This window comes from Bactrocera neohumeralis, chromosome 4 (assembly GCF_024586455.1).
Source record: "Bactrocera neohumeralis isolate Rockhampton chromosome 4, APGP_CSIRO_Bneo_wtdbg2-racon-allhic-juicebox.fasta_v2, whole genome shotgun sequence".
In the NCBI taxonomy this organism is placed as follows: domain Eukaryota; kingdom Metazoa; phylum Arthropoda; class Insecta; order Diptera; family Tephritidae; genus Bactrocera; species Bactrocera neohumeralis.
The window spans coordinates 18,390,554-18,967,269 of record NC_065921.1 but is presented as its reverse complement, the minus strand read 5'-3'; the positions used below and the strand labels follow the sequence as shown (position 1 = coordinate 18,967,269).

Below are 576,716 nucleotides of genomic sequence, written 5' to 3'. Positions count from 1 at the left end.
AAACTTGAAAATTAAAGGGGGAAAGTATGTAATACCGTTAGGGCAGAATAACCTTCATATTACTACAAGCATTTGTGAGTGTGTGTGTGTGTATGGTGGTCCCAATGCAGCGGCATACTTAATTGAAAACAAAAACTATAGAAAAGTTATAAAATTTGCGAAAATCAACGTCATAAAAAAGGCTGCAATGAATTTTAATTTAACTCATGGCAAAGCGAACAGAATGCAATGCAGCCAAAGCAAAAACAACTCAACTGTGTACTCGCCAGCTTACAACGGCGATAACAATGGCAAACAGCAAGAGCAACAGTGAGCGCAAATTGCACGCTGCCGCACAAAATCGATAGCAGCATGAAAATGAATGAAAGCAAAATGCAAAAAAAACACCAACAACAACAAAACAAGTAAAATTGTGAAAAATATTTAAGCTATAATACCCTTCAGAGGTGCATTTTTATAGCAAAGTTATAGCAGAAGATCTTTACTATGATTTTAAGCGTTTATGTTGTATGGCAGCTTTATGCTATATTGGTCCGATGTGTACAATTTATTGAGATATTATATAACAGTATTGGTGAATCATTCATGCTGAATTTTGTGAGGGTATCTCGACAAATAAAAAAGTTTTCCATACAAGGTGTTAATTTTGATAGATCCGTTGGTATGGCAGCTATGTGCTTTAGTGGTCCGAACTAAATAATTTACTAAAATGTGGTAGCACTATCTAGAATAATAATTCTTGTTAAATTTCATGAATATATTTTGATAAATAAAAAAGTTTTCCATACAAAGTGTTTATTTTGATACGTCCATTTGTATGGCAGCTATATGCTGTAGTGATCCGATTTCAACAATTTCTTGAGATATTGTAGTATTGTCTGCGTCAATAATTCATGTTGAATTTCGTGAGATTTTCTGGACAAATAAAAAAGTTTTCCATACAAGGAGTTCATTTCAATTGTTCAGTTTGTCTGGCAGCTATATGCTGTAGTGGTCCGATCTGAACAGTTTCTTCACAGATTGCACAAAAGTTGTAGGCAATAATCTCAACCTAATTTTGTGAAAATATCTCATCAAATGAAAAAGTTTTCTATACAAGCAACTGGTTCCAATCGTTCAGTTTATAGGTCAGCTATATGTTGCAGTGGTCCGATCTGAACAATTTCTTCGCGGATTGCACAAAAGTCATAAGCAATAATCTCTACCTAATTTTGTGAAGATATCTCATCAAATGAAAAAGTTTTCCATACAAAGACTTGATTTTGATAAGTCGGTTTATATGGCAACTATATGCTATAGTGATCCGATATCGGCGATTTCGACTAATTTGCAGCTTCTTGTGGAAAAAACGACGTGCACGAAATTTCAGCGCAATATCTCAAAAACTGAGGATCGCATATATACAGATGGACTGACAGACAGCCGCATATCGACTCAGTTTTGCATGCTGATAATTTATATATATACATATATAGTTACGATTCAAATGGAGATTTCCTGCTAGCCATCACAAACATCATGACAAACTTACATACCCTGTTCATGGTATAAAGATTAAAATCACGAAAATAAAAATAAAATTAAATTTCCAGCGCAAAGCAAAAGAAAAAAACGCTCAACAACAATACAAATGCGCAGAGAAATTGCTGTGCAGTCGAGCTAAAAAGCTTTATCCGCTTCGCATAACGGCACAACACAGAAAATTTACATAAAAAGCCAATAGATAAAATTTTCACAAGCAAACAAGCGCACGCACACTTACACACACACACACACGCACAGGAGATTTAGCATGCAAATATTTGTGCTTGCCTATTTGTTTGCGTGGCTGTGTGTTCGCATAAAAAGCATAAAAGTGCACTTAGTCAACATGCGACGCTGACGCGCGCTGAAATGTAACAACAAAACGCCAAAAGCCAACAACACCAACCACAATGTTAATGTGTCTCGCATGCTAAGGCGCCACATTTCAGCTGACCCGCTGTTGACCAACTTATCGAGCGTAAATACGAGCGTCCACATACAAACTAGCGGTGGAATATAAATATGCAAAGCAGCGAAAATCACAAAAACACACGCATTACAAGTAAATTAGTATTTTATTTTATACACATTTTGCGCTTTTTGGGGTTTCGCCCTAAAAAACACAAAAACACGGCAGAAATGGAAAAAAAGTAATGCAAAATAATTTCTATCAACGCCGAAAAGTGGAGCACGTGACAAGATTTCTAAATGCTGATAGTCTGCTGCGCGCTCGTTGTTTAAGTTTTTATCTGCATGCGACACGGCGTATGCGCAACTTTTTACGGGTGACTGCGTAGGCTCTTACAAAGTGAAATAAGTATGTATAAACACATGTACTTTTATATTTTACGTGAGTTTGTTTTACAAGTCGTGTCTAGTTTATATTTGAGCCTGTAGCTATGTTTTGTTGTTGTTGAGAAAATATTTGTAAATTTTCTAAAAAAAAAATGTTTGATAGATTTTGTGGCATGCTACATAAAAAATTGTGCAAATATACAGCAGTGGGAACTTGCATTAATTTTAATATAAATATTGCTCAAACGTACAGTCGTAGGATAATTTTATTATAAATATACCGGTTTCAGTGAAAATATTAAAAAAAAACATGTAGTCTCTTATATACGTATGTAGGTATATAGAACTTTTCATTCGACTGCCTCTCAGGGTACTCTCTTATTCTTCCTACTCATATATTCCATATAGTAGTATATAGTTGTTGGAATGAAGAGTTCAGGCAACAGCTTTCTATAAAAAGGCAAAAGGTACAATTTTTGAACAGAAATTTTTAAATTTAATTGTTTACTTTTAATTTAAAAAATACACACACTATGTATAATCAATAGTATATTTTGATATAAGACCTTGTTGAGCGAAACAATTTTATTCTAAACACGAAATCATATTGCTTTCAGAGTAGAACATTTTTCGTCGACTATCATATTGTTTCCCATTGGAAAGCAATCTTTGCTGTTTTATGGCTGTTGTACTTGGTTTTTTATAGCTACGCTGAAATGAAATAATGAATACCGTTGAAGTAAGGTGTATAGGTTGTGTCTCCAACATTTTGATTGAGAGACATGAGAAAAAGTTTTTTGGCAAAGGGTTAATTTTTTCATGATATAATCATTTATTCACAGAACTAATGAAACACTTACCAAATTTGAACTTTAAGCTGATGAAAAATTATTTCTTTCGGTTAATTTTTTTGATTATTTTTATTAAAGTGCGATGTCCCTTTTATCTTTTATGTAAAATCCAATATTAAAGATAAAAGTTATTTGTTTCGCCAATTGCAAAAAGGTTAATTCGAAAAATACGCGTTTCACATATACATACATAAGTATAGCTGAGTCAGAGAAGGGCTTACTATATGCGCTTAAAGCCGTTTGAAAAAATTCTTCTCTTCATTACAAATCTATTTAAAACTTGTTTTTATGACTATGAGGCATACTTTAGGAGGAAAAAAGTAAAAAAAAATATAAAAAAGCAAATTAAAAATTTTGTAATGGCCGTACCCCATAAGCTAATCATATTGAATTAGGATAAAAGTAGTTTCAGCATATTCTAATATAGAAAAATTTTTTTCCTAAAATTAACTCAAGTCAAAAAATCAAAAAAAAAAAAATATTATTACTAAAGAAGATTACAGACAATGATCGAAGAACACATTGAAATTGCAGAAAAGGACAACTTGCCAAAAAAAATCTTGTTCTGAAAAAAAATTGTCACGTTAGAGTGATACAAAAAATTTAAATTATTATCAAAAATCGTATTGCCTTTATCATTCCCTTATAAATATATTTAATAAGGTCGTTTCAAATTCTCGGAGAATATTCTTAAATATACATTACATTTAGTAAGGCTTTTTGAAAGTCACAAGTTGCTATAGACCCTTGAATTAATATTTGAAATAGCTAACCAAAGTTTAAAGACTGGTTTCCACCTTGAAAGTTACCTAAAAGAAAGCTCCAGTACATAGCTTCATTTTCGAAACCTAACTTTAAAGAACTGCTTTAATGAATTGGTCTGTGGTATCTTGATATATTTCAATTAAATTAATCCAACAAAAAATGGTTCCCAGTTATGACTTAGAATACCATGATATTGTTTTATCCTAACCTACTCAATACGTTAGGTTCAACTGATAGGCCAGTGAACCACGCATAGACCAGTTTTGGTACTTTGCGATAACAGATGGAATTCAGTTCCTAGGTCCCAGAAAAGTAGTCATCCCTAAGATTGTCTGCGCTTCCCGCGATGACTCTGCGGCCTCACTATCGATACCTCTTCCAGTGGATCATACCGTGGGGACCCCAGATGCTTCCAGCGTAGTCTTGCAAATGCGGGACAAGTGCACAAGAGATGCTTCATTGTTTCTCTGTCTGTTTCTGTATCCTGCACTAAACATTTCCTATATTATATACATATATATATTGCACTCAGATAGCTCGTTGCATCGGGTTTTGATTTTCTTTACCATGCTTCTGTCGAGACCGTCGTCCCAACGATGATCATATTTTCGGATGTTAGCCGTGCACCATTCTTAGCAATCTCGTCCACTATTTCTTTGCCCTCGATGCCTTTATGTTTTGGCACCCAGTAGATGTGAAGCAAGCTTACTTCTGGCAACACTTTCCCCTGCTCCTATTCAGTTCCTTTGCTATGAGTCTATAATTGACACTTTTTATATTCAAAATGTGTTAAGAGTATCCATAAGAGATGTTAAAATCCTCTGCGATCTTCTCGGATTGGGTGTGCAGTTTATATGTATCAATGCGGGTCAATTCAGATAGTGTAACCAAGATCCAAGTATACTATGCTCAAATATATTTCTATTGGTTTTCGGGGTAGGAGGCTCTCTTTTGGGAAAGAAAAATCGTATATGGGGTACTGTTACTCCAATAACTACATATATAATACCTTTTTTATATTTTTATTTTCGTAGACTTAATAATCTAAGTTGTTCAGATTTTGAATTTTGATGTGATCAAAAGTCTTCTCGAACGCATCGCAGTGTATGTGACTTGCTTGTATATATTTCTTACTGAAATTATAAACAAAGTAAAATATAGTATGTATTAGAGCAATATGTATAGTATTTATTTGTTTGAATAATCCGAAGAATACCTAAAAATTTCTACATTTTTGTTAACCACAACAAATTACTGAAAGCACTTTCGGCTCTTACACTTTTCACACCATAGCATACAAATTGCAAATGCAATTACCGATACAACATTGCACAATCTGGTTTTAAAATTTTTTTAAGGTAACAAACTAACGAACTAAACAAAACTTTCATTAGTAACAAGGAAATCCTTTCAAATGATTTTTGCTGAAAGTGAAAATGTGCAAAAATGCAATTACTTGCACAACACGAGAACACGAGCGCAAATTAGACTGCGACTAAAACATTTACTCACTCACTTAAGTAGCTGAGAGCAAGACCGCAACACAATAAGGCATGTTGCTCTGAACACTTCCCCGCTGACCCCTTAATTGCGCATTTGTGTGTGGTCAAAGCTTTGCGCTGCCTCAATGCACTTTAGATCTCGGACAAAAACAACGAGAAATCGAGAAAAATACGCAAAAACTTATGAAAGCAGGGAAAATGTAAAAGTATGTGTGTGCGTGTGTGTGTGTTGGTGTATGACTAAAGTGTGTAATGCCAAAGGGCAAATTCTAATTGATAGGCGAAGCGAGTAGCAGCGGGGAGGAAAGCGGCTGCGTAAAGCTTAAAACAAAATTGGTGTTAATGTGAACCAAAAATTACAACAACATCATCAACAAATATAAATTGCGCAAAAATTGCTGCCAGCAAAAACTTTGCCGAGCAAATAAAACAAATTCAGCCGTGAGCAATTTGCGGTAAAAGCGTGCGCTGCCAATTTGTCTGCGTGCATTGATTATATTTCGGACGCTGAAGCAATGGACCTTGAGTCCAGCGAGCATTCTGTTTCCTTTTAATGCCGCCTATTTTTCATTGTCATGCGGAACGCCCCCCTTGCCCCACCGCGCCTCTGCGCCGGTTCATTTACTCGCTGACGCTTTGGTGGCCGCCTTCTCGCTTTGCTGCCGCTTAATCAGCGCCAATTCACCTGCGGGAATAGCCGCAAATTAGAGCGTTGATAAGTTTGAGACAACTGCTGAGATTTCAACAGCCCGAAATGAGTACACTTAAGTGAGAAGAAGAAGAAGTAATAAGCTTATGCTTTACAAAGAACGTGCTGTGTGCTGCTGATTTGCTTAGGGAGGGATTTCTCGGGTTTATAAATTAATTCGTTGAAAATTTCGGTATTTTTAGTTATATTTAGGTCAGAATGATTTATTTTTAAGTTTAAAGTAAATGTTAAAGTTTTGTCAAAAATTTAGTGAATAATCAGTTTGGATTGAATTCTGTAAGTTTGGACATGAACAGAAGTTTTAGTGGGAAATTTAGAGAGCTAAATTATTACTCTGTAGTATTGTTACAGATATTTCAATACCAAAAACATATCACATTTCCTTCGTCTTCTTCTTCTTCTTCTTCTTTTTTCTTTATTCGCATAGAAACAAATCATTTACCACCCTTTAATCCCAATACTTTATCGCATGTGATTAATGTGAGTCAAAACCAATAATAGACATGGTTATAAAATATACAGTGGTGTACAAAACATTTGCTACCATAATGACTATTTTATTTAAAAACATTTTTTTTTAATTTTTGATAAACTATTACTTTATCTATATATACAAGTGTTTTTTGATTATACAAATAATCATAAAAACTGAAACATTAATTCTAGGTATTGAAGCAAGTAGACCCATGTAACTGTAAGGGATCGCTTTCTATTCTCTTTCCAATCTGGCGAAAAGTTAAACACCATTCCGGAATATTTCACTGCCTATTTTGTGTTTAACCATCATCCACATATTCTCAATCGGTGTGAGATCGGAAGACTGTGCCGGCCACATCTCCGTATTTATATGATTTTCTTCTAACCCCGATTTTGCGACCCTAGACGTGTTTTTAGAGTCGTTATGGTATTGCAGAATCCATACAAATGACATTTCCCAATCGGCAAACGGCAGCACAACATTAGTTAAAACTTACAGCTATCATCGTGCCAGATAAACGATTAATTGGACCCATAACATTACCACAGAAGCACCCCCATACCATAATATTACCCCCTACTCTGTTTTACTGTGGCAGTTGTGTACCTTGGGTTATATTTTTCGCCTCACGGACGCCGAACATAACCTTTGCTATCTCAGCCTCGGAGATTGAATTTTGGATCATCTGATTATAAAATTGAGTTCCAATTCTGTATAGTTCAATTTAAGTGTGATCGAGCAAATCTCAACCTCTAGTTTTTGTAGGCACAAATGGTTTTTTCGAACATCTGTAACCACGTAGATCAAACTTCAAGGCCCGTCTTTTGATAGTGGAAAGACTTATGTCGAGTTGAACATCAGTTTCAGTATCTCTTTGAATTGCTTTGGGATATTTTGTAAAGACATTTTTGCTCTCCGGTCTTCTCTTACGGTTGTAGCACGAGGCCTTTCTCCTTTGTGAACTGTGTGGATGTTTTCAGTCCGAATAATACGGCAAATCGGGGATTTCTGTATGAAGTATTTTAACGATATTTTTGAATCTCCTTTTATTGTTGCTTTAAAATCCGAATTCTATTTATTGAATCCCATTTTCATTCAAAAATATTACAAATGTCAGAAAACACGGAGAATTATATTAAATCTAGAACGCAAAAAACTAAATGCAAACTCTTCGTAAAATAAATACGCATAAAGTTCCGTTAATAATGTGGAATGTGATTACTGTAAATAAAAAAAAAATATAACAAATATCAGTTGAAAATGTTTTGAAAACTTGCATTTTATATTGATGTTTTAGCAGTTTTAACAGTACATATTTGACAAATCCGATAACTAAAGATCGTAAAGGAGAAAAACAGAGAACACAAAAATTACTTTAGCAACAAAAAAAAAATGGTAGAAACAAATATTTGATTTTGGTTGCAAATCTTTTGACCACCACTGTATGTTGACCAAAGCGCAATCTTCGGTAGCACCGAAGCTATAATATTCTTCACAAAAAGAAAAGATTCCAACAAGACCTTGATTCCGATGTTCAAATTATGAGGCATCTATAAGCCCTATGTATGTACTTGATCTGAACAATTTATTCGGATATTGCATTATTGCCTTAGATAATAATGCCACATTTTGTGAAGATATCTCCTCATATGAAAAGTTTTCCACGCAAGCGCTTGATTCCGGCCGTTCAGTTTGTATGACAGCTATATGCTGTAGTGGTCCGTTAAATAAGCAGCTTCTTCGGAAGAGAAGAACGTTTGCAAAATTTCAGATCAATATCTCAAAAACTGAGCATGCCTAAACCGACTCAGATCATCACGCTGATCATTTGAACAAATATTTTATAGGGTCTCCGTTTTAAAATGCTCAGACTTTCGTTCTCCTTCAAATTTTAATCTGAACATATCCAAAGGTTTTTTCGACGATCCGTCAAAATAGGTTAAACTGCTTTGAGTATGCATCTCTGTTGCATAAGCTTTCTGCACAATGCTTTGTAAATACAGATAAGCGTGTACAGCGTGTACCAATAGGGATGACTCAATTTTGACAGCAGGTGGCGGCAATGTTTTAGTAAAATGCTAGAAAATTGTCCAAAATTATTACGAAAATTCTCGTGCGCCGGCGGCTACTGTTTTACATTTTTTGAAAAAATATATTCTCAGATCAAGCCCATTTCTGGCTTAATGGCTTCGTTAACAAACAAAATTGTATATATTTTTATGAGTGAAATCCTCGTGTGGCTCTGGAAACGCAATTGCATTCTCAAAAATTGACCACATGGTGTGGATTCTGCTATGACGGCATGCATGCCATGGAAATACTGTTACCATCAATAGCGAGCGTTGTAACACAATGTTGACTGACTTTTTTTCTCAGAATCCAAAATAAAATCGATACGGATGATCTCTATTTCCTTCAAGACCGTACGCCGCCTCATGTTTCACATCTAAACATGGACAGATTGAGTGTAAGGTTTGACGACAAAATGACCCGGTCAAATAACCGTCAAAATGATGCGAATTAACGCATTTATATTATTTTTTCTAGGGGTTTGTTAAATCAAAGGTTTACGCCAGTCAACCAGTAACATTCGAGGCGCTCGAAGGCAATATTCAGCTCACTATAGCAGAAATGCGACACCGGCTGGTCGAAAATTGATGTAAACGGCTAGAGATATGTAAACTGAGCCGTGTTGGCCATTTGGTCGACTTTTTGTTTTAATCGTAAATGGTATAAAATTATCTGCGTAACAAAAAACCGAGCCCATTTTGACCAGATTTGAGTGTTTTATTTCATTTTAACATCACGTCGTGGTTGTTGGTAGACTCTATACACCGCAGAAGGAGACACAAACGCGCATTTAATATTACAGTGTATTAGTGAAAAATATATTTCATACACAATTTATAAGATTTATCAATTATCTGTAGTGACACAGTTTCTACAATCATTGTGCCAAAAATGGAACCAAAACTTAATTTTAAACTCAAGTTAAGACAGTTACTTAGCAAGCCGAGAGATTTTCTGTCATTTCTGAAGCATTAATCGAAGAATAATATTTTTGCTTATAATACAAACTTGATTTATACAAAATTTGCTGGTTCAAGTCGTTAATATAATTATGTAATTTTGTTTCCAAGCATCAAATTTACTCAGAGAGACAGGAATCGATATGAAAGTATACTACGTGTATTTTTCATGTATTCTAAATTTTCTTTGTACCTAATAAACCTGATTTTGGGAGTTTAAACAAATAAAACAGCTGCATATATTTTTTTTAAGTTTAAATATACATAACATCACTTAAAATGAAAAATAACATTACATCACTTTTCATAATGGAACAAAATTCGAGTTTTGGTTATAAAGTGGTTATATATTGGTTATCATACACTCATATTTTGGTTACAAAGTGGTTATATATTGGTTATCATACACTCATATTGAAACAAAATTTGAGTTTTGGGCTATAAAATATTAGTTATTATATCTGACAGCGATTTCCATGTTTTTATATGATCATCACTCTTCATAAGTTTACAGGCGAAGGAAAAACGTTATCGTAAGCAATAAAAAACAAAATTTTGATTTTTTGATGATACATTGTTTTGAATTCAGGGGACGATATGTAGATATTAAACAAAAAAACAAATTTTTTTGCTGGAAAATATTATCTGCACAATGACCTATCATCGACAAAAAGTAAAAATTTCACTAAATGGCGGCATTCTAAACAAAAAATAGAATTTTAGCCAATATTTTGGTAATTTTTATATCGATCACAACAAAAAGAATTAATCATATGGTATGATAAATTGTTTCGCTGTTGCCAAGTAACCGCCTCAACTTTCAACTCAAGAGAGAGAAAGATTCAAGTCCAATCTCAACAAAGGAAAAGGTAGACAATTTTCGTTCTTAGATACTTTATATGTAATACCGTTATACATACTTGATGCATACATACTTACATATTGTACAAACGTCATTTTGTTTCTATCTCTCTCTGTCTCGACAACTGTTAATTGAATTTAGAATTGCATTGTCACCATTATTTTAACGGCAATTTATACACCGAGCATGCATTTCATCTTCACCGCCAACTGTTGCCGCTGTCAAGTGCTCACGTTTATTGCTGGCAACGTGTTGCCAGTTGCGTTCTCATTGTGTCATTTGCAAAATAAAATTGCAACTTTATTGCATTTTATGCAATCATTGCTGTGGTGGCCCGCTGAGTGAATTATTAGCCTGACACTTTTATGAGTTTTCTCCCCTCTTTTTGCCACGAGCATGAACTATTATGCATAAGTCTTACATACATACATATACAAGTATATATAAACAAAATAACAATATTTTTGAGCAATATTTATGCGCTTTTCGTTTTAAGAAACTTGAAACTGGCAGCAGTTGTGGGTGATGACTTTGAGCGCAGTTGAGTGCAGCTGGTTCAGACACCATTTTGAATTTTGAGATATTTACTAGAAATTTTGAGAAATAAAAGCTTCAAAATTTTGCGAAAAAGTTACAGTACTAAAGTCAAGTATATCGCATAACTTCAATAATATTTTCGTAATAGGAACGAACCCGGTTCTATAGATGATCAAAAAACAAACAACACGCCAGAGTTTGTTAACAAGTTACATGGGTTTCCTCGTGTAAAAACAGCATTTTTTTAAAAAAAGATTTTCTCATATAAAAAATAAAATATATTTTATTTGAATTTTTTATTGTTACAATCACTATTAGCAAACAAAATGTAAAATTTTTGGAAAAGCAATATTTTCAACTAGGCCAGTGGGAAGCCATTTCCGGTGACCCCTCGGAAAAAACACTTGCCAGGAATATTACTATGTCCTGAAACCCATTGTAGGTTTACAGTGGAAAAGGCTGTTAGATATACTAAGAGATCAAGACATTCCTTCACTAACTTTGTTGAAACCCTGAATTGAGTGATTTCAAAGCCGCTTGGCTATCTGCATATATAAATACTACATTCTTTGTTGATAGCACATTCCCTGTCAGAACAAAAAGGCTTTCTTTAATTGTTGTGATCTCCGCTTGGAAGACCCTACCTGTCAGAACAAGAAGAATTTGTTTAATTAATGTGATCTCCACATGGAAAATACGGCGGTATTCTGGTAGACGGAAGGCGATTTTGGCATCTAATTTTACTGCAACGTCACCACTTTCCAATTGATTATTCACTTTGAACCCATACGTATAGCTGATATCCTGCGTTCCTGTCCATCTCTCTCCTTTCCCACTTTTCTCTGGAAAGTAAGGAAAATTTGGGAACCGAACAGAACTTCAATTTTATAAAAACATGAAAACGCTCACCATTTAATATTATTCTCTTTTCTTAATGTAAATTGTGAAATCAGGCGGTATTTTGAATATTATTAATAGAGTATAGATATATTGAAAAGTTTTTTCAATATCCAAAAATGTTAGAGCTATCGATAAGAAGAAAACCTCATGGATGCATATTTTTTATTCGAGAGTTTAGATTTCAGGTTATTAGAACGATCAAAAACTCGAGATTTCTTTAGTTGATTCAATAGCTACGAAAAGTCTTAAACATAAGATATAATAATAATATTTATATGATTGAAATAAGGTGATGAGTATAGGAGCCACGTATGACTACTCCTCCTGGACCTAGCAACTCAACTACATCTGGTATCGCAAAGGCCAAAACTGGTCTATGCGTGGCTTATTAGCCTACCAGATTATTCTAACCTAACCTAGTTCTTTACTGATTCACTACAAATTTGCGCGGCACTTTTGAAACAAAATTATATAGCAAAAGATGTATAATTCAATAATTGTATATGATTTTTTTGGAAAATCAAGATTAATCAGGAGACCTTTCCGGTTGCCGAGTCTGTTTTGAAACAAACAAAAAAATCCAAAATAGATGATTTTCGAATTGATAAGTTTTCGCTGAATTAATTTCCCATGTTAATATTGACTATAACTTATACTTTTCATTTCGTTTTAGCTATAAAATTTATGTTTGATATGCTAAACTAGAATTTCTGGAATGAGAACATAATAAATTCGCTGGAAAACCCACCTGTTAAAAATTTCTCAGTATTTTGCACTATAAGCTAACAAGCATATTGACAAGCGGTACATACAAGTATGTTATGTTAAGAACATTTTTTCATTTAGTTATACACCTTTATATACAGATTCGAGTATATATTCAGGTATATAATAAATATCATATAAGTATGCCCTCACTGGAAAGTGTGCAAATATATGCTCTCCCCATTTCGCCTGTGTGCCTTATTTAGCATTTGTTGCACGCTTGAGACATTCCTTGCTTCCTGCTAATGACGGCACATCAATCTTAATTACTTCAACTTGGAAGCTAATCGTTTTTAGAAGTTCATAAGCGCACACGCGCAAGCAGACACACATGCAATCACACACATACACTCGCATACATATAAAGTGTAGATTTATAGCTGCTTCTTTGCATGTCTGCGTCCGTTAAGGCATACTCACTTCCGTCTAACGGACTAATTTGGCAGAACTTTTTGAAACTCATATGATTTTGGGAGCTAGTTAGTTAGCGGCCAATTGGAAAATGCTCTGGTTAGAAGGCATGTGTGTTTCAATAAATGTATTTCTGATGTGAAAACAGTATATTTTCATTGCTTTATTCTTTCTTTATTTCCCAACGGGCTACTAAACATTATAATATATGTCACAGACAGTGTAATCGAGTGAGAGGCATTCGTTATTTTTATGATTCGTTCGATAATAATTTTTAAAATAAATTTGTATTCGTTTAATAATAATCTGGAAATAAACAATTTGGACATTCTTGACATATATATTAAAAAAAGTTAAATCGCACATTTAGTTTTATTTTTGTTATTTGTACATATGTACATATGTATATATGCGATATTTTGCTTTCAGTCCAATAATAATATTTCCATCAAACTCTAATAAAATTCCTACATGACCACTTACACCCAACTTATACTTAACCTCTTTGCTCATAATGCTTTATTTATAACCTCGGGCAGAACTATTAACTCCACATCTGAAACCAATTTGTTAGCGAGAATTTATGCGGCAATAAATATTAAAACTTTTTGTCGTGCCAAGTGTTTTAGCCCAACTCAGCTGAGCTTTACATAACTGATTGATTTCGTGTGATACACACATTCTTATTAGAATCAACAACACTTTAATAATAGTTTTAACAGACACTTTAATCTTGACAAGTTTTACTCAACATATTCTAAATTTTCTCAGAAAGATTTCTCTACAAAACTGTGCTCAAAAAGAGACCAAAGTAACATCGAGAGAAATTGAAAATTAATGTTTTGAATAAAAATAAAACAAAAAAGCTTTTATTGCAATAACACAGAAAATCTGATGGCTCAAAAAGTCTTAAGGCCTTGGAATCTTATGATTTTTTGAAACTTCTGATTACAAGACAATCTAATTTGTTTTCTTATTTTATCAACCAGTCAAGATAGTTGTTCGTATCAATGTTTCTATGTTCTGGGCTAAACTTTCTTGTGTTTGGCGCCAATTCGAAATAATAAGTGCAGCCAGGTCCTTCTCCACCTGACTCTCCAACGGAGTTTAGGTCTTTCTGTTCCTCTACTTGAAGAAATCGCACAAAAGGACTTCGCCTTGTGTGAAACGTACCGCGTTTGGTATCGAACGGCTCGGAAATGTCCTTCCCGATCCTGGCAGAGCCTTTGGTATTGCTCCACGTCAGTTAATACCGCTGTGTAGTATTAGTTTTTCAGGGATGCCAAACTCAAGCATAGTGGCATAGAGGCAGCTCCTTTTCGCGCTATCAAAAGTAGCTTTAAAAGCGACGAAGTGGTGGAGTTTGTCGATTCTCTTTTCACAGGTCTTTATCAAGATTTGACGCATGGTAAATATCTGGCTTAAAGTCACATTGGCAAGGTCCAATCATTTTCATGATGGTGAGCCTTAATCTTCCACACAGTACGCTTGATAGAACCTTACACGCGATGTTGAGGAGGCTTATCGCCTGCTTTCATTTCATTCCTAGGCGTTTTACAATATATTAAAATAAGCAGCTTTGTTCAAAAGAAGTCTTATTAGATACAAGGTGTGTTCCAAAGCAAACAGGACTTAAAAAAAAACAAAACAAATGGGTTTTTTCGGCAAAATCAATTTATTTTATTCAAAATAGTCCCCTTCTGCTTCAATACAGCTTTTTGCAGGGTCCAAAAGCCTGTAGAACGGGTGTTTTAGCTCTTTGGCCGGTATGGCTGCCAGTATGCCGTTGCAAGCCTTTTGAATGGCCTCTACGTCTGCATAACGCTTTCCTTTCAAGGGCAAATGCATTTTTCCGAAAAGGAAGAAGTTGCACGTTGCCATATCAGATGAATACGGGGAGTGGTTAATGGAAAAATTGTGATTTTTGGTCAAATAATCGTACTTCGAGTGTTGGATTCTGAGCAATTTTTGGTCGTTAGTCAATTTGTGCGGAACAAACCGTGCACACACCTTTCGTTACCCCAAAGGTTCGGTCAAAATGCGATAAATCGATGTTTTGGAGATGTCCAATTTCATCTTCATGAATTTCAAATGCTTAAAGCGCAATAACTTCACTTCCAATCAATGAAATATCTTGAAATTCTCACAGATTCTTACGCACCAGTCGACATATAGATGGCGCCACCAGGGGCGCTAGATTCAAAAAGTCCTCTTTACTTTGGAAAGCACCTTGTAGAAAACCAAGACAAACCAAAAACAGATTAAAAAAATGTAAAATCTACAATTTTTCGATTTTTTAGACGATTAGTTTGCACACAGTGTCGCATCTCTTTCATTTCTTGTATGAGGCAAATAACTATATTTACAGAGAATCACAATGTTGAAAATGTCGTGAGCTTTCCAACGATCTTGAAGCAGAGCCGTTAATTACATTTGGTTTTCGATATATTAATTTAAGCAAAATTTGGTTATATAAAAATTCCGTGTGTAGATGTTTTTTTTTTAACAATATACGTAAACAAAATATCCGATGATCGTCCTTGAGATTGTGTCGTTTAAAATTTTATGTTTTCACCATGAGCCCAACATATGAAGAGAAGCAGTTGAACTCAGAATAGTTGGTAAATAAGCTATCTAAAAGATAGCCAAGCGTTAGAGAGTAGCGAAACGAACACGCAACGCCAGCTGTTCCTACAGAGTGACAATAATTATGAATGCGTGCCTTGTCCGGATTGCTTTTACATGTATTTTTTTGACAAGTGAGAGTCGCCCCAAGAGAGCGAGCAGAGAAATGGCGAATCGATGACGGCTACTCAGTTTCTTTTATTCTAAGAACTTTTACTGTTCATAAGCCGCCTAATTTCTGGTATACAAGTAGTTTAAAAAATGTCGGGCTTATTACTGAAGACTGTTTAATCAGAATTCACTGCTCCACAATCGAGCTAATCCTTTCTGGCTTAAATATCTCCTCAAACCAATCCTTTTGACTTTGTCATTGATCCCTTCATTCACACTCTCATTCGCCTACCCCAACTCGTAATGTAACTCGTTGAAATACTGACGTGACGTGGCCGCAAAGTTTCCGCGTACAAACGCCAAACAGAATTTTTCCGCTTCAGCGCTTAATTGAGTTATTACATTAGCGCTGATGACCTGAGCCTTTGGCCGCTGCCACCAACCAACCGATACCAACGCCAACATGACGCCACGACGACACAAAGCACTTTACCTGCCGATCAAATTGAGGCGAAGCAGAGCAAAGCAAATTGCATAGAAAAAAGCGCAGCGCAATGCAGCTTTAAGCGACCGCACAAACCGCATTCACTGCACCCAAAGAGCCGCACAAATACACACACACATGTATTGTGGTATTTGCAGACTTCGATTAAGAGTGAAGGGTGCAGGGGCGTAGTGCAGGGCTTGCAATGACTGACACCCGACAACGGAGCTGTCAATATTATGGCCTGGTATTTTGAGTGGCGCAGCACCGGCGGTGGTGGAAATAGCTTTGATTGCTTTCGTGGGAGCCGCGCGGGGTTTCGCCTGGTTTGGCGCACACAATTGAACCGCCAATTAAATTGAATTAAATTAACTTGAAACTATAGTGGGCGGGGCGGCCGCTGCTAGTGCTGGTGTCGAGGTGTATTTGGTGGGCAGGAAATTGGTGTGGCTTTGTGGTGCCTTGATTACAACGAAAGCGGCGAAAGGGGTGAGTGCGCATTTGTAGACTCGTAGAATTATTCGCTGCCTTGCGGGCGGGCTTCACTGCCTAGTTTGGAATGTGTAGTTAAGCGGCTAAAGTGAACCACAAAAGCGAATCAACACCACCATGGGTAATCACGAATTAATGCAGAAGCGCAAGAGAATAGGTTGATGTACTCGGAAAAGTGATGAAATGCGAAACACTTTCATAATTACATTGCTGCTGGAGTTCAGTAATGAGCTTTTAAGCTGTAATAAAGCACTAGTCGGGATGGAAATTTATTTTGAGATTAATTTTTGTGCAGCAAAATTCTGTTTAGTGTTTCTAAATGCTAGGAAAATATGCACTAATTATTGTTTATTAGAAAACTAGCATACCCCGCCCTCTTCGCCGGGATTTCTTTGAGCATAAAAATATCTTTTTATACTCTTGCCACCAGTTGCTACAGAACATTATAGTTTTGTTCACCTAACGGTTATACGTATCACCTAAAACTAAACGAGATAGATATAGGGTTATATATAATATATATATATAATCAGAGTGACGAAAAAAGTTATAATCCGGTGGACTGTCTGTCTGTCCGTCCGTGCCAGCTGCAAGTAAAAATTGAGATGTTTTGATGAAACTTTGTGGCGCGGCCCCGCCTTCTAATGTGCATATCTCCTAAACCACTAAAGCTACAACAACCAAACTCGCTCAGCAGGAATATTACAAGAACTTCTAACTATATAACGGTACTATTAAAAACTACTAAAAGCGCGATAAATCGATAACTAAATGCGAAGGAAACTTAAAAATTTGTCGCTGGGATGGTATGACAAGGCTTTATAGGGACCATGGTAAAAATTGGACGATGAGCGTGGCACCGCCCACTTTTTCTTGAAATCCCATAACTCGGAACCGGACTAACCAATTTTGATAAAATTTGGAACGTGGCATTCCTTTCATATTCCCATGTGACTCTGTGAAAATGAAAGAAATCGGACAATAACCGCGCCTACTTCCCATATAGCACAATTTTAAATTCCACTTGATTCTTTTACTTTCCAGTACACAAATCAAGAAACAATTAATGTAATAGGATTCAACTTTGCTTAAATAATGCCTTTAATGTATGCCACCTTTTTCTTCAAATCCAACTAAAACTGTTCAAGACCCTAGGTACCGAATATGTTGACCCAAGTACTTATAGAACGACTTTTGTTCGAAAATATCGGTCATTATGTGAGATATGCAATAGAAATTCAGACAGAATCCTTTTCCTGCAGTAGTAATTCTGTGTATCCAAAATGGGTGGAATCGAGTCAATACTTCCCTGAGCCTTCATACATATACTTAATATAAAGACTTTCGAACTTTCTGGTGACTTTGTGCTGGATATATAGGCCAATATTTGAGTTATCTCAATGAAAATTTCAGTACGTATTTGACTCAAAATAGTTTATCATTGTGCCTAAAATGAATACAATTGGGCTAAAACTTCACCTAGCCCCCATATGATCATTGCCGGGGGATTTTTGCACATCCGGCTGATTTTGTATAATAACTATGTATAATGAGTTTGGTTTTTCTAAAAATCTAATGCTGAATATATATGTAGGTCAGTGCATAAGTTATATATCGTGTATGTATATATAAAATTGCTTAGATTCCGATCCTCTGGTAGACGTTTTACATCGTAAGGTATTTCCCTGGCTTTGCTTCCAGCAAGTTGCAAGTGTATAACCGAACTTAGCCCTTTCTTACTTGTTTTATCATGTAATTTCATAGATTTTCGATTTAGTCCATTTTATATAAATTCGACGCTATGAAAATACAGCCAATCGAAAAACCGTAGTACTTCAAAAGAGCATAAGTGCATTTTTAAAAATAAAGCACTTCAAAATGCACGAAAGTGTCAATATAGCCGACATTGTCGCGAGATAACGATTCATAGAAGTTTTGTCAACTTCAGGACGATGCGCACAATTCAGCACTAATATGCATGCGAGCTCGTACGGCTGTTGTTCGGCAAAGTTGTAATTTTTTTTTTTTTTCAATGTTTATTAGAACTAAATTTTTTATTCACAGTTAACATATTGACACAGCACTGACTCTTTTGTTTTGGATACTTGCCGAAAAATATGTAGACGGATGTTATAAGGTTAAAAGGTTGGATTAAGCTATGCTCACTGGGTACCACGCGATACATAGACCTAATGGTTACTAATAATGCCAGATGGAGGCGCAGTTTAATTCAAGCAGAAGTATTATCTAGTCTAGGAATACTACAGTATTCCGGAAGCTACTACCAAAAACTACGAAGCTCCAGGATATCTTAGTGCTATATAAGAGTAGCGTCTCTCTCACGCTTAATTCCCTACACTTTCTGCATATATCGTCTTAGTAACGATCCATCCAGCTCGCATGTGATATCAGTAAGTTGTAATCTGTCACTAGACTAAAAACCGTTTTGCAAACCGTGTACATGAAAAGCATATGTGTTTTTCTGCGGACTCTTACACATGATCTTGGCGAACCTGCTTGTACTTAATGTAATTCATCTCACCTTGATCTGTCTGTATCGCTTTTAGCGACTTCCATAATTCCTGAATTGGCTCAATAGCCAGACAGCTGACACTTTGGCAATCTTAACAGCTATTTAGTTTTCCGTAATTTCGTAGTGTCCTGAATCCGATCAAAGATACTGCAGTATTCCGGAAGCTTGTAGGGTCGCCAAAGATACACTTCCAGCAATAGATTTGAGCGCCTACTCCATTAGCCGTTTATGATCTGTGTGCTTGATGATATTGTAAATAAAATTGTTCTATTTTATACACCAACCCCAGCTTATTGAATTGAGCCCGAAGATCTTTGTGGAAAATTCACGTAACGCCGGCAATCTTACAGCTGATTTTGCTACGGATCGCTTCACTGCATACCCAATATTTTTCTCATTACCAAGTACGAGTTCTATAGAAAAAAGTAATATGGTACAGTTATAGATAATGAAAAATATATAACCTTTGTATTAACACCTTTTCACATAACCTCAAAATTTCTGTAAAACAATGACATATCCAACCTAAAAATTGTATTTTAAAAATTCAAACCTCCAAATTTTTGGGTTTCAAGTTTTGCCTTGCACAGAAAAAAAATTCTTTTACGTGATTTGAAATAAATTTACCTTCCTATGCCCTAAAAACACCGTATTTTCAATTTAAAATGTTAAAGATGAAGCCTTATTTCGAGTGAATATCCAAAAGCAACAAAATTTTCAAACAAAAATCCGTACCTCAAAGTATCAGACTTTTTTAAAGGTCGGTCGGTTTTATGTTTCTTACAATACTTAGGAAAATATTCTCGGAAAATGCTAATGGCACGGCTTCTGCGCTGGTCTTAAACATGACTTCCGACATGTGTGTATATATAAATAAATATTTTGTCTTTCAAAGTCACGTTATAGTGAAAAGTTTTGTGGAAATTTTGCCGCCGCGGCTGTCGAATTAACTTTTGATGGATGAGTCGCTGGTACACCAAAACAATAAAAAGTAAATAAAAGAATTAGCCAACAACAATAAACTCCGGTGCAAAACACATTGAAGTTTGGCCATAAAAATCAGGCAACATTGGCAAATTATTTAACAATTTGCGAGAAGCCTTGCTGCCACAGATTCATATTCGTACACACACACACACACGCGCATTTGTATGTATGTATGTATATATATAAGCTGAGTGAGGGAAATGTCGGAAATCAATTTACCACACATAATCGCTAAGCCAGCGCGCTGAAGGAGGCGGAAGCCAATAGAAAACTTAATTGGGCATGGCGAAAGTTTGACTTGTTTCACTTCACAGCTGGACTATGAGAAAGCCTAAAGCGTGTTGTGAATAAGTGTTACGCGCGTGGGAGGATACGCAGCGCGTTTTTTGTGTGTGTGTGTGTGTCTCTGTGTGGCACGTTCGCTTCAGCGGGGCATTTATTGGCAATTGCTGTGCACTTTGTGGGCTGCGTGAGTTGTGTGGGCTGTTTTAAGCTTTTTTGTTAAACTCAACATTTCACGCTGCGTAGTGTTGTTGTTGTTCAATTGACGAGCACGCTTAATCTACTTCGCTCGCTCTACTGTTGGTCTTCAATAATGTCTTTCGTCCGATTAGCCGCTTGTGGCTACATACATTTGGCTTCCGCGCCTAATGGTATGCTTATCAATAAATTATTACCCGACGGACGTTGTTGCTGCAAAACGTTGAAATCGGCTTATATCGCCTTTAGCGTGTTGAAATATTGAGAATAATTAACGCCATGGGAATTCGCGACACACTCACTGGCGTTCGAGTAATTTAAGAGGACATACACGCAAAATGTTGGAAAATTTTCATTGGCGTTTGCAAAATACAAGAAGACAATCTGTGTGGAATTGATTTTAGTATTAGTTCTATGAATACTTACAACTTTTTTTTTTTAATTAATAAAGGGTGATCCATTCTGAGGTTCCCTACTTTTTTACAGAAAAAAACAGAAACTTCAAATTTAATGGGAAATGTTTATTATCATTCCAAAGAATATATTTTGGCGTTTATTTTTTGAAAGTTATCTCTTTCAATGTTGGCCATGGCTAAGTCTCAAATAGTTAATCCGTTGAATCCAACTTTCGATGTTGATATTTATCCTCAAATGAAAAAGTCTTTCAATAAATCCATTGACTGATGCGATGTGTGGGAGGTGGCGCCGTCTTGTTGAAATCAATTGACGCCGAGGTCACGAGTTTTAATTTCAGGCATCAAATAGTCGGTTATCTTGACGCAATAACGGTCACCATTTACGGTTACGTTCTCATCCATAATTCCACCGGCCCACAAACCACACCAAACTGTTGTTTTCTCTGAATGAAACAGCATCTTCTGAATTTCTTCGGGTTGCTCTTCATCCCAATTGCGGCAATTTTGCTTGTTTTCATGCACATTGAGCCAGAAAAGGGCCTCAACGCAGAACAAAATTTGGCTCGAAAACATCGAATCTTCTTGGAACTTTTAAAGGACCCATAGAGCGGCTTCAGTTCTTGCACAAACTGTATTTTGTAAGCTTTCAATTTAAAATCTCGACATTAAATGCCCCATTACGACGTTCCCTCCGTCAGTCTGAGTTGCTGCGAACGCCAGTAAATCGATTCTGACCTTAAGTAAAACGGTCTTCGTGGGACACCATATTTTTTGAGATATCCACTGACATTTTTCAAACGTCTTATTCAATAACACTGGCTGGAAATTTTTGAACTGGATATCAGACGACAAAACCAAATAGCTGCGTTACAAACTGAACTACCAAAATCAAGATAAGCATCTTTTTATACCATTTTATGTTATAAGAAATGCACCTGTAAGGTGTTATAGTTACGATTGAAGTTAAGTTTTTCTTTTTCTCATTATGACCTTCTTTAATTTTGATTGTGCCAGCCAAGTTTTTTTTTCAAGTTTGGAAATAAAAAGTAACCACGTTTTCTAGTCGATGTGGATCACACATTTTGAATTTCAGCAAATATTCATCATCCTTTTCGGTCGAACAGAAGATCTTACACTCCTTCGAAATAGGTTTCAGGGTCAAAGTCCTTCGTAACAATTGCCGTAAAAAGATCACACGGAACCTTCAAGTAATTCCTTTCATAAAACTTTTATACAAAAGTTCGGTCAGTTGACTTTGGGTTGAAAAAATTACTTACTTGAGACAATAGATCAGGCAAGTATATATAAATAAATATATATATATATAAAAAGTATAATTAGAAATTGGCTAAGTATTTGACAAAGATGGGCAATATATTCATTTATCATTCATCTCTATACATAAAAATTACGTGTCACGTTGTTTGTCCGCGATGGACTCCTAAACTACTGAACCGATTTTAGCAAAATTTAGCACAATGTGTCCAGTTTGAAGCAACTTAGGAGATAGAATAGTCAAAACTATTCATAAATAAGATATACAGTGAAAGTTGCATTAAACTGACGCTCTATTAAATGGGCGCTCTATTGAGCGGACATCTCTATTAACATATTGGCCGGTTCGACAATTTATATTATATTTATTAAATACAATACATTATGCGGACAACTCTAATAACTGGACAGAAAGACTGGTTCGTCAGTGTCTTTTTATGGAAGATTTCACTGTATATATTTCGAAACATACGCCTATAATCGCAATCCCCAAAAATATATAATACATTGAACTACCATAACTCAAACTTCTATAACTCGAACTCTTGAATTAGCAATAGAAGTCAAATTGCTTACAAATTTCCTGCCATAACTCGAAGTTTTTTTGTGGGTTATAATGCTGAAAATGCTTCTCTGATCCACAAAATTTCATCACAAATATATACAGTAGGTCTCCTTCGTGAAAATACTATATGTCTAAAATATGAAATGAGAAACTAGTCTAGTGCTTAGTACCACATGTAAATTCCCAGCAGCAATACCCAGCTGCGTTATCATCTAACGATTTTCTCAACAAATTTTTCAATTCTCAAAAATAATTAATTGGTCTGTAACTTTCAACAATTGCACGCAAATCCCAAAGAATTCCGTATAGACACGCCTACATAACCAAATATTGTGAAAAGCAACGAAATGCCAACATCTGTGCGGCCAACGGCAACTGGTAAACCTTTTGTGGGCAGCGTACGGCGGCGTATGCAAAGGCCCTTTTGGGCTTTGTTTGATGAATTTTTACGTTTCAATTAACTTTTCGTGCTTTTGAATTTGTTAAGCGTACAAAAGCGGCGCACAGAATAAATTTCGAAATCTCGCAACAAAAAAATATTAAAATGATACAAAAAGGAAACGAAAAAGTAGGAGTGATTTTAGAGAAATAGCGCAAAATATATGTGAGTGGCCGATATTGAGAGAAAAATCAAATGTTTATTCTTATAAAATATATTTGTTTCCATATATATATGGTTAGATGATACATAAATACACATGTGTATATTTTTTGAAGTGAAAATCCTATGTTGTTTTTAGCGTCACTTCGACAATTTGAAGAGCTTAGTTTGCCGGCATGTGTGTGCTGGAAGTTTAGTTTGCTGTGCGTGATACCGTCATGTGTGCGAAGCAGCCTGTAAATATTGATTTTTTTTTGTTGTTTTTTGTTTTTTCGCCACGCTGATTTGAAATTGCGCCCACGTTTCGCGCTCTTGCTGGCTTTTTGCATACCAAATATATTGTTACGTATACGCACTGGCGTTGTTCATTTCGAATACATTGAAATGAAAACTTTCTTGTATTAATAGTAGAGAGAAACAAAGTTTTTCTATTATAGCATCAAAACTTGTAGGTGTTGTGCTTTCTTTCTAGAATATATTAGTAGCAAATATAAGTATTTTTTGGGATTAAAGAACACTTATTGTACTACTACCAAGGGAGAGCACAAAATGATATGAATTTTTGAGTTCTACTTGTTTACTATTGCACTAATTGTTACTAGCATATAGTCGAGAATTGACTGACAAATACTTAATTTTCACGTATTTTTGTGCCTTCAACAATTCACTTTCAAAAACATCAATGGACTCATGGCGAATTTCCCTTGTGAAAAATTAATGAATTTTCGAATGTCACGAATTAATTCATACAAATGCCTCTAACGATATATTTATTGATCACTTAATTCCCTTCTGACCATTTGACGCTGTGGAACGAGTTCGTGTTGAACCCCATCACGGCAATCAAAACAAACGATAACCAGCACCCTGATTTGAACCGTCTCTGACAAGGTTTATTTGTTTTTTTTTTTTTGATATCAGCTTATTTTTGATTGGAATTTAAACTTCACGCGACCATAAAAATGTTGCACCAATCTAAGAATTGCCAGCACAGTTATAATGGACCAGTCCGAGTTAAATTTGATACATACATTCTAGTCCATACAAACCTAATAGCAAAATTTCCGAATGAAAAATATGAAAAGGTACCTTTCCCAGCATCGTTTTATCATAACATAATTTTAGTTACCCTTTCCTCTTAATTTAGAAAAAGTCTCAGGCTTAACTTTTTTTATTATGAAAGGGCAGCTCAATGTAGGGTAATTCAAGTGTATCGTAAGTTTCATGTATGAAAAGGCATCTTACTTTCCAATTCTATTGCAAAGCAAGCCCCTGCCCTAAGAAGCTCTTTTGCGATCTCCTTGATGGTTATATGCATAGCGTTTATTCGAGTAATTGCTTGTTTCATTTAATGCTAGATATCCAATAACCACATTGGTATTCAACTCATTAAATTTTCTCTCCATTATCCTTCAGCGTCAATAGTTCAAAGAACAAACGTTCTATACCTTCATATACTTATACCGTTTAATACTTGCCTTAAACATGAATTACGTATTCCGATTACTTGATTCGGACAGTACAATATGTACGTTGCTCATTCAATGTAGTCCCTGAGACCCTCCATTTTTCATATAGGTTCTTTTAGTGTGCTTAAAAATATTCTTAATTTGTTCATCAATTGACTTCATTTGGTCCACGACTTATATCTTTTTAAGGCAAACTCATTAGACGGGTGAAAGCTGATATTGCAGTCTTTTCATCTTTCTTTTTAATCTCACCAAATATATTAAGCTCTCCTGGCAGCATTATCGTTTTCAAGCATCATCTATTGCTCTTTGTTTTTGGATGTTCTCTTGAAATGAATATTACATTTGGAAATTTCAAACAACATACTAACATACATATATCTAATGTACGTTTATTTGGGAATATTCTTCGAAAATTTGAAGTTAGATAAGATTAGGTTATACTGGCCAACTGACAAACTGTACATATACCTGCTGGTCCTTAGTAATGCCTGAGAGGTTTTCAGTTTAAGCTGAGCTCAAGTATTCATCCTATAGAACGACAACGCTTTTTGTGAATTTTAAGAGCAACTTCATATCTAGTTTTGATACTCCATCTAGCCACATGAATTGCAAAGCTCCTCCTATATATCTAAGACTAGTTCTAGGGCCTGAAAATAAGCATAAAATGTGTTTCAGTGTGTCTCTTATGGCTACTTCCTTTCTCATTCTTCATGTATCGTCGTTACTAATGTTCATCCAACCATCCTGCAGTTCGAGACGGTATGATTAAAAAGCATGCATTTTGGCGATCCTGTATGTCCTTAAGGCGTTCCATATCACCCTGATCCGTCTGTCAGCTTTTTTCAAAAATTGATTATAATTGTGTGTCGTCTTGAACGACTTACTAGTACTTATTTTCTGTAAGATTTCGTTTCCCGGTATTCCTTTGTGCCCTGAAATCAAGTCTATATGAACCCGCTTTCGCGCAGACACTCTTCTACTACCTGCCTTGGAACCTGCTGTGTCGTAATGGAAAGTCAAAGTGATCTTCTTTATATTGTTTTCTGCGTTGTTAGCTATATCAGGCGCTTTTCTGATCACACCATCTGGAAGATATTCCAGAATTCTCGAGGCTTGTAGGACCATCCACTCATTTGTGTGTGAAGTTGTGATCTACTTCATCCACCAACTCTCTGCTTATTGAAAGGGATCCCGAAGGTCTTTGTTTTCCACTGCAATGTCCATTGGCTGAGTAACCTTTCAAGTGCAACCGTTTAAGTGGTTCTTACCGCTCCTGTTATTTAGAGAACAGCGAACCGCTGTAAAAATTTGAAGTTGTTCCGCTAAATAGATTGGGAAATTTGAGCACATTTTTAAAAATTGTTTGAAGAGTTGTAATTGGCTGCCAAATATTCAAACGCTTTTTTCTCGAAACGCCGTTTTAAGAGCCTTCTAGAAAATATTGTTTTTGCAATGGGCTATGGTGAGAAAAATCAAAAATAGATAGACTAAAACGTACAAAAAATAGATTTGTACACAAAATTTTGATATTTTCGTCATTGAATGGAGAACTATGTAAAAGGTATCCTAAAATGAACGCAAGATTTAAATTTGCCGATATTTATATAGTAAAGTGTTGACAACCCTAAAGAAGAAGCAAGTTGGCACCTGACTATAAATTGTGCTTTCGGTAAGACAATGAGGAAATCAAGGAATATTTTTTTTAAGAAGTGGCCAAAAAACATGTATTTCAGAAAAATGACAACCTTAAAAAATAGTTTACATTATTAATTTTATTGAATAAAAAATATTGAATTGATGAGAACTCCCTCAAAAATGTTTGCGAACATATAATATAATAAGTCTCTTTTAAATCGGTAGTAGTAATTGAATAACATTTATACATAGACAAGTGGCAAGCCCTTAAAACAGTTGTACATTCATACTCATTCAAACAGTTTTTTATATAAATTTTTTGGTGCGATAGTTCAGTTTAATAATTTTATTAAATCCAAAAACTTAAACACGTGGCAATGCATCAAAAATGTTTGCAAACAAGCCTTCTGAAATTGGCCAGCAAAATTTTTTTTTTTACTTAAAGAATGTTATGAGTTTCTTGAATAAAATTTTTAAACAGGTGGCAACTCCTCTGAAAAATATTTTGTATTATAATAGAATTGAAATTTTTTAATACGATCGCTATTATTTTTTAAATTTAATGAAAAGAAAATTGCAACAGGTGGCAACCCTGTTCAAAAATGCTTGCAAACAAAAGCATTATTAAATCCTTTTAATCGGATACCTAAAATATGAGAAACTATTTATTTAAGTTAAATTAAAAAATTTAAACAGGTGGCAACACTGTTTATTTCATTATAATAATAATTTAGATCCTTTGGAGAACGGAAAATTGAAAACTTGCGTTAACTTTCCGACATGCTGTATATCCCGTTGTACGCTTAGAGTCCCATTTCCAAGTAAGCTAACTTTTAGTTTTTGGTAAAACTTTTTCGATATAATAATTCCAACAGCTTTACCTTTTCTGGACTTAAAAACTGATGTGTAAATTCACTTTGTAATCACACGAGGTTTCGAATACGTGAAAATTACTGTCATTTGGATGCTTGGAGTGCTTCGGAAAAATTAGGGGAAATTTTAAATTTTTACACTTAATAACTGTATTAAATATAAAAACTCTTGTAAACAAGTACTTAAACTATATTTATTGGACTACCTTTGTAATTTTAACGAAAAAAGGTGAATTACATTGCTTTATTATTCATTACTTTCGCCGTTCTTTGCAAATCTTCGGCTGTGAATAATGCCTGCTGAACTTAAGCGAACTCACGAGCGAAATTTCAGTGTGCCATAGCATCCAGCAAATATCCCTTCTGTTGCTTACGGAGCCAGGAGGGCGCACATTACACAAACACTCCCTTCTTCTCGCGCCGTTCGCAGCTAGCAATTCCATGGCAATAACTTTTTGTAATAACAGCAAATCAAGGTTGCCTGCCAGCAACAACATACATACATGCATGCAACTATGCTTTTTGTATGTGTATGTGAGTTCCTTTATTGGTTTGCGTGTGTATTTCCACATTACTGCTTTTCAATTGCATGGGCATGCTGCTGCTTTGCCTCAGCGCTTGCAGCTTGGCCGCTACGTTGCAATATTAAACGCCTCAAATATGCCAGTTGCGCCTTCAGTCCACTGCTGGTGGCACCACTCACTCACGACGCGCATGAATTTCCGATTTCGAGCCTCTTCCAACTCAAGTTGCCTTTAATTCCGCTGCTATTGCCATCGCTACTGCCACTTCGCATTGTTGCCACACACACACACACATTGCCGGGGCGCATAACAAACACGAGCGGCAGCTGGGCGAGCTTTCAATTGCAGACTTGCGCCGCCGAATGGTGCAAATTGATTTCCCAACAGACATTTCCATGTTGCAAAGCAAAAATCATATTCCATTCATCCACCTACTACATGCCGCCACCACGAAAACCTACTAACACCAACACACACATGCACGTCTTTGTGCGTCTTCCACTTGGGCCTATAATCCTGTTGCTTCGCATGGATTTTATTGGAATTTCATTTTTAATAAAGTTATGTATGCCGACGTTCCGCCGTTGCTTTTGCATGTTGTTGTTGTTGGCTGCGCATCCATTTTATTGTTATTTTCGTGCGCCTTCTTGTTTTAATGATGCGCAGCAGCAGTGTTTATTTGTTGATGCGAACTCCTGCCTGATTTGGACACTGCTCTGTTTTGGTCGGTTGGAAGGATGTGTGGCGCCAGAGGCAACAAACATCTGTAGTTGGTTTTAAAAATTTGTTGCCCATGCTACTTGTATATGTGTGTGCAATTGTGTGTTTGTGGTGCATTCGAAGATGCATGCATGAGTGAGTTCGAACAAGCAAATGAACTCTTCCATCAAGGCCAATTAATTCGCTGCTTATTCGCTGGAACTGCTATAGTTACCGTTATGTTGGGAATATATGTAGATGTATATATGTATGTACACACTTATATAGAAGTGTGTGTATATATTGTTATTAAATTGACCATAAATTGTGCTTTTGTACTCTCTGTAGGACAATGCAGGAGTCAAGGAATATTTTTTAAAGAAGTGGCCAAACAATTTTTTTATCAAAATTGAAATTAAAACTTACTCTCTGCGAGCGGACTGCGTAATAAATATATACGTAATTCAAAACATTTAAATAAATATATAATGGAAAAACTTTGCGATACAAAATTAATATAATAATTATATAATTATATGAAAAAATTAAAAATTTGGATTGGTGGCAACCCCCTCAAAACTGTTTGCCAACATACGTTATCAACTTGATTAAATAAAATGTGTAAACAAGTGGCAACCCGCATAACAGTATTTTGTACTTTAAGCCTCATTCAAAAAGTTTGCTTATATAAATTTTTTGGTACGATATTTCATATTATTAATTTTATTAAATCCAAAATTTAAACTGGTGGCAATGCCTCAAAAATTTTAAAAAGTTTAAATTGTTTTCTTTACTTAAATGACGTTTAATAGCGTTTTGCATAAAATTTTTAAACAGGTGGCAACCCTTCTCAAAAATGTTTTCCATAATTAAAAATTTTTGATACCATCGCTTTTATTTTTAAATTTAATAAGTAAAAAAAATTAACAGGTGGCAACCCTGTTCAAAAATGCTTGCAAAGAAAATTCTGAAATATTTTTAGCTGATACCCACAATCTAAGAATTGTTTTTTTTTATATTGAATTAAAATTGTGAACAGATGGCAACATTGTTAATTTCATTATAACAATATTTTACTTTTTTAACGATCGCTTATATTTTTAAATTTACTGAATCAAATTTTTTTAACTGGTTGCAACCCTCTAATATCAATTTAAGAATTCTTTTTATATTGAATTAAAAATTGTAAACAGATGGCAACACTGTTTATTTCATTATACCAATAACTTAAAATTTTTAATACGATCGTCAATATTTTTAAGTCTCATGAAACAAAAAATTTAAACAGGTGACAGATATTTACATATGTACATATGTACCAAAATGTTTGCAAGTAAAAGCCTTCTTAAATTGTTTAATCTGGACTATTATTTCAAGCCGACTTTGCTGCCACTCTCCTCGCGTATTCTACTACTGAATAACTGGTCTTCGCAGGAAATTGATCAGCGTTGGGCTACCATCGGTCCATGCACTGTCACAAGATCCTTTTTTTCGATCGTAAGAGATCCAGTGAGCACTTTGCCTTCAGTAAGGTTAACCTCTCCCTTGTTGTGTGGGTTCTAACAGCCCATTGCCATTTCGGCGACCATAATGTAAGGCTGATAATATTACCCGACGCAGGCTGCAGAAGCTGTATAGAAGAAGACGAGATGGAATCACCTCAGCACATCCTTCTTTGATTGTCCGCGCACAAAAACGCGTTAAAGTTCATATCAATGAAAAAAGTGCAGAAATGCAGAGATTTGTATTTACAAGACGAAATTACGATAATACATTTTCGCGGCGTGAAATGGAGGCAGAGTCGGGCATACTAATACCGAGAAGATTGGTAGATTGGTGTATAGAAGCACGAAGTCGAAGGCACTAAAGTACAGTAAAGTGCAATGCACTGGTATCACACTTGAATTTAAAATATTATGAGTTGGTGAATACAAATTGTTTAATGATTTAAATTATTATGCAAAAAATATTCTACCAAGAAAGACCTTCAAAATTAAGTAAGTTAAAAATTAATACAATTCTATATTCTAAGATTCCGAGAAGGAACTTCTAGAAAGAAAAAATAATTTATCGAAATGCTTACGTATTCTTAAATTTACTGGTATCTCACCTTTTATATCCATTTGAAAATTAATTGCCCTCTTTGATGGTGCAAAGATTACAAAAATTTTAAGTTTTGTTAGGATATCATCATATTCTCCGATTCTTTAAAATTATATTGTCGAAGAATACAACAAACTATGTTCTTTTCTTCCTCAAAAACAGAAGAAGCCACTACTGTCTTAGTCCTTGACTTACAAACAAGCTAAATTTTTAAATATAACTTTAACTTAAATAACACATTATCTACTATATATATTTATGTTGTCAACAAGGATTTAGTTAGTTCTTTAAGTGCTGTTATAAGACTTTTTGATAGCTGTAACGAGCTTTCACATTTTCTGTTAGTTACAACTACCCGATGTCAACTTTTTACTACTCTTTCAATGAAATAAAAGCTCATTTTAATAATTTTTAACTCAAAATGTACATAAAAGCTGTTCAGAGACACCAAAAGCTTTCAAGAAATGTTTAGAGCTTTCACGAGTTTTCACATTTTTACATTTATAAAATATACAAAAAAGATTTTCAGACTTTCCAAAAGCTTTCACGAACTTTAACGAGCTTTCACATGCTTTAAGTTATAACTTCCCAATGTCAACTTGTCACTACTGTTTCAATGCAATACAAGCTCATTTTTATAATTTTAACTTAAAATATACAGGAAAGGTTTGCTGAGATTCCAAAAGCTTTCAAGAGATTTTGAGAGTTTTCACGAGCTTTAACAGTTTTGTATTTATAAAATGTACAGGAAAGGTTTGCCGAGTTTCCAAAAGCTTCCACGAGATTTCACGAGTTTCCACAGGATTTTACAATATTTTAATTCATAAAGGCTTATGGCCAACTTTCAATTACCGTTTCACTGTCATACAAACTTTGTTTGTTAGCTTTTAACTTAAAATGTACTGAACATCTTTTTAGCGTTTCTTAAAACTTTCATAAACTTATTAGTTGTCACGAGCTCTCACATTTTATAATTCTAAAATTACACAGAAGAACTTCTCAGAATTTCCAAAAGCTTTCCGGAACTTTCAAGTCTTTTTAAGTCACAACAATGTCAACTTATTACTACTGTTCCAATGCAACACAAACTCATTTGAACAAATTTTAACTTAAAATATGCACAAAAGCTTCTCACAGTTTCCAAAAGCTTTCAGGGGATTTTCTTGAGTTTTCACGATCTCTCACATTTTGCATTTCTAAAATTGTACAGAAATGATTTTCAGAGTTTCCACAAACTTTGACGTATTTTCGCGAGCTTTCACAAAAGCTTTATAAAACTTTTTTGATAATCAGATCTGTTCGAAGTAAATGGTTAAAAGTGTTTTGGTAGAGTTTCAATTTTCTTACACTCGACTGTATGCATTCAACGTATTGTATACAAGTCCACTAATACTTACGCTTCACTGGCACAATCAAACAAGTTTTGAATGACGAGGTTACACAGCGCCATGTACCATAATGTATTGCATTATTCTCCGTAGTGACTTTCATGTTTCTGCACGAGTAGTTAAAATAAAATATTTAGCACTGCTCACACTACTACACACACAAATACACGACCATAGAGCGAAGAAAGCTACGGAGTCTGTAAATAGTGATTGCGTTACAGTCAAGTAAAGTCAGTGGCGCAATGCTTTAGAAAGAAGTACCGTAAGACAGCAAGCAAACAACAACAACAATCACAACTATAAGCCATCGCCAGCAGCAGCTGGGCAATAATGTCTTCCTCAACTGCAATTTCGCCACACGCAGCAGCGAATACATAATTTCGCCACGGAGCTTTGCTCCTTTAAGTAGACGCAGACAGCGGCGCCAACGGAAGTGTGCTGGTGAATATGAAATAAATGCAATGAAGAAAATAACCGAAAGCACTATGCTTACTGTGTTAACGTAAATATGTGTTTGTGTGTATGTGTGTGTGGGTAGTTGGTCTTGGCTCTTTGGTCTAATGAGAAATTAAAATACAGCAAGAGTAGCGGCAGCGGAAGTGATGGCAGTCGAGAGGACGCACAGATGCCATTTGGGTTAAGGACGACTCCAGCTGTACATAAAACGGAGTATTATGTATATAAATGCACAGTTATACACAAACACATACGGTTTATATTTCTACTCACTCATTTTGTTTATGCGGCGGAAATGGAAGTACAACATGCCACATAACAAATTCACTAGAGTTCACTGTGCAATATGGTAGTGGTGCTTCCAAGTGTGCTCACCTGGCTACATATAAACATATAAACATATACACATACTTACCTGTCTGGCGCCTAAAATGTTGCTTTATTGCCAGCGCAGGAACTCAAAACACATAGTTTTCATCATGAAATATTTTTATGTACTTTTCTTATTAAATTTCAGGTTATTCTATTAGCAAAATTCTGTTCGTAGAATAAAAAAATTAACGGTATCGCGTTATATAACACAAATTTACGATTTTTAACACCACTCGCTGAAATTAAAGTTAGAGCAATTCGACTTGAGATCAACCCATTATGATTTTCAAGTATTTTCAGTCGAATTTTGATTAAAATTAAAAATTTGATGCTTCCAAATTGCAGCTTGTCTCGTCCAGTTTCGAGATTTTACCACACGAGCGCAACAAATTTTTCACATTTCTATAGAATTATACACCGACTGAAATAGTTTTAAATTATAAATAAAATAGTTCCATTTTCTCTTAATATTTTTCCTAAATAAATTCATTTAATCGAAATTTTTTTAAGGGTTGAGTTGAAAACCATAATGCCATATTTCAAAACTTCAAATGGTTGGGTTGACAACAGTAATAGCGGCTTAAACCTTGCAGTTTTAGGCTTTCGTTTGTTTAGCAGTATTAACATCTTAGATTATCAAAACTGGTTCTTTCGTGCGCTAGAAGGTCAATGGGAGCATTACTAATGCTGCATACATGACACAGTTCGGTAAGCTACTGCAACTCTGAGGGCTGCGATGCGCTGCAGTCTAGCCAATACCTTACGCCGGTTTTCCATTTTTAGCACATCTGCCCAAATCTCTGCTCCGTATATAGTAAGACGCTGGTGGTTGTTGACATTAAGAGTTTTCGCTTTTCTTATGTGAGTCCTCATATGTTGACCATTAGTCTGCTAAGGTAGGAGGTAATTTTCGCTGCCTTTCCTGCGGCATGCTTGATATGTACCCAGAAGGTACAATCTAACGTCTAGGTAATTCACAGCTTTTTGTGTGCTTGAATATTCTTAGTCGTTTGCATTTTGCTTTTTCGTCAGCAGTAGCAGCTCTGCTTTTTCAGTAGCGATCTGGCGGTTATGTGAGTCAAGCCATGTTTGCGTTCGAATCATGACCCGATTCAGGTTTCTTCGGGTTTTGTCTGTATTTCGGGTCATTGAGTAGTAGTAGTAAAGATTCATATTATTTTTTGAAGATATCTTCAGCTTTTAGCTATCATACTTGATCAAATTCGGCTTAGTAAACATTAAGTTTAATTTATTGTATGCGAAAAGCTCAGTACTTTTCAAGTTGCTTGAAATACAAACAATACTACTATTTATGGAATATACTATTTATATTCACTAAACGGGGTATTAACTTGAATTGGAAAAGATTAATTATTGGAGTTCAAATTATTGCATCCAGGTAGACGCGAAACTATTTTCACGTAGGTTGTCTTTCATATTTCGACATTTCTCAACCTTCATTGTATACAAAATGTGTTTATCCTTCTAACTGCAATGTGAGCCGCTAAGAATTCTCGAAAGCTCCTTCACATATACTTTCGGTAATTGAACATACTCTTCACTAGTCGGCTAACAAATTATTTTTCCAGCGACTGACAGTGCTTTTTAAGTTAAAGTTGAAAACACATTTTTATATGTGCAGTGAGCGACCAAAGTCTACGTACCACCAATACCTGTGTTAAAAATGTTTCTTTGGCCATACATTTTATATGGGATTTTTGGAACTTCCACCATATATTTTTTATCCTGAAAGCAAATACACAAAAAATTTTGAAAGCAAGATACTCTGATGCAAAATTTAGCGTTCTACAAAAAATGTCTGATTGCTTTTTCCATAAAAATGTTCCATTAATAATTATAGGCAGTTAAAATTATACATCAAATGTGCCGTATAAACGCGGTACACCATGTCGTATCAGCAACATTGAATTTACATATAGCGCAAAATATTTCTACGAATTTACATTTTTGGTCACAAAAAAAAATAAAAGAAATATACTCGTATACATATATAAATATATAAATTTATATTATCTTTAATATAATATAATAAATCATCGAAGCAACACCTTTAGTTATAATAAAAAGCATTTTTTCGTGGAATATCAAAAAATCACCAAATATATGTTTGTAAATATAACCTATATAACTCAATTCCATTATTTATGTGCTATATATGTGTTTCATTACACATACATATGTACTCTATGCAAGTGTATACACTCTGACAATTATTATTGAAATTTCATGCTCGTTTACATTGTAATTTCCTTTTTCTATGCTCTCATCTGTCATAATTTTGTGTCCCTCGCTGACATTTCGCTATTTACAATTTTCCATATGACTTTCCTTTTTTGTCGCTCTAGCGATATAAAAGTGTATCGCAGTATTTGTTGCAGACGCACACACACATACATACCTGTTTTTGTTTGCTGTGTAGCTATGCTCCATGCGGCATGAAACCTTGACATGTGTAACGGTAAAAATGAGCGAAATGTTAAATTGCATTTGCACGCGATTCCACAAGTGTATATACTAGTGCACATACATATACATACGTGTATATGTAATATTATATATTAAAGTAGGTAGAAATGTAATTTAACAAAAATGTTTTTTTAAATCTTATATGCGTATGTTCATATGTTGATGTGCATATGCCTTATGTGTGGATATGTTGATTCAATTTTGTAGTATTTTAAATTTTAATGAAATTATTTTGCTCCAACTACAGACAGTTATCAGTTTTAAAACTTAGTTAACACTTTATTAAAATTGTTTTCAGTTTTTATTGAAATTAGATTATTTTTTAGGATTACTATTTTTTTTAATGCTCTATATGAAAGTGAAATCAGAATTCGCACGTTGAAGCATATCTAAAGAGACCTGTTTACGTTATTCTTTATGAAAAAAATTCAGCTTTAACGGGACGAGTCGAGCAAAAACACGTTTCATACACAAAATATCCACCAAAATCATTGAAACGGACTCTTTTGCCATCTCTCTAACATTTTCCCGACGATTTTCAAGCACCATATTTCATCAGTTGAAGAGGTTACAGGTCGTCCAGAACGAGGCATGTCTTCAAAGATCTCACGACCGTCTTTAAAGGCTTTGTACCAATCGTAGGCTTGTGTTTTTGATAAACCAAACTGAACCACGGTACGCCTTTTCCAACATTCGGATCGATTCCGATTTGGTTAGAAATACAAAACTTGAAACAAATTCTTTGTTCGATATTTTTGTCGGCTGTAAAAATGGCAACGCACTACTTAAGCGGGTACTCTCATGTGAACGCATACATTTTACCACTTTTTAGGAAAATTTTTTTTATGCGACAACAAAATTCAATCATTTTAATTTTTTAATATGTTTTTATTTGTATTTTGAAATATACAAAAAAAATATTTTTTTTCGTTTTTTAAATTTTTAATATATTTTTTTTAAATCAAAGTAGTCTCCAACAAAAAAAAGTAGTTCACTGGTCATGGTGATAGCGGCTGTTCATGTTGTCTGAAATAAAAAAATCGAATGGATTATTATTCAGTAGTTCTGCGGCTATCGTCCCTACCAAATATAATCAATTTCATTAAAAAAAAAAATGTCGAACTTCAAAAAAAGTCACGAAAATCTTGTTTTTTTTTTCGTCAAAAATATTTTCGAAAATAAACAATTCTGGTAGGGACGATAACTATAAATGAGTAGAAGAACATATGTAAATTTTAAAGCAATCGGTTGAATACTTTTTTTAGGACCATGACAGTTTCAGAAAATGATGATTCGAGAAAAATGTGTTTAGAAACGTAGCAGCTGCAGACTTGTCATGGCGCCTGGTAGACAGTCGCTTACGACACGTCGGCGACTATGAGCTGTAACTTATTAAATACTATGAATTTCGGTCTGAATTTTTCACAGCATGTTTTCAATAGGTTTTACTGTCAAAATATAAAAAAAATCGATTTTTCGAAGTGGTTACATGAGAATACCCCCTTAAGCTGCTGCCTTTGACAGATCGCCGTCATATTTGGCTTAATAATTGAGGACAGTACAACTTAGCAATATGCCTTTTTTTAATTAGTTTCTACCTGGGAAATTTTCTTACAATATCCGAGCACAATGTCTCGATGTACTAAGGTTTCCAAAACATCACTAATATATTCAATACTTGAGCTAACATCAAAGTTATTCAGTGAATTTATGTTTCTTCTTCTTCTTTATTGGCGTAGTAGTTAGTATACATAAATCAATCATTTATAAAATTGTATTTAACATAGTTAGAATTCTCCGATTTAAGGGAAATATGTATGCTTTTGTTCGATTTTGGTAGTAATTTTATATTATTGCTCAAGTAGAAACCGTCGTTCGTATTGGCAAAAAACTGGTACAGTCGATTTCCACAAGTTTCTATTGAGACGACTTTTTGCCCGGTAAAATCATTCCATAGACAAAGATAGATAGTAATCATTTGATGCCAGGACCGGACTCTAAGGTGGATGCAAAAGAACCTAACAATCAAGTACCTGGCCCTTCTGACGAATCACTATCGATGTTGATAACCCGGGTTGATCTGATAAAAGACACAAATTCTTTGCTATTAATCCAAGCTGATCGCTTCTGCGTAATTTCTATCTTCAAATTGTTGGTAGTACAGCTCCGAGTTAAGAGTTTCGCCGAAAGGTAGCAGTTTATGGTAGCAATTAGCAATCTCAAAAAAACAAAGCACACCAAAACCTTCATGACCGTAAATCTTGCGTTGGTCACCGTCGGCGTAGATGGATTGCACTTCAACCATAAGGGTAACGCTTGCTGTTAACGTAAGTGACCAATTTTCTATCAATTCTATCATCTACTTCAGAATTTAATTGATTTAGTGCCTATTCTGCAGTGAGTCGCAAATGGAAATTTGGTTTCTGAGTTTTTGGCTTTCGTTAACTCATGTGACACTCATTATCCAGGTTTTTTTTGGTATCCCTCATATTTAAATGGTCCCAAATGGTTTTTTGAGGAATGTGGGTTTCGAAACATGGTCGGAGGCGACGATTTCCATTATTTTTATCGATCTTTTTGGCATTGGTCTTTCAGACCGTGATGCATCTTTCTCATCAAAATTATCGGATTAGAGTAAACAAAACCAAAATTGTGTGTGCTGACTGCAACAAGTCCATAAAGATTATTCACATTTTCACCCACTTATCTTTCGTTTTCGTCTTTATCGAAGACAAAACTTCAAAATCCGGCGCATTTTCTCATAACTCGTGTCTATCCACGACGCGAGCTCAAACAATTCTAAGACAAGGGATCATATAACTGTTTAAGAAGTTTTTTAGTATAAAATTATGTATTTCTAACGTTATGCAGGGCAACCCAACGCGAAATACAGACCACACAAGCCATCTATTGGAAAATTAATGGATTTTTTTACTAAACCTTTTAAAGGGTAAAACATTTGGAGACTCTTTACTTTTTTAATGAAAAACGTTCATATCATATGAAAGATCATTATTTGGCATTTATTTTTTGAAGATTGCTTCTTTCAAATGTTAGCCGCGACTACGACTCAGATGATCCATCCGTTGACTCCAAATTTCGATGACTCATTCGAGCATTTCGAGTGGTAACTGTCTAATGACATAAGTGATGCTTTGCTCCAAAGCCTGAATCGAAGCAGGATTGTCCGCATAGACTTCAGACTTTACATATCCCCACAGGAAAATCTACCAGTATGATATCACACGATTTTGGTGGCCAATCGACAGCCCCAAAACGTGAAATTATCTGCTCACCGAAGTGTTCTCTCAATAAATCCATTGATTGATGCGACCACCGGTCCACAAACCACACCAAACCGGCGTTTTTTTCTGGACAAAATGGCAGCTCTTGAATCTCTCCGGGTTGTTCTTCGTCCCAAATACAGAACTGGGCCTCAGCTGAACAAAATTTGGCTGAAACACGTCGGATCTTCTTGGAACTTTTCAAGAGCGAAGCGATGTTGCTTAGGAAGGTAGAGCGGCTTCAGTTCTTGCACAAGCTATATTTTGTACGCTTTCAATTTAAGTTATCGGCGTAAAATGCGCCAAGTCATTCTATACGTCAGTCTGAGTGGCTGCGAACGGCGCCGAATCGATTCTCTAGGGTCACCGTGTACACTCTCAGCTACCACTGCTATATTTTCTTTACTGCCTACGGGCCGCGATCTATTAAGTCGAATTTTATCCAATAATGAATGCTGGGTCTCAAAATGCGTGGTGGTCTTGCGAATAGCACGCTCAGTAAGTCGATTATGTTGACCATAGGTCGAACAAAGCGCGCAAAACACATTCTTCACAGAATGTCAATTTTCATAATAAAGTTAAATGATTTGTAAATGTTATTCTGACGCCAGTTTTTTCTTGATGAAATGCCAAACAATACGCGTGAATTGTCAAAAAAGGGCTTGTGAAAAAAAGTACCTCTGCTTGAATCACCTATTACATTCGCATTAAAGCCCCCTTTTGGGAGTCCCCTTGTATTATATATGAAAATTGGAACGCCATAGTTTATAAAAGCCCGGGATAGTAGTTTTCCAAAAGTCTTTAAATCAACAATATGTTTCCAAAACAAATACATACTTCAAAACCATAAAATCGAGAAAAGGGTACCGTTAAAAAAACGTTCACACAACTCTTCAACCTACGCTCCACCGAGCCAACAATTGACATTGAAATTCGGTTGTTGAAAATATGCTGTTGATTCTTCAGCTACGAGTTGTCAACACAACAAAAACTGAAATGGTCGGAAGTGTGGTTGACTATGAGCTATACAGTTTTTCAATGCCAAACACGCCCGCAGTGAGGTCCCTACGCGTTGGTATGAATTTTCGAGCAAATTTGTATGTATGCTCATACACATACACATACACACACATACACATACACATATGCATGCTGTGAGTATTTACATACTCTAAATATGACAGCAGCGCAGCTATATTAATAAAATACCATTTTTTCATTACAACAACACATGTGTATTTATGTGTGTGTATTGAAATAAAAAATGCGCGAGTATATTGCATTGCCATTTGCTGACATGCACACGAGTTTCCCGCAAGCAATTGAATCTGATATGCACTTAAACAGAGTACCAGAAAAAAGCAAGAAGAAGATGAGAACCACTATAAAAATATAAAAGAAATATTAATGCACAACAATAAAAAATATAGGAAAAAACGGCAAAAAAAACGAACATGCGAACTGAGAAGATTGCTTGCATATGTAAGCCACTTCCGTTTCCGTTTGGCATTTTAAATGTTTCGTCGCTGCATTGGGACGCGCTGACAGTGCGCTTCCGACGCACATGTGAATGTCAGCGATATTGAAGATAGCGTGTGCGCGCTGCTAACAGCAAAACAGACAGCGTGGCATACATGCACAGATGCGTGTAAGCAGTGGCAGCGAAAGGGGTTTTTTATTATAGTATGTTTGAAAACCAACTTTTTGTTGAGGGCTATGATATGTTTATGATTTTGAATAATTATCTTCCATAGAAAAAGATTTCGAAAGCTACAGAATTTTCTTAAGGGATAGCTGTCAAGCCAGCTGCCAAAGTAAACACATGTCTCTGACAGTTTCAAACTCTCCAAAACTAACATTTTCAGCCAAGTTAGTAGTAATTGGTGGGCGATAAAGCTCAATGATTTGCCATGTTTGGCTAACCAGCATCAATAGCAATTGTCTAAGTGCCTAAGGATGCCAACAGATAACCATTACTTTATGTAAACCAACTTTGGGTGACCGAATTGTATGAAAATAAGCCTATAAACTAGCCATTATGTCCATAATTTTTTTTGAAAGAAATGTCGAGCCCATCGTTCATGCTTATATAATTGATTTATGGCTCGACGTTGCATCAAATAATCAGTGAGCATCAGTTCTCCGGTTGATCACTTGGAGATTAACATTTTTTGATTTAAGGGGGTATTCTGGTCTAGACGCATGAATTTCAGGCATTTTTTAAACTAAGATAAAAAAAAATGAAAAACATTTTTACTATCCATTTTTTTATATGTTTTTTATTGACATTTTAATAATATAAAAAAAATTGCAAAAAAAAAAACCAAAATTCGTCGAGATACAGGCCGGTGGAGTGGGGTCTTCAAAAAAAAAGGTTCGTCCTGATTGACGTGATTTCAACCCTTGTAGAGGTCTAAAACACAAAAAACAAGAGATTCTTCAATAGTAAGGATGTCGTTATCGGGTTGACCATTTTCAAAAAAAAAAAATAACAAAATGGCGTCGACTTGAAAAAAAAAATTTGTTTTGACCCGATTTTTTCGACTTTTCGAATTTTTTAAAAATACTTCAAATCAAAATCTTTGGAAATCCAAGGTAGACACGATAGAGCATTGTATAAAGAAGATATGTACCAAATTTCAAAGGAATCGGTTCAGTAGAACTTGAGATATCATTTCAACCACCTCAAAAAAGTAGTTTCGAGAAAAACGCGTTTAAAGTTTAGGAGACAATTCTAGTGAACACGTACGCCACGTCACAAAATCGGCTGTATCTCCGATAATAAGTCGAATTTTAAAAAATCCTTCCAAGGTCATATTTTTGAAAGTCTAAACTAAATATGTAAAAAAAATCTATTTTTTCAAAATCCTAGACCAGAATACCACCTTAAAAGTGGTTATCGTGGAAAAATCTTTACAAAATTTTACCCAGAGGGAAGGGGAGCTCTGTTCTTACACTGAATACCACAAAATTCGCGATTTCTACTATTTTTTCTGCTTTGATTTGGAATGAAAATACTATATCTGTAAATAAAACACCAGAAACTATACCAGAAAATATATCAGAAAATATACCAGAAACTACATATATTAGAAAGTATACCAGAAAAATGCTAAAATTATTTTCCCGCTTTACATTGTTACTTTTTGCTTCAGCGAGTTTATACAAATCAATAAAAAGAGGCATTTAGATTTTTCGAAGTATAGTTAAATTAGGGTTTAAGTCTTCTCTGAAGATTAAAAGTTTTTTTTTTGTAAAATTCCTTCCTTCTTCTGTGTTTAAAAACTAAGTTCAACTTTTAAAATAATTATTTAGAAAAAATTTTGAAATAATTATTTCATGAGTTTATGTAAATATTTATTTTATCACACAATTTGCTACCCTGAACTCAACTTTAAAATTTTATATTGAAAAAATATAAACCCGGAAAGTAAGCAATGCCTTTGAATTAACGCTTAAATATTTTTCAATAGCCCCTCCTTTCCTAAATTTGGGCTACGCCACTCAATGCGTACGTATATATGATTTGTAAGACATATATATGCCGCCCATATTGCAATATTATGAGTGCATGAAACGCAAATTTTAAATATATGCATATAATATATATAAGCCAATATTCGTCCCGTGTGCCTTATGCGCTTACATGCAACATATGAGTAGGAATCAATTTTGAAATCTGCATATTAATAATATGCTTTCCTTTGAAGGTTATATCCCTTTATACGGCCACACACCCACCACCCCTACTTGACTATAGTTATGCAAATTTTTACTACTAGCTGGAGTATTTCATGTGTACTTTTGATTTCGCTGGCTCTAGTAAGTAGATATGTAGCTTAAGATGAATATAATTGTTGCCTGTATATTTTTTAATTGTTGAAAAGCCTTTTCTATAAAAAACTAGAGAAAATTTCTTGACGGTTTGATATTTATTTATTGTTTTTATGGCATCAAGTTAGCTTTTGAAGAGGTTTTGAAACCAGAATGTATAAGTCAACTCAACTCAATTGGCTACAGCGGTAGCTATAAAGTATAACTAGTCTTATTTTGTTGTTGTAACTGATGCTTTGACTATGAACCGTCTAATATTTAGGTTGTCAAAAAAGTCTTGCGGTATTTAGCTAGTTGGCGCAGAAAGCGCGTAGTTCTAGTTTTATTAGTCGCATCGGGTCATGCTATACCTCTTTGGAAAGCTCATTTCACGCGCTAACACGTGTTTGATTGATTGTCGTTTCTTTTAAGTCGTTCTTGTCCCAGACACATAACCAAAATGCATCTCAAGCCGCCAAAAATGTGTTTTATGGATTGGCAAATAGATTTCACTTCTTGTTTCTTTGACAAAATCATACAAGTTTTAAGTCATCAAAAATTCATTTCACATCAAAAAATACCGCAAGACTTTTGACGAAGATCAACTAATATTGGCAAATAGATTTCACTTCTTGTTTCTTTGACAAAGCCATACAAGTTTTAAGCCACATCCGAAGATCAACTAATACTGTGGTTAAATTCGAACAAATGTATTCTGTACGCTAAAACTTCAATCAGTCGGTATTTAAAACAAAGACAAAGAGATCACTTGGTAGGCCGGTCTAACTTAGTCCTTGTTTCATTGAAAAACTGTGTACTGGTATTCACAAACACGCCAAAAGATGTAACGGACGTTTAACAATCTTCTACTTCCTATAAAAAGCTGAGCTTGAGCCTTCCCTAACGAGACCAAAACAGCAAATAAATTACTTTAAATTATTATATATTATAAAAAATACTTTTTTCAAAGAGGAACAGACATGAAGAAAGTGTTGAGATCATTATTACGAGTAAACCTCGTCTTTGTGTGATTAAGCCTGCAACATCTTAGATTAGCTTAATAAATGAGGATTGCAGCGTGACCTATTGTGGCCTCCTCTAAGTCAAAATGACTTACTTATCCCCAGCATATTGATACATTTCAATATACTGCTAGGTGCTATTGAGGCGATATGATCCCTGTTTGGAAACATGGATCCAAGAGCCTTTATATTGCGTCTATAGACTGCTGTGCAGTCAATTAGCAGGTGTTCAGGAGTTTTAGACTATCCAAAGCTTATCAGTAGAACCCCATCCAACGTCCAAATTTAATTAATTATAACTTACCTTTTTTGATACGAAATCTTTGATATTCTGCCTTTGGGAAGCAATTGTCCGATGCATCTCGCATGTGCATTTGTCGGACGGCGATTAACCTGGTTTGAGGATATTAAGCTATTAACGACATTTTATTGACTTCAAATATTATTAATAAAGAGAATAGTGGTGCCCTAGAAATTTTACAAACACCTTCCGTTTACCCGTCAACCCCTAAACCACTATAACCAAAACTTTTTGTACACAATTTACTTTACTATCAATTACAAATTACCAATCTATCAGTTCTTCTGGGTATTCCTAACCTTCCATGCTTTTTGCTATAATTTTTCCTCTTTTTGTAACGTATTGGCCGCTCCAACCTCCTGTGCACATTAAATGCAGATAAATCATGTTCATCAAGCTGACGAACATCGTGACGAAGGCACACTGCTGGCCACACACAAATAAACCGAGCCAAATTGTCAAAGAATGCGAACGCAAACTGAAAACTAACTGTATTCGCATTATTTGCATTCCCACTTTGCATTCCGTTCGAAATCCTTCGGCCACTTTATTTATTTGCTGCCGCATGTATTATTCGTACTATTCTCTTGTTTTTGTTGCTTGTGCTGCATTTAAAAATGTTTTCGGAGTTTTTGTTCGATTGCCAAATCTGGCGTCAACAATTGAATTCGATTCGTGTTTTTGTTCGCATCGATGTCGGAGTAACATTATTCTTTCCAAAGTGAAAAAGAATTTGTCATTTTGTCCGATTTTCTTTCGTAGCAATTTTTGTTTTTCCTGCACTTTGCTGTCCTTTTCACGTTGCGGCGCCAACAATAGCGCCATCAAGTTCAAGTACAAATTCAAGTGCTTGCTGGACGGTAAGCTGGAGAAGTGACAGTTGAAAAGAAACACATTCTGGTGGCACAAGGTCTAAATGTTAAGTTCTTGAGAAAACCTAAAAATAAGGAAAACGTTTTGCCAGTTATTTGCAGCCTACTTTCTTGCTTGATATACACAACCGTCAAGTCGAGTTAAAGTTACTTAATAAGTAAAAAGATCTCTTTGGAAGATTACTATCTTGATTAGCTATTATGTCGACCCAGCAGACAACGCCCGATGCGTCTTGCAAACCGAACCATTATTTTGATAATAAAATTGCGGGATTTGCTGAAGTTGTTCCGGAGTATGTTTCTGCATTATGAAATGGCAAATCGAACTGAGCAAAAAGCGCGTTACTGCTGGCAAAAAGACCAACTTCGAAAAAATTATTAGATCATTGAAAACCACATGTTTAAAAAACACGTCAAAAGATGGTTCATTTAACAACTTGGGGTTAAAGAATGTCTCATGCATATTTTCGATGAAAATGGGTTAAAGCGTTGAGCTTTTTTGGAATTCCAGCCAAGAGACCCAATTCCGGACCTACTTAGATCGATATGTCGTCTACCTATAATTCCAAATAAGGCTTCGAATTGAGGATATCCAGAAAAAACTGTCCAAGATTTGAAACGGTGAAAACCTACTGCCAATATATAATACGTTACATTGGTTCGATGCCAAGGGTTTCAATCGTTTGCACAGCCGACTCGATTAGTCCTTTTACTTTGTTAAGGAGCTCAACTTGTGATGTAAATTTTTAAGTATTAAGGTGTGTATCTTCTTTTCTTCGTCTTCTTCTTCTTCATTGGCGTAGACACCAGTCGTTTTTTCTTTTCGCTGCATGGCGCCAATTGGAGATTCCAAGTGTAGCCAAGTTCTTCTCCACCTGGTCTTTCCAACGGAGTGGAGATATTTCTTAACCTAACTCCCTCTGCTACCCACGGCGGGTACTGCGTCGAATACTCTCAGAGCTGGAGAATTTTCATCCATACGGACCAATGTTGTCGTATCTCTTGTCTCAGCTCATCGAGAGCAGTATTCGTCGTTGTCAATGCGCAAGGACCATTCATCTTTCGCAGAACCTTTCTCTCGAAAACTTGTAATGTATCGTCCATGTCTTTGTAGCATATAGCAGGACGGTGATGATGAATGACTTGTAGAGTTTGGTCTTTGTTTGCCGAGAGGACTTTACTTCTCAATTGCCTACTCAGTTCGAAGTAGCGCTTGTTAGCAAGAGTTATTCTACGTTGGATTTCGAGGCTGACATTGTAGTAGGTGTTAATGTTCGTTTCAAGATAGAGGAACTATCTACGTCTTAGAAGTTATGACTGTCAACAGTGACGTGGGAGTCAAGCCGCGAATGCGATGACTATTTGTTTGATGACAGGAGATATTTTGTCTTGCCCTCGCTCTCTACTATAACCATTTTCTTCGCTTCTTTGTCCAACTTGGAGAAAGAATAACTAACAGCGCGGTTGTTATGGCCAATGATATCGATGTCATCGGCGTACGGCAACAGCTGTACACTCTTATAAAAGATTGTACCTTCACTATTCAGCTCTGCAGCATGATAGGGAAGTTCGTGAGGTTCATACATTCTTTCCTATATAATTCATAATGTCGATCATCAATTAAACATGAATACTGTCGTTGAGGCAAAATATTTGGAAGGTATTTCGCCGAGAGGACTAGAGCACGAGAACCGAGAATTTTCAAATGATGAATGCTTTTTAGTATAATATGACAGTACCGTACCACAAATCTAAAATCAAAAACAGGCGTTGGTTCAACATGTTAACCGTTGAACATTTTTAGCAATTTTGCAACAAAATCTAAAAAACCCTTTCATAGATTCACCCGTCATGTACTATTGACTTTAATTTCCCAGAAGTCAGCCGTAACAACTCTCTCCACTCATGCAACATTTCTGCAGTGGAGGCTCAATTAAGCATCCTTCAGTTAAGAGCTGATAATCGCTAAGTACTTCCCACTTAAGTGCGCCCAAACACAAAGCCAAGGCGAAACAAGGACAAGCAATGCGTGAGAGGAAATGCTCAAATGAAATTGAGGACGTCCGAAGTGCGATATGAATACAAGGATGAAAAACCTACACAAATCAACAAAAATAGTACAGAGTAAAAATATTGCTCCTTACTTAAGAAGATGAATACTCAGGAAGCATTGGTGCGACCGAGCAAGTAAAGAGTTGGGTAGCAGGGCAGTCAATCATCTCTGTTTTGCCATTGACATCTTATAAAACCCATTAAGTTGGCAACGAACCTGAGCTGTCAATAAACGGCAACCAATGCAACTGTTGCTACTACAACAATAGCAAAAGTGATGAACGCAGAACATAAAAGCGCCCAGCTTAAGCATGGAGAAAAAGAGTGAGTCCTCAACACACCCAGCGAGGACAATAACTCAATGGCTCAGCATTCAACAAGCAACGCCGCTGTCATCACTCAAAATATCTCCATGCAAATATCGAACGACACCGAAACAGATGAAGAAACTGCCAGAGATGTATCGAACGGTATCTACCAAGGGAGGTTGGAGGGGTGTTTAAATGCATAAATCTCCGAGTGGAAGAAGAGCAAATTTATGAATAACTCAATAAATACGAATGGGCAAACTGTCGAAATTCTGTGTCAATGTGTGCACAAGCGAAACGAAATTGCGTGAGCAGACACGCAGCGCCGGTGCGCGTCGTTGGAGCGGAGCGCCAGCATTTTGCAGTAGTAAGTAGGAGTTGCCAGGCGAAAATGTCCACTGCTCGTGTGGGCGAAAATCCATCAACTGTCAAAGAAAATTGTGTTTTGCATTTAAATGAATATGGAAAATGGCATTCGCGTGTTGGTGAAAATAAATTCGCTATATACAAGCATACGAAGATATATTATTTTCACGATGAAAATGAAATGCATTAGCAGAGCTGTAGATATTTATGCCAAGAATATGATTTTTTTACATTTATTATTTTTATTTTTATACTTACATTTTAGCAATATAATTTCACCACAGAAAATATAGAATATGCTTTCGAATAAATTTATGACTTAATTTATTAATTTATTTATTTTTTGTTTCTTTTCAGATTATTTTTATTTAAATTACTTTTTCTTTCAGTAATTTTCTGTCTGGAATATGCACGCTTAAATGTAGGCAACAATAATTTTGATTGCTCTCTTGCCACATAACCACAACTGACTACGAGGATATCGTTCTATCTTTCGGTCATACTATACAAAATATGTTGCCTACATTTAGGCACATTTTTTAATTACATAGTGCCAAATTCATTACAACAGCAAACGATTCGATGCAAAATTTACGAATTCATGAATTCTGGTGGGCTATTTCAAACCTATGATTGAAGTACTGGCGCAAAAAAAGCTTTTCAAGAAAGATATCTACTAAAAGGTGGCAGCTTAAAGTTTTTAAGACCAAATACTTAAGAAAGTATATAAAACTAATCAGCAGGTCTTGGATTTCGGACACAATTTCCCATTCAAACAGCTCAATATCTAAGTTTTTTTATATTTATTATATCAAATTATGTATATAAATTAAATTTTTAGAAAAAAGGTAGTAAAAAAACTTCGATAAGATAGTTAAATTTCAAATTTTATTATTTTTATTTTATATTTTTTTGTTTCTTATAATAAAATATGAAAACACGAGGAACTTCAAACCAAACGAAATTTAACTGATTCATAACTTAAATATTATTAATTTATTTAATGACTGTAAATATTAATAAATAAAATATTATATATAATTCCATGTGCACAGTATTTTCAATCCTTAAGATCTCGCCTTCAATTTCGAAATATTAAATGTATTTCCACGGGTGAGCATAGCAATATTCACACAGTAAGTAGTTATAAGGATTCCCATCAATTATTTTTCTACATACAATCTGGCAAAACTGTAGAGAACGATCAGCCTATGAGTAACTCGAACATTACACGACAAGAAATTGCTTTTGCAATAATACACTCACCTTTTGCTATTACATCACTCTCACCGTGAACTTGAGTCTCTCAGAGTCTTGATATTAATTTTTACACTCAATTCGTTCAAGTTGACGATCAAGTCAGAGCAGCTGATGACATAGTTTAGGAAAAAGATCCTAATGAAATATAAGTATATCAAACTCATTATATTATTAGCTCGTGTGATCAACTAGGAATTAAGTTCGTGTACACGCAAACACCATATGGGACCGCCGCATATGTTTTTTCGCTTGGCGATCATTGTGCTAGTTATGAGCAGAATAAGTAAGTATCAGGCACTCATAACGTAGCTGTAAGCAACTGTCTTCAGCCATCCACATTTCATTATTGTTGTCCCTCTTTATAATAAAGAAAAACAAATGCTGGTTCCAATTATCCTCTACGTTCCTCTACCACTTAATGAATTACACAGCTCAATCCCATTAAGGAAATAGCTTCCAAACAACAATAATTTTATTGCGTTCCAAATTCTCAAGTTTTTTCACTCAAATATGCAAGTCTTCCTGGTTTTGATGTTAGAGACTCCAGTTTAAGGGACAACAACATTTCGACAACGATCTTGCTGTATGTATGTATGTACTTATAAAAAAATTAAATGATCGATCACTAAGAAAGTAAGGCAAAGCCTCACTGAGCCACCCGGCACTCATAACGTGACAGTAGGTAGCGATTCCAAACAGTATAATAGATCAGCACTCAAGAAGAAACAAACAACAAAGACACGTTCCAAATATTCGACTTGGCACTGCTGACAACATAACAGCATGCTGCAACAACAATACGCTTGACTTTATTTTATTTGTTGCTCCTTCTGTAATCCTTTAGTTGAGCAATGATTTTGTTGTTACTAATATCCCAGTACTAGGAAACAGTCGAACTCGGAATAACAACACGAAAAACATCAGCGTGCTTTATGAATGCTGGGCGCCTGCTAGTGCACAAAATTGTGTGCCCAAGACTATTCGAAATATCAGTTTTTTCATGATCGCAGAGGAAGAACAAGACAGGAAGAAAATTTGTTTTCAACTCATTTTTACCACAGAACTACCAGGCGAGCATAAAAAAACACAGTCTCGCCTAACACAAAAACAAATATTGGTTTCATAAAACAGATTCCCTGCCGATGTACCGATGTACTTCAATGTACTATATATGACATTGCTTGTTGTTGTGACTCAAATAATTAGAGAACAACAAAAATTGCTATAACCAGTGTTTGTTTATATTTTCTGAGCTCCTGCTACACACAGTTTGGATTATCAAATAGATCAAACGATTCTCGGGAACACGGCAGACAATTTTTTGCTGTTGTGTTATGAAAACACCGAAAAATATTTAAGCTCATATACTATTGTATCACTCAGCTACTAAGCGAACATAGAAAAGTGGAAGGTGTCAATATTTTCAGCACCGCAAAAACAAATATTCGTTCTAAGCCGCAGTTTTCTATAGCCTTTCCCAATACACCCTATCATTGATTTGGTTGATCTATGCAAAACAGCTGCAATAACAACTGGCTGCGCTAAAATATTTGTTTCACTATTTCCAATCGTTTCATTGACCTTCTTGTTTGGTTGGTGTTGTAGGATTACACTTTTAAGGAACAACAAAGAATTCTTGTCCCTGTTTAGGCAAACTAAATCATATTTGGACAACCGCCTCGTTATTTATGTGCTTCTGGTAGGGAAGCCAAATTTTTGTTCAGCAACCAATTATTTCATCTTGATCTCTGGACTTACTTTCTCATCACTTATGACCGCCTAGTGCTTAAAACTCCTTTTTAGTTAAATATAAAATAACGAAAAATTTCTACACTGAGCCTATCAGTGCAGCTGCTCTACCAGGCAAACATAAACAACAAAAGTCCGTTTGCTTCGCGAATATTTACTGCGAGCGTCACAAAAACAACCATACGTTCCAATTCTAGGCAGATCGCTACTCCCGCAAAGCAATGCAGTGAAAGCAACAAAGTGCAATAACACATTTGTGCGAGTATTGTTGTTGTCGTAGTTTGTGCACTGGAAGGCAAAGCATATTTTGTTGATTTCCATCGCCATGTGCTCGTACTTTATGTTCACCTGTGCGTTTGCTGGCTAATTGTAGTGCGCATCTGTCGATGATGCGTGATGACGACGAGTAACCGGATATGTTGGTTTCATTAGGGCTGTAATAATTTGGATATGGTAGTAATTAAAAATATCTAATGCTATTTGAAGGATATTGGAAAGTGTGGTTCGTAATTTAAAATTTAGTAAATATTGTCTATTTAGACTATTATTATTATCTATTTAACAAAAAAAGTTACATTAAATTTTATAATAAAAATATAATAAAAAAAAAATTTAATGAAAAATAATAAAAAAAAATGTTATAATAAAAAAAAATTTATAATAAAAAAATAATAACAAAAAAAAATTTTAATAAAAAAATTTTTTAATAAAAAAATAAAATAAAAAACTTGTTTATAAAAAAAATAAAATTTAATATAAAAATAATAATAATAAAAACTGTTTAATAAAAAAATAATAAAAAATAAAAAAAAAATTAAAAATAAAAAACATTAAATGTGAATATTAAAGAAATAATAAAATATAGAAATTTAAAAATAAAAAAAATATTACATTTTAAAAGTACAGAAATTATAAAGAAAGAAATTTAAACAATTTAAAGAAACAATTAAAAGATTATGAAATTTTAATAATAAAGAAATAATAAAAAATAAGAAATTAAAACAAAAAATAATAATTAAATTTTCATAATAAAGAAATTATAAAAAAATAAAATTTAAAACTGTAGTAAAAAAAAAATAATGTTATTTAATACTTACATATGTATGTAAGCAAAACAAATTATAAAAATTTTATTTTTCGATTTTTTTAAACTGATTTGTGGTATCATAACTGTATTTTTTTATTTACTTGCAATTAAAATAATTAATTTCCGTCACATCCTGATTTGTGTAAAATATATATGAATTTTAAATAAGAATAAGCTCCGCTATACCAAACAATAATTAAGTCCAAAGATACTATAGTTTTTAATATTTAATTTTAAATAATCTTTTTATTATATATTTGTGTTATTTGTTTACTTCTTGTTTTATTTTACGTTTTAGTTATTTTATATATTTATATATATTTCATATATTTATGTGAAATATGATCTTTCAGCTTATTTTATGTTTAAATTCTTTTAATTTTGTTTACATTAATGTTGCCAAAATTGTATTTTATTTTGACATATTAAGTTGTGCTTTATATTTTTTATGTTTTTTATATTTTTTCTTTATTTTATTTTCTTAGTAGTAGTATCTACGTAATTTATAAAATTTAATATTCAATTTATGAATTTTCAACTTTTTTCTTTATTTTATTATTTTTATTATTATTATTGTTATATTATTATTATTATTATTATTATTATTATTATTATTATTATTATTATTATTATTGTTATTATTATTATTATTAATTTTGTTAGTAGTATTATGTTTATCTATAATTATATTTATATAGATTAATAATTGTTTTCTTTACGTATTTTTTAATAGTCTTGGAAGGTTTCTTTTTAATTAATTAATATTATTAGTTTAAGTTTTATAAAATTTTATATTAAATTTATAATTTTTAAACTTTTTTCTTTATTGTTAGTAAAATTTTGATTAATTTTATTTTTATACAGATTAATACTTTTTCTTAATCATTTTGAAAACTTTGCTTTTTAAATAATTAATATTATTTGCTTTCTTCTATTTATTATATTTTAATTTTTTTGCAACTTGATCTATAATATTTCGTTTTAATGTTGTTGTCTCTTTTAAACTATTTCCATTATATTTATGGAATTAAATTGCTTATAAATTCAATGTTTTTTGCATTACATGTCTTCTTTAAGCGAGTATTACAAAAAATATATTGTTTAAAAAAAAAAATAAACTAAAAATTATTTTTAAAAATATTAATATTTTTTTCTTGAATTCTAGTAATTTGTTAGGTTTTTTGTTATATTTTAATCATTCAAGTTCTTTTTTGTTAATTACGCTTGTTTTTGTAATAACAACATAATTTTAGTTTCAAAGAAAAAAAACATAAACACAAAAGCAATAAATTGAACATTATTAAAAACTAATTATTTAAAACAATATATAAACATACATATGTAAAAATATATGCATTTTGTTTTAAATCTAGTAATTTTTTGGCTGTCTTTAATCATTAAAGTTTGGTTTTTCTTATTAACGCTTTTATTTTAAATAAAATAATATTTTTTGTATTCAAAAAAATAAACTAAAGATTTAAAAAAAAATATATTAAAAAAAAAATATTAAAAAAAAAATAAAAAAAATATAAAAAAATATTTAAAAAATATAAAAAGAATTTTATTTAAAAAAAGCATAAAATTATATTTTTATTTTTCGAAGGCTATTAAAAAAAATATATTAAAAAAAATATAATTAAAAAAATATTAAAAAAAAAAAAAAAAAAAATATAAAAAAAAATATTTAAAAAAAAATATAAAAAAAACTATAAAAAAATATAAAAAAAACTATAAAAAAAATATAAAAAAAAAATAATATTTAAAAAAAATTAAAAAAAAAAATAAAGCATAAAAAAATAATAAAAATATATTTTTTTTATTTTTCAAAGAAAAAAAATATATTTACCTAAAATAAAAATAACAAAAAACTTAAAAAATTCCTGGACTTTAAGCAAAAAATAATATTAATATTTTTTGAAACATTTTTAATTATCTTTTTTTTCTAAAATTATAGTATTTTTTATTATTTCTATATCGATGCACTTTTACTTTTATTTTTTGTTTATATTTTATTATATCTACTTTTAGTATGACAGTATATTATTTATTTGAAAATAAGTTTTTATAACTTGCTTTGTCAATTTATTTATTTATTTTAATTTGAAGTTGTTTTGCTGACATTAGCTTGGTTTTGTATTAATTAATATTTAAGATATTAAACTTACTTGACATTTTTTGAGAATAATGCTATTCAATATTTTATCCTTTTCATGCCAAGACAATTAATTTTATAGATTTAAATTTGTTGTTTTTTAAACAAAATTTTTTTTCATTAAATATGTATTTTTTTAACCAGTACTTTGAATTTAATTCAGTTGTTCTTTTTGTTGTTTAAATAAATGTCCAAATAATTACCAAACAGTCAGCAAGCATTTATTGTGAAATCTTAGACAGATTAAATCGTCTTAAATATAATTCGCTTAATTACTTGTCTCCTTTAATAAATAAAATAATATACGAATTAAAAAAATATATTATTATAATTAACTATCGAAGCTTAAGCTGAGCAATGTGAGGATGAACTCGCATGCGAATGTAGGGAAATGCGTTGTAAGCACATTGAATTCTTCCACTTCTTACTCAAGATCTTTGATGATCATTTAGGAGATCCGATTGTTAAGCGTGTTAAATGGAGATGCATTGAGCATAAATTACAACAACTGCGATTGCGTTAAATACAGTTCAAGCAAAGTAATTTTCAGCTTACAAATATGTGCTAAACGACATATTGGTGGGCATCTTTTTGTCCGCGAAATCAAACTACATAATGCGAGTAGTACAAGTAATATTAGGAATATAGAAAGAGAAAGAGAGAGTGAGAAAGAGATAAGGGGTAAATAGTTAGTTTTAGCTTAATGTATGTCTACACAATTCAATTTAGTGCTTTCGAGTGTTTTCAAAACGATATCTCTAGAACTCTAGTATAAGTATTTTAGTATGCAAATAAGTAAGCGAGTAAGTAGTATTTACTATAAGCAGTGATATTTTTGTCTCTTAAACGCTATCACAATCTATATGCTACGCTCTTAGAGTATATAATGAGGTAAATATAAGTAAAGGTGCGCCCAGACAAAGCCCAGAAATGCACACCTCAGTCGAGCCGATACAATCCACGAGTTAAAAATGTTCACTTTTCGCGCCTTTTTTCGTCCTACAAAGCCTGCATGCCTGCCTTACGATTGGGCCGGTGGAGTGCGTCCCTCACCGAGGTGATAGTAATGGTAGAGTATCAATTTGCATCTGTCATAGATGGTGAAGTAGAAGGCGGTCATGAGACCGGATTTGATCAGCGTCGGATACATGCCCTTGTAGAAGCCGCGTACACCCTCATCTTTCATCGTCAATTCGATGCAATGGAAAACGCCTCTACAGCGTTGCGTGCGTCCGAATTTCGTGCGATGCTGTTCGAAGCCCTGCACCTGCAAGCGCTTCTTAACGAAGTCTAGCGGATAGACGACCGCCTTGGAGGCGACACCAGCCGCACCGCCCGTGCATAGCAACACCCAGGTGGGCAGCAATTCGTTGCGCGCCAACGGTGTGCGCACCAGCATTTCATTGAACTTCTTATAGAACATAAAGTTGAACCCCACCAATGGCACAATCTGCACCAGCGTCGGCTGTAGGCCGCGAAAGTAGCCGCGTATGCCTTCGGTGCGCCAAATCATCGGCACGGCGTGGAACATGCTGCGATAGCCCTGTCCGGGATCTTGTGCCACGATGCGTGTGCGTATCACATCGAAGGGAATGGAGAAAATGGTCGCCACGCAACCGGCAAAACCGCCAGCTAAAAAGTTCATCGTGTTCATGTGCGTCGACATGAAGGGTGAGTCACGCATTATGGCGCGTATCTGTTCGTACGACCAAAATTGTCCTACACTGTAGACGACGCTCATAAATTGCCCAGCATTGTGTCCTTTGAAGAGACCACGCAAACCCTCCTCGTGATAGATCAATTTGCTGGCCTGCCACAGTGAGGTGTACTTGCCTTGTTTGTGCTTGGAGAGCGGTTCGACCTGCAGCTGGAAGCGTATCTTCAAGACGTCGAATGGCTGCGTGATTGTACGTGTTAAAGCGCCCGAAATTGCGCCAGCATAAATTTGATTCAGTTGTGCTTGCGCTGAGGTGTAATCGTCGTGTGCGGAGGTGTGATGCACGCTGCCCTCAAAGTCGGATGGCTTTGGCAAGCGCAGTTCGGAGCTGGCTGGTGCCATTTTCGATTTGATGTCTGAAGTAGGCGGCAAATAAGTGTGGAATAGATCTGGTTTTAGGCAGCGCTGAGAAAAGCGTTTGAAGTGGAGTTCGTCTGAAAGGAAAACGAAGAAAATAATTAAAAATTTGATTAAAGGATCAATGTAAAGCGAAAACTTAAAGTATTAATGTGTCTAGAATATACTATATACAAGTATATTGAAGACCCACAACAGAGCAGTTAGTGCAGCCTTTTCCAGCATAGAAAAATATGCGAGATGGTTGGTCTTGTGGAGGTCACACAAAAAGATCTCCCGCTTCTTGGGATCTAGTTCACTGTTGACAGCTATAATGATATAAGCCTAGAAACCAAGCGCAGAATCACTGCTGACAACTGGTACTACTTTGGGATCGGTAGACAACTGAGAAGCAGATTTCTCTCTCGACGAACAATAGTTACGCTCTATAGGTCTCTCATTATTCCCGACTTTCTTTACGGCGCAGAAACATGGACAATGACGAACAGAAAGAAAGGGAGAGATAGGGACAGAGAGAGTGTGAGAGAGAGAAGGAGAGAGAGAACTGTTCTCCAAAAGGTCTTTGGAACCTTCCGCTTAAGCGATGAATATCGAAGAAGATGGAACCACGAACTGTGTGAGCTCTTCGGCGACATGTATACAGTTAGACGCATAAAAATCCAATAAATGAGCAGCCTCATGGAAGAGGATGCTCTAGAGAAAAGCTCCTTCGATTCGAGACCAATGGTTGGAAAACAGAAGTAAGGGCGCCCATACATCTGATGAAAGGACCAGGTGTAGAGCGATCTTCCTACACTTGAACGTAACTTCACAAGAGTTAGATACAACTTGCGAAATTTTAAGTTTTCGGTCCGGACCGCCACACGATAGTGGCAAAGAGAAAGTTGAAGTAGAAGTTAAGTTAGTTAACAGTCCTTTGGCCATGTTTCTGTGGCCACATATAATTGCCGAAAATGCAACCTCTCCCAACGCTCAACATGAGAGGAGCAGCGTTTTGGTGAATCAGTCAAGCATCCAAATATATGTAGTAACAGTCTGAACCAAAGAAGATTATTTTCCCAGAAATTGGAGGCACTACCTTAGTAATGCATGTAGTAATTGTCCTTAGTGTTCTCTGCAATACAAATGGAGGGCTTCAGATATAATTCGAAATATCGAAACGACATTTTTCACACAAAATTTCGGACATGATCTGTTAAATCAAACCAACCAATTTTAGCCTTTAGATAAAATTTGGAAATCAAAGCTTTTTCGAAGTTTTCTAAATGGATTTTGGAGCGTCAACGTCTTTGAAGTACTACGGAAATTTGAAAAATATGAAAATTGCCTTGAGGAATTCAGTATTCATAGAAACCCGCTCTAAGTTAAACAAAGATCTTATTAGCTTGGCGCTTAAGGGTAGGCAGCTCAGTGCTTTATGCTTAAAAACGTTGCCTACATTTAGGCTTACGACTTAAAGTGATGTTTATATAGAAAGCCATAAGCCAATAGGAAAATAATTGTTAACAATGCCAAAATAAATATAAAAAATTACTCAAAGTTGATCGCTTCCGAAATTCTACGAAGCAGCAGTCTTATATATGTAGGTAAGAGTGGGCTCAGCGTTAAACTCCATATGTAAGAATTGTACAAAAAAATTTTCCAAACATCCACACTCACAAAACATGCAATACACATATACAATCCTCACTTCAACTCCCAATAATTTCAGCTACGTTTATCAACTCAATTGCACTCGTAACAAATGCGACGTTAACACGTGGACCATCTTATAAATTTCTGGTCATTTAGCCATTATTTAAATCATAAGTGTAATGTGAACGTTTTCGTGATAACGTATCTCCTAAGGGCATACCAGTCAGGACAACAGTATTAAAGAAAAAACCAAAAGAGCGCTAAAAATGGAATGAAACCAATCAAGCATTCTATGATTCTTGCCACATAATATATGACCATAATTTCAGGCCGCAAGTTTCAAATGGTGCGTAAGTAATTGTGTTAACGCAGACGCGTTGTGTGCAATAAAAATGATAATAAAATTCATTTCAAGCGAAAGTATTGTGTTATACTATTTATTTTTATGCTTTCCTCTAACATCACAGCCCACATTTGGTTTATCTCCTGTCTGTGTCCTTTTGTGGTGAAAACGCTATGAAAGCGAAACACTCTTACAGAATGAAACCAGACCACAAAAGGCTGGAATATGATCCCAAAACGGGCAGATACACGTGTTTGCGCACAATACAAATAAATTGAAAGCAGCCGCAAAAATACGAAAAAAAAAAAAAAAAAGTATCAATTTGGTTTATCTCCTTTTTTGGCTGCTGGTTTGCTTGTGAGGATGAGCTATTTGAGTGAAAGGAACAGTGTTTACAAAAATAATGTGTGACATGAAGATATGTTATGAATATAACGGGTGATCCAAGGAGAGCTACTTTTTTCAATAGCCTTTTTTGACAGATCACGAGTGTGTCGTGTCAAGCTGTCATGTTATTTTCGGTCAGCAGACCGTGGGGAGTCCTATCGGCGCTGCAACTCGGACTGACGTACGGAACGATTTGGCGCATTTTACATCGAGATCTTAAATTGAAAGCATACAAGATAGAGATTGTATAAGAACTGAAACCGGTCTTGAAAAGTTCCAAGAAGATCCGACGTTTTGGAGCCAAATTTTGACCAGCGGTGAAGCCCATTTCTGGTTCAATCTGTATGTAAACAAACAAAATTGCCGCTTTTAAGACGAAGAGCAACCTGAAGAGATTCAAGGGCTGCCATTTCATTCCGAAAAAATAACGGTTTGGTGTGGTTTGTGGGCCGGTGGAATCATCGGTCTATATTTCTTCAAAAATTATGCCGATGAGAACAAAACCGCCAATCACAATCATTATCGCGCCATGAAACCAACTAGTTGATGCCTGAAATTGATGTTCGTAATCTCGGCGTCATTTGGTTCCAACAAGACGGCGCCACTTCCCACACATCGCATCAATCAATGGATTTATTTAGATAACACTTCGATGAGTAGATAACTTCACATTTTGGGCCGATCGATTGGCCAAGAAGATCGTGTTATATCACACCGTTAAACTTTTTCGTGTGGAAATATGTACAATCTAAAGTCTATGCGGACAGTTCCGCTTCGATTCAGGCCTTGGAGCAAAACATCACGCGTGTCATTCGCCAGTTACCTGTCGAAATGTTCGAACCAGTCATCTTAAATTGGACTCAACGGATGGACGGACTCAGACGTTGCTGTCGCCAACACTTGAAAGAGATATTCTTCAAAAAATAAATATCACAGAATGTTCTTTCGAGTGTTAATAAACATTCCGAATTAAATTTGAAGTTTCTGTGTTTTGTTTTTTGAAAAAGTAGGGGAACCTAGAAATAAATCAGCCTTTATAATGAACAAGTTACTACCCATCGGACCTTTGTTAATTGAAAGGACTTAATTTCAGTGCTACTTTAAAACATTCGCATAAATGTAACTTCAGTCTACTCGAAAAAATATATTTCACCAACCAGATTTAAAGACTGTTGCAGTCATTTTCTTGTCCAGCATTGTTTCACCGGAAAATAGTAATTGCGCCGAACGGAACCGAACCATTTAGATGACGATTTTCTCTTATTTCTCGCTTTATTACACTTTTTTCTTTCTTTCTATGCAACTCTATTCTACCATTTCACTTGCCCTTAGCGTCTTACGCTAGCGTTATACAACCCTTTAATCGCGCACCGTGTTAGTTGGACACAGCTGCCGATGGCCATTCCCAGGCCATAACATCATTTTCGGCGAACCATTTACTAGATTATTTATGGACCGAGTGAGCATTGGTGAAATTAGAACAACCACAAGCACTGTTACCAAGCCCATGAAGCGGCTACTGAAACCGATAAACCGCCAAGTAGATGAGAGAAATAGAATTGAAAACTTAAAAAAAAAAATATATATAAAAGCCTTTTTTGCAGTCGGATCAACGTCAACATGCAACTTTTTTTTTTTAAATCCCACACGCTTAGCAGCACGACCTCAATTCAGGAGAGTTTATTTCAATATCCGTTTGAGGCCGCCAACAAATAAACAAATCGCATTGCAGCACAAACAAAAATTCGAAAGTTTCCATTTCAAGCATTTGGGAATGTTTTTGCAACACTTTTTCTATATACACAAATGTACTTGTAGGTATTTTATAGCAGTCTCTCTCCTGCTCACTGTCTAAGCTTGAATTTATTTTCGTGTGTTATTTCATCATTTGTTTTTTGTTGTTTGTTTTGTATCTTGCAGTTGCCAAACATCAAGTCGTTGCCTACACACAAAAATCACAAATCAAACATGAGAATCGTCACATTCAATTGGTGCGTGAGTATGGCTTCCATCCGAGGACGAAGGCGACTGTCGAGGATGGCGACGTGTTGCCAAAGAAATTCGAACCGTTTCCGGAGAATATGTACGGCAAACCTCTGGAGGAAATTGATAATTTCATCTATGAAGAGGTAAGTGAATTTTATTAGCAGTATATTTGGTGCCATCCATCTGTTGAGAGCATGAAGAATGAGAGTGGCGCTGAAAGATGTGCTGCTTTTTAAAAAGCGACCCGTTTTGGGTCGATTTCAATTTGGGGATATTTTATATATTCGGCGAGTGGAGAAAGTGTGAGGAATTGTAAATAAGAAATATGTGATATTTGAAAAAGATAAAATTTTAAAAGAGACTGGTCCAATTATAACTAGTTTGTGACTGGTCTTAATGTTACTACTTGATTGGTGATTCGTAATTACAAAGGAATATATTCAGAAATTGATGAAACTGTTATTTTAATCTTACAACTGATTAAAATTTTTTGAAAATTGCATCTACTAATTAATATATGTATGAGGTTTATACTAGTTAATGACGGATTAAAAATTGAATGCTGACTTTTTGGTGAGATTAAAACGATTGTTTATTACGGTTTTGATGAAAAAATTTGAAAGAAACGTAAAACATCGTCCATATCAGGAATATGTACTTCAAACCTGTGGCACATTGGATTAGACAGATTTGTACTAGTTTGTAACTAGTTCAAAAAAGCTTGCATATTAAAATAAAAGTATTTTCTTCTTACACAATACACGAGAAAAATAAAATTATTTTTGTCAAGATGCAACTAGTCCATTGGGCACTAGTGTGTGACTTGTTAAAATAAAATCAGAATTTATAAGCTATGGAATAATTACAGTACAAATATATCAGGACTGAGTAATTCAAACTTATGTCATAAGGGACTAGTCAGATTTGTACTAGTTAAAATGTATGTATGTATGTACTTCCATAATAAAAAAAAATATTTACCTAGAATAGACACTACTAGAAAAAAATAAAATGCAAGTATTTTTTTTTTCTCAAGATGCAACTAGTCCACTGAGCACTAGTGTGTGACTAGTTAAAATAAAATCAAAATTTATATACCACGGAAAATACCATTTGCCATCTGCTCTTAAAAAAATTTTTGAATTTTAAATATGTAGATGAAATAGTACTTAATTTGGGAAAGAGAGTTCGAAAAAAATACAAAAAATTTTACACAACAAAGGTTGTTGTTCTAAATCGAATTGATTAGTAAAGCTTTGTTTTATTTTTTTGGTTGAATACATATGTACATACACCAATGGTATGCTATTCCATCAGTCAATCAATCAATCTAAATCAAGTGACCCATTTGTCATCCTAACTGATGTGGCAAGTTGCCGTTGCCGTCAAGAAGCGTTGACACTTCGAAAGCCTAAAATAACAACGATGTTTGCGCAAATGACCCATCAGTGTTTGTTTTCTTATTTTCCACCACTTTACTATACATATATTAAACGTATCCTGTATGCGGAGCGAACTCTTGCCTCAACCTACACCTGCTGTTATTTATCTAGTCAGTAAGTTGTTGGCTGATATTTGCTCGCCAGTTGACTGTCAAATGTTTTGCTTTTCGATTTCCTGTTTGATCGGAAATTTTAGTATTTGTCTTTGCACATACACATACACACTCGAGCAATCAGTTGAAATGGCAGAGTTGAGGGAGTACGTGCATGCAAGCATAGGTACACTTCATGGTCCTGCCAATTGTTTTCTTGTACGGCAAACTGTGCCAAAAACATGACATGACAAGCAATGAAGTTGCCAAACTGTCAACAAGCAGTGACGCATGTAGAATCTTGCTGCTGGATAGTGTCCGCAAGCCAACTGACAGGCACTGCGACAATTGGAAAGGTGATACATACAATTGACACATCATAGAATGGCAATACTGTGATAAGGAATTGTAAGTGGCCAACTTTAATCTCATGGGTATTTAATGAGTACAATTTTCTCAGATTTGAACTTATAGTGAATGGTAGATTTATTTTATAGAAAATGAGCGCATTAAACGCTTTCTTTTAAAAGGATTTACAACTCGCCTCAGTTGGGTTGAAATTCAGACAACTCAACTTGTAAAACAACTGAACTAGGTTAAGACATTTTCTCAGATTTTAACTGATAGTTATGGTAGATTTATTTTATAGAAAATGAGCTTTGTTTGAAAAGGGTTTACAACTCGACTCAGTTGAGTTGGAGTTGAGACAACTCAACTTGTAAAACCACTAAACTAGGTATAAAACTTATGGTTTGGAAGAATAATTTAAAAAAACAGTTCAGATTCAGAGCAAGATAAACTTTCAAAGTACGATAATTTTCAAAAAGGGATCAATTTCATTTACACTAAGAAAATTTTATACGTAACACTTAGGAGAAACGTCTTGAGATTAATCAAGTTCCTTAAGACATCAAATCTACCAGCCGGGCAACATTTCCGGACGACTTAGTGGTTTTAGTAGCGCATTTTGGCAGATTCATCCATTACTTTCTCTTATTTAAGCGAGCAATTTGCTTTTCGTTAGAAGAAAGACCCCACCAAGGAACTCACGGTTTATAAACAGTGCCGTTACAAACAAATTATGCGACAACCTAACTTAATTATTTGCCAGATTGAGCTGTTATACGATCAAATTGGAAAACTACAACTGAGGTTTAGTTGAGTAGTTAAACACAATAGGCTAGACGCCGGACGAAATGATGCTTCAAAATTAATATTAATTCAACAATTTTTCAAAATCAATTACAAATATACTCTGTTAACTGCTAATAATGAGTTTTCTCTTTGATGTGCTTTTGACAACCGTTATGATGTAGCTTAGGGTTGTAAACAGTGATAACATAAACAAGTTGTAAAACGTTGACAACTCTCCATAATTTTTTTTACGCATTGAGTTGGGATACGGATAAATTGTGAAATTTCAACTGCAGTGTAGTTGAGTTGTACGATGCAATAGGCATGGTAATTTTTGTAAGACGAAATGATGCTCAAATTGTAAAATTTCAACGGAAGTACAGTTGAGTTGTAAGTCACAGTGGGCATAGTAATTTTCGTTAGACGAAATGATGCTTAAGAATTGTAAAATTACAACTGAAGTGTAGTAGAGTTGTAAATCACAGTGGGCATGGGAATTTTCGATAAGCGAAATGATGATTAGGAATTATGAAATTTCAACTGAAATTTAGTTGAGTTGTAAAATACATCAGGCATGGTAATTTTCACTAGACGAAATGATGATTAAGAATTGTAAAATTTTAACTAAAGTGTAGTTGAGTTGTAAGCCGCAACAGGCATAGTGAGACCGGTTTTCGGGTTGTCCAACATTCGTGGTAAGACCTTTAAAGCCCATGCAGATAAAAGTGCTTCTAAATTAATCTTTATTTTTGGAAGGTATTTGGTATAGCAAGAGGCTAATCATTTTTCTATGAAGGACAATCAAACTAAGTGTTTCTCTTGGGGATATCTTATGGGTTACGCAAATATAGTTCAGTTCTCACACCAAAATGATCACTTATGCTTTTAAATATGGTCTGAGTGGTAAATTTTTATTGAAAATTTGAGTTTTATTTGGTAGCTCTTAGGTTGAATGTTAAGTAAAATATAAATTGAGCTTTCCAAACCTATTAGAATGATTTTATTGGTTACGTTCAAGCTATGTCATCTACTATGACTTTCAACACGAAATAAATGCTTGCAAAAATTAATCTGGTCCTAATCATATGAATATTTCTAAATTTGGATTACTCTCATGATTTCAAAGTGTTGAGACAAAACCGGTTACGACAACAAAAATGACGCTCTGAAGTGAGAAAATTGAAAGACAATTGTATATACTAGCATAGCTCAAAAATTTATGAATGGCTTGAAATTTAAGGCCGAAAAGGACAATATTAGAATCATTGCAGTTTCTATTTCAACTTTGTGTGAGATTAGCCAAATGAAAAACAGTGAAATGACAGAATGAAAACTCATTGTGTCTTCAGTTGATATGCGCTACCATAGATCACGTCACTGCAATGTCAATGGTTGCGGCATGACGCCTACATCAAATTCATAGATTACCACTTTTCTCCAAGAATTTTTCCAAATTTCAGCTTGCAAAGGCGGCGAGGGGAAAATTTCACTCTACAAATGCCAAACAATGGTGAATGCCTGCGGCGCAGCAGGCAAGTAAAGAAAGCACAGAGCACATAGACGGCGCTGAGGGGAGAATGGCATGACAGAAAGCAACGCGCAGCATATTTCAGAGCCAATGAATGCAATGCTCGTTGACGAGTGAACAGGAAAATTGCATTTTCTCCGAAGCCAAAAGGCAGCAGAAAGCTGCGGCAAGGCAAGAAAGCTGAAGGAAACCAAGCATACGCGTGCTTAGCTACTGGCGGTTGGGGCGTATAAAGAAATTCGCAATTATTATAAGACAAACTTGTGTATGTGTGTGTGTGTGTGTGTATAAGGCGGCATGGCACAGCTACAGTGCAGGATAAATGACATGTTCTGCGGCGGCTGACAGCTGCAAATAAATTTCACTACAACAGTTTTGCTTAGCTGCCACTGCAATGCGTCGAGATTTATGCGTTCCAACAGCACGCACACACACACACACACGTATAGAATAATATTACTTTCGCACATATATGCATAGATTTTTACATATATCTCCAGTTGTTTCCGGCAATCTTGCGGCGCATTTTTCATTTTTATGTCTGCTGCTTCACTTGTAAAAACTCCACACACACATATATGTACACATATGTATACACAGTATGTATGTGTGTCCTTTCAAAGACACTTAGTCAGCGCTTAAATGTGTTTAAAAAGAAATATGCTAACTCGTTGCCACACCATTGAAAGCCACAAAGGCAAGTGTCTACTTACAACTGCCAGTACACCAGTGCGTATGAGTAATGTTAATTATGTGTGCGACGCGGCGCATGTGAGTGTTTTACCTTTGACCAGTCGACAAAGCGCCTCACATAAGTAGCTTTAGAGCTCATATATTATTTGTAAGCGTAATAAGTTTAGGAATTTGTTAGCGGCTATGCATTAGTTATGAGTGGAGTTAGTAGAGCGCAAAGCACTACTTACACACATACAGAAACAGCAGTATATGGGTTGTGTTGCCGTTCTGCGTATTAACGCTTAATATGTGGGCAATTAATCATTCATCAAACTGTGTTATATACTTTATACATTTGTATACGTGTGTGTGTGTGCAATCGGACGACGCTTGTCCTCTGCTAAGCACGCAAAGCTCTCAACTCGCCACATATGTCACCTGTTATTAATTATTTACTTATGTATTTGTCATATATTCTGTTACATATGCGCATATTATATCTTATTATTATTGTATTTATTGGCTGCGTCTTCTTCTTGGACTCTCTTTTAAGCAAGAACTTATGCGTGCGGCTAATTTGTGGCGAGAGAGCATTGTGGCAAAGAAAGTTTAAGTAGCAAACAATTGATTTAAATAATACATTATATAATCATTAGCTAGCAGCAAAGTTCGTTCGCTTATTAAAAGGTATATAAAGTAGAAAAAAACATGTCAAAAATATAGTATACCTGAATGAAATGAAGGAAATGATTGTCATTTTTTACTTTTGCGGTAAAAATAAGTAGGTAAGTTTTTTTTATATAAATATGTGGTTAGGAATTAGTATAGAGCACTTTAACCTACTAAGAACATTTTCAACATTATGTAATTCAAAAACCAAAAAAAAAAAATGCTGACGCCAATTTAAGGGGCAGACGTAGTGTAATAGCCTATGGAAATGCGAATTTTGAGAATTAATAACAAAACTTTTGTATCAATTGTACTCAAATTTTAAAGGGTATATTTATAAATATTTTAAAAGTACACAGTAAAATTTTGTTAGACAAAAAATTAAAATTTTTTAAGAAAAAAATTTAATATTTTTCGAGTTACACGCGATCTCCAAGTTCGAAGCGCCTTCATTGCTCCAGTAATTCCAAACTTCTCAGTGGACGAAACGTAAAAAAAATTTTCTGCTAGAAAATATTGAATTTTACCAAAAACTTTGCTCGTTTTTTGCCATTTGATTACTTCAAAAAACTGTTAGGTTCTTATATGGCGAATTATATAAGGAAATTTCTGAAAAATTTGATAATGATCGGATCCTTAATCTCCGACTAATCCCTTAGGTAATTTTGAAAATTGTAGTGAGAAAAATGCCTTTAAAGATAAGCTGATGGAGCTGATTGAACTGAGTGTATAAAAAAAATGTAAAAAGTATTCATACACTGAGCAAATGAGAAGTAAAAGTTAAAAAAAAGCTTGGCTTTCGATACAACCGTGCAATCCAAGCAGCTACAGCCGATTTTTATACTAGTGGAACTAGTTCGTACTGTTCCTCCAAAAAAAATAGTGTTACTTACAACTGAGACACCTCAATATTACCCTCACCTCCAGAAAAGAGTGAGAAAGGTCGTGGTGGACAGAGACGCAGGGATTAGCATTTATACAGATGGTTCAAACTAGACAATCGAGTGAGAGGTGATGACTTCTCAGCAAAGTTAGACACCAAAATCGTCACCCGTCTAACAGATCAATGCAGTCCCTTCCGAAGAGCCCAGCAATTAAAGAAAGCCTTGCTTGTTAGAACAAAAGCAACAGCTGATATATTCATATATACAGATAGCTAACAGGCTTTAAAATCACAAAAGGCTTAAGGTCGAAGACAGTGTGTCTAGTGCGTCCTAACAATCTATTTCATTATAAACCTGCAATGGTTTTCAGGACATAGTAATATAAGCAGATGAACTAGACAGAACAGGCACCATCTTACAATTAGACACCGGAAAAGAGGAAACTTATATGCCTCTGAATACTTGTGGATATTTTCGAGAAGCATGTAATAGATATAGCTTAGCCTAGGTGGAGACAATCCCTAACTTGTTCAACCAGCTAGCAAACATGGCATATCATCAGAAACTCGGAGTGGTTCAGAGAAGTGACAATGGAGTGGGAGAATTTTAGTCGCAGTGATTTCACATTGGGCCACCTAATAGTATTTGACTTTCCTACAAACTGCCATAGAAATAGCGGTGGACAGCCGGGATTTACATTTAAGTGTTCCACTTGATATAAAGAATTATAGCCGTTCAAAAATAGCTTAAAAATTTAAAGGCCTATATGTCTGGGTTAACATCAAAACTGTTACCACAAATGCGAAGAAAATCCTTACCAGACACACCTCAGAAACATTAATTATATTGTAATGTCAATTGGTTATTAGAAATGCTTGTATAGAGGTGATTACGAATTATTTCGAACACAGAGAAGACGGACAGGCTTTATCGTTTTCTTTCTTTGATGACACAGATGCATAATCCATAATTGACAAACTTATTGTAGTGGAGGCATATAAATTTCTATAATTACTATATTTAAAGTTCGCAGAACATTACTTATACAAAATTTTATTCTTGAAGCTGCATATAAAACTTTGAGAAATTATGCTTGATTTGTTCATTGAAAAAGGCGGAATAAGAGCGCCTAACCCAAGCAGCCGCTATAAGCAGACAGCTATATGATAGTTCGATCTAAACAATTTGTTTGGAGATTGAGATTACCATTGCCTTGGACAATAATCTCTGCCAAATTTCGTGAAGATATTTTATCAAATAAAAAAGTTGACCATACAAAGGCTAGATTTTGATCGGTCAGTTTATATAACAGCTTGGTTTCGGCTCGTTTTTTTCCTTCCATTCCGATGATTGTTGACTTGGTTGCTCTTTTTGAAAACAATTCAGCTTTATCGAGACAAGTCGAGCAAGAACGCTTTTCCTACCCAAAATATCCACCAAAATCATTCGAACGACTCGCGAGAAAAGTCGAGCTCTCTTGCCATCTGTAACACTTGCCTGATGATTTTCAAGCAATATATCTTTCACCGTTTTAATTTTGATCAGTTGAAGAGGTCAAAGGTCGTCCAGGATGAGGCATGTCTTCAACGATCTCTCAACCGTCTTTGAAGGCTTTGTTTTATAAAACTGAATCACCGTAAGACAAAAGAGACAAATTCTTTCTCAAATATTTTTATCCATTGCAAAAAAACAGCACACTGCTGAGGTGTACCGACATGAGCAGCTGCTGTAAACAAACTGGTTGACAGATCGCGCTCATATTTGGCATAGTAATTAAGGACGGTTCTATCAACTTAGCAAAATACATTTGTTTGAAATATCATTTAGCCGCATAATTTCATTATATTTTCCGTGTACTTTTTTGTCTTGATGCATACGCTGCTCAGGCTATAAATACCCATATACATATATTCGGTTATAAATATTTCTAGTAAATAAAGATTAGTTTAGGCAATTATTATTTATTAAAAACGACAATTTTCGAAGTTGTTGACCCCCAAGAGTATACAAATTATTATAAGAGCTTAAGAATTGAATAATACAACGGTCTAAGATAGAAACATCAAGCGCCAATACATTATGGTACTAAAAATGGAATAGATTACTGCTTCCAAAACGGTAATTAGCTGATGAACCTCACACATAAGAAGAGCGCTAGAATAAACCAAGTGTAAACACAAAGTAAACAACAGTTATTGGCCAACAAAAGTAACTATAAGAACTGCAAATATTAAACAGTTACGCACTTTAATCGAATAGCTACTACATACACATTGAACACTGCAGTCACATTTTTATAAAGCACAAACACAAACAAACTAAGCAAATAAGCAGCTAAACGTTATTTTTTTTTGTTGTAGCTTTTATCATAGAAAATTCAGTACACAAGTTGAATGCCCTCCACTGTACAGTACAACATATACACTTATATATTTAAATATGTATGTATGTATGTGTGTTGTATGGTCAGCCAGCTCCAACCTCTAGGCTTTTTCAGAAACAGTAACACACAAACATGTAAATCTAGAGAGTAAATAAAAAGTACCGTATACAAAAATAAATAATGCGCCGTCAGGTGAGCTCCCTGTGCGTGTGGACATGAAGCAGGCACCCTTTATAGGTATGTGTGCATATTTTTTTTATAAACGTGCATGTGTGTGTGTTATGATTTGTGGCGAAGCATCAGCAGAAATGTCAGCTTTAACACCTGCTGCACAAATACAGAGACGCAGCCAAAGTACACAAACACACACATAGCCGCTTACTTCGGTAGATATTTGTTTATACTAACAACAATTTACTGTTGCGTTTGCGTTTGCGTTCTTTCAACCGTGACTTCCCTCATTTTGTATGCGCTTTGTGAGCAAACAGAGACTTCCTATATACCTTACCTGCGCGTATATATGCGTTGTATTTGTACATATGTGCACATGCGATGTCCACAAAGCCACACACATACACCCATACGAAAGTAGTTGAACAGAGGCACACACGGAAGACCTTAAAAGGAAATGACAGAGAAGAAAAGGTGTTGACAGAAGGTGCAAAGCGTCAGTGAGATAGTTATTGGCTTGAATGCGCCTCAAAGGCCGGCAAGCGATAAAGTGGAATTGTCAGCACATGTGGACGCATAAATGCTTTTATATACATATACATATGTAATTTGTACTGGAAAAACATAATCTTGGGTTAAGCGAAGTTGGCGGCGGTTGCATGTCACGGCTAACATTAAAGAGAAAATGCGAAAAAATTGATGCGATTTTTTTTTGATAGGGTTGAAAATTTAATTTTTATTACAAATATGTTTTTCTCATAACATTGCTCTAAAATCGAGGTAAACCTCAAACTGAAAGACAAAATTAACGGGTTACATGGGTTTACGGGTTTCAAAAAAATCGATTTTTTTATTGTCTTATTAAATTCTACAACACCTGTAGAATATTGTTCTAAATTTTCAAGTTGATCGGAGTAATAGCTTCGGAGATACAGCCTTTGAGAACTTGTGCGCTCGAGGTTAGCTAGGCTAAGTGCGCCGTCTTTAAACGTATTTTTCTCGAAACTATACACTGCGCATCATCAGGTTAGCACATACCCTCGTGTAAGTGCTTTAGGTTCGAAACATAAAGCAGTAATGTTTTTAAAATTAATAAAAATTATTTTTGTTTATGGCCCATTCAATTCCGAGTTAAATAAAACAAGAAATACTGGCTTTTAATTTTTGTAAAATATTTTTTTGTTTTTTTTTTCGAAAAATAACATAAAAATTAACAATTCAAATTTGGTCATCAGCTTAGCACACATCATTTTTTTTTCATTGTTGAAAAGTTTTTCAACCATGAAATATTTTATAAATTGTTACATATAGTAATTTTAACATTTCTATACAAAAATTAATAATGTGTCGATCCTTCCTTGTTGAGAATTACCTCATAGATTCGATTGGAAACGATTCATATAATTTTCCAATATAATTAAGTGAACCTTCAATTAGCTCCTCTTTGTTGGAATATTGTTTCCCAGACTCGTAAACTTTACGAACCAGCCATCCCTATACGTTTTCTATTATATTGCTGTCGGGTGAATAAGGCGGCCACTGCATTAGACGGACATTTTGGTCCTCAATCCATGACTTAACCACCCGGGCAGTGTGGATCGGGGCATTGTCGTGTTGGAAAGTCCACGGCAGATCTCCGAACACGTTTTGGAAATGGGGAAAAGTACGTTTTTGTAAGTGTTTGCATTCATATTTGTAGTTAAAAACTGTAACTCGCACGTACCGTAATAGGAGATGGCGCCCCACACCATCACACCCCCCACCCTACTATGAAGGCGATCCAACTGATGTTCCTCTTTGCGAAGATCATGGAAGTAGTAGTTGTATCCGTCCGGACCTTCCAAATTAAATTTTTTTTCATCCGAGAAGATAACGTAACGCGCACTTCCTTTCTAGCAACGTTTAGTGAGGGTTTTTTTCTTTAATTTCAGTCTTTTTAAATGTGGAGCACTACGTATCACTCTTTGAATTGTAGATAAGCTCGCTTTAACATTAACATTTGCCCTAATCTTTGCGGTCGAGGCGTGAGAGTTTGAGGCTTCTCTCAAAATTGCTCTCTTATCAGCAGCGGAAATCACTCTATTATTCCCTTCTTTGTTATTTTTGCCATAATTCAACTTATTGCTGAGGAATGCTGATATAACTTTACGACTTCTGCCCATTTTTTGGATATTGAACTTATTGACATCCCTGCTTCCTTGTAAGCTTCAATTTTGGATCTCTCCTCAACAGATAGCGATTTTCCTTTACCCGTATTAAAGCGAATAGTTTACTTTAGCAGTATAAAAAAATTGGTTGCAATACGCATTCAACTGTTGAAGATAAACTGAAAAGAATTTGCATGTGCTAACCTGATGACGCAAAAATACAACACACTTCTCCATCAAAAATAATAGAAAATAGCAAAAACCAAATAACGGGATCCTTCTTTCACATGTTCTCTTTGCCAGTGATGGTGTATACGAAGATCAGAAAAATAGAGTAAAATAATTTTGCTGCATCTTAACAAAAACAACTACAAGAGCAATTATATAAAGCTGATAGGGGGTGTGCTAACCTGATGATGCGCAGTGTATTTTTGAAGTCGCTTGGCAAGATTTTTCGAGAACTACTCAATTGATCTCAATGAAATTTTACACAGGTCTTTGAAAAAAAATTCCTAATTTTCGATTACAACTAATAGAAGAAAGTAATGATACGAAATTTTCACTGAAATTTTGACTTTTTTTTGTAAAAATGGCTGCCAAAAATCCAATCTTCAGTTTTTTTTATTCGTCCAAGTTCTAAGTTATACTTTTTTCACTTTAGACAATCCTGTAAGGAGTTATCCTGCCGATGCGGGTGCATCTTTTTCCGAGGGGTCACCGGAAATGGCGTCGCAATGGCCGAGTTTAAAATATTTTTTTTCAAAAATTTCAGAATTTTTTTGTTAATAGTGTATGTTTGTAACAATAAAAAATTGTAAAAAAAAATATTTAATGTTTTACATGAGAAAAAAATGGCTGGAAAAAACCTGTTTTATACCCGAGGAAACTCATGTAACCCAAAAACTAGAGCTAAACCGACTCAGTTTCTCATCCTGATCATTTATATTTGTATATGCATTATTGGGTATCCGACCGTTCCTTCTGAAAGTTACAAAAATCGTTGCAAACCGTCAGGGTATATCTAGGACTAATAAAGATTGTACATATCAAGTTTGTGATTAAGTTCGCTTATCTAAGACATAACTGGAGTAAAATTTGGGAAATCGGTATGACACTTGGCAGCCATTTTCTTTGATATTCTGAAAAGACCCGTCTCTTGCCATGCCTTTTAGAATTATTTTGAAATATATCAAGCATTATAACTCAATCACCGAATAAATTAAAAACAAACTCGAATTCGGCATGGATGGCAGTGGGCAGACTTAAAGTAGTTTTTGAGTTGTAACTGCCGCGATCTCTAATCAATATATTATGCATATCTTAGAAAGTATGGCTACTGACTCGTGGGCATTTGGCAAAACACATCAATTCTTTTCCCTAGGCTTATTGTTCAGCGAATATGAGGTTCTACGACCTGTTGGATGCCTTTCTCCCACATAATTGGTTAATAAAATTGTCGGAGCCATATGTGATTTGGTTTCCAAAATGAATATAATTCACCCTCGTTTTGCTCTGGTAGTCATACATTAGGACAAAAACGTATTTCAAAATTGTAATTTAAATTCCCTGGGTAAATGATGTTTCAAACAAATTTTCCGATTTTTACTATGGATATAAATATGAAATAAGAATTTGTCTTTGGTACAAGGCCTTCAAAGATGGTCGAGAGATCATTGAAGACATGCCTCGTTCTGGACGACCTTCGACCTCTTCAACTGATGAAAATATTAAAACAGTGAAGAATGAGGCGCCTGAAAATCGTCAGGCAGGTGTAAGGAAGATGGCAAGAAAGCTTGACATCTCTTGCGAGTCCGTTCGAATGATTTTGGTGGATATTTGGGACGCTTGGTAATCGTCAGGCAAGAGAGCTTGACATCTCTTGCCAGTCCGTTCGAATGATTTTGGTGGATATTTTGGGTATGAAACGTGTTCTTGCTCAACTCGTCCCGATAAATCGGAATTTTTTCAAAAAGAGCACCGTAAACAGATGTCTTTGAACATTTTGCGAACTCCGATCCCACAATCATGCAGAAAATTATAACTACGATGAGACATGAGTTGAAGAGTTTGAAATGCAATCATCGGAATGCATGGGAAACTCAAAAAACCACGCCAAAGCCGCTCAAAAATCAAGGTGATGCTCATTATTACTTCGATATTCTTGGTGGAAGGGACAGACGCTGAATAAGGAGTTCTATTGGGCCGTATTGAGGCGGTTGCGTGAGAACATCCGTCGAAAACGGTCAGAATTGTGGAAGAACAATTCATGCATAAACACGATGATAATGGTGCATTCGAGCTACGATTGTGACCGAATTTAAAACCAAAAACGCAATGAAAACCATCGATCGGCCACTTTATTCGCCAGATTTGGCTGCGTGTGGGGTTTTCTTGTTCTCCAAACTGAAATTGCCGCTCCGCGAAATCCGTTCGATCGAATTATTAAATCAAAATTCGCTGAAGGAACTATTTTAAACACTTTTCGTTCTAAAACAAATATTTTATAGACACTAGGTGACATAAAGTTGGTTTTAAGACTGCGATTTAAAAAAACATTAAAGAAAATATAATTTTTTTTACATTGATTAACTCAAGAAGATGGGACAATTATTGAAAAATTAGTGAGAAAAGATATCAAGCATGACAAAAAATTCAATTTCAAAAGCAAGCAACACTTTTTTAAAAAATAGCTAAAATGATTGAGGTAAACAATTAAATATCCAAATTTTCTGAAAAAGTTTCGCTGTTTTTATTTTATATATTTTTTTATTTATAAAGCTAATTTTAAAGAATTTTGTTAACTTTTTCTAGACGTACTTTAAGGTACAGTTGTGTTATATAAAAAAAGATATAAAAAATAAAAATAAAAAAAAGAACGGCAGGACATCACACCTCACAAAGTTTTCTTTTATTAATTCAATGTGACACTAGCTGCTATAATTAGCATATATGAGCAAAAACACACATTAAATATTTATAGCAATTCAGTTCAGTTTAGAGCATTGACATTAGGCTGTCAATAAACGAGCTGTCATAAAGTAACCGACAAAACCAACACAGAGCAAACACAACCACAACTGCCACAAATACTCTGCTTTCAACGTTTGTAAATAAAACAAAACAACCGCTATTTAGGTTTATAGGCGCAATGTGTGTGTGTAGGCTGAGGCGCATCCATTACCATTACCATTACCAACTGTCATTCAATTACATTTACGCTAATCAAATATGAATCGATATTCATTGGTTGGCAAAGCATAAAAGCACACACACATTCACGCACGCATTCAAATATACACACAAATCGAAATATATATATGCACACATATATACATGCGTTTGTATATATACAACCGCTTTGCTGTTTGCACAAACATTAGCGTTTGCGTACAAAGGCAAATATGTTACTCATACGCAGTGGTTCACCGGGTCAGCTGCGACGGCTTTATTTGCATTTGCGTGCGTTGTTATTACTAAAAGCAAGAAAATCATTTACAAATCAAATACGTATGGCGTAACTGACTTCTAACTGATTTCAGTGTACCATTTGTGCGTGTAAAACTGTTTAAATAAATAACTAACAAATAATGTTGGCTTCACTTTATCAATGCGACATGACCTCTGACCGCAATGTGGTTGCAAAAGTCCATATAAATTTAAAATATCTTAATTGTGGCGTTAATATGTGTAAATGACGTGTTGCTGTGTATTTGATGTAAATAATTTTCATTAATTTGTGGTGTATTTAACTGGGAGTTGATGAGCGAGTAAGTCGTATTTACGATTTTGAGGCAAAAATAAATAAATTTATTCAAACAAAATTTAATTTATTTTTAATTTTTTAAGAGAAAATATTTATGTGTGGGTGTTTTATGAGCACTTCAACTCTCGGCATTCGTAAATTAAACGTTTTTACAATGCAATAAAATTACAATAATAATATATTAATATAAAAAGAAAAACATTAATATAATTAAAAGTATATTTTTATACTCGGAGCAATCAATTAAGATTATTATTTTTTGATATGCTTAATACATAAAATAATACAATCAACAAGTTCCAATTATTTGACATAAATGGGAAAATGTGTTCACACATATCGTCATCTAAAATGCAAAATAACGTAACATCACTTTTCATAGTTTACAGCGAAGGAGAAACGTTGTTATAGAAACCACTCATATTGAAACAAAATTTGAGTTTTGGTTATAAAGTGGTTATATATTGGTTATCACACACTCATATTGAAACAAATAAAACGGTTATACATTGGTTATTATATCTGACTGCGATTTCCAATTTATTTTTTTGATGATCATCACTTTTGATGATCATCACTTTTTAATCTAACAGCAGAACCTGAAAATTGTAATCTACATAAAAATAATATGATGTAGTGAACCGTAAGCAATAAAAACCTCAATTACGATTTGATGATACGTTGTTTTGCTTTTTAGGTGACGATATGTTTAAGTGTGTGTATTCAATATTACCATTAAGTGCTTTAATTGAAAAATTTACATTCTCATTAAACACAATTTGAACAACAAAAATTAGCTTGCAAAAAATGTGAGCGACAACGGAGTGCAAGCAAGGTAACGGTGACAAAAACACAAAAGTATTAGGGTGTGTCAAAAAAAAAATTTTTTTCTGACCTTATGCACTAAAAAATTGGTTGGTAGACAGTTGAAAAAAATTCTCTCTAATAATAGGAAAGTAACGGTGACAAAACCTTTAAATTTATTAGGGTTTGCCAAAAAAAATTATATTTTTTCTACTTTATGGTATGAAAAATTGGTTGGCAGTCAATTCAAAAAACATATCTCTAGATATGAGCTCTTCGTTTTCAGGCTTCTCATTATGAAAGGAAAGCTGTATATCCTTCTATATCATACTAGCATAATAATTTTTTTTAGCGTGTTATAAAATTGAAGAAAAAAACTGTAATAACTTTGGAATGATGAGGTTTACGAAAAAAGTGTTGGCATGTATCGGGTGATTTTTTAAGAGCTTGATAACTTTTTTTAAAAAAAAAACGCATAAAATTTGCAAAATCTCATCGGTTCTTTATTTGAAACGTTAGATTGGTTCATGACATTTACTTTTTGAAGATAATTTCATTTAAATGTTGACCGCGGCTGCGTCTTAGGTGGTCCATTCGGAAAGTCCAATTTTGGGCAACTTTTTCGAGCATTTCGGCCGGAATAGCCCGAATTTCTTCGGAAATGTTGTCTTCCAAAGCTGGAATAGTTGCTGGCTTATTTCTGTAGACTTTAGACTTGACGTAGCCCCACAAAAAATAGTCTAAAGGCGTTAAATCGCATGATCTTGGTAACACAAACCCAATTGCTGCGAACGGCGACGAATCGACATTTCACGGTCTTCAGCCACACTCTCAGAAACAGACGCAATATTCTCTTCTGTACGCACTGTACGCATTCGTGTGGTTGGTTTAATGTCCAATAAAGTAAACTGAGTGCGAAACTTGGTCACAATCGCATTAATTGTTTGCTCACTTGGTCGATTATGTAGACCATAAATCGGACGTAAAGCGCGAAACACATTTCGAACCGAACACTGATTTTGGTAATAAAATTCAATGATTTGCAAGCGTTGCTCGTTAGTAAGTCTATTCATGATGAAATGTCAAAGCATACTGAGCATCTTTCTCTTTGACACCATGTCTGAAATCCCACGTGATCTGTCAAATACTAATGCATGAAAATCCTAACCTCAAAAAAATCACCCGATAGAATTCAATTTCAATATAAAATCAAATCAAAAAAGTTTTCCATTTGTTCAATAGCATTTTTCTATCCAATAATGAAGTAAAAAAGAAAGCTGAAAAGCGGAGGGCCTTCCTAATAATACATATTAGTTGCATTTTGAAAGTCTCTCGCAAGAAGAAGAAGAAAAAAATATATATCTGTATTTTTTGGACCCACCCTAATATGTACATAGGCATATATACAAAGGTTACATACATACATATAGTAAAATAATTTAATTTTCAATGCAAAATAATATACGCACAATTGCTACTGATACACATACACAAGCAAATAAGTGAAAATTCGCTTTGATTGCTTTAATTAGCACTTAAAATATTTGCGGAATCAATTTATTAAACAAAACGTTTTTTTTTTTTGCAGAAATTCTTGAAGTTCCTTAATTGCAAAATTAATGACAAATATTTATGAGAAGGTAGTGACGAATGAGCTCTGCGTGGTGAATAATTAATAAAGTCGATATTTGAATGCGTGTGAAATGCAGATGTTGCGTATACGCCACGTGACACCCACGCTATTTATGAGCACATTGAGTTGCTGTGGCGGCGTTTATGGCAGCTTAATGACCAAATGTGGGAAGTTTCAATTGCAGCTATAAATATGATAACTGACACTTATTTATATGTCAACATAGTATTTTTATATGTACATATGTATGTGTGTGTAGAGAATGGAGTGAAAATAATGAAATTTAATAGATTATAATATCTGAACTGATTTATTTCACAAGTTATTTTACATGAGCAGGGTATATTAAGTTTGCTACGATATTTGTAACAACCAAAAGGAATCGTCAGAGACCCCACAATATAAGGTATATATATAAATGATCAGTATAACGAGCTGACTCGATTTAGCCATATTAATCTGCGCTTCTGTCTGTATATACACGAACTAGTCTTTCAGTTTTTGAGACACCGACAAGAAATTTTGCACGCATTCTTTCCTCATCAAGCAACTACTCATTTGTTGGAACCGTTAATATTGGACCTTTATAGCACATAGCTGCCATATTAACTGAATAACCAAAATGGAGTTCTTTTATGGAAAACTCTTTTATTTGACGAGATTTCTACACGAAATTTGAACATTATCAAAACAACGATAAAATCTCTGAACAAATTTGCTAGATCAGCCCACTACAGCATATAGCTGCCATACAAAGTAACGATCGTAATTGAATTCTTATATGAACAAAATTTTTATTTCAGGAGGTATCTTTATGAAAATTGGCATGGGTTGTTTTTTAAATCAACGATACAATCTCACCAAAAATTTTTCAAATTGGGCGACTATAGCATATAGCTGTCATACAAACTGAATGATCAAACTCTAGTTCTTGTATGAAAAACTCTTTTATTTGTCAAGGCTTTTTCATAAAATTTGGTAAAAATCATTATCGAAGACAACGCTTCAATCTCCCAAGAAATCATTCAGATCGGAAGACTATAGCATATAGCTGCCGTACAAACTGAACTATCAAAATGAAGTTCTTGTAAATAAACCTTGAACCTGTGAAGGTTTTGTTTTTTTATTTCTGTTTTTGCAGAAGCGCTACAACAAATTATTCAACGTCTGCTAGTAAATAATCAAGTTGCGAAATATCAGACACCCTAGCATACAAATATATATGGAAATGTGTATATTTGCTGCAACCTATTACTTTTATTATACCCATAAAAGAGGACTTTAACTCGTGCTGTGCACATGCCAAGGTTATATAAATGATTATTTAATAAACATTTTTTACACATGTGATCGAGCATTTCCGCCTGCACTTGAGCATGAGCTTATTTAAATGCACATTTATTACTGCGCTGCAGGAGAAAGCGATTGCGTTAAAGATTGACTGCAATCAAAGGCAATTAATCATTGATTATTAAATACCTTTGCGTGCGTGTGCGCACAATGCAAACACTTGTGTGAAACAATGTACATTTCGCGAGCTCATGCTCTGGCATTGATTTTCTGCAATTGTATGTTTGCATACTTTCAAGCGTTTCCGCTGCTCATGGCAGCAGCGGCAGTAGCCTTCAAGCGATCGCTTGGGGCCGCCACCACGTTCAACGAAGGTTTCCGCTGCAAATATGCATCGCTTCCCACAAAACAATGCATACACAGGCATTTCGTGGGCAGCTGTTTATATAGGTGGATGTACTTACCATAAACAAATATAGTATATGGATGTGTTAGTGAAACTATGATTGCCAAGGGAGTAGTGATGCTCATATGCCTATACAAATGTTATTTAAATTTGTGTGCATATGTACTTTCTGTATTTGAGTTTTATAGTAGAATCGATTATAGCGTAAAATATGCAAATTTTCACTCAAGTTGTTATTGACGGTTAGATGATCGTACAGCTAGACGAACATAAAGAAATCATTTACGAAATAGAAGTATTCACCAAAACACTTATGAAAGAGTAATAAAGTTTAAACCGAAAAATTATACAAAAATCGTTAACCCTATTGTGTTAGGCGACTGCTTCATAGTTGCCCATTTTATAGTCCTGACGACCATATCAGTCCTTCGCATTGTGTAAGGCTACTGATCTCAGTACACATTGAAACGTAGACAACATTTCTATTTTTTGACAATAAATAATAGAAAATGTACATTTTTTTTTTGAAAGACATTTAATGACTTCAAACTTCAAAACTCACAAAGAAGAGGATGTGGTTTTAGATGTTAGGTTTTCAATGAGGCAATACTTTTTTCGGAGTTGGACATTTTGACAGCTGTAACTTGATTTACACTTCGCTAGAGAGCAATGATCAATGATTTTTTCATGCCTGAATTAGACGATATTGATGTGAACTACCTTTGATTCCAACACAATGGCGCTCCATCCCATACAACCAGCAGAACTATCAATTTTGGTTGGCGCATTATCTTGCGTCGTGAGGCTGTGGCGTGGCCTACAAGATCGTACGACTTAACATAGATGGACTCTTTTTTGTAGGGTTATGGAAGTCACTTGTCTACGCAGATAAGCTCGAGACAATTGACGCCTTGGAAAGGAAAAAAAGTGGTCGGCCCAAAGTTGGGCCTTCGAGGCAGCCATGCCGGTCAATTGCCCGAAATTATTTTTAAAACATAAAGGCCTTTTTCTATATAATAAAGCTAAATTCTTGGCCATAACATCAAATTACATGGATTTTATTTCTTCTTGAAAACCACATATCTAAAATGTAGCCCATTACTATAGGAAACTGATCTTGAGCATACAACAAAGGTTGGTAATACAATATATGTACATACACCAAAAACGGCAATAGTCTATTAGAAGTAGTTAGTTGCTATATGTAATACAAAATATTGTGTACAGCAGCATGGCGGTTACTATACTCGCTCTAATTGCCATACACAATAGGAATGAAAATATAAATGATCAATATTTTTGCTCTATTGGGTGCCAGGCCACAAGGGCATCGATGTCAATGAGGTAGTGGAAGAGGTTTGCCGAAAGTAGAATACGTCTGACATCCGATAACATGGTAAACTCATGCGTTATCTTTGGGCCGATCGGAATAAAATCATGAGAAGCACAGTCAAAGCTCGATGAAATGATCTATCAGGATGCAAAGCGGTAGTTCAGAAATGCGCAAAGTTTCTGCTCACTTTTTATTGAAGACACTGTAAGAATATGACTGAAATACCTACTGGTCACAGTTTGAAGACGGCACAAGCCTGCAAAATAGGACTGACAGATCGGGAAGACTACAGGAAATCTCCTGACCGATATCAGAGAAACAATGAAGTATCTTTTATTCATTTTTTTCATTAACAACACGTTCCATTGAAACTCACGTCAAGCGTTGGCATACAGAAGGACTACTTTTATTTCTTATGAACTACGTAACGGTACGTCATCTGGCATCGCTAAGAACCAAAACTATCAGACTAACATAAACTAACCTTTATATGTTTGTTGATTTTTGCATTGTATACTTTGGAAGCCAACGATTTGGTCATTAACTTAAACTCAACCTTCATGAGTTGGATTTCAGAGAAAATTATAAAGTTTAAAATTGAAATAGACATACTATACATACTATTCTACAGATACTTACAATATATGTATATTAGAGTGATTCAAAAAAAAAAAATTATTATGAATGATGAAACTCACAGTTTTGTAGGAAATTTACTGCTCTATAAAAATGGTCTGATATGATTTTTCGATTAAGTTAAGCGTTTACGAGATATTCATCGTCAAACATCAATGCATATTTGGGTGGATCAAAAAAAAATTTTTTTTTTTTCGTTTGGTACTCTGAAAAATAGGTTCCTAGACACCTCTAAGAAAGCCTTTCCAAAAATCTTTTCATAATAAATTTTTTTTCATTGAGTTATAAAATTCATAAGAAATAAAAAAATAATCAAACTTTAACTGTTAATATCTTTTAAACGTTTGGGTTTACGAAAAAATCATAATAGACCTTTTTTGTAGAGCATTCAATTTCCTACCAAATCTTAGGAACAAGATATTTTTTCAAGTAATTGGAAGCGAGATTCTATCTAATAATAAGAAAAAATAGAAAACTGTATGTAGGAGGACCTTCCCGTTACAATTAAAAACTCATATTTGGAGAGGCTTTCTTAGAGGTGTCTAGGAACCAATTTTTCCGAGTACCAAACGAAAAAAAAATTTTTTTTTTTTGAATCACTCTAATATATATGCACACAAACTATTGTATGTATAATATATTACTGCGTCATATACTATATGTGTTACAGACATACATATATACATATGTTAGACATTTTTTTGTTTCAGTTATGATTTTTTCGCCAGATATACATACATACATCTTTGATTTATGAGTGTATAGTATTTACATTTTCTACAACTAGTATTTGCCTGTTAACGTCTCTCATTTCCATTTCTCGGTCTGCAATTTTTCGGAAGCATCATCAAACCAAGCAAATAAATAGGAAGGAAACAAATGTGTGTGCATTTTTGTTGTTTTCTTTTTTGTTTTTTTTTTGTTTTATAAAACAAAGGCTATACACGTACCTCAAAAACGCAATCAAAATGGATGAAAATATGAAACGAGAGCGAAAAGCAAGCAAAATAAATAAAAATTGTTAAACGAAACATAAAAGAAGTGAAATTCAGGTCATGTAGATCGTGTAACCACACATCATAGAAAAAATGCAACACAAGCACATAACTGTATCCGTACATATACATACATGTATAAGCACATATGTGAGACCATAAATCATGGTATATACATGTACGTGAATATTTCAACAATAATAATTCAGCTGGTAAAGTTTTTTGCAGAAAAATTATGCGCCTGCAGGAGTTTATGTATTTGTATATTACATATATGTGTATCACATGTACAAGACTTTAAATATTTTATTTATGAATATAAAACACATCGATTAGATGTAGCATCTGCGCGGGTTTCAATCAAGAGCAACTAAACCCAGGTGTCAAAATTCGAATACATCACTACAGTAGTGTAATAAATCTAAGTAGACATTTTCACGCTTATTTACTTTGACTCAGTCACTTCTTGGTAAAGAAAGATATACATACATATTTACATGGCAAGTCGTCTGAGATTGATATGAACCAAATCGAGTTCAGCAGGCATATGAGATAAAGAGCAATATTTAAAATACCTTTAAAATTTAAGGCAAACATTTTAAGCACCCCTACTACCTATGGATGCTACCACCACCCGGCGGATACAGTGAAATATCTAGGGGTTTCCATGGAAGCAGAATATCGAAGAGGCAGCAAAAAAGACATCGATTGATTTGTACTAGTTACTGTAGAGAAGCCATTGGCAAAAAGTGGGGTATCTAACCGAAAGTGGTTCTCTGGCCCTACGACACCAAAGTCAAGCCCATTATGTTCTATGCAGTCGTTATGTGGTGGAGGGCTCTAGAAAAGACCACACTTGCAAAGAAATTCGAAAGCGTTCAATGAACGGCGCTCATCAGCATTCGTGGTGCTTTAAGGTCCACTCCAACTACGGCACTTAAGGCCATCTTGCCGTAGACATCGTCGGAAGGTTTATGGCTGCCAAAGTTGCTATCAAACATAGCTCATACATTGAAAAGAATTAGAGATATTGGTACATCTTGAAAAAAAAATGATATTTGTCTTATATCAGAAACCCATTTCACAAATGAGACTTCCGTTAAGTTCAAAAACTATAAGACGTATTGATCGAACCACTCAAATAACAATGCTAGAGGGGAGAGTGCCATAATTATCTGAGATAAAATAAGTATTACTGCAATATATAGCAAGAGTTACGACACCGAAGGGGAGAGAGCTCTTTAAAGCAGGTATTGTCACTGGATGCGACTTGATGTCTACTGGCAAACCGAATTACTGGCCTTCCGACGCAGGAAAATTACCGGACCGGAAAGAAATCGCCATACCGCCTTATCTTTATAACAAACATACGGATTGGTAGTATTTCAAAGTTATGCTCGACAAAAATATTGATTTTAAAGTAAATATATAATAACCACTCAAGAGATTTTAGAAGTTAAATTTCGTACATTTACGACAACTATTCAAGAATCGGCTCGGAAAAGTACTCCAATTCTGAAATAATTAAACTAGACTTAACTTTAGACTAAATATTTATCAGACATTTTAGAACTAATAAAGAAAAAGAGAAAATGATTATGAAGATGAAGAAACAGTGCTTGAAAATCGTCGCATTGGCATCGGAGGGATAACAGAGTATATCAACATGTCTTATGGATTGACTCAACAGATTTTGGTTATTGGTTTGGGTATGAAACTGGTCAATTTTAGACTCGTATCAAAAGACCTGAAGCTTTTCCAAAAAGGTCTAGGAGTAGAACTCAGAAGAGAGATCATTGACATTACAGCTGAGGATTCAACATTGATCAAACACATCGCTACTGCTGACGAGACGCTTTGTGAATCTTGCAAATAGTGCTACAAAAATAAGCCGAAACCGAGGAACCAAAATTCGCCGAAGCCATTGAAGGTCATCACAGCCCAGACTTATATGTACATATGTAACAAGTGTATATAGTGTTACCATGCTTTAATTGGCTCACAATTATACAAAAACACCGTTTCGAGAAAAACGCGCTTAAAGACGGCGCACTTAGTCTAGCTGGCCTCGAACGCGCAAACTCTCAAAGCTGTATTTCCGAAGCTATTACTCCGATCAACTTGAAAATTTTAGGCAATATCCTAGAGGTGTTTTAGAATTTAATATGACAATAAAAAAGTTCGATTTTTGAAACCCGTAAACCCATGTAACCCTTTAATAAATATTTGCATAAAGACTGGTTCATATTTGATCAGATGATATCATTCTGCTTGAATTTCCTGAAGACCAGTTAGCACAAGCAATTATCAGTGCTTTTGCATATGGTCAATAAAAGCTTATTAATAAAAGAAAAATGTTACCATATAAATTTCAAACCATTTTTTATGTTAAAAATACAACCTCAAATCATTTCCATACATTTTACTTTAATGACTATCGATTAAAGTGTTCATTTAAAATACATTAATAAACCGCTCGAGTAGAACACAAAGATAATTAGCTACATTCGTTTCAATTTGCGAAAATTTTACGCCAATTTACACTGGTCTACACACATGCAGATGCACAAAACCGAAGCTCATTTTCGCCAACCTAACCTCAACAAATTCCGGTTAATCGACTTTTGCCATGTCCAATCTCAACAAAGTGCAATTAAAAGTCAACAATTAGAATTTGAATAGCAAAATAAACAGCAAAAATAGAAAAATAGAAATAGAGTTGAACGGTGCTATAAAAAAACACATATACAAGTATACATTCACACATACATACATACACACAAATGACTTTTTAACAGCCGCGAAATGAGTGCAAACGCTGGTGAAAAACAAACAACAACAAAATAAAAATACTTTGAATTCGCCAAAAAATATGCTTATAATATTTACATACAAAAACACACGCATACATACACACACACATACAGGCATATTTATAAAGCATTTGAAAGGCTTTCAGGCGTGTGAAAAGCGTAAGTGAGAGGAGGTCAAACTAGCCGTGTAAGCAGTGTGCGCTGGTTGGCGTTGTGAGGAGCAGACAAAGAGTCGCTAAAATTCCGCTGCGGCCTTCAACTTTCCGCGGCAACAACAACAACACAAATAATAGCAACACACGCCACAAATAAACAAACAAGCAGGCAAATGTGCTGCAGCGAAAGCAAAAGCAACCATATGTATAACAACAACAACAGAATGTGAGTATGCAACAACAACAAAAAGAGAACCTACAACAAAAATAAAACGAGAATGTACAACAACGACAAAACGTAAATACACAACAACAACAACAAAACGCGAATATACAACAACAAAAACAAAACAGGAATATACAAAAACAACTATAGGTGAATATACAACAACAAGAAAACGTAACAAACAACAAAAACAAAACGAGAATACACAACAACAAAGCATGAACCTTCAACAACAACAAAAACGAAACTACAACAAAATTAACCTTTTTCGCGCTATTCCAACAGCAATTAAAAACGGAAGCGTTTGTTGCCGTTGAAACGGCGAAAGCCAAAAACTGTGCGCCGTTCGAAAAGGGGAGCAAGCAAAAAGCCAGCGGCGATTTTTTTAGCCAGCGAACAAATGGGGCGACGCAACGAAATGTCATCATGAATGCTTAAGTGAATTTCATGCCAAGCCATGCTATGCCATGTTATGCTGTGCTACGCTATGTTACCGACAACAGAAACAGTAACGAGTACATATTTATATATATATTACAACAACAACACGAAATTTAAAGTGAAGTGTATATATGTACATATGTATGTATATTCAAATATTGAATAAAATGTGCGGCAAGTGAGTGGCAGAAGTGGCAGACGCCACACTACGAGCAGCCACCCTCATGGCGAACTGCTGTAGCTTTGCTCCATATGGGTGGAAGGCACAAGGAGTGAAAGAAAAAGCAAAAAAGTAATAGTAAAACTGCATAAAAACTCCGCATGTCCACTGCAAAGCTCCGACTCGACAGAATTATTTTGAGTCAACAAAATAATCACGAAATATTCTGCAGCGAAAATAAGCAACAAAAACAACAAAGGATAAACGTAAAACCTATTTAACGCCGCAACTGCGAGAAGCTTTTTTTTTTATAAAAACAAAAAAAAAAGTAAAAAACCATCGGCGGCGGTAGGCATCCTACAATCAGTGCATCAGTGCAAGCAGCGCAGCAAAGCAGAGTGACTTTTGCAAATTCATGTTTATGTTACACACCCTACTCTATTTTATGCGAGCGTACAGTGAGTTTTATTGCTTTAGTTATTGTTACTTTTTTGAGTAAAATCGGTTGGGTTTTCAACATAAATTCACATCCTAGCAAATGCCAACACCAAATATATGTATGTACATACATACATACATATGTACAAAATTAAAAAAAAATATTTTTTTTATAATTACTTTTAAATAAAAATTCCTGATTCTTTTTTAATAAAATTTAAGTAAAATTTTTAGTAGTTTTTTTTAGTTTTAACAAAGTTTTTAATATTTTTTTTACACAAAATGTTTAATTATTTTTTTTTAATAATTCTTTTATAACAAAAATTTAAGTACAATTTTTAGTAAATTTTTTTAAGGTTTAATAGATTTTTTAGTACTTTTTTTAAATAAAGATTTTAATAATTCTTTTATAATAAAAATTTAAGTACAATTTTAAGTAATTTTTTTTCAAGGCTTTATTCAATTTGTAGTAGTTTTTTACAAATAAAATTTTTAATATTTTTTTTAAATAAAAAGTTTAATTTTTTTTATAATTATTTAAAAAAAAAAAATTAAGTACAATTTTTGGTAAACTTTTTTAAGTTTTAATAAAATTTTTATATATTTTATTTCAATAATTCTTTTTTAATAAAAATTTAAGCAAAATTTTTAGTAATTTTTTTTAAAGTTTAATACAATTTTTAGTAGTTTTTTACAAATAAAACTTATAATTATTTTTTTTAAATAATTCTTTTTTAATAAAAATTTAGGTACAATTTTTAGTACATATTTTTAAAGTTTTAATATTTTTTTTAAAGCAATTAAGTTAACCACAGATGAAATTTGCAAAAGAAAAAAATTTTATAGGGTTGCCAGCACAGGCTTTAAGTGTTACAGAAAACTAATAAAATATCAAAATTACATACATATGTACATATGTATATTGAGGACCAAAAGAAAAAATAATATTTACTGAGTTGCCAGCTTTGTGTTTTTTACCTACTTAGTATTAATTAATATGAAAAATTAATTTTGTAATATACCAGGATTGCCATTTCTCATTTACAAAATTATAATTTATGTGAAATCATTAAAAATGTGTACTATATTAACCAGTAAAATGCGGTACACAAATGATATTTAATTAAGAAGAAATTATATAGGGTTGCCAACATGTTTTTTTCATATTATTTATAAATTTCAAATTTTTACAAATTCATATTAAGTAATGTCTAACGCTATTAAAAAATTAAATCAGAGAGAAACAAATTAGAGTTGCCAGTTGTCACTTAAAAAATAAATTTTAATTCAATTATAATTTTAATAGCGAAATATTTAGCGGTAGGGTTGCCATTAAAAAATAAACTTTTTTTTTCAAAAATTAGCACTAAAATTTTTGGAGCTTAAAATTAACGGACTAGCTGTCAAAAACTGGTAAAGAGTTATAAAAATCTATAAAATTCACTGCACTTAAAATAAATTATAAAAAACATTAACACCACTTGGTAGCACAATATAACGCAACCACTGTGACAGTACGCCATTCAAGGCACAAACTCTTATTTTTCTTTGTTAAATGGTTTTCACTCTTTTTGCCTGGTTTTGGTTGCACCATTTGCCACTAATTTAGCTTAGCCTTGTTTATTGTTCATTTTCGCTGCGTTGGACAGCAAATGAATTGCTAAAATTGAAAGTGTACAACCGAAAATGCTGTGTTGATAAAAGGAAAATGAAAATTCTTAGAAACACTTGCCAGCAACACTACGAGCACTTTCTCTGCGTTTTTTTTAGGTTTTTTTTTTTGATTTTCCCATGACTTTTTGTTTCTTGACTTTGATTGCAACGCTCACAGGCGGTTGAGTCTACATTTCGTTGCATGTTTTATATATGTATGTGTGTGTGCGTGTGTCTAATATCGGCGGCAAATGTGCTGAACTCAATGCAGTTAGTGGTTTCATTCTAATTAACATTTTTAAGCGAAAACAAGAAATGAGACCAAAATCAAATAACCGCAGTGAAATTAAAAACTGTTTTAGTCTGCAAATTGCAAATTTCATGTCAAATGAATGTGAAAACACTTTTTTATTTGTGCAATTTCAAATTCGTAAACATGTTTTGAAAATTTTCATTTATTTTTTATTGCAAATTGGACAAGCAATGGCGTAAATTAAAATTCATTTGAAAAACAACTCGAGTAAATAAAAGAAAATGTGTGCGATAAAACTTGCTCGTGAGCACTGATTGATGTTAATGTTGTCATAGTGAATTTATCGAACGCATGGTCAATCCTATTTCAAAACTGAATTTAATAAAAAAAATCCTATTAATACTAAAAGCTATTTTTCATAAGAATTTTCTTGGTAAAATTTAAGTTTGTTGATGACGGGCCTGAGTGAAACAATGTTTGATAAAGGTTGGATGGCCGATCTAGAGAGATCGCACGAGGAGGACGTAGAAAATTATTCTATCTTAGCAAAGCGCTTAGTGAGCAATACAAATTTGCAAAGGCGTTCATTTTACATTCTAAGCAGTTTGATGGGATATCTGCAGGTGTGCGCTCTCAAGTGTTTAAGTAGTAGTCTGGTAACTTGGTTTAAAAAAATCTAAATTTTTTTGCTTAATTTGAAAGTACAATGTCTTGAGAATATACTGTGAAAATTTCAGACAGAAATTCGAAATATTTCGGGAGTTATAACGAGTTTCCTAGAGCGCCTCGGAGTCCTCTCTTTCGGAGTTGTTGAACTTCAAACGCGTTTTTCTCAAAACATTGTTTTTCTGGTCGGCCCGGGTCCTAACTTTTCTACTGAATCGATTGCTTTCAAATTTAAACAGGCTGTTCTACACACTTATAGTTCTCGCCGGTACTAACGAGAATTTTTTTCACCCCTAACTTATTATTTTACAACCCTTTCTTTGCTAAAATAAAAGGACTTTTTTTTGTTATTTACCCTTGAAATTTAACTACAGTAGTTCCGACCAGAATGACATGACTATAGTTTAAGAATAATCAAGAATATTTGATTTCAGATAACATCAAGAGCCAATATCACACGGACCACCCACGTGCATTTTTTTTTTTTTGAGGTGCCAACTTCGAGTGCCAATAATAATAGCAATAAAGTATTAAATTTTTTCAAATAAAATTTTTTTATATTTTCAATATGTAAATAAAAACACTCTAAATATTCAAGATAATTCATTTTTATTTTCCTATAAAAAACCACTCTCCAAAGAAGTCATGAAAATAGGTTACCAGACCACTACCTTAAGCCTATCTTCATTACCGGTTATTATCGTTGTAGATATAGACCTGTATATATAATTCACTTAACACTATCTTTACACAGTTTCTTAGCTATTGTGTGATTTGATCCTTTTGGAGGTAGAGGAGATCGCCTCTGACTTACATACGTACATTTTGTTCACTTCGGTTTCTGAGGTCATAGCTAACATATTTTTCTTGTATATATGTATGTATATTCTAAAAACAGAATATTATTATTATTAGCTACCAATAATTGTTATTTAATGGTTCCTACACTTTTTCTGTTCTACTGTTGTGTGTTTTCTGTCGTTTGACGTTTGGATGGAAGTCTTTTGATCTCCTCTTTTCAATGAAATCTTTTTCTATGAGAAAATTTTTGAGCCTGAAAAACAGCAAATATGGTTGGGGCCTGGCTGAAATCTGGGAGCGTTGAATCGATGAATAATATAGCCTACGCGTTTCTTTCAGATGCCAATGATGTTAACTAACACAATTTCATAGATTTTCGCTATGTTTTCTGGCATTTCTGTCTCTTGTCGGCTTTTTGTATCTGAGACAAGAATACAAATTTTTCGTTCAATGTTGTATATGCTAATTTAACATGAATATAAATACCAATCAAAGCATGTTTTTAGTATGCTAATTGAAGCATGTCTTGCTCAATGTCCTCGATATAGATTCATAGTAATAAATCAAGAATAAAGTTTTTCGATTGAAAGGTCATGCCCATTTAAGCCGTCCGACATACATAAATAATACAATTAAAACTTTGAAATATTTACTAGTTGTAAAAAGTGAATCAAAAACCAAAAAATGTTTATTTTCTTAAACAATATGTCTTTGCTAAAAACAAGCCATTCTATTTCTGATGATGCATTTTTATGGAGGGACAAATGGCAACCCTGAAAATTTATCAGTATTTATAATCGGACTAAACCATCCACTTTGCGATATATTATTCTCATCAAGGCCATCGGATATGGCATTAGCACTAGCTCAGGAGCTTGAATCAAATCATTTTCTGATAATAGGATTCCCGACTACAGTCTACAAGCACTGGTGAGAAACAGTGTACCATTTCCTAGGACAACAAAACGGACAACATCAGTCACGACCGACGCCTACGGATACAGATCCTAGTCTCTCCAGATTCCGAGTCTCTCGAAGAAATGATCGAGTTGAGGTATTTATGATAAGTGTTTTATGGCAGAAATGCCACGCAAAATGTGTCTTGAGTACAATTTCTAGAGATATTAGTATTTATATTAAAAGAAATAAAAATAATTCTTACCACATATGAGCTTATTTTGAGGGCAGAGTTTCAAGCGGCACACCTTATGTGACAGCTTTAAAAAAGGTTATTTTTCTGAATTGGAAACAAAATACTGTATCAATTGTTTACAATTTTTAAGAGATTATTTATACTAATTTAAGAACACAGTAAAATTTTGGAAGGAAATACTTAAATATTTTTTGCTACACGCGGTCTACGACAGCACCAAAAAGAAGCCCTCCACTGCAGTGAATTCAATCTTCACCGACGACGAAACCAAAAACATAAACTCACAGTAGAAGATAATGTGCATATCGTCAACTAAAATGCAAAACAACATATCATCACAAAAATCGAAAATGAATTTTTAATTGCTTACGATTCAGTATGTTATATTTTCAGCTTCCGCTAACAGTTATAACCAATAAATAACCAATACATAAACAATATATAACCTTTTTATAACCAAAACTCAAATTTAGTTTGAATATGAGTGGTTTCTTTTATATCGTTTTTCCTTAGCCTCTAAACTTATGATGTTACGTTATTTTGCATTTTACGTGACGATATGGCCAATGGCCTATGGTATAAAAAATCAAAAAGTTACAAAATGGCTGCGTTTTGGCCTACCATAATACGGTTATTGATAAGATCAAAATACTGTTCGGTCATTGTGTGTAGAATTAAAGATACATATAACATGTAGAAAACATTTTATTGTGATTGGATTATTTTTCTCCTAGCAATCACTCAAGCCAATTCGCAAAATGATGTTCCGAGGAAAGACCTATGTGAAACTAAAATGATTGAGAAGACTGACTGAGCGCCTACACTTTAGAGAGCTGTAACTCAAAAACTATTTGAGATATCGATTTAAATTTTTAGTATGTTATTTTTAAAGGTATAACCTATTAAATTCGATTTTTCATAAATTTCGCACTAGATGTGCTTCTAAACTGCGGAGAGAAATTTCAACTGCATATGTATACATTTTTTTGAATCTATAGCACATTAGGACTTGATGAATTACTTTATGTACAAGGTCTGTCGCAAAAGAAACAGAACTTTTTAAATATAACTGTTTCTGGTAGCGCCACCTATCTATAGTTTGATCTCTTGTTGACATTTCGTAAAAATTTTAAGACAATTGGATAACTACAATCGTTGTTATCGATCAAAAAGTGACAGCAGCTTTTGGTCAGCGGTCGTAAAATGCATTTTGAACAAAGAGCAAATATTAAATTTTGTTTTAAACTTGGGAAAACGTTTACTGAAACATTTCAAATGATGAAAAAAGTTTATGGTGATCAGTGCCTATCCCGTAGTAATGTGCATGAGTGGTTTAAGCGATTCCAAGAAGGTCGTGAGGACCTATGTGACGATCAGAAGTCGGTCGTCTTCAGAAGTCAAAAATAAAGACAATGCTGATTTGTTTTTACGATTCCGAGGGTATTGCACACCGAGAGTTCGTCCCACCTGGCCAAACGATTAATGCTGTGTGAAGCGTCTTTTGTCACGCATTCGTCGTGCTCGACCACAATACCGTGAGGCAGGGTCCTGGCGCCTGTTGCACGATAATGCGCCGTGTCATCGGTCGACGCTTGTCACTGATTTTTTGACAAAAAACTCCATATTAACCATTAATCACTCACCCTACTCACCTGATCTGGCACCCTGTGATTTTTACCTAATTTGGAAAATTTCATTTGCCCATGAAAGGACACTGGTTTCAGGACATTTCAGCTATCCAAAAGGCGACAACCGATATTCTCAAGAGCATTCCGAAAAATGACCTTAAACACTCATTTGAAATGCTAATTGACCGGGCTAAACGCTGTATCGAAGCACAAGGAAACTACTTTGAATAAAAAAATATAACTTTTGAAAAATATTAATTTTTTGTTGGTTTTTTAACAGTCATGTTTCTTTTGCGACTTGATCAATTACTTTACGTATATCAAATTTTTTTGAAATATTCTTGTTCTTCAAAATAGCTGAATTTTATTCAATAAAATATAAATAGGATTAGATAAATGTGTAAAAATATAAGCTACTATAATATAGGACATAACAAAAATTTAGATAAATTTAAATCAATACAAATTTTAAAGAAGATCATCAATAAAATATAAATTCCCTACAGGGTATTCAAAATGAAACCGCAAATGTGCCACACATGCTTGAGAGCGAACAAAAAACCAGCGATTTTGTGATGCAAATCACAGCTGCGTGATGCCGTATTTGCGTTGCCTGCTTTTAGGATGCGGCTGATATGCACACATGCACCCAAATAGAAATTTCAACCCATACATGCATATATGACTGTGTATACATGGTCGCATGCGAGAGTGTGTGCTCCTGTGTGCATGCACCGTTTGACTACCTTCAAAGTGGCACGAAAAAAACAATAACAAAACAAATAAACGCAACAGCAATGAATGCAAGAAAATAAGAGAATGCAAAAATGTGAAAAACATGCGGTTTAATTGAGGTCACGTGGTTTTATGGTTTATTGTTTCATTTTTACGGCATTTTCATTGTGGCATTACTTAACTTTCGGCTGCCATTGTTGTTGTTGTTGTTATGAATTGCTTTGCTGTTCCGCGATTGCAGAGCTGGTGTTTCTAATTGCTATTGTTATTGTTATTGTTGCAATTTGTATTTTTCGCATTGCTGCACTCGCTGCGTCTAATTTGGTGCTGCTCGCACGTGGCTCACAACTGTCGCCACCACAAATACACAGCGAAAAATTCATAAAGAACAGCAGTCACACGGGCACAACAACACACAGACACACCAGAGTTGCTAACTCACACACGCGCATGCATCACTTTAATAACGGTATACAAATTAGCTGAAGCGCGCTTCACACCCAACTGCATTTCTGGGATTTATGTGACAAAAGCGCCAACAATGAGAGTGTGTGTGTGTGTGTGTGTGAAATAATTGTGTATGTGTGATATAACTGTGTGTTGTGTGTGTTATAACTCTGTATGTGTGTTTGTGTGCGTGCTGTTGATAAATTTAATGGCAAGTGAGCGCAGCGCAACGCTTATGTCATAATTTATTTGAAGTTTGTGCATTAATATTGCTCCAAATAAAGTCATTGTATGCTTTTTTATTTAAGTGTGTGTGTATGTGTGTGATTTTATTGCTTTTTGCGAAGTTCACACTTTGCGATTGCATAAATTTTCCGTTTAAACTTGCGCCAGCGGATGGGTCCATTATAGTAAATTATGAGCACAATAGCAGATAATTTGTATTGTTTGGAATTCACGCTGACAAATTGCAAACCGAATAACGGTTTTATCGCTTTTATTGAGATTAATATGGCTTACTATGCGATTATGTGTGGGCGAAATAAAAAAAAAAAAACAAAAAAATTAAACAAAATACATTAAGGTGATTGTGTTGCTGAGTGGGTTATTTAAAAATTTAATCATTTTGATAACAGAAATTTTCTACAAGCTGATTGGGATAGAAAGCGGTAATAATATTTGGTAGTCGAAAAAGTCGTTTCGTATTTTGTCAATAGATGGCGTTGCAGTCGTATATCTCCAGTGCTACCAATCGCATTGTGTCACACCATATAGTGTTGGAAAGGTGAGATCTTAAGCTTCATTTAATCAAAAAAAAAATAAAAAAAAATAGAATAAAAAAAAAAAAAATAAAATAAAAAAAAAATTAAATAAAAAAAAAATAAATTAAAAAAAAAAATTAAATAAAAAAAAATAATAAAAAATAAAAATTCGGGAAAGTTGAAAAAAAAATTACAGCTGCTCAAAAATGAATGAAAATAATGAAGAAATTCTCCATATTTTGAAATTTTTGTATCAAAAAGAGAAGAATGGCGCGCAAGCCATCAATGAAATTTGTGAAGTTTACGGAGACAATGCTGTATCAGTTCGTGTAGCACAATAATGGTTCGCTCGCTTTCGTTCTGGAAATTTCGAAGCGAAAGATGTACCACGCTCTGGTCGACCTATCATTGAAAAAGTCGATAAAATTATGGAAAATATTGGCCAGGACCATCACATAAGCGGCTACGACATCGCCAAGGAACCTAACATTCATCATCAAACGGTTTTGAGGCATTTAAAAAAGGCTGGCTACAAAAAGAAGCTCGATGTTTGGGTAACAAACAAATTTGTCTATGAAAAATTTATTGGACCGAATAACGTCTGCGAATCTTTGCTGAAACGAAATGAAATCGAACCATTTCTGAAGCGAATGGTAACAGGAGATGAAAAGTGGATCAAATAGGACAATAATGTGCGAAAAAGATCATGGTCCAAGCGTGATGAAGCTCAACAAATGGTCGCAAAGCCAGGATTGACAACTCGAAAGCTTATGCTTGGTGTTTGGTGGGATTGAAAAGGAATTATCCACTATGAGCTACTCCAGCCTGGTCGAACGATTGATTCTACATTTTACTGTCAACAACTGATGAGATTGAAGTAAGCAATCGTGAACAAAACGGCCAGAACTGAGCAACAAAAAGGGCTTCGTCTTCCAAAAGGACAACGCTACACACACATCTTTGATGACTCGGCAAAAACTGGGAGAGCTTGGCTGGGAAGTTTTGATGCATCCACCATAAGTGCCAGTGAAAATTACTTGTCGCAGTTTTTCGCCGAGAAACCAGACAAGTTTTACACTTATGGAATAATGTCTGTAGCGGAAAAATGGCAAAATGTGGTCGACCAAAATGGTATATATTTGGTTCATCAGAGTTCATTATACATATAAAAAAATAAGGTGAAGTTTGATTAGAAATACGAAGAGGCTTTTTCGACTACCCAATAATAAAAGCAGTGCTGCGAAGGATGATGAAAAATGTGTTCCAACAATCCACCGTGACAACATTATCGGCGCGCCACTCGACCAAGACCAAGGATTACTAGCTGAACTGTTCAATGCTGTCGGCTATAACTACTGAGCATGCTTGTAGAGATACGTGTCAGAGGATTGGAATACATTTAAGTCTAATCTATTCCTATCCATTAGAAGCAAAATCTTGCAGTATGCGCTAATTATCGCGGAATCAGCCTTATTAACATTGCATATGAGGTTCTTTCGACAGTGTTGGGTGAAAGACTTAAGTCCATTGTTAATAAACTGATTGGACAGTATTAGTGGGGCTGTAGATCTGGCAAGTTCAGCATAATCCACATACAATACGTCAAATGCTGGAGGACATTCCCCACAAAGAGGTCGAAACTCATCGCCATTTTATCGTTTCCAAAGCCACTTTGGATAGCACTGACAGGAAGTGCCTTTGCGACGCCATGTCTAAATTTGGTATTCCTGCGTAACTCATGCAAAAACTCAGAAAGACGGTGAGCACAACTAACAGCTCCATCAAAATCGATTTTTCCGATCCCTTCGATATCTGACAAAGTTTTTGACAGGGTGATATTATTGCTGGAAAAACTGCTAATCTGAACCGCTGTGTCCACTCTTAAAGTACAATGCTACTACTGCTAAACAAGACCGTCAGCGCAGCCTTTTCCAGCCCAGAAAACTGGCTGAAAGAGGCCACACATGATATTTTTGGGAATTACGCTGTTGGGTGCAAGAAATGATTAGAAGTGCGGGACTTTGTCTATTTCGAAATTAACATAAATCCTACCAACAATCGAATCCTGGACATAAATCGTAGAAAAGCTTTTGCTGACAGGTGCTATATAGGGTTCATTAAGTAACTGGGAAACAGCCACATTTAAAACGATGCTCCAACGAAGAGCTTCTTCGAATCCGAGAGCCTTGTCCAAGGAGGCAAGGACGCCCACACATCCAGAGGTAGGTACCAAGTGCATGAGGAACTGTCTGGGATATGTAACTGGCGTGACCTCGCAAAGAATAGAGGCAATCGGCGAAGTTTTGTGTTCTCGTCCCAGACCGACCCTCAGTTAGTTGTAGAGCCAATAAAGAAGAAGATTGGGAAACTTATAGGATACTTATTATTAAAATAAAATAATTATTTACGGCTCGAAAAAAATCACTTAGTCCGAATTGGAAAACGCAGCCTGTCAAATATTCTACAGGAATTTAAGGAATCTCAAGACATATTTGGGTCGAGCAACGCCGTCAATATCAATAGAAACTGTGGGTGCTCGTTCATTTCTCTATATGCATTCTCTAATTAAAAAAAAAATCATTATTAAACGGCCTGAACACGGCTTCAATGGTCTGTAACAGAACTTTTGGCAGAACTAAGTATTATTTTACTAAACCTCAAACCGAAAAGTTCCAAAAAAAAAATAATAAATTTAGGCTGCCAGACAACTTAACGAGTTTTTAAGTAAGACTTTACTTTTCTTCTATGAAATTCGACTCAAAAGACGCTTCAAGCTGCTAAGCCTGTAGAGATAAGCTAAAATCTGTCGAAAAGCACAAACGAAGAAACAAAGCTTAAGAAAGAAGGGAAATAAGCGCTGAATTTCTTTTCGTTTGCTGAATTTCGAACGGTGTGGGCGACACTTTGCGTATGCTTAACGCGTATTATGCGCGTATTTATTTACATAATTCACTTGATATGACAATATTTGCAGCGCCGAAGATTTACAGGCAAATAGCCGGCCTGCGGCAGCACAACTGTGTAAACAAGTAAACATAAATCAACGTGTGTACTTAGGTAATATACACATGTATTGGTAGAACAAATATGAAAGCAGCGCAGACACGCGCGTTCACGCGGAAGTTACGCATACGCCACGGTGCGCCATTCACACGGATTGCCGAATGTGTGGACAGCATTTGATTTAGAACACCCACGCTTTATTTATAGCTGTGTATGGGGGTGTGTGTGTTTGAGGACCTGCCGGCGGGCATGTAGCACACACAAAAGCAACAAAAACAACATAAAAGCAACAACAGCAACACAAAAGAAGAATGAGCAGAAACTTTATAAGTTTTCTCGCTGAAACAAAAGCAGGCGAGAACAAAAGAAATGAAGAACGAAGTGATAACAATAGCTTAGGAACAGCAGCGGTGGCGGAGAGGCATGCGAAAGGCCATGGGAACGCGCACAGCAGGCAGCAAGTAGCAAGAAGATGCATGCGAGCGTATGTGTGTGTGTGTGTGTGAAGGCACGCTTGACACATTTACAATTCGGTAAAGCGTTGGACTGGCAGGCGAGCGCATTGGATAGTCGAGACTAGCTGACTGGCGCGCTGTTATAGTTGCCAAGATTAAAAGGCGTGAGTGAAGGCGTGAGCAAAATAGCAAGCGTGAAATATTGAAAAAAAATTAAACTGTGTAAAAGCAGAGATGCCGAAAAAATTGATATCTTAAAGCTGACTAAGCAGAAACTCATTTTCAACTTACTGCTTGCAGCAATTCGCTTTTATAATTTTAGAAGTGTTGCAAGCAGCCTTCAAAGTTGCACAAAAATACCAAAGAAAAACAAAAAAACACTCTATTTGTTGCAAATAGTATTATCCACTAACGATCAGCAGCGTTTAGCTGCCAATCAAAACGCACATACACACACACAAGCACATCCACATGTGTGTGTGTGGTGCCCGATAAGTCATCGATTTAAGTATTTCAACATTTCCACTAAATAAGCCGTGTCAGTGTCGATTGGTGAACGTCATTAAGCTGATGACTGGCACGATTATCCAGCTCCGCATTTTACACGCTACGCTTGCTCCGCATTTTCTCTGGGGTCATAGGCGGGTTGTGCGGCGCTGCAGTTAGTGGAAATCATTTATAGTGCTGGCGTTTCGTCATTTTTCAATGTTCAACTGCATTTGCACCTTCAATTCGACATGACACTTCATGTCACTCGTACTACATACGAGCGGCACGAAGCCTTAAGCGTTGTGTCATGCATATGCAACACGGCGCAAAGTGGAAATTGCGTTCGAACACGTAGGAGGGAGCACGGCATGGCATTAATAATAACTTCACATAATAATAAAATATGTGCGCTTATGAGGAAAGGAGTGCTCGGAAAATTTAATTTTAAGCATCGAGGTTTTAGGCTGCATTGAGAGAGGTTAACATACATATATAATTTATGAATGTTATAATAATTATAGAACTGGGTAGTATGATATAAGCACAAAAAAGTGTAAAAAAATAACAAAATAATTATAAAAATAATTTAAAAAAAAGCTTTGAACAAAAATCTATGCAAAATTTCTTGAAGATAAAAGAGCTTTCCATACAAGCACTTCAATCTGATCGCTCAGTTTGTATGGCAGCTATAAGTAAAAGTGTTCCGATCTGAATGATTTATTGATAGATTGAAGCGGCATTTTTGATAATAATCGATAACAAATTTCATGAAGATGCCTTAACAAATAAAAGAGTTTTTCATACAAGAACTTGAGTTTGATCGGTCAGCTTATATGGCAGCTATGTGCTATAGTAGTCCGATCAGCAAAATTTCTTCTGAAATTGTAGCGATGTTTCAAGTAATAATCTCTGCCAAATTTCATGAAGATGCTTTGACAAATAAAATAATTTTTCATACAATGACTTGATTTCGATGGTTCAATTTACAAGTATATGGCAGCTATTGATTATAGTCTGTCGATCTGAATGATTTGTTGGAAGATTTCAGCGATGTCTTTGATAATAATATATACCAAATTTCAAAAAGTTAACTCGACAAATAAAAGAGTTTTTCATACAAGGACTTGAGTGTGATCGGTCTTTTGTATGGCAGCTATATGCTATAGTAGTCCGATTTGCACAATTTCTGCTGATATTGTAGCGATGTCTTGAGTAATAATCTCTGCCGAATTTCGTGAAGATAACTCGTGAAATGAAGAAGTTTTCTATAGAACAATAAAAAATTATATCGGTGGGCAAAAAGTAGTAAGACTTTTTAATTTAAATTTCGCGCAAAAACCCATACGTCGAAATACTTTTTTTCTAGGTTGACTATCGGTGACGTCTGTGTCAAATGTCACATCAAAATACTCAATAGTGTTTAGTATACGCTTGCCTTTCTGAAGTACTTTTCACGATGAGTGAAATTATTCGACAAAGAAATTCCATTCAATTTTGTGTATGGAATCAAATTTCTGATGCCGAAACGTTTGGAATGCTGGTAAAAGCCTTCAGTGAGAATTGTTAGTCCCGACAAATATTTTTGATTGATACAAATTATTCGAAGAGGGTCGAGAACGTGTTGACGACGAACCACATCCATCAACATCAACTGAAGATAAAGACGTCAATAACATAAAGGAATTGGTGATGAAAAATCGACGAATAATAGTCAGGGATCTTACTGTCATCACTTGAATATCGGAAGGATCAGTGAAAACCAGTTTCAAAGATAATTTGGGTCTTAAGAAAAGTGAAAGCACGATTGGTTCAAAAGCCACAGCGTTGTGTTAACGTCTGTGAAACAATACTTTCCGACAACCAAAATGTAATGAAATGTATTACTACTGGCAATGAGTCAGGAATCGCCAACTCACGACCCGGAAACAGACGGTCAATCGGACGAATAGATCGACAAAGGTAAGCCGAGGTCGAAGAAACCACATCAAAGCAAGTCAAAAATCAAGTTTATGAGGAAAATAACCAAATAGGCAAGAGTTATTTGTAATCTCTTTTATTAAATTCTTAAGAAATGAAATACGAAATTTTAGTTACATTTTCTCTCCAAAATGTACAGCGTATAACATTCGTGTCGCTTTGACCCTATATAATGTTCGAAGGGTTAACAGAAACTAAACATATTCAGTAAAGTTTCAGTGGGACGAAAAAAGCGCCTAATCAATTGCTTAGCTATGGTTGTATTTTACAACTTTTAATGCTCATATCTCATATTGTTATCTCCAAAGAGTGGGAGAGAGTCTCCGAGAGTATGAGCTGGACTGGTTTTGAGCAGCAAATATATGTATAAATGAGTCACTAACCAAACCAAAATTGTCCATAAAAGTATTGTCGAAACAGAAAACATAACAATTATTCATTGATTAAGTGGTGTGATTTCAGCAAATTTTCTATGAATATTTTCCCCAATTTCGACTAGAATAACTGAATTTGTCATTTTACACTTTTTTCAATTAAAAAATTCGAAATTGTAGTTTTTTCAAAACTTTGTATCAACCCTAAATGGCAACACGCTTTGAACGACGACTCGAAAAGCAAACAGATTTTTTCAAGCGATTTCTCGCATACTGATTTTTTTTTTTAAGAATAAAAAATAATAATAAAAGAACTGTTGTGGACCAAGAGATCCTCTTCTTTCAAAGAAAAATAAGCCTTGGAAAACAGGAGTCTCTTTGTATTCATGTTGAGATTGAAATACTGATCATAAACGTATTTTACTAATAATATAAATATAAATTTACAATTTAGCTTACCAATGTAAGAGGCATCAAATTCAGATATTAATGGAATACGTACCTGTAAAGAAAAAGTATTATTATTGCATTGTAGAAATCAACAAATGTTTTTTAAGGAAATATTCGTTAATAAATAATATTTCAAAAAAACTATATTTTGCTAAGTTGTTAGGACTGTCCTTACTATAATATAATCACTATGCCAAATGTGCTTAAGTCGGTGCACCTCAGCAGTGCGTTGCGCTTTCCACAATTAATAAAAATATCCAACAAAGAATTTGTCTCAAATTTTGTATTTCTTACCAAATTTCGTGTGTGCGGAATCGTTGCGAATGTTGGAAAAGGTCAACGGTGATTCAGTTTTATAAAAAAACACAAGCCGAGGAGTGGTACAAAGCTTTCAACAACGATAGAAAGATTGAAAACATGCCTCGTTCTGTACGAACTTCGAGCTCTTCAACTGACGAAAGTATTAAAAAAGTGAAGGATATGATGCTTGGTAATCGCAAGGCAAGGTTAAGAGAGATGACAACAGTGCTCGACATCTCTCGCAAGTCCGTTCGAAAGATTTCGGGAGATATTTGGGGTATAAAACGCGTTCTTTCTCGACTCGTCCCGAAAAGGCTGATTTTATTTTCAAAAAGGGTACCATAAACATGTCTCTTTGGACATGCAAATTCCGACAACACATTCATGGAGAGCATTATAACTACCGAAGAGACATGGGCATATGAGTTTGACATGTAAACAAGTAAACAATCATCGGAATGTGTGAATTTACTCGTATATAACCAATTCGAGCGAATATTTTGTGATTGCCAAAATTATAATCAATTAGGTACAAAATACCTTGTTCTTCAGAAATAACCCTTCAGAGGGTTAAAACATACGTTTAAACGATCCGAGATTATGGAACACTCGAAGATATTGGAATAGTTATGAGGTTTCTGGAAAAAAATCTGAAGAAGTATGCTTCGCAGACTAACTAGAGGAATAAAAATTGGGTTAAAAATATAAAAGTGAATACCAAAGGATTTATAAGATGTTCAATAATTGAGCTTAAGTAAACCAAATGGACTTAATTAAGGGGTTACCTCGGGTAAAAAGAAGGATTTTTTCAAAAAAAAATGTTTCTCATATAAAAAATTAAAATTTTAGTGGAAATTTCGCGACATTTTTTTTTTGAAATAGTTTGTAATCGGAAAATTCGTCCAAGTCTTTAGGAATTGATCTCAAAGATTTGTGTAAAATTTCATGAAGATCGGTTAAATATTTCACCGTAAATCTTGCCAACCGACTTCAAAAATAGTTTCGAGAAAAAAGCGTTTAAAGACGGCGCACTTAGCCTAGAAAACCTCAAGCGCACAAGTTATAAAGGCTGTATCTCCGAAACTATTTCTCGGATCAACTTGAAAGAAGACAAGACTTGACAATAAAAAAGTTCGATTTTTTGAACCCCGTAAACCCATGTAGCCCCTTAATATTCTTATCTCTGACGAAATGATTTAGTCACTTTTGAACTCTGGTATTTAAAGACAAAAATATGTCATATTGCATATGAATATATGAAAAAATTCCTACAGGGTCCTTCTTCGACAGCAGCAATCTTTTAATCGCCTGACAGTTTTCATTTACACACATTTACGCTTTCTATTATCTTTACACTGCATTCGAGGAAGAATTCCTTTTTAGTTGCATTTCTATTGCAGCAGTCTTTATTACCGTAACTGCAGCCCAGTTTTTGCCGCAGGATACGTCACATTTTGGATGAAGGATTTTGTAATTTGCCTAGCCAGATTAGTGTCGAACAGGCGGCAGACATTTTTGCACTGGCAATACTGGCATTTACAAGACACGATGTCAAACAACGTAGCAATGCAATGTCGAATATGAATAACGGCTTGAAACCTAATTTTTCTTACTAGGCCATGCACATTCTTCTTATTTACCTCGAACCAGCAAGCAGCACTCTTAATCCGACATGTCTTTTGTTGAGTGCTTGAATGAAAAGTGAGATATTGAAGTGAATGCAGCGAGTCAGCAAATTGCCGACGGCAGAAATTTTAATTTCAGGCTAGTAAGCAGAAGCAGAAGCAAAATGCAAATATAAATATATGTATACGAGAATATTTGTTGTAGTGTAGAGAAGACAGAGCGTTGGGTTTCCAAGAGATCACAACAACATTTGTAGTTGGTGATTTTATAGAAACTGCCGAGTGGTAGAGGAAAAAGTCAAGGGCATTCTCAATAACGCTGCTTCAAGATATTCCTACCAATATCAATTACCATAAATCTTCAAAAATTGCTGACTGCTTGATTGTGCTGTCACATTCAACGCTTGAACCAACGAATGTCAGAAGCATGCGCTCACATAGGCCACATATATATTACATAAATGGAAATACATATCTCCATATGAATTTCATGACCTATTTGCCTCCTAATTATTAGCACGCCGAGTACTTTGTCTTACTTTTAATATATTCTCTTTCATTTTTTCTCACATTCGCTCGAGTCATTTTCACGTAGGCAATATTTAAATTGGAGCAGCATCATTTGTTATCCGCTTAAATGGTGAAAGCATTTTTCAGTTAAAACGTCTCACCTGACGGCGTGCGTGTCAATTATCGTTGTACATGTGGTAGGTGGTTGTTGTTTGTTGTCATTCTCGTGTATTTTTCACATGAGTTGCGCTTAACCTAATAAAAATGCTCATAAATATTAGCCGATTTGCACGCCTTCAAGCCTTAAGCCACTGAAATTACGAACAAAAGTGGCGCTCTGTGCACTGCCAGGCATGTGTGTGTGTGCGTGTGGGGTGTTACTGAGTATTAATTTGTTTATGTGTGAGAAAATTCAAATTTCACCGAAGCTAATAGAAAATCGAGCTAATGTGCTCGTGTTCGTTAGGATTTGCTACGCTTCGTTGGAAATCAAGAAGCAGCGATGAAAATAGAAATAAAGAAGGCAGCAGGCACGTGTATGTATTAGGGTGGCGCAGTTTGTAAAAGACACACTGACTGGGAGATATGAAAAGAAAAAGAGAGAAAATAATAAATTCGAACTGTGTTAATATGAATATTTATTTAAGGAAAGCTGATAAATTTTACTTTAATATTTTTCATTATAAAAGTTGCTTTTATAATTATTTGCAATATTATTTTAATTTTGTTTGTTTTTTTTAATTATTTTTTTTTTTTTTTTTTTTTTTTTTTTTATTTTATTTTTTTTTATTTTATTTTTTTTATTTTATTTTTTTTTATTTTATTTTTTTTATTTTATTTTTTTTATATTGTTATTTTTTTATTTAATTTTTTTTTTATTTCATACTTTTATTTTGGTTTCCTTTTTTTAAATTTTTTATTATATTTAATTTTTTTAAATTCATTTTATTTTTTTATCATTTTAATTAAATTTTTTTTTTATTTATATTTTGTTTTCTTTTATTTAATTATTTGGTTTTATTATATTTTTTTATTTATTTTTTCAATCTTTCATATCTTTATTTTAGATTCCTTCTTTACATTTTTTCATATTTTCACTATATTTAATTTTTTTTAATTCTTATCATTTTAATTTTATTTATATTTATTTTATTTTATTTTTTTTATTTTTCATGCTTTCTTATACATACATATGTTATAACGCTAAAAATACTTGTACATATTTATTTTTCATTGGAGATACACTTTTTCTCCGTCTTCTTTTTTCTGTGGTACCTTTTTTGTTTAGTTTCTTGGAATTGTTTTCAATAGAATTATATATGTATGTATATCGAAAAATATGATATGGTACGATTTGGTTCAACTATGATGAGATGAACATTCGGTACGAATATTTTCGAAAGATTTCAAAGCTTTCAAACCATTTTTTATACTTCAGTACTACAGAAAACCTTACAGATATTTGCATAAGAGATCATTAAATTTTGCAATTTATAATCAAAAGCTGCCGTAAACAGAGTATAAATACAGAAAAAGCCCAAGGATAAGTCGTTGTTTGGAATTCTTAATACTATTAAAATTAGTATGTAAATAAAGAAATGAAAAAGTTATCGAAACTCAAATCAAGGGACTAAAATTGTCAAAATCTTATCTAACACACCTACTACAAATACTTAATTTTATAGGAGAACAGACGAGTTTTTGAGTTTGAAAAGCGGTATGACAAAGTCAATACTGCATTATCCGATTATCGATAAATCACGACCACATTAATAAAAGCAACCTTTGCTAACACCGTATAGCAATCGTTAAATAAAGAGCAGCGAAGAAAGCATCCCAATAAATGTGCCAATCGGCTTATTTGAAAATCTGTCTCCAACTAATATCAAAATTAACAAATAATTAAATTCGAAAATTATATGACAACCAAGAAAGAATGAATGTTTACAAATTTCGAAGAAATAAACCCACAAAAGCGAGTAAGTGAGTTTACTATGTGTCTTATTTGATTACATAACGAATCGTTTCACCGAAAAACTATGTAAATGGCGTTTGTAAACGAATATATGTAAGTTAAATGTAATTGTTGTAGTGATACGTATATTAGACTTAGGGATATGGAATTAGGTTAGTAATATTCAGTATTGGTAACAGTCTTCTATAGGCCATTTCTACGTTCATTAACTCTCTTGTTTAAAATATTGCATGTGGCAAGCAAAACCAAAGTTATCCAATTGAGTTCAATGCGGGAGAGTTAAAAAATTGTAAAGCTGTTTTCGTCAGTGCTACCAAATTTTATGTATTCATTTTTTGCATCACTTTTACTACTGTTAATGGCTCAAATGCCGATATTACTATCAAAAAATTAAAATACAACAACTTTTTCAAACGATTTTCCAAACATGTGTTACCAGTGTATTTAAAAAATAGTTATGATTTGTTCGATTCGCTTCTCTCTACCCTCTAACACTAGGCAAAGGCAAATCGAATACAGCAATTACATATAAGCTTTCGAGTAACCTTAAATGAGGAAACAATACAAAATACTGTTTTATGATTAATTCCACTTTTATTTTAAGGATTGTCAGACCAATCATTTTTTATAGCTGTACATTTTTTTCGAAAGAAGGTTAATATTCGGACAATAGCTTCTAATCGAGATGTTTTTAGCTTTCGATTTTTTCGATTTGATTCGAAAAGTATTCAGTTTTGTTTCTTCAAAAAATGCCTTATTTATTTATTTTTTTTTTTATATTCTCTATGCATATGAAATCGGTACAACAATGACTTTTGTACGGTTCTCATAACCTAAATCCGATAAAAATTCCCGTTAAATTGATTTAAACTGTTAGCCACAGCGGAATTTGTCCAAAAATTAAATTATACGAAACGAAATTTTAAATTAATTACATTTCTTACACCATATTAAATTTATTTATTAATTATTAAGTATTTATGTATGTAGTTGTAAAGAGCTTCCGTGTTATTTAATAACTTTGTTGGGCCCATAATTATAATTCATTTAACTGCGCTCATTACTGCATAATATTTATTAATTTCAATTCACTTAAAATGCCCAGCAGCAACGCCCACGGAAATGTATCTGGCAGTAATTATGCGTTTAAAATGCACTATCAGCAAGATTATTTGCCAGTTGGCAAGGCCGGCAAGTGGTAATTGCTGAACGATTTAACATTACAAATATTTTCAACACTACTATTAACAACAACAGGCAGCAAGCACAGTTTCAAGCGTATCTGTATGTAAGCATACTGAGAGCTGGTAACGTTAGTTTTCAGTTATATATTATATAATTTTCAAGTGACAACGGGATTTGGCTTTCTAATGTTTTTTTAAGAATACAAAAATATTAAATTATTTTTTTTTTAAGAATAATTATGTCTTAAATTAATTTTTGTAATAATTATGAACTAAAAGATATCTGAAAAATCGACTATAAAATATGGAAGTACTTAAATAGCATATAAAATATATGTTTCTAATTCTGGTGTAGGAAATGCGTTTGTTTTCAGAGAATATTTCTTCCCCTCAAAATTTGCTATTGCTCACAACAAAAAAACACAAACTCGTATATAAAACTAAACGCTTCGTATTAATGACTAACAAATTTTAGCATACTTTAAGGGACATTAAACTTATAGAACTGATTAAGCAAAGTTGACTAAAATGCCATTGGCATTGGTTATTTGAGATGGCTTGACAGCAGTCAACCGCTATGGAACAGATTGATGTGACGCAAAGAAGGTGGCTTGGCAAAAATCTTTCTTAAGACTTTGCTGGTCGGTCATCAAAATATTTATCCAAATTATGCTGCGCATTAATTTGTCAGCCACTTAAAATGCATATACATAAATATGTAAACCACGTCGAATTTGAATATTTATGACTTGACCGTAAGCGTTTGGGTATTTTTAGCTTTTAGAATCTCCGCAACTTTCTGATTTGCATGTCCCAGGGGCTTACTCGGTGGGTTGGGTGCGTGTTATTTGTCACATAGTAAGCGTTTTCTGACACATTTTCAAGTTGATCGTTAATTAATGAAAGTTTTATTGTGGGGGAGAGGACCTTTGCACACACAGAGTGTTAAGTTTTGATTTGTTTACATACATTGGAGAAAATCGATACAAGAACTGTGTGAAAGATTATTAGAAGTGTTTTTGTAGAATTATTATGAAAAAATGTAAAAAACAAACTATGAATTGTTTATATTTGATTTGATTAGGTTTGCCTCCATAGTAGGAGTTCATTGGAGGTTATGTTTCCCTTTATGACAAATTTCGTTAGCTGCTCACATCCTCTTAGGATATAAAACATCCGTAAATAGTTTCTAAATTTTCCATATATATGTACATATATTCAAACCTCCTTCTTTGAAAACAAAATGGCGGTGTTTGCAAAAAAGTTTAATTTTACCGAATTTCGATCACAGAAAGATGAAAAAAGTGGTAGTATGGGGTTTTTCATAGGCACGCTACAAAAGTAACGATATTGGACAGCAAACGACGTCATATTTTTTCTCGCACTTTCGACATTTCTCTTCAGTAAGGTTTACCATTTCATCATAGAAAGATATACAATCCAACAACGAGTCGATATTATTAAAACTTAATACCGAAATTAGGAGTCAGTGGCCTTAGCTTTAAGAGCAATTTATTTACTTTAAGTCCAATTTGCGGTCATCATAATCGTCCTGTCAGATCAACAATTGGGCATGGAAAAAGTGGAAAAATCTAAATCCCCAGGCACAGTACAAAATGTTCCCGTGCCAGTGAGACAAAGAAGTGCCCGTAAGTTCGTGGTTTATAAGCCGGCGGCGCCATTGGGTCGTACTTCTTCCGTGATAATCAAGACCGGCACGTTACTGTGAACGGAAATCGCTACCGCTCAATGATAAGCGAATATTTTTGGCCCGAATCGGATGATATGGACTTGGACAATACGTGGTTCCAACAGGACGGCGCCACAAGCCACACAGCGAATGTCACAATCGATTTTTTGAAAAGCAATTTTGGTGAATGTGTTATCTCACGAAATGCCCAGTAAATTGGCCGCCTCGGCCGTGCAATTTGACGCCGTTAGACTATTTCCTGTGGGGCTACGTCAAGTCTATGGTCTATGCAAACAAGCTTCATACGAATATCAAAGATGAAATTGCAGTATCAGCCGGTTTATACTTGAAAAACGTCGCAAATTCGGTTCAGCGTCTGGTCTTCTGCAAGTGTGCCCGTGGTGACCATGCAAAAGAAATTGAGTTCCACACACAATGGCATCGAATGTACTTTCATAGATATAAAAAATTTCATTAATAACCCAAACCGTAGCGCTCTTATTGAAAAACCCGTTATATACTAGTTTACAAAACAAGTTGAATTTTACCGAATTTTGGAGAAAAAGAAATTTAAGCTCAGCCAAGCTACCACATATTAAATTCTCTACCAAAATGTCACAAAATAATTGCCTAATTCCGGCAACACCTTAAACATTTCATGCATATTCATACATTGGCACTGCTTAATATTCCTAAATATGTATGATCCAGCATAATGGCAACACCCAGCAGCAGCTCCATTAAATTAATTCTCGCTACAAGAGAAAAGTTGTAATAAAAAGTAAATCGCAATAAATCTGCTTAACGCCGTTAACATAAATAACATAAATTTTACGATCTCACCCGAGTTACGAGCATAGAATGGACTGTATGAGGCAGGTCTAAATACAAATGTGTGCACACACACGCACACAATGAAACAATGAAAATGATTATTTAATATAGCAGTAGAGAAGGTTATGCTCATTAACTATTTACAATGCAAAAGAGCAGACGAAAGCAGCAGATTGAAGCTGCTAATGTTTACGAAATGAGGCGATGAGCGACAGATGACTGGCAGCGGAGAAGCAAGCGGTGAGAGGATAGGATAATAAAACACAAAAGCAGGGCAGAAAAACAAAGGAAGCTGGAAAGCGGAGTTAGAGAGAGATGCTTGGGCTGCGTGGTTGAGCAGAGCGTAGTGAGAGCAAAGAGGGTGAGCGGATGAAATTGCCGGTTTAAGATGTTTTCTTTATGTAAATGGTAATGGTGGCGTAAGAAAATCACTGCATTATACATACGGTTTATGTGACTAACATATGCTATCATATAAACTGATGTACAGTTAAATATACAGGGTCTGTGTTTTAAGTGTAGACTTTCTAAGAGGTAAGGCTCCATTCGTCCATAAATATTTACTAACCGAAGTGGCTTACAAGTCGAAGCATTGTGGGTCCACAGTTTTGGTTACCATAAATAGTGAGTGATATAAGCCAATAATAAGCGACTTTTTGGTCCCCTTGGTCTCCAACTGATCTCTTCAACAGAGTGAAAGTCTTTTTCTTCCTCTGCTTCCCTCGCCGGGTACTGAATCGAAAATCTTCAACTCATCAAATGTTCACTCCATCTTCATGGAGTGTTCTCTTCCATCCAGACAACATGACCTAGCCAGCGCAACCGCAATGGAACATATGTACATCTTCCGCAAAACTTTCCTCTCGAGCACTCGTAACGCCGATGTTGTCATATATCGGGTGATTTTTTAAGAGCTTGCATAAAATTTGCAAAATCTCATCGGTTCTTTATTTGAAACGTTAGATTGGTTCATGACATTTACTTTTTGAAGATAATTTCATTTAAATGTTGACCGCGGCTGCGTCTTAGGTGGTCCATTCGGAAAGTCCAATTTTGGGCAACTTTTTCGAGCATTTCGGCCGGAATAGCCCGAATTTCTTCGGAAATGTTGTCTTCCAAAGCTGGAATAGTTGCTGGCTTATTTCTGTAGACTTTAGACTTGACGTAGCCCCACAAAAAATAGTCTAAAGGCGTTAAATCGCATGATCTTGGTGGCCAACTTACGGGATTTCTTGAGATGAATTGTTCTCCGAAGTTTTCCCTCAAAATGGCCATAGAATCGCGAGCTGTGTGGCATGTAGCGCCATCTTGTTGAAACCACATGTCAACCAAGTTCAGTTCTTCCATTTTTGGCAACAAACAGTTTGTTAGCATCGAACGATAGCGATCGCCATTCACCGTAACGTTGCGTCCAACAGCATCTTTGAAAAAATACGGTCCAATGATTCCACCAGCGTACAAACCACACCAAACAGTTTTCGGGATGCATGGGCAGTTGGCCACCAAGATCATGCGATTTAACGCCTTTAGACTATTTTTTGTGGGGCTACGTCAAGTCTAAAGTCTACAGAAATAAGCCAGCAACTATTCCAGCTTTGGAAGACAACATTTCCGAAGAAATTCGGGCTATTCCGGCCGAAATGCTCGAAAAAGTTGCCCAAAATTGGACTTTCCGAATGGACCACCTAAGACGCAGCCGCGGTCAACATTTAAATGAAATTATCTTCAAAAAGTAAATGTCATGAACCAATCTAACGTTTCAAATAAAGAACCGATGAGATTTTGCAAATTTTATGCGTTTTTTTTTTTTTTAAAAGTTATCAATAAAAAATCACCCGATACATGCCACTGCAGAACTTGTAGAGTTCAAACTTCGGTCTTCGGTTCGTCGGGAGAGGACTTTACTCTTACTTGTTGGTAAGAGTGATTCTAGGTTGGATTTCAAGGCTGTAATGGCGTATAGTTATGATTCTGGGTAAGCAGTTAAAGTTGTAGGACTACACCCAATTGCTACTCTTGCGTCCCCGCCGCGCACCCTGAATAACCCTTGTTTAAGATGAGGTACCCAACCCGTGAGGAACCTGGGGTCACGGCTAAAAGTAAAGAAACTTTAGCAGAGCAACTCCGACATATTCCGTATAATGGTTCGCTCAAGTCTAATTGCAGCGTCTGTTCACCAGAAGTGCGGCTGCGAGCGAACGTAGGCCTTAAAACAAGCGGCTCTCTATATAAATGTGTATAAAGCTTTATGCTACTCGCCTAGCGATGCTGTGCGGGTTTGAAACTTGCCACGTAGAAACCACTCCCAATGAACAGGAAGCAGCGTGCAGAATTAACTGTGGGAATAATGGCTCTCGTAGAAGTAATCTCTGTGAACACACTATGTGATTTTCCCCAGCCATTTCATTAATTCCGATATTTTTTTTTTGTTGGTGAAATTTCTATTCTCCCAAAAAAGCACCCTTTTCGTATGCATAGCCACAGAAATATTTGCCCAAAATTCAATTTCATACATTTATGTATAGAATACAGCGGAAGAAGAAGCAAATTATGTTGCATGATTCATTTAATATGCTTATGCCACAGAAACTACAATATTTACTCATGCATATAATACCCTGGATCATATATAATATGTTCGTATGCTTATGAATCCTGATGGTTTTGGTAACAGACTGGCATGAATAGGTATTGAAGGGGGTTCTTGTGGTATATCACTTCATGTAAACAGAATAATAGCAAATTTCAATGCCTTAAGGAAAAACTTTCATGTTTTGCAAATCATATACAGATTATTTATAGTTGGTAACAGTAATGTCGAAAAGTTATGTTAACCTTCACTGCCGATGTTAGGCTTGAATTTTATATTTTTGTACGTATTACTTATAGTGTACCTAAAGAGGCTAAGACTAATTGATAGTTTGAATTTGTTCACAATTAAAAAAACAACTGTTTCTGTCAGTACTATATTTTATAACCTTTATCGGGTTCATAAGAGATTAGAATAGTCAAATTCGAAAAAAAAACAATAATAAGACCATTCACAGATACATTTGTTATAATATAAAAAGATTTTTGTCTTCATTTCGATAGGTCTGTTAAATGGCAGCTATATGTTATAGTACGATCAGTTAATTCTTTTCGGGAGATTGCAATGACAATTGGGGCAATAATGCATTCCATGTTTTGTGAAGATATTTTCTCAAGTAAAAACGTATTCCATAAAACAACTGACCCAGCTCGTCACATCATTTATGTATTAGGTGCGCAAGCAAGTTCTCGCTATATATTTTTTTTTTAATAAAATGCTATATTATTGTAAGTAAATGTTAGAAATGAATCATTCGAAGTAGTGTCCATTGCTTGTCAGAACTTATTCCCCATCTTTCTGGCAAAGCTCGGATACCATTACGGTAAAACTGTTCATCTTGTGATGTCTTGTGAATGCAAATGCTTCTGAGCCAGTGACATCCAACGAAACCAATCATAATCCGACTGTGTGATATGTGAGGTATATAGCGAGTGAGGTCGGACTTCCCACTTAAGCAGGTACCAGGTAAGGAATTAACGTGTTTGGCAACATGAGATGTATTAAGATCATAAGGAACGCAAGCTTCTTGTTTCTGCACCATTCCCAGTGCATGTAGACTTTTTGAAATGGCTCCACGTGTCACTCACAATCTTGAAACAAGCTCTTCTTTTTTTATCGAGCAACGTCTCAAATTCACCGTCCTCGAAGGTTTCTGGTCTTCCTTCACACGGACGGTCGTTTATTACGAAATTAACGTTTTTGAAGCGACGAAACGAATCACCTCCGTATACTTTTTAAGGTTCCCGATGAGCTTCAGCCGCCGATTTCTTTGACTGAAAGACGAAAATCAACACTTTACGCAAATGACGATTATTATGCAAAAAATCTTGCAAAACCATAACGCAGCTTTTTTTAAATGTCTAGGTTAAGTTTTGAATGGTCTTTACGTCTGCACAACGCTTTCCTTTCATGGGCAAATGCATTTTCCGAAAAGGAAGAAGTCGCACGGTGCCATATCAGGTGAATATGGGGAGTGGTTAATGGTTAAAATATGATTTTTGGTCAAATAATCATCCTTCGAATGTAGGATTCTGCGCAATTTTTGGTCGTCAGTCAATTTGTGCGAAACAAACCGTGCATATACCTTTCGTAAGCCCAAATGCTCGGTCAAAATGCGATAAATCGATGTTTTGGAGATTTTTAATTCCATTTCCATGAATTTCTGCTGATTTTTTATGAATTCACGCACATTTTTGATGGAATTTCCGGTGATCACGGATTTTGATTGGCCCACATGTTGATCGTCATTTATGTCTCTTTCTGTTACGAGATAGGCAATCGTCGCCATAAACTTGTTTCATCACATGAAACGTTTCGGTAAGATTTCACCAATTTTAAAACAAAATTTAATGTTGGCTCTTTGTTCAAAGCTCATTTTCGCATCGATAACACAAACATACTGACACTTAAAACGCAATAACTTCACTTCCAATCGATGAAATGTCATGAAATTCTCACTGGACAATCGATAAAGATAGCAAATTCTAACGCACCAGTCGACATATAGATGGCGCCACCAGGAGGTGAGGAAGCTGTATTGAAGCATGAGGAGAATATTTTGAATAAAATAAATTGATTTTGACGAAAAAACCATTTGTTCTATTTTTTTAAGACCTTTTTACTTTGGAACGCACCTTGTATTTGTTTAATTAGTTTTAAATAAACTTATTTTATATTATACTTATTATTGAAATATTATATGAAATAGAGGATAGCAACTATTCAAAAGAATTAAAATCTGGAAAAATATTAAAAGAGCGCACTAACGCTTATGAGTTTCAGAAACCCATAAATAAAACTATATGGGATTGTTTTCACGGAAACATATTTTGTAATAGGGTTGCCCCTGCAAAAAAATGTAAAATTATTCAACTAAAGCATTTGATTTTGGTCTGACACATTTTACAGCCATTGCAAATAATTTTCTGCCTCTGTTTGTTGTTGTGCCGTTGCACCAAGAGGAAAATTCTGCAATTCGTGCATCGTTCAAGGGTTTTGCAAGAGCAAGAGAATATATAACATAATGTCATGCCCATCTTGCCAACACTATTCAATTTTTTCAACCAAGCGCATAAAAAGCGCTTTTCGCACTTTATTAGCTGTACTGCAAGCTTATGACACAGCTAATGGTGGTCACATAATTTGAAAGTGCATTGTAAAACAAATTAATGCTTACTTTTTACTATCCGCTAATTACTATGAGAGCACTATCTACGAGGGCGGTAAGTAATGGTTGGCACTAAAAAGTGACACGTGTTGAAAAGAGAATTGAAAAAAATATGACTGCGGTTTTGGATATATCCTTGTATGCAGTTTTAAATAAATTTTACTTTGGTCTGATCACGTATTAAGCCCCACATAAAGTTTTTAGGGAGTTTTTAAATATTTACTCACCTCCATAAGTGGACAAATGGAAAACATGTGCTTTGGGGAATAACGGAAAGGAAAAATAGTCATACAAAAAATTTTAAGCCAGATTTTTACGACGAAAATCAAAACATAAAATTAAAACAAAATAATATAAGTTCAACAGAAAAGGGTTGTCATATGTGAATTAGATGTCAGTTGGCAGTTGTCAAATGGCTTTTAGATGACAGCTGTCACACAGATGTCATATAGGAATGTCAAACTTATTTAAGTTTGGCAACTGTCAGAAGTACGTTGTATAGAAGTTGACATTCGGATGCCAGTTAACAGATGTCAAACAGTGTCATATGGGCATGTCAAATGGACTTAAAAGTGGTATACATAGCATTGATGTCAATCGACTACTTTTGGCTAATGTCAAATGGATGACAGTTGATAACTCTCTCATTAATATACAACTGTGATCAAAATTTAAAACTCTCAAGTTTCATTATACCCAAGTTACACGTGTTTTTGTAAACAAACAAAAGTGATATTTTCGAGTTTTCGAATGGTTGATTTTGTTGAGCAAAAATCTTGCACAAAATTCTATTTAAATAACGAGTATTCTTGTGTGGACACGTTAAAAGTGATTTGGAACGGCTTTGGTGATTAAACCATGAAAAAAATTATAAATGCTAAAATGAGTTAAAATCGGGACGAGAATGTGTAAATCAAAAAGCCCTCGGGACAACCGTAACACCATAACACAGTGAGGACTAAGTCCAAAAAATTAATGGTTTGGTGCTTGAAAATCGTCGATTGACAATTAGAGATGTTGCTGATAAAAATAGGTAAGATCATTTAGCTCGGCACAAGCCACTTTTAATATATTTTTTTGTCTCAAACGCATCAAGTCTGGATTGGTGCCAAAATCGCTCAATTGCGCCAGATCAAATTGCAGCAGTTCTTCACGATTTGTACCAAAAACTGGACTCATAACGTTTCACAGCCACCGTATTCGAATTATGTATATTGATTGAACTACTAGCGACTTCTGGCCTTTCAGAAAACTCAAAAGACCAATGCGGAAATGCCGTTTAGGCAGGATTGGAGAGATAAAAACAGAATCGAAGAAGGTTTTGAGGGCTATGGCAGAAAAGACTGTTCTGACTGTTTCAAAGACTGGGAAAAAGCGTTGACAAAAGTAAAATCGATTAGCGATTACTTTGGAGACGATGAAATTGATTTGAAAGCATAAATAAAGATTTTATATTTTATAAACAAAAGTTATCAAGTGGACGCCAAATGGCAGACCAAATGTGCAATTGGAAACAGAACTTTTATATTTATTGAGAAAACTACAAACTTTGCCCAATTCATGATGATTCAAATTAATCGAAAAAGTATCAAAATTTCAACACAGATAAACTAACTCGAAAAGTGCTGATTAAGAATCGAAGCAGTAACAAATCGAAGATATGAATCACTTGAACTTGAATTGGGGGAACAAAAATGTCGCAGCCCAACGATGTCCGACATATTTCAGAGCACAAACATACACTCTCAGCGACACACACACCGAAAACATATCAGCAGTTTTTCGAAGACAAACACTTAAAGCCAATGCAATAAAATGCATAACACACCCACACAGCCGCATATTGTTATATAAGTGTGCATGTGCACACATATTCCCGCTCTTAAGTGTTGCATGAGTGGTGGTTGCACTTCACACGCAAGTGTTCAAACGCTTGTTCAGCAAAAAAAAAAGATTGTTAACTAACAAGTGCAAGTACAACGAAGTACACGTACTTTAGTGAGTGCACACATGCATACACACATTCAGGCGTATGGTACGCGTTTATATACACTAACACACACGCATGCTGCCTTCAATGCAACTATGATATTGTTCGTTGGTAGTTTTACTGTTAGTTCGAATGAATTATGTCGGGCACTCGCGCTGCTTCGACACCCTGCTGTTTCCGCTACCCACTACCACCCCCCTTGTCGGTGTAATTTGCTTCTTTATACGAATTTGGAACTTGTCCGATGTCAAGTCAACACTTGACGGTGAAAACATGTGTGCGGAAATTTTCAAAAGTGTTGCAAACAAACATACAAACACACAAACATAGGAATTCTGAATATACTCGTGTTTATATGAAATATTTTAGTGTTTCCTGGTGCGTAATTTTTGCAAAGCTGCAATAAATTCGAACAAAAAGCTCACTAAAAAAATATTGTTTTATAAAATTTATCAATTCAAATTAAGAATTTGTAAGTTTGATTAGGCTTGCTAGAATGATACTATAATCTGATATGAACGGCTTCTTTCCACCACCAACTCCCTCCCCGGATTATGGGTAGCGAAGAAGGCGCCAGAGTTCGGTTTGGCGACTCCATGATCCAAAGAACCGTGTTCTTCAGAACCGTGTTCTTTTAGGATCCCACACTCTCTGAGCCTGATGGCAACTTTTGCAGCAACACATTATCCCGCAAGGTCCACGGTCAATATGTTGCAGATGGTGTTAATGCAGGTTGAACAGTGCACACACACTGATGAGCGCCGTTGAACTCTCTCGAGTTTAGCAAGTGATCTTTTCTAGAACTCACCACCACATAAATACTCTATAGAACATAATAGGATTGCCTATGATGTCGTAGAGCCAAAGGGCCACACGCGATAATTTGGGCAAAAATTTAGATACTTTAAGGGTGTTGGAATTGCAGATAGTTGAAGTTGGATTATTGCCACTTCCATAAAATGTCGTTAATCAGAAATACAGATATCGCTAGGACTAAGTCACATATAGATCCACATGGTATGGTGCATAATATTGCCTTGACATCTTTAAATTACATTTGACAAGTTTTAATCTACACCAGATTCTTTCACTATACAATATATAAACCAAACTTCACTAAAGTTGTGATACTAAGTCTTAGAACCAAATTATTACGAGTACATTTGGACAATAATTTTGAAGCTCCCATATGAGAAATATCCATGACATCGCTAAGGAACTTGACATTCAATGTCAAACGGTTTTGAACCATTTAAAAATGTTTGGGTACCACATGAATGGTTTATGAATACACTAACACATTCTTCACTGAAAGGAAATGAAGTGCGAATGGTAACAGGAGACGAAAAGTGAATCAAATACGATATTGCGTGAAGCTCAACGTATTGGTCGAAAGCTTATGTTGGGATTGGAAAGAAATCATCCACTATGAGCTGCTCCAGTCTGGTCGAACGATTGATTCTACACTTTGCTGTCAAAAACTGATGAGATTGAAGCAAGCAATCAAAAAAACAAGCAGAACTGATCAACAGAAAGGGTTTCGTCTTAAAAGAGAACAACGCTAAACCACACACATATTTAATGACTCGGCAAAAACTGGGAGAGCTTGGAAGATTTGTTGTATCCACCATATAGCCCTGACCTCGCACCAACAGACTACCATTTGTTTCGGTCAATGCAGAACTCCCTGAATGGAGTAAAGTTGGCTTCAAGAGAAACCTATGAAAATTACTTGTCGCAGTTTCTCGCCGAGAAACCAGAGTTTTATATTGATGAAATAATGTCTCTGTCGGAAGAATGGTAAAAAGTGGTGGACAAAATAGTAAATATTTGGTTAATTAAAGTCACAAGTACGAGGTCTGTCGCAAAAGAAACAGAACTTTTTAAATATGGGTAACTATATGAAATAAAAAGTTTGCTCTCTTGTTGGCATTTCGTAAAAATTTTAAGACATTTGGATAACTAGAACACACAAACATAGGCAAATATAAAATTTTGTTTTAAACTTGAGGAATATGAAACATTTCAAATGATGAAAAAAGTTTATGGTGATCAACATGAGTGGTTTAAGCGATTCCAAGAAGGTCGTGAGGACCTCTGTGACGATCAGAAGTCGGTCATCTTCAGAAGTCAAAAATGAAGACAATGCTGATTTGTTTTTACGATTCCGAGGGTAATGTACACCGAGAGTTCGTCCCACCTGGCCAAAATGCAATTAATGCTGTGTTTTACCTTGGTGTTATGAAGCGTCTTTGTCACGCATTCGTCGTGCTCGACCACAATACCGTGAGGCAGGATCCTGGCGCCTGCCTGTTGCAAAAAACTCCATATTAACCATTAATCACACCCTACCCACCTGATCTGCCACCTGTGATTTTTACCTATTTGGAAAACTTCATTTGCCCATGAAAGGACACTGGTTTCAGGACATTTCAGCTATCCAAAAGGCGACGACCGATATTCTCAAGAGCATTCAGAAAAATTACCTTAAACACTCATTTGAAATGCTAATTGACCGGGCGAAACGCTGTATCGAAGCACAAGGAAACTACTTTGAATAAAAAAAATATAACTTTTGAAAAATATTAATTTTTTGTTTTTTTTTTTAACAGTCCTGTTCCTTGTGCTACAGACCTTGTATATATAAAAAAAATAAGTTGAAATTTGATTAGAAATACGAAAAGACTTTTTCGACTATCCAATATAATGTTTTCCTTCCTTCCGGCTGATTGAAATCGTTGCACAATTTCGTTAAGTCAGAAAATAGGAAGTAGATTTTATTTTTATATTGACATATTTTATATTAGTGGCAACATTGGTGAAACATATTTTTGAAACTAAAGAAAATCACAAATTGAGGTCAGAGTGGAGCTAGGATTCTCCTTGAATACACTATTCGAATATATGAAAGGTACTTTAATCTTTAACATAAATACTTTATGCTTGTATTTTGGCCTTCATTTCAGAAAATGTGTAATTAATTTTAATAAAAATACATGCCTACTTACAAAGAACATAAAAAGTTCAGCTACTAAAATAGATCAATCAGTCAAAGTCAATAAATGTTCATTAATTATGCCATATCGCTGACACGCTACTATCAATACATAATTATCGAGATTTAATTACTTTCACGCATACCTACACACATATACACACAAAAGTGAGTGTGTATAAGCAAAAGAGAAAATGAATTTTTACCTCCCTCCAAAACGATAAACAGTCATTTGTTGTAATGGCATTCTGCAATAACGGTGACAAGCAAGTCAGTTGCTGCTGCATAAAAGCTATTGCCCCACTTAAGTACACGAGCACATAATGACAAAAGGCATCCGATACCTGCGCATAAGCACATAAGTGTCGCTCTTCATTTTGCCAATGCCTGCGCCCAGCAATTTTTGATTATGCCACAGCCAATAGCACAACGCATGTGTGTGTGTGTGAGTATATGTAAAAGTGTTGGTAGACAGCCACACACATATGCATGTGGGTATAAAAGGCAACTCAAAGTGGCATAATGTGTAAATGGAAATAAGGACAGCACGCAACTGATATGCCGTGCTACCATACTTGCAACAGGGCAGCAACCTATGTGAGCACACAAGTGCAGCCGTCAAATGTATTTACAATGGCCGCCGCCTGCTGACACTGCACTTTGTGACACAAATATTTCAAAAACGAAATCGCATTAAAAAGCAAAAGCAACAACAACTATAGCGCGTAGAGACAAATGTAATGGAGTTGGCTGGGCGTTGCAAGTGCGACAGGCAAGCGTTTGTGGCAGCACGCAGTTGCACTTCAGGTGCAGCAGTTCTACCAATATATATGCGACTGGCAGCAAGACCCGTAAGCACATTAGCAGCAGCACATATATGCATACATATATAAAATAAAGCAAGCTGATGTCTGTCACTGCGTATACGCAACCAGCTGCTGCTTCACAGGCAACCACAGCAAATTGAGAGGTCGCATGCGAAATGCTCGACTGCGAGTGTGCGTAACTGTGTTAGTAACTGTCAAATTGCATTTTAATAAGCAGTACTGACACACACACACACACACACACACAACAATGTGCGTCGAACACTAGCATATCTGCGCAGTGGCAGCAGCAAAATGTAGGCAAGCACTCATATATTCCATTTTACGTGTGTCTGTATGTACACACACATACATATGTATGTATATGCTGCTACTTTCAACTTTTGCAATCAATTGAATTTTGTGGTTTTTGCGGTGTTGCCACATTGCTGTGCGCACTCTGCTGCGGCAACTTCGGCAATGCTATTTTATGGAGAAAATTGCGCAAATGACAAAATGTGTAATAAAAACAAGTAAGAGCGAAAGAAAAGTCAAATTGCAACTCGCTTGTGTCTTCATGCAATAATAGCAAGTAGTTTGATTGATTGTTTATTCAATCGCGCTTATTTTGATTACTTTTTTAAGTGAGTTTTCTATTAGTTAAATGATTGATTTGTATTTTGTCTTTCTCTTTTGGGTTTTGTGTTTGAAATTAATTGAAAACATGGAGACGAGCTAACTTCCGCACCATCAAAGCAGTAATACCCTTCACAGTTGCATTTTTAAAGCATACAAGGGTACAATAAAATCTTTGTCTTCTTTTTGATTGGTCAGTTTGTATGGCAGCTACATGCTATAGTGCTCCGATCTGAACAATTTCTTCGTGGATTGTACTATTGCTTTTGACAATAATCTGTGCCGAGAGTCGAGAAAATATTTCGTCAAATGAAAGAGTTTTCCATACAAGCACTTAATTTCAATCAGTCAGTTTGTATGACAGCTACATGTTATAGTGCTCCGATCTGAATAATTTCTTCGTGGATTGTACTATTGCTTTTGACAATAATCTGTGCCGAGAGTCGAGAAAATATCTCGTCAAATGAAAAAGTTTTCCATACAAGCACTTGGTTGTGATGGTTCAGTTTGTATGGCAGCTATATGCTATAGTGGTCCGATTTGAACAATTTCTTCGTGAGTTGTGCTATTACTTCTGACAATAATTTGTGCCGAAATTCGAGAAAATATATCTTCAAATGAAAGAGTTTACCATACAAGCACTTAATTTCAATCAGTCAGTTTGTATGGCAGCTACATGCTATTGTGCTCCGATCTGAACAATTTCTTCGTGGATTGTACTATTGCTTTTGACAATAATCTGTGCCGAGAGTCGAGAAAATATCTCGTCAAATGAAAAAGTTTTCCATACAAGCACTTGGTTGTGATGGTTCAGTTTGTATGGCAGCTATATGCTATAGTGGTCCGATTTGAACAATTTCTTCGTGGGTTGTACTATTACTTCTGACAATAAGTCTGTGCTGAAATACGAGAAAATATCTCGTCAAATGAAAAGATTTTCCATACAAGCCAAGGGGGTTTCTTGAGCGGTTATTTCAGTTATATACAGATAATCGACTCAGCTTGTCATGCTGTTAGTTTATATGTATATGGGATCTCTGATGTTTTCTTCTATATAAATTTCGTGGTAAATCAAAGTTACAGACTTTTTTTCAGAAAGCTCCCTGAATATTATTTTTCTCTCTATAATTTTTTTTTTTATTTTTCTCTCCATACCCTTTTATTACTTTTCTGAGTATATTTCCTCGCACCAAAATCTGATTCACTACTATGAGCCACAATTAGCAATGATTTCCATGGTCGTTACGTTGAGGTGTGTGAATGTGACTATGAAATTCGGTGTGAAAGGACCACAAAATGCCAATTTGCACCAACTTAAAAGAAATTACAACAATAAAATTAAAACTGTGAAGCGAACTGTGAAGCTAATATCCATATGAAAATCTACATATGAGCACACACACATGCATATGTCTATTCTACACTTTTATGCTTCCAAAAAGCACAACCTTAACAAAATTAACAGTAGATTGAGAGTCGACAGTTATCTCTGTCGGAAAAAGGTAGCAGCTGCATTCCGAGCAATAAAATTCAATTACAGCACGAAATTCAAAATACCTGAGAGAACTGCCGCAAGCAAAAAAAAAGGGGTTCTCGAGTAAGACTTGTCGGGCAAAAAGCGGAAACGCACTGGCACACAGACATTCGTGCGTATATATCAAGATATAGCGTTAAACCCAAGAACAAGCGTGGTTGAGCAATTTTTCGTGCAACAAAAGCAACAACCACATAGCAATGAAATGCTGAATGGCGCAAAAACAAAACCAAAAGTGGTACAATAAAAAAAAGTACCGAATATTGAAAATGTCAAAGCGTTATTGCACTGAGTGTACATGCAAATACAACAACAACGCATTGACAATAACACACGCATAAATGTTGACACAGTCGCCGACACAAAAGGCAAACAAGCAGTTGAGGCTCTAGAGTTGTAGCAGCCAGCCAATTGATGCGTGGACCTTGCATACCTCGGCATACACTGCTGGGCGATTTTAATTGAAGTTTTCATTTCATTTAATTTTGCACTGACAACGAGAACTCCTGGTATGGTATTCTGCGTTGTCTCTTTCTGCTTTCCATTTAGGTTTATATACCTTTTGTGAATTTGTGAAGACAAAGCCGATAAATTTTACGAATTAAAAGAGGTTTGCGTGCTGCAGGGTTGCGCAATAAGTATTAATGGAACGTTGCAGGCATTTTGCGACCTTCTTGGAGTTAATATTGGTTAAATAAAACATAAATTTATCACAGCTGTTATATATTGATTTTTTTAAGCACTTTTCTATTAAAATATGCAATATTCAAAACAACTTTAACAAAATGTTGCCTACATTTAGGCGCTAAAAAAATTGCATATACCAGCAATTTAGACAAGAAAAATACGTGAACTTTCGTTGCACTGAAGCTTACGCCTTCCAAGCTATATTACCCTTCACAAATACAAATTATTCTTTAAGAGAACTTGCTTTTGGTTGGTTAGTTTGTATGGCAGCTATATGCTATACTAACTCGATCTGAACAATTTCTTCGGAGATTGTACCATTGCTTTAAAGAATAATACAAGCCAAATTTCTAGGCGATATCTCCACAAATTAACAAGCTTTCCATTCAGGAACTTCATTCCGATCGTTCAGTTTGCATGGCAGCTATATGCTATAGTGGTTTAATATCGGCGATTCTTACAAATAAACGGCTGCTTGGGGAAAAAAGGACGTGTGCAAATTTTCAGATCGATATCTCCAAAACTGAGTTATGGACTAGCAAACATACTATATACCAACGGACATGGCTAAATCGACTCAGCTCGTCATGCTGATTATTTATATACAAAATATAAAAAAATTTCACTCAGTAATACAGCTACATTCAGCGCTTTCTTTACATTTTGTTTGGTCTTAGCAGCATCTGCTTTTTTTCACAGATTAGAGAAGCTCAGTTCCTAATTTAACTTAATGCAACAGAAGGTGAATTGTGATAATAAAGGTTTATGTTTCACCAAGGAGAAAGTTCAAAACTTAAAATATGCATTTAATATGACTACAGTCTACTATATCAACATTTATTTGGCGAAGCTTTGTTTGTGTAGACACTTTAGAGTTCCATTCATCAGAATCATTTCAAAAAAGTGAAGTTTCGTGAGCTATCAGCAGAGTAGAAATAAACAATAATTCATATCTCAGAATCTGCCTCAAGCTCACTTGCTAAGTTTGAAAGCTAACTGATCCGAGCGCAAAATCGCTACCATTAATACTTCCCAAGATATTCGGCTTTTTAAGTAAGGCTGTATGAAATTTTCATGGATTTTTTATTACATACCATCTATGAAAATTCCATATAGCCTTACTTAAAAAGCTGAATATCTCGAGAAGTTTTAATGATAGCGATTTTGACCTCGAACCTTTTTTGTAGCAAATAAAATTTCCTACAAGTTTGTCATGAACATTTTTTCTGTAGCTCTTGTCATTTACGAGATAAATACAAAAAATGCGAATTTCATGGGAAAAATCAGATTTAGAGCCCCGTACTACATCGCCGGTGTGAGTGACGACTTTGTTGCACTGGGCACTTTTGTAGAGTGAACAATTCTGAGAAATATGCGTCTAAAGTCAAAGCGATGCCATAAAACACCTCTGATCTGTAGGAATTTAAAGATAAAAAATCACGATTGTAGTGTATATTCTATGGAAAATTTTTACATGCCTTGGTCCAGTTCTTAATTTTAATATTAAGGGCTAAAATTTTCAGTGAATTCTTTTTGGGGTATTTCCAAGGAAATTTCGTGACGAGATTGAAAAAAATGAATAGTTAAAAAACAACACCCTATTATACATACATATATACTTCTATTATATTTCAATTAGTTCTAATGGATTTTGTATTAAGATTTTGTGGTTGTGAAGCTGATGAAAAGTAAATAAGCCTAAGTAGCTGCTTCCACAGTCACACATAATTATTTTATAGGAAAATCTTGAATAATTGAATCAATCAATCAGAAATTTATTTTTCGGGCTTAAATTTTACTTTTCAGTTCCTATTAAAATATTAATTAACTAATTATCAAAAAGCCCTTTATCAGTACTAACTGCAATAAAATGAAGCTGCAGTGTTTCTAGGGAAAAAAATTCTAAACACTATTGTTTAATATGAACATAATAAGGATTTTATTTTATTATTATTTATTTTATAATTAATAATTATAATAAATTTATCAACAATAAGATTAGAGAGAACAGTGTGCATGAAAAACCAATCGAAAAAAACACATTTAAAAATATTTGTTAAACATTTTTAGTAGAGCACTTTGATAAAAAATGTTCGCTCAGCATTAAAGTGCACAAAAACAATATTAACCCATTAAGGGATCGGCTCAGTGTGACCCTCTGAAAAATCACTGATTTTAGCGTTTTTTTTATGTTGTAATTAACTGATCGTTCCGGCTTTTTTTTATAAATAAATACATTCATATAGAATACAAAATGATTTTTTTTTTCATGTTTATTTTTAAAAAGGCCTAGGTGCAGCTTCCTTCTGCCATTTCTTAAGCAAAATTTAGCGTTTCTGACGTTTTTTGTTAGTCGGTTAACGCACTTTTATTGATTTTCAACATAACCTTTGTATGGGAGGTGGGCGTTTTTATTATCCGATTTCTTCCATTTTTGAACTGTATATGGAAATGCCTGAAGGAAACGACTCTGTAGAGTTTGGTTGACATAGCTATAGTAGTTTCCGAGATATGTACAAAAAACTTAGTAGGGGGCGGGGCCACGCCCACTTTTCCAAAAAAAATTGCGTCCAAATATGCCCCTCCCTAATGCGATCCTTTGTGCCAAATTTCACTTTAATATCTTTATTTATGGCTTAGTTATGACACTAGGTTTTCGGTTTTCGCCATTTTGTGGGCGTGGCAGTGGGCCGATTTTTTCCATCTTCGAACTTAACCTTCTTATGAAGCCAAGAAATACGTGTACCAAGTTTCATCATGATATCTCAATTTTTACTCAAGTTACAGCTTGCACGGACGGACAGACGGATGGGCAGACGGACGGACGGACAGACAGACATCCGGATTTCAACTCTACTCGTCACCCTGGTATATATAACCTTATATCTGACTCTTTTAGTTTTAGGACTTACAAACAACCGTTATGTGAACAAAACTATAATACTCTCCTTAGCAACTTTGTTGCGAGAGTATAAAAATTTTCTTCAACGCTTATATTTTCCTAAAGAACAATAAAAAAAGAATATTTTCCTAGATGCTCTAGTATTTCTGAAAATTATTTAAATATGAAATTATAATAAAAATTTCTCTGAAAATCTGTAGAAGGATTATATAGAAGCACACCTTCATATGCAAATGCAAATAAAACAAAACAATTTGCGAAATTTATTTACAGTTGCATAATTACCATACAAAACTTTCAATTTTCTAAATATTTTTCATATATTTCCACACAAGTTTTATTTACTACAATTAAGAAATTGAGAAAATTGCTGTCTACATTTGCGAAATCAGATTTGTCATTCATAGACTACGTGCATAGTATAAGAACGAACATGTAAATGCCAGGCATTTGCAACGGTACGGCTTGCATATTTTAATAAATATTACAATAATCCTGCCAACTTGACTCCTCGACACACCGAAATATAATCATGCACTCAACCACGCAGCTGCCCTCATTTTGCTTACAGCTCACAGTTCAACAAATTACCGTTGAAGAATGCAAAACATGCACAATGAACAAATACAAATAAAATTGCAAACAAAAATGTTTAAATTTACACCGCAAATGCAGTTGCATAGTTGCAGGCGCCCACAGCAGTCAATCGCAGCAAAACTGCATGTTTGCATGTGTATGTGTGCGTAAGTGTAATTTTACTTAAACATGTGCGTATAAATATACAATTACTGCCAGGCTGTGGTGTCGAAGGGCGCACAAGTTGCCAACACAAGCACAGCAACAACAAAGGCAATGCATAATTTGAGCGCCGGTTGCATGCTATGAGCGTCTATACATACATACATATAGCAATGCTTGTAGGAATATTTTTGTGCAGCCACAGCACTGTACCCACGCCCCACTACAGCACACTCACGTGGCTGCGTATGTGTGTGTGTGTGTGTTTATGGCGCGTGTGTACTCATAAACGAATTTGTATGTGTTTTGCGCAACCTACCGACATCCGGCCATAATGCAGTGATTGTTGACTGTATAAATAAAATTCGTATGCATGAAAGTAAATACTCTGGCGTGGCGGCGCTACATGTTGCATGCATAAATATTGGAATTTCCATTTTATGATAAAAGACTGAATGCCCGCCGTAAGACAATGCTTTTGCGGATGGAAATGTGTAGGAAAATGTTTTGGAAGTTAACACCAGCAGCATTTGTAAATAATTTGATGCTGGTAAAAGTAAATAAAAGATAAATAAAATATGTAAAAATGCGTGTACATTGTTTAATTAAATTGCTTGTGCAATAAATTTGCAGGCACGTGTAGTTCTGAATTTATTTGGCTTAAAAGAAAACTCTGAATTTTATTTTAAAATATTTTTGGCCCAAAAAAGTTGGTTAAAACATTCACCACAATTTGTAAAGAAAAGACTTTGCACCTAAATGTAGGCAACAATTTTCGCAAAACAGTGATGGAATTGAAATTCTGAAATTATTTCAAGATATTTTTGACCACAAACATTCGCCACAATTTGGAAGAAAAATAATTTGCCCCTAAATGTAGGCAACAATTTTTAGAAAACGATGTTGGAATTGAAATTCTGAAAAAAATTCAAAATATGTTTGGCTCAAAAGAAGTTGCATAAAACAATTACCAAAATTTGTAACAAAATTAGATTTGCCCTAAATGTAGGCAACAATTTCCTCCTAAATGTGATGGAATCCTAAATCAGTGATGGAATTGAAATTCTGAAATTATTTCAAGATATTTTTGACCCAAAAACATTCACCACAATTTGCAAGAAAAATAATTTGCACCTAAATGTACGTAACAATATTCGGAAAACGGTGTTGGAATTGTAATTCCGAAATTATTTCAAAATATTTTTGGCTCAAAAGAAGTTGGATAAAACAATTACCAAAATTTGTAACAAAAATAATTTTACCCTAAATGTAGGCAACAATTTCCTCCTAAATGTAGGCAACAATTTTCGCAAAACGGTGCTGGAATTGAAATTGTGAAATTCACAAATTAAGCTGTAACCGAAATTTGTATCAGAGGACATGAACTAATTTCGAATACATTCGAATATCTTTCTCAATGTACATCGAATTACTCTTGCGTGGACGACTCGCTCAATGAACTAGTTATATTATGTTCCATGGCAAGTCCCTGGATAATTTTTCGTCGCACACAATTTGGAAATCACTGAACTGAATTTCAAACACCTTAATACCTTAAAGTATTCAGCCAAGGGATATTTTCGAAACAAGGTTCCCTAGCTTTTCTGGCAGTTTTAAACGGCTCAGAGAGTGCATATTTGGTGTATGAGCGGCTCTCATCGGCCTCATTGGCATATCCTGGGCATTATAGACAAAAGAAACAAAAGCACTTATTGCCATTTTGCTTCGAAGGTCCCTCAAGGCTCCGAGAACCTAGTTTTGAGACGTTGGCCAAACATGGAGACGCTGAAATTATCTTCTGTATCAACTTCAACTGAAAACGCAGTGTCGCAGAGACCACTTCTGACGGCTTTTTCTCTGCTCACATGCCGATGAGAGATATGTGGACGAGGAGAGTCACGCAAAAAGCTATGAGGGAAGTTGGAGTGGAAGTTTTCTGCCAGCAGCTCCAACAAGCTTAATTGTAGGCTACCGGACCACTGTAAAGGATTTCAGGCAGAACTTGTGGCTATTAAGATAGCAGTAGAAGTTATACTCCGAAGTGCAGCCTCTTCAATGGAGTTCACTTCAATGTCTTCAATGTGTTCACTACAACAGCAGAGAATACTAGCATTGAGCTCCCTAATTGTCTCAAAGTGTGGGCGCCTGGCTATAGCGGTATCGCTGGTTACTGCTAAGGCTATGAGCTAGCAAGAGGGGCAGCGCTTTGCCCCGCCCACAAAGGAAGAGATACAAATTGGATCTTCGTTGTCATCTTGTGAACTAACACTAGACCTGACGGACGACGACCAGCCTCCGGGTGATTGCGAGATTATTTTGCCGTCAGCAGTCTTACCTTCGGCGAACTAGCAGACATAGCATTAACACATTTTTTGATAGGCTGAAAGCACTTTGGCGATTTATGAGGATTCACAACGGATCGACGTTCTAAGCTGTTCAAGTGGGATCCCTGCTAGCATCGACATGTTAACCTAATCTACTAAAGTTTAATCTAAAGAATCGGTTGTTGTTAAGAGCCACTTCAATCTGAAGTTTTAATAAAATTTAAGTTTAAAAGACTTGCTGTGCAAAATCACCATAAAAGATTGTGTGATTTTCCATTTATTGAATACGTGTCGAACCTCTATTTTTTACTTTGAACCTCTTTCACAACTAAAACAAACTTATGTGTGTTTAAATAAAAACAAAAAGCTCGGAATGCATTTCAATAAATACTCAGCCAACTATGTTGACGCGCGCTAAAGTGATGTCTACAAAATAGCTTATTCAATATAGTGTTGTAAAAAATGAATAATATTTCGACAGCATAAACATATTTTATATTTAATAAATTGTACAAACAAAAATACTTAAAATCCTTAAACTCAAAATCAAAAAACAGTTTACTATGGTTTATATTCCTAACAGAATTTACCATAAAGTAAACAACAATTTTTTAATTAAATTCATAGCCGCTATAGCTGCCGATATAAATTGAAAAAAAAAAAACAAAAATAAATAAATACTAAGCACCAACACTCAACGTCGGTCAAGTATTTATGAGTATTTGCGAAATTAAATGGACAATAGCGACCGCCACATATAAAATATTCAATACCTCAACCGACAATGGATAAATTGCCAAAAATAACACAACAGAATAGACCAAAGTGGTATTTGTATTTGATTAAACAATGCAAGTGGGGATTTATGGAAACAACTTAAAAATAAAAAATTCAAATTTGTTATAAAAAATGAATCGCCATCAATAACCACTAATAGTTAAACGCAAAAACGTTTACAGTACGAAGAGTAAGCATGTGGGCTTATATCGCACTTGTTAAGTTAAAGTGTAACAACTCAAAATTTGAACATTTTCAGTAGAGACGAAAAACTGTTTCCGTAAATATTAATAATATATTACAAAGAAAAAAAATGTAATTGCACATCATTAAAAATAATATAACCGTTGTTTCACGAAAATAACAAATTTTTGAGTTATTAGAAATTTTTTTATATATTAACGCAAAAATTCAAAATTTACTTTATGTGATACACTAACGAACCAATTTAATAAAACAGAGACAACTAAAAATGTAACTCTTTATGAGTCGAAAGAAGTCATTTATACGGTTTTTTTAACGAAAGATACAAATCACTGTACGATTTTTTAGGTAGAGATATATGCACATTATTTTCTTGCAAAAAAACACTTTAACTTAACAATGCGATATATAGTATGTAGTCTTATGCATTTACATATGTATAAACATATATGTATGTATGGTAAGTAGCCTTGTATGTCCACACATGCAAGCAAACATATCGGCGCGCCTTCNTTTGGTATGCAACGATATTTATTTGTTTCCCATATTCAAATATGCAGTTTCAGTATATACATATGTAGATATTTATATGGCATAAATATACATATGTGCTGCAGTATCGCATGCGCTTATGTACACGTTTTTCGGTGTGTAAATATGTCAAATACAAAAATGTGCAAGAAAAAATGCGAGCTATTTATTGAGAGGCAATCGCGCGTTAATACTGCGCAAAACTATACGTTTTTATTTTATTTATAGGCAATAGCAATGTGCAGCTTTAGAGGGTTTACTATTAAAAAAATGTGGTAAATGGAATTATGCGGTGAGGGCCTAAAAAAATTTTGTGGTTAAAACAATTGCTTAAATAAATAATAGAATTTATCAGAAAAGTGAAAAATTACAAATTTTTCACTTAAGGAAGAATAAAAAAAGAAATAAGGGGTTTGACTATTTTCAATACAATCACTTATATACAAACAAATATATATATCATCGAGAGGCTTTATATGTTTTATAATGATCCAGAGTGAGTGATTTTATAATATAAAATTTATTACTATGAAATGAGATGACAGCAAATTAGTTATGAGACCAACAACAACTCGCAGATTTCATGTTCAATGTAATGAACCCAAGCACAGCGTTTGAAAGCGGTGTAAAATTTTGGATAAACAATACAGGTTGTACCATAACTTATGTATGTCAATATCTTACTGAAGTTTTTCGCAACAATGTTGCTAAGGAGAATATTATAGTTTTGTTCACATAACGGTTGTTTGTAAGTCCTAAAAATAAAAGAGTCAGATATAGAGTTATGATGAGGCTGAGTCCGTCCGTGTTTTTGAGTAAAATTGAGATATCATGATGAAACTTTATTATATAATATTTATGGGCAAAATCGAAATGCCACGCCCACAAAATGGAGGATGACATTTATGGCCCCGCCTCCTATTAAGTTTTTTGTACATATCTCGGAAACTACTATAGCTATGTCAACAAAACTCTACAGAGTCGTTTCCTTCAGGCATTTCCATAAACAGTTCAAAAATGGAAGAAATCGGATAATAACGACGCCCACCTCCCATGCAAAGGTTATGTTGAAAATCACTAAAAGTACGTTAACCGACTAACAAAAAACGTCAGAAACACTAAATTTTACAGAATAAATGGCAGAAGGAAGCTGCAACCAGGCTTTTTTTAAAAATTGAAAATGGGCGTGGCCTCGCCACTTATGGACCAAAAACCATATCTCAGGAACTACTAGACCGATGTCAATGAAATTCGGTATATAACATTTTCTTAACACCCTGATGACATGTACGAAATATGGGTGAAATCGCTTCACAACCACGCCTTCTTTCAATATAACGCTATTTTGAATTCCATCTGATGCCTTCTCTGTATAATATGTAGTACATTAGGAACCAACAATGATAGCGGAATAAAAGTTTACACAAATACGGTATTTGAAACATATGTATGTAAATGACGGATAATGAAATCTCGATAATCACTTTATCATGCGAGAGTATAAAAGGTTCGGTGACACCCGAACTTAGCCCTTCCTTACTTGTTCAGATATTGAACTGAAATTTTGCACACGTTTTTTTCTCCCCAAGCAGCTCGTCATTTGTCGGAATCGCCGTTATCAGGCAACTAAATAATATAGCTACCATACAAATTTATAGATCCAAATAAAGTTCTTGTATGAAAAACTTTTTTTGTTGAGAAGTTAACTTCAACAGACTTGGTAAAAATCATTAATCAAGGCAATAGTGTAAGCTGCCGACAAACTGTGCAAATCGGTCCACTTTAGCATATAGCTGCCATACAAACTGATCGATCAAAATCTAGTGCCTGCATGGAAAACTTTTTGTTTGAGACGATATCTTTACGAAATTTGGCATAAACATTTTTAAAATTTTTTCACAATTTTTATGATATAAGAAATGTATTTTCTCACTTTCGAATAAAGTACTATTTCCAAACTAATGTCTTTACTCTTTATTTAAGCTCCAAATGTCATCAAAAAAATGTGTACTATAGTTTAATTTCTTAATTTAATCATAATAAAGCCACCACTTACCTTAACTAACTATCGTTCAGCAGCATTCATGTAGGTAGTTATACAGTGAGGGTGTGCTTGATCACAACATCTATTTTTTGCATAAATCTTTAACACCTTGATAGCCTGCAAAAAAACAATTATAATAATAATAAATTATAAATTTGCCATAAAAAATTAAGCACACCGATACATATAAAACGTGCATATAATTTGTATAGAAAGCTGCAAAAATATTTCGCTGAGTGCACTCGCCCAAGCAGTGTACTTAAAAAGTCACTCATACGCCACCGCCAATAATATTTATGCTCTTGTTATTGTGTGTGCGCAAGTATGCGCTTATGCTATTATCTGACTATGCCGAGCATGCCCGAGCACTTGTTATGCCTGTAACCTCCATAAACATAACGCCTTCTCATCGAAGTACTTAACTTTAAGTAGCCACAAGCATCAACATGTGCACAAACACACATACACATGCATAAGTGGCGCAATGGAGAAGTGCTTCAGAAGGAGAAACGAAATTCCATTTTACTTTGACATGCAGTTCCGAGTCTATGTGTGTGCCAAAATGCATGCAGATGCACCAGCAGCGTTGGTGGACGTTCCCGTTATGCACTAAATGTGCTTACTTATTTGGAAAATGAGCATTTAGTGTGATTACAAGCACAAAAAGTCTGTTCGCCGCACCGAAATTGCAAGTCAAAGGTTTACGATGCAAATTTTCCACATGAGCGAAGGGAAATTATTTTAAGAAAGTCGCTTAAAAATGCAGTGGAGAAAAATAATTTGGTTGGTATGTATATAGAAATCATCATTTTTATAGTTTTACTAATTTAAGCATAATATGTATATTAAATTTTAGTACAAAAAATTATTGAAAGTATATAAAAGGGTATTCGATTCGCCATATGGTATCTGCTCGCTGTCTTTCAACGCTGTTCTATCGTCAAAAAATGTATATGAGAAAACAGTAGCAAAATCAACGAGTTGAATTCGTTACTCACTAAATGGTTATAACCGATCTCTTCATTGTCATAAATTTTTGTTAGCAGCATGTGCTGCCATTATGTTTGCACATTTGGTAGGGTTTGTTCGATTCACAACTCTCTAACCCTTGGCAAGGTCGTTTAAGTCATCTATTTTATTTAGAATGTATATGCGTTTTCTGCAAACTCCTAAGACAGTATGGAACTCCTTGTAACGTTACCAAAGCACACATTTTTATTCAAATCTCATTTGGAACTTGGCAAATGACCGTCAGCAGTGACGGAAAAAAGTTTAACCTGTCACTCCCAACTGAGCCAAAATTATGCAGAAATTATGTCCGATGCTATAACCGCACATAGTACCTTCGATAATCTCCTAAATATAAAAGATAAATGTTTTTTAAATCTTAACATTAATGCATCGCTAAAGATATCCAAAATATAGGTAACTCATGCTAAATAAGTTTTGTACTAATAAAGTCGTAGTAACGTCACTTTCTGGTGGCGACACATACCCGCAGAATAAGGCTGACAAATCGAGAACGCTGCAGGAAATGTCTAGAGCAAGGCACCATGGACACAATGGCAAGACTACGTTCTAAACAACTGGGGTCCCCACTGAAGGAGTTATCGATAGTGAGGCCGCAAAGTCTGTTGAAATTCGCGTCAAGCACAGACATTCTAAAGGATGACAACTCCTAATGGACCTAGCAACTAAACTCCATCTGGTATCGGGTTATTGGCCTACCAGATTACCTTAACCTAACCTAACCTAAAGTTATATTGTCAACTGAGAATTCTTAAAGGTATATTTGAAAGAAGCACATGTTTAAACACCATAAACTCAAAACAATGCCCGTCGAATAAGAATCAAAGAATTGAACAATTTTTAGTATTTTCTTACTTCGCTGATCTGCTAATTGAAGTCAACAGCCCCACTTCCTCAAAATGGTAGATTCGAATCAGAAGGAGCTCATTATAACTGTATACACCCGTTCATTGTGAAACATTTTGAAAGAAGAACCCAACTCCCAAATCCAAGTCCATTGAAGCTCAAATATAACAAGCTATGTATTATTTATTGTTGTTTTACTATGCTGACTTAATGCAGAAGTCTTTTGACATGCCTGAGCTGCACTGAAATGTTTACAGAAGGCTTTGTAGTGACACGAAACTTCCTTCTATGATGCTCCTGTAAAGAATATGTTTCACGTGCTTCGCTCAACTTATGGTCTATAAAATTCGCCTACTGAGCGTACTATTCGCAAAACCATCACCCACCTTGAGACCCAGAATTCATTATCGAATAATATACGACTGAATAGACCACGTCCAGCATCCAGTGAAGAAAATGTAGCAGTCGTAGCTGAGAGTGTACAGAAGACCGTGGAGAGTCGATTTGGCGCCTCACGCAGCAACTCGGACTGACTTTTGGAACGACTTAAATTGAAACGTACCAAATACAGCTTGAACTGAAGCCGCTCCACCTTCGTAAGCGTCATCGCTTCGTTCTATGGGCTCTTGAGAAGTTCCAAGAAGATCCGACGTTTTCGAGACAAATTTTATTTAGCGATGGGGCCCATTTCTAGATCAATGGGTATGTAAACAAGCAAAATTGGGACGAAAAGCAACCTGAAGTGATTCAAGAGCAGAAAAAGCAGCGTTTGGTGTGGTTTGTGAGCCGGTAGAATCATGACCATGAAGCCATGATAACCGACTATTTGATGCCTGAAATTGAAGCTCGTGAACTCGGCGACATTTGGCTTCAACAAGACAGATGTGTGGACAATCCTACTTCGATTGAGGTCTGAGAGCAAAACATCATGCGTGTCATTCCCCAATTATCAATGGAAATGCTCAAACGAGTCATCGGAAATTGGACTCAACGGAATTTGAAGAGATAATCTTCAAAAAATAAATGCCAAAGAATGTTCTTTCGAATGATAACGGGTTTTCTTCTTCGATAGCACTTAGTACCACATAAAATCCCTTCTTTTTCTAATTTTAGAAAGGTGGACTTTAACTTTAATGTTGCCTCATTTTATAACACTCGTTAGTAAAACATTTTAGGGAGCCAACACTCTAACCTTTACACACTGCAAGTTAATGAGTATCTAGCGCTCTATTGACGACATGCCGTTATTACTCAACAGCAAGCATATTTATGATCTCTATTTATTTGCACCCTAACTTTTTAACACTTTTTACGAACTCGCAACATGCAAACACGAAAAAAGGAAGAAACCAAAAAATTGGATTTTTATGAGTTTTACGGTATTGCCACATAAATGCTTCCTTAGCGCGTTCACGCTAACAACACATAACATAGCGCCGCATCACAGCACATCACAGCACATCACGGCACTTCACCTTATGCTCCTTGTTGGCGCTTGGCTGCACATACATTCGCGGGCGGAAGTTCAAATTGTGTAGCGTCGGTTTTATATGCGAACGCATCGTTGCTGCCACGAAAGCCATAAAAAATGTAATCGCCCACTAAAAAGGCGATGGCGGAGCAAAAGTGCATAAGCGGCAATGCAAACGATTTATGTGAGTGTTGCTGCAATAAAGGTAGGCATTATAGCGGCTTGCGCACTTAGTCTGGCGATTTTGTGTTTTTGTAGCACGTGCACAACAAACAACAAGAACATGCGCTGGCATAAAATTTTTACGCTTTCTAAATTTCTGATTTACAACTGACGGTGGCGTGTTTGGCTGCATTTGGTGGCAGTGAAGTCGAATTTTTGGTGACCACTACATAAGTGTGTAGTTGTTGTAAAAGAAATAACGGCTATTTCATGGCATGCAACAAATTAAAAATGAAGTGGTATGAGGAATTAATTACAGTTTTACAGTAGTTTTTGTTTTTGTTGGCGTTGATTATTTGTTGTTTTTACAAAAATTTGTTGGAGCTGAATGTTTTCCACCAAAAAAAAACAAATTAACTTAAATTTACTACACATGACCGCTCTTCAAAAAAAAGAATTCCCAGGAAAGGAATTGAGGTATGTAACCGGTCAATAGGTCAAATGAAAAGTCCCCGGCCTGATATCCATATGATTTTTAGTTAGCCTTAACCTTAAAAAGGCGCGGTGGACACCCAGAAATGGTTGTTAGCGACGAAAACTACAAAATTATCCACAAAATATTTTGAATGACCAGTCCTCAACGTACCAGCTATTCTTTCGACCTTTCCGAAAACCAATGGTTTTGCTTGCAGCTTTCCGTAAGCAGTCTGAAATGGCGTCCTACAGTTCCCTTATATCCTGTTGCGGATGAGTGTTCTCAGAAAGCTGGAGTGCAAGTCGATTCGAAAACCGTTTCGCTGTCAGTTGAGATAGTAACTTTTCGACGTCGTACCTTCCCTGTATTTGTTGACGGGCGTGCTTTGCAGTACAATGACGAACGCATATCTTTGCTAGAACAAAATAGTGGTCCGAATCGATGTTACATCCTCGGAGCGTGCGTACGTCAAGAACACTAGAGACATGTCATCCATCTATGACAAGATGAGATGAGTAGATGAATTTTCTTATGCTGGAATCTCATACTACAGATAACCATATTTCCGGCCCGGCGACATCGATCTGCCTCAACCCATTTGAGGATATTTCATCATGGAGTCTGAATTTACCGACCGTTGTGCCAAAGATACCCTCTTAGCCCACACTGGCGTTTAACCCGCCAAACACGATTTTGACATCGTGGCGGGGACAACTCTCAAGCCATCTAAGCGCTCCAAGCGCACTTAGAAGGCATCATTGGTCACATCTTCCTTCTCCTCCGTCGAGCGGGGCGCAAATCAGTATTATCATATTATTGTTCAAGATAACAGGCACTCTAAAAATATCAACTGAACTTTTGATCATATCATTCACGAAAATTGGATATCAGAAAGCTTTGTACAAAGTGGATGCTACGCGAGCTCCCTTTTGACGAATAACAACAACGAGTTGATGCTACGCAGCAGTGTTATGAGATGTTCAAGCATAATATAACTAAGTATTTGCGTCGATATGTGACAATGGATGAAACATGGCCCCAACACTTCACTTCAAAGTCCAATCGACTGACATGCGAGTGGACCGCACACGATGAACCCGAAAGCGTGGAAAATCTCAACAGTCGGTGGACAAGGTTACGCCGTCTGTATTTTGGGATGCGCATGGAATAATTTTTATTGACTACCTTGAAAAGGCAACGACCATCACCAACATAGCGTTACTGTACAGTTTGAGGTAGGAAATAGCCGAAAAACTGCCGCATTTATAGAAAAGAAAAGTGCACTATCATCAAACCAGTGCACCGTGTATCTGATCAATGAAAACAATGGCAAAATGAATGGGCTGCGAATTGCTGCCGCATCCACCATATTCTCCAGATTTGGCCCCCAGCGACTATTTCCGGTTCTCAGATGTCGAAAGAATGTTCGCTGGGAAGAAATTTTCATCGAATGAAGAAGAGACCGTCGAAACTGTGGCCTATTTTGAAGCAGAGAACAAATCATAATACAAAAATGGTATCAAAAAATTGAAGGATCTACTGATTATAGGTGTATAACCCTTGAAGGGAACTATGTTGAATAACGAATAAACGAAAATTGCCAAAAATAAAAAATTGTTTCATTATGGTAGGCCGGGAACTTTTTCACATTTTCTAAGAGGGTTGGTAAAAAGATCTAGGATTTCCCAAAGAAAAACAAAAAAATAGTGGCTTTTGGCTTAAAGTACACTTGGGACTCCTCAAAAACATTATTCATAGGGAAGCATAGCGAAAAAAATCATTCCCTGTCTAATCCGCTGTAGCATTGCAGCATTCATATAAGTTGGCTTTATTACGCGCACTTTAATGCACAATTCTAGCCTCGTTCTAAAGAGAAAAAACTCAACATTTCTTCACGTTCAGTAAGCTTCTAAAACCGCTCAAAATACCAAAACACCAAAACGAAAAACTAAAAACTCCCTTGCCACCCCACTCTAACTTCGCAACCCCAGCTAAAATCCCCTTTGTTGAAACTTTAAGCCAAAAGTTAATCAAAGCAATCAGCTGTACAAACTGACAAATTCATATTTCTGCACGCCATAACACTAAACTCCGCTCACACTCACCATAGTAATCATGTAAAAGTCTCTGTCCCGCAGCTGCTGCATCTAAGGCATTAAGTAATTTCGATACGACGTGTCAACAACTCCAACGCACCCAGATGGGGTTGCATGAAGACGATAAGACTAATGTTTTTCGACACTGAACTCAGAAGGGTTCGCAAGATGCAAGACGCAACATTCTTATGCAATTTTCCCTTAGCTTTCATAAGTGAAATGCACTGCATATTTCATACCCGTACTCGTTAGACAAATTGTTGTAGCTTCAGTTTATGCTCCCTAATTTTACCCATGTAAAGTAAATTGAAAACCTCAGACACCAAAATGTGATCAACTTCTCCTTTACTGTGATCAACCAGTGTCTCTAAAACGACGGTGAGGATCAAATACTTGGGATATCATCGGCGCTTGAGTGAACTATGTAAGACTGCTTTATAGAACATGTTGAACGTATGAACCAAAAGATTGATCACAGGAGATGTAGTAATCTCTTTGTCCTCAGTAAGGCTAAGCTCTCTTTAGTTGTGGGGCTTTTAATAAACCATTACCCTTTTGGCGTCCTCAGCCACACTCGGATATCCTCACACACTTTGATTTCATATCGGATCACTTAGATCTTGGAATCGCCAACCGAACTCTGGCGGCTGCTTCTCTGACAATCACGGAGCTATGGTGGGCAAAGCTATTGAAGGAGAGGGCAGTTAGAATGAGTCTGCTTGGAGTGGTTTACTGTCAGGAGCTCCAGCTTCAGATTTCCTGACTATTGCAGTGTCTTCCAAGCCGAACTAATGCGCCGCAGTGCATACTCCTTCAGAGAAGTGACCATTCACTCAGATAGCAGAGCGGCGTTACTAGCCTTGAACTCATTTACAGTGCGTTCAGGGTTGGTCAAGGAGTGCCTAACCTCGCTATCAATAGTATAGAGTGTATTTGTGATAAGACTCGTAGGGGTGCCGGACCATAACGGAATCGCAGAAAATTGTAAAGCTGATGAGCTAGCAAGGAAAGGCACCTTAGAACCGCTATCGGTTGAATGGGAGCAGGTCGGTGCTCTCGCATCCTCGTTCTACTACTACTAGACAGCTGGGCTTCGCGGAAGCAAAAATTGCCAAAAGAGTGAGGTTCAAAAGTAAAAGTCGAACTATCGAAATGATATTTTTATTTTAGTAAACATAATTTTTAAGATTTTTTCCTTTTTTGGCTAGTCCATACGAAATAACTGTCCAAAAAACTCAGGAACATAAAAAAAATTTATAAAAGGATACGAAAATCTCAAGAAAATTGTTCATCACTTTTGTGCTGACTATGAAATACTTTAATCCATAAACCATATTTTTTGTTTAATTTCGAAACTTTTTTCACCACTCATTATCCCTACATCCAAAAATTATTGCTTAAATATTTCAATAAATTAAATTAAATTCACGAAAACCAAACAAAGCGCTTTCAATCAAACTTAAAGTGTGCAACACCGCACACAGCTGCCGTTAACAGCCACACCACAACATGTTGCGGTGAATTTCATGGAAATCACCACAATCACTTTTTGGCATATGCTCACAACAAAAAGGCAATAACATTTAAGATATTTTTCACGCTCGCCCGCTTAAACGGTATTATTATACATGCCTTGTGGCAAAGCACACACACACCCACCCACCTACACCAAACAACAACAACACAGCGTTTGATGTAAGCACAAGTTAGTTGAGGTCAATTTATTTGCCACAGTTCGGCAAAACTTGGCGCGTCGCCAGCTGATGGACTCGTGCAGAATTTTGACTTTGTTTGGTGACAGCGGACTCCACGGCGTGTCAGCAACAACAATAATTCGACAACTTTTTATAACAATTTTCTCAAAATTTATGTTCATGTTATTTACCGTTATGTACTTGTTGCCCGCATGCCCTTGACAATGAAATTCAATTTCGTACATAATAAATAACTGTAGTAAATATAAATGTGTGTGTATATGTAACTAACCTTTGCCATTTCTTCTTCTTTTCCTTGCAGGTATGTATTGGTGAATTTCCGGTGAGCCATTCTTTACATTTATTACAGGAGTTTGGGTAAATATTTTATATGGAGTGAATAGTGGCACATAAATTTTCGATATTTTCTCGGTGATTTGACATTTTTAACACAGTGAGATGACAAGTGGTTTGGAAATTTACGGGGAGGTTGTATTGAAAAATGTATATCAAGGTTTTCAAATAAAAATCACACATAATTATATTTATTTATATCCAAAATATTAATATAACGTTAATACCAGTCACCAATGCGATTTATATTGTAATTATATTCAAATTAATGCTTTCACACCAAATGGTGATACATACATACATTAGGGTGGGATAATTTACATGGAACCAAAAAAAAACGGAAAAATCGTGTATTCAGGATCATTCTGAACAACTTTGTCTAAAAGACTATGGATCTACAACCGGTTTCGAGACAGCGATTGTTAAAGCGAAGCCTTTTAGGGACCATAAAAATTTGTGTCAGTTTTTGAGATATTCGAATGAAATTTAATACGTAGGTGCAATTTGATTTTCTATTCATCATATGTCGAAATCGGTCAGATCGGACAACTATATCACGTATCTCCCATACAACTGATTACTCAGATTTTTTAGATTTTTTGAATTTCGCCTTAAAAATCGCTCGAAACCAGTTTAAGACCCACAGTCTCTTAGGCAAAATTGTTCAGAATGTTACTTAGTACATATCCCACAAACACGATTTTATGGAAAAAAATCGACCCGCACTAATCTACATATAATATCAATATTCATATGCATTTGTGACAATTAATGCTTCAAATTAATGAGACAATGAAATATATAGCTTTTAAAACAATTTATCACACACTTTGCTCAATAATTACAAGCATCAATAAATATTAAATACCCATTATTTATCAATCTGTATAGTATATAGCACACGCATGTCCACAAAGTATTTGAAGAACTATTTTTATTGCATTTACGTATGTGGTGCTCACGTTTTGGCTTAACGCCAAATTAGCTGTCTAAAAAGTACATATGCACACACACATACGCACACGTACATATACTGCTTACTGTTGCTAAGCGAAAGTAAAAACAAAAGAGCTTAAGGTTGGCATTTTTGTATTGTTTTTATAGAACTTCAAGCAGACAGCGACGAAAGCAAATTTTTGCGTGTTTTTAAACGCACGTACTTTTGAAAAAATTTACGAAATTAAATGCGAAAGTAAAGTTTATTTTAGACTGCAGTGCAGCAATTTCGGATGAACTTGAACAAATCGTATTGTGATTGTGAGAAGCATTGACTTAAATTGTGGTCAAAACCCCTTAATTTCACACAAAAGTGCATATCGTCACCGAAAATGCGAAACAACGTATGTCAAAAAGATCGAAATTGTGTTTTTTATTGCTTACAATTCACTACATCATATTACCTATATGTATGTACATATGTGGCATACAATTTTCAACTTCTGCTGTCAGGTAACCAATATATAACCGTTTGATAACCAAACCTCAAACGTTTTATAACCGCTTTATAGCAAAAACTCAAATTTTGTTTTATGAGTGGTCCCTACTATAAAGCCTTTTCTTCGCCGTTATCATGAAAAAAAGCGAAATTGACATTGTTTGCTTAGGATTATATGCAGCATAAAATTAACAGCCTCTGTTGTCAGTTATAACCAATATGTAACCAGTAAATAACTGTTTTATAACCACATTATAACCAAAACTTAAATTTTTTTTCAAAATGAGTGCTTTCTCTATCCTATGAAAAGTGATCTTACGTTATTTTGCATTTTAGGTGAGGATAGGTTAATAAAAATAAGAAACGTAGCAATTAAAATAATTTATTATGTTTTTCAAGTGCACAGCGGGCCATCAAGTGGTCGGAACGTTTATTTTGGTAATTAAGCAGCAATACGATTTTTTGGATTTTTTCTATTTTAAATAACTATACAATCTTTCAAATCTACATATATATAGTTGATGGTAAATATTTGTTTACAGATTACAATGCAGATAATCTCTCTTTGCCAATAACTATTATTACAGTTATTATTATTTTTTCGATAAAAACAACGGTCGCCTCGAGCAAAATACGGATTTTTTCCAATAATTTCCTTTCGATATAAAATTTAAATTTTAATTAAGAAAAATCTATTTTTGGTTCAAATTTTTACAAAAAAAAAATAAAAATTTTGCTGAAATTTGACGAAGCTTTTAATAGTTGTAATTGCAAAAAAATGCATTCGCACATGTAAATTATGTCTCGATGAAGTGTGTAAAATATCGTTAAGATTGATGGGATAGTTCGCGAGGAATCTTGACAACCGACTTTAACACCACAGTTTCGAGAAAAATACGTTTAAAGTTTTAATTGAGTACAGATATATAGAAGACCTCGAGTGCGTAACTTTTCAAGACTGTATCTCTAAAACTATTACTCGGATCAATTTGAAATAGTAAGAAAATATTCTAAAGATTTTATAGAAGTAAATATGACAACAAAAATAACGATAACCCATGTTACCCCATAGACAGCTGATCTTATTTTAGCTTGGTCATAAACCAATTTCAAAGTTCTGAACAGTCTGATCTTTGAATAGTTTTATCTTCCCAAAACCTTTTTCCGTTTGAAAAATATTAACTTTAATCATCATAATTCTTCGCAAACTGCTTGTTTTAAGACACATCTGAGGCGTGAAATGATGAAAAATATAATTTTAACTTTTGCCGATCCGATAGTCCATACCTTTAAGAATGCCATACTTCAGCTCCATCAGTTAATTTTTGAGAGCGCTTTTCTCAAAATAAAAATTTAAAATTAGCTTAAAAACAAATGATGTTTATCACTATCAAATTTTCTCCTGCAATTTGTGAACATGTTTTTTAAACAGTTTGATCTTCCCAAAACCTTTTCCGTTTGAAAAATATTAATTCCAAACAACATTATTTTTCGCAAACTTCTTTATTTAAGGGGCATCTGAAGCGTGAAATACTGAAAAATCTATTTTTTTTTTTGTTTTTGCATATTCAATTGCCAATACCTTTAAGAATAATAAGGCCAGTGGAATATGTAGCTTCTCATCCGACTGAAGGCTAGGTATTCGCATAGATAATGTTTCAGCAACTCATCATCCTCCGCGTACGCCGATTCCGACGAATCCATTATTTCCATATTCTGAAGGTGGGATCTTAATAGTAAATGCCCTGTGATGAACTCTTCCATGTTGCTAAGCTCTCTATTGCCCAAAAATAGAAGCGTTTTAGTCTCCCCACCATCAACACAACCTCAAAGTAACTTTGTGGTGCGACCTTGGTTTTTGTGTCCCAAGATCTGAGGTGTTCCTCTAGGGTTCACTCCTTCAAACAAGCCTTAAAGAAGCTGAATGAACTGAATAGCCTCGGGGAGCTTAGAGGGATTGTGTCTCCGAGCGGCCCAACAGGTCTGCCTTTCTATTTCTTTCTATTCCTATATGACCAGGTACCAAAATAATATTAACTGTGTTTCCTGCTAAAATTATATTAATTGCCTTCTTGCATAACCTAACGCAATGAGACTTTGTATTGGCAATACGGAGGGCCTTAATTACCGCTTGGTAATCCACCAGAATGTTTATGAATTTGCTGCTTAGAGCAGAAGCCCAATTGGCACCTCTTGTTATGCCCAAAATACCGGCCTGAAAGACCGAATTGTAGTCATTTAGTTAGAAGCTACATTCCATGTATGGATTACTACAGAAAAAGTCTGCTCCTGTTCCTATTTCACCCTTTGATCCGCCAGTGAATATGTAGTTTTCGCCGTAGGAACTGTCAATCACAGAACTTTTGGCGCAATCTGCTCTACTGGGGAATCAAAATGATGTGTTTAGTCCCACGTGGGTATCTTTTACTCGGTCACATTGCCAGCTTAACCCGAGTTCATTAACAAAGCCGAGTACGATGCCAGGTCTGTGTTGTCGCCGAGTCGGACTCCAATGACCTAAAATCATAAACTGTCTCAAACATCACTTGAATGTGTCAATGATAACCTCCAGAGACTTTGTTAAAGAAGATTTCATTGCGTCCTTAATCCCCAGGACAAACCCGTTGTACTTGTACTTTAATACAGCACTTTTTGATCAATAATATAATGTTAGTATGAGGCGGATGACGCTTGTATAAAGCCAATAGACTATGGGGGTCGTAAACCCCTTTTTGGCTCTTCTACAATTAATATTGCAACTTTTTTAATTGCCAAAAGTCGCATTTTTTAGGATGCCACTCTAGATGTTCTCCTTAACAATTGTTTCTAATAATTTTTATGAAGTCTTCCAATATTTATAATTTCCCTGTGAAAATTTTTTTTAGTAAATCAACATCAACATTAATGACCGGAAATATTAAACAAACTTAACCTCAAAAGACATCTCCTTTAAAGATGAAAGCCCTCCACCTTCATTAATACAAAAGTGCTTAATTTAAATAATATCCGGTGACATGAAATGCCGTATTTACGATAAGTAATTGCTGGCATTTTCATCTTTCTCATCTTGCTAAAAATTGTCTAAGAGCCATTATGAGATTACAATTTAAGGTCAACAACAGCACTTTTCTGCCATAAACAAAACAGAAAACGAAAAAAACGTGAAGCGAAAGAAACTGGAAAAAGCGCATGCCGGCACAAAGCAACAAGAAATATTTCGCAAAAATGCCAAAATCTTGTAAATGTTAATTCAATTTGCCTGTCTTATGCAGAAAGAAGAAGAAAAAAAATTCGAGGGACTTCTTAGAAAAGCGAATAATTTCGATGGAAAAAATTAAAGCAAATGGAATGTGGAGCAGACCGGAAATTATCTGAGTGTTGTAAAATAGCATATTACATTATGCATAGTACATTTTTTTGTGTGATTTTATTTTTTGCAACTTTTTGTGGCAACTTATTCAAAGTGCCGCTCAAATGGCAACTCAACATGGCAATGCCACTCAGCGGTTAGTTGCGCATCCGCTGGGAAATCAAGAGCACGGCATAGAATGCAATAAATAAGTGGCTTAAATAAAATACAGATGGCTTTTAGAAACAACAACAACAATAAATAAAGTGTGGGAAATGCTAAAATGGCAAAGTAAATGACTAAAAGCACACAAAAGACGGAAGTACGGGTAAAATAGAGATGATTACTGAAACATCATTGCAAAACGTAAACACTTAACTTCGGCTGCACCGAAGTTGTTATATCTTTCACAGTTGCATTTTATGTAGTATAAAAGGTTATAAAAAAGTACTTTTTTTGATTTTGATCAGTCACTTTGTATGGCAGCTACATGCTATAGTGGTCCATTCTAAACTATTTCTTGGGAGATTGTAGTGCTGTCTTAGACAATAATCTGTGGAAAATTTCATGACGAAATCTTATCAAATAAAAAACTTTTTCATACAGAGGACTTGATTTTGCGCGATCAGTTTGCATGACAGCTATATGTTATAGTGGTCCGATCTTAACAATTTCTTTAGAGATTGTAGCGTTGGACAATAATCTGTGGCGAATTCCGTGAAGAAATCTTATCAAATAAAGGAGTTTTTCATACAAGGACTTGATTTTGCGCGATCAGTTTGCATGACAGCTATATGTTACAGTGGTGCGATATTAACCATTTCTTCGGAGATTGTAGCGTTGTCTTGGATAATAATCTGTGCTAAATTTCATGAAGAAAAGTTGTAAAATAAAAAACTTTTTCATAAAGTACTTTACTTTGATCGGTCGCTTAGTATGGCAGCTATATGCTACAGTGGTCCGATCTAACCTATTTCTTCGGAGATTGTAGCGTTGCCTTTGACAATAATCTATGGCGAATACTGTGGAGAAATCTTATCAAATGAAAAACTTTTTCATACAAGTACTTGATTTTGATTGATCAGTTTGTATGACAGCTATATGCTATAGTTGTCCAATATCGGCGATTCCGACATATGAGTTGCTTCTTTTGGGGAAAAGTGCTAGACCAAAATTTCACATATATTTCTCTACTGTAATACACCTTATTCAAAGCTTGTAAAAGCCTCATTTGCGGCTACTTCCGTTGTGTGGCGCGATATTACAGCACTGCTTGCATTTCCAGCTGGCTAAGCAGACACGGCCGCAACAGCAGCACGCCAGCGGCAATTACGGTGAAGGTGAGCGACGAAATGTGTGTTATCTGTGTAATATGCTCATCTCAGCGCCAGCACAAGCATCATAATCACCGCCAACACATCATTCTTTTTCATCATTAATATCAGCGTCGCAACGCAATACATGATCATCATTATTATCATCATCATCATCACCACCACCATCATTATCATCACAATCTTCATTACCATCATCATTATCCCATATCCACTATGACCCTTCACACACCAGTAATCTTATGGCTGGCTAGCTCTCGGTCTCTTTGTCTGTCTGGCTAGTTGGCTCTGGCTACCACTCGCTACCTTTGCTGACATCGTCATTAATTAAAAAGTCCACATTGTAAATTAAAATTTACAATCGCACCACTTTGCGCTGTTTTACTTCCTTCCTGTCAGCTGCGGCGCGCTTTTGCCTGTTGCGGCTTTGCGATTTTTTTTCACATTTTATATTTTATTTCACTGCTTTTCCCTACTCAGCTATTAAATATGAGCGCGCTTAATGATTTTTTTTCCTCTACCTTTGGTTAATGCACGGCTTATTGTAGTTTTCCCTCGTTTACACTATTGTTTTTGGTCTTATTTTGCTTTCGCTTTTCCCGTGTGAAAGAGTAATTTATGCGTACATGCCAAAAAAAAAAAATTAACAGAAGTGCATATTTTTTCGCTCTTCATTTGTTTGCACTTCTTTCTCTGGTCTGCCCAAAGCAATTTCTGCATTCTGAGTTACTTAAATGCAGTTGGCAGAGGCTGGAACAACAGCGTTCAGTATATAGTGGATGTTATACCTAGATAGATAGTCGACGATTGCATCGTGACCTTATCTCTTGTCTCTTGTGCCCTATATCATAAAGTAGTTTTGCAGAGTTGCATTTTAATGCGGAGAACTGACTGCCATTTTTGGTGCTCAAGGCGCGAGTTTTTACTAACATATTAAGTCTTTAATTAGGTTATCCTTGGTTTTGGATAGTTCAGAGGTAATGCTCGAAAATTCCACGAACAAATGCGGCGATTAACAGAAGGTTTCAAGACCGGAGCATGCTTCCTAAAGCGTGAAGGAGAACAATTCGATAACATTTTCCTTACCCCCAGATGAAATTGTCTATATTAGATGTGTTTTTAGGGCTCTATACCGATCTGACCTCTTAAAATAATTAATTTCTTTTCAATATTGTTGCGATGGTATGACTTCCTTGAATGCTGACTTACTGAAAGATTTGAGAGATTTCCCACCACAGATGTACATAGAATACAGTCACTGTTATTATTACGAGTTTAGAAGCGCGGAAAACCACATTTAAAGTTTTTCTTTTTCAAAAAACTGTAACTTCAGCATAAAGCAAAAATAATTAAAGTTTACATTTACAAAAAATTCTCAAAATATATTAACTTTAAATCATAAATCAAAAATGATTAAAGTTTGCATTAAACAAAAAGAATTACGCATCGCGTAAAAGAAAAATCCACGCTACCTCCCTTGAAGACTTACAACAAGTCGAGTAATCAAATTCCAAGCACACAAATGTAAATCTATTTCTAAAGCCATTTACGCGTAGAGTTACTCACTTCTCACTTGATTTAATGATTTTTTTATTTGTTTACGAGCAGTAGTGTAGCAAAGTGTAACAAAGGAGCAGATGAAAATAATGCAATAAGTTACGTATACGCCACGTGGCACGCACAGTGAATGAACGAAGCTAGCATGTATGCTGGTAAGTGCATTGTGTATGTGAGTTGCGCGCATTTTCTATATGTATGTGTTTAAGTGGAGGTATTTTTCAGGAATACTTGCAGATTTTCAGTTGCAAGCAACACTTGAACACATTTTCAAGCGGTATTAACCTATGCACCTATAGGCAATGTATGAACTATATGTGTGAACTATTTAAGCTCCTACATATATATAATATATATAAAAATTTGTAAATATGAGCAAGCAGAAAGCTAAAGTTGTAAGAACAATTTAACAGGATAAAACACTAGATAAAGCTTCTGGCTCAAATATATCGAATTATTTTAATTAATAATATTCAGCGGAATACTTTTTTAGCTTGGATTGCTTTTTGCTTTTATCTATATTTTCGTTATTTAACTTCGGCTGCACCGAAGCTATAATACCCTTAACAGGCGTATTTTTTATAGCATAAAATGGTATAAAAAGATTTTTATCTTGATTTTGAGCGATCAATTTGTATGGCAGCTAAATGCTATAATGATCCGATCTAAATCATTTCTTCGGAAGTTGTAGCGAAATCATGGACAATAACCTGTACCCAGTTCCATGAAGAAATCTTATCAAATACAAATTTTTTTCATACAAAGACCTGATTTGATTGATCAGTTTATATGACAGCTATATGCTATAGCGGTCCGATCTTAACAATTTCTTTGGAGATTGCAGCGCTGTCTTGGAGAATAATCTGTAGAAAATTCCGTGAAGAACTCTTATCAAATAAAGAACTTTATCATACAAGAACTTGATTTTGGGCAATCAGTTTGTATGGCAGTTATATGTTATAATAGTCCGAACTGAATAACTTCTGCGGAATTTGTAGCTTTGCCTTGGTTAATCATTTATACCGAATTTTGCAATGATATCTTGTCAAATAAAAAAGTTTTCCATACAAGAACTCGCTTTTGAACGTCTAGTTTGTATGGTAGACATAAGTATTCCTTCAGCATAAATTATATGCAAGCAACTTCGAATGGATTTGTAAATAAATACAATTTTCGCGTCAACAGCAAAAACAACCTCCAAATGTTCTTTACACACACACATATTCATATATGCCAAGCAACACAACAGACATCATGGCAGCATACGAGTGACATCAAAAATAGAGATCAAGCTGCTGCAGGAGTAACAGCAATGCCAGCAAACAACTCAATGCGCTTGCAATGTTACACAATTGTATGTATGTGTATTGTATATGAGGATTTGTGCGCGCTGCACAGCGCTCACATTAGCTATCAAGCACACTTAGCCACTGGGAACCGGATATAACTTAGGATATAAAATGGAGCTTAAAATGTATAGCATTTGTTGTGTGTCTTTGTTATTTGTTGTTATTGCTGGAACTACGGTTACAACTGATGGTGGAGCAAGTAGCTTTAGAAACGCAATAATGTCATGAAATGAGTTACATGAAAAGTAGCTTAGCCAAATGGCAACAGAGTGTTGCTTGTACACATATGTATCTACAGTTTAGATCTGTATTTGGGCTTGTGTGCATATTGAGATACATTATTTTCAAGCATACAGGTGATAAGGTGTTTCAAGTTAGTATTTGGGAGTTTTAGTTAGACAATAACCAATCAATAACCATTTTGTAACCAAAACTCAAAGGCTTTATAACCGTTGTATAACCAAAACTCAAATTTTGTTTCAATATGAATGGTTTCTATTTTATCGTTTTTCTTTTGCCGGTAAACTTATGAAAAGTGATGTTTCGTTTTTTTGCATTTTAGGTGACGGTATACTTAAATCTAATTTATTCCTTTTTCTTCTAAAGGATAATATTATTTTTTAGTACATCCAATAAAAATTTAGTGGCAACCTTAGCAACTCATGATATGAACTTTTTACCAAAGACTATTTGGGTAAATGTAGCTAGAAGACACCAAAAAGGGGCAACAAATTTTTTATTGAACTACTTTTACTGTTAATTTTACGCCTCTCTGAGATATAATTTTTTTATTTCAAAACTAACAGCCTCGCTCCGGCCACTAGGAACTATGTATACTCAGAAAAAAAAATCAGATTTTATTCACTCTCAGCACAGATTCGTAATAAGTTCCTTGTAAAAACAGCGCTTACGCAGCGCACTTGATGCATATCGGCAGCCACGTGGCCAGCGGCTGCAGTGGAAGCAATTAAAATGACAGGAAGCGCTTTAACGCGGGCGAAAGGAAATAAAGACGAAGCCACAAGTGGCTGAAATGGTTAATCGGCTTTAGAGTAATGAAATTTTCAAGTGGCATTCGCACTCGTAATTCTCTGCTAACTATTTTTTATGCTTTGACGCCTTTGGCGTCTTTTGTAGCGCTGAACGTTAAACGCTGTAATAACATTAACGCCTGCTTACAAGCACTCTTAATGGTGTAACTGCGCAGTTTACATATAAATCGCATACACAGATGGTTTTTTTATATGGGAGTATGTAGGCACTATAAACTTCTAGGTGAAACGAGTTTATTAACACCAAGTATATCTCATCAACAATGCACTTCAAAGTCGAAAGTAAACTCGAGTTTAACACCCTGTGCTTAGGCACAGCTGACATAAGTGCTCATCAACAACATATGCATTTCCAGCTGAAGTCAATATATTTACAGTACGCTTTTATTAAGATTTAAACAAGGATTTAAGATTTTGTGTTCATGAACAGCTGTCGTGAATGCAGTCATGTGTAGAAGTTCACGTGAGGAAAATTCTCCGATTGCCATTCACTTGGGAGTGGCCGAAACAGGAAGCGAGATGCATTTGCGAACAGAAAAAGAGACAGGCCGAAATTTGTGAGTATGAAGAGTTTAACAATCTGGCCGACAGGGGTAATGCTCGAAAATTCTACGACAAGATGCGGCGACTAACAGAAGGTTTGAAGACCGAAGCATAATCTTGTCGAACCGCCAGAGGAGATCTAGTAACTGAAGCCCAGAGTATTCTAAAATTATGAAGTGAACACTTCTCAAGCCTGCTGAAAGGCAATGAAAATATAATATCAGGAGACGGCGAACCAGATTCCCCAATCTATTATACAAGGTGCGTTCCAAAGTAAACAGGACTTATTCAAAATAGTCTCCTTCTGCTTCAATACAGCTTTTTGCACGGTCAAAAAGCATGTCGAATGAATGTTTTAGCTCGTTGGCCGGTATGGCCACTAGTATGTCGATGCAAGCATCTTGAATGGCCTCTACGTCGGCATAACGCTTTCTTTTCATGGGCAAATGCATTTTTCCGAAAAGGAAGAAGTCACACGGTGCCATATCAGGTGAATACGGTGAGTGGTTAATGGTTAAAATGTGATTTTTAGTCAAATAATCGTCCTTCGAATGTTGGATTCTGCGCAATTTTTGGTCGTCAGTCAATTTGTGCGGAACAAACCGTACACACACCTTTCGTAAGCCCAAATGTTCGGTCAAAATGCGATAAATCGATGTTTTGGAGACGTTCAATTCCATTTCCATAAATTTCAATGATGATTTCGGCTGATTTTTGATGAATTCACGCACAGTTTCGATGGTATTTCCGGTGATCCCGGATTTTGATGGGCCCACCTGTTGATCGTCATTTATGTCCTCACGAACACTTTAAAAACGGTGAAACCATCGCCATAAACTTGTTTCATCAATTGAAACGTTTCGGTAAAAGTTTTACCAATTTTAAAACAAAATTTAATGTTGGCTCTTTGTTCGAAGCTCATTTTCGCACCGATAACACAAACATTACTGACACTTTGAAATTCACTTCCAATCAATGAAATGTCATGAAATTCTCACTGGATAAAGATAGCAGATTCTAACACACCCGTCGACATATAGATGGCGCTAGATTCAAAAAGTCCTGTTTACTTTGGAAACCACCTTGTATTGCCCAACCAATTAGCCCTCTAAAGTACAACAAAGGGGCGGGAGCCGATGGATTGCTGCCCGAGCTTTACAAATACGGCGGCGATGAACTGATAAGAGCATGCATTAGCTTTTTTGTGAAATATGGTCGGATTTGAATTTCCGATGATTGGAATTTAAATGTGCTCAGCCCAATCCGCAAAAATACAGACCCCACAATCTGTCCCAACTATCTTTAAGCCTGGAAAATCTTGGAAAAGACCCGTGAAAAGGATCGACACACATCACCTCTTCGTTGATTTTAAAGCTGCTTTTGACAGCACGAAAAGGAGCTAATTTATGTCACTATGACTAAATTTGGTATCCTAAAAGCTTTGTCAGGATCAGGAATGACCTCTCCGAGCCATTCGATACCAAACGAGGCTTCAGACAAGGCAACTCCCTTTCGTGCGACTTCTTCAAATCTACTCTTGGAGAAAATAATTCGAGCTGCGGAACTAAATAGAGAAGGTACCATCTTCTATAAAAGTGTACAGCTGCTGGTGTACGCCGATAATATTGATATCATTGGCCATAACAACCGCGCCATTAGTTCTGCTTTCTCCAGACTGAATAGGTCAAATAGTGAACGAGGGCAAGGCGAAATATCTCCTGTCATCAAACAAACAGTCGTCGCACTCGCGACTTGGCTCCCACGTCACTGTTGACAGTCATAACTTCGAAGTTGTAGATAATTTAGAACCAGTATTAACACCAACAACAATGTCAGCCTCGAATTCCAAAGCAGAATAACTCTTGCCAACAGGTGCTACTTTGGACTGAGTAGGCAGTCCATGAACAAAAACCAAACTCTATAAGTCACTCATTATTCACGTCCTGCTATATGGCACAGAGGCTTGGAAAATGACAACAACTGAGGAGTCGACGGTACGAGTTTTCAAGAAAAAGGTTCTGCGGAAGATTTATGGTCCTTTGCGCTCCCTCACAGCGATATACGGCGACATTGACAGAGTTCAAGTTCAATCAAGAGACAACGACAGCGCTGACTAGGTCATGTTGTCCGAATTTACGAAAACGCTCCAGCTCTGAAAGTATTCGACGCAGTACCCACCGGAGGAAGAGGAAGACCTCCACTCCGTGGGAAAGATCAGATGGAGAAAGACCTGGATCGCTTGGAATCTCCAATTGGGGCCACATTGCAAAATATATAGCACTAAGAGCAAAAAATAGTAAGTCTTTGTTCATAACTTTAAAATACTTAATTTATTCTTTAAAATCAAAAGATTGTTGGCAAACCCAAGAAACGCTTTCAGAACCTTCAGGAGTCACCAATGGTAGAAAGCCATTTTGAAAAGCTCCCGGATACATTTAAAAAAAACATTTTGCATGTCAGAAATGCTGCTTGAACGCTATAAAAATAAGTCGTTTTGCGACAATATTCTAGAGGCGTTATAAAATTTAATAAGACAATAAAAAATCGATATTTTGAAACCCGTAAACCCATGTAACCCCTTAAGAAGTTAACCTTCCAACAGAAAGTTTTTGTTGTTTGTTGCTGTGGAATTATTTAGGGTAGTGATATGTACAATAGTAAGAGTTAACTCAGCTCGCTCTACATGTATCTGCATAGAAGAAGAGAGCACAGTGAAATACCTCAATTTTTGCTTGCACTTATCTTCTAGAACTCTGTTCCTCCCAACTTTATTAAATTAATAAAAACGAAGTGGCCACAGAGATAAAGCAATAAAAATTTTATGAATAGCCAGAATATTATTTTGACAAAAGAAAAATCGCATAAAACTCAATGTCTCTTTTAACAGCGAAAATCAAATAAATTGTACTTTTTTTTTGCTGATAAAACCGCTACTAAAGCCACTCTCAATTTGACGCCCTCTCTCAACCGTCAACATAATAATATTATTGCTGTTGGCAAATGATGACAGAAGAACCAAGTGAATTTGTCGCCGAAATGTCACAAAATGTGTTAGTGCTGCAATTGCAACAACAACAATGCCATTCAATTGTTCACAATGCTGTTGCAAGCGGACAGACAGACAGATACTAGGACTTAACGTTGAGTGTTTGCTTGTCGTTAGTTAGCGCATTGTGCTAATAACAAGCAACAACAACAACAATGCAGGCGCAAATGAGTGAAGCCAAAAGGTTATGACGGTGTGACTAACGGTCGCTGAATTTTTGCACTTTAAGCTGGCAACTTTGTGATTTCGACATTTTCCAGCTGGCCATTTGGCCATTTGCTTTGTGGATGCTTAAGCGCTTAGCATGTTTGCTGCTGCTGCTGTTGCTCATTCCGTTTTATTTTACGACTTTCACAGCAAAGGTTGTGCATCACGGTGAAGTGACAAGGAAAATAAACAAAGGCAGGCAAGTGTGGCGTAACATTTTTTACGACAACTGCAGGAATGACTGCATTCAGCACACCTCGCTGGTGGTGTAAAAGAGAGAAAAACGAGGAAAACAGATGTAAAATTTAGAAAAAGCTGCAAAAAAAAACACAAACTGTGCTAATGCATTCCGCTGCAGTGTATTTTGTCTTGCTGCACCTCGAACAACCTGCCACTACTTGCTTTGCAGACTCCCCGTCAGCCAGTCGCCCAGTTTCCTTCTCACTCTCCGACTCGCCCAGCCGCTTGCAGCTTTCAAGTGCCGCCATTATTCTTTTATCTCTTCAGCTCGTTTCGTTTTCGTCATTTACCTGCTGCAGGCACACTCGAGTGCAACTTCCTACAACACACACATCCATACCCCGGCACATGTACATATACATATGTATATGGATGTGTGTGCGGTTGCCGCTGATTGCCTGCGTAGCATTACGCTAATGTTTTGCCTGTGGCTTTCACTCGCTGCAGTTATTGCAGCTGCTGCTACTGTTGTTGTTGCTGTTGTTAATGTTTTTAAAATGATAGCAGTCGCATTACAGTCTATTTCGCTACACTCATGCGCGTGATGGCACTCAAGCGCACACATACGTATCCAAGGCAATGATGCTTTTGAGCGGAAATCGCTGTGATCACCGTGTATTGCGGAAGCATAGGTTTCTATTGCGATTTTTGCTTTTTGCTAAGTTTCAATGTTTTTCGCGTTTGCTTTTGGCAACTGATTGCTTGCGTTGCGTGATCATTTCTACTGATTTACTGCCGTTTGCCTTGTTGCATTATGATATTTGCATGCCGCGAGCTCAATTGCTCGAAGATTATACTACTTATGATTTACAGTTACGTATGTCTGTGTGTTTTTCCTTACTTATGGTGACATACATTTTTTATTTAAGTATTAGGTAATATACACATTTACTGTATTTATTTGTGTGCATATTTGAGAGAGTTTAGGCGCAATAGACCATAGGGTTGGTAATTTTCGCGCATAAATCATAGTGGGATCGAAAACGAAAGATAAAAAGATATCAAAATAATCATTAGTGTTTAGTATACAATTGTCTTTCTGAACTGCATAAAGTACACTCGGCGATTTTTACGATGTGTGAAATTATTCAACAAAGAAGTTCTATTAAATTTTGTATGCGGAATCAAATTTCTGGGAGAAAAAATATTTTGATCATTCTTCGTTCAAACTTATGGAACAGATGCCAGAAGTGGTCAAAGTCGGATCTTCGAAGAGACATAAAAAAAATTGTATATGAAACACAACTGACACTATTTTGTTAAATTGGTAGGGTCTGAAAAATAGTCGATTTTGGCTTCTCGTGTAATCTCATTTCGTAAAACATAATATTTCTAAGCATAGAGCCATGTTTACATACAGCTGTGTTCATTGAAATAATAATGTAATAATAAATAGTAATTTTTAGCTATTTCAACGTATACAAAGTTTATTTTTCAATATTTTTGTATTTTTTACTAACAAGATTCGCGGGAAGGTGTATAGCTGCGAAAGCGGCCATTAGACTCAGAGAGTCTGGGCTCTTAAAAGAACATGGGTCTGAACACTCGGAAATCCTCACTTACTTTGACTTCATAACGGATCCCCTGGATCATGGAGTCGCCAAACCGAACTCTGACGCCTTCTTCCCTACCTATAATCCGGGGAGGGAGTTGTGGGTGGAAAGAAGCCGTTGGAGGAGAGGTGCAGTGAGCTTCTTCACGGATGAGTCAAAGCTTAGGTGGAAGTTGTCTTTCAGGCCGAAGTTGCAGCCATTAAGGTAGAAGTGGATTTGCTGCTACGGAGTGCAGCCTCCTTCAGAGAAATGACCACCCATTCAAATAGCAGAGCGGCGATATTAGCCTTGAACTCAGTTATGCATTTGTGATAAGACTGGTATGGATGCCAAGCCACATCGGAATCGCAGGAAACTGTAAAGCTTATGAGCTAGCAAAGATCGGTGCTCCTTTATGCTCTTGTGGTCTACTATTCAATAGCTAGACTTCACGGAAGCTTGCATGCGCTGTCGCAAAAGCCTTTTGGCCCAAGATCGATGACAAAAGGTCAGGTGATCTCTTTAAGGTTTGCCTCTCCTTAGTAGTGGGGCTTTTAACGGGCCATTGCCTTATTGGCGTCCACGCAGTAAGGATGGAAATCCTACCGGAAGCTGCATGGAGGAGGTGGAAACAACTTAACACTTCCTTCTTGACTGTCCCGCGTTTGGCCGGTCAAGATTTAAGCACTTAGGTGCGCATACCTTCGGACATCCCACCGAGCTTACAGAAATGGAAATTAAACGCCTGTGCAAGTTTGCATTGGCCACTAACCGTTCTACAAATTTATAGTTCGAACACAGGTGTTCTTTCTTTCTGTGGCATTACAAAGGACTACACATAGCAGTCCACGTGCGATCTTTTTTTTTTTGATCAGCCATCTAACCTTACGTCAATCCTTTCTGAAGGAAACCACCCCTCAGCTAGTTTGATGATATGTGGCCAAATGAAATGTTCCTTTGCGAACTTTACTCTTGTAGCCACATCTTTCTTCATCGAAAGAGTTACTTTTGGGAAAATTTTTAACTTCAAATTGTTTTCAAATACCCTCCTATGATTTGTAACTGTAGTAAGCGACAATTTTTATAACTTTTGTGGATGTTCGGACTTGATTTTAAATATCGTATAATCTGTCTGTCCTATAATATTGAAAAGTACAAAAATTCCACCACGATTCTCTGCTTTATCATTGTAATTTACAGCATTGTAAATCAATGTTGAGCTGTATCCTACTATTGCTTCGATTTATTGTAGATTCGGTTTTCTTAGCTTTATTAACAATTATCTCTCTCAGTAGAACAATTTCCTCCTTTACCCACTGATCTTTCATCACTGGGATTTCAAAAAAAAAAATTTCATCAGAAAATTTGTAAACCACTTAAATACATTTATTTATCACAATTTTTATTTATTTTTTTCATTTATCGACACCTAACGACAATAACTACCATTTTGTTGAACGGTTTGTTTTTTCAGAAATAATAAAAATGCGTCATAGAAAAGTCAGTGCAAGCAAACATAACGGATTTTTTTCGTTTTTATACTGAATTTGAACTATCTATTCTTCTAAAATAATCACGCTTGTTGACTTGGCAAGTCAGATCTTGTTAAGAAAGATCCTTATATATAGAAGGCAATTGCTCTACGCTTTTCAAGAACCCAGCTTTATGTACATACATAGTACTGGTGCTTGAGGTTTCTTGCCACAGCAGCTAGAGAAATAAAAATGTAAATGAGCACAGAGTATTTAATATACAAAATAGCACATAGTGTAGGTAAGCACAAGCTCAACACGCAAAGTATCTAACTAATTAACATTTTCTCATTGAAAGTAGCGACGGTGTAGCTAACTGGACACGGCAAACACCAGACCTTTTAGTTTGGTAGAGCATACGGCCAACACTGCTCAGATTCGGCAAGGTGGCCAAAACAAAGTACTGGTGGAAATTATAGAAATTGCTAAATGTAGCAAAGTATTTAAGATAGAATGAGATTACGAAAGGATTTTTTATGTTTGCTTTATAATTTAATCAATATAAACTAAGAAATTGAACCAGACTTTTTTTTACATTTTGGATTAGTATGAGACTAGTGTATTTTTAATCCAAATCTGATAATTAAAGTCTCGTATAGCAACATTATTTAAAAAATTTAATTAAATATAATATAATGAAAAAAATCTGTCCAAGACCGGTCTGCTTCACTACCTTTTTGTTAGTTTGCAACTAATAAATTTCACTGCTGGGTTGCAACAGTAAACAGTTACCCAAACGCAGTGTGGCATAAATTTGCGCACGCGATTTTTCGAGATCTGGAACTCGTGTTTCTAATTGTGTGAACAAAGTGAATGGCATAAGTGGCACAGAAAGAAAATGCCAAAAATGTAAATATTTTAAGCACCACTTTTTTGGTGGTGGCACTGTGTTGCCACATTGGTACAATTTGCAAGGGCTTGTCAACTAACAGCTTAGTAAGCAGTTTTGCTTGTTTAGTAGAATTATTAAAATTATTATTTTCTTACTCATTTTTGAACAAAATCCGCCCAGCTCGTTATCGAAATTCACCAAAAACTCACGCCTAGACATAAATCATCTAATAAATCACAATAAAATGGTGTAAGGCAATCGATAAGAATATGATGATGAATAGCTCGTCGAAAAATCCGTACAAGATCTATATCCTAGATTAGATTTACAGCTAGATATATGTATGTATTAAAATATATACCATTAAAGCCATATTGTCAACTAGTGCTTTGTTAAGTTAGGTTGTCCTGACTGCCTGTCACATCATACATAGATTTGCTGGTCCTTTGTAAAGCCGAATGCCGTTGCAGTTAGGTTAGGATAAGTTAAGTTAGGTTGAGTTGGGTTAGATTAGGTTAATCTGGTAGGCCAATGAGCCACGCATAGACCAGTTGTGGTCCTTTGCGATACCAGATGGGGTGCAGTTACTAGGTCCATGAAAAATAGTCATCCTTTAGAACGCACGGGCTTGACGCGAATTTTAACAGACTATGTGCGGCCAATGTGAGACAAGTGCACAAGAGATGCTTCATTGTTTCCCTGGTGCCTTGCTCTAGACATTTCGTGCAGTCTTCTCGTACTGTCAGCTCCATTCTGCGGACGTATGTCGCCACCAGACAGTGACCAGTTAGTTCTGATCAGGTTCGTAGAGTATTTTCTATCGAGTGTCAATAAGAATTTTGTGTACTTCCGATCTACCGTTTTGCTCATAACTTTTGCAGTTTTACATCCAGCTAGCTCGTTCCATCGGGTTTTGATTTTCTTTACCAAGCTTCTATCCAGATCCTCGTATAGACAATACATGGATTTCTCAATGTTGATTACGTTTTCGGGCGTTAGCCGTACACCATTCTTAGCAATCTCGTTCACGATGCCTTCGTGGGCTGGCACCCAGTAGAAGTGAAGTTGCCGTTTAATTCGCAGAAATATTCGTCGTACTCGACATCTACTTACGCTTTTTGCGAAGTTTAAGAAAGACTTGATATCTACTTTTGACACTTCGTCTAGCCTTTTGAACTGCAAAGCTACTAGATATCTAAGACGAGTTCTAGAAAAGACCGACCAGCAGCAGAGGAGGTGTTCCAGTGTCTCTCTCATGCTTTCTTCCGTGCAGTTCCAGCGTGTTTCATGGTTACTTATACTCAACCGGTTCAATTTTTTGAGGTTAGTATGAGCTTTTTGATAAAGTATAAGATAAATCGAAATCCAACGCAGAATAACTCTTGCCAACAGGTGTTATTTCGGACTAAGTAGGCAACAGAGAAGTCAAGTCCTCTCTCGACGAACACAAACCAAACTCTATAAGTCACTCATTATTCCCGTCCTGCTATATGGTGCAGAGGCATGGACGATGACAACATCTGATGAGTCGACGTTACGAGTTTTCGAGAGAAAGTTTCTGCGAAAGATTTATGGTCTTTTGCGCATAGGTCACTGCGAATATCGCAGTTGTCGGGATATATGACAACATTGACAAATTAAGAGACAGCGGCTGTGTAGATCATATCGTACGTATGGAACAAACACTCCCGCTTTGAAAGTATTATACGCAGTACCCGCCGGGGGAAGCAAAGGAAAAGGAAGACCTCCACTCCATTGGAAAGACCAGGTGGAGAAGAACCTGGCTTTTACTTGGAATTTCCAATTGGCGCCACGTTGCGAAAAGAAGAAACGACTGGCGCGCTATTGTTAACTTGGCTATAATGGGGTAAGCGGTGTCTATGCCAGTAAAGAAGAAGAAAAAATAAATCTACCTTTGAAATAGAATTTATTTTTTGCTGCCAAAATCACCTTTTTGACTTTGTCAATAAAAATTCGACAAAAAAATAATATTAAGTGGCAACGCTGTCACTTTTCGCCCTTCAGCTGTCTTAACGTGTGCGAAACGATTGAATGGGGTTAGTTACCTTGCGCCAAATACACAATTCTAGACAATTTAAACACTCATTTTTAAGTACCGTTTTATGTTTAATGTTTTGCGCAGAAAACGTAAAAGGAAAAAGTAACGGTAAAGAAAAGAAAATGCAAAGCGACCGCGTCCCCAACTGCCTGACTGGCAATTAAAAATTATATACATATTAACGAGCGCTGAATAAGATGCCGACTACCAAACGCAGCGCACCGCACACTCCCCCCCTCGCCGCCTTTGCCTCCTTTGCCATGAAGCAAATATGCGAGTCACAAATATGCAGTGAATTTATATGCAAATTATATAATTAATTATGCTAATTACTTTGCATGCGCGTCCACATGCCAGCTGAAGTTGTAAGAGTGGCAAAAGTAACAGTAGTAACAGTGGCAGCAGCAACAGCAACAACAACAGCGGCGGCAGTAGCGGGCAACATGTTGCTAATAGCAACGCTGCGTTGCACCCAATCAACGTGGCGTGTGACGGTGGCACTTTGCGGCAGTAGCACCAGACACGCCAAAAACAAAAGCCACTCGTTAGGCGTACAACAACAGCAACAGCAACAACACAATCGAAAATTATTTGCCGTCAGGTGGCAAAAGCGGGATTTTCCCGGCACCCATTTACAAGTATAACGCGAGGCGGTGTAGGGGAGGGGTAAACTGCTCGTGAAGCAGGGAGGCGGTGGGTAGTGCTGTTGATAGAGGGTTACGGTAAATTTGCTGCACTGCATTGCACACTACTTTGCTGGGATTCCAAATAGAACTCATTTATTTTAGTGCAATGCATTTGTGACCAACTTGTTGGCTCCTTGGCGCACATGCCACGCAGCACACTTGCATACACATATACAAAAATCTTATGGAAATGTGTGCGTGTGTGTGTATGCATTTGCATATGATCATCAAGGGCGTTAATAAATCATATTTAAGTAGCAGTTGTGGCAGAAGTGGGTTAATGCAAACAATTTACTGGCGAAACTTTGTAGAAAAATAACGGTACCCGCGCATACAAACATGCACACATGCATGCAAGTTGCATATGTATGTATTCTAAAGGTCCCTGGATTCTTAGTAGCACATATTATATAATGTATGTATATGGTTAGTTGAGTGCATAAATTAGTTGCTTATTTGGCAAATGGACTGCGCGCACATTGCTTAATTTTCTAAAAATGCAATGCGCCCAAAAGTATGCTACTCATAAGGGCATTAATTTGGATGATGTTTAGGAATTATGACTTATTACAGGTTTTGTTCTTAACAGCTTTTCCACACAAGCTTTTCAAAATCGAGGCATGTATTATCTTGAATATTAACAGTTTTAGATTTAATTACTAAAAGATTTACATCTACTTGTGAATTTCACAACAATTTTATTGCTAGTAACGGGTGATCCAAGTAGAGCAAGTTTTTTCAATCAACTTTTTTGACATATCAAGCCAGAGTCGTGACAAGCTGTCATGTATTTTTGTTCAATATTGTTTGGCATTTTTTCATGGAGAGACTTACGCCTGAACAAAATTTACAAATCGTTCAACTTTTTTATAAACTTCATGTTCTGTAAAAAATGTGTTTCGCGTGCTTCGCTCAAGTTATGGTCTACAAAATTGGCCTACTGAGCGTACTATTCACAACACCATCACCCATCTTGAGATGAATGAATGTCATTATGGGATAATAGTCGACCGAATAGACCACATCCAGCACATAGTGAAGAAAATATAGCAGCTGTAGCTGACAGTGTAAACGAAGACCGTGGAGAGTCGATTCGGCGCCGTTCGCAGACCTACGAACTCACCTACGGACCGACTTGACGCATTTTACGTCGAGATCTTGAATTGAAAGCGTACAAAATACAGCGGGTGTAAAAACTGAAGCTTCTCGACCTTCCCCAGCGACATCGCTTAGCTCTATGGTCGCTTGAAAAGTTACAAGAAGATCTACCATTTTCCAGGCAAATTTTGTTTAGCGATGAGGCCAATTTCTGGCTCAATTGGTATGTAAACAAGCAAGAGCAACCTGAAGAGATTCAAGGGCTACCATTCCCTTCCGAAAAAATAACGTTATGGTGTGGTTTGTGAGCCGGTGGAATCATCGGTCCATATTTCTTCAAAAATGAATGAATTCATTGGATTTATTGAGAGAACACTTTGGTGAGCAGATAATTTCCCGTTTTGGGCCGGTCGATTGGCCACCAATGGTGATATCGTGTGATATCGTACCGTTAGACTTTTGCTTGTGAGGATATGTAAAGTCTAAAGTCTATGCGGACAATCCCGCTTTGATTCAGGCTTTTGGGCAAAACAGCACGCGCGTCATTGCCAGTTATCCGTCGAAATCCTCGATCAAGTCATCGAAAATTGAACTCAACGGACGGACCATCCGAGACTTAGCCAAGATTTGAAAGAGATAATCTTCAAAAATAAATGCCAAAAGCAGCTCTTTCGTATGATAAAAAACATTCCCCATTGAATTTGAAGTTTCTGTGTTTTTTCTTAAAAAAAAAAGTAGGGAACTTCGAAATCGATCAATCTTTATATCTAATGTACATATACCATGTTTCAGAATATTCTACAAAAATTTGAAGATGATCCGGTAAATAGTTTCAGAGATATGATCGTGTTTGTAAATTTTGTTATTTCACTGTAATCGGCTCCCAAACTTTAAACGCGTTTTTCTCGAAGCGCTGTTTTCAGAGTCGACGAGGAATATTTCTCCAAAATGGCTGGACCGATGGACAAATAACGTCAGGCATGCAGTGACTGCCATTCACAGTGGAAATATAAACACCTTCACCGACTCCCTCTCAGTGAATGGCGCACTCGGAGTCAAACAACCCCCCATTGCAGACAAAGAGCTCGAGTTGCTGCGAGAATCAAGAGTGACCCTAGCGCAGTTTCGTTCTGGATACTGTATCAGGCTACGCTCCTACTTATCCAGAATCGACACCGACATATCAAACATACGATCATCATCATCTTACACGCCTCTCTCTATGGTCCGACCTCTTCGAAATAGAACGTTTTCTGGGCCTACAGTTGGATGACCTCGATGAGAGCTTATTTGAACCTTACCACCCTAATGGCGACTAGGTAACCATTAAAACAACAACAACAGAAGCTTTTCATTATGCTATAAGCTGGAATTTTTGGACATTTAAATAGATTGTTTTAGATGTGGAACATGGTTATCGCTTAGACGGAATAATTGGCTGTAACTGATCTACCCTTATTCAAACATTTTTAGGGCTTTTTACGGCCATTTAAGCAGTGGATGAGGCCTCCCTAAACAAAAAAAACTTGACTATTGGCATTTCACTCAGGAACAGGTCGGTTACCACCAAAAGCCTTTTCCAACATTCTGAACGTTTCGGCACCAGAAATTTGATTCCGCACACAAAATTTAATGGATCGTCTTTGTTGAATAATTTCACTCATCGTAAAAATCACCGAATGCACTTTATATACTTCAGAAAGACAATCGTATACTAAAACATAATGATTCTTTTGATGTGACATTTGGCACAGATGTCACTGACAATCTTATCAACCTGGAAAAAAATTATTTGGACGAATGGGTTTTCGCGCAAATTTTAAATACAAAGTCTTACTATTTTTTGCCCACAGTAATATATTGGTATCTGTTATTCTTGCAAGGAGTACACAGCCACAAATATGCCTATAGACTTACATAGTTTAGAAATGGGCAAAAGCATGACTTTTACATCTCAGCAGTCTTACCTTCCCCCGAGTCAGGAGACATAGCCGAAGCTGACATTAGTCATCTCAACAAATTTGTGATAGGTTCAAAGCCCTTTGTCGACTTTAGGATCTATGAGGTCCTAACTAACCTAAAACATTTACGAGTGACTTACTTTTTTATGCGTTAAAAGAGAGTTTCGAGAACGCTGATTTTGAATGGAAAGAATATGACTTTGCATTACAATTCTAACGGGGAAGGAGGAAGCATATAAATATGGGAGCTAATACTTTTTTGGGCTTACCATATATAGAGGTATATGGTATTAATATATATTTCTTTAGACAATGTTTCGCTGATTAAATCACTATTTGTTCCAACACCCGCTGAAATAAGTTCAAAAGAGTAGAAATTGTAACGCCTTAGAGTTGTATTTTACCTCTAAAACAGGTTACCAAGCGGTCTAACCATCTTTTAATTACCATGAACAATTTGATTAGTTTTGGGGTACCACAGTATTTAACATTTCAATTAAATGAAAACTGTGACACATCAACAAAATCATAACGGATATTTGCAACTTCCCCGTGGCACGCCAAAGCAGCAGCGAGTGCCCTAGAATTTTCCAACGGGAGCGCATACGCTTTTAATTTCCGTTAAAACGGTCCTCACGTTTCGGTCATTACCAGCTGGGCAACAGCATTTTGGCGCATAAGCATGCGCGGAAGGTCATAATTCATGTGACTGTTGTCAAAAATCATATTTTTTTTCCAGCTGTCACCCACGCAAACTTCACTGTTGAACTGACGAGAACAGCACAGGCCACGGTGATGGAATTATAGAAATATGTGCGTTTTTTTTTTTGGTTTTTGGACAGGTTAAATCCAGCTTACACATTGTTGCACACACAAGCACCTACCAGGGAGGGTGAGTGGTTGAAAAAGTTGCATGCCACAATGTCGTTGTGAATGCATGCCACGCCAAACGGTTTCCTGTGGTCAATTTAGACGCTCGTAGGCGGAAAGTTGGTTGGGGTCGAGGAAGGTTGGGGGGTTAAGGCGGAAGCTGGTGAGTGTGCGGGCATTTTTCTGGTGGCCACGTGGTGGTGTGCCTGCTGTTGCATGCTACATGATATTAACGGCATGGTGCAGCATACAATAACAGCAACAGTAATATAAACAACAACAACAGTAACAAAAACAACAACACCAACGATTTGGGTGGCATTAGCAACAAAGAAAATTCGAAATAAATACATCAACAGCTAAAATGCCAAAAGCCACGGCATGTTCATTATGATTTGTGGTTGCGGCGACACGCCAACCAGCGAAATGCCAAAATATTTCACATTTGGCGCGCAAAGAAATGGATTTAGCAGCTGAAATGGCAGGAAATGCCAGTGTTAGTTGGCATAAGCGTCATGCCAAAATTTATGCGCCGCCACTCGCTCTCAACACACAACGAGACCGATGAAGTGGCAACAACAACAACAGCAGCAGCATTTGTAGTAGCCACCAGTGCCGCTGCCACAAACCAATCACACGCACTGACCACAAATACAAAGCACCAAACGTAACGGTAATCGACATGTGCGTCGCTGAATGTATGTATGTGCGTGTGTGTATATGTGTGTAATATTAATATTTGTTTTGTTGTTTTAGGCTTTTGCTGAAATATACATATGTCCGAATATTATCCATTCACCACTTTGGCATGTAAATTTGTATGTATGTATGAGGAGCTGAGCCTGGCAATGCCATGGAAATTATTGATATCTACTTGGGCACGCAATTCGACGCATTTCAACGCTACAATTGTTGTTATTCGACACATTATTTGCTGTTGTTGTCATTCGTTGTTGTTTTGTTGTTGCTTTTGCTACAGCTTAAGCGTCAACCGCAATTATTCTCATTATCAGCGAATTGCTGAAATTGTGTAATTGCGCTGTGGCAACGCCGAAGTGTGTCTAAATACAAAATGCTGTTGCACAGTGTAGGCGAAATTGCTTGGCAATCGCGCTTTGTGGTGGCAAAAATGCTAATTTCATTCGAATTCATTGCTTTGAAAATTGAAATTTAAATTTTATGTTAAATTTTTTGATCAATTGGTGATTGATTAGTGGTGGATAGAAGGTAAGCATAAGCAAATATACAAGGTCTGTCGCAAAAGAAACAGGACTTTTTAAATATAACTATTTCTGGTGGCGCCACCTATTGGTGGGTATATGAAATAAAAAGTTTGATCTCTTGTTGACATTTCGCAAAAATTTTAAGACAATTGGATAACTACAATCGATGTTATCGATCAAAAAGTGACAGCAGCTTTTGGTCATCGGTCGTAAAATGCATTTTGAACAAAGAGCAAATATTAAATTTTGTTTTAAACTTGGGAAAACGTTTACTGAAACATTTCAAATGATGAAAAAGTTTATGGTGATCAGTGCCTATCCCGTAGTAATGTGCATGAGTGGTTTAAGCGATTCCAAGAAGGTCGTGAGGACCTCTGTGACGATCAGAAGTCGGTCGTCTTCAGAAGTCAAAAATAAAGACAATGCTGATTTGTTTTTACGATTCCGAGGGTATTGTACACCGAGCGTTCGTCCCACCTGGCCAAACGATTAATGCTGTGTTTTACCTTGGTGTTATGAAGCGTCTTTTGTCACGCATTCGTCGTGCTCGACCACAATACCGTGAGGCAGGGTCCTGGCGCCTGTTGCACGATAATGCGCCGTGTCATCGGTCGACGCTTGTCACTGATTTTTTGACAAAAAACTCCATATTAACCATTAATCACTCACCCTACTCACCTGATCTGGCACCCTGTGATTTTTACCTATTTGGAAAACTTCATTTGCCCATGAAAGGTCACTGGTTTCAGGACATTTCAGCTATCCAAAAGGCGACGACCGATATTCTCAAGAGCATTCAGAAAAATGACCTTAAACACTCATTTGAAATGCTAATTGACCGGGCTAAACGCTGTATCGAATCACAAGGAAACTACTTTGAATAAAAAAATATAACTTTTGAAAAATATTAATTTTTTGTTGTTTTTTTTAACAGTCCTGAAGTAACTGAAGAATATTAATTGTAACAATGAAGGAAGCGCTAAATTCGGGTAAAACCGGAAATTTAATCGAAAATCTTTATATTAGGTATATGGGGGCTAAGGTAAGTATTCTCCCGATTCAACCCATTTTTGACATATAGATATGCCTTTGTCAAAGCAGGATTATCCCTGAATTTCAATTATACTTATGTATATCTCACACATTGACCGATATTTTCGGTCAAAAGTCAACTATAGTTACCGAGATCCAAATATTCAGTACCTAGGGTCTTGAACAGTTTTTGTTGGATTTGAACAATTTTTGGTCATAAGGTGGCATATATTAAAGGCATTCTTCATGCAAAGTTTTATCTCATTATCTTAATATTTTCTTGATTTATATCCTGGAAAATGAAAGTTTAAAATTGAACCTAAAATTGTGCTATATGGGAAGTAGGCGTGGTTGTCAACCGATTTCGCCCATTTTCACACCGTTACAAAGGAATATGCGAAGAATTCTCGAAATCGGTCGAGCGGGTCTGTCGATATATATTTTCACTTGGCGGTGCCATGCCAATTGTCCAATTTTGACCCCGACTCCCATAAAGTCCGCTCATACCATCTCGGAGGTAAAACTTATTGTGTCTGGTGTATTTAGTTATTGATTTATTGCGCTTTCAGTGATTTTAACAGTACAGTTATATGGGAAGTGATCGCCGTTATGATCCAATTTCATACATTTTCACACTGTCGGTAGAAGTTGTTATAATATCTCCGCTAGATTAATTTGGTTTTTGTGTTTTAAGAGATACAAGTATACACATACATTAAACTTATTAGGAGGAGAGCCATGCCAACTTTTTCAAAATTTTTTGCCCACAGGTACCAACTCGTACCAAATTTCGTTAAGATATCTAAATTTTTACTCAAGTTATAGTTTGCACGGACGGACGGACAGACAAACAGTCAGCCGGATCTCAACACGTCTTGTCATCCTGATCATTTATGTATGCATAACCGTACATATATCTATCTCTATCGAAAAGGATAGTAGATTCCAACGCACTATTCGACATATAGACGAAGCCACCAGGAGACGCTAGATTCAAAAAGTCCTGTTTACTTTGGAACACACTTTGTACAATTCGGCTACGGATTAGCCCGACATTTTGACATCGTTGTAAATTTCAGTAAATAGTGATTATCCCCTTTCTGGCTGTTAGACCAGTCTTCGCCTTCTTTGCAACAAGTTCGACAGGTGAAGTCCATTGTTTCGACTATTCGTACTATATTTTGTCAACGGTCACAATACGACACAGAAACTCCATCGAATTGCGCTTAAGCAGCATGAAATACTGTTTTAAAGTGATCTCACGGTTGCATTAGTGGTCCGAAGTGAGCATACACGATCCGTTCCCACGACAGTCGCGTCTGGGTAACCGGTAGGAACCCGGATTTTTTATCCGGCCAAGGATTGACAACTCAGCAGAATTCTGCCGCAATAACAACAGCATCCACGGTACCCATCGCGTCACGACCTCTCAACATGTCCAATATTTCATCTGCCTAACCGATATAGGGTTCATTCAGTCGGCCTTCTGTCTATATGAGTACGTGGATTTTTGTCAGGTTATCCTCTGGGGTTGCGCCTTTTTGTGAGCAATTGTAAGTCGGACTTACGGACGGTGAGGTTAAGTCATTTTCGGTCCGTCCTCATACGTAGAAGCAGAAAATAGGCATTTACAGTGACCGAGTTTTTTTGTGAGCTATTTTTAGAAGATTGCTCCTAGTTGGTTAAAATTTCTCCATTACACACATGTATCGGATATACTAAAAAGTTCCCATACTTTTATAGGATAGAATTATTGAAGATAAACTCTCCGGTTATAGAGATTTCTCAACTTGTCGATACCATTCTTAAAGTATAGCTTAACCTTTGCTTCAAATAAGGCATTAGTCTATGCAATTACTTCTGCACTTCGACAAATTGTCTTCCCAATGAGCATTCTCTTGAGAAAAATTTAAGGGAATCACATTCGGAATATGTATGATCTTCATCAAGAAACTTTTTGGTATCAGCAATTTTTTTTTTTTTTCAAAAATGCCGATTCAGTAACACACAAAACTCCTTTTATTCCTAAATTTTCTCAAAAACCCAAAACTTGCGTGACTCAAAATGTTTTACCTCATAAATTAATTGTTCGACAGCAGTTTATATTGTCTTTAAAATGAAAGGTCTAACTAAAGCACATGTGAACTCAAATCTACTGGCGTCCTCTCATTAAAACGGTACAAACTTTTCTTTCTACCTGGCACATGAAAACACATAACTTAATTTCGCTCATTTTCAAATGAATTGCAAATAAAAAGTTTCGAAAGCGCCAAAGTTGTTCAACAACATCCAGCTGCAATTCGTTAGCAATGCCACTTTCAGTTAGTCTTTCATACATGCAGTATATAATGGTATGTTGTGGATGCTGGGCATGTCTGGGCCACCTTGAACATTTTGTGCGCCAAAGCTATTTGTTGTGTCGCCAGCATTGCGATAATTATGCGAGTAATTTAACACATTTGCGCAGATTGTGTGAGCAGCGGCACGCATTAATTGCAAACGCGCCGATGCCACAGGAGCCTGAGCGTTGCTATGGCTCGGCTATGTAAATGGTGCTCAACGCAACTCTGGTTGATTATCTCTGCGCTTTTCGAATGCAATGAAAGTTGTTGGCGCCCACGTGCTTTAATTCGCATATTTATATTAGCAATTAACACACACACACAAGTACAACACATTCACATAACTATGGGAAAACGAGTGCACACGAAGTCTGTTAATGCGACTGCATAATTCGCCATTTAATTTTCGTAATTTGTTATTCGTTTGGCGACTTTTTTTTCTCATTTACTTTTTTCTCACTTTCTTTCTCCGCGCACATTTTCGCCGCTCTCTCGCTTTGGTCCGCTTTACAACGGCATTTGTCGCGGAGCCATGTGGCGGCGTTAAAAGCCGGAAGCTGTCAGGCAAAAGCTTCCATTTCCGTTGCGCCGCTGTTGCATGCGCTACAATGTGCAACATAACGCCACCCATGTGTTGCGTAATCCTTTTCCACTCTCTCTCCCGCCTGTCGCCACTTTTGTGCTCTGATTTCGATAAAAGTTTTATGCAGCTTGAATGTGAGTTGTTTTAATGCGGATACGCAGTTTTTAAAAGTAATTAAATTGTAGTTAACGCCCGACACCGTTTTTAATGCTCGCCTTGAGTCGGCGTGTTTATGCATACGAAGTGCTGCAACGCGCGTGCTCAGCCAAAAGCTGTGTGCTGATTGCTGTGTTAAAAGCGAAAGTTTTCCGATTTGCATAAATACGAGCTCGTATAAATAAAAGTGGGACAATTTTAAAATGGCGAACACTTTTGGAATAAAAGAAAAATGTGTTGATTGCCTTAAAAATTTTGCTCAGAAAGCAATTAGTTGATTTTTTTTTATCTTTTATTGGGTTAAACTCTGCGTCATGCCAAAGGAATTTTAAAAAGACTTTTTTACTTATATGTTAAACTAGCAGTAATATCAAAGCTTCTCATTTCTGATATAAAATCGTTTTCAAAGTACCACTTAAAAGACCTTTAAAAACAGGCTAAAGTTCGAGGGCAGTGCTAGTAAAACACTTGGAGTTTTTATTGTCTTCTTAAAACTCCAATTATTGAATGGCATAAAATACAATAAGAAAAACAAACTGCGAAAATATTTCGCAGATGTTTAAGTACCGACCTCAATTAATGGTTTCTCTTATCTGAGAAATGGAACTAGATATTGCTTCAAGTTACTATCGCGTGAACATTTCAATCCCTATTTAAGCATTCAACTCATTACCAGTGACTTCAGGGTAAGTCAAACAGTGCCTAGCCTTGCTATCAACAACATCAAGCGTATTTGTGGTAAGACCGGTATGAGTGCCTGTGGCCTGGCAGGCTGGCGGAATCGCAGGAAATTTTTTCAGGAAAAAGTTGATGAGCTAGCAAGGTAAGGCAGCATAGAACCGCTATCAGTACAATGGAAGTCAGTGCTCCCGTATCTTCTTGTGTTCTATTAAATTATTAAATAGCTGGACTTTGCGAGAGCTTGGTCAGCGTTGGGCCAACATCGGTTCATGCGATGTCCCAAAAGTCTTTTGGACTAAGAGTGATCTCTTTGCCTCTACCTAGTTGTGGGACTTTTAACATAATATTGCCCTATTGGCGTACATGCTGTAAGGCTATGGAAAAAGACAAGGTGGAAACAACTCAACACTTTCTTCTTGACTCCCGCGAGAAGTCAAGACTTAAACACTTGGGAGCGCATACGTTCAGACATCTCACCGAACTAGCGGGAATGGAAACTAAACTCCTATGCAAATTTTTATTGGCTACTAAGCATTTTGCTAATTTATAAGTTCGAACACAGGAATTCTTCTTTTCTATAGCTACACAAAGGACTAAATATAGCAGGCCACGTGCAATCTCTCTAGATCAGCCATCTAACCTACCCGAACAAAGGTCTGTTAAAAATATATATTTTTGCATGGTAACCATTGAGGTAAATCTCTCTCAGCAAAATAAGTGACGACAGCCAATAATCTAGGATCCATGTCCGGCCTATAAGGTGTACGCATATGCATGTATGCATGTATGGTTTCTTAAAGGTCTTATCATATCACTATCGTTGTATGTGACCTGACATTGTATTGATGAAACACAAACTCTCTTTTATTGGCCAAAACTGGCCGCTTCTGGATTATTAAGAGTTTGGCCAGCGAGACCATCCCACCGAAAACGTATCAAAACTTTCCTGATTGTCAATCTTGACTTAGCCACCATTTATGGTATAATACCAAAAATATTTGGAGTAGCCTTTTCCTAAATGATCATCTAGTTAGATCAAATCTCTTCATTTCTGATATAAAGTGCTTTTCAAACTAAAATTCAAAAGACATTTAATTATAGGGTGTAGCCCGAGGTAGTAAAACTGTCAGTATATTTCAATACTCTATACAGAAACGGCAAAAAATTAACTAGATGATTCAGTGCTCATGCGATAGCGACAGAACATTGTGTGAAAGAGAATAAGAGCGAAATATTTTTGAAACGTTGAAGTATGAACGTAAATCGCTTAAACTTCAGAGAACTAACCTATCCAACGCTCCAGCTTATATTGCCTGAGAAAAGGAGCTGGATTTTAGGTCAAGTTGTTATTGAGTGAACATTTCGTTAAGAAACCTGAAATTCTTGAGCAGTTTTTAAAGCCAAAACCAAAGCTTAAGCAGACTTTCAGTGACAATTTCATTCCCTTTCTTAATAGTAGATATTGTTTATAATGAAGTTTGAGCGATGCAAAAGGATTATTTTATAAGTGAAGGACATCAATACTGACGTTTGTGTTTGCTTTTGTTTCAAAAGAAGAGCAGATATAAGGATTACTCATTCAGTTCGTAATAGTCAATGGAATTCTCATCATCATGGTCTCCAACTACGAACTTTTAATAATCTCTTTAAAGAAATTTAGACAAAAGCAATATATCAGGGGTGTTGTGGAATCGAAGACAGATTTGAATAGTTATGGGAATTGCAAACCAATCTGATTTTCGATGGTGTTACTGAATATGATTGGATTTTCGTCTTTTCGAGCATACGCAAAAACCGAAAGCTGTTTACTAATGTGACCAAACTTGCAAATATATTTGGGCAATTCAATTAAAGTTTTTAATGAGTTCTAATTTAAAGACAGATTTTAAGAGATAACATTTATAAAATGAATAAAGACGCATTTGGGTGTTAAATAGATGGATTCTTTTTCAAAAACTCAATAGTTAAGACATTTCGTGTTTTATTCTTATGTTTTCCCCTATAGAAGTAATAATAAATTAATCTGATAGAAAAACCGAAACACCTACTATTTTTTTATCGGTTTCAATTCTGATTCTGACAACTATCAGATTCCACAACACCCCTGCATATTTTCATTTCGGAACTAAAAATATACATGAAGATGTTTTTAGAAAAGATCTAGTCTAGTTAAAAGAAATCCGTGTTATTTTTGCATTTAATTAGTGGATTTATTTATAGATAGAGTAATCCAATTTAGGTCAAACATACACCGTTTTGTCGCTTTGACTGTATTTTCATAATTCCACTCTCATAGCTTACTGGCAAAAAATCTAGGACAGTTCAAACTATAAGGTGGATGCATAAGAGTTTCTGGCAGACGCCAACAAATACATAGCAAAATTTCCCCAAACGTTAATCACGGGTTGGCAACAGCTTGCCTCGACTCACCGCGATTCATACCAGTAACCAACCGCTTCAAAAATATATCAATTTTGTTGCATTTCAGCAGCGATGCGCAGAAAGAAACCCGGTGCAGGAGGTTTTTTTTGCCTTCATGCATCATACATCGAGCTCCCTTTTGTATTCTGCCTTATTTAAATAGTTCCAAACGGATTTTTGAGCAATATTTAGCTTCTGGGTAGTCGAAACGGTGCTTATATAACAGTCGGAGTCGACGATTTTATTATTTTACTAATTTTTTTGCCAATTGGCCTTCCAGAGTCATCGACGCACAAAACAAACACACAAAATTATGCGTCGTTTTTTGTCACAGTATCAGGCTCCAGATCTCAATGGCTATCTACTTCGTATCCTTATTCAACAATCCTTTAAAATGAGAAGTACAATATCTTAAGGCTTCAAATAATTAAAAAAAAAAAACTATTTATTGAATTTCTACGAATAGTTACGTAAGCTTCCATTGCTTTCTAATAATTCAAACAAATAATAAACAAAAAACATGAATTTTGAACAAAATACATATAGCTCTTCATTTGTTGCATAGTGTAACAGCACTGAAAACAATATTCAAATATTTCCTGGTCTTTCTACTATTTGAACTTTCTTAAACAACACTTTTAAGATGCCTGCACAGCCAAAGTCTTTTCAGAACCTACTTTTCTCTTCAACTAAATCCAAACAAAAAATCACAAAGACCGAATTTCGAAAGTTTACTAAGTCAATACGGTAATTACCAAAGCAACACTGTCAAAAACTAAACGACCTAAGATCCACACGTAACAAAGCACACACGGCACAACAACAATCAACTGCCAATTTAGTTTCGAAAAGCTTGGCAGCCACGGAGAAACTACGGAACGGCTACAAATTCAATTTCCCTCAGTCACTAGCGCCAACAGCTAGACGTTGCCAGCATGTTGTTAGTGTTTTCGGTGTCAAGTGAAAGGAGGAAGTTGCTTAACGGTTGTTGTTTCCGTAAGAACAACAACAGAAATGGCGGTGTCCACAAAGAGCCTACTTTACAACGGTACAATGTGGCACTTTGGGTGCGCGGGTATTTGCGATGTTGCTACCGACGTTGTTGTAGCTGTTGTTGTTGTATGTTGGTTGTTGACTGCCACATTGTGTTGATGTTGCCACAGGAACGAACGAACAGCAGCGCTGCTGCCACATCATCTGTGCCGTTGTTTACAATTCAAGCTATCGCTCGTCGTGTTGCCCTGCATTTCTGACACACGCACGCAAACATACGCGGGGAGACATATGTGTGTATGTGTGAATGCTGGCGTCCCCAGCAGCCGCCTTTGGCAATCTCAGGCTTTTATGTACTCTTAATTATGTTGTCATGCTTATCGAGATTGTTTTGTCATATAATTGAATCAATAATTACTAAAAATTAAGCAACTCATTTCGGTAGAAAGCAAGCTGCCCTTATTATTGAAATCGATATGGATCAGAATTATGAAATCTAGATTATATAAATATGTTTTCGCATTGGTTGTTGTTATGCAAGTTTCGCCTTGCAAGGAACAATTTAAATGGCTTTTGTGGTTGATGCTTACGGCAATTATAACGAACAAACATAAGCACATAACCGTCGAAGTCGTAATTGGTGCGCCTAATTAGTCTTTGTCATTAATTCGAAGGAAACTTTAGAAAATCATCGAATTTGAAATATTTTCAATTAATTTTTGAAAGAATTAGCGAGCAAATAAATAAAAGATTTAGTTTTATACCGAGAACAAGTTTCATAATAAGAAAATGAGTGAGCATCGGACATTGCAAATATGTGGAAAGTAGAATTATACCACGTACAAATGGGTCAACTAACTGTAAATACCAGTATTATGATATAAATTAACTCATCGTGTTTGGTGTGCAAAGGAAGCGAGTTCCGAAAAAGTTTGGTCAATTGATACGAAAAATATAGAATGATCCAAGTAGAGGTACTTTTTTCACTACCCGTTTTCGTCAGATCTCGCGTGAGCCGTGTCAAGATTTCATTTTATTTTTTTCATTATTGTTTAGCATTTCATCCTGGAATGACTTACGCCCTAACAACGTTTACAAATCGTTCAATGAATGTTTTTCGCGCGTTTCGCTCAACATATGGTCCCTTCTGAACAAAATGTTCGAAGATTGTAGCTATGCGCTATAGTAACGCGATATCGGTGATTCCAACTAATATACTGATTATATTACAAATCGGCCAACTGAGCGTACTATTCGCAACACCATCACCCATCTTGAAACCTAGCATTCGTTATTGGGTAATATTCGACCGAATTCGAATGGCAGCCATAGCTGAGACTGTACACGAAGACCGTGGACAGACGATTCGGCGCCGTTCACAGCAATTCGAACTGACGTGTGGAACGACTTGTCGCATTTTACGTCTAGATTTTAGTGACGCTCAACCTTTCCAAGCAAGATCGCTTCGCTCTATGGGCTGTTGAAAAATTTAAAAAATATCCGAAATTTTCGAGCCAATTTGGGTTGGTTTTGAGCCGGTGGAATCATCGGAGGAGGATGGAGTCATGTGTAGAAGTTGACGCAAGTGAGAAAAGTTCTCTGATTGCCATTCACTTGGGAGTGGCCAGAAACCATTCATTTACATATGGCAGCTCACGACTTTTGTGGGCAGAAAACATCCGTTTTACTAAAGTGAGAAGGCCACTCCACAAGATTGTGCGCTGTGTTTGGGACCCGTCACGTAAAAAACACTACGAATGAAAAAGCGTAAACAGACTCGGATAAGAGACCACCCTTTTGATGAAGACCATGGCAAACGCACTATGGCAACGATTTAAGGGCATGCACCTGGAATGTCCGGTCTCTTAATTGGGAAGGTGCCGCTGCCCAGCTGGTTGATGTCTTCGTGAGAGTAAAGGCTGACATCACCGCCGTCCAAGAAGTGCAATGGACGGCACAAGGACTGAGGCGAGTAGGTCCTTGTGGCATTTACTACAATGGTCATATAAAGGTGCGCAAATTCGGTGTGTGAGAGAGACTCCCTCGCCGAATCCTGGCATTCACACCGGTGAACAAACGTCTAGCCACAATCCGCATCAAAGCGAAGTTCTTCAACATATCGCTTATTTGCGCCCACTCCCCGACGAAAGAAAAGGACGATGTGAAATCATCGGAGGAGGATGGATGATGATGATAAGATGTCTTTTGTGAGCGCTTGGAGCGCACCTATGAAAGCTGCTCCGGCAACGATGTTAAAATCGTGATTGGTGAATGTATTTTTGGCACCACGGTAAATTCAGCCTTCATGATGAAACATTCCCAAATGGGTTGAGGCTGATCAACTTCGCTATGGCACGAAATATGGCCATCTGTAGTACTAGATTCCAGCATAAGAATATACATGAAGCAACCTGGCTATCTTCGGATCGAAAAGCCATCAACCAGATCGCTCATGTTGTGATGGACGAAAGACACGTCTCCAGTGTTTTAGATGTGCGTGCGCTCCGAGCTCCTAACATCGACTCAGACCACTATCTTATTGCAGCCAAAACATGCACCCGCCTCTGTGCAGCAAAAATCGCACGTCAGTAAACACAAGGAATGTTCAACTTCTAGAAGCTACAATCAAAACAGACAGCCGAACGATTTTCGACTCGACTTGCACACCTGCTCTCTGAAAACACTAGTCAGCAACTCGGTATGAGGGAACTTTGGGACGGCATTTCAAACTCCTTACGTACAGCTGCAAACGAAACCATTGGTTTGCGAAAAATGCAAAAGAACAGTTGGTACGATTCGAAGTGCCGTGTCGCAGTAGAGAGAAAACAGACTGCCGACCTCGCAACGTTACGATCGACCACAACACGTGGGGGATAAGATAGATACCGAGAGTTGAAGAGAGAAGCGAAACGCATTTGCAGACAGAAAAAGAAAGAGGCCGAAATGCGTGAGTACGAAGAACTTGATAAGCTGGCCGACAAGGGTAATGCGTGAAAATTCTACGAAAAGATGCGGCGACTAACAGAAGGTTTCAAGACCGGAGCATACTCTTGTAGAACCCAAGGAGGTGATCTAGTAACCGATGCTCAGAGCATTCTAAAATTATAAAGGGAACACTTCTCCAACCTCCTGAATGGTAGTGAAAGCATAACACCAGGAGATGGTGAACCCGATTCCCCAGTCGATGACGAAGGAGCAGACATTCCATTGCCCGACCATGCTGAAGTGTGAAAAGCAAGTTCGCGCCTGAAGCACAACAAAGCTACGGGGCCGATGGATTACCGGCTGAGCTATTTAAACACGGCGACAATGAGCTGACAAAGAGCATGCATCAGCTTCATTGTGGAGTATAGTCGACGTTTGGAATTTAAGTGTGCTCTGCCCAATCCACACAAAGCGAGACCCCACAATCCGCGCCAACTACCGTGGAATAACTATCGTCGACATGGCATATACTAAGATCATATCGAGCGTATTGTGTAAACGATTAAAGCTCCCCGTCAACAAACTGATTGGACCTAATCAGTGTGGCTTTAGACTTGGCAAATCAACAACCGACCAGATATTCACCATGCGCCAAATCTTGGAAAAAAACCTCGAAAAGAGGACCGACACACACCACCTATTCCTCAATTTCATCATCGTCATCCTGATCAGTAATATATAACCATATCTATCTAGCTTGGTTTTAGGTGATACGTACAACCGTTAGCTGAACAAATCTATTATACTCTATAGCGACAGGTTGCAAGAGTATAAAAAAATGCAGTGCTTTGCCACAATTTTAGTATCAGTTTTGAAAAAAAAAAAACATTTTAATCTAACCATATTAATTTATAACGCATAATTATATTCAATCTAGTAAGCACACCAAAGTTTTGGCAAGCTCGTGGGAAAATTAGCCTCAAATATTATTTATCAGCACGCAGGCAAATGGGATGAGGCTGACCAAACAGTTTAAATCACGAAATTGCAATTGAGCGTGAATAAACGGCTCAGGCACACACACACAGCAACTACACTTACACAGATATATTTTTCACGCCTAAAATTTGCATCGAAAATCACAACTGCTAATATTTGACACAGACAGCGCTGAACAATGTACGGTTATGTGGACAACTGACCTACAAAGGCGAGACTAGGAGCTATTGCTATTGAATACCGCAGCCACAACTAAAGCCAACAACATGCTGCACGGAGATAACAAAGCGAGCAAGCGAATAGCGTCAAAAGAGCACACGAAGCAAAATGGCAGCCAATTTACGGTTACGTCTGACTCCGGTTGTGCCCCCAAAAATACGCTAAAAGTGGACACATATAATTAAAATGAAAATTTCAACTATATCGTTTGAATGGCCGAAAAATATGCTACCACGTGCAACGATAATGAGTTGCCACGCATTAACGCCTAAAAGCACACAACGCGAGGTATATGTGCCGCTAAGAGTGCAATGTTTGCAGTTGACATTTAAAATCAAAGCAGCCAACTGAAATGTGCATTTAAATGCAAAGCGCATATGCACAAAAACAAAAACAAAAACAAAAACAAATAAACTAAGCGTATTCGTTTTAGCGTTGGCGTAGCGGATAATTGCCCTTGCATGTGGTTGCGTAACACACACTTCTTTATTTAAATCTAAATTAGCTTAACAATGCTGCACACACGCACAGACGCAGCCGCAAACACACCCATACACATTTATATATGCATATATACAAGTGCATGTACAAGTGTGTGCATTTCCGAACCGCAGTGGCTGCTGTTGCTGCAAAAACCCTCATTGTAGTGGCATACATTCAGGCGCATCGCCTTGCGTTGACTCATTTTGCATGCAAATTGCTTTCATAGTTACGAGTACAGCGTCCACTCGCCAGTTTTTGTTGCTACTGTTGCACTTGTCGTCGACACTGTCGCTCCGCGCTGGTGTTGCATGGCGAATCTGCATGCATTAACATCTATTAGGTATTGCGGCAGGTCAAGAGTGTCAGAGCGTCAAGCGTGCCTAAAAATATGCAACACCACAAAATCGCTTCAATTATGCAAAGTGTTTAGCAAAGATTTAAATGCATATTATTTCTAGCCCGACTGCATTTTTTCCACCATAAACTCTGTATATCAGCTTCCAGTATTTAAAGACAATTTCAGAGCAGATTTAATACAATTATTTTATCAAAAACAAAGTAAGGGTATTGATTATTTCTGGTGCTGAAATCTTCAGAATGTTGGAAAAGGCTTTCGGTGATAATTGTCCGATAAATGTCTCGAGCAAGTGATGATGAATCAAGTCCAGGACGGCGGTCAAGATCAACTTATGTGATCATCACGTCAATAAAATAAAGGATTTGGTGCTTGAGAATCGACCATTAAGTCAGAAATCTTACTGGCATCGTTGGAATATCTGAAGGATCAGTGAAACCTTTTTTGAAAGATCATTTGGGCCTATAAAAGTTGAAAGCACGATTGGTTCAAAAATCACTCAATTTTTTCGAAAAACAGGGGTGCGTTAACGTCTGTGAAATAATGCTTTTTGACTACCAGGATGCCATGAAACGTATTATTACTGGTGATGAGTCTTGGATCTATGCTTACGACCCGGAAACAGACGATCAGTCGGCCGAATATCGCAGCAAAGGTGAGCTGAAGCCGAAAAAATCACGTCAAAGCAGGTCAAAAATCCAAGTTATGTTGACTGTTTTCATCGATAATCGAGATGTCCCACGGATCAAACTGTCATCAAAGAATACTATTTGAGTATTATGCGTGGTTGGTGCGAAGCTATTCGTAAAAAGAGGCCGAAATTATCGCCCGACAACTCTTGGTTTTTGCACCACGATGCCGCAACCTCCGTTTTCGCCTGATTTAGCTCCATGTGACTTCTGTCTATTCAGCAAACTCAAACGACCGCTCCGGAGAAACCGTTTTGAGTCAATTGAAGACACTAAACGAGAATCGCTACGCGCATTGAAGGCTATTCAGGACTTTATTGACTTTGACAACTGTTTCGTGGATTGGAAAAAACCTTGGCACAAGAGTATTGGAGCCAAGGAGATTATTTTGAGGGGGACGACATAGATTTTAAAGAAAAAATTATGTGTTTTAAAATTATGAACAAAGTCTTACTATTTATTGCTCATAGTAAGCCTATTAACTCTGGTTGCATTTGAGAATCAGAGAAATCTGCTACAATGACGTCACTTTATCAAAAATACATGCCGGCAAATTCTTTCTTCAATTCGGAATCTGCTTAAAGAAATAAGAAAATTCAGTCGTTCAAAATGGAAATGGAGCTTGGCGGAAACTGCCGTCATTCACAGTTTTCAACCGGCATGGTTTCCCTTTTCGAAGTTGCAATCATATTTTTGCTATAGCAAAGAAGCCTGAGATATCACAAATATGAGTCTAAGTCGGTAAAGCATATTGGAAAGTCTAAACCAACTACGACAGAACCAGATTAAGCGGAAACTACAGCAAATAACGTAGTTATTTCGAAAACTCAGAGATTTCGAAGAGATTTTAAAGTGGTATTTCATAATAGACCTTCTAGTACCGCAACATTCCTTCACAAGCTTGTAGGAGTAATTTTACATAGCAGAATATGAGGAATCTCTTGAAAAGGTAAGATTCTAAACTAACTCTAAAAATTCTCGGCAATCGCAAATATATTATATAAACAGACGGACATGGATGTTACAAATTCCTGGCAAACTTTGTATATCAACAATTAGAGATTAAAAGATAAATCAGTTAAACGGAAAACCCAAAAAAAAGTCTACGAAACCTGTCTATAACCTTAAGTTCAAGTTTAAAGTTTTCTGCCTACGATTCAGCTCATAGGTATGTTTTAAATGATAGAATAGTCCCAACGTATCTTCCACCGAAATATTCACCGACTCTATGATTTAAGTGCTTTGAAACCCACTTCAAAGTTAAAATTTTTAATAACACTGTGCTTGGAATCTTCAGTTTAAGGCCACATGTGGCTCAAAGTCTTCAACTTTACCTAACCTCAAAATCAGTACTTCAATGGCTTTCGTTTTACGCCTAAAAAGAAGCTAACAACTTTACTAAAATACAATATAATAATTGTGAAGTACAACGAGTTTAATCCGCTCTATGCATTTCTACAACTAATCCGCTGAGAAATTCCCTCAAAATTTATGTCCACACTCGAAACACACAGCATATACTATCGCGGGCTTTGTCAACTGCTGGCTCCACTTTTGCGCCAGCCGTTTTCCGCATTACCATTTGCCACATTTCCAAATACATTTCAAGTCGGTTAACCGTCAATGATGGCAGCAACAAACCGCATTGTGGGCAAATGCGCTTGCATTCGGCTAATCTGGCTGAGGCGATGAACTAGTAAAGCTGGCAGCGCGACTCCCAAATGGGCGCCTTAAATATGTGCATTGCATATGTACACTGTTATGTGGTTGCTTATGGACGCTATATATATGTATATACTATGTATGACTTTTAAACATTTTTCAAACGGCAGTTGAGTTGCAGTCACGAGTAAGCGAATGCGGTTGGGTGCATGAATATTCCATTTAATAGCAGTGACAGTATTCTCTTCCTTCCATATGAAAAATACAAAGGAATTATGATACTTTTTCTGGTTGAAAAGCTAGTTGAAATATTTTTTATTTATATTTTTCTAAAGCAATACTGAGAAAAAGTTGATAAGATTTGGAAATATAGAGTAAAATAGAAGTACAAAAAATCAAAAGAAGAAGGACTACTATATTATTTACGAAGAAGAAGAAAGAGAATGTTGGAAAAGGCTGCTGATGATTCAGTTTTATCAATATTCGACCTCTGCAATTGATAAAAATATTAAAAAAGTGAAGAATATGGTGCTTGAAAATTGTCAGGCAAGTGTTAGAGAGATGGCAAGAGAGCAGAGAGATCTCTCGCGAGTCCGTTCGAATGATCTTGGTGGATATTTGCGGTATGAATCGGGTTCTTCCTTGACTCATTCGGATAAAGCTGAATTTTTTTAAAAGGAGTACCGTAAAAAGCATTATTTTCGGTACTTATAGATATTTGGTTTGGTCTTATCTTAATCTGCTTCAAGCTATCCGGAGATTTCTCACAAATTTACTGGAATTTTCACTATATCGATAGCAATAGAATCGAAGAACCCGCCATAAACGGGATCTGTGCGCTTTACAGGACCGATTTTAAGAATTTTTACATGAGAAGTAACCCTCGATTAATACCAGGTACTACAAAGGACGATTATACTCTGTGCAACATGTTGCAAGAGTATAAAGAAATGGAAAGAAATAAAAACATTTCAAAAAAATGACAGAGATTTAAAAAAAAGTGCATTATACAGATGCTAACAACCAAAAGGGACATGACAATTTGTTGCGCTTTGTTGCACATCGCTGCCAACATCCTTAGTCCTTACCGCCAGCTGCGACTGCTTCGCTGCTTTGCTACTCCAAGTCTGTCTGCAGTGCGGTTGTGTGCATCCGAAATATATTTTGCATGCTGTGCATTTGAAGTTGTTGTTGTTGCACTCTTTCATTTTTGTCATATTTACTCTAGATTCTTTCCTAAAGCTTACACAAGTGCCCAAATAAAATAAATTATAAAACCACAAAAAAGGAGGGAAAAATGTAGCCACAACAAAATGCTGTCACTTGAGTAATGAGCAGCAGGCAAGGAAAGGCAAGGCAAGGCGCCCTCGTAGCCAAGCAGCAATCAAGCAGAGTTAACTGTAAACAGCAGATTATCGTTGTGGCCCACTCTCGCTATTTATGTGCATAAAATCAAAGTTATTTACTTTGCTTATTTCACTAACAAGCAGCCAAATAAATTCGAGCTCCTCGCTGCACTCTGCTTGGTGGTACTCAGTGCTTTTTCGCTCTCGTTCTCTTCATTTTTAATATGAATTTAAGCGAATTTTAAGTGCTACTTAAGTGTTATAAATATTTTCCATTGCTCGCTATTGCTATTGTTATTGTTTTCGGCATGCCGAGGCATGTGCATAGTTCGTGTTTTCTTATACACTGGTAACATGTTGCAGAAGTGGTAAACTAGCTTAGCGAAAATCTATACATAGGAGTTTTCAACATTGAGCTATAAAAGTAGACCGATAGGGGCAACAAACGACGCCATATTTTTCCCGCTTTTTGGACATTTCTCTTTAGTAAGGTTTGCCATTTCATAATGGAAAAATATACGATTCAACGAGTCGAAATTATTAAAATTTACTACCAAAATTGGGAGTCAGTGGCCTCAACTTCAAGAGCGCTACGTCCAGTTTATGGTCGTCATAATCGTCCTGTCAGATCAAAATTGAGCGTAGAGTGGAAAAAGTTGAATCCACAGGCACAGTATAAAATGTTTCCGTGCCAGTGTGAGAAAGAAGTGCCCGTAGTGTCGAGAATATTGTTGCCGCTCGCGCATCAATTGAGGCAGAGCCAAATCAGTCTCTCACACGTCGTTATCAAGCGTTGGGGCATCTCTATGACGTATTTGTGGTGAATTTTGCGAAATGCTCTAGGCCTACATACTTATAAGATCAAATTGACGCAAAAACTGAAGCCCCTTGACCACCAGAATCGTCGTACGTTCGTGAGTTGGGCTGAGCAACAACTTGATGCTGATCCGGATTTTTATCGAAAAATCATCTTCAGCGTTGAGGCTCATTTTTGACTGAATGGCTTCGTCAATAAGCAAAATATGCATTATTGGTTAGGCAGCAATCCACACGTATTACATGAGCCACCATTGCAACCGAAAAAATTACGATTTGGTACGGTTTATGGGCCGGCGGCGTCATTGGGCCGTACTTCTCCAGTGATGATCAAGATCGGCGCGTCACTGTGAATGGGAATCGCTACCGCTCAATGATAACGGAGTATTTTTGACCCGAATTGGATGATATGGACTTGGACAATATGTGGTTCCAACAGGTTGGCGCCACAAGCCACACAGCGAATGTCACAATCGATTTTTTGATAACCAATTTTGCTGAATGCGTTATCTCACGAAATGCCAAGTCAATTGGCCGCCTCGGCCGTGCAATTTGACGCCGTTAGACTATTTCCTGTGGGGCTACGTCAAGGCTATGGTCTATGCCAACAAGCCAGCGACGATTAATGAGCTTCGTACGAATATCGAGCGTGAAATTGAGGCAGTTTCGGTCGATTTACGTTTGAAACCCGTCGAAAATTGGGTTCAGCGTCTGGACTTCTGTAAGCGTGCCCATGGTGATCATGTAAGAGAAATCGAGTTCCATGCATAATGACACGGAATGTATTTTCACAGGAGTTAAGAATTTCTTTGATATCCCAAACCCTTTGTAGCGCTCTTATTGAAAAACTCGTTATGTCAGTCATTATGTCAGATTATTTAATAAAATTAGTTTAACCAATTAGAACCAACTGTTCTCTTCCTACCTTCTCCTGACCTTCCTACGCCAGACATTATGATCTCCGTCCTTATGGTTAAATCGGTTAACCTTTTCTTCTAATCCCTATATATCTAATTAGTTCGGTCACTCTGGCAGACTTTAAAATACATATCTCCGTTACTGCTGCCCGAACCTAATTTTATTATATAACAGATTCTTACAAAGAAACTTTGGTATATTTCACGCCTTTTACATTTCTTCAATTTTTGGTAGTTTTTAATTTTCGGTTCCAGCCAAACGCGGGCATTCCGTACATGCCATTTTTTATTGGAGCATTCGCACGAGTGCAGTTTGATAGTTCCATGACTTTTAAAAACAATCTATTTTTGCCAAAAAACAGTGCGTTTCAGTTCAAAATACTGAGGGCCAATAAGAGGAAAACCATTAAACACACAATTGAATTAATAGGCGGGGATATATGCAATTCCGTTTTCTTAACATTTTAGTGAATCCTAAAGCTCTCAAAATCAACGCAGAGAGAAATGGCGCCGATCAGCTGTTATTTGATTAAGAACAGACGATAGTAGATATAAACGATACTGGCCGTTAAAACTTTTGGTCATTTTAGAATAATATATAAAAGTTGGTAATAATCTAAGGAGGCTAGCCTTTAGAAAATACAGATCTACCCTCGAATACCAAAAGTTTTTGGCATGCATTATCTGGCTATCGGACATCTTAACACAGCTGTAAGGCCGTGGACTGGTCTATGGGCCGTAGACTAGTCTATCATGAATATCTTCGCAGATGTTTTTAAAATCATATTACGATTCAGAGTTCCATTTTATTCCAACTAGATGGCTTTAGTAATCTGTATCTCGTGTTTTAAAAGCGCGATAGGGTTAAGCTATATGGCATTAGAAAGATAAGATTTCGTACCTAAAAATCTCTAAAGCAGTTTTATGAGACCAATTGTCGAAAATAACGATAAAATAATGGAAATCATCGAGTCCGACCGTCATGTAAGCACTATTTCGATTACCCAGGGGCTGAAGCGGATGAAAACTTTTGCTAACGTGAAGTAATAACGGATGTGGTCACATCGTTGTGAGCCCGCGCAAACGAAGATCAAGCCGGGATTTCTTTTGTTATGTGTTTTGTAGGATTGCCAGGGAATGATCTACTGTCACCTGCTCTCCTACGATCACACTCTTAATTCGGACAGCTATTTGTAACAGTTGGACTGTCTAATGAAAGCAATTGCAACAAATTAGATATTAGAGCATTTTCGCACCATCAGGCCACCTGCAGACCCGAGCGAAGCTTCAGGAACTTGGTTGAGATGCCTCAAGCGAAGCTTGTAAAAATCAGCTGTTCTAGATTTTTTGCCAATAGGGAGCCGGATTTCTATGAAAGTGGCATTATTATCGAACAAAACAGTGATGATTTCCTTTTGGATCACTAAAAATAATGGTACGAAAAACCTACATTGATATCTTTCAAGCCTCTTTTAGTCAAAAAACGGTAAGAATATCAAATATTCATACAAAATTTTCGTAGTAGTCAGAAGCAGATACAAATTAGCGCACTCACTGACTTATCAAACCACCCTCGCATGTGGTGGACAACAAGTGTTGTGCTTTGTTGCGTTACTTTCTTTTTTTCATCTTGTTCTCCCTATTCTTGTGCTAGTATTTTTAACGCTGCTCCTAGCATTCTTGTTTTATTTATACAAACCGGTTGCAAATTAACATGACACTCGTTTAGCGCTGTTACAGCCACTCGGGCGTGTGAGAAACATTTCCTTGTAGCGATGCTTAAGCAGTGTTACTAAATATCCACTACATGCGCTAGACACTTTTTTTGGCTATACATAATTTTGTAAGTGTGTGAGTGTTGGGTGAACGAAACAAGTTGTCAGCAGTTTTGCTTTGAGCAGCGCAGATTTAATTTAAGCAATTGCTGCTCGGAGCTCATGCACTTTTTATGAGGCAACGTGACATACTATACACGTGCATACAATGTAAATAAAGCTGGGTCGTTTTGAACGCTGGACAAGGGTAATGTTTTATGTTAACAACGACAGCCGGATAAGAAGATCATCTTTCCAAAAGCGTGACAACATTACACACTCATAAAAATAGTGTGGCATAAACAGCTGCAGGCATAATGCTAGTAAGAAAATCTCTAGTAGGTAAAAATATAATAGAATGAATACAAAAGATTCGAATAATTTAGATGACAATTTTGTAGTTGTAATTTATAATAATTTTTTGTAAAAATCTAGAGTGGTTTAGTTAATTATATAAACTTCATGAGATGTTGGAAACATAGTACTCTCTTGCATCCAAATAGTTAATTTGGTTCATCAAATTTTGGAGAGTGCCTAATCGAACAAATTGGTATAAATGAAACTGGTATAAACGAAACTGGTATAAAAGAAAATGATATAAATAAAAATGGTGTAAACGAAACTGGTGTAAACGAAAATGGTATAAATAAAAATGGTATAAATGAAACTGGTATAAATGTAACTGGTATAAATGAAACTGGTATAAATGTAACGGATATAAATGAAACTGGTATGAGTGAAATTGGTCTACATGAAACTAGTATAAATGAAACTGGTATAAATGAAACTGGCATAAACGAAAATAGTATAAATGAAAATGGTATAAATAAAACTGGTATAAGTTAAACCGGTATAAATGAAAATGGTATCAATGATACTGGTATAATAAAATATATAGCATGCTGGATAACGTTGAGCCCTCTTGTAAAAAGATAGCAAGCTGACATCGATAGAAAAAAGAGTATAAAAACCTTATAAAAAACCTTATAAAAGTGGTATAACCGCCGTATAACCAAACAAAAATCCTTGCAAGAATACTAACCCTATTAGGAACACTGTCGAAGTTTCATGACACTCTTTCCAATCTTTTTCAGTTATTTCTCTCAAACTAATGCCAACTCTGCTCTTTTTAACCTAAAAAAAATCATATTTTGATTTCTCTTTCACCAAAACATTGAGATGCGATTTCAAAAATGAAGAATTTACTCTGTGAACTAGTGCCCTGCCTCTCGTATTCACCAGATATTTACACAGCGACTATTCCCTTCTTTCCAGATTCAAAAAGCAGTCTGATTAAAAAGATCTTACTCAAATGAAGAGATCAAGAGGTGAAAAAATTGTTGAAGGCCTGAAAGCTTTGCACTATTCAACCAGTTTTGAAATGTTGGATGATCATTACAATAAATACATTAATCAAGATGGAAATTATGTCGAAGGATACTAATATACTTTCTTTTCTGGTCGCTATGGTCCTTGAAACTAAGTTTTTACTTTAAAAATTCCTGTCAAAAATCTTACTGGACAGAAAAACATCAGATTATACCAATTTTCGAACGACATTACAATGAGAAGCTAATTTCTATTATATCAGTGGGTCTGTTCCATAATTTGATTTGATTTATATTATATTTTCTGAGCCGATTTGAGTGACTGACTAACTGACCAAAGTCCGACAATTGACATTTAGACAAGAATTATGTCAAAGAAAAATTAATATCGAGCTGATCAATGTCAAGACTTATTCAAGATGATCTCCACATGAAAGCCTACTTTCGGTCAACTGGTCATCTTTTGGAAGCAACATGCTATACTAAGGGTCCTACTTTGTCACCATCCAGCTAATGTAATGGTGAGTCTCCTCCAAGGGCATTACACTTAAGACACTTCTGTGAAAAAGAGGTTAAAACTAAGGAGAAAGTGTACCAGCAGGATGTTTTAGACGGCGTGGTAGAGTAGTTATGCAATTTTCTCTGCGATGGAAAGCATTAGATCTTCCATCAAAATGCTGCTCCAACACACAAGGCAAAAATCATACAGCAGTGACTTAAAAGCAATATTCCTGGTTTCTGACTGCAGATGATTGGCCGTCTGGAAGTATAAATTTGAATCCATTGGACTACGGTTTGCGGTCGAAGTTGGAGAACTTTTAGTTTAGGATTACCTCTCGAAGAACAGATCTATATTAACCCTGCATAACGTTCAATTTCCAATTAACAAATTCCGACAGATTCCAATAGATTCCAAAGACAAAAACCGACTAATACTTAAGAATCAGTTCGACATGGTAAAGAAAGTTTCGCCAATTGGTTTTACGCCTTTTAAATAAGCAAATTATACTCGTAATTTCAAATATTGCCTCTTCTCAACGAAAAAGCTTTCAGTTTAATATGAAAATAATAATACCAACGAGAATGCATTCCACCCTAATTCCATGCGCAGCTATTTAGAAATAATCATTTCGGCAATAATAACCGACTTTGGTTTCTACAAAGTAGAGGCGTAAAATTTAATAAAAACGGTTAAACAATTTCACGCAACAAACACCCGTGCAATGCTTGCTTTAACGCTTCCCCTTCCACTTTGCCGACAAACAAAAAATTCAAATTACCGCATTTGTTTTGAGAACAAAGATGCAAAATAAATATATAAATGCATAATAAAAACCGGTGAAATAAATAAAACTCAGAACGTGACGCGACAAAGGCGAAAACAAAGCAGACGTTTTGACCAGCGATTGCCTGCAATCATACAACAATAGCAATAAACGCAACCGAAACCGAAACAAAAGCAGTTGTTGCAGCGAGAAAATTGAATGAAAGCAAAAGGCAAGAGCCGCAATAAATCTTTTTTTATCATAAGTACATGAATATATGTAATATGTATGTATGTGTACGTAACATTTTATTTTTGCTGCCTTCTGTACTACTATATATGAAGACACTACGTGAATAATACTAATACTAAAGTTCTAAATAATCATAAGTAAATTAATATAGAAAATAATTACACTTAAGTGAAAATATTTCAAGTACATTGTTAGAAAATTAGAACACATTAGGCACTATTTGTTTTGCGTAGTGAAGTGCTAATTTGCGAACTCACAATTATAACGGGTGGTCCAAGTAGAGATACTTTTTTCAATAGCCTTTTTTGACAGATCACGTGACAAGCTGTCATGTTATTTTTGTTCAATTTGGCATTTTATCATGGAAAGACTACCGCCCGAACATCCAAAATCGTTCCAACTTTATTACGAAAATTCACGATCTGCAAAGAATGTGTTTCGGCCGCTTCGCTGAACTTATGTTCAACATAATCGGCGTACTGAGCACACTATTCGTAAAACCACCCGTCGCCGTTCGCAGCAACTCGGACTGATGTATGGAACGATTTGGCGCATTTAACGTCGAGATCTTAAATTGAATGCATACAAAATACAGCTTGTGCAAGAATTGAAGCCGTTTGACCTTCTCAAGCGACATCGCTTCGCTCTATGGGCTCTTGAAAAGTTCCGAGAAGATCCGACGTTTTCGATACAAATTTTATTCAGGGATGAGGCCGTTTTCTGTCTCAATGGGTATGTATGCAAGCAAAATTGCCGCATTTGTGACGAAATGAAAATTTTCTTAAAAATTATCCCGATGAGAACGTAACCGTCAATGGCGATCATTATCGCGCTATCATAACCGACAACAAGACGGCGCCACTTCCCACACATCGCATTAAACAATGTAGAGAACACTTCGGTGAGCAGATAATTTGACGTTTTGGGACGGTCGATTGTCCACCAAGATCGTATGATAATACACCGTTATTCTTTTTCCTGTGGGGATATGTAAAGTCTATGCTGACAATCCCGCTTTGATCAAAATGCTCGAACGAGTCATCGAAAATTGGACTCAACGGATGGACTATCTGAGACGTAGCCGCGGCCAAAATTTGAAAGAGACAATCTTCAAGGAATAACAGCCAATATCGGACCTCTATAGCATAACGAATCGATCGAGTTCAAGTGCTTGTATTGAAAACTTTATAATTTGACGAGGTACTTGACGATATTTAACATGGCTTACAGCCAAACAATGAGGAAATTTTCGAAGAAATTGTTTAGATCGGTTTGCTATAGCTTATGAATGACAGCTACAAATTGAACAATTTTCATTACACGAGATATCTTCATCAAATTCAACATTGATTATTGTCTAAGGCAATGATAAAATTTCCGAAGATACTATGCAGAACGAGTCACTATAGCATATAGCAGATATGTTTTCTAAGAAGACTGTACGATAAATAATAAATTCTACGCTCTATATCTTAAAGGCAAACTTTCTAATTTATGTCCAAATAGCTGTTACTTTCGACAAATATTTAGTATAGATACTTTCTTTGGACACTTTTCTAAACTAAATTAAATTCCATAACAAATGCGTCTTATGTACATTCGTTATTCTTCAAACTAATCTCCATCTAAAAAGTGATTGTTTTGTTTAACAACATTCCAACATTTCGATATCGGGGCTCATAATAGGCTTGTTTTTTGAGTGAAATCTTTTTTTGAGTTTGAGAAAGAGGAAATGGTCGTTGAGGACCAAATCTGGCGAATATGGTAAATTGAAGATGTCTTCACAGCATAATTCCTCCAATGTGCCGATCGAATCACAAACTGAATAATTCTGGACCAACGGGCTTGTTAACGTTGCTTTTGCTTTTGCGCTTAACTTTAATCTTCACTATCTCACAATAATATTGCTTATTAATTGCTTTACCATGTTCGATGTAGTCCATGAAATTAATTAAAAAAATTATTGGCTCCAACCTTGCCAGCCATAAGTTAGCTTCACTTTGAGACCAATTACAAGAGAACGAGTGGATGAAATGTCATGAAATTTTGACAATATTCTAGTTAAAGTTAATAATCTAAGACACGGGTGGGGATTTTGCGTTTCGGCACAGTCCTGGATTCGAATTCTAAGGTCACCACTATACCTTTACTAGACTTGGTTCATAATTTTAAAATTCTTAATTTACACTTCAAAATCTTAGTCTTGCCCTTAAATGTAAGCCCCCTTGGCCCTAATGCACTTGTGCCAACATTTTTTCCAATCTTCGAAACAGTTGTTAACGACAATTTCCGGTCTCGGTCTCGATAATCGAAGAAAACTTTAAGATGACAGTCTTGATTTTTGACCTGCTTAGATGTGGTTTTTTCGAGTTGGGCTCACCTTTGCCACAACACTCGGCCGATTTATGGTCTGTTTCCGAGTTGTACGCATGGATCCAAGACTCAACGCCAGTAATAACACGTTTCATGACATCCTGGTTGTCGGAAAACATTGTTTCACAAACGTTAACGCGACGCTGATTTTCGAAAAAATTTTGTGATTTCGGAACAAATTTTCTTAGGTCCAAATGATCTTTCAAAATGGTTTTCACTGAACCATACGGTATTCCAACGATGCCAGTAAGATCTCTGACTGTTAATCGTCGATTCTCAAGCACCAATTTCTTTATTTTATTGACGTGTTGATCATCAGTTGATGGCTGTCCTAGACGTGGTTCGTCGTCAACGCGTTCCTGACCCTCTTTGAATAATTTTTACGACAAACAATTATCACCAAGGTCAACATTACAACATTACGAACGTTTCGGCACCAGAAATTTGATTCCGCACACAAAATTTAACGGAATTTCTTTGTTGAATAATTTCACTCATCGTAAAAATGGCCGAATGCACTTTATGTACTTCAGAAAGACAAGCGTATACTAAACACTAATCATTATTTTGATGTGACTGATGTCAGTGATAGTCTTACCTACCTAGAAAACAAATATTTCGCCGTATGGGTTTTCGCGCGAAATTTTAATTAAAAAGTCTTACTATTTTTTGCCCACAGCAATAAATATTTAAAATAATTAATATGCGCTTAGAGACCATTAACTAAGCCGGAGAAAATGAAAAATCTCAAACCACTAGACTTTACTGGACTTTAATGTCATTATGTAATTGACACACTAAGTTGTCCTAGTAAAACTTTCGCTTTCCTTTCCAACCATTTTTACGTTTACTTCAAACAATGAATTTGTACTAATTAGTACTCACTTTTACTTAGCACTTTAGCCCTAACAAATAAAGCGGTTATCTTTGCTCAGAGTAAAGTTTAAATTTCCATTGTTGTTATAGAAACAATAGTTGATGTTGTTGCTGTAAACGTTATTGTTGCTGTTGTACACCGGTCGTGTGAAAAGCTAGTGTCAAGTGACAACAACAAATTTGCACAGCTTGAGGTGTCACAACTAAACCGAGGAGCAAATAAATAAATTCGCAAATACACATACACATACATACATAAATAGAAACACACATACACTCATATAGGTATACATAGGTATATATACTATATTCATATACATACATGTATATTTATATATGTGCGTGTATTAATTTCCCGGCTAGTTTGTGTGTGTGCGTGTGTGTTAAAGTTACTTAACGCCGTTTGTCGACTAACAACCAACAACAACAACAACCACTTACGCGCTATTGTTTTTGCTCGCTTAAATTTCGCTTGACTGCAGCAATAAGAGTAAAGTTTTCTTCGCATTTTATTTTTTTTTTTTTTTTTTTTTTAATTTTCTGCTTTGTTTCTCGAGAGCATGCGCTGCAACAACAACTTTGTATGAAAATCAACAAAGCAGTAAGAATAAGTAAATACAAAGCCAATGTTATTTCTGCAGATTCTTGCTGGCACTTAGTAGTGTGTGTGTGTGTGTGTGTGCGAGCGCACAAACACAGATAAAAACTATAAAAGTTGCTGGCAACTAACTATTTGTTTCATTCAATCTTTCTCTCGTTGCCACTCGCGCTTGATTACTCGCCATGTTGCCAAGCTGTTAAAAGTGCTGAGAATGAAAAAGTTGTTTTCCGTTTTGTTCCACGCTTTTTCTTCAACCAGCTCGTACTTGAGCAATTTTACTTTGGTCAGAAGTGCATACAAACACACGCACACACATACACAGGCATAAAAAGTGTGTTCAAAGTTGAAATGAAGAGGATAATCACAGAGCATCCTCGCACACACACACACACACCTGCAGTTTTCATAGACACAAATATACATAAATAGACACCCGCTCATCTATAAAGGATGCACATATTCCAACCAAATGAAAACACTCACTAAACTAAACTTGTATGGCATAATAACGGTACAAAGTTTCTATCTCTGTTCTTCATACATTTCCAGTAACTTTTGCTACAGTTATGGTCAAAACAAGAGGTACATATTTTCAGATTTCGCAAATATCCTAAAAACTACTGAAAGGGATTAATTGGAATGATCTAATTCCTCTCAACTAAACGAGTTCTCCATACAAGAGCTTCATTATAATCGATTAGTTTGTATGACAGATGTACAGATAGGACCAGCACACTGATAAATACTGCTGGGAGCCATTTTTGCGATGTGATCCCTATTCAGATACATGGACCCAAGGACCTTAATCCTGCGTCTACAGATTGTTGTGTAGTCTGACATCAGGTGCTTGGGAGTTCCATGCTCCATGTCGCAGAACCGACAGTTCGCACTAGAAGCTAGACCCATATTAAATAGGAGGCTACACCCATATTAAATAGGGAACTAGACCCATATTAAATAGGAGGCTAGATAAAAGGTTCTTCGTCTACTTAGAATCTTCATTCTTTGGGAGGAGATTAACTTCCCACAGCCAAACTCTTCTGTTGCCATTTGAAGCTTTGTATGTTTATCTGTTGGACCGATTACTAAGTTGAGTGCTGTGAGTTCCAGCATAATATCTTATGTATCTGTGGGTCACGCATTGCACCCTATACGCAGGCGCAGACAAGACTTTGCAGTTTCAATAGTTCAAGTTCAAGTCCTACCGAAGTCTGATGAAGCACAAGCCACCGCTCCATACGTAACAATCGGTCTTACTTGATCATGACAAACATCCACCGAGTAATCCTTGGTTGCAGCCCCAGAATTTCCCAGCAAGTCTATTACACGCTATGAGAACTTTTGTGCAGGAACCTTTTTCTGGTTAACGGGACAATGATCGTTTTCGACGGATTGATATTCAAACAAAGACTGATGCACAATCACTTGGACCGGCGTAATCCACTTTACACGATCTGTGATCAGACAGTGTTCCGGAACTTCCCTCTCGCTAATACAACAATGTCATCCGCGTACCCTTGACAACGGACCACATTGTTAGTTAGCAGATCAAGAAGCGACTAGACTCCATAAAAGCGGTATGAGACTACACCCTGTGCGCAACCGGACCCTATTGTTTGTCAGCAGATCAAGAAACGACTAGACTCCATAATAGATTCTAATAGATTCTAACCTGTGGGCAACCTCTTATCCTGTCGAGAGGAAATCTTATTAGCCCCTAGTGTGGCCTCAGCTATCTTAGTGGACGTCAAAAACATCTTCGATGTCTAGGATGGCGCATAGCATCAGCTCTCCAGCAACCAAAGAACATGCTGATTCGCATGTAGTGGTACGATCTTCAACGCCTTCGACCTTATTTCGTGATCTATAATATATGTATTTCGTAGGATGTGAGACTAATTGGCCCAAAGGATTTCGCCAATGAATAGTCTCCTTCCGTCTTACTTTCGGTGTGAAGATTACCTTTAGTCCGCCATGGATATACGTCAACGCTAGGATATATCTCATCAGGCTATCTCTCATCAAAAAAACTTTCCAGAAGTATTGAAAAAATGACGTGACTGCTGTATGCTATTGTGACCCAATGTTGGCGCGTTTCGACAAATGAGCAGCTTCTTCGGGAGAAGGGGACGTGTGCAAAATTTTAGATCGATATCTCAAAAATTGAGGGACTAGTTCGGGTATATACTATATATTAATTGACCCACTGACCTCATCTTTTTCCATTCACTACAGCAAGTAGCTTGATTTTTAGCGTTTATTTTTTTTACCGATGCCAAAATAATTTCCACAAAGCACGCAATAGTTCCTGTACAAGGATTCAAGGAGAATTTAACCAAATATATACTTCATTAAAACGATCCTATTATTTTGACCATAACTGCATATAGTTCTTTCTAGTTTTTCTTACTTGAATAACCTTGTTCATACTTCTGTTATTTTTTCCTATTTATTTTATCTTGATTATTTCCGTTTTTTTCTTATTTACGCGCTTATTCTATTATTTTCTTATATATCCTATTTTTGTATTCTCAACTTTTTCCTTTTATTTTGTTTTTATTTCATGTTTTTCTAATTCATTCTTATTTTTCTTACTATGTGCTTGTTTTTGTTTCACATAATTCCCATACAACTTGTTCCGTCTGCTTTTTTCCGCTACCCTTCTTTCTTTTATCCTTTTTACGGTCCAGCACACGCTCCGCGGCAGCAGATAGTGGAAGATTTATGTGCGCATTGTGAAATTAAAATGCATGAAATTAATTGTTTTGTTGTTTCCACTCGCCATTATTAAATTCCTGCTGTTTCGACATTTGTTTTCTCATTTCTTTTGGTTGTTTTTTTGCTGCGTAACTGTAATTTAGTTATCCTTTTACGCATTTTTTGCGTGTAATTTTTTGAGTAGTGCTCACAGATATTAAATTTCTGTCCAGTGGTTGCCACTTGTTTACAAAGCGCTCAGCGAGACTCTAAATATTTGCGTATATATCCACTAACGGTTTTTTCGTGAAGTGTTAGTGACTTTGTGGTCGTTGAATTGGAAATGAGTATTTTTGTTAGCAAATTTGTTGGAGGTTAAGTTAGGTATGCCAAAATTAAAAGTGGAAAGTTTAATAAACTTTTTAGTGAGATAAAGGGTGATGCATTTTTGGTTCCTCTCTTGAAAGGAAATAGGTTTATGAATGATGTTCAAAAATAGAACTAAACGCAACCTTAGTCTCATATAACGGATGATCTAAATAGAGATTCTTTTTTTGACAGATCACGCGTGAGTCGTGTCAAACTGTCGTGTTATTTTTGTTCAGTATTGTTTGGGATTTCATCATGGAAAGTCTTACGCCTGAAGTGGAGAGTCGATTCGTCGCCGTTCGTAACAACTCGGACTAACGTATGGAAACCGCTCAACCTTCCCAAGCAACGTCCCTTCGCTCTATGGGCTCTTGAAAACTTTCAAAAAGATCCGCCGCAAATTTTGTTCAGCGATGAAGCTCATTTCCGGCTCAATGGGTATGTACACAAGCGAAATTGTCGCATTTGGGACGAAGAGCAACCTGAAGAGATTCAAGTGCTGCTATTTCATCCAAAAAAAAAAAAACAACGGTTTGGTGTGGTTTGTGGGCCTGTGGAATCACCGCTACATATTTCTTCAAAAATGATGCCAGTGTAAACGTAACCGTCAATAGCGTTCATTATCGCGTCATGGTAACCGACTATTTGATCGTGATTTTGGTGACATTTGGTTTCAATAAGACGGCGTCACTTCCCACACATTGCATCAATCAATGGATTTATTGAGAGAACATTTCGATGAGCAGATAATTGCACGATTTGGGCCGGTCGTTTTGGCCACCAAGATATCACCGTTAGACTTTTTCCTGTGCCTTGGAACAAAACATTACGCGTATTATTCATCATGTTTCGAAATGCTCGAACGAGTTATCGAAAATTGGACTCATCGGATGGACCATTTGAAACGTAGCCGCGATCTATGTTTTTTTTTTTTAAAAGTAGGGAGCCTCGATGAATTAAGTTGGTGACCGAAAGAAACTGTTACAGACAGCATAAAAACAACATACTAATTTATCACGAACGAAGTATTTGAGTGGAACAAAATATTCAGTGAATGTGAAGTGAACGAAAACCCGACTCATGCGAGGCGTCCATCCAACTCTGTTAATGACAATATCGAAATCATCGAAAATGTAAAAAAAAATAGTGCTTGCAAATCGTCGTGTTGGCAACAGAGGGTTGGCAGGGGATCCCAGCATCTCTTAAGGATCGACTCCACACATTTTGGTTAATGTTTTGGGTACGGAGCGTGATAATGCAAGATACGACGTCGAGTAGAAGTCGCAAAAGAGATGACTCTGCATTCATCTAAAACATTATTACTGGTGACGAGACGTGGGTCTATGAATATAAGGTCGAAACTGTCCAACAATTCAACGAATGGCGTTCCAAAAATTAGCCGAAATTTGAAACACTGTAGACCATCCCAGTCGAGGCTTATAACAAACATGTTCCAAGATCAAATTTTATGAAGGACTCACACGGGACCAGATCGATGTTAGTTTTCTAAAGAAATCCGTTTAAAATCTTCAAGGTACCCTTAAATTATCTGTTACCGAAATATAAAATAAAATTCGCCGTCAAATTTGTCAATATTAGCATTAATATTTTTTAAGCAAATAATTAATGTAATTATGACACCAAACAAAGTAAATGAGAAACCCAAAGAAACAAGGCCGCAAATGCAAAGCAGCATAAAAGGGGCGAATCGAAAAAGAGACAACTGAAAAAAGGGGGCACCGAAAATGCTTAGAAACAGTTAAAAGCAAAAGCAGAACTTAATGAAGACCTCGAAAACCATTTAGCCGTCGGAAAAGGGAAGGAACAGACATAAAAATAATGAGGCCTAATAAAAATGAAAACATGAACGAAAATGAATAAATAAATTTACTTTGTTTATACTCGTTGTAGGGGCACACTGAGCAGAAAACGAGCAGAGAATCATATAATAACGGTAGTATAACGCGCTGACGCGATGCCATGATGCAGATAATGATGGCAATGATAAGAGTTGATGGCGGAACGCTGTTACAGACTTTGTTGTTGGGGGAAGCCGTTGCTATTTACAGTTAGATGACGTTTGACTAGTAAAAATGTCAAAAACTCCGAAAGCTGATAAGAAGCAATGGTTATGTTTAGCGATTAATATGTCGCATGATAAGCTTACAGCTTTGAACATTGTTTATACGTGGGAAAATATTTGAAACCCCGCGCATCACGGGCGCATGGGTATTTATGAACACAGGTTTTGGTGTTTTAGACTGTGCCTCATACAGTTTTTGGTGGGATAGAGCTAAAGGCCGTAAAAATTGTAAAACAGCGGTTTTTATTAGAAGGCTATTCGAAGAATTTATGTGACTTAAAATTATTACTGAAAGAACAATTTAAGATATTTTGGAATGTCCACCAACTGTACATCGTTAGAGAAGTCTACAAAAGTCTCAATGACATTAAACAAGAAATTTAGTTTAGGTTGGGTTAGGTTAGGCCGTAGATTTCACCTTATTGACGGATATCACACGGACAGCTGTTGGTTCTTTGCGTTACCCATAAAGTTCTTAAAGTCGATCTCTAGAACCTCATAAAGCGACGAAGCACTTTGACTTTACCAGAAAAGTGCGATTAATATCAATCCCATCCGCTTCGCTAGGTTGCCGAACGTGTGTCTACCAAAATTTTACAATCTCAGTCTGACAAAGGCCGGATAATAGAGTAGAAAGTGACAAGATGATGCCAACTCGCCTTCCAACATACAGCTTTGGCAAAGGCGGCCGACAGTGTCCAGTCAGAACACCATCCATTGCGGTGAAATGAGATGAGATTCTAGGTCAGGAGAATCTCACAGTTGCACAAGTTCTGGTTGTTGACCAGCGTTTGCTGAGCTCATTTTCGATCATTGCTGTTATGGGTAATTATACCTTGTTTAGTGAAAGGAGGTTGTAAACTTGGACCGACGCCAGGTAACGGTAGGTCCCGAAAAGGGACGACGGGTTAGGAAAGCAGTGTCAGAAAGGTATGTTGGAATTGGTTTAGGAATTCAAGTCTAGATATTTGGAATGGTCAGTCAAATTGCCTGAGAACCAGCTCTCCGCTACAGAAACTATCGGGTTATGCGTGTAATGTTTTTGATGAATTGGTGAATGCTGCCTTGGCTGAATAAAATCCGGGTAGGTTTCAGTTCCGGTTACGTAGACCCGACTGTCGTAGGAACGGATCCTTCAAACTCATTAGTGAAAGACTAAAGATTAAAAATATGATCAACGTCCCACGACACAGATTCCGCCTTCTTGTCGTGCTCGCGCCACGCTCAAGAAACACTTGTCCAACATGGACCTAATCTCTAGCGCAAACTGCCGGTTTTGCGACATCGAACGGGAAAGTCCAGGACACCTCATTATAGATAGCCCAGCAATTTGTAGAAGCAGGCTCAAGGCTTTGGGATCCATTTTGTGACCATATGTAACATAGGAGAGGGCACAATAGACCATAGGTCGCAGTGCAAAACCGCAATTATCAATTGCTATCTCTCAATCTTAGGAAGTTTTATTTAAAAAAATATTGGTAACTTTTGGTACGTACTGACAGAGTTAAGGCATTGGGTATAAAAATGGAACGCGAACGAAGCCAATGTTTTCTAATTTCGTTTCGATTAATGAAATTGTGTCTAAAAAAAGTGTCTCAGAATAAAAAATACACCCTGCTGAGACACCTAACACACAAATGAATGAGTAAATTTGTGCAATGTCAAAAGGTGCCTAGATAATATGAAGCTGGAAGGTAAGAAGCCTCAAAGTATGCAAATAACTTTTTATCACGCCGCCATTAAAAGTAAATCAGGCAAAATGCCAGTGGAAATGGGTTGTGCTTTTGACTGACAAAGCGCGGGAACGCCGCAACAAACAACAACGCGAGTGGCAAATATAAATAGGCAGCCGCGACTTCGGAAAGATGTGAAGGACACGCCGGCATAGGCGGCAAAATGGCAGCTGCGAAACGGAAATGAACCGCTTTTGCTAGCATTTATGGCATTAAGATAACTTAACATAAATTTACAACAACAAATAGAAACAAAGAGCGACGCGCTAACGAACTGCCAAAGGAGCGCGAGGAAATTTCGAAAGGATAACAGGCAACGCAACGGTAAAAGCAACAATGGAAAAAAATCTTTTTGATTTATAAAATAAAGTGAAAGTTGAAAAGGTTAAGTGGAAAATAGACAAATCGTGGAGAGAGAGAGGGAGAGAGAGAGAGAGAAGCGGTGTAAAGGTAAATGGTACGCGCCAATGGGTTTGTAAAAGCCTGGCTGGCAGTTAGACGACGGAATTTGCTGCGTCATAAACGCTTTAATTTCCGCCCAACATGACAAGCGGTTTGTGTACACTCTGACACACACACACACAAACACTGGCAAAATAGTGGCTTTCACTTTCATTCGCTGGTTTGTTGTAATGCTTTGAAAATCCCGCAATAAACATTTTCGCGTCCATTTGTTGGTAAACGCCCTTTTGCGCCCTCAAGTATGCAATGCTAATAAGAAATAGGCATACAGTTTACAAAATATAAAGTTGAAATGAAAATAAAAATTAAAATTAAAAAAGGAATGCATTATAATACGGCAAGTAGAATAGCACGCTCAAGGACGCGCAATGTTTTCGCCGACAAAAAGTTAACTAGACAAAAGCGTGGAACCAAAATGAAGAGTGGATAGTGGATGATACGAAAGATCAGCGATTGTTAATAATATACGTACAGACATTTATTTGTGTGTTAGAAATATATATGTACATATGTATATGTATATACAATTATACCTTGAACCGTGAATGTTAAGTTTGTAGCACAAAGAAAAAAGTCCCTTAATTCTTGAGTTATCGATATGAAATTTTGTGCATGTTTTTTTTCTCCCCAAGTAACTGCTTATTTGTCAAAACAGTCAATATCGGACCACTATATGATATAGCTGCCATACAAACTGATTGATCAAAATGAAGCCCGTGTATGGAAAACTTTTTTATTTGACAGGATATCTTCACGAAATTTGGCATAGATTATTGTTTAAGGAAACGATTCAATCTTCGAGCATATTGCTTATATCGGAATACGGTAGCATATAGCTGCCTTACAAACTGATCGATCAAAATACGGTCCTTGCATTGACAACTTCTGTTGTTGACGCGATAACTTTAGGAAATTTAGCGTTGTATTATCCCAGGCACATGTACAATCTCCAATCTATCAAAATTGACAGATCGAACAACTATAGCATAAGTACATATAAACGTATATACATAGCTGCCATAGAAAGTGACCGAACAAATTTTTTTTTATATTTTTATTTATTTTATTTCTATACCCTTTTATGCCTTAAGAAAAGCTCTTCTAAATGGTATTACAGCTTCGGTTAACCCTTTTATTTATTCCTTTTTTCATAGTTGACGAAACAATTGCTTTTGTTGTCTAACAAACAATAGTCACAGCCACTGCGCGCGCCTTTAATGTGCTGCTGAACTCAATTTTCACACTTTGGATAAAATTTTTTTTCAACACACACACACACTGTTACACAAACTAGTATCTTGTACCTACTTAAGTAGGTACTTAAGCGACAAAATATATATATATGTATGTACATGCTTACAAGATGTGTCCAAGTTTAATGTCAACAAAGGCAAACTGCCTAGTGTTATGCGCTATTTTCCTTAGAAAAGATATAGTTATACAAAATTATATGCTATCTTCGCAATTCTATTATACACTTGACGCCTATTTGCTGCTACACAGCTGCTTGAGACTAGCAGTGGCAGATTTAATGAGCGTACCAACCGACTATGCTGATATTATCAACGCTTTGCCACACCTCTACCCTACCACAATATAACCACATAGTTAATAATTTCTTCCATGTAGACAATTTCTACTCTTGCTTATTGTCTCAAGACATTAATTGCAGTTGCTTTTTGGCGCTTCTTTTATTGTTATAATTTTATTGCTATGAAAGCTTGTATTGCCGCAACGTGGCTTTAATTAAGCATCTTAGGAAAGTTTCTTTCCTCTTTTATATATATATTTTAATATAATTTGAGATAGTTGATATTGTATGTAAGTTTCCTAATAAGTAGAGAAACACAGTCGTTTTATCGTATTTTTGCATACTTTTCGCTTTCATAACAGAATTTTCGTTGCTTAATTATACACGTTTATTTATTATTATTTTTTTTTTTTTTGCTGCTGATCATTTGCGTTTTGGTCTAAGTAAACCTTTTTAACCAGTTTTTAAACAAAAAAATCTAATCGATTATATTTAAAAACGTGTTTAATAAATTTATTGTCTTTGAAAAGCACACTCAAGTTTGAAATATGTTTGATAAAACTTTTAAATTATGTATTTTTAAATATTTGTGCATACAAATGTTCTAAACAATTTAAACAAACGGCACTCGAGCGATATTTTATAAACATATATTTTTTTGAGCGTTCTCTCTTTATACACACACACATTTTATCGAATTTTAGTCTTGCCGAAATATTACTATTAACAATTAATAAATAAAAAATTAATGTTTTCTATAACTTTTCATTTAAAGTTTAGGTTTTTTTCCACATTAAAGCAAATTCTGTTTCATTATAATAAAAATTGTAGATAGCGTCTCATGCATTTAATGGCAATATTTCACCTAATATATAAAAAGTAGATTGTATATATGTATGTACATAAATAAAATTGTTATCAAAAGTGATTGAAAGTAAATCTGAAAACGGCACAAAAGAGCATTATTGATTGTCGTTATCAATTAAAACTTTTTCTACTAAGAGCACCAGCCCAATAGCAATAATTTCAAACAGCTGTTTTGGCAGCCGTATACACCACGTACTACATATGTATGTACATATATATACATATGTATGTATGTATGTGCAAAAACCAAAAATTGGGCCAGCTTGGCAACTGTGGACAATGGAATAATTTCATTGAATTAAATACTAACATGTTTCATAAAACAATTGTGAAATCTCTATTTAAGCCAGACGCTGCCAAATTAGGAAACTAAACCATAAGCTACATACGTACATACACTTAATGCGTGCTACTTTGAGTTCATTCCTCAAATATGTAAATGTTTGGTAGCACTAGAATTAGGTTTAAATTATGTTATATCAACAAGTATAGATAAAAATTTATATAATATTTGTGCATACATTAGATAGAAAAACTTACAAAATTTCCACAAGAACTAACTAACTTCCGCTACGGGAGGCCTTCTGATTTGTATAAGAGTAGTGTCACGTAGTCAAATTATTATTTTTTACCTATTTGTTGATGTTTAGCACGTAAATACAATTGTTATTTTTGTAATGTATCAGTTCCATGCGACTTACTTTGTAATCAGTTAAAGATAATTGCTAACGCATCTACCTAATCTTGACAGTGAACCAATATAAACAATTTTGAAGTATGCAAGGAAGCTCCACAAAAAATTGTAATCAATTCTCAACCACTCTTGGCAAACATGAGAAATATTACACGCCGTCTAGATATGTACTACATAATAAACAACACAAAGACAACAGCCGGTATTTGTAGTAGGTAAACAAGTTATGTATTTGGTAGGCTAACTTGACCGGCGGAGCGAATTGGAACGCCGTATCAAAAAGCTAAAAGCAAGAATATTTCGAAGTCACATCAGCAAAAGCAGAGAACTTCGAAAGAATGCGCAACAAAAAAATGTACAGCTGTGGTCATTTCAATAAAATTAGAGCGCATTTATTTTGTGTATTAACATTATTTGATACGACCTTGATTATTGAAATCCTCATATCACCAGACAAACCATAGAACTTTTTCATTTTAACTAATAACTTCGAATTCTTATTAGAACACCAACTGAAAGTGCTGGAAAAGCACCATTTTGCAAAATTATTTGTAGAATTTCATTAAATTGCAGGCTTTTCAAACAGTTTATTATACACATGCATAAATGTATAATAAGTGGACATCTTCGTTTAAAATTAGCACATTCACGCACAATTTGCTATGCACAAAATACACGCTTTAACCGCAAAAGCATCATTTGGCGCAACAACAAGAATAAGCACTCGCACTCCGATAACCGTAAGCTCATCCCAATAAGAATATTAGACATTTAACAAAATGACAATTATGCCGCATTTTTGCGGATATTTTAATTATGATTTCACTCACCAAATTATTATTTATTATAAAAACACAAATTTTGTCTCAAAATTGCATAATTCGCAACTTTTTCTGTTACACAATTACCGCAAAATGTACAAATATTCTTGTTGACCACGCTATAAGCTACTTTTTCCATACGATAGCAAACGACGCGGCGAAACGAATGTAAACAATAGAAGGGGTGTTCGAAACTCGAAGCCAGATGTTGCCGACACTGAAAGCTTTGCCAGATGTAAAGACTAAAATTTTATGTCAATTGTTACAATTTGTCAAAGTGCTTTCAAGTTCAAATTATCTTTAAGTTTAATTTGTATATTTAAATTGTTTGAACGAAAGCTTATTCCAAATCTGTTATTATTTAAAACTAAGATATGTAGTAAACACAGAAATATTTGATATCTGACACGACACTGGATCGACGAAATTCAAACAGCATCACATGGCTGTCATTCGTTTTTAGTAAAGTATAAAGCTATATCAGCAAAAAATATTTAACTACGAATTCGCCGTTGAAATGAAGCGCACATAAAATTTTGTATGTTCATTTCTGCTATGTGATACTCACAACCTTTATACTAATAGTTTAGGAAGTTTTTATTAATGAATACAAAAAACTATGTTAATTGTTAATTTTACGATAATTGAGCTTATACAACCGGAAATCATTCTTATTAATATCATCCCTGAAGTACGTTCCAAACATTCAAACATGGCAACATGTTGAACCAGAGAACATAAAACAATTGAACAATAAAATTGTTTATTTATTTATTTAAATATGACCTGTAAAATAATACAAACAGAATATGAAACTAAAGGAACTGGCTGCTTCGGCCTTCGTTGTTTTTTTACCTATTCCTCATTTAGTTGAATAAATCTGGACCCTGTATTTCGATGTTTGGAAATGATCTTATAACAATTATCATTTATGTTCTCTGGTTGAATCCTCAAGTAGAAAAGAAAATTGAAGCGATTCATTTGTTTAAATTACAAATTGTCTATTGTTCCAAGATCTTTTTCAAATTTTGAAATAGATACATGTGCCGGGACTTATTCAACTAAACCTAACCTACTTGAGGAATGTGTAGTGCCGCTGCAAACTGCATACAAAGCTAATTTAAAGGAATTTCAATGTTTCCCATTATTTATACATTAATTATATTTTAAGCAAAACTCATCCACTTTATTTTGTTTCCTGCAAAATTTAATAATTTTCTCATTGCAGTTACTATATTTGCAAGTTCTGTACGCATATTTAAATAATTGGTTTATTACTAACTTCCAAACGCAAGTGCCAAGATTTACTCAACGAATCCTAACCAATTTGAGGAACGTGTAATGCTGCTGTAAAGTGCATACTTAGCTAATTTAAAGGAACTTCAATGTTTCCAAATATTTGCACATTAATTAGATTTGAAGCGAAACTCCTTAACCTGTTTCCTGCAAAATTGAATGTTTCCTATCGCATATTGTAAATAACTACAGCAATATGAAGGATTTTTTGATGGTAGTTTCTATATTTGCAGGATTCTGTCACTCATATTCAAATATTTTTGTCATTACTAGCATTAACTATTGGAAGAATTCAAATACTTAGAACATTCTTAAACTTATGGTTAAACAAGCAATGACTCGGCCCATAAATTACAAATCTTTAAAACGATCCCAAACTACAAGCTAAAGTGACTACATTTCAAACCCAATTATCTAACAACACATTACCTAAAAACTTTTTTGACTATTTTGTTCAATCTAAGGGCCTTCGGGCATGGACCGTTACATTATTTTAATATATAGCCTGAGTAGAAGAATACAATAACTAAACAAGTTGTCTTAAACTTATTACTAAACAATATGACATCAAAACTTCAACTGGCTAACATGTTTTCCTATGCCGACTTTGGTAACAGGCAAATTTTAAAACACAACTTTGCTTAATTACTTCCAATACTATTGGGACAGATGTCCCATATATTAGAATAAATTTCTCTCCAAGAATGCAAAAATTCAGTTACTATTGCAAACACCAGTTAATGCCTCTATTTCCAAGTACAGAAGACCGTCGTTTCGTTCAATAAACATAAAAACTGCATATCCAATTTTCGAACACATGCTTTTCATCTGTGAACGCCTTGCAAACCATCAACTACTATTTGACTTGTCACACTGTGTTATATGTTTGAGGTTATGCTTAAAACGTGGTATACTATTTGAACAAATGTTTTAACTGAGTAATTCTAAAATCTACAATTATATGTAGCATATCACGAAGTCCACCTTCCATTGCAAATAATAAAAATCACTTTTTATAATTTTTCACCTCCAGCAAAAATTTAAAGAAATTCTTTATTTCAAACAATTTACACTTAATGCAAACTTTTCGAAACGCGCCCAAAAATTTGGGAGCGAAATTTTTACTCGAAGCTTTTTAATGGGATGTCAGGTTGAAGCGTGTAAAAAACCTGCAACAAAATATGAAATGAGAATTAGTTACAATTCATTTGGAGCGCTAGCGCTTCACGCTGTAATGACGAATACTTACATTCTCCAATGCCGTCAACGAGTTTATTTGGACCTTGCGCGCATCTTCCTGCGTTTACGCTTCAACCTCCGCATACGCTTCTTACGCCACTATAATAAAATTAAAATACACAAAAAATTAGAAAAATTCACAAATTGCAAGAAATTTTCAGCAAAATTGTCAATTCAACCACGTGTGTATACCGAAATCTACAGCAATGGCGGCCGGCCGCACGAAAATGTTTTTAAAACAATGTAAAATGTATTTTAAAGTTACTTGATTTTAAATAAGCATTTTGAACACTTTGCAAACATCAAATTCCAATTGTTGGTTTAATTATTTTACATATATTTTTAACACTTTGTACACTTTTATGGCAAAATTACCTTAGCTCTCATTTTTCTTTCTTCACACGAAGACGGTTAAAGAACGAAAGAAAGATGAACGGAACTTCATTCGCAAGACAACTTTTTGTGAGCAGCGCTACCAACATTTGGCTGATAAAACGCATGCGCTGAATTGTTCAGGGTTGTATTTTTGGTAACGCCACTAGATGTCGCAGAGCGGTGCATTTGCTGATAGGAAATTAGTTACATTAAACGCCCGTCAGGCTTTTCTAATTTGAGCGCACGAATAAGCGTCCAATTATTAAATGTTCTTTTCAAGTGTTTTAAAAAATTTAATTTTTAAGAATTTACAACGTATTTATACAATTGTTTAATATAATTATTTATTTCATTGTAGACATTCTGTGTAGTCTCCAAACGATTTCGGAAAAACTACATACACCGCTTCACCGGTACGAAAAGTCTCTTCCTTTTCCACCCATGGAGTACAGCACGTCGGGTCTGCGTCTACATAGCAACGAATCAATTCTTCGACTACTGCGTCATGGCTACAATTCTATTCAACTGCATTTTTTTAGCTATGACCGAGACGGTGGAAGAGGCCGAGTAAGTTTCGTAAAGCAAAACATAACCTCCACAGCATATAATATTTATATGCACATCCTCTTCCTGTTTGCAGATATATCTTCCTAGCAATTTACTCCATTGAAATGGTAATCAAAATCGTTGCCAAAGGCTTCCTACTCAACAAGTACACCTATCTGCGCAATCCATGGAATTGGCTGGACTTTGTTGTAATAACGAGTGGTTATGCCACTATCGGCATGGAGGTGGGCAATCTGGCCGGTTTACGTACATTTCGCGTGTTGCGCGCCCTAAAGACTGTTTCAATAATGCCAGGACTAAAGACTATCATCAATGCACTTTTGCACTCATTCCGCCAATTGGCCGAGGTCATGACATTAACCATTTTTTGCTTAATGGTCTTTGCACTGTTCGCACTACAGGTGTGTACAAAGTAACGGTATTACTTTTAGAGTGAAATATTAAATAGTATTTCTTCGCAATAGGTTTATATGGGTGAACTGAGAAATAAGTGTGTGAGAAATCTTCCAGACGATTGGGTTAATACCACAGACTTGGAGTGGCGCAGGTGCGTAATGAATTATTTCACAAATATTTTTAGGGTTAGGTGTACGCATAGACACGGAAAAACAAGAATTTTTAAGAACTCTTTGCTAATTATAGAATAAAATGAGTAAGATTTACTTAAAATTTTTTAGAGAATATGTCCAAGATATTAAACTTAGGAAAATGCAAAAATAAAAAGCAAGTTTTTTTGAAAAGTCTGACTATCCCTAACCCCATGTGCATTTTCCTGTGTTCTCAACAGCTGGATCAACGACACCGACAACTGGCTGTACGACGACGAGGAAATGCCAATGCTTTGTGGCAATTTAACAGGCGCTCGCCACTGCCCTACGGACTACACTTGCCTTTGCGTGGGTGAGAACCCGAATCATGGTTATACGAATTTCGATAACTTTATGTGGTCCATGTTAACGACTTTCCAATTGATTACATTGGACTATTGGGAGAATGTCTACAATATGGTGAGCATTATTGTGGATATTTAAAATAATTATTTTTTTATATTTTATGAAAATTATTATTACAGGTATTGGCCACATCTGGTCCCATGAGTGTGTCATTTTTTACCGTGGTTGTGTTTTTTGGCTCATTTTATTTAATTAATCTAATGTTAGCCGTAGTTGCACTAAGTTACGAGGAAGAAGCCGAAATCACAAACGAAGTGAGTTGCCATAACCCAACTTACGGACATTTATTTAAAAATGTATTTTTTCAATATATCCTTTAGGAACGCAAGAAAGACTTATTGGATCATCGCGATGATTCAACATTTAGCTTCGACCCGTCCGTTTTAAATGTAAAAAAATTAAATAAGAACAATAAAAAGAAGATCGATTCGCGCAAGGGTGTGCTGCTAGCGTCGTATAGCAAAAAGAAGACACGCCGAAAAAAGGTTAAAGGTGGAAAAGACGGTGCCAACAACAATAACGATAGCAACGGAAATGGCCAAGTAAATTGCGAAAACTTTCCTAAACCAATTTTTTATATTTACACAAATTTTACACAATTTCACAGAATAAAAGTAGATCCGTTACGCCCAGCCCAGGTCCCAGTCCACGCCACAGCAATGCTGAACGTCCCAAACAGCTGCAATTGCAGCTCACCACAACCCCACAGCAGCAGCAGCAACAACAACTGCTGCCAACACCCATTGCACAACAACAACAACTAAAGGAACAACAACAATCACAACAAACACCACAAGCGCTAACACCGAAAGAGGCGCAGACTGCTCGCACACGTATTTGCTTCCAAGAAGATGGCAATAAAAATCCCAATATGTTATATCCATCCGATTATAAAGGACAATTGCTGCCTGGCAGCCGTCAGGCCAGCTCCAATTCGAGTGGCGTGAATCGCGAGTCATCGCAAGACGATTCCGGTGTGGTGGATGATCATGAGGAACAGGAGACCGGCACCGAAATGGTCAATGTATCCACAGTGGAGCTGCCAAATGAGTTGACCTCGGTGACGTTGGCTCTGTCGCCGCGCGAGGTGCGGCTCATCAAGTGCAATGGCAACATTGCGCGCATTAAGAAGCATAACATTTATGCGCTGCATCAGGAATTCTCTTCGGAAATTGTGGTGATCGGTGAGTGAATGAATGATTGCATACTAAATTTAAAAAAAAAAAAATACGTTATGTAAAAATATTATATAATATTTTTGGATCTTCTGATCAAATTTGCGTCGAACTGGCTTCTTTCATGCGAGTCGACCATTCAGCTCTGTTAATAACAGTAACATTTTTCACGAAACAGAGGATGAAAACCTGCGTGGTGGCATCAGAGAGACAGTAGATCTCAACATCTCTTATGGATTGATTCAACATATTTTGGTTGATGTTTTGGATAGATAGTTTGATTGAAGTATGAGGAATGTGCTGCGAGCCGTGGTCTATTGTGTTCTCTCCTGTTATTACCACACTTCGTTTCACCCAGTCAAATCAAAAAGGTTTAGTAAGCAGTTTGAGCTCTGGTGTCTCGGCTCTTTGGTCGCAGAAGCAACACTGATGCAGTGAACAGTATTCTAACTTGAGCAGATGACATCGCAGCCTGCAGTGACCTGCATGAAATCCTTCATTTGTTTCTGGAAGAGTATTTACTTTCTTGAACCGTTTTGTATCGAACTCTCCAGAAACAGCCTCGTCTTTCGAAGCCTAGGGACTTGTTGTCGGTAGCGTTTTCTGCTGTCCCTTTCCTTTTTCCGTTACTCCTCTCGTTCCGGTCGTATGTTGTTGTTTCAACGGTCATCTAGTTCCCGTTGTGTTCGACGGGTCGAACTATAGAGAGAGGGGGGTGTCAGATCGGAGATCTAACCTTGTTCGGATCGGTAAGTTTTAGATTAAGTATAGACCTCAGCTGGAAAAATGCTATCTGCTGTTTTCCAGCCGTCTGTATACCATTACATTGCGCTTCTACGAAAGTACTCCTCAAGGATGGAGTACTTCCATTAATTTTTTCAGAATCGTGAGACTTAAAATCCCTTTTCAAATTTAATTTTCTTGATGATGTCATCTCTAGGTAAGGGTGCCAATTGTAGACTCTCTCCAAGCCACCCTGTTTCTGAGCGCTTACTACCGTGTTTTTTCCTTGAACTTTTTTGCTGTCATCCCCATAACAGAGTATGGTTTCAGATTCACCTCTTGTGTAGCGGCTAGGGGTTTTGGATACAAGCGCGTTAAAGCTCTTCTTCTTTTTCTTTATTGTTCGGGTCGACCAAAATATGCTTGGCAACCTGTCGAAGACTCTAGATTCATCAAATCCATTGGCTACTGGTGACAAGACCTGAGTTCATGAATACGACGTTGAAACTGTCCAATATTCCCCAAAATATAGTCGAGAGCGAATTTGGGTTTTTTCGCTCTCACTTTCCATGTATATGGAAAATTGCATTTTTGGTATGTTTTTATTGGCTCAAAAGAAGTCTACTTTGAAGGTTAAAGATTTGTATAAAAATGTGTGAAAAATTTTTTTGGTCAATCCGGCTCAAATTTGATCAGATGGCACTGAGCATGTATTTTTTTATTACTATACTATATATTTATATCAATATTTTCTTTTCTCAGATGATCTTCCCGATCGTAATTGTGATAGATGCATACAATGCTGCGTCAACTATGAAGGTTGGCTGCAGTTCCAGAACTGTCTCTACAAGGTAAATAACTCAATTTAATCAAGTCTATTTAATTTTTAATCGTTGTTGTTGTTTTTATATTGCATATATTGCAGGTGGTGCGTGATCCACTTTTCGAATTAGCCATAACGCTCTGCATAGTACTAAATACGGCATTTCTAGCCATGGAGCATCACGGCATGAGTGAGAACTTTCGCAATGCATTAGACGTAGGCAATAAAGTGCGTAATTCAAATATTACTTTCACTTGCAGTTATATTTTATAAAGCATACACGTTTTACTCCAACAGGTTTTTACATCGATTTTCACATTCGAATGCATCATTAAGTTAATGGCATTGTCGAAGGATTTTTTTCTATGCGGCTGGAACATTTTCGATCTGATCATTGTGACAGCCAGTTTATTAGACATTATATTTGAGTTGGTGGATGGTCTTAGTGTGCTGCGGGGCTTGCGTTTGGTGCGTAGCGCTTGATTTTCATATATTTATATGTATAAAGATTACTCATTAATTTACTTACGAACAGCTCCGCGTGCTCAAGCTAGCGCAATCGTGGACCACAATGAAGGTCCTGCTCAGCATTATCATATCGACAATAGGTGCTTTGGGTAATCTTACCCTGATTTTAGTTATAGTCATATATATTTTCGCTGTGATCGGTATGCAATTGTTTTCGAAAGATTACACACCCGAGAAATTCGATCCAGACCCAGTGCCAAGGCATGTCAATGAAATATAAATTATTTACAAATTTCCGAATTAATTTTTGTGAATTTATGAAAATCTGCTTGCAGGTGGAATTTTAACGATTTTTTCCATTCGTTCATGATGATATTTCGCATATTGTGTGGTGAGTGGATTGAGCCGTTGTGGGATTGTATGCGTGCGGAGGAGGAGCAGGGCGCCTCATCGTGCTTTGCCATATTCTTGCCAACGCTAGTGATGGGCAATTTCATGGTGCTAAACTTGTTCTTGGCGTTGTTGCTCAACAGTTTCAATTCGGAGGAATTGAAGTCGAAAAAAGAGGTAAAGTATGCAAAATTTTCACGCACTTCCCTATAAATAAGCGTCTTAACTGTGCCGAATAAACGGTGTGCGCGTTTATTATGTGTTTTTCTTACTAAATATATATGTGTATGTTTGTGGTTCTTGTCAAAAAAAAAAATAATAATAATATTAATAAATGTAAGCAAAACCCGAAATTTTAAAACTCACTTAAATCGTTTGCCATAAAATACAAACCAAAATCTCCGTTATGCGCTAAAAATAATCACCTAACAAACCTAATTTTAAATGCAAAGAGAAAAGCAGAAAAAAATGTTTGTTAGTTTTCGATTTTTATTGGTGTTAGTGTGCAAACAATGCAAATTATTTGTATTAAATAATGTTTTTGAGTTTTTTTAAATTAAATTCCATGAATTTAAAATGTGTAAACGCTTTGCATTGATCGAATATTATTTGCTATTTGCATATATTTTTAATATAGCTGTGTGCGTGTGTGTATTTCTCTATTTTCGAACTTTGCACTTTGATGTTTTTTGTGTTCAGCTGCACAAATCATCAGTTTGAAAATTACTTTTAAATGTATTATATAGAATTTTTGTCTTTATTTATTTATATTTTTTTTTTTTGCAAAATTCGTTTATTTCCTTTGTTATACGAGTACTTATTTTTTATAATAGTTTATATTAATTTATTTTTTAAATTTAAAATTTTCACAGATGTAAATAGTTTACAACTGAGTTTTTTAATATTTAATTATGTATATTGTTTTATTTAATTTATTCATATTTTTGTTGCTCAATTTAATAGTCTTATATCATTATAACTACATTAAATTTGTTTTACTTTTTCTTATTAATATGGGAAGTACCCGTATGGGTGAAAAATAGTACCTATTCGCGATTTTTCATACGTTAAGCGTGATCCGTTTCGAAGTTCCCTACATTTTCAAAGAAAAACCACAGAAAATTCAAATTTACTGGGGAAATAAACCTTCGAGCATGTGTAGGGAACTTCGAAATGGATCAGGCTTCATCATTCAAAAGAACATACTTTGACATTTATTTTTTGAAGATTATATCTTTCACATGTTGGCCGCGGCTACGTCTCAGATGGTCCAACCGTTGAGTCCAATTTCGATGACTCGTTCGAGCATGTGCTCCAAGGTCGTTCGATGTTGTGCTCCAAGGTCTGAATAGAAGCGGGATTGTCCGCATAGACTTTAGACTTTGCATATCCACACAAGTAAAAGTCTAGCGGTGTGATATTACACGATCTTGGTGACCAATCGACCGGCCCAAAACGTGAAATTATATGCTCACCGAAGTGTTCTCTCAATAAATCCATTGAGTGATGCGATGTGTGGGAAGTGGCACCGTCTTGTTGAAACCAAAAGTCGACGAATCGCGAGCTTCAATTTGAGGCATCAAATAGTCGATTATCGTGCCGCGATAACGGTTGCCATTGAAGGTTACATTTTTGAAGAAATATAGACCAATGATTCCAGCGGCCTACAAACCACACTAAACCGTTGTTTTTCTGGATGAAATGGCAGCTTTGGAGTCTCTTCAGGTTGCTCTTTGTCCGAAATGCGGCAATTTTGCCAGAAAAGGGCCTCATCGCTGGAAAAATTTGGCTTCAAAACGTCGGATCTTCTTGGAACTTTTCTTATTAAACTATTTTTTAATTGAAATCTTGAAATAAAATCCTAAGATTGCAAAAAAAAAATATTTTATAATGAACTATTCACTATAATAATCTATAAAAACGTGCATATATTTGTCAAAATAAAATATATATATTTTTTTTAATATAAATTATTATATTTTAAATATTTTTCTTATTTTTTTCATATTACAATTTTTTTATATTTTTTTAAAGCACTTATAAACTTTTACATCTAAAAATATATATTTTTTATTCTCTTTATTTAATTGAATTTCTGTGCGAATGCCGAAGACCTAAAATATATATTTTAACATTATTATAAAAACAATAAAAAACAGCTTAAGCATACAATTGCGAACATATTATCTAATATACATACATATCTACATACTAATATATATGAATACTGTTATATACTCAAGCATTGTGCCAAATAAATACACACACACACTTTACAAAAACTTTTCAATGACAAAACAAGAATACACATGTTTACTGCCTTCTAATATTTGAGCAGTTGTTTCAATATTTTGAGTAGCAAAAAGTACAGAACTTAAAATTGGGTTTACTGATTGAAAAAGACTGTAACACAGACTATGAGTCAACATACATATGTATGTATAAAAAAATATTATTGTACTCAATTACATATTTTTTTCATTATAAGCGCTGAAATTAAATATAATGAATTGAAATATAATACTTGAATTTTGAGGTTAGAATTATTTGAAAGTATTTGTAATTGACAGCGTATGCAGGGTTGCAAATAATGCACTAAAAACAATTGTATTCTGAATTAATATGAATTAGTTTTTCTTAATTTGTAATGTCGTAGATTTTAGCTAAAAATAACTTTTTAATTTTTTTGAAATTTTTAACCCCAAAAATTTAATTAATAATAAATCAATAGAATTGGGTTTAAAAAATATTCATCCCAACCTAATAATTAAAAATTAAAAAATTAAATTATTTTGGAATTAAAACAAAAAATTTAATCCCAAATACCGAAATAAAAAAAAAAACAAATTTTATTTAAAAATTGTATTAAAAATTAAAAATAAATGGTAAATTGTATTTGATTGGAAAAAAATCGTAAGGTCGGTACGATTAATTATTAAAAATTAAAATTTTTTGTTAGAATTTAAAATTTATTACTTTTACATAATTTTTTTCTACCATTTCACCTTATTGTCTTATTTGCATTTTGTTAATTTTAATTATAGTTTTTTCCGTTAGAAAAATGTATGTAAATCAATAATTTTTTTTACTTTTTCATTCCAGCTTTTGATTTGAAGTTTTGTACTTGTTACTCCAAATAATGAATTAATTTTTTTAATTTCAAATTTTTATCATAAATTCAACAAAAAAAATCAATTTTGAACCCCAAAATCGGTATTAAAAATTTATTTTTTAATAGCAAAAAAAATATATTTTTTGATTGTTTCTATTTTTAATTTAAAAATTATTTTCTCAGTTTTTAATCAGAGATATTTGGAATCAAAAATATTATTTTAAATTTTTCATTTTCATTTAAATTTTTTTATATTAAAAATTTAAATTTTTTATATTAAATAAAATTTTTTTAGATTAAAAAAAATTAAATTAGTAAATAAAAAAATTAAAAACATTAAATTTTAAATTATTTTTTAATATGTTTTTAATTTTAAAAACATTAAATTTTAAATTATTTTTTCATATTTTTTTAATTTTTAATTTTATATAAAAATAAATTTGAAAGTCTTTCTTTTGTATTTTTTTTTTCATCTCAGCTATGAATTTGAAAAATATATTTTTTGGTTACTTCTATTTTTAATTTAAAAAATATTTTCTTATATCTGAAAAAAAAATTTTATTTTCAATTTTAAATTTTCATTTAAAATTTTTAATTTTTTAATGTTAGAAATATTTAAATTTAATTTAATTATTTTATTATAATTTAAATTTTGATTAAAATGAAAATCTTTCTTTTATAATTTTTTTCGTCCAAGCTTTTAACTTATAAAAAATGTATTTTCGGTTTCATTTATTTGTAATTTAAAAAATATCTCAGTTTTTAATCAGAAATATTTGGAATGAAAAATTGTGTTTTCAGTTTTACATTTTCATTTCAAATATTTCAGTTTTTAATTTAATTTTTTAATTATTAATTTAGTTTTGAATTAAAATTTTTAGTTTTTAAATAGCATTATAGTTTCTAATCCTATATTCGGAATTAAAAATTTAATTTTTTTAATCCCAAAATCTCCCAAAATAATAAACTAAATTTAGAAACTTAAAAAAATTAAATTTTGAAAATTTATTTTTTAATCTCAAAATCCCAAAATAAAAAAATTGTCAATTTTTAATTAAAATTTTTTTTTTTTAATCTTAAATATCTTAAAAAAAATTTAATTTAATTTTTATTCCAAAATTTTTTGATTTACATACATATTTCGCAAAACTGCATAGAATCATTTTTAATAATTATTAGACTTCCTTAATTTTTTTTTAATTAAATTTTATTTTTTTTTTAATTTAATTAAAATAGTAATATATCAAATACAACAAATTATAATATTATAAATTTGCCAAAAAATTTTATTCAAATGTTATTTTTAGTTTTAAGAAAACTTAATGAAGTCGTTATTTTTACTATTAAAATATTTTTTTATAATACAAAATTACTAACACCCATACAATTTTTTTGCTAAAAATATTTCAATAAAATTGCCTTTAAATCAAATCATTTTGTAAATGGAAATCTTCAAAATATTGAAACACCGCCAAATCACCGCTTAACAATATATACTCAATTGAAAACTAATTATTTAACATAACCTATAAATAAATATATGTATGTATTTCTATCTATTGTCTTCCTCTCTTCGACTCGTCTGTGTTTCCCCGCTCAACTGTTGATAACTTGCGAACGATCCTTCATATCTTTGTGCCTTAAAAATCTAAAAAAAAACTTAAAAAACAAACTTTCCCAAAACTGTGTTTGATCTTGATTTCTGTGTGTGTTTGCGTGCCTTAAACTGACTACTTTAAAATACAATACAATTAATTAAAATATATATTTATATATATACTTATTATAAAATACAAAACAAAAAACAATTAATTTAAAACATTCTAAAATTAAAAACTGAAAACTGCTTTTGCAAATGTAAAATATTTGCACAAAAAAAAATTTAAAAAACAAAATTAATTGTTTTTCCACTCAAATACTGTTATTAATTTCTTTGATTTTCTAATGTCATAAACGTTTTAAATAAAACTCCAAACTATGTATTTATATATAATACTACAACAACTAAAAATATGCACCACAATGTGTTCGACTAAATAATATATATGTATACATATGTGTATGTGTATGTAAAACTATGTACTGCCCGCCGCTCCGTTTGTGTTGAAATGCAACTCTGAGAAAAATTTGTACACCTTTAAACCGCAAATGTTGAAAATGATATTGCAAAACAATATTCACTTAAAAATTAAAAAAAAAAAACAATAACAATAAAATGTATATGTATGTCACAAAATAAACAGATTTTCAAAAAGAAGGTAATTTCCAGCAATATAAATTATTTAAAAAACCCACTAACCAAAAAATCAACCACTTTATATTTTTGTATAATTAATGCGCCCATAAAATAAATTAAAACTTATATATTTACTAAAAATTGCTTGCATTTTGTTGTTGCTCTTTGATTTGGTCGTACAATTTTCGAAAATTCTAAATGTTAACTGTAGTTTTCCAAACAATCAAAAGCATTTATTGTTGTTGCATGCCTAAAACCTTAAGTAGCAGTTGCAAAAATAATAAAAAAATTAACGGTAATTACCCAATTGGCGCGTTTGGTAGCTTAGCAACCCTGAAAAATTTCTAAAAAAAAAAAACCGTTAACACCCATTAGCTGTCAGTAGTAACTAGCGAAATCGCTGTCTGGAATTGGCGCCAATGCAAGCATAAAATTTAATAACTAAATTTTCAAATTTTCATGAACTTCCTAAGCTTCTCTTTCATAACCTCAAAGAAACTATAAAAAATGTTGTTTCACGCCAAAAACCTTCCTTCTCTCACTCATTCCACACTATAGGAAGTCGGCGAAGAGTCGAAATTGGCGCGCAGCATCGAGCGTGTACGCGATCTGATACGCAAGAAGCGGCAGGAGCGTAAAGAGCGCAAGGAGCGCAAATATGCGACCAAGTTTCAGCAGATTGTCATGGAGGCGCAGCAGGCGGCGGCGCAGGTGATCGAGAAGCCGAGCTTACTAACCGAGACGAAGCTGCATAGATTAAGTTATCAGGTGGGTGTTGCAACTGTTTATTTATAACACTCTTTCTAACCCTCTCTCTTCCGCTTTTTCTCACTTAAATGCGCAGGAGTCCATGAATCGTCCGGTGTCCGGCTCGGATTTCGGCTTTCAAATACCCTTGAAGGATGCATTGCACACGATCATTGATGGCGTAGAGAGTGAGCATGAGCTGTCCGAGCAACAGCAATACCAACAACAACAACAACACTTGCAATCGCCAACACAATTGCAGCAACAGCAACAACTTATGCTACTGCAACAACAGCAGCAGCAGCAGCAACAACAATTGCATCATATGCAATTACAGCAGCAAGCGCCCTCCTTCGATGGCATTACAACAACCACCAGCTCCTGCCAATTAGACAATAATAGTCGCAACGATTACAATACGCTTTATCCGCAAGCGGAACGTCGCCTGCTGCATCAAGTGTCTTCCGGTTTCGGCACCCAACACAACGATTCGCGTGATGAGCCCACATACACCGAGTCCATTGAGCTGCGTCTCATGGGCCAGTATAATTCGACTGACACCGATCCATATGCGAATGATCAGCGTAGCGGTTCGTTTATGCGTGGCGATTCACTGCAGGACACGTCGTCACGCCGCTACTGCAGCGATGAGCATGACGAGGCTTATCTGCAGTATCAGAAGTCATTGCTGACGCGTTCGCCTAGCTATCGCAAGTCATTAGATCGACTGTCGCAATCGAGCGATCAGTCGCAACGTTCACTGATACCGTCACGTAGTCTGAAATCCGATGACGACTTGCATATGGGTGTGCGACGACACTCGAGCGGTCATTCACTGAATACAATCTCGATGGAACACGAGGAGCTGCTCTCACATCAGGGTAACTTGCGTGACGAATTGCTGAACTGTGAGCATAAGGAGCTCTTTCAATTTCTGCAAGATGATGCGGACAATAGTAACAATTATTTCAGCGAAACCGTCGGTTATGGTTCGGCATATGTTGACGCCGACACCGATTCGTTGATTGTCGATGCGCGTAAAGAGGAACGCAAACCGTCGACCAGCAGCATCAAATCGAATTTAAGCTATATATCCAACTCGATAATGCAACAGATCGAGCAGCGCCGTAATGGTAGCCACCCGTCTAGCAATGGCAATGGACAGGACGAGGTCTTGCCACTGGTTGAGCATTCTGAGTTCGATAATATCATACAGAGTTTTGAGAAAGAGTTGGAGGAGATTAAACGCTCCACCACGTCGTTGGAGCGTCGGTTATCCACACTGTCAGAACCCTCGCCGGCGGCCGACGAAGCCAATAAAGCCATACTCGATCATATTGCGGTGATAACAGGCGCCTCAGAGCGTGCAGCCGCCGATGAGGTGGTACATCCATTAAATCCCTATGATAGTTATGACCTATCGACAGTGCCGCGTCGCCAGCATCCGCTGCTCACCAGCACTGATCGCAATTCGGTGAAGATCAAGCGACGCAGCCTTGAGAAGCAACGGAAGATCGACGAAGACTTTAGCATATCAAATGAAATACGCAAAATCTGTGATCAAATACATGCGCCATTTGTGACCATCGAATCGATGGCCGTGGCAGCTACGGTGACAGCGGCAGCCAAATCGCCGTTCGCACGCCATAAGAGCGATCAGTTTGCGGCACAATTTGACCGCTTCAAGCGATTATCGCTGATCGAACGTGTCGATGAAGTACCTGAAGAAGAGAAACCCATATCAACGCTGCGCATGGAGTCGGAGAAATTGCCACGCAAGTGCCTCACAACAGACGCCATCCGACTTGATAGCTTATCGCTGAAAAGCACCAATTCATATGAGAATTTGCTAATACAAAAGCAACAGCTGAGCCGTCAACAGAGTAATCAACGTGACGGCGGCTCATTGGCATCGTCCGGTGTGGCTGTACCAGCAACGCCACCAACATCGCTCAAGTCGCAGCTCGAACCGCCAACACTAGCACAAATATCCTCAATCAAGACCACGCCGCCGCTAGCGGCACTCACTGAGCACCAACAACATTACCACGCCTCGAAAATACATGACCCACCACCACCACCACTACTACCATCACAACAACCACTAATTCCGTCAGCAACAAGAACCACCATTTCCACAACTTGCACCACCACCACCACGACCATCCGCCCAAGGGCTGCCGGCGATGTGGGCGATATGCGCGCCAAACGCTTCGCCGAGCATCCTCAATCGACTCTAGACAAAGCCGCTTCCTTTCAATCCACACGCACTGAATCGCATAGTTCATGCGGTGGCGGCATTGCCGATACCAGTTCGGTACTGGCACTGGGTTATAGCGTGCCGGGTGCACGCTCATCTGCGAGCGGTGCTATGGTAACGGAGACCGCCGAACCAACACAGAAGTCGGCGTTCTCGCGGCTGACCGAAAAACCATGGCATTGTCTGGTCTCCTACGTAGACGATCTCACAGTAGGTGGGAGACGTAACTCGCAGGGAGCATACAATGATCCCATGACTTTTCCAAGTTTCGGACAATCGAAAACACCGAAAGTGCCAGACGATTGCTTCCCGCAGAAGTGTTACGATCAGTAAGTATGAGTAGATTATTTAGATTTTATTAGCTTTACTTGTACGTCTAATAAATTCATAACAAACATATTTCAAAATTTAAAATTTTCGTAGCATAAAACACGGTAAATAAAAAATTAAAAAAGGTTGCCACCTGTTGAAAAATTTTAGGTAAAAGAAATTTATTAGCTATAAAATAGAACAAATCACAGAGATTTTAAAAAGGTTGTGAACAAAATTTAGAGCGTAGTTGCCACCTGTTTATATAAATAACATAAAAAATATATATAATAATTAGTATAAATAATCGCTTAATTATAACGTGAGTACTGAACTAAGCAGCTTTAAGAAGAAGGTTTCAGCTGAAAAGGGTTGCCGTTTGTAGTGTTACCATATTTTTAAACAATTTTTTTAAATTAAATTAGTAAAATAAAATTAATTGTACAATATGTATGTAGGTATCAAATTAAATAGGTTTAAAAAAGTTTTCAGTTAAAAATAGTTGCCACCTTTTTACAAATTTGGAGCCAAAGAAATTGTTGATATAAAGAAACACTCCACAACGGGTATCATACAAAAGTGTTTAAAAGACCTTATGGTTAAAAATAAGTTTAGTAAGTTGCCACCTGTTTGAATTTGTTTTTAAAAATATTCGATTAGACAAAAAACAACAGAAATATCGGAAAGCTTTTGGATGAAAAATTAGATGGTAGTTGCTAACTACTTACATATATAACTAAAACAAAAATAATAATCATTTCAGTATGGCTATGGAACTTAGCAGATTAAAAAGGAAATAATTTTAAGAGTTGCCATACTTTTAACTAATTTTATTAAATTAAATTAGTGAAATAAAATAAACTGTTCAATATGGGTACCAAACGAAACCCATAAACTAGGTTCAAAAAAGATTTCAGTTGAACATGGTTGCCATCTGTTTATAAATTTGGTGTCAAAGAAATTGATGATATAAAGAAACACTCCAAAATGGGTATCATATAAACGAACTTGAGGAAGCTTATACTCATATTTAAAATTTTTTTTGGTAGGGTTGCCACCTTTCTAAATTTTTATTTATTAAATTTGAATTGATGATATAAGCAACACTCTAAAACGATTATAAAACAAAAGAATTTGAGAAAACTTAGGTTTAAAATTGTTATGGTAGGGTTGCCACCTGTGTAAATTTTTTATTTATTATACATATTTGAAAAGATATAATTTTAATATTTTTATGGCACTTCCCAAAACACGAAAATTGCAAACCTGCAGTAAAAATTTGTTTATATTCAAAATGTTTTAAAAAATAAAAAAATGAAATTTAAAATTATGTATATTTCTTTAAAATTATATTCTTCCTTCCTCTTCTCTCTCTCTCCACAACTTACTTTTCTCTTTTTCCGGCTCATCTACTCTTCTCTTTTCATTTCTCCACAATCTATCACCCCTGTCATATATGAAAAACAACAAAAAATCTCATTACAGCTTCTACTTTCGCTGTCCATGGTTCATGTCGTGCATGGACACGAAGAGCGCCAAACATTGGACACGCATAAGGACGGCTGTCTTGGCGGTTGTCGATACTCCAGCCTTTGAGTGGTTTGTGCTAGTGCTCATATTCGCGTCGAGCATCACACTCTGTTTCGAGGACATCTACTTGGACAGCAATAAAACGCTGAAACGTATACTCTACTGGACGAACTTCTCATTTTGTCTGATCTTTGTCGTTGAAATGGTTTTGAAATGGCTAGCGTTGGGGTTTTCCAAATATTTCACCAGTTTTTGGACGATATTGGATTTCATTATAGTCTTCGTAAGTAGAGAATTGAAGATAGTAAGAATTTATGCTGGTATTTAATGCTTTTGCTCTTTCGTTATACACAGGTATCTGTGTTCTCATTGCTCATTGAGGAGAATGAGAATCTCAAGGTTCTGCGTTCGCTACGCACATTGAGAGCTTTACGTCCATTACGTGCCATATCACGGTAAGTTAATCGGTGTGCAAACGAAGTAACCGTAAGCTTGTGTCTACAATTTTGCTTAGCAAATTAATGATGGTACATTTGTAAAGAAAGTGAAGTTCGAAATACTATATTTACATACTTTTATTGAAAATCTAATATTTTCGCTCTTAAATGTGTATTCTCTTATGCTATTAATACTATATACATACGTGCTATATACTATAGACTACTGAATTTGGCATGCTCCATGCTAATGTTGCTCAAATAAATCTATCGATGTATTTTGGTAATTGTGTAATTTTCTTTAAATCCTTAAATATTAAATTATGCATCAACTTTCTACTTTCAGATTTCAGTCTGCCTTTTTAACTTTTTACGCTAAAACATTTAACTATTACTAACATACATAACATACTATATAGTATATACTTATAAACGACACTGATTTCTTACAACGTTGTCTTTGACCAAGCTTGTATGCACATTTTTGTACCGTTATTAATTTTCAATATTCTTACATACATATGTTTGTATGTGTTTGTATTTAAAAAATTATGCTTTCCAACTTGCTTACTGTATTTTAATTGAAAAAAAAAAAAATATTATTATAAAATACAATTTGGAAGTGTTTAATACAATCTCGTCTTCTTTATGAATTTCGAATAGAAATAATAAAAAAGTAAATAATGCCACACTGAAAGTACCGTATAGCGCTCTTTTAAAACGAAAAATTCACACAAATTTATTGGCAGTAGCAGTAATGAATATATCCCGTTATTGAGTAATTGTGTAATTGAGTAATTGAAGCATACCGTTAATATGTACCGTTTACCGTACAACCTGTACCACCTACTAGGCCGCCAGTAACTAACAGTAATGTGTATTTTTGTCGAAATTCAGAAGTTGGAAATTGTGCCCAATCAGCTTGTATGTGACATGTGATTTTTTTTTTTTGAATTTGCGTACAGTTGTATTTGCACACAGAAAGTTTGAAAATTACAAAAAAAAAATATAAATAAAAAAAAAAATGGAAATAAAAAAAATTATAAAGAAATGAAGAAAAAAAAAAAAAAAAAAAAAATAAAAAAATAATTAAAAAAATAATATTAAATCAAAAAATTAAAATGCAAAAAAATTCTAATTTCTGTAAACTTTTTGTGCTGCAAACACAGAGCAATTCGTGTTACACTTTGCCTTCCGCATCGGTGTCTCGCCTAGCCAAAATTCATGTGCCCAGTTGTTGTAGTCAGTTGTTATCCTACAATATTTAATCGTTGTTATTGGCTTCAAGTCCGCACCTTGCACTTCACCTCCCGGTATATGTGTATGTCTTATTTGTACTCACTACTGCTATACGGCACAAGTCTTACATAAACATAAAACTTTTCCTCTCACCAAACACCACTTTCCCTGTCTCTTTGCTATCCTTTGATGAATTTCATAATTTTTTTGATTAGAACCAAATAATTACTAACCGATTTGTTTGCATGCTTTATTAAGTTATTGTAAAAACAGTAAATTATATTTTTTTATTTTTGGAAATCAGTTTTGAAGTGTTAAAGAAGAAAAAAGATGTACCAATAAGCAAGTTTGCTGGTTTAAGATTTCTTATCCTTTGAGTCTCGTGATCTTTTTATAGACTAGACTTTTTTATGGTATGACTATAACTGTCGGTCATCATTGAGTTATTTGTCATTGTTATTGTTTTGATCACTGATCTTATGCCAACAAATTTTCAGTCCTCGAAACACTTTTCATAAGCACGTTTCGGGATGGTCTTCAGCACCTTCTGCGAATTTTGTTTTATCTTTTCGATCGACTGAAAACAGGTTCCATGAAGCGGCACTTTCAGTTTGGGAAACAAGAAAAAATTACACGGAGCCAAATTTGGTTAATACGTTGGTTGGTCTATGGTATTCATTGCGTTTTTGGCTTTAAATTTGGTCATAATCGTACTCTTTTTGAAAAGAATCGCTACGATTCCGCTTGAGTTTGCTGTATAGCCAGAAGTCACATGGGGCTAAGGCGAATACGGTGGTATATATATATGATATTGGTTAAAAATTTGGCGAAAAACTCATAAAGAATCAATGCATTTGCTAAAGTGCATTATCGTGGTGCAAAAATCAAGAGTTGTCGGCCCATAATTCCGACCTGTTTTTACGAATAGCTTCGCGCAGATGACGCATAACACTCAAAGTACATCTTGTTGACAGTTTGGCCAGTCGGGAGGAATTCGAAGTGCGCCACACCTTGACAATCGAAAAAATCTGTAAATATAATCTTGATTTTTGACCTGATTGATCGTCTGTTAAAACGACGCTGTTTTTTGAAAAAATTTAGTGATTATGGAACCAATCGTGCTTTCACTTTCCTTAATCCCAAATATTCCAATGATGCCTGTTAGAACTCTGACTGTTAGTCATTGATTCTCAAGAACCAATTCCTTTATTTTATTAGCGAGTTGATCATCAGTTGCTGTTGATGGCCGTCCTGGTTCTGATTAGACGTAAACGCCTTCTCGACCCTCTTTGAATAATTTGAAGCAATCAAAACCACTTGCTCGCGACAATACGAAACGATTATCACCGAAGGTCTTTCTCAACATTCTGTTCCAGTTATTTATAAAACTGTGAATCAAGGTGGACTCCAAAGCAGAAATAAAAATAATATTGTTTATAGTTTACAAATACATAAAGTGTTCCAATTGTTAAAAAAGACGTGAGTCTTCAAAGTGTTCCAGTTGTTCATAAAGATATGAGTTTCCTAAATAACTATTGATTTCCAGCAATAAAATGAAAACAGGCTTGACTTTGACACAAAAAAAATTTTATTATTTTATTTTTTCGAAATTATTTCTTTAAATTTTAGTTTAAGTTAAAATTAAAGTTCTCGTTAACTGTGTGTATGTGTAAATTTCCATATTACTTGCTGTTTCTGTTCTCCAAAAGTAGCCCAATATATGTGTGTATGTATTTGAACGCCTTCCTATCCTCAGTACCAAAACAAAAAAAATAATTAAAAAAAACAAAACAACTTTCGAAAACATAAAGAGATTTACAGTTAAAAAGAAAAAAATATGTAAATATGTTAAACATGTCCCCCCATAAATCTATGAATCTGTTTCGTTTTATTTCTATTCCAGGTGGCAAGGAATGCGAATTGTAGTAAATGCTCTCATGTATGCAATACCGTCAATTTTTAATGTACTTTTAGTTTGTTTAGTCTTTTGGTTGATATTTTCCATAATGGGTGTACAATTTTTCGGTGGTAAATTTTTCAAATGCCTTGACGATGATGGTGAATTGCTGCCAGTGACGGTTAGTAAATAAATCGGACATAACCTACAAATTTAAATATGCAAACACTACACTTAGAAAAACAAAATGGCACACAGAGATACTTGAACAATGTTTAATTTTGAATTTTCGTTGCGAAAGGAGCGGAAGCGCAATGATATTTTTTGCTTTTAGTGATATAAAATATTTAATTAATATTATTGGAACTAAAAATATTTTTTTTTTATAAAATAAATATTATTATTTTTTAATTGTTTAGTTTTTATTTAAAAGTTCTGTCATAAAATATTTATTTAAAACTATTTGAAATAAAAATATTTTTTTTTAATAAATATTATTTTTATTAAAATTTTAATTTAAATTGAATTTCAAATAAATGTTATATACAAATTTTGTCATAAAATATTTAACTACAATTATTTGTAATAAAAACATTTTTTAATAAATATTATTTTTATTAAAAATTTTTATTTAAAATTATTTTAAATTTAAATGTTTCTTTTTATATATTTTTTTCAAATGTCTAGTTTTTATTTATTTAACTATAATATATAATTTTATTTAATTTAATTTCGATTTTTAAACTAAAAAATTTTATATCTCTTACTAATATTTTCCACTCTTTTCGTCTACGCCGTCGTACAGGAAGTGAACGACAGAGCCGATTGCATTAAACAAAATTACACATGGATCAATTCGAAGATCACCTTTGATCATGTCGGCATGGGCTATCTGGCGCTGCTGCAAGTGGCCACCTTCGAAGGTTGGATGGAGGTTATGGCCGATGCGGTCGATGCACGCGGCGTCGATCTGCAGCCGCAACGCGAGGCCAATCTCTACGCCTATATTTACTTTGTGATCTTCATTGTTTGCGGCTCATTCTTCACGCTCAATCTATTCATTGGAGTTATTATCGATAATTTCAATATGCTCAAGAAGAAGGTAAGTGTGACGGGTCCCTGGCGCATGACAAACAGGTTTGACATAAGCAAATTTCTAAAATTAAATATTTTCTAGTACAGATATAAGCGCAAGCATATTTATGCATATGTGTATGTACAATAAGCTATTTATATATTTACTAAATATTCTTTTTATACACTGTGAGAAATTTTTGTTTGGAAAAATTATTTGAAAATACATGAAAAATTGTTGTAAAAATTATTATTATACAGAAAGTTTATGTAACACAGAAAAGATTAAAAAAAATTATAATAATAAGAAAAAAATATATGTATATAAATAAAAAATATTACATATACAAAGAAAAAATCAAAAGAAAAATAATAATAAAAAAAAAAAAATATATAAATATAAAAATAAAAAATATATAGAAATACAAATAAAAAAATATAAAATCAAAAATATGAAAAAAAATATATAAAATTAAAACAAAAAATATAAAATTCAACAATATAAAAGATATAAAGATCAAAAATATATCAAAACTTAAAAAAACAAAATATATAAGAAAACTAAAATACCAGAAAGTACTTTTCGGCAAGTGTGGCAACTTTTACCGAAAAGTACTTTCGCTTTCACTTTTATTTTCGGTGTATAAATGTTCATACTATTAACGTGTTCTGATATGGCAAACACACTTGACTATTTATGTACACAAATACATACATATGTATGTATACACACACGCAGCCACATTTTTTTACCGTATGTGTACTTAGTATAAGTGAAAAATATGTATTGTGTTTATATGTAAATATTAAAAAAACAATTACTTTCATCGTTCCATAGTATGAAGGAGGAGTGTTGGAAATGTTTCTCACCGAATCTCAAAAACACTATTACACCGCCATGAAAAAGTTGGGACGAAAAAAACCACAGAAAGTCATTAAGCGACCAATAAATCATTTTTTAGCAATGTTTTATGATTTATCGAATTCGAGAAGGTAATGATCAAATGCTAAAAGTATGATTTATACCAAATAGTAACTACGTTCAGTTTCAGTTTTCAATGTTCAGTTCGATTTTACTTTATATTCAACTACTTAACTACATATAATACATACATTTATAAAAAAATAATTATACAACTTTTTTTATTAACTTTTTTTATTAAACAATTTCAATTTTTTAGTTTAAAATTTTACATATTTTTTCAATACGCTTTTGCATTCACAACATTTAGTTCAGAAAAGCTGCCGCTATTTGCCATAGTAATGCTCAAGTACAGTAACACCTCATTAACTACATTAACTAGCAGTGCATAATTTTCGCTTACTCGAATTTTAACAGTCTCGCTCTCTGCTAACTCGCTCTGTTAACATATTTTACTAAATACTTTGGGAACTCTGCTACAATTTAGTCTATTAAGAATTTGGAATGTTGAAATTCTGCTCAAAATTTGCTTACAAACTACTCGTAACTCAAATACTTGTTGCTCTTACGCGCGCTATCTCTGTCTCACTCTCTCTCTCTCTCTTGCTCTGTTTATTCCAATACTTAACTCTGCCACCAGCATTAAACTGATTACGTCATTAACATACTTACATACATAAATATATATATTTTTTTGATTTTTGCGAAGAAGCGTTAATGATTGCATCGAAACCGCTTATAATCTTTCAAAGTGGTTTTCTTCAATTTTTTGGTAAAAGTGTTACAATTTCGTTCATACACACATACCTACATACTACATACAAAAAGTATAAGGTTAGGCACATTCATAACTGTAAATAAACTCGTCAATTGCGATACTGCCATGTCGGCAGTGTTGCGCTCTCGCTCCAAGCATACACACGTCCACAAAACAACTTTAGCTGTCTTAATAGCTGAATGATCGTATGATTTGGTGATAAAATTATTTAAACACTTGCTTTCTTCCGCGGATCTCCGCGCGTGATGCTATTACTTGTGTTGCCATTGTTGCGGTGTATTCTACAGTTTGTAGTCTCCCCAAGCAGGGAGTGCTGTAAGCCTAGTGGAAGACCCCAAAACTAACTAGCTACTGCTATGTACTTCTTAGTACCACTATATACCTATGTATATCTAACGAATGTAGTATAAAATTTCAATATTAGTGTCGTTTGTATGTAAATTAAAGAAATTGTGCTTGTACCAACTGACTCACCCTGTAAATGTATTGCATCGATCTGGTCCTGCGTATGTAAATTTATCCTTGATGCGTTTGGTCCAATTTAAATCGAATTAAATTTTTATTTGTAGTCTCACAACTCCCTCAGTATGTTTGTATGTAACACCTTCTACGTATTCCCGGTTCAATATGGACGGTCTTAACCTTTGAACGTGTTAAGTTTGCGCACAAATCATTGTGAAAATCTCATCATCATCATTGTCTCCTTGCACTGTTGCTTGCTGTTGCCTACATCATTTTGCAATGACATCTCTTTGCTTGATAGATGTATTGTATATATGTTTATTTTATTTAATCCAGTTAAATACTTTTTTATTTCATTAATTTAATTATATTACTATTATAATACATATATTTTGCTAAAATACTAAATTTCGACCAGTTAAAATGTATAGGTTAGATTAAGTTAGTCTGGTAGGCCAATGAGCCTCGCATAAATCAGTTTTGGTCCTTTGCGATACCAGATGGAATTCAGTTATTCGGTCCGTGACGAGTAGTAATCCTTTAAGAATGTCTGCTTTGTATAGCCGAGTTTACAATTGGAGATTTCAAGTGTAGCCAGGTCCTCCTCCATTCCTCTGCTTCCCACGGTGCGTACTGCGTAGAATACTCTCAGAGCTAGAGTGTTTTCAGTGTGTTTCAGAGTTTGGTCTTTATTTCTCGAGAGAGGACTTTACATAAATCTCAATTGCCTACTCAGTCCGAAGTAGCACCTGTTGGAAAGAATCATTCTACATTGGATTTCGAGATTTGTTGGTGTAAATGCTGGTTCCAAAATAAACGAAATTAACTACGACTTCGAAGTTATGGCTGTCAACAGTGACGTGGAAGCCAAGCCACAAGTGTGAAGCTGTTTTTTTTTATGACAGGAAATATTTCCTTTTTCCCTTTTCTATTTGCTTCGCTATCTTATCCAGTTTAGAGAAAGGAGAAATAACGGCGCGGTTGTTGAGGCCAATGATAGCAACATCGTCGGCGTACTGACCCTGACGAACCTTTTGGTATTGCTAAACGTCAGTTTACACAGCAGGATTAGTTTTGCGGAGATATTAAATTCAGACATAGCGGCATATAGCTCCTGTTCGTGCTGTCAAAAGTAGCTTTGAAATCAACGAAGAGGTGTTGTGTGTTGATCCTCTTTTCACGGATCTTTTTCAAGATTTGGCGCATGGTGAATATTTATATCGATATATTTGACTAAGTGGTGCTCTAATTTTCTTAACCCGAATGAAAAATAAATTTTCATAAAATATGTAAAGTACGCTGCGATAACCTTCTCATTCGCCCAAAATATTTGAACGGCGAGTGACCTTTTATATTTAAAAAAAATTCTCACAGAGCCGAATCTGGAGAATACAGTGAATGGCGCAGCTGTTCGCAGCCTAATTCGATCGTGGCGATGGCGGAGGTGTAGGCCGGTGCCTTGTAAAGGTGGAAGAACTTCTTTTCCCCCTAAAATTGTCTTGTTTACTGAAATTCGGTATCGAATCAATCCACCAATAAGCATATGTAGTAGATCTCTGCATTATACAGATGGTCGAATGCCAAACACTGTCCTCATCAACATCCTTCCGGCCGATGGAATAGTCTTATAGACAATTCTAACCCTGTTTGGATTGGTGTTCGATAACCACTAAAAAATAACAATAACAATAATCGTCTTCGCCGAGTGAAATGCAATGTTCAAGTTACGCGACGGCCTCGAAATTACACTGCTGAATGGAATAAGTAAACTTTTTCACGCTGACAGTATACCTAGGCTCAATATTTCATGCAACATATGACCCACAAGGACTGTTGTGGCTTACTCTACTGTTGTTTCTGTTTTGAAAACACCTACGCGTGACTTGTCAAAAATCCGATTATATAATCGCCAACAGTCGAGTCACCAACCGATATTGATTTTTTTTTTTTTAAATTGGAATGCGAGTCCGGCTGAAATTTTGACAGTAGCCGTCTTGCAGAATGAACTACAAGGTATATTCCAAAGTAAACAGGACTTTTTGAATATAGCGCCGCCTGGTGGCGCCATCTATATGTCGACAGGTACGTTAGGATCTGCTATCGATTGTTCGGTGAGAATTTCATGACATGTCATCGATTGAAAGTGAGGTTATTGCGTTTTAAGTGTCAGTATATTTGTGTTATCTCGAGCTTCGAACAAAGAGCCAATATTAAATTTTATTTTGAAATTGGTAAAACTTTTACGGAAACGTTTCAATTAATGAAACAAGTTTATGGCGATGATTGCCTATCCCGTACTAGAGTGCACGAGTGGTTTCAACGTTTTCAAAGTGGTCGCGAGGACATAATTGACGATCAACATGTGGGCCAAACAAAATCCGTGATCACCGGAAATTCCATCGAAACTGTGCATGAATTCATCAAAAATCAGCGGAAATCATCATTGAAATTCATGGAAATTTGGGCATACGAAAGGGTGTGTTTCGCACAAATTGACTGACGATCAAAAATTGCGCAGAATCCTACACTCAAAGGACGATTATTTAACCAAAAATCACATTTTAGCCATTAACCACTCCCAGTATTCACCTGATATGGCACCGTGCGACTTCTTTCTTTTCGGAAAAATGCATTTGCCCATGAAAGGAAAGCGTTATGCAGACGTAGATGCCATTCAAAAGGCTTGCACCAGCATATTGGCGGCCATACCGGCCAACGAGCTAAAACACTCGTTCGACATGCTTTTGGACCGTGCAAAAAGCTGTATTGAAGCAGAAGGAGACTATTTTGAATAAAATAAATTGATTTTGTCGAAAAAACCATTTGTTCTGTCCTGTCCTGTTTACTTTGGAACGCACCTTGTAGGATATGTTTTTAATTATTTTTATGTTTTCGGTTTGAGGGCGCAGTTTATTTAAATAGCTCAGTCCTGCTCAAATTTGATCAGATAGTTGTAGTATTACTGTAGGCAACTATCATTTTTGGAACAACTTTATTCAAATGGTTTTTGCATGATTTTATTAGTATTTAAAATATGATATATTATATAAATTTAAAATATTACTTTTTACGTTTAAATAAGCAGCAAGATCTCCTTCAATCAAAATTTTTACCGCAAATAGAGTAGAACTATTCAGTTGCAATATGTAGTAATTGCTGAAATAATTATAGCAAACTGCCTCACTTTCGTAATACTTGCGTAGTGCTAGACACATGACATATCAAGCTTTTTCAATATCATATGAAAGCCTTTTTAACTCGCACAATTTTTAAGAATAATTTTGAAATAATTTTTCTGTTATGCTCATTTAGTTTGAATCAAATTAATTTCTTATATAAAAATGGAAAATATTTTGGGTTATGTAAATAAGTTTTTTTATGACAGTTAACATGTATATTTCCTCCAAATGAGTATGACTAAAATGTGTACTTTTTTCAATAACTCTTCTCCCCCCTTCTCCCTACGGCTAACGTTACATGTAAACGTCACAACTTGAAACAACAACAAAAACACTGCAAATATTGTAATAACTGGCAACGTGTGCAAACAACAACAACAACAACACTGAACAAAAAAACACAAAAAACAACAACAACTACAACTGTAATAATAATAATAATAAATAATATTAACAACAACAATAACAACAAAACAGATTCGAAATAGCCATATTTGTATTGATTTTTTTAAATATGTTAACCATGGGTATCGAGCACTACAACCAACCGCATTCTGTGTTTTTCATACTCGAAGTAAGCAATGCATTTTTTACCACCGTCTTTGGTCTGGGTAAGTAGCGTCAACAATTATCTAGAACTAGTGTACCTAGTACTACTAACCACTTGCATGTTTCTATAATGTGCGTGTTTTGCTTTCTTCTACTATTTCTTGTGTATTTTTGTTTTTTGTTTTTTTTTGTACCCACTGTGTTGCACTAAAATCCCGTTTTTCGTTTCGCCTCCCCCAACAGAGGCGATCGTCAAGATCATCGGTTTGCGTTATCACTACTTTACTGTGCCATGGAACGTTTTCGATTTCCTACTTGTACTCGCCTCAATTTTCGGCATCCTCATGGAGGATATCATGATCGATTTGCCCATCAGCCCAACCCTATTGCGTGTGGTACGCGTCTTTCGCATCGGTCGTATACTGCGTCTTATTAAAGCGGCCAAGGGTATACGTAAACTATTGTTCGCTTTAGTTGTCTCACTGCCGGCGCTATTTAATATTGGCGCACTATTGGGATTGATCACCTTCATCTATGCTATATTGGGCATGTCACTGTTCGGCCATGTTAAGCTGCAGGGCGCCTTAGATGATATGGTGAACTTTCAGACATTCGGACGCAGCATGCAGCTGTTGTTTCGGCTAATGACCTCCGCTGGTTGGAATGATGTGCTGGAATCACTGATGATTCAACCACCCGATTGCGATCCCTTCTTCAATAAGCAAACAAACGGAGACTGCGGCCATCCCCTATTGGCCATCACCTATTTTACTAGTTTCATTATAATCAGTTATATGATTGTGATTAACATGTACATTGCAATTATTTTGGAGAATTTCAATCAGGCACATCAGGAGGAAGAGATCGGTATTGTCGAAGACGATTTGGAAATGTTCTATATCAGATGGTCCAAGTTAGTATTACCCACTTACTTACATAAAACAACTTAACTTTATCATCACTCCAATTGAAATCCACACACAATAATATACTGTTATGTATATTAAACGCTATTTACAGATACGACCCACACGCTACACAATTCATACACTTTGGTCAACTTTCGGATTTCATTGCCTCGCTCGATCCACCGCTTGGCATTTCGAAGCCCAACACTGTAGCGTTGGTCTCATTCAATTTGCCGATATCGAGGGGTAATAAAATTCATTGCCTTGATATATTACACGCACTAGTCAAACATGTGTTGGGTCATGTTGAGGAGACGGACAACTTCAAGCAGTTGCAGGAACAAATGGATGTGAAATTCAAGAAACAATTCCCCACACGCAAAGAGTTGGAAATTGTTTCGTCGACACGCATATGGAAGCGTCAGGAGAAGGCGGCCAAAACCATACAAAATGCCTGGCGCGAATATCAGCGGTAAGTTAAGCGGTTGTTAGGGTTTTTTATGCGGTTAGGTCGTTTGGAAACTCCCATTCAGTTCGGGATGACTTTAAAGCTCGAGAAAAAAGATATTCGTCGTGGAAAGGATTGAAAATCGAAAATTATATCCTTTTAAATAATGAGTCGCTGTTATAACAGCATCTGAACTGTCTCTTTCTTCTGAGTATTCTCCCGGAACACTTGTACCGGTTCCAAAGATCTGAATCCAAGATCCTGAACACACCAGGCTGACAATATTTAAAATACTACAGGGTTTGTCCGGAAAGTAATAAGACTGATTTTCTTCCGCCGCGACTGTACTTCGGAGTGTGCGCGCACCTACTGATTCGGTAGAGGGCGTTTCTAGCTAACGAACGAAGCGGCTGGTCAGTTGTCTCCGAGCACCTGGAGAGTCAGGACAAACATTTTCGCGCGACGTGTTTCTGTGAGTGGTGCAAGCCGAAAATGCAGTGTTCGTTAGAGCAGAGGTAGGCGATTAAATTCTGTACGAAACTCGGTAAATCTGCGACAGAGACGTTCGATATGATCAAGCAGGCTTACCCAGATGTTGCTTTATCACGAAGTGGTGTGTTTCGGTGGTACTAAGCCTTTTTGGAGGGCCGGGAAGGGGTCGCTGATGAATGAGCAAATCCAAAGTGAAAACGATGCTCATGGCCTTTTTTGACATGAAATGCATTGTCCACTACGAATTTGTTCCTCCCGGACCAAAACCGTTAATGTCAAGTTTTACGTGGAAGTCCTCAAGAGACGAAGGGTCAATTGGGTCCGATAAGCTATCGCAGCCGATTGGAAGTCGCACCACAACAACGCCCCAGCTCACACCGTCAGACACCCTACACACCAGATGTGGTCCCCCCGGGCTTTTTTTGTTTCTTTGCCTGAAAAGACCGATGAAAGGCAAGTATTTTGAGACGACAGAGGGGATACAAGCAGCATGCACCTCGGCTCTCAAGGCTATTTCGGAGGATGCCTTCCGTAACGATTACAATGCTTGGAAATCGCGCTGGCAGCGCTGCTTCGACGCAGAAGGAGCCTATTTTCAAATTTTTTAAGGAATTGTAACGATTGGTTCAATAAATTTTTTTAAATCGACTCAGTCCTATAACTTTCCGGGACAAATCCTGCAAAATTCTTTAGCTTGAATTTCCGAAATTCAATCTCGTTGCGAGTTTAAGATAACGGTATTACGTAAAGTGAGCTCGTTTGGTCGCTTTAATAACGTGACATCAGCAGCGAAGATTTAATCATAGTTCGTATCCACTGCCAGTGCATTCTAAAAATTTCTGTCTTCTTTACAGCATGAAGAAGGAGAAGGAGCGCTCAAACTCGGGTGACAGCATGACGCAGACATCGAGCCCCGGCGGTTGGCAGTCCAAACTGTCAGCGCTCAATTTCTTTCATCTACAAGTAAGTCAAAACTATTTATTAACAACAAAAAAATGCACAAACATACTAATTTTTATTTGAAATGGCAGGTCAGTCGTCGAGGCACTCAGTGCTCCAGCCGCGCCTCGTCGCGCAAGTCTTCACGCGCTTCCGATGCCTCCGATCTGAGCGAATTGGCCGGTCCATGGTTAAATCTGCCGCTAATGCTGGTCTCTGGCGCCGATGATGTGGTGAAGGACATCAAGCAACAAAGCGAGGAACTCGGCAAGCGGTACTTATTACATTACCTACACATAAACACATAAAAAATAAATTAGCTAAATGAATTTTTCAACAATTGGTGCCGATAAAACGAAAAATTTCCAATTAATGCGCAATGCATTGCAATTTTTGACGAAACCAATACCATAACATATACTAAATACAATTCTAAAATAATCTATATTACTTACAATTACTTAGCCACCCAATTTATGCCACAGCATTTTGTTTGTTTTATAAAAAAAAATTGTAAATTTGTGTCTTAAGTCCTATTTCTAGAATGTCCTCTTGTCTCTCCCTAACATATGAGTCATTGCTCGCAGATATGGTCTCAAACGTTTTACAAAGTGGCTCACAGTCAAGTGATTTAAATTTATTAGCAAATCACAATGATTGTGAAAGAGGTAATTGCAGGCGGTAGTCTAACAACAACATACCACATACATATCTACTATATAGTCTAGTGTAGCCCAATATCAATAATAATCAACTAAACCATGCATATTATGTAACTATCTCAGTATACAATACTCAACTCAGTTATTTAGCTCATATGAAATGCAAATCAAGTAAACTACTTTGTAGGCGCATATTGCATACTAATTGAAATGAAATTTATATAAAATTGGTCTCACTTTATTTTCGATACATACTTATCTACATAATTGATTGCATACTTTCATAGCATCATAGCGGTCTCTACAACAACTGTACATGCTCCTCATATGTACTATTTGCCTAAGAAAATGTTCACGCTCGCTCTATATTCTCACTCACTCATCCAAACATACATGCATATGTACATTTGTATATCAAAATGATTGTAAAATGAAATATTCACCATCGAACTTCCATCGAATGATTGATTCTACTATTTTATGCCGTTGAAAATATTTGACAATAATTTAACAACATTTTGCAATTATTACAGTTATGTAAAACAACAAATATAGTACATAATTATACAGAAAAGTAAACAAATTCGATGAGTACAATTTGTAAGTAGTGGCCTAAACTATTTTTATTCTTATTTGATTGTATTAATTTTCTATAGAAATAGAAAACTCTTTAGAGCTGTAATATAAGTGAAGTAAAATACTTAATTATGCTTGTAGTGACGAACAAAAAATTGCATAAAAATTTCAAAACACACTCAGACTACCTATAAAAATAAAAATTTCACACTTGACTATCTATAAAAATAACTCTTACCCACATAGTTCAATGAAAGCGATATCTTAAATACCCTCAAAACTTCCAAAACAGTCCATACTATAAATCTACAATACTTACTTACATAAAACAACTGTCTAAATAGAACACTTTTCTGCTCTCCAAAAACACTCTCATCCATTGCAATACGCACGCTGCCACGCTCAGCGCTTGAGCTTCATTCAAATACGACACTTTCCAGTGCTGAATGAGTTATGTTTGATAAAGAAAACACGTCGGTTGAAGTGCAGTTATTAATTTTTTGTGCTTAACGATCTTCAAAATGAATTTTCGTCACTTTTAAAATTTTGAAAATTCATTTTGAATATTGTTAGGCGCAGAAAACAAGCAACGTTCGAAGCAACACTGCGCGAAATAAAATATCAATTAACGTTTGGGAATTTATCTATAGAAAAATTTCGTTTTACTGACGAAATGGCGTACAAAAAAAGTTAAATAATAATAATAAAGAAGTAAGGCTGATGTTTAAGTTAGTTTAATTTTAAGTTAAGTTATTGTACATACATCTATAAAATTATTGCTATCAAGAAAGAAATTAATCTTTATTCATTATCTTCAAAATAATTTTACCATATAAGTTTTCTATTTATAGCAAATCAGCTGTTTTGTCTTAAACTTTAAAGTATTTGAGGTTAGTTGTAGAGTTACCTTAACCCATAGTTGACCAATCTCAGATAACATTAGTATTTCTAATTTTTTTTTCAATATTATCATTCATATATGTACATATATACGTATTTTACTAGCAAAAAAAAGGTAAATTTCAAGGATACCGCAGTGTACAAAATAACCCATAGTTGACCAATCTCAGATAACATTAGTATTTCTAATTTTTTTTTCAATATTATCATTCATATATGTACATATATACGTATTTTACTAGCAAAAAAAAGGTAAATTTCAAGGATACCGCAGTGTACAAAAAGAATATGGTACTTAAATTTTTCTTTTACTAATGCCATGATATTCGGCGAAACAGTTATTTTTTTCATTGCAGCATGAAAATGTATCGCAATGTTGGCATTTCGAATGCGGTTTGTACTGAATATTTTTTATGCTGCACATCTCACATGTTTCTCGTCTTTCAACAAATATTGGCCAATGTACTTCCAAGATACCTAATCGCGCATCAGTTGCAACCGACGCACCGTTACTATGACGTTTTTTGCTTGACTGTGTTGGCTTCTGACTCAAGCTTCGTATGTTGGCAGCAATATCCTTTTGTGTCATTAGGTCTTGAGCAACGGACTGTCTATATCGCACAGAGTTAACATTTCATGTGTTTGATAGTATACGACGTAAGAATTAACGAACTTTATTTCCAAAAGCTCCCAAAACAATCTATGCCAACATTTTTTAGATCGCCTGCCTATGCCGTAGGTACTTCGCAGTTAATCTGCATGGTATACCCCACACATTAATGAGTTGTAAACTTTAACGGCTGCTGGACATTGAACATGTATTTTCTGGCCTCTTCGCTCCCTTCTCTTGACTGTAGTTTGCTTAGTTCTTTTCGTTCGCCTCTAATTGCAACGGAGGTAAATCAATTATCAAAGTATATTATCATATACTTGTACTTGTTCTTACTCCACTCATTTTCTGTGAGGGACAAAACCACTCTTGCTTTTCCACTTTGCTTTTCCACTTTGCTTTTTCTGAGGAAATGCAAGGAACTCACTTTTTTGCGATTAAGTGGTTTGTTGGTTTGTACCACATACAAATTTGAATTAAATATGGAATTATGAATTCAAATATAGTTTAAATGTACGACCAGAAAAATTTGGTCGGCGTGTTCATATCTTCAAAGAAACCAACAATGGCCCCACTAATAAGTCAAACTGTGAAATCTAGGTTGTTTTCTCAGTTTTTTTTTCGATTTCCGCAATGGTTCTTCAAGAACCGCGTTTTGAGGATTTTCCAGCTCTGCTGTTTCTTCAGCAATGATTTCATTTAAAACGTCACTCAAAAACTGATCTTCATTGCCTTCTGAAATTATAACTTGGTCTTCTTAATCATTAGACTCTATATTCGTATTTGATTCATTATCTATTGGAATTTGTTCTAAAATTAAAGAAAGTTCATCTTTCTTTTGCCGTAAAAACGATCCATAATGTAGTAAAAAATTTATATATGAAAATGTACATAAGCATATTGCATGGACCTAGAGAGCTAGAATGTACTCACAAGTCTCCAAGAGAAAGCCGATTGTTACTGTCAGACAAACAAGAGATAGATAGATAAAACTGATAAAACTTTGCTGGAAATAATTTCAAGAAAACGACGAAAAGTGAAGTGATATGCAAAAAAGTTTATACTTTTTAGTATGAACCCCTAAAGTACCGTTAGTCAGCGAGTTATAAAAAAATCTTCCATTCCGTTTAACAGAGCAAAACGATTGATTGTACTTTAAAGTATCGTCGGACGCCAAGGAGTTAACATATTTTTGTATGACTCTTTATACAAGTATTATTTGGGAATTTAAAGCAGCTGGTTTGCCATTAGTGTTTTAGTATTTGATTTTACGTTACAAAGTTACAATATTACTTGACTTTTGTTTTACTTGTGTAACAATGTTAAGTAATTTAAGCATATCAAATATGTATTTCGCCACTATTTATCCGGGAAAAGCAAAATATTTTGAATACAGTGAGTATTTTCATACTTCAAATTTTTCAAATAAAATCGATTTTGAAATTCTTTCAACTTTTACTTTTTCACTAACCGATCACTAATCTCTTTTTATAAATTTCAAACTACCTTCACCTTCGGAAGTGACCATAAAACCATTAATTAAGATAGATTTATTGTTTTTTTATTAGATATTTGTATCATAACCTAGAAATGTTTTAAACAAATATAATACTATTGAAACTGTTATTAAATAATTAACTGTGACTTTTTAAGCCTCTAAATATGTTATCAAAAATATTTTACCTCGATGTCGTAAACAATTAGTCCCCATTTTTACTTTCAAATACTATATTTAATCAAATTAAGCATAAACGGAATGCATAATTCACGCATGTTTGTATGTCTTTGGTCAACTTTTTTACGCTAATCAAAGATAGGAACCTTAAAAATTTAGTGTACCGAGCAAAGAAATTTCTCCTACATCTCTAAATTGAATAATTCGAAAACCAAAACCCATTTTGGACTAAATATTTAATAGTTTCATTAGTGAGCCATAAGACTATCGACATTCAGAGACTTAGGTTATGTAATAACTTAAATGACATGAATATAAATGATAAAAATTTTCAGCTTTTAAGCTTACTTAAGAGTTTAGGCTTCAAAACGCGCCTAACTTTGAAAGATTATTCTCGGAGTAAGAAATAAATAATCGACTTTCTCTCTTTGGGTTTTATTAAACATGGATTTATTCGATACAAAATGATGGCTACAGAGCTTATTTTCGAAATCACCCTTTTCAGGTGGGTCTCTACATCTGAGAAAGCAAATTAAAATAATAAATAAACAATTTATTTCGGCTGAATACCCTGCAGGTGCATTTTAATATTATAAGAGTAACCCCTCTAGTTTTATTCAGATTTTGATGGATCAGTTGTATAGTAGTAGTACAGTAGTCCGATCTGAACAAATTCTTCTCAGATTATAGCAATGCTTTAGATATTAATATATACTAAGTTTCATGATTATAACTTCATAAATAAAAGAGTTTTCCATACAATTTGAGTTTGATCACTCAGTTGCATGACAGCTATGTGTTTTAGTAGTCCAATCTGAATAATATGTTCGCAAATTGTAGTGATATTTTGGATAATAATTATTGTCAAATTTCTTGTAAAATAAAAAGGGTTTTCCTTACAAGCACTTCTTCCAGATCGTTCAGTTTGTATAGCAGCTTTATGCTACAGTTATCCGATAATGGCGGTTCTGACAAATGAGCAGCTTCTTAATGCGAAATAAAACGTATGCAAAATCTCAAAACGAGACAAAAAACTGAGGAACTAATGCGTATTTATACAGGCGGCCAAACAGACAGACATGGCTAAATCGACTCAGCAGCGTAACAAGTTGAGTCGTTCATAGCTAACTAAATTATGTTAGTGTGAAGAGTTGAAATTTTAATTGCGTACGTGCAGTAGTCGGTAGCCAGTAATCGGCTTTAGCCGCCGGTGTCTACGCCAATAAAGCATAAGAAGACGTGCAGTAGTATCTTAATGGCATCGTCGCCTAATTTAAAAAAAAGTACAGTTTCGAGAAATATGGGTTTGAAGTATTACCCGCGGAAGCTGACTGATTTCAACAGTCCAACTATACAACATATTGCACAGTGGAAGCTTTTTCAGTATTATACAAATTTAAAAATAATTTTAGCGCCCTAAAGTATACTAGCAGAGTTTTTATAAACACAAGACTCGTCTGATCCCTTAAACATACTCGAATTTGAAAAAATATTAATTTGATATTTTTTGTATAGTAAATACGGTGAATAATACAATTTCTTGAGCGGTTTATGAAACATTCTTAATGGAAACGTTTATAGGAATTCATGTTTATGCAAAAAATAAAAATAAAATTAAGAAAGAAAAAAATTAAATAAAGAAAGAAAAAAATAAAATAGTGGAAAAAGAAAAGTTTTAATATAAAAGTAAATACCTTAGATAGTAAATACATGTGCTGCGTTTAGCTAGAAATAAGAAAAAATAATCAAAAAAATCATTTTTTAATGAATATTTTTCCAACTGAAAACCCCTAACCTCAAAATTTCGAATAAAAATCATAAGTCCATTGTTAATGCATATAAATAATAAGTGTTTTCCATTGTTAGTGCATATATTAGCTTAGCAATATATAAATCTTATAATATTTATATCTTTTATTTATATCTTAAGCGTATGCATATTAATCTATTAACTCCCAGTGTGCCCTGTGTTGTAGCAACTGAAAGATTTCGTCAAAAATTTGCAAATTTACAACATTTTCGATAACAGTGAAACGTACATTTCTATGTATGGGATAAAAAAAAAAAAAATAATAAATGAAATTAAGCAAATATTTAAGGAATTACTAAAGTCTCACTTACATTTATATATTTTTTCATAATTCTGTATTATGCTTCATAAATTGCCACACATGAAATCGTAAAAATAAATTTACCTCACAACAACAACAAATAACAACAACATCAACAATACAATGTGTCACAAAAGCGGTAGCATATTCGTGGAAGCGCCTCGATCGAATCGCCGTCGAAGCTTTTATAATTTCTTTTTGCGCCATCAGGATGCTGTCGATGATAGCTTAACATCACCATCAGTGCATAGAAAAAGTAATTATCTAAAAATTGTAAAATCAACAACAAAATTAACACACACACACACCCACACATGCTAACGCACTAACACATGCAAGCACATAAGCGCACAACTAAAAAAAAAAAAACAATTCAAAATCACCACAAACCACTGCAGAACACGAATAAACGCTGGTATTTACATGAAACGTAAGACACATACCATCTGATTACATTTGACTCAGACCAGCCCAAAAGTTACATTTCAAGTATTTTAGTACAAATCTTTATTATCGTCTTTGAATTCGGTTCCTGAGCAAATACAAACATGTTAATGTTCTGCGCAATTTTCCATACATTTGTTAAAAGCCTGGAATGGGATAGCCTTTGGACTCATAGCGCGTACCTCGAAGGGAAGTTTTTTAGTTTCAAAAACAGAAAAAATTCTTAGGGATTTGAAACTGGTAAATACCGTGAGCGATGACTCGCTTTGAGCCTGTCACAAATTTGTTGAGACGGCTAATATCAGTTTCGGCTATTCGCCGAAGGTAAGACTACCGACATGTTTCAGCCTCAGTCTTGCAAAGGTTGGACAATGAAGGAGAAAGCATCTTACCGTCCTCTATACAACTTTGATAACTAGCGTCCGACACGATATTAAGCCTTACGTACGAATGTCTATTGAATAGCGTCCAGTAAGAACTCCTACAATTGCGGTAACTTTGCTCAATAGATATCTTGGTGTCTACTCTCGGTCAGAAGGACATCGCAGTCACACAGGAACTGGTCGTCAACCAGCACTTTTGCTAAGCGCATCTGATGCCCATTGGTCAAGTGTTAGAATAAAAGATAACAAAGGAGATACAACGCGATCCCATTCCGATGTGAGCGAGGCAAGGGTGCCTCTCTGGCTAGCTCATTGGCCTTGCAGTTGAATGTTCACCTCCCTGAAAGAGGCTGCGTTTCGTAGTAGTACTTCTACCGCCGCCTTAATAGCAGGCACTTTTGCCTGAAAGACACTACAATGATCCTGTAATCTAAAGCTAAGATTGACAGAGAGCTCCTTACAGAAAACCTCCCTCTGACCATCCGTGAAAAACCTAACAGCGCTTCTTCTCCAGCAGCTTTTTTCCATCCACATCTCCCTCATCGATATGTGAGCATAGAAAAAGTCACCCCGACTGGTCTCTGCGGGTCAGTGAACCAAGTTTTCAGGAATGCAATTAAAGTTGGAAAGAATATCGGCGTGTCCTTGTTCGGAATCCTTTATCTATCCAGCTTTACTGAGCCTTAGATAACACATCGCAGCAATGTCCCTACCAGCAATGTCCAGGGCTGCTATGTTTAAAATGACAATAAGTGATACTGTCGATGAAAGCCGCTCTTTGGGCTTTCAAGCTTTTAAGCAAGTGTAGTCTTTTCGAGCGCCCTCCACCAGACGAATACACTATAGGACATAATTGGCTTGACTGCGGTTTCGTAGAGCCGAAACATTGCTTTTGGTATGAGTCCCCACATTTTCCTTCTAGGTCCACTGTAGCTATATAAGGTAACCTTCCTTACTCTCTTCTCAATATTTGGCTCCATGAAAGCTTTCTGTTAAGGATAAGCTGTAAGTATTTCACGTTATCAACAGGTTGAAGACCTGAACACCCGAAAGAGTGGAGAATCTTATTAGGGATCTTGTACCTCTTAGTAAATAGAACCATTTTTGTTTTACTGGGGTCGTCGACTAAGCCGCTTCTACTCGCCCAGTTGGATACCATGTTTAGGAACCCTTCGGTTGGTTCGTAGATGGTATTGATGACCTATTTTCCTATTAATTTTCCATTTTGCTTTGGGAAAGTACGCCACCCAGCGGGATGTCCCCATTAACCTTTCGGGATGCATTAGCACTAGCCCACTCCTCTACGACAGTAGAGAAGACTATATACATATAAGAAACTTGAGGTTCGATTCCACCTCAAACTTTTCAAGCGCCTTAATCAGTATCTGCGGAAGCACATTGTTGAAGGCTCCCTCGATATCGAGAAAGGTGTCTACTGCAAATTCCTTGCGCATAAAGGCTCTATGTAGCATCGTGCAAAGCAGTTTCGACCGACCTGACTTTATTGTATACATGCTGAGCCCTTAGTAGTTTACCGCTTGTCATTTTGCTTCTAATGTACAACTCCATGAGCATATCCAACATAGACGAGGATAGGCTAATGGGTTTGAAATCCCATTAATCTCTTACTGGTCTTCGATATTAACGTCACTTTAACCAGTCTCCAGGTCTACAGAATATGGAATCAAAGCAAACTTGTTGTTCAATTTTTTGAGTTTCATGGAAAAAATCATCGGACAAATCTTTCGTGTCATAAAGGAATAGCTTCCAAACACACAATAATTGACACTCTTTTACTAACTTTGATCACAAAGTGAGCGAGCGCAAAGTGAACGAGCTCAAAGCTAATGTTGCCTAAAAGACATTGCAGTGATCTGGCAGCCAAAAACAATCTTTCCTCCGAGTTTCAACTCTTCAGGGAAAAAACTAACTTTTCTCCAGCGCCATCGCTCCGTCCACATGTTCCTTGTCGGCATGTGAGCCGAAAAAAAGCCATCGGGTGTGGACTCTTTGACACGGAGACTTAAGTATTTAGGTATGATGTTTGGACTCTTTTATATGCTCAGCCTCCCGGATCTTAGTGTGACTTTCGCTGGCTATATCCACTTCGTGGTACTATGTATCGGTCTTAATTTAAGACAATCTAAAATCCGATCTGATATGGAAATCAAACTTCACACGAAGATAAAATCGTAGCAGTTTTGATAAATTTTTTATTGGTTCGTTTTGCCCCCGCAGTTTATATGGATTAGTCCGGATAAAATTTGATCAGATGGTATATAAAACGTAATACACACACACACACCTTTTTAACATTCTTTGTACTGTAAATACTTATGTAATTCTTTGAAATTTCAACATTAGTTGTACTCTGTCGTATTTAACCTTGGAAGTATGTCAAAGCACACTCCACCTTCACCGCCATTTCCCATTCCCATTGTAAATTCTAGAAGACACATAAAATGTATTTTAGTTTGTTTTTTGAAAATTCAAAAACATATTCAAGTTCGATATGATTTTAAGCCATTCCCCACACTGTAAAAATGAATCCATTCACCTCACACACATTTCGTAAATAATTTTATGCAAACATATAGTATATGTATGTATTCTCCATATATATGTATATACATACAAACAATATATGTATATATGTATAAATTTAAGTCGCTGTGTGTGTGTACTTTGTATGTATGTGTGTGTATAGATGTATATTTCTTGTAAATATGTATGTGTATATTTTATTGCTGCTTGTTCGCGTGTGTGTGCGTGCATAAGCTCAATTTAAGTCGTATTCGTATATGTGTAAGTTTGTATGTATTTGTATGTGTATATTTGTGTATGCATACATTTCTTAATGTTTCGCCTTCGCCCTTCTATGCAAATTCAAATGTTTTTCTCACACACCTCCCCTCCACACCAATGCAGGCATCTCACCAATAACAACAGCAATTTCCTCCACAACCATAGCCACCGATAGACAAACCCAACAACAACAGCAACAACAACAACAACCATTACCAACGCAAATAGCGCCAACGCCCACGCGCAAGCGTGCCACCAGTTTTATACGTAAAAAGCCACCGCTTGAAAGAGGTTTGTCAGCACAAAGCGCTTTAAGAGTTAACAAAAATGCTTTTGTCTGTATGTGTGTCGATGGTATTATACAAACACTGGAGCACATTTCACTTAAAACCGTTTCAAATTGATTTATTTCAGCCGATGGTTCAGCACCGGAAGTGATCGTAACGAAACCATCACCCGACCAGCAATCGGGTCCGATGGGCTTGAGACCGGAAAATTCAACATTGGTCCACGTATTGGTGCATAGGGAGAGTGAGGAGTATAAAGAGGAGGAGGATGAGGAGAATGCCGGTGCGGGTGGTATGTCCCCAGCAGGCGGAATTGGTGAGTTGAAATAAGTTCGCGGTTGAATATTTTTTGTTTAACTGTTGTAACTGTGTTGTTGTTAAATGTTGTTCCAAATTAGAAGAATCAATGTATATAGTATATGTATGTCTATTCTTAAATATTTTTTAACACTTTTATATTACTCCGAATTGTTACAGTAACAGTAAAAATATTAGCGAAATAAATTTTCCAGAATTTGAGTTTCTTCAGAATATTTACAGTTACAAAAATCTATCAGTCTTAATTTTATTTAGATTAGGTTAAAAGCCGATCCTATTGCAATCTCACTTGGACAACATATAACGCCTATTCATGGACGTACCTAAAACTCTCATATTTATCATAAGGACCATAGTAACTCGGGAAAGTGCTTTGAGCTTATCGCTGATTTCTTGAGGCGGCTAATATCAGTTTCGTCTTTCCATCCTGGTTCGCCGAATGTATGGCAGCCCATATGTCTCAATCTAAATCTAACAAAAGCTGGAGAAGACCCCATTTTCGGCCATACAGACCTAAGATATTTATAGAATGCTTACATGTCCAACAAGAGCTCCTACGATTATGGCAAGATGAACTTTGCTGAGAGCAAATAGTTCAATGGATCTCCCGAGCTCTATTTTAAGTCAGAAGGATATCGCAGTCCCACAGAAGCTGGTCATTGTTCAACAGCTGCTAACTTAGTTCGACGTCTGCTAGATAGCGGACAACAGGGATCCAGCTAGTTCCCACACCAAGTGAGTGCAAGTGGGACGAAGGCGCTACAAATTGCTAGCTCATCAGCTTCACAGTTTCCAGTTCCAAAGTGAGCGAGTTCGAAGCTAGTATTGCCGCATTGCTGTGGGTGTGAATGCGCACTTCCCTGAAATAGGGTGCATTTCGGAGTAATACATCTATAGCTGTTTTAATAACAGCCAATTCTAACTTAAATACACTGCAGTGTTCCGGTAGTCTAAAACTAAGTTGGACGGTGAGCTCCTTGCAGTAGATTCCCCTACAACCTTTCCTCCGAGCTTCGACCCTTCAGTGAAAAAGCTGACTGCGCTTCTTCTCCTGCGACTGCTACGTCCATATATCCTTTATCGGTATGTAGACAAAAAAAGACATTGGGTGTAAACTCTGTGACACAGTGGGTCAAGTTTTGAGATATGAAGTTGAATAAAAAGCGAATTTTAGCTATGTTTGAACTCTTTTACATACCCTGCTTTCTGGAGTTTTAGAGCGACCTTCGCTGCATATATCCATAGGTGCTAAGTGTCGGTCTTAAAGTAAGATTTAAAAACTCGCTTCCGCTCTTACAAGCAACGTTGATAGTGTGTTCGATCGTTAACCCAACCACCAAGAACTGTTTTTGAATTTGGAAAACATTTTCATTTTTCTTCGGATAGTATTAGATTAGGAAGTCTCTTCGCACCTTCAGCAATGTACCGTTTTTACGAAAAATATTTCTCTTAAGCCTCCTTTATTTTTTCTTTTTGTGTATTCGGTGTAAAACAAACAACGCTATGTTATAGATCTTTCTTCTTACTATACTTTTCAATAATTTTCAATAGGGAATCATTGATTTTCTCAGTCAAGTAGTTTTAGTATAAAAAATAATTTTTCTGAAGAGCTTGAGAATAAGGACTATGCAAAGTTTCTTTGTAAAACCCACTGAGATTACGTAATCATAGAATGTAGGAGAAAGAACTGCTTATAATATTAAAACATATTGATCTTCGAAACTAAATGTCGAAACTAAAAAAAAATAGTCGCTGAGATCTAAGAGATTTTTGATTAAAAAGGTTTATCTCGCTTATTCAGCTATAACTCTCAAGTCTTACTTTTTAACCCTCGATTAGGGCACCACGTTTCAAAAACTTCTGTAGCCAGCTATAGCGATCAATAATCTAAAGGTTGTGTTGAATAAGACTCCTGTCTAGAAAAGTATATTCCAATACTTTGCAAAATCTGTTCTACCGCGCGCTATGATCTTATGAAACGGCCTTCTGAGAAAGCTCTCAAACTCGGCATAACTCCATCAAAAAGGATTTCAAGAACAACACACTGAATTAAATTTTGATATTTTTACTTTCTTTTCTCACAGACAAATTCAAACCACCGCAAATACATATTAGCCCGGGTTCTGAAGACATACGCTTCGATGAATTGCTACCAATGCAACAGCCGGTCGTACAAATAATGGTGGATAGTCCCAAAGAACCACCACGTGGTGATTTCTCTGACGAATATCCCGAAACGTCAGCACACGTTTACGACTATTATCCACCAACCAATGATGAACTAATTGCCGCTGAGACTTCAATGGGACCAACGGTAGAGATTTCACCCCCCACACCGATCGATTTGAATGCACCAATCGATGTTAATATACAGGGTGACACATCGAAAGTATTCTACGATTATAATCCAGAGGATGCCAATGAAATCATTGTGCTGGAGACATTAACCGAAGAGTCACCCAAATCCGAGGAACTACCACTACCACAAGCTGTACTGCCTGCGCTTCCTATTGCGACAACGCCATCATACGTAACTGCAGCAACACCAACATCACCAACAACAAGAGGCACACCCACAGGCATGCGCGAGAGCAGCAGCAACAGCAGCGAGAGTGACACACCTGATGAAGGTGCACAAGCGGTAAGATGACCCTCACTACAAACAGCACCGGTGACCGAGAGCTCTGGCTCGTCGAGCACCAGTTGCTGTAGCTCACGACCCATGTCGACATACAGTTCGACGTCGGCGGCCGATGCCTGTGCGGTGCCGGATATGCCAAAAGATAATGAAACGCCGCCATCATCAATAGCAACAACAATGTCACCTACTGCTTCCACATCAGCTGCGGCCACAGCCACGGCACCACCCAGCCGTGAGCAGCGTGGCCACGAACAGCAAGCGCATGACGCTCCGGCCAATGCTGCAACGAAATCCGAACACACACACGGCAGTTGACAATCTCGGGCATGAGGATTATTGCCCGCCATCTGCCGTTGCGCCAAATTATCTGTCAAATATGCGTTAAGTACAAGCTGTTGATACGAATCCCACTACGTACTCCCACACACACACAAACACACACACTCATATAAACACACGCGTGTTTCCATATTCGTTAATGCTTCAAGGTATTACAATTAAGTACTCAATGTCCTTTGCAATCACACATACAAACATACATTTACTATATATATACGAAATATAAATTATTCGTATTCGTGTGTGTGTCAGGCATTACAAAAACAAAAATAAAATGAATTTAACATAATTAGCATAATATTTATGTAGTTGTTACGTGAGCGAATATTCATATGAAAGCAGAATATTAAGAAAAAATAAAAATAAGTACCAGAAAACAGCAACAAAAACCAATTAACATACAAGGAAATCAAATGTTAACAATTACAAACAATAGTGAGAAAGCAGTAAATAGCAGCTAAGTTCAAGTAGTCTAAGTTGCGTCAAACTTGCAAATAGCGAATGTTAAACTTACCGTTAATTTAGCGTTATAAATTTATATATAGGCTTAATATACACACATACATATAATATGCATATATAGATATGGATTTGTACATACATATGTATACTAAATATTTGAGGTTAAATATGCAGATGTTGTTATTAGAGGTTGTTGCATTTTTGCATGTAAATAAATTTAAGTACATAGTCATATAAATGTATATACATATGTATGTAAGTAGCAAAATCAATAAAGGTGTGCATAATTTTAGCTAGCTCTTAGGTATACATACACACATTTGACATTTTGAAAATTCGTTAAAAATATAGTGTGAAGAATTTTGGTGCAATATTTGAATTAAAAGCACTAAAAGAAGATTACAACAAATTATTTTGTAAATATGAACATAAATTCATTATTACACAGCTAATATGTGGTAATAAAAAATTAAAAATTATTTAAAGTTATTTTAACCATACAAAATTATTGTGCCACAATAAATAATATGTTTTTATTATATTTTATTATTATTAATATATAATTTTTTAAAATATAACACTACATTTTTGTTGAATTTTTTCTTTTTGTAACCTATTCCATTTATTTATTTCAAGTCATTTATTTTTTTTTTTTAATTATTTACATTTTAAATGTAATACATAAAAAATATTTGAATTACAAAAATATGAATTAACCCTTGGTGATGCATCTAATGCTCGAACATTTATGAATCAGCACCAGGGCTGCAATGCTTAAAATTGTTTTATTTTTTAATCCCGAAGTTTTTAAGAAAAAAAAATAAAGTGTGATCCATTTCGAAAATTCCAACTTTTTTAAAGAAAAAGCACAGAAGCTTCAAATTTAATGGGGAATGTTTCTTATCATTCGAAAGAATATTCTCTGGCATTTATTTTTTGAAGATTATCTCTTTCAAATGTTGGTTGCGGCTACGTCTCAGTTGGTCCATCCGTTCGCTCCGAAAGCGACAATTTCGCTTGTTTACATAACCATTGAGTCAGAAATGAACCTCAACGCTGAATAAAATTTGTCTCGAAACGTCGGATATTCTTGGAACTTTTCAAGAGCCAATAGAGCGAAGCGAAAAAGTATGGGAACCAAATGTCGTCCAAATCAAGGTGCTTCAATCCTTTTTTTTTTTTCTCAAATTCTTTATTTACAATCTGTCTGTATTCAAGACAATAAGCAAATGTTCTAAAATATACATAACTTTATACTGTTGGACCCCAGTGGGCGCAAAAGTAATATTTTATTCTATACTTAGCTTAAGCTAATGATTATTTATTTCCTGTACGGGAGGTCTAGAATATGAAATCGTTTCAGTCGATAGCTAAAGGGTTGGAATGATTGCTCAGCCTTTCAAGATATCTAGAACTAAATTTTCCAATTTCGTCTTTGACACTTGGTATATTTAGGTCGTTGTTAATTGTGATATTTGAAACAAACCAAGGAGCATCCAGAATCTTCCTGAGGGTTAAGTTCTGATAACGCTGTAATATTTCAATATTTGAGTTGCTGCAAGAGCCCCAAAGCTGGATTCCATACGTCCAGACCGGCTTTAGTATGGCTTTATAAAGTAAAATTTTGTTTTCAAAATAATTCAGATTTGAGCCCAATAAGCCAGTACATTTTATTAGTCTTTACTTTAAGCTCTTTTCGTTTTGCCTTAACGTGATTTTTCCACGTTAATCTTCTATCAAGATGGAGGCCTAAGTACTTCACTGTATTGCTGTTAGGAATCTCTTCATTGTTCAAAATAATATTTGGACAGGAGTCTTTTTTCATTGTAAATGTGATATGTATAGATTTATCTGTATTAATGGCCATATTCCATTTTTTAAACCATGCCTCAGTAATTCGTACCTGATCCTGAATCATTTTCGACGCTTCGATCCGAGAACTGCTTGCCGCAAGCATTGCAGTGTCATTGCTTCAATCCAAGCATGAAAAAGTTATTGATCATGGCTCTTAAGCCTTCCCCATCAACATCATGGCCGGCTTCATTTGGAAGAATAATGCATCTGTTCCGATGTAGTTTACCAAACAGTGACTTTTTGAGGATGTAATAGTGGCGCCTGAACAATGGCTTTTGGATTGTCATCACTCCAAATGGGACAATTTTGTTAATTAATGTACCCACCCATTCAACAAAAAGGGAGCTTCACCGCTGTACAAACTTTTTTTGTGAAAATCGAGATCCACGGCCGGCCAATCGACGGACCTGGGAAAGTCTCTTCATTATAAAATTCATAACCAAACTGAGTATAAATCAAGTCAAAAAGACCAAGTCTGCGAAAAGTGATGTTAGTAGTAGTCGTTGAAAGCCACACCTCCAAAAACACACCCGTTGGATAACACATGTTTCACAATTTTTTTTTTGTTGTATACTAACTTTAGTTCCTCTTTGTTTGAACATCATGTATAGTTTGTTCAACTCGCTAATTTCCAGCGCTTGGCGAATCTAGAGGAAGATAGAAATTAATTGAGATTTTGCACTGCGACTTATGGTCTATTGTCCCCTCTCCGATATCACATATAGTCACAAAGGTCCATAACTCCTGAACAATTTCAGCAGCTTGCTGGGCGCTGCTATGGTAATGTGATCCCTGCCCACGTAGATGGAACCTAGGGCCTTGAGCCTACTTTTACAAATTCTTGGGAGTTTGAAGGTATTTTACATTTTTTTCGAGTCAAGATGCTCGGACAATGAATCAAGTTTGTATCTACATACTGAAGTGTGGCGAATTTGACTTGTGATAGAAAAGAAGGTATATGCTAACTGTATCTCAACTTGCTTGTGATTAAACTGGAACTATCAATTATAAGATTTCAGATATACTGCCTAATAAAATTGTAATTTATTTATATAAATAAATATTTCTTTTTAATTTTGATTATTGTTTCAATGATTTATTATATATATATTTTTAATTATATTAATTATTGTTTCAATAACAACACTTTGCAAGTTTTTCCTTATACAAATTTAGGACATTAGTCAATCACCATTTCAATAAAAAAAATATAAAAAATAATAATAATTGAATGCTCTGTACATTCGTTGCTTACTGTAAGTAAATTTTAAAAATTAAATAAATTAACTTTTTTCAAAGAATATATTTTTATTCGTGTAAATACTTAACTTTCGTTTAGTACAATTCAAAACAGTTGGCTGCCATTGCTGGCACCAACAACACAACTGCAAAGATAACGCCAAAGTGTTAGTGAACAACAAAAACAAATGTGAAAACTAAAATTTTTCTGAGGCTATTATTAAATAATTAGTTAATCTTAATAATTATGTAGAAGCGTAGGTAGTTGTTACAAAAAATTCCATTACATAAATAATAATTCATAATTATTTAATAATAAATAAGAAGTATTATTATTATAAGTGTATATATTTATTGATAAAAACAGAAATATATATTTTATGCCGTTATTTTTCATTAAATTTAACAATTTAACTACGAGTTATATTTGACAAAAGAAATAAAAATTTTCAAATAGTAATTTTTGAATATACATATGATATATTTTTTTAAAATCGTTTTCGAGGGCTTATTGATATTGTAAGATTCAGATTTAACTGTTGCAAATATAATTAAATTATTTATTTTATGTTTTCTTAATGTGTTCTAATATATGTATATTAAAAAAAAATTATAATTTTTGAACATATGAGAACTTTTTTTAAATTTATTGCGAGTGCCAAGAGTAAGCTTCATCTTCAACTCTTAATTAAATTATTTATTTCATGTTTTTAATTATGAAATATTTTATACAAAAATATTTTTGTTGGTTTTTAAGTATATATTTTATAAGACTTAGAATTTGTTGTTAAAACTTTGTGTAAAAAGTTATATTTTAATATATTTCGAGCTCATTTTTGATTATATTTTTATTATGTTAATTTACTAATTTTTATATTTTGCCAAAATTTTAATAAAAATTAATATCAGCATTTTTTTATAATTTTTTTTTTTTTGTTTTATTATATTTATATATATATTTTATATATTTTTATATATTTATACAATTTGCTTCAAACAATGGAACATTTTCTGTTCTTAAAAGTGTAACATCTTGTTGTAAATAGCTTGTGTAATGTGTTATATTTTTGATATATTTGGATTTTTTATTTGATTTTATTTTTATTTTGTTACTTTTTTGCTATTTTCATTTTATCAATTTTTTTTATAATTTTACTTTTATTATTAATATATTTGTATAATTTTTTTTAATTTAATTATGTTTTTTATATTTTGGATATTAAGTGGTTTAATCAATGGCACATTTTCTGTTATTAAAGTTTCAAAAATTTTGTTTTAGTCAATTTTTTTAATTAATGAGTTACGTTATAAATATTTTTTTTTTATTTTTAATTTTGTTTCTATTTTTTATTATTTTTATTTTTTTTAATTTTAGAAGTTTTTATTTGTTTACAATTATTTTTAATTTCTTTATTTTGTTTTTATTTTTTCATAATTTTTAGATATTTTATTTTTTTTTAAGAAATTTTGTTAAAAACACTTTTTTAAATTACTTTTAAATTTTTTGTTATATAGTTGTTTCTTCTTTGAAGCACAATGGAATATTATAATATATTTCGTTTTTAATTTTGATTTTGTTATTTACATATATTTGACTATTTTTATATTTTCAAAATTTTTTTTAAGAAAATTTTACAATTATTTTTAATTTCTTATGCATATAATTTTTAATTTAAAGCACAATGGAATAAAATAATATATTTTGTTCATATATTTTTACTTTATTTGTTCAAAATTTTGATTACTTTTAAATTATTTTTTATTTAAGAAAATTTTTACAATTATTTTAATTTTTTTATTTGTTATATAATTTTTTTTGTTGTTGTAGTACAATAGAACATGAACATAAATATATATTTCGTTTATATTTTTTTATAATTTTTTAAGTTTTTTTTTTAAATTATGTTTTTTAACAAAACTTTTTTAGAAGCATATTTTTTCCAATTAATATAATTTTTAATTTAAATGCTTAAAAATTAAAAAAAAAAATTAAAAATTCTAATTTCGCCAATAATTTGCTTTATAATCTAATCCTTAAATATTAATAATTTTAGAATTTTCGAAAACTAATTTTTTTAATTTTATTACTTCTAAAAAACAAATTTGAAAAATTCTATTTTCACTAATACTTGGCTTTTTAAATTAGTCTATGAAAAATTAAAATATTTTTATGTTTACTTAAACAACTTAATAATTTTGCAAAATATTAAATTTTCGAAAAAACTGTTTTCATCATTTTTGTTTAAATTTGCTTTATTTTATTATTTCTAAAAATTATAATAAATGTGATCATTTTCATATTATTTATTTGCTTTACAGAATATTTTTGTATTTTTATTTTGTTATTAAAATATAATATTTTATTTGTAATTTATTTTGAAGTGTAAAATTTTAGTTCTTTATATTTTTTTATAATTTTCTTTATTTTTAATATTTTCCTTGCAATTTTTCTAAATAAAATTTCTATTATTAAACCCATACATCTAGTATTTAAGATAAGTATAAAATAATTTTAATATATTGTATATATTTTACAGAATAATTTTGCATTTTTATTTTGATATTGAAACGTAATATTTAATTTGTTTATGATTGGAAGTATAAAACAACAGTTATTTATATTTTTTCCTAAAATTTTCCCCATTTTTTATAATTTTCTTTATTTTTAATATTTTTCTTGTCATTTTCCTATGTAAAATTTCTTAATTTCTATTATTGAACCCACACATCTAGTACTATATCAGTATAACGAATCTCTTCCCTACAGAAATTTTGCCAAACATGAGTAGTTAAAAGCTGAACATTTTGCTTATGTAATTATATATGTATTGTAGATATTTACAAACAAAGAAAGTAATTGAAACGAGTAACTTAATTGAATTGATTCTCTCCCACTTTCTCTGTATCTGGACAATCACTATTGAGAGTAGTAATTTTTGCAGCAACTACAAATATACATTTTCTATTAAAAACAAAACTGAAATGGCAAAAACAAAAATAAATAAGTTATAAATACCAAACATAACCGAAAAAATTGCAAACCAAAGCTCCCAAAAATAAATTCCAAGCCACGTTTGTTACATACATATGGTACATACTGTATAAATGTGTATGCAAAGCAGATAACCAAAATAACCGGTACAATAACTACAAATTCAAATAATAATAATAGATATAATAGCGAACTAAGGAACAAACCATACACTCGTCAATTAAGTGATATTATTAAATAAACCGAATAATCAATGATGATTATTTGTAAAATATTTGTCGTTTACATTTCGCCATGTGTTTAATGCGATTAACGGAACAGTGCTAAAAAATTGTACATACAAATAAACTGAGCCAATTTATAATTAATTGATTTGTGTAAATAAACGTACTAGTTCATACAGTAAGTAGATGTGCGAGTAACGAGTAACTAGTTAGTAAAATCTTGAAATTAATAAAAGATTAAACAAATTAGTGGAATATTTGCAATAAAAAAAAAAAACAGAAAACTTAGAAAAATTGAGTGCATTAAATTTTAAAATTTACTTTAAATTAATAATTTTTATTTATTAATTTTTTTTATCTAATTTTCATATTTAATTTCAAAAATGCTTATATACTGAAAGTACTTCCGCCAAAAAGCGCTTAAAAAATTATTTGCATTTAGTTGATTTATTAAAATTTAATAATTAATTTCATAATTAATATTAAACAAAAATTATAAAAAATAATAACAATTAAGCACTTAAAAATAAAAATGAAATGAAAAAAAAAAATAAAATAAAAAACCGCCAATTTCATATAACTTAAATACAGCCTGTGAGTACATAAATATCGTGTGCTTTGTAGTAGTCAATAATTAATTTATATATAACATATGTAGTTATATAGAAAATAAAGCAAACGAAGCAAATGTTTAATTAATTGTAAAGGACAAAACATGGTTATAAAAAATATTCATAAATATAACGACAATAAGTACACTTTTTATGAATTGCAAAGGGAAGCTTGTTTTTATATGTAAATTCTTTTTATATTTGTATGTGTATTGCTGAGAATTATGCATAAAATTAATGTAGAATTAGCAAAAATGTACATAGATTAGTGTTAAAACTATTTTTTAAGGCTTTTTCAACATTTCGGTTTGTTTAAATTTACATTTTTTTATTTCTGCTAACGAATAATTTTTTCATAAAAAAGTGGGCACAAATTTAGTCTTCAAATTTTAACTTGTCTTGTGGGTTGCCGAAAACTATTCAACCGAAGTCTCTCTCACCGTGTCGTCTATCAACACAGGTCGGTACATTCCTAATTAGTCTATGTGTCCATCTTCTTTTACCTGCCGCATCCCATTGCTTTTGCCAATCATCGAGACTTGTCTTTCTCTCCTTTTTGCGCTTGTCGGCGTTTATTCATGGCCGTTGTTTTACCATAAGCTCTACTTAACTCAGAGGCCACTATATCCGGTGGCATAAGATGAGAATGATAGCAATTGCTTCATGAGACACAGTTCAAAACGCGCAGGCAACTCTAGGGCTGTCCCCCATATCGGAGCTGCTAACTTAAGCTAGCAGAGTTCTAATACTTTGGCTTGAGCCACTAATGTTAGCCATGATTCTCGACAGGACCGCAGTCATTGTAGCTGCTTTACCACAGGGCTTTTCAATGTGTATGATCGTATTGATCATAATGCCGAGGTCCCTCAATGAATTTTGTGTTACAACGTTATTGCTATCAATGTTCAGGTTAAACCGGTCTGATAGATTTTGGTTGGTTGGTTAAAAAAGGAGACGCGAGGGCATTAAACCGCTAGCGTCCATACATATGCCATCCTTGAGTCCATTGTGCTCCTGGGTGATAGCCAAATTAAGGTTTATCTAGCAACTCCGTGGCTGGGCAATCGCATAGATAATGTTCTGGCCTCTCACCATATTCGACGCATGCTCTATAGGGCACAGAATGCACATTTCCCATTTTCTGCGGTAGGGTCTTAAGTGTAGGTGAACTCTGATGAACTCTCCAATGTTACTAAGCTTCCTTTTGCCTGAAAATAGGAGCTTTCTGATCTGTCCACCTTTAACACTTTACCAAATTAATTAATGTCCTGTGTTGCTTGTGTTGAAGACCTGAAGTGTTCACCTGGGGTACATTGCTTCAAAAATCCATGTGGAGTCGCAAACCCCTCTTAGGGGAAATTGCTCTTCCGCAGGAATTCTAGATTAAAAGGGCTTTGAAAGCCCTAGGCTAATGTGTTCTCTTCTTCGTCCAATTGGCGGAGATCTAAAGACCCCTTTCTATAAGTCGAGATAAACAATTAATGTGCATTCCTGAACTGAGGACAGTGAGGTCATCCGCATAACAGACAAAAAGTTTTCCCTGTCGCGTAGAAGTGTTAATTAATTAATCAAGGGGACCCAAAGCAAGGGGAATAGGATGCTTTCTATCACAAAGCTAAGGAATAGCAAGGTAACTAGGCCAAAATGTTCTGATCAACGTCAAAATAAAGCTATCATTACAGCCGTACAAGCGTTACTGAATGTACCTTCCACGTCAATGATTTTATAGCAGAAAATTTTAAACGATTTTGTTGCTCTCTAGATTTTGCGGTTTAAAACTTCTCAGCAGATGTCCAATCTATTATCGATGATATTATTATACGTTTTGTTGAAAAATTTCAGAAAATATATATCACAGACTTAAATAGATACCACTCACAACAGTTGTATCGACCATCCATAGAGGCGATCAACTATATTTGGTAGAGATTTTCCTTCAACCTTTATTTAAAGGTTTCAATTTTTAAACGACTTAACCTCGAGCTGTTTTTTCAACCTTTTTCCCTCACTAGGTATACGAATTTTTTAACAAAAGAAGAACTTTTTCTATTATACATACATTTTCCTCAAAGGCCCACTTTTTAAATTTTGCTAATATATTTTAGATACGAGCCATAATTGGGAAGTTCACATGTATTATTCGTGTTTGTTATTATTCAATTAATAAATGCGTTAAATATTCACCTCAGCAGCATTTATGATAAATGTAAACAAAAACAGCTGACCGATTAGCACAAGCGAATATAACATAAAATAAAACCTGCAGTATGGTTTTGGAAATTTCAATTGCACAACAAAAATAAACGAATTTTAAAGCTAATTTTGTGATTTTTATTTAAAATATGAAAAATAACGCGACTTGTGAACTTCTTTCATACATTTCCCATCTTTTAACTTTCGTTGCCAGGCTTGAAATTAAAATTTTGATAAAAGAAACAATTTTAGTAAATAAAGAAAATCTCTACACTAGCTGATCTAAAAAATATTTGACACGAAATGTTAAAAATAAAACTTACACACAACCAAATGGGAATTTTACAACTTTGATAGTCTGTCTTTTAAATCACTAAACTAAAAAATAACAATAATAACTAGTGAACTAAAACTAACCAAAAACTGCAAGATTTTCTCAACTATCTATTCCAAAAAAAAACAAAATTCATGAACTAACAACTGTTTATACACAAAAAAAAATTACAAAAAAGAGACAATTAGGATTAATAGAAATTTTCTACATACTCAAAATACAACAAATAATAGTAAATAGTAAAAAAAAATTAATTTCATTCCTTAACAAAATATTTATAATATTAATAAGATGTATGTCTGTGCATGTGTGTTAAAATAGAAAATATTAAAAAAAATTTAGATATGTAAGTTTAAAACAAAAAAAATTAAAAATAAAAATGTTTATTATTTCCAAATAGTTGTATTGAAACGAAAATACAAAAAATAAAACAAAAAAATAGTGAAACATTACAAATAAAATACTGTTATACTCATTCCGAAACGAAGTCATATCAAAAACCAAAGTTTATATTTAAAAATAAAAGGCAAATTAAAGCATGGAAGCATAACCTAAAAAAAATTTAAATATAAAAGTACAAAAAACAAGCGTAAAGTAGTTAAAGCTGGGATGAATAAAATGTTAAAAATAATTTTAAAAAATTTAAAATTTAAAAAATATTAAAAATTAAAAAAAAAAACACTGAAAGTAACACAAGAAAATCATTTGAGCAATGCATGTGCGAAAAAGTATTACAAGTTAATAGCAAATATTACCAATAAAATAGAAAAAAAAAATAAAGTGAATTCAAATTCTTGTTAAAATTATAAATAAAAAAATATTAATAAATAGCGTATTGCATAAATTTTTGAAATTAATAAATTTAATGTAAATATAAAAAAATGTTAGTTTGTAAGTAGTAAAGTTGATTGACTAATGTTTAATTATAAAAAAAAATCAGAAATGATAAATAGCAAGAAAATCCCTTAAAACAATTGCATGTTGAACATTGAAAAATAATGTTTAAATGTTTAAGACTTTAAACACAAAAAACCAAAAACAAGAAATCGAAAGAAAAGTAAACAAAAAAGTATGTGAAAATAATACTCATAAAGCCGTGAAAGTGAGCAGAAGCAAAATTTTATTGCAAATCAAAATGAAGCATAAACAAAGAAATACGAAATACCGTATAGAAACATATTAAACATACATATACACTAAAAAAAATATAAAATTAATTACAGACAAAAATAGTTATTCATTCGTGTTGCATATTACTAAAAGCAAGATATAAAAGAAACCCATAAAAATGGTAGTTAATTCAAATAAATAGGAGAAACTAAATCGTGAAATTAAATCCAAATAAATTAATCAACATAACATACATACATACATACATACAGACAAACACATTGTAAAGTGTGTCATTACAGATGCCCAACAGCAGTGGTTAGACGAGATTTCAATTTGAAAATAAAAAATAATAATAAACAACAACAAACAAGCATATATAAATACATATATTTGAGAATTATTAAATATACTTAAACATTTAAGTTTTTGCGATAATCATTGAGAAGAAAAGAGAATAAAAGTGAATTAAACCAACAAGTGTGAAATTATTTTTTTAGTAAGCAAATGCAGAATATAGAAGATAGACCTGGTGGCCACTGAGGTGGCGTCACAGCTCGGGATTGAATCGATCAAGCCCTCAGAAATCAGTATTGCCCCTTTCAACAGGCATAGATGCCTGACCGGCCTCAGGAAGTTATCACATGTCGGCGAAGACATACTAGATGGGGTACATATAATGTGACCAAAAAATTACCCGGAAATTGTAAATAAATAGCAAAACATTTATATATTTATCAATATTTATTTTGTCGCCTTCAAAGTAATCCCCACCAGATGTAATACACGTATGACAATGATTTTTCCAGTCCTCAAAATACTTTTTATAAGAAGTTTTTAGGATGGACTGCAGCTCCTTCAGCGAATTTGGCTTTATCTGTTCGATCGTCTGAAAACGGGTCCCATTACGATGATTTGTTGACTTGTTTGCCTGTCAAACTCATAAACCCATGTCACATCGGCAGCTATAATAATGCCCATGAATATGGGATCGAAATTCGCACGATCAAGTATGTCCAAAGAGACCTATTTACGGTACTCCTTTGGAAAAAATCAGTTTTAATGGGACGAGTCGAACGGACTAACGAGAGATGTCGAGCTCTCTTGGCCTGACGATTTTCAAGCACCATATTCTTCACTTTTTTAATACTTTCATCAGTTGAAGAGGTCGATTTCCCGGGGAATCTTGGAATTGCAAGCTAAGGATTATCGGGTGGATGTACAACTGCAGCGACTTGTCTGCATCTGCGTATCGGGTGCAATGCGTACGTGCTCAACGACAGCACTGGATGTCATGCTGGAACTCACGTCACTTCTCCTAGTAATCAATCAAGCATTCAAACACACATTGTTTCGAATGGCATAAGAAGGGTTTGGCAGAGCAAAAGTAGTCTCGTCCCAACAAACGAAGGCCCTAAGCGATGAAATATGACTACCAATTATCCCAAGGGACATTATTACCAAACGGTAAACTTCAAAAAGAAGGGTCAGAAAGGTTGAATGGACGATTCTAGGCTCGTCCTACTGTAAAACAATAGTATGTACAATCAAGTGATATAACGACGGCGCGAAAACGTCAAAGCTTATTGGTGCAGGAGCCGCAGACCATACGAACAGAAGCAGAACAACTATCGTAACCTTGCCTAGCACTTAAAGCGATTTCTGTGCTTAATTCGGTCCTGTACGTCAACAATTGGACCATTTGATGTAAGCAATAACGACCTGCTTTGGCTTTGGTCAGGCCACATACATACATATGTACAATCGCGAGTGAATTGTAGAAGCTTTATAATTTGGACACTGAATATAACGAATGATTTTACTTGTGAAAATTCGCTTCAAGAAAAGCTTATGAATAATCGCTTCATGACAATCCACTGTTCCAGTTTTTTAGCAATAGAAGGAGAGTTTGTTGTTGTTGTTGTAACGTTTGTCTATTCCCGCTTGAAATAGGGTAAGGTTCTGGTTGAGTGTCATCGAAGTTATATAATGGTAGATCCAAGAAACGTGCTGCTTTGAAAGGGTCGGACCATAGGGAGAGGAGTGTTAGATGAGTAAGGTTCGCTGAAAATGGAAAGAGTTGGATAAACAGTACCCAGAACGAAGTTGCGCAAGAGCCACTCCAGATTATCGGGGCAACTCGAGGTCTTCGTTTCCAAGTACGCCATTCACTAAGAGGGAGAAGGTGAAGATGCTGGTGGCTCCACTTTAATCTTTCTGTGAAAGCATCCCAGCAGAAATTGCTTGAAGAGGAACTCATTAAGTACCTTAGCCGGAAGCATGCGGGCCTCGTTGTGCAAATGTTCAACTGGAGACATCAAAAGGCATCCTGTAATCGTCCGGAGTGCATTCTTTTGACACGTTTAAACCTTCATCGTCTAAGTTTCACTACGTCCCGGCGAATATATCGGTGCGGTATGCGTGAGGTGTATAAGAAGTGTCGAATGTAACACCTAAAATCTAAGTGAAAGTTAACAGTCGGAATTTTAATGTCATCTATTGTGTTGCTAAGATCCAGTCTGTGCTTCTTTGTCTAGTTCGTGAATATCGTCGCTGTGGATTGAGAGGGGTAGAGTGTCAAATTCCTTGCAGAGAAGAGCGAGAAGGGTCGGATAGGTAGCCCTTTACTTTAGAACAGACGCCATCGATTCCATTGCCGCCGTCAATATCTGCGTACGAGATGATGAACATTCCTTGGTGGTTGAAAAACTGCCTTGAAAGGAGCGTGGATTGTTCGATGTCCTTAAGTAGCGTTGTATGATTGACTTTTGACAAATTCAACGCTATGAGGATCGTCCCCTCTCATGGAGATTTTTACGGAAGCTATGTTGAGGGAGAAGAGAATTATTGGACGATAAGATTCCCGTTTGGTTAGGAGGGTTTCTATGAAAGAGTCATTATGAAATTATCTACCAATCAGGGCTGTTGTGGAATCCACGACAGATTTGCATAGTTGTCAGAATTCCAATTCTGATTTTCAGTGGTGTTACAGAATCTGTTTGGATTCTTGTCTTTTCGAAAATACGCAAAACCAATATTCAAATTAGCTGTCTACTAAAGGGACCAAATTTAAATTGCCAAAGTATATACTTTCGTTTAGTTTGCTCTGTTAATATGTTCATATGTATATGCCAACAATTTTGTTTAAAACGGGCTTATCAGATTTCAAAATAACAGCTATCGAATGGTACAACTACGTTCTAAATTTCATAACAATAATAAATTCTTTTTATACACATAGTACATACATACATATGTATGTATGTTCTGATTTATCACAAACAATTTTTCATTACGCCAAGTGCAAATGTCTACAAAATACCTATGTAATTACTTAGCAAAATTAACATAAAAAGTTGCTTGCAATGTTCGCTTCACTGTTGACATACATACATTCGTTAACCTATATATGTATACTGGTAATTATCATAGTGCAAATTGAGTTTTGTAGCACGGCTGTCTCTTTAGAAAAAGCTTAAAGAATATAAAGACATAGATACTTGAGAAAATATGTGTGCTAGTTCAAGTGTGGACAATAATAAGCGGCAAGAAATGACACCAAAGTGAAATGAAGCGCAAAACCGGTTACCATTGCGCCCTTCAAAAGACAGGTTAAGCTGGTATTGAAGTCACGAGACGCCGCTTTACCTTTGTACTTTGCAGCTTCAGAAGCGTTAAAGTCAATCTTGAGCAGAAAGAGCGAACATGTGGGTGCATTGACCGGTTCGCCAGTTGAAGTGCCAAAATTGGACTTTCAAATGACTGTGTCTGTCTGAATGTATTGAATTCATATTATTGATTAGCAGCTTTATGCGATTTGAAATGAACTGAAGACCAACTTTCTATTTCCCCCCTCTACAAAAAAAAAACGTGTTTGTGTGTTTTAAAATTTAATTATGCTGATGAATCATAAAATGTTAGTACAATGTAATAAATGCAATTTTTCGTTTCTGCAATAAGGAATTATCGACTATTGCGAAATTTCTTTCGTGAATTTTAAAGTGTTTGGAAACATTCAAAAGTTTATTGTATTTTAATTATTTAAACTTTTAACTTTGCTTTTGTTTTCATTTCTTTATAACACTAATAAAATTGCTTTTCATCTCTTAATAGTATATATATGTATATATTCAACTTTCGCAATATGCAAATGTTAACATTAATCTCGCCAACTACTTTCACGCGCCTTCAGCTAACTCAGTACTTGTCATCTCCTCGTTGTACCACATGCAAGTTTGTGTTTGTGTGTGTATTTGTTGTATTTGTTTTGGCTGCGCTAACTTATTTAATCAGTAGCATCAGTCTTTGCCACGGAGAATGGCTCATCTACGGGTATGGAACCGCTGTTGGCGATCACAACATCCTTAACTGGGCGATCACGTCCATCAGTTTCGTAACTCTCAATTTTGCGTACAACGCTCATGCCGGATAAAACTTTGCCGAAAACGACGTGACGTCCATCCAACCAGGAAGTTGGTTTGGTGGTAATGAAGAACTGTGAACCATTGGTGTCCTTGCCAGCATTGGCCATGCTCAACCAACCAGCACCATAATGCTTCAGCTTGAAGTTCTCATCGGGGAAACGTTCACCGTAGATGGAGCGACCGCCAGTGCCATCACCTTTGGTGAAATCACCACCTTGGATCATGAAGTCCTTAATGACGCGATGGAATTTGCTGCCCTTGTAGCTGCAAAGTGAATAAAAGAGATAAATGAGATACTTTAGTTTATGATTTTCATTAAAAGTAGACATATTTATATGTAAAGCATACATACATATGTATGCAGGTATCTCATAAACAAAGTAATATCATCAGCTACTATGTGTTTACACACACACAAAATAGGCATGTTTATATGTACAGTTCTCATATGCAGTTGCCGTAGTTTCGATTATGTTGCCCTCTTTATTCTTACTTACACTATTTACTACAATAATAGAGCAATAAAAATGTAGAATTTTTATGCTTGTAGTTTGTATTACCATAGCTGCTAGTGCCCGGCTGACCCAATGGCCGGGTAATATTGCTTGGCGCTTTTTTATATTTTTAGTACAATAGTTTTTATTGTGCATAGCGTATTCACATTAATTCAATTCAGCGCTCAATTATTGTTTGCAAACATCAATTGCCTCCCATCTGCATGTGTATATTGAGTATATGCCTTTGATCACATCATATTCGCATTGCTAAGCCAATTAGCTGAGTGGCCGGCAACAACGCACAAGTTCTACACACTACTACTAACTTTAAATTGTTTAAAGTGAGTAAATTTATTTTCTTATTTACTTTTAGTGGGAGTAATAGTTGTTTGACCCCATTACAAGAAAATGCTCTGGCACGACGCGATTGAAATGCTGATAAACTGCATCATCACAGGCTTGTATTTGCTGATAGTAGGCATTACGCTGGGTTTACTTAGCAGACAAGAAAAAAAGGTTAACTTCAGTTGCAAGGAATACCAAATATCCAAATAAAAAAATTTTCATACAATAATTTTATTTTGATCGTTCAGTTGATACGTAAGTATAGCTGTACATGTACATATGTTAGAGTGGTTCGATCAAAAAAGTTTATTCGGATATTGTAGCTTTGCTTTGGGTAAAAATCTGTGCTAAATATTGTTATATTGTCAAATAAAGAAGCTTTCCATGCAAGGACCTGTTTTTGACCGTTCAGTTTGTATGAATATACCTATTTCCTATGTCATACGATAGATGTTTTCTACAAATTAGCAACTTCTTTTTTTGTAAGCTCTCCGACGCTTCCTTCTAGGTGTTACGAACTTAGCGAACTTAATATGCCTTGTTCCGGGTATAAATATAAAATTTTTAATTGTACATATAAAACAACCAAACACTGACATTAGTTAATGGCACAGTGGTGTTCTTTTAGTAGGTTACTGATAAGCAACTATTATGTTCTCAATAAAGAATAAAAAAAAAAACTATTTTATTTTTATTTTTGTACAAATTAAACGTGAACAGACCAAACCTAATTAGACTTTTAACAAAAGCTTCTATGCATATGGTATATACTCATATCATACATACATATGTATGTACAAGAAGGTTTGGCAGATAATTCTAAATGACAGGATAAAATATCAAAACTCACTAAGAACTATACCATGCTACACTAACAAAATTTTTGATTGTCACAATAATTTTCCAGATTTCAACATACTTATATTCATACATGTACGTATGTATATATGGTCACATTACTTGGAATATTTGTTGTAAGTAAAATTTGATGCACCAAAACGTTGTCATTTGCAAAGTCAGCAGAACTTACAACAATTTTATACTTTTTTATCTCTATATTAAATAAGCGGTTGGAAACATAACCTCACTAAAAGCAATAAGACCATGAAATGGACTGCAATCATCCCCTTATGAGGAAAATGCTTGTAGGTTTAAGCAAAATAATATGCATATGCAATAGAGGGCTAAAATTGTTTATGCACTGCTCTAGCTTATATGTATGTGTACATTTGCTTCAAAGCACACTTACCCTTCGCCTTCTGGCTTTTCAGCTAATTCTTTGAAATTGCGGGCGGTTTTCTCCACTGTTTTGCCGAAAAGACCGATCTCAATGCGTCCAGCAGGTTCACCACCAATGGTGATGTCAAAGAAAACCTAAACAATCAAATTGAATATATATGTAAGTAAGTATGCATGTATATATGTTTAACCATGTATAATAATATTTGCACAGCAAAGAACCCGGTTAACCAAACGGAACAATGGAAATACGGTAGGAAGTAAACTAAAAAATGACGTGAAGATGAAAGAAACTTGAATGTATGCCAAGTTAGGCAAAAAATTATACTCAAACAATATTAAATAAAAAATAGTATGCACATACATACATATATGTATATATTATGTATATTAGATGCACAAAGAACGCATCGTTTTGCAACACGGGCGCGTTTATTATTCAGGAATAAATTAAATACTTACCTTATCGGTTACTTTGGGTCCTTTGCTTTCATCAGCCACCACAATGCCGGCCGCAAGCGCCACCAGACATAATCCCAAATAAAGCCTCATCTTACGGTTTCCGGTAAGCAAAACACAGTTTATAGATTTTCACAGATTTGATTTTCTTTTACTTGTATCCAAAAACACCTCCGATGTCGTCAGCAGTTGGCGATTAAATGAACAGGCAGCTGATGTCAATAGCCACCACTACCGCTACGATACGCTTTGTTGCTGCTGCCCTTGCTACTTGAATGTGGAATCTTTGGGAGAAGATATGCACAAACACACAAATTTGTGTTATAAAGCGTAATAAAACAATTGGTCTCAGAGATTCTTCTTTCTTCGTGCTCGTGGAATAGGGAAACGACACGTCGCCAGTGTTAAGAAAATGGTTCAAAACGGAAAAGAATTGATAAACAATAATTTTGATGTTCTTGCTAGCATATTCTTCGCAGTGTAGTTGTTGTTTATTTTTAGCGATGTGCTTCCAATTGTATGTTTGTTTGTTTTTTTTTTACTGTGCAATGATATATTAGAATTGTTGTAAATCAAAGGCCTTAATCTTATATTAGGCACCAGAAATAGTTATATCTAAAATAAATGTGGCTAGAACCTAAAATAAACAAATTATGTCCCAGCAAGTTCGTTCAAAACAATCAACGTGAAAGCACTAGATAATGTTTTCTTTTCGTCATATAACGATTAATCGATAATCGTATGTTACATATCTAAGTGACAGTTAACCGCGCTAAATTTTGATATGTTCTCATGTATTTTAACTTCCCGTGGACTTTCGAATTGTCATAATTTAATTGTTTTTTCTTTTGTATAAAAGTGAATATTAATTTACCAAAAGTTGGAAAATGTTTGCGAAAACTGTTTTGTGGTTGCATTCGTGGAGCTAGTGATAGTTATTCGCTCCAAATTATAAGGCTTCTGTGTATTTAGTTTCCTGTGTTATTTTAACTTCCCGTGTTATTTTAAAAATAAATTTTTAAAAAATTAGTGCCTATTTTGATATAGAAAGTGAATAAGTTTAGAAAATATGTGAGAAATGTGTTAAGTGACCGTATTGTTGAAAATGCTGATGTGTGTTAAAAACCGTAGTGTTGTGAATTAAGCTTAACGGATTACATAGAAAGCCGTTGTAACTGATTATTGGAATATGAAGGAAAATCAAACGAATAGATGACATTGGGTATGTATTGAATATATATGATTAGTAACATAAATAGCCTTTCCTGATAACATGATATAGAAATTAATAATGGCATAGATGTTTAATTTTAAATAAAAAGGAGCTAGGAAAATAGTAAATTGTATCCTTTTCTTCGAGAAAAAGGAAATCCCATATTATATTCACGATTTTAGCATAAAATTCCATCCGTTGACACTTTCTCCACTTTCACTTAAGTACCCTTATCCGGTTATTGTAAGATCTTTCAATAGCTCTTTCTTGAAGGACAAATTCGAATTAGGAAAAGTTGATATAAATAGTTTCCTTTAAATATATGGTAGTTGAATGCGTTAACCTTCACCCTTTCATCGGAACGGACGCGTTTTCTTATCCGGCCAAAGACTGTCAACTCAGCACCATATCTCCAAATAATTGCAGAAATGTTTTCTGCAGCTCCCACAACAACAACCCTCTCGCATAAAACACTCAGTTGTTTTATTACTTAACTTTTGTATTTATTATTTGTTTTAGTACTTAGCCGAAAGGTTATATATATGTATATTTATTATTGTGTTATTGTTAAATATACTATACATGTAAACTTTTGTAAATTTTTACATACGTTAACAAGCTACAGCTATACACAGTATAAATACAGTTAAAAATTGTATACTTATTATATCTACACAATGAGATTACTAAGGATGAACTTATTAGAATTTCATTTAACTATGTTTTACATGTTGAAAACGTATAAAACAAAATAAAATGCAAAATTTATTAATAAAAAATATATATATTTGTATTTAAAAAATACTTGAGTATAGCGAATTTGCAACTGTTACGTTTTCGGTAATATCACAATTAGTAATAAAGGTTTATTTACAGAACGGAAGCAAATTCTTTGCATGTACATATTATTTGAACGCAAAAGAATATTAAATAACTAGCAGTTCACATTTTAGTCACTACATTATAGGGGAATGCATTTTTTGTGCGATTCATTTTCAATTTTTCCCCTTTTAATAAAAATTCAGATCAAACTCGAAAATACAGCCATAGTTTTGATGAATTTCATAGTGAGCTATTTAGAATTAAAAGCGTTTTCAGAAAACGTCTTTTTCTGCTTCAGAAAAGTAACAGCTTCTCTCTATATTATTCATATACATATTTACTTATTTGTAATCTGAGCATAATTACTGGAAGATAGTTCAGTCATTGCTGCCAATTAGCGATTCCTGCTGTTCCTCATCGTTAATCCTATACGAAAAATGTTTAATAATGTTTTATATATACATAACAATAAAAATTCAACTACCAACCTGACTATATTTGGCTTACGACAACGACACAATTTCCTATAAATCGCTTTGAATAGCCTCATTAAGGGATCAGAGTCGTCATTGCGCATTAACAATGCCACCAACATTAGCGCCAAAAATATTGGTATTGAACCCATATAAAACATAGGAGAGTATGGTTTTCGCTTCAAAACGACATCAAATACTATGGAGAGTGGTATTTGAAGCGACATGGCAATGGTGCCAATTAATGAAGAAGTAAGGAAGCAGCCCCTGTGATACAAAAAAAAAACAAGTTTTCAGCATATTCCAAAAATCGTTAGAGTGTAAAAAACAGCACGTACCATAACCAAAGCGCTTCTGAGATCACAGTACCAACTAAACCATTTAAAAATAGTATAGCAAATTGATTTTGATTTGGCAGCTCAAATTGCTCAATTTTAAGAAAATGCAATATAAAGAATATTGGCCACATGAGCAGAAGATTCCAAAGACCAACGAAACCTGTTAATTTAAAATATAATTTAGTTTGTTTGTAGTATGTATGTATGCATGTATTTATATTGTCTTTAAATTTACCAAAGAATAGTGGAATGTCAACTTTTTCCTCAGTATCGCTTTTTCGCTTCACGAAAACTAAATAAGCGGCATAGAAGAATGCACTAAAAAGCGCTAAGAGTGCACCGCGCGAAAATTTTGCATCATGTATATCGGAAATGGTGACGGTGACCTATAAAAAGACATTTTGCTTAAAACAGCCTTAGTCATTTGCATACTATATACTTACAATTCCACCCATATTCATTGCGACTGCAATAATTTTGGTTATTGTAAACTTGTCACCCACAGCAGAAGGGAAAAACGCCGCTAGCACAAGTGTAAATAAAGAGGATGACGAGCTCAACAAAGTGACCATGGCGGTTTCGCCCAACTCTAACGATAGTTGGAAAAAATAGTTTGCAACAAACCACTGTAAGGGATATAAGGTTGAAAAAGTTTAAAACGATGTTTGGAAAATATTTCAAATACAATTTACCAGCACACAGAAGAGTAATGCCGTTTTGGCGGTCTTGTGATGTGATTTTTGTCTGTGTATGCGTATGCTAGCTGCATAGGAGAGTCGTGCCATTAACGCCTCCGTTGCCTCGTGTGCGGACATTTCACGCACCTCAGCCAATTTGCTAAAACGTACACTGCGAATGCTGGAATCATCGCTCTCGGTGCCGGAGATGGCACCACTAGAACGAATGGGAATAAATGTGGGGTCACTCTGCAAGAGAAAAACAAAATTTTATTACAAGTGAACAGTTTTATGATAACTGTTTGCGCTGCATACCAGTGATGGATTGGTTGAGTAATAATTTTCGTCATCAGCCACTTGATCCATAACCTATGATGACATTTTTTTTATTAGTGAAATTCTGATTGTAATGTTTTGTAAATATTTTTCTTTAAGTATTTGTGATATTTAAATTTAAAATTGTGAAATAATTGCGAAGTATGCTGTCCCGGTGGTAGTCCTTGATATAAAGAGTTTTTTTTAAATAAATTAAATTCTATTTGCAATTTTTTTTTTTTTTTTGATTTTGCAAATCAAATTGTAGTTTTCGTTTCGCGCGTTGAGCCCCTTCAGTGTTTTATAAAAGTATATATATATGTATATAAACTCACCGAGTAGCTACCATTTTGTCGTTCACAAGATTCACGCCAGGGTGTCACCAGTCCGATTACAACCAAGTAGATTGCAAACATTGAAGTTTTAAAATATGTGCAAAAGAATGGCTTATCGAATTTTTCATTTTCGTACAGAAACTGAAAGCAGTTAACAAAATATTGTTAAACAATACGGTTATAATTTCAATTACGCATTTTAGTATATATTTACCTTTGTAAGTTCGCTAGAGGATACCCAAATCACATCGACCAGCAACAATATTACGATGCCAAGTATGAGCTTTTGTGTTTTGCTTAACATTTTCCTGTTTACACGGCAGACGTCGGTGACGGTGCGGCGTCGTTTAGCCGGCGCGTAACGAGTGACGACACGCTCGTTCAACTTTTGACCCAAATTTGTCACTCTCGGTCTCCTGTGTGTGCCGTCTACGCTGTGGATGATGGCAGCAGATGGCAGAATGTACGTACACTTTTGTTTATTTTGGATTGTATTTTTATAGTTTTAGCGCGCACTTTATTTTGTCTATTTCAAGTTTTTGTTATTCTATGTTTCGAGTAGTTGTGTTTCTTTCGATTTCGTGCCTTAATTGAGTTCTTTGTTTATTTTTTTTCTTTCTGTTAACCAATTGTATTTAGACGCCAGTGTTTTAGCTTCATTTTTGAATTTGGCTCGTGGCGTTTCTTTTTCATTGCATGCAGCTTTTATTTTAACACTGAATCGTTTGCTTTAATTCATTGACATAATTAAAGGGCTCTGTTTGCGCCAAATGCTGCGCAGCAACATATTGTAAATTAAGTGCAATTTGTTGTTAGCGGGCAACTGCAAAAACGAAGTGGACTAAAAATAGAGGGAAGAAAAGGACATTCGAGTAAATTGGATTTTTAAATATAAAAATTAAGTGCTAATATTTATAACCGTTGCTCTTGGGTAGTTTACGTTTTAATTTTATTGTAATTCTTTTCATAATATGTAATATTGCCTGCACCATACCCTTTTGCGTATATAATATATACCATTTGACCTGTGCTTTCAACTGCCAAAGGCAGTAAATATTTAATATGAATTTGATATACAAATGACGTGTTCATCAGCAAACAATCTTATGTTTACACATATGTAGCTACAATGTGTGTATGTATCTTTGTACCAAGTATCCATTGATACTTAAATTAGCATGTTCGAGTGCATTTTATATTGATTTTCGCTCAATTTTTTACACACCTACAAATAAACTGGTTCGTACGTATTAAATGTGAGACACAATGATGACGGGTGGTGATGATTATGCCTAATATGTGTTTTTTTGTTGTAGTTTGGATGGACATTTGGAAGCATACCATATATTTAGCATACTACAATAGCTGCTAAAATTATAGTTTTTTAAAAATTTCAAACAAATAATCATTTTTATTTTACTTTGTCTTTTAAGTATTTTTTAAGGAGGTACTTGGCATTGCGTTATCTCTTTGATTATTAATATTAATTGTGTACTTGATATGAGTGGTACTACTACTATATTTCAAAAAAGAATATCAAATATTTTGTGATTGGCACCTGCGGTTTATCTCTACTAATGGAAAATTCATATTTCTGATTAAATATTCATTTAAAAATTAGTTTTGTTATTACAATTGCAAGGTATTATTTCTTCTACAACTTAAAAATTTTCAAGCACACTGGAAAAAGGGTTATATTCAAAGTGTTTGTTTGTAGCTGAGTTAATTTAACCATGTCTGTCTGTCTGTCTGTTTTAAGATATTGTTCTGAAATTTTGCGCACGTCATTATCTCTCAAAAAAGATGCGCATTCGTCGAAACCGCCAATATCGAACCACTAGACACACACAGCTGCCATACAAAATCAAATTCTTGTATGGAACACTTTTTTTCGGAAGATATCTTCACGGGCCTTATCATGTATTATTGCCTAGAACCACGTTTTAATCTCTGAACAAATTGTTAAGTTCAGATCACTACAGCATTTATTAAATTCTGTATGGAAAACTTTTTCATTTGTGAAGGGTATCGGCACGATTACGATTCTTTCTGCGCCGCGATTTGATGGTACGGATGGATAGAAGAGGTCCTCTGGATTAAAAAATGTATATGCATATACCGTCCTCAGACTCATAGTTTTCGAGATATGTATTTCATTTTAAAGTTCCACAATTTTATATGCAATTCACCCTTTTTTTTTTTTTGTGTTTCTTTACATGTCATGACAAATACCGCCGAAAGAATCGTAATATTGCCAGGGTATCATAGCTTGGGCGCAAATGAAGTTAACGTTTTTTCGTTATTAATTTGATAAGACATTGTTTCGCTGACGATATGTATCTGTATTCATTCACTAGTCATTTTACCACCCCGCACGTACTGGCCATAATTGCCCATAAACAAAAGAAAAGTGATTCAAATAAACAAAGTATAGGCAATAAAAATCACATAGTCGCAAAACTATTGTTTATTTGATAACTTCCTTTTGTGTTCGTAAGATAAAATTGCTACCGTTGTTTATTTATTTAATTTATCGCAAGTCTACTATACGGTAGTTGCATTCCAGAGTAAGTTATAAAAATCGCAAAAAGATTAGCTTGACATTTAAAAGAAATATTTGCTTAAAGTTTATTAGGCTAATATGGAAATTTTAATACATTTTTAAGAAGCAAGACACATCGGCTAACAATGTATATTGGTTAACGTTTTGTATTGGGAAAATCGGATTTGTTTTTTAGTATCAAATAATATCATTATTCTTTCCTTTTTGAAACATACATACATAAAAAGAACTGCGATTATTCATATTTCCGTAGTACGAGGTTGACGGTAGAGGGCATACCCTTGTCAACAACGGTCTATAATTCTAGACTTCGGGGTTACTACCAATTTAATCTTACAAAATCTCTTGGTGAGTCGTATGAAAACTGAGTGTATTAAATTTGCGATTTATATTGATTGGCACGTACACTCCCAGTTTCGTCGTTTCTTTTGCGATATCTCAGTTATGTTTTTCTGACATTTTTATGGTAGCTAAAAGTATATTTAAGGTGTTATAAATCAAATTAAACAATTGGGGTACTCACAACTTGTCATAAAGCATCGTAAAATCATAAGATTAAAATTTTTTACATTTGTTTAAAAACATTGTTGTTGGATTATATACAAAAATGAGTTTACACAATTACAATTTTCAATGCTATGTTTTCGGATAGTTAGAACTTATAAGATAACAGTTTGCATAAGTTTAATTTTTTTAGAAGATAATTTCCCATTCATACTAATCTTAGAGTGCTGTGCTTCGTTGAAAATTGAAGCAATACACTTGTAAAATTGTTGCTCTTTTTCAAATTTTTTGCAAATTTTATATTTTAGTACAATTAACTTACTTTTTTGTTAAAAAATACTACATGGATATATTTCTGGTAACTTTGGCAGCCTTCCAATATATATTCCGAACCACATAGTTTTCATTGGAGTACTAGTGAATATTTACATATTTTTATACTGATAACAAGTAATCACAAAATAATTATTAGTATATAAACATCTATCAATATAATTACTCTAACATTACACTTCTCCATATGTTAGTACTCACTCCATTAATAAAGGCAAATATTTACCATACAGAAAGTTACAGATTTATAGAAATCTTGTTAAATCAAAATAGATTACCGCTATCAATGCAACAAAAGTGACAGCGCTTGAAGCAGCTGGCTAATAGCTATTTCAATGTAAAAATGAAATTAGGATTAATTGGCTTAGCAATACACTTTTTTTCAGGGTGCATATTTCATCATTTGTGCTCTGTAAATATAATACATAAATATTTAAATATGTACACACTTCGTTGTTCGTTTCGTTGGATGTTTGAGTTTTCCAACGATTCATGATATTTATGGTTCTAACTCCAAAAAAAATTTGCAATTTTTGTGTATATATTTATATATTGATAAATAGCAAAGATAGCTGTAGGTTACTGACCTTTAATAGCTACACTTGTATAAACTTCATTATTATATATGTATGTATGTATATGTTGATAAATATTTTAAAATTTAAGCCTTTTAATGGTTCAAGCCAATTTTCGTGTATATATTCGGCGGTTCCGACAATTCTTGGTGTGTTAAATTTCAGAGCGATTTCTTAAAAATTTACATGGTTAATTCTACTCATTGATCATTTGTACATACATATATATAAACAAATTATCCTTCTGGGGGTTACAAAATTTAAAAACCCTGTTAAGGGTATGAAAAACATATTTAGTACCACCCAACTATGTTTTATAACATTTAAACCAAGTGTGTAAAAAGCTTCCAAGTAATACTATAGCACATATATGTATATTTTTAAAAACATTGATTAAATAAACCAAGTGTGTCACTGGAAAACGTTCTCCAGATCACGAAAATATATGTATAATGCTGACTTATAGTTTTAAAGATATTTGCATTTATTGAAAATGATAACTTTTACATTGGTAATTTGTATAATGATTACCAGATCTTTATTGATTAAATATAATTTTATATCGAAACTTATAACGAAATTTGCATTAATTAAATCATCAGTAAACCGAGGCAGAACACATTGCTTATTTATTGATGTCTACTTTTGACTATAGAAGAACAGATTTTGAATTTCTATGCCATTTTATCTCTTATTAATCTATCTTGGTATTATTTCTCACACATTGAGTAGCAAAAAGTTAAACAAACATTTCCCCATTGCTAACAACATTTTTGATATCGAAGCGGCATATTATACTTTCGCAATAGTATGTTTGAATGTTTACTTTCATATGCATTCAACTTTTTGATCAAAGATAGCAATTTATTAGAACATTGGAGGCTTTTTTTTACTATTTACTTAAGCGATATGATATGCATGTTTATTTACAAAACTTTATACACATATGCATTTAATGTTCACATCAATAACTTGTTTTGCTAATAAAAAATGAATTATAGTACACTTTTCTACCGAATAAACACAGCAGACGAAAATATATTGCAGTTGCAGAGCTACGCCTCCATTTCTATTCACATAAGCTTAACATTTTACTTTCATGGCATAAATAAAGTAAACAAATGTGACAAGTACTCACATTTTATAACAATTATTACAGTTAAATAGTTGTACAAATCCACATAAAATCTTCTATTTACATAAAATTGTCTATCAAACTGTTTTGCTTTTTCGACACTGACTTTTCTCTCCAGAAACTTTCAACCAATGTTGTTGCCAGACAGTTAAATATATAAAATTATAAATGTCCCGGGCAATGGTTAATTTGAAAATAATACATTACAATCATTTTAATAAAAATTAGTATAATTCAAATTAGTCGTAATTTTTGTAAATAACTTATATTATTAAATAAAGTGTTATCAAGCATCTGATGGAGACGGTTTATCCTCTATGTACAATCTGGTAGCTTGAAAAAGAAATCAGCTGCTCGCCGCAGTGTTGCTTTTTTATGCTGTAGGAATTGTAATATTCGCCAGTGATGACTTCTTGAATTTTAAACTAATTAAAATATATGTATGTTACATATTATTATTTCTTTTATAACTTACTAACTTTAGTGTTTGTTCATAAAAACAAGTTGTTAAACATGATGAGGTAAAAAAAAGGTTGAATGAAAAAGGTTGACGCATAAGCTAACCGCTTATTCATCTTACTGTGTTCGTGTCTTTGCTAACAGCGTTTAAGTAGCCATTCACAATAGCAAATGTTTATTGCTTCGAAAGGTAAACATACAAACCAACTATAATTTTTATACCCTGAGCAGGGTATATTGTGTTTGCCACGAATTTTGTACACGTAAAATGAAACATCGGAGACCTTTTAAACTATAATTATAAATGCACAGTGTGACGAGCTGAGTCGATTTAGCCATGTCCATCTCTCTGTCTGTATATATGTATGCCAAATAGTCACTCAGTTTGTTTTGATATTTATATGAAATTTTGCAAATCTTTTCTCCCCAAAAAGCTGCTGATATCGCACCACTAAAGCATATAAACTGATCGATCCAAATTCAGTCTTTTTATGGAGAACTTTTTTATTAAGCTAGACATTTTCATCAAATTCGGCGCGGATTATTATGAAATGCGATTAAAATTGTATTAAAAGCTTACAGCTCCAAATTCGAGGTTCAGTGGCGTTATGCTCTTAACACAATTCCATTTTCGTACAACTGGACGTATGAGTAACATTTATGCTTCCACGAATCGTATAAAATATGCGAAATGCATTTGGATCACGATCAGTATCAGTTAGCATACATTCATACATACATATATAGACTTTAGCCTTGAGTAGGCGTTTCTGTGAATTAAGAGATTACAAAAACACTAGTTTGTAAGCAGTTGTGCGGAAAATAACGCTTTACGCTTAATATGCCCATTTTGGGCTTGTTTACAAAATTGTTGGCACTTTGGAATTTACCGCTCCATTGCAAATAACATGGCTGTACACGTACAAACATGCATTCACACATTTTCTGACATTTCTCAACAGATTTTTATTTACTTGCGTTTTAACGTCGAAATTCAATTAAAGTAGCCGGTATGTTTGCATTTATATTGCTTTTAAACGAATTATGCTCTTTTGGCAAATCTGTTTAAGTATTCAATGCTGTGAAAATGCGTTCAGATAGTTGAGAAGAAGAAAAAAAAAACAATTATGGTTAAAATGAATTTTGCAAATGGTTAAATAGTTATCTGCCAAGCCTGGAAATTTCCATTGATAATGTTTAAGGAGTTTAGCCACTTAACTGTAGTGGGAAAAAATAGAAAAAACAAATTTTGTTGGTATGCACATAAACTACTTATTTGTTTTTTTTTTTTTCTATAAAATATTTATGTTGATATTTGCCTTTCTATTGTGTGTAATTGAGAGGCAACTTTTTTTTGGAAAATTAAAGAACACTACTGCACCGATGCATTTTTTAGCATAAAATATCTTGTCTTTTGATTTTGATCGATCATTTTGAATGGCAAAATTATGATATGATGGTCTTTGGAAAAATATTTTTTTGCGAAATTTTGTGGAAATACCTTGTCAAATAAAAAAGTGTTCCATACAAGGTCTTACTATTGATCGATCAGTTCATATGGTAGCTAAATCTTATAGTGATTCAATATTGGCGATTCCGACAGATGAGTTGCTCCTTATGAAGAAAAGGATGTGTGGAAAATTTCAGATCAATATCTCGAAAACTGAGTGATTAGCTTGCGTCTTTACAGAGAGATAGACGGACAGACATGCGTTAAATGGGCACGTCTCCTCTTGCTGGTCCTTTATATGTAAATATACTTTACAGGGTCTCCGACTTTTCCTTCTGGGTGTTAAAAACTTTGTGGAAACTTCGTAATGTACCCCTGTTAAGGGTATAAAAATACTATTTCTTTCATAATTTATTATATAACATAAATGTAAACACACATAATAAATGAGTTTAACGCAAGAAAATCTCATTTTGAACAACTCCACGTTCAGGAATACGAATTCCCGTTAATTTCCAAATTTTTACTCTTTACATCTCTATCCTATCCGTATGTTTAAGCAAAACATTTCCGTGAAAAGCACAAAAGTTCGCTGAAACGAATTTCTAATTACTATGGGCATTCCTAGCGAGGTTGCCATGGTTGCGAGCATTTGTTTTGGCTAGCCGTTAAATGTTGTGTTATACATGTTTTCAGAAGGAAACTACGAAACCCAACATAGTCCAGACAATTACAACGACAAATTGTAGAAAAAATAAGCAAAAACGAAAAATCGTGGCTTTCTCACATACACACACCCACGCAACAAACACACAACAGCTTAATTACGGAAATTGTTTTAATAAAAAAACAAAGAAACAAAGAATCATAAAAAAGTGAAAACTGTTCCTGAGTCATACGTTTTATTGACTAACATCAATCGCATGGCTAGTGCGGACGAGATTGTGTGTAATGGGCACGTAATAACGTTGCCCACGCTCGAGGTAGTCAAAGCAGGTACGTTTATGGCTCGACCAATTTTTGTCTCTCACAAATTTATTTTAAAATTTCGTTACCTTCAATTAGTTCCCATCATGGCGGCTGGCACAAACATCGATTGGTTGCTCCATCTCTACTACGCGCGGCGTGATTTTATACGCTGTCGCCTAATAATCGAACGCGAGCTGCACAGGAGCCTCAATCCGGAATACATGTATTTTGTGAAGGTATGTACATATATGCAATATGTAAAAATTACTAAAGTGGGTATACAAATATGCATGTATGTGTATGAGTAGGCATGAAAAAATATTTACAGGCATATGCTGCTATATTTGTGAAGGAAAATTATTAAAAGCATATCTTTAGGAGCCAAAGATTATTTTCAAATTGTAAAGAGTCTTGACGAGGTTAATAATGGTTTCTTTAATTTAATTATACCCTGAATAGGGTATATTAAGTTTGTCACGAATTTTGTAACACTCAGAAAAAAGCGTCGGAGACCCTATTAAGTATATATGTATATAAATGATCAGTATGTTGAGCTGAGTCGATTTAGCGATGTCCGTCTGTCTGTCTGTCCCTCAGTTTTTAAGATATCGTTTTGAAATTTTGTAAACGTCATTTTATCTTCAAGAAGCTGCTCATTTGTCGGAACTGCCGATATCGGACTACTATAACATATAGCTGCTATACAAACTGAACGATTGGAATCAAGTTCTTGTATGAAAAACTTTCACATTTGACAAGATATATTCACGAAATTTGGTATAGATTATTTTCTAAGGCAACAATGTAATCTCCGAAAAAATTGTTCAGATCGGATTACTATAGCATATAGCTTTCATACAAACGGAACACATAGTTACTAAAAGAACTGTACCTGTGAAGGGTATATTAGCTTCGAAGCAGCCGAAGTTAACGTTTTTTCTTGTTTTTTTTTTTTAATATGTTAATCTATGTTATTAAAAATATCTAATCAAGTGGTATGGCCAGAGTAGAATTTTCAAACAATTGTTTTTGTTTTTTTGTTTTGCTTATGGTAAACTTACTTCATTGTCATAAAAACGAGTTTCGAGTTGATTTGTAGTAAGGAAATTTTTTTCAAGCTTTTTACACGTATGTATATTGTAAGCCCACATCTTCCTTTTTCTCTTCGAAAATACTAAATTAACTATTATTTTAAGCTTTTATAAACCATTTTTTAATGTTAAACACTTTTATTCAAATGGAAAATTTTAAGTTTCTCTAAAATCATCTGGCAATTCAATTCTTAAAGCAACCGTTGTATGCAAAGAGACAATAAAGGTTTCCATTTGCCACCCATGCATGCATATACACATATGTATATGTACATATATATTTAAGTAGCCATGGCTAATAAACTCGTACTTAACTCTGTCTGCATATTTCTTATCGCACCAATTTCCTGCTGACCATCATCTGAATGGCAACATACTTAGGGCTTAATTGACCGTGAAGAGGGTAACAACATCGAAGCATTGCGAAATTTACAAAAGGCGCTCGACTTAAATTCCAAGAATATTGAGACCTACAAGGAGATCGGCAAAACACTGTGAGTAGAAATGTATTTATCTTTTGTGTGCTTAAACATAGGTACATACTTGTATGAGTGGATTTCAGTATAAATGTGTACATACATATGTATGTGTGTCTATTTATGTAAATACGTAGCCATTGACACATGTATGTATAAAATACTTAATCTTATACATATGTACATACATACGTGTGTAGTTATATGTGGGTTAATAGTGTCATTGTGGTTTGTAGAAATAACAATTATGTGCTCATATATCTCTTTTCCAAGGAAATGTCACATAAAAATGCTGAGAGCTACTTCATTTGTTCACCTTTTATTATGTCTCTGTATGTATGTATGTATGTATGTATATGTTAATGGCTTAAATCAATATATGTACATACATACGTACTGAAAGCTTAACGATTTAAATTGTAACAAAATACTAGCGGTTTTCTATTCGCCAGACTGCTGAGAGTGGTGAATTGCACAAATAACTGGTATGAGATAAATATACATGATTTTTCAATAAAGGTGATATATTTCTTTTCAAAAAAAAAACACAAATGTTAAGTAAATTCAAATATAAAATTATTCAAATGACCTCCACAATTTCTTTTGCAGATGAAGCAAGTTTTCGAGTCCTTTTTCCACTAATTCAAGTCGTATGTCATGAAAAGCACGTTCAATATTGCTTATTTAAAATTTAAAAAAAGTCTGGTTTATCGCTAAAGACCAGTAACTTCAAATAACCCTACAAGAAGTAGTCTAATGGTGTTAAATCACAACTATTGGGAGCAATTCAATGTCACAATTTCTTGAAATAGTCGAATCTCCAAACTTTTCGCACAATAATTCGGTTGTTGAACGTGTTGTGTGACATGTAGCTCCCTCTTGTTGGAACCAAATGTTGTCATGATCAACTTCTATCAACTACGTCCATAAAAAGTTGGTTTTTATCGATTCTATACCGCTCTGCATTGACAGTAACAGTGTAACCAGCTTTTATTTCGTAAGAAGTACGGACTGATGATTCCACCAAGCCAAAAACCACACCAAACTGTCCATTTAGGCTAAAATAATGGTTGTTTATGAACAATTTGTGCATTTTCTTCGCACCAGAATCGACAGTTTTGGTTATTTAGCGCACCACTTAGATGAAAGTGAGTCTCACCGGAGGAGACGACTTTCTTAAAAAAAAAAATCGCTATTGTTTTAAATTTTTTCCAAGGCAAAGACAGCAAATTCACGATGTTTACGATGGTTTAATGGCTTCAGAGTTTGGGTGAGTAAACTCGGCTATAACCGCTTAAGCGGTATGTACGCCAATAAAGAAGAATAAAGGACAGTAATACCAACTTACTGTCTCATTACCCGGGAATTCAATTACAATTTCCGGGTGCTTTTTTGTCACAATTTATATCGTACATAAGATATGATACAATAGATTTTTCTTTAAAAGCTATTGGCCGTTCAATGACCTAAGTATAGTAAAAAAAAATAGTGGTGTATGTAAAAAAAAGTTGATTTTTAACCAAAATTTTGTACGTTTTTTGGTCTGTCGAAGTTAATCCGATCAAAAAACCAAATTTGCATTTCATTCATGGAGAACTATGTGTATACAGAAAAATGTGATATCTACTGATTGGATCTGAGCGTCCACACTTTAGAACCCTGCAACCTAAAAAATACTTGAAATTATTTTATTCTGTCAGTATATTATTTTTAAAGGTAAACCTATTGAAATATGAAAAACAAGACTTTTTTTTAATTTTATACTGTGTGTACCCTTAAGCTCTATCATTTTGCTGTACATCATGAACAAAAAAAAAAACTGAAACACTTTACTCGCAAGTAAATGTTAATAGCATTTTCTTTGTCATTTTTGACGCCATCATTCATTACAGCTTCATTATGGGTCGTTTCAATCAGGCGTTGGATATTTTTCGCGAAGCTGAAGAGCTCGCCCCACGTCAGGACCATGAAATTTGTCATTTCATCGGTGAATTGTTGCATCGCTCAGCGGCGGCTGCCAATCAATTGGCAATAGCACGTCAGGAGGAGGCCGAGGCGAAAATGTACTTTGAAAAGGCCGTGCAGGCCGGCAAAAAGCTGGAGAGTTTCCAACGGCTCGCCGAAATACTGCGCAAAGAAAAGGACTATGCCAGGGCCATTGAGGTGCTCGAGAACTGTTTGCTGTAAGTGTGTGTAGTATACTTAATATGTATGGTATGTACTCGTATGGTTGAGGTTGTGGTGAAATTGAGAATTAAGTAACCACCTCCGAAAGCGTGTTGACTGACTTTACAACTATCTTTTCTGGCAACTTTTATTTTCACACACTTCAGAATGCATTATTGAATTACTTTTGTTGAGGTCTGCTGTTGCTGAGTGTTTAATTAAATTGTTGCTATTTTAAATTAATTAAATTAAGTATGTCAAAATAATTTCGGTGTTGATAGCTTTGTTATACTTTTTAAAGAAAAAACTTCGGCATATTTTTAGCTTATCACCCGAAAATATTGAAGTGCTCACCGAGATCGGTGTGCTTTATTTGAAAATCAACGACAGCCAAAAAGCTTTCGCTCGCCTATCTGAAGTTATCGCTTTGGACAGGAAGTGTCCGAAAGGATTGTTGGCTTATGGCGCCATTTTGCAGGTGATTGATATGTTTGTACATATATATTTTTTGTGTAATATATTTTATTTATTTTTTTAAAGCATATCTACTTTTGTTTTAAATTAAAATGATAATGATATTAATTGCATTTTATTTTATTAGATTTTCTTTCCTTAATTTTATTTAATTTTTTTTTTAAGAAATCTTTACATTGTTTCCATTTTCCATTTATTTTTATACCTTGAGCAGGGTATATTAAGTTTTACGATAAGTTTCTAACACCCAGAAGGGAATGTCGAAACCCCTATAAAGCGTATATGAATGTTCGCGGGGAGCTGAGTCGATTTAATCATGAGATATCGATCTGAAATTTCGCAAACTTTCTTTTCTCAATAATAAGTTGCTGGTTTGTGGAAACCGTCGCGATTTGACTACTGAAGGATACAGCTGCCCTACAAACTGACCGATCAAATCCAGTTCTTGTATAGAAAACTTTTTTATTTGACAAGATATCTTCACGAAATTTAGCACAGATTATTATCCAAAGCAACGGTATAATCTGCGAAAAAATTGTGCAGATCGGACGTCTATAGCATATAGCTGCCATACAAACTAATCGATCAAAATCAGATCCTTGTATGTAAAACTTTTTTGTTTGTTGAAATATCTCCTAGGAATTCGACGTGAAATATTTTTGAAGGCAACAGCTCAAACTCCGAAGAAATTGTTCAGATCGGACTACCACAGCATATAGTAGCTGCCATTCAAACTGATCGATCAATATCAAGTCCTTGTGTTGAAACTTTTGTAGCAAAACGTTTTTCGGTGGTTGAAACCGTTGGCTATTCTTGTTATTAATTATTTTAATAGAAATCTCCATACATATTTTAAAGCGAATTGCGTTTTCTTATAATATATTCTTCGGCGAAAAAGGCGTGAAAGCTAGTGCTACTTTTGCATTCAAAATATTATTTACGCCGTTACTTTTACTCGTATGTAAATACATATATATATATGCATAATATTTTCCTTTAAGTACTTATATAAAGTATTGTTGTTGTCAAATTCTGCAAATTTAACTCAAAACATTTCCCGGAATGCTTTACTACCTGCAGAAAATGTAATGCGTTGTAAGACACATTTTACTCAGTATATGTTTATTAAGGATAATGCGATGCATGCAGTAAGTTTACTTGATATTATGTGTGGTTCGGTGTTATTATCAACACGCAAGATAAGTGTAAATCCTCAAATAAATGAAAAGGGAGTTTAAAATTCAATGTAAATTAAAAATTTCTCTCTCTCTCTCTCTCTCTCCCTATCTAAATTGTGTACATAGGAATACTTTGCTAATGCATATTGCCTACATTTGGGCGCACGTCGCATTAAGCTTTTACATACATAGGTTGTACTGGAATTCGGTTTAATGAATGTCAGAAGTGAACAAGAGAGAATAAGCATATTTTTATACGCTTGCAATCTGTTGCTACGTAGTAAATAGTTTTGCTCACCTAACTGTTGTATGTATCTCCTTAAATTAAGCGAGTTATATATAGTGTAATATATTTATCTATATAAAAGAGCAGCATAATGCGAAGAGTTAAAATCCACGTTATTGTATGTCTGTCCGTCCATGCAAGTTGTAACTTGAATAAGTAAGATATCCCACACTAAAATCCATCATTATCACTTTCTTACGTTACAGTGAGAAAATGGGCGAAATCGGAATACAACCATGCCTACTTTCCCATATAGCAAATCAAGAGGAAATTAAATTAGTTAATAAAATTTTTGCACTAATAACACAGTACAACAGCTAATCTGGGGGGTGAGAAATTCCAAGTCAGGGTGATGGTACTAGGTCAGTATAGTAAAACCTTCAAAGGGTTTGGCGTTCGTGTGTGTTAGTTTTTTTTTATGACCTTTTAAATTTTTTCCTTATCATAAAAAAAAACTAACACACACGAACGCCAAACCCTTTGAAGGTTTTGCCACCTTATCACCAAAAATTGTCCAAATCCAAAAATGTTCCAAAACTAGTGTGTCTATGAGCAAAAATTGGTTTTGACCGAAAAATTTATAGTTGACTTTTGACCGAAAAAATCGGTCGGTGTATACAGATCAGTGTGTATACAGTTGAGATTCAGAGAAATTTTTTTCCTTGAAAATGGTATTTCTGTGTATGTATGTAAAATGGCTTGAATCGGGTCAGTACTGCCCTGAGCTCCTATATATCCAATATAAAAATTTTCGAACTTCCAGGTGACTTTATACCGCATATGTCGGTCAATATGTGAGTTATCTCCGTGAAAATGAGAGAGCGCATTTTACTCATAACAGTGAATATCTGTGCCTAAAATGGAAAAAATTGGGCGAAAACTTGACCTATTCAATATATAACCAATATCAAGATTTCGATCATCTGACTTTACTCCATATGATTGGTGATTGTTTGTAAGGTACCTTGATGAAACCCAGGGAATATTTTTTTAGTGTGTGGCTGTTAATAGTATGTGGTAACTCCCATATACTACAAATCATGATTTTTGCTTTTCTAACAAACTTTTTAGTTTCTTCACAATGAGACCCTTCCAGTAAATGAGCGATATATTGAGTATATTAAGATTAAACAGCCCTAACGGCATTTCAAGATTGAGCATTTTTTAGAGTTAAACAGCTCTAACTTAAATAATTGCTGAAAGGCATTACAACTTGTAAATTTCAAATTTAATATACATATGTACATTTCCACTTTTTCTTGCTTACAAGTTTGTTTGCTTCAATTTTGCAATTTTCTTTTTTATTTATTCTCACAAGTTTTCTCTTAAATATGGGTTGAGCGCACAGTTTTTTGGTTTCGTGAATTATTTTTTCGCATTTTCACAATTTTCTGCTTTCTTCTATTTCGCTGTCACATTGGCTCAATGTCCACAGTCTCGAAACGATGTCGACGGCGCCTTGGAAAAATATCAAGAAATCGCTTTGACAGAACCGGACATACCAGAATTGTGGAATAACATTGGATTGTGTTTTTTCAAAATGAAGAAACAAAAAGTGATTGCGGTATGTAGTATGAAAGAAAACGAAGTATAAAATATGAATAGAAATGAGCTATTATTATATAATATTCATGTGGTGCGAATGAAGTAAATATCTGCCAAGAAAAACGTTGATATCCTGCAGAGTAGAATTGAAGGCACTGCTGTGACATGGACAAGAAATTCATATTCGCATTTATTTGAATAAATGTCAAATAAAAACTTTATTAACAACATTTCAATTGAGATGCTTAGTTGAAAGTAAAGCAATAAAAATTCGCTGAGTAAACTTTTTTTAAACTCTCGCAATAGTTTTGTTCACTTAGATTTTACTTGTAACACCTAAAACCACTCGAGATGGGTATAGGGATTACCCTGATGAGATGAATTGATTTCCAGTTGCACTTTGTATAAAGAGTGCTTTTAAGCTGTGTCATTTGAAGTCTAAAAATGGTCAAAATAGTGCCTCAGTGCCTGTGGTTGACACTTAACCGAAAATATTGATGAATCTGTGAAATATATTATTGAAATTCGGAGAAAATCTTTATCTCATAATAATGTACTCTTGTGACAAAAATGAATTAGATCGAGTCAATATTTTCTTTAGCCTCAATACCTATACCTAATAAAAAGATTTGAGATTTCCGGTTGACTTGATACCATATACTCAATCCTCAATATGTGAGTTATCAGAGAGCGTATCTTTCGAATACCATCCTTGGGCCTCAAAAAGCTTAATTCCGGAGACAACTTCCACTTACATACATACCAAATGTAGTATTTTCAGACTTCCGCTTGACTTTATACCATTTACATTGGTAAGGTGAGATTTCTTAATAAAACTCATAGAAAATCTTTATCTGACAACAACTAGTTCTGAATCGATTGAAACTCTAATATTGAAATCAAATGAGTCTATGACCCATAACATAAATAATTATGGAACCAAATCTGATTGTAATCCATTCAAGATTTCGTCGAAATACAAATATTGAGATCTTCCGTCTTTGACCCTTGCACATTGCAAAAGTATGAACTGTTTACTTACATCTGAAGTTAGACTTTCCTTACTTGTTAAAAATAATTTTTTCATATCAGTATAGCATCTCGAGGCCTTTATTGTCAATATTTTAATTTTATGATTATATTACTGTGGCTTTTTAACTTTTTTCTTCTGTTCTTATTTACAGGCGATTTCTTCACTGCGCAAGTCCATCTGGCTTTCACCGCTTAATTACAATGCTCTTTATAATTTGAGTTTAGTTTACATAACTGGTGAGTGTGATATGGAATTAATTATTATATTACAGCAAAGAGGAAGGACGGAATTCGGGTGTAACCGAGCATTTTACATATACTCTTGCAACTTGCAAGGATCAAGGCAGATGAAAAAATTTAAATTTGCATTTTATTAGCTGATCATGCCTGCATTTAGCCAACATCACAACCTTAGTTTAAATTTAGCCAAGTCAATAACCTTTGTTTTCATTTGGGGTCATTGACTCTTTTGTTTACATTTTATGGGGTCAATGACCCTTTTTTTTACATTTTATGTGGCCAATGCCCCTTTTTGTTTACATTTAACGAAGTTCGCAACCTTTGTTTAAATTAGCGGTCAGTAACCACTTTACTTACATTATGAAGTCAATGACCTTATTGTTTTCGAGGTCGGGTCATTGACATTTTATGATTTCAATTACCTTTTTGTTTACATTTAGCTAAGTCCACAACCTTTTGTTTACATTTATCCAAGTCAACACCCTTTGTTTAAATTTGAAGTCATTGATCCTTTTGTTTACATTTTATGGGGCAATAACACCTTTGTTTACATTATAGGGTCAATTACTCATTACATTTAGCCAAGTCAACAACTTTTGTTTACATTTGGGGTCAGTGATCTTTTTGTTTACATTTTATGGGGCTAGTTTAAAATTTTGCTGTATCGGAAGTAGGCGTATTTGTGGTTCGATTGCGCTTATTTTCATAACGTGGCATAGTAAAGTCAGGAATATGTTATAAACCGATTTTGGTTGAAATCGGTAGAGTGGTTCCGGAGATATGTGATTTCACTTAAATGTGGCCTGTTTCACGCCCATCGTCCTATTTTGACACCGTGTCTTATAAAGCAATATTGTACCATTTTGGGTGTAAAACTATATGCCACATTTTAGGTATGGTATGTTTTGTGATTTTAAATATTTTCATAAAATATTTTACAATTAATCAAAAATATATGATATAAAAATGTGCTCAATGCACGAAGCGTACAATGTCGAAATAAGTAAATTCAGATAAAAACTATACTTTCATTCCAAATTGTTCAGTAACGAGTAACTTTAAATATACATACTATTGACATGTCACATACTAAAATAAGTTCCCTGAGCACAAAGTAACCTTAATTCAACATAAATGTGGTATCTGTCAAACAACGCGGTTAGTAAGAACTAGACAAACGTTTTTTGTTAGAGCAAACCGTTGGTCAGTTACGTTTATATATTGTAATAAATTATATATTAAATAAAAGAAAGTTGTGTTAGTTACACCATTTATAACTCAAGAACAGCTGAACCGATTTGGTTGAAAATTGGTGGAGAGGTAGCCTAGAACCGGCGTAAGGACATAGGATACCTTTTACCTCTTTATACCAAAATTTAATAAAACTCATAAATACAAAATTTATATTTCAAATCATAAGCATTTGTTCAAAGTTCATGTTTGTAGGAATCATTTGAATATATGCGTACGATTTTAAACAGATTCTTCCTCAAAAATAATACAATTGCTAAGTAGAGTAGCAAATAACTGCAACCAAATACGCAGTGAAAAAGATTATAACTGGCTCAGTAAGACTGCTGTCATAACCTTTCCAGCGGACTTTTTCGTCTTTCCACGCCTGAGAACCGGTTCATCATGTGCAGTCCACTAGAATAGCTGTCGTTAGACTTCAGTGGGAAATGATGGAGCTATGTTTCTATTGTCAAATACCGACGCAAAAATTCGGTTTTATTACGATAAAAGAGCACTCAAACACTTCTCAGAAACAGTTATTCGTTGTGTTTGTTGGATTATGAACTTGCGAGGCACCCACTTTGCCCAGAGCTTTCGCGTCTTTAAGCTTAGCAAATATCTTTTCATCGGTGGATTTCCATGAGCCAAAATACAACAGTATTTTCACAAAAAGCAATGCTTCATTGACACACGAAATGCTTTATGATCCCTTTTTTTGTAAACTAACACAAGCTACTTCACAAAAATTCAAAATCTGCTTACCTAATAGTTATAATCCAACTAATAGAAATCATATGGATGGTATTTTCAGCCACAGTGAAGCGTGGACGGACCCTCTAGTATATTATAAACCAGTGAAGGGTATTATAGAAGCTTCTGTGCAGTTGAAGTTTTTTCTTGTTTTTATATTTCCATACTTCAATATTTATGATTATTTACATGGAAACACATATTATGCTTATTGTTACTCAAATATTTTTGATAGAGTTAGAATTCTTTTTATAAGTAGCATTTTACAATTTTGTCAATGACACCGCCAACAACAAAGGTTGTGAATGTCAATAGCAATCATCCCCTTGAAGCTCTGCTGGGAATTTTCATATGGTTCTCATTAAAATATTGAAGTGCAAGTGAACCTACAAATTCATAAATACATACAAATTTTTGTATTTCCTGTTTATGTGGAATTATAGTCTCCTATGTATACTGAATATGTGTCCCTGCATAAGCTTCTAGCAAAATTACAGTGAAATTTTTAAAGTGAAAGAATACAGATAGTATGTATATATGTATATGCATACACATGTGTTAATGCAAATGCTTTTATATACAGAAACTATGTGCACAAACAAATTGTTAGATAAAATTGATTTTAAACACATTTGCCTACTCCACACTTTAATACATCCCTGGCGAGTTCATTTCCCATTTTTGCACTTTAACTCAATAAGGGATGACTCGCTGTGAATATGGACATAAGTGCATACATAATACTGTTATGGATTTTTTACCCAAACTTAACCTTTTGACACTATTAAGTGCATTGATTTGAAAACCTCAACACTTTCGCAAGTTAGCACACATTCCGTTTTGTTTTGTACACTTCTCCCCAAAACCGCCCATTTCATAGGTCACAGTAAAGTTTGTGAAGTATCTTCAAGACAATGCTAAGTGTCAATGACATTTCTGTGTTCAAATTGTGTTGGGTTCACATTTTTTTTTTTTTTTGGGTTATTCCAACATTCAAGCATACATATGTCAACATACTAAATACATATGTACATATATACGACTATATACATGACGTACATATGTGTTGGGACATCCATTCACGTGTTTATTCGTTTTGATTTGGAATTCCTGACAAACACAATTAGCAAACAATCCCACTACAGAATACTTGTAGCTGTCTTCGATTCGTCAAAAGCCGATGATGAATCGAACAATCATTGGCATGAATGTAATATCATCTCATAAAATTTGACCCCTACTTTACTTTTTCATTTTAATTTTTTATTTGAATACTTATACATTTTTATTATCGTCATTAAAATAGAACCCTGAGCCAATACAAACATGGGGTCGGCTTTAGAATACCATTCCAGGCTCTCCAGATCAAGAATATACATATATAGTTATAGCCGCATGAAACTTATATATTTTGCGTTTAAAGTTGAAAATGCGAAACTCTGGAGATCCTCCTCTATCCGACTGTACCCAATTTATTCTACCGACATCATGCCAAGGTGCCTTAGAATTTAAAGTTTTTTTCCCAAACATATCAAATTATCCAAGTTTTGACGTTACATTGATAAATCAGTAATGATGCGTTTAATGATTTTATGGTTCTCAAGGTAGCTAATCATTTCTTTTGCGATCTTTTTTCGACGTCGTTTTTTCAACAGATTCAGTCTAGCATTGACACGCTTCATACCTAAAACATTAACCAAAATATGCTGAGACGATCTATAATCTATAAGAGACGTTGCGGTTCTCAGATAACTTTCTGATGCGAACGTGATGATTTCCAATCATTGTTTCCTTAACTTTTTCGATGTTATCGCAATTCATATATGTGGATGGACAACTTGCATGAGGCACGGTTTCGATAACTTCATGACCTTCTCTGAATGCTTTGTGCCAATCAGATACTTGTGGTCGTGATGAAGTAGAGCTTCCCAAACATTTCGTCAATACTTTCAACGATTCTGTAGAGCTGATTTCATTGAGAACACATAATTTGAAGCAAATTCGTTCAGTTTTGTTTTCCATGGTGAAAATTCCCAGACAAATCTTTCGTGTGGCTAGCAAACCATTAATTAACATATGAGGAGCAAACTTCACGTGAGCATAAAAAGGGTTGTTTCAATCTAAAAAAAAAAAAACTGCTTATCGAATCGCTTTGCGAGCGCAAAAAAAAAATATACCAGTCCGAGTTAAATTTGATCAGATGGTATATATGGCATACAAAGCGATTATACGATTTTATGAGGAATTCTTATTAATTTAAGTTCAACTGTATTACCAGGAAAGATAGAATGCTAGATTGAGCCAGAGATGTTATAATCGTAAAATCCCTATAATGAAGGTGTGTTGGGATTTTTATTGAAAGCATACGTCGCTTAGAATGTTGAGCCCTTTTGTTTTATAAAAAGTTCGAGTTGGAGAAATCGCAACAATAGTGTCTTCTTACACTATTGAGAACATATACTAAAACTTCTTATTTTTTTCTTCTCTACTAAGAAGTAGGCAGCCAAAAATTGCTTTTTATATTACTCGCCTGGTAATCATTGGAGAGTTGCTTGGTTGATTCGTTTCAGCTGAGCACCACTCCATAAATATTTGATAAGATTCCGAAGTTTTCCTACGCTAGATTCCAAATTTATTTCAGAGTGGAACATTACGATCCAAAGAAGAGTAGAAAGGTGTTATATTATCACAGCGAATATTTAGCTTTCGCCCGGTGGAGACGAGATCAAGCCTTTTACGCTTCCTTGAGTCGGCATCAACCGGCCGAAGGCTGCATATATGCAGTTGTAATATAATGCCCTTTTACCATCTCATGGGTGGTGATCGAATAGAGCAAGCTGTATGTTTGAAGTTGCTTCGAACAGAAATGAAAGTCTGAGAGCGTAAAGAGATATGAGCACGTCTTTTCGACATGCATTATCTTTCTAGGGTTAAGTTTATGCACTAAAATTATTCTAACTTCGTAATAAAAGAGTATTGCATCCACTTTTGGAAATGGCGTTGGCAGTTTCCCGTTTAAGTTTGAGTTTAAGACTACCGAATAAAGTTGACACAAAGCGAACAACTGTCATGACAAATCTACAAGTATATTTATCGATTGCCACTTTCTTAAACTAATCGGATTTATGCAATCGGAAGGAAACGGCATTATATTTGAAAAAATATTTAACGAAACTCAGGAGCTTAACCCAATTAATTATGCCACAACAACAAAAATAAACCAATAATTTAAGCATCAAATGTTGCCAAGTCGCCTGGACATGCTAGTCATTGGTTGAGCAGACTTGTCAATGAGATTAGCCATCACTAAGTTAATTGTAAACAAACGCTTAAGCAGACGCCAATATCCACAAATCAACAGCAGCTTTATCCTTGCACACACAATACTTAAAGCTTTATTTTTATCATTGCAGCACAACAATACGCGAGTGCCTTTCACACACTCGCCGCGGCCATCAACTTGCGCAAGGACAGCGCTGAATGCTACATGCTACTCGGAAGTAAGTTGCCACTATTTCACATACTTTGACAAATCCATACAGACACTCATGCTCAAGCCGTTATTTGACTTTTAGAAAGTTCATAACTACACTTACGTGCGGTGGTTGGTGGCATACTCACATAATACATGTCAGAAAATGATTTAAGTTCAGTGGTCGCACTGCAGCAGCTGAGCGTACACTTCCATGGGAGGGGTTGTGGGGCCTGACCTTTTGTCGTTGCCGTAATTATCAGTTCGGCCAACAGCAGCCACAACGGCTTAAGCGCCTTTTCCATACACACATACCAACGCACACATATACTACTTAACTCACAAGTACTTATTATGACCGCCAGGCGGAAGTCCTTTAACCTCCGTTTATGTTATATAAGTGTTAATTGTGGCTGCGAGTTAACCCACCCACCGTCATCTTGCTTCCTTTCGCATTAAGTATGCACTTAGCAATGCACTTAGTGGTGGGAGAAAGCCGTCTGCGCCAAAATGGAAAGGAAAAATTCTGAGAAAAGTTCAACTTTTGCTACTCATCAGCGCTACATGCGAGTATACCCTTTAAGCAGCAAATTGTGGAAAATTTCAAGAGCTTTCGTGGAATTTTTGTTAAAATCTTTTCAATAGAATTTCAGTGGTTAATCCTTTAAGCGCCCTTTTTGACCTCAGTTAGCTGCTAGATGGCGTTGCGGTGGTGATTTTCAAAAATCACGTATCTGTGGTCTTAGCTCGATCATTCACTGTATATACATATATGTGTATATTTATGCAGGTCTAGTAGAAAGAAATCCATTATTTTTACAATAGTTGTTTTTGGTAATCTATCAACAACGCGAGATGTAACGGCTTTTTCAATAGGGATGCTAGAAAAGTAGACCGATAGAAATAGCATATTTTTCCCGCTCTTTCGACATTTCTCTTCAGTAACGACGTTTGTAACACCCAAAAGAAAGTATTGGAAACCCATTAAAGTATATACCATACACATAACGGGGTTTTCAATAGGGACGTTACAAAAGTATACCGATAGGGACAGCAAACGATGCCTTATTTTTCCTCACTCTTTTGACATTTCTCTTCAGTAAGATCTCCCATTCATCATTCATCATGGAAAGATATACGAGCCAACAACAAGTCAAAATTGTAAAAATTTACTACCGAAATTCGGTGTCAACTCAACTTCAAAAGCGCTACGTCCAAATTATGGTCGTCATAATCGTCATGTCAGATCAACAAATGAGCGTCTAGTGGAAATAATTAAATCGGCAGGCACAATACAAAATATGCCCGTGCCAGGCTGAATGGAATGATTCCACTCTCGAGCTACTGCTTAGAGACAGTCGATTAAGTGGTACACTGACGGCTCGAAAACGACGAAGGGAATCGGTGAAGGGCGCAAGACAACGCACCAAGCTCTCTATATCTATTTGAAGTTTCCGAGCATTTTTTTGGCAGAAGTCTTTGCCATAAGTCGGTGCATAGAGATAAACCTCCAACGCAATTATCGCAATGAACGTGTAACCATATCTAGCGATAGTCAAGCGACACTTAAAGCAGTCTCCTCCGAAACGAACTGGCTGATGAGCTCGTCTTCTTCGCAGCATCCACTAACATGATAGGACCTGAACCCTTCACTGGAGTCGGACCCCATACCATAAAGGAGCTGCTCCGCAAGGAAGAAGTAGTAGGCAGATAGAAGCATTATCAACAATTAGATGGCATGCGGTATCCCAAGTTGTTAATGGGGGGTAAAACCTCAGTAGGTTTAAATATGCAATCCACCTCCCTAGTGATAAACTTAGACTATTGGTCGCATTTTACACTGGTCACTGTAAACTAAAGAAGCATTTACACAACATGGGCCTAGCTTCTTGCGTAAATTGCCGTTCTGCGATAAGGAACCTGAAACACCAGAACAGGTTACAGACTCAGGTTTAAGGCCCTTAGATCCATGTTTCCAAATAGGGATCACATCGCTACGCTAGCACCCAGCAGAATATTGGACTTTATCAATATGCTGGGGCTAGGAGAGTCTTTTTGATTTAGAAGAGGGCACAATAGACCCAAGGTCGCGCTGCATTTCTCGTTTATCAATCAATCAACCTCACCATTCGTTCACAGCACCTTCTATGGAAGGTTGAAACTAAGATATTGAAATTTTTTATGTAAAAGTGGAAGAACACATACTTGAAAGCAGGGGTGGACCCTTACTCTAAATCGCCTGGAACCGCTAGCCTTATACCTCTCGAAATCTGCAAAGATTTAGATTATCTTTACATAAATATCCACCGACTCATGAACCTAGGTACTAATTTCCAAATTATTTCCACAAAACATCCCTTCATACATATATCCACAACTAAATGAATTCAGCATTGTGTCATGAAAGTTATACCGAACTAACTTTTCAAAAACAAGCTTTTGTGACATTTTGCACCCGACTTAACTTGAACGTACACACAATTGCACTCAAACTTTACCATCAACTGTCTTCCCGCATTTCTCTAATTACTGATTTTCTTTCCTACTTTCCATTGCACTTGCACTTATGTGCCTGATGGCAAAAACTCGCTCTTCAATGGCTCCAAACTATCGACAACCAAACGCTCGAAACTTGACTGTTGGCTACAAATCGATTCGGCGACCAATTATAGTCTGTTTACGTAAGTTGGAGGATACCGAGAATGCGTTCAAGGCATTTCAGCGGTCGAGTGAAATACAACAACAACAACCAGCGGATGCCGGACGTAATCCACTTGTGCATTTGAACTTTGCGCTCTTTTGTTACGAGACCGGACGCGTTGCGCTTGCCACGGAACAATTTACACGCTTCGTTAGCTCCTCGCAGGATCTCCTCCTACCGACCGAAGTAAGTTTGAAACAATTGCAAAAAGCACAATGGGCTTATGCGGTGCGGAATTGGCGTTGACGAAGTAATTTCTTGAGGCTGCTATTGCATTTGCAATGGTGCTAGAACTGATAGCGGTATTTTGCAGTTGTTAACTTTGTGCATTTGTCTCGCTGTTTGTAACCATGTACATACATACATATGTACAAATGTAGTGGTAAACTTGTGGAATTTTTGCTTTGGCTATATAGTTGTTGCTTTTTTGTTACGTACTTATAATCTCTTACGTAAGCTGTAAATGAAATTGACAGCTGCTAAATGCATAGTTTGTACATTCTTTAGTTGTAGTTGACGTTAATATAGCATTTGCCGTTATTAGAGTATGCTACTGCTATAATTACCCAGCTAGCAAAATTATTCTTTATTTGATTCCAGAATAATCACCCATAGTTCGCATTTATAGTTTATATGTATTTACTACGTGGGCAAAAAATAGTAAGACTTTTTAATTTAAATTTCGCGCGAAAACCCATTCCTTGAAAAAAATTTTGTTCTAGGTTTGGTATGACTGTCAGAGACATCTGTGCCAAATGGTAAACTAAAGTAGTCATTAGTGTGTAGTGTGCGCATAAAGTGCATTCGGCGATTTTTACGATGAGTGAAATTATTCAACATAAAAGTTTCATAAAATTGTATTTGTGGAACAAAATTTTTGATGCCGAAATGGAAAATGCCTTCGGTTATAATTGCTTGTCACGAACAAGTGTTTTTGATTGGTACAAATTATTCAAAGAAGATCGCAAACACGTTGACGATAACCTCAGCTGGTGATCAACACGTCAATAAAATAAAAGGATTGGTGCTTGAGAATCGAGTACTAACAGTCACAGGGCCTAAGAAAAGTAAAAGCACGATTTGTTCCAAAACCACTCATTTCCATAAACAGCGTCGCGTTAACCTCTATGAAACAATGCCTTCCGACTACCAGAATGTCATGGAACGTATTATTACTGGCAATGGGTCTTGGACACAGACGATCAATCGGCCGAATATCGTGGCAAAGGTGATCCGAAGCCGAAAAAGCTACGTCCAAGTAGGTCAAAATGTAGCTTATGTTGACAGTTTTCTTCGCTTTTGGAAGGAAGTGTGGTGCGAATTCCTTTCGACCGGCCAAACTGACAACATTGAATACAATTTGAGAGCTTTGTGTCGTTTGCGCGAAGCTATTCGTAAAAAGAGGCCGGAATTATTGGCCGACAACTCTTGGTTTTTGCACCACGCTAATGCACCGTTGCAAACTGCATTGATTCTCCGTGAGTTTTTCGTCAAAATTTCAACCAACATCGTGCCGCAACCACTGTATTCGCCTGAGCTCCGTGTGACTTCTGGTTATTCAGCGAGGTCAAACAAACACTCGGGGGAAACCGTTTTGAGTCAGTTGAAGGCATTAATCGCTACGCATATTGAAGGTTATTCCGGATATTGACTTTAACAACTGTTTCGGGTATTGGTAGAAGTGCATTGGGACCAAGGGTTATTAATTTGGCAGCGACGATATAGACGTTATAGAATTAAGAAATTTAAAATTATGAACAAAATTTTACGATTTTTTGATAGTATATATCACCCATCGTTATCGCTTTTATAAAATATTGAAATAAAATTATGGAAAATTCCAGCAATCACTATCTGTCATTATGTTGAGACTAATCAGTATTCCTTCCGAATATACTTATAGATAAAAGTTTTTTCTATATATTTTAAAGTTTTAGTACCTGCGTCATATTTAAGCGCTGGGAACTCGCAGACAAAATAAAGTACTCTTTCTCTATTATTTTCTCAGCAGAGTCCACGGCAAGAAGTGGTTCATTTTTATATCAACGGCATCAATTACTCACCGGAAACTGCAAATCAGTTGATTTTGCCAGAGAGGGTCACTTGCGTTCTAGCTATATCTATGAGCTATGTGTGAGTTTGGCAAGCGCTACTCAGCTGTTCTGCAGCTACAAGGTTTTTCGGGCCATCTGTGCATTTTCTCCTCTACTTTCTTGTCAGACTGAGATTTAAACATTTTTAACGTCTTAAGAAATTTGTGATTGGTTCAAATCATTTATGATTTATGAGGTTCTTTTATTGTCAATGTGGGATCCTTCACTCCCTTAGGTGTGGTAATCAGCTTTATTACCTAATCTAATCTTATTTCTTTAGAACACGCTTAAAACCACTCAATTTAGATAAATTTTAGATGAATTTAGATGACGAATAATAGATTCTTGCACATTAATCAACGTCTACTCTTCAAGTTTGAGCCAGAATCAAAATACGGGTTTTTTTTTTCTATTTTCTTTTTTCGCAAAGTTTTATTTTTGTTGTTGTAGTAACGGAGGGCCCCCGAAATAATAGTCCTTGGTCGTATAAAAACCGGGTAATCGATGCTTCCGGAAGCCCTTTGTTTCTTCATATGAATATACAGACCTTATAAGATTCCGTTTAAAAAAAAAAAATGATTTAAAAAAATTTCATTGGGCAAACATACCCACTGTTCAACTTCAAAATAAATATAGAAAAAGATGGCTGGCGTATAGGTATGTTAGCTATGCGCAACACTCTAAACATCAATACTGATGGCTCGATAATGGACGATGGAGTTGGTGCGGGAATATACTGTCCAGAATTAGGCTTAAGCCAACCGTTTAAGTTTTCGGACCACTGCAGTATATTTTACTAGGCCAGGGTCAAAGGCCAACATCGTATATCCGAAATAGTGGACAAAAGTAAGATTGCCAAGAACAGAATGTACGTCTTACATCCGAAAACGTGATCAACATTGGGAAACCCATGCATTGTCTATTCGACGATCTTGACAGAAGCATGGTGAAGAAAATCAAAACCCGATGGAACCAGCTACCAGGGGACAAAACTGCAAAAGTCATGTGCAAAACGGTAGATCGGAAGTACACAAATTTTAAATTTTTGACGAAATGACGGCTGCCAAAAAAACGTTAGGTTTTGTGAAAAAATGTACACTTTCGAAAAATTAAAATTTGACTAAAATTTTCGACAGAAATCTGTAATTTTAATATCATTAATTGCTGGCTGGGTACTAATACAAATGCGAAGTGCGTATGTATGCATAAAATACACTTACATATATATCAACAGTTGTGTTTTAAACAGTTTGTAGTTTGCAGCTTGTTTGAGTCAAGTTCTAATTGCCTGCCATTCCAGCTGGCAAACTGCAATTTGTAATGAAATGTTTTCTGGTTGATTTTACGTCTGTTGCGGCTACTTAAATTTGATTGTAGTAATGTGTGCGATGGTGAATGCTTATCGATTGGGTTAGTTCTAAAGTAATTTAATACACACAAATACATATACAAGTATTAAGTTATCTAGTGGCACTAATAGTTGTAGAAATCACGCAATTTGGCTGTGTATATGTACCATATGTTAGTATGATACACACACATACATACATAGAAGAGCATATTAGAAATGTTTGTACTTTTGTAATTTTACCTATTGAAATTTGAAATTATTGTACCTGTGCTTGTAATACTTGAAAATGTGCCAGATGTAAATTTTAGCACACACATGTATGTACAAATCTACAGTAGTGGTCAGATAATGGTTATGACCGCAACTTGGCTAAGATTGAAATAGTTCATGACACATAAGAAAGCAAATGTGTTAGTGTATAAACGGTAAATTGCGAAGCTTATGTATGTCGTTTATTTATATAATAATTATAATGCACTCATTGGGGTCAGGAAGAATTTTTAATTGTGCGGCATGGCGTATGAGTAACATATTTTGATTTTAAGGAACTCATCTAGTGTGACAGCCTAAATAAACAGATTTGAGGGTGAAGAAAAGTACTGTATCACTTATTTTAAAATTAAAAAAGAATATACATGAAAATTTGGAAGAAAAATTTTAAATATATTTTGAGTTACACGCGATCTCCAACGGATCTAAAAAAGAATATAGGAAATTTTATGAAGAAAAAAATAAGGCGATGTCCAACAGAGATAAAAAAGAATACACAGGAAATTTTTTGAACAAAAATATTAAATATTTTTTGAGTTACACGCGATCTCTAGCGGACCTGAAAAAGGTCCGTCACTGCTGTAGCAATTCTGGTCTTCTCCGTGGATAAAACCTAAAAAAAAGTCTCTCTAGAAGAAGTGTTTCGCTTAATTTGTGAAAAGAACTAATGCGCTTATTACAGATATTAAATTTTTAAAACACAAAAGCTTAGCAAACGATCGAAATGAACTCACTGTTCGTTGTAGCTTTAGAAAAAATAATTGAATTGGAATGAAAATGATTTGAGTGCAGTTGTTTTCAAGTTCGTCTTAGTGCCACAGAAGGCCAACCGATTTGTTTAGAAATAGCTATACTATACATTCAGCAAAATATTTTATTAAAGTTAAAAAAAATACTTTTAATTTTACCTTAAATCATTTCCCTTAAACAAAGTACGTAATATCATATGAAAAAAACTATTTTAAAGAAATCCTTAACTCACCACTGCTGTATCGAGTCTTTTACCATAAAGTATTACCATGAACTGTTGAAATTTACAAATGTTCTGCATGGCGCTTAGCATATACAGACCATACATAGAAATATTATATTTAAAATAGTGCAATAAAAACAATTATATTTTCACAATTTTGTTTTATTAAATTGGGAATCTTATACTTTGCAATTAGTGCTGAAAATTCAAATTGATTATTTTGGTAGAAAGTAGTCAATAAAATACTAGAGATGCAAAAAATATTTAGCTTATGTGCGCTCAATTAGACGAAGAGATATTATAGGTATTCACATTGTTGTCCTATTAGATCACTTTTTAATATACATATATGTGCTACAATTCATTACACTATTCGTGATTTTGTAAAATAAACGAGATTTTCAACTCTATTTTTCTTTTTACGTTGCGAGAATCAGAATATAGTATCAGTTTAGTTTTGGAAACTAAGAATGCATCGAAGTAAACAGAGAAATTATTATATCTCAATTAAATACCTTTTACGTGTTTTTCCTTTATAATTTTTCAGTTGACAGTCTTTTTTTAAGGATCAAAAATAGTCTGTGAATATATATTTATAGTCTTACTTGATACTCATATTTTCTTATTCTATCTTGAAATTTGTCAGCATATTTTGATTCATAATTTCTCCACAATTCCGCGCTTTATGCTTACCTAGGCAAATTTCGACTATCAATACTAAACTTTTCCAGGCTTCCTTTTCCGACATAGTCATAATTTTGGTAAAATCTGTATCTTTAAATAAGAGTTATTTTTATTGAGTAAACCAGTACATTTTAAGGACTGTAAGTCTGTAAGTCGAAATATCGCCAAGCTTGTTTTTTTTATGAACCTTCAAACTTTCCGCATAATTTTTTGTATATTTTCGGTAAAGAGCTTGAAGTTGCGGATCGTGTAAAGCTTGTATGCGCAGAAAAGAGGCGCAGAACCCTAAACATGACAGAAAAATACATTTTAACAAATTAATTAATTAATTATGACTAATAAGTTTTCAGTTGGCCAAAATCTATGAAATGCAAATGTCATAAAGGCAAAAGCACATTCAATACTTTCATGTATAAATTCGTAATTTGGACACTTGAAACGATCGACATTTGTTGTGATATCCAGTGCAACAAAACTTTATAATTCAAGAGTATAAATTATAAATATGTTTTGGTTAATTCTCAGTGAATTCTGCGAAATGTTTACTTGAGTAATTTGATAAGAAAAAAGATGCAGGGCTTTCGCATTAAAATATTTGCTCATATTTACATATATCCCTCCAACTACTATACACTTAATATACCTTCTAATCAAACTTGACTTGGACTGACAAAAACAAAAATCAAAAATTTTTATATTTTCTAAAAATTTTAATACTATAAAAATTCTTTGTATTAAAAATTTGTTATCAGCCGCAGATCGAGAATAGGATTATTTTTTAAGCCAATTTAACCATGCCGAAAAAACAATTTTCTATAAATTTTTATAGAAATAGATATTAAACTTGGCACGAATATGAAGTAAGCTTGTATTAAAAATTTGTTACACCAGTCCGCAGATGGGGACACACAGGAGATGGCAGTAGCACGTTTTTTGTTAGTCGGTTAAAGGATTTTCAACATAACCTTTGTGGGCAAAACAACTGTTTTTGAAGGAAACGACTCTATAGAATTTGGTTGAAAAGTCCGAGATAGTACAAAAAACTTATGGCGGGGCCACGCCCGCTCTCTCCAAAATAAGTTATATATATCTTAAACTACTAAAACTTTACATAAACAAATTTGCTTAGCGAAAATATTTTAAGAACTCCTACCGACAATGCGAACATGGATGAAATCAGAAGATAACCCCGCTCACTCCCCATATAACGGTAAAACTACTAAAAGCGATATATGTAAATCAATAAATAAATACTACAGAGACATTAACGGCTTATGAGAGGCGTTGTGAAAATTAGATGATGGCCGTGGCACCACCCACTTTTTGTTAAAATCCTATATCTCAGGACCCGCTCCACCGATTTTGACTAAATTTAGTACGTGGCATTCTTCTTAGATCCCTATGTCACAGCGCTAAAATAGGCGCTACAACTACGCTTTCATACTTCCCAAAAATTAAGAAGAAATTAATATTACATGATAAAACGTAGCATGAATAATGCTTTTAGAGTACGCCACCTTATGACCAAAAATTGTCCAAATCCTACAAAAACTGTTCAAGCCCATAGATATTGAATATGTGGACTCCAGTATCTATAGTTGACGTTTGACCGAAAATATCGGTCAATGTATGGAATATAAAATTGAAATTCAAAGAGAATCTTTTCTTGATAATAATAATGTATCCCAAAAGGGTTGAAACGGGTCTGCCCTGAGCCCCCATACAAAGTACCTAATATGAAGATTTTCGAACTTCCGGGTGACTTTGTACCGCATACAAGATGGGTTCCAAAGTAAACAGGACTTTTGAATCCAGCGCCCCCTGGTGGCTTTGGGCTTACGAAAGTTGTGTGCACGGTTTGTTCCGCACAAATTGACTGACGACCAAAAATTGCTCAGAATCCAACATTCGAAAAACGATTATTTGACCAAAAATCGCATTTTAACCATTAACCACTACTCCCAGTATTCACCTGATATGGCACTGTGCGATTTCTTTTGTTTCGGAAAAATGCATTTGCCCATGAAAGGAAAGCGTTATGCAGACGTAGAGGCCATTCGAAAGACTTGCACCGGCGTACTGGCGGCCATACCGGCCAACGAGCTAAAACACTCGTTCGACATGCTTTTGGACCGTGCAAAAAGCTGTACTGAAGCAGAAGGAGACTATTTTGAATAAAATAAATTGGTTTTGCCGAAAAAACCATTTGTTCTGTTTTTTTAAAGTCCTGTTTACTTTAGAACGCGCCTTGTATTATCTTATTTTCATTCGTGGTCGTTTTTCTTTCTGGATTTCTATTTTTGTCGCCATCTTTATCACTTACTTTATCTCAACTCGCTTTGAGCAGTTCTGCTATTGAAAATATAACTAATGAATTGTAGTCCATCTCACTTAAACAAAGAAAGATGTCTCTGAAGATTTTACTGTAACTGACTTGCTACTTCCTATCAGCAGATAAATCGACGATGTGTTAAAATTGAAAGTGACTTTAAAATTGCCGCAAGTTCTTAAGTTTGAGCACTGTTTGAAACACTTCAAAACTTTGCGCACTTAGCATGCATGGGTGTGTGTGTGTAAGTGTTGAATACAAACATTTATTAAGTGTTTTGCGCTTTCAGCCTGACTTGGCCTTTTTTATTTCTGCTCATTGTGTGTGGGTGTGTGTGTGGCTTTGTATTGCAGCGCTTACAACTAAAATTAAAAAGCGCCTTGCTGCCACAAAAGCACTTCTTATTATATTAGCAATTTTTCACTTAAAGTGCTAGACATTTTGCGCAGATGTTCCAGGCTGTTGTTGTTTCATTTTCAATGTAGATAGTTGTTGTTTTATGTACCAGTATTTCACACTGTCACTCACGCTGCGACGGCTAGTCTCTAGTGTAAGGGTATGCAAGCAACACGTGCACACAGCTATTTCTGTATGTATGGATGTGTGAGTGTCTATGCTTGAGTGTTTGCCTGTTTCAGTGTGCTTGCAGACACCAACTTTAAGTAGAGTCATCACTATCATGCTCATATTTCCCATTTAGCTTCTTCTACAATTTTGCCCTTCTTGTTTCTTCTTTCTTCTCTCTGCGTGCTTTTGCGATTTTCTTTCATGCCGCCACACTTCAGTATAAATTCCAAGCGACCAAACTGAAATCGCTTCTGAAAATTCCAACAAGTAACATTTTGACATCAACACCAACGGGAGCTGCGAGTGATGCCATTGATGCAACCGACGGCCAACATATTGACACCGGCAACAACAGCAGCGGTGGCGACGGTATGAGCAACAATAGCACAGATGACATCTATGGAATTTATGGTGTGAAACGTCAAGCAGCCGGCAATAAGCAGGAATTGCGCAACACCAAGGCCAGAGCACTGGCAACTGCTGCTCACGCGGCTGCGCCCACTACGTCATCCGCAGAAATGCCGCTTGAGGTGAACGCTGTGGTCAATGCCTGACACGAGCATGAGTGACGCGTTGGCCGCAGCGAACATTTACCACAACAATCCCCAAACAAAGTATATCCTAGCACTAGTAACCTCATTCATAGCAACAGCAATAGCACGAACGTCGGCGACAGTGAGCAGCTTGAGGGGAATACTCGAAGCAATTGTACTGAGGATGATGGACGGACAGACAATGCGGTGGCACGTTGTGACGAAAATAAAACGACCAGTGGAAGCAAAATTTTGTCTCATAGCAATAGCGATGACAGTGTGGAAAGCTGGTACCGGCATTGTGGCTGTTTGCCGCGCACAACTTGGTCAACATGAGTTGGACGACTTCGGTGGATATGCGATACTTCTAGAAATGCGGCAAAATACATAAAATAAAGATTAGACAAAAAGTAGAAATGTCATAAATATTGTACGTACACAAGTGGTCAGATAAAAGTTGGCAACTCTACAAACATCGTAGCTATTGTAAAGGTGACTGTACACATAAATTTTAAGGTGTTACATTGGTTTTCTTGGGTAAAAAACAGTCTTTTTCATCAATTTCCAAAAAAAATGAATTATTTTTATGAAAAGTTTCAGATCGATATCTTGAAAACTGAGGGTTTGCGTGTATACAGACGGACAGACGGATAAGTCGGCTCAGGTCGTCACGCTGATTATTTACAAATATATTAATTTTAGAGCGTCAACGACGTTTCTTGGTGTTAAAAACTTCGTGGCTAAGTTAATATATCCTTTTCAGGGTATAAATATGAGATTAAGGGTGTTATACATTTTTTGACATCAGGATTTGTCCGGTAATTTTAGGACTGATTTTCTTCCGGCGGGACTGTGCTTCGGAGTATGCGCGCATCGACTGAATTCGGTGGAGGGAGAGTCAGGACAAACATTTTCGCGCGACGCTGTGAGTGGTGCAAGCCAAGCGTTCGTTAGAGCAAAGGTACGCGATTAAATACTGTTTATGAATGTTTTTTGACATCATCCAGCATTGTTCACCAGATGAATTTGTACCTCCTGGACAAACCGTCAACGCCAAGTTTTACGTGGAAGTCGTCAAGAGACTCAAACGAAGGGTCAATCGGGTCTGACAAGATATCGCAACCGATTGGAAGTTGCACCACGACAACGCCCCGGCTCACACCGCATTTCTTGTGAAGAGCTATCTAACCAAGGCCGGCATCCCAACGCTTCTGCAGCCGCCCTACAGTCCAGATGTGGCCCCCGGACTTTTTTTTGTTTCCTTGCCTGAAAAGGTTGATGAAAGGCAAGCATTTTGAGACGACAGAGGCGTCCCAATCAGCATGCACCTCGGCTCTCAAGGCTATTCCGAAGAATGCCTTCCGTGACGCCTTCAGTGCTTGGAAACCACGCGGCCAGCGCTGCATCGACTCAAAAAGACCTTATTTAGACAAGTTTTAAAGAATTGTAACGATTGGTTTAATAATTTTTTTAAATCGACTCAGTCATATTACTTTCCGGACAAACCCTGTACAAACCCTTGTGGTGACCGAAAACTATCACAAAGTTGACACTTTTGACAGGTCTCTTTTAAGAATCAAAGTTACGTCTAAGAATAAACCCCCGAAAAGAATTTCGGAAAGAATAAATATTGCGTATACCTTAAGGGGCTATACCAGTGTGACACTTGCAAAAAAAATTAATTTTTTTATTTGCTTTTTTCGATTGTTTATATTTCCAAAGATATCCTGTGAAATCGGCAAGGTCGTATCTTGAATAGTTTATGGATGGCAGGTTTTAAAGAGCGACCGCTCGGAGGTCCAAGCATATATAAGTGAAACTTTAAACGCGTTTTTCTCGAAGCGACATTTTTCAAAGTTGCTGACATCATAACTCAACGACAGATTAACCGATCGACTTCAAATTAAAACTGAGTTGAAGTTGAGTTGAGTTGTTGAATACATTTACTATACAATGACCGACGATCATTTTGATTGGTTGAAAATTGTCAATTTGGCATTAAAAAAACGACCAATTTTTACATAAAAAAACGATTTTTTTTTTCAAAATTACGTCATTTTGGTAATTTTTGATATTTTTCAAAGATCGCACTTTTTGAATTTTTTTGTTTCAGCTACTCATTTGGCCGGAATCATGTCAGCAGTTGCGGCACTTTTTTTTTGGCACCTCCGAAGACAGCCCATAACTCGGTTATTTTCCAACATTTTTGTAAAAAAAAATCTCAAAATATAGCTGAAAATATACCTTATTATTTTCAGAAAAGTTCGAAATATTCAATCGCGTACTTTCTCTTAAAAAAATTCACGAAAATCGCCTAATTTTTCATGCGGCACACTGGTATAGCTCCTTAAAGGTTTATTACCGATTTCCAACCTTTTTCATTTATGAAATCAGCTGTATTTAAATACTTTATGAATATTCCGAATTTATTGTATGAAAAAATGGAAATTTCCTATGAAAAAAGAAATATCACACTTCACTATTTTTATTCAGCTTTAATATATTCTTATAATTTTCTTTTAAAATTATTTTAAAAAAATCATGAGGCAACTTTTATCTGACCAACACTGTACATAACTAGCGCGCATCCTTAATTATTAACCAGCAGCATTGTGGGTTACTGTGATGTTCCTGGAAGTGCTTGGCAAATTAGAAAATAAATCGATTTTCAGCAATATTAACCAAAGAGTGTAGTGTGTTTTGTGCCAATTTTTAAGATATCTTGTTTATTTTGTTTGGTTTACAATATTGCTTAACTCTTGCTTGCTTTAATGTTGCTGACTTTTCTCTTACAACTTAATATCAGTGTGGAAATAAATGAACAGCTTTAAAAATAAATATTTGGTTGTTTGTGTTGTTACAAGACATACAGTCAAGAGAGAATTGTACATATATTGATACTAAAAGTTTGTCCAATAATATAATATGAGTCGGAAACACATGGATAAGCAGCTCTGTATTTTACAAGGCATCTTAGTTGAATCGTCTAATATTTATCTGTATTTTCAGTCAACAAAAAACTCTGTTTAAATTGTATTTTCTATGCCATTTGGAGAATGGAAAGTTAGGAACAGGCATCTTTGGTATTACTATTAAGAGTTAAAAAAAGTTCAGTGGCATGTTTTTCAGCTATTGAAAATTGAAGAAAAATGTGTTGGAAACTAGTAGGCTGAAGTGTGAACAGTCCTAATCCCTAGAGCTCATGTAAGAGACCTCAAAAAAATTTAACTTATTTCGCAAATGTTTACTCTCATATTCTGTACATAAGGCATAGAGAAAGATATACAGTATGTCAATTATTTTATCTCATCTGAGTACCTGAAAAGGATTTTTATCTGTAAATTTTTTATTTGTAATGTCAATCTAATTTTATTTCATTTACAAAATAGTTAAAGGTTGTAAAATAAAATTAACACATTTTTTGTTCCAAACAATTTGATAGAATTGTTACAAATATCACTGCTGCACATGTGATCAATTGGTTAACACAAACGATTTTTTTTCCTGATAATATTAAATATCATTTCATTTTGTTTTGGCTACTGCCTCTATTCTTTTGGACATGGACTCGACCACCTTCCTGCATGAATCGTTAAGATTTTGACTCCTATCAGTGAGGTCTGGCGATTGGGAGGCCCAGTACTTCAAATTCGTTGTTTCGAAGCCAAACTATGGCTGCACTAGAAGTGTGTTCCAGACCTTTTTGGAGGATTACATCCGACACATCCTTGTTTTACTCTTCTAGTCTCCTACACAAACAGTTTTAAAGGATATCAACATATGGGTTGGCATCTATTGGTCAACCTTTACGCACTCTCCTGCCCTCTCCATCCTCACACATTCCCATATCACTACATTACCCCCATCAAACTTCGCCGTTGGTTGAACAATACAGTTAGTCAAAGGTCTAAGAAGTTGTCTCCAAATCCTTTGCCGAATGTTTTATATTTTTGTGGCAAATTCGGGTCTTAATTTACCGTGTCGTTTTGTCAAAAGTGTTTTTTTTTTACTTCGACAAATCCGTGGAAATCCTTTTTTGCCGCAATTTCTGCCAGATAACTTCACTTGTCACATTTTTTTTTCTCTGTGGAAGCGCTGACACCTGATTTGGTCCGTATTTTCATTCACACCAAACTTTATCTGCCTTACAATGTGCCTTCCCAGTGTAACGTTCTAAATTTGCTTTCGTCCAGAAGTGTTTTTTTATGCATAAAGGGTACATTGGTTGACTTATTTTTGAAACAACGCCCTCAGAAACATCAACAAGTTTTGCCATTTCTCTTGTCTTGAGTTTGAATTAATAAGCTTTGCAATTTCTACAATCATAGAATGAAAAGAAAAACTTGAATAGCAGAGCAATATTACGGCGATCAATACTTTTTTACTTCAAAAAATCAACTAATTGACCACATGCCTTTTCTACATTTATAAATATTTTCTGAAAATTAACGAGATATCTCCGGTTAATGCGCTATTTCGAATTGGCATTTAATAGGCCTACTTAGTGAACTTATATTTTTATGGAAAAGTATATTTTAACAAAGAAAGAACAAAATATAATATTTAGTTGACATACTGTAAGTAATCCGATTTCATTTGATTTTACCTACTTATTATTCATAGCTTAGATAGTTTAAAAGTGGTTTTTAAGCAAATAATTATTATTTTAGGAAATTTCTGAGACTAATAAGAAATAATTCGTCCCATTCTAGAGTTATTCAATGAATTATTCTCTACATCACTCTTCCGCGAAACCAAACACGCGTTGTAGCTTTTAGTGAGGTATACGTACTTCACTTAAAGCAATCTAAAATAATGTTGAAAATTACTTACTTTTATTTTACAAGTGATACAATGGTTGATTCTTCGAAAGATTAAAAATAAATCAGCTTAGTTACCCTTCACTTTAGCTCGAAGTCAACAAAACACAGAAAAGTCATTTCATATACCGTTTCCAAGTAAACGGTTGCCAAATGGAAGCAAATAATTCTTCGAATCAGGAGCAGAAATAAATCCATTGTTTTTACAAAAAATTCATGTGCAATTGACAGCAATGATAGTGGTTAGGATTAGGGATTCTGCGAAAAATGTAAACATGTACGCTCAGTTTCAAATTTAGAATAATATTTACTATATCAATAACCGAAATTTTCTTGTGGTTCTTTACGAACGGCGGTATCATTGCTTGACTCTTGGTTGACCTTTGCTGTAAGCTGGGTAATATTACCAGCTGTCTATAGAGTATTCCTCTAATTTTAGATTTTTGCATTTATTAAGATTTAAAATAATTCAGTGAAAAATACTTTTTACAAGGAATTTCCTTTCCTTCATTTGTTTTTTCTCGGTTGCCTCAATGGCGAAGTTTCTCAAAAACCAGTTAAGGGAAAACTATTTAGTTTTTAAAGGCTAGGCTCTATTACTTAATTTGCCACAAAAGAAAAACACTCCTTTGTATATATACATATACTGTACATAGTCGTAATTCATTTTTATTTTCAAACATTAATTTTTTCAAAATATTAATCACGATTATTAATTTTTATCATACAAAATGCACACAAATGCATTATGTGGGTGCTTTATACTTTTTACACTTTTCTTTTTTACTTATGCCTACAAACTTTAATGTACAAATTAATAGTTATTTAGGAGCTGTTAAATTTAAATTTCGATTGGTAATTAAAAGCAATTACTTGACTTCCATAATTAATTATTATTAGAAATAATTTAAGAAATAATTAATATTGAAATAATATATAAACAATAAGAAAATAATTAAATTAGTTTTCCATTACTTTTAGAGTACTCTTAATTACTATCACTTAGAAATGCAAACTTTATGTTAGGATAAACAATCCTAATTTTTTAAATTCGACAAACATAATTATTATTTATATATAAATAGTAATCAATTGTGATTGAAAGTAATTAAAAAGTAATCATAATTTTTGATTATCGGAATTTTTTTACAGAATCATAATAATATATTTTATATAAATATAAATAATAATCAATTGTAATTGAAAGTAATTAAAAAATACTCATAATTTTGGATTACCGGACTTTTTTTCGACAATCACAATATTATGTTTTAAATTAATTTTGATAGTAATCAATTCTAATTGAAAGTATTTAAAAAGTAATCATAATTTTTGATTATCGGATTGTTTTTTCGAGAATCATTATAATATATTTTATGTTAATATAGATAGTAATCAATTCTAATTGAAAGTAATTAAAAATTAATCGTAATTTTTGATTACCGGACTTTTTTTGCGACAATCATAGTAATATATTTTTATTACTATTGATAGTAATCAATTGTAATTTAAAGTAATTAAAAAGTGATCAAAATTTTGGATTATCGGAATTTTTTTAGAGAATCATATTAATATATTTTATATTAATTTTGATTTTAATCAATTGTAATTGAAAGTAGTTAAAAAATACTCATAATTTTGGATTACCGGACTTTTTTTCGACAATCACAATATTATGTTTTAAATTAATTTTGATAGTAATCAATTCTAATTGAAAGTAATTAAAAAGTAATCATAATTTTTGATTACAGGACCTTTTATTCGACAATCATAATAATATATTTTAAATTAATACAAATAGTAATCAATGGTAATTGAAGGTAATTGAAAAAAATAATCATTTTTGATTAACGTGAATTTTTCCTATACGAGTAATACTTAATTTTATACTGTTCTTTGATCGGAAAAGTTCGTTAATGATGAAAAATTGAAAGCATTATCATTAATGATCATATTTTAATAGCTCCTCATTATTTACATATAACATGTTTTAAATTTTTAATAAATTTTAATTAGAAAAATATGTCTGCCAATGTGCAATATAAATATTATTATACGATTACTTTAATACCAATGAAATTTTTTACTTTTTTAACAAATTCATATAAACAAATTGTTTTGAAACCGAAATATTCACTAATAGGCGCTAATTACCAATTGAACAGTGTATTGTATTTAAAAGTAAAAATTCTCCCACAACCATTAACAATTATTATTATGTACTTACAAATACAACAAGAACAGCTATTATATTTTTTATCTTTTTGTTGTATCTAATAAATTGGAAGTGACTGCCTGGCATACACCCATATGTACACCTGCCTGCAGTCAAATTTTCGTTAATTGGTCCTAATGTGTACATACTATATATATAAATAAATATATGTTTAGTCTCATTTTAAGATTTATTGTAGGTACTTAAGTGTAATTCAAGTGTTTACTGAATATCCAACTGCAAAATACACTTCTATGGGGCTCACTAAGAAGGCGTATGCTGCGCTGGATGGGTTTTTGTGTATGCCTTAAGATGCCTAAAACTCCTAATTAGACTTTTTAAGTGTTATTTCATTACAAACATTCAGAGGCTGACAACTATGTATTCGTAATTATATGCCTTATATATATTTACATATATACATACATACATTACTTATTATCGCGCTTAAAATGATCGTTGTCTGCTTAGATACTGCTGTAGTGAACCGTGAAACACTACTTCAAGCAAAAAATGCAATTAGTTTCGTTTACTTTTTAATTAAAATACATTTTCGTAATTCAAGTGAATATTTTCGTAATTTTATTTGAAGTATTTGTGTAAAAAATCAAAAGACTCCATATTGTTGGCTCAAGTTTTGTCACATGCAGGGGCGGTTTAAGCTAATTGCAGGTTAGAGCCTGGAAAGCATTCACATAATACTATCGTAGATTCAAAAGAAAAATCTTGAATGAATTTACTGAATTTTTTTTAGATTTTTGATAGTTAGAAAAAATTTACTGAAGGTAATGTTGTAAAATTTTAAGGATACACCACGTGGGCAGAAAATAGTAAGACTTTTTAATACAAAATTCGCGCGAAAACCCATTCGGCGAAATATTTGTTTTCGTGGTTGATACGATTGTCAGTGACATCTGTGTTAGTGTTTGATATACGTTTATCTTTCTGAGGTACATAAAGTGCATCTGGCGATTTGTACGATGAGTAAAATTGTTCAACAAAGAAATTCCACTAAATTCTATGTGCGGAATCAAAATTCTGGAGCAGAAACATTCAGAATGTTGAAAACGGTATTCGGTGATAATTCTTTGTCGTCAGCAAGTGTTTTTGATTGGAGCAAATTATTCAAAAAGGGTCGAGAACGAGCTGACGGCGAAGCACGTAGAAAACGGCCAACAACAGCAACTGATGACTAACAGTTAGTTCAATAAAATAAACCAATTGGTAACTCGATTTTTTCAAAAAACAACGTCGCGTTAACGTCTTTGCGCTACCAGAATGTCATTAAGCGTATTATTACTGGCGCTGGCCTTTGATCTATAGTTACGACCCGAAAACAGATGACCAATCGGCCGAATACCGTGACAAAGGTGATCCGAAGCTGAGAAAACCACGTCAAAAACCAAGGTTGGGTTGTCAGTTTATTCGATTATCGTGGTGTGGTGCACTGCGAATTCCTTTCGACCGGCCAAACTGTCAACAAGGATTACTATTTGTGTCTTATGCCTCGTTTGCGCGAAGCTATTCGTAAAAAGAAGCAGGAAGTATGGTCCGAAAAATTTTTGTTTTTGCACTACGGTAATGCACCGACGCAAACTGCATTGATTCTTCGTGAGTTTTTCACCAATTGTGCAACCAATATCCAGCCGCAACCACTGTATTCGCCTGACAGCTCCGTTTGACTTCTGGTTATTCTGCAAACTCAAACGACCGCTCCGGGAAAACCATTTTGAGTTAATAAACGCATTGAAGGGTATTCCGGAAATTTAACAACTATTTCGAAGATTGGAAAATACTTTGGCACAAGTGTATTGGGTCAAATGAGATTACTTTGTGGGGGATGACAAAGATTTTGAAGAATAAATTAAGAATTTTAAAATTCTGAACAAAGTCTTACTATTTTATTAAGTGTGGAAATTTAATATCTCTTTGGCTCTCAAGAGATATAGTTTTTTTATCAATAGGAAATAGTGAAATAGCTCAAATGTTTATTTGAAAATAATAAGGGAGAGTTATCAGCCCTTTTAGTGTTAGTGGCCATTGGTTTTAGTATAGGAGTTGAACCGCCTCTGCATTGTTGATACGTTTTCACAACGTATTTGCGTATTAAAAAGTATTTGCGTATTAAAAAGCGTATTTCGAAAAATAACTGTACTTTTAATAATTTCGGCTTTTAAATGCAAAAAAAATTTTTACACAATAAAAAGTACTTAAAAATTTTATTTCCTTTAAGTTTTGAATAAATTTTTTGCTTAAGCTGCTGGTTTGTTCAGATATTATTTTTCAGTTTTTATACCAATTTATTATTAATTATTTTTATTTTTTTTATGTATGAAAATATTTACTCATTTATATAAACTTTTCGTATTTATGTAATGTTATTTAATAAAGGTTTTTATAATTTTTGAAATTCAAATATAGATTATCTATAAGCTACATAGCACAGAACTGCATATACAGGTTTAGTATTCGCGGCTTTTATTACAAAACCGATTTTTTTAGTTATTATTGTGTTTATTTTACAAGCTTAAAAGCTACCTATTAACATTTTATAAATGAATAAAGATTCTTTGCTTTTGTATACCACTATCTTTCAATTATTTTATATAACTACATATTAATTAATTATTATATATATATATATGACTTAAATATTATAATTACTTACACATATCAATATTTTTATCGTTAATCTTTTTTCGTAAAATTATTTGAGCTTATCATTTTTTGTTTAATAAACTAATATATACATATATAATATATATTATTTAGTATATAGTTACAAATACTTTTTATGTATACAAATATGATTTTTGTTTTCTCATTTTTAAATGAATGGCACTTCGTATTGATGAATTTCACTAGCTCAAAAGCTTATATTAATATGTATGTATATTACGGTGTCCATTATTGCCCAAGTTGATTTGTTTATCCAGACGCCCACTGAAATTTCAGTTTTTGCTGTAAAATGAAGAAGCAACCAACGCAAACAAGATCTTTATTTGAAATTTAAACTGTATCAAAATCATATTCTTTTTTCCAGGTATATAACGTGGGATTTTTCATATTTCGCATTAAAAAAATAAATCTTCAACTTTTAAATAATGATATTCTAATTTTAAATTTTCCGCTATATAAAAGAGGTTTGATTATTTTTTCAAAAAAGCATTTCTTCAAAAATAAAACGCAGTTAAAGTTGCACATCAAATGTATTGAGCATTCATACAAATGAGTTATGCTTTCTGTGTTGCTCATACGACCTGGTGTACTGCATTAAGGGGGAGCCTGCTTTAGAAGCTACAAAAAATCGATTATGTTTTTTTTGCTTAAATCTCTTTGAAAAAAGTCTAAGAACATGTCCCCAAAGTTTTAGATGGGAATTCGAAACATTTTCGAAGCTAGAAGGGAAATAGTGACCGAGCGTCTAGCAGACATATGAGCGATTGGGCAGAAAGCGAAAACTTTGACGCGCGATTTCTCGGTTTTTCATTTTTACGATTTTTCTTAATTGGCGGGCAGGATAGAAAAAAACTAAACGTCGTATGGAGTTGGGGCAAAGTTTATTATCCTTTGGCATTAAATTATCTTCTATTTAAACTAAAAAAAAACTAAGAAAAGTCAAGTTTGAAAATATTTTTAAACAACATAAAGTAATACTTTTTGGTCAAAAACCACTTTTTTTTAATTTTGAAAAAATTTATAAAATTTTACGCTTTTTCGGAATTTTTTTAGTGTAACTAAGAGATAAATTATTAGAAAATATGAATCTCTTTGAATTTTTTGTTTTCGATATATATATTATATATTATTGGATATATATTTCATATATTTCTTGGATTTAGTTTTTGTAGTAATGAAGCACAGCGACAGCTTATAATTGCATGTAAAGTCATCACATAGCATTGCGCCTCTTTCTTTGGCCATGTTTTTTGTCGAAATCCTGCCAGGAGAAGCTCAAACCATCAGCACCATCAAGGTTGAATTTCTTTTCGTTCGAAAATATGGCGTATTCCCACTTTTCTTCATATTTTTTTTTAGCAACGCCGACCTCTTTTCTTTGTGCTTTATCTTCGACAAGCTTGATCCACCGAACGTTTTCTTCCATTTTATTCCTCTGGTTTAAGAGAAACCACGCAATATGTCGTTACTCCAACGCAAGACATAATTTTTTCTTTTATTTGCGCACTAGTTAGCCTGCATGTTTTTGGTGGCTTCGTTACGAATTCGGGCTTTGACACGAAAGCTCAGCTTTTTATCACGTTTTTTTTTTTAACTTCAAACAACTATCTCAGATCCGCCAATTTTGAGTGCAATATGCCGATTCAACATGTTTTATTCATTAAAAAAGTTAGTTCTTTCAATTTCCAAAGCAATTAGCGCTTTTCCTTGGCTCATGTATAGAAATTTTAAGTTGAAAAAATTTCCAAAAACTTATTATTTTTATACCCAAAGCATCAAATCTCTCTACGTACTTCTTCTTCCTTATTGGCGTAGACACCGCTTTCGCGGTTACAGCCGAAAATACAGGAGGAGATCGAGCCATGTGTAGAAGTACACGCAAGTGAAGAAGGTTCTCCGCCATTCACTTGAAGGCGGGAGACGATTCTTTTAGATATGGCTCAAGTAGCTCACAAATTCCAGACTTAGAGCAAGTATCCTGAATGTCTGTTTGAAGGCGAGCTAAGAGTTGTGCGCTGGGTTGGCACCCGCCACTTAAAAATCACTCCCAAAGAAAAGAAGAAAATAGCTTAGGTTGAGAAACCCGCTTTACATACTGACTTTTCACAGTTATAAAGGCTTCACTAAGACGAGACGATGATCAACAAGTGTACCGTTGGAAGTACAAAAAAATGTGTTTATTTAGAATATCGTTCTTCTTCTTAGCTACACTTTGTGTTTAATAGGAAAAATTTCAAAATTTGTATTAAATTTTTTTGTTTTGCGTTTAATCAAATATCCCTGGCTGCATGAGTTAGGCATGTTTCTACATTGAAAATAAAGAGCTTGTTTGCGTTGGATGCGGTTTTTAGGGCGAAAATTGAAACTTCAGCGGCCGTTTGTAAAAAAAAATTAATTTTGGTAATAATAGCCACACCAATATAAATATAGGTATAACTATTTAGTTCACAAATTTATTAATTAACGGTTATTTTGCATGTTTCAAATGCTGTGCTTGGCAAAATTTTTAATTTCAATCAATTTATTTATTTATTTTCATAATACTTCATATTTTTTAATGAAGAATTTCTCGTATAAAGCAGTACATTAACACTTACGTCATCTTAATTATTAACATTAAATTAGTGAATCTATAAAAAATCTAGCTTAATTCACTATAAAACTTAACAAGCTAAAATATAAAAACACATTTAACTTGCATCAACCATTAACAGACAGTCTCAATTAAGGAGCGAATAAAACACCCCATAAACCAACACTCACACACATTTAAATTGTATTTACATATGCACTTAGCTAACTAACTGTTGAATTAACATTTTCTTCCAACAGGAGGAACACCTTGACTCTAGCGGTTTGCTGTAAAAAATACATAAATACAAAAGTGCTGAGCACTGCGCTAACAATACAAACTGCTACTGTTCTACAATACATATATGCAGCTACTTATGTACATAAATACATATGCATATTATATTGCACATAACTGTAAATTCGTTGCGAACTAAAATTACGAATTGTTAGGTAACCGCTAATGCGCACTAAGTATATATACTTGATTTTGCTGACATATACATATATACAAATAAGCACACGCACACACGTATACAAATGCCACGTACGCATGCTTATACCGTACACGCATTAGAGTCCGTCGTCGACAAAGCCGCCCAGTTTTTAATCCCAACATACATATGTTTGTCTGTATGTATGTTGTAAGCCGCTTAACAATCGACACAGTCCTTGCAGCGTTTGCAGCATTTAAAGCAGTTAAGGTGACCCTCCACACCGGAGTCAAACACACGTCGTGGTGACCCGCGTCAATCGTGTCATCTCCATGCTGCCGAAATTCTTTTTGAAAAACAACGATTTGAATGTTGTACGGAATTGTTTTGACATCAGTCCGTAGAGCACGAAGCCGACGGCGGCATTGATGAGCGCCAGCAGATCCATCATTTCACCGAATGGTGGATAGCAAACGAAGAAGAAACATTTCTCCAACACACCCGACAGCAGACCCAGTATGCCTTGCGGGAATTCGGTGACCAGGAAGAGTATGAGTACGGCAACCAGCAGCATGGTGGTGCGATCAGTGCGACGATCACATTTCGGGGGACTGTGGAGTGTACGAAAGTAAGTTAAAGTAATTTGTGAAATATCGTTTCTTTAACTTATTCCAATATATTAGTTATAACATAATTTAGTATTTCAATTGAGAACATCATTTTTTAATATGAATACATACAGCTGTTGACAGCTAATTAGAAACGCGACTTATTTTGAAGTAAGTGAAATTATTTTCGAATAAATCACTTATTGTTACCGTTTTTTCACTCATTTTATTGAAACTTACGTTAAACTTTGACTCTAATAGTAAAAATTTTAATTAAAACTCTTCTTTTTTTAAGATTTTAACAAAAATGTGTGGCATCAACGATTTGAGTGCGACAAGTAATTAGAAACGAAAATTTTTTATAAGCAAAAAATATTGCTATTAAAAAATATTGCTTAGTTTCAGTTAGTATTTTGTTGCTTAACCTTTTTACTTTAATACTGCTTCATATCCACTGCGAATTGACGTTATAAGACTCTGTTGACAGCGCACCACTAGTGTTGCTTGCCATGCCGTCCTAATTTCATCAAAAAGAACATCCATTTTTGTGATATTTTTGATATACAGCTTTTTTGATATCAACACAGATGTGTTCCCTTCAGACCACTCCAAAGCATTCATGGAATTTTCAACAAAAAACTTTTGTGTTGACCTTGCCGTGTGCTTTGGATTGTTATTTTGTTGAAATTTCCATATAACAGGCAAATTGTCCTTAGTCCATGGGCGAATGACATTTTTTAGGATGTCGACGTATTTCTCTTTATTTAAAACTCCATCAATCATATGGAGCGAACCTACACCATTCCAGGAAAAAAATTCCCACGCCATGATTGATCCTCCACCATGCTTCATTACGTGTGAAGAATAGCAAGGATCAAATTCTTGATAGAGTGGTCGCTAAACATACCTTCGACCATCAGGATCTATGCGATTTATTTTGGTTACATCGTTCCAAACAACATACTTGAATTTATTTGTTGTCCAAGATCAATAAACGTTGGAAAAGTCTACGCGTTGTTTACTATGAATTTTAGTCAGAAGTGGTTTCCTGCATGCTGCCCTACGGTGAAGTCCATATTCTATTAAATGCCGGGTAATTGTTTTCTTGGATATTTGGGCATAATATTCGTCTTGAATTTTATGTAGAATGTCAGTGGAACTCTTTTTTTGGGTCCCTTCGGGAGATGGTAGTAATTCTGCGGTCTATTTCTGTTGAAGTTTTTCAGGTTTTTTCTTTGCGTGCAATATTGAAAATAGTTTTAGAATTCTGTATATGTTTAAGGGCATTGAAAACAATTTCTTTTGAGCATTTGACCTGATTCGAAATTTGTTTGTATGTCTTTGCTGACTGACAAAGGTCAAAAATGTAACTACGTAGGGGCGGGTGTACAGCTGCAGCTTTTACTCATTAAAAAACTTGAATAATACATTTTAATATATTTTAAACCACAACTTTGAAACACACTCTTACCAGAAATCAATAATATTATTAATAAAAATTAACACCTTGAGGAATTTTAATTCTTTAAACAACTGTTTCTAATTAGCTGTCGCACTTAATTCACCTTCTACATCGTAACGCATTTAATATTTGGGAAAAAATTAACAGAACTTCAACTGCACAACTACAAAACAAAGTGAATTTAGTAGTAAATAGAGTAGCAAGACTTTTAGGAATATAAATAACGGTATATTAAAATTTTTTATCATTATACTCATCAGCCACCTACAAAAAAGGGAGCGTTTCTAATTAGCTGTCAACAGCTGTACGTGTATGTATTTCGTAAAATGTCGAGCAGTTCCCCGGTATATTCATATAACTATTCAATACTAACAGATCCAACGGCAAAGATACAGTCTTCAATCTTACGAAGATTCGTCTCGTCGCTGGCAACAGAAAAAAATCGGTCCTTAGTCCAAGGGGTGTTAGATTCGCTGCATCTCGCACGTCGTAGGATAAGTTAATTGGGGTCTGGGGGTTTGTAAAGGTAGGAATGTTGCAGGAAACGAGTAATCTCGATTAATGTGGTCAATAGTTCGAGGGCTGTCAGATTCGTTGCGTACGGTACTTCGTGGGCTAGGTCTAGGAGAGATTTGTAAAGGTAAAAAAGGTGCAGAAAACGAAAAATTTCGATAAATTCGGTCAATAGTCCGAAGGGTGTTAGATTCGTTGTACTCTTGTTGTTACTTCATTGGATACGTCTGGGACAAGTCTAGATAAGTGGGAATTTAAAGGGCTTCAGAACCAAGCCGAAATTGTGTTTCTCTCAAAAGGGCAACTCGTCATCGTCCTCGGTTTGATATTGTTTGACCAAAAGAACGTCAATTAAGATATCAGAGCTTCTGAATGTTAAATCTCGTTCTCACATCTTTCGAATAGAAACTTCTTCCTTGTTTTGTTGGGACTAAGTTTGCTTAAAGCAAGTGCCTATAGAAGTTTTCTTTTCTCAACCTGGTCTTTTCAGTGGAGTGGAGATCTTCTTCTTTCCCCGGCGGCCAATGCGTCGAATACTCTTAGAGCTGAAATGTTTTCATCCATTCGGACGACATGACCAAGCCAGCTTAAGCCTCATAATTCGTTGGACGGGAGTGATGAATGGCTCGAGCCCGTTTAAAAGTTTTAAGTGATTTTCTAATGTATTTTTGGGGTTTTGATAAGCACTTGATTCGGCTATAGCAGTGACTTCCAAAAATATCTTGCTCTAGGATTAAAAAGGTTCGAAATCGGTTTGAATTTGAATACCTTCTTATTGAAATTTAACTGGGATGGCTCCTTTAAAGCCAGCGCGAACCCAATTAATACTATTTTTTTCCTAGATTGGTGTCACCTTTTTATTTTGGTGTGAAGTTTGATCTCCCTATGTCAGTTCTTGTTTGTTTGACAGCTGTTGACTCGAACATTTCTGTGCCGAGTTTTGTCATGAAAAGCGAGGTTGCTTGAAATTTAGTGTTTCTATAATGGTAAAATTACGGCTACGGAACCGTTGAGTAGTTGTGTGTTTAAAGAGTATGCTTTATCACGAACACAGCTAGAGATTCAAGCGTGTGGGCTCGTATTAAAAGTCCTGAATCCTTTCCATAAATTGACGTCGAGTAATGGGTGCAAAAGAGTTGCTTGACAATGTGGCTGAGAAGTCTACATTCATCAAGCGCATCATTAGTGGTGACGATAAGCGGGTTTATGAATATGGTGTTTAAACTGTCCCTCTATCTAGGGAATTGCGCTCCAAAACTTCAAAAATAAGCGTTGGCATTCTTCTCTCATATGATCCACATATTTTATAAGTAGCTATTTCAAATCAACAGCGGATTAGGAGCTTTGTTGCATTTCAAAATACTGTTTTGCATTTTAGGTGACGATATGTACATACATACTTTCGAACTTTCGGTGCTGGTGCACTTAGGCTTCAGTAATTTGCCACACATGCAGCAAGTTTTGCAAAATTAACTTATTTTATACTATGTAAACTCGGTTTTAGTTTTTGAACAAAAAAATTGCACGGTTGCCAGCAGAATTCTTATTAAATAATTTCATATTCTCAAGTGCACCTCCATTGAATGTAACAAAACGCACTTTCATAGAAATTGGAAAGAAATTTCAAGGCTTGCAAACAGCAAAATATTTCCACCGAAAAACAGGCGAGCTGCAGTCGTATCCGATTGCTTGATTTTGATTTTCTTGGAAACTAGTTTTTTTTTATGAAAATTTCACGGCACGTTTTGTGATTAGCTTGTATTCACTGAACGAGGTTACTACTTCTGAATTATGAATTGCGGGAATTTCAAAATGGCGTTAACGGTTCAAGCGAAACTGGCTGATAATTGTTGAATTTCGTATAAGATTAATTGAAAACGGCGAGCTTTAGTAGATCGCAATCAGATTAAAATTATTACTTTTTTTTAACTTTCTGCATAGTTTTGGTTAGTGTGGTTTAATTATAAATTATTAATATAAATTAGTAAATTAAAATTTAATTATAAAATAATCATATAAATTAATAAATTAAAATTAAAAAATAATAATAACAAATTAAAAAAAAAATGGAAATACCGACTGTATAATGTTTTTGCTTTTTTTGCTACCTTTTGATTATAACTGCTATTTTTCTTTTAATATAATTATTTCATGAAGATCGGTTCTTTTTTAAATTTTAGAAATTTCTGTTTTTGGCAGATCATTGTATGTATGATGATAATTAAAATTTTTCTAAAATTTAAAAAAGAATGTTACTCATACGCACCGTTGTGTGTGCCGCTGCTCCGTTAAAGGAACTTCCCCGGCACAGCTGCTGCCACCGTTGGCGTTGCCAGTTTTATTGGGATTATTGTAGTCCTTCAGCTTTTGCTTTCGCTTAGACGCCTCACATAGCACTCGTACTAATATGAAGCTGATAACGGTTAATATGCAGCAGGGCAACAATTTAATTATCACCGAGTGAATCCAAAAGTTGATCCTATGGGGAAAAATAAAATTGAAATTTACTATTTATAAATTTTTCTTTTTTTTTTTTAATAAAATTAAAATATTTTATTTTATTCAATAATAATAGTGTAAAAATCTCTTATTAAATAGCTGTCTTCCATTCGCCAAGGCCTGGCTAAGAAAGAGAATCGAACAAACAATATTAATAGCTACTAGTTAAGTGGCGTTATCATGTCCTCTGACGCATTCTCAATAGTGTTCGGCTTCTTTCTTTGAGGGGTTACATGGGTTTATGAGTTTCAAAGCATCGATTTTTTTATATTTTATTAATTTAATATTTATCTTATTAAATTCTACAACACCTCTAGAATATTGTTCTAAATTTTCAAGTTGATCCGAGTAATAGTTTCGTAGATACAGCCGTGAGAACTTGCGCACTAGAGGCTAGTTAGGCTAATTGCGCCGTCTTTGAAGGCGTTTTTCTCGAAACTGCACTTTTGAAGTCGGTTGGCGAGGTTTCTCGAGAACTACTCAACCGATCTTCAAGAAATTTTACACAGGTCTTTGAGATACAATTCTTAAAGACTTGGACGAAGGATTTTTTTCGATTACAACTATTTAAAAAAAAATGTCGCGAAATTTTAGTTTTTTTTTTGTAAAAATGTCTGCCAAAAATATAATTCAGTTTTTCCTTCGTCCAAGTGCTAAGTTAAGGTTTTAACTAAAAGACGAATTTTTTCACTTTAGATGATCCTGTAAGGAGTTATTCTACCAACGCAGCCGCGTAGTTTTCTTAGTTTTCTTAGGGGTCACCGGAAATGGCCTTGCAATGGCAGGGTTTAAATATTTTTTCCCAAAAATTTCAGAATTTCTTTGTTAATGTATTTTTTGTGGCAATAAAAAATTCTAATAAAATAATTAATTTTTTATAAGAGAAAAAAATTGTTGAAAAAGTCTGTTTTTTACCCCAGGAAACCCATGTAACCCCTTGATAGATCAAATGATTACATGGCAGATCAATGTGACGAAATGAGTCCAATTAGGCATGTCCTAGTCCCTCAGATTTTTAGATATTACTCGTATACTATATCATATATCTGGCCCATAAACCGCACCAAACTGTAATTTTTTCGGGATGCAATGGTGACTTATGGAGTATGTGTGGATTGCTGCCTGACCAATAACGCATATTTTGCTTATTGACGAAACCATTCAGCCAGAAATGAGCTTCATCGCTGCAGATGATTTTTCGATTAAAATCCGGATCATTTTCAAGTAGTTGCTCAGTCCAATTCACGAACATACGACGATTCTAGTGGTCAAGTGGCTTTAGTTCTTGCGTCAATTTGATCTTGTAAAGATGTAGTCCAAGATCTTTTCGTAAAATTTGCCATAACAACCTCACAGAGATGCCCAACGCTTGACAACGACGTGTGAGAGACTGATTTGGGTCTTTTTCAATACATGCGCTAGCAGCAATTCTCGACACTACGGGCACTTCTTTGTCTCACAGGCACGGGAACCTTTTCTACTGTACCTGCCGATTCAAATTTTTCCACTATACAAAACCCTCAATTGTTGCTCTGACAGGACGATAATGACGACCATAAATTGGACGTAGCCCTCTTAAAGTTGAGGTCACTGACTCTGAATTTCGGTAGGAAATTTAATAATTTCGACTCGTTATTAGATCGTATATCTTTCCATGATAAAATGGTAAATCTTACTGAAGACAAAAGTCAAAAGAGTGGGAAAAAAATATATGACTTCGTTTGTTGTCCCTTTCGGCCTATTTTTGATACCATACAAACTGATCGGCCTTTTACGAAAACCTTTTTTTGTGGAGGACATTTCAGTTTTAGTACAACCAGATTTACAGTTTTTTCTTGTTTTGACAAAAAAGATATTGCTATTGGAGGACATCTGTTATTTGTAATATATCTATTATCTTGTTATTTTATGTGAAATATTTGTAAATAATTAAATACTGCGCAATTTAGTATTACCTAATTAACATAACTATTTATATACAACTTTATTTTTTTAGTCATCCGAAGCGCATTACGGTAATCGATTTCAGTGGTAACACGGATAAGTTTTAGTGGTTGTCAAATTCAATTTGAAAACTGGCTTAAAATTCCAACTTTCGGTTAAAAAATCGTTTAAAACATTAATTGGCTTAATCTTCTCAAACAGCAGTATTAACTGCTCGGATCAACAGCTAATTGTTATAAATATATATTTTCAACCGATTGGATCATATTTTGGTAAACATCTATACAAATTTCTTTGTTAATCCACGATTCATATGATGAGGTTAATAAAGATATGTATAAACACCACATAATATCTAGCAATTTTATTTCATCTTATGGTAAACCAGTAAGTAACATTAAGGATCTGGAGTAATAAATTCTATATATTTAATCCAGAACGCTGGCAGTCAAATTACACAGTCTGTATTGTCTGCCATAGTTCATAGAACATACGACCAGACAATGTTAAATATTGTAGGCTGTGGCCGTACCCAAACAGCAAAAACCGTGGCATTCGCTGACTCAACCCACTCACAACGTCTACGCCAGGTACTAGCCACAGCGAGAGCAGCGACGGTAGCGTATTGTTGTAGGTGAAATGTAAGCATAGATCTGAAGAAGACTCGGACAAGATTAAAATTTTACATACAGCAGAATTCAAGGTCGTTTTTTACCTAAAACACCTCTAATTGAGCATCACCTGCTACCAAGCGCGCATAACAGCGCAGTCGGTGTCTCACTCACTTCTTTTCTTCTATCATTTCCACAACTTGCATTTGTTTCAGTTCTCACTCACTTATTCCTCAGTAAATTCATTTGTTTCAGTTCTCATGTCATTCCTTAAACAACAATAAATGTAAAAGTTCGAATTTCGATATCGATTTTGCACGTTCTCTCTCTCTGTTATGATTGCCTGGTGCATTGTGGTGATATTCGAGGCAAATTCAAGTGACTGACCTAGTGTATGAAACGACTATCTAATGTGTATGTGTAGTTTATTACTCTGAAAAAGCGAATTAATTTCCTTTTTTCTAACAGGTGCGCATAAGGCGCAGTCGTCGATTTTTCAATAATATGATCTAGCAACAAAAATTCGTTCCTCATCTTTCATGTCACTAGACACTAGAAGGTGCTATTGTTTTGTTATTGTAAAATGAAAATCTCTGATAAATGACCCCGTGTCCGTGTAATTCCGATAATTCGAGTATCAAAAGTATCGCTTTCTCCTAGGCGCACAAAACAGCGCAGTAGGTGTTTTGAAGGCATTGTAATTCTCAGCTGTCCTTTTGCCGAACAGATCGCTCTAACAACAAAAATTCGTTCCAATATCTCATTATCGCTCTTAAAACAACACTAAATGTAGCATATTTTTTGTTACTATAAAGCAACGGCGCTCATTTATGATCGCCTGGTATAACTGCACGATTTTTACATACAAAATGTAGGACAAAGCAAGAATTAAAAAACAACGCTGTAGAGGCGATGGTAAGTCTCGAATTCGAACTCCCTTTTATGATTGCATAAGGATATAACAACAAACATTATCTTCAATTGCCAAAGTGTTCATAAGCCCAGGACAGGCCACCAATGATATGCTGGATAATTTTCAGAGTACCATATTTCTTTATTGTAATTTGTATTTTTTTTATAATGAGGTACGTTGCGTTTGATGCTCATGTGAAATAAAAGAAAATTTTGTGAATTTCGGTCGATCGACCTATTAAAAGCACCATTTTATTATATGAATCTTATGTAACATTACAAATATTTGACGTTATGTACATACATACATATTTTATATTATATAGTACATTATTATTTTCCTATAATTAATTTCGCTAATATTGATTATTTTACTATCCCAGGTACATACAATATTAGGACTGACTTCTCATAAAAAACAAACTGAAAATAAATAAATTCAAGAGGCACTGCATTGCTTTGCCTTGAAACCCCAACAACAAATCAACTAGCAGCATCACTCCATCAGACACACATGAGCATGTTTCAATTATACTTTTGCATGATTGTCTTCCAATTCACTCATTATTATCTTATTGGTAGTCATAATCCGTTCCAATTGTCAAATTGCTCCCAAAAGACTTTACAAAGCGCGGCAGAATCGAAGTAGAAACGCAGAGAAAAATGTGTGTGCCATCACATGCTTCAGTCATCAACTCCTTGAAGCAACACATATTAGTTCCGATTTTTCACGCCGTTCCTGAAATAACAAATACTCAATACTGTGTTACTGTATTACCTGCTTCACAATTATTGTTATTGCACTATTCGAACTTCGCGATATTTGTGCATTGAAAGGGAGAGAGAAATATCTTCTTACCACCCCTTTATGATTGCCTAGAACATTTGATCAACAATTAGCAAACAATACGTTTGCAGAAGAAGAAGCAGTTTTCATTTCATGCGTTGTTGCTGTTTTATCGTTTATGTGCCATTTTTTCCGCAGCTCACGGTGCAGTGTTTCCAATCATTATTGATATTTATTTACTTTCTATATATAATTTCAATACGATGTACTAAATCAAATTGAATTAACTCAAGTATTGGAAGAGTTCATACTTTATGTTGCCCTTTTCGGAAACTAAGCCTTGAACCTTGAAAATGGTAAAAAGCGAAAACATTCATAGTTGGTGGAAGTCCACTGGAAAGGAATATTTTAAATCAAAGAAATTACAGCATGTTTGGGACATAAAAGGGTTGGTTCAACACAAATGTCGTAAGAAAAATATTTCTGAAGAAGATAAAAATAAAATTATATAAGGGATTAGTAGGGTAATGTGGCTTGTTTTTTTGACATTTTTTTATAGAAATTTTTATTCTACAATAGAACTTTTTTCGCATATCATGAGGTATATTGTGGAGTGTATAAAGAAATGTTTTCGGATTTTTTTGATGACATCTGTCGGAGAAATGGCTGGGTGAATGAGATGCGTTTTTTCACCGGCGGACACGATTTCTCATGTTTGGATCATCTGAAACAATTTATTCTGAGCGTTCCGAACGTCGAGCGGTATTATTATTTTTGGGCCTTTTTCGAAACCTTCCAATAATGTAATGGGTTTCTACATGAATTCTAAGGGTATAAGGGAACAGAAAATGCAAAAAAAAAAAAAATTGAAAAAGATGACCCTCTGGCCTATTAATGTTTTTGATTTTCACATACAAATTGAGGTTAAATAAAAAAGGTTGTAAATGCAAAAATTGTAGATAAATACTTATACAAACCATATGTGGTACATGGTGACAAAAAAGTTCCCGGAAATTGTAAATAAAACGAAAAAAAATTTAATTATGCATCCATATTTATTTTGTCGTCTTCAAAGTTAACTGAACCAGAATAATACTCTTATGCCAAATATTTTTCCAGTCCAGGAAACACTTTTCGTAAGCACTTTTTCGGGTAGCCTTCAGCTTCTGCAGCGAATTTTGTTTTATTTTTTCGATCGACTGAAAACGGGTTCCACAGAGCGACAATTTCAATTTGGGCAACAAGAAAAAATCACACAGAATTCTGGTGAATACGGTTGTTGATCGATGGTATTAATTGCGTTTTTGGCTTTAAATTCAGACACAATCGTGGCTCGATGCGGGATACATTATCATCGTCTAAAATTCATGAATTCTTCTTCCATAATTCTGGTCGTTTTCGATGGATGTTGTCACGCAAACGCCTCAATACGGCCAAATAAAAGTCCTTATTGACCGTCTGTCCCGCCGAAACAAAGTCATGATCCACTAATTCACGAATATCGCAAAAGCTAACGAGCATCATCTTGTTTTTTATGTGTTTTCTTTTTTGGTTTCGGCTCGTTTTTTTCAATCCGATGATTGCTAACTTATTTGCATGTCAAACTCATAAACCCATGCCTCATCGAAGTTATTCTCCATGAATGTGGGGTCGGAATTTGCATGATCAAGAATGACCGAAAAATCCTGTTTACGCTACACTTTTTGACAAACATTCAGCTTTATCGGAACGAGGCGAGCAAGAACGCGTTTCATACCCAAAATATCCACCACAAACATTCGAACGGACTCGCAAGAGATGTCGAGCTCTCTTGTTATCTCTCTAACATTTGCCTGACGATTTTCAAGTAACATATCCTTCACTATTTTAATATTTTCATTAGAGATAGAGGCATGTCTTCTTACTTAAGAACAGTCCTACCTACTTAGCAAAATACATACATATATTTGACTAGTTTTTTCTATTTGTTTTGACTTTGACACCATTATTTATTTATTTATTTTTTGTAATAAATAAAAATCGATGTATAATGTCAAAAGTATTTCAGAAATATTTTATTTTAAACATTGTAGTGTAATATTTGAACCGTGATATGATCAAAATTCTATTCGTACTCGTGGCTTTCATAAGCCCTCACTTTGTAAGTATTATTTACTGGACAATTTCAAGAGAATATCACAAACAAAAGCTTTGCAGATTTGTAGCGGCGAGCAAAGCGGACTCGTAAACTTTTGGTATACTTGTGATTTCCAAATGGAATCCGATATGAATGACATGAGTGAGGAATGCCGTAAAATATATAGCCAAAAAGCGGGCCAGAGCGATGTCTACGAGCTGTATAAAACCGAAGCTGAAATGTTTTACAAATTCCGAAATAAATTGGTGGAATGCGAAAGCAATGGCAAAACATGTGCTTTGAGTGATGGTCAAAGTGAAATGGAAATGCCGCTGGTGAGTTCAAATACACTAACAAAGACATGTTAAAAGAGATAAAAAAAAGATGGGCGCATAAAAGTATGCTAGGAAAACATATATAACCGCGCTTAGTAAAATTGTTTAAACAATTTGGGTATCAAAACAAGCATCTTGTTTTGCTTTTATTAAAATACTAAATATTTTTCTTATATCACAGCTAATCGGCTATAATATCAACAAACGTATGCGTTTATACAAAGAAGCCGAAATAAATCAGTGTTATGTAGAGACCACCAATAATATTGACTTCATAAAATGTATTATCGAAGCTCGCAAGAAACTATTGGCCGCCTTAAATCAAAATTGTTCGAGCATGTGAGTGATATTATTTGTATATTTATGTAAAATATGACTGATAATAAATAATTTAAATAATTCTGATTTAGCTTTTGACAATGTAGTAATTAGATTCAGTGTGTCAGCGAAAAGAAAATATGTCAAATCCTAAAATTTGACTTAGCTGGACCTTTCTTAGGCTCTTATTATGTATGGCAACTGACACGTGTATAGTAGGCGTACACCACAATTGATATTATGCATAGCAACAGGCTACTGAAGAAAGCAGCTGTGTGCTAGAGGTTACAGAAAATCAAGAATTTGCTTTGAAACGGGTGATCCAAGTAGAAGTACTTTTCCAAAGCCCTTTTTTTGCAGATCACCTGTGTGTCGTGGCAAGCTGTGATCTTATTTTTGTTCAGTATTGTTTTGGATTTCATAATGGAAAGACTTACGTCTGAACAACGTTTACAAATCGTTCAACTTTATTGCGAAAATTCACATTCTGTGAAGAATGTGTTACGCGTGGTCAGCATAATCGGCCTACTGAGCGTACTATTCGCAACACCATCACCCATCTTGAGACCCAGCATTCATTATTGGATAATATTCGACCAAATAGACCACGTCCAGCACGCAGTGAAAAAAACAAAGCAGCCGTAGCTGAGAGTGTACACGAAGACCGTGGAGAGTCGAGCTTGCGCCGTTCGCAGCAACTCGGACTGTCGATGGGACGACTTGGCGCATTTTACGTCGAGATCTTAAATTGAAAGCGTACAAAATACAGCTTATGCAAAAGAACTGATATCGGTTTGCACTATGAGCTTTTGAAAATTTCCAGGAAGATCCGACGTTTTTGAATCAAATTTCTTTTCAGCGAAAAAGTTCAATCCTGGCTCAACAAGCAAAATTGCCGCACTTGGGACAAAGAGCAACCTGAAGAGATTCAAGAGCTCTCATTTCATTCAGAAAAAAACGGTTTGGTGTGGTTTGTGGCACAGTGGAATTTTCGGTCCATATTCCTTCAAAAATGATGTCGCTGGGAACCTAACCACCAATGGCGATCGTTATCGCGCCATGATAACCGACTATTTGGTGCCTGATATTGAAGCTCGTGATCTCGGCTTTAGTTTTAACAAGACGGCGCCACTTCCCACACATCGCATCAATCAATGGATTTCTTGGGAGAACATTTCGGTGAGCAGATAACTTCACGTGTTGGGCTGATCGATTGCCCACCAAGATTGTGTGATATCACACAGTTTATGTGGAGAACCCCGCTTCGATTCAGGCCTTGGAGCAAAACTTCTCGCTTGCCATTCCGCCAGTTACCAGTCGAAATGCTCGAACGGGACATTAAAAATTGAACTCAACGGATGGACCATCTTGGAAGCGGCCACGCGGCAAACATTTGAAAGCGATAAACTTCAAAAAATAAATTTCAAAGAATCTTCTTTCGAATGATAATAAACATTTCGCATTATATTTGACGTTTCTGTGCTTTTTCTTTAAAAAAGTAGGGAACGTGGATCACACTTTATAAATTTTCAATTGATATTCAGTTGTAAATTGAATACTTAGAAAGGATTAGACTAGTGTCTGAAATTGTTATGAAGTAAAAAGGGAGCAAATATTTTTTAGTTAAAAAATGCTTAAGTAGTGAATTTATATACTCAGTTACTAGTGAATAAATATAAAGTATAAAAATATTTACAATGTCACAACTCGCTTTAGCTTCGAAAAGTGGCTCTTAACTACTGAATTGAAAAAATGCATAATAATAAAAAAAATAATACTAATTATTATTATTATTATAGTAAAAGTAGCAATAAAATTAACATAACAATAATAATAACAACAACAACAACAATCTTACATCAATCGAAATTCGATCACGTCATTGCGTTACTATATTTGTCAATTTATTGCAATGTACTACACAAGAAAAGAGTATCACCTTAACTTCTCTTAAGTCTCTCTCACAATTTGAACGAACTTCGAATTATGCAGCCACAAATTTCCTAGGTAAACGAAACTATGGTATGTTGTTATTTTTCCACGGGTAAGAAATTGCAAATGCATAACACAATAACAATTTTATGTAGGAACTTTGAGGCAATTGGAACACGAGTTATTTGTGCGCCAAGGTCGAACATCGCATAAACTGATTTATTAGTGTTTGCTTTGAGAACCTTTTTCGTTAGTGTTCCCTTATTGAAATAACAAATACTACCCACTTCTGATTTTTATGATTACCTGTTCGATTGATTGTTCAGTTCTACTGACTTTTATGTTGCTTGTTGCCCGAAGGGTCGAGTGGAAGTGGTAATGAATGCTTTGTATGCGAACAAGGTGGCGCTTTGAGGATTTTGATATTGATAATTTTTTATAATATTTATGATACTTGCAATTTTTTATAATAAAATAAGTATATTGATTGCTGATGAGAAATCATATGTTGTTGTTATCGGATGAGTCTCAATAATGGGAGCAGTTAAATAAAAATATTGCCAGCCTACTTGCATTTTGAAATTATTTTGGTTTAATTTAGGTTTTCAGTTACGATACAAATAATTTTTTTTCGATACGAACCATTCAATTAAAAAAAAAATATTTTATTTTTGGCATTGCTATTTCAGATCTCAGACTTGCCATGATTCTAATAAAAAGTTATATAACTACTGCGATTATATCTTAGTATGGCTATCCAGAAGTTCCAGTTCTACAACAGTTTCCAACAAAAATGGTCTCTCTAACTAATTATTTCCCGAATGTTGGTTTCACTACTGACTTTACATACTCTCATAAAAGTAATCTAATTGATAGTACAATTTTTATATCCAGCACAGTGTATATTAAGTTCGTCGCGACGTTATTAATACCCAGACCGACGTTTTCGTTTTGACCTGAATCGATGTACTAGCCATGTTCGGCTCTTTGGGCTGGTATCGATCTGAAATTTTGCACACATCCTCCAAATCCTTTCAAGAAGCTATTAATTTCTCGAAACCTCCGCTATTGGACTATTAAAGAATATACCTGTCATAAAAAAAATCAATCAAAATCGAGATACAGATCTTCATAAGTAAACTTTATTCGGCTTGAAGGTTGTTTATATAGAAAAACGTGGCTAGAAAAAACTAGCAAAACGTTTTCTGATGGATACAAACTGTTGGTCGGTTATATTTTCAGATTTAGTTATGGATGTAGTTCCTATAAGGCAGGGTATAATAGCTTCGGTGGAGCCGAAGTTAACATTTTGTCTCGGTTGATATATTTCCAGTTCATCCGATTAGAATGTGGCAAGACTTAATGGCAAAATGTAAACCTCTAAGAAAAAACATTCAACAAGATAGCCTTAGAACAAATTCGTTCTAACGTAGAAGATTTCGAAATTTCGAAAATAGTCTAAAGTGGTTAAAGCACCACTACACATAACTTGTGTAAACGACATTAGGAATGCAAAATTGAAATGTGGCGGCAGGATACAATACTAGTCGTTTCAGTGTATATTTGCTTTGCAGCTTGAGCTAACGTTTGCAATGCCAAGATAAAGGAAAAGCTAACGTCTTTGATACAATTTACTTTGCGTTAGTGTTTCTTCTCCTCCGTCATCTTTCTCATCATGAATGTCGTTTATGTGTAAATGGCATTGACTAAGTGTGCACAGCTTTAATCAAGTTGGCATCAGCGAAAACTTGGCCACTACACAAGAGTTGATGATATTGATGAGTCAGACACTGAGTTCAGCTCCGCTAAGACAGCTTGGCCATTCAGCTTAACACATTTGCATAGTGTCACTTTCATTTAATTATGGTTTCTTGGTACGGCAAGTTCAACTGCACTCACTTAAAAGAGGGCAAATATACATAAGTATAAATGTATATGTATGTATATATGAATTACAGCTTTGAGAAATTGCTGTAGTGACAACTTGACTTAACCTACATCAAATGATTTCTTTTTTAGAATTTTAGTTTGTATTTATTAAGCTCAAGATGACAGCTTCAACTCAAGAGAGAGCAGTGAAAAGGGCTTCTTTAAATCATTTGTAGTAGCAGCACTACGAGGAAAAATAACTTATTTGGAATGTGTGACGCCACGATGTTTGTAACACCCAAAAGAAAGCATTGGAAACCCATTAAAGTATATACCATACACATAACGGGATTTTCAATGGGGACGTTACAAAAGTATACAGCAAATGACGCCATATTTTTCCTCGCTATTTTGACACATCTCTTCAATAAAGTTTGCCATTTCATTAAGGAAAGATATACGATCCAACAACGAGTCGAAATTATTAAAATTTACTGCCGAAATTCGCAGTCAGTGGCCCCAACTTTAAGAGCACTACGTCCAATTTATGGTCGTCATAACCAGCCTGTCAGATCAACAATTGAGTGTCTTGTGGAAAAATTTGAATCCACAGACACAGTACAAAAAGTTCTCGAGAATATTGCTGCCGCTAGCGTACGAATTGAGGAAGACCCAAATCTCTCATACGTCGTTCTCAAGGGTTGGGCATTATTATGACGTCGTTGTGGCGAATTTTGTGAAAAGATCTTGGCCTACATCCCTATAGGGTCAAATTGATGCTAGAACTGAAGCCGCTTGACCACAAGAATCGTCGTATATTCGTAAATTGGGCTGATCAACAATTTTCTTTAGCGATGAGGCTCATTTCTGGTTGAATGGCTTCGTCAATAAGCAAAATATGCGTTATTTGTCAGGCGAAATTGCTGACGTACTCCATTAGTCAGCATTGCATTCCGAAAAAATTACGGTTTGTGCGGTTTATGGGCCGGCGATGTCATTGAACTGTACTTCTTCCGTGATGATCAAGATCGGCACGTTACTGTGAAAGGAAATCGTTACCGCTCAATGATAACCGACCATTTTTGGCCCGAATTGGATGATATGGACTTGGACAATATGTGGTTCTAACAAGACGGCGCCACGGCCACACTGTGAATTTTACAATCGATTTATTGAAAACCAAATTTGGTGAACGTGTTATCTCTTCTCCTCGGTCATGCGATTTGACGCCGTTAGACTATTGAGGCTACGTCAAATCTATGCTCTATGCCAACAACTCAGCGATGACTGATGAACTTCGTACGAATACCGAACGTGAAATTGCAGAAGTATCGACCGATTTATGCTTGAAAACCGTCGAATATTGGGTTCAGTGTTTGAACTTCTGCAAGTATGCCAGTGGTGGCCATACAAAAGAAGAATGTACTTTCACAGGAATAAAGAGCTTCATTGATATCCCCAACCGTTTTTGTTTTATTCAAATATTTTTATTTTTAATTCTATTTTGAATGGTCTTATTAAAAAAAAACCGTTATAAATGATCAGCGTAACAAGTAGAGTCGATTTGGTCATGTCCTTCTATCCGTCCGTCTCTATATAAGCGAACTAGTTTCTCAGTTTTGAAATATCGGTTTGAACTTTTGCACACGTTTTTTACTCATCGAGAAGCTACTCATTTATCGGAACCGCCGATATCGGACAACTATAGCATATAGCTGTCAGAAACACCTAAGATCAAAATCAAGTACTTGTATGCAAAACTTTTTTATTTGACAATGTATCTTCCTGAAATTTGGCATATCTTATTACTTAAGATTTCGCTACATATCCTGAACATATTTCTAAGTTAGGACCTTTATAGCCTATAGCTCTCACTCAAACTGACTAATCCAAATCAGAATAAATATCCTAAATCTCTTTGATCTCATTAAGCGAGGGTTGTGGACCTCGCTAAAGTTAAACAAAAGGGTTATTGACTTCACCAACGGTAAGTCGCATCAGGAAGGGTTGACTTCAACAAAGGCCTCGAGAATCTCGATAAAGAGAAACAAAAGCGTATGTGATCTCACTAAACGGAAAATAAGGAAGAGTCGTTGAGCTCTTCAAAAATCCTTGAACTTACTTGTCAACTTTTATTTAAAAATATTCGAAATCGGAATACATTTATTCAAGACTCTAGCTCACGTATATAAAGCTTTAGTGCTGTGAATGACTTGGGATTGGTTTAATTACGCGAATAATCGATCCAAGAGCAACTCAAGCAAGCATTTATTGCAATGGTACTGATTTCTAAGGCAGTCGAAGCAATCGGTTTGTCTGAAAACCGTTATGCCGGAACATTTCTAGGTTCTTACATGAGTGGGGTATCATCATATATCACTCTACATACTATAGCATAAAAAGTATGAACAAATATCTGTATTAACAGAAAGGTAAACCATGAAAGCGTTATGCAGCAACGCTTGAAAAGGTCATTAAATTCGTTCTGATTTATACGTAATATGTCAGAAATTTTGTTAAAATTGCCCATTTTTCACGCGCCACATTTTTCAGTTAAAAATGTATCTTTAGTGTGCCAACTTTTGTTTCCCATTGATGCCAAAAATATAATTTTATTTTTTTAGTGGTGAATTTTTACTTGATTTTTGTGCTACTACCGGTCCCCAAGCACAACCGCGCATATTTATTAGTATGTATATCAAGTGTTACCTATTTTCATTCCCTCGAATTGAAGTATCGTACATATGTGCACTCACCTGTACAATTGCGTGTCCTCGTCCGCGTAGACGTGATACAACGGCACCTGGCTGTCCTCCACATAACTCTCGCGCACCTTGAACACAAAGAGTGTTGGAAAGCAGACAATCGGTGACACAATGAAGGAGAATATTATCGCCTCGGTGCAATGTGACAGCAGAAAGGCCGCAAAACGTCCATGTGGATGTCTGAAAAAGAGAGTAGGAAAAAGTTTGCTACAAAAATAAAAAGAACAGCGAAAGGAAGGCCGGAAGCGAGATAAAAGCAGTTTTCAAATAAAAACCATAAAACCAATTTGTAGATCGAATTTAAAGAAAAAATAATTGTATTTTTCGGAACAAAAATAGTAAGAATAACCGTAAATCGAATGAAAAGGGAGAGAATTTCAAAATTTTGTTAAAAAATTGTTTTTTATTTTGCCAGCATTGTCAAAAAGTAGGTTTTTAGGCGAACACATTTTAGTTACAACTACTTATTACTTCTATGTTGGACATACTACACAACTGATGAGTGCCTTAGCCATTAAGAATGAAAAGAATATCTAGATTTTTTTCAATATTAAAACAGTTTGTTCGAGGATAATAAAATATGTTTGAAAGAACGTCTTTACCATTTCTGAAACTATTATAATGCGACATTGTATGATGAATGAATACGAAAATATTTTTACTCCTTCCTTTGAACTTTTACCATTTTGGGTTTATGAGTTATTTAGGATGTAAATGTATGTATGTCTGCTAGATTGTTATCTTAACACGATTATCTCAAATAGTTTTGAAATATAATTGTGTATGCATGCAGGATTAAACTAATTATTCTATGGTATATGGAACAGTACGGTTAAAATTTGATCTTGAGTATCTGTCAATATTAGTTTTCGAAAAGTGGAATGCCGCAACGTCAAAAAGCATAAGAATGAATAACATTATGATATATAAGGTTGTCAAACATCTCCCTTCCGCTTTTTTGCTTTTTATTCAATGATTTTTAAAAAGTGTTACAGTGATCGGATTTAGTTCCAACATGCACTGTCTCGTTCGATAATCTGTTTCCATCTAGACGGCAACTTCATAATACCCCCTCGTGGTAGCCCCCTCCTTATTTGCGAAGAACTCGGACAGCCACTTTTCACAAGCCTCTTTTGGGTTCAACTTTACACCAATAAGGGCGTTCGCCATGGACAGGAACAGGTGGTAATCACTTGGCGCTATGTCCGAGCTCCCATAGCTTCTGACAAGTCATCAACGAATTGTCGACGAAATATGGGTTTATGAGTTAGGCATGCAAACAAGACAACAATCATCGGAATTGAAGGGAAAAAACGAGCCGAAACCAAAAAAACCACGCCAAAGCCGCTCAAAAATCTAGGCGAGTTCAATGTTTGTTTTTTTTTTTTGTTTTTGATATTCGCTTTTTCGTGTATCATGAATTTGTTCCGGAGGGACAGACAGTCAATAAGGAGTTTAATTTAGCCGTATTGATCCATTTGCGTTTGAAAATCCGTTGAAAACAGACGGAATTGTGGAAGAACAATTCATAGAATTTACTCCATGATAAAGCGCCATCGAGCCACGTGGAATGCGTTTCAGTCGATCGAAGAGATAAAACAAAAGTCGCTGAAGGAGCTGAAGGCCATTTCGAAAAGTGCTTATGAAAAGTATTTCGAGTACTGCAAAAATTGGCAAAATAAATACTGATGAATAATTAAATATTTTGCGTTCTATTTACAATTTCCGTGGACTTTTTGTCACGATATTAGTAAGTTTGCCACAAAGTTTGTAACACTCCGCCAAAGACTCTAAGTCAAGTTGGCCATGTCTGTCTGTCCTTCTGTCTGTATATACGCGAACTAGTCCCTCAGTTTTTAAGATACAAAGGAGCCAATCAAAATCAAATCCTTGCAACAAAAAATTTATCTTGAATAATATATATATGTATATACATATGTACATATATGTTTTGTCATTTCATTTCTGTATTATCCTCACGTGGCACAACAGTATTATTGGCTCATATTTCCAAGCAATTCGTACCAAGAAATCACTTACAAATATCATTATTATTGAGCGCAAATATACGTACCATTGACCTTGTAATTACGATTTTCCAGAAAATGAGAGAATGGCAATGACTACTGATATCAGATTAAATTATAATTGAACCAATCTGCATAGATTTCAGTGCTGAAAATGCAGCATGCACATTTTCGCATATTAATAGAAGGATTTTCTTTGTGGTTAATGATGGATAAATATGGACATATGCATACAAACATATGTGTTTATGTATGTAAGTGAATGTGATGTGAACAGCAATCAGAGGATCAGCGGGCGATGTCTTCAATGGAATCCTTTATGCTCAGTTTATGAGAAACGCCCACACATTACCAGCATCTGGATTACAGGCAAAATGAAGCTTACATATAGACATGTGTATATCCCATACATATATAATTTATTCATTCTATTTTGTGGGTGCTTTCATTTATTTAAGTAATTGTGTCTGGACCAGGATAATCATAAGCATACACATGCACCGGCTTTTGAATATGAAATGTGGTTTAAATAAATGTTGAACGCTTGCCAAATAAAATAAAAATTAATTGAAGTACTATAGAATGAAATTATACTTATTTAACTTTCGCTATGAAGAGGGACTGAAAATAATTAAATTTCCAAACAAATAGCCTTCGCTAGCTTGTGTGAAACTAAGAAAATTGATGTTTTTGTATATTTCGATCGGATATAGCTTAAAAAAAAACATACTAAAATTTTACATCGATATTTCAAACTAATTGAGTGTTTATTCGGAGAAACTATCAAATTATTATCAGTTGTGGGCAAAAAATAGTAAGACTTTTTAATTTAAATTTTGAACAAAAACGTATTCGTCGAAATATTTTTCCTAGGTTGGTATGACTGACAGTGTCATCTGTGTCAAATGTTTCATCAAAATAATCATTAGTGCTTAGTATACGCTTGTCTTTCTGTAGTACATAAAGTACATTCGTCGATTTGTACGATGAGTGAAATTATTCAGCAAAGATGTTCCATTAAATTTTGTGCGCGGAATAAAATTTCTGGTGCGGAACGTTCAGAATGTTGGAAAAGAACTTCGGTCATAATTTTTGTCCCGATCAAGTGTAATTTATTGGTACAAAGTGTTCAAAGACGGCTGAGAAAGTGTTGACGACGAACCACGTACAGGACGTCCATCGAAATCATCTGATGATCAACACGCCAATAAAAAAATGCAATTGGTGCTTGAGAATCGACGATAACGGAAGGATAAGAGAAAACAAATTTCGAAAGATCATTTGGGCCAAAGAAAAGTGAAAGCACGATTGGTTTCAAAATAATTAGATTTTTTTAAAAAACAGCGTCGCGCTTACGTCCGTGAAACAATGTTATCCGACTACTAGGATGTCGTGAAACTTATTATTACTGGCGATGAGTCTTGAATCTATGCTTATGACCGGAAAACACATTGACATTGAAGACGAATTTGATTTTGAAGAATTAATTAAGAATTTTAAAATTATGAACAAAGCCTTACTATGTTTTGCTCGTAATAGTATACTTATTTATATTACTTCATACAATAATTTAGCAGTTTTTCGATCTGATCAAAAATCGAATTTTCGCGACGACCAAAATTATGTCAAAAATTTAACTTTTGTCAAATTTTTATTTAATCGACCGATAGGTAATTTATAGGAGAATATCTTCTAAATAGTCAATAAATTTTTTTGTTTTCATACAGAAAAGGTAAGAATCTTTGCAAGAGTGGACGACCTTTTCCAAGCGTCGTTCTATGCCGGTTTCTGTGCGCTTCTATTGTCTCTTTAGTCAGTTTCGATGGAATTTCCGGTGATTACGGATTTTGATTGACCCATATGTTGATCGTCATTTATGTTCTCACGACCACTTTGGAAACGTTGAAACGACTCGTGCACTCTGCCACCGAATAGGCCATCATCGCCATATACTTTCATCAATTGAAACGTTTCGGTAAAAGTTTTACCAAATGTAAAACAAAATTTAATGTTGGCTCTTTGTTCGAAGCTCATTTTCGCACCGATAACACAAACATACTGACACTTAAAACGCAATAACTTCACTTCCAATCAATGAAATGTCATGAAATTCTTACTGGACAATCGATAAAGATAGCAGATTCTAACGCACTGGTCGACATGTAGATGGCACTACTAGGGGGCGCTAGATTCAGTTTTTACTTTGGAACGCACTTTGTATTATACCCGATGTAAAGTCAACCGGAAGATCGAAAATGATGGCATATTGGTTCTAAGGGCACAATAGACTCTAGGTGCGGTGAAGTTCTCATCTTTTTATCTTATAAGTAAAATTATTTGTCCATTTTATAGCATCAGAAAAAGGTGTCAATATATTATTTCAAATTGATACTTTTGATACAAAGTCTGAAATCTTCACGGAAGTTCTCAAATTCTTGAATTCAATACCTTGAAAGGCATTTTTGCCATTTCTAGATATGAAGCGCCTTGAAGATGCTAGCTATGCATTGAACCTATTAGAGAACGGAGATATGCCAATTTTTCAAAATCTCTTAAACCAAATTGAATTTCCGTAAATTTTTGACTTAGCTATTATATAGCTATTTAGGACTTTTCATCAACGACATTTTGTGTGTGTGAAAATCATTCAGAACATCTCACATTCCTCAGGGTTCCCAGGAACAAAAGTGTAGGTTTTTGTTTAAGATATATTAATATGTACTCAAGTTATAGCTTGTGCGCTCCAATATATTGGACGGACAGACCAGGAAACCAATTTGTCTCATTCTGGTTTACGTATATAACATTACTATGGAGGATATATTTTTCTGAATTAGTTTTAGGTGTTATAACATTTAGATAAAAAAACATTTTACCCTCCACACAATTAACGAAACAGAAGCAATTAACTAAATAGAATATAATGAAAAAATCAGATATTTCTCAAAGAACCTGCTCATGTGTCGGAACCGCCGATAACCAATTTAGAAATAGCTGCCAGGCCAAGTGATCGACCAAAATCAAATCCTTATGCGGAAAACTTTGCTATTTGACAAGATATCTTTACGAAATTAGGCATGGATTTCTGTCAAAGGCAATGATACAAACTCCGAAGAAATTGTTAAGATCGAACTACTATAGTATATAGCTGATATGCAAAACGACCGATTGTATAGCAATCTATCTCATATGTGAAGAGCATTATAGTCTCGGTGCATCCGAAGTTAACGTTTTTTTTATATTGCTCTTTCTAAAGTACTTTAAATTTATTCGTATATGTGTTGATTTAACTACTTGTTATGGGAGGTTAACATTTGCTCGAACTCTAAAGTCAAACGGACATACCGATTATTAGAAAGTTAATGTTTTCTTTGTTATTTGTTTGGGATCATAGTGATGCCTCGTTATGACATGGTTCAATGTTCTCTTTTTGCTGAAATGCTAAATGTAAAGTGCGTGCTCTGAGTAGAAGCTAAACGTTATGCGTGCCCATAAATGATAAGTACCGCAATATTTTGGCAAAGTGTATGCTCTCTGTCGTATGAAAGCGGATATGACAAAGTAATTACAACAATGTACACAGAAATGTTCGAAAGCAAAGTTTTAAATGCATGGAAAACCTCAAGCAATTTTGCTGGTGCTGCTAGTAACTATAAACTAGATTAGAACAAAGCAAATTATGCATAGAACCCAGTTTTAACACGAACAAATGCCACAGGGGCACATGCATGACTTTGCAAAACGTCAAACACTAACTCATACACACCTGATTTAAAAAAATGTCTACAAGAACAACATCAACATGACCACACATAACGGTAAAGGTGCAAAACGGAAACAAAAACTATTTACATGGTAAGCACATGTGTGCACAAGGCAATTAATTGCCAACACACACAACACGCATGCGCACATACCTTATCGCCACGTAACGCCATATTGCCAAAGTCACCGTCAGTCCGATGGATATCGTGTGCAGGATTTGTGTGAAGTGCATGTGAAAAAGCACGAAAACCGCCCAGGCATAGCTGAAATCCTCCTCACCTGAAACCGAATACATACAAACACAAACACACGTGTGTGTACAGTTAATTATTTTGTAACAAACAAGTGATAAATGCAAATTCATAACAGTAATTATGTAGCATCAACTAAGTGCCTACAGGTAGTTATAATGAAATTGGAGACAGGTGGTCATGAGCATGAAAATGCAATAGCCACAAGGCACCCGTAAATTACCGCTTGTAAATACAAATTATTTACTTACATAGCCATATTTGTATACGGTAAATATTTAATAAAGCGTAGTTAACTGTAATTACGCATACCTGGTTTCATGTAGATGTACTGATAAGAAACGAACGGTATGTACTCGATCATCACGAACATGTCCGCTATCGCCAGCCATTTGAGGATTTTATTAATCGGTGCTTTGGCCATATCCTTTTTGGTTAGCACGATTATGTTCAGGATGTTCGCAATTGTGCCGAATATGCAGATCTGTGGATAAACAAGAAAAACATAATGTGAAATATAATATGTGCAGAACGAAAAGTTTTGAAATGACAAGTAAGGGCTGGGTTCATGGCAACCAAAATTTGTATAATAATAAATGACACTTTGACTTTCGGTATTCCAGGTGATGTTCGGTATCAGCACTTATTCTTGTCTGGAAATTAAAAAAATCAAAATTTCGAGACTTCGATTTATAATTCGATAGCTAAGATACTCCGAAATATCTTCCTAAAAGGATTTATCAAAATTGAATTATATTCAAAATTATAGCAATTTTAGCGTTGTGGTCATCAGCTGGTTTAGTGTTAACTTAAAATTTTAAACGCACTCATTTCGAAACTACTTTCCTCATTTTTGTCATTGTTTTATTTTTGAAACGACCAAGTAGAAATCTTGACGGCATAGGTCCGCTTTTTTCGGTCCAACACACGCTTCTATTATTTTGAAATTTATTTTTTTGAACTTTTGAAATATGAATAAAAAAGTCATATGTGAATTAATAGTCTGTTTTTCTATGATTCGATCCCAGTTTTCTATCTAGATCAAAAACAAACATTCTTTTCTAAAAGCGATCGCTACTAGGACAGTAGACATAAGAGCGCCTTTCTTTTCGGAGGCATCTTAAAACTTGTAAGTACACTCCGGCATATGAGAAGTGCGAGAGTTCTACAAGCTGTCTTTGTGTTATATAAAGACACTAAAGCAATCTTTCTTTACTAGCTGCTTTTCAAAAATTTCAGCACGTGAAAGCAAGAACAATGTTAGTGAGTTGAATTTCATACATGATAGTATGAGGATACTACTTTACAGTGCTATTTACAAGGTGCGTTTCAAAGTAAATAGGACTTTAAAAAAAAATAGAAAAAATGTTTTTTTCACCAAAATCAATTTATTTTATTCAAAGTAATCTTCTTTTGCTTCAATACAGCTTTTTGCACGGTCAAAAAGCATGCCGAACGAGTGTTTTAGCTCGTTGGCCGGTATGCCCGGTATGGCTGCCAGTATGCCTTTCGAGCCTTTTGAATGGCCTCTACGTCTGCATAACGCTTTCCTTTCAAATGCATTTTTCCGAAAAGGAAGAAGTCGCACAGTGCCATATCAGGTGAATACGGGAAGTATAAAGGAAGTTTTTGTCCTTTTTGACCTCAATTTAATGATATCCTTCGAATGTTGGATTCTGAGCAATTTTTCGTCGTCAGTCAATTTGTGCGGAGCAAACCGTGCACATACCTTTCGTAAGCCCAAATGTTCGGTCAAAATGCCATAAATCGATGTTTTGGAGATGTTCAATTCCATTTCCATGAATTTTAATGATGATTTCGGCTGATTTTTGATCAATTCACGCACAGTTTCGATGGAATTTCCGGTGATTACGGATTTTGATTGGCCCACATGTTGATCGTCAATTACATATGTCCTCACGACCACGTTGGAAACGTTGAAACCACTCGTGCACTCTGCTACGAGGTAGGCAATCATCGCTTGTTTCATCAATTGAAACGTTTCGGTAAGAGTTTTACCAATTTTAAAACAAAATTTAATGTCGTCTCCTTGTTCGAGGCTCATTTTCGCACCGATAACAGAAACATTCTGGCACTTAAAACGCGCTAACTTCACTTCCAATCAATGAAATGTCATGAAATTCACTCACTGGACAATCGATAAAGATGGCAGATTCCAACGCACCAGTCAGCATATAGATGACGCTACCAGGGGGCGCTAGATTCAAAAAGTCCAGTTTTCTTTGGAACGCACCTTGTAGTTTTATATCCAGAAGAAAAATAGACTATATGTGCTCCTTTGTTACAAAATACAGTTGGATCTTCCTTACTCGAATCACCATATTTCACAAAAAGCTTCGAGTTAGAGAAACTTCGAGTTATGGAAGGAAATTTGTATGAATTTTGACTTCTATTGCCAACTCAAAAATTCGAGTTACGGAGAACTTCGAGTTATAGAAGTTTGAGTTATGTACCAGACAATTCAAAGTTGATTACTATTTTTAGAAGACTGACAAATCGCGGTATAATATAAACAGTATAGTTTGCCGATGTCTAATCAAATTTGTATCGAACTAGTTCATTTAAACTGCAGGCGCAAACCAAATCGATCACAACTTTTTTCTAAGTTAGCGGAAAATTAAAGAAACAGTGCTTGAAAATCATCGTTTTGACAGAAGGAAATTAGCAGAAGATCTCAAAATCTCTTATGAATGATTATAGACTTATGTCTTGTATATGAAGCGTGTGCTAGACTCGCTCCAAAATATTTGAAAAACGATGTCGAATAAAGGTTGTAAATTAATAAATGCTCAGCTACTTTGAGAAGGCTACATTCATCACACGCATCAATACTGGTATCGAGAGGTTGGGTTTACGAGTATGACGTCGAAACTAAGCAGAATGGCACTACAAAAATAAGCCGAGACCGCAAAACTCTATCATAAATTCGCTGAAGACACCCACTTGAGTCTATACAATTGAAAAAGTGGAAAATTAGCTTTTATTGACTGAAGATGAGCCCATTTTTAAGGCGATAATTTAGATATATTATAATATAAGAAAATGTAGTTTTTTTTAGTCCGGGTCAATTTTGATCAAATAGCTAAAAATTTAATATTTGAATCAGATGATACTATACTCACATCGGAGTTAATTACAGTTTAATTTTAAGATTTTAGTAATAAATGCTAAAACAAAGGTGCTATACATACATATATTTTGTTCAAAAGGGTTTTTTATAAAAAATAACACACTATTTAATAACTTACTTCATTATATAATTAATAAAGTAGAGAGCAGAAAAACTGTGTTTACATTCATAGAAATAACCTCCAAGCGTACTTTTGGTGGTTCTTCGCCCGCTTCACCGAAAAATAAATAAATGCTGTTGATGACGTTTTCTTCCACGCCATTTATTCTCATATCTGCAGGCCAACACGAGCTCCTCATAGCAGTCATATACAAACAAACACACACATACATATGTATATGTAAGTAGTGCGTTAAATAAATAATACTCTCGTGTTTTTGCACTAGCCGGCCATTTGCTGTAATTAGCATCATTAGTGCCACTTTCCGCACTTTCCGGTGGTATTAACCTTTTTGTGGACCCACTCTTTTTATTATCACACAAAAGCGCTCACCCACCTACATGTTTATGCTTCTATATACTATACATACTTTTATATGGAAAAGTGTAATTTAACTTGAATGGCCTGCAACATCAGTGCGGCTCTTTAAATCTTCGCATTGAAATAAATATCTGCGGTGTAATTAAATAGTGTGTGCGTATGTGTTTGATATTTATGGTGCCATTAAATTAGATAAACAATATGTATACACAAAAGTTATTTGTTCATTTCGGTCATTGTGGTCGGCTTTTGTGCACTTCTCTTGCTTCATTGAACTCAATTAAAATGAAAGTAAATCTCTGAACGCCAATGACTTTTCGTCGAACATATGTATGTGCATTGTATATGGTACGAACCTCGGTGTATACTGATATATGTGAACATGTGCAGATAAGTTTCGAGTGGAACTTCTATCATCATTAAGTTTTGTGGTAAGATAACACGGATATTGGTGACATACAATGGGACTTTTTCTATTATCTTACATAATTTATTATTTTTCCATATTATTTTGAGTTCACTTTTTTGGACTTTGTTAATAATCATCCCTATAAATAGGTAAAGTACTATGCAACTCCTTACGACCTCATTGAACTAATAAAATACTTTCAGAAATAAAAAAGCTTCCACACAAGAACTTGATTTGGATCGGTCAGTTTGATTGACAGCTATATAGTGGTCTGCGTATGGGCGGTGTGCAGGTTCTTAGTGAGAAAGGACTTGTTCGAAATTTCACAACGATATCCCTAGAACTGTGTCAATAGTTCCCGTATATGCAGACACACTGACAGACATGGCTAGATTGATAAGATTTTCTTAAGAGCTTCTTCAAAATCAAATCTAGTTTTTCCTCTCTTCTTTTTTACTGGCTTAGACAACGCTTACGAGGTTATAGTCGAGTTAACAACAGCGCGCCAATCGTTTCTTATTTCGCGCCAATTCGAGATACCAAGTGCAACCAGGTCTTTCTCCACCTGATATCTCCAACGGAGTGGAGGTCTTCCTCTGCTTCCACCGGCGGGTACTGAATCCAAAACCTTCACATCTGGAGTATTCTCTTGATTCGTTGAATTATGTCAATGCCGCCGTACATCTCGTTCAGCTCATCGTTCCATCCACTGCGGTACTCGCCTTTGCTAATGCCAAAGGACCATAATTTTTCTGCAAAACTTATCTCTTGGAAATTCTTAAGGCCGACTCATCAGATATTGTTATTGTTCATGCCTGGTCGTTCCCAATCCTGACGGAGATTTTGGTATTGCTCAACGTTAGTTTACACAGCTGTATTAGTTTTCCGGAGATATCGAAATTAGACATCGCGGCATGAAGGCAACTCCTTTTCATGCTATCAAATGCAGCTTTAAAATCGACGAAGAGGTGGTGCGTTGAATGTAGATTTTCCAGGCCTAAAACCACACTGAAAATATCCAATCAGTTTGTTGATCGAAGGCTTCAGTCTTTTCCACACTAAGCTCAATAAGACCTTTTGTGCGATATTAAAAAGGTTTATCCCACGGTATTTGGCGCGGATTGGGGGTGCACTTTTGTGGATTGGGCAGAGCACACTTAGGTTCCAGTCATCGGGCATGCTTTCTTTGACGCTGTATTTGAATAGCTCGGCCGGTAATCTATCGGCTCCTGTCCTTTGGTTGTTCTTCAAGCGGGTAATTTCTATTCGAACCTCATCATAGTCGGGTAATGGAACATCTATTCCATCCTCATCGATTGGGAAACCGGACTTCTCATCTCCAGATGTTACCTAGAAGAGTATGCTCCGATCTTGAAATCGTCCATTAATAGCTGCATTCTTTTGTAAAATTTTCGATTTTTCGTAGAAATTTCGAACATTGCCAGGTAGGCTGTCTGCTTTCTCTCCTATTCTTTCGACCTTTACAAAAACCAACGGTTTTGCTTGCAGTTGTAAGTAAGGAGCTTGAAGTGAAATCCCACAGTTTCCTTATACCGAGTTGCTGATGAGTAGAAAAGCATTTCACTGTCGATTGTGATAGTAGCTTCTCAACCTGAACCTTTTACAAAGAACAAACGATCACGTACCTGGAGATCCAAATTCATCAAAGACATCATTACAGATGATGAAATGTGGGTTTATGAATAAGACGTCGAAACTGCGCAACAATCTAGCGCATAGTGCTACAAAAATGAAGCGAACCAAAATTCGTTGAAGGCACTGAAGGTCAGCCTAGTTCAGGCTTATACACTTATACACATGTTGTATAAAAAATTGGATTAAGCATTGGCATGCTTGTATTGACTCCGGTGCCTATTTTTTAAAGAGGCAATAAAAATTTATATTAAAATGAGTGAAAATATCAGTCCGGGTCAAATTTGTTCAGATGATGAACTCAGATATCGCCTCCATTTCTTGAAAATCCAATGCATTTCCTATCAAACGCTCTTAAAAAAATATATTGTAGGCTATTTTTCTTCATTTCGATACATATACATACATACATATGTACATACATACATACATACATATCAAAGTTTAATATTAGAATTTATTTATTTTAAATTTATAAAATTACACTTTTTTAATTGCCGCTGACTCTCGGCATACAAGTAATAAGCCCCCGAACATACATAACTACTCTTGTCTATTTGATTATTTTTGTCGAAAATCTTGTCCATTAAATTGGTATATTTAAAGCTGGATGCAGTTGCATTACACCTTAAATTTCCTGTATGCCTCATTTCACTAATTAAATTTCAGCCAGCAATGTAATTTTTAACAATTTCCTCGCCTAAAAATGAACATTTCGGAAGGGAAAAAACATTTATGAAGCACGAAGACATGATAAACTGCCACCAACGCTCATTAAATGACAGCTACTAATCTCAACTTTTAAGGCAAGCGTATTAATGCTGCTCGCACAAACAGCCGTTAGCTGTGAGGCGGTAAGTCACAGCAGTGCATGCGTTGTAACAAAGTTTCAAGGATTTATGGCGAGTCCACACCACAACAAAGCAGTGAATTAAAGAAGACCGTTGGAGCAACAATGGCACGCACAATGCTGGACTTTCGCATGGCAGCAGCGACACTTACATATTCACATACATACAAACAAACACACATACATACATACTTATGTGTGAGCACACAGTGTCTACAGAACCGTCAGCAGTCATTTCATGGGCAATGCGGTCATTGTTATTGCAACATTAGTATTGCCAACATTTGCATACACAAACAAATGTAATGAAGACTCATCGTTGGCAAATGCTTTCGAGTGTCGGCTGGTGTGAGCGTTTAAATTGAGTGAGCGTATATTTTTCGCTTATTTGTTTGTTTATTATTTTTGCTGACGTGTGTACATATTACAGCCACCATCGCGGTCTGAAAGTTCAACATTTACTAACGCCCACACCTACACCAACAGCAACAACAACAACAATAATAAGTACAAGATTTTCGCCAATGCGAACATTTTATTTGCGCAATTATAGCGCTTTATGGCGCGTGTGTTTGTATTTTGGCTTTTACTACCAGCCATTGGCCTTTTGGTTTCGCACCATACCCCATCCCGTTGCCATTTGACGTTGTTTATTTTTGTACACTATTCATTCAGACGTTATTCATCTTCGTCTATGCGTGGTCGCTGCCCTTCGCATTGTGGCGCTTCTGTATGGAAGGTGCGCATTTCGGGTGTTAAGACACCCTAGCACCAGTAAGCTACCACGCACCTGCTAAGGACTTTATGCTGCCAAATGAGATGCAACGTGAACAGTAGCGGTACAACACAGCGTGTCGTGGGCATACAAGTATTTACAAACACTTCTCAGCGTCTGCGGCTAATGGAGATTTTACCGAGAAACATCGCATGACTTTGTAAGAAAGCCATTAGCATTTAAGACACTCATACCCATTATACCTTTGTAATACATGAGTGAGCGCTTCGAGTTTTGGCGTTCTTTGTTCATTTTTTAAGTCAAAATATGCATGACTCCTAAATTCATTAGCATTTAAAGCTTTGGCAGCATTTAAATTTTTTGCCTCGTGTCCTTCAACTAAATATGCAGAAATTTAATTGAATAAAATACTCGCAAGTTGTAATATATATGGTATACGTAAGTAAATATGTATGTATTTAAGTATTAGAGAGGTCTAAGGATCATAGCAAGTAGTAGTAGATGGATTTTAAAAATTATCTTTATATTAATTTAAAGACTTTCAGAAATTTCAGTGTATTTTTTAGAGAGTAGAAAAATATAAATATATATAAAAATATAAATATATCTAAAAAATATAGTAGACCTATAACTACAAGTATATTCGTAGGGTATGCCAGAAGATGGTGAACTTGAGTATTATTCCCTTCTGTGCGGAATTCTTCTATTTAATATGAAGAAAAATTCCTCCGAAAGTCAGCGTATTTTTCTGAAAGTTTATGGTGAACATGATATATGTAGTTGAGCGCATGTGCCAAAAGTTGTTTGCAGAATTTAAAAGTGGTGATTCTTGCTTGGAAGACGAGGAAGGCCTTGGGCAGTTTGAAGATGAGGAATTTGAAGCATAGCTTGATGATGATTTTTGTCAAATACAAGAAGAGCACGCAGCATCTTTGGGAGTCACTCAAATAGCCATTTCAAAATATTTTAAGCTACTGGATACATTCAAAAGCGAGGAAATTGTGGGGACGTATGAATTGAAGCCAAGATACGTTGAAAATCAAATTTTGCATTACAGAAATGTTGTTTGAACGCTTAAAGAAAAAATCGTTTCTGCATGGGATTGTGGCAGGTGATGTGAAATGGATCCAATACGACAACCCTGAACTCAAAAAATCATGTTAAAAAACTGCCCAACCAGCCAAATCAACGGCAAAGTCAAACATCCATGGCGCCAAGATAATATTTGGTGGGGTTTTCAATAAGAGTGCTACAAAAGTTTCAATTTCTTTTGCATGGCCACCACAAGCCGATCCGATTCTCAAGCATGCATCGGCCGATACTGCTGCAATTTCACGTTCGATATTCCTACGAAGTTCATCAATCGTCACTGGCTTGTTGGCATATAGTAAACCATAGACTTGACGTAGCCCCACAGGAAATAGTCTAATTCATGCATTAGCGGCAGCACTTCCTCGTCCCACTGGCATGGGAACATTTTGTACTGTGTTCAGACAGAACGATTATGAACGTAGCGCTCTTAAAGCTGAGGCTACTGGCTCCGAATTTCGGTAGTAAATTTTTATAATTTCGACTCGTTGTTGGATCGTATATCTTTCCATCATTAAATGGCAAACCTTACTGAAGAGATGTGTCAAAACAGCGGGAAAAAGTATCGCGTCGTTTGGTGTTTCTATCGAACCACACTTCTGTAATATGCGACTAGACACGAGGAAATTTTTTACTATTTTTATTATTGCAAGAAATGTAATTTCGTGTAACACATTAACGGTAAAATTTCAACCGAATCGGATTGGTTTGGTTTTGACCGCGCGTGGAATTCAGAAACAATCGAAAAAGAAGAATAACGGTGAACGGCCGTCAAAAATTGATTTAATGAATTTCAATGTGGTCACATTTGATTTTTAATAAACATCGCCCAGCTGCCATTAACGGAACTGCCACTGAGTATACGGAGCAAATGTCGATGATCTTGTATTGTTAGACCGTCAATGGAAGAATAATCATCTCAAATGACTGATGTAAGAATGCTTTTGGTGTCGCATTTTTTCACCTCTAACAACAAGTGCAACCGCGAGACCATTTTACAGTTTGGCACTCCTTTATCAAAAGGCGAAAGAGTGTCTGCATCATTTCGTGATTTATGACAAAACAGGAATCCAGTGTTAAACACTAGATACTAAGAAACCGTCGTAACAGTGGACTTCTTTTGATGAATCTACTCCAAACAAGCAAGGAAGGAATAAGTTCGGGTGCAACCGAGCATGTTATATTCTTGCAACTTTCAGGAATCAAAGCAAGGGAAATACCTTAAGATGTAAAACGTCAACCTGAGGATCGAAATCCAAGCAATTTTATATACATATAAATACTATATATAACTCATATGCTGACAGACACATAAGGTTTGATATAAACACGAAAACCATTATATGTATGTATATGGAAGTTGGGGCAGTATCGACCAAATTTTATCTATTTTTTCCAATACCACAAACTGTTAACATGTCACATACTAAATAACTAATCATATAGAGTAAAGTCAGTCGGATGTTCGAAAATCCTGATATTAGTTATATGGGGGGTAAGTCAAGTTTTCACTCAAATTTATTTATTTTTGGCACAAAGATACACAACTATGAGTAAAACACGCTTGCTAATTTTCATTGAGATAACTCACATATTGGTGATATATGCGGTACAAAGTCACACGGAAGTTCCATTATCTTTATATTAGATATATGGGGACTAAGGGAAGTATTGGTCCGATTCAACCCGTTTTTGACATACAGACATACCATTGCCAGAGAAGTGCTATCCCGGAATTTCAATTACATATCTCAGACATTGACCGATATTTTCTAACAAAAGTCAACTATAGGTACCGGGGTCTAAATATTCGTTAATATATTAATTGCTTCTCGATTTGCGTACTGGAAACTGAACGAATCAAATATGCCAAATATGAGTTTTATATCTTAATTAGGTGCTTAATTATGGCACTTTATAGGTTAATACGATTATACAGGTTAATGACGATTTGTGGGCGTGGCAGTGGTCCGATTACGCTCATCTACGAACTCGAACTTTTTTTTGTACTAAGAAACCTGCATACCATGAGGTATCATCGAGATATCTCGATTTTTACTCAAGTTACAGCTTGCACGGACGGACGGACAGACAGACAGTCAACCGGATTTCAACTTTTCTCGTCACCCTGATAATATAATCCTATATTATATATATATACTTATATATCTCTCGATTAGTTTTAGGCGATACGTACAACCGTTAGGTGAACAAAACTATAATACTCTGTAGCAACTGGTTGCAAGAGTATAAAAAGTTGTAGTTTGTTCTATCATCAGCCAGAAATATGATGACGAGCGATTTCTGGGATTCACATGGTGCTATCAACATCGACTTCTTGAATAAATAAAAGATATTACATGCCACTATTGTGTTGAATTAAAGGACCTTTTCGAGCTGAATTGCAGAAAAATGGTTCGGGTTGGCGAAGATAAAACTACTCTTCTATCATGACAACGCATCGGCTCACTGTTCAGCTATCGCCATGATCAAAATGCTAAAAGTAGGCTACAAAATGTTGTCCATTCATTCTCTTCTCCCTCTTTGGCCCCATAATCAAAAAAAAAAAATTTAAATTTTAGTCGAATGCAGAGTATATCGCCAACACGATGGGCTACTTTGCAGACCTCCAGTAAAGAGTTAAAAAAGTAGGGTATGTATTATCTAGCTGAAAGGGACTTGTTAAGACATAAATAGCTATTTTTCTAAAATTTTCGATTTTCCTTTGTAGACTAAGCCACTATAATCACATGTGCTTGAACTGCTTTTCCCCATGTTGTTTAAAGTTTTGGAAAAAAGTTAATTTAGTTGATTTTTCGGCGGTCAGAAGTGATGTTATTTTAAAAATTTTTCAATTATTACTAGTTTTTAAACTAGTTCGAATTATTCATGAACCTAATTTAAATTTAAAAAATTAAACTAGCAAATTGCCATTAAGCTAAATTAATCTGCTAAAATGTAGGGCACGGTCCTCAAGGCACATGTGTCTTATTTGACATTGCGAAGAGATATTGCAACACTTATTTACAAAGCTGCTTCACTTAGCTAAATGCTCGCCCTATATATCCACACACACAACCATATTAGATGCTCAGATTAAATATAGCCGAGAGTTAATTGAAGCTGTCACTTGTCAAGCTAAACAAAATTTAAAATTGTGATGGAATAAAAAAAGCAACTTTCATTAAAATGGTGACGCCAAAACAGTTTACAAAATGAGAAAAGACAAAAAAGTGACGTGAGCACCCTGCTGCCTCTGCCTTTCAAAATTGAGACACCCTAAAACTTTTGGCTTACATCACGTGTGTATAAGCGTGTATATAAAATGAAATCTGTAAGCTTGAACTATATGAGAAATACATTGTATATTACATATATACATATACACATACAGACATCAAGTTGTGGATTAGTATGTCGTAGGACTTACCATCAAAGCCACATATCCATGCACGCCATTGTAGGTGCGCAGCATCTGATATAATTCACCAGTGCAATAGTCATGGCATTTAGGTAGAGTCGTCTCCTGCGTGTGATTGGGATTCTTGTACTTCTCCACTAGTTTCATGAAATCTCGAAACTCATCGTCGGTTACCAGTTTCTCCCAATTAGAGAGATTCACATTGGGCAACAGGTCGGATGACAGCATCGCGTGTGCTGCCGCACTCAATAAAGCGGTATTCGATGTCATCTTGTTGCTTTCGTTTTGTTTTGCCGCCGGTTATATGAGTGGAAGAGCGGAGGCGTCCTTGTTGAATTAAGGAGGAGGAATTAACTTTTCCGTTGCGTGGGTGAAAAGTGCAAAAATGTGTTCGGCGAACTGGAAAAAGCGAAACAAATACTTCGGTTAGAATTTGTAATTTCTTGCGGCTTAGATTTGGGGTTAGATTTAAAATTTATGTGACATATACATACATATAACACAATAAGAGTAATTTGTAAGATAAGTGCATGACTTTTAAAAATATACCCTACGGAATTTTAAAATATTTTTTCTTATATTAATTTCAGCACTGATTTTATAAGTTTGATCGCAGTATTTGAGTTGTACTCAAGTGATTACTACTACATGGGCCAAGGTAGATGTAAAACCAGCAAAATCAGCATATCCAATCTTCTGTGATATTATAGGCATATTCGAAATCATCACATTATTGTATTTTTGGAAATTTTTTCCGGATTTCTTAAGTGATCTTCAACTGAACTCAATTTTCACTATACTAAAGATCTAGGAGTTCATATCTTTGGTTAATCGAATTTACAAAGCTGCGTGTAACTATGTCAGTCAACACTTATGCGAATGATATCACAAAGGATCGGTTCTGAAGTGGGATCCTCATCGCTGCGGAGTTCAACCCAGAAATCTAATTAAGTTAGTTGATCCTAAATCGATGAATCACACTTGGACAGTTATTCGTTCTTTGTGTTACGCATAAACTCCTTAAAGTGGATCACCAGATACTTATAGATCGACGAAGTGTTTTGTGTTTACCACAAATTTATTAAGACGGTTAATATCAATCGCAACAACTTCGCTAGGCGCGGCAATGGTGTGTCTACGGAGATACTATTTCAGTCTCAGTCTGACAAAAGCCGGGCAATATAAAAGAAAGTGAAAAGATGATTTCACCTAGCCTTCCTCTACACAGGTTTCATAAAAACCCTCCGATAGAATATTTTGCCGCACTGCGTGTGAACCTACTGAACAGTGTTCCGGCAGAACATCTATAATTGTGGCAATATTGACTTTGCTAAGAACCAATAGTTTGGAGGGCCCTTTACTTTTCGGATCAGAGAATCTTACCATCGCACAAGTTCTGGTTTTTGACCACTACTTGCTGAGCTCACTGGAGTTCCAAAGGTACAACGCTAGAACACAAGAAGACAACGTAAAACCTGCTCGCTTTCAAAAGGATGAAATTGAGGAAAGGGTATCCTCCTTAGCAAGCTCATCGGATTTGGAGTTTCCGGTGATTCGGCTGAGGCCGTGCTCGCACACAAGTCTAATATGGAAGTAGCTTGAAGTTATTACTAATGAGATCATTCACTCCTTAATTAACTTTGAGTGCAAAGTCAGCGAGCTTAAAGTTAGTATATCCGCTCGGCTATTGGAGTGAATGCACAGCTCGCTGAGGGAAGCTGCACTTCGGAGCAGTATATCTACTGCTGCCTTGATGTCAGCCACCTCTTCTTAAAAGACGGTACAGTATCTGAAGCCTGAATTGGAGCTGATGGAGGGCTCCCGGTAGAAGACACCACTCTGCCTTGCTCTTAACTTCGATTCATCCACGAAACAGGTCAATTCTGACTTCGCCCACTCCGCAAATAGATCGAAAATCGAAGTAGTGAAAAATTTTAGTGTGTCACTGCCCGAGACGCCTCACATATACAGGTTCTCTAAGTCTAATAGCAATAGTCCTCGCCTAAGGATATTGGTTGATGTTTTAACTGTTTTTAGGAAAAGTAGTTAAAGTTAAGAAGAAGGAGTGGTCGTAGTTTAACTTTGTCATTCTGATCAGTTTCATCAGGAACCCAACATATATTTCGATAATTTTTGGATATGGGCTAAAGTACAAGGTGCGTTCCAAAGTAAACAGGACTTTAAAAAAAAACATAAAAAAATGGTTTTTTTTTTGGCAAAATAAAAGTTTTTTATTCAAAATAGTCTCCTTCCGCTTCAATACAGTTCATTGCACGGTCCAAAAGCATGCCGAACGGGTGTTTTAGCTCGTATGCCAGTATGCCGGTGCAAGTCTTTTGAATGACCTCTACGTCATTTCCTTTCGTGGGCAAATGCATTTTTCCGAAAAGGAAGAAGTCGCACAGTGCCATATCAGGTGAATATGGGAAGTATAAAGGAAGTTTTTGTCCTTTTTGACCTCCTTAATGATATTCGAATGTTGGATTCTAGCAATTTTTGGTCGTCAGTCAATTTGTGCGGAACAAACCGTGCACACACCTTTCGTAAGCCAAAATGTTCGGTCAAAATGCCATAAATCGATGTTTTGGAGATGTTCAATTCCATTTCCATGAATTTCAATGATGATTTCGGCTGATTTTTGATGAATTCACGCACAGTTTCAATGGAATTTCCGGTGATTACGGATTTTGATTGGCTCACATGTTGATCGTCATTTATGTTCTCTCGCCCACTTTGAAAACATTGAAAGCACTCGTGCAATCTGCTACGGGATAGGCAATCATCGCCATAAACTTGTTTCATGAATTTAAACGTTTCGGTAAAAGTTTTACCAATTTTAAAACAAAATTTAATGTCGGCTCTTTGCACATTTTCACCGATAACACAAACATACTGACACTTAAAACGCAATAACTGCACTTCCAATCTATGAAATGTCATGAAATTCTCACTGAACAATCGATAAAAATAGCAAATTTTAACGCACTAGTCGACATATAGATGGCGCCACCAGGGGGCGCTACATTCCTGTTTACTTTGGAACACATCTTGTATTATACTGTTGGGATGGAAGTGCTCTCGTTTCCTTAGATATTTGGTCCGGTACCAGAAAAAAAAACAATTCATTCAATAAAATGGAAATCACTTTTGTCGCTATCTCGACAGATAAGTAATATTTATATTATCGTCTTTTCTAAATACTTTTGCCTCTTTAATTTGCTCAACTTTAAATGTGAGAATTTGCAAAAATTTCTTACGGTAACTAGTAGACTATATTCGCTTTATTAATTTTATTCATTTTAATTATACTGAAATATAAAACACACTGTTCTCATAATTTTTGTAATAATTCTTAAAAGACATTTCGATTAATTTTGCGTAAAAAAAAACATAAAAAATAGAAACAGAGCTAGCAGCGAATAAATATGTTTATACAATCATTTGTCGCTCGCCATTAAAATCTCAATTAATTTTCCGTCAACATTGCGTGCATTAATTGCGGCAATTAAAGTCGCAAGATTGGAAAATTTATGGTGCTAATTTAAGCGGCCGTCGGCTGGGCGTGAGCATAACCTGTTGACCTGGAATCAATACGATTGCAGCAGCACATAATTGCCAGACATAATTGCTGCATCTACTGGGAATGTTACATAGCACTTTTATAGTAAAAACTTTAACAATTATATTTAATTACATATCTTATATATTATTATTATATATAAATTAAAGTTAATTTGGTTATGTGCTGGCTGGTTTTGAATGTGCTGTTTTTCTATTTTTTGAGTGAAGGAATTTTTGTCAACGAATACTACTTATATTATTAGTTTATTATATGTTCGAGGTAAATATTAGTTTATTGCATTAGGGTCCAATTACTAACATAGCTATTATAACTCGGCGTATATTGAGTTTGAACTGGTCAGTCATTGCTGAGTTATCAGTAGAGTTTACTGGCTTGTTGAACCCAAACAAATAAATATTAAAGTTGAGACTGCTGACTCCGAATTTCGTTGTTGGATCGTTTATCTTTTCGAGATGAAATTGCAAGTCTTACTGAAGAGAAATGTCAAAAGAGCGGTAAAAATTATGGCGTCGTTCCCTGTCCCTATCGGTCCTTATTGAAAGCCCCGTTAGTAGCGTAAAGGAGTCAAATTATAGTATCTAAGTGGCAGACATGATTCGGATATCTTAGACTCAGAATCAAATTTAACCCGAACTGGTCTATATAAACTGCGCGCACAAACCGAATCGCTAAAAATGTTTTCTCTAGATTGGTATAACCTTTTTATGTTCGTATGAGGCTTCATCTTAATATGTCAATTAATGTGTGTGTTTGGCCGCTAAGAGAATTAGATTAAGGCACAAAGCCTACAGAGAAGGTGGTGAAATCATCGAAGACGTGCCTCATGCGAGTCGTCCATCCACCTCTTGAAAATCGTCGAGCTGGTATCATAGAGATAACAGACGATCTCGACATATCTTGTGGACCGACTCCAGACTTTTTGGTTAATATTTTAGGTATAAAGCAAAAGAACTGAATGTAATCGGCTCTCAAAACTTGAAACGCGTTTTTCTCAAAACGTTGTTTTCAGAGTCGGTGAAAAAAACTTACCAAAACGGTTAGACTGGTTGCCTTAAAATTTTCACACGACTTATATTCGGCGGGTGAGGATCATTAATAAGAGCTTTGATAAAATTTTCAATTTTTTATGTCCCTTCGAAGCGTAATTTTTTTGCACAAAACACGACTTTTTTAGAAATAAGCTATTTTGCTAAAAATCAAAATGTTTATTAGTCCTTCTATTATTTATGATTATGATAATACCTATTTTGTTGGTTTATGATTTCAAATAATTTGAAGCAGAAATATCTTCCTTTCCGGCAAATATATTTTTAGAAAGTTCTCCTGAAGATCGAACACAGGATCAAGGGAATTTAAATTTTTGAAAATGAATTGCCGATTAAAAAGTTAATTCAATTCTGTAAATGCACATTTTTATACGGCGAACAGAAGGGTGGCTAAAAAACGAATGTTGTATCGCTTCATGCTCCGAAAAATTGATTGGTAAACAGCTCTAAGCAAGGCTCTTAATTGTGATAGGAATGTCCTCCGCCTGCCGGTTTTCTATTTTTTTCTTATTATCAAATAGAAAAATTCAGATCTCGCCTCCAACTACTAGAAAACATATTTCGTTTTATGGATCGTGCATAAAATTTCTCTCTAACGGTTTTTTCGTAAACCTAAAGATATAGCGATAGAAGTTAGACTATTTTAAGGCTGACTGTCTCTCTGTCCGTTCGTGCAAGCTGTAACTTGATATCCCGATAAAACTTGGTACGCGCGTTCCTTGAAAGAAAAAATTGTGAATTCGTAGATGGGCCACTTTCACGCCCACAAAAGATCATTAAAGGAAAACATACAAAGTGTCTTCACTAAGCAATAAATTAAGATATAAAACTCGCAAATACTATAAGAAATACGGACAGTGTGAAAACGAATGAAATCGGATGGTAACACCGCTCACTCCCATATAATGGTACTGTCAAAAACTTCTAAAAGAGCAATAAATCAATAACCAAATATGCCAGAGATATTTTACCCCCGAAATGGTATGAGAGAGATTTAATGGAGTCGGTGTCAAAATTGGACGATAGACATGGCAGCGCCCACTTGTAGGCGAATCCGCATATCTCGTGATCTGTCGATCCAATCGATTTCGAGCAAAGTCGGTCATAACATCCTACTAACAGTCCTACATCACAGAGAATCTTTTCCTGATAATATTATCACTGTGCATCAAAAATGCTTTGAATCTGGTCAATACTTCCCTTAGCCGCCCATACCTATATACATATATGTTTATACCGCATATATCGGCCAATATGAGTTATATTAATAAAACTGAAAGAGCGTGTTTTTCTTGTAACGGTGCATATCTGCGCTTAGAATGATTAAAATCAGGTGAAAACTCTGCCTAGTCCCCACATAACCTACAAACCTTATATACCCGAAGGTACTTCTCTGGCTTTAATCCTGGCAAATTGCAAGAGTATGAAGTGTTCGGTTTTACCCGAACTTTGTCTTTTATTACTTGTTTTTGCTTGTATTTATTTAGTAGAGCCTTGAAATTAAATGTGAATGAATTTTATGAATTTAATAATTTCTGCATTTGTTGCCTTACTACGCAAAACCAAACTAATTTAAGTCGCCAGACATAAATAGTAGAAGCAAAGCATAAATTCAAGAAGAAAGCAGTAAACTTGAAGAAAAGCCAAATAATTCTTATAAGTGTATGTAACTAACTAGCCCTGAGCTCTAGACTCAGCCAGTCAGCTAAACGAATCTCAGGAGACACAATTAGTGCATGACGCCAAGATTGTTGTTATTATTGTTTGTGTTGTTAATTTTTTTTTATTTTATTTGTTATTGTTTTTGTTGCTGTTGGTTACTATTACCTGCCAGCTGTCAGATAGTAACTTTATTAATAAGCATTAACACATGACTTGGCTATTCTCAATGAATTGAAGTGTTATGGCGCCGATGGAGGCGTAATAGAGGGGTTCATGGGTGTTGTGTTGTTGGCAAAATCACGGCACGTGCTGGTGCTCACACCAGCAAATGCATAACATAGTATTATATATTTGTTGTATGTACGAATGTTTTGTATTTTTTTCTCTTCTTCTTTTTGTTGCTATATTCGTTTTCATAAGCAAATCTAGTCATTCGCTCTTTAATATATACATATATTATATATTTATGATATATGTATGAATATATCTTCTATTGGTGTACCAGACAGTCCTCGAGCGATGTTATCGCTATCAATTTTGTGTTGCGTGCACACGAATGAGTAAAATTGATTGCAACAACTTTTGCTGCACAAATGTGGCAAAAAAAATAAGTAAAAATATTTTCTCATGTTCAGTTTTTGTACTGAGATTACGGGCAACACAGTAGAACAACAAAAACAAGCAATTGCTGCATTCGATGTTGAAAGATGCCCCTCGTTGATGTTGAACTACATAATAGATATGAAAAAAAGTGTTTTTTTTTTGCAAAAATATTCAAATGGATGCAAATATTTTGGAAACAGACAGCCATGATCGATCAATGTCGAATTGCTGTGAATGGAGGTGTTGCTGCTGCCATAGCTTGTTTTTGGATAGTGTGTTTCTCTGTAAAAAAGCTTATTGCATTTAAATGGCTGTCAGTGCGCAGGTGTGTTGACAGCTGTGGGCTTGTGTGCTGAACAGACACGACAAGATGCAAAACTACATATCGTCACCGAAAATGCAAAACCACGTATCATCAAAAAAAAAAATTAAAATCGTTGTCAGATATAATAACCAATATATAACCAATTTTATAACATATATGTGAGTGTATGCTAACCAATATATAACCATATTATAACCAAAACTAAAATTTTGGTATGATAACCAATATATAACCATTTTATAACGTGTATGTGAGTATATGATAACCAATATATAACCAATTATAGCCAAAACTCAAATTTTAGTAGGATAACCAATATATAACCATTTTATAACGTGTATGTATGAGTGTATGCTAACCAATATATAACCAAAACTCAAATTTTGTTTCAGTATTAATTTTCTTCGCCTGTAAACTTATGAAAAGTGATGTTAGGTTATTTTGCAGTGTAAGTGACGATATATTGACTAAAATATTTTTTGTTTAATTTATTATATTTTTCTCTGTTTTTTCTGAATTAAATTTTTATTAAAATTTCCACTTAATTTTTCCAATTTCAAAGTCGCCTGCAGCGACTTTGCACCGAAATAAACACTTATCAGCCTTGTTAATCGAAAAAATATTACCGTTTTTATTAGCAGCAATTTGTTGCCACAAAGACATAAATGCAAACATGCACGCACCGTGACAGAAGTGTCAAAAATGTTTTGTTAATTGACTAGGTGGTGGCTTTTCAGCGTCGCTCGCTGGTGTGTCACTTTTGACGCGTTTTGCATATTTCTGCAACTTTTCATATTTCGCCCGCTCGGTTTCTCGGCTCTCATTAAGCGTACGAAACGCATGCAAATCCATTTGTGGCAAGCTTATGACAGCTATGTGTTCTCAATGTATCACAATTGGTCCAATTGTGTGATATCAGCGTTTTTGAATGGCAAATCGCGTAAGCATTGCATTCATATTTTAAGCATTTCGATTTGCCAATGTCACAATGCAGACAAGTAAAAATGTTAAAAATTTGAATACAAATGTGTCAACATTCACTCAACCCAATAAGTGGCAATTCATTTGCTTATGACTTGCGAGGGTCATTTGTGGACCGCACAGTGTCGTGTTGGTGACTAAAAGTGGTTCAATATTAAAGGTTACGAAACAAAATTTTCAGGAATAAATTTTTTTTTTTTCAATTATGTCAAATTTCAAAAAAAAACTTTATAAAAAAATTTTAAGAGCAGCGGAAGAATTGATATAAGTTTTAATCAATTGTGGACATTACCTAGCAGTATACTAAGCGTTGATCTGGAAAAATGTTTACTTTGAGGTGCATATCTAGTGTGTTAGCCTAAAATATGATCTATCAATTTTTTATTTTAAATAAAATTATATGAAATCTCAAATGGTCCTAGAACAGCCGTCCTCTACTGAAGTGGTGATGATCTTCGGGGATGAAAGCATGCATTCAATGACCTACCGCCGAATCAAATTTTTGGTGATAATTATTCAAAGAGGGTTCAGAATGCGTTGATGACGAACCACGTCCTGGTCGGCCATCAACATCAACTGATGATCAACACACGTCTATAAAATAAAGAAATTGGTGCTTGAGAATTATGATTCTCAAGGCAGAGATCTTACTGCCATCGTTAGAATATCGTAAGGTTCAGTGAAAACCATTTTGAAAGATCATTTGGGCCTAAGAAAACTGAAAGCATGATTGGTTCCAAAATAACTAGATTTTTTCGAAAAACAGCGTCGCGTTAACTCTGTGAAACAATGCTTTCCGACTAATATATGCTTACGACCCGGAAACAAATGATTAGTCGGCCGAATATCGTGGCAAAAGTGAACTCAAGCCGAAAAAAACATGTGAAAACAGGTGAAAAATCAAGGTTATGTTCACAGATTTCTTCGACAATCGAGATGTGGTGCACTCCGAATTCCTTTCGACCGGTCAAACTGTCAACAAGGAACTATTTGATTTTTTGCGTCGTTTGTGCGAAGCTATTTGTAAAAAGAGATCGGACTTATGGGTCGACAATTCTTGGTTTTTGCACCACGACAATGCATCTTCGCGTACTGCAAACTCAAACGACTGCTCCGGGGAAACCGTTTTAAGTCAATTGAAGGCATTAAACGTGAATCGCTACGCGCATTGAAGTCTATTCCGAAAATTGACTTCAACAACTGTGTCGTGGATTGGAATAGCGGGACTTCTTCCTCATCGATTTTGAAGAATAAATTAAGAATTTTAAAATTACGAACAAAGTCTTACTATTTTTGCTCTTAGTAGTATATACATGGTGAGTTCCAAAGTAAACAGGAATTTTTGAATCTAGCGCCCTCTGGTGGCGCCATCTACACGACGACTGGTGCGTTAGAATCTGCTATCCAGTGAGAATTTCATGACATTTCATCGATTGGAAGTGAAGTTATTGCGTTTTAAGTGTCAGTATGTTTGTGTTATCGGTGCAAAACGGTGCCAACATTAAATTTTGTTTTAAAATTCATCAAAAATCAGCCGAAATCCGAAATCATCATTGAAATTTATGGAAATGGAATTAAATATCTCCAAAACATCGATTTATCGCATTTTGACCAAACATTTGGGCTTACGGGAGGTGTGTGCACGGTTTGTTCCGCAAAACTTAAATGACGGCCAAAAATTGCTCAGAATCCAACATTCGAAGGACGATTTTTTGACCAAAAATCACATTTTAACCAATAACCACTCCCCGTATTCACCTGGTATGGCACCGTGCGACTTCTTCCTTTTCGGAAAAATGCATTTGCTCATGAAAGGGAAGCGTTATGCAGACGTAGTGGCCATTCAAAAGGTTTGCACCGGCGTACTGGCGGCCATACCGGCCAACGAGCTAAAACACTCGTTCGACACGCTTTTGGACCGTGCAAAAAGCTGTATTGAAGCAGAAGTAGACTATTTTGAATAAAATAAATTGGTTTTGCCGAAAAAACCATTTGTTTTTATATTTTTATGTGTGGCGAGATCGACCGCCTCTGCCAGGTTTTATTATTTACTGAATCTCATTGAAACCAGAAGCTATATTAATTTTTCAACCCGTTGAAAATTATTTCTGACTGCACAATATTTGAGAATGTCACGCTGTTATTCACTTATTAATTAGTTTATGACATAAATACTGGGGATATTTATTTATTACTTGCACTTTATTAGTAAAAACCAATAAATAAGTTGAATAATCAAATTAATTAAAAGCAATTTTCGAAATGAATTCAACAGATGACGATTGAAGAAAAGCCTTAAATAGCGTGTTACATGAAAACAACGTCAGTATATACAGACAGACAAACTGACGGACATAGCTAAATCGTCTCAGCACGTCACGCTGGCAAATTCTGTACCCTTTCCCTTACAAACTGTTGAGGAATTAAAAATTGCAAATACTATATATTATAGAATAGAAATATATTATCTTAAATAACCAAATTGCTAACAAAATGTCATTTATTGCTGAAAATATAAGCGTCTTTACAAATTTCTGATGAATGCTACTTAAACACGATTAAGTGTTGATAAGCTGCTAAAACTCATGTATAAAACTATACATATTATTGTTTAAATTTCTTGAAAAGTTTAAAACATGCTGCTGTATTTTTATTTAAACTGCTTTAAATCCCTTTTTACATTTATTAAATCAACTTCCATTAGCAGAAAGAAAGTAATCCTTTTCATATTAGACTTTGGAAATTTGATTTAAGCTTTAAGCGGCTATGCAAACATATACCTTAAAATCACTTTGATGAGATAAAATTTGAAATAACGCTCAAAGACAACCAAAGGAGTTGACTGAGTATTATTAAATAGTATAGAAAAAATAAAAACACACAATTTCAAAAAGAAAAAAATACTTTTTATGAATCGTTGTGCTGTTTTCCAGTTTTTCTAACTAATTGAAACAGTCTAAGTCGATTTAATGGACTTACTTTTAATATTTTGTTTAACTTTATTTTACAATTGAAAATGTATTGCAAAATATCTATATCGACCTTTCTCTAAGATGGGGGAAATTACACAAATTATCCCCATTAATTCGAGTTCACTTACACAATTCTGAAATAATTCCACAGTTTTGCTTTCAAATGATACGGTGGTATGATTCCGTGTTAAATGGCCAAAATATGAGAATCTTTTGACTTCTCGAACCACGACTTAGCCACAATCAACATTAAAATCTCACCCTGATTTTTAGTCGAATTTTCATTTATGCAAGTATATATAATATATTATAAGCTGTGGATATACACGGTCGTCTTTAGGCCAATTTTGACTTATGGAGCACTGGTTTTGTGGCCCACATTAAAACAACAATATTTTATGTGACATCCTTTAAACGGAAATAGGGATGAGGTTTAGTAAGAGACTAGGATACTACCTCTATTTTTGAAAGCGAAGTAGATGCGGAGGTACACTTCAATGATTTTGACATCTCTCTATACGTCTACAAAACTCATAAAAAAGATGTGTAGTGTTCTATTGAAAAATATGGGAGGATTCAGCAAGAAAAAGAGGATACAGAAGCTACAACTATTTTTGTAAATACAGATAGCCAGACGGCATTGCTAGCCTTGTCGTCGTCTAAAATCAATTCCAGCGAAATCTACAATTGCAGGAAGGGTGTAAGCTCATTGGCAGGTCAACTTCAATTGTCCATAATTTGTGCTCTTGGTCACAGGAAAATTTTCGGCAAGCAAAAGTCATAGAAGTTGAAAAGGCTTGGAGTCTCTTTAGACAAATTCGAGGCGAAGTTAACACCACACTCGCTGAGGACGATCAAAAGAGAGTTTTATATACATTTTTTACAAATTGCTCAGAACAGATAGAAATCAATAATAAGCTGCAAAATAGCGAAGAAGGTGTGGACCAAGTATTACAAAACTAGAACCAAGGATTTATTAAACAGTCCAAAGTCTAAGTCTTAAAAGGTAAAAAGTCTTTTGGAAAGCATGTGCCAAAAATTTGTCTGCTTTATAACAATATTTACTGCAGCTGCGACCTAGAAGGTAGCATGGAAACTGTAAAGAAACAGCACTCCTAACTACGATATTAATGGGTGATCCAACTAGATGTACTTTTTTCGACAGATCGTGAGTCGTGTCAAGCTATTTTTGTTTAGTATTGTACCATAGTATTATTAGTCAACATAATCGGCTTACTGAGCATACTATTCACAACACCCATCATATAGGATAATATTCGACCGAATAGACCAGGTCCAGCAGGCAGTGAAGAAAATATAGCAGCCGTAGCTGAGAGTGTACACGAAGACCTTGGAGAGTCGATTTGGCGCCGTTCGCAGCAACTTGGACTGACGTATGGAACCACTTGGCGCATTTTACGTCGAGATCTTAAATTGAAAGCGTACAAAATATAGCTTGTACAAGAACTAAAGCCGATCGACCTTCCCAAGCGATATCTATTGCGGTCAGTGGAACCATCGGTCCATATTTCTTCAAAAATGATGCCGGTAGGAACGTAACCGTCATGCCATGATAACCGATTATTTGATGCCTGAAATTGAAGCTTGTGATCTCGGCGACATTTGGTTTTAACAAGACGCCGCCACTTGCCAGACATCATAAATTATCTAGATTCTTCTTTGAATAGATTTTTGTTTGCTTATTTGTTTAATTTGTTTAAATTTAGTGTCATATGGATAATCGCTGTCAACAAGAACAAAATTAGTTTGGAACCATCTCTGCTTTGCTATGATGAATGTACTATACGGATCTGACATAGTGGTTGACACAACTACCACTAACAATATGAAATTATCGTTTTCGGTCAACATTTCTATTTAAAAGCTGTTTCGCTTTTGCCGACAATAGAAACGAGTGCGTTTCTGAGATGGAAAATCCAATATTGTAAGTCTTTCAATTTCCAAAATGCCTTGCATTTTGCTTTGTAAAATACTTATTGTTCTCTTCATGCTCTATTATGTCAAAATACTGGGAATCCCATCAATAACTGAACACATTTTACAACTGACTCGTGAACATAGTTGCATTCGACTTTTCACACTTAGCCGTAAACAGATAATTAATTAATTGCAATCACTATTGAATTACGTGTAATTGACCTGCCCACTATGTTGTCAGGTAAAACAAGTGAACAAATTAATAACTGGCTTCACTACCCAGCGACAAAATCGCGCGAATTACAAACTTTACAAACATACACACTCCATATAATATCCATATGCCATATAGAGTTTTAATTGCCGTCGGCAGTATTGAAAATGGTATATAAACATAATAATTTATGTGCATAAACACATCCGTTGGGTTGTGGCGCCCCAATCGTTCACACAAATTACATTCGGAGGCAATAAATTACAAGTCATGCCGACGGCCGGAATAACGTCGCACCGAGTGGGCCAATGTGCAGCAAGGAAGGCGACGCAATATTCCAGCCAAGAGCAACCCAAACAAAGTGGTTACAACTGGTCAGCCACAGGCGGGGATCAACAGCCGGTGGTGCGAAATAGAGGTGGTCTACCGTACGACATTATTGCGGCACTATGAACACACATTTGGCGTGATTGCAAAATCGATTAAAGTTATTTGCGCAATTAAGCAGCTCCGGTGAGCGTTTCCGATGAATTTATATACATAGAAATGCGCTACTGTTTAACGGTGACAGCCAAGTGCAGACAGGTCGGCATACAGCCTTTAGTTGATTGACTGCTTGCCACAGACAGACATTCGGTAGCTTCTCATACTTTTGCGCCGTTCGAACAATTGACGGCCCAAATTAAAACATCAATCTACTTAATTGTCATGCTAACTAGGTAAGTGATACTTTATCGAACGAGTTCGACAAATAACAAAATGTTGATAAACACGTTTATATGTTTGACATCGGCGGTTGAAGTGTGACGCTTTTTATTAAAGAGAAGTGACAATTAACAGCCAATGTCTCGCTCATGCAGCCAGCAAATATACATAAATAAATTTATGTCGATAATAAGAAGAGTAGGGGTTCCTTTGAACTTTTCGATTTATTTTTGGAAAATGAATAGTCAACAAAAATAATTTGCTCATTATATAAGGGAGTTGGGACTGGCCATTACCCCATTGGAATCCATTTGATGTGGTTAGAAGTTTTATTTTTATTTTTGTCCATTGTTGAATTTGACTCTCATTCTTTTAGTCGTGCAATTGAAAAATTTTCCATCAAAGTCCAATGCCGACATATTCCGCCAAGGTTTATTTCATCTTTAAAAACTTAAAATACTCCAAACGTAAAGCTTAACTAGCCGCTTGTTTCCTGCTTTATTTTAAAACGACTTAAGATTTTACCCGATAAGATTACTGTGAAATATTTACAAATAAATTTCAGAATAAAGCATAAGATAGTCTCACGCCCACAAACGCCATTAACCGAAAACCTATAAAGTGCCAGTAAAGAAGATCGCAGTGGCAAGGTACACCTGTGGGCAGAAAATTTCGAAAAAGTGGGTGTGGCTCCGCCCTCTAATAAGTTTAAGGGGTTACATACAGTTAGGATTTTCAAAAAATCGATTTTGTTTGCGTTTTCTTCATATATGTACATATGTATGTATATCTGAGTATACACACACAAAATTTCAAGTCGATCCGACGAATATTTTCGAAGTTATAGACACATTAGTGAAGGCGCGCCGACTACATGTAAAGTGCTTTCAAAACTTTAAACTCGTTTTTCTCGAAACGGTGTTTTCAAAGTCGGTGAGCAAGATTTCTCAGAAACGACTGAACCGATGATCGGTCTGAAATTTTTACAAAAGCTTCTTAACTATATTTTTTAGTAATTAATCGAAGGATTTCGCCATCCGATGAAAATTTCTTATTTTTATAAACAATTGAATACCCGAATTTTGGTTGAAAATCGAACCTTTGCGTTGAGTAGCCGCCATTTTGTCAAACCATTTTTTTTGCTAATTCCTGCGATCAATCACAGATTATTTATTATATTAATGAAATTTATTTGGTTTTTGCATTTCAGATGATCCAGTCCACAGATATCGTGCTCACCGCAAGAGGCTTTTTTTTGCGGACCTCTGCAAAATTGGCAATATCAACGTTCTCGATAATTATTTTTGGCAATAAAAAATATGTGAATATAGTTTAAGGTTGTCATAATATACCTGCCAAGTTTCAAATCAATAAACCAAATAGTTTGCTTAGAAAAAATTCTTGAAAAATGCCTTTTTTCGACCTTCAAACTATATATAACCCCTTAATGTACATATCTCCTAAACCACTAAAACAGCAACAAACAAATGAACATAGCACAAATATTATAAGAACTCCCAACGGCATGGAAAAATCTACAGGAACAATGTTTACAAAGAAATAAATTTTTTTATCTAAATAAGCGTTTTTCCAATTGCAACTTTTCTTGCGCTTTCGCCATTATATTTACTTAAATTGACAGTTTGGTGCGGTTTTTGCTCTGGTGGATTCGTGGGCCCGCATTTTTTTCGAAATGAAACTGGTGACTGTCAATGGAGAGCGGTATAAATCAATGATAACCAACTTTTTATGGGCACAATTGGAAGAATTTGATCCTGAGAACATCTAGTTTCAACAAGACGAAGCTACGTGGCAGACAGCACGTGCGGTTTGGAGATTCGATTATTTCAAGAAATTGTGACATTATATGGCCTCCAAGAAGTAGTGATTTAACACTATTAGACTACTTCTTGAGTGGTTATTTGAAGTCATTGGTCTTTAGCAATAAACCAGACTCTCTTCAAGCTTTAGAAGTCAATATTGAACGTGCTATTCATGACATACGACTTGATTTATTGGAAAAAGTGCTCGAAAATTGGGTTAATTAATTCATTCTTGCAAAAGAAGACGTGGTTGAATAATGTTATATTCAGAACTTAATTGTTTCGATTGTACTTCACATTAGTTAAAAAATATTTGAATTTCCTTAACAATTTGTGTATGTTATTTTTTGCAAAGAAATCATATTACTCTTTTTGGAAACCCTGTACCACTAATTTTGTGTGTTTAAGAAGGCAACTTTGAAGACTTTTCTTGTACTTTGCTCTTTAAAGTTAATTTCACGCTGAAGTTTAAATTTTCTTAAGCATTTCAGACTCTGGCTATATATCATCGAAATGAAAATAGATAGCGGAATATATGATACTGTATGAATGAAATAGATTTAAATAACAGATTTATCGTAATATGAGATCGAAGCAATAAATTGCTTTATAAACAAATATTTGATGGGGGTTTCACCGCTTTCAAAACTTTATAACGAATAAGATCTAAAAATAGGAAATCAATTATTTTTCTAATAGATGGCTTTAATAATCTGCATATCGCGTTGTACCTTTAAGTGCGTTCGGGTTACAGCATATGATATTAGAAGATAAGAAACAGTTTTGAGAATGTTTGGTTCGGTATTGTAAAGAGAAAATACATATAAGCCATATTTTGCAGTTTTCTTTCTATAAAGGCGAAATCGCAAGCCAGAGGGCTGAAAATCTGAATAAGTCTTATGGTTCTGATGTACTATAATATGTATGTATAAAGTATAAAATTACACGTAATTTTGGTTTCGTTGATTCCATTTTGGTAATTATGATGTCCAAGATAATAAAAAAGTGAGTTCCTTACGACAACCTCAAGGAAAACCGGTCGCGTTCGAATTGCGATGAGTCGGTGGCCAAGGGGGCAAGTTAATCTTATGAGAATCGACGATTTCCGGAATAACAACTGATTTTGAACAACCTTCATGAAATCCATCTTGAGCGATATTGAAAACATATTGCATGGACATTTGACTTTAAAAAAGAATTTCACGTTGGATCCTACGCAATTTGTCTATCGCACAAAAAAAGGTTCGTGTAGATTGGTCGAGTAAAACGTTTAAAAAGTACGATAGTGGTGCTTTGAAACACGTCTATTAGACGGTTGGTGACATTTGAAGAGAGCCAAATATGCTCGAGAATTGGTTCAGACACATGCAAAAGTAACATTATAACAATAAAAAGTAACAGGAAATTTGAAATAAAACGCAGAATATCAAATTAAGTATTATCCACTAGATATAATACACTTCTGCCAACTATTTATCCAGTTCTCGAAATATTTTTCATAAGATCTTTTTGGGATGACCTTCAGCTCCTTCAGCAAATTTTGTTTTATCTCTTCGATCGAATGATCCACAAGTTCCATTCCGGTGATTGTTGACTGGTTTGCATGTCAAACTCATAAACCAATGTCTCATCGGCAATGATAATGCTCTTCATGAATGTGGGATCGGAAATCGCACGATCGAGCATGCCTAAGGAGACCTATTTACGGTACTCTTTGTAAAAAAAATTCAGCTTTATCGAGGCGACTCCAGCATGAACGCGTTTCATATCCAAAATATTCACCAAAATCATTTGAACGCGCACGAGAGAGATGTCGCTTTCTTGTACCATACACTTCACTTTTTTAATATTTTCATCAGTTGAAAAGGTCGAAGGACGTTCGGAAAGAGGCATGTCTTCAACGATCTCTCGACCGCCTTTGAAGGCTTTGTACCACTCGTAGGCTTGTGTTTTGGATAAAACTGAATCACCGTAAGCCTTTTCCAACATTCGCAATGATTCCGCACACGAAATCTGGTTAGACAATTCGAGACAAATTCTTTCTTTGATATTTTAATCCATTGTAAAAATCGCAACGCACTACTGAGGTGTACCGACTTAAGCAGCTGCTGTAAACAAACTGGTTCACAGATTGCGCTCATTGGCATAGTAATTAAGGACGGTCCTACCAACTTGGCATAATTTTTTTTTAAATATCCTTTACCAGGGAATTTAATAACAATTTCCGGGTACTTTTTTGTCACAATGTATGTGCAAATCTTAATTGTAAAATAATAAAACGATTTTCAATAATCCCGAAACATAAAAGGCAGCCCACGTATATGTCGAACTTCAGTGATCACAAGCTAGCCATAATAATTCCAGAAATTGATAATTGAAATAATGAATGAAATATATTTTTAACGGCCAAGAGAATTTATTGCGAAATATGCCCAATTAATAATTCTCTGTCTTTGTTAAATTCAACGAGAATAATACTATAGCCAAAGAAAATGCACTTCTGTCGCGCATGCAATTATTTTACACAATTTCGTCGACCTCACCTATTTTCATTTATTTTACAAATTGCAATTTACAAAATGCAGATGCATAAAACATCATCAGAGATAATTGCCGGGTGACGCATGAATTGCCGCAGTCTATAATGGCAATCAAGTGGCCATCGTTATCCTTGCAACACAGAGCACGCAAGCATTAAAGAGCGATCTGGCGCGGATGCATTGCGAAATCCGACTGTAAAAGAGCTGCAGAATGTGCATATGAAAATAAATATTTACGCGTATGCAACTCTGCTCAACGTCGCTAAGTTGTGATTGCCAATAGCCGTGGCCAGAGGACGTAATGTGCGTGTGAGGCGAAGAGTGATGGAGCGGTATACTTTGCCACAGCATTACATATATTTGTCATATTCGAATGGATTACTTGTTTTCGATTTTTTTTTTCTTGCTTGTTTTCTTATCTCTGCACTAATCGTTTTATTTTGCTCACATTTTTCAAGATTTGCACAATTCGATTGCTTAAACTGCGAAAAATTTGTTTTGATCATTATCGGTGGCGTTGCAAAAATGTATGCGTATTTGCGCAATTTATTGGAAAAATGTTTTCAAGTTTGCTTGACCAATAGACAGGTGTACTGGTATAAAGGTGGGGTTCACTTCTGGAATTTTTAAAAATTGCCAGCAATAACATTGTCCACTAATAATTGGTATGTAGACTTTTGTGTCTGCAGCCAGCTTGAAGATTTTAATTGCTGGTTAAATATTTATAAAATATTATGGACTTGTTTTTAAAAAATTTAATTCGAATTAATTCAAAATTATAAGTTATAAGTAAGTATGTCTTCAGTAAGTAGATGGTATATAATAAAAAATCTATGGAAATTCCATACAGCATTACTTAAAAAGCCGAATATCTTGAGAAGTATTAATGGTAGCGATTTTGACCTTCGGACCTTATTTGTAGCAAATAAAGTTTCCTACAAATTTGTCATGCACATTTTTTCTATAGCTCCTGTCATTTACGAGATAAATACAAAAAAATGCGAAATTCTTGGAAAAATCGAGTTTAGAGCCCCGTACTACCTCGCCGGTGTGAGTTACGTCTTGGTTGCACTGGGCACTTTTGTAGAGTGAACAATTCTGAGAAATATGCGTCTAACGTCAAAGCGATGCCATAAAACACCTCTGATCTGTAGGAATTTAAAGATAAAAACTCACGATTTTAGTGTATTTTCTATGGAAAATTTTTACAGGCCTTGGTCCAGTTCTTAATGTTAATATTAAGGGCTAAAATTTTCAGGGAATTTTTTTTAGGGTATTTCCAAGGAAATTTCGTGACGGGATTGAAAAAATTAATAGTTCAAAAAAAAAACAAACACAATAGTATATATAGCTTCTTTCAGTGAGCGTTCCCCAGATAATCTAGAGCCGTTAAATCGCATGATCTTAGCGGCCATTTGACTGGGTTATTTCTCGAAATTAACGAGTCGGGGTCGATTTCCATCAAATTCCGGGGAAAAAAACGGCAACATCGTATCATAAAGCATCATTTCTTGCCTCTTTTCGAAATACATAAGACCCAGTAATACCGCCATACCACAATTAGCACCAAACGGTCAACTTTTGGGACTGCAATTGTGTTTCTTGAACGACACGAGGTTTTGACTCACCCCAATAGCGAAAATTTTTTTTGTTGACGAAGCTATTAAGCGAAAAATTGACCACCTTTAAGAAGATGATTTTACACAAATCTATTAAAAACACGCCGCCACGAGGTGTCAAAATTTCGTCATCCCCATTGGTAGATGTCGTACTTTCATAATATACTTGTATTTCTTTGGGCAACTGGTCACAGTTGAACAGGCGAAACTGTAAAGTCGATGAGTGCATTCTCATCTAGATGTGTGGACTTCGAGCGAGCTTAGCAAGCGTTGGTCAGCTAGAAGCACATAAGCGGGTGCGAAATACATCTGACCCAGCGTGGATCGTAAGTGATCTATTGAATTATTTGCCCTTAGCAAGGCTCATCTCGCCGCAAGGATAAGAATTGTAACTAGACACAGTCCTATTGGTACTCAAGTGGTGAGGTTAAATATTTTCGAGTATGCAAACTGACAAAGTTGTATGGCGGAAAGGCAGGTGGCAACACTTTTGCCTCCACTGTCCAGCTCTCACTAGACTAAGGTTGAATGATCTTGGTTGACATACCTTCTACAGAATGTGCAATTTGACTAGAATCGAGGCGACTATTGCCTCAATAAATTTGTGACAGGCTCAAAACCTACATTTCATCGATTAGTTTCACAAAATATGAATAAATTTCATAGTCCTATATCACCTTCTTAATAATCCATATTAATGTTATGAAGAGGCAAGATTTCATTGCTTGTTTGTTTGAATAGTTTTCTATAGCCTTTTTTTGACAGATCACAAGTGAGTCGTGTCATGCTGAGATCTTATTTTTGTTCAGTATTGTTTGGAATTTTATCATCGAAACTCAACTTTATAACGAAAATTCACGTTCTCTAAAGAATGTGTTTCGCGTGCTTAGCTCAACCTATGGTCAACATAATCGATACTATTGCGTACTATTTGCAACACCATCACCCATCTGGAGACCCAGAATTCATTATTGGATAATTTTCGACCAATTAGACCACATTCAGCGCACAGTGGAGAAAATATAGCAGCCGTAGTGTACACCAAGACTGTGGAGAGTCGATTCGGCGTCATTCGCAGTAACTGGGTTTCAACAAGACGGCGCCAGTTCCGACACATCGCCTCCATCAATGGATTTATTTAGAGAACACTTCGGTGAGCAGATAATTTCACGTTTTGACCTGGTCGATTGGCCATTAAGATCGTATCATATCATACTGTTAAGATCTTTCCTGTGGGAATCGAAAATTGGGCTCAACGGATGGCCCACCTGAGATGTAACCGCGGCCAACATTTGATTGAGATAATCTTCACAAAATAAATGCCAAAGAATGCTCTTTCGAACGATAATAAACATTCCCCATTAAATTTGAGGTTTTTTTCTTTAAGATTAGAAAGGGATAAAAAGTGAATAGCTTTATATAAAAAATACAAAAACTTCACAAAACAATTCATATTTCTACTTATAAATTTTATAGACCAATGAAAGTAGAGGAAAGGGTGCCCATATTTTTACTTCTTTTTTAGAAACTTGCATATGTATATATTGTAATTAAAAATAATGTTTTCAATAAGCTCATTTATTTTGTATCATTTACAAAAAAATAAAGCTTTATCTTTTTACTGCAATTTTAACGGAAAACGAAATAAATATAAATAAGTGAAATCATGTTTGTAGGTATTGGATGTAATCCATATACTTTTCAGCCACAAACTATAAAGCTGTAGTCAATTAAGCGAGACCAGCAAGCCAATATTCCCTGCGTGCTACTCTCACTGCGTTGGAGAACACTTCATACGCACTTTTCAATGAACGTGGGCTTATAGGCAGCCATCAGATTTCAGTGTGTAAATGCGTGCCTATTTTCCGGAGACCAAGTCTCTTTTCACACATGATTAATACGAGTTGCGGCAGACTTATTGAATGTAAAGCGTGCCACTTATTGACGTGGTCAGATAAAGTTTTTAATTGCGTTTTTTTTATATGTTTACACACTACTTAATTAATCAACTTGCACAGCCACTGGATCAATAGCTGCGCCGATGCCTGCAAGCACTTGAGTTATGGGTCTAGGTAATGAGCATTTTTAATGGCTTTATGCTTGTGGAAGTGGTGCTGCCAGTGGTGCAAGGAGAAAAATACATGCTTTTGTGTATTATATATATATATATATATATAATAAGTATTAAATTGCACATAAAGTAAGACAATTTCAGTGCAGACGTGAGGCATTTTTACAATCTATAAGCAATAAATGTGTGGCAGTCATTAAAAATGCCTGTATAATATCAATATATGTGTACGTGTGTGGTCGTCACTCAGTTCCTGCATTGTAATTTTGTTTATTGCTTCCGACATTGGTGATTTAATGCGCCGCGTGGCCCTAGGCGTATACGTGATATTATTAATTACGGAGCTTTTAACACCCACTTGCAAAATTCTTTATTGTTATTGTCTTTTCTAGCTATGTTGGATATATAGCATTATTTGAAAATTACAAAATATGTTTTAATAACACATTCATCAAAAGCGGTGGCCTCGTGTGCTCATTGTAGGAGCGGGCAAGGAAATCAGCTGTTTGCAGAGATTTATGCGAATTTTAACGCTGTTCCTCGGGCACATTACTCACCATTAGCTGGTGGTTAGCTCTATGTGTGATTGTAAGCGTATTTGTATGCGCCCAAAAGCGTCAGCTACGCACGTATTGGCAATAAAATCTCTGCAATAACTCTGGATTTGTAGCGAATGCTACGATGGTAATTACAGTGAGATCGCAGGCCCTGATAAGCCTACGTGTACTTTAAAATAAATGTTATATATCTACATAAATATGTATGCCATATAAGTGTCTGTGTGTATAAAGTCAACAGGCAATGTGAGGATACACCGATATTTATAGCAGTTTTGGCGCGTTTGCTGCAATTGGCGGCAGTTGGCAGTGACATAAATTGCATTTAATTTGTGCACGAGCAGATAATATCATAACATTTCGCTTCTGTATGTATGTATGTACATGTAAATGTGTGTACATATGTATTAATTTTGCAATTTCGAAAGGTTTCGCCACAAACGTGCTTAATTGGATGCCTCAATTTGCAATTATATGTTTGTTAACCTCTTGCCTATAGAAGAGTGAACGATGTGTAACAGGCCATATTGTTTTGAGTCGGTTCTTATTTTTTATAACCTTCTTCTTCTTCTTTACTAGCGTAATCAATGCTTAAGCGGTTATAGCCAAGTTAACAATGCGCCAGTCGTTTGTTGTTTTTGCTATTTAGCACCAGTTCAAAATACCAAGTGTAGTTAGATCCTTCTCCACCTGACAACGGAGTGGTGGTATTTCTCTTCCCTTGCTTCCACCGACAGGTACTGAATCGAGAAATTCAAAGCCTGAGTGTTCTTTCCATTTGGACAACATGATCTAGCCAGCGCAGGCACTGTCTCTTGATGCGCTGAACTATGTCAATGTCGCCGAATATCTCGTAAATCTCATCGTTCTATCGACTGCGGTATTCGCCGCTGCCAATTTGCAAAGGAGTCACCTTGTGTGGAACATCACTTGGTATCGAACGACTCGGAGAGGTCCTTCCCGATCCTGACGGAGGTTCTGATAATGCTCATCGTCAGTTTACATAGCCGTATTACTTGTAGTTTTGCGGGGATATCGAGTTCAGACATAGCGACATAGAGGCAGTTCCTTTTCGTTCTGTCAAAATAGCTTTGAAATCGAGGATGAAATGGAGTGTGTCGATCCGTGAATATCTGGCCAGTTGTTGATTTTCCAGGCCTAAAGCGACACTGATAAGGTCCAATCCGTTTGTTGACGGTGAGCTTCAGTCTTTTAAACACTATGCTCGATAAGACCTGACATGCGACTTTAAAGAGGCTTATAACTTGGTAGTTGGCTCAGAGTTTGTGGATTGGGCAGAGCACATTTAGATCGGGCATTCTTTCATCCGACCATATCTTTTATTTTATCAAAAGAGTTGCAAATTGTGCATTAAAATATGCTTCCTCAATTTAATTAAATTGTCTTTAAAATTTGCCGATATATGCGATATAAGTCAACTTTTCAAGTTCGAAATCTTTCTATTAGGTATATGGGGGCTAAAGAAATTATGGTTCCGATCCAACGCATTCTTCATAATATTTTTAGAGACGGATTCTCTACGAGTTCTGTAATACAAGTATATCTCACAGACTGATCGATATTTTCGATAAAAAGTTCGCAATTGGTACGATACATGCATTGGTATTTGATTTGTTTACTGGAATGCGAAAAAAACAGAAAGAATTTAAAATTGTGTTGTGTTATATAGGAAGTAGGCGTGATTATAGTACGATTTCGTTTATTTTCGTACTGGAACATAGGAATGTCAAGATAACATTATGTACCAATTTGGCTGATATCGGTCGAGTAGATTCTGAGATATTGATTTTCACTGAAATGTGGGCGGTGCCATGCCCATTGTCCATCTCTAACCCTTTTTATTTTTTTACTTTTTATTCATTCAAACCATGTATTCATCATACCATGTATTAAGGTTTGTTTTTGGTCAGCTGGAGATAAATTTCATCCGATGGTACTTGGAAATATTCTGATCCAGTTTTGTTAGAATATCTCAACTTTATACTGACGAACATTTCAGCAAATTTCTGCCATATAGATATAAATCGGATAGAGAATACCAGCGGAGGAAAAAGTCATTATTATAAGAGAGGATAGCTTTCTTAGGATAAAGAGGATAGTTATCTAAGCTTGATTCCATTTTCTTTCTACTGCTTTAGTCTTTTAGCTAAAAGAAAGTCATTTAAGTAAGACAATGCAGCATTATTACCAAATTTTCTTCAGATAGCTTAAGCAATTTTTGAGTTACGTATACAGCGTTGTGAAAACCGAGCTGAATAAATGCAGTTATAATCCACAAAATGATTTTAGATGCCCGCAGAATGAATTTGTTCTATAAAGCTGACGCTCTAAAGCTATTATGGAAACGTGTTCTCGAATATTTGGATATAATTGAGTACAATTGTCGAGGTCACAATCAACCAAAAATAACAAAGAAGTCGTGGTCCTGAGCTGTGTCTAGACCAGTTCAACAACCGTTATGCCGAACATTGTCTTCGATGTGAGTCAAAGAATAAAACGAGATCCGACCATACCATGTTGGAGTCCAATCTATAGTCATTCGAGTGTATTCCACTTGATTAGCCGCATATAAAGCGTAGAAATGCACAATGCACAAGTTATTCTGTATTTTGGGGTGAAATAATTTTCATTGACTATCTTGAAAAAGAAAAAATTGAAAAGGCGATTATTACGTAGCATTTTTGGAGTCTTTGAAATTCGTAATCGCACACAAATATTCTTATTTGAATGTGAAGCAGAGCTTCAGGTTTAATGTGAAAGAAAAAATGATAAGAATTAGGCATCCATTTTTTTCATTTGCAGAACTTACAAGAATACTCACTAGAAATAAAATTAGGCTGGGGCCTATTTAGTAGCAAAAGACAAAAGGTATTGAAAAGATTGTATCCCTGAGTTGGGAAAATAAACTTTTTTCTAAAAATTATTTTCTAAAATAGTGGAATGGATATGGACCATCTGTCTAAAACCCCATGAAATCCATGAAATTAGTTCATATTACGAATGCAGTCACTGACACAAAATACGAAAAACTTGAAAAAACCGAATGACAACTTATATTAATAACGAGTTGGGATTCTACAAAAATGTATACTACTAAAATACCTACAATTCTGTAAGTCACATTAAAAAATATAAAACTAAGCTGTACTCGTTCATTTTTACAAAAAATCCTTATCGCCCATTAGTGTTAATTTACATAGTTCATGTTCTGTTATCACCTAGACATCACTTAGACTTCACCTTGATTATGATTAGGTACCCTTGATTTAGTACTAGCCATGAGACTTTTATTTGTGTATCAAAATAAACTATAAATAAATTTGCATATTACAAAATGTACAGTTTATTGATAGGAAAATATTTTCTGAGCTAATTAGATGTTAATTGCCAAATTAACCACTTAAATTCTCGCTTTTTTAATTGACACACAATTTGTGGCGAAAAAGCATTCCAGTTTACCGCCAAGCGTTAAATTCAAAAAATTGCATAGCATAAATATATAAATAAATAAATGGATTTGTATGCCTGTGTGAATATGTGAATAAATTAAGAGAGTTAAGAGAATGACAAGACACTCGTTGATTGACAAAAGTAACAAGACTGGCGTTGAAATACTCAAATATGACACGCACAAAAATGAAACTATTAAACCAGTTTCAAGTTTTTGCAATAAAAGACTTGTGAGTTAAACTCACGTGATGCTGGCCATAACGAGTTAAATGGTAAACAAATGCATAAATGAATGAATGAATGAATGGTGAGTGGTTTAAGTGGCGCACTACTAGAATTATATATATAACGGGTGATCCAAATAGAGACACTTTTTCAATAGCCTTTTTTGGACAGCTCATGCGTGAGTCGTGTCAAGCTGTCATCTTATTTTTGTTCAGTATTATTTGGCATTTCATCATGGAAAGACTTATGAGGGAAACGTTTTCAAATCGTTTAACTTTATTACGAAAATTCACGTTCTGTAAAGAACTTGTTTAACCGTAGCTGAGAGTGCACACGAAGACCGTGGAGAGTCGATTCGTCGTCGAGTCGAGTCGTTAGCAGCAACTCGGATCGTATGGGACGACATGGCGCATTTTACGTCGAGGCCTTACATTGAAAATGTACGAAATGCAGTTTGCGTAAGAACTAAAGCCGCTCGACCTTTCCAAGTGACATTGCCTCGCTCTATGGGCTCCGGCGTTTTCGAGCCAAATTTTGTTCAGCGATGAGGTCCATTTCCTACTCAATGTGTATGTAGTCAAACAAAAATGCCGCATTTGGAATGAAGAGCAACCTGACGAGATTCAAGAGCTGCCTTTTCAGCCAGAAAAACAAGACTTAGGTATGGTTTGTGGGCTTGTGGAATCATCCGTCCACTTTTTCGAAAATTATGCCGGTAAGCACGTACAGGGTTTGTTCGAAAACCAACCGTTACAGTTCTTTAAAAACTTTCAAAATAAGTTCCTTGCGATGCAGCGCTGCCAGCGCGATTTCCAAGCATTGAAGGCGTAAGGGAAGTCATTCTCCGGAAGTGCCTTGAGAGCCGAGGTGCATGCTGCTTGGATCCCTTCTGTCGCCTCAAATGCTTCCCTTTCATCGGCCTTTTCAGGTAAGGAAACAAAATTTTGATAAATTTAACATATGGGTAATTAAACGAATGCTTGGTCGACGATCTGAGATCAAAACTTTGCGCACACAATCGCAGGTCTCCCAGCAAGGTCTTCATCAGCGACCTCTTCCCGGGACTCCAAAAAGGCCTGGTGCCACTGAAACACAGCACTTCTTGCTAAAGCAACATCTGGGTAAGCCTGCTTGATATCAAACGTGTCTGTGGCAGATTTACAGAGTTTCGTGGAGACAACTGACCAGCCGCTCGTTCGTTACCTAGGAACGTCCTCTTCCGAATCCAGTTGGTGCGCCCACGCTCCGAAGTACAGTCGGGCCGGAAGAAAATCAAACCTATTACTTAACGGACAAACCCTGTAACCGTCAATGGCGACCGTTATCGAGTCATGTTAACCATTACTGATGCCTGAAATTTAAGCTCGTGATCTCGGCGATATTTGGTGTGATCGGAGCACTTTCCACAGATCATATCAATCAATGTATTTATTGATAGAGCAGATAATTTCACTAAGATCGTGTGATATCACACCTGGTTTGTAAGATCAAAAGTCTATGCGGACAATCCCGCTTCGATTATGGCCTTTCATAAATGAATGGAGTAAAACATCACGCCTGTCATTCGCCAGTTGCCAGTCGAAATGCTCGAACTAGTCATCGAAAATTTTACTCAACGGATGGACCATCTGAGACGTAGCTGCGGCCAACATTTGAAAGGGATACTCTCCAAAAAAATAAATGCGAAGGAATGTTATTTCGAATGATAACAAACATTCCCGTTAAATTTGAAGTTTTTGTGTTTTTTCTTTAAAAAGGTAGGAAACCTCGAAATGGAACACCCTTTATATATATACTAGACTAGTCGGATCATATTTGGTGTGCGTAAAGCTTTTTTATACAAATCTATTTTCATCAGGTGCGTGGCAAGGAGAGCGGTCAGCATGACATACAGCGTGACTGCTCTATATTTGTTTGCAATATACGCCTAGTTAACTAATTGTCATTTGTCGAACTATCAGTCAGTTGCATAATACTACATAGATACATTCATATGTATACCCGCTATTCGGTCTCTGCCGCTTGCTTCGGTGAGCAGAAACATCCGCTTAAGCGCTACATTTGGTCGGTTTTGTACTTTTGATACATGTCTGTATGTAAATTTACTAGGGTGAGTCTAACGCGAATATTTTCGTTATTTTCTCATTTATTGGGTTTCGAAAATTGTGGCACGATTTTATTTACAAAAATTTGCAACTCGATGAATGTTTGAAATGTTTTTTTGTGTTATAGAGTCGGACCTCGATTATCCGTTATGGTCGGGACCAGAAGCGTTACGAATAATCGATTTTCACGGTTATTCAAATAACAATTTTGATTATAGTTTTTTTTTAAATATTTTTATTATTTAACAAGTGAACATTGGTGGACAAACATATTTGCATTAAAAAAAGAACCAATTGAAGAAGTTTATGTTATGTACATTTTTAAATTAAATAAGTACGTATACATTAAATTTTCAACTGAAAACATGGGGCTTCCTAGTCGCTTCTGTACTTAATAAAAACAAAAATTCTAAAAAAAAATTCTGCCATTACGGATAATAGAGGTAATCACGGTTAATCGAAGCAAACAATTTGGAAACACTGCAAACAAAAAAAAATAGACTGATCTTTGGCTATCACGGTTAATCGGGGTTACCAGTTAACCGGATCACGGATAATCGAGGCCCGACTGTATTTTACTTTGGCCTCGTGGCAAATAGGAAATTTTGACATCACTTGCAACTAGACATAGTGAGATGACACAGCTGAAACTCTTTGTATTATTATAAAAGGCTACTTTTATATATTTTTTTAAACCAATTAAGACTTCAATTTAGTCCCAACTAAAATAATTGCTTAATTATATATTCCAATTTATTAACTGGCATTATCTCAGCTATCACTAAATCCAGTTATGGGCTTAATTAAGTCAATTCAGTCTTTAATTGAATTCCATTTACTATGTATATTAAATAAATTTGTTAGATTAGTGTGTTTGTTAAGGGAACTTTAATAGTTCATAAATTGAGTTATAATTAACGCTAAATTTATTGGGTTTCATTCAGTATAATTAACAAATCGTACATTTTAATTTCTGAACTAACATAAGCTCAATAATGAGTCAAGTTTAAGCAATTCCTTATACTTAATTTCGTCAATTATTAAATTGTCAATACTAATGCATATGGAGAACAATTGTTAAGTCTAGATTTAGTGCTTAATTGACTCCATTAGAATGAGTACTTGATCAAGAGGCAGTTAAACTTAGTGTTTCGTTTTTTACGACTATGTTGGTTTACTAAAATTAGCTTACAGAAAATATTTTGCTCTTTTGTCATTTGCAGTTTAGAGAATATTGGTTGAAACCCTTTGGAAACGAAACATAAAATGACAGAAATGGATTAAATTTACAGGCGGCCTGTGTTCGGGAAGAGGCAGTAGAGGCGTGGTTGAATTTTTAAGGGTTAAAAATAGTTTATATCTATTTTCGGCAAAACTATTAGTCTTATAGAAAAATGTTATATGGCATAGTTAGAGAAAATAAGAAGATCTATAACTTTTGTGTTGACATCTTTTTCACATAACCTCAAAATTTATGTGGAAAATTCTAGTAAACAATTTTTGAATTTTGTTTTCTCTCAAATATGTCGAACTTTGTGCCTAGAAAAATGTTTTTGCGAGGACGTAGGCTTTATTACTTTAATATGAATAAAACCTCAGCCGAAGGTCATCGTATTTGGGTGGAATTTTATTTGTAAACAAGCTGTAGCTGAGAGTGGCACGAATCAAAAATGGTGATTTTGGCTTGGAATACGAAGAACGTACTGGGCAGCCAAAAAAGTTTGCTGATGAGGAATTGGAAGCATATTATTCCCAGACTCAAGAAGAGGTTACGTAATCTTGGGAGCCACTCAAGCAGTAATTTCAAAACATTTAAAAACCGCTGCATACAAACGAAAGCAAAGTAATTGAGTACCATATGAATTGAAGCCATTTAGACGTTGAGAACAGATTTTGCAAGTCAAAAATTTTGAACACTGCAAAAATAAGTCAAAAATAAGTCGGTTTTGCATCAGATTGTGACTGCGGATGAAAATGGATCCATTATGAAAACTCTAAATGCAAAAAATCAGAAGTGAAACCAGGTCAAATCAAAGGCAAAGCCGAATATGCATGATGCCTACGTAATGCTCTGTATTTGGTGGTATCAAAACTGCGTTCTTTATTATGAGATTCTAAAACAAGCTGAAAGCATTAATAGAAAACGCTGGCAACAACAGTTCACCAAACTGAGAAACTGTCGTAAAGCGGTCAGAATCTGTGACCAGACACGAGATAATAACTTTCCATTACGATAACGTTCGGTCTCATGTTGTAAGACCGGACAAAAACTATACGGAAAACACCGGCTGTATAGCCTTATCGTCCAGTCTTTGCCCTAAAGTTTACATCAGAATTGAATTAATTCATTTCGGCCAAGCTCGCGTGGTTCTTTCGAGATATAATCCGTAAATTGCTAGAAGTTAGTTATAGACCCAATAAGTTAATCTAGATGATTCGATAATCTGTCGGAATCGATGGTTATAATTGCGTTATTCGGGATTATAAAATTACAAAAACATAATTCAGCTAATTACAGTAACTTCAGAAGAATCTCTCACTGATTATCTAGTTTTATACTTTTCAAAAGCGTCTTATTTAACTAACCTGACACTGGTGGAATATACTATATAGTATTCTATGTTAATTTTATGTAATTTCTATGATAATTTCGTACAAATGTTTCTAGTTAGTAATGTGCAAAAGAACCCGAAAATCAATTTATTTATCTTTCATTATATTAGAAAATTCATTTTCATCACGGTAAACCCACCTAAGCATGAGTGGACGTAGTTACACATACATATATGAGAGTCTCGCAATGTGGCAGATATCAAATAATTTCTAAAAACATTTAATAAATTTTAGTCATTTATTGCAATCAATTATTTATATTAATTTAAATGTGTAACACTAGTGTTTTTTTATTTCTTATTTTTAATTCACCAATTTATTTTCTTACATTTCTTAGACAAATTTTTTTCTCACTTTTTTACCTTGCCACAAACGGCACACACGTTGACCACATGCTTTGCTGCGTCGATTTCAATAGTCGCAACTCAACGCAATTTACTATAAATATTGTAGTTCTGCGTCAAGCAGTCTATAGTATTAACTTTGTCACTAAACACAGCAGAAGTTTGAAGCTTCAATCACTTCGCCTTTCAATCGGAGATTTTTGCAACATGAAAATTGCTGTAAGTCTGTGCGCGTATTATCCTTTTGTGAAATTCGCTGTCAGAAAAAGGACTTTTTAATTAAAAACATTTGGTAAAAAACAAAAAAAGTTGACCGAATCAAATTCGTGTTCGTGTCAATTAAATTGAAGTGAAGTCGCAAAAAATTTTGAATTGAGCGCCCTTGAAATGCGAAAATTTGTTAACCAGCAGGTGTTGAAGCTTTTTACGCTTTTATAAATAAAAGTAATGTTAATGTTGGTAAAAAAAAATTAAATTGCAGTGTTTTTATTATAGCAAGAGAATTTAACAGGAATGTTTTCCAATACTTTTTTGCCAGAAATTTAATACTTTTTTTTAATTTTCTATTAACCTTTGGCGTAGTATCCAAAATTAATAAAAAAATCGCCTTTTTTCAAGGAGTTTTTGTTTTTAATCATATTAAAATATCTGGTACGATATTATTGGAATTTCGCCAATAATCGGCTTATGTTTATAAAAGGCAGCAAAAAAATTGTCAAATGGAGATTTCTTCTTCTTCTTTATTGGCGTAGACACCACTTACGCGGTTATAGCCTAATTACACAAGGACACAATAGCCTATTTAGATTTCTAGGCCTTTGAAAATCCGGTATGAATTTTTCTTAGTTAAAAAGAGTTCATATACATATGTAAGTTGAACTAAAAGGAGAAACCTCCGAAAAACGACTTAAGCAAAAAAAACATTTTCTAACATAAGAGATGTTTATTTTCCTGTACTTTATTTTGCAACCAAAATCAGTTTCCGTCTGAGAAATGGATTAAAAAGGCATAGAATTGCCACCCGCCCGAAAAAATTAAAACTAAGCAAAATATAAAAAACGTCAGTATCATCTTCACGTAATCTTTAAATTTTTTTTTGCTAGGATTGCCATCTTTTTAGGAACAGAAAACAGAAAATTTTCAAAATTTGCCAGTACAAAAGGTGTTTATGAAATAATTTCCGAATTCATACGTACAGTTCTTTTTATAGACATACTAAAAAATAGAAAATTTCAAAATTTATTAATTAAGTAATTTTAAATTTTTACATTAATTAATTAAAATTTTAATTGATATAAAAAATTTGAAAATTATTTAACTTTTGATTTCTGGTTTTGATTAATTAAATTAATTTTGGTTAATTAAATTAAATTTTTAGATTTAAATATTACCTATTATAATTAATTTAAAAAATTTAAGTAAAAAAATGTTTAACACCAAAAGGGGATTATTTTGTAAGATTTTTTTTATTTTTTTTTATAACAATTAATATTTAAATTCAAAAATTTCATTTAATTAATTAAATTAATTTTTATTTATTAAAATTTAAAATCAAAAATTAAATAATTTTAAATAAATTTTAACCCCAAAAATGGAATTAATTTTAAAATTTTTTAAATTAATTAATTAAATTTTTAATTATTATAATTAATTTAAAAAATTAAACTAAAAAAATTTTAACCCCAAAATTGGGATTATTTTTAAGATTTTTAAAATTATTTTTTATAATAATTAATATTTAAATTTAAAAATTTAATTAAAATAATTAAATTGATTTTAATTTATTAAAATTTAAAATCAAGAATTAAATAATTCTAAATAAATTTTAACCACAAAAATGGAATTAATTTTAAATTTTTTGAATTAATTAATTAAATTTTTAATTATTTTTATAATGAATATAAAAAATTTAGAAATTACTCAATTTTTGATTTTTAATTTAAGTTAATTAAATTAAATTGTTAAATTTAAATAAAAATTAATAAAATAATTAATTTAAAAAATCTGAAATTTAAACTCATTTTCGGGGTAAAAAAATTATTTTTAATTCAATTCAGTATTTTTGAAAAAATTTTAAAACAATTTTTAATTAAGATTTTTGGTATTACAAAAAGAATTAATTTGAATGTCTATTGAACTGATTTTTTTAAATATTATCTGCACCCTTGATCTTTGGTAACCTTAAAGATTTCTTAGAAATTTGAAATTAAACAAAAATTACTAATATTCTCTTTCTCTACCACGCAGCTCATCGTACTCTTCGCCGCCAGCGTGGTCATGGCTGCGCCCGCTGAGGAATCTTCGGCAAAGGAGAAGCGTGGTCTTGCCTTGGGTCTGGGCTATCATGCACCATTGCTGACGCATTCAACAACCCATCTGGTGGCACCAACTGTCCTCCAATCGGCACCACTATTGCATGCACCCATCGTGCATGCGCCAATTATTACGCAACATGCACCAATTTACACTTCGCATGCCATTTCGCATTCGATTCTGCCTTCCTACCACTTGCCAGCCTATTCTGCGCTGCATCTCAAGTAAACGCGCAAAGTTGTTGCAATTCAATTTGTAGCGGATGGCAAAGGTGTGAAAATAAATGGCAACAACAACAAGTTATAAGAAAATATTTTACTAAAATAGCGACAGCAAAAGGTGAAGCATCAGTTGAGAGGAGTGAGGCAAGCAACAACAGCCGAGAATACAAACAAAAATAATGACCAATTGAAAAATAAAGTTTATTTTTAAATAGATGGTAACGCTAACTAAAAACAAATTTTTTTTATATTTAAAATTTCCAGCAAACAAAAGCTTGTTGTTTATAAGTGTGCCACAAAATTTTTTCTCGAAGGCATTTTTGCACAGCAAAATAAACACTTTACAGTCTCAGCGCGGCGAAATAAAACCTCTTATGCGTCAATAATGGCTACAGCAACATCAACACTTTGTGGCTTCTTGTTTCTTTGGCTTTTGCTTCTCGGTTTACTTTATTTTACTTTCATTTGTTTACTTTTTGTTTTTCTTCTATTTTTTGACTTCTTTATGTTTTTTTATTCTTTCTCTCGCCATTCGTAGATTCTGCTGATTTTTAAAATCCCTTTGAGAATTGCGGTTTTGGCATAATGGATAATTTGTGGATTTTGTGATAAAGAAGTCGTTTGCTTGATACTTAAGATGTTTTTTTATGTTTCCCTTGTGGACTTAAGGAGATTGTAATAGCTGAAGATAGAGTATACTGGAACATTTTTTAAAGTTTCTTTGTAGAAATGTAAGGAAGAATTGCAAGGCTACTAAATTTTAAGAGAAGAGCGAGGTATCATAGGTATACGTTATCTTTATTGTGGCCCCTTAATAAAGATCTCACACAGACAGCTTAAAATGCCGATCTGTTGTGGTAATTAAAATCTTATATAATGGATCATAAAAACCCTTTTGGACAAAGCGCTTTGAGTATATCACAAATTTGTTGAGACGGTGTTGAGACGGTGTTGAGACGGCTATCGTCAATTTCGGTTATGTCTCTTGACTCGAAAGTAAGTCTGTCGAGATATTTCAACCTCAGTTAATGAAAAAGGAATGGATGTTTCCAGATTAATGAGATAACCTTAGCTGAGAAGCAGCTGAAATGGTGCCCACATCAATCAGGTCAACTTAATCGGAGCGGACTCGATTTATATCTGCTAAAAGACCGTCAACTCACACCACTGCAACAACAAAAATATTGAAATGAAGACCGTATTTAGAAGATTTAGACTAATGTTCGTCCGAAGTTCGATCTCCATATGTCAATTAGCGTTAATAGTGTTTTGGTGAGTCTACTTTATTATGATCACAAGTATTTGAGTGAACATTCGGTGAAGGTCGTGAAGTCATCTAAAACCCCACTTACGCGAGTCGTCCATCTGTAAATGCCGATAACATCGAAAAAGTTAAAGAAACAGTGCTTGGAAACCGTCTTGTTGACATCAAAGAGTTGGCAGGATCTTAATGACTCAAATGGTTAGACTCAACATATTTTGGTTATTGTTTTGGGTATAAAGTATGTCGATGCTATACTTATACCAAAAAAATAAAAATCATTGTCATGAAGAGGATTTATTAATATAGCGTCGAAACCGTCCAACAATCTACTGCAGGGTGCTCCAAAAGTGAAGGAAAACCGAAAAAAAAAACAAATTCGCTACAGGCACTGAAGGCTATCGCAGCCGAGGCTTATAAAATGTACGGAAAATTGGTATAAATATTGGCACGCTTGTATTGGCAGTTTTTATTTTTTGTCAATCCGGTCCAAATTTGATCAGACGGTAAAATTATATGAAGACCTATACTCGACCGTACCATACTAGAAAGCATTAAGGAAGGTGAGTATAACAAGTTTCAAAGAACTGATAGCGGAAACTCTGGCGAATTGTGATCGTTTGAGTTTGCTACAGTTTTTTGTTTTAGAAGAATACGAAGAGAAAAATTATTTTTTTGTAGTTTAGAGGGGCTTTTTAAAGATCATGTTATAATTGAAGACTTCTCCAAGACATTATTGTTCTAATTATTGAACTATGTATGTATATTTATCCCAAAATCTGCTTATCTGTCGTTCCTTTTCTTAAACTTTCTTAAGCACGAACCCAATTTGTATAATTAGGTTCGGTTTTAATTTCGTGGATCGGAGGAAACTCTATTTTAAAATATACATAAATAAAAGAGCTTGCAATTATTAGCTAATTTGAGTACGTTTTCAGTTTTTTAATGGATGGCAGCTCTATTCTAAAACATGATTGAACTAAGATTTTTTACTTTTCATTTTTGTAGAAGGGAAATAATTCGTCCGGTTGACACCTGTGTCGTCTAAAGCTGTCATATTATTTTTGTTCAGTATTTTTTGGCTTTTCATCATGGAAAGACTCACGCCTGAACAACGTTTACAAATCTTTCAACTTTATAACGAAAATTCACATTCTGTAAAGAATGTGTTTCGCCTGCTTCGCTCAACTTATGGTCTACTGAGCTTACTATTCGTAACAACATCACCCATCTTGAGACCCGGACTGACGTATGGAACGACTTGGCGCATTTTACGTCGAGATCTTAAATTTAAAACCTTTGTGCAAGAACTGAAGCCGTTCGACCTTCTCAAGTGATATCGCTTTGCTCTATGGACTCTTGAAAAGTTCCATGAAGATTGGACGTTTTAGAGACAAATTTTGTTCAGCGAAGAGCAACCTGAAAAGAGTCAAGAGTTGCCATTTCATTCAGAAAAAAAGGGTTGGTTGATGTCGGTGAGAACTTAACCGTCAATGGCTTATGGCTTATCCCTTTATGATAACCGACTATTTGATGTTTGAAACTGAAGGTCGTGATCTCAGCGTCATTTGGTTTCACCAATACGGCGCCACTTACCACATATCGCATCAATCAATTGATTTATTCAGAGAACACTTCGGCTAGCAGATAATTTCAAGTGGTAGGGAACCTCGAAATGGATCGTTTATGTTCCCACATAAGATAAAATCATTAACATTCCTCTGCCAAAACTACATTCAAAAAAAAACTTTGTAGTAATTTTGACTAAAGTCGTCTTAAATTTAGCAAAACGAGATTAAACGCTTTATAGAATATAAATATATAATTGCTGCTTACACCGCCGCTAGTTATTTGACATTGCCTGTATGTAAATAGCACTTACACCAACAATTAAAGTCAAAAGTAAGGCAACACTAAAAAATACGCTCTCAGTCATCAGCAGTGATGTTGTGTGGAAACATTTCGCAAAAGGTATCAACAATTTAAGAGGCATTAGCCCATACTGCCACTTCAACGCATGGCATTGCTTTGATGTTTGCAATCAACAATACAGTTACTAAAAATGAAAACAACAGCAATAACAACGGTACTTAAGGCAAACGAAGCAATACCAACGTGGCAACAGTAATTGTGAGAAAGGTGCCATTCAATACGGCGGTGATGATTGCGTGTGGCGGTTGCAAACAAAGCGCTTGAAAAGTATAGCGGATTGTTGGAAACGCATTCTACATAAGTACATAAACGAAAGCAGACAGCAGAGAGTAAAGCTTAAAGACGGACGTAGGGTTACATTCCTCGCAATAACGGTGCATGAAGGAATCGCAAAAATATATTGCCGGTAAACGTTGTCAAGTCAAGTCAAGTGCGGATGAAAGCACGTCTTTGCTTCGGTTTTTATGTAAGGGTGTAAATTGAAATCCAAACTGGCTTATCCGTTTGGGTTCACTTCCGTTTCCGCAATATACGTTTGTATATGACGGCGCGTTACAATCCAACTTTGATTCGCACCTTAAATCTCGAATCTTAAGCCGATATTGCGCATTGAGTGTAAGAGAAGTGACAAATTGGCGTATTGATTGTTGCCAATCTCACAGTGGGCTTGAACTCACCAAATGCATGAACAAAATGTTATTATATTGTTACGAAAATTTTTCTTATATAAATTCTAGTAAAAATAAGGCCATTATTTTATGCATTAAATTGGTTTAATTTAGCATACCTGGAATGATCCGATTTAGGTCAAATAAGCACCGTTTTTAAATAATTTGTTGCCATAATGAAGTTAATTTGAGGTTGCCACTCTCTTCTTGGCCAAAAACTGAGACAGTTGATTGTCATAAGCTTCTCTCGAGGAACGAAAAGTCATTCGTCATAGGCAGAAACTGATAGTAATCTCTGGGTGCTAGGTCCAGACTAAATGAGGCTGCACAACCAGGTGGTTGAGGTGGCGTCAGAAAACATTCCTGAAGTAATTTCGAGGAATGGTGTCGAGTTGACAGTCCTTGGCCGAATAAAAATCCGTGTCCGGGATGCACAACTATCGCTGCGTGTTGCCTGACGTTTTTCCGATGGAACACAATTCCTATCCTGTTGGCAAAAGCTAGGCGCTTCTGTGCGATTTTTTCCTTCAGATGGTTCAATCACAGCAGAAGTCCGTATTAAGAGTTCGACCGTAGAGGAGTATGTAACTAATAGCAGACTATGGTTTGCCAACCCCACTAAAGAAATAAAAAAAACACTTCCTAACCGTCAATACTCATCATGTGTGGGCCAGCTCATCGCCATTCCACATGACCGGTTTTCCCTTCCCGTTGTCGTAAGTGACCCACTTCACATTAACAGTAACCATTTAGAATGCATCGCCTTTTTGCGATTCGCAGTTGGAAATTTGTACCATACTTTTTTTCTTGCGGTAATCCGTGTGTCGCCCATACATAAGGCTTCCTTTGTTAAGGGGTTACATGGGTTTACGGGTTTCAAAAAATCGATTTTTTTTATTGTTTTATTAAATTCTATAACACCTCTAGAATTTTGGCCTAAACTTTCAAGTTGATCCGAGTATATGTTTCGGAGATACAGCCTTGAGAACTTCTGCGCTTGAGGCTAGCTAGGCTAAAAGTCGTCTTTAAATGAGTTTTTCTCGAAACTGTGTGTTTGAAGTCGGTTGGCAAGATTTCTCGAGAACTACTCAACCAATCGTAATGAAATTTTACGCAGGTCTTTCAGATACAATTCTTAAGGACCTGGAGGAAGGATTTTTTTCTATTATACTATTTTCTATTATATTCTATTATTTCCACTATATTCAACTATTTGAAAAAAAAATTCGCAAAATTTTAACTTTTTTGTATAAATGTCTGCCAAAAATCCAATTTTTGTGTAGTGTACTTATGTTTGTAACATTAAAATTCTAATAAAATATTTCATTTTCTATATGAGAAAAAATTTTTGAAAAAAAGCTGCTTTTTACCCGAGGAAACTCATGCAACCTCTTTACAGCCTTTTTTTAAATGATTCCAAACCGGTTTTTGTGCAATGTTTAGCTCCTGGGTAATAGGAATAATGCTTATATGACGGTCAGACTCGTTGTTTTCCATTATTTTAAGGATATTTTTGACAGGTGTGGTGCATCGTCTACGTCAAAATTATCCGAGCGGAATCGACGAAACCGAAAAGGCGCACGATTGGTTATTACAGTATCAGAACCACAAACAATATTCGTATTTTCAGTTTTTTTGTTTTTTATAACTCAAATGGTCCAACTATTTCACTGAATTATAAAGAAAATGGGACTCACCTCGATTTGGAGATTTGTTATAGGTTCTATTTGGAATATGTATTATAAAAGATTTGAACAACTAACCGAAATGTGCTTGAAAGTAAAGTATTCTATGAAAATTTGGTGGAAAGAAGTTCATTACTGAAAATCAATATGAATCATTGAAATGTTTTGAAGTCTCCAAGCGGTTTTATAGAAACGTGTTGTTACGAAATAATACGTATAATGGGATTATTACAGGAAATGTGTGTTTTGATAAATTAAAAATTTAAAAAATAAAAAGACAGAAATTTAAGACAATAGTTTTTATAAAATCTGTTTGCTCCGTTACAACCAAAGTATAAGATAAGGCTTCAAAATAGTTAAAAATGCCTAGAATACCAAAAATTTTATAAAACTTTATATTTAAAATTTTTGTGTCACGGCATCTGCCATTTTCTGGAGTAAAACACAGTGGCGAAACTATTTCCATTTCCTTCACGTAGATTCACATACTTTAAGTAACTAAGCAAACGAATACTATGTATACCCTTACAAATGCAAAGATTTTAGCGAAAACACTTCATGCGCAATTCCGGTTTTCTCTGTCTAATTGGCACTTCAAATGGTAACAAATTGTTACGTGCCTCGGTTTTTTGGTTTTAACATCATCAATGGCAGGTGCTTCTTCACTTTGAAGCTTTAAAGTATTTCACGGATTTTAATTAAGATTGGTATTAAGTTTGTAGAAACTTTGACACAAAAGTGTGAGCTTAATGAGTCAGAATTGAATTTTTCACACAGAGTAGATTATTTTTTTTTCAGCATTCGAAAATCTTGAGTGTAGTGTAAAGATGCGAAAGCAATAAATACAGATATGTCTTAAATGACAATTGTATATATGTAAAGTTTGAATACCTACTTTAATAACGGAATTTTCAATACGGACGCTACAAAAGTTGACCGATAGGGGCAGCAGATGACGCCATATTTCTTCCCAGTTTTTTGACATATCTCTTCAATAAGGTTTGCCATTTCATCATGGAAAGATATACGACCCAACCCAACGAGTCGAAATTATTAAATTTTACTATCGAAATTCGGAGTCAACTCAATTTCAAAAGCGCTACGTCCAAATTATGGTCGTCATAATCGTCATGTCAGATCAACAAATGAGCATCTAGTGGAAAAATTCGAGTCCACAGGCACAGTGCAAAATGTCCCCTTGCCAGTGAGACTAAGAACCAGATGGTAGGCCTTTATTGGAGCGGGAGAAGTCCAAGCAACTTTAAACTGAATAAAACCTTAAAGTTACCAATAATTTATTTCTTTTAGAAAATGTGTGAGAAAACAATGTTTTGGAATTAAAACTGGTTACGGCATGATAATAAAATTGAATACAATTAAACATGGGTGCTACTGATCCGATTTGAGTATTGAGCATTTTACAAGGAACTAGAGGAAATTATGAGTTTAAAGTCTTTCCGGACAATCTCAATCTCTTCGATTCAGTACTAGAACGAGTCGTCTAAAATTGGACTTAACGAATGGACCATATGAGACGCAGTCGGGTCAACATTTGAAGAGATAATCTTCAAAAAAGAAATGCAAAAGTATGTTCTTTCGAATGATAATAAAGATTTTCCATTAAATTTCAAGTTTCTGTGTTTTTTCTTTAAAAGAGTAGGGAACCTTCAAATGGATCACCTTTTATTAGTTTGTTTTTAAATGTAATTTCCTCAAATTAAAGCGTTTTTGCTTCAATGATTAATCGGTGACCAACGATCCGATTATTCTTAACACAAAAACCTCTCAGTTTGTTGATCTGACAGTCCAAAGACAACCAAAATTTTAAGAAATAACGACCGTTGATCTTTTCACCTGTAGGTTATGTACAAACAATATCTTCTAAAGAGAAATTTGTTTTTTTTTGTTTAAGGTTACATCCACAAAGAAGACAGGAATCAGCAGCAGTCGTAGATCGCTTGCAACTGGACGCTTACGTAGTATATGGGAGTTGGGATAGTATTTATTAACTATTGTCATGTCATATACTAAAAAAATATTCCCTGGATTTCATTAAGGTACTTTACATACAATTCGGGCTACGACAAGTCTTCGGTCAATTTTATTTATTTTAGGCACAAAGATAGGTACACACCATTATAAGTAAAACACGCTGTGTAATTTTCAATGAGACAACTCAAATATTGACCGAAATATGCAGCATAAAGTCCTTCGGAAGTTCGAAAATCTTTATATTAGATATATGGGTTCTAAGGGAAGTATTGGCTCGTTTCAACCTATTTTTGATACACAGAATTACTGTTGGCAGGAACGAATTCTGTCTGAATTTCAATTGTATATTTCACACACCGATATTTTCGGTCAAAAGCCGACTATAGATACTGGGGTCCTTATATTCGGTACCTAGGAGCTTGAACAGTTTTAGTTAGATTTGGACAATTTTTAGACATAAGCTGGAATAAAGAAATTATCAGTGCTAAATTTTAAATTTTTTATTTGTAAATTGGAAAGTAAAAGAATCAAATAGAATTTAAAATTGTGTTAAATGCAAGTAGGCGTGGATGTAGTCCGATTTCGCCTATTTTCAGACTCTGACATAGGAATATGAGAAGAATGCTACGTACTAGATGTAGTCGAAACCGGTCAGTCGGGTCGCAAAATATCTGATTTCACCAAAAAGTGGACGCCCATTGTCCAATTTTACCCCGGCTCCTTACAAATTACAGTTTTATATCTTAATTTAATGCTGAGATATGACACTTTGTAGATTTGTAATTTGTGGGAGTGGCAGTGGTGTGATTACGCCCATCTACGAGCGCGTAATTTTTAATTTGTACCAATAAACCTGCCCCCCAAGTTTCATCAATTTTTATACAAATTGCAGCTTGTACGGACGGACGGACAGTCAACCGGATTTCAACTTTTCTCGTCACCATCATTTATATATAGTATATATCTATCTCGATTAGTTTTAGGTGATACATACAACCATTAGGTGAACAAAACTATTATACTCTGTAGCAACATGTTGCAATAGTATAAAAATGATAGTTGCCACTTGTGAAAAAGTAATTCATTTAAAACCGTTGAACCGTTTCGCATCGTTGACGTTTCGATTTGTGATTTAATACGAAAAAGATATTACAGGGTTTCCACCTGTTTTCAATATACCGTTATTTTTTACGCCAAATAAACGTTTAAGTTTAAAAAAGAGTACAAAATTATTTTTTAGGAGGACTGCCACTTGATTCCAAAGGGATACCCACGTTATAGGTATACAGATAGCTATGGTTGATTTGGATATTTTTTTTTTTAATCTTTAATTTATTATTAGAATGACAAAAATATATAAAAAGGTTGCGCCCAGTTAAAAAATTGTACACCAATTTTTTATTAAAGAGGTTAAAGGAAGCTTAAAGTAGATTTGGAGATCTAAAAAATGCCTTCATTTCAGTAGCGCGCATAAAAGTATGCTTCTGTTTATGGAAATTACTTAGGTTTATTGTTTGAGTTAGAAATACCGCTGGTGTGTTGTACCAATTAAGGTGGATTATGGGAATTCATAAGTTCTCTACAGCGAAGCACTTTCTAATTTTCCTTTCATTTATCAACAACAACGAAAGTAGGGTAGTATTCCAAATACAATACTTCGTGCCTAAAAGCCCAAGGTCGTCTTCTCTAGCTAAAACTTTTATTCTTGCGTCACCCTATTTGTAAGCTTTACGTATTGTGTTAGTCATTTACATCCAACATATGCACATTTGTAAATATTTACTTAAAATATTTGAGTATTGAAAATTAAAAAAAAAAAATTGATTTTACTTATTCACTTTAGTAAAAAATATTTCCAATGCTCAAGGAGGCATCTGTTGGGGAAGTAAATATGCTTGAGGTTGCATTAAGTACTCAAAGTTTTAAGTAGCCGCAAGCTTTACTCGAATTCTGGAAATTCAGTTAAGGATTACATGAAAATTCTGTGAATATGTGTGTACTCGTATGCGAGTGCTTGAACTACTTGAATTTATATATGTATTTCAAAAGTAGCATTTAAAAAAGCAATAAAAAAAATTTAATGCTTTACTTACCATAAATCAGATAGTTTTCCTGTAATAAAAAGAAAAATGATACAGTAATTAAGGATTAGTTGTAATAGTTATTATATTTTTTGGAAAATTTGCTAGAAGAGAAGTATTAGGCAAAATATTTCAATTAACTATTTAATCGAATTTCTTTTAAGCTTTAAAGAACAAAATGCAAATTTCAAATACATATATAAAAGTGATACACTTTTAATACATAAAACAAAAAAAAAATAAACTTCGACTGCACCTAAGCTTTAGTTTCTTTCACAGGTCCATTTTTTTGAGCATAAAAACGTAAAAAAAATCTTTTCTTGATTTTGATCGGTCCGTTTGTATGACAGCTATAAGCTATAGTTGTTCGATCTGAACAATTTATTCGGAGATTATAGCGATAGCTTTGAAATAAACCCGTGCCAAATTTCGTGAAGATACTTTGTTTGTATGACAGCTGTATGCTATATTTGCCCAATATCGGCGATTCCCACAAATGAGCAACTTCTTGGTGAAATAAAAACGTGTGCAAAATTTCAGTTCGATTTATTTCAATCTTTCACTTTCATACCACAAGCATGTTACAAGTTGTACATACAGCGATGGCCACCAGTGCGTATGAGCAACCTCAAAAACGTTCGAGAAGACATACATATGTAGATAGCAAAGTCCATACAATGGAAACAAAATCTAATATTTTTTGTTTGAAACCATTAGTATAGTGATTAATCTCTATACAATGAAAACAACAACAACAATCAATATCAACTGAAACAAGCAACAACAGAGCAAAGGAATCTATGAAATGTATGCGCAGGTATAAATGCATCCCAAAATTTTAGTCGAATAAGCATGCTTTTAGTAAAATATTAGAATATTTGCTAAATATTTACTGTTATCATACCATCCATTATAGAGATTAGGTTTCAGAAAACTTTATATACATACATATGTATGTATATGTAAATGACTGATGTTGGGTAAGCTTTCAACGGCTGACAGAGGAATTATGAAATGCTATAAAGTATTTAAGTATAATATAATATAAAGTACTATACGAGATCCTCAGTTATTATGAGTTAATTAGTTTTTTGCCCCCTACACCGTCTAAAACCATCAAACGGGTACTTAAAAGCATAAACAAAGTTAAAATTCCATATTTCCTTTAATAAAGAAATAAAAAGAAGTATTAAAATTCACTTAAAATTACCCCCATCAACTGTTTGGAATTAGCAATTTAATCCTAGAGCCACCTAAGTGCGCGTGGCGTATGCGTAACATTTTACAAGGAACTAGAGGAAATTGTAAGGAAATAACCATAAATTGTAAACTGTAAATAAACTGAAGTTCAATTTTCTATTCTAACGGTGCTCGAGGAGCATTGGCTGTCACGCTTAGCTGCCTCACACTGCTGTCAACTGAAATTTTGATTAGGGTTTGCATTTACTTAGTTGTGGGAGGATGTGGGAAAATACATTACTGATGACTGAAGGCTGAAAAATTGCATTAACATTAACGCACATTAATGTCAAACTCATAATTTTTTTTGACGCACTGAAAAATGTTATTAATTTTGGGCGGAGTAAAGACCACACGCGTTTCGTATTTTTCACATCTGTTCTATTTTGTGCTTGATTACAATAGAAATTGTTTACAGAAGTGGAAAAAAAACAAAAACAATGCATATGTGAACAAATGTATGTATTGGCTGTGAAAAATAATTGTTTTCTTTTCTTCGATGAAATATTAGCCACTTTCCACTTTCGGTAGCGAGAAAATTGAAGTAATTTCCAGTTTGTCAACTTATCAATAATATCAGCTGAAGACATTGTGCAATGAAATGAGTGCAAAAATACAAAAAACATAATATTGCATGTGTTGGAAAATTATTTATTCCAGCGCAGTATGTTGGGTTAAGGAATTTTGCCTTTGTTTATTTGCTAGCTCTATTGGAATTGAGTTATATAATAAAATATAACGGAGGAAAAGAGTTCACTTTCGTCCTAAAAGTTGCCACTTGAAAAAAGAAAGAAATTTGGCGATTTATTGCATATTTGCAAAATATTACTCATACGCCATGCACACCTATGATACATGCTGTACGATTTCGTTGCAAATATAATATGGTGCTCATTAGTAATTGAATTGAAATATTATAATTCAAAAGGTAAAAATGTAAATTTAACCAGAAAAATCATTAACTTCGGTTGAACCGAAGCTATAATACACTTCACAAGTTTCCACATCTGAAATGGGTTAACTCGATTCAACTCGACACGCTGGTTATTTACTATATATAAATTAGGTTGTCAAACATTCCTTCCGCTTTTTGCTCTATATTCAATGCTAATAAAGTGTTACAGTGATCGGATTTAGTTCAACAATGCACTATTTCGTTCGATAATCTGTGTCCATTTAGACGGCAACTTCATAATACCCCCCTCGTAGAAGCTCCCTCCAAAAATCCAGCCTTCGGCAGATGGTTTAAAATGATTTGGTGACTAACTCCCATCTTCTGGGCGTTGTCATGAGATGCCACATGCTGGTCTAACTCGATGTTTTCCATCATTTGATCGGTACTCGTCGTCACAGGTCTTCCGCCGGCTGGCTTATCCATGGTGTCGTTTTCACCCGCTCTGAAACGTCGAAACCATTCCTCCGCAGTTCGAAGTGATAGAGTATCATCCTCAAAAGCACCATTAGTCTCACGGAACGTGCCTTTAACGAAGGAAAACTTTAAAATAGCGCGAATTTCGGCGTCCATGTTTACACGTCTATAACTGTTGAACGCAATAACCAAACTAATCATGACGTTTTGTAGGTTATGTCAAGACCTTTCAAAAATGTATAGTATTGCCAGATGCGAGCTCTGTAGCGCTTTCTACGTAGCCGCGAAATTCAAAAGACAAAAAGGAGGAAGGAAGATATATGTATGACAATCTAATATTTTGTTGGGTCCCCGAAGTTTTCTTCTGCGCATAACAAACTTCCATGCAAACTGAATAGCTGTTCAAGGTATAAAACATTTTATTCAAAATCTAAGGTTACATCTCTTCAAAATTTCGCTCCAAACGAGTATGACACACCCTTACACGTCCTATTTATTTTCATCTCTTTCCATTCCCATTTTGCTATTGTCTACAAAACGAGTGTAAAACAAAGGCAAACAAAGCCCCATTGCAGTTATTTCAATATAATTTTCGGTCGGGCTTTTGGTTTCATTTACACTGAACGCCGAAATGAGGTACACAGCGGAACTCGCACAAATGAGAAATTCAACGCATGGCTGCACTGCGCTGTAATTAATCATTTCATCGATAGACAGAAACATGTCATCACAACCAGTCAAAGTTAACCAACGACAAATCCCCGCCCACAATTTAGGCAATTTCATTAAATTGGCACGCAAACACTTTCATATACATATACACAAAAATATAAGAGCAGAAATGTGTAAAAATACGGTTACCCAGTGGTGGAGGAAGGTTGATTAGACGAAAATAATGTGCGAATGGCTTAAGGCAAGTTCCATACATTGGCTCAATGTGAAACTTTTGCTGCTAGCTCTATAAGAAGAAGGTAAGGTGGGCAAGAAGAACAAGTTCCAAATGTACGATTACTATGGTTTATGACAGAACTGAATATTTCCCTTCCTTTCCTCTTTCTGGATGCTGAACTCAACTAGCTTTTGCCAAGTGACTGGGGATGGGATTATAGAACTTGCGACCACATTTTTAGACTTCCGCGTTCTTTGGCTTCTATCTATGGGCTTAATTTTACCATAAGTACCTGTAAGTCGCACGGTTATCCAGAAGTGGAATTCGTGAAGAAATCCGGTTGGAAAATAAAGTGAACTCCCTCTCATCGACGAATACAGCCGCAGGAATATCAGTACAAAATGCACAAGAGGCGAATAGCAAACCAGTCTGGTAAAAAGAAACCTCGCTTCATGATAAAAACATCAGTATTTTTATATAGCTATAATTTCTGAAAAATCTGGAGAGGAATATTGAAGCAACGTCTTCACAAAACAGATGGAATTTAGTACATATTTGTAGTATAACGAAGAAAATATGTATCAGATTTATCAAAGCAAAGGGGAGGATCATAAAGGTCGGGAAGCAGAATATACATCTGGACAGTCACAGATCAATCCGTGATTTTACCGCACACATAACCCTTTCAAACCTAACTCTTCTCTTGCATATACTTCAAGTTTCACATAGCCTGCTGATCCTTAATTTTTCGAGATGTAAGTGGGGTGTCTTCTCTACATAATTAACATATTTATTGCAAACAGATCGATAACTAAATAATTCGTCCTAAAAAAGTTTTGGATCAATGTCATCATTCTATTATTTCATAGGTTGTCAAATGCTTTCGGAATTTTGAAAGAAACTCTTAGCTGAGAATTTTCGAAAACTATGCGTCGTATTGACGAACTAGTTTTGTTCTAGACAAATCTTTAAGGTTTTATAGATATACAGGGTGTCCCAAAAATGAATAAGATTTAAATTTGACAACATTACAACTAAACTTCACAGTTGATGAAGTTAAAACACTATTCCGACCATATTTTGTATGAAATTTTCGCACTGAGGTCACCAAGCTTTCATTACCTTTGAAATATGATATGATAATGAATACACGCTGTTCTATCGTGTAACACTCCAGTTTAACTAAGCCTAAACTGTCAGTTGTCGATTTTTGTTTTTTAGGGTTCTGAACACTTTACTACAAAATATATAAGATTTTCGCTTCCTTTGATCTTTCAAATTGCATGAAGAGGATAAGAAAAAAGAAGCGAAAATAGAAGAAGAGAATTTCAGGGAAAAGAAAACGAAGAGAAGAGGAAGAATGTCTCTCTTATTGTCATTTACACTCAAGATTAAACTTGAGTGGGACTGGTAAATAGTTAACCGGGCGATGAACCAACATTTTGGTTAAGGTTTTGGGTATGAAGCTTGTCAATGCTGACTTGTACTAAAATATCTAAAACTATGAAAAAAATTGGAATAAAATTTTGTGTTTCCGACTACAGAATCGGTCAAAATGTGGTAGAACTGTTTTGCGGCGTCTACTTTATCACTACCACAGGTATATGAGTGGCACAAAGCTTTCAGTGAAGGTCCTGACGTCATCCAAAACTTGCCTAATGACGACAATTTTGAAAAAGTTTAAGAAACAGTGCTTGAAAATCGTCTACGTGGCATCAGAAATATAGCAAAGGATCTCAACATCTCTTATGGACCGACATTTTGATTAATGTTTTGGGTATGAAACGTGTGAATGCTGACTCACTAAAAGACCTGAATGCGCCCAAGCAAGATTGAGATTAACTATTTGGCGAAACACGAAACGAGAGTCATCGCTCAGCCATTGTATGCACCAGTTTTGGCTCCTTGAGACCTATTTCTGAATTCAAAACTGAAAAATCCGCTTTGGTGATTGCGCCACGTGTCCATTGATTCAATATATAGAAATCGTCAGACAAATCTTTAATTTCATAAACAAACATCTGCCAAATATATACAAATTGACATATGAAGATCAAACTTCCCAAGAACAAAAGCATATTTTATCGATAATGTTACTAATCCGAGTTCAATTTAAACTTCTCCTACATTTATGTTTTCGAAAAATTGTATTTTCTTTCAAGGGTTAGGGGAAAGCGAAAAATAAAGTGTAATGCAATTGAAGAGCGGCTCCACATTCAAAAACTTCACTTCAGCTAAAGTCTAAAAATCATTAACGACGACTTTTCACCATGTCCTGTAAGCTATACAACAATTTACTGATGGGCTACGATGGTGCAATATTTATAATTGTGCGTGTCCCTAAACCGTTTGTGCAAATATCCGCTCATTTCATAATTATTGACGTAAATCACGTAATAGATTCCATTACATTTTGATGAGAATTTATCAGGCCATTAAAAAGTATGTAAGTATATGAATACTTTGGGAAAATTTTGATTTTGGTGTGGCTGTTGTATAGGAAAAATGAGTCAAAATTAGTTGCAAAACAAATTTATCGAAATCTCATTTAGCAAGTAGACAAAAGGCGTATAATGGAAAATTATACCCACGTACGCAAATACCATATAGTATATGTATGTATATGAATATGAAAATGAAAAATCGTGTTAATAAAATAACTTATTGTTCAATTCGAAGTTTGTGTAATCAATTAAAGGAAATTTTGTAGACAAAATTTATCGTGCGCACAAAAGAATGCAAAAATTATGAAAAGCTTTGGAAATTAGTTGTAAAACCAACCGATTATAAATAACAGTATTTCCAATACAGCCATGGGGCCATGTGTAGAAATTCACGCAAGTGAGGAAAGTTCTCTGAGTGTCATTCACTTGGGAGTGGCTAGAAACGATTATTTTACATATGGCACTTCTAGTCTAGATCAAGTATCCTCTGGGTAGCCAAAAAATATCCGCATGAAGGCAATCTAAAGTGAGAAGGTAAAGCACATAAAAAAGCATCCCCAATAAAAATATTAAAACAGCATCGAGTGAACGACCCTCTTTTCATAACGACCAGTACAAACATGTTAAGGATTACGGTTGCACCTGAATGGTTGATGTCCTCGTTAGAAGGCTGACATCATCGCCGTCCAAGAAGTGCGATGGACGGAACAAAGACTGAGACGATTAAGCTCTGATGGTAGCTACTACAGTGGCCTTATAAAGGAGCACAAATTTGGTTTAAGAGTCCTGGCATTAATTGCGGTGGATCTAGCCACAATTCGCATCAAAGCAAAGTTCTTCAACATACGTTGTGACGAAAGATGTCTTTTATGACCGGCTGGAGTGCGCTTTTGACGACTGCCTCCGCCACGGTGTAAAAATTGTGCTTGGTGATTTGGTACAGCAGTAGGAAAATTCAGTCTCCATGGCGAAATCTATCCAATTGGGTTGATACCGATCGAACGTCCAAGCCGACGACTCATATCCTTCTTCAAACTACTCCTGGAGAAAGTAGAATCTTCTATAAGAGTGTACAACTGCTGGCGTGCACCGATGATATTGATATCATTGACCTCAACAACCACGCTGCTCGAAGGATGATGAAAGGATTGTAAAAGCAAAGCAAATGGGACTGTCCTCGCATTTGCGACTTGGCTTCCACGTCACTGTTGTAAGTCAAAACTTCGAAGTCGTAAATAATTTCGTCTATCTTGGAACCAGCATTAACACCAACAACAATATTAGCCTGAAAATCCAACGCAGAATAACTCTTGCCCACAAGTGCTACTGCATTGGCAACAGTGAATACCGCACTCGATTGAACGATGAGCTGTACGAGATATACGACGCCATTGACATAGTTCACCGAGTTAAGAGTCAGCTGCTATGCTGGTTAGGTCATGACGTCTGAATGGACGAAAACACTCCAGCTCGGAAAGTATTCGACACTGTACACCCCGGGGGAAGCAGAGGAAGACCTCCACTCCGTTGGAAGGACCAGGTAGAGAAAGACCTGGCCACACTTGGTATCTCCAATCGGCGCCAAACAGCGAAAAGGAAGAACGATTGGCATGCTGTTGTAAACTCGGCTATAACCACGTCGGTGGTGTTCTCACCAATAAAGGCGAAGATTTCCAATAAAAACTTAGACGTCATATACACACACATTTAATGCGATTTGAGAAATTGCACGAGTTATTGAGAAAATATAATTCAAACAGACTAATAAAATACATTTTCGAGCTATTAAACGACAATAATAGGTTTAAATGGCTTTATTGCGTTAAATATTTGTGTTTTAACAAAGAAATGCCAAAACAGGTGCACGTGTGTGTGTGTGTTTTGTTAAAATCTTCACACGCTATTTATGCGGAGAAGCTAAGAAGTCTTTTATTCACTTGAATTACGGCTCAGGTCCGTCTGAACTGCCACATACAAAGCAAAGTGCTTCTGCTCAAAAGAAAATATTTATTTTTGTTTGAATTTATATATGTACATACATATATGTGACTGCAAGTATGTATGTAATTGTGTATATATGCAAGTATGTGTGACCATGTCAACTTTAAATAAAACATTTTCTGAAATGAAATTGTATAGATTCGTGTGGCAATTACCTTTAATGGCTAGACATAAGCGCATTTTCTATGATTTCGCATACAGTAAACAAGTTTGTTTGCGTGTGTGCAGTTGTTCTTATTAAGAATTGTGTTTTTAGAAGAAATTCATTTAAAACTTGACTGCATTTGGATTAAAAACACATTTCTTTTATATATGATTTTTGGTTGTGGTTGGTCACAAGGTCAATGCACATAATCAAAGGCACATGCGAATTGGCTGGTATTTTATACATAACCTCAAATGCATATATGTATGTAGCTTAATGGAAGACTGTATAGTTGCAGAGACATTTAGAAATAGAGTCGGGGATAAATATATACTACATATGTAAGCCATCTGAACACATTTGACACGGACTGACACAAAAACCAATGCCAACGCTTAATCCAATTTTTTTGGTTAATGATTTGATTAATGTTTTGGTTAAAGATTTGGTTAAAGGCTTGGTTAGTGATTTGGTTAATATATTGGTTAATTTTTTGGGTATAATGATCCATAGCCATCTCTCTGATACCAATACGACGATTCTCAAGTCTTCTGTAACATTTTCTACAATTCCGTAGCTGTTACAATCAAAATATCAAATTTCAACCAAGCTTGTTGTTAAATGATAAAACTTGTCAGACAAGCTTTTCGCTTCCTGAATAAGCAGGTACCAAACACACAAATCAGCAATGCAGAGAAGAATGGGAAAGGGGTCAGGTGGACAGGAACACAAGGATAATCATCTATACGTATGTATAGGTCCAAAGTAGATAATCAAGTGGTAGTAAGTGATATCTTTTTAGCAAAATTAGATACTAAAATCGCCTACCAGACCACTACAATGCCTTCCAAGCTGATATCACAGCAATTAAAGAAAGTCTGCTTGTTTGACAAAGAGTATGCTCACAACAAGGAATATATGTATTTATACAGATATCGAAGTGGCTTTGAAATCACTAAAGTCTCTTAGGATTACATCAAAAATAGTAAAATAATGTCTTGATCTCTTAGTGGATCTAACACTCTATTTCACGATAAACCTAGCCCCAGCATGCACCACCCTACAATTAATCTCCGGAAAAGAGGAAATATGCCTCATAGAAGATGTGAGGAGGCAGAAGAAGAGGAGACTATAAAACATTTAGACGATTGCAAAAGCTTTGTACAGAAAAAGAATCAACTATCGGTCGATGGTTTCTTGACGATGTTTTGAAGTTGAACAGATAAAACTCTTTGTACTGATGAACTTCATCAGAAGCTCAGGACGGTTCACAGAGGACGTAAGGAGTGAGTATCAATCTAGGTGATTGCACAATTGGCCTCCTAAAGGCCTAACACACACTCGATAAATATCATGAACCGTCGTTGGATAATCAGAAAACGAAAAGGCTAACTCGAAGCTCGAACTAATGAACGCAAATCTTCTTTTTTACCAGCGTAGACACCGCTTACACGGTTATAGCAGCGCGCCAGTCGTTCTTTCTTCTTCTTCGTTCTTCTTTCCAAAGTGTAGCCTGTCTTTCTAACCGAAGCTTTAGAACTATTGGTGGTCAAGTCTTCTTTTCCAGCGTAGACACCGTCTTACACGGTTATAGCTGGAATGTTTTTCATCCATTCTTCGTTCTTCTTTCCAAAGTGTAGCCTGGTCTTTCTCCACCTAGTCTTTCTAACGGATTGGTGGTCTTCCTCTTCCTCTGATTCCCACGGCGGATACTGCGTCGAATACTCTCATAGCTGGAGTGTTTTCATCCATTCAAAGAACCATATATCTTCAGCAGAAACTTTCTCTCGAAAATTCGTAACGTTGACTCATCAACTTGTAGAATTTAGTCTTTGTTCGTCAAGAGATGGCTTTACTTCTCAATTGCCTACTAAGTCCGAAGTAGCACCTGTTTGGCAAGAGCTATTTTGCTTTGGATTTCGAGACTGACGTTGTTGTTGATGTTAATGCTGGCTCCAAGAAAGATGAAATTATCTACGACTTCGAACGAAGGTGGAGCCATGTGCAGAAGTTCACGCAAGTGAGGAAAGTTCTGGTGCGTTGTTGTTAACTCGGCTATAGCCGCGTAAGCGGTGTCTGCGCCAGTAAAGAAGAAGATACTATCTCAGTTATTACCTTCAGTCCGTGAGCCGTTACGAGATTGAGAATTTCAGTCATTTTAACTTTCGTGATATCCATTTCCGAGGCACTTGGACGTGGCTCATCCAAAGGGTGTGACCGCATTGAAATTCATTGAATCAATATTTGATTGTCGCCATCGAAGGAAAGCAGTCAATGTAGGTATACAATGTCAGAGACCCTATAAAGTATGTAATCAAATGATCGGCGTAACGAGTTGAGTCGATTAATCCATGTCCATATGTCCGTCCGTCTGTGAGTATATATGCAAACTAGTCCCTCATTTTTGGAGATATCGATCGGAAATTTTGCATCCACCATTTTCTCACCACTTTCTGAGGTACTTATAGTAAATTTCTCTTATTAAAATGGAGCTATAGCTTATCTTTAATTTTTTCTATTCATTAATTCAAATTAATTCGGTTTGTAGTCATTATTTGTCGCTTAGAAACGAACAGTTCGCGTGTTGAACTATTCACTTGCGTGTTTGAGAATGGATGTCTGTATCCATTTCAGTCTGCTCTTGACATTAATGCTTAGCTACTCTTATCACTCAATGTCCTTGCTCACCTAATCCGGTTGAACATTATGTTCTCTTACCGTAAACGCCACTAATGTGCTTCAGCATCCATTTTTTGCGACGATTCCTCTGCGCTCCTTTGTCATTACGAACGACTGCTTTTGTTTAAACAACAAACACTTAATAACATCAAATAAGTAAGGTAGGGGTTAGTTTGGGCGCGGTCGAAATTTAAAAGTTCTTGTAATCTGCTTAGGAAATGCTTCGGAGTTGTCCCAAAAAGTATGTTATGAGAAGAAAAAAATTATATAATAATAAAATCTATGCAACATTTCATGAAGTTTTTTTCAAATTTAATAACAGAACTTGATTTTAATGGATCAGTATACCATAGTGGGTTCTTTTCTTGGGAAGAAAAGGATGGGTGCGAAACTTCGGATCGATACCTAAAAACTGGGGAACTAACTATTCGCTGATATACAGATGGACTGACAGTCGGACATGGCTACATATGTATATATATGTATTTTATAGGATCTCCGCCGTTTTCTTTTGGGTTGTACAAACTTTGTGGCAATCTTAATATATTTTATTCAGGATATAAAAATTAGAACTTCTTGATTCAGGAAAAATGTTCAGCAAGAAGATCGTCAAAAATTCAATCCACCCTTCGAGTTACAAACAAACGTTGGATGAACAAAACTATTATAATATGTAAAAGATGTTGCACCAGTGCATAAATGAAGCCATTCGCAGTCCTCTTCTATCTCTAATGCATTTTTAAGTGCATCTCAAGTGAACTGGTAATTTATACGCATGCCTCATTTCACGCATACAGAGAGAGTTTACATTAAAACGAATTAAGCTTAATGCCTATTCTCGGTAGTGAATTGTAAGAAAGGGCTTCAATAATGGAATTTACTGGAAATTAATTAACAGCCTTTGTAACGCGCGGAGTTGGATTCACATAATTCGATCTGAGTTCCGGAGAATTTAAATTGTAGGCTGAAATCAAATGCCAAAGATTTGCCTGCGCAAACTTGATCGAAAAAATCTATGAACTGCCAATTTACACGCCCACTTTTTCAGCTCCGTCAGCATCGGGAAGGACCTCTCCGAGCCGATCGATACCAAATGAGGTTTTAGACAAGGCGACTCCCTATCGTGTGAGTTCTTCAATCTACTTTTGGAGAAAATAATTCCAGCTGCAGAACTAAACAGAGGAGGTATCGTCTTCTATAAGAGTGTACATCTGCTGGCGTACGTCGATGATGTTAATATCATTGGCCAAAACAACCGCGCCGTTAGTTCTGCTTTCTTCAGATTGGATTAGGAAGCGAAGCTAATGGGTCTGGTAGTGAACGAGGACAAGACAAAATACAGGGAAACTCGGTAAATCTGCGACAGAGACGTTTGATATGATCAAACAGGCTTAACCAGATGTTGCTTTAGCAAGCAGTGGTGTGTTTCGGTGGCACCAGGACTTTTTTAGGGGCCGGGAAGAGTTCGACCGTGCTGGGTGACCTGCAACTTCGACAAACACCGACAATGTGACTCGTGTGCGCAAAGTTTTGATCTCAGATCGTCGACTAAGCATTCGTTTAATTGCCCAGATGTTAAATTTATCAAAAACTGTGGTTCATGACATTGTGACGGCTCTGAAGGCTATTCCGGAGAATGCCGTCCATGACGCTTTCAATGCTTGGAAATCGCGCTGGCAGCGCTGCATCGACGCAGAGTAGCCTATTTTGAATTTTTTTAAAGAATTCTAACGATTGCTTCAATAAATGTTTTTAAATCGACTCAGTCCTATCGCTTTCCGGACAAACCCTGTATCTCCTGTCATTAAACAAACAATCATAGCATTCGCGACTTGGCTCACACGTCACTGTTGACCGTCATAACCTTGAAGCATCTCTCTTGAAACCAGTATCGACACTAACAACAATATCAGCCCCGAAATTCAACGCAGAACTACTCTTGCAAACAGGTGCTATTTCGGATTGAGTAGGCAATTGAGAAGTAAAGTCCTCTCTCGACGAATAAAGACCATACTCTATAAGACACTCATCCGTCCTGCTCTACGGTGCAGAGGCATGAGCTGTATGGCGCAGAGGCATGAGCTGTATGGTGCAGAGGCATGAACGATGGCAACATCCGATGTGTCGACGTTAAGAGCTTTCGAGAGAAAGGTTCTGTGGAAGGTTTGTGGTTCTTTGTCCATTAGCGAATACCGAGTCGATGGAACGATGAGCCGTATGAGTTATACGGTGACATTGACATAGTTCAACGAATCAAGAGACAGTGGCTACGCTGGTTAGGTAATGTCATCCGTAAGAAACGATGAGCTGTATGGGATGTACGCCAATAAAGAAGAAGAATAATAAAATTTCGTGTACGGAATCGTTGCGAATGTTCGGAGAGGCTTACGGTGATTCAAAAACACAATCCGAAGAGTGATACATAGCCTTCAAAGACGGCCGAGAGATAGTCGGGATTTTTTCTTGTTCCCTAAACTGAAATTGCCACTCCGTGGAACACGTTTTCAGTCGATCGAAAATATAAAACAAAATTCGCTGCAGCAGCTGAAGGCCATCCCAAAAATTAATTACAAAAAGAGTTTCGAGAACTGGAAAAATTGTTAGAATAAGTGTTTTACAACTAGTGGGAGTTACTTTGAGAGGGCGACAAAATAAATATTGATGAATATACTATATATTGATTAATAATTACTTACAATTTCCAGATACTTTTTTATCACAATATCCATATATTTACTACCAGAAATGCAAAGGTGTAACCGTTATAGCTTCGATGCAGCCGAGGTTGATTTTTTTCATATTTAATATTCAATTGTTGCTTCTATGATTTGAATATTGGCCAATACTCCAGCATAAAATTTCAGAGAAAAAATATATATGTACATACATTCGTACATATGTACATACACATACATACATATATTTTATATATGCGGTTTTATCTTACGAAATTTAGAAAAAATTCAAAACAAATATTAATACAATGGAAGAAAGCACAGCTAATCCTCAATGTGCTGACTTGTTCAAACAATCAATACTGAAATCACTTCAAATTCTATCGAGTTACCGAAAATCATTTCTCTTCATCAGTAAACAAAATGACTGGCGGAAGTTGATGGCCGAACAATGACCAGAAGTGTAAGGCGCAACACGGTCCAGTACGCACAGATACGAGTTTATTGTAAAATTCGAGTCAGCAACGCATTTGCGGTCTACAACAAAAGGTAAAAACAACACAGTGATGAGCGCAATATCGGTTTTGGCAAGCCTCGAGACTTGACTTAGGCGCCCATCTTTGGAAATCAGCCATTCATCTAGTGGCGCAACATCTCTCACAGCACTGAAAGGGGGTGGTGGCTTGCCGGCAGTTTTTTTTATGCCATTTCATGTTCGCACGTTCAATGCTAAATGGATTAAAAATTGAAATCACGTTTTCCCTTATCATGCCGAGCGTGCATAAAATCATTTGCCATACTCTGCCTTGGACTGTGGCACTATGTGCTTGCCGTAACTGGCAGGTGCAGTTGTTGTTTGTTGGTGATGGAAAAATTTCATACTTCCCTTTTTCTTCAATCAATTACTTCTCAGCTTTCGATGGCAGTCCTGCAAGTCAAGTAATCTTTTGTGGTTTTTGTTTTTTTTTGTGCAACCTTCATTCACTTGCCTAATGGTTCGGTCAAAAATTTAATGGTGCATGAAAATCTAGGCATGTACATACATATGTATGTATGTATGTACCGTTAGAAGTGTGTATACACGAAAATATGAAAGTACATACATAACATACATACATACATAAATAATATACTGTTAGAATGTGCAGTGGATGTACGCATAAATAATACAAAATTTGGCTGGAAAAGGTGCTGTCAACAATTTGCCTTTTATATGCGGTCATTAAGGCAATTTCCACCTGTCATTTCATATTATTCTGCTGCCATTCTCAGCGTACACACGTACATACACAAACTTACATACATACATGTCTGTACGAGACTTCCGGACTGCTTTAATTCTGAAAAATGTCGGACCGTCTAAATGAATTAGTTTATTATACAGTTCTTGGCAATTTACCAACATACATGTGTATGTACATAACTGTATTTTTGTGCATTAGCTGTTTGCATTCATTCACTTCAATGGTTTTGGTTTGGTTTGGGATGAGCTTTAGATTCCGGAAATGGATGTACAAATAAAGCTCGGAACTTAATGCCTTGTTTATACTTGCAAATCTCAATGGATTGGTAAAGGAGAACGCAGAGGATGTACAATTCAAGTGCCATCCAACGCAACAGATTGAGAATTTAATAAATGAAACGTCTTGAATATCTTTGTTGTGCACTTTAAAATGTTAAATAAATCGATTTTGGTACATTATGGCTTTGAAAATAACGCAATAAAATTTTAAATCGATATCTGAAATAGTTTTTGAATTACAAGCTTCTAAGTTATAGCCGCTAAAATCAATCAGCTCCATCAGTTTATCCTTAAACGCGTTTTTTCCGATTCGTGTTTTTTTTTAATTCGTTTTTTAGATTATCACATTAGGTGCGCCTCCTAACGAAACTGTTGCACTATAGAATCTATAATTAAGGTGCGTTGCAGTGTAGTTTCTGCTAATAAAGTTTCAAAAGCACATATTTGCATAGATTTCTTTAAGCCATCATGGTTATCATGTTATCATCAATTTTTTCATTCTCAACCTCATCTTCATTATCATAACCAAGATTCCTCCACGAACATATCAATAAATTTGATCCTAGCAAACTACGAACCTTCATTTGATGTAATGAAATACCCGTCTTCTAATTGTTTAATATCAACCAGGTAATCTTAAATCCGAAAAAATACTGAAAACTCCAGTACGTTGATTAATTGAATTTTTTCAAACATTTTCATTTTTCCTTACTGTATGTATTTAAGCATATTCCACGGAAAATAAAATAATTTTACTTGTCTATCGAAGTGATTAAGGTTGACAATAAAATAATTTTTTAACTTTAATTATTAATGGTGCACGCCTTAAGTAACATTGGTTACAGATTTAAATACATACATAGATACAATACATACATACGTAGATATAGACGCGCAAAACAACACGTAGCATCGAAAGAACACTATTACGAATCTAAAACTGAATACTGTGAATAACTATCGGGTGATTTTTTAAGAGCTTGATAACTTTTTTTAAAAAAAAAACGCATAAAATTTGCAAAATCTCATCGGTTCTTTATTTGAAACGTTAGATTGGTTCATGACATTTACTTTTTGAAGATAATTTCATTTAAATGTTGACCGCGGCTGCGTCTTAGGTGGTCCATTCGGAAAGTCCAATTTTGGGCAACTTTTTCGAGCATTTCGGCCGGAATAGCCCGAATTTCTTCGGAAATGTTGTCTTCCAAAGCTGGAATAGTTGCTGGCTTATTTCTGTAGACTTTAGACTTGACGTAGCCCCACAAAAAATAGTCTAAAGGCGTTAAATCGCATGATCTTGGTGGCCAACTTACGGGTCCATTTCTTGAGATGAATTGTTCTCCGAAGTTTTCCCTCAAAATGGCCATAGAATCGCGAGCTGTGTGGCATGTAGCGCCATCTTGTTGAAACCACATGTCAACCAAGTTCAGTTCTTCCATTTTTGGCAACAAAAAGTTTGTTAGCATCGAACGATAGCGATCGCCATTCACCGTAACGTTGCGTCCAACAGCATTTTTGAAAAAATACGGTCCAATGATTCCACCAGCGTACAAACCACACCAAACAGTGCATTTTTCGGGATGCATGGGCAGTTGGCCACCAAGATCATGCGATTTAACGCCTTTAGACTATTTTTTGTGGGGCTACGTCAAGTCTAAAGTCTACAGAAATAAGCCAGCAACTATTCCAGCTTTGGAAGACAACATTTCCGAAGAAATTCGGGCTATTCCGGCCGAAATGCTCGAAAAAGTTGCCCAAAATTGGACTTTCCGAATGGACCACCTAAGACGCAGCCGCGGTCAACATTTAAATGAAATTATCTTCAAAAAGTAAATGTCATGAACCAATCTAACGTTTCAAATAAAGAACCGATGAGATTTTGCAAATTTTATGCGTTTTTTTTTTAAAAAAAAGTTATCAAGCTCTTAAAAAATCACCCGATATAACAGCTCGCCATCACAGCAATCAAGTATGCAAACTGAATTGAACCCTGATTTACGTAGTATTGTATATGTATATCCGGCCAAGGACAGACACCGTTATATGCTGCTACAACAACAGCATTGACAATTAATAAGACTATATTCTCATAACAAGATAATTTATCCCGCAAGCAACTACTTTCACCATGACCTTAAATAATATTTTGCAAGAATGCAACAGTTTTCTGCCAGTAAAAAACTTATTTACATTTTAGTATATTAAACCTATGTATTGTAGCATGTCAATTCTCCATTTTACTTACTTTAACAAATAACTTCATCAGCATTTACATAAATTGGGAAAAACTATTCACTTTTCACACTTCCAATAAGCACATTAAAAACAATAACACCTCTACACAAATATGATTTTTTACAAATTTTCGAAAAACTGCCTTTTATTGCTACTTATTTTGATTTATTAATATTTTTTTAAACACTTCACTTTCATTTTAATAATTTTTCGTTGTTTTCAATTCACCTTTCAAAGTTACATTGCAGCAGCACCGTTACATATTTGACGTGTTGTACACATTAAGGCAGAGCGTTCATGCTTGTTGGTGCTTAAACTTGCAAATTTTTAAGTAAAAATTTAAATGACAAAATTTGTGTATTTTGTGTTTACTCAACTTACTTTTAATATGAATATTAAATTCATAAATTGAAGTTCTGAAAAAAATGTGTATATCTAAAATTGAATAAGTAATAGACGACCATACTTGAAACTTATGCAATTTTTTTATTGAAAATGTTAAAATATTTAAACATACGGTCCATATAAGCACTTATTATATAAAAATACACACATTTTTATTTTTGTAACATACCTATGCACTTAAATCTGCCTTTGTTAATAATTATACAGCATGCATACAAACATAACTGTCTTACATATGTACGTACGTATTATTTTATGTAGTTAGCTTTTCTTTTTCTGCACACTATACGTGCATTTGTGACTGTTATAACGTCAACGTAACGTATGTATGTAGCACACGCTGCATATTTACGCCTATTTTAGTTGTTTGCACACATGTAAAGTATCTTTACTGAAAGTATGTAAATAGCAAAAAAAAAAAATTATAATATTATAATAGCTAGTTAATTTGAAACTTTCAGTTAGTTCCAACTAAATTATTTAATGAGCGTAAATTTAATTTTTTACTTTTCTTTTACTTATTCTACTTTAATTTTACGGAAAAGTAGCTTTTTCTTAACTTCATGATATACTAGAACTGTGCATTTTTACCACGCGCTACTTCGAAGTATATTTTTTTACAAAATTTTTATTCACGATAACCGTTAATGCTAGGATTTGTGTTGCAATAAAATGAATGTTTTCTAAAGAATATTTTTTTATTTTAATTTGAAAACGTGAAATATTTATTTAAAATATTAAAACATAACTGCAACTAAGAGTAAATTTTAAATATTCCAAATATAGTTATAACAAAACTTTATTTACTTAAAATATAATGGTGTGCTTGCTTAAAATTTTAGTCCCACATTTTGTCATTTGTATTGCCAAATTAACACTGAACTACGTATGCATGTATACGAGTACAAATGAAGTGAAATTGTCAAATGGCTTGAACGAATAGTCAACAATTTGTCATGGGCTAACACGTTAAACTGATAATTGCTGTTAAGCTACTACTTCTTGAGCACAATACCCGAAAAAGGAATTGGAATTAACTCACGGCAACGTTAATGCAACTAAAGTGATTACAGCTCATTACATTACACTTATCTAATAGAAATAGACAAGACCGCATGTTTTTAATCGGAAAAGCTATCACTCCAGTATGTGGTGGTAAGTGGCGCAACCGATTTGAATAAGTCCTTTCCCACGCTGTAACTTTCAACATCGTGTCGCATTTTCATCGGTCGTTCTTGACCCGGACAACGAATCTCTTTGTGTTTTTCCAAACGCACTTCGGACACAAATTTTCGCTTACACTTCTCACATTGATATAGGACACCCTGTTCGTCGTGCTCATCAACTAAGTGACGGCGTAGGTCGGCCTTACTGGTGGCGGTATATTCGCATTTGTGGCATTCAAATGTTGACGGCTCTTCGTTATGTTTTTGCACATGTTTACGGTAAGCACCCTGTATTTTGAACATTTGTCCACATACTTCACATTTAAGTGGCTCACGATGCAGATGCGCTTTCTTGTGTAGTATTAACGATAGTTTACGCGTAAATACTTGTTCACATTCATCGCATGGGTATTCTGTGGGCTTTTCTTCTTGCTCATCGGACGGCGGTGTACCCTTGATCTTACGTTTTTTCATTTGCGGCTTAGCGTACTCGTCTTCACTGCTTTCGTCCTTAATTAAAGTCGGCGATTGTGGTGGTGGGCGCTTTGTTGGTGGCCTACCCATACGTTTCTTCTCCTTGACTTTAGGACCTGGTGTTGCTGCCGCTGATTTGCGTCGACCTCGTCTACCTCCTGCACCGCGTGGAGAACGTTTCTTTTTAGTTGTGGTACCAAAATCAGAATCATCCGAGTCATCCTCAGCAGTTATACCACCATCGTCGGATACTTTAAATTCTACGTCGTCATTAGGTTCTTCATCTGAGGGATCAGAGTCCAGCGTTGCATCTATGACCACATAACCAGCCGGTCGTCGTACTTTGTTCTTGCTGCGTGAAAGTTTCTTTCTCAATTCACGCTCAGTATCTTCACACTGCGTTTTTAACTGTAAAGCGATGTTTACATTATCGAAGCAAGTATTGCAGATAAATTGTGGCATAAAATCTTTTGGAGCAATGGACACCGACGGACATATATTCATTAATTTATCGGCAATTGTTTGTTTATTGATGGTTTTGAAAAGGCTGATAAGATCGTCCTTGCTGGTACAGACGCGGCATTGATTTTCATCGACATGGTTTTCCATTTTAGCTGCTTCGCGTGCCGTACTCGTTGGTTGCTCGCCATCGTCCACATAATCTTCTTCTTCTTTTACAGCCAGATTTGGATTTTGCTTAACTACAACATCTTTGCGCTTTTTTGGCAACTGTGTAGGTTTGTGCAAAACCGGCTTTTGATCTACCTCCTTCTCCTCATCCTCGCCTTCTTCCTCCTCCTCTTCATCAGCTTCATCTTCGTCTTCTAGAATGTGTTCAATAACTTCACCATCGTCCTCATCTTCAAGCGCTTCTAAATTATCTTCTTCTTCTACTTCTGCTGGCCTGCGTGGTTTACGGCCGCGCTTATTTGGGCTTATTGACTTGTTGTCAGCTACCATTGGGTCGTGCTGTAAATGGGAGCAGTATTAATATTTTGCATTAAAAATTGTGTATACCATTCGTGAGCAACAGTATAACAATGGTAAAAGAATAGAAATATAAGGCAAAATGCGTTTGCAAATTTTAATTTGTGTAAAGACAAACATTTGTTTTACAATTGTTGTTTGGTGTATGATTTGGCGAGTAATGTGTGAAAGGTACACAAGATGCGTTCCAAAGTAAACAGGACTTAAAAAAAATAAAACAGAACAAATGGTTTTTCGGCAATTTTTGGTCGTCAGTCAATTTGTGCGGAACAAAGCGTGCACACACCTTTCGTAAGCCCAAATGTTCGTTCAAAATGCGATAAATCGATGTTTTGGACATGTTCAATTCCATTTCCATGAGTTTCAGTGAGGGTTTCGGCTGATTTTTGATGAATTCACGCACAGCTTCGATGGAATTTTTGGTGATCACAGTTTTTGATTGACCCACACGTTGATCGTCATTTATGCCCTCACGACCACATTGAAAACGTTGATACCACTCGTGCACTCTGCTACGGGATAGGCAATCATCGCCATAAACTTCTTTCAACAATTGAAACGTTTCGGTAAAAGTTTTACCAATTTCAAAACAAAATTTAATGTCGGCTCTTTGTTCGAGGCTCATTTTCGCACCGATAACACAAACATACTGACACTTGAAACGCAATAATTTCATGTGCTGAACACATAGAGCGCGACAGACTGCAAACGACATCTGTCAAATATTAAAATACAAACGTTCTTATGGACACAGTTATTGAGACAGCTGCACAACAACATAACTGTGTTCATAAGAACGTTTGTATTTTAATATTTGACAGATGTCGCTTGCAGTCTGTCGCGCTCTGTGTGTTCAGAGAGTCACTTCCAATCGATGAAATGTCATGAAATTCTCACTGGACCCCACAAGGGGGCGCTGTATTCAATAAGTACTGTTTACTTTGGAACGCTCCTTGTACATTTTTATTCATATTAGGTGGATTCTCTTGCTCTTACAAAACCCTTGCACGGTGCACGTATTGCAGAATTCGCAATATTTCGCCGTTAAATTGTTGAGGAAGGTACGTTTTAAAAAGATTTTATAATTTCTACTTAAATTATGAAGATTTGTTAGAGTTTTTTGTTAAGAACGAATGCAGAAGGTGCGCTTATTCACAATAGTCATGCACAATAGTCATTAATCGAATCAGCCGTTTATACATACATATATCACTAGGATTCTGCGATGGGTGCTCTCTTGGCCTTGCATATTTCGGTATAGGATTTTTGCATTGCCTGTCACCGTGCAATCTTGCAAGAGCAAGAGAATCCCTCTATTTTTTCGTTTTATTTGTTAATATACTAAATAGAAATACTTTGCAACCTTTACCTCTTCCAAGTACTCGGCAACTCCTTCGTCCGTTTCGTTTGCACCGTTCGTTAACAACACCTCATCGCTGCCGGTATCAATAACACCACCTTCTTCAATCAGTTCACTCATTTTCACCACTTTCTTTTTATTCGTTCTTTGCTTTTAGCCAAACAATTTCACTATTTAAGCCACACTTCTTTATGAATGTTTTTCGTTGTTTGTTTTTATTAGATATTTCTAAATTGTGTTGTTGTATAAAGTGGTTGTTGCTTTAATGTCAAAATTTTGCCGCCACATGAATATTTATGTGCATTTTAGGTTGCCAGGCTTACGCTTGCATGCAATCAGTCAAGTTTAATTAACTATTCATGCAATTTGCCAATATAGTTTATGTATTAATGGTTTGCTTATAGTCACTATTCAGCTTTGATAGCACAGTTCACAAAAAAAACGAATAGATAAGATTTTTATCAAAAATTTTTTTTACAGTATTACTAATTTTTTCTACAGTGCGCTATTCTGCCGCCACTGCACCACTTAAACAACAACAACGCTGTAATAGTGAAAAAAATTCTATCCACCACAGCGTTCACAATAATGTGGAATTCTTAAAAAATTTAATTTATTTGTATACTTTCCCACTAGAACTTTACGCACAAAGTATTTTTATGTATTTCTGTGTTGAATAACAACCAAAAATATTGCAAAATATTTCCTGGACTTTCTCGTGTCTACACTGAATGCGATACGGCCATCTTGAAAAATGTACAAGCAATAATCGAAATAGATTTTTGCATTGCCCCCATTGTGAATGATCAATAATTGCTCGTAAGGCACGCATGTGAAGTGAGTGCGAGTGAACGCAAACATGTTGTCGGCGCGCAAATGTCAGTTCGCCAGCGCTTGTATATGTGCGAAAGAGATGACGGGAGTTGTTTGTTAATTTTACTTTAGCTGCTGCTTCGTAAAATGCATCGACAGGCAGGGTTGTCGGGTTTCAAGGAATATATAAATGTGAATATGCAAGTTTAGTTGCTAGTATTCATATAAATAGATTTTAAGTTATGTCAAATAATTAAAAAGAGAGATGGGATAGATAAATTATAAAATAAAAAAATATATACATATATGTTTAGTATTATGTATATACATATGTACGTACTTAGGTATTTATCTACATATATAATTTCTATATACATACATACATACATACATACATATGTATGTATTTTGTGCAAAATTTGAAAATTTTAATGCAAAGGAACATAAGTATATTTATATTATCTTATATAACAAATAAACTTAGCGATTTTTTTAGTTATAGTTATTGGGTGTCAATATCTGTATGTAGTCAATTACTATATACTCGAAAATCACCATTTAGAAAAAGGACAATGTTTGGGCTTAATTTTAAAATTGCTGAAGTATACTCAAGAACATATTTTCAAGTAACTTTATGAATAAACCATCACAATGTCTCACACATTAAACAATTTACTCGGCATAAGGTTTTTTCGAATAACGAAAATCTGTATAAGAAGTACATAGTATGTATGTACTTACATATATGGAAGTTTGGTTAATTCGTAGTTCAATAGCTCAATGTTACTTATGTATATATATCGAATATTATATGTATGTTCAGTTAATTTTGATACGATATTTTACAAATATTCTACGCACGAAAAAAGAGTCAGCGAACCAGAATAAGCTACAAGAGTTTCGTAAATCTCCCAGTTCATCCACGAGGAACTCCAACTGGTTGCTGGCAGGCTCGAAACTAACAAATCGTCCAGCCCGGACGGGATCACATCAGAAATACTCAAAACGCCTGCCTCGAAACTGGAATATTTCTTGAAATTTGGTAGAAATAACCACTTGTTCTAATAAGCAAGGGAAAAGGGGATCCCAGCTTGCCGTCAGCATACCGCCCAAACAGCGGGCAAGTTCTATGAAATACGTAAACCTAGACAGGAAACGGCTATCAATAAGCTGGCGGACTCTCCCCTAGACAGCACTGTTTTAGACCAGGAAAGTCAACTCCAGGCGCTATCCGAATCGTCATTGAAAGTGTAGAAGTCGCACAGCGTAGATGTCCCAAATACAAGCGAATAGTTCTGTTGGCGACTTTAGACTTTCAAAACGCCTTCAATAGCGCGAGACGGGCGAGATTCATGATTCGGACGCAAACATGGCTTTACTCACATAGCCTTCAGCTCGCTATCGAAAAAAAAACAGAGCTGCTATTGCAGACGAACAAGCAAGTTCATCTTGTAATAAGCATGCAAACGACTTGGGATATTCTAAGAACATAAAAAGCTGGCGTAAAACTGGACAGCGAAAATCACCTGCTATCTTAGTAAACTAATGGCCAACATAGCAGGGCCTACACAAGAAATGAGGAAACTCTTAAAGTCAACAACCACCAGAGTCTTATTATACGGAGCTGAGATCTGGGCAGTTGTGCTTAAAAAGGAAAACCGGCGTAAGGTAGTGGTCAGAGCCCTCAGAGTTGCAATAATAAGAGCACAATTTACAGAATAAAGAAAGACACCATACTCGCATGTTAACGAAGATGGGTGAATCAAAGTTGCGGAGGATGGACGGGCAGACTTATCTCTTCATAGAATGGCATAATATGACGACGTGACAGAAGACGACGAAAACACACAACGGCAATACACCACCGTAGGAGACCTGGTTGACCCAATAAAAGTGCACAATTTATTGTTATCATGCTGAAAAGCGAAAAATACCGAGCGATTGTCCAGAAATATGCTGCATTTTTGCTACGCCGAAAAAACCGGGCAATAAGATAAATGGAACGCCACTGTGAAGTAATGCAAACGTGGTTCCTGGATGAGCGATGGTTCTTTAGGGAGAAAACCGCCACTGACCAGCAAGTGGCACATACTTGCAGTGACGACAGCTCTGATGATTCGGAAGGCATTTTCCACCCTTCACCCGCAGAAATAAAAAAAAGGACCTGAAGGGTTGAGGTCACGATTGCCTCAATTTCGGTCTGGCTATGTGTGAAGTTGCTCCATCTTGATGGAACCAAATGCTATTGAAAGGTATATGTCTCGGCGTAGTGACTCGTTCTGGGTGAAGTTTCGTCTCGTGGATTATTTATGGATTTGATTCACACCATTTTGCTTGTTTACAAATCCGTTTAGATAAAAATAGGATCATCAGGTATAACAGGCAATTCATCAAGTTATTATTTTCTTGGCTCACTTCAGTTATTTCTTGGAAAAGTTCCAGGCGAATAGGCAAATTAATGAAGGTTTAACCGGCTTGTTTTTTGAACTTTGTACCGAAACAGGTTCAAATCATCATGAATTATCCGTTGTAAAGACCGTCTGCTGATTCCAAGTTGCGCCGATAAGTTGCGATTCGAAACTCTTGGATTTGCCTGAATTGACGATCGCGCCATGATAACCGATTATTTGTACCTGAAACTAAAGCTCGCGATCTCGGTTTCTTTTGGGCTGGGCCACATCCAACACATCGCATCAATCAGTGGGTTATTTGAGAGATCACTTCGGCGAGCAGATCATTTCACGTTTTGGGGCGGTCGATGGGCCACCAAGATAGTCTGATATGACACCGTTAAACTCGATTCAGGCATTGGAGCAAAACATAATGCATGTCATTCGCCAGTTACCAGTCGAAATGCTCTAAAGAGTCATTGAAAATTGGACTCAATGAATGGACCTTCCGAGATGTAGCCGCGCCAACATTTGAAAGATATATATATATATAATATGGTTCTTGATTTATATACTGGAAATTTTAAAGAATTAGATGGCATTTAAAATTTTGTTATAGGGGAAGTAGGCGTGTTTTTTTCTGTTTTTCAGCCATTTTCGAGTTGTAATGAAAATTAGTATAATATAATATTACCTACCAAATTTGAATCGGTAAAGTAGATCCGGAGGTCTATTATTTTCACTTAAATGTGGGTGGTGTTATGCCCATCGTCCAGATTTGACATCGCCTCCAACAAAACGCTATCGTACTATCTCCGGTGTAAAATTTAATGTCTCTGGAGCATTTGCTTATAGAATCGGCGGACTTCTAGTGGTTTTTAACAAAACTGTTATACGGAGGTGGGGATTGAAAGTAGGAAGAGACCCGGACCTCGTAGGCCCTATTAGATATGCATTTAATTGGTCAGCATGATGAGCTGAATCGATCTTGTCTTATCCGTCTGTCTGTATATACGTGAACTAATTCCTGAGTTTTCGAGATATCGATCAGGGATGTTCGCTTTTCTCCTTAAGAATATCCTTATTTGTCGGAACCCTCAATATCGATGCACTATAGCAGACAGCGCCATACAAACTGAACCATCGGAAGAAAGCGTTTATAAAGAAAGCTCTTTTTGTCTGGAAATGATGCAATCTCCGAAGAAATTGTTCAGTTAGCCGTAGAAACTTACCGATGAAAGTTCGTTTAAGGAATCTTTTATATTTGTGAAAGGTATTATAGCTTTGGTGCAACCGAAATTCACGTGTATTCTTGTTTTTATTTCACTTAGTTAGGAAGAATTATTTTAATGAAATTTGGAAAAACTCAACGGACTTTTTTCTTGCACGATTAATGACTCATTAAAGATTTTAGTAAAAATATCAACAAATATCAATTAAGCTATTTTATGCCAAACAGTGCCATTCTATTGATGAAAAAAATAACCCAAAATTTTGTAGCAATTTTTACAAACTACGAAAACGGTGCAGCGCAGTGGAGGATTTTTGGCCGTAGCGCATGGCGTATACGCAACATTTCGTGGGTAATAACATGCCGAAAGAGTTGGTGAGTTGGCTTATTCAACAGTATGGTAATTCCGAGCTGTGCAGCCAATCAGGCTAATGACAAGCCATAATAAGTAGCCACACATACATATATGTATATGTATGCATATATAGGCCAGTACTAATTAATTTAATTGCTTCAACAAAAATAATCCTTAATCTTTATTATGCTTATTTCGATGTGCGAAGCGTGGGTGGGGGTGATGAGTAAATTTAACGAAAAGCATTAACACACAGGCAGGTGCGCAACTGTCTTCACGTCTGCAAGCGCACAACCACTTACCAGGCATACATACATATGTATATACGCACATCTGGCATGAATGAAATATTTATCGCCTTTATGTATACTTGTGTGTGTGTGTTAGTGTAGCTTATTGTACTGTTATTAAGCCACAAATGCGCACCGCAGACATTTACACCGGCTATAAGAAGCATAAAAGCTGCCGTGTGTTTGCATAACGGGACTTATGAGTGAATGCTGGAGAATACACATGTGTATGTATATGAGTATGTAAGTATGTGATCTGCTTAAAGTCTACGGTTTAGCTGGTTGGCCTCATTCGGTTTGTTTATATGCGCTGCACTGAGCTTTCGCACAACAAAACAATTGTGTGAGTGCAAAAAATAATAAAAAAAAGAAAAATGGAAGCAATAATAACAAACAAGAATATATAAAGGACAACACAGGGTCAAAGTTTCGAAACAATTAGCCAGGGGGTGGTCGAAAAAAAATTTAAAAATATATATTTGGCACCTTTATATTCAAAACTGCTGCGCACATGTGTGTCAGAGATAAACGCTTTTGGATAGGCTTGTACATTAGGGTGGTATCATTATAAATTTTTTAGTATTTATTTAAACGACCAGTTTGTATGGTTCGATATAAAAATTTTTTAGAAGATTGCAGCGTTGCTATGGAAAATTATTTATAATAAATTTCATTCAGATATCTCTTCAAATAAAAAAGTCTTTCATACAAGAACTTGATTTTGATGGGTCAGTCTGTATGACAGCTATATGCTATAGTGAACCGATCTGAATAATTTGTTTGGAGATTGTAGCCTTAGCTTAGGCAAAAGTCTATACCAAAATTCATGAAGATATCTCTTCAAACAAAAAAGTTTTCCATACAAGAATTTGCTTTTGATTGTTCAGTTTGTATGACAGCTATATGCTATAGTGAACCGATCTGAATAATTTGTTTGGAGATTGTAGCCTTAGCTTAGGCAAAAGTCGATACCAAAATTCATGAAAATATCTCTTCAAATAAAAAAGTTTTCCATACAAGAATTTGCTTTTGATTGTTCAGTTTGTATGACAGCTATATGCTATAGTGAACCGATCTAAACAATTTTTTGAGAAATTGTAGCCTTAGCTTAGGCAAAAGTCGATACCAAATTGCAGGAAGATATCTCCTCAAATAAAAAGTTTTTCATACAAGAATTTGCTTTATATCGTTCAGTTTGTATGACAGCTATATGCTACAGTGAACCAATCTGAATAATTTTTTGGGAGATTGTAGCCTTGCCTTGAAAAATAATTTATACCAAATTTCATGAAGATATCTCTTCAAATAAAAAAGTTTTCCATACAAGAATTTGCTTTTGATCGTTCAGTTTGTATGACAGCTATATGCTATAGTGAACCGATCTGAATAATTTGTTTGGAGATTGTAGCCTTAGCTTAGGTAAAAGTCTATACCAAAATTCATGAAGATATCTCTTCAAATAAAAAAGTTTTCCATACAAGAATTTGCTTTTGATCGTTCAGTTTGTATGACAGCTATATGCTACAGTGAACCAATCTGAATAATTTTTTGGGAGATTGTAGCCTTGCCTTGAAAAATAATTTATACCACATTTCATGAAGATATCTCTTCAAATAAAAAAGTTTTCCATACAAGAATTTGCTTTTGATCGTTCAGTTTGTATGACAGCTATATGCTACAGTGAACCGATCTGAATAATTTTTTGGGAGATTGTAGCCTTGCCTTGAAAAATAATTTATACCAAATTTCATGAAGATATCTCCTCAAATAAAAAGTTTTTTGAGAATTGCTTTTGATTGTTCAGTTTGTATGCAGCTTTATTTGAAAAATAATTATCGCCTTGCCTTGAAAAATAATTTCATTTCATGAAGATATCTCTTCAAATAAAAAGTTTTTCATACGAAATTTCTGCGCAAAATATTTTTTTCTAACAGTAAACGAACCACCCTAATGACTAGCCTACCCACACGTGACTCTAAAATTCATACACGAGCTTGTGTAAGCGGATGAGTACCTCGTACGTTTTTTATTTTTGTTTTTAATTTTTTTTTTTTTTGAAAAGTAACTAAACGCTGTGAGCGCTAACCTTTAAATATCGCTGGCGTTCGTAACGCGTGTCGGCGCTAAGCGTGCAACAAGCGCTGCCACATTCAATTTATCTTTGTTGCTGGGGTTTTTACCTTTTACCTTGTGCACACACTTAGTTTTTGACATTTCCCTGTCAAGCCAGACAGGCAGCAAGGTCATTCTTCCACCTATGCGATATTTCGAAGAAAAGCTGTCTTAATTTCGCTTATTTTCCGCTAATGAAATGCGCCCGTTATCGTTTGCCGTCGCATTATTCTGCATATAAGATATTCTCTGTGTGGCGGCGCGTCTTTATGGCAGGTTGACTGACTGTTATGACGTATTTAATTTGCTGCTAAATGCGAGAATTAGAATGAATGCGAAATGGGTTTTGAATTTGAAGAAAATAATTGAAAATTAAAATGAAAAAAAAAATGTCTTAAGAGAAAATTAAAATACGAAAAAGAATTTTTAATTTGAAACTAAAAGACGGAATTTGCATATTGAATTTTGCAGCTTCATTTAAGAAGTAAATTTCATATAAGTAAATTTTAAAACCGAAAATTCATGAAACTTTTTTCGATTTCGAAATTATTTTATAAAAATTCAAAACTAAATTCAAAAACATTAAATAACATTCGGAAAAAAAACTATTTAAAAATTTTAAACTCAAAATCAAACTCTTAAAGCAATCTCATACAGCTCTTCCATACCATTTCGGGGTTGCAACATGTTGCGAGTGTAAAACAAATGCCATAAAAATAACATATAAAATTTGAAATACTAACTCTCACTTATCCAGTCCACATTCTTTAACGCATATTTAAATACTCTGTCAAAAGAAATAAAACTCAAATGTTCAAAATTATTTTCCGCTCAAATAAATTTCATGAAATCGGTAAGTGTCTAAATGGTTTCAAAATCGAACTGTGTTGTTATATGCCACATATTTATAGGCATGAATATGTAAATATATATGCCGACACGTACACATACCCGTAGGTGTCTTCGTGTCGTCGTCTCACTTGAAAAGATTGCGTATAGCTGCAGGGACGCAACATTCTCGAAGTGTTTGTAGGCAAACACAAAGTGGTAGTAAATGCCACTTGCAGCACAAAAGGTACATAAATCAATTTGCAAATGATGCTCGAGCAGCTTTTGTCGGCTCTAACGGTTCACACCATATGGATAACTCCGTCGTGTATCAACAAATGCTTATGCACATATCCACTTTTGTATATACATACATATAAATTTGTAAGCTGAAGAGCATGTGGCACATTTCCATGCTTGTGTGTTGGTAACAGATGTGCTCCGTGTTTTATTTTGAAAGAGCAGGTGTCTTGGTTAACACGTGTTAACCTTTTGGGAAAATTGAAATTTCTAAATTATGTGGAGCGCTTCTTGGTTGTAATTTAATATTTAATAAATTATTATGTAATTTAAAAGAGTTCCTTTTGAGAGCTCAGGAAAACTCAATTAATATTTTTAATTTATAATAATTTATAAAAATTAGTATAACTAATAATAATTAAGTAATAAATTTAAGTCAATATAAATTAACTTATTTAAAGTTAACAATTTTTTATCTTTACTTTGGTTTTCGTTTACTTGATTTAATTTTCATTAACTCAATTCGATTCTATTTTATTTGAATTTATTTAAACTAATTAAATTTCACTGAATTCAATTTAATTGATTTAGTCTAACTTTATTTTAATTAATTTACCTCATTTTAATCTAATTTAATTGATTTAGTCTAATTCTACTTTAATTAATTTACCTCATTTTAATTTAATTTAATTGATTTAGTCTAATTCTATTTTAATTAATTTAGTTAAATTGTATGTAATTTGATTTAATTCATATTCAAATTATATATTATTAAATTTACAAAAAGTTTGTATTTTTAATTAAATTAAGTAAAATTAAATTAGAGTGATATAGTTAACTTATTTTTAAATTATTTTGTTAAAATTCGCTTAATTAAATATTTAAATAACATTTAATTAATTTAATTTAATTTGAAGAAAATTAATTTAATCGCGTTTTTTTCTTAATTTAAAGTAATTCTAATTAAATAAATATCTAAAATAATTTCCATTTAATTTAATAAAATTTAATTGAATTTGATGACAATTAATCTGCTTAACAAAAATTTAATTCTGATCAATTTTGTTTATTTCATATTTAATTTAAAGTAATTCGAAATAAATAATTTAAATAATTTCCTTTTAATTTAATCTAATTATATTTTTATTAATTTACTTTAATTTAATTCATTATTTAATTTCATAATATTAAATTCAATTTAATAAAATTGTATACTTTAAGCTTAATTAAGCAACATTTAATTCAAAAATTGCAATTTAATTAGTTTAACTTAAATTTTATGAAGTTCATCTATGTAATTTAATAGCGTAATAACATTTAACTAACTTAATATAATTTGAAGAAAATTAATTTAATTAATTATAATTTAACTGTGTTTGTTTCACTTTTAATTATCTAACATAGCTTCTATTTAATTTAAAATAATTTTACTTTGAATAATTTACTTTTGGTTTAATTTAATTAATTCATTATTAAACTTCATTATATTTAACTCAATTTAGTAGAAAAAATTTCAAATTAAAAAAAATTGATTTAATTAATTACATTTTAATTTAAAAATAAAGTCTAATTTAGTTAAATTTAATTTTAATAAAATTCATCCAATTTAATACTTTAATGACCTTTAATTTAATTTGGTGAGCTTAATTTTGTTTCATTCACATTTAATGTAAAGTAATTCAAAATAGTAAAAATATTTTTAATAATTTCTTTTTAATGTATTACAATTATAATTTAATTAATTTGCTTAAATTTAATTTAATTTATTATTAAATTTCACCATATTAAATTCTATTTAATAAAAATTTATACTTTAAACTTAATTAAGCAAAATTTATTTAAAAAAATATAAATAATTTAGTTTAATTTAATTTTGATAAGATTAATTTAATTAATTTTAATAAAATTTAGTTCATAAAATGCCTTTTATTTTTTTTTAATTTTGGTAAAGTTTATATAACTTAATTTAAGTAAATTTTTTCTTAATTTAATTTAATGTAAATAAATCATAATTATGTTTAAATTACTTTTTCGAGTTATATCTTAAAAAATGTATTTAAAAATAATAAGTAATATTATTATATTAGTAAATAGTAATAATTTAATTTAATTTAACTTCGTTTTTAATTTTAATCTAAAGTATTAAAGTAATAATTAAGCAAATTTTAATTAGAAAATTAAAATTAATTAAGTTTAACATTATCTTGGTAGAGTTCATCTAATTTATTTGAATTAAATTTAATTAATTTAATTTAATTAAATGTAAAAAAATTTTGACTAATTATATATAAAAAAATACTGTGTCAAACTAAAAAGTATCTTAAATAATTTATTTAAAAATAACGTAATAAATTAATTTTATTTAATTTTAAATTTTAATTTAAATTTAAATTAATTCAAAATAAATAAATATCTGAAATAATTCTTATCTAATTTTATTAATTAATTTTTAATTTAAGTTCTTATGATCCATTTATTGTAATTTGTTAAATTCTTATTTAATTAAAAAATCGACACTTAATTTAATACAGTTTGCTGCATTAGTATAATTAATATTGTTATAATTATTATTTTTATTTTTACGTAATCTTATATTATAATCGTATTTTATATTATTTATTTATTTCTTAATTCTAATATATAATTAAAACTTTAATTTATGTAATATTAATTTGGTCACGTGACGAAAGGAAGAAAATTTTATAATTTTTTTTAAATTTCTTTCGTTTCAAAATTATGTAAGTATGACTTTATTAAGTGAAGTTAATTCTATAAAATAATTATATTGTACTTTTTGTTTAAAATTTAATTTAAAAATTATCAGATAATTATCAGAAGTAATTTTAATTAACAAAAATTAATAAAATAAAAAAAAATTAATTTAGTTAATATTAATTATTAGTATTTTAAATTTAATTTAGTTTTTAGAACTAAATAAAATTAAACTTAATTTAAATTTATTTAATTTAATTAAAAAATTTTTTTTTTTTAATTAAAATTAAATTAAATTTTTAAAAAATTTAAAAATAAAAACTTTGAAATGTAAGAACTAAATTAAATTTAATAAATTACTAGTTAGTCAAATTAAAAATTTTAATTTCCTTAATTTCATTTACATTAATTTGGCTAAGTTTTATTTATTTCCACAAAAATTATTTGCCTTCATTTTATTCTACTAGTAGCTCAGTTCACTGTTACTGAAATTATCAAAAAAGTACATAACACGGTAAATACATATATATGTACATAAGTACATACAAGGTGTGTTTGTGAACACTCTCGAAAGTGTCATGCGCTACACTTGAGGACGCCATATGGAGTCTTCCATCACTTAAAAGTGTTTACACGTCCGGAAAAGCGAATTCAAGTGACTCTTCCTTGAAATTCTGCTGACGAGTCAACTAAAGCTGTCTACACACATATACATACACATATGTACATTATATGTCTCTATATGGCGCGTTTAACTTTTACATATTCCAAAGTTGTTTTATAAGCTGCGAAAGTTTGTTACTCCGCTTATCCCCACATACACACACACACGCTCCTACCACACACATTTGTTTTACCGAGCGCTGCTCGCAGATTTGAAATACATAAATTATATAATTTGTTTGCCTTGGCTTTGTGTGTGCACACTTTTCGCTGCTGTAATAACGGGAAAACAGAGTCTTCTCTCACAGCGGCGAATTTGCCACGCTTTTCCAGCGCCACTTTTGCTACGAAATTGGAATTTATTACTAAAGATGAATTGCCGCAGAATGCGTTCCGTTCACCACAATGACAATTGAGTGACAGTAAAAAATGGCATTTAAATTTTTTACGAGTCCATAACCAAGAAGTGAATATTCGAATATTCTATGCGCATACATGCGAACATAAATTAGCATAGACATGTTTACACTTGAATATTAAATGTTGTGAGAGAATACAATAGAATTGAAATTGAGATGACTCCGAGTGAAGACCTTGTATATGCATATAAAGGGTGGTTCCATACCTTGTTGAAGAAAAAACACTGAAACTTCAAATTTAATAGGGCATGTTTATTCTTAGGCATTTATTTTTTAAGATTATCTCTTTCTAATGTTGGTCGCGTCGACGTCTCAGATAATCCATCCGTTGAGTCCCACGTTTGATGACTCATTCGAGCATTTCGACTGGTAACTGGCGAATGACACGAGTGATGTTTTGCTCCAAGGCCTGAATCGAAGCGGGATTGTCCGCATAGACTTTAGACTTTACATATCCCCACAGGAAAAAGTCTAACGGTGTGATATCACACGATCTTGGCGGCCAATCGACCGGCCCAAAACGTGAAATTATCTGCTCACCTAAGTGTTCTCTGAATAAATCCATAGATTGATGCGATGTGTTGGAAGTGGCGCAGTTTTGTTGAAACCCAATGTCGCCGCGATCACGAGCTTCAATTTCATGCACCAAATCGTCGGTTACCATGGCGCGATAATGGTCGTCATTGATGGTTACATTCTCACCAGCATCATTTTTGAAGAAATATGGACCGATGATTCCACCGGCTCACAACCAAACCAAACCGTCTTTTTCTTTGGATAAAATGGCAGCCCTTGAATCTCTGCAGGTTGCTCTTTGTCCCAAATGCGACAATTTTGTTTGTTTACATACCCATTGAGTAAGAATTAGGCCTCATTACTGAAGAAAATTTGGCCCAAAAACATCGAATCTTCTTGGAAAATTTCAAGAGCGCATAGAGCGAAGAGATGTTATTTGGGAAGGTCGAGAGGCTACAGTTTTTGCACAAGCCGTATTTTGCACGCTTTCAATTGAAGATCTCAACGTAAAATGCGCCAACTCGTTCCATACGTCAGTCCGAGTTGCTCTGAACAGCGCCGAATCGACTCTCCACGGTCACTCTCAGCTACGGCTACTATATTTTCTTCACTCCGTGCTGGACGTGGCCGATTATTATCCAATAATAAATGTTGGATCTCAAGATGGGTGATGGTGTTGCGAATAGTACGCTCAGTAGGCCAAGTACCTCTACTTGGATCACCCATTATATACTGAATATGTGTGTATATAGAAACATCGTATGCTAAGTTAAGTATAATGAAAATGATTCATTTGGATATCTCTGGTTCGGTTCAGTATTTGGTAATAATTCTTTTAAAATATAAATAACTAAAAAAGTTTTCATACATGAAAATGATTCTGTTCGGTCGGTTCGTATGGTAAATAGGATTCGGTCAAGTAGATTGTTCGCTGAGGGACTTTTTAAAGACCATTTTTTCACTTTATCTACTCGACGGATATTTTGACGAATTATTTGCGCAAAAAATAAATAATGAAACTTTTTTACAACCCTGAGTTATACATTTACATATATCGTTATCCATTATTGAGGCCATTGAGGTCTACAATAGATCGAGTTTGTATAAATTTAATAAAAAAAAATATATAGCGCCATCTAGTGTTTCACAAATATATCAAAGCATACTATCGCTAACCAATAATAGAATATTTATCGCAAATATGAGCCAAATTGTATCATTTTCCGGGTATTAACTTGACACTGCCGTCACCTGTTGCACTGTTACTTTGGCAGTCTTCTGTAATGCAATCAATTACTGAAATTGAAACGAAATCATACGTGCGTTGTGAGAGCTCAAACGGAACGCACCAATAAACATCAATATCAATATATTCAATTTCGAATAATTTATATGTTTTTTCGTTGTTTTTTTTGTAATTTCTTCATAAACAGAAAGCCTTTGTGCGCAGTGGCACTGATGCCTGAAGCAAAATGTGGCATACGCACATACATACATATATACATACATACAGGCAGCATTTAACGCTCAAAAGTCATAGGCTCGAATTCATTGAACGTCCTTGCTACCTATTATCTGCGCCACCCCCCTTTCATTGCTATCTGTGTCAATGGGAAGACATTTTTGCTGCTGTTTTTTATTGCTTCTTCAGTACATTTTTTATGCCAACTTCACATATGGTTATTACCGTATTTTTTATACTTCCTTATTTATGCGCGCAATTATTTTGTTTTATATTCTTTTTACACATGCCTCAGACACATACATATGTACATACATATAGACATATGTGGCAGTAAATTTGCCACTCTGCGCAACCTAATACCACACACACACTTGCGGACACTTGTCGACTTTTGTTCGTGGGTCTGTAGGAAATGTGCCATTTAATGATTTCTTTATGGCTCCTTACATTGTTTACAACGTTTTCTATGGTTTTTTAATTAAACATTAATATATGGTATATTGTTGATGGGCCATTACTGCTTTTAGTAGCAATCGTGGAGTGTTCTCTCACTGCAGGCCACTTATGTGGTAAGGGTGTGTAAAAAATATACTAAATAAGATATAGAATATTAAGGTTCAGTACTAAAACTAGTCTTAGTTTAAGAACTCATTTAGACAGGTGCGGAATTACAAGGTTTACACATTGAAAGTAAAGTGTGTGAGCATAAATGTGCTGTGACGTCATACTAGCTATACGCTGTCAGTGGTGACAACCCTGCGACTTTTTTTTAAATTTTTTTTCAGAGCTGGTTAAAATAGTATAATTTGTCACAGAAACTTAACAGCCGGGGATAAAAAGTGAACCTATCAAGACTACAATACAGAACTTTTATGTTTCTAACTTAGAAATTTTCTCAATGTTTGGTTGGCAGCCATCTGTCAGTTAAGTTCTGATTAAGAAAAAAGTTCTTTACCTAAAGATGGCGTCTTGCTTAAGTTAACCAACACATAGCTGACAATTGGCTGTTAACATGACATTTATGAAATAGCTCTAAAACTATAATTAACCAACGGACTTACCTTAAATTTAGACAAAGTTACTCATATTAGTTATTCGCTTGCCTCCTTTCTGGAACTGTTTTCGTCTAGTTTATTATTCGAAGAAAAAATACTGAAACGAGAAGAATATAATTATTGTACACAATACTCAAGTGAAGAAACCTAATATTATGAAAGGAAATTTAGCCTTGTGCTTTTGCTTCCAGTTGGAAAATAATCAAAAAACTATTGAAAATAGAGAAATCCGGTTATTAAGTCCAAATTTTTGCCAATAAACTTTTATTACTAATAAACTGGCCTTTGATTGAATTTAACCTGAATAATCAAAGAATAATGACTGCAAGCTATGCATATAGATTTGAGGTTTTTGTTACAACATCACAAGGACATAAAAAGCGATATTAAACAACAAAACACCATGTGATCAAATTTGACCCGGACAAAAAAAATTGTTATAAAAAAGTACCCAGGAATTGTAAATAAATGCAATGTTTTAACTATTCATCAATATTTATTTTGTCACCTTCAAAATTATCCACACCAGATAAATTCAAATTTATGCAAACGATTTTTCCAATCCATGAAACACTTTTTGGGATGGCCTTCAGCTCATTCAGCGAATTTTGTTTTATCTCTTCGATCGACTGAAAACATGGAATCCTGCCGATGACTATTGACTTGTTTGCATATTAAACTCATAAATCCATGTCTCATCGGTAGTAATAATGTTCTCCATGAATGTGCAATCGGAATTCGCACATCATTCGACATTAGATGTTGTCCATGCCTCCGCAACATATAGCACGGGAATGATGAGTGACTTGTAGTATTTGGTCTTTGTTCATCGAGAGGCAAAGCTCACGTCGCATTACCAGTAATGATGCGTTTGATGACTTTCGGATCCTCAGCTACGTTGTCGAGTATTTCTTTTGCGACTTTTATTCGACGTCGTGTTTGCAAAGGTTTCAGGTTTTTTCGTATGAATCTAGCCTTGACGCTCTTCATACACCATACATTAACCAAACTGTGTTGAGTCGATCCTTGAGAGATTTTGTGATCCCTTGTTATATCTCTGTTGCCAAAACAACAATTTACATGCATTGTTTCTTTAACGTTTTCTATGTTGTCGTCATTAACAGAGGTACTTGGACGACTCCCATTAGGCAAGTTTCGGATGACTTCAAGATCTTCACTGAATGCTTTGTGTTACTCAAATAATTGTATTTGTCAAAACAGACTCCCCAAGGCCCTCTGTGACAATTTTATACCCTGATCAGCATTTTTATTCAAACATTCGTCTTAAAAAAACAGCTATTGATATATGGAGATCAAACTTTACAATAAAATAAAAAATTGCATTAATGTAGCGGCCAAGGCTGGGATATAGTTGATCAGATGCTATTGAAAAATAGCTGATTCACTGTGTCTTCAGCATTATTTTCCTTACAGCTAAGTTGTGAATAAAGAGACTGGTAAAAGATTTTTTACCATAGAGGAATCGCAGGAAAACGATGAAGCAAAGTGCCGTCCCAATATCATCAGACTTTGTAGAGATGGGTCGGAGCTCTATTGTTATCTTAATGTCCAATACTAAATGTCTTTGCTTTGCCTGAACCAGATATGAGCTGACCAATAAGAAGCTGCAACTAAAAGATCCGTAAGAGGTCCACAGAACTAATTGCTATCGGTAAGTTGGCCGTAGTTGTCGAAGTTTTTAACCGTACATCCCTAATCGACATACAGCGGCCAATTACCAGAATTGTCTAGCAGAGAGCGAGGTAGAAAAACTTGACACTTATTTCAAGACTGTCCAGCTTTTACCAGAATAAAGTTGAAACATCTGATCATCGAATAGAAATTAACTTCTTCAATAGATTCGTGAAAAACTGAAATCGCTTAGTTTACGGGTGTACAAGAGGGTTTTTTGACCGCTATCTTGGAGTCCGCTATTTTGGTTTCACAAAGGGTCGGGTTTTCAATTCCTCTAGTGTGATATCCTGAATCTCCGTCCAAATATATTCGAATATTTTGTAAATGTGATTTTATAGCTTTTTATATTCCAGGCTCTTATGTCGAATATATTTATGGTTCGACCACACCTAACACTTAAATATGCACTGTTCAGGCTTAGTTCGTCTTCAATACATCCCAACATATACTTATTTCAGTTACGAATAGTTTATTACTTCAATATATACATTACTAATTAGGTGGTAGAAAAGTTGTTGACAGGTGTTTTGAAATATATTTATTTCGCGTACTTTCTGTATTCTTCTTCTGTATTCTCTCCTTTGATTCATTTTGTTTATACAGTTAAAAGTGTATTTTCATAATGCGTGACGCGGAAACCCCGACTAAAGTGGAAATAAATGAATTTTAGTTTACATGAGTATTATTCGTATAAAATACCGGCACAGAGCAACGTAATTGAAGTGCCAAATTGCCTCACAGAGACGAAAATGCTTGTGATTATGTTGCTAATTAGTTGTCAACGGTTTAACTAGTTATTACGGGCTCACAAACTACTACAATACAATATGCAGTGTGCGCAAACTGTTTTTAAATTTCCGGTTATTTGCTAGGTGAAGTTTGTGCTTCACGGCAGTTATACCCTGAACAACGTATGTATATTAAGTTTACCAGTAAAGTTTGTAACATCTGAACAATGTTTACAAATCGTTCAACTTTATTACGAAAATTTACGCTCTGTAAAGAATGTGATTCGCAAGTTTTGCTCAACTCATGGTGAACATAATCGCCCTACTGAGCATACTATTCGCAACACCATCAACCATCTTGAGACCCAGCGTTCATTGGTTGGATAATAATCGACCGAATAGACCACGTGCAGCACGCAGTGAAGAAAACAAAGCCACCGTAGCTGAGAGTGTACACGAAGACCGTGGAAAGTCGATTCGGCGCCGTTCGCAGTAACTCGGACTGTCGTATGGAAGGAGTTGGTGCATTTTACGTCGAGATCTTATATTGAAAGGGTACAAAATACAGCTTGTGCAAGAACTGGAGCAGCTAGACCTGGGTTCTTGAAAAGCTCCAAGAAGATCCGACGTTTTCGAGCGAAATTTTGTTCAGCGATGAGGCCCATTTCTGACTCAATGGGTATGTAAACAAGCAAAATTGCCGCATTTGGGACAAAGAAACAACCTGAAGAGATTCAAGAGCTGCCATTTCATCCAGAAACAAGAAAAAACGTAAACTTCGGCTGCACCAAAGCTAATATACCATTCACAGGTGCATTTCTTTTAGTAACTATGTGTTCAGTTTGTAAGGAAGCTATATGCTATAGTAATCCGTTCTGAAGAATTTTTTTGGAGATTATGTTTTCACCTTAAGCAGTAATCCATGTGAAATGTCGTGAAGATACCACGTCAAATGCGAAAGTTTTCCATACAAGCCCGTGATTTCGATCATTCAGTTTGTATGGCAGCTATATGCTATAGTTGACCGATCTGAACAATTTCTTCGGCGATTACATTGTTGCCTTAGAAAATAACCTGCGCCAACTTTTGTGAAGATACATTATCAGATGTGAAAGTTTTCCATACAAGAATTTGACTCCGATCGTTCGGTTTGTATGGCAGCTATATGCTATATGTGTGATATCGGCAGTTCCGACAAATGAGCAGCTTCTTGAGGAGAATATGGAGTTTGCAAAATTTCAAAACGATATCTTATAAACTGAGGGACGTTCGTAGACATACAGACAGACGGACGGACAAACAGACAGACGGACATGGCTAAATCGACTCAGCTCAACATACTGATCATTTATGTATATATTTTATAAGGTCTCCGACGCTTCCTTCTGGGTGTTAAAAACTTCGTGACAAACTTAATTTACCCTGTTCAGGGTATAAAAACAACGGTTTGGTGTGGTTTCAGGCCGGTGAAATCATCGGTCCGAAAATGGTGCTGGTAAAAATATAATATTCAACAAAATGGCGCCACTTCCCACACATCTCATCAATCAATGGATTTCTTGAGAGTACACTTCGGTGAGCAGATAATTTCACTTTTTGGGCCGGTCGATTGGCCACCACGATCGTGTGATATCACATCGTTCGACTTTTTTCTGTGGTGAAGTAAAGTCTAAAGTTCATATATGCGAATAATTCCGCTTCGATTCAGGAGCAAAAGATCACGCGTGACATTCACCAGTTACCAGCCGAAATGCTCGGACGAGTCTTCGAAAGTTGGACTCAACGAATGGATCATTTGAGACGTAGCCGCGGCCAATATTTGAAAAACATAATCTTCAAAAAATAAATATCAAAGAATGTTCTTTTGAAAATTGGTTTTTGAAATAAAAGCTTTGTAATAAATATTGTTCTAACGACATGAAGAGAGTAAATGGGAGAATTAATTATTCTTTTAGAAAACGAGCATTTTGAAGTTGTAAGCTTCTGTCATCTAAATATTAGTAACCATTTATCAGCAGAAATTTGCATGTCACAAAAACCACGAGTTAAAAACTATTAACCAACTACGCAGTAAGCTTTTTTGGATCACTCTTTGATGCGTTACCAAATCGGCTGTCAGAAACCGCTGTTCGCATTCAAAGCAGCAAAAAAGTCATAATACGTATGTTCAACTACTTACTATTCGTAGAAAAATTTATGCCAACCTAGCATTTTATGAAAAGGAAAAAATGTCATGACTCATAACATCACCATTGCCACTTCATCAATTCATCGCAAAATCTTTCGCGCCGGCAAGCGTTCGGTTTATGTCTGGTGGCAAATTGGATTTACTAAAACAATATGTAAATCAACATTTTATTATTCTACTTTATTAAATGAATACGTGTGTGTGTGTATACATGTGTCATGCTTCTGCTGACAGGTGACCCTGGGGGGTGGGAGACGACTCTATTGCCATAGCAATTGTCTTACTTTGTACGGATTTACGCGGCAATGATTTGTATGCGCTCCCTGCTTGTTTGCTGATGACGCTTATATAAGCTTTTATTTTTCATTATTTATACTTACTATACTATCCTTTAGCCTGAAGTGCTGAAGAGTATTATGTGCTTTTGCTTGACATTAACAATGATGGCGGAAATGCCTGCGTACGGAGGTTAAAAATGGAGAGTGTGACGTAAATTGTGTGTTGGCGGGAGTTTAGAATGGAAAATCATATCTGATATATTGCGTATTAAAGCAAGGTATTACTTCCAGATTTATTTACATTTTAGATGTTACTTGGACAAAAATAATGATAACGACCTCACAGCTATACACTATAGGGACCCGATCTAAATTTCGTAACGAAATCTTTCCTTAAAGAAATTTGATTTTAATCTGTCAGCTTGCTTGACAGCTATAAGCTATAGTTGTTCGATCTGAACAACATGTTTGGAGATTGTAGCATTGACTTAGAGAAAAATCTATGCCGAAATTCGTGAAGATATCTTGTCATATAAAAAAGTTTCCCATATAAGGATTTAATTTGTTGTTTACCATTTTGTTCGACAGCTATATGCTATAGTAGTCCGATCTGAATAATATACTTGAAGATTATAGCATTGCCTTGGGTAATGATTCATGCCAAATTTGGTGAAGATATCTTGCCATTTACAAAAGTTTTCCATACAAGGACTTCACTTTTTCGGTCAGTTTGTTTGACAGCTATATGCTATAGTAGTCCGATCTGAATAATATATTTGCAGATTATAGCATTGCCTTGGGTTATGATTCATGCCAAATTTGGTGAAGATATCTTGTCATTTACAAAAGTACAGTTTGTTTGACAGCTATATGCTATTTCCGATATGAATAATATACAAGGAGATTAATTTTTGTTTTGATTCATGCCAAATTTTGATATCTTGCACAAAAGTTTCCCATATTAATTTTTTTGCTATCAGTTTGTTTGACAGCTATATGCTATAGTGGTCCGATCTGAATAATATACCTGGAGATTATAGCATTGCCTTGGGAAATAATTTATGCTAAATTTGGTGAAGATATCTTGTCATTTACAAAAGTTTCCCATACAAGGAATTAATTTTTGTTTTGGTCAGTTTGTTTGACAGCTATATGCTATAGTGGTCCGATCTGAATAATATACCTGGAGATTATAGCATTGCCTTGGGTAATGATTCATGCCAAATTTGGTGAAGATATCTTGTCATTTACAAAAGTTTCCCATACAAGGAATTAATTTTTGTTTTGGTCAGTTTGTTTGACAGCTATTTGATATAGTAACTGGATATGAAAAATATGTTCGCATATGGTACTATTGCCATGGAAAATAACAAATACTAAATTTCGTAAAGATATCTTGTCAAATAAAAAAGTTTTTCGTACTAAGACTTAATTTTGATGGAACAGCTATATCTCACAGTAGTTCGAGAAAGCCATCGATAAATGAACAGTTTCTTGGAGAGAGGAGAGCCTGTGTAAAACTTCAAATCAATATCTCAAAAACTGAAGCTCGCCACTCTACTCATTTATATATTGCATGTATATACTTTATTGAGTCTCCGACTTCTATCTTTATTCAAGACTAAATATTTATCTGAGTTCAAATTTGGATCACATATTTGACACATGGAAACATTTTTTCGGATCATAAGTATTTCCATTAGTTTTAAATATAAAATAGGCATATTAATATATAAAGATAAACTTATTAAATTCGGATGATGGACTTACTGACAAATGTATGGTTTTCATTATGTCAAATTTACTGACGGTAAATTGACAGCAACAAAAGATAGATAACGTATATTTCAAAGCAAATATTAGATCTTTTTCAGCTAAATTGTCATTTTATATTGAGAACTGTTGTCAAAAATTTAAAAAAAAAGTTGAATCACAACGATTTCCGTTTGTCTGATTACAACTGTAATTGAATTTGACATACCAAAAACCTTTTATAGTAAAAACTGCAGTATTGGGTACAAAATGGTTGGTGAATAAACGTACTTAAGAGGTTATCCCATAACATACCAAGTTTAATATGACAGTTTTAACAGTTATGACAGTAATAATAACAAAAGTTTGACACGACTATGACAAAGTGCCAATATTTTTCGGTTTTTATAAAATTTAAGTAAATTTTTTTAGTAGTTATATATTACTTGGTTGTTATTTAGATTTGGTGCTTGGTGGGTTTAATGAATCATAATACGAAGACATCATAGAAAATAGGCATATTTAATTTTTTTTCTAAAAGTACCGCTTTTTTGAGAGCAAAGAAAAACTGTCGTAAATAGTTCTCTGCAATGTACTACTTGACTTTAATTCACTTGGAATCACCAACGTCATTAATTTTAGTGCTTGTCAAGAAGTTGACTGCTTTAATTTATACTGTCCACAATTTAATACAATGGACAACAGTCTGACAGTCAACCAGTGTCATTCACTACATATTAGACCAAAGCTACCTTAATGAAATTGTTAATGCAATCACACAAGACACCATTGACAAAAGGTGAACAACAGGAAGTGCTAGGTTAGCCAAATTGCAGTTCACTCTATTATTAGTTCAATCTCGATGGCTGCTTTACTTAACAACCACATGCAACTGTAACAGTTAGGTGTATATGTCAACTTTACAATACAGTTGAAAGAGCAAGTCAACCCTACATTTAGCTTCATTGTTGCAATTATAGATTACTGGCGTAAACCCGGAGTCGTGTTCCAATCGCACACCACACTTAAACACATTTGCCGTTATGCCCGAGCACACAATCAACGCCAAATTATTATGACATAATCAACGAACAACTCGCAGCACTGAGGCTGTCGTTGACAACCTACCGACACCAAATCATTTGTTGAAAGGCGCACGACAGCTTGATTATACTTAGTGTTTGGCGTGTGGGAAAGAGTTAACAGCATATACTATAGGATTGTGTATAGGCGTTTGTGTTGAGGACATTTTGTGTTTGCAAATGAGTTTGTGGCTGTAAATATAATAGAGTTTAATTATTAAAGGTTCCATCGCCTTAATTTTGCTGAAATTAATGAGCATTTAATGACTGAGTAATATTGTTGGGCGATGTGACCACTAAATGTGCCTAAATATGTAGTCGGCTTTATGTTATGGTATATAAGTAGTGAATGACTTTGAAATTTATTAATCGATTGGCTTCATTAGACATCTTGCAAAATTGCTTTATTCGGAGAAATCCATTCGAGCGCCGTGAAATACAACATTAAGTTATAAAGAGCTCATATTTGGAGAGCCTTTTTTGGAGGTGTCTATTAACCAATATATCAAAATATCAAAGGAAAAAACATTATCTTGCTTTAACCCACCCTAATATGCATATATAGTTCTCTATCTAACTCGATTAGTTTCAGGTATTAAAAACAATCGTTAGATGCACAAAATAATTATACTATACAAATTGGAAAATTGATTTCAATGACAATTACTGTAATTGTCATTACAAACTGTCATTATGCAAAGCATTCACATACAAATCGTATAGCCATTGACAGAAACGAATTGTTTGTTTAAATTTTCTTTGAGTTTATCGATTGCGGCACTTAAACTTAAACTTAAAGTTTTCATTGCTTGCGAAAAAAAATGTATAGCTCAGTCTCTGATTAAATAGGGAAGTGGTGGGCATAGACGCGGGAGACGTGCGAAGGTCGGTTATCACTTCTGTAAGGGTTAAGTGCCTTGTTGAAAACTTCTAGGAAACTTTTGTGGAATAAATGAAATTACTGACATACACACCTTTTAATTATAAGCGCTTTTGTTGCAAATAAAGGGCGAAAAAAGAAATTCTCTTCACTTGTAGATTTTTCATTTCTTTTTTTCATTTTCATTTTCTTGTAGATTTTTTCTCTTGAATTGTTGCAAATGAAAACAAAAATTTCTCGCTCACTATATTTTAACATTTTCTATGAATAAAGCGTAATTTTGATCCGCTTCCTTTCCTCCTTGAACTTCTACTTATTTCTTGTATGGATGTTTGTATGTATGTATGTATGTATGTGCGTGTGTATGTATGTATGTTTGTACATCATTGACAGTCAATTGCTTTGACCCTGAAAAGCGTCGTTTGTTGTCATATGTTAGCAGCAAAAAAGAGAAGAAGGCTTGGTGACATTGTGGGTGCCCGGAACGGCAATGTTGGAGGCGAAGGAGCCAACAAAGTTTCCTTGTACTTTATTCTATACTTTTTCGAACATTTTTTATGCTGCATGTATTGCTTTCTATAATAGCTTTACGCTTTTTGGTAGTTTTTCAGCTTAGACATTTTCATTGGAAAAAGTTTTTCGAGAATAGAATTTTTAAAATTTTGTTCTGACAATTGCCACTTTTTGCTCCATTAGTGCTGCAAGTTTCGTAACAATTCTGTCAATTTTCTCAAATGTAAATGCAACGTGCTGTCAGATATACTTTTCTTATGCAACAATGATGTATGACTGTATGCATATGGAGCTTTGAAACACAAAAAAAAACGTGTTCAATTGCTTGTCTTTGAATACAATGATGCTACAATAAGCATATGTAGTCATGTCATTAAGTATTCTAAGTTGATAGACGTTTTATTTCCCAATAAACAATTCTCTTTTCCAAACATTTGTTTACTTTTCTGAAGCAAAAACAAGAAAAAACGTTAACTTCGGCTGCACCGAAGCTAATATACCCTTCACAGATGCATTTCTTTTAGTAAATATGTGTTCAGTTTGTATGGAAGCTATATGCTATAATAATTCGCTTTGAACAATTTTGGAGATTATATTGTTACCTTAAGCAGTAATCCATGCCAAATTTCATGAAGATACCACGTCAAATGTTAAAGTTTTCCATACAAGCATTTGATTCCGATCATTCAGTTTGTATGGCAGCTATATGTTATAGTGGTCCGATATCGGCAGTTCCGACAAATGAACAGCTTCTTGAAGAGAAAATGACGTTTGCAAAATTTCAAAACGATACCTTATAAACTGAAGGACTATGTAGTTCGTATATATACAGATAGACAGACGGACAGACAGACGGACATGGCTAAATCGAGTCAGCTCGACATACTGATCATTTATATATATACTTTATAGGGTCTCCGATTCTTCTTTCTGGGTGTTACAAACTTCGTGACAAACTTAATATACCCTCTTCAGGGTATAAATAGTTGGCAAAAACGTTTTTGAGTCCAATTTCATCATTCTCCACGTATCAAACACATTAACGACCAGAAATACAATACGAGGTAGGAGTTTTGTGTATCGATACACTTTCTGCAGCAAACAAAACCGTTGCTGATACCGAAAAATGAAACGATGAGTGGTAAGGTTACTAAATTCCCTAGAGTCTATAAAGGCATTGTAGAAGCTGAACCTAATGGATACCCAAAAGCGATAGTTAGTAAGGGAAACATCAAAAACGCCACAATAAGATTTAAGTGACCGCAAAGTTAAGTTGAACGAAGGCTAAAAATTATTTTTATCAATCTTTTTTTTTTTGAAAGATTTTAACAAAAATGTGTAGAACCAATGATTTGAGTGCGACAGATAATTAGAAATGACAATATTTTATAAGCAAAAATTACTGCTATTAAAAACATTGCTTAGTTTCAGTTAGTATTTTGTTGCTTAAACTTTTTACTTTAATACTGCTTCACATCCACTGCGAATTGACGTTATAAGACTCTGTTGACAGCGCATCACTAGTGTTGTTTGCCATGCCGTCCTAATTTCATCAAAAAGGATATCCATATTGGCGATATTTTTGGTACCTACAGCTCTTTTGACATCAACCCAGATGTGTTCTCTACAGGCCACTCCAAAACATTCATGGAATTTTCAAGAAAAAACTTTTGTGTCAACTTTTCCGTATGTTTTTGAATGTTATTTTGTTGGAATTTTCATATAACAGGCAAATTTCTCCTTAGTCCATGGCAGAATGACATTTTTTAGAACGTCGACGTATTTCTTCTTTTCTAAAATTACATCAATCGTATGGAGCGGATCTACACCATTCCAGGAAAAAAATTCACACACCATGATTGATCCAGCACCATGCTTCACTACGCGTGAAACATAGCAAGGATCAAATTCTTGATAGATTGGTCGACGAACATTCGACCATCAGGATTTATGCGTTTAACTTTGGTTACATCGCTCCAAACAACATACTACCATTGATTTGTTGCCCAAAATCAATAAGAGTTGGAAAAGCCTACGCGTTGTTTACTTTGAATTTTAGTCCGAAGTGGTTTCCTGCGTGCTGCCCTGGCGTGAAGTCCAGATTCGACCAAACGCCGTGAAATTATTCTCTTGGATATTTCTCAGATTGTAAGACTTTCTAGCTCGAAACAGATTTAAAAACATAGAAGAGACTAAAACAGGTGTCTGTTGTGAGTAAATGACAAGCCCTATGTAACTGGAAGAAACACTGATTTAAGAGGTTATATCCATTTGGGAATATGAAAACATCGACTTTTTTTACTTGGATATCGAATGTATAGATTGGGTAGTCGAAAAAGTCTTTTCGTGTTTTGCCAATAGATGTCGTTGTAGTCGTATGCTACCAATCACATTGTGTCCGTCCGGCAGAAAAGTTTTACACTGATGGAATAATGTCTCTAGCGGAAAAATAGCAAAAAGTGGTCGCCCAAAATGGTACATATTTGGTTCATTAAAGTTCGACTACACAGTATATTGTAAAGTATTTTCCAAAATTTGACGAAGGACGTGACATTGACTGTCCATTCAGTTCACCAATTTTGCCCATCACTGCCTATTTTCTTTGGGGTTATTGGAAACGCAAAGAATATACAAGCCATCTTTGGACCAATTACAAGCTTAGAGCCAAGTTAATGCACTACTATTCGAAATGCACCAAAGAGTAATGGTAGGCATGTAAAATGCGCTCTTTTAGATGTAGTTAATAAAGCTTTTTAACTAATTATTCAAAGTGTTTCAAAGAACCAGGCTGAATAAAAATATTCAGAGTCGGTGAGGAAAATTTCTTCGAAACGTCTCAAACGATGGACGATTTAAACACGACCTTTTTAGATGTCTACGTTAGGTATTGATCGAAGGAATAAAATTTTTGTTAATAGTTCGTCATATTGACTGTATTTATCCATATTAACAATACATTTTCTTTATTTGTTGGATTCGAGATCATTTTAAGGAAAAAATTTTCACACCTCAAAAAAAAAAATCACAAAAAACGCTTTTTTGCTTTCAAGCGGATATAACCGATTAAATGCCATAAAATAACAATTTGTATTGACGATAAACTTGAATTCCAGATAGCCTAATGATCAGAGAAGTTGTATTCTGTGGCTAGAGAAGACGCAATCGGACCTGGATGCTTGTCTATTTTTGCTGCCCTGATATTCGAAAAAAGATTGGGTAATAATGATTCGCTGTTATTTCCACTAAATATAAACTTGATCTTATAAATTAGCTTAAGTAACCAAGGTAATTTAATCCTTAAGTTAAGGTTAGGTTCACTTAAGTCTATCCCGTAAATTTAATAACTTATTATTATATGTAATCCACCGATACAAAACAGAAAGCTCCTAAGTTTGTCACAAAGACTATTGGGTCCACTGAAATAAACTCGGAGCTAAGAAAAGCGTGAAAAAATGATATGGTTCATCAAAAAAGAAAGATCTCTCGATACAACTGCAAATCTATTCAGTTTAAAATCAAATAGATGCTCGAGAAACTCACAAGAATCGGAACGGTGCTTTCACTAGAATTTCAGTATTTATTTATTGCTTTTTTTTCTTATAATACCAATCATTATTACTGAAGGAAACTAAAAACAACTGTCGAAGTTGCATATACATATGTACATATAATACCTATCACATTCCTTTCCATCACCAAAAATTCATTGCACATTTTCCCCTCTTAACGGAAGCTTTTTAGCTGTTAATTAAAGTAGTTTGACCTAAAAGCTGTTAGAAGTAATCTGATTTTGATGCAATGGTACAAATGTAGTGAAGTAGAAGTAAGCTGAGAGTACTTTGTGCTCGTAGCTTACACTTGAAACTTGTGCATTAGGAATATACAGCATACTCGGAGCCATACTCAACAGCATTTAATGTGTACGAGCATGCTGAGGTGTATTATTTACAAGGACAGCTTGCTGAGACAGTGACGACTTTACCATTTATTTTAACACTATTATTTTGCATTAATAGCTTCTGTTAGTTAACAGACCAAGCTTGGTCAGTATTCTAGCCTTGCAGTTTATGTTTGTCTGTCTGACGACAAGAAAAAGCATCTTAGGCCAAGTGTTAATAAAACTGGGAACTGGTTTGGGCATCGCTCTATCTATGCGTTACACTATTATTATGAGATTCACCGAAGCATGGCTAGCGCTGGGCTATTATTGGTTCTATGGCAATATCCTTTTGATTCAAAATGGATTGCAAAAGATCTAGTGAGCTCTTCGCTCTCTGTAAGGCTAGTTGTAAAGGTTCTAAGTGATCATTATCCCATCAGTGTTCATACTGCAAGATTGAGATTCTTAGCGATATATATCTATATATCTATCGATATATATTAGATATCTCAACAATTTCTTTTTGATGGTATCGCCTTTCCGAGATCAAGGATTAAAGAATGGGAGCGCACACTTTCAGACATCCCGCTTAGCTGAAGGCGGTATAAATGTTTCGCTTATTATTTGCATTGGTCTCTAGGCGCTTTGTCGACTTAAAAGTTATGATTACAGAAGTTTTATCACCTGGCTTCACAGAGGACTGCATAAAAATATATGTATATAGTGCGATCTCCATATACTGAGGATCAGCCATTGCACCGATCTTATCCTAAGAATATTGAATTCCGGAGGCAGAGGCAAGCTGAATTCGTAATTTTTAATGAAATTTCTACGAGGGATGATACTACTACTGAATAGACTCCACATGGAGTGCTTTCAAAGTGAATCAATAATCGAATTTGAACTTCAGTTTAACCCTGAGGTGATTTATTTATATTATAAGAAAAGTTCTCGAAGAAGTATGCAATTCGAGTAAAGAGCATTGTAGTCTAAATAGACGAACTATAGATAGAAACTTTGATAACCTTTTCGAAATATCGGTAATATTCTGCGAGTTAGGTTTCCTCGAATTTTTTGGCTGACAAAGAAACCAAAATTTCTTTAAAATAAGAAAAAGTATTCCATCTTGTCGAAAGATAGATAATATGTACATATGTACATATACATATGTATCATGTCAAACTTCCCTGACTTCTTGCACCACACTCGTATAGAAGTATTGTAAATGAATGCAGTTGGAATTTTGGCGCACATACAACAAGAGCGAGAAATATCATACTCCTTCAATTGGTATGCTACGAGAGCATGTCAGAGCTCAAAGACGTGTTGGGAAGTGTCAGAAATGTGCAAGGAATTCTAATCGCTTGCAATAGGATATTGGATTTTTTTCCGACTGCTGCCTGGCTTCTATTGGTGCTATGATGAGGAGCTTGGCTGGCTTGCATACATCAACTAAATTAAATTTGTTGTGCATTTAAATGCATGAGCCACACACACAGCTATACTATGCGTATGTGTGTAAGTGCAAACGTTTGCGCGTGTGTGTGCTTAGTGCTTGTCTTTGCATTTTTCTCTCTACAAAGTCATTGTTTACAAGCATTGCTCAGTCATGCCCTTCATACTTCACTCTCCGGGCCGCAGTTTGTCGCACACGGTCCAATGTCTTATGGCAAAGAAATGAATAAAATGTTTACATGAGATTCAACTAGTACGCACACATAGTGTTGGCAATATTTTGCATATCAAATTGCTTGGTAAACTTGATAACAGTTAGCTTTCACTGGCAGCATACTTAAGCAGCAAGGAAAACTTGGGGCTTAAAAAATATCAGCCGAGTGAACAGAGCGGCAGAGCTGTGGGGAGCAAGTGCAACGTGTGACAATAGTAAGTATGTACTTACATAAATAGACATTAGGGCGGTTAAGAAAAAAATTAAATTGGATAAATTAAAAAAATTTAAATTTAAATTAAAAAAAATTAAGTAATAAAATAAAATAAATTAATTTATTAAATTAAAATAATAAAATTAAATAAACTAAATTAAATTAAATTAAACTAAATGAAATGATACTGAATAAAATAAAATAAAATAAAATAAAATAAAATAAAATAAAATAAAATAAAATAAAATAAAATAAAATAAAATAAAATAAAATAAAATAAAATAAAATAAAATAAAATAAAATGAAAAAAAATAAAATAAAATAAAATAAAATAAAAATAAAATAAAATAAATAAAACAAAACAAGTAAGTATATATTTACAGAAATGGACAAAAATGGTAAAAAAAAATTTAAAAAAAAATATTAAAAAAATAAATAATCCGACTTGAAAAAGTTTAACGAAATGCAACTAAAGCCATTAATTATATTATGGTTGTCCTTAAAAAATAAGTCAAAAAATAAAATATTAAAAAAGTTAAAAAATATTTAACATTATTTGACTTTGCTCGAACAGTTTATATGACAGGTATAAGCTATAGTGGTCCAATCTGAGCAATATTTTCGTAAATTATAGCAATGCTTTAAATAAATATATGTGTCAAATTTCGATATCTTGACAAATAAAAGAACTTTCCATAGAAGCACTTGATTCTGATTTTTCAATTTGCATGGCAGCTATATGCTATAATCTTCTGATATGAACGATTTGTTTGGAAATTATAGATATATTTTAGATAAATATTCATGCCAAATTTCATGAGGATACCTTGACAACTAAAAGAATTTGCCATACATGGATTTGAGTACGATCGGCCAGTTTGTATGGCAGGTATAAGCTATAGTAGTCCGATCTGAACAAATTGTTTGGAGATTGTAGCTAAGCTTGGATGATAATCTGTGTCGAATTACGTAAAGATAGCTTGTCTAACTTAAAAGTTTTCTGTACAAGGACTTGGGTTTGATCGGTCAGTTTGTATGGCAGGTATATTCTATAGTAAACCGATCTGAACAAATTACTTAGAGATTGTAGCTAAAGCTTGGATGATAATCTGTGTCGAATTACGTAAAGATAGCTTGTCAAACTTAAAAGTTTTCTATACAAGGACTTGGGTTTGATCGGTCAGTTTGTATGGCAGGTATAAGCTATGGTGGTCCGATATCGGCCGTTCCTACAAATGAGCAGCTTCTTGCGGAAAAAAGGACAGATGCAAAATTTCAGATCGCTATCTCAAAAACTGAGGAACTAGTTCGTGTGTATACAGAGAGACGGATATGGCTTAATTTATTCAGTTGGTTCTATTGGTTCTCTGAAGTTTCTTGGATATTACAAACTTCACGACAAACTTGACATACTTTTAAAATAGCCTGTTACATTTTAAGGTCACCTTAATGTCCATAAGACCTGCCGCTATTCAATGTAATTCCACTTCCTACACGCTTTACTCTTTTAGCACGCACTTGCATCCACACACACACACTTACGGACAGTATCAACTAGAATCGATTGCTCAACGATAATCCGAAATCAACTGCATACAACGGCTTAACAGCGTGTTGTGCATACAAGAAAATCCCCATCATCCACTTGGGAGACGTAAGCACTGCTGCACACATTACACACTCTCACACACATGTGCACAAATATAAAGAGATGAGTGTGCGTTGCGAGTGTCAGCGCTTGTTAAGGATGCGTGTAGTTGATAGCTATTACTTTGCATCTCTCACCCCGCATCACGGGCGATCTTTTGTTGTGATTTCCCAAAGAGTAGATAGCCTGGCGCCCGGTGCAGCTTCTTTGCAGGAGTCCCTATGGCAACAGTTTGATGTGCTCGTATATCTTATTGCAGGCAAATGGATACGTGTTTGGGCGACTAAAGGTAATGCAACGGTTACCTTAATAAGTACAATAACAAATTTTAGCGGTGTGAAAATTGCAAAACTTGGGAAACTAAGTCGATTCATATATTTCCATTGCCCGACCATGAAAGTGCCGTCGGCCGATGGATTGCCGGAAGAGTTATTCAAATACGGCAGGGAAGAACTGATATGGAGCATGCATCAGCTTCTTTGTAGAATATGGTCGGACGAAAGCACGAATATGGAATATGGTCAGATGAAAGGATTGGAATTTAAGTGTGCTATACCCAAACCAAAAAAAAAGGAAGACCCCACAATCTATGCCAGCTTCCGTGGGATAAGCCTCCTCAACATCGCTTATAAGGTTCTATCGAACGTATTGTGTGAAAGATTAAAGCCCACCGCCAACAAACTGACTGAACCTTATCAGTGTGGACTTAGGCCTGAAAAATTAACAACTGACGAGTTATTCGCCATGCGTCAAATCTTGGAAAAGACCCGTGTAAAGAGAATCGACCTCATACCCCCACTTCGTCGATTTCAAAGCTGCTTTCGACAGAACGAAAAGGAGCTGCCTTTATGCCGCGATGTCTGAATTTGGTATCCCCGAAAAACTAATACAGCTGTGTAAGCTGACATTGATCAACACTAAAGACTCCGTGTCAGGACCTGTCCAAGCCGTTCGATACTAAACGAGGATTCCAAGTCACTCATCATCCTCGTCCTGCTATACATATGGTGCGCAAGCATGGACGATGAAAACATCTGATGAGTCGGGTTTACGAGTTTTCGAGAGAAAGGTTCTGCGAAAGATTTATGGTCCTTTGCACATTGGCAACGGTGAATACCGCAGTCGATGGAACGATATGTATATACGACGATATTGACATAGTTCAGCGAATAAGGAAACAGTGGCTATGATGGCTAGGTCATGTTGCCCGAATACAAGAAAACACTCCAGCTCTAAGAGTTTCGACATGGTATCCGCCGGAGGAAGCAGAGGAAGGAGAAGATCTTCACTTCGTTGGAAAGACCAAGTGGAGAATAACCTGACTACGCTTGGAATCTTCAATTGGCGCCAAACAGCGAAAAAGAAGAACGACTGGCTGCAAACTTAGCTATAACCCCATAAGCGGTGTCTAAGCCAATAAAGAAAAAAAAGTAAATAATTGACATTCAAGTTCAAGAAGTTTGTTATATTTTATTTTCATTTACCAGCTTCCATAGAGGCTTTCATTTGAGGGCTGTGTACGATTTAAAAATTTGTTTGCCATATTATGCCTACAAAAGTAAAATGATAAATTTAATTAAATTTTTTTTTTCAAATAAAATTTATAAAATGTTTACATACAGTCGTATGTATATACATATGTGCGCCATTATTTGTACACCCCGGAATGCCAAGCGAGTATTGTCCTTCGTATAAATTTCCTGTTAACTGACTTTTATAAATATTTGCGTGTTCAACTACAAATACTTGACACAAAAACACACGTAAAACTATTTACCGTGATAAAAATTCCGGGAATGAAATGAAATTGTTGAAAGCTAAATCACAAACATTTGTTGTGTGAACCTGAAGTTCACATGGTCAGCTTACAATATTTTTCTATAGAAGCATTTTTCAATGAAGTGAATATATTTGCTCAAAGGGTTGATTATGATCTGAATTGTATTAGTTATAGACTGACTTAATGTGAATGAAAAAAATTATTTTCCAAAAAAATTTATTAATTATCTTTAAACCAAAAACGCCCCTTTGGATCAAAAAATAAATAATAATTTTAATTATAATGAGAAAAAATGACCCATTCCTTCCTAAGTTATGAGCAGTTATTTAGCATATAATGTTCGGCTGCACCCGGTCCTATCTCTTGCTTATTTGTTTTTCAGTCTATTTACCGCTAAAATGCAACGCCACTTGTGTTTCTCATGTTTTGCTACAAGCTACTAGTTAGTTTTCAATAATGAGTACAAAAACATATAAATTGGATAGGCATCTATTAGTTGGAATTAAATATGTGTGTAAATAAGTATGTAAGCCAAGGTTAGTGGATGTAAATTAAATGCATTATCTCCACTCCGCAGTCAAATATATGAGAGCGTGTGTGTTTCACTTACATACATATATAAGAGAAATTAATCACAGGTGCATAGAGATGGGATAATGAGAGGTTGTTGCATGTTCGTATTTAGCGAAAGCAAAACTTTGCCGTGCCAATATAAAGCGAAGTGTTTTCCAAAAACAAAACTGAATTCGCGGTTTCGAGAATGTGAAACAGCGACCCTTTGCTTAATTGGATGCGAAATATGTGGTGTGATACGTGCAGTACCGAGGAGAGCATAACTTCTCATATGATACTAGTCGGCTTTGGCATTACGAAGTTAAAAAAACACAGGTTCGCACTGTTACTACTACAAGAGGATTTTAAAATGAGAGGAAACAATAATTTCGGCTGCTCCGAAGCTTCAATACCGTTCTTTAACTTTTAATTGGTTAGTTTATATGGCGGCTATATGATATAGTCGTACGATCTGAACAGTATATTCGGAGATTGGAGCGTTGCCTTGGATAATGATCGTTATCAAATTTCGTCACGATACCTTCTCAAATAGAAACGTTTTTTCATATAAAAACTTAAGTTTGGTCGATCTGTTTGTACGACAGCTATTTGCCATAGTACGATTGAGCTCAGACGCCCACTGGCGTTGAACCGAAGAAGAACCTGCCCACGAAAGGAAGGCAATGGAACCCGGAACAGATTAGTTTGGCAAACTGTTGGTGAGAGCAGTATTTTATCATCTCAGCGGGTAAGAGTGACATCTAACCGAAATGGCTGGTAGGCTAATATTGTTTTCACCTCCGTTTCGTTAAAACCCTGGGAGATCTTCAAATACGTGCAATGCACGTAGCCATACTTTTTTGGCCGTACAGGTTCAGTTGGGACGAGCTGCTGATTCGTGCCCGAACCTGGCTCTGAACATAAGCTGCCATAAGCACTTGTCTCAATCCTCGCGTAGCCCTTCTGCTTGCATAGATAACCACAGCTTTCATAAAGGGTAACTGTTACAACGTGCGGAGATAGCGGCTTGAAGCGGAGACCCATTGGAACAAAAATGAATACACACAACAACAACAAAAACTCCAACAGAAGGAATAACAAAAAGAACAACAAAATAAAGATGGCCGAGACGAGGCATATGGGACCGTCTTCCGTAGAAGTAGTATAATACTTAGATTCCCTATACTCATCACTCCTAAACAACACGATAAAACTGGAGAAAAGATGGCCTCAAAGTAAATTCCGGCCACACTAGCACCACCTGTAAAACAAAGAGAAGGGAAGAGTACCACAGTTGCCCCCACAGAAGGATACCAAACTCACCGAAACAGGTGTACATTACTCAAGAGAGACGGGCATAAGAGGAATCGTTAGAAAAATGCAAGGGTGCAAATTATGAAGACGACGATGGCAAAATAAAAGAACGTCAGCATGGATGTTACGTCACAGCTAGACGAACTCTTCGAAATAATCAAGAGTTACGGCAGAGCCAATAACCTCGAACCGGTGCGCGACCAGCCCTATGTAGCCTGAAGAAACAGTGCGACCACGAAATGAAAAGCATGGTCAGTGGCAAAAAGTCTTGCCTAAAAAAGTAAGGAAGACCCCTGCAAACGAAGGAATGGTGGGGAGAGCAACCTGGCTCTGGGAAAACAAGGCATCTAGGCGTACAAAATTTTTCTAGAAACAATCTGTTTTAAAAGTTGAAATAGAGTGTGGTTTATGTAGAATGCACTTCTCTTCAATATTAAAGTTAAATATTATTGTTTGAGTTTCATTATTCAAATCACCTTTCATTTCACAAAAAATTTATCGCATGCTATATTTCTTAATCAGATTGCCATTTCTCCTTTCACTTCTCGCTGATGGCAAATTGCTTCTTCCCAATTATGAAATTAATTGATACGATTAATATATGTGATGAATTAATTCTAATTTCTTTTAACTTTTTTTAGGTTTATTTTGCATGCGGAACACCCTATGCCACATCAATCAGTACTACCTAAATCGATCGATACACAATAGTTAATAAATATAACTCGAATTTCTCATATTTTTCATTGGAATGCTTGTGAAATATGCTGGCCAAAATATAACCGTATATCTTTTTAATGGATTTTCATGTTTAAGCTCCATCATAATCAAGCATATTTCATATTTCTCCCATTTTTTGCTCGACTACTTCGCTCAACTTTGTTGCTGCACTGCTGTGATTCGTGCCTCTAGGTAGATCATTGACTTCGTTAGGTTATGCCAAAATAGCCATAAAATTGCCAATCAGTCACAGGCAATGAGCCGATTAAGCATTGTTTTAAAATATGACCAAAATATACCTACAACAACAATAAGCAAAACACGATAAATATTTAAAGGAAGTATGTCGATGCGAATATGAAGAATTGAGGAGCAGAGAAAGAAAAGAACAAAGTTAAAACTTGTAGCTCTTGTAGCAGAGCACGAAAGACGTAAAGTATGTGTTAAGAAAACTTTGATAGGCAAAAAGGGAAAAAATCTCAAATAATAAAAATCTGAAAGATAGAGGATTAAGTAGTCGAACGTGGCGCTTATATAATGGATAACAGTAAGATGAAGAACTTACACGTGTATGTTTCTAGTATCAGACTTTGCCAGAGCAATAACAAAAACAAAATGTATCAAAATATATTTAAAAAGAACAAGTGAAAATAGGAAAAAAAAACAAAAACATTGCAACAATAACAATCTAATAATTATGTAAGAATATAGGGCATAAATAAAAAGAAAAAGTAATAAGTAAGCTGGCGCGGAATTTGAACGCAACCGAACTTTTGTTTAGAATGTGAGACATTATGAGGTTACAAAGATGAGATGTAGTTGTAAAAATCTTTTCAATTAGTTTTCAGATTGCTTGACTCGATTTCGATTGAGCATATGCTTCAAATGGGCATCAGCAAAGGAAAAATACTTGCTCTATGTACTATTTTCGAACTGGCAGCTCCTTTCTGCAGGCGCGTATCGCCAGCCGACTGTTCCTACAACCGTTTCTATCAAGGGTGAGTAGGAATTTTGTGTATTTTTGATCTACTGCTTTAGAGAAGACTTTTTCAGTTTTGCATTCGGGTATATCATATGCCTTGACATGCTCCTATCTAGATCGTCGTAAAGACAATGCATGATTTTACAACTGCCGGTCACGTTTTCACATGACATCCGTACACCTCTTTTGGCAATCTCGTCATTACTACCATCGATACCTTTATGACTTGGCACCAAATGGAAGTAGCGTCACTTGTTCCTGCCACTTTTGTCCTGCTTCTTAATACACTTTTAGCCGATATGCGAAACGGGGTTATGGTTTGATTGCTACATGGCTGTCTACATAGATGTCAAGGCTAGAGTCGCTTGATGATGCATTTGAGGCTATCTCCGCGGCTTTCTCAATAGCGGAAACCTCTGTTTGGAATGTAATACAGTATTCCGGGTTCTTAAAAGGCCGGACAACAACTCCGTCCTCAATTTTCGATCCATTCGATTTGTTTATTGTGTTTCGCGCAGGTGCCATGCCTTCACGACAAACAGCACTTTCCAAGTTTACTTTAAATCTTCTTTTCTAATAAAAAAGTGGAAGCATGTAGTCGGTGCCAGCCAAACCGGCATTACTCACTGAGCTAAAGGTTCTGTCCTTCCTTACTTCCATATTTTGCTTTCACAGCAGTTTGCTACGAAGATACTTGGTCCGGTCCTTGGTCGAGAGTTCTGTCCCATTTATAGAGAGAGCTCTTCTTGGAGATAATTAATATTTCCTTGTGAAAACAAGCAAATTAATTTTCTCTGGATTCAACCCCAGACTCGCTTGCAATGCCAAACTCTGAACAGTGCTGAGATTACCGAACAGAACTTGCACTTGCGAATCGCTACTGAATAGCAACAAAAGCGATCCAAATCTGAAGGGGATCTCTTGGGTTGGTGATGAAAGGTGGTCACTTACGAAAACGTCAATTGAAAGTGGTTGTGGTCGAAGCACGATGAGCCGGCGCAAACGGTGACCAAGCCAGGTTTAACCAGCAAGAACAAGTTTGTTCGGAATGGCAGGGATCTACTGTGAACTGCTTCGCTACATCCAAAATCTGAGTTTGGACTTGCAATGTTAACAATTAGAGCGTCTGAAGAAAGCGATTGCCCACAAGCGCTCAGCTTCGGTCATTAGAAGAGGAACTAGGCTTCATAAAAAAAGAAGGCAACTTCACACAAGAGAAACTCGCTAGATGTTCTGGAAGCGTGGTTGGGATGTTCTTATAGAACCATCTTTTAGTCCAGTCTTGTAATCAAGTGATTACCTGTGCCTGTCTACGGCAAATGTTTTTGTTGCATAAATATTCGTCTTAAGAGAAGAATGTGAAAATTTACTGTCCCTTCACGAACAAGGAAAAACGTACTTCCTCAGATTTAGTATGTAGCTAAGACTATGCAAAGAAGTCACAGTGACAATGTTGAGGACATAATTTAAGGGACAGATGAAAATGCAGAAATCTGATATTTTTATTTTTATTTAATGAACAAAGTTATTACGCTCTTGCCCAACAAATTGCTTCGGTATAAAAGTATATGAGAATAGTGAGATAATATTGCAGTTGAGTCTACCACTTGTCCATAGATTTCAGCAGCACGTGCGTCCTCCTTTGAATACAAAGTTACTGCACCAATCTCTCCCATGTGCCTTCCACTAATAAGCATGATGACCATCATCCGGAGAAAAGTTAGTCGTTTAATCCAGCTATTTAGCATGTTGGTATGCTCTTAAATACTCGCTTGCCTCCCAGCCACTCTTTAAGGCACATTGCTCTATTTCTTCTTCGATTTTTTTCATTCGTTTCATTACACTTTGTTTCGCTCACCTCTTGGGCATCAATCGCATTCGTTGTTTTTATTTCTCTCTCATTTATTCTTATTCATTTGAACGATTGTGCAGGAAACGAATTTCACGCAGAGAGGGGAGAGGAAAATCTTTTGTGAATTTTCTGCTTTTTGCTCTTTAATTAACTGCGCCAAGGATAAACGCTTTGAATAGTATTTGTATTGATGTTATTTTGAACTCATTGCATTACATTCGGCACTCATACATATTTACGTAAATGCGAGACAGCTCAAGGTTATTTATACTTATACTTAAGTATCAAGTTGTATATTAATATATAGATCTACATGTGAACATTATTAGCAGTCTATGTGTCTATGAAGATGTGCGGCAAACTTCCGGAGAGTTTTGCGGAAATAACTAAAAGTCATACCTACCTATAAAAAATATATCAGACTGAACCGGCAAATGTATTTACCTGATTACTTTTTTTGTAAGAAACGAATTAGTTTTTGATCAAACTGGCATTTTCTCTGATTCGTTATGTGAAAAGTCAATGAGACCAGGTAGTCAAGTGACATGTGATATCTTTGTTGATCTACTCAGTTACTAATTATGTTGACTTGCACATAAAGTCGGCTTAAATGACAAATTGAGCTAAAGAAGCAGTATATTGCTTTTGCTGGGATTTGCGCCTAAATATATGCCACGTGCTTGAACGGTTACTAATGGCCTGCAAGAGCAATTTCTGTGTGATTCGAGCCTTTTCTTCATTATTTATAAATGTAAAATGCTTTTTGCTTTGAGTAGATGTTCAATGCTTTTTCGTTGCTATTAATTACACAGGATGTTTAAGATTTTCCGCTATGCTTCAAAATGTTGCCTACAATAAGGCAAATATTTAAAAAATAATAATCATTAATTAATTAATTTATATATCAATTTTCTTGGTTAAAAAAACATGTATGCTTCAAGGCTAAGAAAAATTGCTTATTGCTTTAATATCATAAAGAAAAGGAGCGTGTCTTCGATAAATTAAAGTATGGCGCCTGCATGTAGGCAACATTTTCACAATCCTATTTATAACGAATTTGAATATGGTATTATACAATACATTTGTATTTATATATTTTAAACATTCAAAGTAAATATTTTATGAGCTAGCTTCAATAAAGTGAAGAGATAATATACCGAAGATCGTAAAATGCAAAATATTGGAATTTGATTGCAAAAAATATATCTTAAAACTATTAGACACTCAGTAATATTGTAAAATGTTAATCAACCTATCAAGTTCCAGGACTTATGGTCCTCATTTCTAGATTTATATTTATTATTTCTAGATTAAAAGACTTCGATAAAATCAATTTTAAAATTTTAATCGATTGACTCTTTTGATAGAAATGGAAGGCCACTGCGATAATCATCTTAAATCCATCTTTTTCTCTCATCTTTGAAGAAAACTTAAAAAATATATATAAAATCACGAAATAAAAATATATAAAAAGTAATCTGAGGAAGCTGAAATGAGAATGAAGGTGTTTATCAGCGATCAGAGAAAAAAAGAGAAAGAGTTTCTGACTAGTAGCGCTCGGCTGAATGACATTAGGATATGTGCACTCGTAGCGTGGGAGAAACTCTTTTGAGGTATTGAATTGGCTTAAGATTATGATTCAGATTTCTCTGTAGTAATATACTATGTGTGACAAAAATTTACCAGAACTGACGAAAAATAATACAATTTTCCCGATTTTAATACATATCCTTATTACGTCTTTAAAAGACGCTCCTTTTGAGTTAGAACAAGCATACCAACTGTTACTCCTCTTCTTTAAGGTAAGTCTCGTTAAACATGGCCTTCAGTGGGTCAGCAAAATTTTGATTTTTTTTCAGCGTGCCTTTGAACCGCCATTCGCTAGATTTTTGGATAGTTTCGACATCATATTCATAAACCCACGTCACGTCAACAGTAATGAGAAATTTGATGAATGTAGGTTTTTCAGCCACGTTGTGGAGCAACTCTTTTATAACCAATATCGACGTCGATTTTGCAATAAAATCTAGATTTTTTGGTATGAGTATAGCGTTGACATGCGTCATACCCAAAACAATAACCAAAATGTGTGTAGTCGATCCATAGAAGATGTTAAGATCCTGCCATATCTTTCTGACGTCAACATGATAATTTTCAAACAACGTTTCTTCAAATTTTTTAATGATGTCGACATTAACGATAGCAAATTTTCGATAACTTCACCACCTTCACTACATGCTTTGTGCCACTTCATTACGTGAGCGACTAGGCTCAGTTTTTGAGTTATCGATCTGAAATTTGGCATTAGTTCTTTTCTGCCCAAGAGGCTACTTAGTTGTCAGGGCAGCCGATAGTGGACCACTATAGGATATGGCTGACTTACAAACTGAACCATCACAATCAAGTTCTTATATGGAAAACTTTTATATTTGACAAGATACCATCATGATGTGAATGGCATGCATTTATGTATGTCCAAGGCAACGTTTCTCCGGGCAAAATTTTAGTATCTGACCACTATAGCGTACATCCATATAAAGTGAATGATCAAAATCATGTTTTTGTATGGAAACTTTCTTAGTTTTTGAATTTTTCTTGTTTTTTTTTTATTAAAAATATTTAATCTTATTTCGTTGAATATAGTACATACATATGTAGGTGGTAGAAGGAGTAATAATCTTGAATAAATATTGACGAGCTGCTGAGTAGTTCTGTGCAAACACTCACTCTTTTATTATCTTGAAATATTATGATGGCTCAATCCTTGTGTATAAAGAGATTAAAATATTTCATTATATTGATTCGGATCTCAGTAATGAAGCTTTGCACTTGTAAAATATATCATGAAAACGTTTAAAATAAATATTTATCTTCAATTTCTCAAAATAACAATCACCAGATGGGATTATTAATACGCATGAAAAAGCATAAATAAATAGTTGGAATAAGACTTGCAAGCAGAGAAAAGTAGCGCAAGTAATCTCACTCAAAGCACAAAATCAAAGACTAAGTGGAGAAGCAATTCAGGCGTTAACACTTGCCACACTTGTAATTGACAATATCCGTAAGCTTGTAGATTTGTATGAAGGCATTAAGTTGTGATTGCATTTTAGTTAACAACAACGTTTAACCTCTTCAATATAAATGGTAATGGTAAATAGTAGCAGTAGAAGGATATATAATATATTGTATGTATGTGTGAGTGCTTACATAAACCTTGAAATTCAAGGTGGCAAGGCGAATCGACTTGTGAGCTTCAGTTTATTTGTACTATATGTATATATAAACGTTTGCCATCGAGTGACGACAGATTGCCACCAGTAATTGGCTATATCTTTTAAAGCTTTACTTTTCGCACTACTTGTGTCGCTTGTCAAAATTGACATTTACGATTCGTTTAGAATTCGACCAGTTACTGGTACTGCTTTACTTATCCGCGTATAAAAAAGCAATGGTCAATCGTATGTAAACATGTATGTAGTTATTTATGTATGTGTATGAGCAAGTAGCCTTGAACTGCAACACCTACCTTGGTAGTAAGCGACTTGCTAGGGTGCATAGTGGGTCGTGACTGGAAGTGATTTTGTGAAAATAAGTTTTAAAGGTTTTGCTGCCGATGTAATGTTTCGGGGCTACTTCTCGCAATTAAGGTCACAGGGACTCCAATTGGACACCAGTTTTATGAAAAAGAGGTTTTATGAAATTCAGGTTTACTACTTGTATTCCTGTATAGGTTAGGTTAGATTTCGGGCCAGATCTATTCAGATAAAGGGTACAATTGGACAGAAGAAACGCCGGTTTTATGAAAGTGAAGTTTACTAGTTGCGCTCTTGGGTAGGTTAGGTTTTGGGGCTGATTTTCTTCATTCAGATCGCGGTGATAATTGGACGGACGAAACACCGGTTTTATGAAAGTGAAGTTTACTAGTTGTCTTTCTGAAAGGGCTAGGTTAAGTTTTGGGGTTGAGCTCTTCGACTTAAATCATGGTGCCTTCATTTAGACCGTTGAAATGCCGGTGCTTTGTGATACCAAAACTCCTAGGTATTCACGGGATTTGATAGGTGATTATATAATATTTGATCTCAAGTAAAATCATCTTTTATTTATTCTCCTTCTAACAGAACATCATTTTGATGGCTTATGGCTTTAAAAAATCGTTTTTTTTTATTACAATACCTCGAGAATATTGTCCCAAATTTTCAAGTAGATCCGAGTAATAGTTTCGGAGATACAGCCTCGAGAACTTGTGCGCTGGAAGCACACTTTTATTGTTACACAAATCTTTAAACGTGTTTTTCTCGAAGCAGTGTTTTTGAAGCCGGTTGGCAAGATTTCTCTAGAACTACTCAACCGATCTTCATGAAGTTTTACACAGATCACAGATCACAGACAGAATTTTAATTTTTTTGTAAAAATGTCTGTCAATCTAATTTTTAGTTTTTTTCTTCCTTCGTCCAAGTTCTATGTTAAGGTTTTAATTAAAAAACGTATTTTTTACTTCAGATGAACCTGTCCTGCCAACGCGGGCGTATCTTTTTTCCGAGGGGTCACCGGAAATGGCGTCACAGTGGCCGAGTTTAAAAAGTTTTTTTCCAAAAATTTCAGAATTTGTTTGTTAATAGTGCATGTTGGCAACAATAGAAAATTCTATCATTTCTTATATGAGAAAAATTTAAAAAAAGAACTGTTTTTTTTACCTGAGGAATGCAATGTAACCCCTTAAGCACACACCCTTAAATATTTCATAGAAACAGCGACTACTTAGCCCTTCCTAACCTCTCTAATCGTTTTTTCCACTTTTCAGATACCAGTAACACTGTGCGACGTGACATGGCATGCAGTTATGCTGCGTATGTGACGATGAATGCATGGAAGGATATGGCAGTGAATTCGTTGAATGACACAGTTCAACTTCCAGGTAGTGCGACGCAAATAGTTGTCTTTAGTGAGACCTTCCTTGAAGACACACTTGACAAATTCATATGGCGATAGTAAACGACAGGTGGGTACAAATGTGTGTGAAACGTAGGAGAATGTGGAGGAATGTGACAGCGAGCAACTTTAGAATACTTTTAGCTACATTTCGCAAATACAAATATTTCATCAAATTCAGTTGCAGGTGAAAGAGGAAACTGTAAAACCCTTAGGTGTTAAATGGCAACTAAGACGAAGTCAGGTAATATGACAATAAATGAAATTTCACACTGACAATATAGATTATAGCACACATATGAGCTTGACAAGAGCAGATAATTTAAGTGGGGGAAAAGTAATTCACTTTCGTATGTGTGGAGAATTGAAACATTTATATAAGATAGTGACAAATTACGTTGGTTTTAAAGTAGGGTTGGCCTGAGAGTCACGTTGGAACACTATAAAAGTTGTGGTTGCAAATTGGCAGATAGGTTGGCGGGGGGTGAGAGTGTGTTGCGGGAAGCGAAAAAGATGTATTTGCATTTATTTGAAGAGTTCTCAGGTATTAATCTTACAAAATTATACTAATTTATGTTTTGAGACTTTGAAGGAGATCCTAATAACTACCGTTGAATTAAATTTTGAGTAATCTATAAAGGTAGATTGCAATCGAGACTCGACTATATTGCACAGAAAAGTTCAATTCAACAAATTTCATTTAAGTTGCAACAAACAAAATGAAAACTTCCCACATTTCGCAATAAAAGCAAGCACATGCTGCAAAAAGCGTCAATGCTGACGTGTGAAGCGACTGCAACAGGCGACTGTGTCAGTGGAAAACTAATCGCCTCAAAAGCGACATCTACGCAGTTGTTTTTATTGACTCGAAACTGCCAAACTGGTTTTCTAAATATTTTTGTTTACATAAGTATGTATGTATGTAAAAACGTAAGCCAACACAAATAAGAGCGGTCAACAATTGCCATATTTTTACTGGCCATGACATTTGGATTTGTGGTATTTTTTGTTCCCATGATGTGTATATTTTTTTTTTTCTCTTTTGTAAGTATTTCCTGTTGCCAGCAGAATATTTTTAAAATTCTTCCATTTTTACTCACGATATTCCTTACTACTTTAATATTATCATATTAGGAGCGTGTCTTCGATAAATTTAAGTATGGCGCCTGCATGTAGGCAACGTTTTCACATTTATATTTATAACGAATTTAACGGTAAACAATTGTTGTTGGTATACATACATATATTTGCAAGCGACAGCATGTATGGGCAGAGTAGACTAAAAGAACTAGCTGGAAAGAACACAAAGAGAGCGGGACTTCCAAAGTCCTTCGAATCTGGAACTCCTACAGAAGCCATTAACACGAGTTGAGTTTATGATCTCACATGGTCTACAAAGTGCCATCCGCTCCATATTAACGTATAGTGGGGGTGTATGGCGGATATCACTATCGAAAAAGTGCCGCATTAAGCTCCTGGAACTGGAGTAACTGGCCTGCTTGCTGGGGATTGTGGGCGCAATGAAAACTACAACAACCGTCATCACGGGCATGGCATCATACTCGACCTTCTTAATGAACTCGGACTAAATAGGCAATCCGACCGAGTAAGGGCGAGAAAGTATACACAACGTGTTCATTCCCCAGTAGAGAAGATTGAGGAAATATTTTTGTTACCGACAGATCCAAAGACAAACTTTACGTATTCACCGATGGATCAAAAGATGCAATAGGAAAAGGAGCGGTCTTCTTCTGTAGTAATCCATACACAGAAGGTATCTCCAAACTAAATAACTGCAATTCAGCCTTTCAGGCCGAAATTGTGAGCATAACAGCAGGAGTCAAGTGAGATTCTGCTCTAACTAGCAGAACCATAAACATTCTAGTAATTAAGACTATGCGTTGCGTCAATACTAAGTCTCATTGAGTTAAGTTAAGCAAGCAATAACTAGACTTTTAGTAAGTAACTCGGTTAATATTACTTGGACACCCGGCCATGTTGGAACAGTAGAAAATGAAAAGGTAGACAGACTGCTCCACTCGTGGGTCACAGAGGATACAATTCACCATGCTGTCACAGGCTATTCAACTCGTTCAAGCTGTTACATCAATGTACCCTTTAGGAACACTTCAGGTCTAGGAATATAAGGCATACCACAAATTTACTTTGAGGCATTATTGTTGATGGACAGACCAAAAAGCCTCCATTTCTGGGCAAAACGAAGCTTAGTAACATTTTAGAGTTCATCACAGGGCACCTATTTTCAGGATACCAACTTCAGGAAATGGAAAAAGTGGATTCGATGGAATGCAGAACATGCGCGGAGAACGATGAGACCCTGGAATATTATCTAAGCGAATGAGCAACCTTCAGCCGGATGAGACCAATGCTCCAACTTAAGAGAGCTGAGTTACCAATAGCAAAAATCAGAAATTTCACATAAGAAATATTTACTCATTTCGGATATAAGCACTAAATATTTATTAATGGAAACGTTGTGTTCATAGAATTTATGCGGAAATGGTTATAAGCACTGTCCGTAACAGATAGTCACCGTATAGCTTCAGTATTTTATTTTATTTCAGTATTCTACGTATATAGTTTTGTTTTTAAGGGTCCTAAATAATATATTTTTTAATAGCCTATAGGCCTACCCCTTAATTAACTTTTATGATCTGGTCTAAAATTTGTTCGAAGTTATTTAAAGAGTCTGATATTTTGATATTTAAGAAAAATCTAAACTGAATTTATGACTCAGAAGGTACGTAAATCTACCAATGAAGTGACAAAAAATTGCAAAATATTGAGTAAAGCCGTTATTGGTGGCAGAATCAGTTCTCCTACAGCGAAATTTAATATTTAATCCGAATACATTTTTCAAGTGGCATAAAATGAGGTAAAAAGAAAGAAAAAAAACTGAATGGCTTAGCTTTTTCATGCATCTCATTAGCGCTTTATTTACGATTCTACATTTTATATGACTTGTAATGTTATTATTATACTGATGAGTTAATGTAAAATAGAGACAAAGACTTAACAACTAAATAAATTCAAATTAGACCAAAATCAATTAGCAGTTAAATCTGTTATCGACACGCCTGTCGCGCGAATCATGGGAAAATCCAGTTAACTACCACATCACAGCTATAAAATGTGTATCGAATTTCAAATCAAAAAAAGGTAGAAAAAGTTAAACAAAAGTTTTGGGAAGCAAAACAAAAATGTAAAAAAAAACAATATTAAAATATAAATGAAAAAAAAAAAATTAAATGGAAATAAAAATATGAATTAAAAAACTTTAACAAATCTAAATTCAGTTATTTGTGTTTATAATTGAAAACATGAAAGCTATTATTATTTCATCATGTGTTATTAAAAAATGATCGAAAATCATTGATATGAAAATATTCTGCGGAAAAATGAACAGTATTTTTTTAAGCATAAAAAGCATTGAAAAAATAACGGTAAATATATACATAAAAGACTGAGAATATTTCTATGCACAGTTATGAACTACAAATTCTGTACACAAAAAAGTTTAGCTTTTTTTTACACTTTGTAGTAACAGTTAAATAACTGAGAGAACAATATATGAAGAAGGCGAAAGGTTCACCTAACAATTGCTTCGATTAACTAAGCATAAATCGAGTTCGATATAGGGTTATACTATATACGAGTATCAATAATATTAGAAAGGGCAGGCGCAATACTTTGTGATCCCTAAAATTGGTAAGAATCTTTGTGTAAGGCATGAATGACTCCCATCAGCAATACTTTCTTTTACAGTGGTTCAGCAGAAGTTTTCGAGAATTTAAGCTGAATCCGAAAGCTATGCCGTTTCGACTCACATTTTATGCTGCAGAGAGATAAGTATCTACAAATATAGAATACTGGTCCCTTCAAACTGCGCGCACAAACATTTTTTTTCCAAAATTGTACCTTATTATATTCATGTGATATTTATTCTCCATAGAAGTGTTGTGGATGAGTTTCAACGATTCTAATTTATCGCGAACACAATTTGATCGGCTCACAGCATTCTATGGAGGTTGTGAAGTTATCGAAAACTTGCTTCAAGTGAATCGGACAGCCAGACAATAGATGATCTCAGCAGCTCTTATGGATAGCTTCAACACATTTTAGTTAATGTTTTGGGTATGAAGAATATTGACAGGTTAGATATGTACCAAAATACATGAATCTTTTGCTTAAACGATGTCAAGTAATGGTCGAAAAATGGATGCTTGAGCACATAGTTGAGGGCTCCATATTCATCAAACGCGTAATTACTGGAGACGATACATGGGTTATGTATCCGTCGTCCGTTATTCCGTCGGAGCCGTCTAACAATATAGGAAATTGCGTTCTAAGAATGAGATGAAACCGAAAAAGACATTCACTGAAGGCCACCGTAGCCAAGGCTTTTAATAAGTGTATGGAAAATTGAATGTTTATATTGGCTCAAGGGCCGATTTTGGAAAGGATAATAAATATTTACGTGAGAATATGGTTTTTTGCCAGTCCGATTCATATGGGATTAGAGGCTATTTTGCAGTAATAAATACTCAGGTAAAGGTCGGACTTTTAGAAGGAGCACAATAAGGGTATGTTATCATTGATACTAAATTCGTTCGCTATTTTTTCTTCCACGACATCTATTGCTTAGAGAAAACAAGAGTCTTTGGAAGCAGAAGAGTTTATTACTGTCATTATATGGTTGCTGAAGAAGAAAGAATATCGTGTGTTTTGTTCTTAAAATGGGTTTAAAGAAGCAAACGATTGAGATTTGATGAGTCATATTCGACCAAAATTGACATCGAATGCAATTCTAAAAATTAAACAGCAACGATACTAAATTTGACAAATATACTAAACCGAAAGAAAGGTATCTCAATTTGAATACATTCTGCAACGAAACTCATATACTATATGCAAATTGTAGGAATGCTTTGCATGCTGCTGTGAACTGTGGTTATATTTTGTGTTCGCTGGAGTAAACATTTTTTTTCAATTTTCGTGTTATCAGAAATTCGTTAGCCGGTGTGGTATTGTCTCCTGAGAAGTGACTGAATTCCTAAGCGAAATTATTTGTGTTTTAGAATTTTAAATTTTGAGGAAAATAACGTTTCAAAATTAACAATTGACGGAAGCTAAAATTAAAAATACATTTTTAATTTCCTTAATTCTCACTTCAATTACGCTTGTTATCACACGGAGGGGGACATGCCCGCCTACTCTCTACTTTTAAACGAATACATAGATTATATATAAAACATGTACATATGTATGTATGTTAAAAATACAATGTAAGAACAACCACAAACGCAACCTGTTGTTCATAAATTATTCCAACAAAAAAGATACTAACCAATACATTGAAAAAGGCACGAGCCGAATAGATGGCCAACAGCCGTGCGGATAGCTAGCTTTCCGGCTTCGCTAGAGGCCGGTAAACCGCAAATTTGGCATACGTACATAAATTACATACATACACACAAAACAAACATACGCAAATACATACAAACACATTGCATAATATGCATAATAAGCACGTCCATGTGCATAAGTAGACACTTTGCTACTTGTTAATGCGGTAAATTTAATGTTTACGTAATAAAATCTGTCTGAGGATTAACATAAATTTTGCCAGCAATTATAATATACGGCGGAATTTTGCGGTTTTTCAATATAGCGGTACTGTTTTTTTATATGTATATTTTGCGTTAATTGTTCGTAAAATATTATGTTGTAATACAAGTGAGCGAATTTGTTGCATTTTAATGACTCTGGCAGGTGCCAATGCATACATATGTGTATATATATGTATGTATGTGTAGCTGTGTGTGCATCTGCGTCGATTTGCATAAAGCTGAAAAAGAGTCTGACATTGCCATTCATTTGTGCAGCAGAAAAAAGTCTTTAATTGATGCACATTCTAATTTTATGCCAAGCTAATGCGTAGAAGTTGGCAATTACTTATATTTTTTTCGTTGACACGAGCATCATAATTCAACCGCAAACGCATATTTAATTTGAAAGTGCACGTGTCACACATTGATTTATATTGCATTTTAATATTTATACGGTATAATTCAGTCGGTGTAGGTGGGGTCTTCAGCGAAAGCTGGTTTATGACGTCACAAATCAACGATATATGTACAAGTATGAGTTCCATATATGGTCAAATTTGTTTTAGACTTGCGAACCGAATTATTTTCTAGATTGATACAACCTTTTTGATGTTCGTGTGAATCTTGATCTCCATTTATCAATAAATTTAACAGCTGTTTGCTTACGACACGTTTGTTTGGCGATTTGTACCATGGAGAAAATATTACCAAAGAGTTTGTTTGAAAAAAAACATCCGTTTGAAGGCGAGCTAAATTGAGAAGGCGAAACATCACTACACAGGATTGCCGCCACCTCGTAAATTAAAGCCTGGCATCACCTCCGTACAAGAAGTGCGATGGACGGGACAAGTACTGATACGATTAGGCCCTTGTAGCATTTACTGCAGTGGCCTGTAAATTCAGCCTCCATGATGAAACATCCCTAAATGGTTGAGGCTGATTGACTTCGCCTTGGCCCGAAATATGCTTATCTGTAGTACCAGATTCCAGCATAGGAAAATTCGTCAAGCTACCAGACTGTCTCTGGATCGAAAAGCCACCAACCAAATCGATCATATTGTGATAGACGGAAAACACGTATCCAATGGTTTAGACGTCCGTACGCTACGAGGTCGTACCATTGAATCAGACCACTGCACTCTGTGCAGCAGAAAACGCACGTCAACAACGACAAGGAAGGTTTGATGTCGAGAAGCACGCCTGCAACTCGGTATAAGGGAACTGTGATACGGCATTTCGACCTTCTTACGAAGAAGATGTAATTGTTAAAAATGTTGCAGAAGTGTTTGAATGGCACAAAGCATTCAGTGAAATTCGAGAATATATCGAAAACTTGTCTGGTACACGAAAACTCAAATCTCTTATAAATTGGTTCTGGTTAATGTTTTAGGTATGAAGATTTGAATCTTATACAAAAACGACGTCTAGTAGAGGTCGCAAAAGAAATGCTTGAGAATGTAGCGGAGGGTTCTGTATTAAGTAAACGCTTCATTACTCGTGACGAGACGTGGGAACCAGTATGACGTCGAAACTGTTCAACAATCTGGCGAATCCAAAAACCAAACCGGTAAAAACTATGTTAAATTTGATCGAAATTCAAGGTGATGCTCATCGTTTTCTTTGTTTACAGTCGTTCAGTCATTGTATTTGCCAGATTTAGCTTTCTGTGGCTTTTTTATGTTTTCGAAACTGACGGCACTGAGGGTCATCCCAGTCGAAGCTTATAACATGTAAGGAAAATTGAATTAGGCATTGACATGTTTGCATTGAGTCAAAGGTTGGCTATTTTGCAGACTTTACATTGCATAACTCAAACACCTAGAAAGATAGCAATACAAGAAATCATCCCTGCAGTCACCTGCTTGGAGCGGAACCGCCTCGTAGGAGCATCAAGAGGTCATTCCTCAACTACGTCGACGACATCAAACGATACGCCGACCATACTTCGAACGCAACTAACTTCAGATAAGCATTGACCGCCACAGTGGAGCCACTAACACCTTCACCACGTTAGCCACCTCTTTGCATTACCTGCAAACCCTACTCATCTGACACCCCTCTCCCTTTGGTTCAACCTCGTCGAAACAGCACGTTTCCTGAGCCTACCTACTCATCCTAATGGGATTAGGTCCCTTTACAACAACAAAACAATACTAGCAACAGTACTCGGCGGAAACTGTCTTTCAAAAATTTACGAAATCTGTTCATGCCTTTTTCTAGATCAAATATTTGGAATAGATGAAACTATGTTGAAAGTTTTATCTTTAACATTTTGACTTGGTATAACTATTTGACGTCTGAAATTGAAGCTGGTGAACTCGGCGACGTCTTTCAACAAGACGGCGCCACTTCCCAGACATTGCATCAATCAATAGAATTATTGAGAGAACACTTCGGCGAACAGATAATTTCACATTTTGGGCCGGTTGTTGGCCACCAAGATCGTGTGATATCACACCGTTGGACTTTTTCCTGTAGGGATATGTAAAATCTAAAGTCTATGCAAGCAATCCCGCTTCGAATATCGAAATGGATCACCCTTTAGATCTCTACCAAAGAACGTTAAAACCGGAGCTCAGCCTTACCACCAATTCGCTGGCTTTGAATGCTATCGACTTAACAAATGTGTCGGCCTGAGGCAGAATTATTTGGAAGAACTTTCCCGCGACCACAACATAGTCTACTCTTGTCGGTATAGACAAACTCTAGGACCTATTTTAGAAGTTCGGAATGATCACCGCACTTTGTAGATCCCTAATTTTTTATGCTTTGCTGTCTTGCCGAACTTAGTCATACTACGAATTCGTATATTTCTTATTTTATTCTGATTACTGTTTTTAAAACCCAGTTATTTTATAAATACACAACAGAAGTTTTTAAATTTTAATCTCATTTTTTTTATTAATTTTAATATCTTTTGTTTTAACATTATTTAGGTACAGTAAGCCTTAAAGTTCGAACACACAACAACTAGGGACAACCTAACGGCAATCCAATAAACACACGGCACTAACTAAGCGAGGTACAGGTTCTTGGGATCGACCACGTGAGCGACCTCTGGTGGATAGATTTTCGATGGTCCGGGATACTTTCTTTCATAAGCCGCTGCAAAAAGTTTACAAAAGGAATTTTACAAGTGAACTATTTGCTGCGGTCGACAATTTTCGACTTACCAATTATCTTCTCAATAGCGGTATGCCAATCGAGCAGCTCTTCATGAGCTGGAGCGGCCTCTGTCAAGGACAGGCAGCAGATGACGGCCAAGAAGAGAGCAAAGCACACCAAGTATTTGTTCATTTTGATTATAAAAATTTAGATTGATTGAAATGGGATGTTCTTAGAACCTCGAGCTTGCAAAGTACGATTGCGAATGTTATCAAATACAGGGCGCTGTGGCTTATTTATACGAGGAGAACGCGCAAGAACGCTGGTCGGCTGGCTGCGATTGCAGGACGGCAGAGCGTTGTTGTTGCCTGCGGCATTGATGCTGCTAAGATCCAGAGAGACTGGCGTTCGTGTTGTTTTTTGCTTAAACCAACGGGACGCCGGCTCAAGCGCAAGCAAATATTTCAAAATACCGAAATTCTAAAAGCTCGCTTTGACGCGCACCACAACAAAAAAAATAAAAAAAAATGTCGAAAAATGTACGAAAAGTAAGAACTCGTTTCCCGTGTCGCAAAAGAACAAACAAATCGCTTAAGTTCTGCAAAAATTGTCGCAAATACCAGGCGCAACAATTACAACAACAACACCAGTAGTAACTAGCAGAGCTAGCGAGTGGGCTAACAAGCAGCAGGCGGCTTGTATTCGCAACGGTAAAGCGAAGAATAGAAAATGCGAAATAAAAACAGAAATTTGGCAGTACAACAACAAGCCTTTGGGGACTTATGCCGCGTTCCCGTTCGAAATTCGAAGCCATGAGAAATTTAATATATTTTAAATTATTAAATTCATAAATTAGTCTTAGCTTTGGTAATTAGCGCTTGGCGTTTAACAGCGCCGTTAGGCAAGCGCAACTGTGCTTACACACATACATACATACGTGTCTGTGTGTGTGTGTGATTGTTTGAGCTCACTTGTAGGCGCTATCAAGTTACCGCTTTTGTGGCTTTTGTTATGTTTTTGTTTTTATTACTTTGTTTTGCATTTTTTTCTTTTATTTTAATTTCAATTTTAATTAATTTTTCAATTTCTTTGTTGCTTTTTAAAGCAGAGGCCTGCCAGCGTTTAAGACGCCTTACCGCTCACCTAAATTTCAACTCTTCCAGCAGGCTGATGGGAAGTAATTGTTTTTGGGGTTGCTGTTATTGGATTTGTTGTTGTTGTGTCAACGTTTAGCTGCTTGGCTTTAGCGCTCACCACTTGTTGTCGCCGCCCACCTTTATTCAGCGCGCTTCCCTCCGTACCTCGCTTGCAGTCCTTGCCGAGCGGTTTAGAAACATTTGTATATACATACACATATACATATGTATATATATATTATATTGCGCTTTCGTCTTAGCCGCCTCATTTGCATAGGTATGCCGGCGTTTTTTTTGTCTCGCAATTTTTTAATTTTTTTTTTCACCTTTTCTTTCGACACTTTTTTGTTTTGGTCGGTAAAGTTCTTGCCTAAAATACAACCGGGAATTTCCAAAATTTGATTGGTGCTGTTTGTTATTTTAATCATTCAAGTATAGCAGAAAAAAAATAGGTATACAATTTTATCAGTACAAACAACAAACACTAAAGAAATAGCAAAAGCGCGGCAAGTTCATTGGACGAGTTCTGAAAGTTTGCAAAAATATTTAGGAAAGTGCAGCAGAAAACTAATATCTTATATAAACTAAGCTGGGGTTTGGAATGACAGGAAAAAAATTAAAACAAAAAAATTAATTATAATTAATAAAATAAAAATTTAAAAAAAAATGAAGTGTTTGCAAAAAATTAAATAAAATTGGAAAAAATTAAATATAAAAAATTTTTGAACAAAAAAAAATTTATGAAGTAAAAAAAATAAAGAGCAAAAAACTAATTGGAAAAAAATTTTGAAAAATAATCATAAAACTAAAAATTTAACACTAGCTGGAACATAAATCGAAAAAAAAATTAAAAACAGCATAGAATTAAAAAAAATAAAATATTTGAATATGAAAGTAAAAAATAAACTTAAAATTTATTGAAAAATCACTGGAAAAAATATTAAATTATAAAATTAAAATAAAAATTTATAAAATGTAAAAAAATATAAAAAATAAACAAAATTTTTTAAAATAAAAAAAAAATAATAATTAATAACTAAAATTTATAAAACTAAAAATTATAAATAAAAAAATTAGTACTAACTAACAAATCGAAAAAAGTTAATAAAACAAATAAGAAACAACAAGAGAATTTAAAAAAATAAAAAATATAGGACAGTCGAAAAAGTCTTTTCGTATTTTTTCAATAGATGTCGTGGCGGTCGTATATCTCCAGTGCTACCAATCACATTGTGTGATACCAAATGGCGTTTGAAAGTTGAGATTTTAAACTTCATTTACGGAGACGAAGCTGTATAAATTCGTGTAGCACAGCAATGGTTCGCTCGTTTCCGTTCTGGAAATTTCGATGGAAAAGATGTACCTCGCTCCCGAATTAACATCTGCGATTCTTTGCTGAAATGAATGGTAACAGGAGACGAGAAGTGGATCAAATATGACAATAATGTGCGAAAAAACCATGGTCCAAGCGTGGTGATGCTCAGTGTTTGGTGGGATTGGAAAGGAAACATCCACTATAAGCTGCTTCAGCCTGGTCGAACGATTGATTCTACATTTTACTGTCAACAACTGATGAGATTGACGCAAGCAATTGAAAAAAACGGTCAGAACTGATAAACCGAAAGGGGTTCGACTTTCATCAGGACAACGCTAGACCACACATATCTTTGATGACTCGGCAAAAACTGCGAGAGCTTGTCTGAAAAGTTTTGCGCCATCCATCATATAGCCCTGAACTTGCACTATTGGTCAACTATTTGTTTCGGTCAGTACAGAACTCCCTTAATGGAGTAAAGTTGTCTTCAAGATGAGTCTGTCTGAGAAACCAGAAAAGTCTCCAGCAAAATAATGGCAAAAAGTGGTACATATTTGGTTCATTAAATTTCAGAATAAATATAAAAAAAATAATAATATATGAATGTGAAAAAAAATAAAGGTAAAATTTATTGGAAAACAAATCAAAAAAAAAAGCAATTAAAAAGAATAATAAAAATTTAAAGTTAAAAATTACTTTAAAATTAACTAAAAGCTTTAAAAAATGTTTATAAACATTTTAGACACACTGTTTCCAGCATCCATCCCGAATTGTGTCAGGAATACTTGTATATTGAAAGTGAAATTTTTTACTAAAAATAGCCAAAAATTGTCAACACTACATATATTAAATTTTTATTACATGTTTGGTGTCCAGAACTAATCACATTTGCGCACCATTAACGTTGCTTAATGAGCCATTAGATATATATGTATGTACATATGTATATACATATGTACTAAATACTTTTGTTCCTTCATTTCTGGATTTCTTCTACGTCTGATTTGTTTTTTGTGTATATTTTGTTTTATATTGGCTTTGGGCTTCGCATAAATTAAGCTCTAATTCCAGTGACGTCTTTTAGTTAATCACCAATTGTGTTTTTGTTATTGTTCTTTGTTTTCGTCTGGGCACAGCGGGTTAATGGCGTTATTAGTGAATGTTAATTTTAATAAGTTTATTGTAATGTGAGGTATTATATTTCCAAAAAGAGATCTTGATCGCTAATATCTTTTTGGGGATTAGAAAATATTCATAACATACAAGAAGTATAAAAAATAATACTGAATAATTGCGTAAGCAATACCTTAATTTAATATATTTGATTGCATATTTGTATAATTTGATCATTTTCGTCAGCTCGAATCCAGTTCTTTCGTAGTTTCCCATTTTTATGATAAATAGGCGCCAGTTTGTTCAAAGTGAAATGCCGTCATCAAGGTCGTATTTTAGACTAGTACTTACAGATATGCTTATATATTTGGCTAGCTTTCTATCTAAAGGGTGTTAGTTAGGATGTTTTGAACTTTTGTTTTAAATGAAAGTAAGTTATAAGTTATTGACTTAAATAGTTCGAAAATTGTATGATATCTTTCGTGGTATGTCAGGCATATTGCCTTGTCTTGGGAAAAGGTTGTCATTCGTTACTGAATAATATTTGACCGAATAGAACACGCGCAACACGCAGTGGGGAAAATATAGCAGCCGTAGCTGAGAGTGTACAGAGAAGAGCGTGGAGAGTCGATTCGTTGCCATTGGCAGTGACTCAGACTCGGAAAGCGTATAAAATACAGCTTGTGCAAGAAATAAGGCCACTCAACCTTCCCAAGCAACTTCGGTTCGCTCGATGGACTCTTGAAAAGTTCCAAGAAGATTCGACGTTCTAGCCAAATTCAGCGATGAGGCCCATTTCTGGCTCAATGGGTATGTAAAATTGCAACATTTGGGACGAAGAGCAACTTGAAGAGGTTCAAAAGCTGTCATTTCATTCGGAAAAAACAACAGTTTGGTGTGGTTTGTGGGCCGGTGGAATCATCGTTCCTTATTTCTTAAAAACTGATGGTGAGAGCGTAACCGTCAATGGCGTTCTTTATCTCGCCGAGATAACCGACAATTTGATGATTGAAATTGAAGTTTGTGATATCGGCGACATTTGGATTCAACAAGATGGCGCCATTTCCCACACATCGCGTCAATGAATGAACTTATTGAGATAACACTTCGATTAGCAGATAATTTCACGTTTTGGGCCCGCCGATTGGCTACCAAGATTGTGTAAAATCACACCCTTGGCCTTTTCCTGTATGGATATGTACATATGTATGGATATGATACCGCTTCGATTCAGGCCTTGGAGCAAAACATCGCGCGTGTCGTTCGCCAGTTACCAGTCAAAGTGCTTGAACGAGTCATCGAAAATTGTACTGAAATGACGATGATTAGCCGCGGCCAACATTTGAAAGAGATAATCTTCAAAACATAAATGGCAAAGAATGTTCTTTCGATTGATAATAAACATTTCACATTGAATTTGATGTTCTGTGATTTTTCTTTAAAAAAAAGTAGGGAACCTCGAAATGGATCACACTCTAGAAAGTGCAGGGAGGTAGGACATATATATCAAGTCTCTATTAAACATCGCAAAAGAGATTGACGTTCTGCAAGACGAGTTCATCGCGTATTAAACTAAACTAGAGGTTCTGGCATTACGTAAGGCAGACAGCCATCATAACCTATTCTAAGCTAAACCAACACCCTATACAATTATGGTGCCTATTGCCTATAAGCAGAAAAGATTATTCAGGTAATTTGATGATAGGTTTGTATGCATTTTTAACATAATTTTTGTTGTATTTTCTGTGTTTTTTTTTTATAAAAATCTATTTTTAAACGGCGCCGTCAATTAAACGATAAACTTGTTTGCCGTCATCTCTTTCTATTGAAATTTTTTCCAAAATTTTAATTGCATTCGATTTTGAAGATTACTCAAGTTTACTACACGGATGCGGATGAATTTGACAATGTCAAATCAAAAAAATGTGTGATGCAAGCTCAAACGGTTCAAGCACAAAAGTATAAAATAATAATAAAAGCAGACAAGCAGATAAACTATAATAATAATAAGAAATAAAATATATTAAACAAAGTGCAATTAAATGAAGTTGCTGCGATAAATTGTGAAATTTCCATGGAAAAAATATAATTTTTAGAAATCGAATATTTTAACTTAAAAACTATATTTCAACATCAATGTAACAAAAAATGGATAAGAAATTTATTTGCGATGTCCAGTGTTCACGAACCGTTCCTTATCACAAGGACACATTGACTTAGCCCGTTCCCACGACAGTCGGGTGGTACGAACCCGGTTGTTTTATCAGGTCAAGGACTGTCAAATGGGCACAATTCTGCCGGTACAACAACAACAACAACGTGACATAGATAACTACTTGTTGAGGTAATCAAGTGTCCTTGGTTAGTCCTTCAATGAAGGCAGCGCTTGTTGGATTATTGCATAGCAAACCATTTCAACTTCCGCCTGACAACGAAAACACCAGTCCATACTGTAGAAACAGACATCTCAGTCAATTGGAAGAAGATTTGCAACATACTTGAAAGGAGTCAAAGCTTCAGCTGGTTGATCGCCACCTTAGTTCATTTCTTTCCAATCTGACAGGTGGGATATGCTGTACCCTTACTTTTCTTGGAGGCAGTCTGAATGATGACCTCAAAGTAATCAAATAACTAGAGAATTTGTTATCTAACAAATGGTGTACATATAAGTAATGATTTGTAAATCAATAAACTAAATTTCGTGTTTTCTGAAGATTACATATTTTGAGCCGCTAACACATTTTTTACCAAATCATTTATAATTATCGTGTGTGAATTATGGTTATGAGCTAACAACAAAATACATATTTGTACACTTACAACATGTGGCACAATAGTGTAATAGTTTTGTTAACGGTTGTTTTACATATTGAAACTAAACGACACATGCATAGGGTAAAAAAGTTGGCGGCTTCTTTAAAAATATTGTGTTTGTGCCGTGAAAATAGAAATTTTGATTGGTACAAATAATTCAAAGAGGATCGAGAACGTGTTAACGAGGAAACAAGTCCAGGGCGACAATCACCATCAACTGATGATCAACACGTCAATTAAAAAAAGAATTGGCGCTTGAGAATCGACGCTTAACAGTCAGAGATCTTACTGGCGTTGTTGGAATATCGAAAGGACCAGTGAAAACAATTTTGAAAAATCAGAAAATTGAAAGCGCGATTGGTTCCAAAATCACTCAATTTTTTTTTTGAGAAACAGCGTCGCGTTAACGTTTGTGAAACGATACTTTCCGACTACCAGTATAATATGAAACATTTTATTAAAAGGGCGGGTCTTGAATCTATGCTTGCGAACTGGAAATAGATGATCATTCGGCCGAATATCTTGGCAAAGATGAGCCGTATCCGAAAAAACACGTCAAAGCAGTTGAACAATCAAGGTTATGTTGACAGTTTTCTTCGATTATCGAGCTGTGGTGCACTACGAATTCCTTCCGACCGGTCAAAATGTCAGCAGGGAATTCTATTTGATTCCCATGTTTCGTCGTTTGCGCGAAGCTATTCGCAAAAGTGGACCGGAATTATGGGCCGACAATTCATGGTGAGTTTTTCGCCAAATTTTCAACCATATCACAGTTATGGTAGAACTTGTGATGTTTTGATAAACTAAAGCGAAAATAATGCGCTTAGCTCGCCCGGTTTTCTTCAAATTTCGAAAAAGTTAAAGAAACTGAGTTTGAAAATCGTCATTTAGGAATTAGAGAGATAGCAGAGGGACTTAACATCTCTTATGAGTCGACTCAACTTATTTTTGGTTAATGTTTTGGGTATGAAGCGTGCCAATGCTCGCCCGGAATGCTGCGGTAACGAATCAAAAAATGTTGCTTCTTAGCGGTAATCTGGTTCAAATTCTAACTTCATTTAGAAAGGTTGATTAATTAAAATGGATAATGCAACATCTCAAATGCGGTCTCAAGTAAGGTCTATTCATTAGCAGACACTTCGAAATATTTCATGCGCCTTTTACACCTCATAAATTTCGAAAATGTTTTGACATGCGATTGTGTCCAAATTTAGCACTTCATTACTTGCTTGTTTTGTCATCTAAGTGGTTGACAGTGTTGATATTAATGCGATTCGGACGCACTTTAATACTGTCAATTAGTCAAATTTCATGCTCAATTAACTGCGCACTAAACGCGTTGGACTCTTGGCTATTCTCGAAAATAATCCATAAACTATTTTTCAACGGTAAATCGCTCTGTAATGGATACTTCGAAATCAATTTGAATATATTGGTATATGCGTTTACGCAGTGATTACATTGTTTTGGTATTTACTATCAGCTCTCAAACACATTAATATCGCATCTGGCTCTAGCAGCGAAGCTAATATTCACTAATCAAAAAGCTTACTATATTTGGTTCATCAGTTAGTTCAGATAACAGACACAACTAATTGACAGTCAAATCAAGTAGAAAATCTACCCCCAGTTAATTAAAGCCTGTGGAGAGTAGCCTGGTGTCATTCTGTTGCAGTCAAATTATCTAATTATCACTTCACATATGAGTAATTTTGTGTTTACTACAAATATGTGTACATTAGGACGGTACTGAAGAGTATTAAACAGCGGTGGAATATATAGTATACTGGATAATGCTTATTTTTTTCCATTTGCGGACTTCTAAGGCTTAGCGCCCGTTAAACACAGTTCCGATTGCTCCATGTCCCAGAGACACAATTATGAAACGCCCAAAATCTTTACCATCAGATTAAATCTGACTTGGAGTGGTCCAATTAAATTGCGCGCGCAAACCAAATCGTTAAAAAAAATTCTTAGATCAGCACAACATTTCTTATATTCTAAAAAAAAATAACCAACGAATTGGCTTGAAATTTTGACTTTCCAATAGAAGCTCGGCTACAAAATCGTTAAAAATATTGCAGAAGTATTTTAGAGAGTCTGAGTACTACATTTATACGTAAGCATTCAGTGAAGGTCGTTTTAGTTATCGAAAGCTTTCATCAAATATCGAAAAAGTTACAGAAACTGAGTTCGAAAATCGTCATTTGGCATCAGAGAGATAGCATAGGATCTTTATAACTCTTATGGGTCGACTCAATAAATTTTTGGTTAATGTTTTGGGTATGAAGAGTGACAATGCTGGGTCCGTGCCAAAATACCTGAATCTTTTGCAAAAACGACGTCGCGTAGAGGTCGCTAAATAGACGCTTGAAAATGTGGCTGAGAATCCTACAACCGTCAAACGCACCAATACTGGTGACGAAACGTGGATATGAAAACATGATGTCGCAACTGTCCAAAAGTTTAGCGAATGACGCACCAAAATTGAGCCGAAATTTAAACAAGTAAAGAAGGGCTAAGTTCGGGTGTCACCGAACATTTTATACTCTCTCATGATAAAGTGATAATCGAGATTTCATTATCCGTCATTTACATATTTTTCAAATACCGTATTTGTGTAAAGTTTTATTCCGCTATCATCATTGGTTCCTAATGTACACACATATATATTATACAGAGAAGGCATCAGATGTAATTCAAAATAGCGTTATATTGGAAGAGGGCGTGGTTGTTAACCGATTTCACCCATATTTCGTACATGTCATCAGGGTGCTAAGAAAATATTATATACCGAATTTCATTGAAATCGGTCTAGTAGTTCCTGAGATATGGTTTTTGGTCCATAAGTGAGCGACGCCACGCCCATTTTCAATTTTTAAAAAAGTCTGGGTGCAGCTTCCTTCTGCCATTTCTTCCGTAAAATTTAGTGTTTCTGACGTTTTTTGTTAGTCGGTTAACGCACTTTTAGTGATTTTCAACATAACCTTTGTATGGGAGGTGGGCGTGGTTATTATCCGATTTCTTCCATTTTTGAACTGTATATGGAAATGCCTGAAGGAAACGACTCTGTAGAGTTTGGTTGACATAGCTACAGTAGTTTCCGAGATATGTACAAAAAACTTAGTAGGGGGCGGGGCCACGCCCACTTTTCCAAAAAAATTACGTCCAAATATGCCCCTCCCTAATGCAATCCTTTGTGCCAAATTTCACTTTAATATCTTTATTTATGGCTTAGTTATGACACTTTATAGGTTTTCGGTTTCCGCCATTTTGTGGGCGTGGCAGTGGGCCGATTTTGCCCATCATCGAACTTAACCTTCTTATGGAGCCAAGAAATACGTGTACCAAGTTTCATCATGATATCTCAATTTTTACTCAAGTTACAGCTTGCACGGACGGACAGACGGCCGAACAGACGGACGAACGGACAGACGGACATCCGGATTTCAACTCTACTCGTCACCCTGATCACTTTGGTATATATAACCCTATATCTGACTCTTTTAGTTTTAGGACTTACAAACAACCGCTATGTGAACAAAACTATAATACTCTCCTTAGCAACTTTGTTGCGAGAGTATAAAAAACCAAAATTCGTAGAAGACAATGAAATTTTGAAAAGGCGTTCGCATGCTTGTATTAACTCAGGAGTCTATTTTGAAAGCGTTAATACAAATTTGTTAGTCCAGTTCACATTTGATGAGCACTTTTGGGTAGCACCCTAAAGCATATACCTGTGTGGCAGATATATGTATATGATTTTGTTGATATATGTATATACTGCCTGCTTGTGTGTTTAGATAACTGTTGTTCATGGCAACTGACAGCTGATGCTTCCTTTGTGATAATTTTCAGCTGTTGACTGTTAATTCCAATGAAGTCGAGTGGTATTAGATTAAGTGTACTCAACTATTGAGTGCGATATACTCTACTACTAGGTTCATAGTTCTGACAAAAGCAAAATTGACAACAGTAGATGATCAGTTTATGTATAAGAAAGTGATATTATTAATTTTAGACATAATATGTCATAAAAAGGCATTTGATCCGTCATAAAATATCGAAGAATTCAATAAATCAAAAACGATATCTACTATGCAGTATTAAACGCAACTTTTTGAACATCCTGCAGAAAGCGTTGACATGAAAAGCTCATGAAAAGCTATCTAGCCGGATTTGCTCTACAATATCAAGAAGAAAGCGTTGGCATGGAAAGATCGTGAAAAGCTCTCTGGCCGAGTTTCTCTACAACATGGAAAGCTCATGAAATCTCTCTAGCTGAGTTTACTCAACAACATCCTGAACAAAGCGTTGACATGAAAAGCTCGTGAAAAGCTCTTTAATCGAACTAGCTCCACAAAATCCTGAAGAAAGCTTTGACATGGAAAGCTCATGAAAAGCTCTCTGCCCGAGTTTTCTCTATAATATAGAACTATCCCAAAGTAAAGTCAAGAAAGCGACTGAAAGTATTATCACACTAGTAGCAGAGATAAAGAGATGTCCAAATCCTCTCTCACTGGAAGCGAGAGAACAATCTCCCCAATCCAGTCAACTGTCAAAGTTTAGGTGGTTTTGACGTTCAGCAATTGGAAACGAGCTATGGCCAGATTGAAATCTTACCAAAACAAGTAAGGAAGGGCTAAGTTCGGGTGTCACCGAACATTTTATACTCTCGCATGATAAAGTGATAATCGAGATTTCATTATACGTCATTTACATATTTTTCAAATACCGTATTTTTGTAAAGTTTTATTCCGCTATCATCATTGGTTCCTAATGTTTATACTCGTATTATACAGAGAAGGCATCAGATGGAATTCAAAATAGCTTTATATTGGAAGAAGGCGTGGTTGTGAACCGATTTCACCCATATTTCGTACATGTCATCAGGGTGTTAAGAAAATATTATATACCGAATTTCATTGAAATCGGTCTAGTAGTTCCTGAGATATGGTTTTTGGTCCATAAGTGGGCGAGGCCACGCCCATTTTCAATTTTTCAAAAAAGCCTGGGTGCAGCTTCCTTCTGCAATTTCTTCCGTAAAATTTAGTGTTTCTGACGTTTTTTGTTAGTCCGTTAACGCACTTTTAGTGATTTTCAACATAACCTTTGTATGGGAGGTGGGCGTGGTTAATATCCGTTTTCTTCCATTTTTGAACTGTATATGGAAATGCCTGAAGAAAACGACTCTGTAGAGTTTGGTTGGCATAGCTATAGTAGTTTCCGAGATACGTACAAAAAAAGTACCACGCCCACTTTTCCAAAAAAATTACGTCCAAATATGCCCCCCCCTAATGCGATCCTTTGTGCCAAATTTCACTTTATTATCTTTATTTATGGCTTAGTTATGACACTTTATAGGTTTTCGGTTTCCGCCATTTTGTGGGCGTGGCAGTGAGCCGATTTTGCCCATCTTCGAACTTAACCTTCTTATGGAGCCAAGAAATACGTGTACCAAGTTTCATCATGATATCTAAATTTTTACTCAAGTTACAGCTTGCACGGACGGACGGACAGACGGACGGACGGACAGACAGACATCCGGATTTCGAGTCTACTCGTCATCCTGATCACTTTGGTATATATAACCCTATATCTGACTCTTTTAGTTTTAGGACTTACAAACAACCGTTATGTGAACAAAACTATTATACTCTCCTTAGCAACATTGTTGCGAGAGTATAAAAATATGTAAACGGAGGGATTTGTTGCATCGTTCAAGACCACTTATAAAAAATATAAAACAATGAAAATTAAATAAATTTGTGAAATTTAAAGGTATCTGATGAAACGTTTTGTAATTTGAAGCATCATAGTATTGTTTTCAATGGAAAATGATTAAAAACATTTAATGATTGAGAGCTAACAAGCTTAAATCCTTTTATTGGGTATTGAGAGGTCAAAAGGCAGTTATTCAAATATACTTTAATAAGATTTAAATAGTTTCTCTATACAATAAATAAACACTATATAGTAATTTTTATTCATACTAAATGTTGGGTGTTGGGTTGATAAATGCCCAAAAATTGTTATTTTGTTTGATCTGGCCATAATGGAAAATGTTCTAAAAAATGCTTATTTTGAGGCGCTCTCACACTGGAATAAGTTGGGCATCCCATTATCCCTGCTTGTAGTCTGTTATTCAATTCACAAATTATTTGAAGCAAGAAGCAGACTCTATTTGACTTCTTCAGCTTAATTGAATTTTAGTTTGTGGTAAAATCTAGCCAAAGTTGATATGAGAAGCCAGTTTACCAATATCGAAAAATGCTCTCTGAACGGTCAGTTTGTACCGCAGCTATCTGTTATAGGGATCCGATGTCAGACGAATAAACAACTTCTTGAGAAAAAAAGGACGTAAACAAAATTCCAGTATCAGATCAGTAACTCAAAAACCGTAGAACTTGCTAAAGTGTTTAGGGACAGACGAGCATTGCAAAATCGACTTAGTTAGTCCCCACTTACCAATAATCATAATATCTCTATCTAAACATCATAAACCCAACATTTAACCGAATTTATATTTAGACTTCCATTCGACAAGCTAACTCCAAAGCGAATATTTGGTTGAACATGGTATATATTTCAGTGAATATGAGTTTCAGCTGAACTCAAGCTTCGCCTACTATTAAATGATTAACACAAGTGCACCCACTTCACTCGGCAAATACAGTTAGGCTCCACTACTACTCTAATTGAAATCATCTTCATTGTTCTATTAAATTACACATGTGTAAATCCACATCAAAGAGAATGTGTTTCGCTATCAAATGTTGTACGTACTTCAGTTACCACTCCCACGCACTGTTGCCTTACATTGCGGTAATCAACAAGTTCAACACATAACACCAAGATTCCATAGGCCACAAGCGCTGTCAGCGTTATTAAAAATAATGTATGTAACTGATTCGTGGAATTGTGATTTTCTTTGTTATATTCAATATTAAAGGAGAAATATAGGGCGCTGTTTTTGGAGTTATGGGTTTAACTATGGAAATCGCTGTCAAAGCAATTGTCAAATTAAATACATGTGTTTGATATCAAGCACTTCAATCTCAAAAACGTTTATAAACCTTGAGAATTTATATCTAAAACTTGTACTTTCAGCAACTTCACATTAACATTATTACCATCTTTGGCGATTAGATGCTTTTCTGACTTAGCGGGTACGAAAATACACTAAATTAACTTTCTTGGAGTGCGCAAGCTCTGTAAAGACTCTTCAGACTGACTTATAACCAGAAGATATTACTGTTCCCAAGGCGAAAGATAGAGTCAACATTGTAATCAATACTGAGCGTTATAAGTAAATGATTTCCAACTTTTTGAGTCTGCACATCAGTATCAATCGCAACGAACGTATAACCATACTTAGCGACAGTCAAGCGACACTTAAAGTAACCTATGCTAATGAGATCAAATCGTTACTGTTGCAGGAGTGTAGAGAACGGCTGAATAATCTAGGGGAAAGTAACCAAGTGCACCTCATCCGGGTGTCCGATCGCAAAGGTATAGCCGGGAATGAACTCGTTGATGAGCTAGCCCGCTCCGCACTATTTACTAACATGATAGGACTTGAATCCTTCGCGGTGGGTCCTCATACCATAAAGGTGCTGCTCGACAAGGAAGAATAGAGTAGGCAGAGGGAGGTATTGGCAACAACTCCAAGGCATGCGTCATGCCAAGTTGCTAATGAGGGGTTATAGTCTCCGCAAAATTTAAATATGTAATCAACTTCACCAGGGACAAACTCACATTACATGTCGCATTATACAACTAGCCGCTGTAAGTTGAAGTACATATATGTATAATACGGGCCTAGCTTCTTGTGCAAATTGACGGTTCTGCGACAGTGAGCCTGAATCTCCAGAACACCTCCTTGGACTTAGGAGAAGGCACAATAGATCTAAGGTGGCGGTGCAATCCTCATCTACTTATCTCGCCTTAGCAATCAGTATCATCTAAGTAGATAATAGGGCCTTGGATCCTTGGACCAGTTCTTTATTTGAAACGTTAGACAACATGGAAAGGGATAAGATCGAGTAAAATAGATCTATTTTCTAATTTGTATTTCATTAACATAATTTTTATAATGTTTGTGTCAACAAGAGATACATGACGTTAGGGAAATGATTTTACACGTTTGTCAAAGATTCACGATCTAGAAGAAATGAGTAAGTTATTTATTTAATTTTTAGACTATTTTTTTGTTTCAAGTCTAAATCAGTATCACTATCCGTTTAAGTAGATAATTCCGAAAGAAAAGTGATATACTTTCCGAATGACCAAAGAGGCTGCAAACATTTAATTGGAACGAACCAAAACGTTTCAAATAAAGTGATGAGACCATGCGCCTCTTAACTCTATTTTATAAAAATCAACAACGATGGAGACAAAGATTTTTTGACGAACTTGAGCCAGAAAACAACTTATATAAGATCGAGTAAACAGAAATCCACTATTTTTACTATTTTATAATTTGTATCTCACGTTTTATAGCTGTGTTTGTGTAAAGATATGTGACGTTAGAAATACGAGATTCCATACTAAAAAACCTGTTGAGAGAGTCTTGTGTTTGCTTGACACAGTTTTGCTTGAGCGTTTGTCAAAGATGCTTCACGATCTAGAAGAGCAACTGAGAAGTTCGTCGAGTCAAGTAGGCATTACTTTTTGAACTGCCTAAAAACTAAACATGGTACCAAAATCCGTTTCAATAAGGATTCCACACGAGTTAATGCAAAAAAGCCACTCATAGACCGAATTTTCATCTGTGAATCGCTGCAAAATCGAAAAAAACGGTCCATTTCTGAAGCAGGTGATGAAGCGTGGCTCCCATATGACACGGTCGAGCAAATCTTTCATGGTCTCTTAACTCGGACCGCAGCTGCCAACAACTGGGGTATCTGATGGAAGTAATTGCTCGGAAGCAGCCAGTTTTGATCAAAAGGAGAGCAATTGTGTTCGATGAGGACAACACCGGGCAAAATACATCGAAATTAACTCGTCAAAGCTCCTATAACTTAGATGAGAGGTTCTATAGTCACCACAATAGAGTCCGGACCTGTTACGAAGTGATTACTACATGTACCTGTCTGTTGCGTTTGGTTTTGCTGGTGAAAAATTCATCTCAAGAGAAACTTGTGAAAATCGAAGCTTCCAGTTTTTCTATGAGACACAGAGTTTTTATGAGACTGGCACTATGAAATTATCTTCAAAAAATCAACAAGTCATTGCACAAAATCGTATTGCTCTAACTATGCTATATAAAACCTTCAATCTATTGCAAATATAATGTATTACTAGGCCTTATAACGGGTGATCCAGTAGAGGTACTTTTTTCAATGGCTTTTTTTTTGACAGATCACGCTTGAGTCGTGTCAAGCTGTCATGTTACATGTGTTCAGTATTGTTTGGGATTTCATCGTGGAAAGACTTCCCCTGAACAACCTGTACAAATCGTTCAACTTCATTACGAAACTTCACGTTCTGCAAAAAACATAATCGGCCTATTAAGCATACTATTCACAACACCATTACCCATCTAGAGACCCAGTATTCATTCTTGGAAAACATTCGACTGAATAGACCACGTCTAGGGCACAGTGAAGAAAATAAAGCGGCTGAGAGTGTAACGAAGACCGTGGAGAGTTGATTCCACGCCATTTGCAGCAACTCGGACTGACGCATGGGACGATTTGGCGCATGTTACGTCGAGTTCTTAAATTGAAAGCATATAAAGTACAGCTTGTGCAAGAACTGAAGTCGCTCGACCTTCCCAAGCGACATCGCTTCACTCTGTGGGGTCTTTAAAAGTTTCAAGAAGATCCGATTTTTCGAGCCAAAATACTAGACTCCTTATGCATTTAAATTTTTTTTTTAGATAAAAGTTCTTCCAAAATTTACACCCTATAAACGTGTGTACATATGTGTGTTCGTGCCATATTAAATAGTCGAAATTCGTGCGTCATATTTTGCGTTCACTTCTAATCAGCAATGTAATATGTAAATATGAACATGCTCTCGTGCTCATATTGAGCGTGCAGTCGCTTGACATATTCTAGGAATAATTTATAATATTTAGCTACTTGGCGCCAACAGTTGTCGCATAACAATAACGCTCGCGTAAAGCGTTTGCCACAAGGAAGGCAAAACAGTTTAATCGCATATTGTTTACTACAAGCTCCCCTTCAACTCTTCCCGGCTCGCGTTCGCCCACTTTTTATCCCTCTTTTTATCCCCACCTCTCACCTCGAATATGACTTGACGTATGTTAGTACATACATATGTTTGTATGTGGGTGTATGTGCGTGTCATGCATCGTATTTCGCTTATTGAAAGCAATCGAATATTTGATATGAAATTTCGAAATCTGTCTATGTATGCACCTTTGAAGTCGGTATTTGTTTACGCAGACACGCAAATATGCTTTTTGCCAGAAAGCTGGCATTCAAATCATTTGCTGCCACTAATCGCACTCAAGCGTGTGTGCTCCAACGGTGTACACCAACTGTGCTTACGTTTATATGGCATGATTTGGCATCTTGTTGCCTTTGACGCAGATGCTGCTGCTCCGGTGCTGAGGGGGGATGGGGGTGCAACTCTGATTATTTCTGATATAATTGGAAATTCTCGCGGTGTCATTAGACTGCGAGGACAATTTCGTTGCTTAGGTGGTTGCTAGGTAGCAATTTTCGTGCTATTTAATAGCGCACAAGCCTAGTGCAAGTGTATGTATAGTATATACTAGGGTGGTGTGGGTACTAGTGAAATGAAATAAAAATAAAATACACTTTCTTGCCTGCATTGTCAATATTTCATGGAAAGTCTAAAAGAAAAATATTGCCGATAACCCAACCTAATACCTGAAATAGTCAGACATAGTCAAATAGTTCACCCTAATGCCCAAATGCTCGCCTGAAATGAAATATCCTTTTTATGAGAACGATATCCTTAGTAATTTTTTCCAGCAAGTTATAACTACTATAAACAATAAAATTAGAGAGCATAACCACCCTAATGTACAAGTATTCTATTTCAATAAACAAATTTAATATATACATTTACGAATATTCTCTCTCATAATTTCATAGAAAACTAAAAAAAAAAAAAAATAAAAAAATTATACACCCTAATGCTCAAATGTTAAAAATATGTGATAGAGTGTGGGTATACATACATATATTTTTTTGCAATGCAAGAGTATTCCTATTAAATAAAATATATAAAATATTTGGCAATATTTTCTCTCATAATTTCCTAGGAAGTTAAAGAAAAATTTTTAAGAACTGCCCACCCTAATGCTCATATAATAATATGTTAAATCTTTTTGTTTTTTTAAAGCGAGATTATTACATAAAGCTTTCTATTGTTAGGTAGATATATAGTGTGTATAAGGCCGGGTTGCTTGAAAATAATATGGACCACCCTAATGTTCTATATAATATAAATAATGAGTTATGCTTCATGATTATTTCAAGTGCATACATAACTATGAAAAATGTACCTTCCAATAGTTAATTTTAAAGAACAATTGTACCACCCTAATGCTTACTTATTACATCCGAGCTCAACAAAAGCAAAGAATTGTATATATTCTGCGCCTGGTTACTGAATCATCAAATGATTTCGGTTTCATAATCAGATTTAATTAAAAAGAAAGATAAAATAGTTTTAAAAAATTTGAGCCACCTTAATGTTCAAATAATGCTGTCGTAGAATTATGTTAATTGTAAGTCGCAAATAAAGAAAAGTTCAAGTTCGAAAGTTTATTTTGTGGTTGAATTATCATATAATTATGTCAAAACTAATCTTAACTTTGTTTTGGTCAGATATGAAGAAAGAGGTTTATTTGAGAGAAAGTATTAAATACCATACTAATTTTTCTTAATAACCTAATTTTGTGTTGTGCAGTGAAGAAAATGGGTCTGGTTGTGAAGCAGTACAAGACGTAATATCTATTGTCATCAAACAAACAGTCACTGTTGATAGTCATAACTTCGAAGTCGTGAACAATTTTTTTTATCTTGGAACCATCATAAACACCAACAACAATATCAGACTTGAAATCCATCGCGGAATAACTCTGGCCGACAGATGCTACTTCGAACTGAGAATACGATTGAGAAATAAAGTCCTCTCTCGACGAATAATAACCGAATTCTAAAAGTCACCCATCATCCTCATCCAGGTATATGGTGCAGAGGTATGGATGGCGGATACCGCAGTCGATAGACAGATGAGCTGCGCGAGATATACGGCGACATTGACTTTTCGACATTGGAGCGCTGTACTAAACTCGGCTATAACCGCGTAAACGGTATCTACACTATTAAAGACGAAGAAGATTTATTGTTAAACAATGAAATACCAAAATATGGAAGGTTTCATAACAAAATCTAACTGTGATCGGTTCCACACTTTCGGAAAACTCGATTTAAATTCATGAAGTCGAATAAGATCGGAACAGATTTTCATTTGGACTCATGGTAAGTAAGTAGCATATAGACAATACATGGGGTAGAAATTAGAAATTAAGTCTTTCTCTATGATTTACGAAGCTCTCAAAAATGTCGAAACACTTTAAAATTGAAATATCCGCTTTGGTTGACAATAATACAGATTTGTACATGAAAACTTATCTAGCACTATCTTGATAAAACTTGTCAGTAATTTGGAGTTCAAATTCTAGAAACAGAAAGAGATGCTACGAAGGAGAGTGTGTAGGAGAAAGGTTTAAAATGAGTATGAGAGCTGAAATATCGGGTGATTTTTTAAGAGCTTTATTCTTTATTTGAAACGTTAGATTGGTTCAGAGAGAGAGATAAAAAGACGGTAAAAATAGAAATATTGTATGAGAACAGAAATAGTAAAAACATAAAGAAAATCAGAGAAAGAGAAAACATGTGAGTGGGAGAGAATGTGAGTGTGGAAGACAGATGTGAAAAGCTAACAAACTTTTTGTTGCCAAAAATGGAAGAACTGAACTTGGTTGACATGTGGTTTCAACAAGATGGCGCTACATGCCACACAGCTCGCGCTTCTATGGCCATTTTGAGGGAAATGAAAACACAAAGAGATGGCTACGAAGGATTTAAGTTTTTGTGTAGGAGAAAGGTTTAAAATGAGTATGAGAGAAAGGAAATATAAATAGTGTATGTGACGAAAGCGCATTAAACAAAAAAAATAATAATAAAAACAAAAAGATAATTCGATGGAGATTGCGTAAGGAGAGTTGTTTGAAAGTAATATGGGAGTAAAAGAGATAGAAATAGTATATGGGAGGAAAGCGCATGAAAGAAAATCTGAAAAAAAGTTCGAAGGAGATGGTTCAGGAGAGAGGTTTAATAAGAGTATGGAAGTACAAAAGTAGAAAAAATAAGAGGGGATAGCATGAGGAGAATATGCAAAAAAAAGGACAAAATGCATAATTTCCTTTATATTCAATGGAGAACACTCAAAACATCTCATCCATATTTTTTAGCAAGAACAACTTATTAATAAAATTTTAAATACCATTCAAGAATTGTAACAAAAACACCTATTTCTTGTTTGTTTCCCAACCAATTATTGACAAAACAACATTAAAAAGTCGAAAACAACTTTAACATCAACACCAAAGTACCGTTTATATTTAGATGCTTAAATTTAGTGTTTATGGAAAAGCAAAGTTTAGTCGTAAATATCGAGCGCAAATGTTGAAAGCGTTTGCGTAAGTTTGAGTGAGCACAAAACAATATGTTACATGCTTGTATGCTTTTAGGCGCTGGGGCGCAAGTACATATCTAGCGGCAAAATGTGACCGAAATTTGTAATTTTGAATAGCGCCTATGGCATTGTACTTTACCTCAGCACTGTTTAACAAATACAAATACACAATTTATACAATCCAGTTATGTGTGTGTCTGTATGTGTGGCTGTTCGCATGTAAACACTTGCTGTAGGTGTTTGCAGAGCTATTTATGTGGCGAAAAAGTTGATAACAATGTAACAAGTTATTACTTCCACATTTCTTGCAGTTACATTGTTATTGTTATTTGCTCCCACACAATATTTGTCAGTCACACCAGTTTTCTATTTTTGTTGCAAAGAGCGTAAACAGGGACGGAACTTTTCGCTGAATGAAAGCGTGAATGAGAGCATTATGTATATAAGTACATATCTACTACTGATATTATTTAAGTATATATTTAGTATTGGTTAATTTATAGGCAGATGATGTATCCCGCTTAAGCTCTGCAAAAATATTATTTCTATTGTTATTGAAGTTTGAAAGTCAAGCTCAAGGACTTTATTAAAGATATTCATAATTTCGAACATTATACCCTGAGCAGAATACATTAAGTTTGATGCAAAGTTTGTAACACGCATAAGAAAAATTCGGAGATCCTATTAAGTATATTTATAAATGTTCGGCGTGACGAGCTGAGCTGGTTTAGAAAGTTCCATCGGTTTGTCTGTCCGTCGGTAAATACGCGAATTTGTTCCACAGTTTTGAAGATATCGCTCTGAAATTTTGCAAACTCTGCTCATTTGTCGGAGCCGCCGATATTTGACCACTATAGCATATAACATGTTTCTCAATAGGTACGCTACAAAACCGATAGGGACCGCAATCGACGCCATATTTTTTCTCACTCTTTCGACATTTTTCTTCAGTAAAGTTTGCCATTTCATCAAGAAAAGATAAACGATTCAACAAAGAGTCGAAAATATTAAAATTTGCTACCGAAATTCGGAGTCAGTGGTCCCAACTTTAAGAGCGCTACGTCCAATTTATGGTCGTCATAATCGTCCTGTCGGAACAACAATTGAGCGTCTAATGGAAAAATTTGAATCCACAGGCACAATACAAAATTTTTCACGTGCCAGTGAGACAAAGAAGTACTCGTAGAATCGAAAATATTGCGGCCGCTAGTGCATCAATTGAGGAAGACCCAAATCAGTCTCTCACACGTCGTTTTCAAGCATTGGACATCTTTATGACGTCGTTGTGATGAATTTTAAGAAAAAATCTTGGCCTACATCATAACAAGATCAAATTGACGCAAGAACTGAAGAGAATCGTCGTATCTTCGTGAATTGGGCTGAGCAAGAATCATCTTCAGCGATGAGGCTCATTTCTAGCTGAATGGCTTCGTCAATAAGCAAAATATGCGTTATTGGTCTGGTAACAAACCGCACGTACTTCAAGAGTCATCATTGCATCCCGTAAAAATTACCGTTTGGTGCGGTTTATGATTAAGACCAGAACGTTACTGTAAATGGGAATCGCTACCGCTCAATGATAACCGCATATTTTTGGCCCGAATTGACTAATTAAAATCAAGTGATGGTTCATATCGGATCAATATATGCTATATTGATATGCTGTAATACAAACTGAAAGTTCGGTATCAAGTCCAGAGAGCTTTTTTGTTTAACGTAGTATCTTCACGAAATTTTCCAAAGCAAGCCTTCAGTCTTCGAGCATGTTGAAACGGACCAACTTAGCATATAGCTGCTCTGCTAATGAATAATAGCTGCCAGCTGTGCTATCGGTGCGAAAATGAGCTTCGAACAAAGAGCCAACATTAAGTTTTGTTTTAAAATTGGTAAAACTTTTACCGAAACGTTTCAATTGGCGAAACAAGTTTATGGCCATGATTGCCTATCCCGCAGCGTAGAGTGCACGAGTGGTTTCAACGTTTTCAAAGTGGTCGTGAGGACATAAATGGCGATCAACATGTGGGCCAATCAAAATCCGTGATCACCGGAAATTCCATCGAAACTGTGCGTGAATTCATCAAAAAACCACCGAAATCATCATTGAAATTCATGGAAATGGAATTGAACATGTCCAAGACATTGATTTATTGCATTTTGACCGAAAATTTGGGCCTACGAAAGGTGTGTGCACGGTTTGTTCCGGACAAATTGACTGACGACCAAAAATTGCTCAGAATTCAACATTCGAAGGACATCATTAAAGAGGTTAAAAAGGACAAAAACTTTCTTCACAATATTGTGACTGGTGGCGGAATGTGGTGTTTCCAATGTGATCCCGAAACGAAACGCCAGAGTGCTGAATGGAAGGCACCGGACGAGCGGAAACCCAAAAAATCGCGCATGGAGAAGTCAAAAGTGAAGACAATGCTGAGTTGTCTTCTTGATTCTAAGGGTATTGTCCACAAAGAATTTGTTTCACCTGATCGAAACGTTAATGTGGTATTCTACCTTGGAGTTTTGAAGCGCTTGGTGCGCCGTATTCGACGTGTTCGGCCCGAATATTGTGAAGATGAAAGTTGGTGTTTATTGCACGATGCCGTCTTATCGATCGACGCTTGTGACCGATTATTTGACCAAAACTCACATTTAAACCATTAACCACTCCCCGTATTTACCTGATATGGCACCGTGCGACTTCTTCGTTTTCGGAAAAATACATTTGCCCATGAAAGGAAATCGTTATGCAGACGTAGAGGCCATTCAAAAGGCTTGCTCCGGCCAACGAGCTAAAACACTCGCAACGACATGCTTTTGAACCGTTCGAAAAGCTGTATTGAAGCAGAAAAAGACTATTTTGAATAAAATAAATTGATTTTGCCGAAAAAAACATTTGTTCTGTTTTTTTTTTTTAAGTCATGTTTACATTGGAATGCACCTTGTGTATCATACGGCTGAAATACAACCTGAACGATCAAACATTTATTCTTGCATTGAAACTTCTTTATTTGTGAAGGGTATTTCACGTCTTTTTCAGGCTATTAATATTATCTGGTACATAAATTTACCATATATTATTTTTAGCTATCGCTGGTCGTGAGATCTTGAAACGTTATCAATGCATTCCAAAGCAGGGTGCCCCTAAAATTACTTCTGGGTTAATGTGTATGATTTGTAGGCTAAAAGATTTCTACTTTTCGGGCTCATGGTCCATATATATGATCAGTATTTCTTTCAACTTATCCTTCAAAAACCCACTAATGTCTTAAGTATAATAACGAGAAAGGCCAAGAAAGAAAGTCACTTAAGCATCGTTCATAACATATGTATACAAATTGTAGCATTATAATGTCTGAGCTACGTCACAAAAAAAAAAAAAAACGAACTGCCAAACACTCATAGAATCCTTTCGTTCATAACGTCACAACTAATGTCTAAGTGAAACGTTTTCCAGCAAAAAAAAAAAATTAAACGGCAGGTAATTGTCATCATTTCTCTTTCTACCATTACTGAGTAATTGTTAACAAAAACATTTTCTCTCTTGTTTACGACGTTATAATCTTAGCGCTTAACTGTCAAATATACTCTAAAATTTTCAATGTAACTAACTAAATCAGCGTAAGCTTTTAGGGATTTTATGGGTTTACGGGTTTCGAAAAAACGAATTTCTCGTTGTCGTATTACAACAACTGTAGAATATTGTTCTAAGTTTTCAAGTTGATCCGAGTAATAGTTTCAGAGATACAGTCTTGAGAACTTGTGCGCTCGAGTTTAGCTAAGCTAAGTGCGCCGTCTTTAACGCGTTTTTCTCGAAACTGTGTTTTTGAAGTCGGTTGGCAAGATTACTCGAGAACTACTCAACCGATTTTTATGAAATTTTGCACAGGTCTTTGAGATACAATTCTTAAAAACTTGGACGAAGGTTTTTTTTCGACTACAACTATTTGAAAAAAATTTCGCGAAATTTTAGTTTTGTTTTGTAAAAATGTTTGCCAAGAAACTAATTTTCAGTTTTTTTCCTTCGTTTAAGTTCTAAGCTAAGGTTTTTACTAAAACACATATTTTTTACTTTAGATGATCTGGTAAGGAGTTATCCTGCCCACTCGGGCGCATCTTTTTTTCAAGAAATCAACGGAAATGGCGTCGCAATAAAATTTTGTTTTTCCAAAAATGTCAGAATTTCTTTGTTAATAGTGTATGTTTGTAACAATAAAAAATTCTAATAAAATATTTCATTTCTTATGTGAGAAAAAATTCTTGAATAAAGAATGTTGTTTTACGGAAGGAAGCCCATGTAACCCCTTAAATAATTATGGGAAATAAATCTTCTTATACCCCTCATTCTTAACGTCATGCCCGGAACATTTATCCGTCAAATCCACTAAGAATATACACTAAGATCAAAACTGTCCTATTCTTCATTTCTGTCATGATTTTTATACTCTCGCAACAATGTTGCTAAGGAGAGTATTATAGTTTTGTTCACATTACGGTTGTTTGTAAGTCCTAAAACTAAAAGAGTCAGATATAGGGTTATCTATACCAAAGTGATCAGGGTGACGAGTAGAGTCGAAATCCGGATGTCTGTCTGTCCGTCCGTCCGTCTGTCCGTCCGTCCGTGCAAGCTGTTACTTGAGTAAAAATTGAGATATCATGATGAAACTTGGTACACGTATTCCTTGGCTCCATAAGAAGGTTAAGTTCGAAGATGGGCAAAATCGGCCATTTGCCATGCCCACAAAATGGCGGAAACTGAAAACCTATAAAGTGTCATAACTAAGCCATAAATAAAGATATTAAAATGAAATTTGGCACAAGGGATCGCATTAGGGAGGGGCATATTTGGACGTAATTTTTTTGGAAAAGTGGGCGTGGCCCCGCCCCCTACTAAGTTTTTTGTACATATCTCGGAAACTACCATAGCTATGCCAACCAAACTCTACAGAGTCGTTTTCTTCAGGCATTTCCATATACAGTTCAAAAATGGAAGAAATCGGATAATAACCACGCCCACCTCCCATACAAAGGTTATGTTGAAAATCACTAAAAGTGCGGTAACGGACTAACAAAAAACGTCAGAAACACTAAATTTTACGGAAGAAATGGCAGAAGGAAGCTGCACCCAGACTTTTTTTAAAAATTGAAAATGGGAGTGGCGTCGCTCACTTATGGACCAAAAACCATATCTCAGGAACTACTTGACCGATTGCAATGAAATTCGGTATATAATGTTTTCTTAACACCCTAATTACATGTACGAAATATGGGTGAAATCGGTTTACAACCACGCCTTCTTCCAATATAACGCTATTTTGAATTCCATCTGATGCCTTCTCTGTATAATATATACATATAAACATTAGGAACCAATGATGATAGCGGAATAAAACTTTACAAAAATACGGCATTTGAAAAATATGTAAATGACGTATAATGAAATCTCGATTATCACTTTATCATGCGAGAGTATAAAATGTTCGGTGACACCCGAACTTAGCCCTTCCTTACTTGTTATATAATAGCTTCAACCGGGTGAGCAAAAGAATAAACAAGTTGAGTATTGTAAAATGAAAAAAACGAAAGAAGAACAGTGCCAAAGAAATTTTCTGAAATAATATCCAATTAACATTATTTTCATTTCCAATTCATTATAATAACAAAAGTCGGTTGTTTTGGAAAAAAAAAGTGTTTTGTGTGTGCGGTTTGTCTTTTGCATGCTTCCTCTCTGCCCTTAGCATGCTCTAATTCATGTAGTTTTCCAGTTTGCCACACAGCAGAATTTTTATGAAACAGTTCTGAAAAAATATTGGGAAACAATAGTTGACTTCATATTATTTTCAATACTATCTCATTATAATGAAAAATGCGGCTAGGTTGACAAAAAAATTGTTGAAACTTGCGGCTAGTATGACAATTGTTTCCCATTTGCCGCTAGCATGCAGTTTGCCAAACAAAAGTCAGTGTGGTATACAAATATATTTACAGGTTGTATTTATGTATGCAACTGATATATTACTAACATAGTTATGGCTTTGTAAAACTAATACATTTAACGTATTTTAGCAAAAAATAGTAAGTTTTCAAGAGTTAATAAAAGCCAAATTGACCCTTAATTAGCGTTAACGAAAAGCCGCGAATAAACCATTAACGGAGTGAAATTTCTGCGAAATTGTTAATATCGATGTTAGGTGTTTTTATGATTTTAAATTTTCGTAGACTGTTTTTATTAAAAATTAACAAGCGAATTAACGCCCTTTACTCAAAATAGCTGGAAAAATGTTATGTAACTAAAAGCGGTTATCTGATATGAAAAACTGTATCGCAAAAATTAAACGGAATTAAACAGCCCTTAAAATATAACATTTTTTAATTCTGTTTGAAAAATTGTATTTTCGTTTAATCTGAATTTAAAGCGAAATCTGTTGCAGAAGTTAGCTAGAGCTTCAAAATTTTTAGTAACACTATTATGTATATGGTATTGGCTAAGATAAAAGGTTCGTTTCGTTCAATGAGCGGGCGGCACTATAATTAGGTTAAGTCAGTTTATATTGGCGGACATCACGTCATACATTGATATACTGGTTCTTAGTAATGTTAGATGGAGGTTTGAGTTGAAGTATTCGTCATGCAGAAAGTCTTCTTGCAAACTTTAAGAATGATTTGATAACTAATTTTAGTATTTTGTCTAGTCCCTTGAACTGCGAGGTTCCTAGATTTCTATGAGGAGTACTAAATAAGGCTGGACAGGTACATAGCAGGACTTCCAGCGACTCTCTCACCACTAGAATTAAATTCTTATGCTTGCTGGTTAGACCTAACCCAAAAGATACACTCGGAAAAACAAGCTACTGATGCAAAAAAGTATTTTTGGTTTCGCTTTGAATAATATTCATGGAATTATTATTATAACTATCTAGACAAGGGAGCAATCAACAACAGTGACTATTTACTTAGCATTATCGAAATGCTCGACGAACGAAACTGCGGTAAAAATGAACTCAATGAAAAAAAAAAAAAAAAAATAAACATTGTTAACTTCAGCTTCCCATTCAGGACCTTTACATTGATCCGTCAGTTTGTATGACAGTAGATAGTGGTCTGATATCGGCAGTACCGAGAAATGTGCAATTTCTTAGGAAGGAAAGGAGGTGTACAAAATTTTAGATCGATAACTCAAAAGATGAGTGGCTAATACACGTATATACAGACAGACAGACAGACGGACGTGGCTAAAACGACTCAGCTCAACATGCTGATCATTATACATATTTATACCCTTTTCAGCGTAGAAAAAACAACGAACTATTACATTAAGACAAAGCACCGGATAATAAATTAATGATAACGATGCTGAAATCTCATCGACTGTGTTTGGTTTTGTTTTCGCAACAACGGTATTCTCCTTACCTACCTTCGTGCATCTCTTTGTTTGGTCTCAGGCCAAGAGAAAATGCCCACCAGAAAGAAATTTAGCATTGATTAAGAGTTATTGTCCGGTAAAATGGTATCGAAATGTTGAACGTTTTCTTTAAGGGTTCTGGTCTAGAAATTTAAAAAAATCGAATTTTTTTTTCTTTTTTATATTTTCAAAGTATAACTACATATTCAAGAATATGTGTACGAGAAGATTTTTCAAAATTCAAATTATTTTTGGAGATATAGGCATTTTTCTGACCCGGCATCCAAACTGGTTCGGCTGGAACTAATCGAACAAAAAACTTTACGCGAAACTTTAAACGCGTTTTTCTCAAAACTGACTTTTTCGGAACGATACCCACGATTTCTCAGGTTCTACTGGACCGATTTACTTGAAATTTTTATAGAGTTTTCTTTATAGGCTTGTCTATGGTTGGAACTAGCCCCATCCCCAAATTTTTATTTTTATTATTTTTAAAAAATTCGAAATAGTCAGAAAAAGTGATCCAAAAAAATCTTTTTTTTAGTTTCAGATAACTAGGAGGGTTGAAATCATGGGAACACGTGGAAATTTTTAGAGACCCCCCACTTCGTCAGCTCATAATTTTTGAAATTTTTTACTTTTTTAGTTTTTAATTTTTTTCTGTACTCATCTAAACTTAACAAATAACTAATAAAAAATGGATAGAAACAATATTAATTGCCTTTTTTTACGACACTTTAAAAATTAACTGAAATTCATGCTTCTAGACCAGAATACCCCCTTAAGCGGTCAATTGACCTCAATGAGAATATCAAAATAGCGTCTTAATTAGCTTGAAATATGCAATAGCATCTAACTATTTCAGGTACACGGGCAGTGGCGTAGCTACAACTTCGAGCGCACGGGGCCAAAGAGTATCTGCCGCCCCCTTTATCTACCTACCTATAAGTTTCATGTGGTGGTTCGAACAAAAATGAATTTTTACAAAATATCTTCGATATTAAGTATATAAAATTAGGAACTAGAAGCCACGCAAATTTTGAAGTTCCAAAATTCTCATAATACGGTTAAAAGCCATAGAAAAAACCCATTTTCGCCCTATATCTTGTACACTTTTGACACAATTTGCAGGAATTTTTCCCGAATTGGAGTTTTTAAATACCATTTTTGAAAATTTGGAGAAATAAAAGTATTTGTTACATTCAAAGCATAGGGTAACTGTAAGAGTGACACGTCGCGACGACAGAGCAAAAATAAAGATACTGTTTTTTTTAATAATGAGTCTTGCGGTATTTTTATTGAATTTTTTTTTGGTGAAATTGAAATAAACTTTTGATGACTCATGCCCAGCTCTTGACCGATGCTACGGCTGCTACTATGCCGGTCTCTTTCGACCAATTCAGCGATTTTATCGCAATTTTCGACGACAGGCCTTCCGGAGCGTGGCGCATCTTCGACCACCTCTACACCAGAACGAAATCGTTGAAACCATCGTTGTGCTGTGGAAATGGAAACTGTATCGGGTGCATAAACTGCACAAATTTTATTGGCGGCTTGAGATGCATTTTTGCCTTTATGGTAGCAGTACTGTAAAATATGCCGTATTTTCTCTTTATTTTGCTCCATATTTGCGACGCTATAACTCACGAACACGAAACGACAATCAATCAAACACGTGTTAGCCCGTGAAATGACCTTTCCAAAAAGGTATAGCATGACCCGATGCGACGAATAAAACTAGAACTACGCGCTTTCAGCGACAACTAGCGAAAATACCGCAAGACTTTTTTGACAACCTATTATTTAATATTTTTCATTGTTATTCGGATTATTGCATTGTGAGTGTACAACTCTTTATCTTTTATAATAAATTTTGTAAAAAAAATTGTTGAAGTTTTTTTCTGGACATTAAAAAACAGCGAAGATCGTTTTGCCGCCCCTAAGTCGTTGCGCTTCGGAAGTTGCAATTAAATTGGCCGGGTAACTTATATTTCATAAAACTTATTTTGCTATGTCGATATGACTGTCATTAATTACTAAGCCAAATATGAGCGCGATCTGTCTACCAGCTTGTTTATAGCAGCTGCTTAAGTCAGTGCACCTCAGTAGTGCCATGCGATTTTTACAATGGACACAAATATCGAACGAAGAATTTGCCTCAAATTTTGTATTTCTAACGAAATTTCGTGTACGAAATCGTTCCGAATGTTGGAAAAGGCTTATGGTGATTCAGTTTTATCAAGACCACAACACTCCTAGTGGTACAAATCCTTCAAAGATGGTCTAGAGATCGTTGAAGACATGTCGCGTTCTGGACGACCTCTTCAATTGATGAAAATATTAAAAAAAGTGAAACGTCTGGTGTTAGAAAATCGTCAGGCAAGTGTTTGAGAGACAGCAAGAGAGCTCGACATCACTCGCGCGTCCGTTCGAACTATATTGGTAGATATTTTGGGTATGAAACGCGTTCTTGTTAGACTTCACGATTGTGGAAGCCAAAAATGCAATGAAGTATTCAACAAATTGGCTACGTGTGATTTTTTCTTGTTCCCCAGAATGAAATTGTCGTTTCGTTGACCCCGTTTTCAGTCGATATGAAGAACATCCCAAAAACTGCTTACGAAAAGTGTTTCGAGGACTTGAAACATCATTCAGTCGATCGTCATCTGGTGGGGATCACTTTGAAGGCGACAAAATAAATATTGATGAATTATTAAAAGTTTTGCGTTTTATTTACAATGTCCGGGTACCTATTTGTCGCAATGTATATATTTTTTTTGGTTGAATTATCGCAATGTTCGAATAATAATTTAAGTACCATTAAATATTTCGATTTTACAAACGAGTTTAATTGAATTGAAATGTTAAATATTTGAAGAATACTTAATTGCTGTTAACAGAGCGATACGATATACGCTATGTATGGATACGTGTTAACGGTAATAACGCGTGGGCTAAATCTGCATTTCGCAACAAAATCGATCTATTTATAAAGCGGGCGGTTATTTGTGGTGAAAAGTAGGTCACTTACAATAAAGTCAAGTGAAAATGGTCGTAGTCGGATCGCGGTGAGCCGGAGTAAATGGTGGCCAAGCTAAGAAGGTTTTGCAATTTGTTTGGTGGGATTGGCTGTACTATATATCATACATACCGAGCTGCTAACGTACTGCCAGATTCGTAATTCGGACGTACACTGTCAATTGGACCGTCTGAAGAAAGCCATCGAAAAGATTTGGTCCCTCTTTGACAATAGGAAAGGAATTGTGTGACAGTGAGTCGCCAGAGGATACGGGAGCTTATTGGGGAGGTTCTTATGTAACCGCCTAAACATCGAGGTGAATGAGTTAGTAATGAGATTGTCAAGAGTGGTGTATGACTGTCACTTGCAAACGTTTTCAAAATTGGAAAATCCGTGCCTTGTCTAAACGACAAACTGACGAACTGCAAAACTCATATGTAAAACGGTAGATCGGAAATACTATATACAAAGTTTCATTGGCACTATATAGAAGGGGTGGTAGAAACATAATTGGAATTATCTTATGGTGTCTCCACGATGAAATACTGGAAGAGGCCTAGATAGTGAGCGCGCAAAGTCTATTGAAATTTGCGTCAAGGATGACTACTCTTCATGGATTTCGTAAAAGATATCGACCATTTTTAGATGAGAGTTTGTAAGCGTTTTAAAGAAACCTATAAACTATGGATAAGATATTTTTGTTTCCAATTCATGTGTCAAAATATAATATGTATATTGAAAAATTCTAACAAAAACACAAATTCCGGTATTCTTGGTTCATTCCATTCCAATTTGATTATCAAAAATTTTTATTTCAACTCAAAGCAGTTAGGAAGCTAATTTCCATTTAAATAATAAAAATATTTAACAATAAATAATTGTGGGTTTTATCACTTCGTAGCTCGTAAAAATTTTGAAATTGGTGAAATAAACACTGTTATTATAGTCCAGTACATTTTATGAACCGAAACCAAAACAAAAAAAGAAAGCAATTGAAGAGCCACTGATTGCGCTTGAAGATGTGCTTCAGTTTCAAATAAAAATCACATTGACATATTGCTACGCAACCAAATTAGGTGCTCGTTATTGTTGTTAAAAAGTGTAATAAAATATCCGAATATCACATTTCGAAATTCCCCAGCAAGAACGAAAACACGCCATAACAACAAAGATAAATAATAACGATAATAAATACCTGTTCGCCAGAGCTTTGAGTTCAAGCAGCGTTTAGTTAATGTGGACAATTTCAATTTAAAGCGCCTTTGTCTAGTTTAAGCATCAAAATTGAACTTGTTTCCATTTCAGTTTTGAATTATGCATAGAAATTTGATTATTAACAATGATAACTTACCGCACACACACACAGCAACGAAGAATGCGAAATGTTGGCGCCAGCGTTGAGCTGTAAACGAAAACAAGAAAGGAAGAGAAGAAGAGAGATGGATTAAAATCAATTTTAGGAATGTGAAGATTAAGATTAAAGCATCTAAATTGGCTCATTAGCTGTTTGGCAAATACTAAAATGTCGATGAAGATTAGATAAACGTGAAAGATAATAAATTCACATGATCGTTTAGATCGAACGATTTCAACGCCAACAATATTTATGCACGAAGTTAGGGTAGAAGTAGATATGAATGATTTTGAGCGCTCAATATGATATAATGAAAAGCAGTAAAATATTAAAAAAATGAAAAAAAGCAAGTAAGGAAAGGCTAAGTTCGGGTATAGTAGAACATTTCATGCTCTTGCTACTTTCAAAGATTAAAGCCGAGGTAATACTTTCAGGTGCGTAAGATTTGTTAGTTATATGGAGTCTAGGATGAGTTTTCACCCGATTTTAATCATTCTAAGCACAAACATGTACCGTTATGGGAAAAACACGCACCCTCTATTTTATTAAGATAACTCATATGTATGTTGGTCGATATATGTACATATGGAGTATGAAGAGGTGGGTGCATATCTTGGCTAAAGCAAGATAATGGTCCGAGTCAATGTAAGGACCTCGGAGCGTACGTACGTCTAAAACACTAGAGACATGTCATCCGTCTACCACAACATGATCGATCTGATTGGTGACTTTTCGATCATATGTAAAACTGGAGACAGCCAGGTAGCTTGAGAATTTTTTTATGCTGGAATTTAGTAGAACAGATAACCTTATTTCAGTCCCCGGCGAAGTCGATCAGCCTCAACCCATTTGGAGATGTTTCATTATGGAGGCTGAACTTACCGACCGTTGTGCCAAAGATACTTTCTTTGCCCACCCTGGCGTTAAAGTCGACAAGCACGATTTTACTTTATTCTAACAAGGCAGCGGCACCTGCGTTAGATCGTAATCTTTAATGCGTTTGCCGTGGTCGTCATCAGAAGATTCTTGTTTCCTTTTAATTGGGGGCGTTATAAGGCGGGTCCCAAGCCCAGCGCACATTATGCATGATTCACCGTCTCACTTTGGCTGGCCTACAAACGGATATTCTTTAGTTACCTGGAATATTCATGATCTAACACCGGAAGCCGTGAACTGCTTGAGCCATATGTAAAAGAATCATTTCTGGCCACTCCCAAGTGAATGGCAGATCAGAGAACTTCGCCACTTGAGTGAACTTCTATACATGACTCCATCCTCCAAGGGACGGCGTTATATCCTCAAAAGACATTGTTTGGTGTACTCTATAGGTAGAGGAAACCATTACTCCATATTTCGTAACCAGGTCATTATGTTAAAGTCAATGGGGGACGCTATAAATCTATGTATGTTCAATAACTTTTTTGTGCCTAAGTTGGTGGGTGATCTTAACTATCTTTGGTTCCAACAAGTATTAGCGCCATACGACGCTCGTGTTATACAACCAACGAACCAATCAATTTATTGAAGGAAACTTTTGGTGAGCGCATTATTTAGGGCCGTCGGCTTGTGGTATATGCTCCAAGATCGTTGGGTTATACAAGTATGAATTCGCTAGCTTACTCAGATTAACCCGAGACGCTTGACGCCTTGGGGAGAATATTCGGCGCATTCTTGTTGCCATACGGCTTCAATTGCTAGTTGAGAATTGGACCTCTGGGCTGGAATTTTTTCCTTAACAAGCTCTTATCTACATAATTAAGCTAAATTCTTGGTCATAATATCCCATGAATTCGTATTGATATTATATAAAAGTAAGAAAAACACTTTTTCCACCACAAATTCTTTAAATCATAAATTAACATAGTTATCAAACCAAAATAAGTTATATTATGCCATTTTTAACAAAGAGTGACTTGTTGTCGAAAATTGATGCAATCCTTCAACATATTGATGTTTCGAACTATGGTCTTTCCTCAGCTCCCTTGTAAAGAATAGAATTATATTCGTTGCTCATATTTTTGCTTGCTTTCAACAGCGTATATTGTTCAACATGTGTTATCTATAAAGATATGTAAAATAATCACTATTCAATAGCCTCACTAAAACTTAAGAAAAGACCGACTGGCCTAATTTTGTCTTAAAATTTTTTTGGTAGTTTAATAAATGTGAAAATTTTGAGAATATTTGAGTAAATATCGTTAAAAATGGTATAAGGAAACATTTACTTTTTCTATACAAGTTGTTCCTACCTATGATGTTTGATTATCAGATATTTAAGGGTGCTTTCAGAAATTTATTTTATTACAAATGTAAAATTATTAATCAATAAAAACAATGACAAAATCGATTGTAAGTGCTCTATATATTGTTTCCGCACCCATCTTACATTATGGATCTGATTCTCAGCGACTTTTTTCAGGTCTCAAAGCCCACGAGCATGTTCGGTGAAAGGAAAGGGAATGTTATTAACTGTTGAGGTAGACGATTAATGAGAACCAAATGACAAATCGCTTTACTAGTGTATATATTATGGGGATTTGACAACAAATTAATTGATAAATAATAAATTCTTTAAACATATATTAACGTTTCAGCCTACTTCATATTACCTACAACATATATATTCATAAATCTCGCTCGGTTATGCGCTGATTGTAAATATTTGTTATTTAAGAGCTCATTTCCAATCACTATATTAACTGTGAACTCACTTAAATTACTATTGTAATCATTACACATCAATAATACTGCCGAAACAATTTATTAATTGCCATCAAACAGCGTGAAATGAGATTTTGCAACAATTATTTCTTTTATTCTGCTACCGTTATTAATATAATAATTACGCTCGGAAAAAATTACATTTGAGTTGCCACACATGCAATATATACACGTGTAGAGAAAAACATGTACATATACATACATATGTAATATAATTTAATATAATTTAATTTGCAGATAATTCGTATGAATCCCATTGCATTGATATTTTTGTTATACGGCAGAAAAAGTGAATTCTCGCTAAATAAGGTTAATATGTCATTTATGCTGTATTATGTGACACAAACAGTATATTTTTCCATTCTTTTATGATGTTTCTTTTTCAAAATATTTTCGTTATTAATTTTAATTTTTATGCGTAAATACAAATTTGTGAACGAGTGGCGTTGTATTACAAAATTGCGTTCTAGGCTCAAATTCTATATTATTATAAATGCAAAAAGTTCCTTCAGATTGGGACATAGTTAATCGATAAAAAATTTTGTTTATCGATTAAAGCTATCGTTTTCGAGTTTGGCGATAATTTTTTTTTATTATTTTTATTTACTTTGATTTCATCATAATACACGATCGATAAATGGAAATTTCATATCTGTAAATGTATATCGATAAATTTTTAAAGTTATCGTTTTAAGTGATACGCAAACTTTGTATTTATTATGTTTTTATGATAAGTTATCGATAAAAATCGATATTTATATTATTTATCGATTGTTGCAATTATCGAATTTTATTATTTCAGGAATTTTGTTGTTTTTGAAACAATTTTCAAGTATATTATTTATCGATTGTCGCAATTATCGACTTTTAATTTTTTCAGGCATTTTGTTGTTTTTGAAACAACTTTCAAGTATTAGTGATTTCAAAGGTTTTTTTTATTGACAAAAATTTATCGTTTTCAAGTTCGGCGAAACAATTTATTATTTTCTTATCCAGAATGGATAAGGAAGCAAAGCAAACGGATCTGGTAGTGAACGAGGGCAAGATGAAATATCTCCTGTCATCAAACAAACAGTCGTCGCACTCGCAACTTGGCTACCAAGTCACTGTTGCTAGTCATAGCTTCGAAGTCGTAGATAATTTCGTCTATCTTGGAACCAGCATCAACACCAATGTTAGCCTCGAAATCCAACGCAGAATAACTCTTACGAGCAGGTGCTATTTCGCTCTCAGTAGGAAATTGAGAAGTAAAGTCCGCACTTGGAGAACAAAGACCAAACTCTACAAGTCCTCCTCATCCGCGTCTTGCTATAAGGCATGAACGATGATGAGGCGACGTTACGAGTTTTCGAAAGAACGGTTTTGTGAAGGATTAGCAACGTCGAATACAGCAGTTGATGGAACAATGAGCTGTACGTGTTATTCGATGACATTGACATAGTTCAGCGAACTACGAGATAGTGACTAGGAAGCAGAGGAAGACCTCCACTCCGTTGGAAAGACCAAGTGGAGAAGGACCTGGCTACGTTTGGAATCTTCAATTAGCGCCAAAAGGCGAAAAGGAAGAACGAGTGGCGCGCTGTTGTAAAATCGGCACCGTAAGCGGTGTCTATGCCAATAAAGAAGAAGAATATGTTACGAATAGACTGAAACACCTTTTACGTTTATTGGGAAATCTTGAGAGACTCTGAAAACATTAAACATAATGGGATAGGCCGCGAATAGAAGCCAATCATTACTTCCTAAATTTTTTCAATCTCGATAACCGAGATAGAAGGACCACTGAAATGAGAACTTAACAAATTTCTTAATTCTCCTTTCTGCTGTTCCTTAAATTTTAGCGCAACCTTTGGTGACCTCTGCTCGAAAAATATTTGCGAGAAGCAGACATTTTTTATCTGTATTTTAAAGCATTATAAAAGCTGCCGTAAAGTCGCCATATTGCTCGCTTCGCTATCATTTGTTATTGTCACTATTTGTCCTTCGCGCTGAAGAAGCATTTTACAAGCAACTCACTCAGCTCAACAAATCGCTGAATGTCATGCAAAAGATTTTATGACACGGTTCAGTGAAAAAAACATAAACTACGCCAACACTTGTTGTTGTTGTTTACATATTGCAACAGTGCTGCCACTTACTGCCTTATGAATGAGCAAATATGTGTGTGCGGTTGTAATGTGTCATGTTTCGTGTGCTCGAAAGTTAAACCCTGAAATATTTATATGCGAGCATACAAAATATTATACTCTGTTTGGGTGAGGGTGTGTTAGCGGTGACAGAAGCTGAAAAAGTAAATATTTGTCAACAAATAACGAAATCCCGAATGGTGTGTGGAAGTAAATAAAAGTTTTCATGTTGGAATCAAACAAATAGATTTACATTTAATAAATTCACAGGGCCGATATTGACAAATCTTTTTAAGGGTGCCTACGAGATGTGGAAAGCTCCTTTGACATATTTGAAAAATATGTAGAAAAAATGCGGAATCAAGATAAAAAAAGAGCATGTACCTAGAGTGCCCAGCCTCCTGAATTTGAAAACACTAAGAACTAAAACTTGTTTAATCTTAACCGCCTATACCGGCTTACAGATAGGGGCGTTGAGATCTGTTAGTCGAGAGAGAAAACATAAATCTGTCTTTTCACAAAAGAAGAAATTGTACTTTCGAGCTCTCGCAAATAGCTCGGAGTTATCTAGGATTTAAAAACTATGCTGGAACTCCTAGATTGGAAGGACTTTGGCAGCGCCACTCTCAATGTGTTTTTTCGAGCTAGTTTTTTATCTAAGATAACTCCGAGATATTTGACAGAGCTCTAGTGTACAATAGTTCTGCCACAAGAGCCATTACCGCAAGTTGGGCTTATGACATGGTGGATGTGATTATCGAAAAAGTGCCCCTGGAACTGGTGTAACCGGCCTACTTGCTGGGGATTGTGAGCGCAATGAAAACTACATTAACAAAGGACTTCAAGTTATCCTTTGCTTGCGGCCAATACCCATACAAGTGGGTATAAGGCAATGCTTATGGTCAGCCGGGTCATGAAGAAGTATACACAACATTTCCATTGACCAGTAGAGAAGGTTGAACCCATGTTTCTGTGACCGACAGATCTAAAGACGAAATCTACGTATTCATCGACGGATCGAAGGGTGCAACAGAAAAAGGAGCGGGCTTCTTCTGTAGTAATCCATACACAGAGGATATCTTCAGCATGAATGACTACAATTCAGTTTTTTAGGTCGTAATTGTGGACATAGCAGTAGGGGTCAAATGAGCTTCTGCTCTAATCAGCGGAATCATAAACATTCAAGGTATTAAGGTTATGCGTAGCGCCAATACTAAGTCTCATAAGTCGGTTAAGTTTTGCAAGCAATAACTGGACTTCTATTAGTTAACTCGCTTAATATTATTTGGATGCCCGGCCATTTTGGAATAGAAGGAAATGAAAAGGTAGACAGGCTACCCTGCTCGAGGACAACTGGAGGCACAACTCACCTAAGCTGCCACAGGCCATTCAATTCATTTAAGGGGGGACATCAATGTACCCTTGAGGAGCACCTCAGATCTTGGAAAACAAGCGACACAGGGAATACCACAAAGTTATTTTGTGGCAGTAGTGATGATGCACAGAGCAAAAATCTCCACCTTCTAGGAGCTTAGTAATATTATAGAGTTCAACACGGGGCACCTACCCTTAAGATTCCACCTTCAGGAAATGGTAATAGTGAATTCGAATGTAGAACATGCGCCTAGAACGATGAGACCCTGGAGAATTGTCTTTGCGTATGCGTAGCCTCCAATCGGATGGGACGGGATATATTACAAGACTTCCAATGTTTAAACTTAGGAGAGCTAAGTCTGGTAGTGGTAGTAAGTAGAGGAAGTTTTTTTTGACAGATCACCCGTGAGTCGTGTCAAGATGTCATTGCATCTGATAATATTCAATCGAATAGACCACGTCCAGCACGCAGTGAAAAAAATATAGCAGCCGTAGCTGAGAGTGTATTTGGCTAATTTTACGTCGGGATCTTAAGCTGAAAAGTTACAAAATATAGCTTTGCAAGAACCGAAGCCACTCGACCTTCCCATTCGACATCGTTTCATTCTATGGGCTCCTGAAAAGTTTCAAAAAGATCCGACGTTCTCGAGCCAAATTTTTTTTCAGCGATGAGGTCCATTTCAGTCTCAATTGGTATGTAAACAAGTAAAATTGCCTCATTTGGGGCAAAGAGCAGCTTGAAGAGATTCAAAAGCTTGACATTCGACAGTTATCCGTCGAAATGCTCGAACGTTTCGTCAAATATTGAAGTTTCCGTGTTTTTTCTTTAAAAAAGTTGGGAACCTCGAAATGGATATCCTTATATAAGGTCTATCTCGAAAAATTTAAATTCGTAAACCAACTACCCCACATTTCAGAAAAGCTTTCATACATTCTCTTCTCCTCAATGAGCTGCTGAGTTTTCGGAACCTATTAACGGTTAAATATGTAACTTCGGTGTAGGTGAAATAAACTTTTTTCTTGCTTTTACTTCATGCCACGTAAAACAACACCCTTTGTAAGAGTACAATGCCCTTGAAAAAAACAATAAAATTGCATGAGAATGCATTTTCTATGTCAGCAACCTTTATCTAACTTTCGGTCAATTACACGTAAATGGAGTAAATTTGTAAGCCGATTTTAAAGCTGTAAGACCATTATGGTTCATCAACTTCCAACAAAGTACAAAGCAACAATATTGCAAAATAAATTCCAATAATATTTCAAAAATATTACTAATATTTTTAGTATTTAAGTCGCTGTTTGCCAATGAGCTTTGTTCAACTACAGCAGCGAATGTCGAGTGCAGCCAAGCGAAAGACACGGTGCACGCACATGTCAGTGTATATGTGTGTAGGTATCTAACTATACATATACGCATGTGTGGGTGCATATGTACATAGGTGAAAGAGCTATCAGGCATAAATGAGGTTGAAAATAGCATAAAAGCAGGCGAATTACTCGCATGCAATGAGCTGTACAACACGTCAACATCCAATTAAATTCCGAAGTGCAGACATGCGGAGCTAAAGTCAATAAGCGTCAACATGCCCACTCACACACAAATGTACACAAATACATTAATATTCATTTGTATGGCCTGTATGACTATGTTGTTTACACACATCCGTTTTTAGATCAAGTGTTGTTAGCGAAAGTTTATCTACTGTTAGCAACAACACAATTTGGAGATTATTTTGCAATTTTGCCACAAGTGGTAAAATGTTGTGCGGCGAGTTTGAAACTATCATGAAAAACCAAAAGATTATGAAAAATACTGACAATAAAATGCCAAAATATAGTTTGTATTTGCAACTTAATAGAAGTTTATGCCAAAAGTAGATGAAATAAATGAAATTTTGTTTAATATTATTTTTAATTAAAAGTTCGGTTAAATTGAAATAATAATTTGCCAGAAATTGAATTAAAATAACGAAACTCAATGTCAATTAAATTATTTAAGGAAGTGGGAATATGCGATTTTTTTTTCAAATTTTTTCTCTAAAACACCCTGTGAAAATTTTTAGTTTTGTAGCGAAACGGTTTCTGAACACTACTTTCTCTTCATATAATTTTATACCAGAGCATAGTGGAAAGAAGTATTTTACTGCCGATTTTAAGCCGTACCGTTAGAAAACTCTAAACGATTCCGGTTTCGTATACTCCATTATCATTTCGAATATTGTCATTTGCTTAAGCATTTAAAGTACAGTTACTTAATGTCAATTCTTTAAAATCAAAGAAAGAACCCTTATACAATCTGCTCAAAACGGACTGCGTTATCATAATATTTTTTCGTAGATTGGTACAACATTTTTTTATGTTCAAGTAAAGTTTGATCTCCATGTGTTAATTAGTACTTGTTTGGAAGCTGCTTGTTAACGACGTGGACAGTTTTTTCGGGAATTTTATCGTAGAAAAAAAAAACGAACAACGAGTTTGCTTGAAATTTTGTGTTTCCAATGGAATAACGACTACGGATTCGATGGAAAGGATTTTAATTTGATGCAGAAGGATTTTGTGGAGTCTACTTTATCACAAACACAAGTACAAGTGCTATAACTAAGCACTAGATTACGATAAAAAAGCTCTAATTTGGCACAGTGGAGCACCAGTGGGCTAAAAGTTTTGAAAAATAGCTGAAACAAAAAAATTCAAAATGTTTATTAAACCTAAATATATTTTCTATACAATGAATTACGATCTTTGAAAAATATCAAAAATTAAGAAAATAACGTAATTTTGAAAAAAAAAATCGTTTTTTTTACGAAAAAAATTGTCGTTTTTATAATGCCAAATTGATAATTTTCAACCAATCAAAAAGATCGTAGTCCAGTGTATAGCAAATGTATTCAACTATACCCAGTTTTAATTTGAAGTCGATCGGTTAATTTCTCGTTGAGTTACGATGTCAGCAATTTTGAAAAATGTCGTTTCGAGAAAAACGCGTTTCACTTATACTACTGTGCCCAAAAAATAAGGTGACATTTGAATTTAAGCTGCGCGCGTCGAAGGATTTGAGAATTATTTTTTTTTTTAGGTTGGTAGTACTGTATTACTGTACTGTGAATTTATGCCAAATTTCATGTCAAAATATTCATTAGTGTTTGAGATACGTGTCGTTTTGTAAGCTGCTAAAAGTGAGTTTTTCGTGTTTTGCGATGTCGAAATTTGTTGAGCAAAGAATTTGCATTAAATTTTGTTCACGGAATCAATTTTCTGCTGCGGATACGTTGAGAATGGTGCAGAAAGCCTTTGGTGATGAGGCTATGTCTAAAAAAAATGTTTACAAGTGGTATAGTGAGTTCCAAGCCGGCCGTGAACGTGTCGAAGACGAAGAGCGTCCAGGGCGACCTTCAACCTCAACCGACGAAGCTCACGTTCAACAAATCAAAGATTTGGTGTTGAAAAACCGTCGATTAACAATTAGAGACCTAGCTGATGAAGTTGGCATATCGAAAGGCTCAGCCAATACCATTTTGAAGGATGTTTTGGGCCTCAAGTGCTTCAAATCTCGACTGGTACCGAAAACATTGAATTTTTTGGTAAAAAGGCGTCGCGTTGAAGTGCTTTCCGACTACCAGGGTGTCATGAAACGCATTACAACTGGCGATGAGACTTGGATCTATGCTTACGACCCGAAACAACCGATCAATCGAGTGAATATCGTGCCAAAAGAGAGCCGAGACCAAAAAAATCGCGCCAAAGTCGCCCAAAAATCAAGGTCATGTTGACTGTTTTCTTCGATTATCGTGGTGTTGTGCATTATGAATTCCTTCCAACCGGTCAAACAGTCAACAAGGAATATTATTTGAACGTTATGCGTCGTTTGCGTAACGCTATTCGCCTAAAAAGGCCGGAATTGTTGAAAGACAATTCTTGGTTTTTACACCACGATAATGCACCCTCCCATACTGCCCTCGTAATTCGTGATCATTTCGCCAAAAATTCAACCCATATCGTTCCGCAACCACCGTATTCACCTGATCTGGCGCTGTGCGACTTCTGGCTGTTCACCAAGCTCAAAAGACCGCTCCGGGGACACCGTTTTTATACGATAGAGGAGATTCAAGCCGCAGCGAAGACGGAACTGAAGGCCATCCCGGAAAGTGATTACAACCACTGTTTCGAAGATTGGAAAATCCGTTGGCATAAGTGAATTGCATCGGGAGGGGATTACTTTGAAGGGGATGAAATTGATTTGGAAGAATAAATAAAGAATTTTCAAAATAAATACAATGTCACTTTATTTTTTGGGCACATACTTATATGTTTGCACCTCTGAGCGGTCGCTGTTTAGAACGCTGCCATTCAAAAACTATTCAAGGTACGACCTTGCCGATTTCACAGGATATTTTTGAATATATAAACTATCGAAAAAGCCAAAAAAAAACAAATTGTTTTGAAAGTGTCACACTGGTATAGCCCCTTAACGCACGTATCTGCTAAGGTATTTAAGATGTGCTAACTAAATTTGTTCGGTCTAAGTCCCTTAAGGACCATTACTGGCATGGAAAAAATGAATGAAATCGGATGATAGCCCCGCCCCGATGAAACGAGTAGGTGCTATGTGAACCGTTGTCAAAAATAAAACAATGGTCGCGGCACCGCCCACAGTCAGGTGAAAAACAATGTCTCAGGACGTACTCTATCGATATTGAATTCTTGAAAACCCCGCCTTTTAATACATTTTGGATATATGCTTATAATCATATATCTATATTTTCATCGAAGGTTCATGAAACGGTGAGCTCATTTCTTGCAATTGCAGCAAAGCTTTTAATGAGACTTAATTTATAACCCATCACTGTCTGCCCACTTCCGCTTAAGAGAGTATTGCCGCAGTACAAAATTTGGCTTATTGCTTATGGCAACATTACGGCAGATAGCTTTCCATGAAAAATCAACTACATACATGCACACTAAAGTGATGCGCTACGCATTTATGAGGATCGAAAGGCGAACAAACCAGTTCAATATAACAGACTGATTGAATTCTCGGCATTTGTGAATCGCCAAAGAAGAGACAACAAAGATGACAGAAAGTAGAGCACATGATCCATGACTTTAATGCCGAAAAATACGGGAATTTCATTTGAATTTTGCACTGTCACTGTCACACTGCCACGTCACATTGAGGTCTAAATTGCTGTGTGTGGGAATGCATTTCGCTGCGGATGCTGAGCTCTCAGACTCAGCTGCGCTTTTGGAAAGCCAACTTCCGCATTGCCTGAAGCAACTACTGCAAATATTCTGTGTGTGAGTTTCTCTGCTTTTCCAAAGCTGTAATTTTACTTCTCGGCGCACAAAAGTAGGCAACAATTTGTAAATATTACTGAATTCCTACCAGGCAGCCATAGTACGTGGCACATATGAAGGCATTTAAGCAGAAAAGCGAAAATCAATGAAGAACCACACGAGAAAAGCGGTTGTTGGCAACTGCCTTATTAAGTTTGCCTCTTGGTTACTAATAAACGTCAGAATTTAGTCTCACCAAAGTTATGCTAAAGAGACGAAAAGTTATGCCTGAGGTTAAGGAATCAATTTGGCACTTTTTGTTGGTTGACTGATTGCATTAAATGTTTTCGGTTGTGTTTTGAGTTCGGTGTGTTGCTGGTGTCGTGAGTTTTGTGCTAGACCGCTATTTGACAAGCATACTTTTAGGCTGTTGCACTAATGTGATTTACGTTGGATCAAATATGTATGCTTCAATTTGGTTGATACGTACGGTAAGCGTGTATATGTATCATAGACTATTAAATTTGATTTAGGCGCAGTGACTAGGTTCTCTTAGTAGTAGCTTACGGTTAATGAATTGGGTGTGAAGTGTTTGTATGTATTGGAAATTGAAAGTAATTGAGAAACATATTTTTCCGAAATTATAGGCCATTTTTCTACTTAAAGGGCAGCGTAAAATTGAGTGAATTTTTCAAATAAATCATTTTCGTGATGCCACCTATACTTAATTAAAAATAATAATATACTTAAAAAGATAAAAAAGTTTTCAATATGATTAGTTATGTAATACCATACAATATATAGTATAATACGAAATTTTTTTATGGTGTTGCCAGATAGTCCTGAATACTGTGTAGTAGACATAGAGCAACTACTTGTCTGCTAATAATGAAAGGAGTATTATTTTTTAGTATGACATGTTAATATCGGGTGATTTTTTAAAAGCTTGATAACTTTTTTTTTAAAAAAAACGCATAAAATTTGCAAAATCTCATCGGTTCTTTATTTGAAACGTTAGATTGGTTCATGACATTTACTTTTTGAAGATAATTTCATTTAAATGTTGACCGCGGCTGCGTCTTAGGTGGTCCATTCGGAAAGTCCAATTTTGGGCAACTTTTTCGAGCATTTCGGCCGGAATAGCCCGAATTTCTTCGGAAATGTTGTCTTCCAAAGCTGGAATAGTTGCTGGCTTATTTCTGTAGACTTTAGACTTGACGTAGCCCCACAAAAAATAGTCTAAAGGCGTTAAATCGCATGATCTTGGTGGCCAACTTACGGGTCCATTTCTTGAGATGAATTGTTCTCCGAAGTTTTCCCTCAAAATGGCCATAGAATCGCGAGCTGTGTGGCATGTAGCGCCATCTTGTTGAAACCACATGAGTCAACATTTAAATGAAATTATCTTCAATAAGTAAATGTCATGAACCAATCTAACGTTTCAAATAAAGAACCGATGAGATTTTGCAAATTTTATGCGTTTTTTTTTTAAAAAAGTTATCAAGCTCTTAAAAAATCACCCGATAGTATGTTGTATTGCGAAAAGTAGATAAAATCGGGTTGATACTACTGCAGCTCCCTTATACTACATATGTATAATATTTTCGTTTTTCTAACAAACTTTATAGTGAATATGTCGGTCAGTGTATGAGTTATATATAGTACTTACATATTGTATATATATATATTTCCCTGGCTTTGACACCAGCAGATTGCAAGAGTATAAAATATTCGGTTGCACCAGAACATAGCCCTTTCTTACTTGTTATAGTTTAATTTGCTTGCAACTAAGCATCAGCGCTGACTTAAACGTATTAGTTGCTATCCGCCATTTGTTGCTAAGTTTATTTCAATCTTTTTTACTGCACGCTCCTGTTTTACAGCGAAATAAGTCAAAATTTGAAGTAGCGAACAAGGATTCTGCGACTGCAAAGCTGTTTTAGTGAGTCATAAAACTAAATAAGATAACTAAATTTCATTTATGGCTTCTGACCTTCGTGACTTTATATATTTTTTTATGTGAGCTTAACTTTATGGCTTTTGACGAGTTCTTATTGCTTTGTGGAATCTGGTGTAAACATCCAAAACGTCCACTATATTTCGGAAGGTGAAACCTTATAATGTTTTATTAGTATTTTGATTTCATTTTGGTTTAGAGAATTTCGTTTAGTTTATCTTTGCAAGATTTTCAAGCCATTTATATATTTTTATATTTCAGACATTATGCGGTGTTCATAGTGTCGTGGGTGTCTGTACTAAGCAGCTAAATTTATTAGTTTTAAAGTGGTTGTCTTTAAGGAGTTACATCCATTGTACTTGTATGTATACTACTGTGGGTAAAAAATAGTAAAATTTTTAGTTTAAACTTCACGCAAAAACCCATTCGTCAAAATATATTTTTTCCAAAGTTAGCATGACTGTCAGTGACAACACGTTGGCACAAATGTATTGAGGCCAAGGGGATCACTTTGGGGGGACGACATAGATTTTGAAGATTAATTTAAGAATTTTAAAATTATGAACAAAGTTGAACTATACATATTTTGCTCATAATATATATATAACGAATGTTATACATACATATATCTGAGAGTATTCTCGCAAAATTTTAAGTTGATCCGGCAAATAGTTTCCGAGAGATCAGAAAGAATTATATGTAAGAATTTATCAACTTGGTGCTATCAGCTTCTAAAGCTTTAAACACGTTTTTCAAGAAACGTTGTTTTCAGCGATGATGTCGAATCGAACTTAAAATATTACCCCATATATTTTGTTTTTAAGCCATATTTTCACAAAAAACTACCTTATGTTTTGAAGTGGTAATCTTATTGAAAATTAAAATTTTGTTTTGTGATCATCCTTTGATCACTATTTGTATTTATCTATAATAATAATATATATTTGTTTTTGGTTTATGGATATGAGATAATTTCAAGCAGGAACTCTACCTCACTGACAGAAATTTTTTCGAATGTCCTCCTGGAGATCGGCTACGTGAAAGGGCTTCAACCTTTTTAGAAACGAATCGACGATGATTAAACGCATAAAATTTTGTAAATGCTCCAATTTTCTCTTATTTTTTTATAAAATAACATTCTTTTTCTCCTTTATTGACGTAAACACCGCTTACGCGAATAAAATTACTCCTCAGAAAAATGCCTTAAAAGAGTTATAACCATTTAAGTCTATTAACTTACGTATTAGTAATACGCTCTTCCATAAATATGAATGAATTCAAAATCGAGTATCAACAGTCTTCGCTTTCTATTGTTCTTTTTATTTTGATCGGTTACGTTTAAAAAGAGGGAAGTTATGTTATTTTTTTTTCTGTCACTAACAGAACATTAATATAGTTGCAGCTGCGATATAAATAGTGCGAATTTATCGATAACTATATTATCGACATTTTTAAGATTAGATGTCGTTAATATATTATAATCGATTATTGATAATTGATAAATTTCTTCGATATTTCTAAAATTATCGATATCGTTAACATATTATAATCGATTATCTGCATATATAGATAAGTTATCGATAAATATTTCATTGATACAAATTTTATCAATAATTTTAAAATTATTGATAAATGTGCTACATATTTTTCGATAAATATGTCATCGATATTTTGAAGATTATCGACATCGATTATAATATGTTATCGAATATTGTTCAATTATCACAAATAACATTTTGTAATCGATTTGGTCAAAGTGTACAGTAAAGAAAATAAAAATAGTCAATATATTTTTACACACACACACTTTTCACTTAACACGGATGCTCTCTTTGCAAGAAATTCGGTATAATAAAAACAAATGTTTTACGAGTAAAATTTATATTATTATACGAGTACATATATAATATGTATGACATAGTGAATCGTAAGCAAAAACCAACTCAATTTCGATTTTTTTGATGACATGTTGTTTTGCATTTTAGGTGACGATATTCAGGTAGAGACATTAATTTGCACGTGACGCATACTAGTTTGCGATTGCTACAGTGTCAAATGCTGTTAATGACAATGTCAGCGCGAATGCCAACAGCAAGGCAGTGTTAACTTAGTGACGACACCACTACAACTACAATTACAACTAAACAACAAGTATAAATTTGCATATTGTAATCGAGGCAAAGGAGATTATGCCAGCTGTTTGTGATTTGCTATCAATGCATCGCATCTGTTGTCTACTGAACGGATACTGAGTGATTTTGTTTAATGAAATCTATGAAGTTACGTATACGCCGTGGCTTATTTTACTGCTTGGTAACGAAGTTAAGAAGAAGTTTCCTATAGCTGCTCACAATTCGTACGTCAAATATTTTAAAGTGAAAAATTATTATTTTTTTCTTAAAATTTCTGGCTTCTTGAATACCCACTCCTTTAACTTTAATTTGAAGTTTTTTTGCCATTATTATTTATGCAAAATTTGCTGCTCGATTCGGCATGAAAAGTACGTGTTTATGTTTTCGGAAAACTTATAACGAAAAAGAAATATTGACATACTCTCATTCCCTCGGCTGAAAGTAAAGTTGAATTGCTCCACGAAGTCGCAAATTGTCTAGAAAGTTTCTGCCGCGTTCGCAGGTACACGCTTTAATTTGCCCGCGGTGTTTTGTTGTTTATTTTTTGAATATTATGGATGGTGTGCTCTCAGGCGTACTGTGCGCAGGTAAATGCATATCTCACTCTAAGGGCATATGTTTTATATTTACATAAAAATACATATATAAATATACATACAATGCATATAATATATATGAGTGTATGTATAAATGCCTCAAGGGTATTTCATGCAGCATGCGCTACGAATTGCGTGGCAACCTTTCATATTATCGCTGCATGTAAAATGGAAAGTTGACTTGTAATAGGAAATGAAGCGGAAAGCGAAATGATTTTTTAATGTTTTGTGATGGGCGAATGAATGCAGGCTTCTGCGCGCATTAAGCTCTCAACTGAATGATGATCCTTTATCGATTTTCTGCTGTTGGCAATATCATTTATTGAAATTCATAGAACTTTTAGCGAAGCAATAGTAACGCTTTAAAGCCACTCGTTATTGGCGTTATGATTTTTGTAATATCATATACATATATGTACGCGCCTTGAGGCACCCTTTACTAGCATATACATATGTATGTATGTATATTGAAAGCTTCAAAACACTCAATACTGATCTTTTCGAAATTGTGCTTGAAAGTTCGTTATATGATCCTGTTTCCAAATGAAATTGACTTAGCCAGTTGCCACCTGTTTTACAATTTTGATTAACTGAATTTAAAATATAAGCCAGCATTATGACCTCAAAAAATATAGAAAAAAATACAAAAATATTTTTGAAGATTTGCCACTTTTTCACAATATATTTTTAAAATTAAGGTTACCACCTGTTCGAAAAGGTTCAATAAAATCAATTTTTAGAATAAAATAATACGAAAAGACGGAAATGTTATATAAATTTAAATATGAAAATATTTTCATAAAAGGTTGCCATATTTTTACAAAAATCTTACATAGTCTAATTAAATAAAATCGATAAAATTAAATGATAAATTTATATTTAAATATGAAAATATTTTCATGAGATGTTGCCATATTTTTACAAATTATTTTATTTTTATAATTTAATTGAAATTGATAAATTTAAATTAAGTATTATAACATAGACAGCTGGCAGCAGATTTAAAAAGTTACAAATATTTACAACAGAGTTGCCACCCTTTTAGAAGATTTGACTAAAACGATTTTAAAATATAAGCTAGCGCTATTAGCAAAGAAAGTTTAAAAAACTAAATTTTGTTGGAAGGATTGCCACATTTTAAAAAAATGTTGTTTCATAATCAAGGTTACCAAGAATATAATATATACAATTTTCAATAAAATCTATTTCAGAAAAAAAATAATACAATAAGCTGAAAAAGTACAATAACAAAGGTTATATTTTAACAATTTCTATGAAAGGTTGCCACATTTACACAAAAAATGTTACAAAGTCTAATTAATAAAATTTATAAATATAAATAAAATAATTCATTATTAATATCAAGTCAAATAGATTTAAAGACTAAAAAATATTTCCGACAGGGTTGCCACCTGTTTGAAAATGTTTACAAAATTAAATTTGCACAATAAGTTAGCACCATGAATTTGGATACGTTTAACAAAATTCAAAATTTTTGAATGGAATAATACTTTTTCAAAATCTTTTGCTATAATTATGGTTACCAACTGTTCGAAAATTTTCCAAAATGGAAAAAACACTTTTTTAAACTAAATGTAGCTACAAGCTGAAAATGTTCAAAAATGAAGGTTACATTTGAAGCAATTTCTATGAGAGCTTGCCACATTTTTACAAAAAGTTTTACAAAGTCAAATTTAATGAAATTGATAAATATAATTGTAAAATTTAGACAGCAAGCCAAATATATTTAAAACGTCCAAAATTTTGCGGGGTGAATTGCCAACTGTTTTATTTTTTTACCAAAGAATTTATTTACCCTGTTCAAAGTAGCAAATAATGCAACAAAAAAATATTCAAAGTATATTTAGTTTAATTTTATTTTCTTTTCCCTATTACCGTAATAAAAAAATAAAAAAAATTAGTCCAAAATTAGCATTTAAAGAAAAAAAATGGGGAGAGTTGCCACCTGTTTTATTTTTTTACCAAAAATTAATGCAATAAAAAAATTATTGAAAATAAATTCATTATTTTTTTCTTTATTCCTCGAATACCGTATTAAAAAGTTAAAAAAAAATGTTGTCCTTTATTAGTATTAAAAACTGTTTTGAATAACGCTGGCGTATCGCGTATTCCACCACTTCCAACTAGAGCTCGCTCAGAGTCCTCATCTTCAATACTTTAGGGCAGTAGTCCGCAAATTTAGAAAATCAAACGATTTATTTTTAATCACTTTTTAGGCCTGATTTCGGGATTAAAAATTAAATTTTCAATTTCGAGTTAATATTTTAATTAAATATTCTCAACATTGGCTTTCAAATACTATTTAATGATAATTTTGGTATTTTTGGAAGTCTTAGATATTTCCGTAGTGGCAGTTTCGAGACAATCTTTTGAAATATAAGTTGGGTATCAATGCGGGACCTTCTTGGCACGTTTTTCTTACTATTTCTGTATTTCTATCAGGCTTTTTGGTATACGTTTGGTAGCATTTTTGACTCATTTAGCATGTATCACAACCATTTCGAAAATATTTATTATTAATATTCAATGAGAAAACACAAAGAACAATGAAAATATACAAAAGCAAATAGTCAAATAGCTGCATAAACTATTTGAGGCAAGCAATTGCATGAAAGTTTACACAGAAATTGTAATCAACTTTTTCCATAAATTTGATCATTTTGCAACTTTCAACTGCAAATACAAACGGAAGCGCACTCTGAAGTTTACTATTAACTCTCGAGAACTCGCTGCGCTACCTGCCTTCGGTATGTACATATATGTATATAAATGCTTGTGTATGCGTGCGATGTGCATGCAAATGGCAAACGACAAAAAGACAAATGGCAAAGAGACGAGAAAGACAAGTGTACAAATAAATAAAAGAAGGAAGTTGAAACAAGGCGAAAGCAAATAAGACTGAATGCTCTTCCTCACTGAAAAAAGTCGCCTGAAAGCGGTGGAAACTTGCCATAGATGAATAATGGCGCTGGCGCTTGCCAAAAATGATGTAACTGTAAATACTCGCACGTTGTAAATGTTACTTGATTTGGGGACGTGCGACAAGTGGCCGAATGGACGTGCGGAGACTTAAGACTAAGCAACAGGCGGCCATTTTAAGCGCACAACTTCTTCAATTTACACCCATACACAGGCACACACACTCATATACATGTATGTATGCTTTTCCTTAAATTCACTTGTTCTGCGCCAATTAAAAGGGTTCGTGACATTTTGTGTTTACTTGGACTTAAACGGTCCCCAGGCGTTTTCGGACATGTAAGTAATTGTAAATGACTAATGCGCTTTTAATTAAATTACTTAATTTACAGGTTTATTTGCACTTGCGTAGGCGCAATATTTAATTGAAGTGTTTTTAGTTTCATATGCCTGGAAATGCTTGCGAAAATTGAGAATCTGACGATGTTGATATCAATATAAATTTAATTTATTAATAAACTGTATATTAAATACATAAAGGTAGTCAGAATTCCAATCTAATTATGTCTTGAGATCGAAGAGCCTTTCAGTTTATTGCTTTATTAATAATAAACACAAGTGAGAGCGAGGAAAGCTTGAACTAAATTAATTGTTTTGGAAAGTAATAAAATTGAAATTGATTGAAATAAAATGACAAAAATAATTTCATCTCTGCAATCAGTAATCGCTGTTATGTGCATATTATATTCTACTTAGAAATAAAAACAAACATTTATTTCTATTTTCACAGTCTAACTATTGAAGAATTTGTCTACAGATTTTTCAAATCCAAATTGTATGCGGAAATATTGGTATTTCACAGACCTGACATCCGAACTGGTTCGGCCGGAACTGAAGCTTAAAGCGCGTTTTTTTTTCGAAACTGTTCCATTCAAAACGATACCCATGATTTCTCAGCTTCTACTGCGCCGATTTGCTTGAAATGTATGGGGTGTTTTCTTTATAAATTTGTCTAATGGAACTAGCCAAATACGAAAATATAAATTCTTACTATTTTTTAAAAAAAATCGAAACCATCGAAAGAAGTGGTGAAAAATTATAATTTTTTAAGGAAATTGCCATTTTGTGAAAATCTTTTTTTAACTATTCCATAAATCCAGATATTATGACACAATTTCCGAAAGTAATACTTTTTTCAAAAAGTGAAGTATTTTTTTTTGCTTTTTCGATAGTTTATATTTTCAAAAATATACTGTGAAATCGACAAGGTCGTATTTCGAATAGTTTTTGGAGGTCAGCGTTTTAGAGAGCGACCGCTCGCAGAAATAAGTCAGAAAAATTGTTTAGCTCCTCCGAAGACAGCACATAGCTCGCTTGTTTTTCAATACTCAATATTTTTATAGCCCCTTAATAAATAACGAATAGAATTATTAGTAGTAAAATTATTAGTAGTAATAAGAATTGCTTTTTTTCAGATAATTTTAAATATGCTTGATATTTATGCATCCAGAGTAGAATACCCCCTTAAACAAACTTTTTGAACGAATGCGTGACTTGCCTATTTTAAGGAGGTACTCTCATGTGAACACATACATTTTGCCACTTTTTAGGAAAATTTTTTTTATGCGACAACAAAATTCAATTTTTTTCGTTTTTTACATTTTTAATATATTTTTTTTTAAATCAAAGTAGTCCCCAACAAAAAAAAGTAGTTCACTGGTCATGGTGATAGCGGCTGTTCATGTTGTCTGAAAAAAAAAATGTCGAACTTCAAAAAAAAAAAGTCACGAAAATCTTGTTTTTTTCCGTTAAAAATCGTTTAAAAAAATATGACAATATTTTCGAAAATAAACAATTCTGGTAGGGACGATAACTATAAATGAGTAAAAGAACATATGTAAATTTTAAAGCAATCGGTTGAATACTTTTTTTTTTAAACCATGACAGTTTCAGAAAATGATGATTCGAGAAAAATGCGTTTAGAAACGTAGCAGCTGCAGACTTGTCATGGCGCCTGGTAGACAGCCGCTTACGACACGTCGGCGACTATGAGCTGTAACTTATCAAATACTACGAATTTCGGTCTGAATTTTTCACAGCATGTTTTCAATAGGTTTTACTGTCAAAATATAAAAAAAATCGATTTTTCGAAGTGATTACATGAGAATAGAGTAATTAAGTAGAAGCATATAAATAGAACCTATAAATATGAGTTTTCAATGCTATATGCCATTTGCTTGCCAGTATGTATCGTAGATATTGAACTAATATGGTCGTACAAAATTTTAGTAACTATGTGTACATCGATTTTTGTTCCTAAGCCCGTTATTGTTAATGATAATATACCATCCTAAATAATTACCTCGATGAAGTATATAACTTTTCATGTCTTATAACTTTTACATAAAAAATATTGCCTACATATTAGCGCGCTATTTATTATAGTTTAGTAAAGTTTCACACCCATTACGCTATTTTAGTCATATTCTTTGTAAAGACAAAATATATTGCAATGTAACCAATAGGGATGATATGATTTCGAATTGTCGTTTCGAAATTGTGAAATTGAATGGCCCCCAAGAGAAAGCTCTGCATGACATACGACTTGATTTAGTTGAAAAAATTCTAAAAAATCGGGTTTATCGAATTGGTTCTTAAAGTCGTTGAAGCCATTTAATGCTATATTCGAACTTAATTGTAACGATTGTACTTCACATTTAATAGAAATCATTTGAATTTCCTTAACAATGGATGAATTTTTTTTTAAGAAATCATATCACTCTTATTGGAAAACCCTATATACATATGTAAAAAGTTTGATTTTGCAGGGAAAATTTTCATTTTATAATTTTTTATTAAAAATATTTCCTACATTTAGGATTGCTGCATTATAATGTTATTGAACAAAATACGAAAACTACAAATCTTGTATGAATTCAATACCTATATTGTAGACAATATAAGAAAAGAATTCAAGGTTATGCTCTGGAAGACAATACAAGTAATGATCGAAGCACCAGGCAAAAATTTTAATTTTTAACAAAGTGACAGCTTCTCACAAAAAGGTCGTGGTGACAAAAGCTATATGTCAGAGTGGCTTAAAAATAGAAACTATTATTCTTTATAATTTGATCCTGCAAAATATATCTGAAAAGAATGTTTGAAAAGTCGATAAAAGCTATCGGTCGTTTTGTAGAGATATTACGCACCACCTTTGCAAACAGCGTTTCGGCAAAAAGCCCTTATAAGTTTTGGGAACTCATATTTCCGAAACCTTTGCTGTTTGGATTAACTTAAAGTTTTCAGAGAATGTTCATAATTTTATGAATGTACAATATAACGGTGTACCAGTATAAAGTGAGCGTTAAGATACAAATGCATCGGTAGGGAATATTTGCCGTGAACGAGCCTTAACTTTTTCTATTTGGTTGGCATGCCATCTGTCAAACATATTCAATAACCTTACAGTCATTGAACCAACAGCATCATTTTTTCATTGTGCTGAAAATGTCAAATTTTGTACTGAAAGGTGTTCTTTTGCGAATAGCATCCATTTTTTGTTTGCATTTGAAGAAAAATGCTGCGACGTCGCACCAATAGCTTGTCGAGGCATATGGTGATCATGCTCTATTAGCAGCAAACAAGCAAGTGATGGTTTCAACGGTTCAGTGATAATGATTTGGATGTGAGAAATAAGGAAGGTGGAAAACTGCAAGTAATATACCTACGATTCCTCGTATAAGTCGAAAATTGCGTACCTGATTGGCTGTCTTATATTGCGGGTACTAAACCATGTATACAGCACAAATGTGCTATTTTACAGAAAGAAACTTTCATAAAAATTTATCTTTTTTGGTTGTGGTTTCGTCTACGTGCTCATTCTGTGACCACATAGCTTAATTGTTGTTGTTATCACTTTTAGTAACTGATTTAAAATATTCATAAAGAGGGCGCCTAGTTCTAGGCAACAATTTTTATACATTTATGGTATTACAAGATATTGAACACGAGTCAAATAGTGTACTCTGCGGACCATTAAGGAGTTGACGAAAATATATGGTACGTGCCGAAGTCATTGTTATGCGAAATTAGCTAATTTTGTTATCTCGAATACATTTTCCAAGTTTTTTTCAACGATTATACACTTTAACAAAAATTTTGCACCCTTTGACCCCACAGCTCTTGTGACTTTGCAATAACGGTATCAGAATGAGACTTTAAGTGCTGGTTTTGTTGGCTAATTCGTGCAAAAGCAGATAATTTTTTGTGACCACGAAGTGAAAGTGCCCTTATTAATGGTATATCATAGGTTTGCATGAAAGTATAACAGATGGTGGAGATGGTGTACTCGTTCCCAAATCGAAGACGATGGAGCAGACGTTCTATTGCCTGACCATGAAGAAGTTCAAATAGCACTTATCCTTCTGAAGATTAACAAAGCGGCTGGGCTGAATGCCGTCTTGCTGTATGGTGCAGAGGCATGGACGATGACAATATCTGATAAGTCGGCGTTATGAGTTTTCGTGATGAGCTGCACGACACATAATGGGTTGTCAAAAAAGTCTTGCGGTATTTTCGATAGTTGGCGCTGAAAGCGCGTAGTTCTAGTTTTATTCGTCGCATCGGGTCATGCTATACCTTTTTTGGAAAGCTCATTTCACGCGCTAACACGTGTTTGATTGATTGTCGTTTCTTTTAAGTCGTTCGTGAGTTATAGCGTCGCAAACATGGAGCAAAATAAAGAGAAAATACGGCGTATTTTACAGTACTACTACGATAAAGGCAAAAATGCATCTCAAGCCGCCAATAAAATTTGTGCAGTTTATGGACCCGATACAGATTCCATTTCCACCGCACAACGATGGTTTCAACGTTTTCGTTCTGGTGTAGAGGTGGTCGAATATGCGCCACGCTCCGGAAGGCATGTCGTCGAAAATTGCGATAAAATCGCTGAATTGGTCGAAAGAGACCGGCATAGTAGCAGCCGTAGCATCGGTCAAGAGCTGGGCATGAGTCATCAAAGATTCATTTCAATTTCAATAAAAAAAAAAATTCAATAAAAATGCAAGACCTTTATGATGAAGACATTGACATAGTTCAGTGAATTAAGAGACAGTGGTTACGCTGGTTAGGTTAAGTCGTCCGAATGGATGAAAGGATTTCAGTTCTGAGAGTATTCGACGCAGACCTGCCAGGGCAAGTAGAGGGAGAGGAATACCTCCACTTTGTTGGAAAAACCAGGTGGAGAAGGATCTGGCTACATTTGACATCGCGAATTGGGGCCAAAGAGTGAAAAAGAAGGCTGACTGGCGCAATGCTGTAACCTCGGTTTCTATGCCAATAAAGAAAAAGAAGAAGATTAGCAGCCCTCTCATCCTGCTGCTACCCAAAAAAGGGGAAAATGGGCGTCTTTTGTCATTTCCATTTAACATCTTGCCACAAAAACAGTAATGGAATTTCACAGCCACGCATATTATGAAACATGTGGCTCTTTTGATTCCAAAATAGACCTTTCATATGTATGGTATATATATACTATATGTATTTTTGGCTCTAAGCGTAAATTCAGCATATAATGCGGACACCTTTACCTTAGACTTATCGTATATCGTATATGTGTGAGTTGGCGGCGCCTAATGGAATATTCAATTATCGGCATTCCATTATCAGTGTCCATAAAAAGCTCCTGAATTTCACATCCAAAACCGTTGACGTTTCAATTTATCACACCTAGCTAAATGTATACACATACATACATATGCAAATATTTATATTTCAATTTTCTATGCTGTGCTTTTATTAAGAACACGTACGTAAATATTTCATTAAATATGCGCACTTGTGTATTTAAGTGAACGGTGAAGTGTAACGGTGAAGTGTGAACACGGCCAAGTGTAAATTGTGTAGCTTGAATTAATAATGGCAGGCATTCTAAATTAACTTACCTAAAATGGCTATGAATTTCATACGCCTGAAAATATGGCATAATCGAAATTTCCGTCGGTGTAGAATTTCATACGGTTAATTTACGCTGCCAACTGTAAATATGTGCATTGGTGGGCGCGCGTTGGGCGTGAGTGGGTGTGAGTACATGTGTGACTAACGGAAATGTTTGACTTGCTTTGCTTCATATTGGCAAGTATATATGTGATTGGCAGACGGAAATCATAAATGACATGTTTGTGTACACCAACATACACTTATACATACACATATATGAGTATGTATGTTTATATATCTATATTTAGTATATCCAGTTATGTCAACAATGGTAGAACTGTAATGTGTATGTATGTGAAGGTGCATATTAACAGCTGCTCTACCCTCCCAACTTTCTCTCAAGGCGATTTCTCTCATCCCAAATGTATTTTTCTCATGCTTGAAATACATTAAGCCGCCTTTCATTAGGCGAAATCAAAAATCGTTAGTTATGCCATTAATCATGGATTTTGACGCTCCCCGTTGTGGCAGGTTAAGTGAGGAAAATTGAAAAAAAGGACAAAGGGATAGTGATGGACTACTTAAAGATGTATGTAGACACATTTGATATAAGCATTACCCTTTAGGGCTAATGAAAGAGAGTGAGAAGATCGACGAGAGTATTTGCGCACTTTCATTAAGTTTTAACTTAGTGGTAACATACAACTTGTTACATCAATAAATCTGGTGAAAAATACGTTGAATGTAAATAAAAACATTCCCGCAGTTTGTCCTTAATTTGCAATATTTTTTTTTCATGGTGGCAACTCTTTTCCAAAAAATGTATACCTTAGGTTTATATATCGGGTGATTTTTTAAGAGCTTGATAACTTTTTTTAAAAAAAAACGCATAAAATTTGCAAAATCTCATCGGTTCTTTATTTGAAACGTTAGATTGGTTCATGACATTTACTTTTTGAAGATAATTTCATTTAAATGTTGACCGCGGCTGCGTCTTAGGTGGTCCATTCGGAAAGTCCAATTTTGGGCAACTTCAACTTTTTCGAGCATTTCGGCCGGAATAGCCCGAATTTCTTCGGAAATGTTGTCTTCCAAAGCTGGAATAGTTGCTGGCTTATTTCTGTAGACTTTAGACTTGACGTAGCCCCACAAAAAATAGTCTAAAGGCGTTAAATCGCATGATCTTGGTGGCCAACTTACGGGTCCATTTCTTGAGATGAATTGTTCTCCGAAGTTTTCCCTCAAAATGGCCATAGAATCGCGAGCTGTGTGGCATGTAGCGCCATCTTGTTGAAACCACATGTCAACCAAGTTCAGTTCTTCCATTTTTGGCAACAAAAAGTTTGTTAGCATCGAACGATAGCGATCGTCATTCACCGTAACGTTGCGTCCAACAGCATCTTTGAAAAAATACGGTCCAATGATTCCACCAGCGTACAAACCACACCAAACAGTGCATTTTTCGGGATGCATGGGCAGTTGGCCACCAAGATCATGCGATTTAACGCCTTTAGACTATTTTTTGTGGGCTACGTCAAGTCTAAAGTCTACAGAAATAAGCCAGCAACTATTCCAGCTTTGGAAGACAACATTTCCGAAGAAATTCGGGCTATTCCGGCCGAAATGCTCGAAAAAGTTGCCCAAAATTGGACTTTCCGAATGGACCACCCAAGACGCAGCCGCGGTCAACATTTAAATGAAATTATCTTCAAAAAGTAAATGTCATGAACCAATCTAACGTTTCAAATAAAGAACCGATGAGATTTTGCAAATTTTATGCGTTTTTTTTTTTTAAAAAGTTATCAAGTTTTAAAAAAATCACCCGATATAATAATTTCTTATATTCTTAGGTGATAACTCTGGTGAAAAGTATATGGCAAATATAAATCCCGAATTACTCTTTAATTTGCATTTTTTTTAGTTTTTTTTTACACTGGCAACTCTCAAAAAAAATTATGCCTTAAGTTTAACATATAAATTATTTTACTGGTAGGTGGTAACTTCGGTGAATAGTATGTGCAAATCGAAAACAAGCAGCCTTCCCGAAGATTACCTTAACCCGCAAAATTTTTTTACGTGGCCACGGTATTCCAAAAAAAATTGCCACTTAATATTTCTTGATAATTTTCTGTAAAGTTAGCATTATATTGCAATGTTTCTACTTTTACTTTATTTTTTTTAATTAGGTGGCAACTCATAATTATAATTATAATTACTTATATTGGTAGGTGGCAAATATAAATCCCGAATTACTCTTTAATTTGCATTTTTTTTAGTTTTTTTTTTTACACTGGCAACTCTCAAAAAAATTATGCCTTAAGTTTAATATATAAATTATTTTATTGGTAGGTGGTAACTTCGGTGAATAGTATGTGCAAATCGAAAACAAGCAGCCTTCCCGAAGATTACCTTAACCCGCAAAATTTTTTTACGTGGCCACGGTTTTCCAAAAAAAAATTGCCACTTAATATTTATTAATAATTTTCCATAAAGTTAGCATTATATTGCAATATTTCTACTTTTACTTTATTTTTTTTAATTAGGTGGCAACTCATAATTATAATTATAATTACTTATATTGGTAGGTGGCAAATATAAATCCCGAATTACTCTTTAATTTGCATTTTTTTTAGTTTTTTTTTTTACACTGGCAACTCTCAAAAAAAATTATGCCTTAAGTTTAACATATAAATTATTTTATTGGTAGGTGGTAACTTCGGTGAATAGTATGTGCAAATCGAAAACAAGCAGCCTTCCCGAAGATTACCTTAACTCGCAAAATTTTTTTTACGTGGCCACGGTTTTCCAAAAAAAAAATTGCCACTTAATATTTCTTGATAATTTTCTGTAAAGTTAGCATTATATTGCAATGTTTCTACTTTTACTTGTTTTTTTTTAATTAGGTGGCAACTCTATTCCAAAATATGTTTCATTTGCTTAACATATAATTACTTATATTGGTAGGTGGTAACTCTGTTGAAAAATATAATGAAAATCAAAAAAAAAAACATTGCCGAAGTTTTTCTTAATTAGCATATTTGTTTTAAGGTGGCTACTCTTTTCCACAAAAATGTATGCCTTAGGTATAACTTTTACTTATAGGGATAGGTAGTAACTTTGGTGAACAAAAGTCGAAATCGCACACAAGCAGCCTTTCGGAAGTCTATATTAACTCGCAATATTGTTGTTTGGGTGGCAACACTTTTCCAAAAAAAAAATGTTGAAATTGAAAATTTCTTGAATAATTTCCGTGAAGTTTGCACAACACATAATTTGCAATATTTCTGCTTTTACTATGTTTTTTTATAGTTAGGTGGCAACTCTATTTCAAAATATGTCAAATTTAATGTTGTCGTGAATACTTTTCGCAACTGTGCTGGTTTGTCTCCGTCGGCCTTTACAAATGCTACTCGAATTTTGATGTGGCGTTTTGACAGGAGTGGTTTCTTACTGCTAATTCGTTCTTCAAGTTGAGATTTCTTGAGTCGTCTTCCTACAAGCTTTCTTGACATGTCCAGACCATATTCGTCATTAACTTCGATCATAATTTTTCTGGCTGCCTTAAAAGGATCGACTTTGCTCTTCCGTATTATGTTTTTGTCAACACTAATATCGGTTTTACGTGGTCCTGATTTTTGATATTTGATCGCTCAGTTTGTATGGCAACTATATGCTATTGTGGTCCGATATCGGCGGATATGAGAAATAAGCAGCTTATTAGGGTACAAAACGATGTTTGCTGAGTAATGTGAATGCGAGAAACTGTTGTGAATTATAGAAAGAAAAGCGATGGGAGATGCACAGCTGCAGTATGAAAAATTATCAGGTAGTTATAAGTTAAATTAACTGATGAGCTTACAGATCATTCTTTATACTATTAGGTGTTTTCACTTTATTGCAACCGAAGTATTTTTAGCTTAACTTTTCACAAATTGAGCAGAAAGTGGCGTCAATTTGTTTTAAATGTGTGAAATCATAAAATAAATTCCCAACCCAATGCCAAGTGCTGCAATAATTTTCACTATCAGTGAGCTACCAAAAAAGGCCTACATTTGGGCGCGATGTAACTTGAACTAACAGTTAAAGCGAAGACACCTACCAATTCGTTTATATGGGTAATATTTGCATTAATATGAAAACATACGTTCTAAAATCAAGGAAATATTACCGAAAAAAAATTGTTAACAACTAATAAAATTGATAAAGAACCTTAAACCCTCTATTTCAGGTAGTTAGATACTTAAAACTTTAGTTAAAGCTAAATGTTTAAAATTGTATAACTTAAAAAATAGAAAATTATTGAACATTATAAGATTTTGGTTCAATAGCTCAAAATTTGTATAATATTATGTCAGCTGGCTCTGGGCAGGGACATACTGAAACTCTCACTGCATCGATTGAATTTACTGCATCGCAGGAAATTCTCTTGGCGTTTCCTTCTCGGCTTTCACACCTGCGGTGGTTTTTTAGGAGAGACGAAGATGTTGGAGAAGAGTGCGTTTTTACGGATGAATCGAAGTTAAGAGGGAGAGTTTTGTCGAGAGCTCTCCATCAACTCTACTTCTAGGCTACCACACTACTGTAGCGTCTTTCAAGCGAAGTTGGCTGCCATCAAGGTAGCAGTAGATTTACTGCATCGAAATGTAGCTTTCTTTAGAGAAGTCCATATTTCTTCAAAAACGATGTCGGTGAGAACGTAACCGTCAATGGCGACCGTTATCGCGCCACGACAACCGACTATTTGATGCCTGAAATTGAAGCTCGTTATCTCGGCGACATTTCGTCATAGTCCTACACATCGTATCAATTAAAGAATTTATCGAGAGAACACTTCGGTGAGCAGATTATTTCACGTTTTGTTCCGGTCGATTGGCCACCAAGATTGTGTGACATCAAACCATTAGACTTTTTCTTGAGAGGATTTGTAAAGTCTAAAGTCTATATAGGACTCAATGAATGGACCATCTAAGACGTAGCCGCGGCCAACATTTCAAAGAGATAATCTTCAAAAACTTATTCAAATAATAATAAACATTCCCCGTTAAATTTGAAGTTTCTGCATTTTTTTAAGAACTAGAGAACCTCAAAGTTGATAATTTTTATACTCTCGCAACAAAGTTGCTAAGGAGAGTACTATAGTTTTGTTCACATAACGGTTGTTTGTAAGTCCTAAAACTAAAAGAGTCAGATATAGGGTTATATATACCAAAGTGATCAGGGTGACAAGTAGAGTTGAAATCCGGATGTCTGTCTATCCGTCCGTCCGTCCGTGCAAGCTGTAACTTGAGTAAAAATTGAGATATTATTATGAAACTTGGTACACGTATTTCTTGGCTTCATAAGAAGGTTAAGTTCGAAGATGGAAGTTCATAACTAAGCCATAAATAAAGATATTAAAGTGAAATTTGGCACAAGGGATCGCATTAGGGAGGCGCATATTTGGACGTAATTTTTTTGGAAAAGTGGGCGTGGCCCCCTACTAAGTTTTTTGTACATATCTCGGAAACTACTATAGCTATGTCAACCAAATTCTATAGAGTCGTTTTTTCAGGCATTTCCATATACAGTTCAAAAATGGAAGAAATCGGATAATAACCACGCCCACCTCCCATACACAGGTTATGTTGAAAATCACTAAAAGTGCGTTAACTGACAAACAAAAAACGTCAGAAACATAAAATTTTATGGAAGAAATGGCAGAAAGAAGAAACACCCAGCCTTTTATTAAAAATTGAAAATGGGCGTGGCGTCGCCCACTTATGGACCAAAAACCATATCTCGGGAACTACTCCACCGATTTCAATGAAATTCGGTATGTAATATTTTCTTAACACCCTGATGACATGTACGAAATATAGGTGACATCGGTTCACAACCACGCCTTCTTCCAATATAACGCTATTTTGAATTCCATCTGATGCCTTCTCTGTATAATATATAGTACATTAGGAACCAATGATGATAGCGGAATAAAACTTTACACAAATACGGTATTTGAAAAATATGTAAATGACGTATAATGAAATCTCGATTATCACTTTATCGTGCGAGAGTATAAAATGTTCGGTGACACCCGAACTTAGCCCTTCCTTACTTGTTTAAATATAATATACATATGTATATATGCGGTGAAACCCAGTCTATATTTTATTTGAAGGGAAGAAATTAAAATTTTCTATTTTAAGACCAAATAATTACTATTCGTAAACTTTTCAGCAATTAATTTGTTCAAATATATATTTTAAATAAAAGCACCTTCAAACAAGTTTATAATATCTGCATCTAAGGGTTAAATGCTTCCCTTAAATTCAATTTTAATTACTTCAAACGAGAAATTATTATCAAATATTATTAAACTTCGCAGCAGCATAAGACAATTCCGTAAACTAACATTTGCGATGACACAACAGCATATGCGCTAAAGGAAAATGGAAATGGTTCATAAGTATGCCTGTCGCGACTAATTTTCATTAAGCCGGAATTAAGTAAATTAGAAATTCAACCTTACTTAAGCGCAAGGGCAGCCGCCTAAATATACAACATAAATATTTATTACATTCTATGCATTCAGAACTATGGCGACGAGCAGCAGGCACCCTAGGTAGATAAAAGCATACAAGTAATGCATTTCCATTAAGCACATAAAGCAAATACCATACATACATAAGGCTAAGCGCACACGTATGAGAAATTGTATGAGAAATTATAATTTGTTTGCTTGTACAGCTGCCGCCGCTGTTTTGCTTACAAAAATGATGGACGAGCGATTAAAGTTGATTGACAGCGACACAATAGCAGAACGTGTGAATAATCGAGCAATGAATGTCAATGCCTTGAATGCTGTTTGGCTGCTTGTGTGATGAGGAATTAGCATGTCGAATGGTGCTCAAAGTGTAACATGTACGACATGGCGTATGAGTGATTAAAAGTTAAGTAATGCTTTATATACGTACAAATCTGAATGTGTTTGCGCGCATGTTCGTCTTGTTGGCAATAGAAGCAAAAATAGCCAAATGAGTTAGAATGTTGTTGGAAAAAGGTGTTATTGGAAAAAAGTGTTGTTGTTGCGTGCTAGTGGCTTAAAGTATCAACGTGTAGGTCGGAGTGAGCTATTTTCAGTACATATTACTTGTATGTGCTGCTTGAAGGGCTTGCGAAGTGTAAAAATGAACTTCATCAATGCTTGTGAAAGGTTTGTGTAGTCAACTGATATTGAAAAAACATACGCAGGTCTTGCGGGCAGTATTCATTCATTAACTTTACTTTTGGTTGTCATGGCGTATGAGTAACGAAAGCTGTTGAACTGATATTTCTATAGTGGAGTACATAGTATTGCAATTAGTGTGACTAACAGAGTTTCTATTTTTTAAGCAAAAAGTTGTGTTAATTAAAGCTGTTATTAGAATCTAAGTATCGGATATAATGATGCTATTGGTCCGCTTGAGAGTACCTTTACCCCAAATGAACACTCAAATAATTTAAATACTGTATATTTGTAACACTTTATAACCTAAAAATTTTCGTGAATACTCACTCAGTTTTCTTATCAACCTTAAATTCATCGCCTCACCACGCATTCCTTTCACTTTTTCCCTTCAAAGTTTATAATATAAAAACTTTTTGCATCCAAAAAATAAATAAGGAACACACAAAATTTTCCTTCTTACGTCATAAATTTGCTGTGCTGGCGCTGCGAACAGCTGCGCCTTCGCACCGCTGCGGAAGAGTATGTGTGAAAAAAGTGTAAAGTAAATATATAAATAAAATTCCCACTTGAAATTGAATACATCGCAAGGGTGTAGCTCTTAAAAGGGTATATTAATTTGCACTGGCAAACACCCAAATTACTTCGCAAACACACAAAATGATTTCTGCAACCATTAATAATAGGTATGTATTGATAATAACGGTAATTACAGACACTGCTATTTTTTTGTTATTTTTTGCAACCCGCAGGCTGCTTTTTTTTCGCGCAGCCTGGGTAATTACCCAAATGGCATTCCTTATTCGACCTTCTTTGAAGCGCGCGCAAGAACGGGTGAATTGGAAAAATAAAAAAAATAAGTAAGGAAGGGCTAAGTTCGAGTGTCACCGAACATTTTATACTCTCGCATGATAAAGTGATAATCGAGATACTGTTATTAGCAACTTTTTTGCGAGAGTATAAAAATGATGCCCTCTGAATTACATGAAAATGTCTGAGAGATTTACCGATATTTTCGGTGAAAAATTAGGTTATGTTAGGTTAGGCACTGAGTTCTTCGTGTTCGATATCAGGGACCTTGAAAAGTTATAGTCCGATCACGACAATTTTTCCACAAGGGTTACCTCAGCTCAAATACCATATTTGTGTAAAGTTTTATTCCGCTATCATCATTGGTTCCTAATGTGTATATTATACAGAGAAGTCATCAGATGGAATTCAAAATAGCGTTATATTGGAAGAAGGCGTAGTTGTTAACCGATTTCACCCATATTTCGTACATGTCATCAGGGCGCTAAGAAAATATTATATACCGAATTTCATTGAAATCGGTCTAGTAGTTCCTGAGATATGGTTTTTGGTCCATAGTGGGCGACGCCACGCCCATTTTCAATTTTTAAAAAAAGCCCGGGTGTAGCTTCCTTCTGCCACTTCTTCCGTAAAATTTAGTGTTTCTGACGTTTTTTGTTAGTCGGTTAACGCACTTTTAGTGATTTTCAACATAACCTTTGTATGGGAGGTGGGCGTGGTTATTATCCGATTTCTTCCATTTTTGAACTGTATATGGAAATGCCTGAAGAAAACGACTGTGTAGAGTTTGGTTGACATAGCTATAGTAGTTTCCGAGATATGTACAAAAAACTTAGTAGGGGGCAGGGCCACGCCCACTTTTCCAAAACAATTGCGTCCAAACATGCCCCTCCCTAGTGCGATCCTTTGTTTCAAATTTCGCTTTAATATCTTTATTTATGGCTTAGTTATGACACTTTAGAGGTTTTCGGTTTCCGCCATTTTGTGAGCGTGGCAGTGGGCCGATTTTGCCCATCTTCGAATTTAACCTTCTTATGGAGCCAAGAAATACGTGTACCAAGTTTCATCAAGATATCTCAATTTTTACTCAAGTTACAGCTTGCACGGACGGACGGACAGACGGACGGACGGACGGACAGACGGACGGACAGACGGACGGACAGACAGACATCCGGATTTCGACTCTACTCGTCACCCTGATCACTTTGGTATATATAACCCTATATCTGACTCTTTTAGTTTTAGGACTTACAAACAACCGTTATGTGAACAAAACTATAATACTCTCCTTAGCAACATTGTTGCGAGAGTATAAAAAGCCTGGGTGCAGCTTTCTTCTGCCATTTCTTTTGTAAAATTTAGTGTCTCTGACGTGTTTTGTTAGTCGGTTAACGCACTTTTAGTGATTTTCAACATAACCTTTGTATGGGAGGTGGGCGTGGTTATTATCCGATTTCTTCCATTTTTGAACTGTATATGGAAATGCCTGGAGAAAACGACTTTATAGAGTTTGGTTGACATAGCTATAGTAGTTTCCGAGATATGTACAAAAAACTTAGTGGGGGCGGGGCCACGCCCACTTTTCCAAAAAAACTACGTCCAAATATGCCCCTTCCTATTGCAATCCTTTGTGCCAAATTTTTTTTTTTTTTTTTTTTTTTTTTGCAATATCTTTTTTATTTATTGAATCTGCTTTTTGTTTTAAAAGCCTAACAATAAGTTTTAAAATCTTAAATCTATTTAAAAACTAGACAAGCTCAAGCAAGTGTTTGAGCTGTTTTGGTGATACGTTGCTCCTTAGTACGCAGGCATATCTCTTCTTTTAAGTCGTGTTTGATCGCAGGAATGTACCAAAGCATTAGCCAAAGGGTTTGGGTGATCTCGGAGTTTAGATATATATTTAATTCTGCTGTCTTCTACTTCTTTCTTTACCATAGAAATACCAAGGTCTTTATGGATATTTTCATTACGCATGTACCACGGTGAACACGTGATTTTTCTAAGCATTTTTGATTGGAACCTTTGTATTATATCAATATTAGTTGCACAGGTCGTACCCCACAGTTGAATGCCATACATCCAAATCGGCTTTATGGCCGCATTATATAAAAGCACTTTGTTGTCTAGGCTAAGTTTTGAGTTTTTATTTAAAAGCCAATTTAAATTTGCAGCTCTTATCTTCATGCAAGTTATTTTACTAGATATGTGTTTTCTCCACGTAAGTCTTCTATCTAGGTGAATACCAAGATAAGTTACGTCGTTCGCTTGGGGTACTAGAATATTGTTCATTTTTACTGCCGGACACATTTTAGGTCTTAGTGAAAACGTAACATGCTTGCATTTTTGTTCATTTACATTTATACGCCAGTTGGCTAGCCATTCTTCGACAGACCTTAAGTGCTCGGCTAATATTCTTGATGCTATTATGTGGCATTTGTTACGGCTCACTAAAGCTGTGTCATCCGCAAAAGTTGAGGTCAATATATATTATTAGCTGTAGGAAGATCTGCAGTATAAATGATGTATAGAGTTGGGCCTAAAACACTACCCTGGGGTACACCAGCCCTTATCTGTCGTTCGTCAGATATGAAATCTCCCACTTTTACCATAAATTGTCTATTTTTTAAATAAGACTCCAATGTCTTATACAATTCTAAAGGTAGAATGTTTTTAATCTTATACAAAAGGCCTTCATGCCACACCTTATCAAACGCCTGAGCCACGTCTAGAAATAAAGCTGAACAGTACTCTCTTTGCTCAAATGCTTTTCTTATTTCGTTAGTAATTCTATTTACTTGCTCTATCGTGCTATGTTTTTCACGAAACCCGAATTGGTGCGTTGGTATTATATTATTTTCGTGGAGGAAAGGAGACATCTTTGATAGTAACACTTTTTCAAATATTTTAGAAAGACAAGGTAGAAGACTGATTGGTCTGTATGAAGACGGCTGTGTTAAGTCTTTCCCAGGTTTATCTATCAAGATAATCTGCGACTTTTTCCATGAAATAGGATAGTATCCGAGATTAAGAATTGCACTGAAGAGCGAAGAGAGCACTTCTACAGCAATATTTGGTAACTCAATTAGCATTTTTGGGGTAATATTGTCATGTCCTGGTGACTTTTTTGGTTTAAGTTCTTTTATTATTCTAATAATTTCAGTAGGTGAAGTCTTAAAAGACTCGAGTGACTCGTTAACTGAGTTGGGTAAGCTGGACAACTCGAAGTTGTTCTTTGGGCAATTTGGTTGAAATACCTTTTCTAGGTAATTTGCAAAACAATTAGCCTTTTCCTCGTCACTTCGAGCCAATTTCCGCCTATGTCTCGTATAGGCATGTTGGAGTTAGTTGGTGGCTTCAGGGAGTGCCAAATTTCACTTTAATATCTTTATTTATGGCTTAGTTATGACACTTTATAGGTTTTCGGTTTTCGCCATTTTGTGGGCGTGGCAGTGGGCCGATTTTGCCCATCTTCTAACTTAACCTTCTTATGGAGCCAAGAAATACGTGTACCAAGTTTCATGATGATATCTCAATTTTTACTCAAGTTACAGCTTGCACGGACGGACAGACGGACGGCCGGACAGACAGACATCCGGATTTCAACTCTACTCGTCACCCTGATCACTTTGGTATACATAACCCTATATCTGACTCTTTTAGTTTTAGGACTTACAAACAACCGTTATGTGAACAAAACTATAATACTCTCTTTGGCAACTTTGTTGCGAGAGTATAAAAATTTAAAAAAATTCAGGCATACGGTTAACTTCGGTTGCATCGAAGAATAATACCCTTCAAAGATGCATTTCTTATAGTAAAAAAGGGTATTGAATGCCCTTAGTATTGATTTTAATAAGTCTGTTTGTATGGCAGCTATATGCTATTGTTATCCGATTCGAATAATTTTTACCGAGATTGTAGCTCTGCCTTGGACAATAATCTCTGCCAAATTTCGTGAAGATTTCTTCGACAAGTTAAGACAATACTCACAGAGGGACTTGAGTTTCATCTGTCAGTTTGTATGACAGACACATGATAAAGTTGTTCGATTTGAAAAATTTGTTCGACGGCAATACAAACTCCTCGAGTCATTTTTGTAAAATTTCGTGAAGATTATGTTAAATAAAAAAGTTTTTCATACAGGAGCTTGATTTTGATTGATCAGTGTGTTTGACAGCTATATGCTATAGTGGTCCGAAATCAGCGGTTCTGACAAATTAGCAGCTTCTTGGCCAGAAGAGAACTCGTACAAAATTTGAGATCGTTATTTCAAAAATTGAAAGACTAGTGACCCTATGTGCAAACAGAAAGAAGGAGGTGACTAAATCCTCGCAGTTTAACAAGCTGATAATATATATGGATGTGTGGCATATAGGGGCCGACATTTCATTCTGGATATCATAAGGTTCAGGGCAAACTTAATATACTCTATTGAAAGTGTAAAAAATTTCTATACAAGGAGAGTTCCAAAGTAAACAGGACTTTAAGAGTCTGGCGACCCCTGGTGGCGCCAACTATATGTCGACTGGTGCGTTAGAATCTGCTATCTTTATCGATTGTCCAGAATTTCATAATATTTCATTAATTGGAAGTAAGCTATTGCGTTTTAAGTGTCAGTATGTTTGTGTTATCGGTGCGAAAATGAGCTTCGAACATAGAGCCAACATTAAATTTTGTTTTACAATTGGTAAAACTTTTACCGAAACGTTTCAATTGATGAAAGTATATGGCGATGATTGCCTATCTGGTGGCAGAGTGCACGAGTCGTTTCAATGTTTTCAAAGTGGTCGTGAGGACATAAATAACGATCAACATGTGAGCCAATCAAAATCCGGAAATTCCATCGAAACCGTGCGTGAATTCATCAAAACTCTGCCGAAATCATCATTGAAATTCATGGAAATGGAATTGAACATCTCCAAAATATCGATTTATCGCATTTTGATCGAACATTTGGGCTTACGAAAGGTGTGTGCTCGGTTTGTTCCGCACAAATTGACTGACGACCAAAAATTGCTCTGAATCCAACATTCGAAGGACGATTATTTGATCAAAAATCACAATTTTAACCATTAACCACTCCCCGTATTCACCTGATATGGCACCGTGCGACTTCTTCCATCTTCGTTATGCTGACGTAGAGGCCATTCAAGAGCTCACACCGACATACTGGCGGCCATACCGGCCAAACTAACACACTCGTTCGACATGCTTTTGGACCATGCAAAAAGCTGTGTTGAAGCAGAAGGAGACTATTTTGAATAAAATAAATTGATTTTGCCGAAAAAACCATTTGTTCTGTTTTTTTTTGTTTTAAGTCCTGTTTACTTTGGAATCCACCTTGTATAAAAAAATGTATTGAAAAACCGAATGTAACGGAAAGTTTCTCGGAAATGCACATGCACAATTTTATTAAATTTTTGTTCAATTATGTATGTACGTAACCTAGTAACGGGAGGTCCAAATAGAGATTATTTTTTTTTTGCTATAGTCTTTTTTTTGACAGGTCACGCGAGAGTAGTGTCAAGCTGTCATGTCATTTTTGTTCAGTATAGTTTGCCATTTCATCATGCAAAGACTTACGCCTGAACAACGTTTACAAATCATTCAACTTTATTACGAAAATTCACGTTCTGTAAGGAATGTGTTTCACGCGCCAATATAATCGGTATACCAAGCATACTATTCCCAAAACCATTACCCCTCTTGATACCCAGTATTCATTACTGGATAATATTCGACCGAATAGACCACGTCCAGCACGCATTGAAGAAAATATAGCCGCCGTAGCTGAGAGTGTACACGAACATCGTGGTGACCGGATTCTGCACGGTTCGCGAGTTGCTGACAGACGTATGGAACAATTTTGCGCATTTTAAGTTAAATTAAAAACGTACAAAATACACCTTGTGCAAGGACTAAAGCCACTTGACCTTCCCAAGCGACATCGCTTTGCTCTATGGGCTCTTGAAAGATTCCAAAAAGAAGGCGACTTATTATCTGCTCACATGCTCATGAGGCTTATGTGGTTAAGGAGGAGTCTTTGGAAAAGAGGGAAGGTGGTGAAACTTTTTCATGGATCGGTCGAAAGTGGCCACTTTTAGGTAAAGCTGGTATGAAGGAGTTTTTAGAAGTTCTGATCAAAGCGGTGAGCACTCCGCCGATCTCAGTTTTAGGCTACCGGACTACTGTAGTATTTTTCAGCCAGAAGTGGCCACTATTAAGGTGGTGGTAAAAGACTGGTACGAAGATCAGCCTCTTTTAAGGAGCAGAAAGCAGAACGGCTCACTAATTGTACGTTCAAAGCCAGTCAAGGAGCGTCTGTCCTCACTGGAAGTATCATCGAGTTATTCCTCTAAAAACACCCTTTACTTAGTTACGAAAGCACCGTAAGGTGAAATTTTCAATTTAGTTTAGATGTGAAACCACAATTGGCTTTTCAATTTTGGTTTGTTCTGCTAACAGTTTTACTTTATTTCTTCATTTATTTCGATGCTTTGGCATAGCTAAATGATAAAATATAATATCTGTTTTCCAATTTGCATAACTTTGTGTATGTTTGTATCGGTGTGTGTGTGTGTGGTTGAAAATAAATGCGTGTTCATATCGTTTTCATTGCGGAATGTCTTTTTCACTCGACATAAAAATGGATTACTTGGTTTTCGTGATTACTTGCAGAACACACACACACACACACACATACACGCACACTACCATGTACACATAACGGTCATAAATATTCACATGCGCCTTGTTGGTTTGTCTCAAACATGGTAAGTTTATCATGGCGACCATATGTCCCTTATATCGAGTTGAGATCCATTGTAGGGGAGGCAATGCAGAGCCATATAAATTTAACAAAGTTAAATATAAATATTTTAAATTAAATTTCAGCTGCCTTTTGCAACTTTTTATTGCTTTTTCGAATGTGCATAAATATTTGATTGCCTATGTATGACTACCGTTGCAAAAAGCAAAACCTCTCTTTTGATGTTACATGGAAGCTGCGATCGAATTCAGATGGTATGTCATGGAGGGCATACCTCTATATAACACAGCGTGGTATCCGTAGTATTCCTTTGGGGATACATGAAATTCATGCCACCACAAAGAGATAAAAATGACAGATTTCATGCAAATGTGTGTGGGCGGAAAAGAAATTTCAAATATTATTTTTCTGCAATATTTTAAAAAAAAGCCTGTCTTTTGACCATTTTTATGTAGCAATGAATTTTATTGATGGCTTCAGCCATATTTTAAAGCCTTTTTAATAGCTTTTTAGAACAGAACAGAATATAGAGAGACTTTGCTGAAGATAGATTGAAGGATCGTAAAACTACTTCGGCAAGCATAAATTAATTCTTTGATTTGTTATTGATGATATAATAGATCTCGAGTAAAACTTTTGGTTCGTCAAACCCATTAAATGAAATGTTTCTTATGCTGCTTGTTTGATTCCATAATAATTAATGGGGTATTCTGGCATAAAAATAAAAAATCTAATGAAAATCTCCACAATAAGATTTTTCGAAATTCAAATTATTTTTGGAATTTCAGTTTTTTTTCTGACCCGCTATTGAAATAGATTCGCCAGTGCGCGGTACTCTAAAAGCGTTTTTCTTAAAACTTTTAAAACGATATCCAGTATTTCGAAGATTCTATTCAACCGATTTGTCTGATATTTCTAGAGAGTCTGCTTTTAGACTTGTCTATGTCTAGAATTATCCAAATTTCCGTTTTCGACATTTTTTAATTCGAAACTTTCGCAAAAAATTGAAACAAAAGTGGTTTTTTTCAGGCTGTCGCCATTAATTATTGATGAATAGTAAAATATTTGGCATTTTGTTTACAAATTCTGGGTACTTTGTTGTCACAATATGTATATTCGGCTTCAAAGCTCAAAACTGTCCACGACTTGATTAATTTGATCCGGAGGGACTGACAGTCAATAAAGAGTTCTATTTGGCCGTATCAAGGCGTTTGCGTGAGAAAAAATGTCTACGAAACGTTAAGGTTTATAAGCGATTATTTAAGTCACTCTGCTTGTACTCGTATTGTATTTTGGCTTAAAAAAAAAACGATTTTTTCGTGAAGCCACTGTTTTGTCAAAAATTATAATTTTGACTAGGCCAAAAAAGTACTTGCAGTTCTGTTACAAGAACAATCTATTTTCTTTTTGCCAAACCAAAAATTTTTTGAGCCTCTCGAAACTTCTGTGTGGTAAAACGCTGAGCATGTTCTTTAACTCTGACTACAAACTGTAGTTCAATGGATTCTAATCTGTACTTACAGACGCCCAAATATCTGCAAATATGAAATAAGTCTTTTTGGCAACATTTTTGGTAATATTCATGGCATCTAGTAACATAGCCAACACTTCTTTATTATGGGTTTTTTGTCAAGTATTTTATCCACTCTTTCTATTTAAAGAAACTTCTCCATAAAATATAATAAAAATATCGATTATGAACACACCTCTTCATACCTTGACTGCTTTAAACCGCCTCTCACAAAAAAAAAATAGAAAAATAGCTGCGCTCGCGGTGTAAGCCTCTCGACCTCATTTGTCTTCCTTATAGCATTTTCTTCGCCAGTAATTGCATATCGCAAATGCTTACATTCTAATATTCGTAGAATTTTTCGTGTCATTCGCATGCTCGCTATATAAGTCCCACTATTCACAACGTTCATTTACAACTCACTTTGATCTCGCTCTAGTTTCGAAAGCATAAGCAATTAAAGTTCTCGTGTTGGCCAAAAACTCAATGCCGCCATTTAGCTTTAATATGATGTTTGATAAACAAATAATAAAATTTAACATTCATGCATAGGCAATGAGTTGAATGCGCACCCTAACCCCTGCCCACCGCGTAACCCAGCCAACAATAGGGCTCCTAATCCACATGGCTTATACACACGCGCTCAAGTCTCCTCAACGAGTTGGCGAATTGCCGTCTGCGCCATTTAGCTCCGCGTGCCTGCCGCTTTGTACAAGTCATGCAACTTGCTGTGACTTTGATCAAAATTCAATGTCTTGCCGGCACACGAACTGCGCTCCTGTCCCCCATAACCGCTAGACATCGTCAGTCGTTAAGGCCGCTATGCGCTGATTGTGTTTCTGACAAATTCATCGTGCTGCAGAACATGATGCGCTGCATACGTGAATTATTAGCATAAATCTGTTTCATCATTCTTGTTGCATTATGCGCATTGATTACAGAAAAACGTACGATAAGTCATTTATAAGTTCAGCTTAGTAATCAAAAAGTCGTTTCTTGTTTGTTTACTACAGTGGGGTCTGCTGCATTGAATTTCGCTTAATTAAATTTACGGCAATCGCATTTCAGTCGTATTCAATTCAATTTGGTTAATTAGAATGAGTTTCATTTAATTTATTAATTAAATAAATTAATTTTCATTAAATTTATCTGAGTTGAGTAAATTGAACTGAATTTATTTCAAAAATTAAAAAAGTGAAGTTTACTCAAAAACAAATAACTGCCATTTATTTGAACTCTGCTCATTTCATTGGAACTGTATTTATTTAAAGACATTATAATTGACCGGGAATAATTTGATAAATTTTGCAATTAAAAATAATTAAAAAATACTCAATAAATTTTTCCTTAATTGAACCTAAATTAACTCAATTAACATTTAATTAATTCCACATTGCTAAACTAAAATATTGTTTATTCGAATTCTACTTAATTAAATGAAATTTTATTGAGGTGGATTTATTTAGAAACGTTGAACCTAAAGTAATTCGATATATTTTTTCTTAATTGAACTCAACTCAAATGATTAATAGCTTAATTTAGCTTAAATAAATTCAATTGAATATGATTCAATTCTTAACTTAGTTAAACAACAGTTAATTAACTTTCGCTTAATTGAACTTAAATTATGTCACATTGCTAAATTAAATTGTTTGGTTAATCGAATTAATTAAATTTAACTTAATTAGTCTAGATTTATTTAGAAGCATTGGACCTATACTAATTGGATGAATTTTTTCTTAATTGAACTCAACTCAAATAGTTAATAACTTAATTGAACTTAAATTTATTCAAGTGAACTTGACTCAATTATTAACTTAGTTAAAAAATATTTAATTAACTCAATTTATTTTTAATTAATACAAAATTTTGATTAATCGAATTCTACTCAATTAAATGAAATTTAGCTAGATTTATTTAGAAAAGTTGAACTTTCTACATATTATTTCTTAATTGAACTCAATTCGATTAGTTATTATAAAAGCTTAATTGAACTCAAATTAATTCAATTGAACTTGACTCAATTATTAACTTATTTAAGAAACACTCAGTTAATTTCCGCTTAATGGAATTTACATTAACTCAATTCACTATTAATAAACAGCACTTAATGAAATTTAGTTTAACTGTACTTAAATTGACCCAATTTATTTTCAATTAATACTATATTGCTAAATTGAAATTTTGGTTAATTGAACTTAATTAACACAATTTACTTAATTGAACTGAACTAACTCATTTAATCGCACATTGCAAAAAAATGTAGTCAATTAAATTTTGATAAATTTAACTTTACCTAATTAAATTTCACTTAATTCAACGTACAAAATTTAAATTTTGCTCATCCAATCCTATTTTATTGAATTTCATTTAATTGAACTGCATTAAAGAAATATTTACGAATAATCGACGCTATTTCCTATAAAGCATAATTGAACATAACTGTACTGAATCAGATTTCAATAAATCGAACTAAAATCCACTAAATTTCGCTAAGGTTTATGAGGACAGTTCTATATAGAACTCTGCATAGACAAAACGCACTGTTCCTTGTTAACAATTTTTTAATTGGATTTAAATTTACTCAATTAAATTTTTCTTATTTCAACTTAATTCCATTCCATTTAGACTAAACTCAATTAAAATTGACCTGCTATCATAAGTCAACTACTTTGCTTGAAACAATTTAGGCTCAAAAAATGCTAGCGGCCTTTTCGAAGGCATGCGATCAACTGCCAAGAATGTTTCCTTTTTAGAGTTCAAATAAACTTTTACTATTGAAAATGTTTTTAAAAAGCAAAGCAGAAATTTCAGAGAGGCTAAAACAGTTTTTCAAGGTTTCAGCTTTTGTAATTTATGGTGGGGAGTCTCCTGTAAAGGCGTTACACCGCTTCACTTCTGTGAAAAAGGCTTTAAAACTGAGGCATAAGTGTACCAGCAAGATGTTTAAAAAGACGTGGTAAAGCAGTTAAACAATACTTTCTTTGGATGGAGAATATTGGATCTTCCAGCAAGAGTCTGCACCGGGCAAAATCGATCCAGTAGTGGCATAAAATATATGTATATTCCTGCTTACATATTTGCAGATATTTGGGCAACTGGAAATTCAGATTTAAGACCACTGAGCTACAGCTTGTAGTCAGAGATGAAGAGCATCGTCTGTGGAATACCACAAAGAAGTTTGGAGAATATCAAAACATCTTTGATTCGACAACAGAAAATAGTTGGTTCTTGTAACAGAACTTATGGCAGGACTAAGGTGTGAATTGTAAGCTGGTGTAATAAGATCCCGCACATACTTGTATTAAGCTTGTCTATCTTAAGACTTTTTAAAATGATTACATGTTGCCTTTTCAAAGAGAAAATATAAATTTTGAAGAAGGCATTTTCTGTGGTGACGACTTGCCAGAGACTGTCCCAGAAAAATCAACCATCAAGGATTGATATGCTTAGTTTACACGTGGTGAAATGAGCACCAAAGACGGAAACGCGATATCACTTTTGACCAAAAAAAAACGACGAATTGATGATTCGAAGCAGTGTTTGAAAATGTTAAAGTGTAATAAGCCCCAGTTCTTCCGTCGATATGAGATAATGGATGGAATATGGATTCATCATTTCACTCCGAAGTCCAATCGAAAGGCATGCGAGCGGAATGCACTTGATGAACCCGCTCCAAAGCATGAAAAAACACAAGAATAGGCTGACAAGGTTATGACGTCTGTATTTTGGGATGCGCATGGAATAATTTTTATTGACTACCTATCTTGAAAAGAGAAGGACCATTAACAGCGACTATTATATAGAGTAAGCGGACTGCATTTGAAGAAAACGAAAGTGCTGTTTCACAAAGACAATACACCGTGTCACAAGACAGTGAAAAATCTATGAATTGGATGCAAATTTTTTTCCGCATCTTCAAACAAAAAAAACAAACAAAAAAAATAATAAAAAAGAGATAAAAAAATTAAAAAAGAAAATAAATGAAATAAAACTAACATAAAAAAAACAAATAATTAAAAAAATATATAATTAATTAAAAAAATAAATTAATAATTTAAAAAAATCTTAATAATTAAACAAAAAAAATTAATTTACTATTTACTGTTCTTAGATCACAAAATAATGCTCGCTGGGAAGAAGTTTTCGTTGAATGAAGAGGTGAGGCCTATTACGAAGCAAAGGACAAATCGTACCACAAAAACGGTAGCGAAAAGTTAAAGGATCAGGGGAAATTGAAGCATAAAGGGAACTATGTTGCATAAAAAACAAAATTTTGCAAAAAAATGTTTTTTATTATGATAGGCCGTAGATTTTCCAATTGACCTGTTATAAACTATGCCAATAAACATACAGAAACCACAACCATTTTAATGGAACAAATTTAATTGTGATAATTGAGTAAACGATTGTAAAATTTGCCATATTTCATTAGCCGTGGACTACTGTATGTATTAACAAAGAAATTTGAACAGTCGTCCACATATGTAAAGTTAAAGTTTAAGCTCCTTTTTTATCTTTCTTGAAGCAAAATAATAACATATGCTTCTACCAAAGTTTCCAAGTGCTAGAAGAAGCGCTTTATCAGTACAGATATAGATAGCTGTTGATTCGATATAGTCTGCCTAAATTAGTTGAGAATATAGTTAAGTGGAATATCCTCAATTCTGCTAACTATAACCAATAATTCAACAACAACTGATTTTATAAGGAAAATTTCGTGTCTAACGCTTCTAAATAAGTTGCCAGATTTTTCTAGCATAAAAAATGCTCTGAGAAAATTACGAGGTCCTCAAAACTGCAGTAAATGGCCTCAGAGTCTATTGCAACAATTTCAATACTTAATCAGCTAGGAAAAGTTATATATTAATTTTTAAAAAGTAGTCGTAGAAACATAATATAATTATCTTCACTTAAAGTTGCCTTCATTCGCACAGGGTAAATAATTTTCGCCTCAATCACGAAGCAACTTTTTTCGTTATTTTTCTCTAACTGCATGCCTCATTGTTTTCGATGTATTTTGCGTTTGCTGCTTACAGTTTTCCGACATAAATTTTTGATTTGGTTTTTCCTCTTTAATATTGCAAAATTGCTACAGATTTCGCCTTTTTATTTTGCTCATAATGTTTTTTTGTTTCGGGTAGCGCTTTCAGTGGGGCGTCGCGCATTTTTGGGTTTTCGCATTTCGAAGGCAATGTACCGTCAATGATTTATGGCTTAGCGCTGCCACATTGATGCAATCGAATATATAACACTTGGTGTGTGTGTGTGTGTGTGTAAGTGTTTACGCTAGTTACCCAACCCTTCCAGTCGATCTTGTTACAGTCGTTGGGCTTGCAGCTTAAAGCTATTTGCTGCCATAGAACAAATATTTGCTTGAAAATCGGCTAAACGCCAATTCTAATTTAATGCTTAACTGCCAGCTATTTAATTAGCAAATTTCGCTTTCATTCACTTTGTTCACTACTTATTTAAGTATGCACTTTCCTAACTCTCTCTCTCTCTCTTTTTCTATTTCCTCACCCTATCCTCTATTTGTCACAGCTGAGATTTATATGCCGTCAGTGAGTGGCAAATGAAGGTCATCGCTTGTCGTCTTTCCTCTTCCTTAAAGCTGCTGTATTCGCTGCAGACGAATGGCTAAGTGCTGCATAAATAAATCTCTCGCTTGCATCTTTTATGCAAAGTGAAGGATATTTCGAGAAAGGGTAAGCAGCAACGTCACGAATATTATTTATAATTCGTTGATACTGGTTGGTTAGAAATTATCTAATTTAACAAGGCAATATTTTTTTAATGGACTTCGTCCTTTATAATGAGCGGGGAATTTAAGTAATGAGTAATTAGGCACAACTTTGAGAGGAGCCGAACTTTAAGTACTTTCGCAAACCGCCAAAAAATATGGCGTCAGAAATGAGTAGGCTTTATTAGGTGAGTTTAAGTGACGGCTGTGTTGTTTTATATTTGTTTGCTTACTGACTTTTTAAAAAACCTGATATTTTGAATTGATAATTTGTGATTAAAAATTAGTTTATTTTGTTTATCTGAATTTTTCACATACATTCTGTGGCTATGTGGAATATTTCTGTATATAAAAGTCATAGATATTTTTATGACCTACAATATTCCCATATAACTTTTTTCTATAGGACTTGTAGTTTTGTTGGAAATCGGAATAAAACGTTCCTAACCTTTGAAATTGCAACCACGCCCCTACCCTTCGTTTTGCCGACTACAGATCGCCTATAAAGTACTTTTCTTTGATGCTTGATGTTTTATAATTCGTTTGCGTTGGGTTTCATTCAACTGTGATTTCTTGGTTTTCAAAAATTATTCTAAAGCGCGAGGAGTGTTTTGTTACTCCTAAAAATAGGCAGTATAGTTTAATTTTTGAACCGAATAATTTATAGCTAATCCTGTATATCATTCTTCAGCCCTAATTTTACGATTCTGTTTTTGAGTAGTTTGAAACAATACCGTTAGAGACATTGTAGTCGTGGTAATTAACAGTTTCAAACCACTTTCGTATAATAGCTTGAGGTAATATGTTTAATGTAAAACCGTAATCGATTTAGAATATTAGAGTAAAGAGTTTATTATATAAGTTTCTTTGATATGTTATATTTCGAAGACTTACTAACTTCCTATTTTAAGGGAAAATAAGGCATGTTACTACTTGTCTCTTTTTGTATCTCCATTAGCGGTATCCAAAAGTAAACATCGGAAACCCTATAAAGTATATATACAAATGATCAGTTGTATTTTGTTCGTATATTATCTTTCTATTCATTTATGTTTATACCGGCGAAGTTGTTCCTCAGATTTTGAGATCTCACTCCCAAAATACAAAGTGCATTCTAAAGTAAACAGGACTTTTTGAATCTAGCGCCCCCTGGTGGCACCATCTATATGTCGACTGGTGCGTGAGAATCTACTATCTTTATCGATTGTCCAGTGAGAATTTTATGACATTTCATTGATTGGAAGTGAAGTTATTGCGTTTTAAGTGTCAGTATGTTTGTGTTATCGGTGCGAAAATAAGCTTCGAACAAAGAGCCTACATTAAATTTTGCTTTAAAATATGTAGGTAAAACCTTTGGCCGAAACGTTTCAATTGATGAAACAAGTTTATGGCGTTGATTGCCTATCCGGTAGCAGAGTGCAGGAGTCGTTTTAATGTTTTCAAAGTGGTCGTGGGGACATAAATGACGATCGACATATGGGCCAATCAAAATCCGTGATCACCGGGAATTCCATCGAAACTGTGCGTGAATTCATCAGAAATCAGCCGAAATCATTATTGAAATTCATGGAAATGGAATATAACATCTCCAAAACATCGATTTATCGCATTTTGACTCAACATTTGGGCTTACGAAAGGTGTGTGCACGGTTTGTTCGGCACAAATTGACTGCCGACCAAAAATTGCTCAGAATCCAACATTCGAAGGACATCATTATTTGACCAAAAATCACATTTTAACCATTAACCACTCCCCGTATTCACCTGATATGGCACCTTGCGACTTTTTCCTTTTCGGAAAAATGCATTTGCCCATGAAAGGAAAGCGTTATGCAGACGTAGAGGCTATTCAAAAGGCTTGCACCGGCATACTGGCGTTCATACCGGCCAAAGAGCTAAAACACTCGTTCGACATGCTTTTGGACCGCGCAAAAAGCTGTATTGAAGCAGAAGGAGACTATTTTGAATAAAATAAATTGATTTTGCCGAAAAAAACCATTTGTTCTGTTTTTTTTAAGTCCTGTTTACTTTGAAACACACCTTGTAGGTACACATTCTTTCCTCTTAAAGAAGCTGCTCATTTTTTGAAACCGCCAATATCGAAGCACTTAGTGTAAGTAAGAAACTGAACTGATCAATTATAATTAAATCTTTTTATGGGAAAGACACATACATCTAATATAAAAAAAATAAAATAAAATAAATATTCACGAAATCTGCTCAAGGCAATGACACATTATCACGGAATTTGCTCGTCTTCTTGTGCTTGAATTAATGAAAATTTCGAGCGCACGTTTTCTTTACATTATGTTCAAGTGCCAATAACACAAATAACCGCTCGAAGTAATGAAAATACTGCCGCCGTTGAGGCAAGTGTTGCTCTCTTAGAGACCGCAATTGTCGATTCCAGGACCGTCTCAAACCATAATCTGGCGGATTTTGAGAAAGAATTTGTGCTTGTATCAATATAAAATTGTGCTCAGTCAAGAACTGAAGCCATAAGATCACCGTAAACGTCGTGAATTTATTGATTTTGCCTTGGAACAAATTGAAAACGATAATGATTTTTTTAAGAAAACCGTCTTCTCCAATGAGGCTTATTTATACTATCGATTCTGGTGCGAAGAAAATCTACAAATTATTCATGAACAGCCCTTACATTCACCTAAATTGACAGTTTGGTGTGGTTTTTGGTCTGATGGAATCATCGGCCCATACTTCTTTCGAAATGAAGCTGGTGATACCGCTATTGTCAATGATGGAGCGGTATAGATCGATGATAACCAATTTTTATAACCGCAATTGGAAGAAATAAATCTTGACAACATCTGGTTCCGTGCAATTATCGAATTACTGCGAGAAAAGTAAAGTGAAGATTTGATTATTTCAAGATATTGTGACATTGAATAGCCTTCAACGAGTTGTGATTTAACACCACTGAACTACTTCTTGTGGGGTTATTTGAAGTCATTGGTCTTTAGCAATAAACCAGACTCTCTTCAAGCTTTAGTCAATATTGAGCGTATTATTCGTGACACAGGACTTGTTTTATTGGAAAAAATACTCGAAAATTGGGTTAATCGAATTCGTCCCTGCAAAAGAAGTCGTGGAGGCCATTTGAATGATATAATATTTAGAACTTACTTGTACCGTTTGCACCTCACATTTAATAAAAAACTTTTGAATTTCCTTGATAATAAGAGTGTATGTGTTTTTTTTAAGAAATCAGATCACTCTTATGGGAAAGCCCTTTATAATTCTGTCACAAACTTTGACCGACAGTAAATAAGATAAATATCTTCTCAAAGAACATTTTTTCCTTTTCTACTTCGCTTTTTCGAAGTTAACGATTTTTTTTTTTTTTGTTTTATACAGTTTTTACGTTTCTCTAACTAATTATCCATTGACATTCGGAGCATGGATTAGAGTAGCACGCTCAAGACTATGGCTTGCATCAATTTAGTTGAAATAATGAACCCCAAGTTGGAAGTTATACACATTCATCCTTCCAGTTCGCATTAATCTGTGAAATTCATTTCATCTGGCTCACTCGCTGAGAGAAAACCGATAGTTCAACTTTTCAACATAACTTAACCTAAATTAACCCACGGATTTTGTCACAGCTTTAGACCGAAATAGATCTTCAGCCTTTAATACAGCAAAATTGTTTTTGTTAAAATTATTGTGGATCTCACATAGAGAGCGGTCAATATTATTTGAAGACCGGTTTTACGAACCTCAGGTAACACGCAATTAAGTTTTGATAGATTTCTTGTAGTGGATTAAAGTCTTTCGAAGCTTTTGTGAACAAGTTGCCCGACACTGATGTGTGAAAACTCATCCGACAGTAAAGCATTGCGTTGTATACTAGGCAGAAACTTCATGACACTGCAAGACTTTCGAACTTACTTTCTAAAAACAACAAGAGTTCCACGAATAAAGTACTTCCATATTCAAGGCATAAAAATAGTAAAAATAACAATCAGTAATACATAAACATATAACAACTTATTAAACAACTCGTAAACTACAAAATATACAAAACGCACAAAGAAAGTGACATTAAAAGTTCACGCGCAACAACAAAAACAACAAAATAATAAACGTGAGCTGAAAAACTGCATTTGTCTCGACATAACTGTTATTGTGTAGCTGCGAGAAAAGTTCAGTAAACCTTAAACATACAAAAGTCGTTAAGAAATGCATCGCATCAAGTGCAATAACAGTAAATGCCAGCGCGATAAGCGGAAAATTCAAAGTTACACAAGCAGCAACAGCACGACGTCAGAGCTTACGAACGAAAATAGCACAGCCAGTAATTTATGCAATGCAGAAGTTAAATATTTACCAAACACGCTGAGAGCTTCATTACATTAATGCGAACTAATTTCGGGTGAAATTTTCACGAAAAAGTGCAAACGTTTCTAGTGAAATATGCTTCTTCGGAACAAGCATGCATTATGCGTGAGTTTATATGTCGAAATCTATATTTTTCACGCGCACGGCACTTCAGAAGCCACGGCAACGGATATTTATGCATTCGAGCCATTTCAACATGTTTTAATTAAATTTTTTCAATTAGTGTTTGGCTTACTTTTTAACGCGAAACTGTAAGTACATTATTCGAAATGTATATTAATACCGGTGAATTTAAGTTGTTGGTGATATTTGCGTCGTGGTTTAAAAATAAATAAGATACAACGTTAACTAAAGTTCCGCCGAAGTTATAATAATCTTCACAAATAAGACAGTTTTCCATACAAGAACCTGACTTTCATAGAATTGCTCGCATGACAGCTGTAAGCTAGAGTGATCTCATTTTAAAATTTCTTCGCCGATTGCACCGTTACTTCGGACAATAATCCTTGCTAAATTTCGTGACGATATAGCTTGAAATAAAAAAGTTTCTTATACAAGGACTTGATTCAGATTGCAATTAAATTCCCCGTGTAAATGTTATTTCAAAAAAGTATTTTGCTAAGCTGGTTAGACTATCCCTAATTACTATGCCAAATATGAGCGCGATCTGTCAACCAGTTTGTTTACAGCAGCTGCTTAAGTCGATACACCTCAGTGGTGTGTTGTGATTTTTACAATGTATAAAAATATCGATTAAAGAATTTGTCTAAATTTTTGTATTTGTTACCAAATTTCGTGTGCGGAATCGTTGCGAATGTTGGAAAACGCTTACGGTAATTCGGTTTTTTTCAAAAACATAAGCCTGCAAGTGGTACAAGGTCTTCAAAGACCGTCGAGAGATCGTTCATGACATGCCTCGTTCTGGAGAGCCTTCGACATCTTCAAGTGACGAAAATGCTAAAAGAAGTGAAGGATATGGTGCTTGAAAATCATCAGGCAAGTGTTAGAGAGATGGTAAGAGAGCTCGGCAGCTCTCGCGAGTCCGTCCGAATGAGTTTTGTGGATATTTCGGATATGCAACGTGTCCCTGCTCAACTCGCGCTGTTAAAGCTGAATTTTTTCAAAAAGAGTAGAGTTGCGTATTTCGATTCCACATTCATTGAGCGCATTATAATTGCCGATGAGTCATAGGTTTATGAGTTTGTTGTGCAAACAAGTCAAAAATCATTGGAATGGAGGAAAAAATGAGCCAAAACCAAAAACTCCAGCCCAAAGCGGCTTTAAAATCAAAGTGAGGCTCATTGTCTTTTTTCGATATTCGTGGTTTGGTGCATCATGAAATTGTTCCAAAGCGACAGACGGTTAATAAGGAGTTCTATTTGGCCATATTGAGGAGTTTGCGTGAAACCCGTTTTCAGGCTATCAAAGAGATAAATAAAAATTCGCTGAAGGAATTGAAGGTCTTCCCAAAAAGTGCTAATGAAAGGTGTTTCGAGGACTGGAAGAATCGTTGGCTAAGTGTTATAATATATATAATGGGTTGTCAAAAAAGTCTTGCGGTATTTTTATTGAATTTTTGATGACTCATGCCCAGCTCTTGACCGATGCTACGGATGCTACTATGCCGGTCTCTTTCGACCAATTCAGCGATTTTATCGCAATTTTCGACGACAGGCCTACCGGAGCGTGGCGCATCTTCGACCACCTCTACACCAGAACGAAAACGTTGAAACCTTCGTTGTGCGGTGGAAATGGAAACTGTATCGGGTCCATAAACTGCGCAAATTTTATTGGCGGCTTGAGATGCATTTTTGCCTTTATCGTAGTAGTACTATATGCCTATTTTCTCTTTATTTTGCTCCATATTTGCGACGCTATAACTCACGAACGACTTAAAAGAAACGACAGTCAATCAAACACGTGTTAGCGTGAAAGGAGCTTTCCAAAAAGGTATAGCATGACCCGATGCGACGAATAAAACAAGAACTACGCGCTTTCAGCGCCAACTAGCGAAAATACCGCAAGACTTTTTTGACAACCTAATATATACGAGTATTATATAGTATTCGACGATTTCGTCTGGGTGTTCCAAACTACGAGCTAAATTTAATATGGACTGTTGTGTATTGACACATTTGTATGCCAGATCTCAAATCCGAATTTCAAACAACTACACTCGTGAGGAGTTCAAATTCGAAGAGCAAATATGTAAAAAATATATTTTCCAATACAAATCAGATGGCTCTCTAAGAGCTGTTATAAAGTAACTGCGCTATCCGCTGTTACTGTAAAATGAATGCTGTCAGTTTGCTGTCAGATAGATGTCATTCGATGACTAATGAAAGATGACTCGGCTCTTAGATGGCTTCCTTTATAAACTTACTATGGGGTAGCAGAGAGATGGATGAATAGATGAGTATTCGACCGCGACCTTAGGCCTATTGTGCTCAGAGTTGGATGCTGTCAGATGACTTTTATCAATTGCTTGTCAAATAGCTGTCAGTAAGCTGTCAGATCACTGATGTGATTGAGTTATATGGAGTAATATGGCTTCTGTGAGATGGCTGTCAGATTACTTTCATCAATTATCTGCCATATGGATGTCAGATAGCTATCAGCTCATTGTTTTCGAATGGTTGTCACAACAGAGGCCAGGCTGAACCTTAAATTGGTTCATAACTGATACAAGTTTGTACCTTTTCGAACCAGTAAATTTTCAGTTACCACTTTCAACGTGCAAACCAGTCTTTCTTCAGATGAGTTCACAGTATTTCTGTGCAAGAAAGTTGTGCGTTACGTGTAACTATAAACCACTTAATGTGCAGCAACGTCACGTTCGCGTAACCATAATCGGTTTAAACTTACGAAACTGATGACTTACTTGCAAGGAAAATTATATTAAATCTTTATAATTTTCATTATACAGAACTTCCGCGAATGTCCTGAACCATTACACTGCAGGAAAATTGCGTATAACGGTAGCTGCGCACTGAATTTCCTTCCCACAAGTCAACATTAATTTGCGAACTTAAATGAAATGACGGCTCTGCGTGTTTATTTGGCATACTTCTTGGCTTGACTCTAGCGGTGAATGCCTCAAGCGCCGCCAGATTCTCCCAACGATTTGCTGCTGTTCACGCGTGATAAATGGCTGACGTTGAGCTCCTCAACTGCCTGATAGCCATGCTCAACGCAAGAGCTCAGGGCAAAAGTGCAGCGCCTGAGTACTTGTGTACAAACAACAATGTGGCAGCTGCAGCATGAAGAAATCAATGCGTTTCGCAGAGAATGAACCGTTACTGGGTGGAATTGATACCGGTTTACAGTTTAAATGACTCTTGCCCAGCTTATGGCGCTTTTCAGTGTCTGCTGCAAGCATAATGATGCAGCCATGTTGCGTGACACCGCCGCGGCGATGCCACATTTGCGCTCGTCACTGCTGTCTGCTTCCAACAAGCCTTACAGCACTCCACCGAACGCATTGTTAAAGTGAATTAGTTTTCAACGATTGAGTGATGCAATGTCATGTAGCGTTAAAGTATTAATTAAATGCAATGCGAAAAGTAAGACAGCGGAGAAATGCAGAGCGAATATTTGTTTGTACTGGAGGAGAAGATAAACTCAGGCAGGAAATTCTAAAATATTTTTGTTTCTGTTCACAATTCGCTGTACGTGGCGAAATTCTTAATTCTATTTGTATTTATACAAGCGAAATGCGCTGAAACGTTTTTGGCGTCGCCAGAAATTCGAGTGTTGATAAAATATTGGAAAAAGTACAGTTGGAGCAAAAGCTTGGCTTGGTGACAAGTTTCCGGACACTACCCCAGGAAAATCAACTATCTAAGACTGGCTTGCCAGGTTTAGACGAGCTGAAATGAGCACCGAAGACGGTGAACGCAATGGACATTCCAAAAGAGGTTTTTACCGACGAAAATCTTAAAAAAGTCCACAAAATAGTTTTGAGTGACCGTAAAGTGAAGTTGCTCGAGATAGCAGACACTCTGAAGATATCAACTAAACGAGTACATTATATCATATATATGTATGTACATATATATTAACGAGGATGTTGGGTTTATATGAAGTTCGTTTCAAACTCCTAGAAATGTGTGTTCAACTGTTCTTAAATCAAAATTTGTTTAGTAACGCTTACTCATAATACATAACCACGACTTAAGCATAAAAAAATAAGAAATAAATGTAAAAACATACCGCTATGAAGCTCTGCTGGGTATTTATGAAAGTAGAATGTTCAGTTTCCACAAAGTCCTGAAATAAAAATAAATAAATTATTAGCATAACTATTGAAAGACCAGGGGAATTTAATAGTATATAAATATTAAAATCCATTTAAAATAGGTAAAACAATTTTAGAGAGCTTAAAAATATGCTTGTGCTTCCAAAATATTGAATTCGCTATTGATCCCGAATTTACGGAGCATAAGGTAGTGATCTAGAAACCTCGATATATTAAAGTTAAAGTTTATTTTGAATGTTTTATATTGAGATATTCTTCCATGTTCAACTATTTTTATAAAAACTGCGTTTTTTATGTGCTTTGGAAACGTAGAATCAAGACGAATCCCGAAATTTCGGGACTCAAAGTTGAAATCCCGAAATCTTGAATTGTTTGTTGTAATGCCGAGGTGGTTCCAAAATAGTGAATTCTCAATCTCGATTTCGAAATTTCAGCAGTCACAGTCGTAGTCCCGATAAACCCGATAAACCGTAATTACGCAAAAAATGTGAATTTTATTTATTATATTTTATTTCGGGATAATTTTAAATATTCAACACATTTTATAACTTAACTAATAAACACTATGTATGTGCTTTCAAAACATTTTACCTCGACGAATCCCGAAATTTCGGGACTCAAATTGGAAATCCCGAATTGTTTGTTGTATTTTGTGCATCCAAAATATTAAATTTCCGATTGCTCTCGATATTTCAGTGATTGCTGCGGTAATTCCGAAAACCCGAAATATCGGGATATCAATTTCCTCGTTACAAAAAATGTGAAATTATTGTTTTATATTGCTGCTTTTTTTTATTTTACTGATTCTATTACCGATTTTGGTATAAAAAATTTTTGAATTTCTAACGTATCCCGTCATTTCGGGATTACTGCTGTCAATTGTTGGGATCAATAAAACTTTCCTTTACGATGTATGTAGGGTTTGGTATTATAACTTAAAATGGGATACTCTTCTACATACATAAACCGATTTTTGAAATTTATTTATTATGTTCTATGAAGGAATATTCGTTCTATAAAATTATAAGCTTCAAAAATATTGAACAGACACATCCTGAAATTATGACACTAATCATCCCGAAACTGCTTTGAGAAGACATTTTTTCTATAAACAAAATATGAATATATTTTTGTGTATTCCTCCGTTTCAATTTTCAATAAATATTTTGAATATAACTTATTTTACCTTTTGCTAACATCTGTGTATGATTCCGAAACATTGTACCCCCCATGAAATCAGAACTTTCGGTACTGAAATGGTAATCCCGAAATCCGAAAATCCCAAAACTATTCGTGTATCAATTTTTCGCTATGAAATGTATTGATAAACATATTTTAAATGTAGAAAAATTTTGATAATTGAAAAATTGCTTTATTCAGAGCACAAATGACAAAATTGCCATACCACTGCCTTGGGAAAAATATTTTCTTGCAGCACTTGACTACAATTCAATATCGGAAGTCATACATGCATATAACTAAAACCTGCACAAGGCCGTTTGTAGACTAAAATATTTCCGAGAAAATAAGTTAATTCTGAAATTTAAAATATAGTGGAATAACTCGAAATAAAAGCAATATTTTTGTTAGTAAATGTAACAGTTGAAGTATGTATGTATGCATGCGTGTCACTGAGCATAAACATTTACTGAGATTTCAAAAAAACAAATGTTAATTTAATTACCAACTTGATTCTAGTGAAAAAGCACATCATTTACAGATTATGTGACCTTAAGAGTTTATTGGCAATTAAATTTTTTTCTTGTCGTTAAAACTCGCCTGCGATAAACTGCTGTCAAATATGGAATGTAGGATTTATAAGCTTTAATTTGGCGCAGTTTTTCTACATGCAAAGAATGCTTAATAATATTGCTCAAGGATTTTTTGTACTTTTGTATGCATATATAAACTTTTTTCTGCGTTGTGCTACGCTACAAAAACACAAAAAGAAATTGGAAATGCAAAAAGTTGTGGTAAAAATATCGTTTTTATTTCATGATTATTTTTGTTAACCTTTATGTGTGAAATATGAATTCCACCACGAACTGATTCTATGGATTAACCTGAAAAGTTATGCCATTACTGCAGACAGATGTAAGGTGGTATTCCAGTCTAGAGGCCCTAATTTCGAAGTTTATGTTTGTCAATTAATAAAAAAAGCACTTGATACTTTTTCTAACCATTTGTTTTGTAATATTTTAAGAGCAAGCAATTTTGCAATTTAAAAGAATTCCATTGAGTTATGAGTCCTGAAGTGGAGGGTGGTAAAGGCTTCATTCTCGTCGCCTTGACATCTACCCTTGTGTTCATCTGAAAAATAAAAGTCTCGGGAAAAACTGAAAGTTTTTTTCAAATGGCGGCTACTCAAAAATAAAGGTAGATTTTTTCATTATTTTTTTAACTTTGTTAATTTTTTTTAAATATTACATATTTCGATTTTTAGTGTTGTGATAGAGAGATATTTAATGAATATTCATGACACGACTAATTGTAAAATAAGACATTATGGCAACTGTATTGAAATTTTTAAGTTAACATGCAAATCGCGGCAGTCGTCCGCTCAACCGGTACATTTGTCACGACACTAAAGCGGCTATAACATCGGAAATAATTTTAATTTTGAAACAAACTTTTTATGAAGATATTTTTGAATATCTAAACTATGGAATAAGGAAAAAAAGTTTAATTTTTTATTAATTTCTAGACTAAAAGAGGATCCCTTAAGGGATTACATGGGTTTACGGGCTTAAAATATCTTGTTTTTTTTTGTCTTATAAAATTTCACAACACCTCTCGAATATTGTCCTAAGCTTCCTAGTTGATCCGAGGAATAGTTTTGGAGATACAGCCTTGAGAATTTGTGCGGTCGAGTTTAGCTAAGCTAAGTGCGCCGTCTTTAAACGCGTTTTTCTCGAAACTGTGTTTTTGAAGTCGGTTGGTAAGGTTTCTCGTGAACTACTCGACCGAACTTCATGAAATTTTGCACAGTTCTTTGAGATACAATTCCTAAAGACTTGGACGAAGAATGTTTTTGCGATTAAAACTGTTGGAAAAAAAATGTCGTGAAATTTTAATTTTTTGGTAAAAATTTCTGCCAAAAATCCAACTTTCAGTTTATTTTCTTCGTCCCAGTTCTTAGTTAAGATTTTAGCTAAAACACGTATTTTTTCACTTTAGATGATCCCGTAGGGATTTATCTGCCAACGCGGGCGCATATTTTTTTCGACGGGTCATTGGAAATCCAAAAATTTCAGAACTTCCTTGTTAATAGTGTGTGTTTGTAACAATAAAATATTTCATATTTTATATGAGAAAAAAATTGCTGAAAAAGGCTGGTTTTAACCCGAGGAAGCCGATGTATCCCCTTAAGTATCGAAAGTGTGAAAGCATTTTCAACATTAACAACAATTTCTATACATTCGGGAAAAGGCAGAAATAATTTAATAATAATATAACAACTTGAACTCTCCACAATAAAAAATTCACTCCATACTTAAATTCCTTCATAATTTGTGGTTATAATGGTCAAATCGATGGCAATAGCCTAAATTAAATTTTCATAGCCAATTTGAATAAAAACAAGTAAGGAAGGGCTAAGTTCGGGTGTCACCGAACATTTCATACTCTTTAAAATGATAATCGAGATTTCATTAGCCGTCATTTATGTACATATTTTTCAAATACCGTATTTGTGAAAAGTTTTATTCCGCTATCGTCATTGGTTCCTAATGTACTATATATTATACAGAGTAGGCATCAGATGGAATTCAAAATAGCGTTATATTGGAAGAAGGCGTGGTTGTGAACCGATTTCACCTATATTTTGTACAATAAGAAAAATATTATATACCGAATTTCATTTCGGTCTAGTAGTTCCTGAGAATTTTCAAAAAAACGCCTGGGTGCAGCTTCCTTTTGCAATTTCTTCCGTAAAAAGTGTTTCTGACGTTTTTTGTAGTCCGTTAAATTTAGTGATTTTCGATTTCTTCCATTTTTGAACTGTACATGGAAATGCCTGAAGAAAACGACTCTGTAGAATTTGGTTAACATAGCTAGCAGTTTCCGAGATACGTACAAAAAACTTAGTAGGGGCGGAGCCACGCCCACTTTTCCAAAAAAATTACGTCCAAATATGCCCCTTCTTTATGCGATCCTTTGTGCCAAATTTCACTTTAATATCTTTATTTATGGCTTAGTTCTGACACTTTATAGGTTTTCGGTTTTCGACATTTTGTGAGCGTGGCAGTGGGCCGAATTTGGCCATCTTTCAAATTTATGAAATACGTGTAATTCATCAAGATATCTCAAATCAAGTTACATGCACGGACGGACGGACAGACAGACATCCGGAAACTCGTCACCCTGATCATTTATATATAACCCTATATCTGACTCTTTTGTTTTAACTTAAAAAAATGAACAAAAATAATACTCTCCTTGCAATGTTGCGAGAAAAGTATAAAAATAAATATTGATTAATTAAATATTTCGAACCGATACTAGTGCAGAAAATGCCATAGAAAGCAGAAAATCATGTGAATGGAAATGGATATATCAACCAGATCAATGTCAAGACTTATTCGAGCTGATCTTCACATGAAGGTCTAGCAACGCTCAGTCTGTCAATATCTCAAAATTTGAGGGATTACTTCAAATATTTACCGGTGGACGTGTCTCTCATTGACTCAGCTTGTTCATGGTGATCACTTACACTCGGATATAAATACTAAATGTGGTCTTTGATGTTTCTTGCTGGGTCTTACAAACTTTCTGGACTACTTAGCATATTCTCAGCAAGGCAAATTAATAATAGTTATAATAAAATAAATATTTTAAAAACTTTATGAAAATATTACGCTGTGCCGACAGCAACTTTGGTATGTGCGCCCATAAAGAGCACGTAAATAATCAAAACAAGTAAGGAAGGGCTAAGTTCGGGTGTCACCGAACATTTTATACTCTCGCATGGTAAAGTGATAATCGAGATTTCATAATACGTCATTTACATATTTTTCAAATACCGTATTTTTGTAAAGTTTTATTCCGCTATCATCATTGGTTCCTAATGTGTATATTACACAGAGAAGGCATCAGATGGAATTCAAAATAGCGTTATATTGGAAGAAGGCGTGGTTGTAAACCGATTTCACCTATATTTCGTACATGTCATCAGGGTGTTAAGAAAATATTATATACCGAATTTCATTGAAATCGGTTGAGTAGTTCCTGAGATATGATTTTTGGTCCATAAGTGGGCGAGGCCACGCCCATTTTCAATTTTTAAAAAAAGCCTGGGGGCAGCTTCCTTCTGCCACTTCTTCCGTAAAATTTAGTGTTTCTGACGTTTTTTGTTAGTCGGTTAACGCACTTTTAGTGATTTTGAACATAACCTTTGTATAGGAGGTGGGCGTGGTTATTATCCGATTTCTTCCATTCTTGAACTGTATATGGAAATGCCTGAAGAAAACGACTCTGTAGACTTTGGTTGACATAGCTATAGTAGTTTCCGAGATATGTACAAAAAACTTAGTAGGGGGCGGGGCCACGCCCACTTTTCCAAAACAATTGCGTCCAAATATGCCCCTCCCTAATGCGATCCTTTGTGCCAAATTTCACTTTAATATCTTTATTTATGGCTTAGTTATGACACTTTATAGGTTTTCGGTTTCCGCCATTTTGTGGGCGTGGCAGTGAGCCGATTTTGCCCATCTTCGAACTTAACCTTCTTATGGAGCCAAGGAATACGTGTACCAAGTTTCATCATGATATCTCAATTTTTACTCAAGTTACAGCTTGCACGGACGGACGGACAGACGGACGGACGGACAGACAGACATCCGGATTTCGACTCTACTCGTCGCCCTGATCACTTTGGTATACATAACCCTATATCTGACTCTTTTAGTTATGTGAACAAAACTATAATACTCTCGTTAGCAACATTGTTGCGAGAGTATAACAGGCGTTGGACTATTTAAAGCTCAGTAATTATGCACATTATATATATGTACATATGTATATATATTTACTTATATGATTAATGAAATAAATTGTAATATTTTTTCACCCTCCACCTTTTTATTTCGCTTCCTGATGCGCGATATGAGCGCGTTGAGAGAAAACGCAAAACAAAATTTTAATCGAGATTTTTCTAAGTAATTTCCTCGCCCAGACATGACGCATATGCTCACTGCTGTGGCATTAGCAGTGCAAACTTTGCACCTACACATATATAGAATCAAAAGACATACACATACGCATATATGAATGTATATAAGAAGCAGCAGGCAGCTGTTTGTATGATTGTGCCATTTTAAGTGGGCGCTAATTATGGCGATAAAACTATTTGTGTACACATGGATTTACATACATGCTGATTAAAAGTTTTGCAATTTATTTACATGTAAACATATTTATAACTTAAAAACACTGTGTATAACGTAATAGAGGAAACAGATAAAGTTATGATAGAAAATTATAATACTGTTGCTCATGTCGTATTAAAAAAAATGTGAACTTCGGCTACACCGAAGCTAAAAATTTATCTAGGCAAAAAATTGATTTCAATCATAATGACAGCTATACATTGTGACAAAAGAGCACCCAGAAAATGTAATTAAATTCTCCGGGTAAATGACATATAAAAACATATATTTTGCTTAGTTAGTAGGACTGTCCTTAATTAATATGCCAAATATAAGCGTCATCTGTCAATCAATTTCCTTACAGCAGCTGCTTAAGTCGGTACACCTCAGTAGTGCTTTTCGATTTTTACAATGGATAAAAATATGGAAAAAAGAATTTGTTTCAAATTTTGTATTTCTAAACAAATTTCGTGTGCAGAGTTATTGCGAATGTTGGAAAAGGCTCAGTCAAAAAAGCCTACGAGTGGTACAAAGCCTACAAAGACGTTCGAGAGATTGTTGAAGACCTGGCTCGTTCTGGACGATCTTCGACCTCTTCAACTAATGAAAAAATTAAAAAAGTGATAGTGAAGAATATGTTGTTTGAAAATCATCAGGCAGTGAGTGTTTTAAGAGAGTTCTTGTTCGACTAGTCCCGATAAAGTTAATTGTCTTTAAAAATAGTACCATAAACATGTCTTTTTGGATATCTTTATCTCCGATCCCACATTCGAGTCGATGAGACATGGTCTCATGAGTTTGACATGCAAACAATTCAACAATCATCGGAATGGCGGAAAAAAATGAGCCAAAACAAAAAGCCCTAGGCCAAAGCGACTCTAAAACAAGTAAGGAAGGGCTAAGTTCGGGTGTCACCGAACAATTTATACTCTCGCATGATAAAGTGATAATCGAGATTTCATTATCAGTCATTTACATATTTTTCAAATACCGTATTTGTGTAAAGTTTTATTCCGCTATCATCATTGGTTCCTAATATACTATATATTATATAGAAAAGGCATCAGATGGAATCCAAACTAGCGTTATATTGGAAGAAGGCGTGGCTGTAAACCGATTTCGCCCATATTTCGTACATGCCATCAGGGTGTTAAGAAAACATTATATACCGAATTTCATTGAAATCATGGTTTTTTGGATATGGGCTTTATGCCATTTCTTCCGTAAAATTTAGTGTTTCTGACGTTTTTATTCGATAACCCACTTTTAGTGATTTTCAACATAACCTTTGTATGGGATGGGCGTGGTTATTATCCGATTTCTTCCATTTTTGAACTGCCGATGAAACGCCTGAAGGAAATGACAGTTTGGTTGACGTATAGTAGTTTCCAAGATATGTACAAAAAACTTAGTAGGGGGCGGTGCCACACCCACTTTTCCAAAAAAATTACGTCCAAATATGCCCCTCCCTAATTCGATCCTTTGTGCCAAATTTCATAAATATATCAAATATCTTTATTTATGGCTTAGTTATGACACTTTATAGGTTTTCGTTTTTCGCCATTTTGAGGGCGTGGCAGTTGGCCGATTTTGCCCATCTTCGAACTTAACCTTCTTAACAGACGGACGGACGGTATCAATTTTCATTATCACCCTGATCACTTTGGTATATATAACCCTATAGACTCTTTTAGTTTTAGGACTTACAAACAACCGTTATGTGAACAAAACTATAATACTCTCCTTATAAACTTTGTTGCGTGAGTACATATAATGAAGGTGAGGATCATTGTTTTTTTCGATATTCATGGTTTTGTGCATCATGAAATTATTCCGAAGGGACAGACGCTCAATAAGGAGTTCAATAAGCCGTATTAAGGCGTTTGCGTGAGAACATCTACGGAAACGACAGGGATTGTGGAAGAATAATTCATTGATTTTACACAATGATAATTCACCATCGCATCGAGTCGCTATTATGACCGAATTTAAAGCCAAATTGAAGTGAATACCATCGTTCAACCACTGTGATTGAACAGATTTTGCTTCGTGTGATTTTGTTGTTCCCCAAATTGAACTTGCCGCTCCGTGGAACCCGTTTTCAACCGATCAAAGATATAAAACAAAATTCGCTGAAAAGTGTTTCGGGAACTGGAAAAAGCGTTGGCTTGAGGCTATTACATCTGGTGGAGATTACTTTGAAGGCGACAAAATAAATATTGATGAATAATTAAATATTTTGCGTTTTATTTACAATTTCAGGATACTTGTCACGATTTCAATAAATAAATAGCTTTCAGTTCGGTACCTCAAAAACTGTGTGATCAACGTTGATCATTTAAATATAGACAGTAATTTATAAGATTTTAGAAGGTATTACAAACTTTTTAGAAAACTTAGATATTCTGTTCAGAGTATAAAACAAAAGAATAAATAGTTTTTATCAAAGAATTTAATGCTAAAAAAATCTTGTGAAATTATCAAAAAAATATTTGTTATTTGAATGTTTTTCTACTTCAATTATGTCACTTAACAGGTTAACATATTTAATATTCATTCATTTATGCTTGCAGCATTTTGGTAACTAAATTAATAACGGCAATCATTAATCTCGGTTTTTCTGAAAAACAATTTCCTGTATTTAAATGCGAAGTGATAAAACTTTAATTAATGTTCACATTGAAATTCATTCGCCGTAAGGTGTGCGACACAAATCCGGGAATAACTTTAATTGCCGGCAAATACAATTGATTAGTTAACCAAAAAACTATTGTCATGTCTTTACATCTCAATTAAAATAATTTGGTTTCTGTAAATATTCAATTTATAGTTCATTTGGACAAAAAGCATTTCAGCAATACAAATAACGGTCACCACAAAAACAATAAATGCGTTTTATGCTCTATTCATTATTATTATTATGTGGTTATTACGAATTTATTATTATGATATCAAAAACAGTTGCTTTTTCTGAATTCAGGCTTCTACGCCAAAAAGTATGCAAAACAAATTCATGAAAAAGCAAATGTCTGTCGTTTTAGAGCAGCTCAACTGTTGCTCACTCAGTGCTGCAAATAGCAGTAAAAAAAATATATAAATATGTAGTGCTTTTTATATTTCGGAATTTGGCAACCCTAGTGTTGCAATCTGGCAACCCACAACTTTATCGTAGAATTTGATATTTTTATTGTTACACATACTCACAACGTTTTTAGCTATGTGTGCTATTTGTGTTGCTTACAGTAACTTCAAATATTCAGCTCGTACAAAAAATTAAATTAATTGGCGCACATTTTTGAGATTATTTTTTTGGAAAAACAAGAAATGTCGCAACCATAACACTGGAGCAACGCATAGCGGTAAATTATGAGTGGTATGCAACCATATGTTTGCCAGTTGTCTTTTAAGAAATTATAGCGAATATTTTGAAAAGCAAACAGAGCTTTCTCTAATCCCGTTACATAGAGGGCAACCCTCTTATCGTTTCCATTAGAGAGAGTTCCGATAATTACAAATATGTATATGTTTAAAGTTACTCCTAGCCTTCAAAAAAGAGGAATATATTTTTCACAGTTCGCGATCTTTAATGAGCTCGTAGTGACTAAAACGCTGAAAACATCAAACACTCTTTATGAAGGTATCGTTCGGTTATATTTGTGTGAATTTTGGTAAATTTCATAATTCATCCCTTAAAACTTTTATTTAATTTAATAAAATCACAGTTTTTATTTTACATATTTTCTGCAAACCATTTTTATTTGCAGCCACTGTATGAGCCCACACAATATTTACATTTCCGCAAAGTATTTACACGTACGCTGCTAAGCTAGCAATAATATACCTATGTAGGTACTTACAAGTAATTCTAAAGTTGCAGCAACTGCACACAAACACACATGTAAACGAGTGGAAAGTTCTTCTCCCTGCTACTGGCTCGGAGCAGCGCCGCACGCAGCGTCCAAGTTTAGAGCGCACACAGATGCTTTATTACACAAATATTTGGGCAGCATTGCATAGAAGAGAGCAGCCAGCAGTTAGATCAACAAATTTTTAATAAATTTCTATAACAAATTTTTTCATTCTTTCCTTGCCGAACCACGTGCTTGGCACCCGGAAGCAATCAGTGAGCGACGCACAAGTTGAGGCACAGCGCAAGCACACAGCGAAAGGGAGAATTTTTAATAAATTCTATCTTTCATGCCACGCACGACGGATGTTAGTAAGTAATTGCAATATTATATTCGGTTGTGAGGGCCAAGCGCACGAGCACAGAGCCAACTTTGCACGAACTTTCAGAAAGTGAGTGCAAGCTTGTTTGTTGAGGTTTTCATTACGTTTATTTTTAACTATTGGCAAGAAATGTATACGTTGGGAAACTATACAAAAAATTATTATTTTTTTTTAATAATAAAAATGTTAATTTAGTAGTAATAAAAATAGCTATAAAGATAAATATTTTTTATTTTTAAAATATTTTTTTAAATTTTGTAGAAATTTGCTTTAATTTTAAATTGTTTTTAGGAATTTGCTTTTCGTAAATGTGTTTTTTTTATTTATAATCTTCTATTTGTTGTATGATATCCATTTTTGTATTCAATTGCTCATTTTCAAATATATATTTTTATATGTACTTTTGTAAATATTATTTACACATTAAATTTATATATGTTAAAATATTTGTTGAAAAAGCCTTTTTTTAATTTCATTTCTAATTATTTCTAAATAATAGTAATATTTTCCTATTTCAGTTTTAATTATTATTAAATATTATTATTTTTTTTTAATTTAATTTTTGTTTTTAATTTTTTTTTTTTTGGTTTTAGTTTAAATTATTTTTATTTTCTTTTAATTTTAGTTTAAATTATTTTTAATAATTTTTTTTTTTTTTAATACTTTTTTTTAATTTAGCTTCTAAATATTTTTCCTAATCAATTTTTATTTATTAATTATTATTTCTCAGCATATTTAAAATAATATTTTGAAAATTATATATTTGTTTCTTCACTTAATAATTTTGTTTTTTTTTTAATTTTTTAATATTTAATTTAATTTTTTTTTTTTTTTTTTTTTCAAAGTTTTTGGTTTCAGTTACTGTTTTATTTTTTTGAATATTCGTTTCTAAGTATTTTTTTAACCAATTTCGAATTTTATTATTGCTTTTCAGTATACTAGATGTTAAATAATTCTCTGAAAATTATATATTTTTTTTAAATAGTATTTTATTTTTAATTTCAAAATATTTTTCAAATATTTAATTTCCGAAATATGTTTGATAAATGCAAATAAATATGCAAAAATATTCCATTTTTGTTTAATGTTCGATAATAAAATTTTTTGCTAGTTTTGGCTTAAAATGTTCTTTCCACCAATTTCAATTTTATTAAGTTGGCATTATATTTCAGCATATTAATAATAATTTTTTTCAGTAATTTATTTTTATTTATCTAATAATTTTGACTTTTTTCAAAATGTCAGAGGTCTTTTTCAATATTTATTGTTTATGTGTGTTTTTTTATTTTGTTGTAATTTTGTTTAATACTCGATGATAAATTTTTTTAATGTTGGTTTCTAAATATTTTTCTTCAAAAATTTTTTTATTTTGCAAAAGTTAATATTATAAAATTTTTCGTCACCAAATCTTAGCTTTACTAAATTATTATTTAACAGTATATTTTAAATGAAGGTTTGAAAATAATAATGTTTTTTTAAATTTCAGATTTTTTTAAAAATTCTTTTTGAGTACGTATTTTTAGCAAGAACTTTGTTTTTTTTAATATATATTTTTTTAGAAAATTTTGTTTGAAAATCTATTTTCGTTTATATTTTTTTCAAAACATTTTTTTTTTATATTTTTTTTTAATTTTCGAAAAGAATATTTTTTAAATGTTGTCTCTAAATATTCTTATTCACCTATTTTTTTTATTTCAAGCATAAAATACTACTTTTCATTATATTTTACATATATAAATTTTTGTGAATAAGTTATTTACTTCTTCAATAATTTTTAAAAATGTCTTTTCACAAACTTTCGTTTTTCAATTTTTGCGTTTTTTCGAAATATTTCATTTTTTTAATCGCTGAAGCTCGCCAAAGAGACCGGCATAGTAGCAGCTTGGCAACTGTCGAGAGCCTAAGTTCAAAAATTCATTTGCGAATAAAAAAAAAATAAAAAGTCCCTGATAAAGCGACGGGAGAAGGTTGTTTTGAAGCATCCTATTTGAATCTCCGGTGACGAGGTGAATAGATGCCGCCTCAAAATTTTTATTCCACAACCTTATTTTTTAGAGGGTGGCCTCGAGGGATCACTTTTCATTATACCCATGAGAAGGCAACATAGCGACGAGTTGGACGCTTCACAATTTTTAGGAAATAAATAGGAAAACAAACTTCCCCAACTTTAAATGCTCGGCCGGAGAAACAGATGGCAGATAGTAAACCTGAGAAACACCGGTTATTTATATTATTTATTTAATTTCGTTGTTATAATATTTCTGCAAATAATATTTTGTATAATAAGCAACTTTGGAAAATTTTGAAATTAATTCTTAAAAAAAAGTTTAATTCGATATTCTTTATAATTTTAACAAAATTTTGGAAAGTTGTTTTTTATTAATTGATTGATCAAAACTCTTCTAAAACTTTCTTTTTGAATTTTCTACACTTTAAATTTGCATTACAGTTTTGTGAATAATCTTTTTTTATTTTTTAATAATTTTCAAAAATTTTCAAAATAAATTTTCAAAAAATTTCTTTTTCAATTTGCAGCACTTTTCAAATGTTTTTTTTTTAATTTTTGTCATTTTTAATTTTTTTTTTTAATATTTGACTGCAACAGTTTTTTTATTAATTTAATTTAGTTGTTAATAAACTTCTGTAAAAATATTTTGTTTAATAAATGATTTTGAAAATGTTTGAAAATCTCTCTTTCTATTTTCAGTCTTTTCTTAACATTTAATTTCAAAATATTATTTTTACAATTTTTAAATATGATTTACTAAATATATATCAGCGACAGTTTGCTTTTTTATTTAGTTAGTATTATTTCTCATTTGAAACATATTTTTGTAAATGTTATTTTTTTATTAATAAATGATTTTGAAAATGTTTTAAAATAATTTTCCAATTTTCGATCGTTTTTCAAATATAATTTTTCAGCATTTTTTTTCACGTGGTTTTCAAATAATTTATATTAAAATATTACTTAAACAAGCTTTCGTATATGGGTTTCGAAGTAGTTTTATACAACAGTTATTTTATTTATTCAATTTAGCTATTATTATTTTTTTTTGTTTTTTTCTGTAATAACATTGTTTCGTTTAACTTATATTTTGAAAGATTTTTCAAAATAATTTTTGAAATATTATATCTGTTTTTCGATTTTGAGTATTTTTTTTTAACATTTTATCTCAAAATATTATTTTAATAATTTCTTAAAAATGGTTTACTTTACATTTCGTCTCACTAGTTTTTTTCTATTTAGTTCAGTTAGTATCATTTTTCATTAAATTTATAAAATATTTTTGTAAAAATTATTTTTTTGTATATTTAATTAATAATTTAAAAAAAATTTTGAAAATGTTTTTTCAATTTTCAATTTTTTTCACAGACACTATTACATTGTTTATTTAATATTTATTTTTCAAATGTTATTAGTTTATTTAGTATCATTTTGCTAGAAATTTGTGATATATTTTTGTAGAAAAAACTTTTATACTTAAATAATAGTTTTAAAAATTTTTGGAATAGTTTTCAATATATATTTTTAATTTCGGTTTTTTTTACACTCACTAGTTCAATATTTTTTTTCAAAATATTTTATAAACTATTTCAATTTTTAAAATTTTTAGAATTTTTGTAATATTTATTTTCAAAATATTTTATAAACTGCCTTTTTCAACTTAGTTTCATAAAACTTTCAATAAATTAAAAAATGCACACATTTTCTCTAATTTGTATATTTATCGCCCATTAATTGCTCGCACATTTTCAAAATTTATAAACCACATAATTTTGAAAAATTTATGCGCTCACTGCATGATTTACAATATTTCCTCTCACCACACATAAATTACGCTTTAATAGCAGTTTCGCTTTTGTTCATATTTTTAGTGTTTTTTTTTCACTTGAAATTTACGCGTTTAAAGAGAGCGCCCCCCTTGGCACCTGGCGTCCAATTCGCGTACCGCTCGGAACGAATTCAATTTGCTAACTGCTTTCGCTGGCGCTGGCGCTGCGTTTCTTAAAGCCACATTGTTTACAACGAAGGAATTTGGATATATATATTTATATGTATATATATGCATGTAGTTGTATGTGTATATTTGCTTTTGTTTAGGCTTACCGAATTTTTCGGACAAAACAGCGCTGCCACACATTCGCATTGGAGCACTGGAAATTCCATTGTGACGCATGCGCCACGAAACTGGCAAGTGTTGCACGTGTGTTGTAGGCCCTGAACACACACACGCACGTGCATATACAGGCGGCCGTGTAAGTTTGTTGTGATTGTTAAAATCAAAACATAATCAGCTGAGCGCACCGCTAAGACGCTGCCAACGAGTGCTTATCGGAAATGAGCAATATGTATGTACAAAAACAATAACACCAACAACTAACGGCATGTTAACAGAAAATAAAAAAAAATCCGGCAATAACAACAACAACAAGCAAAACACAAATATTTGCAGCATTTCAAGGCAACCGACAACCACTTGAGAGCGCTGCCACTTCAGCGGGCCGCATGTGTGCTAATGAGTTGATCTACGCTGCGGTGGGGCAAGTTAGTCTATGTCTGTGTATGCGCGTGTGTTGGTGTTTCGCCATTCAAAAAGCAGCGCGCAAAAGTGTTGAGTGAGTTATGAGGAACTAGATTTGTTTTGTCTATTGGCAGGCGAATTTGTTAAGAGCGCTTTCACAATGAGCATATGCGCCTGCATGTGAGTCAGCCAGTACGGCTGTGTTTGTGTGTGCGTTTGGGTATGAATATAAACACTTTCGCGGCAGTAAACTTTCGTTTAATTGCAAATGGAAAACAATGTAATGAATAAAGTGATGTGGGAATACAGAAAAATGAATGGAATTCTATAAACATTTCACAACAAATATTTTGCACACGACTGTAGTAATGTGTTGATTTTGAATTTTGAAAATTTTTGTGTTTTCACAACGTATTTTACATTGAAAATATTAATTTTGTTTCAGTCAACAGTTCGATGCCGATAATTCGTCAAAAAAGATCGAAAGACTAATGGATTTTGAATTGAAGAATGTGCTTTCAGCACAATACTTGTAGTACGACCGATCGATTGAACCTCGATTGCTTCATGTTCGCAGGCAATGGAGCGCTACCATAGTGAGAGCTGACAAAATTTGACAAATTTTTTGTGTGGTTTGCTGTAGCACTTGGATATTTGTATATAAAATTTTCAAACAGGTGGCATCTACTGCTTGCAACTTTCCAATTAAGCATTGGTAAATTTAACAAAGAACACCACGGAGATCAAAATAAAGAAAGCTTAAAATAAAAAATATTTTTAGAATAGAGTTGCCACCTGTTCAAAATTTTTACTTAAATAATTTAAATCAATAACAAGCTAAAGAAGTTTAATTCAGATTACTGGTGATAAATATTGTAATTTTTTTGTGTAGG

The 576,716-nt window shown here is 35.0% G+C and overlaps 8 protein-coding genes and 1 long non-coding RNA gene across 17 annotated transcripts in view; 4 read left to right on the top strand and 5 right to left on the bottom strand.

Annotated features, from left to right (window-relative positions):
- LOC126757345 (sodium channel protein 60E) overlaps positions 1 to 252,341 on the top strand; it is a 268,245-nt gene extending 15,904 nt beyond the window's left edge. Inside the window, exons 2-30 of one of the 3 annotated variants that reach the window (XM_050471173.1) lie at positions 60,331 to 60,539; positions 208,689 to 208,897; positions 208,971 to 209,298; positions 209,362 to 209,444; positions 209,685 to 209,904; positions 209,970 to 210,104; positions 210,171 to 210,392; positions 210,458 to 211,034; positions 212,511 to 212,599; positions 212,674 to 212,799; positions 212,869 to 213,039; positions 213,107 to 213,300; positions 213,375 to 213,606; positions 219,336 to 219,545; positions 219,622 to 222,113; positions 223,579 to 223,906; positions 223,978 to 224,078; positions 227,203 to 227,377; positions 228,002 to 228,298; positions 229,109 to 229,263; positions 234,089 to 234,222; positions 234,404 to 235,073; positions 235,181 to 235,540; positions 236,863 to 236,971; positions 237,040 to 237,221; positions 243,619 to 243,737; positions 247,237 to 247,452; positions 247,528 to 247,716; positions 249,803 to 252,341. In XM_050471173.1, coding sequence (XP_050327130.1) covers positions 60,331 to 60,539; positions 208,689 to 208,897; positions 208,971 to 209,298; positions 209,362 to 209,444; positions 209,685 to 209,904; positions 209,970 to 210,104; positions 210,171 to 210,392; positions 210,458 to 211,034; positions 212,511 to 212,599; positions 212,674 to 212,799; positions 212,869 to 213,039; positions 213,107 to 213,300; positions 213,375 to 213,606; positions 219,336 to 219,545; positions 219,622 to 222,113; positions 223,579 to 223,906; positions 223,978 to 224,078; positions 227,203 to 227,377; positions 228,002 to 228,298; positions 229,109 to 229,263; positions 234,089 to 234,222; positions 234,404 to 235,073; positions 235,181 to 235,540; positions 236,863 to 236,971; positions 237,040 to 237,221; positions 243,619 to 243,737; positions 247,237 to 247,452; positions 247,528 to 247,716; positions 249,803 to 250,368 — 9,098 coding nt within the window. In that variant the 3' untranslated portion in view covers positions 250,369 to 252,341. Of the gene's footprint in view, positions 1 to 60,330; positions 60,540 to 208,688; positions 208,898 to 208,970; positions 209,299 to 209,361; positions 209,445 to 209,684; positions 209,905 to 209,969; positions 210,105 to 210,170; positions 210,393 to 210,457; positions 211,035 to 212,510; positions 212,600 to 212,673; positions 212,800 to 212,868; positions 213,040 to 213,106; positions 213,301 to 213,374; positions 213,607 to 219,335; positions 219,546 to 219,621; positions 222,114 to 223,578; positions 223,907 to 223,977; positions 224,079 to 227,202; positions 227,378 to 228,001; positions 228,299 to 229,108; positions 229,264 to 234,088; positions 234,223 to 234,403; positions 235,074 to 235,180; positions 235,541 to 236,862; positions 236,972 to 237,039; positions 237,222 to 237,478; positions 237,616 to 243,618; positions 243,738 to 247,236; positions 247,453 to 247,527; positions 247,717 to 249,802 lie in introns of all 3 variants that reach the window. The other 2 variants (XM_050471174.1, XM_050471172.1) reach the window with 2 other exon arrangements.
- On the bottom strand, positions 54,171 to 204,749 carry LOC126757364 (mitochondrial thiamine pyrophosphate carrier-like). 2 transcript variants are annotated; one of them, XM_050471215.1, is made up of 4 exons: positions 204,607 to 204,749; positions 204,446 to 204,537; positions 133,016 to 133,120; positions 54,171 to 56,122 (listed from the first exon to the last, which is right to left on the bottom strand). In XM_050471215.1, exon 4 carries the CDS (start codon positions 56,028 to 56,030, stop codon positions 54,993 to 54,995), a length of 1,038 nt encoding a protein of 345 aa, XP_050327172.1. In that variant the 5' UTR covers positions 56,031 to 56,122; positions 133,016 to 133,120; positions 204,446 to 204,537; positions 204,607 to 204,749; the 3' UTR covers positions 54,171 to 54,992. The 2 variants fall into 2 exon arrangements, with proteins under 2 accessions (XP_050327172.1, XP_050327173.1); XM_050471216.1 differs by lacking the exon at positions 204,446 to 204,537.
- On the bottom strand, positions 207,727 to 208,447 carry LOC126757373 (uncharacterized). Its single transcript, XR_007666728.1, has 3 exons — positions 208,331 to 208,447; positions 207,966 to 208,054; positions 207,727 to 207,885 (listed from the first exon to the last, which is right to left on the bottom strand). It is a non-coding gene; the product is annotated as an uncharacterized LOC126757373 (long non-coding RNA).
- Positions 252,342 to 265,590: 13,249 nt separating the features above from the next.
- On the bottom strand, positions 265,591 to 268,877 carry LOC126757367 (peptidyl-prolyl cis-trans isomerase 5). Its single transcript, XM_050471219.1, has 3 exons — positions 268,685 to 268,877; positions 268,233 to 268,357; positions 265,591 to 266,405 (listed from the first exon to the last, which is right to left on the bottom strand). Exons 1-3 carry the CDS (start codon positions 268,772 to 268,774, stop codon positions 266,003 to 266,005), a joined length of 618 nt encoding a protein of 205 aa, XP_050327176.1. The 5' UTR covers positions 268,775 to 268,877; the 3' UTR covers positions 265,591 to 266,002.
- Positions 268,878 to 269,150: 273 nt separating this feature from the next.
- On the top strand, positions 269,151 to 326,383 carry LOC126757359 (Bardet-Biedl syndrome 4 protein homolog). 3 transcript variants are annotated; one of them, XM_050471205.1, is made up of 12 exons: positions 269,512 to 269,903; positions 280,570 to 280,869; positions 280,939 to 281,078; positions 282,315 to 282,427; positions 284,302 to 284,592; positions 284,900 to 285,053; positions 287,949 to 288,077; positions 289,243 to 289,327; positions 294,727 to 294,813; positions 297,458 to 297,672; positions 305,972 to 306,778; positions 326,084 to 326,383. In XM_050471205.1, exons 2-11 carry the CDS (start codon positions 280,797 to 280,799, stop codon positions 306,305 to 306,307), a joined length of 1,623 nt encoding a protein of 540 aa, XP_050327162.1. In that variant the 5' UTR covers positions 269,512 to 269,903; positions 280,570 to 280,796; the 3' UTR covers positions 306,308 to 306,778; positions 326,084 to 326,383. The 3 variants fall into 3 exon arrangements, with proteins under 3 accessions (XP_050327163.1, XP_050327162.1, XP_050327161.1); XM_050471204.1 differs by lacking the exon at positions 326,084 to 326,383 and adding an exon at positions 306,887 to 307,066 and having other exon boundaries at positions 305,972 to 306,823; XM_050471206.1 differs by lacking the exons at positions 305,972 to 306,778; positions 326,084 to 326,383 and adding an exon at positions 318,833 to 319,271 and having other exon boundaries at positions 269,151 to 269,903.
- On the bottom strand, positions 270,724 to 278,669 carry LOC126757361 (solute carrier family 35 member F5). Its single transcript, XM_050471211.1, has 11 exons — positions 278,440 to 278,669; positions 277,968 to 278,389; positions 273,069 to 273,695; positions 272,855 to 272,995; positions 272,520 to 272,573; positions 272,220 to 272,453; positions 271,971 to 272,153; positions 271,763 to 271,913; positions 271,528 to 271,687; positions 271,205 to 271,456; positions 270,724 to 271,142 (listed from the first exon to the last, which is right to left on the bottom strand). The coding sequence occupies exons 3-11, from the start codon at positions 273,156 to 273,158 to the stop codon at positions 271,094 to 271,096; spliced, it is 1,314 nt and encodes a 437-aa protein (XP_050327168.1). The 5' UTR covers positions 273,159 to 273,695; positions 277,968 to 278,389; positions 278,440 to 278,669; the 3' UTR covers positions 270,724 to 271,093.
- Positions 319,295 to 575,268, bottom strand: LOC126757356 (G-protein coupled receptor dmsr-1). Of its 4 annotated transcripts, XM_050471196.1 has the most exons (12): positions 575,126 to 575,268; positions 570,925 to 571,443; positions 560,657 to 560,713; positions 504,984 to 505,034; positions 435,745 to 435,835; positions 399,072 to 399,090; positions 355,519 to 355,908; positions 344,032 to 344,203; positions 343,621 to 343,747; positions 337,668 to 337,856; positions 323,855 to 324,067; positions 319,295 to 319,616 (listed from the first exon to the last, which is right to left on the bottom strand). In XM_050471196.1, exons 7-12 carry the CDS (start codon positions 355,777 to 355,779, stop codon positions 319,295 to 319,297), a joined length of 1,284 nt encoding a protein of 427 aa, XP_050327153.1. In that variant the 5' UTR covers positions 355,780 to 355,908; positions 399,072 to 399,090; positions 435,745 to 435,835; positions 504,984 to 505,034; positions 560,657 to 560,713; positions 570,925 to 571,443; positions 575,126 to 575,268. The 4 variants fall into 4 exon arrangements, with proteins under 4 accessions (XP_050327153.1, XP_050327152.1, XP_050327151.1 ...); XM_050471195.1 differs by lacking the exons at positions 319,295 to 319,616; positions 323,855 to 324,067; positions 337,668 to 337,856; ... (3 more) ...; positions 399,072 to 399,090; positions 575,126 to 575,268 and adding an exon at positions 416,724 to 419,271 and having other exon boundaries at positions 570,925 to 571,277; XM_050471194.1 differs by lacking the exons at positions 319,295 to 319,616; positions 323,855 to 324,067; positions 337,668 to 337,856; ... (7 more) ...; positions 570,925 to 571,443; positions 575,126 to 575,268 and adding exons at positions 416,724 to 419,271; positions 420,659 to 421,414.
- On the top strand, positions 330,408 to 331,197 carry LOC126757368 (uncharacterized). Its single transcript, XM_050471221.1, has 3 exons — positions 330,408 to 330,481; positions 330,538 to 330,792; positions 330,974 to 331,197. The coding sequence occupies exons 1-3, from the start codon at positions 330,434 to 330,436 to the stop codon at positions 331,133 to 331,135; spliced, it is 465 nt and encodes a 154-aa protein (XP_050327178.1). The 5' UTR covers positions 330,408 to 330,433; the 3' UTR covers positions 331,136 to 331,197.
- LOC126757372 (uncharacterized) lies at positions 387,068 to 389,673 on the top strand. The gene is made up of 2 exons (XM_050471226.1): positions 387,068 to 387,125; positions 389,154 to 389,673. The coding sequence occupies exons 1-2, from the start codon at positions 387,114 to 387,116 to the stop codon at positions 389,445 to 389,447; spliced, it is 306 nt and encodes a 101-aa protein (XP_050327183.1). The 5' UTR covers positions 387,068 to 387,113; the 3' UTR covers positions 389,448 to 389,673.
- Positions 575,269 to 576,716: the final 1,448 nt, after the last annotated feature.

Bases quoted from the DNA above. Each gene is read 5' to 3' on its own strand.
- LOC126757364 (XM_050471215.1), bottom strand. From the start codon at position 56,030: ATGGCACCAGCCAGCTCCGAACTGCGCTTGCCAAAGCCATCCGACTTT.
- LOC126757367 (XM_050471219.1), bottom strand. From the start codon at position 268,774: ATGAGGCTTTATTTGGGATTATGTCTGGTGGCGCTTGCGGCCGGCATT. The intron at 268,358-268,684 runs GTAAGTATTTAA...TTGATTGTTTAG, and splicing joins GACCCAAAGTAACCGATAAG to GTTTTCTTTGACATCACCAT. The intron at 266,406-268,232 runs GTAAGTGTGCTT...TTCACTTTGCAG, and splicing joins GAAAAGCCAGAAGGCGAAGG to CTACAAGGGCAGCAAATTCC.
- LOC126757361 (XM_050471211.1), bottom strand. From the start codon at position 273,158: ATGTTAAGCAAAACACAAAAGCTCATACTTGGCATCGTAATATTGTTG. The intron at 272,996-273,068 runs GTAAATATATAC...AACTGCTTTCAG, and splicing joins CCTCTAGCGAACTTACAAAG to TTTCTGTACGAAAATGAAAA. The intron at 272,574-272,854 runs GTGAGTTTATAT...ATGTCATCATAG, and splicing joins GACAAAATGGTAGCTACTCG to GTTATGGATCAAGTGGCTGA.
- LOC126757359 (XM_050471205.1), top strand. From the start codon at position 280,797: ATGGCTAGTGCGGACGAGATTGTGTGTAATGGGCACGTAATAACGTTG. The intron at 282,428-284,301 runs GTGAGTAGAAAT...CATTCATTACAG, and splicing joins AAGGAGATCGGCAAAACACT to CTTCATTATGGGTCGTTTCA. The intron at 294,814-297,457 runs GTAAGTTGCCAC...GACCAATTATAG, and splicing joins ATGCTACATGCTACTCGGAA to TCTGTTTACGTAAGTTGGAG.
- LOC126757368 (XM_050471221.1), top strand. From the start codon at position 330,434: ATGATCAAAATTCTATTCGTACTCGTGGCTTTCATAAGCCCTCACTTT. The intron at 330,482-330,537 runs GTAAGTATTATT...AAAGCTTTGCAG, and splicing joins CTTTCATAAGCCCTCACTTT to ATTTGTAGCGGCGAGCAAAG. The intron at 330,793-330,973 runs GTGAGTTCAAAT...CTTATATCACAG, and splicing joins GTGAAATGGAAATGCCGCTG to CTAATCGGCTATAATATCAA.
- LOC126757356 (XM_050471193.1), bottom strand. From the start codon at position 419,965: ATGAAATTATTGCGTTTCAAGTGTCAGTATGTTTGTGTTATCGGTGCG. The intron at 419,272-419,575 runs GTGTGTGCACGC...TCCCATTTACAG, and splicing joins AACATTTGGGCTTACGAAAG to CACGACCCAATGGTAGCTGA.